Source organism: Xenopus laevis, chromosome 2L (assembly GCF_017654675.1).
Source record: "Xenopus laevis strain J_2021 chromosome 2L, Xenopus_laevis_v10.1, whole genome shotgun sequence".
Taxonomy (NCBI): Eukaryota; Metazoa; Chordata; class Amphibia; order Anura; family Pipidae; genus Xenopus; species Xenopus laevis.
In genome coordinates this window covers 30,614,141-31,103,972 of record NC_054373.1, presented here as the reverse complement: position 1 = coordinate 31,103,972, position 489,832 = coordinate 30,614,141, and the positions used below count along the sequence as shown (strand labels likewise).

Here is a 489,832-nt window from a genome sequence, read left to right as displayed (position 1 = left end):
GAGGCTCAGCAAGAAGAATCACTAGCATTGTACAATCACTATATGGTGCATGTGTGGGTAAAGGTCCATTCTGCCCCTTCAGACCAAGTCTGCAGCTTATCTGCCCATGCTCTGACTCCCTTTCTTGAACAGTTTGGATGCTTTGGAGTCCTGTGCGGAACCAAACCCGAACCCAACCCGAAAACCTCAGCCCGTTACCCAAACCGCAACCCACATATTTACCCACTTTGATCTGCTACCCGACCCGGTCCCACAACTGCCTTATCCGCAACCCGACCCACAACCCGCCGATAGGGTTGCCACCTTTTCTAAACACTGGCCTTCCTATATATTTATCTTTTTTCCGTATTAATAACATTGGGATCAACTATCATTTTTACCATCCAGGCCGGTAAAATACTAGCCAGGCCGTTAAAATACAGGCCTAGCCGGTAAAACACCTGCCAAGGCCGGGGCCGGTATTGCAAATTTTAGCCATTGTGCAACATGGTTCCGCCCCCTTTTGTGGCACGGTGCATGGCTCCACCCCTTTTTAAACCACAAAACGCCCCTTTTGTTTCCGCCCCCCCCCACAGCCAGTAAAAACTTTGAGAAAAGGTGGCAACCCTACCCGCCGACCACCATCAAACAGGAAGTGATGGCGCTACAAACTACCGTCATCAAAAGTGGGTGGGGACAGAAACAAGTTTTGTAAAACTTTAAAAGGAGTAAAATATAGACAATATTACATAAGACAAGAATTTTACATGAGACCTGCAACTCAACCCGACCCACCACCAGCTGACCAGCGGCTATACCCGCACCTGAAAATCCTCCCCTCAGTCTGCAGGGTGCCGGCTTTTTTTGTGGGTTACCCGCGGGTACCCGACTCGCTGCAGGACTCTACTTTGGATATTACTACACTTGTCTTGGCATAATGGGCAAGTTCGAGATGATGCTGTGGAGTTATAGGAGAATAAACCCCCAAAGAAAAAGGGGCACAGGACACAAAATGTTGATCTCTCACCACGTAGAACAGATAGCCCATGATTAGGTGCGTAGGGCCAATGGAGATACTGGCAGTTTTTAATGAATCTTAAATAAATAATATACTTTTAACTTTAATTTTGGTGGCCCTTGTGGAATCCTTTCGAGTGGCCAATACCACTTCTTTGTATGCTGCTGAGTTATAGGAGAAACCACCTAGCTGGTATGCGGAGCTTGCTCAGACATGTCCGTCCTTCTTGAGCCCACGCATGCGCCGCTTGCAACTACATTATAAATGCAATGAGGCTGTGACCACAAAATTCACATAGACAAAACAAGAAGTCCTCTGCACTCAACCCACTATCAATATATTAAGGAGATTGAGACATTGTCAGGATTATGTAATAAAAGATACAAAGTTTGCTCAGGAGCAGTAGCCTATAGCAACCAAGCAGAAGGTAGAATTTACTGGTCACCTGTTTAAAAGCAAACATCTTATTGGTTGCTATGGGTTACTGCACCTGGGCAAACTTAGTACCATTTATTACATATGGGGGGGATATGCCTTAAGCTACTAAAAAATGCCTTACCCTTTAAACAAAACAAGGATTGTTTGTCCATATATTGCAATATATTTAAGCTGGCCAATTACGTCAAAGTCATCCCATATCTGGCCAGTCCTACACTCAAATTGTATCTTTGTCTGTGTAAAATCAATGTACAAATATCACCAAATCTGATCCTGTGCAACTTCAGATCAGGGCCAGGAGCAGGTCACATACATTTTCTGTATATTTTTCTTTTGCATTTATGGGATGAAATGTCGTCAATAAAAAGAAATCCTCAATTAACATTTAGCATTGTTTTATGTACCTGGACGTCAGTAACTTTATTCACTGCATTTATGTGATTTACTGGGGCCACATCTATCACTCATACAAGTCTGCAAGTCTCCATTTAATTATCTGAAAAATCTCTGGTTTCCCAAGCTGGAAGGCGGATCTTAATGAACACAGAATGAGGCCTTGTAGCTAATGTTCTAAGGGCTGCCTGGGTGAATTTTAGGGAACATTGTCCATAGTGAGATGAACTTTTCCTATCTTTATGTTGGTCATTTACCCACCAATATATTTATTTTTCTCCTGATTTTAGAAATAATTAGGCCACCACACCGTACTGATGTGTCTCGAATCCATAAACTAAGGGCAACACTGCAGAGTTAATTTCCTTTTTGGGTTGCCGCAATCGTGTCCAACTACGTATAATTGTGCTGATTCTACACATTTATTTGCCTTAGGCCTTATACGATAGCATTAAGCAAATGTAACCCAATGGGCCTTAGATTTAGGCTTGCCCATAATCCTGACAATGTCTAGATCTCCTTAATCTATTGATATTGGGTTGAGTGCAGAGGACTTCTTGTTTTGTCTATGTGAATTTTGTGGTCACAACCTCATTGCATTTATAATGTAGTTGCAAGCGGCGCATGCGTGGGCTCGAGAAGGACGGACGTGTCTGAGCAAGCTCCGCATACCAGCTAGGTGGTTTCTCCTATAACTCAGCAGCATACAAAAAAGTGGTATTGGCCACTCTAAAGGATTCCACAATGGGCCACCAAAATTAAAGTTAAAAGGCCACTGAGTTCTAGGGCTAGAGGATGAACAGGTGACCCCCTCTCGTGCAGAAACAAGGGTTCACCAATTGGAAATGCTTGCAGGATACCTTTACTCCACCCCATGTAGATAAATAAGTAGACTGGTACTGTAGGAGGAGCCTCCTGTGCTTCCATGGGGATATCGACTAATCATTCAGTACTGCTGAGACCCAAAGACACATCTAAGAGACTTTAGGCTAATGGGTGGCAATGGAGGGAATTGTATCCAGGTTCCCTGGTGTTTATTGCATGGTCTTCACATCAGCCTAAACTGTATTAATTTGTTTTTAGTTAGATGCACATTCAGGACTTGCCTGCTTTTTATACCATATTGTCATAAACCCATACAAACATAGGGAGACTCTTGTCACCTAAAATTCACCCCTAACTGGACTTGGCTCTTATTGACCCTTAGGGGGCAGCGGCACAGTCTGGAAGGCACTGGGTTAAGGATACAGATGGCATCACAGCAAACTCAGTTTCCTCCCAATAACTCCCGCTTTACTCTAGAGAAAACAATCAAAGCTTTTTCTTCAGTTAACCTGATCTGATTGCAACAACAAGAGAACCATTAGGATAAAAAAAAATCTACTTATTGTGAGTAACTCTCTATCAAATGACTGTACTTAAAAACAGTCAATAGCAATAACTCTAATGGAGATATTACTAGCAGCTGCTACAGGTTCAGCGTACAATTAAATATGACAAGCAGTGCCAAGGCTTTTCCATGGCAAAACATCTCTTCCGCACATTTTAAAAGGTGACTTGCTGACTTCATCGCTGAACCCTCTGCCTGGTATGTTGTGGGCAGTGAGGATCTTGTGCTGAAAAAAGGGTTATGGAAACAACAGCAATTCCACCGCATTCCATTAGTGCATTCTAGCTGACTCACTTTGAGTATCGGGCGTTAGGTATTAACTGTGAATATCAGAAAACAACTAACGATCTCTCTCAGGATCAGAGAGACTGAAAACATTTCATTGGTCAAATGTTTTAATGGGGGAATGTTGGATTGTTGAGTGTGTGTGATATGGAAAGGTAAGTTAATTGTCATTCTTGTTAGGGATGCACCGAATCCAAGTGCCTGGCCGGATTGAATCTGAATCTAAAACATCACGTGACTTTTTGTCAGACAAAAAAAAAAAATTCGAAGTGCCTGCTACGTGCGCAGATCTCTTTACCCCTTGTTTCCCTAGTTTACATATGCAATTTCAGTTAGGTATTCGTTTCACAAAGGATTCAAGATTGGGCCAAATACTAAAATGGTGCATTCGGTGATTCAGTGATGGTATGTGGTATAGTCCTGCACCAGGTCGAGTGTCCGCAGAATACTTGCAAAGCAGTCAGAATTTGGCCAATACACCCGCGACCATGTGGTTGGTCTGTGGGTATCCAGCAGAGGTAGCTGAGCAGGCTGTAGGCAGGTATAAAGCATTCAATTAATACTGAGCTCCTGGCAATCTTGGCTGTCAGCGTTGTCACTTATCCAGAGACTTTCAGTAGGGAACAAGTCGGCAATGGGAAGCCTCTTGTTCGGGTTTGGGTAGAGATAACATTAAAGGGCATGTAAAGGCAAAAAAATAAAATCCCATTTTTCTTTCTTTAATGAAAAAGAAACCTATCTCCAATATACTTTAATTAAAAAATGTGTACCATATTTATAAGTAACCTGACTGTATGAAAGGAAATTCTCCCTTCATTTACTGCTGTGGATAGGAATTGTCAGATGGTCCCTAACTGCTGAGCAGGGAAACAATCATACTTATGAACAGCAGGGGGAGCCCCCACCTTACTTCCCAGCCATGCAGAACTCAAGCAGCTTTGTTTATGACGATCCCTAAGCAGCCCAGACCACAATGAGCATGTGCACAGTCTTAGTCTTGCAAAGATGTTTAACAAAGTTACAAGATGGTGACCCCCTGTAGCCAACTTTGAAAGCATAAATTATTTGTTTGATTAGGCTTGTGGTGCAGTAAGTTCATGTTTATGTTTAGTATACAAAATACAGCATTTCTAGCCTTATTCTATTTTAGACTTTACATGGCCTTTAAGGGTTGTTAACGTTGTTAAATAAATGTAATACCAATATTATGTATAGTTACTTCCAGAAAACAAGGTATAATAAACACAGAGTTAATTCCATGCATAAAAAATATTGCAAAGCCAAATAAATACCTAGAACTAAAGCCAGAATAAACTGCGTATTTCATGTAGAATGTGATGTGCGGACCTACCCGAAGCCCTGGGACCCGTGGGTTTACCCGTTAACTTGCGCACAAAGTTTGTTTTCATGGGACAGTCCCGATTTTCTCTACGATCTCCTGCACTGAACAGCAAGACAAAGACACATTGGGGGTCATTTATAAAGTTCGCAAATGGTTGTATTGCCTATTTGATGTTTGATGGGTATTTGTGACTGTGCGAGGTCATTGTGCAAGAAAATATCGTCGACAGTCATTTTAATTAGCAATTTGCGAAAACTGTTTTGCTGATATTTTATCTGCCAGCAAAGTTCTGGCGTAATGCAAACATAGAGTGTGTGAAGTAATATTCGCAATTTGTGATTATGCCATATTTAAAAAGCCCATGTGAACATTCGCAATGCGAATAAAAATTTGCAATTCTGTTTGCGTATTAAATACATCATTCTTATTCAGCTTTGCTCTGCTTTGCTCTGCTTGAAGTTTATAAATGAGCCCCAATGTTTCTGAAATGTAATTAAATAAGAGGCTTTTAGTTGAGAGCCCAGAATACTCGGCAGCTGCACCTCCACCTTAACACCTGCACCTTACTAAATATCTAGTATAGGTAAATCTAAAACAACTGGGCTTGCTGAGTAATCATTGAAGACATTTCACTACTCATCTGAGCAGCTTCTTCCATTCAACTGACTGGTGTGGGAAGTCCTCGGCATATAAACTCTTCCACTAATCCAATCACAATGGCACATTGTAACTATACAGAGAGGTGATGTCTGAAAAACGTGAAATGTCTTTAATGATTACTCAGCAAGTTCAGTTGTTTTAGAATTACCTATACTAGATATGCCATGACCTGGATGAATGAAAATCTTCATAGTCATATTTCCTTACTAAATAATTTCCTTTATTCTGGCAGTTATGGGTAGATAAGTTAGTGCTGAGTTTCTTAACGGAGAACCGATGAAAAGAAGCCAATGAGAAGTTGCAGCATTCTTAGGAACTGTCCATGGTACCACTTCTTTCTGCTGGTCTTTGTGTAAAAGCAGTGAAGGGAGCAGGTTAATGATTGGGATCTAGGAATAGGGGTCACGTTTGTGGCATTAGCATCCCCGTAGAGCTCAGCACAGGATCCCAGCTAATATTATATGTTATAGACAGTAGGCATCAAAGCATCTCTGCAACTGGTCTTTTTTGCTGAATGATCTGGGCTCTCGCAGGATAAATGCTGAACTATATTTGCTCTCTCAATCTTTCAGAAGAAATCATGGCTGCCAGTGGATGGTAAACAGTACAACACATTTACTTGAAGAATAAGCATATTCAAAAGAAATAGATACTTTACTTAGGATGGTGGATAGTTACAGCAGATAACAGACATATCACATCATAGCATATAACATCATAGCATTTTTTCTTAGGTATTACTGACAACACAGCTCCCGCTAACCCGGATCTCTCAGTTTGCTCCTAAGGAAACAAGCAATTCCCTGCACTAAGGGGTCGGGCCTACCTTGGGGTCCAGGCCTTTTGACTCTCCAGCAACATTTATCTATTTTAATAGAGTGGAGTCCAAAGATGTAAAAATGGAATGGAATACCCTTGGACCAATATTTTTACACACGCCCACTCCTCACATGCTTTACACATTTTAACTACCACCTGGTTGCTCACAAACTACCCAACACAACTTTAGTGCCCCCTAATCAGCATAAATACATATTGTGTCTTCCCTCTGCCTCTTGCTGACCTACAACTCCCAGAAGGAAGTGAATTCCAGGTGGAAGCAGGTGGGACTTCTACATCCACTTAAAGAAGAATAAATCACATTACATTGCATTTAGTCCAACTGAAGCGAACTGTCTCACCTAAGTACTCATTACCGCCAGAGGACCCCAAATCAGCCAATAGATTGTGCCTTAATAAATTATTCTTCTGACCTGAAAGGACCCACATGCATCCCTAAGACTGCATTCGACTGTAACACTCAACAACTCAAAGAACTTCTTAAAATAACACATAATAGGGGGTATATTTCCTTCCTTAAAATTTCAGCTGATAGAAATCTATTTTAAAAACATTTCCCTAGAAGCATCACCTATATGGTGATCCCATCAAACTCACACATGCAAGTCCTATTCCAGAAGAAGTTGAGTTGGGGGTACCTTTCCTTTGGAGATCGTTGTATTGGCAGATTGTCCTGTGAAGTATCAGTAATGGTAGGCAAATGTCCAGGCCTAGGGCAGCACTGCACCTAAAGGTCGAATAAAATTGTGCCTACTTGCAACCCTAGCTCTGAGGCTTGCAGGCCACCATCCAAAACATCAGAGGATGCAGATCAGGGTATGAAATAAAAGACTCTGCAAAATGGGGTAAATTAAAGTGATGAACCCCTACCTCACTAACAGAATGTTCTAGCGTGTTCCTTATCAGGGTGTGTAAATAAACGCACACAGAAGGGTTGCCTTTCTCACAGGTTTCTCTGTTTTTCTCGGTTATATGTTTCTGGCCCTTTATAAGTAAACAATTCAAGAACGGATCATTTCTGAAGAAGAACAGAAGGTATTGTCTATCTTTCTGCAGCACGTTCCAGCATCTCCCTCATGAAGTCATTTACCTGCTGTGCCCTGATCTATAGAACTATTACATCTCCTTATCTCTCCCTATTCTAGTAATATGCGTCTCACACTCTCCCCACTTATACTAATCTGCCTATGATACAAGAATAATTGGGCTTTTCTTTATAGTGACAACTTGTTTCCTTCCCTTAATGCAGGAAAAATGACAAATTCATTCCACGCGGTTGCCTTGGAAGAAATCCAGCCTTGCAGTAAGCATTTTTATGGAGCACTCTGAATTAATGGGGTTTCTGGTGTCTGTACAAAAGATTTGTTCTTTTAGAAAGACGTAACTGCCGTTGGTTTGGAGGCATTTATAACAGACGTGAGTGCTTCTGATTGGCTTTTGGTGTAACACGACTCTACGCCAATTGACTGCAGCACTTACCTTCTGGCAGGAGACAAACTTGAGCTGCTCCTTGGTGGTGTGGGAAGAACTGGGTACATGGTTCATTAGGAAGTACCTCCAACTGCTGCTATCTGGAAATACACCAAGGGTGATCCCACCAGAAAAAAACAATCACATTTTAAAGAATAAACCTATTCTAAAAAGGTAGTGGCTGCCTAATACATATGTCATTCCTACTAAAGTGAGACTTGCCCATTATCTGACGTCATGGTGCAGACTATCTCTGTTCATCCACAGTCCTTTGTGGAGAAAACCTTCTCTCTTTTGTAGGGACACCAAATATCCAGCCTCAGCAAATGTTACCTGAGTTCTAGACCAGAGCTGCACGACTGGAAGCCTGCAGGCCTGATGTAGGCCTCTAAGATCTCTATTGACCTGTTCGTATGATTCCATTGTTTTATAAAAAATCTGGGCCATAAACTTCCACAAGAATTGATAATTGGCCCATGGCATGGAAAATTTGGAACAACACTTCTCTAGAATAATAGGACGTAAAGTGTGAAGCACTTTTACTTGGGGCTAGTCAATGTTAAACTGGGCCTCCTAGAGGCGGCATTCACACTAAAAGTAATAGGTGTTATATAGACTTATAGTGGAAATAAGAAAGGGCTAACAGAACTTGTTCATGGCTGGAGCCAACTGGGAGATGCCCTGGCACTCCTGCAGGCCAGTCTGGGTTTTAGTCTATAAACAGCTGAAGGCAGGCCTGGACTGAGAGTCAAAATAGACCCTGCCATTCCAAGTCCACAGAGGCCCAAACAGCCCCCTACCAGCCCAAACAGCCCCCTTCCAGCCCACTATATGGTGACTTTCTATGGAACCATACAGCAGCCCTTCTAGCATTTGTCAGAAACCATAGATTGCCAGTCTGGGTCTGGCTGAAGGGCTCTAGGTCATGTGAGCATGCTTTCCAACAGTCTCACTTTTCTCCATATTTACAGCACAAAATTTGAATCACTAATCTTTTACTTTAAAGGAGTAATATCTGTGATAGCCCCGCTCATCAGTTGCCATGGGTAGAGAAGGAACATTGTCCTGACAGATTTCTGTAAATTTTTCTAACACATTTATGTCTTTATAATAAATGTAATGACACACTGACAGTTTGTGATTAAAGGGCCACATCTGGTGGCTTTATCCTCAGTGTGGCAGTGACACTTTAAGAAAATATTAAACCCTCAGAAATGATCATCTTGGCAAAAATGTTTGCCCTTTAATATTTTGTATTCCAAACAGGTGGAAACTGTTTCCTAAATGCGCTATTACAAGAAGAAAGAGTCCATGCTTTATCTTCAGGCAACCATCACACTGCAATAGCATCTCCTGGGGCAGGCTCAGCCCCTATAGCACTCAAACACCAGCACGGCCACATACTGTATATTGTGCTTCCAGCAAGGACATAGAGGCCATGAAGTTCTGATTAAATGACTCTCTGACTGGGGAGAGATAGACTCAGACTTCACTCTGATGAAACACCATGGCATTGTATTCGGAGCAGCAGCAGAGCCTCCACGAACACAGATATTTGTTATAATGTGAATGTTTTCCATAGCCAGCTTCTATCAGAAGACAGTGACTCCCTAAAACATCTGCAACCTGCTGCTCCCCAGCTATTGCTTAACTGCAACTCTCACTATCCCCTGGCAGCTGTTGGCAAGTGAGCCCACCGACGTGGTGAAACTCACATAATATAGCATTCTATAACATTAGCTGTTGCATTGCCCACTACAGAATGATTTTGTTTTATTTCTGCTTTTTTATTTTGTGACTGGTAATATTAAGAGTTGATGGACTGTTTATTTTAAAGGGATTCTGTCATGACTTTTATGGTGTAGTTTTTATTTCTAAATTACACTGTTTACACTGCAAATAATTCACTCTACAATATAAAATGTCAATCCTGAACCAGCAAGTGTATTTTTTAGTTGTAATATTGGTGTGTAGGTGCATCTCAGGTCATTTTGCCTGGTCATGTGCTTTCAGAAAGAGCCAGCACTTTAGGATGGAACTGCTTTCTGGCAGACTGTTGTTTCTCCTACTCAATGTAACTGAATGTGTCTCAGTGGGACCGGATTTTACTATTGAGTGTTGTTCTTAGATCTTCCAGGGAGCTGTTATCTTGTATTAGGGAGCTGTTATCTGGGTACCTTCCCATTGTTCTGTTGTTAGTTGTTGGGAGGGAGGGGTGATATCATTCCAACTTGCAGTACAGCAGTAAAGAGTGACTGAAGTTTATCAGAGCACAAGTCACATGACTGGGGGCAGCTGGAAAACTGACAATGTGTCGAGCCCCACGTCAGATTTTAAAATTAAATTTAAAAAAATCAGTTTGCTCTTTAGAGAAATGGATTTCAGTGCAGAAGTCTGCTGGAGCAGCACTATTAACTGATGCGTTTTAAAAAACAAAAACATTTTTCCCATAACAGTATCCCTTTAAGCTTCTATGAAGTTGTTACTGGTTCAGTTTGCAGTTTCATATTTATATGGAATGCAGGATGCAGTTTGTAATTTTTTTGCATTTTGCAAATTTCCAGCCTAAAAGAATTGCAGTAGGTCTGTGTACTCTGTTTCGGAGAACAGAGAACTGCTCTTGTCCCCATGAATTCAGTGCTGCATTGTATTCATGAGGGGTGGAGAGGGCATAGGCTTTCACCCTCCCATCCCCTATCCAACACCTATGGGCAGATTTATCAAAGGATGAATTTCGAATTTATGTGATGTTTTTTTTAATCAAAGAAATTTGAATGTACTCACATCTCAAATGGGAAGTTATTTAAGAAAAAATTCAAACGTCTAATATTCGATCAAATGGTCCCAACCCAAAAATTTGAATCGAGTCTTCCCTCCAAAAAAACTTTGAATGTCAGGCAGGCAATTAACATAGTTAAATGGTTCAACGGACCTCTGCCATTGATTTGTAAATTACCTCGGCAGGTTTTAGGTGGCGAATATTCGAATTAGAACTGTTTCCAGGGTCAAGGTATGATAAATCTCCCATTTGAATTTATATTCGAATTGGGGGATTAAAATTTGAAAAAACGTGTGAATTTTGACACCAAAATTTTTTTAGAAAAGTTGAATTCGAATTTACTATACCACCCTTAATAAATCTGCCCCCTAATGTGAGCATCATTCAGACACACAAATTAACTGCAGCAGACATAGGTGCAAAGAGGCCCTGTACTTACCTCCTGCTCTATGGTGAGCATTAAGAAAGGGTTGGCCTGTGCCCGCCAGCTCTGTGGTCTGCACCGTGTGCCATTTTATTTTCTGGTGCAAGATGCAGATTGCAAACATACGCCAGGCATGAGCACTAAGAGGTGCATTCTTGTGCCCCTTAGTTCTCTTTCACTTCTGTCTAGTAAATGATTCCAATTGTCTCTCTGGTGGTCTGGGCAGCATTTCTTTATGACACTGCCTGTCAGCAAAACAGCAATAGAACCAATAAAAAAATGTAATAATTAAAGCAACCCCTCTGGCATTTGCCAGAATATAAAGATCCTGATGCCTATAGCAGGAACAATTCCCCAGTTTTTCTCATAGTCAGTTCAAAGAAATGCCAGAAGTCTATGCCACTGTAGATATTTCCTTGTAGTAAAGAGAATTATGCAGAGAAATGTGAGGACATAGTGGCTCTTTAACAAGTCTATTCTTCAGTCAGCGTTTGTCTTCCTCAGTCCCTGGAGTAGCACTTAATTGCTGAATACTTAAATAAATAAATAAAGGGAAAACTAAAGTCAGGAAATTTATGATAACTCAATAATAAAATATATAGCCTCAAAGCATTACGTGTTTATACAGTAAATGAATTGTGAATATTAAATTAGGGAAATTATGTGATACTGTTCCTTTTAGCCCTTGGGTTCTGGTGTCAAGCTGCATTTCCGCTGTCTCTCTGACTCTCATGGCTACATTGCTAATGATCAGCTTTGAAGAGTATTGCTGAATGTGCAGCCATATGGCCCATACACTGACCCTCTGGTCCTTAACACCTGGAAAAGGTCTCTAATCCAGATTCTAATCTAATGTACAGTAATTCAGAAACAGTGATCATTGTTGAAAATTAGATTGGGACAATGAACTGCATTTCCAGTAAACAAATGATTAAATATTGCATCTAACCATGAACAACAGGCCCAAAAATACATCATTATATTATCCCATCTTATGAGATAAGTGAGGAATGATTGGATGGAGAATGCAGAAGCACCTGCCATTTCCCACCCATGTATTATTCATAGACACATCAAGCAGCTCTTTTAATTATTCATTAGGCCAAAGCAATAGCTGCTCCTTTTTCCTTCAGTACAGCATCTAGGGAAATTCTGTCAGTTGCAATTTTTGCGAGCCTGTCGCGTCTCCCACATTTATACATCTACGCAACATAGGCTGCCGATGCATTTCTTTGATGTGAAACTATCACATAGCCAATATTTTGCCTGGAGTCTGGAAAGTTACTGTCTTGCTTTGAATTCGGAGAAAAGAACTGGATTATGAATGTGTTGAACACATGGCTTTTCTAAATGTTTCTGATTCCAAACATTATGGAGAATAACTTCTTTATTAGGGAAAGGAAAAGAAAGAACGAAAGAAAGAAAGAAAGAAAGAAAGAAAGAAAGAAAAGAAGGGAGGTAAAGGAAAATGTGGAAGAAATACAAATAAAAGAGGATAACATAGTGAAGAAGACAATACAATTTTAGCAGCGAAATAAATGGAAGGACACTAAAACTGAGTAAATAGTGTTTATTGAGCTTTCAGTTGTAGGTCTCCTGGTGGTCCCACCACCTTAAATAGGCACAAGTGCTTACTCTCCAGAGCGGATATAGTCATTTGCCATTGGCAGCATTATACAATTATACAATTATACAATTATACATTATACAATATCTATATTCTGTTCGAAGGCAACAGGTCTCAAACATCCCTTTCTGTACTGCCATGGTAATTGGAAGTATGTTATACAAACTATTCCCCATGCCATGCAAGGTTCAGCAGTGGAATTGTTCAAATCTGCTGACAGCTGTAGATGCCATTTTCAAATCCACCCAAGGTCTTTTTAGCGGGACCTCATGCATACTATAGACTGGGGATTTACACCCAGTGGCTTATCAGCAACATGTTGTTCACCAACCCCTTGGATGTTGCTCTCAGTGGCCTCAAAGCAGGTGCTTATTTTTGAATTCCAGGCTTGGAGGCAAGTTTAGCTGCATAAAAACCAGGTGCACTGCCAAACAGACGGCTAAATAAACAAAAATGATGCGGTTCGCATCGGAGCTCACCCGGAAATGCTGTGTCTTCCCAGCCGCTGCCTTTGCGAGAGACGCCAGCTACTCCATGCCGGTAATCAATATAGAACAAACCATACTCTCGCATACTCGGCGCTGATCCAGGACACCATGTGAGGACAACAGCGTTCGTGTTGAATTTTCGGCTTTATTTCAACAAACACACAGGTAAGGGTGCAGCGGTGGGTGTACAGGGCTGACTTACGCGTTTCTTGCCGGATCTCCCGGCACTTCAGTTGTCCTCTGAACGCTGTTGTCCTCACATGGTGTCCTGGATCAGCGGCGAGTATGCGAGAGTATCGTTTGTTCTGTACTGCCAAACAGAGCCTCCTGTAGACTGCCAGTCCACATAGGGGCTTCCAAATAGCCAATCACAGGACTTATTTGCATTTTCTTACTTGCATTGTTCCCCAACTCCTTTTGCATCTGGATGTTGCTCACTGGTAAAGAAAAGTTTACAGATCCCTGTTATAGACTTTGCTTAGATAACGTATCAGCCTGAATCAGATTGAAACCCTTGTACAAGGACCCATTCACCCAGCTGTTTTCTTCTTGGGCAACAGGGCTAAAACTTTCAGGGTCAGGGTCTGATGGATTGAATTTCAGCGCATTGTATGCTCCGCACTCATATCCAGCATCAGCAGAACAAAGGGACTATATCCCTGCACCCTTCCAATCGCTTGCCATGATGGGTGTGGATGATAAACTTGCATCAGTAGAAAGTACGTACAATTGTGCTCATAAAACTCCATGATCAGGTTTCCTATACAATACTATACCATCTGTACAACTGATTTCAAGACCACACACACAGTGCGAAAGGCCACAGAACATATAATAAAATCTATTTCAGATGATATACATGCTTCTGATGGACAGTAGCTGCAATCTTTATAGCTGTTTTATTCAATCATCTGCTGAAAACAGCTCAGTGTTTTGTTTTTCTATCTAGGACAAACAGCTAAATAAAGACATGCACTGTGTATAATGTGTAATGCATGTTTGACTCATTTAATGTTTGACTCATTAAATTTTAATCTGCAGGCCAGGCTTTTAAGAAATGTCTCTGTTAATGGCTGTTTTTTTTACTGTTTGAAATCTGCTGCAATGGCACAAGAAATAATTTGCCAAATGCCTTTATTTCACAAAGGACGACACAAAGATCATGCTGGAGTAATATCATTTATTGTAAGTTATAGGGAAGCTGTTAGTAAAAGTGTCATGCATAGGCAGAGGGGGATTTTTGTGTTTGGGGGGGCTAAATAAAAACATTTTTACATAGAATACATAATATTATCCCAGGGCCAAGCCCACATATAATATAGCAGAACAAATGGTAGGATAAATGCAATTTGTATGTGAAATAAATCCCAGAACACATTGCATGATTCATGCAGAAAACCCCAGAATACATGACAAGATACATACTGCGCCATTTATATATGGCATAATAAATACAGTACCATTTCTATATACTGTATACTGCCCCCATTTGAAACACATGGTAGTATAAATGCAGTGCCAGTTCCCTGTATCATACTCCTGGAATGAACGTCAGGATAAATATAGTGTCAATTTCATGTGTAACAGACTCAGCCCCATCCTTTTTGTTCAACTCAACAAAAAGGATGGGTATTGGCTTTACTTCCCCCTAAGGCTTCATTAAAATATGGTGCATAAGTGGTGTCATGCACTTCCCATGCCCTTACTGGGTACAATGAAATAATAATAGTCAGGGTTGGACTGGGCAGGACACTGGGAAGAACCCGCTGGCCCAGACCCGCTCGCTGCATGACCCTTCCTTCGTGGTGCTCAGTGATATTTATGGATTGAATTTAATTTGGATGCAATCCAGGGCAATACCTCACACTGAAGCACGCAAAGGTTGAGCATTGGTTGCCACCTGCCCGGTATTTTACCAGCCTGGCCGGTAAAAATTAAGTTTGATCTCAATGTTGATCCAAAAAAATATAGGAAGGCCAGTATTTTTTCAAAAAAAAGAAGCAACCCTAGTTGAGCAGTATCCGGTGTGCTCCCAGATCTTTTTTATTTTGTTATACCTGCTTCCTGCATTAAGTCATTGCTGCTGCCCCCAACCTCCTTACCTGGCCCTAGGGTTGCCACTTGGCCGGTATTTTACTGACCTGGCCGGTAAAAATGATGGTTGATCCCAATGTTATTAATAGGGAAAAAAGATAAATATATAGGAAAGCCGGTATTTTTTTCAGTAAAAGGTGGCAACCCTACCTGGCCCCCATCATGACTGCAAGAAGAAAAAGGAACTTGTTTGGGGGCTATGAGAGTGGGGGACGGGAGGTTTGGGGGAGGCTGAGTCAGCATCGCTGATGGGCCCTGCCCCCCCAGCTGTTGCTGATAATAGCCACTGCACCCCAGTCAGGATCCTAATGAAAAACAATTTTCCTTTATAGGCACCAAGCCCAACTTGCTTGCATGTAAGATTGAAACCAACTCTTCTACCATTTAATTTATTTTAAATATTCAGTTATTTTGTAAGATACATTAACATAAGATGTTGCACATGTGCATCAAGTGGTCTATGCTGTACACTGTAGCTGTGTATTGGGGCACAAAGATGCCTCATTTACACACTGTTTAGCTTTTATTCTGTACAACCGGCTGCTAGATGAACCCATTCTGCTTCTCTTGCACGCTAGCATTAGAATGGTGCAAAGGGTGCAAAGGTTTGGGGCTCACCAGGAACTTACCTTCCCTGTCGCCTACCCCTAGTTCCCAAGTGTTACCTCAGTGACAAGACAAGCATGCGCTTGTCTGTGCTCCTGTTCACACACGCATGTGCTCGTGCTCATTTGTGCGCAAATGCAGGTGGGGGCAGCGCGGTTGGCCAGGCAGTCTTGGGTGCCCAGCTGTCCTGGCGCCAGGGGTGCCTCGCCAATGAGGCAAGTTGAGGCTGTCGCCTCAGACGGCAGCGCCCCAGTGGAGGGGCCAGGATCGCCCCTGCCTGGCACTGCTGATGTGAAGAGATATATAAATGTAAAATGCTCAGCCTTGGTTCTTACTAAGACAGCAGAAAATGTTCATTTAACTAACAGTACAAATTTTGCTCTGATCCATTTTTCCCACTAAGTCTCTGCATTGGCTGCCAGGGCTGCTCACAGCGGGGAGAGGAATAATGCACAGGAAATTTCATTGGATTAATATCCTCCCTCTGTGAGCACAACCTGCTTTGCTCCATCTCATCGCTGTGCTGCATACCTGGCCGGGATCCAGCACGTTCCATCTCCTTTCTCATGTGTCCCTTGGCAAATCCATCAAAACCTAGCGTTTACAATAAATAGCTAATAAACACAGGCCAGGCCATGTGGTCACCATTTAAAAAAAAAAAAAAAATAGACTGGAGACGATGGGCCCATGCATTGTAAACTTTATTTCTTTCATGCCAAAAATACAAAATGGAATGCATTCAATCCCTCACACCCAGCTCATCATTTATATATTCCTTATATCATGCCCTTGTGTTTTGGCAAGAGGGAGTGAGTGTGGGATCTCTGCATGCTACCATTGTGCACTGAATGATATGAGAGTCTAGCAGGGTCTGTGCCGCCCAAAGGAAAGTTCAGCAGCTAATGCTAGAGGGGAAAATGTCGGCTGTGATGCTAATGTTGAATGGACATGCCACTACTGAGCAAGGGTTGGACCACAGCCACGCATGGCAATTTGCCCTGTCTGCAATGCACCTCATTTTGGCATAAATACACTTCTTCTGTATTTTCACATTAAACCTCCTCTAACTGTCAGGAACTAATTTACAGAATGATCATAGAATATGGAGATGAGTTAATTCTTAATGAGGAAATCACTGGGTAATCCAATTTATTTGTTACAAAAAATATATGAAGAGGCTCATGTATTAGTGACATAGGGGTTAGGTTATATTGTCCTGATTATAGGCATTACCCATCACACACTTGTTTCCTTATAGCACAAAATAAATGATATTGTTTGTAGTAAGTAAAATTTAAATATTATTTGAAGCAAACCTTAGGTTCTGGCTTGACATCCGTTATCTTTTCACTATACATTGATTGTAAATATCTCACAGCAGCTAAGCAGATAATCAATACAACCAGGCTTTGCTACTGTTGCAGTTTTCATCTGATACTGATGATCTGCCGTATTGTAGTCGCCCCGGGAACCTGTGTTCTGGAAACAGCTGTTATTCCTATCGGAATGATGTGTCATGTCCCCAAATCTTTGTGGGATCTTTCATTTATGAACCCCCTATTTACCTCTATCAGTCGTTGGACTGGCTGAAGTGCTTCTGTTAATAAATCTGATCCTAAAGCATTGATGTGTTATTTCATATTCTACCTGAAAATATGTGGCGTGCAACTTGCAGCTCTCACTGGATCATAAAGCAGCTCGTTCAATAGAGGCGCTGAGGCCTGAGGCTTTGCACTTGCACTGCCTGTTTATTCCATCAAGATGGAGCAGATACTGCAACAGGGAATTACTATTCCAGGCTGGCGGCTTCATGCTTCATGCTTAGTGGTGATAATGGGATACTGCGCGGCAGATTTATCAAAGATTGAGACGTTCTCGTTCCACTTGATGTCAACTAAAAATGCTTTCATGGGAAGCCTATGGGACCCTTGTGCAACTGGAGAACAATTTGGCTCAGGCATTGGCACATGTGAGTCAATGGATAGGAGCAGTAATCATAAATACTTCGCTATATCTCATTTCTGAGATCAAGTGAGAAAAACATGAGATTTCTTGTTTTTTTTTTTATAAATCTGTCCCTAAATTGGCTACTACTATTATATAAGCACATACTGTACCTGAAAATGATGGCAATGAGTACCCAGCCTTTATACAAAATCCATTCTTCTACAACCTTTACCTTCATGTAACCAGTTACTGACAATCAAATAGTCCCAGTCCATGCAATGGGTCATAATAATTCATTTTATATAAAACTATTGAATAAGACTTGATCATCTCCCACCGACTTTTCACTTAACCGTTATTACCTGTTATTATAGGCATTCCCTACCACAAGACACTGAACCCTCAGGAATTTTAATAATCCCTAAAACTGCACCTTTTTTAGGCCTATAATTTAAACTCACCCCATCCAGCAACATAGTGTCACCTTTGTAATGATCCCTTTCTTCTCTGCCTCCTCATTCTCTATGGCATTTGTTTCTCTCTTTTCTGCTGTCCTTCACCTCTCTGGGATCTCCAGCTCACAAAGGTTTCTCCTCCTTCATTTTCAGTTTTTATTTCTTATAAACCTGTCGATTCTGGTGTGGAATGAAAGGATCTGCTGGTGATTTAGAACTAAAAGATAATGTGTTTGCTTTGTGAGAAAAGAAAAACAAACTAAAAGGATATGATAACTTTAGAGCACAAATGTCACTTGCCCTTTGTATGTTTGTTTACAACCCCACAAATGATTCATTCTGTTTTAATTGTGTGATGGAGGCTCCCTTTATCAGCATGGGTACAGTACAAAATGAAGGGCAATCTGGGAAGCCGTTAAATATTAAATTAGACTAGTGTTAGGGTTTGTTCACACGAGGAGATTCGGGGAGAATTTGTCGCCTGTCGACTAATCGCCTCGTCTTCTGAGCGACAATCTCCCCAAACTGCCTCAGTGTTTTCCCATAGGCTATAATGAAAAGTCACCTGTGCTAATGTGCACATGCGGCGATGCATTTTCCATAGTCGCCCGAAGTTGCCTCACACAGGAAACTTTGGGTGACTATGGAAAATGCATCGCCGCATGTGCATTAGCACAGGCGACTTTTTATTATAGCCTATGGGAAAACACGCTGCGGCAGTTCGGGGAGATTGTCGACAGGCGACAAAATCTCCCCGAATCTCCTCGTGTGAACTAACCCTAAAGGAAGCTTTCCATACCACTGTGCACTGATTATTGTGTTTTGCAAAGTAGGGATAAAATCCAAGGAACCTGCTAGGGTGTTTGGATCTGCACCTCCCATCTACTCCCATTTATTTGTGTGATTACAACCTTGGCATAAGCAAAATGTTTTGATATATTTTTTATTGATTGATGCCACCCACCAAAATTGATCACAGTGACACTAATATAAATATATATGATTAGGGTTTCTAACTGTAAACGGTTTAAAATGACCTGTACATTAATTGTTTCTCTTGTATTCTGGGCATCCACATGTGAAGCTAAGGGACCTGATGTAATACAGAAGCCATTATGTTTTAAGGCAATAACTGGACCATTATGTCTACAAGGAGCCCACAAGAACATCCCCAAATCTAGGGACTTAATGAGTGAAGCATGCCATATGCACAGGGTGATCATTCTGTATAACTCAATCAAGTCTCGCCAAACCCAAAAACCTTATATACCTGTCAAAAAGATCAGCACACCGACATCTCTTACTATCCTCGCACTTGAAATACACATGAATAGACACATTGAAAAATGAAGACGTAAGGAAATGGCTAATCAGCATTGGGATGTGATTGGTGGACTAATATATGCAAATGATGGTATCACAGTATCACTTTTTTTGAATGTTAAGTATTTAAACCCAAATGTATCCCTTGCACAGAATCCTTGATAAAGATCCAAATGTGGATGGAAACGTTGGAATGCACAGTGGAATAAACAATCACTAATAAGAGATGTTGGTGTGCTGATCTGACAAGTATGTGTATAATTTAGAAGATCAAGCACCCATTATATGTGAAACGGATTAGAGTGAGGAACTATATATATATATGTGTGTGTGTGTCTATATATATATATACTGGGGTATTTTCCCATCCAGTCAAACGCAAGCAGAGGAGAAGAGGTGATCACTGCAGCAGGGAATACAACCATGCAACTGGTGCAATTCTCTTAAGTTATCCATCAAAAATAGTAGTTAAAAAAGAAAAAGTGATTAAAAGTCCTGTTCCTTGTTGTCAGCGAAGAAGCATCATCATCATCCAAAACAGGGGAGGCCACACAGAGTTCTGCTGCATGTGAGGGTCTTTTCTAATCACCCTATATTTGGCAGTTTTCAGCTATATTATATAATACATACAATAGCTTTCATTCCTTTGATACAAAAGCTGGAAATAAAAACAGGGTTTGTGCCATCACCTGAATGCCAGTCCCAGGATGCCCAGCCAATCATTGTCCGTCTTCAGGGTTTCCTGTTAATAGCATCCTCTTGTTTCAAGTCCATTGTCTTGTGCGCTGTACTCCTGCTTCTCTCTCCATTGCCAAGGGCGTGGTGTTTAAAGTGCTGCATGCAATCCCTTGGCCCTTGGGTGGGACTGGACCTGGTTCTTCCTCTAACATTAGACTCGTTTGCAGTGAGGAGGATAAAAAATGTGTGAAGGGAAGGCAGGCCATGTCCACATCTCCCATTTGGCTTCCTTTCAACTGCAAATCCTAGTGAAAAACTGGGAGAGAAGGAAGGAGCTGTGATCAGAGCATAGAAATGACTGCAGGGATCACTACATTCACATCGCACAACGGCAGCTTCATTGATTTATACAAGTGTCCTAAGTGCGCTTGTGTTTCCACTGAAAATGAATAATTGAAACAAATGAGAGATTCATACTGAGCACCCAGCATTTGTTGCATATAGATTGTCATTTGATCTTCAGAGTACAGGTATGGGATCCCTTATCTGGAAACCCGTTATTCAGAAAGCTCCGAATTACAGGTGGGTTCTCTCCCATAGATAGGGATGTAGCGAACTGTTCGCCGGCGAACTAGTTCGCGCGAACTTCGACTGTTCGCGTCCGCCGAATGTTCGCGAACGTCGCGCGACGTTCGCCAATATGAGTTCGCGTACGTCGCGCGACGTTCGCCAATATGAGTTCGCGTTCGATTCGAATAAAAATCGTTCGACCATTCGACCATTCGATTCCTTCGACCGCTAAAATCGAACGATTTCCATTCGTTCGAACGATTGTAAGCATTCGATCGAATGAAAAGCATTCGATCGAATGGCTTCGATCGTTCGATTCGAACGAAAATCCTTCGATCGAACGATTAAAATCCTTCGATCGTTCGAATCGAACGATTTTGCGGGTGTTCGAAGTTCGCAAACTGTTTGCATTTTTGCCGGTGTTCGCGAACGGCGTTCGCGAACACCAAAACGGCAGTTCGCTACATCCCTACCCATAGACTCCATTTTAACCAAATAATTCAAAATTTTAAAAGTGACTTCCTTTTTCTCTATTATAATAAAACAGTAGCTTTTACTCAATCAAAACTAAGATATATTTAATCCTTACTGGGTAGGGGGGCAATCCTATTGGGTTTATTTAAAGTTTAAATTGTTTTTTTTTTGTAGATCCAAAAAGGATCTAAGGTATGGAGATCCAAATAATGGAAAGATTCATTATCCAGGTCCCATAACTGTAGTTAAAAATATAGGGCCTTTCCAACACACACAGTCAGTCATGAACCCTATGGGACTCAATGTAATTTTTGTGAAACCCCTTATGCAATGCAGTGGGAACAGGACTATATTTTCAACACAGGTGCCATATTCTTTAAAGCATTCACACTAGAATTAGACCTCATGGTCCTGGAGTGGTGAAAGTGTGGGTCTTTGCAAGAAGTAATGGCAACTGTGGACCCTGTTACAGAACTTTACATTCTTGATCAGTGGCATAACTAGATGTTACTGGGTCCCACAGTAACTCTATTTTAGGGCCCCCAAAATATCCAGAGGTTGTCTTTTTAATAATATATATTAAAGTTGCTAATTAATTAGAGCCTTATGGGCCTCCTATACCTCCTGGGCACCCCTGCACCCCTGCAACTGCTTTCGTCTGTAGTTACGCCCCACTTGATGCTGATACACCAGCCAGGCAATGATTTGACTTGGAAAGGGACCCATAAGGGGCTAAACCAATGGGGTGGTTTAGTTCTCCTTTAATAATTCACCAACATTTCAGTTTGGTTTTCAAGCTTTCCGCAGCTAGGGCTTGCTAACCATATGTGCTTCTTGTGCAGAGTTGCAGATTTGTCGTCATTAATTAAGATTTGTGTGGACGAATTGGTATTCTTTATACAGAGGCCACATAAGGCAGGGGCGTAACTACAGAGGAAGCAGAACCTGCAGCTGCAGGAGGTATAGGCAGGGGTGCTTCGCCAATGAGGCAAGTTGAGGCTGTCGCCTCAGGCAGCAGCGCCCCACTAGGTACCAGGGACAGAAAAAATGCTGCTCCTGGTACTTAAAGAGCAAATTTCCAGGGGAGGGGGGGCAGCAGCAACTGCTGCTGCCTCAGGCAGCGGAGGGGCCAGGATCGCCCCTGGGTATAGGGGCCCCATGAACCTCTATATCAATCAACCTCTAGACATTTTGGGGCCTGAAAAATAATTTGCTGTGGGGCCCAGTTATATCTAGTTAGTCCCACTGCCATAAGGTGAAAGCTTTAATTCACACACAAAAAAAATTCAGTGCATGTGTTAATGTCACAGTAATTGCTTCATACAGTCAACATCTCCACTCCAACATTAACAAAAGATTAAAGACACCAAAACAGCAGGTCAGCATTGCTAATCCGCATGCACAGCGAAAAGACCCAAGTCTCTAAAGGCCTCCTGCGGGGCAATCTGTTACTTACACTGCAGCTTTCTGCTAAGCACATGGGCTGGGCTTCATTTCACATATTGCTTGAAATATACAAATAATATCAGGAAACATTATCATCATTGAACATGTTAAATAAATATGGACAAAGGGAAAGTGTAAAGGCTTGTATGTATATGTCTTATCCAATGGAGGGACCAATGGTGCCGTCACTGCGTCTGTAACATTAGCAGCAAGTGAATGTGATCAATTGGGTTTGTTTTAAACTAAAAGTTTGCTGTTAACATTAAAAAACCTATGATTTCAACTATGTTTTCGTCATTCTTGGTTTGAGTGTCCTATATAATGGTAATAAAATATTTTGATCTACTTTATATAAATAAATTGAGCTGTTGGAAGTCTGTAGGTTCTCATTTCTGTACATACAATAGTTATTGTGCACAAAGCAAATCTCCTGGGTTTGAAGAGTCATAGCTCTGTAATTTGTGCCCATACTGACATCTGATTGTTAATTATCCCTATAGGAGGGGGGGTTATCCGGCACCTTATTAGTCATATATTTAGTTATGCATTTGCTTGGTAGAAGGCTAAGATCCTTTAATGAAAAATATTGGGTTCATATCCAAGGACATCACCCACTACTTCCTGCTATGATGAGATTCCAAAGCAAAGAACTGTAAATAATAGTCGTGTGTATATTGGTCACTTCATTGTTACATAAGTTATTGTCCCTACTCCATACTACTGATCTCCCACTCTCTGTAGCTCTCAAAATCTACTCTCCTGTCTACTCTCCTGAATAAAATAACTCCTTGCAATTAAATGTATGTCTTTAATTATTCTAGAAGATCAGCAACAGCATGATCTAGCCTAATGTACCTTGTCAATGAATAGCAACACCATATGCCACAGATGCCTCATTTTTATTAATGGTAAATTTTAAGCAGGGCACTCATTATCTTATGTTCGAGCAAGTTAATGTCTGTCCTGATCCCCTCATTCAACAAAGCTACAGCATTTTGCTGTGGTGGATTAGAGTAAAGGTGGCCATACACTGAGAGATCAGCTCATTTGGCGATCTCTCCCCGATATGCCCACATTGAGATGGGCGATAATGGGCTGATCTGATCGTGGGTCCTACGGCACAATGATCGGATCATACCGAAGGGTAACAGGCGGTCAGATCGCTGGACAGCATTAACGAACAGATGCGGCCGTGATCAAACGGGATTTTTAGTCCTGTCCGATTGACTTTTGGCCAGATATTGATCGGGGAAACCCGTCGGAGGACTCGGTCTGTCGGCAGCTTTTACCATGTATGGCCACCTTAAGTGGTGGCAACAAACGGTGTAGCGCTTTAGGCAGGTGTCCATAAGTTTGGGTAAAGTCACATGGTAAGTTTTGTACAAAATGTCTGAAAATACCTTTGTATGGAAGTCATTTGGCATCACTTCTTGTAAAACATATACGATCATCTTGTGCAAGTGAGGCATTTTGACAACATTACTCTTTTACAAGAGGCAATTCTGGTTGACTTCAACACAAAGGCATTTTTGGACATTTTGTCACATGCACTGGACACAATTTAGTTCCGGCGATATAAAACCCCATGTGCCATTATAAGTCCAACCCACCCAACAATAAGCTCAGCTACCAAGCACTGGTTAAATGGTTGTCCTAACTGCCTTACAGTGGCCATACATGCACAGATATTATTGTAATGGGCCAAGAAGGAGAATTTTGATTGGGCACCTTTGAAATGAGTCATGAACTTCGGCCAGGGTTTACTGCTGAATCATCAGATAGAATTCTACTGTTTCTACCTGTATATCTGACAATTCATCTCTTAATGTTTATAATGAAAATGGACGATATTTCATAATTGATCATAATTGTTACGTGTAGGACCACCTTTATGAGGTAATTTTCATAGTAATTTGCCATGATTAATTATTCTATGAGAAACATCTTCAGCGTGACTCATTTCCCATAGTCTGTTGCTGAAATCATAATAAAATAATGGGGGAGACAGGGATATTCAGGAAGTGGCTGGATGGACATTGGCAAATCTGAGCAATGATCAGGGCGTAAGGTAGTGTTAAATCACTATGGTACATAATACATTGCAGATAAAGATTACAAAATCCCTATTGTTTGGTTTCCAAACAACAATAGGAAGCAGAGCACAGAATATGGTTTGATCAGGTAAAATACAACTTATGCCAACATAATAACTTGACTTATAGGCAATACTGCAAGTGTCTGAAATCCATTGAATGATAAATAGAGCTACAAAAAGGTAAGACACTGGCGGGATTTAAATAAAGACAAGGTTACCCATGCCTATGCCATTTGATGTAAAACGAGGGCAGTTGTAGTGCTTTGTAGCTTGTAGGCCACATTTGATGAAGTGAGACAAAATATCAAGCACAAATTGGTTACCTAACACAAAACTGGATTACAGTAAACACTGGCTGGTTGGCTGGAAAAAAATGGGCAGCCATATTTAAATTCACATCAACAACATTTTAAACAAACAATGTTGAACCGCTGTGCCTATTTTTAGTGTGCTATGTGCACCTCCCTATGGCTCTTTATTTAGAGATTCTGAATGGAATTGTACCTAAATAAAATGAACTTACTTGTAAGGCTGAGAATACACAGCACAATAATGACAAGTCCAAGCAAGATGGAGACGACACTCAGTAGCCTGGCCAAACGTCCTAATCTCCGGGCTCCATCTACATCACCCTGCTGCATGCTGTTTCTTGACTAGCAAAAAGGAGACAGGAACACAGGCTTACGTTAGTGGTCAGAGATAAAAATCCACAAGCTCAGCTCTTTCACAGAACACTCTCAACTCTTGTCATCAGTAACAATATATTTATTCTTTGCACCTGGGTGGCACCTAACACAGATTTCCAGTGTAATTGTTCCTATCTCATTTTATATCTCTTATATGCAGTGACTAAAGCTTAATGGAAGAGACAGTATCTGAAAACTGTTTATGATCTGCCTCCTTTTAATGAAAATTTTTTTTTTAGTTAAATGGATGACCAGGGCCTGCTCCTGCCATGAGGAGGGTGAGAACTTTCTATACAGGAACTTAGAGCAAATTAGTATTAAAAAATAAATTGAAAGGTCATGGGCGAGATTCAATTTGAGGTGCAATTCAAGTCAGAAAAACTTATCTCATGGTTTATCACAAGAAAACTCTATTGAAGTCTATGGGCAAAACTGGAACTTAAATTGGAGAAAAGTTTTTTCTCCTCATATATAAACCATGAACACTGAACTTAATCTGGTCCATTATATGAGTTGAATATTTACAATCAACAGCCAAAAATATTATTTTGTTATTTTATTGTTATTGCGGTATATATGAGCTAAGTTGGCCAACACACAGCAACCTTGCAAGCCATTTAGACCAATTGCAGCTGAATTTAATACCCATCAATTTTGTGCAGTCACAATCACAATAGATCGGTGATCCCCAACCAGTAGCTCATGAGTAACACTTTGCTCTCCAACCCCTTGGATGTTGCTCTCAGTGTCCTCAAATCAGGTGCTTATTTTTGAATTCCAAGCTTGAAAGAAAGTTTTAATTAGTTATAAAAACTAATTATAGTGCCAAGTAGAGCCTCCTGTAGGCTGCCAGTACACATAGGGGCTACCAAATAACCAATCACAGCCCTTATTTGGCACCCAAAGGAACTTGTTCATGTTTGTGTTGCTCCCCAAATCTTTTTCTATTTTTTAATGTGGCTCACGGGTAAAAAAGGTAGGGGATCCCCTGCACTTGATGATCACCAAAAACAGAAGAAACGGGTTGGCTAATGGTATTGTGGAGAAAATGAGGGGAAATGTAGGTAATATTGTTGAATGTAGAATTTCTTCCAAGAGAACACAAGTCTTACTATAAGGAAGGAAGATTCATGATCAGACGTGGAAAAGATTGATTACTGGGAGAATGGTGACCATCTGGAATTCTCTCCATTGAGATACTGCTTTAGCTGCTACTCTTGATAGAACAGGGTTCAATGCATTATAGCAGACAGAAAAATACAATGTTACTGAGATATATACTAAATGACTCCACCTGAAAACATAAAAATATTGATGTGGAGGTAGTAGCCCTTGAATTCACAATTTCCCAGTAGCAAACTCCACATACTCTAAATATTTACAGCTTCACACAATCCAATTCCCTAGATAACACACATTTTTTACTTTGCTCTACTCATCCCCCTGATGTGCACATGATTCAGATACACAAGTTAGGGAGAATTGGTGGGAGAGGAATGGAGCCCTGTACTTACCTCCGCCCTTAAGGCAAGGTTGCCTTATGTTTGGAATATGTCAAGATGCCTAGACTGGAAAGGAATGCAATTTTGTTTTGTACTCCATACAGTACATGTGCTCAACAACAATGACCATAATTGCATCTAGGTATAGCCGAATAAGCATTATTCCCTGTAGCTCAGGGGATAATCCAAATTCTGCCACTGCTTTTGTTGAGAAACTTGCCTGGAAGCCACTTTCTCTGCTTTTCCTGCAGACAACATGAACTCCCTGAGCTCTTGGGTACTAAAGCCCAACCCCAAGTTTGAAACAGGAAGATTAGCTTTTAAAGATTATTCATTTTCAGGGATGCACCGAATCCAGGATTTGGTTCAGGATTCGGCCATTTTCAGCAGGATTTGGATTCGGGCGAATCCATGTGTGTGGCCAAACCGAATCCGAATCCTAATTTGCATATGTAAATTAGGTGTGGGAAGGGAAACCACTTGACTTTTTGTTTTAAAACATTGAAGTAAAATATTATTTTTCCACTTGCATATGCAAATTAGAATTCGGATTAGGTTTGCTATTCGGCCAAATCTTTCACGAAGGATTCGGGGCTTCGGCCGAATCCCAAATAGTGAATTCGGTGCATCCCTATTAATTTTAGAATACGGTATAAAAAAACTATAATGCAGAAACCTACTTTCCTGAAAGCTCCAGAATATGGCAATGCCATTTCCATTTTGGAATGACCCCCTTCAATGAAAAACCCCAGATCCCAAGTATTTTCAATAAAAGATCCCACATCTGCATCGCAACATTTAGCTTCTGCAATGGAGACGTTTGCTACCTGAGATAAACTACTCCCTTCTCCTAAAGGCTGAGCCTCCTATGCATTCATTGTATCAGTGTTTTGCCATTCTATATTATTAAAATGTAAATTTGTGTTTATTTATGTAAAGATTTTTTATTCTGAACAAAACAAATCAAGTCAGACCTTTTCTACATTCATAGGAATTCTTGTCTTGCTACAATAATATATACACAGAATTATGAATTGTTAACAAATAAAGGCAACTTGCAGCAATTCATTAATGCAAACCAAAACATATCTGGTGCATTATGGGATCTGTTTTCCCAAAGCCATTACCCAGTAGCCTCTGACAGCCGCAAATTACATTCCCCAGAGTGCATTATTGAAATTACTAACTCTTCACTTTCCGCCTCTGAATAAAGGATAAACTAACGTATAGAATATGACGTTGTTCTGTATTTTAGCTTTACAAACCATCAATAATGTATTTCTGGTAGAGGGAACCCATACTGTACTTGTCATATTCTGACTCACAATATAAAGAGACAAAACCTGACATCACTTCCTTTTCATTAATATTATAAAAGGGAAGTGCACATGAAAACTCCATTAGAAAATATCACAGCTTCGTTAAGCATTTACATGTATAATTAAATATTCTCTTAATGCTGCATTTTTAAATGTCATGCTTACGTTCATTAATTTTATGGGCTTTCTCCAGCAAAAAGCATTTAAAGAGATGCATCTTGAAAGCTTCCTTATGAGCTCAATACGGTTTAAAGGTGAAGTAAAAGGCCACTCTAAGCATGTATTATATGTCTGGTGAAATGGTCTTTACTGGCAAAATCTACCCCCATTTATAGTAAACATTTCTGTTTGTGCACATTATGTACAAAGAACATTCATTTGCGCATATTTATGGTAATACATTGGTAGGAAGGAAATTCACAAACTTACATGAATGCATTTTATGACCGCTAAGGGTGCTATTTTTGCCCAAATAGGTATGGTTGTAAATGAATATATATAAAAAAAGAAAGCCAATTAGTGAACAAATACCTATGCTCATGTTAATGTAACTAAGCTGGATGCTTGTTCCATAAAATAGGTCCCTTCTGTCTGAACTGTATAATATTCAGCTGCCTATAACAAACAATTTGGACAATGGGACTCTCTGCTGTGATGACAGCTAATTAGACCAAATGAAAAACGAAGTTGGCAGAGGATTCCCATGAGCATACACATTGGGGTATAAGGCAAACCAGAACACATTGGCCTACCCATCCGAGAAGTGCATGCAGTTTGCCCATTGTTCATTATATCATGAAAGTCCGTTTATCGCCATCAAAGGAACACACATGATTGCAAGTTTGCATATCTGCCATGTTGTCAGAGGGTGGCTCATTTAATAACATAAGGCCTAAACTGAAACATTTGAAACTAAAATTAAAAATTCACATTGGTTGATATGGGTAACTGCACTGGTGCAATTTAGCACCTGTATTAATAACTTAGTCCATGTGTTTCTAATATTCTATAACCTCCCAAAGCAAGTAGTAGTTTGCAGATTCTACTATCCGCACCTCCTGATATCAATATTCTCTTTATTTTCACATAAAATGATCTGTTTATTTAGAAACTGCACTTCGTGGTAACTGGCAAGAAGAATATTTATATTTGCAAAGTGTAATAAATTGGTATAACCTTAGTTTGGAGGGAAACAATTCTGTAAAGCAAGTTATCCAGGGAGCCTGGTCAAACCCCTATTGTGAACTAAAACCAAAGGCTCTCGTCTGCGCAAAAATCTTCTTACTGTGCTATAGGGCCCATGGGTCGATCCTGCTGCCTTTATAAAATGATAAGTCCCTTACCCTTAGCCCTTCTTTCACTCAAAATTAATTCCTTTTGATGAAAGTCCAGTAATTTCAGTCGCTCCCTTATAAAAGCATTTGCTAGCAGTGGACTCTATTATATGGGGCCCAAGAAGTGCTAAGCTTCACTGGACTTCAAAGGCAGAATAATAATAATTATATATTCAGTGGGGTTTATGTAGAAACAGACATAACTGACTCTGCAGATTGAAAGAAAATCCCAATAGTATGTTTTCTGGGACCAGTCCTCCATCCCCTTAGGCTCACAGTATAATGCAATTCCTCCCTTGTTCCATTGTGAAATGATGGATCCTGGTACAGGTATAGGATCTGTTATCTGGAAACCCTTTTCCAAAAAGCTCAGAATAACAGGAAAATATTCAAAATTTAAAAACCAAATTTTCAATCTTTTTCTCTGTAATAGCAAAATGTGATCCCTACTAAGATATCATTTATCCTTATCAGCAGGGAAAACCCTATTGGTTTTATTTAATGTTTAAATAAGGCATGAGGTTCCAAATTATGGAAAGATCTTATTCAGCAACCCCCAGGTTCCAAGCATTTTGGATAATAGGTCCCATACCTATACTTGTACCCCTGCTTTCAGTCTATACAGTGCATATTATAAACCTTCTCTTGCAATTTGCAGCATTGCATAACGATCCTCCCTGTTTATACTGCCCTCATTATAGCACCACTCTCACTGACTGCCAGATACATTTACTTGACAGATGTGCATTAAATTATAGCACTTCAATTATATGTCACTGACTCTTCTGGCTTCGAAATGCAGTTCTGGCCTGTGCTTCAAGCAGTCAGGAGATCAAGGCAGCGCTGAATATATGTGCCTGCTGAGTCAGAGCTCTTTAAGATACATGCCGTCATACTGAACCTCAGATGAAAGTATTGCATTCCTTCTTTTTGGGGCTTTATACAACCTGCACATCCCTCGTTCTCCTCTTTTAAAACTTATATTAACAGAATAGTCTGCCTTGAAGAAAATAAATGTATCCGAGTGGTGTGGGATCTTCACTGACACATTACCTTCTTTATGTAAATGCCATTAATTTATTTTCTGTATTGATTGTAAATGCTTCACTGGTTTTATTGTGCAAATGCTACAGTATGGTAAATGCAGAATGGTCGCCCAAACCCAGGACATACTGAAAAATGAATAATATATCAGTGCACGATTATCTGATTCATATAATGAAATAACTTTACATGGTGTAAAATGATTTCAGGGTCTGCTTTCAATCTAGATTTCAACGGGCAGTTATCATTGTTGGTTAAATACACAGTATATTGCCTCGCCCTGATAATTCCTTGTTTTAAAAAAACTCCTTGTCTGCTTTGCTTATGAGCTAAATAGTCTATATTATATAGTACTGTTAGGGTGGGATTGCCACCTATTGTATCCATTCAGTGGCTATACATATAAAAACAATCTTCCATATTTCTGTTCTTGTTTATACAGGTATGAGACTTGTTATCTAGAATACTGGGGACCTGGGGTTTTCGTGATAAGGGGTCTTTTGGATCACCGAGCTTTAAGTCTGCTTAAAAATTGTTTAAATAGACATTAAATTGACCCAATAGGATTGTTTTGCTTCCAATAAGGATTTATTATAGCTTAGTTGGGATCAAGTACAAGGTACTGTTTTATTATTACAGAGAAAAAGCAAATCATTTTTTTAAATTAAGAATTATTGGGACTACATTAAAATGGAGTCTATCGAAGATATCCTGAGCTTTCTGGATAAAGGGTTTCCAGATACATTGTTTCTCAGTGTTACTAAGTAATGTGCTTATTAGGGCTCACATATAAGAATATGCACACGTTTCCCACTGAATGATAGTGTTCCTCTTACTCACCAATGGGATCAGGCCCAGCTAACGGTTTATACCTCTCCAATAACTCAGTTGCTTATATGGGTCCTGTGGATATGTCCCCGTTGAAGGCAGCCTAAAGGTAAATATTAGCTTTTTTTCAGCATATTATTTTATTTTTTATTTATTTGTCAAAGGTATTAAGATTTTTATACTGCAAATACCTGACCTTTGGCTCAAGAGCTCTCATTCAAAACAGCTGTGACAGTGGCCTGAGGGTTAACTGAATATGATGGCTGCATCTTTAATGAGATGTCATTCTGCATATTACTCTCTCTGTCCCCTTGGGATATTAGAGATGTCCTGACGGCTGGAGGCAAGGACCCTCCAGCAGAGATTTTTAGGTCCCATATTTATATCAGCGAGTTGAAATGGACCTGGAAATTGCCTGCAACTAGAGGCTGCATCATGGTCGCGACTCGCACCCAACCTGGGTCACAAGCTGGGATGGGCAAGTCCATGGTGCAGAATCAGATGTCAGACAAGATTCATGACCCGTATGCCTTTCAGTCATCCAAAAAACAGCAAAACCTGTTCCACTTAGCTTCAAAGAGGAACCCTTGAAGTGTATATATAACCTTAAGTCTACTAAAAAATCATTCCAAAATGTATTAAACTCAATAGGATTGTTTTGCCTCCAGTACAGAGTAATTTATCTATTAACTATATAGTTGGGCTCAAAGTACAAGGTGTTGTTTTATTATTACAGTGATAGAGGAAATCGTTTTTAAAAATGTGAATTATTTGATTCTTTGGGGGATGTCCTTGCCTTAATTCAGAACTTTCTGGATACTAGATTTCTGGATAACAGATCCCATACCTATATAACTTTCCCTCAGAATTTTTCTACACAATGTATGTGCTAAGGTAAAATTCTCTAGGAGGCATGTGAGATGCTGTAGTGATGTGGAATTCTAATCCTGTAAAGTCAGACCTACGGCCTTCCTACCATTACACTAAAATATGCTGGGGGCTTTATCTCAACAAACACCGCTCCTGATCCAAGCTCACAAAAGAAAATATTCAGATGACCCTTAAGTGCATGTTGGAAATGGTTCCAATCCCTTATTATGACTGTCTTTACCTGCGTGAACATGTCTCTGTACTCAGTAGTTCCACATCAATCTCCAGCTCCAAAAGGGTGGATCAGTTGGTGGGATGAACAGAGTAGCCACTGAGTATTATGCTTCTCTCAAACACCCACAGGAAAAAGAACCATAAATCTCTTTAAAAGAAGTAACTGGAAGTGATTGTTTGCAGTAAACATACAGGCGCTGGTTCCTGCAACCTCACATTATCTTCTCAGCTATTTATGCCAGCAAAGAAGACCTCACATTATCTTCCCAGCTACTTATGCCAGCAAAAAAGACTCTATTATTTCCAGTAAAGCCGCAACCCCCAGCTACATTAAGCAGGACAAAGGTGGGGAAGAATTTTAGTGAATTCTAGAACAACAGTGAATTCTAAAGAAGCGAAGGGTCTATGGAAAGGCTTTTCATATGTTCAAATACTAATTAAAAAACCTTGTGAGGGTATGTCAATATAATTTAATCATGCCTATTTTCACCCTCCTACAGGAAGTGAATTGTTATTATGCTTAAAGGAGAATTAAACCCTAAAAATAAATATGGCTAGAAATTCTGTATTTTATTTACTGAACTTACTGCCCTAGTCTACAGTTGTAACATCCCTATAACAGTAATGTCCCATCCATCAAATTTGTGCAAGTGGCTTGACATTTTGGATTTTGTTAGGAGTGTCAGTGGCACTGCACATGCTCAGTGTACTCTGGGCAGGGGCCCACCAGGAGTGGGACTTAAAGGGCCTCCCATGTGAACTGAAGTGTCCTCCACCCAGTACCCAACCTTTTACAGCTCTCCCTAACCCCTGAACACGTGCATAACTGAAGCGGCAGCTCATACTTCCTTTGTGCTGTGATCAGGTTCAACCAGGGAAGAGGAGAGGGGACAGTCTGACAGGGAAGCGGGCCTGGGTCTTCAAGGTCCATGATGGCTGTGGAATGATTGTGTCCCACTGGTCCAGATTCCGGGGAGATTAGTCGCCCAACGAAAAATCTCCTCTTCTTTAAGCAACTAATCTCCCTGAAAAGCTTTCCAGCCGGCTAGAATTTAAATCTCCTGGTGGGAAAGCACTTGGAGCAATTCGTTTTCCGAAATTGCCCGAAGTGGATACTGCAATATGTTCACTGTTGGTTTGGTATGGTTTGATATCAATTTCTTAAAAGCAAAATTGGTTATTTAAGATTACCTGGAATGCAAGTACTAGTGTTAAAAGGAGGCAGTATTTCTTATCCAAGAAGCCCTTGAGTTACAGGTATTACTACGCTCTTCAACTTGCACCAGAACCTGCACACTGTCTAGACCAGTGATCCCCAACCAGTAGCTTGTGAGCTACAACCCCTTGGGTGTTGCTCTCAGTGTCCTCACAGCAGGTGCTTATTTTTTGAATTCCAAGCTTGGAAGCAAGTTTGAATTACATAATACCCAATTATAGTGCCAAGCAGAGCCTCCTGTAGGCTGCCAGTCCACATAAGGGCTACCAAATGGACTTGTCATACTTGTGTTGCTCCCCAACTCTTTTTACATTTGAATGTGGCTCACGGGTAAAAAAGGTTGGGGACCCCTGGTCTAGACTGTCTGTCTAGTATGCACTGTGCATTAAAAGACTCACACTCACATACAAATGCCCACCCAGGAGGTAAGACCAGAGGTGAAACACAAAATACTAGTTGTAGTCTCATCTTAATTAAACAATTATTCAAAATCCTATTTTATCACATTAGTCAAGCAAAATGAACTTTAATTACACTATATAAATTATTTGAATCTAGCTTCCTTCAGTCTGGGAATTCAAAATTGTAGCAAGCAGGCAGCAGCCATTTTGTGGACACTGTTATTAAGACAAGCCTTGCATCATCTCAGAATCTTGTTTGTGCACCAGAATGGGGGACCTGATATCCATCCCCATGCCCTGATTACACAATTAAACGGTAAAGAGAACGGGGGAATGTGTGGAGAGCAGTGACATGTAGGAAGTGCTGAATGGAAAGTGAAAGTAATTGTCTGCCCCGCCTCTATGCCACTGGCATAGAGGAGTGGCAAACAATATTTGATTGACAGCTGAGATTTTTAAATGAGCTTACAACAGCTATGAATGCTTTAATAAAAAATAGAAATTGGATTTCATGTTTAATTTGAAAAGGACTTTTATTATACAGATTTTTGTGTCTGGGTGACAGGTCCACTTTAAAACAAAAAACTTATTGAAGCCAAATTTTGGCCAAGACATATAGCAATAATTTTGATTCAAATCTAAATATATAGAGTACCTGACTCTAACTATAAGTTTGCATTTTTAACCTCTGGTCTTAACTTTTGTCCATATATAGCAACCCGCAGACCACATGGCTGGTAATTGTGCAATTTGGGCATCCATAGTGATGAACATACATCATTGTTGTGTTCATCGCTGTTCATCACCCCAATGGGAGGATCTGAGCTCCAACGAAGGGAAATGCTTTGGTTCCTCTCACTTGCGTATCTGCCAGTGTTTTACCCACCGACTTAAAAGGGTCATTGGCAGGCAAGGTTTTCATATCAACATAAAAAGTAAGATGGAGAATGCTATAAAATATTCACTCCCGTACTGTATTTTCTAACACCGTTTTCTTTTCCAATTGCCTTTCTGTCTGCTGCATTACATTTTATGACCTTTCCAAGAAGGCAGGCAAGTAAATGAATAAGATGATCGGGTAACTGCAAAATCATTAGCCACCAGCAGTCTATTTACCAGCTGGCCACAGCTACTTCGGTAAATAGAAATAGATTTCCCATAATTCCATAAGTAAATGTCCTGCTGTGACCAGAGTAAAGGTGGCCATACACGGATAGATCCTCTCGTTTGGCGATGTCGCCAAACGAGCGGATCTCCCTCCGATATGCCCACCTTGAGGTGGGCAATATCGGGCTGATCCGATCGTGGGCCCTAGGGCCCAACGATCGGATCCTAGCGTTCACCAAACGGGCGGTCGGATCGCGGGACCGCATCAACGAACAGATGCGGCAGCGATCCGACGGGATTTTTAACCCCATCCGATCGAGATCTGGCCGACTTTCGGCCAGATCTCGATCGGGGAAGCCCGTCGGGGGCCCCCATACACGGGCCAATAAGCTGCCGACTTGGTCTGTCGGCAGCTTTTATCGGCCCGTGTATGGCCACCTTAACACGGGTTCTTCTGTCCTGGGATTTCTTTTCTCATATATGCAAGTCGCGAGCTGCTGTTTACAAAATACTGTACTTCCTTTTACCAGTAACAATATCTGGAAGCATTAATCTTGCATGAATACATTCACAATAAATGTCTCCCTGTCCGTGAACACAATGCAATATCAGGTACATGGAAATATCACAGGCCTGGCTCTGCATGGATTATACAGACTGCACACAATGAAATGTATATGGTGCCGAGTTGTGTCTGTTGCTACATCATACCTGCAAGCTGCTGTGTAAATTGCAAGCTACTGATGCAGACGAGGGATCAGTGCCAACACACACCAGCAATTTTCCGCTGTATTAAAACTGCAAAGGTCAACAGCTGCATTTAGGAGCAAGTGTCACCCTTTCACTGCCACAATCCGCCTCACCATAGGGCACAAACATTGAAACTGCCCAAAATGTTTTCATCACATTACATTACTTGTAATTATCCTTCGCAAATAATCTACTGAGACCTTTATAGCTAGCCTGGTGCATGAGATCATTTACTACATCACCATCTGCTCAGATCAGATCATCATCCAACTGAAGTTACTCAACCAATTACATGCAAAATAAGAACCATATTTGTAAGATTAGTTTCCCTTTATTTTTCTATACATGATCAGAAAAAACATACTGCTATATTATTCTGCTAGGGACCTTACTTTCCTGCATATATACATGGCAGCTCCCACCCCAGTTAAATCTTGTCCTTATCCTTACTGATAGAATTCTTGCTTGTTTTGGGCTTTCAGTTACAATATAGAGCCATAAAATGTCATGAGGCTCTTTCTTTTATTGCCAGTGATAAAGGGGTTGTTCACTTTCCAAACACTTTTTATACTAAATGTATCAATTTAGAACAGTATACAGGGTCGGTGACCCCCCCCCCACCCCCTCCCAGAGCTGCTTTAGAAAAACTGTCACACATAGAAATTAGAAAGTAATTAGAAAAAGTCTTTATTTCTGGTAAACTATCTGAAACCAACTGAACTGAAAAAAGTGTTGGCAGATGAACAACCCCCTTTAACTGGACTGCAGTGGTTCAGTTCCAGATTTCTCCCATGGATTTTAATTTGCTCTTATTAGTCTTACATTTATTTAAACTTGTGTATGTGACAGCTGTCTTATGTACTTCCCGCTAAGGCCTCATATTTAATGGTAATGATGATTTTGTTTCTGTCGATCCAACTGGAAACAAAGCCGACTCGCAGGATCACATAGAAATTCTTGAGTACTTGAGCATCTGTTAACTTGCATTGCAATCAGTTGTGAGTTCTGAATTTAATTTTGGATATAGGCACCGCACCTCTGATCTAATATGAACAATTACCCCATCCATAATCCAATAAAGAATGGGGTGGTGCTCCGTTGGAATTTCAAAAACACTTATAAGGAAAAAAGAAAACGAAAGATCCACCTAGCAGCACTCACTTCAATAAATTGAGTTCTGAATGTGTGACTTCTGAATTTCAAGTTCAATACAGCCTGTATTGACCATCCATCAGTGGGGCTAATAAGATCCAATTCCAGGCAATGCAGCTAGTGCTCTGGTGTGCCCGAGGCTCTCTGGGCTGGAGTGGGCTGCTCATTAGCAAGTACAGGTATGGGATCTGTTTTCTGGAAACCCGCTATCCAGAAAGCGCTAAATTACAGGAAGACCCTCTCCCATACACACAATTATGATAAAATAATCCAAATTTGTAAAAGCAATTTAATTTTTCTCTGTTATAATAAAACAGTACCTTGTACTTAATCCAAACTAACATATAATTAATCCTTTTTGGAAGCCAAACCAGCCCTTTGGGTTTATTTAATATGTAAATGATTTTCTAGTAGACTTAAGATATGAAAATCCAAATAAGAGAAAGATCCGGAAAACTCCAGGTCCCAAGCAAAGTGAATAACAGGTCTCATACCTGTAGTTCATTTCCGTTTGGAAATGCTTACCTTCTTCCTGCATGACATACTTTATTAGATTCCCACTATATACTCTCTCTATATAGCTATATATAGAGGGGCAGATTTACATAGGGTCGAATATCGAGGGTTAATTAACCCTCGATATTCGACTGTCGAATGTAAAAGGATTTAGCGCAAACGATTAAATCCTTTCGAATCGTTTGATTTGAAGGATTTTAATCCATTGATCGAACGATTTTTCTTCGACCTAAAAATTGTTACAAAGCCTATGGGGACCTTCCCCATAGGCTAACATGGCACCTCGGTAGGTTTTAGGTGGCGAAGTAGGGGGTCAAAGTTTTTTTAAAGAGACAGTACTTTGATTATCGAATGGTCGAATATTCAAACGATTTTTAGTTTGAATCGTTCGATTCAAAGTCGTAGTCAAAGGTCGAAGTAGCCAATTCGATGGTCGAAGTAGCCAAAAAAATCATTCGAAATTCAAACTTTTTTTTCTTCTATTCCTTCACTCAAGCTAAGTAAATGGGCCCCAGAATGTCAGGGCTATTTTACTGGAAAAATCTCATACAAATGAATTCATCCATTTAAGTTCTTGTTGACTAGGGGGTTTACACCGTAGCAGTCACTCAAGCCTGGTTCTTTTTATGAAAACCCCATTGGATACTGCCAATGAGTCCTGTTCACAGAGAAGATTTAGTCTTGTTCTAGTCACCTGTGCTACTGTCAGATCACACTAGTTAGCTAATGTAGTATGGAATCCAATATGGCGCAGTACACCAATACTGCAGCTTTAGCCCAGTAGTTGGGGTGAGTCCAAACCGAGTGCAGTGTCGAGTGCAGTGCCGCTGAATAGGCAGGACCTGACTATTTCATTTGGTCATTCAGACCAATTAGACCCAAATGCCAGGATGCATGTCTCTATACAATTAATGAAACTCCAAGGTGGCTTCTTATAGCCTGCTATATTTTCAGCATGGAGCCTGTAATCTCTTAATAATGCATAAGTAGTAATTTGGGAAAGAGTAAACAAGTTAAGTAGTGGGTTACCCTTTGGCCTCATGCCTTCATTCAGGTCAAGGGAACCTGTCCCAGCTTGCAAGTTTGCCTGGAAGCACATTTTTTTGGTGAAAACAACTTTTTTTTTGCATGGGTGAGGTCAGTTCACCATTTCTGTACTCTAGGAATGTTCATCCTGCTCTTTTCTAGCTGTGCCTCAACTACAAATGCTACCCAGTACATTTCAACAGGAGAGCCCCTTATACACAAGCAATGTCTCAAATTTACTACAATCACTCTCCAACCATTAATGGCAAAAATACATTTTTCAACACTAAAATGCACAAAATGACAAATAATCTGTACAATACATAGGGAAAAATGCACCTCCTATTTATTTTTTTTTAATCTTATTTCTATGTTAAGCCCCCAAGTCATGTGACACAAGTGACATCACTAAAGACTAGTTATGACATCACCAAACACTCTCCACGGCTTATGATTATGTCCTTTCAATCCACAAACAGGCATTTCCCCCTTATCACTTTATTATAATCAATGTTATAAATAATGTCTGACATTGCTTTCCCTACCTTAAAAAAATCCTTGTACCACTATATTGTCCATTCACTGCCCATGACTTAATTAATGCCCCAGGACAATGGGGCAAGGACGTTTTGCTGCCCACATGATTTTCAGGTAGGTGGGCGATGGTAAAATGCAGTGGAAAATGGCCCTTCTGCTGACTTTTATAGTAATTGCCTGGCCCATATAGGTCAGACTATTAATGTTCAGAAATATAGCAGTGAGCCACTGGATTCCCCAGTTTAATATCTTGACCATTTGTTAACACTTTCCTGACTGTCATGAACATTCAGCTGGCAGTCCCATTTCAGATTAACAGAATGTATTGGGCTGCATTGAGCTTACACCATTCAGCATGGAAACAAGCAGGTCTGAGGGCTATCCACAGGTCAATAGGAAATAGGAAATTCCCAGCACTTTAATCACTACTTTAAATTACCAAGAATCTTATGTAGCCACATTAATACCCCATTGGCTATGCTCACTAAATGATTGTATAAAACTGCAGAACCACCAAGGTTGAAATGCAGTATATAAATATATTTTCTGTTCTAGACCATTTATTCTCACCATGAAATCCAATACATTCTCTACCACAATTTTACCAGTTTATGCCAAGTATTCATAACATTCTATTCCACGACTTCTGACCACAGCTCCTTCCCACCATTCTAGCCATCAAGCTATTGCATAAATTCTAAAGGTCTCATTGGCAGAAATAGACCAGAGTGCAAATAACAGGGACAACCCCCCTCCCATTTTTTTTAAAAATTTAAATTGTACTGTACACCTTGCCCTTATTCAGCTTCTTGTTGCACCCTGAGGCTCAATTCTTTGTGCTTATAGATTTGAGCACAAAGAGCTGTACCTGACTGTACTGTGTGCAGTGCTGTCTGCTTTAGAAGTAATGCATATAGAAGGGGTAGGTGGTGGGTTCCCCATGTGCAGGGTGGGTAGCACTGACAGATGCAAGGTGCTGTTAAGCTTTATGTTTACTGCCTTCAAGGGTGATTCTGCCTTATATGCCACCCTACTGTGACTTTCACAATGCCGACCCAACGCAGTTCTCTCCTTGTCTTATGGAAGGATTTCCCCTGAAAACCTGTACTGAAGAGCTCCTTGTACCTGATAGCACTGCACTCTGGCATAGGACTAGTGGCATGAATTTAGTGAACTCATACTGGTTTTCTGGATAAGGGATATTTACATAATTTAGATCTCCAACTGTAAATCTACAAAAATCTGTTAAATATTAATTAAACCCAACAGGATTGTTTTGCCTCCAATAAGGATTAAATACATCTTATTTTGGGCCAAGTACACAGTATTTGAATAATTTTATTAAAATGGAATCTATGGGAGATTGCCTTTCTGTAATTGGAGTCTATGGGAGATGGCCTTTCTGTTATTGGGAGTTGAACTCCAGTTCAGTCCTGGCCAGAACTCCAGTTGTTGCAGATGAGCTCCAGTTGAACAAACACGACTGGGTGGGGCAGCTACTAGAGCTGAGAGAAAACACTCTGCAATTAACTCCAGTGCATCATGTGCATGATAAATTACAATTAAATCCAAATTATATCCATATTTATTGTTGTAACTGGCCCAAGGTAACACCAATCTTGCAGTGTGTTGGCAATGGCATCACCAACAATAGCGTATGTCACTGTCACTGAGCAGGGCCTAGCTCTTGCACGTAGCCCTTTAGAACACTTCTCACCCTCATATCAACCTGAAGCTTTTGTAAGCATTGGTGGCAATTTTATTATGTTTCTCCATTTGTGCAATTCAGCAACATTGCAGTGTATGAGTCAGTTTCTGAATTTTGCCAGCTTCTTACATGATGGCAAGAGAAATACCAATATTGGTCTTCAACCTTCTTAAAAATAAGTATTTAGGCAAAGACAATTCCATGTCCCTACAGATTATTACAAATACAGGTATGGGATCTATTATCTGGAAGCTTGGTACTTGGGTTTCCCAGATAAGGGGTCTTTCTGTAATTTGGAACACTATGCCTTAAGACTACTATACAAAAAATTTAATATTTGTATATAAATTGTTTTGCTTTCAGCACAGATTTAAGGGAAGTTAATTATCATCAAGGTGTTGTCTATAGGAACAGATAATATTGTACAAAATGAATTTTGGAATGATATTCGGTGCGTGTATGGTGGGAAAAGAGCCGACCGATATCGGCAGAAGACTTGGATATCGGTTGGCTTGTCGATCTGGCTGGACGGAAAATTGTGATCAGGTGCCTTTGAAGGAACCCAAACATCAGCCATTATTAGTGCTGAATCGTCAGATACAGGTAGAATTCTATTGTTTCTATCTGAATATCTGACGATTCAGCTCTACACGTGTGTATTGAAATTAACAATCTTTCATGGAAAGATCTTTCTAAGAAAGATCGTAATTGTTAAGTCTATGGCCACCTTTATTCCAGAGAAAAAGCAAATCAGTCATAAATTAAGTTTATTTGAATAGGGCACTAGGGAAATAGATTTGCTCTGTTTCTGGATATCAGCTTTCCAGATAATAAGTTCAATACCTTAATTAAGTGAAAGCAAGTCATGCAATGTACCCTGATACCACCAATATGCTTTGTTGTGTTACTTCCATTGCTCCTCATTTAATATCTAGAATTGATACATACAATTCTGCATAACAAAACCATCAATAAATGGAACTGAATTTCCAACCCAGTCAAAGCTTTGGGTGTAATGCAAAGCCCAGAGCTACGTATTGATCCCCCATCTGCCTGGGAATCAATAAGATTGTTTGATGAGGGCATAAAACCCATTTATCCAGCAAGCACTAGACTGTCGCACTCCTGAGCTAGAATTTCTAGTTAAACAGGCAATTCTATCCCAGCTCTGAGCATGGGGTATTCCCTAGCACCAACCAATGGCTCATATTGCTTCAAGTCACTTATACTCGTTTTTCACTGTTCGAAGAGGAGCTTCCCATTCATAGAAAGCCTAATGTAACTGATATCTATTGAAGAAGCCAAAACGTTCAATATCCCTGAGTTCTTTTCCACATTCCTATCACTCTTTTGATTATGAACAGTGCCACTGGCTGCTGTTAATGCTTGAGAGGAGCGGCAAGGTACATCAAGGTACCTCCTATTGTTAAAAGCCTCTCTACATCCCATTACCATCAGCCTGATGGATCTATAAAGCTAAATTCATAGCATTAAACATGAGGTGGGTGATGTCATTAGTGTTCCTGGGACCGGACAAAGATTTCCATTGCCCAACAGAGGTGTATTTACTTTAATAGTGGTAGGATCCTCCTGAATACACCCTGTTAACCCGTAACCCATAATTTTTATCGGCCAAGGTATGGTGTAGGCCCCCACTATATGGAGAATGGCGCAAAATCACTGAGCAGTGGCACATAAATTTCCCTGTGCCTGTCAGACTGCCGAGCTCCTCATTTCTGAGTCTGATTAATGCCAAAGGCTCGCTTCTCAACTGCTGAGATGGCCAAAAGTATATTGGTTGCAGGCAAACCATAGGGAGGAGCCTGGATCCTGCTGTATCCCATTAACAGAGAAAGAGCATTTGTAAGGAAAACAAGGGACACTATGGTGCACATGTCCAAATCAGAGGGAGGCACAACGCCAAACTTTCCTTTTCATCCGAATTACATTGAGAGCATTGCATGAAAAGGATATAAACAAAAACAGAATAACATACAACTGGTATAAATGTGAATGATAACACAGCAGGGGTAGCCTACCTAGTGTTCCCAGCGATAATGAGAAATTACAGCCGTGGGCAAACTCTGCTGCTATTAGACAAAAGCCAGCTCACCCTCCAAAACAACATCAACGTCTCTTTATTATTAAGCAGATCTGTGGGACGCAGCTCCCTGTATCCCTAGTAAATCAAGTTCAAATGTAGCACAACACTATACACACTTTAGGAGGAGAGTTTGTTGTTCTTGATGCTGACCATACAGTTTCCCAAACCTTATATTATTAACATTATTATAGAAATAACATTTTTTTAAAGCACATTTTGCCTTCCTTCAGGTTTTCTTAGAATGAACTGAGCATTGGGTTTTTTTAGTTTAAAGCTGAATATTTGCATTCATTAGTAGTTAAGAAGCTGCCATACTACAGACCATCTGAAGTAAATAGTGTTACTTATGGCCACACCTGCATGATAAAATACCTGAAACTTTGCTGTGCTTTAGCCATCGGATAAGATTGAACCTTTCTTGTAAAGTTAATCTCTACACATGTACTATACCAAGTAACAAGCTTCATCCCTTATAGCTGCAATTAAATTCAGCATTTGGGCTTGATATAAATATATATATATATATATATATATATATATATATATATATATATATATATATATATATATATATATACACTGTATCGAGTATAGGCAACCTCTGTCACTCCTGAGTTGCAGTCCCAGGGCAAATTAGAGGGGGCCCTGAAATGATCTAACAATTCTTATATATAATATAGTGTGTATTATAGTATCTAATAATTGTTATATAGTATAATAAGTACTCTAGCTCTACTATAAAAGTGGTGCTGGGCAATGCTTGGAATTTTTCGTTGTACACTATAACAGAAGAACCAGCGGTGCCAATCCTGTGTAACGGCTCTGCAGCAGGCACAACTATTCCCATGTGGGACACTAGTACTCACCATGATGGAAAAGACCAGTGCCACGATGTTGACTGGCCAGACTGGACAGAAGCAGGAGAAGATGGCCAGGATGAGATAGTCGGTGGGCCTGCCCTGTTCCTGGGCGCTGGTGGCAGTGGAGGACGCCCTGGCAAGGCTGACCCTGGAGGGCGAGAGAGGGGCAGACTCCAGCTGCCCAGCTGAAACCGATTTGTAAGGCAGGTTGTGGCCATTTTGTTCCAGGTCTCCCATAGACTTCTCGCTGGACATGGTGACGGAAAACGACTTCTTCATGCCATTCTCCTCCTTATTCTCCAAGGCATTAGTGAGGAGTTTCTCAGTCTCATGGGAGTCTGTGGGCAGAGGGTTCCCTGAACCTCCCAGTGCCTTTTCATATTGGGTATCGGTATTAATGGCCATGGTATTCCCTGCTGAGTACTCAGGGGTTTCCTCCCTCTCTCTCACTCACTCCACAATACACCGAGATGAACCAAAATAAACTTCTGCTTCAGTGCTGCTAAAATCCCATTTAGACAAATAGTGTGAGGGGGGAAGAAATATTGTGTGAAGGGATGGAAGAAGGCAGAAGGTGCAGACTGCGGCGAGGAATTAGTGGAGAGCTGAAGGAAGACTTGGGTGGTGCATGTTCCAGAGTGAGGAGGGCTGTGTCTGTCTTCTAAAAGCTCTGCTGCAGACTACTCCTGCCCTGCCCCAGCCCCAGCTAAAGGCTGCACAAGTGGAATCGTCCTCTCAGGACAAACCAACTCGCATGCCGTTGGGCTGATGACACAGGCAGATTATTGCAGCTTTCTGAACAGCAGCAGCATCAGAGGAGAGTCTCCTGGGGGCCAGCAAAGGAATTTCCCTCACATCCCCTGCCTAATAGTCTTGCACTGCCAGAGGGATATTTAGGAGGCTAATATCCTTTCTCCCATCTAATCCATAACATCCCTTTGATGTGATTGCTCCATCTAAATGTTTCGGGCTGTGTTAATCATTTATTTATATTTGCTGTGCTAGAAGAAGTATCGGAGGCTGAATAGAGATGCTGCTGCTTCTGCTACAGTGCATTATGCTACATACAAAGCTCTACAGAGTGGACTTGGGATAATATGCTTTACTTACACATTCAATATGTATATTTTAAGGATGACTATAAAAAAATAGTTGCCAAATATATTTCACTGTGTAGCAAATCACTGAAGATCACCATAGTGTTCATGTTATATCAACATTTATTTCTACGATACCACTATTCTAATCGTGTAGCAGCTATTCAAATATTCAAATGAATTATAATGTGCAGATCCATTTAAACAGGGGTGGTTTGTCCCCATGCCCAATGTGCTTGAATGGCACCTAATATTCCATTGAACCACTGCCAGTGTACAGATTGATGACTGTTCTGTCTGGTGACAACTGCTGTCTCAATTTGTGACTTCCTCTTCATATAGACTGTAAGCTCTACGGGACGGTGATTCCTTGTATCTAAGGCTACATGCAGGTACAAGTGGTGTTATGTTCCTCATTCAAACAACATTGTAGCTGCCATACAACCAGAAGGGATAAGATTAGGGTTGCCACCTGGCCGGTATTTTACCGGCCTGGCAGATAAAAATGATGGTTGATCCCAATGTTATTAATAGAGAAAAAAGAAAAATATATAAGAAGGCCGGTATTTTTTTCTAGAAAAGGTGGCAACCCTAGATAAGATAGATTAAAAGGATACTATCATGGGAATCTTTTTTTCCAAAACGCGTCAGTTAATAGTGCTGGTCCACAGTGCCGGGCCAAGCGGACAAGGCACCCTAGGCGACCTGGCCCGCCACCGCGCTCCCCCCCCCCCCAGAGGAGGCAATGCCAGGCACTATCTGCAGCCCTGTATTGTCTTCAGCTAGCCCCATTCACGCAACTGGTAGGTAGTACCTGCGGAAAGCAGAAGGACGAGGATCAGAGGCATCGCTTGACGTAAACAGGCCGTGGCTGTGCGCACATGTCCCTGGAGCGCAGTGTGCAAACGCATGCGCAGATCGCCAGAGGGGAGGAAGGGTGAGAGAGTGACAGAGGGGAAGAGAGAGAGCACCATTGGTGGGGTCAAGGGGAGAGAGCGCCAGGAGGGGAGGAAGGGGAGAGCAGTGAACATGGGGTAGGCAGAAGACAGGTACCTGCCGGCGCCCCCCTTTGGTTGCGCCCTATGCAGGTGCCTCTTCTGCCTACCCCTAGTTCCGGCCCTGCTGGTCCAGCAGAATTCTGCACTGAAATGCGTTTCTCAAAAGAGCAAACAGTTTTTTTATAATTAATTTCAAAATCTGACATGGGGCTAGACATATTGTCAGTTTCCCAGCTGCCCCAAGTCATGTGACTTGTGCTGTGATAAACTTCAGTCACTCTTTACTGCTGTATTGCAAGTTGGAGTGATATCACCCCCTCCCTTCCCCCCCAGCAGCCTAACAATGGGAAGGTAACCAGATAGCAGCTCTCTAACACAAAATAACAGCTGCCTAGTTTGAAAAAAATGTTGGTTTGCACCTTTTTTTTGTACTTTGCACCCTGCCCTGCGGTTTGTAAATATTTCAGTGTACTCACTTGCCCTGAAATCCCAACAAGAAGACTCATTTGGTCACTTAAGAAATATGTGCAAGCAAGCCATTGCCATTATAATAACGACACCCAAAATTACAAATTACTTTTTACTTTCCACTTGGACTTGCCTTTAAATATAAGCCCGAAAATGTGCAACTAAATAATAACCTGATGATCCCTAAAAAAACCCAACCCACCCGCCCATGTACAGATGAAATCTCAGTACTTTTTACATATATCATAATAAACAATTTCATAGTCCATAAATTCCATTATGGAAGTGCTTGCAGCAAGCCAATCATAATAAAAACTCAGGTAAATTACTGACGTGCAAGTCCATATTTCTCCATTGGCCAAATTGCTCAGTTTGTAGTCATAGTGTAATACCAATATAGAAAAAATAACCTCATCTTGTTGGATTTGTGATCTCCATATCAAGTTTAATTCCGCTGAATGTTGAAAGATGAATTGAATTAAAATATATATATAATACTCAGCACCTTTCCAATATGTTTTGCTCAGAAATGTTCATTGATTGACAGCTGAAATGATAAAGTTATGATTCATAATACATTGCTACAATTGTACATGTAGTGGGAAGCATCAGTGGAGGAATAGTAATATCAGATAGATAGTCCATTAGGCTGTGCGGTCCGATCGCCCGCCAGCACTCCCCCCCCCCCCCCACCCCACCTTCAGCACACAGGCAGCAGTATAGACCAAGTGACAGATCATTTCACTAATGTGCCCAATTATTACTGCTAGGGCTACGTGATTCCTGATCGCACTGTGCTGGGTGGCGGCATTATTATTCATTTCATGACGGAGGCTGAGGGCCAGTGTAAATTTGAAAATGGCCCGCAATTGGCCCCCGGGCCGCAATTTGGACATGACTGCAATAAAGGAACCCCCAGATTTCTCCAACTATACCAGGCCTGAACTGGCAATCTGTGGAGTAAATTGCCATAGGCAGTGATTTCATGGTCTGGTTGGGCCTTTGTGTACCTGAAATGCAAGGGCCTATTTTGAATCCCAATACAGAAGTACATGCAACTGTGGGATCTGCTTCCTTTATGTTTACGACACTGCTGTAAAGTGATGCAACATCTGCAGTAAGAAGGGACAAAGGAAGAAAAGAAGGCAGAAAATATAACAACACCCAGTAGAGGATCTGTCTTAAACCGATTGTATCTTAGAAACGATTCCAGAGTTAGGGATGTGGTGAGTTAGTTTATCTATGCATATGTCCCAGATTTCATCAAATTTGTCTGGGCGCCCACTACCCAAGTACGTCAGTTTATAAAGGGAGGGGGGCCTTATTTACAGTTGCAACCTGGCCGGTATTTCATCGGCATTGCCAGTAAAATACCAGCCAAGGCCTGTATTACAAATTTATCGGCAATGTAGCTGCTGGTAAATTTGTGATCACCAGTCAAACTGCTCCCAGCCTGCCTCTGATTCACCCCCAGCCCTGGCCCTTTCTAGCTAAAATACTTAAAGGGCATGTAAAGGCAAAAAAATAAAATCCCATTTTTACTTTCTTTAATGAAAAAGAAACCTATCTCCAATATACTTTAATTAAAAAATGTGTACTGTTTTTATAAGAAACCTGACTGTATGCAGTGAAATTCTTCCTTCATTTACTACTGTGGATAGGAATTGTCAGATGGTCCCTAACTACTGAGCAGGGAAACAATCATACTTATGAACAGCAGGGGGAGCCCCCGCCTTACTTCCCAGCCATGCAGAACTCAAGCAGCTTTGTTTATGATGATCCCTAAGCAGCCCAGACCACACTGAGCATGTGCACAGTCTTAGTCTTGCAAAGATGTTTAACAAAGTTACAATATGGTGACCCCCTGTAGCCAACGTTGAAAGCATAAATTATTTGTTTGATTAGGCTTGTGGTGCAGTAAGTTCATGTTTATATTTAGTATACAAAATACAGCATTTCTAGCTTATTCTTATTATTGTAGACTTAACATGCCCTTTAATGATTTTATGCTTCTCGGGTTGGCCCCGCCACCTCAATGGTATGATCCTGCCCCTGTGACATCACTGTTCCAACCATTTATGGCATGTTCGTCCCCCTCGTGGACCCGCCCCCACCTTGGCAATAAAGTTTTTCCACAAAGATGGCAACCCTAGCATTATTTATTAAGGGTTTCCAGTGATTTAAAGGGGACCCGTCACCCAAAAAAAATTATCCAATATCCTATTTTATCACATTAGTCAAGCAAAATGAACTTTAATTACACTATTTAAATTTTTTGAATCTTGTTTCGTTCAGTCTGGGATTTCAAAATTATAGCAAGCAGGCAGCAGCCATTTTGTGGACACTGTTATTAAGGCAAGCCTTGTATCAGCTAAGAATCTTGTTTGTGCACCAGAATGGGGAACCTGATGTCCATCCCCATGCCCTGGCTACACAATTAAACGGTAAAGAGAACGGGGGAATATGTGAGAGCAGTGACATCTAGAAAGCGCTGAATGGAAAGTGAAAGTAATTGTCTGCCCCGCCTCTATGCCATTGGCATAGGGGAGGGGCAGACAATATTTGATTGACAGCTGAGATTTTTAAATGAGCTTACAACAGCTATGAATGCTTTAATAAAAAATAGAAATTGGATTTCATGTTTAATTTAAAAAGGACTTTTATTATAGAGATTTTTGTGTCTGGGTGACAGGTCCACTTTAAGGTAGGTGCTATGGGCAGCATCCAGGGAATCACCATTGATCATAAAAACACAATAGTCTCAAAAGGATATGTTGGTATTGTTATGTTTTGTAGCTGAAAATGAGTAAAGTGTAACAGTCCTTTATTAACAGCTTTAGTCAGCCATTAAACTTAAAAAAACAGTAACATCAAAAAATTTAATTGTTTTAAAGTAATAAAAATAATATCATGTAGTGTTGCCCTGCACTAGTAAATCTGTGTTTGCTTCAGAAACACTATTATTGTTTATATAAATAAGTTGCCTTGTAGCAATGGGGGCAGCCATTCAAAGGAGAAAAGGCTCAGGTTACACAGTAGATAAGCTCTGTAGAACATAATGGTGTTATCTGTTATCCACTATTTAACCTGTGCCATATAGGCTTTTTTCAATTTCCACCATTGCTACACAGCAGCTTGTTTATATGAACTATAATAGTGTTTCTGAAGCAAACACATCAGTTTTACCAGTGCAGGGCAACACTACATAATATTATAATTACTTTAAAACACTTTCATTTTTTGGTGTTACTGGTACTTTAAGAAGGAACTATAACACTATTAGCAGTAAAGAAAGTACTACATAATATAAAGCATACGTCTTGTACACAGTAGTGACAACCCATAAGCAGAGATGGAATGCCTTATTCCTGCCAACAAATGAGAAGTCTTCTGTCTTGGTGTAGACAATGGTATAAATCTTGCGCAAAAATACAATATACTCCGGAGCCGATCAGCCGAAGAACAGGTGATTTCCTCTGAGGTTTTGGAGCTGATCTGACACGTCCAAAATTGGAAAAAGGAGATGAAAGAGAGAAGCTGACAAAGCACAAGGCACCCCCTACCCTCTTACCAACCCGTGAGTACCTGACCCTGACTGACCTGGGAAGTGGATAGGAGGACGCTGAGACTGTGGAACACGAGGCAACTTGAACGTCCAGGAGCGGAATCGCAAGGGCAGCGAGCGCAGCATATCGTGGGATTGTGAAAGCTTTAGCGACATCGCTTAGGAAGACAAGCTGAGCCTCACCGCACTGCAGATCTGTTCCTGTGTGTGAGCCGTGTCCGGGAAATCCTGTAAGTAGTAACCAAGCAGGGCCCTGATACCGGCTTTGAGAATATTTCACATTGGTGCGGTCTTTGTCTTTTTTCTGTTTTAAAGCTCAGGAGCGATCGCCAGCTGTGGAAGCGATCTTTGGGATATTTTCTCTGGCTCCGGACCCCGGTGGAATACAGGGACATTTGGGACATTTTGGGGACACTAAAAGTTGGTGTATTTATTTTTAAACGGAAGCGCATATCAAGTTGATTGTTTTAATATTCTGTCTTGGTGTGCCTTTTTTTGAAGCATCGGTGTTATGTTTTGGTAGCCGAGGATGAGTAGAGTATAACAGTGCTTTATTAGCAGGTTCATTACCATTGCACTTCAACAGTAACTTCAACTCTAACACTTTTAAGCTGTATAGAAAGTACTATGTATACACAGTGCACAGTGACACCTACAGCCCATCTGTATAAACACCACATATTGCCCCTATAGAAGGAAAGCATTTGGACAAATTTAATAAACAACAACAATTAAACTGTATGTATCTTTTTTTTTTTTAAACTCAGGTCGTTTATTGAAAAATTTTCACATCAGAAAATAACAAAAGACATATCGCTGTTCAGCATGTCAATTACAGAGATCACATAGAATTATTACAAGGATGTTACGCTATACATCAATTTCCCTGATTAAGACTGTATAGGGAAACAACATGTATCTGAGTGGTACAGATATATCAACAAGCAAGTAATGTAATACATCACAACATAGTAGCAGCATAATTTCCTAAGCTTTATTGCCCGACTATCAGGCGGGTGTGTGGAAGGGGGAATACATCCAACCAAGGGCCCTAGATTTTGTGAAATTTAGTAGGGACCCCCCTTTTTATATACACCAGTTGTTCAATATTGCATATATCCAGCATGGTTTGTTTCCAGCAGGCAAATGTAGGAGAGGCGATGTTCCTCCAATTCTGAGTTATAAGTCTCTTAGCCAGTAACAGAGCCTCCTGCAAGAAAAGCATATGATACTGATTAAGCTTAAGGTCTTGCAGTATAGCCAAAATACACACTTTCAGTGACCTAACTATTTTAATTTGCATAATCACATCCAAAGTATCTAAAATGGATCCCCAGTAAAGAGTGATCTTGCTGCAACTCCACAACATATGTATAAAGGACCCCTTTTCTAGGGCACATCTGGTACAGAGGTCAGGAGTATCAGCATTGATGAGGTGGAGTCTGGCTGGAGTATAGTATGCTCTATGGAAGATATACAGTTGGATGGTACGTAATCTATAGTTGGGGGACACCAAAAGAATATATTCTTGTGCTTCCTGCCATTCTTCTTCTGAAATATTGCCCACATCCGCTTCCCACTTGTGACATATCTCCTGAAGATTATTACCATGGGCACCCTGTTGTAGTCTAGCGTACAGCATAGTAACTAAACCTTTAGTATGTCCCCTATTGATGTATGAGAGGAACGGGTGAGTAGAAAGAGAGATATAGCTTTGTTTGTGGACTGCCTTAAGGCCACGACTGAGCCTTTAAAAATTTAGCCACTGGTTCTGCGGGAGGTGTTGGAGATCCTGTAACTGTCCAAAGGGAATTGGCTTTCCATCTTGCCACACATCCCCAATTGTTATGATACCACACTGTACCCACGGAGGCATGGGGCCGAGCTTGGCGATAGCTGATAGTGTTGATTATTCCAAAGTGGCGTGAGAGGGTCTGTAACTGAAGACTTTATTGCTTCGTTAGCTAGTTGACAAGATTTACATAGTGACTGGAATAAGGGCAAGCGCAGTATCTGATTTTGGGTGTTCATGGGCTTACCCAGGAACCAACTTATCGGGTTTAGATCAAACCCAGTTAATTGCGCCCAAAGAGAAAGGAGGGTTTTATAATGAGCATTCTCTACCCAAGTGACTAAATGCCCCAATTGGGCTGCCAAATAATATAAGTACATATCTGGTAAGGCCAGACCTGCTTTAGATTTAGCACGCATTAGTGTTTCCAGCTTTAGCCTAAGTCTGGACTGAGCCCAAATTAATTGTCTAAAAAGGGCATTTATTTTAACAAAATAGGGTTTGGGTATCCACACAGGAGCGTGCTGAAGCATGTACAAGAGTTTGGGCAAAAACAGCATCTTGATAAGCTGGACTCCTCCCGAGGGACCAATGGGTAAATTGGACCATGATTTCAGTTTGGTCGAAACCCAGTCAAGAGGTGGGTCAAGATTTAAGTGTTGGTAAGACCTAAGATTAGATGTCACTGTCACCCCAAGATAAGTGAATTCAGTTACAATTAGCCGATTATCAAAGGCTATTGTGATACTAAACTCTATAGTTAGTATAGATATGGGTATATATAATTTATGTGAAAGTGTGGAGGGGTGTGTGTATGGATGCTGGGTTTTCATTTGGAGGGGTTGAACTTGATGGACTTTGTCTTTTTTCAAACCGATTTAACTATGTAACTAACTATGTAACTATGTAACTATGAAGCTGCTAACCTTGAAGTACATAAGGAGGAGTAGTATTCTTGCAAAATAGACATAATGTCATTGGGGTGGTGATGTAATACTCCCTGTGAATTTCGGATATTACCGGAGGGGAGGTCTGAGCCTTGCATATATAGGCCAACATTTTCCCAGCCCATTCCTCGTGCTCAAAGAAATTTGCCCTAGAGAACAACAACATCTTTTTAGCTTGATTTTGCAGATGAGATGAGTACGCCTGTTCAGCTAATTTTAAAGCAGCCAGATTGGGGGGGGGGGGGTTGTGTATTTACTTGTAAAGTAAGAGCATCCACTTGTCCACCCAACTGATGTTCCATTTGTTGCAATGCCTTCTTAACTGCTTTGATTTCAGAGTGTAGGGTGGATCTTAGATTAGCTTTAAATGCCTCCCATCGCAGGGGGTGCCGAGACATGATTTAGAGTAAAATATTCCTTAATGGAATTGTCAATAGTTGCGTCATTATTAATTATCGTTAGCCAGACAGGGTTAAAGGACCATGTTTTATTACCCTGTTGTGCTAGATCTGTGTGCCATGTTAACTTGAGAGGGGCAAGATCTGAGATACCTCTAGTTTGATATTGTACAGTTTGGACAGTGGGCAGCAAGTTTTTAGACAGAAACAGCATATCTATTCTAGATAGGGCCATATGAGAGACTGAGAAACTGGAATATCCCAGTTGTGTTGGGTTGAAAATACCTCCAGGCCTCCGTTAAGGAAACGCCTGCCATTAAAGACGCAAAATTCGTTGTACGATTAGTGGAAGTAGTACCCACCCCTTTCAATCTATCTAATTGTTCATGGAGAACTGTATTGAAATCACCAGCACATACTATTTGGGCATGTGGGAAACCAGCTGTGTATGATATAAACTGCACAATGCAGTCATCCGTATAAGGTGGAGGAATATAGAAATAGTTTGGACAGAGTCAATTTGGCAGTTGAGAAAAAGAAATATCCCTTTCGGATCAGGTTTTAGAGCAAGTAGCTTAAAGTTAACTGTTTTTTAATCAGAGTTGAAACACCACCAGTGTATGGGGAGTGAGTGGCATGGAAGGCCCAGCCCACCAAGGGCCTCCTGAGAGCTAAATTCTTACTACCGGTGAGGTGGGTCTCCTGTAACATTATAATCTCTGCCCCTATGGTTAAAACAATTGGTTTGATATGCTCTTCCGTTTATAGAATAAAGTACACCAACTTTTGTGTCCCCCAAATGTCTCAAAAGTTCCCTGTATTCTACAGGAATCCAGAGCCAAAAGATTTGTCCCGATATTGCGTTCACAACTGGCGATCGCTTCTTGTCTTTAAAATAAAAGAAGAGACAAAACGCAACAATGTGAAATATCGTAAGGGCCGGTATCAGGGCCCTGCTTAGTTAGTACTCACAGGATTTCCCAGACACGGCTACAGATAGAAACCGATCCGCAGTGTGGCAAGGCTCAACCCGTTCATCCAAGCGGTGTTGCTGCTCTCTTCACGGTATGTTGCGCTCACTATCTTTGCGATCTCGCTCCTGGACGCACTAGTTGCCTCGTGTCCCACAGTATCGGCGTCTTCCCATCCTGAAGACGTAAATTGTTTTTAATATTTATATTAATATTTAATACATATAAATGTCTAATTTCGAGAATTTGTATTATTAATTATTTATTTATCAATTTTAAATTAATTAAGTTAAAGCATCTACCCCTTTTTACATCCTTTCTGAATGTTAATTGTTGGTAATTGAAAGGAGGTAACCAATTATGCCAATTAGGCAGACTATAAAGGAGTGATCAAGTAAAGTGAACTTTAGCCTCTGAGGAAGTGATTGATTCACGAAACGCGTTAGGCAGAGCATTTTGAAGTGTAAGTAACTACTATGTTTATGAATAAAAGACATTCAAATATTTGAGTTTCCCTCTTGTTGCTTGTACAATTCCCCAGTACAAGGCATCTCTTATCCGCTAACTTATCCCGTGAAGATCTGACCCTGGTTGAACTAGGAAGTGGATGGGAAGACGCAGAGACTGTGGGACACGAGGCAACTAGTGCGTCCAGGAGCGAGATCGCAAAGATAGTGAACGCAACATACCGTGAAGAGAGCAGCAACACCGCTTGGATGAACTGGTTGAGCCTTGCCACACTGCGGATCGGTTTCTATCTGTAGCCGTGTCTGGGAAATCCTGTGAGTACTAACTAAGCAGGGCCCTGATACCGGCCCTTACGATATTTCACATTGTTGCGTTTTGTCTCTTCTTTTATTTTAAAGACAAGAAGCGATCGCCAGTTTTGAACGCAATATCGGGACAAATCTTTTGGCTCCGGATTGCTGTAGAATACAGGGAACTTTTGAGACATTTGGGGGACACAAAAGTTGGTGTACTTTATTCTATAAACGGAAGCGCATATCAAACCAATTGTTTTAATCTTTTAGGGACGGAATCCCTTTGTACTTTGCGCATCCAGTGTTTTGTTTTATTTTTGCGCAAGATCTATACTACTGTATATCTCTCTGCACCTATGGTGCTGTATTCTCAAGCTATGCTGCTGCACCTTGAGGAGAGGAAAAAACTGTGTGCTGCCATTGCGTTGTATCCTCAATTTGGCCGGGTACATCACGGCATACTCAATCTTTTTATCCTTCAGCCTTTTCTTGATATCCTGAAACTGAGATCTTTGGCGTTGCACTTTTAGGGAAAAATCAGGATACAATGGGTCCTCGCCATTCTGAGAAGGGCATCATGGTCCTTTGCATTAAGCAGCCTTGCTATTATCGCCCTTGGAGGTGTACCTGGAATTGGTGGGAGCATCGGGATCCGGTGGACCCGCTCTACAGTGAATGTAGCAAAATGCATGGCGACCTCAAATGACTCCTTCAGCCAGTGTTCTATAAATTTCTCTGGCTCCTGTCCCTCCACCCTCTCAGGGAAGCCCACAAACCTGACATTGTTACGGCGTACCCTGTTCTCCAAATCATCCAGTTTGGTTTGGGACAATGTGAGGGATTGTTGAAGGTCACAAACCTGTTGCGGTATCGGAGTAGTCAAGTTCTCCAGAGCACCAATATGCTGCTCCGCCTCCACCATGCGCTCACTGAGTTTCTGTATATCTTGTTTAAGGATAGAGAATTCTACCTTCTAGCTCCTCCATTTTGGCTGTAATTAAAGCTGTGCACAAATCTATTATTTCTGCAAGCAAGTAGGGCAGCGTGGGCTCTGTTAGTGCTGCTGGGCTATGCGGAGGCGACAAGCCTGATGATGAAGAAGCACGTGAGGCAGCGCCATCTTTGTTGAGTCACTCGCATCGGCAAACTTTTCCAGCCGTGATGCAGCCTCTGCAGTCTTCTTAGGTAGCTTGCCTGGCCCCATTCTGTAGCACCAAGGGTACCGAGCAGAGAGAAGGCTGATTAAGTCCAAGTTGGTAGGGAATTAGTCCTCTTTCACAGGATTTTTAGCATAGGCCGGTGGAGCCACGCAAAAACCTGTTTTCTCACATCGAGAGAGAAACCACGCCCCCAAACCGTATGTATCTTAAAGCAATATTATACATTCTTCACATCACATAGTTCTTGGTCCATGCAGGTGGTTTTCTGATTCTCTCATTATGCCTTATAAGTTCACTTTCTTTGTAAAAAGTGAAAAAAAATTACCAAAAGTGCCTTAAGGCCTTGAAAAGTAAAGTGTTTTCTCTTTTTACAAAGTGCTGCTGCTTTTATTGATATATGTTATGGTTAGTGAATATTTGCCGACATTAGAAAAGGGGGACAGTAAGATGGGAATGTACAATGGGGAACTATCAAACTGGAAACAATGAAATAATACTTTATAAATGGGAAAAAAACAGGATTAGGATGAGCATAAACAGAGGCTTCAAACAATGTTCATATAGGGGAGAGTCTTATGCAAAGAAACCCCTTTACTCAAACTTGGCCAGTGGCTGGTGTTAAGCAGAGGATTTCTATGCACCCAAGTCAAAGTTAACAGGCACAAATGGATTGGCACATTAAATGCAGCTATATTACAGCTATACAGGGAACAGGTGTTATTCTCATGCATCATTAATAATCTCAGGGATCAGTGATTACAATGAGAGCCTCAATAAACTGCAAAGTCAGTCTACATATAGACTTGAACTGGAAGTTATATCTTAAATAAAATGCCCTGTATATGTATATTGGGATTGAGAGCTTTTCTACACACACCTAGTGATGAGCAAATCTGCCTAGTTTTGTCGGAAAATTCAGGAAACGTATTGAAGTCAATGGGCGTCATTTACGCATGACAATTTTTTACCCGCGCAACAATTTTGCTCTCTCCAAATGCCAATTGGAGTTTTTTCTTGTGGCAACTTTTTTTGTCTCTGTGACTTTTTGTCCAAATGCCTTTAAGTTAATGGGAGTTTTTTATTATGGCGACTTGTGTCTGTGTAATTTTTGTCTCAGCAAATTTTTCCTCCGGGATTTTTTGCGCAGTTTCGCAAAAAAAATTCACTAATCCATGGCTGTCAAAAAAATTCTGTGTTGCATAATTTTGGGCAACTCTGCCATGATGCTGCACTGATGCAGTACAAGTTGGGTAGGGGAAGAGATGAGGTATTTTTAACCTTTATTTATACAGTGCCAAAATATTCAGCAGCACTTTGCAGAGTTTATACATCATTCACATCAATCCTCACTGAAGCTTAGCAGCAGCTTTATCAAAATGTGAGATTAGAGCTCACCACAGAAAAACTCATCCACTTTCTATTTATTCCTGTGGGATTTTTAGAAGTAATTATCATAAGGTGAACTTTAACTTTCATCCATTTGATGAAAACACTTCTAAAAATCCCAACGGAATGAATAGAAAGTAGGTGAGTTTATCTGTGGTGAGCTCTAATCTCACATTTTGATAAATCACGGGTGTGTATGTTTTTGGAGTTTGGGTGGAGAAAAATGCTGTCATACAGTGTTGGACTGTGAGAGCCAGGGCCCGCTGGCCCCCCAAACCATCACCAGCCGCAAAGTCCTCTCTACCTCCTAGGGTCTGGGCTGGCAGGGCCCAAAAGAGCTGGGGCCTACCAGGTTTTTTCCCGGTGTCCCCCCGGCCCACTCCAACCCTGTTTTCATATTAACAACATTGGCATCAAGCATCATTTTTAACAGCTAAATAGCAACCCTAACTAGCGGTAATAAATTAGAGTGCCCAGCAGAGACCCACACAAGCACATGGAGAATATACAAACTCTATGCAGAGAAGGTGCCCAGTAATGTCTGACTCACTTACAAGCACAATTTCATGATGATAGCACAAACATCCTACTATTCTTTTAAGTGACCTACAGTACACAAATACCCTGTATTTAAAAATTCCCAGGTCTCCAGCATTCCCAATTGTTACACCCAATACAGTATGACTGGAGGGGACAGGGTCACTTGAGACAAACATTTAATCACAGGGTGGAAAATAGAAAATAAAATGTAGGATTTGATTCATATGGATGATTCATTAATTTGCCCTAATCGACACACTTTGCTACAGAAAGGCAAAAGAAACTAAATCTTTGTAGTCAACAACTGAAAAGTTCTAAATTTGGCATAATGTGCCACCCCTATCTACTATATATCAATATGGCAAAGAAATATCTATAGCAATAAGTCAAATAAACTGGACTTGCTGTATTTTTTATTTATTTTTTTCTCTTGAAGACGTTTCACTAGTCGTCCGACTGGCTTTCTCAATTCAGAATTGAGAAAGCCAGTCGGATGACTAGCGAGCTGTCTTCAAGGAAAAAAAAAATACAGCAAGTCGAGTTGATTTGACTTATTACTATAGATATACCATGGCCTGTCCTGGGTGAATGAGAATCCTCACAGAAATTTGGCAAAAAAAAAAATAGTCCGCAGGCAGCACAGGTGAAGGCAGCCCAGTATAAAAGGTTGTTGTGCCATCTAGTGGATTCATATGAACATTGTTACAACTGGAGAATAAAGCTAAAAAGAATCTGTTTTGTATAATTGCAAAAATATTTTAAAATAAACAGGAATTTAACAATGCACCTTGATTGCTACTTGTTAATTTATTGTACCTACAGCAGTGAAACCTAAACTCACGAGGAAAAGATCAAACGGGCTCTTAGGTCAGTATGTCTTTCCTTTAGTGGACATCAGGGTTGAATAATGGGCTGCTGTCCTAATAATCATCTTTCTTCTGTTGAGATATGGGCGCCCTATTGGCCAGCATGTGCGTTAGTCTTATTGGCTCACAGATTGCTTCCAGTCTCCAGAATGGCTTAACGCTGATGCTCTGGCAAATAAGTGCTTATATTACATTAATGAGTTCTTCCAGTGTGGCCCTGGTAAGCCTACAGTTAGATAAAACTACATAGGGAACTATAGGGAAATTAATTTTTTTTAACTTGTTTTTATTTGTTCTATATGTAACAAGTAGGGGAAATGTATTTTGTCTTGTTAAACCCCTCCTAACCTATGGTTCCCCTCCTTAGTTAGTCGGTAGGGTTAAAGGGGGTTAGAGATAAATAGTTGAGATACTGAACACAGGATTCTAAATAGCAACATGTCGATATCACTTTAATATGGAGAGAGGAAACATATGAAGGAAGTCACGATTGCTTCGTTTATTTTACTCAAGCTTATTCAGCAGTTTCCAGAAAGTGAAATAATTCAATTATTCAGCACCTAAAAGGAAAAGATATGTATGCTGAAAAAAAAGTGTTTGAGAGCGCATTTTCCCCTTTGATTGAATGTGTGCTTAATGCTTCTGACATTGCAGTGACAAGTATATATTGGAGAACACAATCCCTTGCTGCTGACAGTTTAAGTTAGGGTTGCTCTGCATCTTCTGATCTACAATTCTCCAATGTAAACTTCTTTAAAAGTCATCCCTTTCAAATATTCCCATGAAAGGGCTGGTTCACTTTTAAGTTAACGTTTAGTATGTTGTAGAATGGCCAATACTAAGCAACTTTTCAATTGGACTTAATTTTTTCTTTTTTTATAGTTATTTCATTATTTGATGGTTCTTTCCAGTTTTCAAATGGGGGTCACTGACCCCATCTAAAAAAACAAATGCTCTGTAAGGCAACAAATGTATTGTTATTGCAATTTTTTATTACTCATCTTTTAATTCAGGCCTCTCCTATTCATATTCCAGTCTCTTATTCAAATCAATACAAGGTTGATAGGGTCATTTGGACCCTAGCAACCAGATGGCTGATATTGCAAACTGGAGAGCTGCTGTATACAAAGCTAAATAACTTAAAAACCACAAATAATAAAAAATGAAAACCAATTGCAAATTGTCTCCGAATATCGCTTTCCATATCTTACTAATTTAAAGGTAAACAACCCCTTTAAGAAAAGGTTTTTGGTGAGTCCATATGGGCTGAGCAAATTCGGTGGGGTAAAAAAAAAATCTTCAGAGGGGTCTGTCACATAGTACCTCCTTCCCAGGTGCTCCCTCCAACCAGCTGCCAGCTGCTTGCATCCCACACTCCCTGCCCACTTCCGGCGGGTAAGTAGAGACTGCAGTCGAGCACTATATCGAAAGTTGGGGCCCCCATCAGTAGCGTCACTAGAGGGGACGCAGCCGGGCCTGGGGTACAGCCGCATTTGGCAGTGGCGCGTGAGCTGCCGGTGGGCCCTGAGGGGGTGTGGGCCCTGGCCCACTCGCACCCCTTGCTCCCCCGGTAGTTCCGCCACTGGGCCCCCTGTCTTTCACCCCTCTGCAATTGTGGGGTCTGCCTCCTCTCTAGTGATGTCACTAAGTATATTTATAATCTGGCAAAACTGAATCCTAGCTGCCAGCTGATGCTTTTATCCACAATAAGCCATATAAGGTAAATTTTTCATGAATTTGGGATGGGGCAGGATGCCAGGCAGAGGTGGCTATTCGCCTTTGCCCATGAGACCTACATATTTACTAATGTCAATTAAAGTGGAAAGCACTCCCTACCTTTTTTTTACCATTACCTGTTCTCCTCCGATGGACCTTTACAGTTCTTGCACAGTTTTTTTGTGCTGAAACATTTTTCAGACATTGGAAAAGTCCATGTATTGAAGGAAATTCACACTCACTGGTCTTATCTTGGTCAAAAAGCTGAATAAAATGCAAAGCCAACATTTTGGCTGTTACACAAGCCTTTAAACCAGCCAAACAGTGAAAAACATTAGCGTTGCCTGGAATTAATCTTCTTGCCCAAGCTTAGGCCAATGAGTGCTGATTTCCTTCAATACCTGGGCATCTGTTATTAAATGGACTGTAGCCAGGTGCAGTGCTTTTGACATAATCAGTCGGATAATATTTTGCATATTCAGTGTCGGATAATATTATTTGGTGCTGCAACACATGTTGGCCATTGGGCAAAAAATAAATAATAATTCAATAATAAGTCCCAGTAGTGGAATCCTTTTGTTCAAGGTGACACCGAAAAAACTGAACCAAAAAGTGACCTAAAACAAAAACTTTAGATTTTTACTACTCCAGTGTGCACCAGTAGAAAAACTAACTATTCTCAGCAGATTTCTGCAGCCCTTCATCTGCTGCTGGAGGTACATGGAAAGGTGCAGGGGCATAACTATAGAGGAAGCAGACCCTGAGGCTGCAGGAGGGGTCCAGGAGGTACAGGGGCCCTAATGACTGAGCAATTTCAACATATATTGATAAAAAAGGACAACCTCTGGATTTGTTTGGGGCCCAGTAACATCCAGTTACTGGAAGGGTGATGGCACCAAATAACACTCAGGACTATAGATCAGCATTATATTAACTAGGATCATTAGCTCTTTTTCAAACAGTAACTGCACGATTTATATAGCATGGCTCTCCCACGGACTCCCAACAATTTACAGCAATCAGGACAGCCTTTTTTGGGTGCATTTAATATGCTGGGACACTTGGAGATGCTCAAGGTCACTAAGAGCTGATACTAGAGACTTCCAGTGTCCTCGAACTTCACTGAATGTATGTTGCGCAAAAAGCCATATTCACACACATATTGGCAATCTGATGCAGAAATATACGTTATTATAGACCATTGAAAATATGAAGGGTACAGATAGACCTGTTAGAATGGGAGCTGGTATGAGGCTTTCTTCAGCGGAGATAGAATGGCAAAGTAAAGTTTTTGCATTGAAATCTATTTAGAATGCCTCAGATAAAGAAAACCAGTATGACAGCTTCGACCATAAGTAAAATTACAAATAAACAGAGAAAGTGCTCATAAACATACAGTTTGCTGTGTGTATGTGTCTTGAAGCCTGTTTGAAAAATTCCCACGCTGCACCTTTGTTCTGGGTTGATATACATATGGTGATATATATATATTTATTTATTTGTAAATTATAAGGATATTTAAAGTCACAGGGTCCCTTCTGCCTGACTCTAAGGGGCAAATTTATTAAAGGGCAAAGTGGCTAATGCTAGCGAAAATTCGCCCCCTTAAGCCAGGCAAAGTTGCGCTCTGGTGAAGGGACGTAACTACGCTAATTCACTAACTTGCGGATTTTACTAAACGTTACCTATTGCGCCAGACTTTACTTTGCCAGCTCAGACCAGGCGAAGTGCAAAAGAGTAGATAGGAGTTTGTCAAAAAAAAGTTGATAATTTTTCTAAGTCCCAAAAAACGCTGGCATTTTTTTTTGGGGTACCCTCCTTCCCCCTTACATTTGGCACATGTGTAGGGCAATATAAGACCTCTATTTAATTTTATTAAGTTTCCCTGGTGTAGTGTAATATAGTTGCCACAGCATACACGTCCATTGTACTTTAACTGCACGCCGTATGCTAATTAGGCATCGCTAGCGTAACTTCGGACTGCTTATCATATTACTGCTAGCGCAACTTTGCAACCGTTCGGTAACCTGTGTGCAACTTCAGATCTTCGTGAATTTGCGCAGACCTGGAGAAACTACGTCTGGCGAAGTGTGGCAAAGTTTAAAGAGCATTTTCGGTGCTAAGTGAATTTGCTGCTAAGGATGCTGGTCTTCTTAGGGCTCAGATATTAAACTAGGACATTATGCTCCAGCAAGAGCCATGTGTTCCCATCAATGTCCAGGCCCCAATGTGGGCCGAAACGTTGAATACACGAGTGATATGAAAATAAAACGAATTTGAACACTTGAGAATCTGGTGTGCTGGTCCATTTTGAAGGCTACATATTTCTTTAGCCCTTACCACCCTCTGATATAACAACGGAAAGAGTGCAGGTACTGTCTGGACATTTTATATATATATATATATATATACTATATATACATACATTTATTTTTCTTTTAAAATAATGATTCCCTTTTTTCTCTTTACAGGTAATGGATCTGTTATTCAGAAAAAGTTCCAAAAAGTTCAGGAAGGCCATTTCTCACAGAGCCCATTTTTATCAAATAATTAAATTATTATTTTATTTGCGTTTATAATCAAAAACAGTGCCTTGTACTTGTTCCTAACTAAGATTTTAATCCTTATTGGAGGCAAAACAATCCTATAGGGTTTTTTTTAATGTTTAAATTTTTTTTTCACCAGACTTAAGGTATGAAGATCCAAATTACAGAAATACCCCTTATCTGCAAAACCCCAGATCCCCAGCATTCCAGATAATAGACCATAACTTGTACAATAATTGTGATCCTGTTGAGTGTTAGTTTCCATAATCCAACCATGAATAAGTCTACGGATCAGTCCGCAGTTATTCCGTTAGTCACACTATTGAATGTTCTATAAATGGGGAAATGTCTCACCTCTATAAACAACTTTTCTGTCTGCTGTGACTCAGGGAGATGTACCTGCAGCGTCATTGTGAGGAATTCAGTCTGGAGTTGGGTCTCCATTCTTTTCATACCAAAGCTACTGACAAGCTCTGTCTCCACTGTTGTCTGGAGAGGAGGCTCCACTCTTAGCACTTTGCTCCAAGCCAATCTGACATTGTGAGCTGTGGAAAAGGCCTCTGGCTAGATTTTAACAGTTTGTTAGCACCTCCCTGTGTCACGTTCAGCATTGAAAAGGTTACTGGCATCACATCTTATCTTGTTGGTAAAATAATGTGCTACCCCTGGGTAATGTGTTAGACATGCTCCCAGTCTTCTCCTGGTAATGACTTATCTGCAGGAGGTGCGACACTGAGAGATGGCTTGTCACGGAGCGAGAGTGCTCTATGAAGATAGATGACTTCTGTCCTGGATAAATTGGTGTCGAAGAATTGTGCCTTGTCCTTTTTCCTGTAAAAAATGCTTCAGAACAGGGAATAAGTAATTGGCCCCCAATGCAATGTGCATGTTCAACAAAACAAAACGAAAAGTTGTTTTTGTTATTCTTACTTATTTATTCACTTAATTTCTGCCTAATGAAGCTAAGCGTAAAGGCACGTGCAACATCATTTAACACTTCGGACTTTCCTACTTTCACTTAAAGCACAATGGAAACCTACATTATAATAATATCATATCAATTTTTATATATATAATTATATCCTTGGTGGGCACAGCTCCAACCTTTTGCTCAAAAGATCAGAAAGGAAAGGGGGGTGATTTTGTGGCATTTTCTGTACTCCAGTGTAAGTTTGCTACTGGCCTATTTGGGATAATAGCCCTGGTGCAAAAGACCCAAGGCCCTATATTACATTATGCTTTCAAGGGGTGGTTCACCCAGGGTCGGACTGGGGGTCCCGGGGCCCACCGGGACTACTGTCCAGGGCCCCCTGACCCCCCTGACCCCCTACCGTGATGCGCACTGCGCGCCTGCGTGATGGTATAACTCAACGCTCCTGCTTGAAAGGAGAAGCTCAAGGCTCTGTATGAATGTCGCTGGGCGCATGCGCAGATGGCGCAGCGCGGCGCCTATAGAAATCTTTTTTTTTTTTAAACAAACTTGTCGGGGGAGGGGTCTGGCCCAGCAGGGGCCCATTAAGGGTCGGACCCACCGGGTTTTTTCCCGGTTTCCCGCCGGGCCAGTCCGAATCTGGGTTCACCTTCAAGTTATCTTTTAGTATGGCCAGTTCTAAGCAACTTTTCAGTTGGTCTTCATCATTTATTTATTTATTTTTATAGTTTTTTTAATTATTTGCCTTCTTCTTCTGACTCTTTCCAGCTTTCAAATGGGGGTTAAGGATGCTCATCTAAAACAAATGCTCTGTAAGGCTACAAATATATTGTTATTGTTATTGCTACTTTTCATTACTCATCTTTATATTCAGGCCCTTCATATTCCAGTCTCTTATTCAATCAATGCCTGGTTGCTAGGGGAATTTGGACTTGCTGAAATTGCAAACTGGAGAGCTGCTGAATAAAAAAGCTAAATAACTCAAGAACTACAAATAATAAAAAATAAAACCCAATTGCACATTGTCTCAGAATATCACTCTCTGCATCATACTAAAAGTTAACATAAAGGTGAACACAAGCTGCAGTTATATAGATGTCTGCTGTCCCATCAGTAGCGGCATGACTCCAGGAATGGGCAATTAGGGCAAATATATAGACTTCACCAGGACAAGTATGGCAGTATGGGTCAACAGCATTAACAATCCACTCTGTAGCAACTATTATACTGTGTAAGAAGTATATAGAAAATACATTTTCAGTATTTAATCCAGGAATGTCCTACTTGCAGTATTCCAATGGTTGCTAAACTGCAATTCCCATTAACTACAGTTGAGGGGACGCTTGGGGTGCAGTTTAGTTTTTCACAGGTTGGACAACTCTGATTTGTGTACTTTTCTCAGTTGAGGGCCCAGTTATTACAGAATAACTGGGGGCCATATCTTCTTTTAAGGGGAAGTTTGCCTATAAGTAAACTGCCAGCAGATTTTAAATCTGGTCCTAGGTGCAAAGTGCAGAATTTCCCTGGGCACTTGTTAAGTGAGCACTGAGGGGTTTGCGATTCCGCCATAGGGAAACTAAATGACCCCTAAGGTGTTTGCAGGGCATGATTGCAAAGTTGGCAGCATCATAAAAAGCTGAGTCTTGTTATAAAGGACACAATGCATTAAACATATGAAAGGACAGACCTGGGCATATTAAATTGTCCATTAATAACATAAGGATGGAGATCTCTGGTGTATATTGATTTGATATTGAACTGATTTTGTTCCTGTTAATAAAATGCCAAGAACAAACAAGTTACAGAATATAAAACTTTATTTTTCAAATAACAAAATAATATTTTTCACATTAGATCAGTTTCACTGAGTCCATCAGGCATGATTTTCGGATGTAGGAGACAATCTGAAATAACATTAATCTGGTAATAACACAGTAAATAGTCATGGGTCAGGGCTTTGCCTTTGGAGCTGTAGCTCTAAACTACAATTACAATTACAAGCTTGGCCTTAGAGCAGGGATGATGGATTTGCAGTGGCTGAGAATTAAAAGTCCAATAACATCAAAACAGCTTGAGACCCTTGAGTTCATGACCCCTGACCTAGCATCAACATCACTTGCTGGACAGTGTTTGTTTCAGTTCAGCAGCAGCCACAGAACCACACTTTGTCATTGGCCTTTACATATTGTTCTGTTCTAGGAACCAAGTGTTATATCCCTGTTTATGTTTCATAAATAAGGATATAATAATATGTTATATATATCAACAGAAGAATAGTGAAAGGATGCCATAGACTGCAGAGCTTTATTGTACACACGACATGTTTCGAGTCACACGGACCCTTTCTCAAGTATATATATATATATATATATATATATATATATATATCTCAATGAAAAATAAGCCAGCACAAAGGGTCTGTGTACTGTGTACTAATATACATTTTTTTCATAATAAGACCCTTGGTGCTGGCTTATTTTTCATTGATATCTAACACATTTCCTTGCACAGGGGCAGCTACCAAGTAGCTTTATGGCATGAGGTGCTGTCCTAAGACATTGTTATATATTTATATATATATATATATATATATATATATATATATATATATAGTATATAAAACACAAGTAGAAACATATAGCTGCATGGTCTACAATACAAGATTTGATGTTTGTTTCAAAACATTTGACTTTCTTTCAAATTAACAGGAATATTTTGTATGTTGATTTTTAGCAGCTGGGGGAGCATTGTATGGAGCCCTTGCTGGACCTCTCTTTCTCTCCGAGGCTCTAAGGAGGATAAAGGTGCACGCAAAAAAACTATAAAAAGTTGCTAAAAAACATATCAAGGCATTATAACACACACAATCACATGCACATTTCATTAATCTATCTATTATTTCAGCGGACAGATAAATGAGGTCTAGCAACCTCCACCTAACTAACTAACTAACTAACTAACTAAAGGGGCGCACAGTTTTTGAAAAATGCAACCAAGGCACCATGGATATCAACCCTTATAATGGTTCAGGGTTATTCCTGTTGCCTGCACATAGGGGCCAGTAGAAATGGTCTAAAAATACTCAACACTTATGAAGGCTAACAAATGAAGGAGGGATGTTAATGCTTCTGATGTATGTCGTTTTCAAGGGATGATAATTGAAAATAATACTTTTACTGCCTAAATGGGTGCCCACGATGCCTTCTGTAGCAGAATTACACTCACTCAAGACAGTAAATATGACAGTGGCACATGGTTAAGCAGAGACATGTACAGTATCAAACTGGAGGACCTACTTGAACCCACTTCTACATGAAGGGTCCATGTTTTCTGGAATGAGCAGTCCAGTATACTACTGTATACACAGTCAGGTACTGTGCCGCTTAATTGTTTATACACACACACACACACATATATATATCTATATATATATATATATACACCTTTACATGCACATGGAGTGATTTTGTAACAGAATCTTAGTTTTAGTACTAACAAAAAAAATGATGCTCAGTAGAAAATACACAGCGTAAAACACATCATAACTGATTTTTAGTGCTTAAATTGCATTATACCATTTGCTGCTGAACATAATAACACTTAGTAAATCATATTACTTTGTCCCTGAGATAAGCCAGTTCATTTTTATGTTACAAATGGATCTTTAAAAGAAAATGTCAGTTTTTCTGTGTAGGAGCAGCAAATTGCCAAGAGTCTGTCGGACACCAATGTCAGTGCATTGGAAGAGAATGCTGGTAACTAGGTCCTTGCAAACAACCCAGCTGCCATGGAAAAGCTCCTGGAGAAGGTTCCACTAGGTTTTCTGAATGACCCGGATAGCAAGTTCCTCTTATGTCAATGCTGTAACTTCCATGTGTGTGGTATGAAGAGCTTGAATAGAAATCTTCCTCTGCTGAGTTTCCAAATTGGCAATGGATATAAGAAGTCTCTGGGGAAAGCCTTGTATAGTGAGGAGAATGGCAGTGCTGGAAATGGGAGGCTTCTTCATAAGCGTGACTTGCAGGTATGGCTTGGTGAGTCTGCACAAACCGCTGAGGGTTGTCCTTAACTTCTGGCTGCTTTTGCCGGTCATATTGAAGGCGGCATTCTGCATGGCTGCAAGACCACTTCTGCGGAGGGCTAGAGTGAAGAAACATGGAGAGCGTAGATATTCTGTTGATTGCCCTCTTTAGTGTAGCTATCTTGGATAACCTCTTGCCACTTAAGTCATGCTTCAGGGCCTTCCTCAGTGCATTAAATGCCTGGTTGTAGTCCAGGATCCTCTTCCTCTCTCTGACATTGGCAGCAATTCTTCTGGCCTTTGATCTTACTGGCCTGGTCCTCTTCTTGGGTTTTGCCTCCTCTACCTCACTGCCACTTTCTCTAGTTTGAAATTCACTTAGGGGCTGACCACAACATTGCTCTTGGCCGTCTTCGACTTCTTGCTCATCATCTGAGAAGTCTGATTCACTGAGACTCATAGTGATGCAGCTGCCTCTGCTCTTCAATCAAGCCTGGCTTTTCTTACTGTAATTCCTTTCACGTCTGTCTTTAGGCAACAGTTGCTTTTAAACGTCTTGTCTTAATAGCAATCCTTTTACTCCTATCACTGACACTCCCATTTGGAACTGCCCCCTTTTTTTAAATACCACTTGCCTTGTTTTTTATTGTACCTCATGAGGACTGTAACAGGTACTTTGTATCATCTTTTTTATTACCTGCCTGCAGGTAGACTGGGCTTGGTTTGCAAAGTTCTGTGAAAGATCATAGAAAGCATGCAAGCGCCTGTAGTAAGCAATCCGAAATACTAGTCAAATTACACAGCACGCTAAGTTTCTCCTTTAACAACTAATTACAGGTCTTCCCTGTTAATCTATTTCTCATGATCACCTTGAAATCTGCCTTGCCAGGCAGCCTTTGCACACATTGCTAAGCACAAATACAGATACTGTACATTAGCACTGTCATTAAAAAATTAGGGAACGATTAATAGATCGCATAATCTTTATATGTTAGCTACAAATATGCAGTACAGGTATGGGATCCGATGTCTGGAAACCCATTATTAAGAAATATCCAAATTACGGAAAGGCCGTCTCCCATAGACTCCATTTTATCCAAATAATCCAAATTTTAAAACAGGGGTTTTTTTCTCTGCAAAAATAAAACAGTACCATGTACTTGATCCAAACGAAGATATAATTAATCCTTATGTGAAGCAGAACCAGCCTATTGGGTTCATTTAATGTTTGCATGATTTTATAGTAGAGTAAAGGTATGAAGCTCTAAATTACAGAAAGATCCATTATCCGGCAAACCCCAGGTCCCAAGCATTCTGGTAACAGGTCCCATACCTGTATAAAAAACAAGTATAGCTGGCTTTATTCCAACACAATGCTATCAATATCATGGAGAATGAGAAAAGATAGATTGAAGACAAAAGAATTTGTAAATCAGTCCTTTGTATAATTATTAGCATTAAGTACAGGTATGGGACCTATTATCCTAAATGCTCATGACCTGGAGTTTTCCAGATAAGGGATCTTCCCATAATGTGGACCACTTAATTGTTTTGCCACCAATATGGATTCATGAGGCTTAGTTACAATCAAGCACAAGGTATTATTTAATTTGCAAAAAATGAGAATTAGTTGCTAAGAATGTCTATGGGACATGGCCTTCCCGTAATTTAGAGCTAACCCGGATAAATGAAAAGCATTATTGGTTAACAAGTGAACCCGGTATTGTATGTGATTTTTTAATACAGGTACAGGATCTTTTAACCAGAATGCTTGAGACCAGGGGTTTTCTGGATAAGGGGATTTGCATACTAAGAAATCATTTAGACATTAATTGAACCTAATCGGATTGTTTGCCTTAAATAAGATTTAATTATATCTTAGTTTGGATCAAGTACAAGCTACTATCTTCTTATTACAGGAAAAAATGAAGTAATTTTTTAAATATATGTCTATGGGAGTCTGTGGGGGGTTGGCCTTACTATAATTTGGAGCTTTCTGGATTTCCAGATAATAGATTCCATGCCTGTAATACATTTTGCACTAAAATGCAATATTTGATGATATTGATGCAGGTTATGAGAGAATGTGCCTCCAAACACACTCCTTGCACTTTTTTACAAAAGATGTGCACCAGTGCAACCATCCCACCCCCCTGCTGAATGGAGTAAATGGGAACCCCGGAGATATCACCACATTGAACACGGCGATAATTCCAATGTTCTCTTAGCATGTTGCGTCATTAGGCACAGCAGACCTGCACTTAAAGCATTATGTTCAAATGTCATTTTGACGGTGTATGATGGAGGTGACACAATTCCAACTCTCAATGTTAACAGCAACTTGTATCTGACTTGTAAAAATGTGCACTCACAATTGCAAGTAGTTGCATTTACACTGGAATTATGGGGAAAAAAACACTGGGGTAAACATGTTGAGTTTCATCTGAATTGCACATTGCACCTCCAGCAAGGGGTTGATCACATATTATGAAGGAATACTCTTCTTTTAAGAACATAAACCATCAAACAGAACAGCCCATGACTTGACATACTGTAACCAAGGCTGGACAATCTCAATACTTATTGGGAGTTAGTGAATGTGTCTGTTGCCTATAGTGGATTATCTCTGTTGTACTTTATCGTATCCATAAGCCACTCACTTAACACTGTATTATAATCAGACAAAAATAGCTGGAGCTATCTACCGTCCGTCCCTCCATCTGTTAAGGACTGGGCTATGAAAGTCAATGAAATTGCCAAATTCGAGGAGCTATCCACCTTCTCTAACAAGCAACACTTAAAATATAGGGACGTATGGTTGAGATGGTTACTATTTAGGGATACAGATGATTATGTACAGCTTTTTACGCCCTGAGTAGGACGTTTCCGATGCATCTCTAGGCCTGATTGAAACCCTCAGAATTAGGCCCTCTTTAGGTTGGGGTGAATTGTTATATATTTCTAGATGTACGTTTCTGGCGACATTTCCTGCGGGAGAACTTTGTTGTACTATCTTAACATGATGTAATGCATTAACATATTAATGTACTGTGTGATATGGATACTATGGCTTAGACCTTCCCTCCTCTCTCTTCCCATTCTTTCATTCTGTACCCCTTCTTAACTTTTGAAACCAATAAAAACATATTTAAAAAAAAAAAAAAATAGCTGGAGCTGAAGGTGGGAGCGGCACAAACTCATCATTGGAGTAGGAGAATAAATTAAGTAGAATTGGGGAAATAAAAATGAAGGAGAGAAATCACAAATGGAACAGGAACAGATAAGGGTTTGGAAATAGAGAAGATACGATGTAAAGATGAAAGAAGATGGGAAGAAAGTGGTTTTAGGAGATAACGTTTTAAAAAGTGAGCTGCGGTCCAACATTTCTTGGTGGATCCCTACCTCCTCCATTCTACACTATTTTATTGCAGTTATATCACTTCAGCAAATGTTTAGAGTTTCATTAAAGTGTTTTGGATATTACATTGTTCTCTACAAGAATCTCCATGTGAAGCAGGGAGTACCCTAACAGCGTTGACCATCTTGTATTTATTTGATGCAGCTTTCTCTGTTTAGTAACATTGTAGCATTGGTCCGACTGGGGGCCAGAAGCTGGCAATAATGTGTTTTCACAGCAAGTGAATATTTTTTTGGGGAAATTATCACCCCAGCATTCTGTTATGTGGCTGTAGCAACAAGGGACCAAGCAAGGATTTTCTGCTGTTTTCCCTGCACAATTTTATTGCCATAGGAAATTAACAATATTATCCAAAGCCTAAACATACAGTAGTATAGCTATAAGCACAGCTTACATGTTCAAATACTAAAAGGAATGTAATTAATCCCTTCAGTGTCATGCCAAATTCAAAGACCAGTGAGAGTTATCCTTTAATTATACACCAAAAACCACCACTTCATTATTAGTATTGTTATATGTTCTCCATTGTCCACTTGTTTTCATATCATCTTCGGTTTTCTTAATATAAGAGATCCACAGATATTACTATGCAGCTTTAATTGGCTGCCAGGGTGAGTAAGAACATTAATTGTCTTTGTGTTTCCACTCTAATTCTCTATTCTTCATCAGCATTGTAATCAAAAGTGAGATTTCCCACACAGGCGGTCACTGAGCTACTGAGATACTTATTTGTATTATTAACTTGTCTGACAGCTGCTCCAAAGTACATGTTCTCTCTTCTTTCTTTGTCAAATTCACTGCTACTTCAACTCCCATGACTTTCAACCAGCCAATGACTGTCTAACTAGGGTTAAGATCATTAAATCATTATTGTTCTAATTTAATGCAGTTCTGTAAATAGTTTTTCAGATAGTCAAATACAAGAGTCCTCTGCAACCCATTATCAATATATTTAAGACAGAGACATTTTGTGCATACTGCTACTGAAAAATGTCTTACCCTTTAAACAACACAGGGATTGTTTGTCCATATATTGCAATATATTTAAGCTGTCCAACTACGTCAAAATCATCCCATATCTGGCCAGTCCTATGCTCAATTTTCATCTGATTCATTAAGAATTAAATTGCTTCATTATACATTTTACAAAGGAACTAAGTTTTACCTGCAACTTACTTGCTGCTTTCAAAGTAAAACTCCCTTTGTAAAATGTATAATCTCGCAGCCGGGCCCCTCCGCATGCACAGAACCGCTGGAATTCGTGGCACGTGAGCTGCCAGGGGGGCCCTGAGGGGGTGCGGGCCCTGGCCCAATCGCTCCCCCGGTAGTTACGCCACTGTATATCCCTATAATTCACAAAGCAACGGGACCTCTCGGAATTAATAATTAGGTGTCGAAGCCATTATCCTGAAACTTGTTATCCAGAACACTCAGACTTAAAGAATGGCCGTCTCCCATAGACTCCATTTTAATCAAATAATTCAACATTTTAAAAATAATTTCCCTATTCCTCTGTAATAATAAAACAGTACCTTGTACTTGATCCCAACTAAGATATAATTAATTCTTATTGGAAGCAAAACCAGACTATTGGGTTTAATTAATGTGTACATTATTTTCAGTAGACTTAAGGTATGGAAATTAAAATTATGGAAAGATCCCTTATACAGTAAAACTCTGGTCCCAAGCATTCTGGATAACAGGTCCCATACCTGCATGTATGGATGAACTTTTCTAACCAGGCATTTACAGTATCTATGCTACTCTGGTAGTAAGGTCATAATAAAGGGCTACTATTGCAAACATGAAAATATAAGCTTCATCATACTGAAATAAGAAACTTTCTAAATACAATCAATTAAAAAATCTGTACTGCTTCTGAAATATGAAGTTTATCTTCACTATTCCTCTCTCAGCATCTGTTTCTCTTCATTCTGTCTTCATTCAGGAGTTGGGTGTCAGATGAATGATCCAATATATCTTATAGGGAGGCTCCTTTTGCCTAGAACATGTATCAGAGCTCACTCTATTAAAATCACCAGAAATCCTGTCTCTCTACATGCAGAATTTGTACAAAAGGCATTTATTTTGTTAGTTCTTGTTTGTACTGGAATCAGTTATTTGAGTGAGCTCTGCTAGGAAAGGAGACAATTTGACAAAAGCCGCCTTGAAATTTCTAGCTATTGGTGTCAAGATAATGTCTGCATGAAGTTCTTTAGGTGCAAGTGTGCTGAGTGTATTGATGCAGTCTGACACCTTTGAGGTGCAGGTAGTTCCCGGGGTTGGGAATAGGAGGAGGAATGGACACACCAGTACTGTGCACTACTATAGATATGAGATCCATTATCTGGAAACCCCTTTTACAGAATGCTCCAAATTACAGGAAGGCCATCTCCCATAGACTCCATTTTATCCAAATAATCCAAATTTTTAAAAATGTTTTCCCTTTTCTCTGTATTAATAAAACAGTAGCTTGTACTTGATCCCAACTAAGATATAATTAATCCTTATCAGAGGCAAAAACATTGGCATTAATTAATGTTTACATGATTTAGAATGAAGATCTAAATTACTGAAAAAAGATCAGTTATCCAGAAACCCCCAGGTCCCGAGCATTATGGATAACGGGTCCCATACCTGTACTGTAAGAATAAGTATATATACAATAACAAATGACAAAACTCAGCAAATAGACGGCACTTCTGGACAGAATTTATTTAGGCAAAACTCCTGGGAAAGGCCTAACGCGTTTTGGGATCAAATCCCTTAATCATAGCCTTAATTGAGCCTATGATTGGGACTGGGACACCAGGGGCCCACCCGAAAATCTTAGACCAGGGGCCCACCAAAAGACCTTAGATCAGGGGCCCACTCTCAGTACTAATATTCCTCTCCTCACGCAACTTCTATTCTGCAAGTCTCTTTTCTTTACATACTATAATCTATTATTCAATCTATTTAGTCTCTTTCTTCTCAAAGAAATAGAAAATGACCATAATAAATAGGCCAAATGGTTAGAAGCAAGAGGCCCACTGACACCTGGGCCCGCCGGGAGTTTTCCTGGTATCCCTGTGGGCAAGTCCGACACTGAATAGCGGTGAGCTTGAGCGGTCTTTTGTTTTTTTTGTTTTTTTATACAATAACAAACACACATGTTCTGTGAAGAGACAGAGGAAGAAGGAGATCCCTGTTCTGTAGAGCTTTTAATCTAAGAACTGATTTACTATTGGCAGCCTTTACCACTCTTGTCCAGTTGTGTGCCATACATTGCAACATAAATATTGTCTGTTTAAAGGGGAAGTTCACCTTTAAGTTAACTTTTGGTATGTTATTGAATGGCTAATTCTAAACAACTTTTCAGACCCAGGTCCCGAACATTCAGGCCCATACCTGTAAATGAAAGTGCAAGGAGCTTCTTTGGACACAAGAACCATTAACAAATGATTCACACAACGACTGTGCCCCTTTGCACGATTGCAATTTTGGTTATGGTCGCAATTGAGCCCTATTATGTTTATCACAGCTCCCTGTATGATTATGCACTATGTAACCCTGAAGCCAAATGACTGCAACACAGAACAACAAAGGGATTTTATTATAGGCCCAGACACAATAACTTCCATCTATGAAAGCACAGCATTGCTAGAATCCAGACATACAACTCTTGTTTACTTTTAGTGAAATGTTGCTTCCTCAGAACTTATCAAATTATAAAATACCACAGTCCAGTCGCACTCGTTTGCACCAAAACAGCCATAATGGGACACCTGCTGGTATGTAATTTGTTATCAAATGGAACACAAGACAATATTCTGCTAGATACAGTTATGGAGACTAAAGGAAGTCTTGCCTGAATATCCTACGTCCTGTTTTGCTTTGCCTCTTGGCAACACACCCACTATGAGTATTACTATTATTATTATTATTATTTTTATAATTACTAAAATACAGCACATTTCCCATTCTAAACATTCAGTGCTACTGCCCAGCCAAGGTTGGCTTGAACAAACAGTATAGAATAAAGTACAACACCCAAAAATTCAGAAAACCTCAATTATTGACCAGTGGAGCATTTTTCATTATAGGATGATGCCCTACCACAGTTTAATTCAGATGAATGCAAGATTGTTGAACATATTGTAGTTTTCTCCAGGTGTTATTAAAGTACAGGTAAGGGATACCTTATCCGAAAGCCATTATTTAGAAATCACTGAATACTCAGGAAGGCCATCTCCCACAGAGTTTTTAAGCAAGTAATTCAGTGATATAACTATAGAGGAAGCAGACTCCGAGTCACGAGGGGCCTGGGGAACAGGGGGATAGAATTAAAATCCTCTCTCCCACCACTCTTATTCTTTAAATTGTTGTGCATGCACCTGAGCATGCACCAGGGAAGGGGGGTTGTGAGTGGGCTCCAGGCCCCTCTAAATATCTTTTTAGTGGGCTCTTGTTATGCCGCTGAAATAGTTAGATAAAATTGATTACTTGATCCCAACTAAGAGGCATGAATCCAAAACAATCCTATTGGGTTTATTTAATGTTTAAATGTTTTTTAGTAGACTAAGAGTCAGGACAAACAGGCAGATTCAGGGAGATTAGTAGCCCGGCGTCAAATCTCCTCTTGTTCGAGGCGAACTCCCCGAACTGCCTCCCCTGCCTTTCAGACGGCTGGGATGGCTCTAGGCCCAATTAGTTTTCCGAAGTTTCCTGATGAGGCAACTTCAGACGACTTTGAAAATATATTGCGCCGAGTGCCAACCCGCTGGCGATTTACATTTTAGCTGGCGGGAAGGCAGTTCGGGGAGATTAGTCGCCCCGAAGAAGAGGAGATTTGTCGCCGGGCGACTAATCTCCCTGAATCTGCCTGTGTGCCCTGACCCTAAAGGTATGGAGATCCAAATTACAGAAAGATCCCTTATCTGGAAACCCCCAAGCATTCCAGATAATATGTCCCATACCTTTAATTTAATTAGTTCAACCAATTTGGCTATATGGTGTCATAATTTTTCATCTGAAGGCCAGAGCTTTTCCATACATGGTTCCAGATCTCTCTAAACTTTTTAGGAGTTAAGAGTGACACTTGGTTCATTACCATTTATATTACATAATCAATTTATGTGCCTTTAACTGCATTGAAACCACACCAGGGCCTAGGGAACTCAGGCGCTTCTGAGGGTGAAAGGAACTCCTCGTTCCTTTTGGATGTTAAGTTGCAGAATGAAGAAGCCAAAACATCATGATACATGTTGAGTGTTGAGGGGTGGAAGTGGGCCCCTGACTGATAAGCAGTGTTATGAAAAATGTATTTTTTCCAATGGTTTAGCTCAGGGGTCAGCAACCTTTGCTTTCAAAAGAGCCATTTTGCCCCCTCTTCCAGTAAAGAAAAAAAGTGTGGAGCCGCCAAACATAACACAGCTGTAAACTGTTGGCTTACCGCGGTCGCACACTCAAGAAGCCACCAACAGGTGCGAGGGCTGTACAGAAGACGTGACAGGCAAAGCAGCAAGACTGAGCCGCAGCAAGCAGGATGAAGAGCCGCATGAGGCTCTGGAGCCACGGGTTGCCTACCCCTGGTTTAGCTTCTAGTTGGGTCCAGGCCAAAATTTCACATCAATTTCCATGGGCCTCTAGTTACAGAACTGATCTTGTGTATTAATTTGTCTGGCTATTGCAGTTTGAGTGTAGCACTCTCTTTGCAGTAGTGCCATGGAAAGAGGGGTACAGTAAGAAATAGGGGATACATGAAAAGAGTGGTTAAAATATAATTCAACATGAAAAAAGTACATGAATTTGACTTCTTAAATGTTTAAACACTGGTTGAGTGAGTGGATTTTGGGATAGGTCCACTTTGAAAGCAGGTTTATTTAGGGAAACATTGAAAAGGAATTTTCCATATTCATACTCTAACTTTTGCTGCTTAACACCACTGTTCCGGGGCACGTTAGGTAGCAGAGAAAACACGAGGCGCTGTATTATAATTATCATTATTATTTCCTCCAAAGTACTGGGTGCATCTTTTATTTATTGCATACGATTTCCGCATAAAAGTGAGTGTAGCTTTGAATGAAATATTGCAAATCCTGACAAATTGTTTTTTTAGCGGATTACACCCAATCTCTTCACCCGGATTTTAATTTATTAACACTATAGGAATATCCAGGATGCCATTTCATCACCAGATCCAATTAGCCCTGTGACAATTGCCTATCACTAGTCCCTTTTCCCAGCTCTTTGAAGAAGGGTGTAATATCAGTGTCTAAGACATAACAGCCCAATAAATCAGGGGAAAAGGCCTGAGGTATGAAAAGGGGCTGAACTGTACATCAAAGGCAGGCAGAACATGCAGAAAAGGGAAAAAGAGCTCTTTAAAAGAATAACTCAGAATAATCACCTACAATTGTTTCTGTTGTAGGTCATTAGTCCCTGAATCACTTCTTACTCTCTGGAGAATGCTGTCTGCCCAGAAGCAATATGTCTTCTACAGAAGTTAACCTTCTCTCAGCAGAAATGACTCCTGCAGCATTATAATGACTCTAAGGCTAACATTCAGGCTGCTCTTGTAGGACAGATTATTTGGGAATATTCACAAGTGTTGTGTTGTTTCCTTAAAGGATAAAGATGACCTTACCTGCCCAGGTTCAGCGGCACAGCTGAATTCGACCTTACAGCTCTGTATGGCAACTTGAAAGATAAGTTTTTTTTACACCACCGTATGATCCAATCACATTGCAGTTGGTCTGTCCAAGCTGAAAATGTTATCTACTGATAGGTAGGTGGGCGAGGAATCAGCTGTGCTCATGTCTGGGGAGCACTAATGTGCTGCTGGACTATTGCCAGTACCATCAATCAGATCCAGAGGAGAAAGAATTTATGATGTCTATTACAATGAGTGTCATTAGCAATAACTTGAACGGGGCTTGTCTACTGCAGATTCAACTGCCCCTTTCAGCCAGATTGCGTGGCTAAATTGCTCATAAATTAATTGTTCAGAGCAAAAAAAGCAACTGAATGAGAAATGTTAACTGGAAATCAGGGTACTTAGGAGAGGGTGTATTTAATACTTATTGGGCACTAATAAAAGCTCATGCACGCAACTGGTATGTAACTATCCCCAATGGTACTTATATCTCCAAAATAATACATTTCTCTCCGTGATCTCCATACCTCAATCCAGTGGTACACATCTCATCCTAATAAACATATTGTTCATTACACATATTTTTTTCTCAATTATATATGTCTTGCCCCATTGATACATAATATATCTGTCACCAGTTATTCATATCCACCAGATGCAATAAATATCTCCTGGCCAAAGATATTTCTCTCCTTCTTATAATGTTTATTTGTCACCATATATCCTCTCTGTTATTTCATCTAGACAAGATCTCTCAGAAGCTTTTCAGAGAAACACCAGTGAGTCCCTATGGATTGTTGATGTGGCCATGTAATGACATAAATATATTACAGAGAATTGTATACAAAGTTGTAATGGATAGCATGAGTGTAAATTGCCTGAGCCAAGGGAACAAGATTGAGCTGAGGACACCTGTGAGTTGGAAAGAACAGATTGTACACTGGGAACCAGGGACCTATAAATATTATCTCTTCCAAACCTTTTCTATCTTCTATCCAACAGGCCTATGTGACTATACAATGTCTATTAATAAATTAATAAGTACATTTTCTGTTATTGGTCTCAGTTGTAACGGCATTATAATGATATGTATGTTGGAACCAGTAGTTTCTGGATAAATAAAAGCCAAGACAGAGAAGGTGAGAGCTAAGGAAATCTGTATTAAGATGCTGCACAAACACTAATCACATTCCTTTTGTCTCCTAATGGAAAAACAAGTGGGCCAGATTACACGCCAATAGCTCTGCATTGAGGTGAGTTTTATGAGGCCAGGGCAGTATCCCTGAGGCTTACAGGGGCTCCCTGCTAAATGAAGGCTCCTATTTCAATAAGTTAAGATTCTTTTGTTTCCTGGCCTCTGTAATTGTGAGCCAACTGACAGGCCATAATTAAGGCCATTATAGTTGTAAAAGAGCAGGCTGTAAAAATGTGAGAATAGCTGTACAGACTTATGGAACTGACCAGGGCAGATCCCAGCATGGTCCCTAGATCAGGTCAGTAGGGAATGTATGCATCTCATATAATGACACAATGACAATAATGACCTACACTCATATATGGCCAACTTGTCTCATCTTACAAGGGCCCATGGGACTAACCTGTGCCTGCTCAGTCATCATGTACCGTATGTAAAGATCAACAACATGTACTTGCCACTGAATAGACATAAAATTGAAGGTCTGCTTTTACCCAAATCTCACCTAAAGGTCGTTGTGATAGGATAACCTTCTCAGATTTAGTTCCCTTGTGTGAATTGGTCTAAAGTTTAGACAAACACCAGCCTAACAGCTTTAGTCTGTAGTAGTAGTGCAGCGTGCCTTGTTAGACAGTGACTCATTGTGTTGAGTCACATCTCTGAGCAAGTGGAAAATATTCTGCCCTCGATGGATTATAGCATTTTTATTTTACACATGGGCAATAATCATCCGTCTTTTACATAAAACTCCCAATATTCTTAATCAACTCTCTTTATTGATTATTTCAGATTTGATCCTAGGCGCACATTTTACAGTCACAGATTATTGAGTTAGGATCAATGTGAATTGGTTAATCTATGTATGTAGCCAACCATTAGTTTCATGAATGGGTCAAACAGACTGGAAATAGAAATGGTGCCCAGCATTGTCCATGTAGGACCAACCTTTGCTATTTGTTTTTCGAAAACATACAATATTAGGACATCTATTCTTTTCCAGCATTATATAAACTAGATTATGCCCAGCATAGTGTTTTTGAAGGTTAAGGCAGAGCATAAGCTGAAACCATTCTAGTATATCTGGCTATATATATATATATATATATATATATATATATATATATATATATATATATATATATATATATATATATATATATATATATATATATATATATATATATATATATATGGTACCTGTTAAGTGTTACCAATTACCATCTCTTAAGACATGAAAAGCAGAGTAGACAGGGTAACGATTCCAACACTTCCCCCCCATGTCTCTGTCCACATATAATAGACACCTAATTGTGCTACCAATCGCTATGTTGTAGATCAAATAAATGCAGAATAGAGTAATGATTCTAGCACTTTTCCTTAGTGTCTATAAATTAAGCAATTATCTAGTGCTAACACTGTCTATAGGATAAATGAAAGCAACACAGAGTTGCCCTTCCAGCATTTACTCTTTGCATTTATCCGTTGAATAAGGCATATATCTAGTGCTAGCAATCCTTAGAAGTGAAAGTAAAGAATGTAAAGTGCCCATTCCATTGCTTACCTCAAGTGGCTGTGCCTACTATATATATTATTAGGCAAATATCCATGGGGGTCCGTAGGAAATTTTCCAAGGGGAGCAAAATCATCTACCAAACGCATCCAGTTTTATACTAGAAGTCTGTATACAATAACTAGGTGTTAAAAGAAAAGTTAATATCACTAGGGATGCCAAATGCAAAGCACCTCCAGTGATTATAATAACTTAGTTGATACCCCAGACTGGTGCTCCTGTTAGGAGAAAACTGCCTGGGGTAATTCTGTATGAGTATTATGGTGGAATCTTCTGTTGCCCAGGCCAGCATAAGCACATTCGATTGAAAAAGCAGTTTTTTCACTGCAAATTTGCCAAAAAAAAAGGCAAAGAAGATTGCTCTGTGGTGCTGGAAGAGAAGTATCTCAGGTCAGTGCAGTTTTCTGCTAACAGGATCACTGGCCAGGGTATCAGGTAAGTGATTGTAATAACTAGAGCAGTGATCCCCAACCAATGGCTCATGAGTAACATGTTGCTCTCCAACCCCTTGGATGTTGCTCCCTGTGGCCTCAAAGCAGGCGCTTATTCAAGCTTGGAGGCAAATTTTGGTTGCATAAAACCAGATGCACTGCCAAACAGAGCCTCCTGTATGATGCCAGTCCACTTATGGGCTAACAAATATCCAGTTACAGTCATTATTTGGCATACATATAGGAAATTTTCTCATGCTTGTGTTGCTCCCCAACTCTTTTTTAGAATTAAATGTTGCTCACGTGTAAAAAGGCTCGGGATCCCTGAACTAGTGGGTGCATAATATTTGCCACCACCCATTGATTTTAACTTTTCTTCTCCTTTGGCATAATATCAGGTCTGTGAGATGATTTGTAGGAAATTAATTGATAAATTCACTTGAGAGACTACATTTTAGGCAAAACCCAGCTGCTCACAGCTTCCATACCTTTATAATTAGGGACTAAAAGTGTAAAACTGGCGATACACACATAGATTATATGTTACAAAATTTATAATCTTGCTTATTAGGCATCAGCAGATAAGAAAGTGAAGAAGAGGCTGGCTCCTTTTTACTCCCTGTTCTTTCACTTATTTGCGTACTTTTCACCAATGTTCAGAAGAATAGGAAGGTGGCCATACCACATATGACTCCTTGTATGCTCTCTTCAGGCTCAGGCTCATTGGACATGTGTTAGAAAAAGTGGCCACTTCAAGCATTTGCACCAAAATTACTAATAAAGACGTCCATATGACTTTTAGGTACCTGCCCTATTCAAATGAACCCAAGCGCAAGAGTGTTAGCAAAGTTTCGCTAGGCAGAAATGAACGCCAGGAAAAATTTGCTAGGAAATGCTCGCCCAGCAGAAGAAACGCTAGCGAAAATTCGCCAGCTTTCGGCTGCTGAGATTTAAAATTCCCATTTTAGTGAATTAGCGTAGTGGTAACAAATTTGCACCTGGCAAATTGGCGCGGAGTGTGGCGAAATGGTCGCTGGTGAAAATTCGCCATTTAATGAAATTTTCCCCAAAGTCTCTAGTATCACATATACTAATTATGTAACATAGTATTTGTCAAAAAATGTTCCTGTGACCACAACTAACCTTCTGCTGCCGCATAGTGAATATTCATAGTGGACATGCTATTGCAGTGACAGCAAAACTCTGACGGCTGCATTATAATCAATTTAAAGATAACTGTAAGAATTTAATTATGGTCCCCTTAATCAGAATAAATGCATATATATGTTGTATAATACAGATATGAGATTTGTAATCCAGAAACCTGTTATCTAGAAATCTCTGAATTACAGGAATGCCATCTCCCGTAGACTCCATTTTAATAAAATAATTAGAATTGTATTAAATAATTTTCTTTTACCCTGTAATTATAAAACAGTTCCTTGTACTTGATCCAAACTACGATACAATTAATCCTTAATGGAGGTAAAACTCCAAAAAAAAAAAAATTGGGTTAATTTAATGTTTAAATTATTTTTTAGTAGACAAGTTGTGGTGATCCAAATTATGAAAAGACCCCTTATCTGGAAAACCCCAGGTCCAGAGCATTCTAGATAACAAATCTCATACCTGCATACAGTGCTGATCCTGGGGCGCAGATGCCGCCCTCCCTCACCTGCTCCGCGCTTAAAAATCAGCGTTGGATTGGGTCAAAAGGGAGCAGCATCGCTTGTGCAATGAGCGCAATCGCGCTCTTTGCACTAGCGGATTCGAATTTCCGATTTAGAAACCCAGAAATCCGGCTCTTAAAGTCCTTGTAACTGGCCGCTCGCTGCCGCCTGAGGCTAAGGCTCTCATCTTGCCCCATGGCAGGAGCAGCCCTGCCTGCATATATACATGTAGTGCCTACCCTTTGCATCTCGCTGAGTTACAACTCCCAGAAGGGAGTGACTTCCATGTGGAAGCAGATGATACTCCCAGAGCCACAGAAAAAAGAATAAATGACATTACATTACATCCATTCCAAGTCAGCAGCTTATTGGCCCATGTATTTGGGATACCAGTTGACTTGTCTACTGGCTGAAAATCAATGAGATAGAAATCTATCAGGCAGGCTAGGAAACCTAGGATCACCTCGTTGTATGATCGGATCACTCATGTCAACAATCATTTTCACCCAATTTGGCCAGTGTGGGGGGTAGTCAAATCTGGCTGACCCAGTTGAGCAGATGGATATGGCCAGCTTTACTTTTTGCTTTGCTCTTCACTCTGTCCCTTGTTTGTCCCCACTTTGTCCATGTATTTCCCCCTATTCTTATATAATAAATAATTATAACATCCTAATATTCATCCAAGCAACCCCTTTGCCTGTCAACTCCCAGCATAATGGGAAATAGCCTTCAGGATAAATGTTCCGTTTAAGAAATCTAGACTGTGCAGCGGCACTGAACTGAAAAATTATTTTTCAACTTGTCAGTATTATATGTGCAACACAATAAATTACTGCAATATACTGAGATATGGAAGAGATGTATATTAGTATATTTCCAATAGTCACACTAATTGCACAAAAGAAATACAGCCTCCTACAAGAGAGATTAAAAACAATGACAAGAAATTAGTATCTCTAATTCCAACGGATTCCCTGCTAAGTGAATAAAGATAATATTGGGGGCATGGAATGTAACATTAAATGACAAAACTCTTGACTGCACAGATGCTCAAGCCTTGAAAGGCCTGGTTTTTGGCACAATAAACACTTTTGTACGGGCCCTAATAGGCGCAGTTTTGAAATCATTGGTGCTCTTGTGCATGGGAAAATGGTAAATGAGCCCTCATGATTTATTGCTGAAATATCTATAATTTTTGATGTTGCATATCCTAACCCACTAAGCAGGCGTCTTCAACTTGTGGAAAAAAATTTCTGCAAAAATCTATTTTTCTGATAACCGTAATAAATATTTCACCAGCCGAGAATGCTCCAATGGGATATACAGCAATAAAAGGAATTCTTGTAAATCCAGGACAGTTTGTTAAGGGAAAATGATTGATTGCCTAATTCAGCGACCCTGTTATTTTAGCTGGCAAAATGGCGTGGCCAGTGAGTGATTCCGGTGTGCAGATATAATATGGGGCTGGCATAATAAATCAGTTTGCAAACTATAACAATAACAAGGCATCCGGATGGGAGGTCCAATGAGAATCAGAAACAGTGAAACAGGGTTGAGGGAGCCTAGGGGACAGGTGCCTCAGTGGCCGAGAGAAGTTATGGGTTGGGATTTATTTATTAATCAGCCAGCTCCGGATATAGGTGGAACGTATGAAAGAGTGTCGGAAAGGGAGGGTTGAGAATTGGTGCAAAATAGGAGAATAAATCAATGGTAGTGGATTTGTTGAAAAACAGGAGGGAATAGGGGGAATTCAGGTGTAAAGTCCTAATCATTTATACATGACAGCCAGTCATCTGCACTGACAAGCAGGTACATTTTGTACAAGTAGATCTCCAACAGTTCCAATTGTTTGTTAATAACATGTTTGACCCTCTAACCACCGGACTGATTACATGTCGGCAGAAAAATAAGTCCAAGGTAAACATATTTCATTTTACTATTGAGGTTTTGTGGTTAAATAAGCTATCGGGCGGTTTTCCTGTAAGTTGGACTGATCTCTGGAGAGGGGCATCCCTGAAGATTATCTGTATTAATTACATTAAGAGAATGTCGTGTTCTTTCACTAATGATGCATGTCCCTATTTGATCTTGTCTTCATTTACACAACGATATGCACTGTAATATATGGCAGATTGGTTATCTACAGAATTTGCTATTTCACTCTTATTTAAGCATTTGTTTGCAAAATGTTTGCATCCATTTTAATAAGTAACTAATAACAGAATAACAGCAGGCTCGGACTGGGCCGGCAGGACACCGGGTAAAAAAACTGTGGGCCCCCAGCTCTTGTGGGCCCTGCCGGCCCAGATCCGCAGCTAGATCCCACATTCAAAGGCTTTTTCCTGCTGCGACCTCCCTTTATTGGGCAGTTGCAGCACAAAAAGCAGGGCGAGAGCTGAAGGGGGCTCTGGGACAGCAGCCCTGGTGGGCCCCAGGCCCCCCAATCCGAACCTGCTTAACAGTGTCTCTGCCTGCGATTCTTAGTGGTTGGTTGAACCCTGGGACTGCAAAACCTGTTTTCCTTCTTCCACAAGCCATAAAACAAAAAGAGTCAGGCCCGGATTTTTGGCAAGGCCACAAAGGCCCGGGCCTAGGGCAGCAAGACGGTAGGGGCATGCCGCCCAGCCGCAATCGAAGAAGCATTTCAGAGCAAGCACACACGCTTCTGCAGGGGCTTGCACGCAAAATTGACGGGCGCTAGGACCCTGCGGCACGGCGGTGCCCGGTGCTAGGATCCGGCGAGGCGAAGAGGCCTTGGGGCGGCGAGGACAGGAATCCCGCCCTGATGAGAGTTTATGTACTGGGTAGTGATAAGCAATCTGTTCCATTTTGCTGAAAAATTTGCAAAACTGTGAAAAAAATCACAAAACTGCAAAAAAAATTGCAAAATTCATTGTCAATGGGTGTCAAATTTTTTTTTTACAAGCAACAATTTTTACGTGTGTAATTTTTCTCTCTCCAAATGAAATGGGCATTTTTCATATGGCATTTGTCCAAATGCATTAAAGTCAATGGGCGTTTTTTCTTATGGCGACTTTTTTGTCGCAGCAAATTTTTACGCAGCAAATTTTTGCAGCAGTTTTGTGAAAAAATTTGCAGATAGGGAAATGCGGAATTTCGCCTTAAATTCATGGCTGCCGAAAAACATTTGCTCATCTAGTACTGGGTATTCTTGTGCGTTTTGTTGTGATCCACATGACAATTCAAATCATTTAAAACTTTTATTCTAATTTCAATAGTGATGTGAGGCTTGACTGTTGACTAAGACCAACATGGGCCTTTCACCACTAAACAAGCCTTTGTGTTTCAATGGAGTTAAACTCACCAACAGACAAGAAATGCAGTTACTGTGCCACCCTCTTTATCAATAGTATTACTGTACTCTAGCAGCATATATTACTAAATCACCAAATTAACAAGCAAAAATACTTTGCCTTCAGTGCATGCTCATAATGCAGAAATATTTCTTCTGGCTGTAGGAAGGCTCCTTTGATCAATTATTCTAGGAGAAAAAAAAATGTATGACAAGCTTTTGGAGTGATAGTTTGTGGAGATGTCATGCAAATGCTTTTTCATTTTTTTCTATAAATTTTAACCTGTAAATATATATATACTTGTCAATAGAACCAGATTTATTCACATCACATTTCGTTAGTGTATTGTTTCAGTCCTCATTAGGACCTTTAACAAGTATAACAATTGTTTTGCATAGATATGGTGGGTGCCAATTGTAAATATGCCAACTTTATGTTGGTTTTATGTCAAGCTAAGGGCCCTGTGATTAGCTCTAGAGAATAATCTCTTGTGAATTGTGAAAAATATTGTGAATTGTTGATGGGAAAGCCAAGGAACAAACAGGAGCAGGGTCGGACTGGCCTGCAGGTGCACCGGGTAAATAGCTGGTGGGCCCCGGCATTGGTGGGCCCTAGGGCCTAGGCCCCCCCATTACATTGGTGGTGCATCCTGAGCCAGAGCCAGATTCCTCCATTCGTCCACTGCTGCTGCATCAGGTATTGGCACTGATTGAATCTGTCAAGTTTCTGTTTTATTTTAAAAAGAAAATGGACCTTGTTTTAATAAAAAAAATCTTAAAAAAATGTCAGTGACATATCACTCGACATTTTTTTAAAGATATTTTTACTGCTTAAAATTAAGTTTCACTGTAGTGATACGCAGTCACTACAACAAAAAGTTAAAGCTGTGGAATTCCCTGCCAGGTGATGTTGTAATGGCTGATACACTTAAAGGGGGATTGTTTGTTTTAAGATTAACTATTATGATGAAGAAATTATATTCTGAAACATTTTGCAATTGGGCTTAATTTTCTTATTTTCTATTATCTATTTATTTTTCTATTATTTAGCTTCTTGTTCAACTCTCCAGTTTGGAATTTTTATTTGTTTGGATATTTATTTGTGGGTGCTATTCTGTACCGGGGGGGCCTTTGAGACGAGGTTTCCTGGTGGGCCCCAGGCACCCCAGTCTGATACTGAACAGGAGGAAAAGTGCCATTGGATTTTGCCCACAATGAATTTTGCCACCCCCAAGATGCTCCTGATGCTACACTTAGTTGTGTCCATCTATGTATACAGCACTGGTAAGGTCAGGTGTTAAGCACTCACCGGATACACAGCTGCCCTGCACCAGGCATAAATGCTATGTGCACTGATGAGTACAATATTGCACTCACTAACACAGCTTTTGTGTCTCGCTTTAGAAAATGAGCCCTATACAGGTATGGGATCTGTTATTCAGAACCTGATAATGGATCCCATACCTGTAGTACGGTGCATTAGATATCCATAATAGAGTTCCAGTCTGTGTCTATCCATTTGTTAATGACCTTCAGCTTCCCAATTTACTCAGCAACCTTGGTGGGAGACAAGTTTTAGTAGAACAAAATCAAGATAGACCTCCCCACATTAGACCTTCAGCAGAGAAGAATTTCTCAATCTTTACTTCAATCATCGTGATCAGCAAAGCAATATGTTTGATGTCCCTATAGGATGGGGATATTGTACTTTGTACAATTCAACACTAACCAGGTATAAAGGGACAGGTTCCCGGCAACCTCCTCTCCACGCCTCAACCTGCTCTCTCAAAGGACTGATTTACAGCACCGTGACAGATTGATGAGCTCAGACAGAGGGCCTGAAATGTGATGCTGAGGCAATCTCTTAGCCTTCTACCTGACAGATGACGGAGAGCAGTAATTATCAGTCGCCAGCATTAAATCAGTTCTATGTCTCTATACCCCCTGGCACTGACATCCCTCTAAAGTCATTCTCCTGCAATATCCAGAGAAGCTTGTCCGCAGTATAATCATGCTATGGTATTAACAGCAGGTCCTTCATATTTATTTTGTTCCTCATAGCCCTGATCAATACAGTTTACATATTATAACAAATGATTTCCTATGACCTTACTAAGAATGCTGGGAGCTGTAGTGCACAGCAACAGAAAGGATACTTGCCTGTATTCTTAATCTCCAATTTGGCTCAATTGTATGGAAAGATTATAAATGAGGTTTATGCTAAATTTGGTTCAGTTCACTATATATTTATAAAAAGTGAAATCCGCTAATTAAGGCACAAAAAGTCCATATACAATAAGCTTTGCTATTAAGTGCCCTTTTGCTACTCTAGTGGCCAATTACAAAAGTTGCATTAGAACAGCTCACCGAAAAAGGTGGTGACCCGGGTGTAGAAACCCCGGGTCCCGCTCCTGGGTTCACAAATGCCTAAGACAGTTTGAAGTAGGCATGCACCGAATCCAGGATTCAGTTCTGGAATCGGCCAGGATTCTGCCTTTTTCAGTAGGATTCGGATTCGGGAGACGGGAGGGGGGTTTACATGGGGTGAATGGGTACGGGTTTTTTTCAGAACAGGTTGAATTCTCCATTAGGTCAAATTACGGCTGTTAATTTAAAGTTGTATGGAGGTCTTTATTATAAATGTTGGTGCAAATGAAGTTACCACTTTTTCAAGGAAACCTAAATAAAGACAAGAGACTTAACATAATGCCCTACACATGAGCCCACTGTAAAATCAATGTTCCATATGTTATGAAATGTCTGAAGAAGCAAAAAAAAGATTCAGTACTTTTGCAGGCAATTCCGCTTCAAAAAAAGGAAAAGTCGTCAGCGTTTTTGGAACTTTAATGCATTTTCAGCACACTGGATATGATGTAAGTGACATACGATTGAGGAAGATGTAGCTTCTTTTAAGCACTTTGTCTGGTCTGAAATCAACTCTGGCAAAAGCTGTAACATTCAGTAACATCCTAGCGCGTTTCGTATCTAGAGATGCGTAAACATAGGCACAAAAGAAGAGGAGATTTGTCGCCAGGCAACTAATCTCCCTGAATCTGCCAGTGTGTCTCTGCCCTAAAAAGTGCCTCATGCATTCCTGATCTGACCCCTTTCATGCTACAGAGTCTGTTCAGGATTCTACCACTTTGCCCAAGGATCAATAATCCAACCCCCATTCTACACGGATCTTCTAGGTTGCTGAATTGATGCCTGCCCATGTCTTACATAGCTTCAGAATTGTAAATATGCTGTATAATTATCACTGCAAATTGCACCACATCATCCTCAAAAAGTCATCCATATACCCACTTCTATCAGCTTTCCTCATGTTGGCTCTAAATTAGTAAATGACCCAAAATGAGTCATGGATCCTAGTGCACCTGCCCTGCTCTTCATAGTATCACTAGAACACTATTATATGAACAAATAGGGGACAGCAGGGCTGGGCCAAGCTGACTTGGGCAACCTAGGCAACCCAGCTGACCACACGCTTCCCCCGTGTGCGCGTTCATGTGTCGTAACAGAGGGGTGAGTGGCAGATGGGGCAGGGGAGGGAGGGGAGAGTGATAGAGCGGAGGAGAGGGAGAGTGACAGAGGGGAGAGTGATAGAGCAGAGGAGAGTGACAGAGGGGAGAGTGATAGAGCGGAGGAGAGGGAGATTGACAGAGGGGAGAGTGATAGAGCAGAGGAGAGTGACAGAGGGGAGAGTGATAGAGCGGTGGAGAGGGAGAGGGACTGAGGGGAGAGTGATAGAGCGGAGGAGAGTGACAGAGGGGAGAGTGATAGAGCGGAAGAGAGGGAGCACAGAGCGGCAGAGGGGAGCAAAAATGGACTAGGAGTAGACAGAAAACCCTTTAAGGGGTACCTGCCCAGCACCCCTAACTATTGTTGTGCCCTATGAGCAAGGTGCCTCTTCTGCCTACCCCTAGTTCCGGCCCTGGAGGGCAGAAAAGCAACCAATTAGCAATTAATCATCCCAGAGTTATAAATGCAGATAGCTTACTGGTTTCTGTGGGTTATAGCATTGGTACGGATACAAAAAAAAGTGCAATTAAATTATGAATGTATGGAGATATAATTATACACTAACCTTGAATTACACTGTTGAAAGGACAATAAACCCAGAAATTAATGATACGGTTGTCATTCATAAATTATTTTCATTTAAGGCTTGATAGCAAAATAGTGCAGCATGCTTTCCATGAAATAACCACCCCAGTCTTAAAAATAGGGCTCATTCATCAGAACAGGGTGCAAGTGATATGAGTTAGCCTCAGTGACCATTACATATAGCACTTCCACCCGGTCCAGTTGAAGGCATTTATGACATTCCTTGTGAATGACATGCAGGTAAGGGGCATCTAGTGATATGTCCACCTCTTGTCTATGTGCCACATCTTACATAGTACACCATTCACATTCAATTTTAAACGTGTAATTGTGGCTACAGGGAAAAAGTGGTGCACAGTAGAGAGCTTTGGGCTAGGTAATTGTACTCCATGTCCACTTTCTTAAATAAGCTCTAGAATCTCTATAAATCAATAATATCTGGCATCTAGGCTGTGAAAGCTCAAACCTTTAAGTAAAGCATCCCTACTCTGCTGATATTATTGTAGGTATTCTATTTGACAGAACGTATCAAGACTTGAGTTTGTCATCCAACAGGAGGGTAATACTCATGATTTCTAAGGATTATATAGCAAATATTGTTTGTCCACAAAAATGGACCCAGTTGCTTCCCAGGTCAACCATCATCAACACCAGATTGACATTAGTTATGGTAGGGCCCAGGGCAGATTACCATGACTGTACCCCCTTATGAACCCAGTCTAGAGATTTCCAAATAAAGTTAACATATAAGCAAATAATAGAGCACAATGTAACAATAATTGGCCAAGTATATATATTTTTATTTTTGAGAAAAAAACTGGTTTAATTGCCTTTGCACAGAAGAAGACCTGGATGTAGGATCCCTTCCCACAGGTGGGGGTGCAGAAGCGAGGCCTGACCCAGCAGGTAACCCTTGGCCATGTAAGTGCGCTAGATTTGGTATGCTAACGAGCACTTAAGATAAAGGGATGATTTTTGTTTTGCTAAAGGCAAGCAGATAATGAATAATAAAGTCTCTGCTTCCCTTTACTTCATGTAGACTCATCGTAAAACCTGGAATGTGAGAAAAAGCACATATTTTTCAGTTTGGCCTGTGAAGTGTGAGACTATGTTCATGGCAGTAGAATTTTTTTTAAAGCCCCTAGGGTTTACATAAAAAGATATGATTACAAGAATTACCCTTGTAGGAAGTTGTTACATATCCGAGGATCTATCTATAGAAATATTGTTGTAGCTAGGCAACTTTACTCGGAGAGCAGAAATGCCTGAAATGCTGGGTCTTGTACTTACCATTCAATTTGTCATCATGCAGAATTTTTTTATAATAATGTGTGTTTTGGGTTATAACGTTTTTCATTTTAGTTTGGCTCTCTCTCAACCCGGCTGCACAAGAACAGAATTTTTGGATCTTCTATAAATGGCTCACAGGCCACAGTTGACGTGGTTTTTATCTGCCAGATCATTTAGTTGGGAATGGATTTAGCCCAACATCTTTATATATTTTTTATCGCACTGAAGCCATCATATTTAGAGTGAGCTTCCAAATTCCAAACAGAATCCAAACCCAAATTTTCATAATCAAGTTTAACCAAAATTGCATGTCTTTTGAACAAATATTTCTTGTATTCAGGTCAGGCCCGGATTTGTGGCAATGCCACAAAGACCCGGGCCTAGAGCGCCAAGTTTTTAGGGACTGCATGCCGTCCAGCTGCAATCTAAGGAGCACTGGGGATGCGTACTCTTGTACACGTAATCCCCAGTGCTCCAGCACATGTGCGGGGGAGGGGTGTGCTTGCAAGGGCTCTGGGCGCTAGGACCCAGGGGCCTAAGGGCACCCAAGCCCAAAACCCAGACAGGATTCCGGTTGGCCAGCACTTTCTATCTGATATTTTGGGTTCAGTTGAGTGACATATACACATTCTCAGTCTTGCAATAACATCTTGGTTTTGGCCAGTTCTGAACCGAATACTGGATTTGATGGTAACAATAACTCTGTAATTCAATTTGAAAATTAACATGTTTTTTGAAGAAATATATATTAGTCTATTATCAGTAAGAATGAAAGACTTTGAGGGCTAATGCTTGGTGCAGGATGCAATGTTGTCCCTAGTTGCTTGATGGTGTTGGGGAGTTAATGCTAAATGTGAGGGTACAATTGCAAACACTTTATACAGGGCAATTTCCTATCTCTATTAATCAAAGGATTTTATCAGTGGATAAGCAATGCAGTAGAGCCACAAGTTGCGTGTCTGAATGTTATAAAAAAAAATCCCTTTTTTGACCCGAGAGAGGAGAACTCTCAGATGATGATGATGGAGCCTATGTAACTGCAAAGTTGGCATATTCAGCATTTTAACACCGGCAGTGAGCCAAGAAAGAGAGAACAGACATGATGACTAATGCAGTCCATATTATTCCGATCATTAGGTTGTCTGGAATTATGGAGCTGGAAATCTCATACAGCACTAATGGATTTTTTTAAGCATGTGACCCATCAGGAGATGAAAACTTCAAGACCCTGGAGACATCATACAATGCACCTAACCAAGACACTTCTTATTGCTTTGTTTTAAGCTTATAGCAAGCAAACTAGGCATAGGAACATAGTTTCATTTGGAATCTTGGCTTGTCATTCATTCCACCAAACTGGATTCCTGTCTTGAAGCATTACTGGTCACATGCAGGCATTCCTTGTACCCTCAAGGGTACATGCTATACAGTCTATCTATATGTATGGACTTCTTCAGATGAGAGGATATGTTGCATTATTTTCTATGTAGAAACATTTGAGCAAACTGTGTACATGACCCATTTCTTACCTCACTCAAAAGACATACAGTCAAATTATTTTTAGGGGTTCCAAGCAGAGGCAATTGTCCAGAGCCCTGCACACAAACGAGACCATCAAACGAGAGTGAAAACGATCAGTAATACATAAGGGTCATTTACTGTACAGAATGTAATGTACTAAGTGGGGAAAAGGGCCGTTTTGGAACACAGTACAGGTATGAGACCTGTTATCCAGAATGCTTGGGACCTAGGCTTTTACGGATGAGGGGTCTTTCTGTAATATGAACTTCATACAATAAAAAATATTTAAACATGAAATAAACCCAATAGGATAGTTTTCCTATCAGTAATGATTAATTATATCTTTGTTGGGATCAAGTATAAGGTTAAAAAGGAAATTGTTTTCTAAAATCTAAATTAATTGATTAAAATGGAGTCTGTGGGAGACAACCTTCCCGTATTTCAGAGTTTTCTGGATAATGGGTTTCCAGATAATGGATCCTATACCTGTACTTACTCTGTTAGCCAGCACTTTATTCATAGGGGCACAAGCATTTGTTAAGTGAGCACTTTGGCAAGGACTCTTGCTCCTCTTATCACTTTAGCACTTGTGGCCGCGGAAATCTGATAACTACTCCTGCAGTCTTTCTCTTGACTGTGCCTATAGAACTGCTGCCTTTACTGCTGCCTATACTAGAACTGACTATAGTAGTAGTAGTTGGGTAATAGCCTCTGGGTAAAGTTTGTAGGGGTAATTTACAAAATAGAAGGCAGCAAGCAAGGTGCAAAAAAGTCATCCCACCTTCAGTATCAATATCTGGTGCTGTACTTCTGTCAACAGCATTTATAAACACAAAGAAATAGACATTAGATAAAGACATTATCTAATACAGTCTTTCTCAATAATGGTCCTGTGGCCACAAACAATCTTGGGTGGCCCCATAGTGAATATCCAGGAGCGTTGGTGGCCATACGATCAATTTAAATATATATCTATATCTATATCTATATATATATATATATATATATATATATATATTGCACCTACACCTAGGTGAATAAAATGCCTCTTGCTGAACTACAGCTTCCAGATAAGAGTGGTTTCTACAGGTGGAAGTAGATGGGACTCACAGAGCCACAGAAAAGGGGCAGGCAAGTAGGGAATTGGGTGGCAATGCTATTTGGCCCAGTATTACTACTCATATCAATCTAATAAAAGTTCCCTCAGGCCAAATCTAAGCAGAACCTCTGAACGGTAGAGACGTAAATTATAGTTATAGGCCTTAGTAGCACCCAGTGGCACTACAACTTTTGAGAATCAATGACATGCCTAGCATATAGGTTGGTATAAAGTCTCCTTAAGGTGGCCATACACGGATAGATCCGCTCTTTGGCGATGTCGCCAAACGAGCGGATCTCCCTCCGATATGCCCACCTTGAGGTGGGCAATATCGGGCTGATCCGATCGTGGGCCCTAGGGCCCAACAATCGGATCCTAGCGTTCGCCAAACGGGCGGTCGGATCGCGGGACCGCATCAACTAACAGATGCGGCCGCGATCCGACGGGATTTTTAATCCCATCCGATCGAGATCTGGCCGACTTTCGGCCAGATCTCGATCGGGGAAGCCCGTCGGGGGCCCCCATACACGGGCCAATAAGCTGCCGACACGGTCTGTCGGCAGCTTTTATCGGCCCGTGTATGGCCACCTTTAGATTGTAATTGGTTGACCTCTCTTGGTTGATGGAGTCTCCATGTGCTGTACAAGTGCAGGCTCATTTCTTCTGTTCTTATTTTGTACCAACCAAGGATGATGCTGTATTTCCCTGGTGATTTTTTTTGGATGTTAATAAATACCCATTATCAAGGGGATAAAGGGGGGCACTATTAAATTCCATAGGGGTAATTAAATTCCATAGGGGTAGATTCACTAACGGGCGAATTTTTGCCAGCGTCAGGTTAGCACCCATCGCATCACTTCAACAGACACAAATACGCTACGAATACGTTAATTCACAAAAATGCGAAGTTTATTCCCGGGCGTCGAACACTGGTGACTTTTCGCTAGCGTTACTTCGGCTGTGCAAGCATTTCATTTCATTTGTGCCTAGTGAAACTTCACTAGTGATCATGCGCTTAGGTCAATTTGCAAGGGGCTGGAAATTTAAAGTTGTATGTACGTCTTTATTATAAATGTTGCTGCAAATGGTTTAAGTTAATGATTTATATTACACATGTCCAGGGAACCTTAATAAAGGCAAGAGAGTTAATATAATGCCCTACACATGTGCCCACTGGAAAATGAATGTTCCATATGTTAGGAAATGTCTGGAAAAAAAGTTTGTTAGGACTTTTGCAGGCAATCCACTGAAAAAAGAAAAAGTCGCCAGCGTTTTTTGAACTTTGATGCATTTTCGGCTCCTGAAGATTCCCTGTTTTGGAACCAGAGGTGCGCACAGAAGTAGCGTAGATAGCGGGGAGGCGCAGGTGCGGGTTGGGTGCAGGTCTGACAATGGCAACATTCTGCAGGTTAAGTCGGGTGTGAGTTGAATTTTCCTGACCTGCACATCACTAGTCCTAATATATTGTAAAATATTTAGTTACTTCAATGTTTTAGAAGCTTGTAAATACAAAATTTGGAGTAAACAAAGCTTTTAAAATTTTTATTAGGATTCATTCAACATTCATATTCTTTCATGCTTTTTATATTCTGATCTTTTAATAAATGACTAGACTATTTGTGCTTTTTTTAAATTTTTTAATCGTGGTTGAAAAAAACACCTCTAAAACTACACAAATTAAGTTAAATAGGCCTTCCTGTGACTGAACCACCAGACTCTATATCTGCACCCTGATAATCTGATACTATGGGGCAAATTTACTTACCTTGCGCCAGTGTTGGCTTCACCGCTCTTGGCTAGGCGTAGATTCGCCAGGGCTGCGCAAATTCACGAAGATCCAAAGTTGTGCACAAGTTACCGATCGTTTACGAAGTTGCGCTAGCAATGTTAGATCAGCACTTCGAAGTTACGCTAGCGATCAGAAATTTGCATACGGTGTGCAGTTAAAGTACAATGGCCGTATATGCAGCAGCAAACACATTACACTACACAAGGCCAGGAAACCTTAATAAATGTATTCTAATGCCCTACACATGTGCCCACAGTATAGTTTAGGTGCCATATGTTATCAAATGTAGGGGGGAAGGAGGGTACCCTAAAAAAAATTACGTTCTTTTTCAGCCTATCACCCTTAAGAAAGTAAAAGACGCCAGCGTTTTTTGGGACAACAGTGTTTTTTTTCCAACATTTTTTTAACCAAGTCCAATCAACTTTGCCTGGTCTGAGGTGGCGAAGTAAAGTCTGGCGCAAGAGGTAATGTTCACGAAAATCCGCAAGTTACGTCCCTTCGCCATAGCGCAACTTCGCCTGGCGTAAGGGTGCGAAGTAGCGCTAGAGTAGGTCCACCTCGCTAGGGAATTTACACCAGCACCCGTTAGTAAATCTGCGAAGTGGCAAAATGACGTCACGCTGGCGAATTTTCGCTACCGTTAGCCACTTCTCCCTTTAGTAAATTTGCCCCTATATGAGCAGCAGCTCCAATGATTATTGTTAGGTCCAGACCTCGGTTTCAGTCTATCCCTATGATTTCAGCCAACGCCCTTTTCAAAGTTTCAATCAGAGAAGGAAGTTTATTCAAGCACAGAATACAGAAGCATTCGGTAGCTCTGAGAGATTTCTGACCCAGCTGAACGTTACACATATATTTATCACTTATCATTTCATATCAAAAGCATTGTCTTACAGATTATTGGTTAAAACATGTTTACGTCAAAATGCTAAGGATAACTTGGTATCTGGCCAGAAAGTTTGTACTTGGCCAGACTTAACTTCTAAGCCACTTCTGTTTCTTAATAACCGTTTACCTAATTTATTTATAACTGTCTGCATCTTCTTTCCTGTCCTGCTGGCAAGAGGTGTTAGGTTCTGCATTTTAGCTGTTACATTCTGCAAAAAGCTGCATCTTATATATCATTACTGTTTTATGAAATATATGGAGGGTTGCATAGAATTGAACCAGTGTTCAAAGGTTATATAGGCCTCAGAGTGGGCCTCTGGCTAATTAAGATCCAACATTATCTTAACTCTGGAGAGTGATGGATTCTTTCCTAACTTGAGCACTTATTATTTATTTATCTATTATGGGATATATTTACTAAACGGCGAAAAATCGCCAGCGACGGCTTCGCAACACACAGTAAAGTCAATAGAGTTGTCATAATGCCCTACACCACAGCCCACTGTAAATAAATGTTCCCATATGTTATAAATTGTATGTAGGAAACCGGTTACACAAAAAAACATTTTTAAACACTTTTGCAGCCTATCACCCTGAAAAAAGGAAAAGCCACTTGCGTTTTTTGGACTCAAAAAATAGGTTGTAAGTAACTGAAGATGGAGGAAGATCTATGCACTCTATTGCACTCCGCCTGGTCTGAGGTGGCGAAGGCAAGTCTGGCGAAAGAGGTAACGTTCAGTAAAATCCGCATCTTAGTGAATTTGCGGAGTAACGTCCATTCGCCAGAGGGAAAAGTCGACTGGCGATAGAGTGCGAATCACCGTTAGCGTCTATCTCCTTCGCTATCGGAGTGACCCCTTTGCCCATTAGTAATTCGGCAAGGTCCCTGCGGGCGCTAACGCTGGCGAATCATCGCCAGAGTTAGTCACTTCGTCCTTTAGTAAATATGCCCCATATGTGGATAAATTAAAGCCACACTAAGGGGACCCTCCGACTATAGTCATTACATGTTCTTAAACTGATGAAGTGGCATAACTGTGTATATTTATGAATTTTGTCAGTAGATTAGTTTATGATGAATTTATAGATGTGCTTAATATTAATGAACTACATGATTTTTATCAAGCTTGGAGACAGTGAGCAATAAAAATACATTTTTTTAACCCTACATTAGTAGTGCGGTTCTTGAGGTACTTTTGATATGGTTAAACATGTCAGTCTTGCCTTGTTATAAAAAAGCAGATAAAATCTGACATTTTTGAGCAGCTCATAAATATCTAGACAGTCCCATCTTTTTTTCCATTCTGAAAAGAATTTCTAAATGGATGGCAAATGTCTCAATAAACTGTTTACAGTTATGTAAATATTTGGTTGTAAACTTGCTATGCTACCCAAAGCCTCTGTGCTCTTTAATCCAAATGGGACCGTAATAACACGGTAATCATATTTTAGCCCTTTGACAGACTAATTACTAATAGTTAACTACGAAGATACTGCCGTGAGTCGGATAAGGAATATTATTAACATACCTCTAGCTTACTGTGTATTTTAGGGGAGGAGAAAAGCAATAAAATCTCTGTTGGGCCTTAACATGTTTAATTTGTTTTGACTTGCCAAGGAGAAAAGATAGAGAACTTGCTTCCAACATACAAAGTAAATATAAAATGTAAATGTAGTGCTGGCTCTGGTTCAATATAGTCAATAATACAGGTATGGGATCTGTTGTCCAGAAACCTGTTATCCAGAAAGCTCTGAATTATGGAAAGGCTGTCTCCCATAGACTCAATATTATCCAAATAATCAACATTTTTAAAAATGATTTCCTTTTTCTCTGTAATAATAAAACAGTAGCTTGTACTTGATCCCAACTAAGATATAATTAATCTATAATTTGGAAACAAAACCAGCCTATTGGGTTTATTTAATGTTTACATGTTTTTTAGTATATTTAAGATCTCTTATCCGAAAACTTCAGGACCTGTGCATTCTGGATAACAGGTCTCATACCTGTATACCCCCTGCTGTAATTTATAAAGATATTAGAAATCAGCAAGGAGGTATCTGACTGTTTGAAGACATGCATCGAGCAAAGCAAAGGGGGAACATATTATGACAGTTACATTTATTTTAAATTTGAGAAACCATATCAAATTAATTTCTGGTGTGGTCGGTCTTACACTCACTTTCAATCTATTCAGTAAGTATTCTATTTATTTTATTATGTATTTTTGAGGCACTGCGGTAACTTGTAACTGTTTTTTTAAGATTAAAAACCCCAAATTGTTGACTTTTTTACTGGACACCTCCCAGCATGAACCGTAAGGGGAAGCACCTCTGACCCATCCTCAGAATTTACGCCACTACTATATAAACCAGTGGTCTCTAAACAGTAGCTCACAACCAACATATTGCTCACCAACCCCTTGGATGTTGCTCCCAGAGGCCTCAAAGCAGGAGCTTATTTTTGAATTCTGGCTTGGAGGCAAGTTTTGGTTGCCTCCTGTAGGCTGTCAATCCACAAGGGCTACCAGATAGGCCAGGAGTGCCCATACTTTACTAATGCGGGGTCTACTTTTAGTGACCCGCATTATGCTCAAAATCTGTAGAAGCATTGTTAGCATAATATATATATATGTGTATATATATATATATATATATATATATATATATATATACAATATAAATTATTACTTAAATACTGATTAATGGGAAAATGTATATTCATATATTTAACAAACAACTATTTTTTATGCAACCTTAACATAATAAATATCTCAGTGAAAAGCAGTAGCGTCACTTGAGGGGGGCGGGCCCTGGTGCGTGACGTGCAGCCGGGCCCTGCCCCCTCCGTTCGGCCGCATTTGGCCATTTTTGTCAGTGGAGCGTGAGCTGCCAAGGGGGCCCTGAGGGGGTGCCTATAATTCCGCCACTGAGGGTGACTTAGACAAACTGTTTGTGAAGAGTGTCTTGAGATCTACTGATCCCCAGCTAAAGGTCTACTGGTAGATCCCGATCTACTGTTTGGGCACCCATGATATAGGCAATCATATCCTTTATTTGGCATCTCCCCAAATAAACTTTTTTAATGCTTGTGTTGCTGCCCAACTCTTTTTACATTTTAATGTGGCTCACAGATAAAAAACAAAAGGTTATACTTGGTACTAAACAGTTTTAAATTATTGCACAGTTGTACGATGAACATGTTCCATAAGACCAAAATCAGGGCTTTGCATTCCAAACTAGCCCCCACCTTGGCCCCCCTTTACTAACCTATAGTACCCAAGGAAGGACACACAGCTTGCTGCACCAGACTGACACAAACAGTGGTGTAACAATAGAGGAAGCAGACCCTGCAGTCTCAGTGGTGCCCGGGGACAGGGAGCCGAAACCACTCGGTCTGCTTACCTGACAAGGAGAGGGTGGGGAGCAAAGCACACTTGCTTGCTAGCGAACTAGCAGGGAAGGTGGAGTGGGCGGAGAAGGGGGGCAGGCCACGGGTAGGAGTTGTGGCAAGTGCTGGGACAACTATAAAGGACAATGAAGTCCTAGTTATTGGGGGTTCAAAATGTTACCCCGCCCCCTCAGTCAACAGATCTTGTCCATTATACCGGATGTAAAGGCAAAAAAATAAAATCCCGTTTTTTAATGAAAAAGAAATCTATCTTCAATATACTTTAATTTAAAAATGTGTACCGTTTTTATAATAAACCTGACTGTATGCAGTGAAATTTCCCTTTCGTTTTACTTGCTCTGACAGCTGCAGATAGGAAACTTCAAACAGTTCCTAACTGCTCTGCAGGGAAACAATCATACTTTCAAATGGCAGGGAGCCCCCCACCTTACTTCCCTGACCTCAAGCAGCTTTGTTTGTTTCCCTGTAGAGCAGCCAGCAACCGTGTATCTGCAGACTCAGTGCAGTCTGTTTATTCTGTTTATTAATCAGTCTTGCTGTATTAGCTTCGATGACAAATATTATTTGACTTGTGCTGTTTTGATAATTTATGACGACCCCTAAGCTTAACCTCCCAACTGAAGCCCAGACCACACTGAGCATGTGCACAGTCTTGGTCTTGCAAAGATGTGTAATAAAGTTACAAGATGGTGACCCCATTGCGGCCAACTTTGAAAACATAAATCATTTGTTTGATTAGGCTTGTGGTGCAGTAAGTTCATGTTTATGTTTAGTATACAAAATACAGCATTTATAGCATTGTTCTATTTTAAACTTTAGTTCCCCTTTAAGTAAAGCCAGAATTCTTAAAAAGTATTACTTCAAGTGGTTAACAAGACTTAGCACAAGGTGTATAAGACATGGCGCACTAAACCCAGCTTTGTCATCTTTGTAACCCTTTGTAAACATTTAACCTCATATAAGGGCCCATCAGCTACATTCATTATGTATGTTAATATAACATTGGTGTTTCAGATGGAAATTCACATAGACATTAAAAAAGCACTTACTTAATGGCCCTCAATGTTTTGCGGATCTGAGAGCAGCAACTCACGAGCCATATTTGTCTTGTCACAGTAGTCTATATCTATGTATCCATGTGCAGAATTTGCTGTTATGATAAAAACATACCTAGAAAGAACAGATGGGCTATAACCCACACAAGCAGATAATATGAGGACATCCATTAGTCATAGACATGTTTCTAGGTACACAAAACGCCCAATGAAGGCAATTATTTTGCTTACTGGAAAAAAAACACTATCTGCTTTAATCCTGTAAATTCTAAATATGAGAAATCTGTTTCAGACTTATGGTACAGGTAATGTTTTGACCATGGCTACTCGTGGTGGCAGTTCTACCTGCTGCAAGTAGATACACTGTTCTCTTGTACATACAAAGCAATTAGCAGTGCCTGTATGACTGAAAACTATAGGCTGGCTGAAAGCTCACAAATGGTATATTATGGGTTGTGGGCAGGGAGTTTAAAAAGTTAATAATTGGCAAAAAATGAAAAAAATTTGAAAAATTATTACATAGCAAAAAAAACTTTTATGCAAAATGCATTTTGATTATACAAATGGAGGAAGAAAAATTTTGTATAATAATGAAGAATCAAATCAAGGCTTATATTTCCCTGTAGAACTGTTGTCTAAGTTTCCCTCAACGAGATGCTATCACATCATCAAGATAAATCAAAGTTCCATAGAGTTAATTTAAAGTGTGTTGATGGCATGGATCTTTATGAAGGAAGAGTGTCAGCACAATCGTCAGCTGTCATATCTAAATAGATACATATTTATTCTAAATCCATGGGCCTTCATGACGTGCTGGTGCATATGTCTTCTATCTTATCAAAATAAATCTAAGGCATTGGGTCTTCATGAAGTTAAGTGCTCAGGCCCATTATTTGTGGAAAGGCCACCAAGGCCCGGGCAGCAGAATTTTAGGGGACGGCATGCTGCCCAACCACACCCACATTGGTTCAGAAGCACTGGGGATTTGCAGGAGGTAAAATAGTTTTTTAAAGTTCCCATGTGCCGATCCCCATTGCTCCAGTCCAGGCGAAAATTTGCGCAAATCAAAGGGAGGGGATGAGGGCGACGAACGTCAACGGGCCTAGGGTTGCCCACTATGTAAAGCCAGATCTGAGAGTGCTGGTGCATTTGTTTTCACTCTCATCTACATAAATACAAGGCATGGGCCTACTTAAAGCTAGAGTGTTGGTAGTACATATATCTTTTCTTTCATTTAGTAAATCGAAGGCCTCCTTGAAGGTTTTGGTGTTTATATCTTCTATGTTATCTAAATAAATACAAGGCATAATGCTTGTTGGTACAAATGCATTCTATCTCATCAAAATAAATTAAGTCAGAGTGCTGGCACATATGTCTTCTGTCTTATCTAAATTTACATAGCGGGCCCCTATAGCCTTGCTGCTGCTTGTTGCCCCTCCCCTCCATTCACATGAACACACAAACTATCCTTCTTTGGGTCTGGAGCACTGAGGATTGACGTGATATCTCCTGCGAATCCCCAGTGCATCTGAACCAATGCAGATGTGGCTGGGTGGCATGCCGCCCCTAAAATCCTGCCGCCCTAGATACAGGCCATTGTGACCTTCCCACAAATCCGGGCCTTAATAAATTCAAGGCACAGGCCTTCTTGAAGACTTAAAGTGTTGGTACATATATCATCTATCTCATTTAATAAATTGAAGGTAGAGTGTTGGTGCATATACTGTATCTTCTATGTCATCTAAATAAATCCAAGGCAGGGGCTATGTTGAGGTAGAGTTTTGGTGCATTTGTCCTTTATCTTATTTAAATAAGTTCAAGCCATGGACCTTCATGAAGGTAGAGTGTTGGTACATACAGTATGTCTTCTTTCTCATCTAAATAAATCCAAGGCATGGGCCTTCTTAAAGATAGAGTGTTGGTACATATAGTATATCGATTATCTCATTTAATAAATTCAAGACGCTGAAGGAAGAGTGTCGGTGCATAGGTCTTAAATCTAATCTAAATAAATCCAAGGCATTAATAAACCCAAAAACTGTTAAAGGAGAAGGAATAGCATTTTACAATTGGGGAGCCAAAAGTTAGGCACCCCCAAGTGACTATTTTTAATTACCTGAAACCCCGGGCCAGAGCTCCGATCAGCAGAAAACTGCACCGGCCCAGATTTTTTCTAGTGAGCACCACGGAGATATCCTCTTCCTGCTTCATCGGTTTTCAAATTTCACGGGGCAGATGCATGTGCAGTAGAGCAAAATAGCTGGCTTTTTCATTAAAGTCTGGCTTTCCGCTCTACTGCGCAACTGCAAGAAGACCCGGAAAAACAGGAAGAGGATCTCTCCATGGTGGTCGCTAGAAGAACCCCGGGCTGGTACGTTTTTCTGCTGATAGGATGTCAGGTAAGGGGTGTCAGGTAAGTAAAAGTAGTCACTTGGGATGCCTACATTTTGGCACCCCCAAGTGTAAAATGCTATTCCTTCTCCTTTAAGATGTTTGTATTCAGAGATATTCCTGCTGGATTCTCTATGGGCCTTTTTAGGCTGGATATAGTATGCTATAATATGTTAACTTTCCGTTCAGGCTATAAGCAAACCTATGGGTTAGTTTGTACTAGCCGCACCTACAGTGATGCCAGACACATTACCTGTGCCAACAGACCACCCTGTTGTCTGTTTACAAAGTGATTTAAACACTGTAGGGACCTACCTATAGGTCCCCATAGATGCAAGATTTTTCTTTGGTGAACGACGATTTTAGCGAAATCCGACCAATCCGTCAAATTATCGTGAAGTTAGTGGGAATCAAATGATCGTACATCAGGTCATAAATTGACCGGCCAGGTTACAAAAAATGTTATCGGTCCCAGTGCAATCTATCTATGTTTGCAGGGCCAAGCAGGCAGCTCCCCTTTGTTTTCCTGGCAATATCTTCTGAAATGGTTGATGCACAAATCGTACATTTAAATGATCGTTTCGAGATAATTGTGATAACAAAAAGATCTTTTAAAGATCTTTACATCTATGGCCAGCTTACTGAAAGATTGTGGCCAACCACAATGAGAATAATGGAGATTTATTTTGATGAACCTGCAAACTGAGCCAGGTACCCCCCTTAAAAAATCTAGGAAAGCAAAATAAAATTAATTATTCATTAACCTCAATATTATTTCCCTTAAAATAGCAGCACATAAATATGGAGGCACAGCTTACAATGTGCATTTGGCCTTCACTGCATTAATGCAATGTAGCATGGCTCCTTAATGATGTGTTACATGGGATTTAGGAAGTACTACCTAGACAAAAAAAAAGCGATAAGCAAGCAGCTTAATTAGTGGAGTGGAGTTTATCCAAGGAATGCTTAGCTGTTCATTGCCACTGCTCCCTGATAGGAGATGTTCACCTCAACACAGAGCTGATGAGCCAGCAACTAAAACCTCCAAAGCATCTGCCAGACTCTAGAGGTGACGCAGGACGGCATCTGACTAACCATATCAACGTAAGGTAAGTACAGCTTTTGCAAGTCTTCCTGGCTGTGGGCTTGGGTTGCAGATTGAGAATGCTCTGGGCATCTAACTTCTGGCAACTGAAAACAGTTATCAGGGAAAAGGCAATAGCTATCAAAACACACCTGCTGAAAAATATTCATGGATGCATTAAACACCCTATCAAAGTGTGAAGTGCTTAAAAAAAGAAATGGGATGGTATTACAAAAGTCCAAACACACGTCTTAACAACTTGCAGCAAAAACCAATGCACATTGCTCAGTCTGCAATGATGAATTGAATCCAGTTGCTGCCATGGTTGCAAGGTGACCCTGAGAATTAACTGGACCAGAATTAACTGGACTCCAGGGTCCCCTTAATGGGTTACACCTACATATGCAACTGCCTTGCATCCATTGGATTGGACCATAATGCTATTTGGCAGTATGGGTATTGTTACAAAGGTTCTTTATGGATATAGATGGGGCTCAGATGAGCTGACACTGCAGTTGGTTATGGAATGGAGGTATGGGGACAGAGCATTTGTTTTTTGATGGGGTCAGTGACCCCTGTTTGATAGCTGGGAAGAGCCAGAAGAAGGCAAATAATTAAAAAACTATAAAAAAAATAAATAATGAATACCAACTGAAAAGTTGCTTAGCATTGGCCATTCTATAACATACTAAAAGTTAACTTAAAGGTGAACCACCCCTTTAAGAATGCAGACAGCTGGCTTTCAGAACCCCTACGATTTTCTGATGTTAGCCACACAAATAGTTTCATATTAAATGGAGGTTTCACTCAACAACTCTATTTTGGAACTCACCCTGAATTATACGCCGTGCTTCCTCCATATTCTTTAATCTTTTCCTCGCATTCCAGTCCCAGCGGATCAGAAGAAGCCCCATCAAATGAATATGCCTGCTCAGTAATTTGCTCTCACAATTAGCAGAATATTAACATAAAACAAATTTGCACTGTATTCTCAAAATTCCTATGAAGTTAGACGGCCATTTCTCACAAAAAAAAAAAAGAAAGAAAGAAAGAAGAGTCAAAGGAACTTCTGAGAAAGGATAAATCATCGAGCTGTCTCGGGGTTTCCCTTTGAACATCACTAATGCATGACCTAATGTTTTTTTATGAGAGACACTGACAGTTTTTGCTGAAAGGGACACTACTCCTAAAATACAATCTGAAGGAGCATGTTCTAACACTAATAGATCTCTGTTAATGTCTCTGGGGGCATCACAGGCACGAGCCTGGAATAGCAGCACAAATGTTTGTCAGGGGTTTTAAGGGTGGTTAACTGTTCTGGCATGGCCCGTATATCAGTCATTCAAATGCAAGTATAGTATACCTGTATATGTTCAAAAAGTCCACCTGCCACTTGCCTGCACCAGCAACTCATAGGTATCAGATATACCTGTACATTACTAGCACTCTCCATGTAACTAATACAGGTATGGGATCTGTTATCCAGAATGCCGGGACCTGGGGATTCCCAGATAATGGATCTTTCTGTTATTTGGATCGTCATACCTTATGTCTACTAGAAAATCATGTAGACATTAAATAAACCCAATAGGCTGGTATTGCTTCCAATAAGGATTAATTACTGTATATCTTAGTTGGGATCAAGTACAAGGTATTTTTATTTTTTTATTATTACAGAGAAAAAGAAAAATTTTATTTGGATTATTTGGATAAAATGGGAGTCTATGGGAGGTGGCCTTTCTGTATAACGGGTTTCCAAATAACAGATCCTATACCTGTACAGTAATAATGCAACCGGGGGACAGTAGTGATGTGTGGGTTGACCTGAAACCTGTGGTGACCCCGGTTGGGCAGGTTGGGGTTGAGTGTGGGGCAGACTGGAAAAGAAGTACAGTCCTCCACTGCTGCTCAAGATTCTGTCTTGAAACCAGAGCTGTGCACAGAAGTAGTATACAGGTGAGAAGACGCGGGTACAGGTCGAGTACAGGTCCTACAATAGCAACATTTTCCAGTTTAGGGTCGGGTGCGGGTTAAGGTTTTGCGGGTTAAGGTCAGGCCTGGGTTGACTTTTTCCTGACCCGCACATTCCTAGGGGACAGTCACTGAACTAGATACATGTATAGCATCCGTCAACTGAAAACCCATTATCCAGAAAGATCTGATTACTGAAAGACTGTTTCCCATAGACTCCATTTTACCCAAATAATCCACAATCAAGTACATTCCTTGTACTTGATCCCAACTAAGATATAATTAATCCTTATTGGAAGCAAAACCAACCTTTTGGGTTTCTTTACTGCTTACACGATTTTCTAATAGACTTTTGGTATGAAGATCAAAATTACTTAAAAAAGATCAGTTATCCAGAAACCCCCAGGTACCGAGCATTATGGATAACGGGTCCCATACCTGTACAAATAAATATATGCAATAACAAATACACATGGTCTGTGAAGAGACAGAGGAAGAAGGATATCCCTGTCCCGCAGAGCTTGCAATCTAAGGACTGATTTAATATTGGCAGCCTTTACCATTCTTGTCCAGCTGTGTGCCATATATTGCAACATAATATTGTCTGTTTAAAGAAATACTTCTATTTTATTATTTGAATGTACTTCCTATTAACACTGGGTAGATTTCTGTTGCTAAATACACTCAGTTTTCATATTATAATGCTTTTAAAGGCTGCTAACATGCACTGCACAAATACTGAAATATTAAGCTCAGCCCCTTTTGATGCATTAAATGTCCAACCCTTGTATTATAGTAATGAAAAATGTGCACAACCCCAGCAAACAGCATTATGCTGCTGCACATATGAATAATTAGGTACAACTGCAATGCATTGAAATGGATCAATAATTGTGCATATCAATACCATTCATAAACAGTACTTGTGCCTACACATGCTCATAAATTGCAGGGAGTGCCGATGCACCCACCCAGCCAGTTTGGAAGAATTACAGGTATGGGATCTGTTATCCAGAATGAGACCAAGGGGTTTCCAAATAAGGGGTATTTCCGTAATTTGGATCTACACACCTTGGGTCTGCTAAAAAATACCTTTAAACATTAAATGAACCCAATAGGCTGGTTTTGCTTCCAATAAGGATTAATTATATCTCAGTTGAGATCAAATACAAGCTACTGTTTTATTATTACAGAGAAAAACAATTACATTTCAAGTATTTGATTAAAATGGAGTCTATGGGAGACAGCCTTCATGTATTTTAGAGTTTCTGGATAAAGGAACCTATACCTGTATATGCACATACACGCAATGCTAGAAGGGAGATATTGAATTACTGCAAGATTAGGCATGGAGGTAATTCCAGGGTTACAGTAGTGGGTTCTATCAGAAGGTAAGTGAGACTGGTGCAATTTAACTAGGGATGCACCGAATAAAAGATTCAGCCTTTTTCAGCAGGATTCGGCCGAATCCTTCTGCCCCGCCAAACTGAATCCGAAACCCTAATTTGCGTTACTTTTTGTCACAAAAGGAAGTGAAAAATGTTTTCCCCTTCCCACCCCTAATTTGAATATGCAAATTTGGTTCAGTATTCGGCCAAATCTTTTGCTAAGGATTCGGCCGAATCCAAAATACCGAACCAAATCCTAATTTGCATATGCAAATTAGAGGTGGGAAGGGGGAAACTTTTTTCACTTCCTTGTTTTGTGACAAAAAGTCACGTGATTTCCCTCTCTGACCCTAATTTGCATATGCAAATTAGGATTCGGTTTCAGTTTGGCCGGGCAGAAGGATTCGGCCGAATCCGAATCCTGCTGAAAAAGGCCGAATCCTGGATTCAGTGCATCCCTAACATCTACCAAACAAAAAGAGTAATGTTGGGTGCATTTAAATATAGTACAGTGAATTTATTTCCCACACCAATAGATAGTACATTATCCAGAAAGGAGAAAATTGTTTGTTAGTGACTCTGAGGTGTAAATTTTAACACTCTTTCCTTTTACATTTTGGCTGAAATTCTAATTTGGCTTCACTGTCTCTTAGTGCCTAGAGGGCTGTCTGGGACCTTGATGAGCAAGTGAGGGAAGCGTTAACTAGCAAAGGTTACATAATACAAGTCATCACCGGATTGCTGGCAGATTACTGTAGGATTTCCACCTTTGGGTTCAGAAATGCGACCACTCCTTCTTGCAGTATTGCCGGTGGCATTATGGAGAGGCACATGACATCATATACAGGGCATGTTGCATCACAGTGACTTTCAATTAGTAACCATTCATATGAGATTGCTCACGTTTGATTTCTTTCCAGTGCAAACAGATATAATGATGAATAGCAGAGAGAACAAGAACATTCTCTCCTGCAGACATAGTTACTTATTATCACATGGACTAAAGCTGAAGAAAGCTGTAACTAGTTATATGCAGGTAGCATTCAGTATCACGTCTAGTGCCAGTGGAATGTGGGTTTAACTATGAGTAGTGCTACAGGTTGGCATGCACCAGAAATGGATGAAAAAAATAGCACAGATTGGATTTATTTTAATTTATTCTTCCCAAAATGTTATATATACAGGCACCGATTATTCTTCACACAATGTCTTATTTATAAATGTATAATTTTTTATTTAATTGTGAACTGCCATACTGCTTATTGTACCAATGAAACTAGGCTCCTAGAGGCCAGATATTGAATAAAATCATGGAATGCTTGCTCAGTATAATAAGCATAATGTCTGAGGGAAGACATTAGTGTACCTTTGATGTACACAGACAAGAGAAAGTACAGAAATCTTTATTTCGAAATCTGGTCTATAAAGTGCAAGTAGAAATAGTGAGAAAATACATGTCTACTTTATTTCTTCAACTGCTAACGTTGCTTGAAATGTAAGTGTTTGGTAATTCCTAGAGCTTCTACCAGTTGTAGTTCTGGTCGGCAAGAAGGCAGCAGAAGTTGGAGTTTAAAACTTGAAAAGGGGTTATGTAATAAAATGTGCAACGTTTGCTACGGGTCTAATGACATGCAACCAATAAGCCTTGACTTTTCACCAGCTCAAAAGCAAACAACTTAGACTGTGGGCACACAAGCTGGCGGCTCTGGCTATTGTCAGCATGAGTATTTTTTGCAGGCTGAGAGTGGAGCTGAAGCCTCTGAGCTGACCTCAGCTTCAGCTCCACTGTGTGTGACCGCACACAGGCTAATCGGATTCAAATCAATGGAGCAGGGGCACTGAGCTTCTCTCAGCCTGCAAAAATATGCAGGCTGACAACAGCCAGAGCCATAAACCTGTGTGCCCATGGCAATTGTGACCGCAATCAAAATATTATTTGTCTCTTCCTGCTCTCCTGGTGCTTTAAACAAGAGTAGTAGAAGTCAGCACTCCTCCAGCCAAGACAGGTCTGTTAATCAGCTGGCTTCTGCTACAAGTCTGAACCAGCAGTGCAGACAACGACACCTGTAAACCAATAAAAATGTAGAAAAATTGCATATTGGAAAGTGGCTTAGAATTTTCTTTTATTAGGCAAAATACATTTTTTTGGGGTTTACATCCCAATGGGCGGTTCTGTGGCCGCCTCACCCCACATTTGTGCTGATATGTATTTAGGCCATGCAAGTATTTCGAGCACCATTTGCACAAAATGTCAAGCTGTACAAAGTTATCTGTGTGACAAGTACAAAAGCAACTGTGCTATATTCTTACAAATATCCAGCATCAAGCATTTTGTTATCAGGGAGTCCAAAATAGAAATATTGGTTCTGCAAACACATGAACTTGTTGGTTTCCAGCACAAGAGAAAATAATTCCTGCAATAAGCTACTGCTGGTAACACTGGTACATGGACTCCACAGCAACAGTCTGCATAGTACAAACACATTCTTTAGCAGAAGATCCATTTACAAATGGGAATACAGTGGTGGGGCAGAAGGTTATCATGCCATGTGCTTGGACCTCTCTTGTGGAAAGTGTTCTCTGGAAGCATGTCAAGATGGTTTAGGGTTTTACAACTACTGGGCTTCCTCTAGTCGTGTATCATCATATACACAGCACCGACTGAGGACCCTTCCTCTTCCATACGGAGCCAAGCCAGTTGGGTAGCTGTAGTCTCTTCATGCAAAAAAACTCCTCTGCAAGTCACACGACAATCACTGACCCCATGGATTAGAGAAAACGGTCTCTCCCAGAAGTTCACCAACATGGAATATCATTTTACCCCTGTAGTAAGTAAGGCAGTCACAGGAAAAGTTGCACGACTCTGTAGGGACCATGCAAGCATTTGGAGCACCATGTGCACACTCAAAAAGGTTAAGCTGTATGAAGCGATCCAAGTTCATAGACAAGAACAAAATTACAAATTCTCACAAATATCCAGCATTGAACATTTTGTTATCAAAAAGTCCAACATATAAATATTGGTTCTGCAAACACATGAATCTGCTGGTTTCCAGCACAAGAGGGTAGAATTCCTGCAATAAGCTACTGCTGGTAACACTGGTACATGGACTCCACAGCAACAGTCTGCATAGTACAAACACATTCAATAATAGAAGATCCATTCATGAATGGGATTACAGTAGTGGGGCTGAATGTTTTCATGCCATGTCCTTGGACCTCTCTTATGATAAGTGATCTGTCTCTGGAAGCATATCAAGAGTGTTACAACTACTGAACTTCCTCTAGTCGTGTATCCACATACTGGAAATGAGCGCCATCACACAGCACCAACTGGGGATTTTTCCTCTTCCATACGGTGAATGAATCCACTTGGCCGGGCCAGTTGGGTAACTGTAGCCTCTTCACGCAGCAAAACTCCTCTGCAAGGCCAAGCTGGAAGTCACGCGAAGATGACTGACCCCATGGATTTGAGGAAACGGTCTCTCCCAGAAGTTCACCAACATGGAATACCATTTTACCCCTGTAGTAGGTCAGGCAGTCACGGGAAAAGTTGGACGACTCTGTCAGGAAGAGGAGCAAAAAAAAAAAAAGAGAAAGTGGCTTAAATCAAAACGAATTAAGGTAAAACTAGTCTGCTGAGTATTCTGCTGTTTTGCTATTTATGCAGAATTCTGCATTACGTCTTAATGAAACAGTAACATCAAAGAGTGTTTTAAAGAAATGACAATAAAATATACTATTGCCCTCCACTGGAAAACTGCCATGTCTGCTACAGAAAGACAACTATAGTTTATATAAATAAGCTGCTGTGTAGCCACGGGGGCAGCCATTCAAACACATTCAATAACAGATTTGTTCTGAAGAGTCCCATTGTATACTACAGAGCTTATCTGTTGTGTATCCTTTTTCAGCTTTCAATGACTGTGGCTACAGAGAAGCTTGTTAGCTTGTTTATATAAGCCAATGCTATCCAAGTTCTGTGGTACTGAGGGCCAGAATTTTTCAGAACTATGTGGTGGAAGGCTGATAAAGGGAGTCAGTGTTGACCACTCCCTGTTTTAAACCAAACACACTTTAAGCCACACCTATGTTACCACAAGAACTTTTAAGACCATACCCACATAAATGGTGGTAGCACACCGAAAAACAAAATGTTTGGTGCTCACTGCAGGGATATCACTCATCAGTCATAAGTGAAAATGTAAGCCATAGTAATACATACCACAGCACCGCAGCATAACACAGCACCTAACAACAATTTCCAAACCCCCAGAAGAAACCCTACCAGGCTCATGGTATAGGACAGGCAGAGTATGGCACACAGGGAGCATAGGGCAGGCAGAGTATGGCACATACAGGGAGCACAGGGAAGGCAGAGTATGGCACACAGGGAGCATAGGGCAGGCAGAGTACAGCACATACAGGGAGCATAGGGCAGGCAGAGTATGGCACATAGAGTATATGCTCAGCTGTTGTAAAGAATCACTGTTTATTTCAACTAAAAATTCCGCTGGTAAAGAAAAATAGAAAACCAAACCTAGTTAGGGTGAGATAGACTAAAAGGAGCCAAAAAGCCCTTCACAAACAATTACATGCAAAGTATTTACTTGTCTTATGCCATATTTTGCTACTCTCCAAGTCCTACCCCTCAGAAGCCATGTTCCAATATCTTGCACTGATGAGATCTAACAACAACACAGGCTGTCTGCAAGTTTGGATATATGGCTCTGAACCATTAGGCTGTATCTGTGCTATAAACCAGCAGTTCTGGATGCATAGATGGCCAAAGGGAGTGATTTGCATGTCTCCGCCCATGAAGCCTTAAATTTTTGGTATCTAGGCAGTGCTGTGTATATGGCATGAGATAAGTAAATACCTTCTGTTTTTTCAGTAGGCTTCACTTTGCTGGTAAAGAAACTGGTTTAAATAGCGGAGCTATCTCCATTGAGCACTGAATAATTCTCCAGCACTATATAAATGAACCATATTGATAATTATGTAACTAAAGGTGGCCACCACGGGCCAATAAAAGCTGTTGACAGACCGAGTCGGCAGCTTATTGGCCAGTGTATGTACCCCTCCAACGGGCTTCCCCGACCGATATCTGGCCAAAAGTTGGGCAGATGCTGATTTGCCAGGACCCGTCGGATTGCGGACTGTATGTGTTCGTTGATGCGGCCCGCGATCCGACCACCCATTGTGATCTGATCATTGGGCCCTAAGTTATAGAATGGGTAATTCTAAGAAACTTTTATTTATTTATTTTTACAGTTTTTAAATTATTTGCCTTCATCTTCTGACTCTTTCCAGCTTTCAAACAGGGGTCAGTGACCCCATCTAAAAAAACAAATGCTCTGTAAGGCTACAAATGTATTGTTATTGCTGCAGTTTATTACTAATCTTTCTATTCAGGCCCTCACCCTCTTCATATTCCAGTCTCTCATCGAAATCAGTGCATGGTTGCTATGGTCGTTTGGACCCTAGCAACCCGACTGCTGAACTTGCAAACTAGAGAGAGAGCTACTGAATAAAAACTAAACAACTAAAAGAAACAGAATTAATAAAAAATGAAAACCAGTTGTAAATTGTTTCAGAATATCACTCTCTACATCATACTAAAAACAAACTCAAAAATGAACAACCCCTGTAATGGCAAAAGAAGCGCAATATACAAGTGCAGCATTTTTAGCCTAATATTATTTGAGCATCAGTTCTCATTTAAGTGGGATATACTTGGCAACCTTTTCCCTGTCGTTAATGATCAGGGTGTTCTGTGGCTGTGTCAGTAATGCAGGCATAAAGTATGCAGAGAAGTACACTGCCAACTATAATTTGCTATTAAGCAGAAGTAAACCCTGCAAATAAACAGCTCCCCCACCCTGCTCACACAGCACCCACTGAGCAGCATCAAGCAGTGGGAACTTTTTGTTTTGGACTTGTGTATATTCTAATAAAACACAACTACATCTTATAATGCTTTGCAGAGTTCCGTAAGTAATAATATTTATTAAAATATTTATCTTATTTGCTGCCTGGGGGTTACATCTTCCATCCCTACCAGGCAATGTAATTGCAATTTAACATATGTTTGACCTATTTCTGTTTCTGTTTCCAGCCTTTACACGGCGATACACGGGCAAATTTAAGATGCTGATTTAAGTCCCTTATCTGCCAGTATTAGGTGGCCCTCCCATGGGCATCTCTCAGATCTTGATCCGGCAAAGCTTGATTTTTCCGCCTGATCAAGGACCGTATCGGCTAGTTGATGCGGTCCTCATCCAGTTGGTTGGTGTGCACGTCATTGTAATCAGATTGTTTGGCCGTAGGGCCCGACGATCAGATAAGCCCGATATCCCGGACCTTTTGGTTGGCATATTGGGAAAAGATCCCCTTGTTTGGCAAACTACCCAAATGGATGGATCTTATCATGTATGGCCAGCTTTAGGCCAAGACCATTCCACACCTTCAGAAAAAGATCTTAGTATACAGTACAGGTATGGGACCTGTAATCCAGAATGTTCGGGACCTGCCGTTTTCTGGATAACTAAACTTTCCGTAATTTGGATCTTAATATAATAATTCTATTAGAAAATCATTTAAAAAATCAAATAAACTCAATAGGAATGTTTTGGTTCAAATACGGATTAATTATATCTAAGTTTGGATCAAGTACAAGCTATAGTTTTATTATTACAGAGAAAAAGGAAATCATTTTTTAAAAATGTGGATTATTTGGATAAAATGGAGTCTATGTGAGATGGCCTTTCTGTAATTCAGAGCTTTCTGGATAATGGGTTTTCAGATAAAGGATCCAATACCTGTATAGAATGTATTTTTGTAATTTTTGCTAGCCTATATGGAGGAGAGACATTCTTTATCATGAAGGCACCCAAGTTAAGGCTAAATATACCCTACATGTTTTTTCAGCACAGTGAGAAAATGGCTTAAATCTTCCCCTTCCAAATCATCAGTATGAAGGGGACCCTGGGAGTAGACAACAGGATGGCAGCAGTGCATGCTATAATATAGTACTTTTTAAAAAAATAAAAAAAACAACAAGGGGAGTGCCAAAGCTTTTGTTTTTAAACAAGGGGAGTACCCAGATGGGGTATAACCCTAGCAATTAGAATTAACTGGAGGCCACCTATAAAATTGGCACCCTGCAGTGATTTTGGGGTTTAGTTCTCCTTTAAAGTATCAACTTTTTTTGTTCCACCTAAGGGCAGAGACACATGCTCAGATTTGTGGACATTAGTCGCCCCGGCGACAAATCTCCTCTTCTTCGGGGCGACGAATCTTCCCAAACTGCCTTCCCCTGCCTAGAATGTAAATCGCGGCAGGATGGCACTCAGAGCTCTTGTTTTCCGAAGTTTCCTCCTGAGACAACTTCGGGCGACTTTGGAAAACAAAGCATTCCAAGTGCCATCCTGCCGGCGATTTACATTCTAGGCAGGGGAAGGCAGTTCGGGGAGATTAGTCGCTCTGAAGAAGAGGATATTTGTCGCTGGGTGATTTATATCCCTGAATCTGAGCGTGTGTCTCTGCCCTAAGACTTACATACTTATCAAAGCCAAGAACACTGATAACAGAATGATTGGAGTACAAGTAAATGCATTGTAACATTTTATTATCCTTTATTTATATAGCGCCACACATTAGCTCAGCACTTTATACTGATTATATATCATTCACTTAGTCCCTGCTCCAGTGGAGCTTACAATCTCAGGTGATATTGTACAGCAACAAAAAAACACAATTTGCGCAATAAAAACACAGGCAGCTGCTACTGTGTAATACTGGGAAAGAAGAGTTCCCTTCTGCTTAACAGGCAATCTTATTATATATATATAAAAAAGGGTTAGTGTGCCTTTAAGTGACTTCATATTATTTACATCAAGTCCTGTTCAAGCAGTTTTTGATGTTATAGCATTAACTAAAAAGTACAGATACACAGTATTAGAAAATACTTCAGTTCAAATATGTTGTAGTCAGAGAAGGTAGGACAGGGTAATATCATGTACTCATATTGCCATCTAGTGGCTAAACATATTTTAAATACTACATTCTCTGCATAAAATGAACATTATTTATAAGGCTTCATGCACATCTTTGGCCCCTTATATACTTTAGAATATAACATCAGATCCAACTAGTCAGATGGATATCAACTCATAACCTATCAAAGCCTTTGGTAAGAACTTGGATGCAGTTTGCATGATAGCTTGAACAAGACCACAGCATCCCCCAAATTCTTCTTGTTCTCATCCCTACCAGCCATCATAAACACACACAAAAAACACCCTATATAATGCATGGAACCTTTTTATAGGGAGACAGTTCCAAAGAAATGCAGAAACATAAAATGCAACCCCAAATATGCCTCCAGGACCAATGATGTGTATCTTACATTGCAAATCAATTCTGACCAATGTTAATTTCTGGGTTCTTCAGCTGGCACACTCCGATAAGCTCTCTGCTATGCAAGCAACTGCAGCAGGGATGCTGAGAGACTAAGTTCAACAGCAGCTAAAGTGATAGCTGCTGCCAGTTAAAGTAAAAGGTTCCTTACCATCTGCATCAGGCCATGCCAGGAGCAGAGCTCTGTCTGGGAACAGCTCAAGGATCTCAGGCCCTGCAGTCTGGAGAAAGATAAATGCGTATAGTTATTAGAAAGCAAGTTTGTACATGAAGGCAGGTATCAATACACAAAGGTATCACTAATAAATAAGACCTCCCCAGTATTTGGTTCATGTTGCACAAAAGGGGCAGCACAAACAATGCATTTTATTCACTGATGCCTTATCCTAGGACCACCGATAAGAATACTTACAGAAGAACAGGCACTTGCTAGAGCAAAACATGTTTTACATGGAGCCAGTGGGACTAATACATACACCCATTTCTTTAAATCGGTTCAACTTCAATGCATTGCTGCCATTAGATCTGGTTGCTCGGAGAGTTTGCTACATACAATGTGCTTACCATGATCTCCGTGTAGCGCATTTCTGGTGGGAAAATGTTGTTTTGGTCAAATGCCACCACATCAAGGCCACGACTCTGCAGCAAAAACTCCCAGTATCCAGTGCCCTGAGAAATGACATTGAAAAGAAATCAAGACAATTGGTTATACAATGGCATTCAGGATCTGGAGATGTTCCAGTTTATTAGGCACCCGTCCAGTGAATGCAGCATAGCACACACATGGGAGGGCTTTTACTAAGCATGGAAGTTGTTTAAAATTCAGAATAGATGTCTCTAACAGAGCCCACCATTCAGGTTCCCCTCAGGGCAGCACAAAAGAACAAGCCTAGAGCACAGCTATTTTGTAAAATGGGGTGGGGATTTATTTGCCCAGTTTTATTACCCAAATCCAATAGCAGCTCCTTGTCTCTCATCTGCCTAAAGCTGGCCATACATGCAAAGATCCGATCGTATGAATCGAGGATTCGTACGATTTTCGGACCGTGTGTGGAGAGTCCCGACATTTTTCGGAGATCGGTTGTTTGGTCGATCGGACAGGTTAAAAGATTTCTGTCGGCTGCCGATAATATCTCTGTGGGAGACTGTCACCAGCTTTGTCAGACATAACTTTCGTACGATTGCTGTCAGGGCAGAACATCGGCTGATCTGTTCTTTTACTACTTTATTTGATCGGAATGGTAAGTGGCAGGTCGGAAGATGGGGAAGTCCGATCGTTCGAATATTCGAACGATCGGATCTTTGCATAAAGCTGGCCATAGATGTAAAGATTTTTAAAAGATCTTTTTGTTATCGTAAGACCAAGCTTATCTTGAAACAATCGTTTAAATGTACAATTTGTCCATGAACTAAAAAGACCATTTCAAGCGATGTCGTCTAGTTGACAAACAATTGGACAATATTTTCTAACCTGGCCGATCAATTTTCTGACCGATGTCGGACGAAAAATCGTTAGATGCACAATTGTTCGATTCCCACTAATCTCGCAATAATTTGAGGAACTGGTTGGATTGCACTGAAATCGGTCGTTCATCAAAGAAAAATATTTGCGTCTATGGGGGGCCTTTGCAGTTTAGGTTGGTCAGTGTCGTCCACTTCATGTGCCAGATAGTGGGTAATGGTCTGACAGCATGATGGCAGGCGGAGGGGACAAACTGCCACCCTTGCTCCTTGGCCCAGCTCTAAATGTGTGCTACAGACAAGTTGTATTGTCCCTTCATCACTATACAGAATAAAAGAAATGTTGGGGGCAGGTAGACCACATACATAGTGGCTTCACATTTGTGGGCCCCAAGGGGACCCTGCAGAATAGAAGATATGCTGGGGGGCAGGTACACCACATACATAGTTGCTTATTTTTAGAAGGCCCTATGGACACCCTGGAGAATAGAAGAAATGCTGTTGGGCAAGTACATTACCTACCTACACTGTAACTTCACATTAGAGGGACCCAGGGGCAGCCTGCAGAATAGAAGAAATATGCTGGGGGGGAGAGAAATGCTGGTGGACAGGACACAGTGCATAAACACAAAATAAATAGTATATGACAAAGCAATGTGCCTTATATTGGGGAGGGTTACTTCTCCTTTATGACATTAGTGCAGAATACTCTACATTATTTGCTCTAAGTAAGAGCTACAGGTTGTGTTTATAATATTGTTGATCAGAAGGACGTCACTGGTTGATGGGGGTACCCCCAGCAAATATTAGCACAAGTGCAATCAATACATTTGGTACATATAAGTATGTGGCATTATTTACAAGTTTTACAACCCTTCAAAAGTCATCTTGTAGCTAAATGAAATTCTATCAGGGCCGTAGTTAAAGGAGAAACAAACCCTTAATAAAAAAACTCCTACCCCCTACCCTACATAGACCCCTCCCCCCAGCCCAGCTGCCCCTAACTCTTTACTTACCCCTCCGTGCAGATTCTGTCCAGCAGTTTTCACGGTCGCCATCTTCAGCCACTTCGGAATGAGACCAGTGAGTTTCGGCGCATGCACGGTTGGAGCAATTTTCTGGCTCGCGACATCTGCGCATGCACCGAAACTCACTGGTCTCATTCCGAAGTGGCTGAAGATGGCGACCGTGAAAACTGCTGGACAGAATCTGCACGGAGGGCTAAGTAAAGAGTTAGGGGCATTTGCCCGGGGGGCTGGGGGGGAGAGGAGGGAGGGGGGTCTATGTAGGGTAGGGTTTTTTTTTTATTAAGGGTTTGTTTCTCCTTTAAATGTCCCAGGAATTGCAGGGAGGCTGTGGCCCCATTTGAGGGTAAAAAAGTTCTCTGTTGCGACCCTCCAGCTGTTGCTAGGCTACAGATCCCAGACGCCTGCTGTCATTCTATCGTGAGCTGTAGTTTAACAAGAGCCCCAGTTAAACGGCCTCCCTGCTTTGCATGAATATAAATACTAAGTCTTGTCCCTAAGAGTCAGGACAGAATTCACAGCTCCAGCAGACACCAGGGGCACCCGCAGGGCACAGATCAGCTCCAGCACTTTGGGACAGGGCACAGAGAAGGAGAAGAGAATCTGCAGCCGCTGACAGCTCGACCCCTCCTCCAGGCTCCTGAGTAAGTGCAACAGCTCCTTCCTGCGGGGGGCGGACAACTCGGGGTCGCAGAACCTGTGCACGTCTGGTGGCAGCTCCTGCATCTTCCTCACGTAGATCTGGTAGTAGAGATTCTGCCCCTCGTGCTTTCTCTGCTCCAGGGTGTCACAGGGTAGTTCAGGAGTCGCCATGCTCTTCCCACCGCCCGACCTGCCCCAGGAACTCAGCCCGCACCATTCAAATCCAGTGCGTGTCTGCCAGGAACAGACCAGGAAGCACAACACGGGCGCCAGAGTTTGCCGCCATCTACCGGCCACGACGGAAGTGTCACTAGAGATCAGTGGGAGATTCCAGCAATGTAAACAAGTCGTGCTCCACATCTTGTACAACGTCAATAATAAATGAGGCTTGAAGTGTACTGGATGTGCAATGTGCATTTTGTTTTCTAGGCTGGTATGTTGTTTCTGGAGTGCCAGGCAGTGGGGCCAAGTAGTTACAGTTCTTGCATCAAACAGATCACACCATTTTTATTCTAAAATAATAGGAAAAAGTAAAGGAACTGGAGGTCATAACATAGAGAATTTCCTGGCAGGATAGGAATGAGAATGTTGGGATACTGGGGAAAATCCTGGTGCTGGTGAGACCTTTTCAGTGTCGAACTTGGTGACCAGGATCCCACCTAAAAGGCTCATCACCCTCACCTCACCCCTTTCTCCAACTCTCCCCTCCTGGCCTGCAAATTCCCAACACACAGCATATGTTTTTTTTCCTCCTTGGAATGCAGATGCCGGCCAGCAGTGGGGTTTGGAAGCCCAAAGATCCTGGCCAACAGGGAGGGAGGAAGACAACAGTCCTGGATCAAGGGGGCCCATTACCCACTGGGTTTTCTCTGATTCCCGGCGGCCCAGTCCGACTCTGCACCATTTTCCTCACTAAAGCTGGCTATAGACGCAAAGATAAAGGTGTACGAATCTTCATTTGTACTGTGTGTATCGTCCAAGCATTTTTTGTACCATTGCAATCAGTCATTTAGTCGATTGGACAGGTCAGGGGTGATCCTGGCCCCTCCGCAGCCTGCTGCTGCCCCCCCCTGCCCTGGAAATTCACTCTTAAAGTACCAGGAGCAGCATTTTTGCTGCCCCTGGTACCTAGTGGGGCGCTGCTGCCTGAGGCGACAGCCTCAACTCGCCTCATTGGCGAAGCACCCCTGGGACAGGTTGAAAGAATTTTTGTCAGTTGCAACGATCTCTGCATGTATCTGAAGATAGTGGGATTTTGTCACGACTATTTGTCTGACATAACTTTTAGACGACTGCTTTGCTTTGAGTTTTGGCCATAACATCATCTGATTTGTTCCTTTTACTACTGTATTTTAATCTGAATGATGATAGTGGTAGGTCTGTAGATTGCAACAATCGTGCGTCGGACCTAAGGATATATCTGCACGTCTATGGCCAGCTTTACTCTGATAAGTCAATGCCATAGGCCAGCCACTGAAGGGGCGACAAGTTCCACTAATCAGAGTAGGATTGGCCAAGCCGGATACCGGAGAGTCTCCCTGTGGGCCCCTAGAAAATCTCCTAGTTCTATAGGAGTTTGACATCAATACATTTAGTACATTATATATATAATGGTTCTTTGGGTGGGGCCTGGATATCTCTTTCTCTGGGGGGCCCTAGGAAGCCCAGTCTAACACTGGAGGTAATGGGGATGAACAAATGCAAGGTACAGAAGAATCTTGTGAGACTGAGCCGCTTTGGGTCCACCAGGGAAAGCTGTATCGAGTGAAGTAACTAGTAAGCACTGGATCCCCCTACCAAAAAATTCTTTGAAAGGGCCCAGCACTTGCCACAACCCATACCCAACCTAAGAGAACCAGATATCCAATACAGTTAGAAGCTCAAAAGATCTCATACAATTTGTACAAGTGCAAAATTCTCCTGCATTGTAAGTGAGTGGTTACTTTATGGAGCAGTGTAGTATAATGCAGCACAAAGCAAATAACACTCCTTTCCTTCTACTATTATCAGTGGCGGATCCTCATTAGGCTCATCCAGGTGGTCATCTGGGGCACATGGGAATAAGGGGCCCAACGTTGGTGAATAGGGTGCAGGGCTTTGAATGAGTGGAGGTGAGGCTTAGACAAGGCATGCTAGGGATCAGGGCCTGTCTTCAGAGGGAAGAGCACCACCCAGGGCCCCACTGCCAATTAATCCACCCCTTACCATACGGCCACTACAAAACCATTGTAGGGTATATGAAATATAAGTTCTAATACTCTTCAGGAAATTTACAGGTGGTTACTTGTATGGACATCTGCATAGACGATATTGCCATTGGCACAGGTGGAGTATAGGTAGTTCTTATTCCATAGAGAAAGTTGGAGAAAGGCCTCAGAGCTGGAGAATTCAAATCCTAAGGTAACTAATACCCTAGTGAAGTCAGGGAATGGGGACCTCATGAATGGAGTTACTACCTTTTCGTGTTGAAAAGTCCAGGTAAGGGGCAGGGTGGGTGATGGCGGGTATCAGCCTGAAAGGTATATACCAAATGGTCATGTCAGACAGAAAAGCCCTAATTTCTACAGCTATCTCCAAAGGGATGTCACAAGTGCTGGCTTGGAATTGCTGCGATTTTACCTGACAAGTATGTGATAAACCTCAAAAGGAATGTGAGTATCAAAACATTGATTTGCACTTTTAAAGCATTAAGCCTGTTGATATTTGTTTTGTTCCAGAACCCTCTGGAGTCTACATTTTTTAATGTAGTCACACATTACAAGTAAGGTGTAGTTGCGTAACACCATTCCTTCAACTTTTCATAAAGCAAAGGCCCATACTGTGGAGAGAGGGTCAAATGCCTGTTTTCCTAGCCGGACAAGGTCTAGCCTAGCCTAAATGGGTTTAGATATATATGGCTGGAGAGATGTCACTTGCATGTTATATTGATGTCACTTCTGGGTTGTGGCAGTGAGCATCAGGCCATGGGATAGATTGCCTGCTATTTGAGTGTATAATACTATAGCAAATACCTCCTTTTGAACTACGTGTCACATGACTCACAGAAACACGTGTCTTATAATAAAAAATGTACCCCCCTTTTGTGAAATATGAAGATAAAAGTCACCTAGGAGTTCCAAGTAGTGATGGGTGAATTTGTCCCGTTTCGCTGAAAAATTTGCGTCAGTTTTGACAACAGCGTTAAAGTCAAATGACATCCAAATAATGTCGACGCGCGACAGTTTTTCTGGGTCCAAAATTTTTTGATGCGAAAAGTGGAAATTTGCCTTGAATTCCCTCCTTGCGAATTTATTCGCCCATCACTAGTTTCAAGGCCTTCAGCCTTGTGCTTTTATATGATCATGGAACTCCTCAGTGTCTTATAATATCCTTATATTTTACAATAGGGGTACCTTATTCTAATAAACCGTATGCCACTGCACTTTGGGTAGAGTGTAGAGTAAAGGGCATGAGTGAATGCCTTTAAGGAGTAAAGTAAGAAGTAGAAATTTTTCATCTAAGTGTTTTGTTCTTGTATCCATACAGAGACTAATAGAGATATATGTGAATGTTACTCATTTTTTTTTGCACTTAGAGAAGCCTGGGCTGTCAATCTGTGGATTCCAGCAAATGGCAGAGGTGTAAGCATGGCCGGATTTACATAGTGGGCGCCTCTAGGCCCACTGCCGTTCGCCGCCCCTGTCCCCTTTATTCATGCAAATTTTCATCATCTGGACCGGAGCAATGGGGATTGGCGCACGGGAAATTTAAAAAATGATAGTATCTCCAGCGCATCCCCAGTGTTTTTGAACCAATGCGGGTATGGTTGGGCAGCATGCCGCCCCCCTAAAATCCTGCCACCCTAGGCCTGGGCCTAGGTGGCCTTTCCACAAATCCGGGCCCGGGTGTAAGATGCAATACACTATTTATTGGGCTGGTGGGGGGGAGGATGTTTGGGCCTCTGTGTACCTGAAATACCAGGCCAGACATGTATAAACAACAATGCCTAAAGAATGAACTCATCTAATGACAATTTAAAATCCCTGGTATACCTCTATGAGCTTTACATGTTGTACGTGTTTCTATGGTTACAACTGATATTGTGTTATCACATCAGTTGGCATCATACTGTACATCTTGATCAATACAGTAAGTTTGGAGATAATGACAGCAGTGATGGAGCTGGTTTAGTTTTGATTTGTTTTTAAATGTCATTATTCATTATAAAGTATCTCTACTCGCTAATTAACAAATCTTATAGGAATTTGAATTCTCTCTCTGTGAATCTTGCAGCTTACTTATAATGTAGACGGATCCTGAATTTTTTCTGTTGCTATGGTTACATCTGTCATCGTAATGTCATCACTTTTAATGACATTGTACAGTGTGGTTTAAGCAATCAGTTTAGAGATATCTTTTTTGATCTTGTAAATATGACCTAACTGGTTTTGTGTTGGATGGATGCAGATATTATTTTGATGCCATAAGTTTCAATGCATTATATTGTACAGCGTGGTTTATGCAGTAAGTGCAGGGATGCAGCTGCTTTTGTTTTTTTTCTGTTTTTTTGGAAATCTCAAACTTTTGTCTCCTTTTAGGGGAGACTGTGGCCATGACAAATGTAGCACTTTTATTATTAGATAGATGTATTAGGTGTTTATTGATAAGGCAGATAGGCCCTAACTGGCTTTATGTTACTACTGTAACAGCTGTCATTGTGATGTAATTTATTGACATTGCAGATATAGCTTAACTGGCTTTCTGTTACTATGGTTACATTTGTCATTGTGATGTAATTTACTCATCATGCAGGTGTCACCTGACTTTATTGTGTTTACAAGAAGCATTGTGAGATCATCGGTTTTAACCTTTTAAGTGCCAGCAGAATTTCACATTTTGGTTACGCGAAATGCCAGCCGTTTTTGAAACATTTTGTGCTCTCTCACTTTAGGGGCATTTTCTGAGGGGAAACCTATAGTTTACCTAGGAAAACTATACATTGTTTTTTTCGGTAGAAACTGAGCTTTCTAAATCTGCCTGAGTTTTCATGTATTTACACCTGTGCAAAAAAATTTATAGTGCTAAATACCAAAAAAAAATGAAAAATTACCATTTTTCATCGTATATCAATTTATACCAGAAAAATATTTCATTTTACGGATGAAAATCCAACTGATTTGGAAAGCCTTATGTCTCTCGAACGTGCCAATACCAGATATGTATAGTTTTAGGGAGATTTAGGATTTCTGTACAGCAAAAACTCCCGGCAGTCTATTACCAAATTTTGAAAGCACTAAGGCAGAAAACGGCATGCTTTAGATTCCAAGGCAAAAAATCCTGAAACCGTAGGTTTACCCCAGAAAACCATACATTTTTGAAAAGTACACATTCTGCCGATTACAAAATGGGTAACTATGTCTCTCTACTCCCAAGTACCAAACATAAAAGCTTGTCTGAACATAGCGGTTTTTCAACAAAAAATTCAAAATTCTGAAAAATCATTTCAAAGGTTTTATTTTGCTGCTCCGCATATCCCAAACTATATTAGGTACCAAGAAAAAGCACCTGAAATATGATTGCCAGGGGTCCACTGAACAATTTGATACCCATTATGCATAGGTTTACCAAAGTATCTGGCATTTAGAGACACCAGTATGTAGTTAGCACATCCAAATTGTTCAGGACTTTACTTCAGCTACTGAGAAATCAACACATTGACTGCATTTTTTGTGGGGTAAAAACACAGAATTATATGTTTACCCCCCAAACCCATATATTTTTGGAAAGTACACATTCTACTGAATCTAAAATGGGTACCCATGCCTTTCTGCTCCAAACTACTGAGTCTCAAGGCTTTCCCAAAATTGTCGGTTTTGGTGAAATATCTGAAAATTTCCTCAAACCTTCAACTTCCCAGCACCATATCACCCATGTATCATTACGTACTAAGAAAAAGCACCCTAAATATGATTGCCAGGGTTCCTCTGAACATTTTGGTGGTCATTGTTCATAAGTTTACCAAAGTATCTGGCATTTAGAGGCCCCAAAATGAAGTTAGCGCATACAAACAGTCCCGTGGGTAACTTCAGCTAATGAAAGATCAACACATTGACTGCATTTTTGTGGGGTAAAAACACAGAAATATATGTTTACCCCCCAAAACCCATATCTTTTTGGAAAGTACACATTCTACCGAATCTAAAATGGGTACCCATGCCTTTCTGCTCCAAACTACTGAGTCGCAAGGCTTTCCCACAATTGTCGGTTTTGGTGAAATATCTGAAAATTGCCTCAAAGCTTCAACTTCCCAGCACCATATCACCCATGTATCGTTACGCACCAAGAAAAAGCACCCTAAATATGATTGCCAGGGTTCCTCCAAACAGTTTGGTGGCCATTGTTCATAGGTTTATCAAAGTATCTGGCATTTAGAGGCCTCAAAATGAAGTTAGCGCATACAAATAGTCCTGTGGGTAACTTCATCTAATGAAAAATCAACACATTGACTGCATTTTTGTGGGGTAAAAAACACAGAAATATATGTTTACCCCCCAAACCCATACATTTTTGGAAAGTACACATTCTACCGAATCTAAAATGGGTACCCATGCCTTATTGCTCCAAACTACTGAGTCGCAAGGCTTTCCCAAAGTTGTCGGTTTTGGTGAAATATCTGAAAATTGCCTCAAAGCTTCAACTTCCCAGCACCATATCACCCATGTGTCATTACGTACTAAGAAAAAGCACCCTAAATATGATTGCCAGGGTTACTCCGAACAGTTTGGTGGCCATTGTTCATAGGTTTACCAAAGTATCTGGCATTTAGAGGCCCCAAAATGAAGTTAGCGCATACAAACAGTCCGGTGGGTAACTTCAGCTAATGAAAAATCAACACATTGACTGCATTTTTGTGGGGTAAAAACACAGAAATATATGTTTACCCCCCAAACCCATATATTTTTGGAAAGTACACATTCTACTGAATCTAAAATGGGTACCCATGCCTTTCTGCTCCAAACTACTGAGTCGCAAGGCTTTCCCAAAGTTGTCGGTTTTGGTGAAATATCTGAAAATTGCCTCAAAGCTTCAACTTCCCAGCACCATATCACCCACGTGTCATTACGTACTAAGAAAAAGCACCCTAAATATGATTGCCAGGGTTCCTCCGAACAGTTTGGTGGCCATTGTTCATAGGTTTACCAAAGTATCTGGCATTTAGAGGCCCCAAAATGAAGTTAGCGAATACAAACAGTCCCGTGGGTAACTTCAGCTAATGAAAAATCAACACATTGACTGCATTTTTGTGGGGTAAAAACACAGAAATATATGTTTACCCCCCAAACCCATACATTTTTGGAAAGTACACATTCTACCGAATCTAAAATGGGTACCCATGCCTTATTGCTCCAAACTACTGAGTCGCAAGGCTTTCCCAAAGTTGTCGGTTTTGGTGAAATATCTGAAAATTGCCTCAAAGCTTCAACTTCCCAGCACCATATCACCCATGTGTCATTACGTACTAAGAAAAAGCACCCTAAATATGATTGCCAGGGTTACTCCGAACAGTTTGGTGGCCATTGTTCATAGGTTTACCAAAGTATCTGGCATTTAGAGGCCCCAAAATGAAGTTAGCGCATACAAACAGTCCCGTGGGTAACTTCAGCTAATGAAAAATCAACACATTGACTGCATTTTTGTGGGGTAAAAACACAGAAATATATGTTTACCCCCCAAACCCATACATTTTTGGAAAGTACACATTCTACCGAATCTAAAATGGGTACCCATGCCTTATTGCTCCAAACTACTGAGTCGCAAGGCTTTCCCAAAGTTGTCGGTTTTGGTGAAATATCTGAAAATTGCCTCAAAGCTTCAACTTCCCAGCACCATATCACCCATGTGTCATTACGTACTAAGAAAAAGCACCCTAAATATGATTGCCAGGGTTCCTCTGAACATTTTGGTGGCCATCGTTCATAAGTTTACCAAAGTATATGGCATTTAGAGGCCCCAAAATGAAGTTAGCACATACAAATTGTCCGGTGGGTAACTTCAGCTAATGAAAAATTAACACATTCACTGCATTTTTGTGGGGTAAAAACACAGAAATAGATGTTTACCCCCCAACCCCATATATTTTTGGAAAGTACACATTCTACAGAATCTAAAATGGGTACCTATGCCTTTCTGCTCCAAACTACTGAGTCGCAAGGCTTTGCCAAATTTGGCGGTTTTGGTGAAATATCTGGAAATTGCCTCAAAGCTTCAACTTTCCAGCATCGTATTGTCCATGTATCATTACCAGCATAAAGCATCCTAAATATAAACATATGGGTCTACTAAACAGTTTGATGCCCAATGTGCATAGATATACCAAACTATGTGGCGCACAGAGACCCCCAAATGACAATATGTATAGACATTTTCACGGCTGACGCTCTGGCTGCTGCAATATGAGCACCTGGAGTGTGTATTATGCGACATTAGACCCCCCTAACAGTACAGAGACCCCAGAAAACCATATATTTTCAGAAAGTACACATTCTGACAAATCCAATATGGGTAAATAAGTGTTTCTACTGCAAACTGCCAAACTGCAAAGCAATGCTGAACATAACGGTTTTTATCAAATTTCTGAAAATCGTCACAAAGCTTGAATTCTACCCCATTATATGCCACACATTTCGTAACGTATCAGCATAAAACATCCTAAATATGAACGCCAGGGGTCTACTGAACACTTTGATGCCCAGTATGCATAGATATACCAAACTATGTGGCGCACAGAGACCCCCAAATGACAATAGTGTATATACATTTTCATGGCTGACGCGCTGGCTGCTGCAATATGAGCACCTGGTGTGCGTATTATGCGACATTAGACCCCCCTAACAGTACAGAGACCCCAGAAAACCATATATTTTCAGAAAGTACACATTCTGACGAATCCAATATGGGTAAATAAGTGTTTCTACTGCAAACTGCCAAACTGCAAAGCAATGCTGAACATAACGGTTTTTATCAAATTTCTGAAAATCGTCACAAAGCTTGAATTTTACCCCATTATATGCCCCACATTTCATAACTTATCAGCATAAAACATCCTAAATATGAACGCCAGGGGTCTACTGAACACTTTGATGCCCAATATGCATAGATATACCAAACTATGTGGCGCACAGAGACCCCCAAATGACAATAGTGTATATACATTTTCACGGCTGACGCTCTGGCTGCTGCAATATGAGCACCTGGAGTGTGTATTATGCGACATTAGACCCCCCTAACAGTACAGAGACCCCAGAAAACCATATATTTTCAGAAAGTACACATTCTGACAAATCCAATATGGGTAAATAAGTGTTTCTACTGCAAACTGCCAAACTGCAAAGCAATGCTGAACATAACGGTTTTTATCAAATTTCTGAAAATCGTCACAAAGCTTGAATTCTACCCCATTATATGCCACACATTTCGTAACGTATCAGCATAAAACATCCTAAATATGAACGCCAGGGGTCTACTGAACACTTTGATGCCCAGTATGCATAGATATACCAAACTATGTGGTGTACAGAGACCCCCAAATGACAATAGTGTATATACATTTTCACGGCTGACGCTGGCTGCTGCAATATGAGCACCTGGTGTGTGTATTATGCGACATTAGACCCCCCTAACAGTACAGAGACCCCAGAAAACCATATATTTTCAGAAAGTACACATTCTGACGAATCCAATATGGGTAAATAAGTGTTTCTACTGCAAACTGCCAAACTGCAAAGCAATGCTGAAAATAACGGTTTTTATCAAATTTCTGAAAATCGTCACAAAGCTTGAATTTTACCCCATTATATGCCCCACATTTCGTAACGTATCAGCATAAAACATCCTAAATATGAACGCCAGGGGTCTACTGAACACTTTGATGCCCAATATGCATAGATATACCAAACTATGTGGCGCACAGAGACCCCCAAATGACAATAGTGTATATACATTTTCACGGCTGACGCGCTGGCTGCTGCAATATGAGCACCTGGTGTGTGTATTATGCGACATTAGACCCCCTAACAGTACAGAGACCCCAGAAAACCATATATTTTCAGAAAGTACACATTCTGAAGAATCCAATATGGGTAAATAAGTGTTTCTACTGCAAACTGCCAAACTGCAAAGCAATGCTGAACATAACGGTTTTTATCAAATTTCTGAAAATCGTCACAAAGCTTGAATTCTACCCCCATTATATGCCACACATTTCATAACTTATCAGCATAAAACATCCTAAATATGAACGCCAGGGGTCTACTGAACACTTTGATGCCCAATATGCATAGATATACCAAACTATGTGGCGCACAGAGACCCCCAAATGACAATAGTGTATATACATTTTCACGGCTGACGCTCTGGCTGCTGCAATATGAGCACCTGGAGTGTGTATTATGCGACATTAGACCCCCCTAACAGTACAGAGACCCCAGAAAACCATATATTTTCAGAAAGTACACATTCTGACAAATCCAATATGGGTAAATAAGTGTTTCTACTGCAAACTGCCAAACTGCAAAGCAATGCTGAACATAACGGTTTTTATCAAATTTCTGAAAATCGTCACAAAGCTTGAATTCTACCCCATTATATGCCACACATTTCGTAACGTATCAGCATAAAACATCCTAAATATGAACGCCAGGGGTCTACTGAACACTTTGATGCCCAGTATGCATAGATATACCAAACTATGTGGTGTACAGAGACCCCCAAATGACAATAGTGTATATACATTTTCACGGCTGACGCTGGCTGCTGCAATATGAGCACCTGGTGTGTGTATTATGCGACATTAGACCCCCCTAACAGTACAGAGACCCCAGAAAACCATATATTTTCAGAAAGTACACATTCTGACGAATCCAATATGGGTAAATAAGTGTTTCTACTGCAAACTGCCAAACTGCAAAGCAATGCTGAAAATAACGGTTTTTATCAAATTTCTGAAAATCGTCACAAAGCTTGAATTTTACCCCATTATATGCCCCACATTTCGTAACGTATCAGCATAAAACATCCTAAATATGAACGCCAGGGGTCTACTGAACACTTTGATGCCCAATATGCATAGATATACCAAACTATGTGGCGCACAGAGACCCCCAAATGACAATAGTGTATATACATTTTCACGGCTGACGCGCTGGCTGCTGCAATATGAGCACCTGGTGTGTGTATTATGCGACATTAGACCCCCCTAACAGTACAGAGACCCCAGAAAACCATATATTTTCAGAAAGTACACATTCTGAAGAATCCAATATGGGTAAATAAGTGTTTCTACTGCAAACTGCCAAACTGCAAAGCAATGCTGAACATAACGGTTTTTATCAAATTTCTGAAAATCGTCACAAAGCTTGAATTTTACCCCATTATATGCCCCACATTTCGTAACGTATCAGCATAAAACATCCTAAATATGAACGCCAGGGGTCTACTGAACACTTTGATGCCCAGTATGCATAGATATACCAAACTATGTGGTGTACAGAGACCCCCAAATGACAATAGTGTATATACATTTTCACGGCTGACGCGCTGGCTGCTGCAATATGAGCACCTGGTGTGTGTATTATGCGACATTAGACCCCCCTAACAGTACAGAGACCCCAGAAAACCATATATTTTCAGAAAGTACACATTCTGACGAATCCAATATGGGTAAATAAGTGTTTCTACTGCAAACTGCCAAACTGCAAAGCAATGCTGAACATAACGGTTTTTATCAAATTTCTGAAAATCGTCACAAAGCTTGAATTTTACCCCATTATATGCCCCACATTTCGTAACGTATCAGCATAAAACATCCTAAATATGAACGCCAGGGGTCTACTGAACACTTTGATGCCCAATATGCATAGATATACCAAACTATGTGGCGCACAGAGACCCCCAAATGGATATAAAGTAGATAAAATTTACAAGGCAAAACAAAATAAGGCAGTAAAGAGTGAAATGCAAAAAAATCCAATAAAACCACAAAAATCAATGTTTTTTTTCCAGACTAGTGTTATCGGCCGTCAGAATCACAGTTTGAATATTTTAGCTGGGCCAAACAGGTTATACGGCTAGAAACAAGTGAACACAACATACGCAGAGCTGAAAATGCAATAAAATGGCTAAAAATTCAATAAAATGGCTAAAAATGCACCAAAATACCCAAAATTGCAATATAATCACCGAAATAACATAAAAAAGATATTGCACAGTACGGTTAGCGAATACGCTATTCGTAATGGCAATAAAACATTTTTTTCAGCCAAAAAAAGAGACGATGCGATAAGAAAAAAAAAAAAAAAGCCACAATGCCATGTATGTGCGTGTGCGTGTGTACAAATGGTAAATTACATGTTATGTGCGCGTGTGTGCGTGTGCACATGTGTGTAAGTGCAGTGAGTGTAAGTGACCCCCCCAATCCCCAAAAATGTATGTGTAAGTGTGTGTAAGTGTGAATCTAAGTGTGTATTACTGTAATAAGTGTGTGTTGGTGTGTTTGTGTGTGTAATTGTTGCACTAACCTGAAAAAATCGCTGGAGACTGTTGCAGGCGATCAGGAAGACTCCCTGGAAGACATCTGCCTCGTGGTTCCTGTCTGTGTGCTGTGGGGGCGGAGATCGTCGATCCGGTGCAGGCTGCAGCAGCAGGACACGTAAGTAACACGTGCCTGCTGCTGTTTTTGGGCCCCTGGGCGATCGCGCCCCAGGGGCCACTCGATCCCCTGCTCTGCTCGTTGCCTAGGGGCAGGGGATCGAGCAGGAACGGAGCGAGCGGCTCTAACAGCCGCTCCTCCGCTTCTGAACCCGGAAGTGCTGCAGAACGTAGAATCTACGTTCTGTGGCATTTCAAGTACCTTTGCCACAGAACGTAGATTCTACGATCTGTGGCATTTAAAGGGTTAAAGACATATTATTGTACACTGAAGACTATGCAGTCAGTTTGGAGATGACAGGAGCAGTGATGGAGCTGCTTCTGTTTTTTCTGAGCTTTTTTATTCTTTTTCAAGAATCTCAAACTTCTGGTCATATCAGTAAGTATTTGTGGGAGACTTTAACCATGGATAGAGTAGCACTTTTATTATTTATTTATTGGTTGCAGAATTAGTGAAGACATATACTGTATATATAGTCTGCTTTATTGATTCACCTTAATCTGTTTTAGTTTGTCTGTTTTTGTAATCTCTCTCTTTCCCTCTCTTAGTTTGTGGAAATCGTCCTTTATTTGATTTACAACACCAGCAACAAGAAGAAAATACAGATCATGGAAAGTTATCTAAAATAGATGAGTTATTAGATCGTGTACGGCTTAGGGTCCTTCATTTAAAAGAACTCAATGTAGAGGAAGGAGAGTGGCCCTGGATAGCCAGCATCCAGCAGCAGGAACAAAATATCTATGAGCATATCTGCGCAGGGACCATCTTGAACAGTCAATGGGTTATGACAGCTGCCCACTGTTTTAATAAACTCAATGGGTAAGATCCATTAAACAGGTTTAGTAATATTTGAGAAAATAATTCAACAATCCAGAATCTTTTCTGGAATAAACTATGAACATTTGCAAATATTTTCAAGTAGCTACATATTATTCCATTTCTCTTTCTTTGGTTAACTTATGATTGAGCGTATGCTTAAGACATTATGGGTAATATAGTGAGTGATAAATAAATGAGACCAGGCCATGCATGATTTAATGATATTTTCTTTACATATTTATTATTCCAGGGAGGATGCTACGAGGTCACTGAAACTGGTGTTTGGAGCACGTCACTTATCTGAGCATGGACCAATGACTCAAGTTCGTTATGTTCGACAGATCATTCAAAACGAACAATATGATCCAAATACGCAGAACAATGACATTGCGTTGATTCAACTGAACAAAGCCATCCAATTTAATGATCGCATTCAACCAGCTTGTTTGCCCTCGTCCTCTGCAAATCTTGAAGCCATGACAGAATGCCATATGGCAGGATGGGGTGTTCATGAGGAAGAGAAAGGTATACCTGTGTTTTTTATATATTGATCATTTGTTACTGTTTCACTGCATCCAATGTATCGTTTATATATTCATATTTGATCTATATTCCATTATACATCATGGAAGTGTTATCAGGTGACATTCTGATACATAAATTGTGACATTCTTTGGGTAACCTGTTCTTTCTGTTTATATCTAGATGAGGAACCAGTGTCTATCATGCAAGAAGTCAAAGTGAAAAGGATTGATACCAAGGATTGTAACCAAACCTATCATGGAACTGTAGAAGAAAATAATCTATGTGCAAGCCAAAATTCAGCAGATGTCAAAAGCTGCCAGGTAAGTCATTTTCTGTTGGACCCTATATCAGGAAGAATGTTTCCTTTTTAATTTTGTTTATGGCTTTATTCTATTAGTTTTATAGCATTTCTTGCATATGGGATTGTCAATACTGGCTAGTCTGTAAAAGAAAGATCACGATTTTCTTGGTATTTGCCAGATTGTACCTCTCCAAACATGTATAACTATATATTGTATGATTATTGTAAGCATAATGCCGAACAGTAAAATTAAGATGCTGATTTGATCTTGTTTCTTTCAGGGGGATAGCGCTGGACCCCTCATGTGCAAAAGAAAAAAAGTCTTCACTGTGGTTGGGATAGCAAGTTGGGGATCAGGCTGTAGCCAGATTAATTCCCCTGGAGTTTTCACCTCCACGCAGAGCTTTGTAAAGTGGATGGTTGATAAAGTCATTAGTGAAGAAATGAAAAGCGCAACTAAAGTAAAGGAATTTATTCCGAAAATTGTTGTTCCTGTTGAAAATGCTATCAATGATGTAGATCCAAGTGCAATAGAGGAAAAGAATGTGGAGCCTACAAATCGACCAACTCTAAAGAATTATAGGAAACGATTTAGGATTCAGGAGCCACCAAAAGCCCAATCTATTCCACCAGAATTTAAAGAAGCAAAGCAAACACTTGAAGTTCCACGCCAGTCCCAGCAAGCCCAATCTGAACAAACAAATACTGCGCTGTTACAAATTGTTAATACTCTGCTTAAGCTTAAAGCATTGATATTGGGACTGTTTCAATAAAAACTGCAGTAGTATATATATTTATATTTGCATGAACATATTTTTGTATAAAAATATGAATATTTTGTATAATAGTTTTATATTTATATTATCTTTTGTAAAAGTTATAAATAAATAATTTTTCTAATATTTTCATTGTCTTTTTTTTAAAAAACAATTTGATAGTATACTCTATATACATAAAGAAAACAGGTGCACATCTTCAGAATTTATCCAGGAGGTCAAAAAATACACATCAAACATTTAAGTCTATCACAAAAGATATTCCACACGCCCTTCTGCTTGCAAAGCAGCTATGCTACAACCCCAACAGACTTCACAAGTGTAATATCAGTAAATAAGTATCAAATTTGGGAGCACAGCAACACTTTGTACTTGCAAACAAGTGCCTGTATTTAACACAACTGTTGACACCCTTGTGCATCCTTTGTCAACTACGAACAATTACAGTATTGCACATAAGTGCCTAACTATGGAGCAGTACTGGGAAAACAATTAAAGATACTGAAACCTCTACCCAGGGGCTCTGCACCAATGAGGCGAGTTTGAAAACTTACCTCAGGCAGCAGCACCATCAGGTTATCAGGGTTTTTTTAAAAACCAGTGTCCAGAATTATTACTTTACTAGTGTGAGAGAGAGCAATTACACTCCTGCACTAGTGATATCGCCCCTTCCCCCCTTCTTGCGCAGGAAAGATAATCGCTCAAGAAATTCCCAGGTAGTGACCTGTTATTAATGGGTGGGAGGAATCTCCATTGACCCAGGGGTGTGTAATTAGTTCCTGTTCCCTAGTTTATAAAAGATGATCCATGTGGCCATGATGAATGTAGCACTTTTATTATTAGATAGATAGAAGATGTATTAGGTGTTTATTGATAAGGCAGATAGGCCCTAACTGGCTTTATGTTACTACTGTAACAGCTGTCATTGTGATGTAATTTATTGACATTGCAGATATGTCTTAACTGGCTTTGTGTTACTATGGTTACATTTGTCATTGTGATGTAATTTATTCATCATGCAGGTGTCACCTGACTTTATTGTGTTTACAAGAAGCATTGTGAGATCATCGGTTTTAAAGACATATTATTGTACACTGAAGACTATGCAGTCAGTTTGGAGATGACAGGAGCAGTGATGGAGCTGCTTCTGTTTTTTCTGAGCTTTTTTATTTTTTTTCGAGAATCTCAAACTTCTGGTCATATCAGTAAGTATTTGTGGGAGACTTTAACCATGGATAGAGTAGCACTTTTATTATTTATTTATTGGTTGCAGAATTAGTGAAGACATATACTGTATATATAGTCTGCTTTATTGATTCACCTTAATCTGTTTTATTTTGTCTGTTTTTGTAATCTCTCTCTTTCCCTCTCTTAGTTTGTGGAAATCGTCCTTTATTTGATTTACAACACCAGCAACAAGAAGAAAATACAGATCATGGAAAGTTATCTAAAATAGATGAGTTATTAGATCGTGTACGGCTTAGGGTCCTTCATTTAAAAGAACTCAATGTAGAGGAAGGAGAGTGGCCCTGGATAGCCAGCATCCAGCAGCAGGAACAAAATATCTATGAGCATATCTGCGCAGGGACCATCTTGAACAGTCAATGGGTTATGACAGCTGCCCACTGTTTTAATAAACTCAATGGGTAAGATCCCTTAAACAGGTTTAGTAATATTTAAGAAAATAATTCAACAATCCAGAATCTTTTCTGGAATAAACTATGAACATTTGCAAATATTTTCAAGTAGCTACATATTATTCCATTTCTCTTTCTTTGGTTAACTTATGATTGAGCGTATGCTTAAGACATTATGGGTAATATAGTGAGTGATAAATAAATGAGACCAGGCCATGCATGATTTAATGATATTTTCTTTACATATTTATTATTCCAGGGAGGATGCTACGAGGTCACTGAAACTGGTGTTTGGAGCACGTCACTTATCTGAGCATGGACCAATGACTCAAGTTCGTTATGTTCGACAGATCATTCAAAACGAACAATATGATCCAAATACGCAGAACAATGACATTGCGTTGATTCAACTGAACAAAGCCATCCAATTTAATGATCGCATTCAACCAGCTTGTTTGCCCTCGTCCTCTGCAAATCTTGAAGCCATGACAGAATGCCATATGGCAGGATGGGGTGTTCATGAGGAAGAGAAAGGTATACCTGTGGTTTTTATATATTGATCATTTGTTACTGTTTCACTGCATCCAATGTATCGTTTATATATTCATATTTGATCTATATTCCATTATACATCATGGAAGTGTTAGCAGGTGACATTCTGATACATAAATTGTGACATTCTTTGGGTAACCTGTTCTTTCTGTTTATATCTAGATGAGGAACCAGTGTCTATCATGCAAGAAGTCAAAGTGAAAAGGATTGATACCAAGGATTGTAACCAAACCTATCATGGAACTGTAGAAGAAAATAATCTATGTGCCAGCCAAAATTCAGCAGATGTCAAAAGCTGCCAGGTAAGTCATTTTCTGTTGGACCCTATATCAGGAAGAATGTTTGCTTTTTAATTTTGTTTATGGCTTTATTATATTAGTTGTATAGCATTTCTTGCATTTGGGATTGTCAATACTGGCTAGTCTGTAAAAGAAAGATCAAGATTTTCTTGGTATTTGCCAGAATGTACCTCTCCAAACATGTATAACTTTATATTGTATGATTATTGTAAGCATAATGCCAAACAGTAAAATTAAGATGCTGATTTGATCTTGCTTCTTTCAGGGGGATAGCGCTGGACCCCTCATGTGCAAAAGAAAAAAAGTCTTCACTGTGGTTGGAATAGCAAGCTGGGGATCAGGCTGTAGCCAGATTAATTCCCCTGGAGTTTTCACCTCCACACAGAGCTTTGTAAAGTGGATGGTTGATAAAGTCATTAGTGAAGAAATGAAAAGCGCAACTAAAGTAAAGGAATTTATTCCGAAAATTGTTGTTCCTGTTGAAAATGCTATCAATGATGTAGATCCAAGTGCAATAGAGGAAAAGAATGTGGAGTCTACAAATCGACCAACTCTAAAGAATTATAGGAAACGATTTAGGATTCAGGAGCCTCAAAAAGCCCAATCTATTCCACCAGAATTTAAAGAAGCAAAGCAAATACTTGAAGTTCCACGCCAGTCTCAGCAAGCCCAATCTGAACAAACAAATACTGCGCTGTTACAAATTTTTAATACTCTGCTTAAGCTTAAAGCATTGATATTGGGACTGTTTCACTAAAAACTGCAGTAGTATATATATTTATATTTGTATAAATATATTTTTGTATAATAGTTTTATATTTATATTATCGTTTAAAAAATTATTAATAAATAATTTTACAAATATTTTATTGTCTTTTTCTTTTTTAAAAAACAATATGATAGCATACTCTATATACATAAATACAACAGGTGCACATCTTCAGAATTTATTCAGGAGGTCAAAAAATACACATCAAACATTTTAGTCTATCACAAAAGATATTCCACACGCCCTTCTGCTTGCAAAGCAGCTATGCTACAACCCCAACAGATTTCCAAAGTGTAATATCAGTAAATAATTATACAATTTGGGAGCACAGCAACACTTTGTACTGGAAAACAAGTGCCTGTATTGAACACAACTGTTGACACCCCTGTGCATCCTTTGTCAACAACAAACAATTACAGTATTGCACATAAGTGCCTAACTATGGAGCACCACTGGGAAAACAATTAAAGATACTGAAACCTCTACATATACCCAGGGGCTCTGCATCAATGAGGCCAGTTTGAAAACTTACCTCAGGCAGCAGCACCAAGCAGGTTACCAGGGTTTTTTAAACCAGTGTCTGGAAATATTGCTTTTCTAGTGTGAGAGAGAGCAATTACACCCCCACACTAGTGATATTGCCCCCTTGCCCCCCCTTCCTGCACAGGAAAGATAATCGCTCAAGAAATTCCCAGGTAGTGACCTGTTATTTATGGGTGGGAGGAATTTCCATTGGCCCATGGGTGTGTAATTAGTTCCTGTTTCCAAGTTTATAAAAGATGGTCCATGTTTCTTTTACTTTGGACTCCAATTCTGACCAAAAGGTGGATATGCAGGAGTGGTGGACAAAGACCTTAGTACTGTAGAAGAATTAAGCAGTGGTGTATCTAGACCCCTAAGGGCCCCGGTACAGAAAGACTGGAATATGAGTAGAGAAGTGTCTATACAGAAAGATAAGTAAAAAAAAGTAACAATAATTGTAGCCTCACAGAGCAATATCTTTATGGCTGCTGGGGTCATTGACCCCCCCCCTTCTGAAAGCAGGAAAGAGTCAGTATAGAAAGGCAAATAATAAAATTAGTTTTTTGAGCATTATGTTTAATATGCATGATCTGTTTCAAAGCATTCAAACTGCAGCCACAAAAAGAGCAGCCCTGCAAAAAAAGCAAAGCAGCTCACATTTCTATACATGCACTCATTGTATGATATATACAGCATAGTTTGCAAGTTGTATCAGCAAACTCAGCACAATTAACCCCCATGTACCACAACAGTCCCTAACCATGACTTTTGCAAAGGCCACATGTATGGAAGGCTCCTGTACCATATAACACAGCCACAATTCGGGCAATATTAAACCCACCAACTTACCACAGCACAAGCACTGTTTGAGTAAATGTAAATTAAAAATATCTTAACTGCTTTTAGAGGACCCATCTGTTGTGGGGCCCAGCATTTCTAGATGTGCCACAGCACGTCCAAACTCTCTGTCAGAAATCTATTTAGACCACCATATGCTACAAATACAGTTACATATTGTCTGTACTAGTAAGTGCTAAAATTGCCCCATACAATGAAAATGGGCAAAAGGGGAATTTTGATCACTATTATGGTTGCTAGAAAATACCTTATTCGCCTGTCATCCCTTCACATAGGTATAAGGGATAGCCACAGCAGTGGCTGTGTTAACTTTAATTAAATTTTTACATTTTAGGGCAGATAGCCCATATATATATATATATATATATATATATATATATATATATATATATATATATATATATATATATATATATATATATATATATATATATATATATATATATAAAGCATGCAGCCGCTCTGGCATTTGGCAGAACCTACAGACTGGGAATCTGGGCCTGCAGGGTCTGTACAGATTTCTAAATGTCTCTGAACCACAATCAGGTGGATATAGGAAGAAAAGGTTTGTGACTGTAAACTCTTTCTGAGCAGCTGGTAGACTCCCACTAAAGTGGCACTTTCTGATAAGAACTACTCTTAGTCAGGCCCAGATTTGTGGAGAGGCCACCAAGGCTTAGAAAAAAAATTTCCTGTATGCCAATTCCCATTGCTTTGGTCCTGATGATGAAAATTTGATTGAATAAAAGGGAGGGGACGGTGAGACTAATGACAGTGGGGGTCATTTATAAACACTGGGCAAATTTGCACATGGGCAGTAACCCATGGCAACCAATCAGATGATTGCTTTCACTGTTCAACCTGCAGCTGGCTGAAAAAAGCTAATCACTGATTGGTTGCTATGGGTTACTGCCCAGGTGCAAATTTGCCCAGTGTTTATAAATGAGCCCCAGTGTGTCTAGGGGCGCCTGCTATGTCAATCCAGCCCTGCCCTAAAAAGAGCACACTTTGATCTTCAGAATGCTTACAAGGGCTCCCTTTTCTTCCACACCCTAAAAAGAGTATGCCCTCAAACAAGCTGTGTTTACTTTACACAGATTTTTCTCCAGTACTTCCTTTTCCCCTCTGCAGGCCTCACTTCCGGTCAGTTCCTGTCCCCCTCCTCACTGACAGCAATGAGACAGAGCAGCAGGCAATTCTTTTCCTACACAGTGTGAATAACAGAGAAAGGGATCCACAGCCTTCCTGCACCAATGAAACACAAGGCGATCATAATTTGTCTGGCAAAATACCAGCACAAAACATCCAGATTGGTTAACATTAGTTCAAACAAGATTATAGAAGTCATTTACTGAGATGTGATTGCAGTGAGGGGTGCAAAATTGTGCATTGCAAGTGCTCATTAAAAAAGCAGTTGTGTCTGGGATCTGGCTGCACCCTGTACACAGGGTGGAAATGCCACCAATGCCCAGTCCTAGGGAGCAGGTCCAGACTGAGAATGAAAATAGGCCCTGGCATTTCAGGTACACAGAGGCCCAAACAGCCTCCACCAGCCCACTAAATACTGACTTTCTATGGGACCTTAGAGCAGCCCCTTATAGAACCCACAGATTGCCAGTCCGGGCCTGCTGTGGAGGCAGGATTTTAGGGGGGATATGCTGCCCAACCACTGCCACATTGGTTCAAAAACACAGTGGGTGTGCTGAATTTTTTATTTTACTGTGCATGAATCCCCATTACTCCAGTCCCGATGATGAAAATGTGCATGAATAAAGGGGAGGGGACAGGGGCAACAAACGGCAGTAGGCCTAGGGGCGTCTGCTATGTAAATCCGGTCCTGCCTGTACAGAGATGCAGAGCACAACCCCTGTAGATAGGGTTGCCACCTGGCCAGTATTTTACCGGCCTGGCCCGTAAAAATGATGGTTGATCCCAATGTTATCAATAGGGAAAAAGATAAATATATAGGAAGGCCGGTATTTTTTTCTGGAACAGGTGGCAACCCTACTTGTAGATGCAAGGCAGCCCTAATCGCCAGCCATAGGGTCAGCAACACTTCTTTGGATTTCAATGGCAGGGATAAGTTGAGATTTGGGTGCAAATTACTTAGGATATATTACTTGCCACCTTTTACTGTTCTGCAATCTGGGCAGGGGGTGGACCTGTGAAGTCACAGGGGTTGGTAAGTGATGCAATGTGGTAGGTCAGTGACATGGGTGGGGCAAGTGCAGTCACGGGGTGGAACAGTGATTGGCTGGTCGCCATGTCAATCACGGGGTATCCTGCCCAGTTTTACTTATTTGAACAGGCAGTCTTGACCTGGGCAGTCCTTCTGAAAATCAGACTATTCGGGTCAAACCGAATGCTTGATAGCCCTATCTATTACTGACCTGATGAGCGGGGGTAAGAGATGACAAGTCTGCTGTTGGTTGTTGGTAGGGTCACCACCTTTTCTGGAAAAAAACACTGGCCATCCTATAGTTTTATGGTTTTTCCCTATTAATAAAATTGTCATCAAGCAGTATTTTTACCGGCCAGGCCGGTAAAATACTGGTCAGGTGGCAACCTTAGTTGTTGGAAAACTCTTGATGTAATTCTGAACCATTCACCTACACTGACCTGCATTTATCTGCTAGAGACACAAGCCTCTTGAACAGAGGTAAAATACAGCACTAGGGAACAGTAAATATGAAAAAAAAAAAAAAATACTGAGGTATATCACTGTACCAGACTAACCTGCATTGTTGGATCAAAATATTGCCACTGGATTTTCAGCATCAATGGATATTTGTTAGCACTGCTATATGGTAGCCAGTCACTTAAAGGAGAACTAAAACCCTAAAAATGAATATGGCTAAAATTGCCATATTTTAAATATTGAACTTATTGTGCCAGCCTAATGTTTCAGCTTGTCAATAGCAGCAATGATCCAGGACCAGGGTTGGATTGGGGGGCCCGGGGCCCACCGGGACTGCTGTCCAGGGGCCCCCCTCCGGCCCCCCGCAGCCCTACAAAAATGCGTCTGCCCAGCAACACCGCCGCTCGGCGCCTGCGCAACAGCGCCGTTCGGCGCGCATGCGCAGGTGGCGCTGCGCATCGCCGGAAAATTTTTTTTTTACCGTGATTGGAAATATTTAGAGACGGGTTCTGGCCCGGCGGGGGCCCACGAGGGTCGGGGCCCACCGGGTTTTTTCCCGGTTTCCCGCCAGGCCAGTCCGACACTGTCCAGGACTTCAGACTTGTCACAGGGGGTCACCATTTTAGAAAGTGTCTGCGACACTCACATGCTCAGTGGGCTCTGAGCAGCTGTTGAGAAGCTAAGCTTAGGGGTTATTATTAAGCAGAAAATGAGGTTTGCCTGTAATATTAGCTACAGGGCTGATTATTAATTTCTGATGCTAGTTGCACTGGTTTCTGTGCTGCCATGTAGTAATTATCTGTATTAATTACTAATCAGCCTTATATTGTGACATTTCTATTCTATGTGTACTGTATATTGTGAGTGGGTCCCTAAGCTCAGTAAGAGACAGCAGCACAGAGCATATGCAGTGAATCAGCAGAAAAGAAGATGGGGAGACACAGATCTTTACTGCTAAAGGACTGTGGTTGCCTTGGGCTGGTACAGAAGCCCAAAACATAATGTACAACATTTCTAGCTACTTCTTTAGTTAGGCTTTAGTTCTCCTTTAATGGAATTGTAATTTGGGACACCTGTAAACTGGTGGTAGCTCCGGGGTTCCCACAGTGGACATCATAAATATGTGTATAAGTCATTTTGACACCAAACACTAGAAATCACAGCATTATGGGTAAAACTGCATTATAGGTAAAGAAAATGGAAAAAATTATGTCCACAGTACACTATGCCCTTTAAGTGTTCACTCAAACCAAATCTAAACTCTTCATGTGACTTTAAATTTTTGGGCAACGAAATGTGATTTTCTTTGTTCGCCGTTAAGGCTCTAGCACTATATACAAGGGTGCACATTAATACCTTCTGCCCTTTAACTCTCTCTCTCTCTCATATTTGCCATCACAACATATTGGAGGTAAAGATTTTCCAGGATGAACCACCCACTCACTATAGATGTGTCACCAGTGGAACAGCAGATTCAACTAAAGAATAAGTACACTTCTAGGCCAATGGGAACACATACCTTCAACAGGGCATAGGTTCTACATTGCATAATAGGGGGAATTTAACTCCTCCACATGCCCAGCAAGTCAAGGGGTCATTTATGGCAGCACTAGCTCTATTATGGACCTAGTTGATATGCAAATTGATTATTTTTTATAAGTATTTGCAACTACTCCTTGAACTTGCGTGCTTTGCCTGCAAGTGACATTGCAACTGCCAGTCTGCTTGGATGGTTCAAACCAAGTTTCCCAATTGACACAGGATTCCCACAATGGCTAGCATCAAAATGCTCAGTGGAATTGCACCTAAAGAATTGGGCACAAAAGTCACTTCACAGAAATGCCAGCATCAGGAATTATAAAATATTTAATGCAGGTGATTCATATCAAATTGTGTCTTGTGACACATTTGACTCAATCTCTCCAAAATCCCCACAATTATGGGGAGAAATGCATCTGAAATAGCACCTTGCACATTGCACTTGTGAATGACCCTTTATTTTATCCTACATTTTTGCACACACCCCATAGGATTGGTGAAAAGAAATCTAATATTGCAGGCAATACTGAATAATACATGGGCGGAACTAGGGGTAGGCAGAAGAAGCACATACCTAGAGCGCAATGCTGGGGGGAGGTGCCAGAGACAAGGGTAAGTCTTCCACTTAAAGGAAAACTATACCCTCAAAATGAACACTTAAGCAACAGATAGTTCATATCATATTAAGTGACATATTAAAGAATCTTACCAAACTCTAATATATATATATATATATATATATATATATATATATATATATATATATATATAAGTAGATATGGCCCTTTTTTCATCTCTTGCCTTGAGCCGCCGTGATGGTCTCTGTGCTGTCTCAGAGATCACCTGACCAGAAATACTACAACTCTAACTGTAACAGGAAGAAGTGAGGAAGCAAAAGACACAACTCTGTCTGTTAATTGGCTCATGTGACCTAACATTTATGGTTTGTTGGTATGTTTGTGAGTACAGTGAATCCTACGATCCCAGGGGGCGGCCCTTATTTTTTAAAATGGCAATTTTCTATTTATGATTACCCAATGGCACATACTACTAGAAAAGTATATTATTATGAAAATGGTTGATTTACATGAATCAGGATTTTACATATGAGCTGTTTTATGCAATATCTTTTTATAGAGACCTACATTGTTTGGGGGGTATAGTTTTCCTTTAACTGGTTTTCCTGGAACTCTTGGGTTTTGAGAGTAATGTCACTACAGAGGAAGCAGACCTCATGGCCAAAGTAAGTGGGTGACCCATGATTTTGCCTGGGGGAGGGAAGACTGGTCCCTAAATGTATGGCAAAAACTGGGTTTTGACGAAAGCAACAGCCTTAAAAGGATCAGATAACATTTTGCACATTAAAAGAAACTAGTCTAGGGGAGCATCCAATCATTTTAGTTTAGAAATGGTATATATGTGGTATCATATTGCTTCTATTTTTCTTCTCTAAGAAGCAGGGGGGGCCTATATTAATGATTAAAAAACAATTCTCACTGTCTTGGTCTCCCAGGCCTAAAATTCACCAAATTCAGCCACTCCCTTTGCCTTTTGGGCGTCAGTTAGGTAACCTGGATCTGATATGGTCTGTGGAACAGCACCCCAAGAACCATGTCATTGTTACTCCCCGAAATATCTTTGCATTGACAGACACAGCAACACTCTGTTACTGCACAGTAGAATGATGTTGTGTCTGTATGTGTCAGTTTCAGTTTAATTGTAATACCATAAATTTCATTGTCTGCTCAAACCACTGATTTTGAGGTGCTAGTCCATATGTATTGACATTAAACCCACATACAGAAAAAAGTATTGATACCCAAGAGCAATTATGATTTTTCGGTCCTTTCCATTTCTGAAAAAAATTGCATTAGGGGCAGTTAAAAGGCCCCTTTTGTTACAGAACCACTAACTTCACTTGGCAACGGACTATGAGATACATTGAGTCAATACAAGGCCCAAGCTACTAAATCCCCTGAATCCTTTACTGAATGGGGGGAGAGGAGTGTACATGTAGGGATCCATTTTCTGGAAACCTGTTATCCAGAAAACTCTGATTTACAGGATGGCCATCTCCCATAGACTCCATTTTATCCAATAAATACAATTTGTTTTTTCTTTAATAATAAAACAGTACATTGCACTAAGATATAATGAATCCGTACTGAAAGGCCGATGCTCCTATCAGCAGAAAACGACACCAGCCTAAGGTACATTTCAGAAAGCAATGATTATAATCATTAGGGGAGTACCTAACATTTGACACCTCCCCCCAGTGATTTAAGATTTCCTTCTCCTTTATGGATCATTTTAAAGATGAAATAATTGAGTATTTGCGCTTTTCTTGGAAAAGTGTAATCTTCCCAATATACCTAAAGCGGTGGAGACGTTTATGCAGAATATTTAGGATGACATTAAACAGTTACTTTGGTGGTGCATATACCAGAAATTGAAGGGATGGTTCACCATTAAGTTAATGTTTAGTAGGTTATAGAATAGCCAATTCTAAGCAACTATTCAATTGGTCTTCATTTTTTAATAGTTTTTTAATTATTTGCCTTCTTCTTCTGACTCTTTCCAGCTTTTAAATGGGGGGTCACTGACCCCATCTAAAAATAAATGCTCTGTAAGGCTACAAATGTATTGTTATTTCTACTTCTTGCTATTCGTCTTTCTATTCAGGCCCTTTCCTATTCATATTCCAGTCTCTTACTTAAATCAAAGACTGGTTGCTAAGGTAATTTTGACCCTAGCAACCAAAGCACTGAAATTGCAAATTGAGAGCTGCTGGAGATGCTGCATAAAATAAAAAAAACACAAATGATAAAAAAATTATCAGAATATCACTCTCTTCATTATACTAAACATTAACTCAAAGAACAACCCCTTTAGCTAAATGTGAACAGGATTCATAACACACCAATCCTACAATCATAATCCAGTGTGCTCCCCTGCTTGCCCAGCTTTTCTCTCTCCCCCACTGTGCTGTATTTGCTAGAGCGCACAGTCCTATTGGCTTGTATAAAAACAGTTATTTTAGCTTTGGGGTTTGGAGGCACTTTTTTTCCCCTTAACTGGGCCAACTTTTTCCTGCCCAGCAATTGTTTTTAGGGAGACCACTGATCATAATCCAACTTTCTGACAAAGGTGGGATTATGATATAGGATATAATGCAACATATAGACTGGAAACTTCCAACTGCAAAATATTATGTAGGGACCCATATACCCAGGGAGCCTGGGTACAGCAAGGCCCAGTGGAGCCATGTGCCCTAGAGGGACCTGAACCTCTAGTGTGGAAGTCGTGGAGCAGGGACCCCAGGAATGAGGCTAGTGAGTGGCAGGAATATAATTGTTATAGACTCTCTAGTAGAGTGAGACAGTGAGAAAATAGAGAAAGAGCAGCTTTGTGCTCCATCAAGGAGGTATAGCAGGGAGTAGCTTCACAGGCTGTAAGATTTGCCTACAGTAAAGGGACCATAGAGGATAGGGTGTCAGGCTTTAGATTCTCCTCCCTGGGTGACATCCAGACCACATGTGACGTATTTCTGCCTGGAGGGAAGCTGTGCTGCCTTGACTACATCCTCAGGGAATGCACCTGATCTACCTCTGATATACTGTCTGAGCTGTGTGCCTATATATTCTGCAAATGCCTCTTTACTGATGTAAGTACCATGTGGATCATTTGTCTCTCACAAATAAAAGTTTGGTCTCTTTAATTGCAAGAACCTCCTGGCCACCGCACCTTCATTTCTTTCACTTTGCAAAGGCCCTGCCTTAAGTGTTATAGAGTCCAGTGTAACCCATGCTCTAGTACACTAACTGGCAGGCCGGGACTGGCAATCTGTGGGTTCTGGCAAATGCCAGAGGGGCTGCTATAAGGTCCCATAGAAATTCAGTATTTAGTGGGCTGGTGGGGGCTGTGTGGGCTGATTGGGCCTCTGTGTACCTGAAATGCCAGGGCCTATTTTAATTCTCAGTCCGGACCTGCTAACTGGTGATTAACCCCGTTGGTGTAAATAGCCCAAGTTAGCGAACTGTGAGAGTCGGTCGTGGCAGGAAGAACTAGAAATGCAGGGTGTGGATCTGGGCCAGCGGTGCCCACAAAAGCCGGCCCAGTCTGACCCTGGATAAATATGTGGGAACTGCTAAACCAATGGGTGGTCACAGACAAAACAGCAACTCTTTTAGTTCATGAATATCCACTGTGTCTTGTTCTTTACATACTCCTGAAAATCCAAAAGAATCAATGTATCGCACCGAAGACTGATCATTTTGAATGTCCAGTCGCCACTGCAACCCTTACTGAAATATAATGATTTCTTTTTACAGTCACTCATTTTTAAATGCTTTTAGGGAGTCACTCTATGGATGAATTAGATAGAGCACATGTATGTGCTGCCAACTTTTAGTCAAAGAGATTGCTATTGCTATATTGCTATTAGAGACTAATAGCAATAATTGTCCTAAAAGGTCCAACAGATAATCTTTTGTGACAAAATATTCTACTTTCTCTACATAGACAATTTAGTCTATAATAGCTTTGCATCGGTCTCTTCCAGTTTCTGAACCATGTTACAGACGAGGTAAAGATGTATGGGATATCAGTGGATGTCCTGTGGGAATATGATGGCCATTTTAATCAATCACACACACATCACGCACAGGTAAGTGGTTGCACATGTAATACAATTTAACGTGTGCTTCAGCATTTATAGACTACTGGACTAGGTGCCGTTTATTGGAAAAAAATGATAGCCTTGTTCAGAGACTGGATGGATGATGAATTATCAGAAAGAATCTAGGGTGCTATTGAAGCTGGAAAAGCTAAAACCCCTTGTTTGGAAGCTAAATGCTTATTGGCATTACTTTGCTGTATAGTTTTTGATCATGTGCACACATTTTCATAAAGAGAAAGGCTCTTATTTCAAAATGAATCCATGTGGATCATACAGTTGCATACAATGGTTCCACCTACATTTTGCATTTACCTATAGTATTTAGATATCCATAAGGTATGACAGATGTATTGTTCTGAAGACATCATAATTCAAGCACAGTAAACAAGCCCAGATTTGTGGAAAGGCCACCAAGGCCCAGGCCTAGGGGACGGTATGCCGCCCAACAACACCCACATTGGTTCAAAAACACTGGGGATGCGCTGGAGATACAATCATTTTTTAAATTTCCCGTGCGCCAATCCCCATTGCTCCAGTCCAGATGATGAAATTTTGCACGAATAAAGGGGAGGGGACAGAGGCGATGAACGGCAGTGGGCCTAGGAGCGCCCCCTATGTAATTACGGCCCTGACAGTAAAGATGTGAATTGTGCCCCGATGAATATGTATATTGATTTATATTTTCACTACAGGTTGCTAACACATTTCATTGCACTGAAGAATAATTCAATATTATGCTACTGAATTACTTTTTTTTTTAATAAATTCCCTTTTTAACGTATTTTAAGGAACTTTGGATTCATTTCATTAGACTGTTTTCAAAATACATTCACTATGTCACTTTACTGCATATCTTTGATAGGTCGCATTAGTTATGACGTCAGACATTTGCAACCTTTTGAGCTCAAAAAAAATCCAGAAAGATATCACATTCATTATTATTATTATAAATAGAGAGAGAAAGACTGGTGTCCCAGTCAAAATGACAGATTGGTCTATGATTAAAGTATTTATTTTTTTAAGTCCTGTGAGTGCACTTACATATATGGTATATATGTATATATATTAATCCAAAAAGTTCATGCAAGGTACAAGATCATGTACCATGTAAAAGGATCAGCACTCTCGTTACGTGAATGATTCAAAAAACATTTTTCATGGTGAAACACATCACAAGCAAACCTTTTACAAGGATGATACAATGTGATTATACAATTAGCCTCCCCAACTTGTGATATACAGTGTGTGTATATATATATATATATATATATATATATATATATATATATATATATATATATATATATATATATATATATATATATATATATATATATATATATATCATAACAAAAGCACTCTCAGCAAGAGTCAAACTTAAGCAAATATAGTGCTTTACTGCATCACAGCAATCGTGGACATCGACGCGTTTCAATCCTCTAGGGACTGTAGTCAGGATGTCCCCAGAGAATCGAAACACGTCAATGTCCACAATTGCTGTGATGCAGTAAAGCACTATATTTGCTTTAGTTTGACTCTTGCTGTGAGTGCTTTCATTCTGATATGTTATATTTGATTCTAAGTTTAGCACCCAGCCGATGCTAAAGGAGAGGTGAGTGCTGGTAACGAGCACTATTTATACATATAATATATATATATATATATATATATATATATAAATATATATATATATACACATATATATATATAACCAAAGGAATGGTGCACTCCGTAGACAAAATTAATACCTGGGTGCCATCATGGGAAATAAGCAGTGAAAAAGCATTGCGGCACTCACAGGGTTTTAGTGAAAAAACAAAAAATGTTTTATTATTAAGCCTCAACGTTTCGATCCCCCACAGGGATCTTCGTCAGGAGCAAAAACAGACAAGCATATATATATATATATATATATATATATATATATATATATATATATATATATATATATATATAGCACGGACTGACAATCTGTCAACCCGAGGGGCCGCTCTATTTCTTGTTCAAGTGGGCCGCTCTTGAACAGTGATAAGCTATGTGTTTCCCCCTCCCAGGCACTTCCCTCCCTCTGTAGCCTTGAATGAAAGCAAGAAAAAAAAAACGGCACAACAATAGGCAGCCTGTAGGCAGAGCCGGGCCGCACTGGGTGGGCACCCTAGGCAACCTGGGCCGACGCTGCGCCGGCTGTGTGCGCGCATGCGCAAGTTGACGCCAGCGCACATGCGCAGAAGCGTCAATCGACGTGCGCACATGCGCAGAAGCATCAATCGCCCGCAGGAAGACGGGAAGTGAGAGGACCGGACATGGGGTAGGCGACAGAGTAGATACGTGCCTGGCGCCCCCCCAGCTTTGCGCCCTAGGCACGTGCCTACTCTGCCTACCCCTAGTTCCGGCCCTGCCTGTAGGTGGTGCTTAATTACATCCAGATCTATTGAATGTGCTGCTGCAGCACAGAGCATGGGGGCGGAGTCAGGGAGTGAGCAAGAACTTTCAGCAGAAATCTCCAGGGACTTGTACAGACAGATGTAGATGGACAGAGGAGGCACAATGCACAGTAAGGCAGCTCCTATACGGCTTACTCCTATTCTCCCCATATGTTGCTGCACTCCAATTCCTATAAGTAATATTAGTACATGAGTGCAAGTACCCACTATTTTGTCATTGTATGGGTGTGAATAACCAGTGTTTCTCACTGTGGACAGTATGCTTTGAAAGCTTATATTATTTTTCCCTATTCTGTGCTTAGGTTTTAGAACTCCCTACTTCTTACCATTCATAATGCACTCCCTGTATATAATGCACTCGGTTGCTAGTACCCCTAGTCTCTCCCTCAGTGCCGGGCCAGCCCGGGATGGCGCCCCAGGCAGCCTGGGCAGTCCGAGCGCCCAGCAATCGAGTGCACAACAACCACCCTGCTTGGTGAAAAAAAGATTCAGCGCATAAAGGAGGACAGCGCACCCCAGGCAGAGCGGCAATCGGGGACCGGACTAGGGGGTAGGAGAGGCAGATAAAGTGCGTGCCTGGTGCCCCTCCAGCTTTGCGCCCTAGGCACGTGCCAACTCTGCCTACCCCTAGTTCCGGCCCTGCTCTCCCTGTATATAATGCACTCGGTTGCTACTACCCCTAGTCTCTCCCTGTATATAATGCACTTGGGTGCTACTACCCCTAGTCTCTCCCTGTATATAATGCACTCGGTTGCTACTACCCCTAGTCTCTCCCTGTATATAATGCACTCGGTTGCTACTACCCCTAGTCTCTCCTTGTATATAATGCACTTGGGTGCTACTACCCCTAGTCTCTCCCTGTATCTAATGCATTTGGGTGCTACTACCCCTAGTCTCTCCCTGTATATAATGCAATCGGTTGCTACTACCCCTAGTCTCTCCCTGTATATAATGCACTCGGTTGCGACTACCCCTAGTCTCTCCCTGTATATAATGCACTTGGGTGCTACTACACCTAGTCTTTCCCTGTATATAATGCACTCGGTTGCTACTACCCCTAGTCTCTCCCTGTATATAATGCACTCGGTTGCTACTACCCCTAGTCTCTCCCTGTATATAATGCACTCGGTTGCTACTACCCCTAGTCTCTCCCTGTATATAATGCACTCGGTTGCTACTACCCCTAGTCTCTCCCTGTATATAATGCACTTGGGTGCTACTACCCCTAGTCTATCACTGTGTATAATGCACTTGGGTGCTAGTACCCCTAGTCTCTCCCTGTATATAATGCACTTGGGTGCTACTACCTCTAGTCTCTCCCTGTATATAATACACTCAGTTGCTAGTACCCCTAGTCTCTCCCTGTATATAATGCACTTGGGTTCTAGTACCCCTAGTCTTTCCCTGTATATAATGCACTTGAGCGCTACTACCCCTAGTCTCTCCCTGTATATTATGCACTTGGGTGCTAGGACCCCTGTTCTCTCCCTGTATATAAATGCACAGCCAGAACTTGGCTATCAAATCTTACAATTATGGCATGTTTTCTTTCTTACTTATTAATACAACAGAATCTGACTGATTCTTTCTGGAGAAACTAAAACAAGCTGAACACCTGTAAGTGGACACAGGTGGGCTTTGTTCAGTTTATTTTTTGTTTGTTTTGTGAGGTCGGGTCATGTGAGACTTTGCATTTAATTGCATTAATTAAAAATTGCACTATAGTGTTAATGTACCATTACTGTTTAATATAGGGATATTAGAAGTCTGAGGGGGTTCTGTGACCATATAAAGGCACAAGGCTGCAGGCTGAGTTATACAGGGAACTCTGAGTATCACTCATGTATTATAAGGGATAATGTACCCCCTACTGTAAATGATAAGGATATTAGAAATCACTGAGGGGTTGTTCTGTGACCATATAAAGGCACAAGGCTTTAGGCTGAGTTATACAGGGAACTCTTGAGTATCACTCATGTATTATAAGGGATAACGTACCCCCTACTGTAAATGATAAGGATATTAGAAGTCAATGAGGGGTTGTTCTGTGACCATATAAAGGCACAAGGCTTTAGGCTGAGTTATACAGGGAACTCTGAGTATCACTCATGTATTATAAGGGATAATGTACCCCCTACTGTAAATGATAAGGATATTAGAAGTCAATGAGGGGTTGTTCTGTGACCAAATAAAGGCACAAGGCTTCAGGCTGAGTTATACAGAGAACTCTGAGTATCATTTGCATATTATAAGAAGTAATGTACCCCATACTATAATGGTAAATGATTGAATCCTTGTTATTTTTAAATAAAATGTTCAAGGCTTATAATAAATGGCAAATCAACAAAATGGTTAATATAGACACACCATATTTGTGTGGTGCCATTAAAGAATATTTTACTGTACTGTAATGTAATAATAATAGTTAATCAATAACTGTAATATTTTACATTAATTACAGTTAAGCGAGAAAGGCAGCTCATTATGCACATCACCTATAACCATTTTTGCAGTTTTACCCCAATATACTGTATGTGTGGATAAGTACAAAACATTGTGTCTTTACATGTGGGCTGCTTTGATTATTTTGCCTGGGCTGCTTTTTACTCCCAGTCCGGCCCTGATATATATATATATATATATATATATATATATATATATTCTGAATGCCTATATTAGCTAAGGAAAAAGGTGGCAAGGGGAGCACAATGCTTGTACACAACCTGATCTAGGGGAAAACTGTATTCTATTGAATATCAAAAATTCTCTGCTGCAAATCTGCAGCCCTAAAGATCTTTTCTGGCACATGTTTAAACACAGAATATAAACACAGAATTCTCCTGTCCCTGGTAACTCATCTTTGTTATCTTCTAATACATTTTTCAAACTTTTGTTAGAGCCAGAGCCAGGTCCAAATTTTACGCTGGTGCAACCCTAGGCCATTATTGCCCTATCACACACCTCTTCCTTCTTGCGCACCCGCTCCAGCTACTCTCCCTCACCTACTCTTTGTTGCTCCCCCGGTGCTGTTCCCACAATCGCTGGCACTTTTCCTCATTTCAGATGCGGCCAATGGATGGCATACTGCCCCTGAATTTTACCTCCCTAGGCCCAGGTCTTTCTCTATAGTTATGCCACTAATTAAAACATATGTACAGTATATGTACAATGGCAACATCTTAAGTTTATCAATCAGTCAAAATAGTAAATTACAATAGAAAACCATGGCTTGGTGCATAAACCAACTGTATAATTTTTGAAAAAACTGAATGTCAATCAATGTATAAAATAGAGCGCAGAGACCTACAGCAATAACACAATAAAGACAGTGTGCAATCCACACAACAATATCCAATTGTGGCCTTTTCCTGCACTTTGCTGAAAATCTTTACTATAGTATATAATGTAAGTATGTAATACAAAAAACATCCCTACCCAGCTTTGGATGTACACCCCATAGAACAGGCAAAGGGCATTTTATGGCCCTTCAAATAAACTTTAAGACCAGAAGGGCATACACTGTAAGTACTGTATGTCATTTGTGAGTTCAATCTGTTGCTTTAATACTTTATTATACATCTGTTAATAAATGTTACTGTGTTTTAAGGCCCACTGTCCCCCTTCTGTGTACATTTGCACTTGTAACTTACCAATATACATTACTGCCTGTACCAACTATGAAAATGTGAATTCTCTATTTGTAAATGTTACTGATGCCACTTAATCAGTATGGTTCTTATATAGTCAACATAGAATATAACAGATATGACTTGTAAAACAACATTATATATATATACATATTTTCTTTTTCTTTTAGTTTTATTACTTTCATTTTTGGAGTTACTGTTCCTTTAAGGGAATTTTAAAGGGATTTGTTCACATTTGAATTAACTTTTAGTATGATGTAGAGAATGATTCTGAGTAAATTTGCATTTGGTTTTCATTTTTTATTTGTGGTTTTTGAGTTATTTAGCTTTAGTTGTTTAGCAGCTCTCCAGTTTGCAATGTTAACAATCTGGTTGCTCATGTCCAAATTACCCTAGCAACCATGAACTAATTTGAATAGGAGACTGGAATATGAATAGGAGAGGCCTGAATAGAAAGATGAGTAAAAAAAGTAGCAATAACATTAAATTTGTAACTGTACAGAACATTTGTTTTTTTAGATGGGGTCACTGACCCCCATTTGAAAGCTGGAAAGAGCCAGAAGAAGAAGGCACATAATTCAAAATCTATTAAAAAAATAAAATAATGAAGATCAATTGAAAAGCTGCTTATAATTGGCCATTCTATAACATACTTAAAGATGAACCACATCTTTAACCTGTAAATGTTATCTGTGACACTTAGGGGATTATTTCCTAAACTATGGTTGGGCTTTTTTTTGGTCAAAACTGAAATCTTTCATTTTTTTTCCAAAAATTTTTCAAGATGCAGCAAAAAGCCCAAATACGAAAATCCGCCATCTCAGACTTGCTGAGGTTGAGTATAAGTCAACGGCAGAGGTCCCTATCCTATTTTGACGTTTCTGTGGTCTGTGCTGGAATTTGCCTAAAAATCTAGCGATTCTGGAAAAAATCCAGAAAAATTAGTATGATTAAATCGAGCTTTTTTAATCATAAATAAGGTAGAATCGGGTATTTGGTTGTAGTTTTTTTATAAATGAGATACATTCAGATTTTAGTAAATAACCCTCCCCATCGTATTTACCATTATGATGTCATAATTTTACATGCAATCTTATTGTGCAGTGACCAGTTTTGCGTATCCATGGTTACAGCTATCATTGTGAGGTCATTACTTTGCATGATATCTTATTGTGCAGAGTAGTTTAACAGTCAGTTTGGAGATAACAAGATCAGTGATGGAGCTGCTCTTGTTTTGTCTAAACTTTCTTCTTCTTTTTCAAGAATCTCAGACTTCTAGACGTGTCAGTAAGTATTTATGGAAGAGATAGGCCACAGACAGTGTAGCACCTGTATTATTAGAGAGAAAGATAACAAATAGGGTCTAATGTATAAAGTGTATCATAATTATGTTTATGGCTCATCGTATTTAGCATTATGATGTCATCACTTTACATGCAATCTTATTGTGCAGTGACCAGTTTTGCGTATCCATGGTTACCGCTATCATTGTTAGGTCATCACTTTGCTTGATATCTTATTGTGCAGAGTAGTTTAACAGTCAGTTTGGAGATGACAAGATCAGCGATGGAGCTGCTCTTGTTTTGTCTAAACTTTCTTCTTCTTTTTCAAGTATCTCAGACTTCTAGACGTTTCAGTAAGTATTTATGGAAGAGATAGGCCACAGACAGTGTAGCACCTGTATTATTAGAGAGAAAGATAACAAATAGGGTCTAATGTATAAAGTGTATCATAATTATGTTTATGGCTCATCGGATATCTGAAAACAGTATTTAAAGATTAGTCTCTTATGAGAATTTAAAAATCTCAATCTTTAAGTGCAGTCCAAAGAAAGTAGAATATATGGTTATTTGAGGTATTTTTGGGAAGCTCAAGTCACTAACAGCATACTTTATCAAAAGTTATCTCTTACGGGATCCAAAATCCAGCTTGTATTTGGTATGTATAGTATATAGTTCACCTGACCATGGCATGGTACATTTTCTCCATTTATCTAATCTCTCTTTCCTTTTGTCAGTTTGTGGAAATCGACCTATATTTGATACTTTATCACTTCGTCCTACAACTTCATCTAACAATGGAATTAAAGAATTAAATGCAGAGAAGGGAAAGTGGCCCTGGATAGCCAGCATTGAGAGACAAGAAAATAATGCATATGAACATATCTGCACTGGGACCGTCCTGAACAGACAGTGGGTTTTTACAGCTGCCCACTGCTTAAAGAAACTGAATGGGTAAGACTATATTTAATTGGTATAGTAATATTCACAAATATTCTCCTAACGGTATAATATGCTATTTCTTTCCTTACAATTGCACGGTGCACAGTCATCATATAATAAAATGTGTGATATCCTCTTATTTTTTTATTCTAGAGAGAATGATATCAAGTCATTGCAGGTGGTGTTTGGGGCACAACACCTCTCGGAACGAGGACCACAAATTCAGGTTCTTAAAGTTCAGAAGATTATTCAGCATGAAGAGTATGATCCTAAAGTGGAGAACAACGACATTGCTTTGATACGACTGAATGAAGCTCTTGAATTAAATGACTACATTCAACCAGCTTGTTTACCAACGTCGTCTGCAAAACTTGACCCCTTGACAGAGTGCTATTTGGCAGGATGGGGGGTTCATGGAGAAGGTATCCCTCTTGTTTTTAATTGTTGACCATTTGTTACTATATCTAATGTTTTTGGATATCTGATGACATCTGCATATTTGTTTCAGATACCACTGTTATATTTTAAAGGTCACATTCCATTATATAATTCAAAAGACAGCATATTTTGACATACAGATTGTGCCAAATAGTAACCTATTCTGTCTGCTTATATTTAGGCGAAGAACCAGTGGATGCCATGCAGGAAGCAAAAGTGGAAAGGATTGAGAGCAAACACTGCAACAGAACCTATTTTGGAGCCTTAAAAGAACATAACCTATGTGCAAGTCAAAAGACATACATTAAAAGCTGCCAGGTACAACTTACATTGTTTATATTATTTGGTGTTTTGGCCATTATACACATAGGGCGTTAACTATTAAAGGTTGAGTTGTGTCCAGCGCCGATTCTAATGAAGACGCCGCCTGAGGCGGCTCCTTAAATGCCGCCCCTCCCCTCGCAGAAACACTAGTGCGGAGAGCGCAACTGCGCTCTCTCGCACTAGTAAAGCCGAATTTCCGGTTTCAAAACCGGAAATTCGGCTCTTTAAAGTGACAGGAGCGGCTTTTTGCCGCCCCTGGAAACTTATCTGGCGCTGCCGCCTGAGGCGAGCGCCTCAGCTCGCCTCATTGGCGGAGCGCACCTGGTTGTGTCTTCTTCAATAATTTTTGCAAGGGTGGTTTGACTAAAAACTGAAAAACTTTCAGGATATAAAAAAACTTGATATTTTTTTTTCGAGATTTATTATGCCCTGAAGCTGCTAAAAGCCCAAAGCCAAAAATACTTAAGCTAAAACCTGTAAAGATCATGTAGAAGTTACTGGCAGAGGTCCGGTTTTTTGCCTTCATGATTTTCTGTTTTTTTACAGTGGTTTGCACCACTGATCGATTCAAGGTATTCGAGGTTTTATTAGCCTATTACTCGATCAGTTTGAGGTATTCAAGTTTTTTCTCCCGATTGCATTCAATCAAGTTTTTTTTACATTCGGGTTTAGTCATAAATGAGCAAACATTCCAGTTGTGAATTTATTTGAGATTGAAAAAAACCTCACAAACTTGACCTTTGATAAATAACCCCATAGTGTTAGTAACATTCCCAAGTACCTTAATAATTTGAATTCTCTGAAATTGACATTAGAGGGACCCTAAATCAAGAAGTAGGATTCGCTTTGCATTTGTAGAGTTGTTTTAAGTGGCAGCTCTGTACAAACATCCCATGCCCTCTACCTCTACACCCAATACTCTCAAACTACAGCAATATGCTTTCAAATGAGTAGCTCAAGTGCACACTCCATATATCTTGTAAACATTGTGTTGCACTCTAAAATTCTAATGCTGATAAAATGTTGTTTTTATTTCTACTCAGGGTGACAGTGCTGCACCCCTCATGTGCAAAAGAAAAACATCCACAATCTTCTCCGTGATCGGGATAGCAAATTGGGGATCAGGATGTAGCCAAATTACGTCCCCTGGGGTTTACACCTCTACGAAAGACTTTGTAAAGTGGATGGTTGATAAAGTCACTAGTGAGGAAATGAAAAGCAAAGTTAAGCTAAAGGAATCTAATTTGGAAATAATTGTTCCCTTTGAAAAACCTCTTGTGAATGAGGAAAAGAACATGGAACCTATGGTGCAGAAATCCGCAAAAGATCATTTCAGCAAAACAATGAATCTGTTAATGCAAATTACTACCAGTGCAGTTAAGCATTTTCCACAGTTGCCAGTTAAACAAAATGTTCCAGAGAGTAACCTGATTTATCAAACGCAACCTCCTGAAAAACTTCAAAGTGTTCAAGAAGCTCCACATGAAGCTCCACACCAGTCCCAGCAAGCCCAGTCTGAACAAGCAAATGCTGTGCTTCAAACAGTTGTTAGTGCTGCACTTGAGCTTAAAGGATGGATACTGGAACTGTTCCAATAGTACCGCGGATTTAACTGAGCCTAGAACCAGATGTTGATTCTCTATTTAGAGACAGTATCAGTGGTGTGACAATAGAGGAAGCAGACCTGAGCTTCGAGGGGAATGGGTGGGCGGGAAGGGGTTCCAATAGGAACCCAGACAGGCACTTGAATTATCATCAGTTGTGCCCTCCTCATGCCAGGCCTGCACTAATTTTTTTGGATAAAAAATGTTTTTACTTATGTATATTTTTTATATATTGTAAATTTTTTTGTAAAACAATAAATAATTTTTTTTAAAAAAAAAATAGTTTTTTCTGCTGTTTTTTCTGCTGTTTTTTCTGCTGTTTTTTGTGTATGTTTGTGTACATGTTGATTTGCATACTAAACAGGCAATGGGTCACATCTTGGGAATCATAGGCGGAGGGTGACTTTTTTGTTTGGGGAGGCTAAAGGCGGGCCATAGTCTGCATGACTTAAAAACTTCATGTGGATAATTTAAATGAGAAAGTTCAGGCAGTTAGGGATGCTGACAATGACATTCAAAGAGGGTTCTTGAGCGGAAAGCTTGGTGTTAGAAGTCTAAACCTGTCTAAACCAGCATCTGCAGTTGAAAAGACCTGGGGCACAGACCTGTACAAAGGACTATGCATAAATAAACTAGACCAATCTGAATCTTTAAGCAGGGCAGCCATTGGGAGTATAAACAAGGTACGGCTGTACCATATTCAATACTTTTTCCATATGGCAATGCCCCCCAAATGCTTCACCTGGCCCTGTGGTTGCTGGTAAAGATGATGCTTTATGCCAATGTTATTAATAGAGCATCAAGAGAAAAATATAGATATGTTTTTCAAAAAGGTAGCAACAGTACCTGATGCTCACTACCTTATAAAACAGAGGTATTCAAACATTTTTGTTCAGGCCATCCCTTAATGCTTGACACACACCGTACACATGTAAAATTGTATGTACAAATAGAAATTCCTCCAGTGCCTTGACACAGCAGCAACATCAGTCACTAAATTACCTCAGCCTAAAAGGTTCAGTATAATATTAGAAATATCAATATATGTTTATGCTGAGTTTAAAAAATATGTTGAGTAAATGTAAAAACTTTGATGCACTACTTTTAATGTTTGCTATTTATGCAGAAAGCTCACCCCAACCTCATGGCTACACACCTCTATTAAAGTGGCTGCTGTTACAATACTTGCTTTAGGGTCATTGCCCCTGTGCTGGAGTCCATTTGCTTCAAGGTTTAAATCAAGGCTCTGCTTCCATTCCTATTACACCTACAGGCAGTAGCCCATGAGATCTGTGAAAAGTCTTCTGAGCACAGCGATCTCATAGGAATGCAAAAGATGATGTGGAAAAGCTGTAAGACGCACACAGACTCCTTCACAGGGGCACTGACCCTTTTGGGAACATAACATACCAGGTGCCGAGTCGACATCATGTTCTACATCAGTTGATATACACAGAAAGCCAAGTACAGGAGCCTCTATCCCTGTGGTGGTAAAACTTTCCACCCCCGCAAATACTGGCGACTGTATCTTTTACCTCAACCCCTACAAGAAACCAAGCAACTGGCCAGGTTAACTATGTAAATCTAATCACATTGGGGCAAGGACACATAGGGGTGGGACCTCACACCACAGCAACCAATCGGGTTCTGTCTGCATCTCTTCTGCTATTGCCAGGACCGGACATTAAAACACTTAAAAGGATTTATGATAAAGCATGAACTGAATCCACCAGCAACCTCCCTCCTCCCAAATCCCGACAGTGGCTTAGCATTTAGCAATCCACTTATTGTGGCTGCAGGTTTTGTTGTCAGTTTTTTCCCTCTTCATTTTTTTTTCTTTTGGAGGTGACAGGCGGTTTTGGGGAGGCTTAGCCTCCCCAAGCCTTAATGAAAATCCGCCCCTGTTGGGAATTTATTAAGGAGGTGAAAAAATACACACCAAACATTATTAAGTTTCTGTTGCATGGGCCTAATTTCCAAATGCAGTGCTAAGTGCCATTTTAATTCAAATCACCATATTTATATCCACAATGCATATTTAGAATGGTGTTTATATAGCATTGTGATGTCATCACATTACATGCAATCTTATTGTGCAGTGTAAGGTTAACCTGACCAGTTTTGCGTACGTATCCATGGTTACAGCTATCATTGTGAGGTCATCACTTTGCATGATATCTTATTGTGCAGAGTAGTTTAACAGTCAGTTTGGAGATGACAAGAACAGCGATGGAGCTGCTCTTGTTTTGTCTAAACTTTCTTCTTCTTTTTCAAGTATCTCAGACTTCTAGACGTTTCAGTAAGTATTTATGGAAGAGATAGGCCACAGACAGTGTAGCACCTGTATTATTAGAGAGAAAGATAACAAATAGGGTCTAATGTATAAAGTGTATCATAATTATGTTTATGGCTCATCGGATATCTGAAAACAGTATTTAAAGATTAGTCTCTTATGAGAATTTAAAAATCTCAATCTTTAACTGCAGTCCAAAGAAAGTAGAGTATATGGTAATTTGAGGTATTTTTGGGAAGCTCAAGTCACTAACAGCATACTTTATCAAAAGTTATCTCTTATGGGATCCAAAATCCAGCTTATATTTGGTATGTATAGTATATAGTTCACCTGACCATGGCATGGTACATTTTCTCCATTTATCTAATCTCTCTTTCCTTTTGTCAGTTTGTGGAAATCGACCTATATTTGATACTTTATCTCTTCGTCCTACAACTTCATCTAACAATGGAATTAAAGAATTAAATGCAGAGAAGGGAAAGTGGCCCTGGATAGCCAGCATTGAGAGACAAGAAAATAATGCATATGAACATATCTGCACTGGGACCGTCCTGAACAGACAGTGGGTTTTTACAGCTGCCCACTGCTTAAAGAAACTGAATGGGTAAGACTATATTTAATTGGTATAGTAATATTCACAAATATTCTCCTAACTGTATAATATGCTATTTCTTTCCTTACAATTGCACGGTGCACAGTCATCATATAACAAAATGTGTGATATCCTCTTATTTTTTTATTCTAGAGAGAATGATATCAAGTCATTGCAGGTGGTGTTTGGGGCACAACACCTGTCGGATCGAGGACCACAAATTCAGGTTCTTAAAGTTCAGAAGATTATTCAGCATGAAGAGTATGATCCTAAAGTGGAGAACAACGACATTGCTTTGATACGACTGAATGAAGCTCTTGAATTAAATGACTACATTCAACCAGCTTGTTTACCAACGTCGTCTGCAAGACTTGACCCCTTGACAGAGTGCTATTTGGCAGGATGGGGGGTTCATGGAGAAGGTATCCCTCTTGTTTTTAATTGTTGACCATTTGTTACTATATCTAATTGGATATCTGATGATATCTGCATATTTGTTTCAGATACCACTGTTATATTTTAAAGGTCACATTCCAATATATAATTCAAAAGACAGCATATTTTGACATACAGATTGTGCCAAACATTGGCTAACCTATTCTGTCTGCTTATATTTAGGCGAAGAACCAGTGGATGCCATGCAGGAAGCAAAAGTGGAAAGGATTGAGAGCAAACACTGCAACAGAACCTATTTTGGAGCCTTAAAAGAACATAACCTATGTGCAAGTCAAAAGACATATGTTAAAAGCTGCCAGGTACAACTTACGTTGTTTATATTATTTGGTGTTATGGCCATTATACACATAGGGCGTTATCCAGTGGCATAACTACCGGGGGAGCAGGGGGTGTGATTGGGCCAGGGCCCGTACCCCTCAGGGTCCCCCCGGCAGCTCGCATGCCACTCTCTTCTAAGGGAAATGCGTCCGTTTCCGGCCGTACGGAGGGGGGCGGGGCCCGGCTGCACGTCCCGCACCAGGGCCCGCCCCCCTCTAGTTATGTCTCTGGCGTTATCTATTAAAGGTTGAGTTGTGTCTTCTTCAATAATTTTTTTCAAGGGTAGTTTGACTAAAAACTGAATAACTTTCAGGATAAAAAAAACCAATATTTTTTTTCGAGATTTATTATGCCCTGAAGCTGCTTAAAGCCCAAAAGCCAAAAATACTCAAGCTAAAACCTGTAAAGATCATGTAGAAGTTACTGGCAGAGGTCCGGTTTTTTGCCTTCATGATTTTCTGTTTTTTTACAGTGGTTTGCACCACTGATCGATTCAAGGTATTCGAGATTTTTTTAGCCTATTACTCGATCAGTTTGAGGTATTCAAGTTTTTTCTCCCGATTGCATTCAATCAAGTTTTTTTACATTGGGGTTTATTCATAAATGAGCAAACATTCCAGTTGTGAGTTTATTTGAGATTGAAAAAACCTCACAAACTCGACCTTTGATAAATAACCCCATAGTATTAGTAACATTCCCAAGTACAGTAATAATTCGAATTCTCTGAAATTGACATTAGAGGGACCTTAAATCAAGAATTAGGATTCACTTTGCATTTATAGAGTTGTTTTAAGTGGCAGCTCTGTACAAACATCCCATGCCCTCTACCTCTACACCCAATACTCTCAAACTACAGCAATATGCTTTCAAATGAGTAGTTCAAGTGCACACTCCATTTATCTTGTAAACCTTGTGTTGCACTCTAAAATTCTGATGCTGATAAAATGTTGTTTTTATTTCTACTCAGGGTGACAGTGCTGCACCCCTCATGTGCAAAAGAAAAACATCCACAATCTTCTCCGTGATCGGGATAGCAAATTGGGGATCAGGATGTAGCCAGATTGCGTCCCCTGGGGTTTACACCTCTACGAAAGACTTTGTAAAGTGGATGGTTGATAAAGTCACTAGTGAGGAAATGAAAAGCAAAGTTAAGCTAAAGGAATCTAATTTGGAAATAATTGTTCCCTTTGAAAAACCTCTTGTGAAAGAGGAAAAGAACATGGAACCTATAGTGCAGAAATCCGCAAAAGATCATTTCAGCAAAACAATGAATCTGTTAATGCAAATTACTACCAGTGCAGTTAAGCGTTTTCCACAGTTGCCAGTTACACAAAGTGTTCCAGAGAGTAAGCTGATATACCAAACGCAACCTCCTGAAAAACTTCAAAGTGTTCAAGAAGCTCCACATGAAGCTCCACACCAGTCCCAGCAAGCCCAGTCTGAACAAGCAAATGCTGTGCTTCAAACAGTTGTTAGTGCTGCACTTGAGCTTAAAGGATGGATACTGGAACTGTTCCAATAGTACCGCGGATTTAACTGAGCCTAGCACCAGATGTTGATTCTCTATTTAGTGACAGTATCAGTGGTGTGACAATAGAGGAAGCAGACCTGAGCTTCGAGGGGAATGGGTGGGCGGGAAGGGGTTCCAATAGGAACCTGGACAGGCACTTGAATTATCATCAGTTGTGCCCTCCTCAAGTCCAAGCCTGCACTCTTTTTTTTGTATAAAAATATTTTTATTGATGTATATATTTTATATATTGTAAATATTTTTGTAAAACAATAAATAATTATTTTTTTAAAAAAATAGTTTTTTTCTGCTGTTTTTTGTGTATGTTGGTATACAAGGAGGTGAGAAAACACACACTTAGGGGGTTATTTATCAAAGTCCAAATTTATCTCACTATTTTCTGCTACAAACTCCAATCAAATCAGCTTGGTTTTTTACACTTGTTTATTATTACATTTTCCCGAAAATTTGCTTTGCAGGAAAAAAATCTGATTTTCACAAATTTTGCAGACTTTTTCATCCGATTTTCCAGATTTTCACAATTTTTTCGTAATTTTTACCTGAAAACTCCGAAAACTTCGGGGTATTGCCCGAAACCCAGCACACATCAAAAATCATTGGGGCTTCTCCCATTGACTTATATGCAACCTCGACAGCTTTGAAATCAGATTCTGACTTTTCCATCCTTGGGGTTTACAAATTCCAAAAACGTATTAAAAAAAAAAATCACAGAGTTTAGTAAATAGCTTCTGTTGATTATTGTATATCTGTTGATGCCATTTGGTCACTATGTGGGCCTCATTTCCAAATGCAGTGCTAAGTGCCATTTTAATTCAAGTAACCATATTTATATCCACAATCCATATTTATGTCCACAATCCATATTTATAACCACAATCCATATTTATAGCCACAATCCAGAGGTTTATCCCCCAACATAATTTCATTCTATTGAGTAAGATGTGTGCAGTGCAGCAATAAAAGATGCACATTTTAGTGAGTGGCATATCTAAAATATATGCACGCTCCCATATGACCCATAATATTTGGTAAAATACTGTGGCCTCTGTTTATAAAGCTGAAGTTGCATTCACTAATAATGTCAAATAAAACCAGCATCCCAAAATGGGAGTAGATCAACCATTTACTATGTTACTATAAGCTCGCCTACTAGGAGTTGGTACCCATGAAGTTACTTGTCTATTACATTTTCTAGGAGCTTTTGATGATCAGTAAATGGCAGAAAACTAATAGCTGATTTCAAAGACAGAGCAGAAAATGTTAAAAAAAAAAACAGCTGGCAATGAACACAGATGCACACAGCACTAAAATCTTTCCAAAATTGCAATACATTTCATAATAAAAGGCAATATTCCGATGACAATATCCCTATAATTAAACAGGAAACATGTTTTACTAGCTCCCTGTCTGCCTATGAATTGGCTAGATTACTATCATCATAGACTGACACTGCTATTTTTATAACATCTGTTCCAAAAACATTTAGGGGGTATTTATCAAAACTCAAGTTTATCTCGACCTAACTCCCATTTACAAATGTAACTTATTTATCGATAATTGTTCTCAAAAAAGTTGTCTCTTTAAAAAACTTTGACTTCGACACTTCGCCACCTTAAACCTGCCGAATTGCTGTTTAGCCTATGGGGGACCTCCTATAAACTTTGGCTACGTTTTGAGTAGTCAAAGTATTTAATCGATTGTAATCGAAACGACCGTTTTCGATCGAAAAAATACTTAGACTATCGAACTATCAAATTCGATGGTCGAATTTTGACATTTTTTAACTTCGAAATTCGACCCTTAGTAAATGTGCCCCTAATTGTGGCTGCGACAACTCATATTTATCAGACCAAAACCAGCGCTGATCACAATGTCAAGAAACATCTTCAGGGACATCTGCCATTGACTTCTATATGACTTTGACAGGTTTAACATGTAGTAGTTTCCAATTCTAATTTTTAGCAGCTTTGGGGAATGATAAATCTCCAGGCCTGGTGTAAAATGTTTATTTTTTTCATCTAAAGATTTTAGTTTTCCCCTTTAAAAACACGACCAGAAAAATTTGAGATTTTATAAATAGTCCCCTTAGTATTGCTATTTACTAAATGGCGAATTGTGTTTTTTTTGGTGAAAATAAACCAAAATGACAACTCCCAGCAAATTCGCCAATTAATTAAAAGGCAAAGAGGACAATTCACTAGCAAAAAAGCTTAGCGCTAGAGTTTTGTGAAGTTTCTCCAGCGAAAATTCTCATAGTGTGAACCAGGGCCTGACTGGGAGTAAAAAGCAGCGCGAGCAAAAAAATCAAAGCAACCCACATGTAAACACACAATGGTTTAGTACTCATCCACACATATATTGTGGTAAAACTGCAAAAAATATGTGCATAAAGAGCTGCCTTTCTCACTTTACTGTAATTAATGTAAAATATAACAGTTATTAATGAACTATTATTATTACAATACAGTACAGTAAAATATTCTTTACTGGCACCACACAAATCGAGGGTGTCCTTATTGACCATTTTCTTGATTTTCCATTTATTATAAAGCTGAATATAATTACAAAGATTCAATTACCATTACAAAGATTCAATTACCATTACAGTATGGGGTACATTACTTCTTATATTTGTGGAAAGGCCACAAAGGCCCAGGCCTATGGCGGCAGAATTTTATGGGGCTGCATGCTAACCAACCACACCCCCATTGGTTTGGAAGCACTTGGGATTTGCAGGAGATACAATGGTTTTTAAAATTTCCTATGCACCAATGACCAGTGCACCTTACCCGATGCTGAAAATTTGCACATGTGCACAAAGGGCAAGGGAAAGCAACGGGCCTAGGGGCACCTGCTATGTTAATCCGGCCCTGTATGCAAGTGAAAAAAAAACTCAACCACTTTCTAATCTTTCCTATGGGATTTTCAGAAATGTATTTATCAATGGGTCAAAGTTAGAGTTCACCATTTGATAAATGCGCTTCTTGAAATGCCACAGGATTGAATAAAAAGTGGGTGGGTGGTTTTTTTTTGTGGTAAACTCTAATCTGATTATTCCAAATCGAACTATACTATTTCATAAATAAAAAATGCATTTATTTAACAACTACATTTATATTGTTGCACTTGTTTCACATTGCTAAAAAACACATTTGTGGTTTCCACTTAAAGAAGAAAGAAGTGTATAATATGAAGGGGCCAATCCACATAAAGGCATATGAAAGGATCAGGGTTGTGGTCTAAGCTAGTTTAATATTGTGCTTCCTACATGTTGGGGCACATTTACTAATGGTCGAATATCGAGGGTTAATTAACCCTCGATATTCGACCCTCAAAGTTAAATCCTTCGACTTTTTAGCGCAATTCGTTCGATCGAACAATCGAAGGAATAATCGTTCGATCGAACTATTAAATCCTTCGATCCCAAATTGGCTAGAAAGCCTATGGGGACCTTCCCCATAGGCTAACATTGATGCTCGGTAGGTTTTAGGTGGTCGAAGTTTTTTTTTAAAGAGACAGTATGGTCGAATAGTCAAAAGATTTTTAGTTTGAATCATTCGATTCAAAGTCGTAGTCGAAGGTCGAAGTAGCCAATTCGATGGTCGAAGTAGCCAAAAAATACTTTGAAATTCGAAGTATTTTTTATTCTAATCCTTCACTCGAGCTAAGTAAATGTGCCCCCTAGTGTTCTGCCCCTATTAAAAACAAAGAATCAAACATTATTTTACCAGTGTGTCAGGTAGTAAGCCTGGGGTGGATAGAGAAGACGAGAATAATTAGGGGACAGTTGATTGGGTGAGGTAGGGAGACCTGTCCTTGATGTGTTAACGAAACAAGCCATGGCATGTGTACATAAAAAGAAAACACACAGAGCTGCTGTAGAATGAAGGGTCTGACAGACAGTATCTATACAGCTGTCCAACTAGGTCTGTTGCCTCCTGTGACCTTTCAAAAATAGTAAGAGTGGCCATATGCCACACGATATTTCTAGGCATCACTTCAGCGCCAGTTCTCTGTCATAATTCCCCCACCTCCCACCCTCCTCACAAACACAAGTGCACAAACCTGGGAACTTTAGCTCGGTGGGCATCTGATTCCTTCTTCACCAACCGGCCATTCTGCATAACACTAGAAAGGCTGTTATTCAAAGTTGTATCCGCCTACTTGTCTACCTCACCCAATCCATAGCAAATCTGACCGGTCACTAGCCAATGGGAGATAGGAAAGCAGGAACCAAAAGTTCTGTGTGCCTGAGGGGTGTGAATTTCAGAACTGTGACCAGCAAGGATCCTGACTGAGTGTTTCACTGCCGGCTGCACTTTTAGGGCTCTTACACACGGCTGTTTTCTCCTGTGCTCCCCTGCGTTGTGCTTTCTTCCATTCAGCCGCATGCGAGCACACAGGGGTGCTTCGCCAATGAGGCGAGTTGAGGCTGTCGCCTCAGGCAGCAGCGCCCCACTAGGTACCAGGGGCAGCAAAAATGCTGCTCCTGGTACTTTAAGAGCGAATTTCTGGGGTAGGGGGGGCAGCAGCAACTGCTGCTGCCTCAGGCGGCGGAGGGGCCAGGATCGCCCCTGCGAGCACAGGAGTAGATGCACTCAATTATTGCTAAGGGGGCTGTACTCACACAGACGCATGTATGCGCCGAACGCAGGTGAAATGCAACATGCTGCGTCCCACCTGCGTGTAGCGTACAGCCCCCTTCACTATAATTGATAGCGTCTACTCCTGCGCTCCCCTGTGACTGAACGGAAGAAATCGTAACGCAGGGGAGCACAGGAGAAAATGGCCGTGTGTAAGAGCCCTCACATACAGATTGGCTGTTTTGATTCTCCACCTCTCCTCTCCTTTACCCCATCACTCAAAGTAATTTACAAACTGTAGCATTGCTTTTGAAATAAACAAGGGTTGGGGGCTGCAGGTGTTATCAACTAAAAATAAATGCCCTGCTCTTTGATGTGTTAGCCCTTTTTTTTAAATTAAATAAATCATTGCAGTTACATAGTTACATAGTTACATAGTTAAATTGGGTTGAAAAAAGACAAAGTCCATCAAGTTCAACCCCTCCAAATGAAAACCCAGCATCCATACACACACCCCTCCCTACTTTTAATTAAAATTCTATATACCCATACCTATATTAACTATAGAGTTTAGTATCACAATAGCCTTTAATATTATGTCTGTCCAAAAAATCATCCAAGCCATTCTTAAAGGCATTAACTGAATCAGCCATCACAACATCACCCGGCAGTGCATTCCACAACCTCACTGTCCTGACTGTGAAGAACCCTCTACGTTGCTTCAAATGAAAGTTCTTTTCTTCTAGTCTAAAGGGGTGGCCTCTGGTACGGTGATCCACTTTATGGGTAAAAAGGTCCCCTGCCATTTGTCTATAATGTCCTCTAATGTACTTGTAAAGTGTAATCATGTCCCCTCGCAAGCGCCTTTTTTCCAGAGAAAACAACCCCAACCTTGACAGTCTACCCTCATAATTTAAGTCTTCCGTCCCTCTAACCAATTTAGTTGCACGTCTCTGCACTCTCTCCAGCTCATTTATATCCCTCTTAAGGACTGGAGTCCAAAACTGAACTGCATACTCCAGATGAGGCCTTACCAGGGACCTATAAAGAGGCATAATTATGTTTTCATCCCTTGAGTTAATGCCCTTTTTTATGCAAGACAGAACTTTATTTGCTTTAGTAGCCACAGAATGACACTGCCCAGAATTAGACAACGTGTTATCTACAAAGACCCCTAGATCCTTTTCATTTAAGGAAACTCCCAACACATTGCCATTTAGTGTATAACTTGCATTTATATTATTTTTGCCAAAGTGCATAACCTTGCATTTATCAACATTGAACCTCATTTTCCAGTTTGCTGCCCAGTTTTCCAGTTTAGACAGATCACTTTGCAAAGTGGCAGCATCCTGCATGGAACCTATAGTTCTGCACAATTTAGTATCATCTGCAAAAATAGAAACAGTACTTTCAATGCCCACCTCCAGGTCATTAATAAACAAGTTGAAAAGCAAGGGACCTAGTACAGAGCCCTGCGGTACTCCACTAACAACACTGGTCCAATTAGAAAATGTTCCATTTACCACCACTCTTTGTAGTCTATCTTTTAGCCAGTTCGCTATCCAGGTACAAATACTATGTTCTAGGCCAACATTCCTTAATTTAACCAGTAACCTTTTGTGTGGCACTGTATCAAATGCTTTAGCAAAGTCTAAGTAAATCACATCCACTGCCATCCCAGAATCGAGGTCTCTACTTACATTCTCGTAAAAAGAAATTAAGTTAGTCTGGCAAGATCTATTACGCATAAAACCATGCTGGCACAAACTCATAGTATTATGATTTGCTATGAAGTCCAGTATCTTATCCTTTATTAACCCTTCGAAAAGCTTTCCTAATACTGACGTCAGACTAACTGGCCTATAGTTTTGAGGCTGAGAACGGGATCCTTTTTTGAATAGAGGCACCACATTAGCAATTCGCCAGTCTCTTGGCACAATACCAGATCTCAATGAATCCTGAAAAATTAAGTAAAGAGGTTTGGCAATCACAGAGCTAAGCTCGCTAATTACCCTGGGATGAATACCATCTGGCCCTGGACCTTTGTTAATCTTAACCTGTTCAAGTCTCTTTTGAATTTCTTCTTGTGTGAACCATGCATCATTAGTTGTATTACTTGAATTGGGAGTGTTAAGAAGGAAACCTTCACTTACTGGTTCTTCATTTGTGTAAACAGATGAAAAATACGAGTTCAGAATCTGCGCTTTTATTTTGTTTTCATCAACCAGCTGATCCCCCTCTGATAGTAAGGGTCCCACCCCTTCCTGCTTCATTTTTTTACTATTGACATATTTAAAAAATAATTTGGGATTTTTTTTACTGCTTGCTGCAATATCCTTTTCTATAGCAATTTTAGCTTGCCTTTGCATGATTTATTGGCCTCCTTGTACCTTATAAATGTTTCGGCTGTACCAGCTAACTTGAAAGCCTTAAAAGCACGTCTTTTCTTACCCACCTCAACACCAACGCTTCTATTGAACCAAAAAGGTTTTGCTTTGCAACGACGTTCCTTGCTTACAAGTGGAATATACTGACAAGTATATTTATTAAGCAGCATTTTAAAGACTTCCCATTTTTGTTCTGTGTTTAACCCTGTGAAAAGCATTTCCCACTTAATATGTTGCAGAGATGCCCTTATACTGTCAAAGTTTGCACGTCTGAAATTTAGTGTTTTAGTTACTCCCTTATAGAATTGCTTCTGCAACAGAATCTCAAAGGAGACCATGTTATGATCACTATTCCCTAAATGCTCACCCACACAAATGTTAGAGATGAGTTCAGTATTGTTAGTTATTACAAGGTCCAAAAGAGAGTTATTCCTAGTAGGTTCTTGAACGAGCTGGAATAAAAAGTTGTCATTCAGCATATTTACAAACCTACTAGCTTTTTCTGTCTTAGCAACCCCATTACCCCAGTCAATGTCTGGATAATTGAAGTCACCCATAGCAACAACTTGACCCAGCTGTGAAGCCGCTTGTATCTGCAAGAGTAGCTGGGCTTCATACTCGACACTTATACGAGGTGGTTTATAGCATACACCAATGATAATTCTTTTTGATACCTTTTGCCCAGTCGAAATCTCTACCCAGAGTGATTCTACACCCTCACCAGTGCCAGCTATTTTTATTTCTTTAGCGCATGGCTTTAATTCAGGCTTTACATACAAACCCACTCCTCCACCCTTTTTAATCCCTCTGTCCCTCCTAAAAAGGGTGTAACCATTTAAATTCACAATCCAGTCACATGTTTCATCCCACCAGGTCTCAGTGATACCAATTATATCATAATTTTTAGAGCATGCAATTAATTCTAGGTCTCCCATTTTACCTGACAAACTCCGTGCATTTGCCAGCATACAGCGGAGGTTTACTACTTTTACTTTTGAAATGAAGTAAAAAGAAGTAAATCTTCTTTTTACCTTACCGTAGAGACAGATTGCCAGTAGGGTTTCCACCTGGCCGGTATTTTAGCTGGTAGGGTTGCAGCAGGTAAAACACCTGCCAAGGCCGGAGCCAGTATTACAAATTTACCCTTTAAAAAAAGCCCTCGGCCTGCCCCCAATTCGCGCAGAACTTACTTTTTTTTGCAGTGTTCTTGACATCTCTGCGATGTTGCTCCGTCCCCTTTTGCGGCACACTGCCTAACCACGCCCCTTTTTGCATCATGAACCGCCCCTTTTTGTACCCGCCCCCCACCGCCCAGTAATTCTTTTTCAGTAAAGGTGGCAACCCTACTAGCTGGTAAAACACCAGCCACGGCCGGGGCCGGTATTACAAATTTACCAGCAATTCAGTTGCCGGTAATTTGTAATACCCTTAACAAAAGCCCTTGGCCCTCCGGTGGAACTTACCTTTTCGTTTTTTGTGTCACGACCTGCCCTTTAAGTTCCCACCCCAATCACTGGGCAGTAAACTTTTTTTGAAAATATGGCAACCTAATTGCCAGTCCGGGCCTGGTGTGAACGGTACCCTTTTTCACCAAAGTGTACTTTGCCAGGTTCAGGCTGGCGAACTCCCATTATATAGATAGAGCAGCCACTTTCAAATCACAATCGACATTGCCCTTTCCATGCTACTTTTCTCCATGGTGAAAATTCACTGGCGAAAATGTTCACTACATTTCTCTTGAAATAGTGAACTTACAATTTTTAATAAATATGGAGATGTGTTGTGAAAATACACCTGCCGAAGAGAGGCAAACTTTGGTGAAGTTAAGTGAAGAGAAAATGCACACTTTTGTAAATGTGCCCCACAGGTAACGTTGGACAGCACTATTTAAAATGATTCTCTGTGGTTATAATTGTGTGTTTAAAAGGAGAGCGGGCGAAATGTATCATGGCCTGTAATTTACATTCTTACTTTGCAGCACGTGGCTCATGCTTTCTGTGGATTACACATTTAAGATCCAAAGCGGGTGCACGAAATGCCTGTTCTAACTACTTATTCTGCAGATATCCATTTGTACTTATATTGTTTACTTGTGTGAGATGTCGAAATGAATTTATGTGCTTGAGGTAGGGGAGGAGAATAGAAGGCTACAATGTATGTGACTCATACCTGCTGTGTTCTGCCTTGTGTGGTTAAGCTTGTCTATATTTGTGTTTCATTTCTGCTTTTTGAGAGGGACTTTAACTATTTTACTCTTAAAGGAAAACTAAACCCTGGGATGTTAAGTCCCCACTGGCCTCCCTCCGTTGGCCCCCTTCCCTGTCTCCCCCTGCACAGTCTTACCCCAGAATTCTGGGCTTGAGCTAAGTAAATGTGCCCCTCTATGTTAACTCTTCTTACCTGTTTTTAAGAACCGGGCCGCGGACACTCCTGCACTGGGCCGCAGAGCCCAGCCCACAAAAATAAGGTGCGCTAAATTGGCCGCCGGTGTGCCCAAATTGGATGCTGTGTGTCCAAACTTGCTGCCGACCCCCTTCGACCCTGCCACCCCTCCCCCGACCCACCTTCACCCCGACCATTAGCTTTGGGGAGGTTGGTGGGAGAGGGTCAATAAGGATAAAACAGGCATCTATTATCAACAAATGTTTCCCTACAGTCTCCATGCCTGCTTATTGAGATGTACAAGTTTATGGGTGGATTAAAGGGGTGTTTCCTCTTTAAGTTAATTTTTAGTATGTTACATGGCCATACTGGACAATTCTAAGCAAATTTGCAATTGGTTATCATTATTTATTTTCTATAGTTTTTGAGTTGTGCCTTCTTCTTCTGACTCTTTCCAGCTTTCAAATGTGGGTCACTGACCCCATCTAAAAAGCAAGTGCTCTCTAAGTCTGTATTGTTATTGCCATTTTTTATTACTCATCTTTCTATTCAGGCCTCTCCTATTCATATCCCGGTCGCTTATTAAAATCAATGCATGGTTACTAGGGCAATTTGGACCCTAGCAACCAGATTCCTGAAATTGCAAACCGGAGAGCTGCTGGATAAAAAGCTAAATAACTCAAAAACCACAAATAATAAAATAAAATTAAAACCCAATTGCAAATAGTCTCAGACTACCACGCACTATATCATACTAAAAGTTAACTCAAAGATGAACAACCACTTTAAAGGAGAACTAAACCCTAAAAATGAATAGGGCTAAAAATGCCATATTTTATATACTGATCTTATTGCACCAGCCTAAAGTTTCAGCTTGTCAATAGCAGCAATGATCCAGGACATCAAACTTGTCACAGGGGGTCACCATCTTGGAAAGTGTCTGTGACACTCACTCACATGCTCAGTGGGCTCTGAGCAGCTGTTGAGAAGCTAAGCTAAGGGGTCGTCACTTATTATCAAGCATAAAATTAGGTTGGTCTGTAATATAAACTGATGCTACAGGGCTGATTATTAAATTCTGATGCTAGTTGCACTGGTTTCTGTGCTGCCATGTAGTAATTATCTGTATTAATTACTAATCAGCCTTATATTGTGACATTTCTATTCTATGTGCACTGTGTCCCTTAGCTCAGTAAGTGACAGCAGCACAGAGCGTGTGCAGTGAATCAGCAGAAAAGAAGATGGAGAGCTACTGGGGCATCTTTGGAGACACAGATCTTTCCGGCTAAATGGCTGTGGTTGCCTGAGGCTGGTACAGAATCCCAAAATATAATGTACAACATTCTAGCTCTAGCTACTTCTTTAGTTTAACTTTCGTTGTCCTTTAATGATCATGATTAAGACAGGTTGAAAAGTAAGGGGACCTATCATTACAGTATTCTTGGCACTAAACCAGGTTCCAAGAAACCTGTATTTTAAGTAAATCATTTGTATTTTTTCTAATGATTTCCTTTTTCTTTATAATAATAAAGCAGTACCTTGTACTTGATGGGAATTTGCATGAATCCTTGTTAATGGCAAAACAATCCTACATGTACCCCCTAAGTTGTTCACACAACCGGAATGCCCACATCAGTACAACTGCCAGGCTGTAAACAGAACACGTTTTGCACCTCTATATCCAACACAAGTTGCTGGATACAGTTCTACATTGTGGGTAAAGACATGACAAGTTGTTAATTTTTGCAGTTTACATGCTGTACCACTTTAGTAAATGAGCCTTATATTCTGTTGGTCATTGGGGAAATTCACAACAGTGCCATTAATCTGAAACTGAAGTGAAATATTATGCTCATTTATGCCAGAAAAGCTTCTAACAATGAACTGTATGAACAGTAACAGCCCAGTGAAAGTATATTGATTGGCTGTAATTATAAAACAGTGTCGGTCTTTGCTTTAGGCATAGTCTGACCTTACGAGGTTTGGTTCACCCTTTCTATTGTATATCTTTTATTCTATAACTGCCAATGCATTACCTTGGTGGGTTTAGGGGTGAGTGCATAAAAAAAAAAAAAAAGTGGTGTAATTACTTCCTCAGTTTTGAGCAAATAAGCCAGTAGGTTTGTAGGAATGCTATGTGTTTGCTGATCTGCTCCCATGAATAGCATTCTATACCCAGTGCTTGAATTAGAGTGAAAAAGGGGAGGAACACTATGGGGCATATTTATTATGTGTGTAAAAACTAGTGTGATAATCCACTACACATCACCAGGCTACGTCATGTAACCAAAAAAAAACAAAACAGGGGGGCCCTAAAAAAAACTGCATGTAAGTCTCCCATCTGTATCCCTGCTGTCTCTTAAAACTATTAGCCAAAACCTCTTCACCAGTGGCCACAAATCTGATGTCCCATTGTTTTCAAAATCTTCATCAAACAATGCTGAATTCTCCTTGCTGAGGGGCACCACAATATCTAGTGGGACCCTTCCCAAGAACATCTAGGAAACCCTTTTAAAGGAGAAGGAAAGGCTTAGTGCACTTGGGGGTGCCAAATGTTAGGCATCCCCAAGTGATTGTATTTACTTATCTGAAACCCTGGGTCGGTGCTCCTATCAGCAGAAAACTGCATCGGCGCGGGGTTATTCCAGCGAGCACCATGGATCGATCATCTTCAGGCTTCTCCTTTCTTCAAATTTCCAGGGGCAAACAAATGTGCAGTTCAACTAAATAGCCGACTTTTATTCAAATCAATGCATGGTTGCTAGGGGAATTTGGACCCTAGCAACCAGAAATTGCAAACTGAAGAATAAAAAGCTAAATAATTCAAACAAATAAAAATGAAGACCATTTGCAAATTGTCTTAGAATATCACTCCATCTTACTCAAGGTTCATTTAAAGGTGAACAACCCCTTTAAGGGCAAGTTGTGCGTGAACATGCACATTTGTTTTGTACTGGAATACCAAGATGGGTATCTCCTAAACTTCCTTACATCTGCTCTACAATCTAATGTGCAGAGGAAAGCATATACTTTTAAAGGTTACTAGTTTGTCATTATTTTGCAGTTTAACCAGAATATGCCACAGTCTCCTGCTGACTTGTGTTAACTGGTTGCAAGAGTCAAAGGCCTAAAAGGCCAACGGAGTGTTGTACAACTATGCACTTGACCCCAGCAATGACCCCTATGGCCATTTTTAAAGAGGGTTGCTTATATAAATATTGCTTATGCAATATATTGTGCTTTTTAGATAATATTATGTTGTTTGACTGTTGTACTTGCCTCGCCATAAGTGGAGCATCAGAATTCTTATGCAAGAAGTGCTTTGTGGCAATCAAGTAACCTTTCTAAGACTATGTATTTTAGAGGTTAAAGTTACAGTTTAAGCTGAAAAGTACGTAGAGTACGGATTTCTGTTGCCCCTAGGAAAATGTTTTCTGGGGAAAAAATTTGACCATTTCCACAAAAAATAATCAATGCACCTTGTTGAATGTTTTGATTTAATAATTATAGATATTCAGTAAAAAAACAATAGCCTAAAACAATTGTGAAAGGCAAGAAGAGGTATGTTCTGGTCCCAGTCAGTAAGTGACCATTGATTGGAGAGAACACAGACCATGGGATTTCACACATGATGTGCAAAAGTATAAGAAAATAAACAGCAATCTCAGCAGTGTGCAGTCCTCTTCTCCTGTGAACCAAGCTGGCAGTCATGGGATGTTTTCTAAAGAGAAATATATATTTATATTGTGTGTGTAACCAAAAAAAAAAAAAAAAAAAAAAAAAAATTTAAAAAACAAAACTTCAATGCCAAATGAAGCCACTTACAGAGCGAAATTCCTGCCCATGCCATAGTTGTAGTCCCATTAAGAACAGCACTCTCAATCCATGCGTAAGAGGGGTGCACGACTTCATAGGAATTAGATAGCCAGCAGGGGAGTCCAGTTGATGGTGTAAATCAGAATGGTTGTGAAGGGTTAACATGTCCAAGTTCCCCGGATCCGGAATACTAGGTCAGACGAAGTCCAAAGGTTCCAGTAGCAGTCGGTTCGTTGTCCCCTTCAGGTTGCTCTCTTTTTATCCTAAAAATTAGGGGAAAATGTTTACAAATGTTTATAAAAATAAATGAGCATGTTTGCAGGGCCGTTTAAGGACTTGGTGGGCCCTGGGCAGAGAACCAACTGGTGGGCTCCTACTAGTATGGTAACATTTTCCCAAAACCAATGCCCATGTTTTGGTCACACCCCTAAACACCACACCCATTTTACCAAACCATAACTCAGACATGCCAGCATAATTAATATAAAAAAATAATAATAAGCATATTAACCCCAGACCTGCCCATATAATTACTGTATACATGGCCACTCCATTAATCCCAGACAAGCATTTAAAATCACAAAAAACATTAAGGGGGTTATTTACTAAACTCTGAAATGCAAAAATTCAGAAAATTTGTGATAAAATAAGAGTAAAAAAAAACCCAAGCAGATTTGATCGGAGTTTGTTGCAGAAAATGTTGATAAAAAAATTGGACTTTGATAAATAATCCCTAAATCTCGGACTTGTGTGCTTGTGGCAGATTGGCACTACGGCAGAGCAGCAATTTTGAGAAAACATAAATCTGTCTAAGTAACAGAACTGTGTAAGTGGAGCTCCCTGTTCATTAAAAGGGTTGTTCACATTTAAATAAAATTTAACTTTTAGCATTTTTTAATTTGTGGTTTTTGAAAATAATAAAAATAATAATAATATTGTAGCCTCTCCGAGCAATGCCACTAGTTTATGGGCTGCTGGGGTAGGTGAATGTTGGGTCAGAAGAAAAAGGCAAAAAAGATGTAAAATTTCAAAGAATCTGTCAATCTAACATACAAAAAAAAAAAAAAAATTTAGCTTAAAGGTGAACTACCACTTTAAAATAATCTTCCCAATGCAAATCATGTTTTAGTATATTGAATGTGGGAGGCAAAGCAACAGAAAAAGGATGGCATTGAATACCAACAAGAGACTAGTCAAGGAAAAGCTCAAGATAAGCAGAGCTGTCAACCTTTTAAAGTAACTCACCGGGGGGGGGGGGGGGGGTGGCACACAGTGCACAGCCAAAAAATACCCAGGTTTGTGACAAAAACCTGTCCTGAAGCCGTCGAAACTGAGCTGCGTATGCAGGCCCGGATTTATGGAAAGGCCACCTAGGCCCGGGCCTAGGGCAGCAGGGTTTTAAGGGGGCGGCATGTTGCCCAACCACACCCACATTGGTTCAAAAACACTGGGAAAGCGCTGGAGATAAGATCATTTTTTAAATTTTCCCATTGATGATGAAAATTTGCACGAATAAAGGGGAGGGGACAGGGGCGACGAATGGCAGTGGGCCTAGGGGTGCCCTTTATGTAAACCCGGCCCTGTGCGTATGCGCACTTTGCTCCACTGATATCACTGACATTTTCTGTTCACGCACACGCTGCATTTTTACCTGCAAATCCTTAGAAATTTAGAGATCAGAAATCAGAGTGATGGGGGACCCGATGACAGAGCAGTATTTTTATTAGGAGAGGACCTGTAAAGAAAAATCAATAATCATTTTTTATTTATTTATTTTTTTTATGCATAAGAGATTTCAAGTTAGTTTGGCTGCTGCAAAATAAGCACCCTGCATTCATTTTATGTTCCACCATAAGTGCCTCCTTAAGAGTATGCAGACCCCTGAAACCATATTATTCCTGAAAAGTACGCATTGACGAATCCAAAACAGGTAAAGATGCCTTTCTACTCAAACTATCAATCTGCAAAGTTTTGCTATTGCAATTTGCTGCATTTATCTCACCCAATTACTTACAAATAAATCACCCTAAGGCTAGGACCACACGGGAAGATTCAGAGAGATTGGTCGCCTGGCATCTTGCACCCGCTAGCGCTAAAGTCGCCTGCGCCTATTCACACGCGGCGATACGTTTTTCAAAGTCGCTCGAAATTGGCAATTTTGAGTGACTTTGAAAAACGTGTCGCCGCATGTGAATAGGCGCAGGCGACTTTAGCACTAGCGGGTGCGAGATACCAGCAAGCCATTCAGTGAGATTAGACGCGGTGATTAGTCGCCAGATGACTAATCTCCCTGAAATCTTCCCGTGTGGCCTAGCCCTAAATATGGACTCCTGAGGGTCTACTGAGCAGTTTGATGCCAAATATAGATAAGCCTATGTACATAAGGCATGTACAGACCCCAGAAGAAAATAATGCATATGAATTCTCAGCTTCCAATTCACAGTCTGTGTAAAAAGTCCCCTGACACTGTATTGTGTATTGTAAGACCCAGTGTCGGACTGGCCCACCAGGATACCAGGAAAACCCTCTTGCTTCTAACCATTTAGCATATTCCACAGTCCTTACCTATTCCTTTATGGAAAAAATGCTTAATAATGGAAAAATATATAGTAAGTAGATATAGAAGACTAGCAGAATAAAGAGGTTGAGAGGAGGAATAATAGTTTGGAAAGTGAGCCCACGGTCTAATGTTTTCTGATGGGCCCCTGGCACGACAACCCCCCACCCAATAGTATGAAAACATCAGTATATTTTTAGAAATTACACATTCAAACAAATCAATGACTGATCTGACAGCGTAGCTAGCATCCAGCATACCTGATTTAGAAGTACAAGTGTATACTCCTAACAAAAGGTGAGGACGAGTGAATACAGTATGTATATGCAAGTGTGTGTAAGTATGTGAAAAAGAAAAAAAGCCATAAAAGCAAAAAAGGCAACTTTTAATAAAACGTGTATTGTGTGTGTAACAGTGTGTATATCAATAAAGAAAGGCCACTTACGTTTTCTGTGCATGGGTGGACACAGGGTGCATCCCTAACAACAGAAACATGACCTATGTGCTTGGCAAGTAATGGGTTAAAGTCGAGTAATTGGTAGTCACCTGAATGTGCCAGTTAGCAGCAAAAGCTGGAATGTCAACAGCATCCGTCTGTTCTCCTCAGCTGATCCATCTCGCAAAAGCTGGAGTGACACATCTAAACCATAGAACCAAGGTTTTGATTTCTCTGTAGCCAAGACTGGTCTAAGCAGCAGCAATGGCTATCCACGGGGGTAGACACACAACACAGTAGGATCCAAGAAATCTGAAAGGATCATTAGTTATTAATTATAACGACCAAATGGTTCCAAATTTCAGATCACTGATTTTTGATGGAAAGTCTTGTCTGCTTACACTAGAAGCTGTTCCAGGTAGGTCTTCACTGCTAGGATCAAACCAGCACATCACAATCAGCAGGATCTTTATTTGTAAGAAATTAAAATATTGGGTACGTTTTAATAAATAGCATTGATAACATGACCAAAGGGTTAAAAGATCGAAGAACTCCTTTAGCACATTAATGGCCATAATTTACATTGTGATCGTGTGCCATAAATATCTGTTCTAAAATATATAAGCAAACTGAGATCCCTACATATCGAGGCCTGGCAACTAACAGTTCTCGTGGCCAAGTCGGTGATACTTTCATACAGTGCCAGGATTTATGTAAAAAACACACAGCCACTAAGCAAAAATATTTTGGTTTCAAAAATTAATTATCTTCTGTTTCACGCACTTTCAAGGGTAACAAACATTAATCGTTTCTCTTTCACGCACTTTTAAGGGCAACTTAAAACAACCTGATCGTTTGTTTCACACACTTTCAAGGGCATTTTAAATACAATGAGGTATATTAGAAAGATTGATACATTCAACTTACAACGAAAGTGAGAGGCGATGAGGCGATCACGCACTCTTCTCCCCTGTGGTTGGTTATCCCAGGACTTGGCAACGTACCCCTCAATCTCGGGTTCCAGATTATCATCGTTTTCTAAAGGTAAACCATGTTGCATTGCCACATTGTGCAACATGGCACGGACAACGATGATCTCTCAAACCCTTAAGGGGGAATAAAGAAGAGCTCCCCCAGCGATTGAGAGGCATCGGAAGCGTGACTTAAGCAAACCCAAAGAGGCGCTTGATGACACTGCACGTCTTCCGATGGGCCCGGTTGTACCTACGTTGGGCAGGTGTGAGAGGAAACCAGACAGGGGTCATCAGCCAAGGCAGAAGCCCATATCCTGCGCCTCCTGGGGAAGAAGAAAGAAAAAAAGAAATCCAAAGTTGGAGTGGGAGCACATCCACCTCTTAATTAAAACGTCAGAGACACGTGTGTAAAGGATTCAAAGTCAACAACCCCACCCATTCACTAAATTCAAGGCTGTTAAATGTGATCAGGTGTGATTAGTTAATTGGAGCATAGTCTATGCAGTCAAAAGAGCCAAGTTAAGACAATGGTTTTAAAAGAAACTACAATTCCCAAGATGCCTAGTGAGTTTGTTATTTAAAAGTTTGAGTTTTCACACTCGCATATAGAATTATCATAAATTAATTCAAACAAGGGAAACTAACCCAGGGTAGAATTTCAACATGAATGATGGTACTATTAACCAGGTCCGGGCTGGGATTTAAAATATGGTATGGCATTTCAAGCACATAAAAGGTCCAAACAGCCACACCAGCCCACAAAATAGTGACAGTATATGGCATCTTACAGCAGGCTGTCTGGCATTTGCCAAAATTCATAGATTGGCAGTCCTAGCCTGCTATTAACAACAGAGAGGACTATTCCAAAATTAAAATAATATTAGCACAATTTTATGCAAACATGAATGACTGGTGTGAAACCATTATCATTAGACTGTAGCTAGTAATCAGATACACTTCCTTAATGCCAGCAGGTCCTTTTAAATGTATTTGATGATGAAGAATGGTAAATTTACTTACCCGCCAGCCAGCCCCCTGGCATTTCTCCTCGGATGAAGAGTTCGTGGAGGCTTAACTGACGAAGGATAGTGGTGTTGTGGATACTTCCGGGAAAACCAGATCTCACACTCATGATCCGCAGGTGGGAATCACACACCACCTGGATATTGATGGAATGAGAGTGCTCCCTATTGCAGTAGAGTGCTTGTTGATGTCTCGGTGGTGTAAACGGAACATGAGTGCAGTCAATGGCTCCCAGGCAATTTGGAAAATGGCCAATGAGGTAAAAATCCTGCTTTAATCTTATCCACTCTGCCTGGGTTGAGGGAAAGGAAATGAGCCTTTGCGAGTGTGGGAGCCCTAAGCACTTGCGTTAGTATACTGCTGAAGGTGGGCTGGCTCATGCCAACAAGGTGTGTAAACCCACTGCCCAGGAAATGCAAGACTGCAAGCAGTTTGCATATCCCAGGCAGGGCATGAGACCGTGCCGTCACAGGTTCCAGGTCCTGGCTAACAAGACCATAGACCTGGAGGATGGCGGCACGACTCAGACGGTGCATCCTCACCACTTCGTCATCAGACAGACCGTCAATGGACACTGCAGCCCTCCAGAATTGACGAGGCTGTCTGATCCTAACAGGCATCAATGGAACAGGTGGCTCCTGGTGCTGCTCTTCTGCTCCCTTATTGGCAGCTCAATGAATAAATGCAGAAGCAGTGGCATAAGAAATGGAGCTAACTGTCCTGGATATTCCATATTGAACAAACTCCAATGGATTCGGGGGAGGGTTTATATATCTTATATACGTCAAACACGACAGATGCTTTCTATGATACACACCAGCTCAAACCTTTATTTTGCAATTTGCTCACTGCCTGGGGCATTGTAAATAACCCTTAGGGTAGGGGCACACTGGGCGATTCGGGGAGATTTAGTCGTCTGGCGACTAATCGCCTCGTCTTTGCAGCGACCAATCTCCCCGAATGCCTTCCCTCTGTCTTGCGCTGGCCCAGTGTGCCCCTACCCTTATTGTCTCTCTGCATCCTTATCAACTCTGATCATCCTATTGTGTTATAATACCGTTACCGTTGAAATGAAGGTGCATGGTGCAGAATGTCAGGGGTTATGGTATGGCATCAATGAGGGCATTAAAGAGATATTGACACCAGAAATTATACCTTTTTTACATCTCTCATAATATTGGCTTTTGCATGCTACTTATAATTTTGCCATAAAGTATTTGCCAGGTGTTAGTCAATGAGAGGGCTGCCATATTTATGCAGCATAAGTCCGTTAGCATTCGAAACTTTAACTGACAGGCTGAGATGGGACAGTCAGGTTGGCAAAACAGTCAGGTTTGGGAACTTCAACTAACAATTACTTACAAAAACAAACCTCTCAGCAAAAAAACAATCAACATGACCTATAGGTAACTTTTAATGATCATTCATATTTTAAAAAGTAGTTGTAGCTAGCATTTTTCATAGCAGAGGTTTCCTATAGTTGGCACAGTGAGCCAGTCAACTGAGCCTAAATAGGTGTTGTCCCGTACTAACCCACATCTAATTTGAAAATCACTTAATATTTGAAACCACATTAAAGTGTACATAAAATTTAAAATTAAAATACAGTTTCCCTAATTAAAAATAAGACTTTGTACAGTATAATAAACTTTAAAATTCTGTGTTGTTTGTATAAGAAAAGATTGTTTTCTCCTGTGCTCTCCTGCTAGCCATATCAGAAGCACACTGAGTTTTAGACAGCAGGAAAGCATCACACTGGGGCTCATTTATCAACACTGGGCAAATTTGCCCATGGGCAGTAACCCATGGCAACCAATCAGATTGCTGCACTCATTGTTCTACTTGCAGCTGGCTTCAAAAAGCTAATCACTGATTGGTTGCTATAGGTAACTGCCCATGCGCAAATTTGCCCAGTGTTGATAAATGAGCCCCACTGACTTTAAATCCTTGTTATACAGCAGGACCTTAGTTATAACAGAGAATAGCTCACTACCAAGAGTAACTTGATACAGGTATGGGACCTGTTATCTAGAATGCTTGGGACCTGGGGTTTTCTGGATAATGGATTTTTCTGTAATTTGGATCTTCATACCTAAAGTCTACTGGAAAATCATGTAAACATTAAATAAACCCAATAGGCTGGTTTTGCTTCCAATAAGGATTAATTATATCTTAGTTAGGATCAAGTACAAGCTACTGTTTTATTATTACAGAGAAAGGAAATCGGTTTTAAAAATTATGATTATTTGGATATAATGGAGTCTATGGGAGACGGGCTTTCCATAATTCAGGGCTTCCTGGATAACGAGTTTCCAGATAACGAATCCCGTACTTGTATAAGCATTATCCCCTTGCCTGCTGGATCATTTGATCTTGCCAAACAACATGCAGAATAACATAGATCAAAGTGCAACCTGAAAAGTAAAATCTACACCACTGTCAATTTTACTAATTATGGCTGGCAAATGGTTAACATCCTGTCCAAATGCAGTATCTCTACACCATTCTTGCATTCTTTACATGTCACACAGTGCACCTTTAGCACAGCTGAGTTAGGAAATATATGCTTTGCATTTTACACCTGCTCCTCAGAGATAAGTAGAAAGATCAGCAATGGCTAAACAATGGTGCCCAACCCATGTTACTGCTCCCTGGTTTATCCACATGTGTAGAGACAGGGTGCAGCATAAAGTTACATAACTTCCATATTTAGAACTATATAGTACATAGAAATGCACCAGTGGTAGTTCTGCACCTGCTTGTAAAAATTATTAGATGAATAAATTCAGCAGCCTCTGACATACATGTAACACTCCCATGGCAAAATGTACTGACCATTTATTTATGGCATGCTTCCCCTTTGGAGCTATGCTTCTGAGGAACAGTGGATGGAATGGAAGAGCAGACTGAGGCCTATCCTGTAGGATAAGACTTGGATTTAAAGGGGTGGTTCACCTTTCATTTAAATTTTTTTGTAGAGCATAGAATGGAGAATTTGAAGCAATGTGTATATATATATATATATATATATATATATATATATATATATATATATATACAGTGGTATAATTACTTAACGCGGGCCCTGGTGCAGAATGGACACCCGGGCCCCCCTGTCGGCCCTCCCCTACTGTAATATCTCCCCCTCCCCAGCTGTCTCCGGGTGGCCCCAAGGGGATGCGGGCCCAGGTGCAATCACACCCCTGGTAGTTACGCCACTGTATGTATGTATGTATATATATATTTATATATATATATTTATTTATTTTTTTCATTTTTACATAACAAAAGTACATAAGGCAGGGAGGAAACAAACCAATATTGTAATATAGAGCTGGAACGGAAGAGGAAGTCTAGGGTAGACAGAGAAAGAATAAAACATCTTGCTGGCCATCACATTTATATTACCCTAATTTGGTTACTGCGTCTTTAAATAGCAATTAACCATTGGCAATCCAGGGCTCTGAAAAGTACTGGGAACTGGGATTTACAGCACAGTGCCTCCACCTAGGGAACACTGAGGAGGGGGATTTCCACTTGGAAAAATAAAACACTCAGTTTGCAATTAGAACAAACGGTTTGATATGCGCTTCCGTTTAAGAAATAAAAATAAATACACCAACTTTCAGTATCCCCCAATTGTCCCAAAGTTTCCCTATAGTCCACCAGGGTCCGGAGCCGAAGATGGTAACCCAGAAACCGCTTCCACAGCTGGCGATCGCTTCTAAGCTTTAAAACAAAAAAAAGGAACAAAAACCGCACCAATGTGAAAAACTCTCAAAGCCGGTATCAAGGCCCTGCTCTGGTTACTACTCACAGGATTTCCCGGACACGGCTTGCACACAAGAACAGATCTTGTGTGCAAGCCGTGTCCGGGAAATCCTGTGAGTAGTAACCAGAGCAGGGCCTTGATACCGGCTTTGAGAGTTTTTCACATTGGTGCGGTTTTTGTTCCTTTTTTTTTTTTTTTTTTGTTTTAAAGCTTAGAAGCGATCGCCAGCTGTGGAAGCGGTTTCTGGGTTACCATCTTCGGCTCCGGACCCTGGTGGACTATAGGGAAACTTTGGGACAATTGGGGGATACTGAAAGTTGGTGTATTTATTTTTATTTCTTAAACGGAAGCGCATATCAAACCGTTTGTTCTAATTTCTATTTTTGGGGTGGAATCCCTTTGTATTTTGCGCATCCGAAGTTTACTATATTTTTGCGCAAGATTTAAACCATTGTCTATTTACTCAGTTTGCAATAAAGCAAATATTAACTTTATGTAAAATTTGTATGCAATAACTGTAAATGTAAATCACACACTATCACTTTACTCTAGGGAACCTGTGTGAACTATCAACCCCTGGCACAGTCTGACAATGCCACAGTCCCACACTCCATAACGGGTGGATAAATGTAGAAAATATCCAGTCAGTTCAATGTCCCTTCCCCAAGAGCTCTCATGTCCCAGGTAGCGCTACCTGCCCCAAGGCAGGGTTGGACTGCTCTGTCAGAAACATTTGGCTCCAAAGTCAGGAACTCCCCCTCTCCCAAGGATGCACTGGGGCGCCCAACCAATCGGATGGCTCTTCAGCCTGTAACTGGGCTGGATGATGTCACAGACAGAAGGCAGCTGGGAAATTGACAATATGTCTAGCCCCATTTCAGATTTCAAAACGGAATACAACAAAATCGTATTGCTCTTTTGAAAAATGGATTTCAGTGCACAATTCTGCTGGAGCAGCACTACTAGCTGATGTGTTTTGAAAAAAACATGTTTTCCCATGACAGTATCCCTTTCAATAACTCATAATAACATAAATGAACTCGCCATGCCTTCTTACAGAGAAATGTTTCTATGCTCCTATTATTCCCCCACCCCCAAATAGCATAAACTAAAGCAATGGCAACATAGCAACTGTCCAAAATGTAACCAAAGTGGTGTACATATATTCCATGCTCTATAGAGCTGCCCAATAAGTAAGAAATAATAAGTATAATAATACTAAGTAAGAGATTTCTCTAATGCCAACCTCCTTAACTATACCCCAATAAACCCTGAGTTGGCCACTTTAGGCCTCACAATACGGCTCTCATTCAGTCTGACTAGGGGCAGCAAAAGACCAAAAGAATAATTTCTACTAATTATAATTTCGTCAGTAGAAGAAAAAATATTCTCCAAGACTTGATAAAGCCACAACCTCCATCTATCTCTCTCTTCACCTCAAAATTGGCCCATTTGTTTACCATGGAGTAGATTGAAGCCTCTATGCAAAAAGAAATGCGGGTTAAAAAATTCTTTGAAACATGGGAGAGTTACATTACAACACTACATATTGCAAAACAACAAGTGCTGATGCAGTGCTTCCACGAAACTTCTTGGTATACGAAAAGAATAATCTTCCAAGATCCGCCAATTGTATTACAATAGACATTGTGTAGTGTTGCAATGTCTGTTAGATAAAAAACAATGGGGGTCATTTACAAACACTGAGCAAATTTGCCCATGGGCAGTAACCCATGAAAACCAATCAGATCGCTGCATTCATTGTCCTACTTGCAGCTGGCTTCAAAAAGATAATCACTGATTGGTTGCTATAGGTAACTGCCCATGGGCAAATTTGCCCAGTTTGATAAATGAGCCCCAATATCTGCTGCATATGACTTGTATGAGCCTAGACAAAGCTTTTATCTACTGTAAGAGTACAAACTGGAACTCATAGGGATGTTATTTGATAGCTATTAACAAATCATTGTACCGCTAACTGTATTAAAATACATTGCCTGTAACTTGTACTGCCTGTCTGTTCACCAATAAAAAAGATGTTAAAAAAAGTTCAGTCATTATTCCTTGCTGTCTCCAATATAGCAATACAACCATACATATATAACTGCATTACAGGTTTTACAAGAGGTATTCCAAAACATTATACTACCAAAATACACATTGATATTTTCTAAGCATACCTCATGGCCAGCCCTAATAGTAATGGGTGCTGCAGAAGCAGAAACACTTTTCTGAACAGGCATGCTTACATCACCTGGACATTGTTCCTTAGATGGCTTACTGTAGGTAGAAGAGTCTTGTGCACCACATCCGAATCCATAAGTAGCATATTTACTCTTGTTGTTCTGACTTATAATGCAGTAGAAGTGCTTCTTCCTCTTCTTCTCATATCCTGTGCTTGCTTCATTCTGTTTTAATGCTTTTGTGCATTATTCTCTGTTGACGTAATTTTTTTTGTACATGACATGCTGTGCATTTGTTTCCATAAACTGGACAATTTTTGGAGCACTTGGTTTGCCACACTCCATGGACGTCTTACCTGTTTTGAATGAAATATTCTTGTGCTTTTGACTGAAATGTCATCACATTAATAGGCATACTTATGAAGGTGTGTAAAATATTTGACACCAAAACATATTTTTTACGTTGACAGTACATATTTGGCTGATGGTACACTAGGCATACTCTCTACTGGTCAAAAAACATCTGAAACCACCATGTCTACCTCCTATTGGATAACAATCTGTGTAACTATAGGCAGAGTCACTCAATGGCTACAAATAAAGCACTGTCTTGCCTAAAAAGGGCATCAACTTAAGGGAAGAAAACATAATATTACCTATTTCTAGGTCCCTGGTAAGGCCTCACCTGGAGTATACAATGCATATTAATGAGCTGGAAAGAATGAACGGGAGAGACTTAACTCTCCCTGACATGGAGACAGCTCTTTTTTATTAAAGTTTTATTTGCACATGTTTTTCCTCATTAAAAGCTTACTTGTTTTCCTATTGGTCAATATTTCAATCCTGGTCTTCTGATTGGTCGCTTCTGTAAAAGGGCCGTGGCTTCGCAAAAAGGAGCGAAAGCCGGCTATAAAAAGGCAAACATGCGGATCGGTCTTCATTCTTCACTGGCGGCCAAAGGAAGAGGATCCTTTTGGAAATCCTGCCCGCCCTGTTATTGAATAAAGATATGTTAAAAAAAAAAAATATATATATATATATATATATATATATATATATATATATAAATTGTCGCAGCTGTCACTTGTTGATGACAGAGAAAGTGTCGTGTGGAGGTATATCCCAGGCTAGGTGGTAAATAGGGGGGGCTGCAGGGGGTGGCTGGGAAGATATGCCATTCTCCACAATGTACGTGTCTGTGTCGATAATTTGGTTGTTGGGTAAGTAAGTAATGCTGGCTGCAAATCCCATGCAGAGATGCGCAACTAGACTGGAAAAGGGCATGGAAGAAATAAAAAATTAGGAAAGACTGTTGGGTTGGGGTAGTTTTCTATTGGAGCATGTTGCGCTCCACTTGTGTTTGGTACTTACATGTGTCCGTGTAAGTACAGCCCCATAAAATAGCATTGATTTTTGCCACCCTTGGTAACTGGTTCGTTGCTGCCTCAATTCGCCTAATGGCAGCAGAACTTCTGCAACCCGCACCCAATCCGACTCTATTTATAGACCTGCACATGTCCCTTCTCTGACATCACAGAGGGGGTGAGATGGGCAGGCACACCCCTATAAATAGAAGCTGCAGGAGGCAGAGGCTGGGCAGTGTAAAGTTGTGGATAGGGTCAGACTGGGCCGCCAGCCCAGACCCGCTCCCTGTCCAAACTTGCCCCTGCCCCATCCTTCCCTGGCCCTGGTCGTGGCCATGAGAAGGAAAGCGTATGCACGGGGCTGGAGTTGGCTATGCAGCTGGGGTGGTGGGCTGAAGTGGGGCTTGGGAGGCCCATAAGGCAGCAGCCCAGGTGGGCCCCGAGCCCCCCCATCCAACACTGGTCATGGGTGGGGAGGGTGAAAGGGACAGCAAAACAGTTGAGCAGCAAATTCGACCTGCTTATTGGCTGCTATGGGTTACTGGACATCAACGATGGGCCAGTCCGGCTAGGTGCCCTTGTCACATGCACGTCGCGCGTGGATAGTCGCAAGTGTGCATATGATGGATAGGGGCGCGCGCGCAAATAGACCCCGCTGCACTCCCTCTCAGCCGGCTTCAGAGAGGGGCGACTGGACTAGGGGTAGGAAAAAGAGAGGGTATGTGCCTGGCGCCCCCCAGCTTTGTGCCCTAGTACCGGCCTTGCTAGACCTGCAGAAAAGTTTTGTAAATTGTAAATAATCTTGAAAAAATGCACTGCTACCACATAACTGTATAATCATAAAATCTTTATTAAAATAATAGAAATACTTACACAAGCTGTCAATAAACAGCCCAAGTAACAATGTCACTAATCAGGAAGCAGCATTTATTGGTCTGAGCTAATTATATCCCTTATTTGCTTCTACTAATCGATACTAAGTTGCCCTTTACTGAGTCATATGTAATACCTAGGGGCTGATTCACTATGGGTCGAATATCGAGGGTTAATTAACCCTCGATATTCGACTAGGAATTGAAATCGAAGTCGAAGAATTTAGCGCAGAAGATTATTCCTTCGATCGAACGATTAAATCCTTCGAATCGTTCGATTCGAAGGATTTTAATCCAATGATCGAAGGAATATCCTTCGATCAAAAAAACTTAGGCAAGCCTATGGGGACCTTCCCCATAGGCTAACATTGACTTCGGTAGCTTTTATCTGCCGAACTAGGGGTCGAAGTTTTTTTTAAAGAGACAATACTTCGACTATCGAATGGTCGAATAGTCGAACGATTTTTTCGATTTGAAGTCGTAGTCGAAGGTCGAAGTAGCCCATTCGATGGTCGAAGTAGCCCAAAAAAACCTTCGAAATTCGAAGTTTTTTTACTTCGAATCCTTCACTCGAATTTAGTGAATCAGCCCCCTAATGTAGCACTGTGAGCCAAGGCAAACAGCAACATGGGTATTACACCAGTAACATAAATATCTACACACCCAAGAGACACAAGACTGTTTATTGTTCTAAACCACTGCTAATTATATGAATTACTGTGCAGGTAAAGTCACCCAGGCACACTGAATCCCTGCCCTGCAGATCTTGGTACTTAACATCATATGATTTCATTCATTAGAGATGTTGCCCCATTAAAATGCTTTTATATTAACATATGACCTCACATCTTGTAATATCACTGTAAATATAACCCAAGGTGCTCTCACCCAGACTAGTTATTCCTATACATACAAAAAGCCCAGTACAAAAGTAGAACTGTGAGTTACATACTTTAAAGGGTGAAATTTCCTAATGTAAATAATTCTAGCTCCAAAGGAAACTGGTTAGGCTGGTTTTAGAAACATGACTAAATGCAGAAAAAACAAAGCTGGAAAGCCACATTTTCCACAACTTTGACATTTCAGACAGTTTTTCTTATCATATACTGCAGTAACCTAGCTCTCTTGTAAACCAGAAATCTGACCAACCCTCTCCATGATTATGGGGGAGTTTAGCACCTCCGGAGCTATCAAAAAAGATTTGGGATCCCATTACCAGAAACAAGTTATCCAGAAAGCTCAGAATTAAGGGAAGGTAGTCTCCCATAGACTCCACATTAATCAAATAATTAAAATAGAAAAAAAACTATTTTCCTTTTCTGTGTCATACTAAAACAATAACTTGTATTTAATACCAGCCTAGATTTAATTTATACTTACTGAATGCAAAACAATCATATTGGGTTCATTTAATGTTTAAATTATATTTTAGTAGACTTAAGGTATGGAGACCCAAATGATGGAAAGAGCCCTTGTCTGGAAAATCTGCAGTAGTGATGTGCGAGTCAGGAAAAACTCAACTCGCACCTGACCCTAACCAGCACAGCCTTAATCAAAATAAGCCTACTGGGTTTATTTAATGTTTAAATATTTTTTTAGTAGACTTCAGGTATGAAGAAAAGATCCCAGGTCCTGAGCATTCTGGATAGCAGGTCCCATACCTGTACTACTGAGTGCCACAAAGAGAGCATTGTCACATAGTGTAATTTATATGTCACAGCACAATGGCAATGACCTTAGTCTATAAATGCAGGGTTTCTGAGAGCACAAACACTATTTTCATCTTTCATTATTCTTGTTATGTTTTCTACAACAAAATACTGGGCTTTAGCCAAGAGAACTTTACCCTACTAAATAGTTAGCTGCACCACTGGAAGGCCAACCATGCCAAGCCATAAAAATAAGGAAATAAGCTATTTGCATGGCTTGAGCTCTAGCTGTTGTAAATAGTTCCCCTAAATCTACTTACCAGTGAAGTACAGTTTGCTATATACTGTATATATATATATATATATATATATATATATATATATATATATATATATAAAAAAACTTTTAATTCATATCTAATATTTTATATATTGTAGGATTTGAGTATACAGAACATTCTTTCCTTTAATTTGATTATGTGAGAGGGATGCCATATTGCATTATTTAATTTATTATTCAGATGTAAGTATTCAAATGTTTTGACAATATGGTATGAAGAACCCCTGGGCTGGTGCATGTTTTAGAGAAGAGTAGCCCTCACCCTGCTAAAACAAAAGTAAGCAATTTAGTTGGGATGCCTACAAAACTTGCAGCTCCCAGTGCATTGAAATTATTCAATTATAATACACAAAAGCCATGAATATCCTGTAAATTATATCCTTATAAACGGTGAGTTCTGATGTCATCAGTTATAAACGGTGAGTTCTGATGTCATTTCTGTCACGTGACTCACTGAAATTTGTGTATTATAATAAATAAAGTACCCCCAGTTGCAAAATATGAGGATATTAGAAGTTACCTCGGAGTTCCATGACCTGTATAAAAACACTCGGCCTTCGGCCTCGTGTTTTTATATGGTCATGAAACTCCTCGGTAACTTATAATATCCTTATATTTTACAAGAGGGGGTACTTTATTCACTATATTATTACTGTCTGGAAATTCAGGTATGGGGCCCGTTATCCAGAAAGCTCAGATCTCTTTCCGTAATTTGGATCTTCATACCTCATGTCTCCTAAAAAAAAATCATAAAAAAAAAAGAAATAAACCCAATAGGATTGTCTTGCCTCCAATAAGGCAGGGTGATCCTGAGGCAGCAGCCCTGATGCCTCCCCCCTCTCCCGCCCACGCTTAAAATTCACAGTCGAAAGAAGGTTAAAGGGGGGCTACATCTCTAGTACAATGAGAGCTACAGTGTTCTCTGCACTAGCGGAGCTGAATTTCTGAGTTAAAAAATGGAAAATCTGACTCAAAGTTACAAGAGGCAACTTTTCTGGACCCGCACATCACTACTGCTCACTGCCACCTGAGGTAAGGTTCTCTTCTTGGGGTATATTTATCAAAGAGTGAAGAGATTTTGCCACTCTCCATTCATTTGTATGAATTTTTAAAAGAGTATTTATCAATGGGTGAAAGTGAAAGTTCATCCTTTAATAAATACTCCTTTCAAAATCCCATAGAAATGAATGGACTGTGGCAGAATTTCACTTTAGAGGACTGTGCCGATCTCTAACTTCACTTTTTGATAAATATGCCCCCTTGTCTCCTGGCAGGAGAGGACCAGCAATAAGGATTATTTATATCTTAGTTGGGATCAAGTACAAGGTACTGTTTTAATATTACAGAGAAAAAGGAAATCATTTTCAAAAATCTGAATTATATGGAGGAAATGGAGTCTATGGGAAATGGCCTCCCTGTAATTCTGAACTTTCTAGATAAAGGGTTTCTGGATAATGGATCCCATACCTGTAATATGCCCTGTAATAAAAATATCAGAATATTTCTCTACCCCTATTTGCCAGAGATGCTCTTACAGGAAGTAGTCCTTTTCATACCAGCCTGTTAATTATTTATAGAGAAGAAAAACACTCTTAGTCTGGATATGCTTGGTAGCACTAGGTATTTAACTGTGTAGTAGAAGGAAAGTAAAACCTAAATATAATATAAAAAAACAAAAAGATAACATAAAATGGAATACACACACACACACACACTCATACATAAGCTTATTTTTCTTTTCCTGGAATAGCTGTGTGCCATCCATGAATAACAGCATGCCATTTGTATTATTTAATTCACATTCTGGGCCAGTTTTTACAACAAAGACCACCATCACATATTCTTGATAGTGGTTGGTCTTTCCAAGACTATATTGTGCATGTGCTGGCCCAAGGCAACACAATATAACACTGATAATACTGGCAAAGATTATCAGACAGGATCCAAACATACAGATTAGCTAAAAGGGGGACCTACTAATTGGCTTTTATTGTCAAGAGCAGTGGCACACTGTTTTATCACCAGTGTAAACCGTGGGTCACAAATCTCCCCATATGTAAGCATTGAAATTGTCCCAAGCATGTTGGTGCATATTTGTACAAAAATGCTCAACACTGAATTTTTGTCCAACTCCACACCTTTACTGACATGCTTGTAGTGATTCAAATGCTTACCTGTACAAAGGTAGGTAAGGGCGTGCTATTGTTTTTCAGCTTTAGTTCTCCTTTAAAGTGTCCAGATATTCATTTGTTCAGGCATTTGTCAGTTTCAGCCTTATTGCCCAGTCAACCATAAAGCAGGGGTTATTTTCAAGAAACAGTCCTGCAAGTCCATCAAAATGACAATATTTTACACTTCTGATTTAGCCTTCTCAGTACACAGATTATTTGCAGTGGCATGTACGTAGTAAGAGACCAATTTATTTATTAAAATGTAGGTAGTCAATCTGTACAATGTGAAAACGTAATCAATGATGGAATGGAGATTTCCAGATCCAGAATTGGGAGGCTCTGCAACTCCCTGTGATTTCTGTTGATATCTATTCATTTGGGTCACTGACAAAACAAATGGATCCCGTGAGACATCTGATGCTGCTGACATGGCAATCTTTCTTACGGAGCTAAGTGGCTGTGAATATTTACTTGGTAACGCAGTCTAACCCCTAGCTAATGTAGCTTGAAAGATTAGACCACATACATTCAAGTAGATAATATACATTTTACTCTGCTATATAATCACCCACAAGCCTCAACAGTGTTGCTGTTAACAATCACCCTTTATAAACCTCCAACAAGGAGGGAGGGAGCTGAAGGCACACTAAAAGAAGTCATGGCCCTTATGCTTCTGCATTGGTGAATTAATTCTCTACATTTATTTTACCATAATGCAAACAGGCAATGCACCCATAGTAAAAATTACATAATGCACTTAACGGGGTGGTTCACCTTTAAGGTAACCTTTAGCATGTTATAGAATGGCCAATTCTAAGCAACTTTAATCGTCATTATTTTTTTTTTATAGTTTCTGCCTTCTTCTTCTTCTGACTCTTTCCAACTGTCACTGACCCCATGTAAAAACAAATGCTCCGTTAGGCTACAAATATATTGTTATTGCTACTTTTTATTACTCATGTTTCTATACAGGCCTCTCCTATTCATATTCCAGTCTCTTATTCAAATCAATGCATGGTTGCTAGGTTAATTTAAACCCTAGCAACCAGACTGTTGAAATTGCAAACTGCTGAGCTGCTGAATAAAAAGCTAAATAACTAAAAAAAACACAAATAATAAAAAATGAAAACCAACTGCAAATTGTCTCAAAAAACAAAACAAAAAACACTCTCTATATCATAATAAAAGGTAACTTAAAAGTGAACAACCCCTTTAATGCACATATTGGTGAAGAAGCTAGTGACACTGACATGTTATGAGGATCTATTATGTTTTAAGTAGAGGTTGCAGTGTTTGGAGAGATATGCAGAGCATCTAGTTTATAATGTCATAATGCTATAATTGCAGAAATGCATATCACTATTGGTATGGGGTCCGTTATCTGGAAACCTGTTATCCAGAAAGCTCCGAATTACAGAAAGGCCATCTTGCATAGACTCCATTATAGTGAAATTTTTAAAAATGATTTCCTTTTTCTCTGAAATAAAAAAACAATACCTTGTACTTGATCCCAACTAAGATAAAATTGATCCCTATTGGAAGCAAAACCAGCCTATTGGGTTTATTTAATGTTTACATGATTTTCTAGGTATGAGATCCAAATTAAAGAAAGAGCCATTATCCAGAATACCTAAAGTCCCGAGCATTCTGTATAACAAATCCCATACCTGTACTAATAAATAGTATTGTAACCTGCCCACCTCTGTCCTGTAACTACTGACTAGGATAGAATACACACTAGGCCCCTACCTATGATCCCTATTTTTGGGAGATACTTATTCTAGGCCGTATTCTTAACTTAAAAATCCCCTGGATATACGGAGAGACAGCAACAGGGTGTCAGGGATTTAGGTAGATGGCACAGAGCGAGAACAGTGAACTAAAATGAGTGTTCTCATATTATCTTATGATTGATAGCACTAATGCTTTCCTTATGGGAAGTGGCTTCTGGCTTTGTGTGCCATGAGAGTTAAATTCAGTAACTCATTCATTACCATTAACTACCTTAAAATTAAAAGTGTTGCTGTTTATCCACTTTTGTTCCTCTTCTCTGATTTTTTTTATTGTTTATAAGTTTAAAACCTATCATCAATCAACATATGTTGTCTTCTGTTCATTATACACCTTTGCTACTTGTTTACAAAATTCTTGACAGCAGTAATTACAATAGTATCAAGTAATTACAGTTGCAAATTCAAGGTTTGTTTTGTGAGATGGTTAAAACCATAGACTGCAGAGCAGACAGCAGATGCCAAACAGGGTCCTGTATCAAACTATACATGCAATTGTCCCTACTGTTTTTATTTTATGGCAGACATATGCACAGACAATTCTTAATTTTAATATCTTATTCAGAAATTGTTTGACCCCACTCTGCATTCTGTGCACAGATTTTTTGAAATACTAATTCTGCATACATGACTACAATTAAGTTTTCTTGGCTTAATATTTAAAATCATGACCAACTATCCCATTTTATTATTTCTGTTTCATATCTTATGCACTTCATATTGGGAGTAGACTTTTTTAAAAGGGGTTGTCACCTTTAAATTAAATGTCAGTATGATGAAGAGATTGATATTCTGAGACAATTATTTTATTATTTGTGGTTTTTGAGGTATCTACATTTTTATTCAGCAGCTCTCCGGATTGAAATTTCGGCAGTCTGGATGCAGACTGGATGCTAGGGTGAATGAATTGATTTGAATAAAAGAATGGAATATGAAGAGGGCCTCAAATGAAGATAAGTAATAAAAGTAGCAATAATCATACATTGGTTGCATTAAAAAGCATTTGTTTTTAGATGGGGTCAGTGACCCCCATTTAAAAGCTGGAAAGTGTTATAAGAAGCATATATTTCAAAAACTATGAAAAAAAACTTAAGGCTAATAAAAAAGTTGCTTAGAATTATCCATAATTGCCAGAATTAGTATGTTGAATAACATACTTAAAGGTAACTTAAAAATGAACCACCCCTTTAATAAATTTTAAAAATTTAAACATTTTTTAAACCCAGTTTTATAACATTTTTTCACATATAGGAAGGCACCCATGGACCTATGGCAGCAGCTTCAGAGTGTGTCTCTGCCAAAGGGTACAGGTATTTTTATTCCCCCCAAATGCTGACCCAATTCTGCCAGGAGAGACTTACTGCATAATAAGCAGGATGGAGGTGCCTTGATGAAAACCCAACAGCATGACACCTGGGACAGTCAGGAATTTTCCAAGTACCCTGATGGACCAGTCCGACACGGATCATCCTGTAGGGCAGCACTTTCCAGTAAATAACAACACCAGTTTGAATTATGAGACTAATAAATAGGGCTGGTGCAGAAAATGACTCCTTTCTAGTGCTTCATATTATATTAGTGTTATTTGCGATACAAAATAGTGGATATGAGTGTAAAAGGGAATAAATGTTTAATTCTGCCCTTTATCTCACCTCCTACGCTATTCAGAGCAATTCTAAGATTAGGAAAATACATATGTATCAGAATTTCCCTCTAAATTAACGCCCTTTGTAATGAGTACCTACTTATCTAATCTGCTTCAGACACAGTAGCACCTGTAAGTTAACTTTTAGTATGTTATTCATTATAACCTTATAATACACAAAAGCCATGAATATCCTGTAAATTATATCCTTATAAATGGCTTAGTAATGTCATCAGTTATAAACAGAGCATAGTGATGTCATTTCTGTCACATGATTCAGAAATATTTGTGTATTATAATAAATAAAGTACCACTTGTTGGAAAATATGAGGATATTAGAAGTCACCTTGGAGTTCCATGACCTGTATAACAACACTCGGCTTTCGTCCTTGTGTTTTTACAGTAAATGGTCATGGAACTCCTTGGTGACTTATTATATCCTTATATTTTAGAACAGGGGGTACTTTATTCACTATATTATATTTCTTGTTATAGTAAGTTGGCCTGCAACATCATTCCAATGCTTGCTCTTTTCCTCTTCTTTTGCTTGTTTACATACTTGTGCCTGTCCTGCCTGTTTTGTTTATGTCAGAAAGGGAGGGTGTAGTTTGGTTTTAGGTTGGGATAGGATGAGTTAGGGTGGGGCCCAGGGTCGATGACCCTTATTTGAAAGCTTTTGTGTACATGCAAGTTACAACAACAGTGCACACACAGAGTATTCATTCCCAAAAAAATTTGATATTCACCCACATAACTTGATAGGGGTAATTTGTTATGTTAGGGGGAAGGAAGTCTGCAAACCCCCTCAAGTCCTACTGCAGTGCCATGTTTTTGGCATTGGATCCAGAGTAAAGCTGAGCCCCCTGTGCACATTTTGAACCAGTGTCTTTATCCCACTACTAGTCACACCACTGTATAGAATTTGGTTACATTCATTATGAATTATGTTATCCAGAGTATCCAAAAAACAAAAAATTAAAAGTCCAAAAATAAGACAGCACTGGAGGAACTTGGAATAGCAACACTATGAAAGTAAAGAGGTAATTCCCCTTTTAAGTTACCTTTTAGTATGTTATAGAATGGGCAATTCTAACTTTTCAATTGGTCTTTTATCGTATTTAGGGATGCACCGAATCCACTATTTAAGAATTTGGCCAAATCCTTTGTGAAATTGTTATTGTTACTTTTTATTACTCATCTTTCTATTCAGGCCTCTCCTATTTATATATCACAAGCTCTTATTCAAATCAGTGGATGGTTGCTAGGGTAATTTGGACCCTAGCAACCAGACTGCTGAAATTGCAAACTGGAGAGCTGCTAAATAAAAAGCTAAATAACTCAAAACCCATCAATGATAAAAAACCAACTGCAAATTGTCTCGGAATATCACTCTCTACCAGGGCCGCCATCAGGGGGGGAGAGGGGGGGACAAGTGCACTGGGCCCGGGGCTGAAGGGGGGCCAGGCAGTGCTGCGAATAGCCGGGCCCCCCTTGACGGCTCCGCAGCCGTGCCTCTGCTTGTGAAGTCCCGAAGAGGCAGAATGCAGAAGTGCCGAACATACGAAGTCCTAAGCAGCTGAAAGACCCGAAGTCATGATTCGAAAGGAGCCGGCACTGAAGCTGTGAAAGGACCCGAAGTCACGAAAACAGCTATAATTGAAGTCCTGAAGCCACGAGTTTAATTCTACTGACACCAATGTCAGGGGGACCCTGGCGCCAATGTTTTATGTTTTTTTTACCTTATAAGGGGGCCCTGACCATCAATATGTGTGTGGGGGGGTTACTTGTTTTAGCGCTGATGTCTGTATGGTCTTTTAATTGTGATGTGGAGTGGGCGGGATCAGGGGTGGGGCTTGGGCACCAGGGTGCGAGGGCCAACCAGGGGGCCCCGAAAATTTTGTTGTAAGGGGGCCCTGTGATTTCTAATGGCGGCCCTGCTCTCTACATTATACTAAAAGTTAACTCAAAGGTAAACAAGCCCTTATAAAGATGTCCAACCTGCAAACCTGCTGGTGTTGGACTACAACTCCCATCAGCCTTTAGCTGCCCTCGGGCTGCAGAGAGTTAGTTGTAGCACTAATTGGTTAAGTTTCTGTTGTTTATGGTAAAACACATCTAACAATTTCCACACAATTAATAAGCAAGCACTTAGAGAGTGTAAAGACCCAGAGTCCTGTATCATGTAGCCTAACATATGCCACAGTTCCAGTGACAGGAAATACAGAAACGCAGTAAGGCTGAATGTGCCGCCTAAACTGATGAAGACCTCATCCGTGCTCACGTGACCCTAGGAAAGCAAGGTAAGCCCCGCACAGTGACAGCTCCTCTGATTCGGGGGGCGGGATCGCCGTGACGTCACGCCCCTGCCAAGCCTGTCCGCCAGGCGGAAGCTCAGGAAGAAAGTTTGGAGAGGCTGCTGGAATGAGAAGAGTGCGCGTCCCGACTGGCGGATCTACCTGACTCGGCTGCCAGACCCCGCCCACTGTCCGGGAGTGAGAGGTTGGAACTACAGTTGTCATTCCCGCCTGGGCTCGGGTGTGAGGGCACCGCCTGACATGTGGGACCCGAAGGACTTCGCGCAGAACTGGAAGACCGAGTTCCCCGGGGAGCCGGCTCCGGAGATGCGCTTGAACTCGGCGCAAGAGGTGGAGCAGGAGCTGGAGCGCTGCCGGGCGAAGCTGAAGAAGCTGCAACAGGAGCTGAACGAGGAACGCTTTAAAGTGATCTACCTGGAGAGCGCCCTGACCCGGCCCGAACCCCCCAAACCCTTTCCCCGTGTCCGCAGCAATAAGCCCCCTCCGCCGCCTCCCCCGCAGCGCGCGCCCCCGCCCCTACCCGACCGGGACTACGAGGATGAGCGGGGCAGTACCGAGCTCTCTGTGCCGGGAAACCTCCTGTCTCCTGGCGACCAGCCGCGGCCGGAGGATGAGGAGGAAGCGGCTGCGGGACAGGAGCCAGGGAAACGCACGGGGAGGCGAAGGGACCTACTGCAGGTGCCCGGCTGGGACTCACCCAGACACAGCTCACCCGAGAGGGGCAGTGATGATTACCTTAGCTCCGACCTGGAGGAAGATCGCTCCATAGGTACGTGCCACTCACTTACACATCTCTCTTTCCTCTCAGTATCACAGGGGCCACTCTGGCTACATACAGTGCCATAGATACTGTCTATATACTGTCTGTCTATATACTGTCTGTCTATATACTGTCTATGTATCAGCCCCACACGTGCAACTTCAACATTCCATTGACAGAAGCACGGGGCGTGGAACATAGGTGCTGGCTTTCATATTCCCCCCAATAAGGCTCAGAGCTTGATAGCCCCTCCCACTAAGGCTCAGAGCTTGGTAGCCCCCCAATAAGGCTCAAAACTTGATAGCCCCCCAATAAGTCTCAGAGCTTGATAGCCCCCCAATAAGGCTCAGAGCTTGATAGCCCCCCAATAAGGCTCAGAGCTTGATAGCCCCCCAATTAGACTCAGCTTGATAGCCCCACAATAAGACTCAGAGCTTGATAGCCCCTCCCACTAAGACTCAGAGCTTGATAGCCCCTCCCACTAAGGCTCATAGATTGATAGCCCCTCCCACTAAGACTCAGAGCTTGATAGCCCCTCCCACTAAGGCTCGGAGCTTGATAGCCCCCCAATAAGGCTTGAAACTTGATAGCCCCCAATAAGACTCAGAGCTTGATAGCCCCAATAAGACTTAGAGCTTGATAGCCCCAATAAGACTCAGAGCTTGATAGCCCCCCAATAAGACTCAGAGCTTGATAGCCCCCCAATAAGGCTCAGAGCTTGATAGTCCCCCAATAAGGCTCAGAGCTTGATAGCCCCCCAATAAGGCTCAGAGCTTGATAGCCCCCCAATAAGGCTCAGAGCTTGATAGCCCCCCCCAGTAAGGCTCAGAGCTTGATACCCCCCCCCAATAAGGCTCAGAGCTTGATAGCCCCCCCAATAAGTCCCAGAACTTTATAGCCCCCCAATAACACCCAGAGCTTGACAAAGCTCCCTTCTACTCTAGCCCCAGCCTTACTTTAGGGGCCCCTCATTTTAGGAGGTCCAGACAGAGCCAAAGTGTTACACAGATGTAAAATAAGCAATCTCTATTGTGTTACACAGATCTGTGGCCCTTCTGTCTGACCTAGAGGCCTCCAGCTATCGTTGGAACAACAGCAACTAGCATCAGGGAATGCTGGAGGTTGTAGTTCAATAATGGCTCTAGAGGGGAAGGTTGGAACATACATGTTGGCACCCCCATGCATGGGTAAATAATATGACCCCAGCACCCTAGTTAGTAGAGCGTGTGATGTGAAGGGGCTTCAAGCTCAGGGTATATAGAGAAGCTATACTGAAAACATATCAGGTGTCATGTCATAGTTTTTAGCTGCTTTTGCTGGTGCAGTGTGTGGTTGGTCCTAATGCTTTGCAACACATAGTGTCATTTGCCCCAAAATAAAAATCCTGATGGTGGTGCCTTTAAATTGCATGTGTAGTCTGTAATCAGCTGACGGACTGAGAGGGTTTTCCTGCATCATGTCCTGTTTCAGAGGGATTGAACTGGTGCAACTTGGGCATCTTAATCTGTTTGTTTCCATACAAGGCTGCCAGTGAGACTACACCCAGGAGTAAGTGGCGGTCATGCAAATGCTACATGGTTTTGTTTGTGCCTACATGCTGTGCAGCTACAAACTGTTGGTGTTGGACTATTTATTAGTGTTTGCTTGACAAACTGGTCTATACAATCGACAAATCGGTTCAGCTCTGCATACTGTCTCCCCAAAATGTGTAATTCCCATATTGCACCAGTTAGAACCAATGAATGTCCTTTGGTTTTCCCATGGCCTCTGCTCATAGGCTTCTTCTTTCACTTTAATTTTACAACATGCTGACGGGCGTGAAGGAAGCAAAAGGCAATACGTAACACGAGTCTCACTGATCATTTGGGAACGCTATTCATCAAGTGCCAGGGAGTCATAGATATCTCATTCCTGGGCAGGGCAACATTTACATCACAATTTGTTGGTTGCTGGACAGGCAGCAGGTGTTTACTACTACAATATTTACTACTGTGTTGGGCAGTTGCCTAATGCAAATGTATTGGACCACAACAGTAAGATCCATGTTCATGAGGCCTAAATGTGGGGATGTTTTACTTGTGCACCTCCAGATGCTGTTAAGCTGCAGTTCCCTGTATTCCCTCTGTAGCCTGTGGATGGTGGGAGCTATAGTTTAGCAACAGCCAGGGGGCTGCTTTATGGACATGTCTACATTCACTTGGATTGGAAGCAGCAAAGTAACCCTTCATTGGGGTTACAATGAAGCTGGATAGGAGGGGATCTGGGATGGAAAGCCATTGTTCTATACCAGGCATGTCCAAACCACGGCCCCTGGGCCAATCTTTGCGGCCCGTTGTCAATTTTAGACTGGCCCGCAGCCCGAGCAGAGATGAGCAGAGCTTCTTGTCGCGCCGGCTGCACGCAGTGACGTAACCCCACGTTGGCGTGTTCGCGTGACATCACAACGTCACTGGGTGACTAAACCAAAAGCCTGGCTCCCGCTGCTGCAGACCAACAGCCAACTGTTTTGTAAAGTGTCTGGGAGACACCACCTTCCCTTTCCCATTTACTTAAACCAGTGAGTGAGGGTGAGGTGTGGTCTGGGAAAGTAACATTCGACATCGTACTGGTACCCTGTGTGGATTTTAGGGATGCACCGAATCCAGGATTCGGTATTCGGCCATTTTCAGCAGGATTCTGATTCGGGCGAATCCTTTTTTTTTTTGCCGCACATATGTTTCCCTCGCTAATTTGCATATGCAAATAAGGGTTCGGATTCGGTTCAGTATTCGGCCGAATCTTTCACAAAGGATTCGGGGGTTCGGGCGAATCCAAAAAAGTGGATTCGGTGCATCCCTAGTGGATTTAGGACGGTGCAGTCATTTCCCTGAAAAATGGCCAGTGTTCTCCCCCTGACAGCAATTCTACGAAAGTTATGTCTGACTAATAGTGCCAGTCTCCCACTGATATTGTCAGACCTGCAATACATGCAGAGAAATTATTGGTAACCGACAGAAATTTCTAACCTTTCTGATCAACTGAACGACCGATCACCATGGCACGAAAAATGTCGGGACACGCTACACACGGTCCGAAAATCGTACGAAACAAAGATTCGTACGTTCATATCTGCACGTCTATGGCCAGCTTAAGATTTGTAAGGAAAAGTAAAAAAAAAAAAGTGTGTGATCAATTGCAATGTGACTTCATAGAGATTAATTTGTGTGTTATTGCTCATTCGAATGGTTGTGTAGCCAAAGTTGCAGCATGCTAAAATACTTTCCTGTGCAACATTAGGTCCTATTGTGTAGCGTGACCTTATTTATCAATTCCATTGATGCGAGTGCTAGAGTCCTAAGGGGTGCAAAATCGTGCCCTTAAAGGGGTTGCTCACCTTTAAATCAACTTTTAGTATTGCATAGAGAGTGATATTCTGAGACAATGTGGTTTTCATTTTTTATTATTTGTGGTTTTTGAGTTATTTAGCTTTTTATTCAGCAGTTCTCTAGTTTGCAGTCTGGTAGCCAGGCCCAAATTCCCTTAGCAACCATGCAATGATCTTGAATGAGACTGGAATATGAATAGGAGAGGCCTGAATAGAAAGTTCAGTAATAAAAAGAAGCAGTAACAATACATTTTTAGCCTTATAGATCATTTATTTTTAGATGGGTTCAGTGACCCCCAATTAATATCTGGAAAGAGTCAGAAGAAGTCAAATTGTTCAAAAACTATAAAAAAAATATAATGAAGACTAATTGAAAAGTTGCTTAGAATTGGCCATTCTAACATAACATAAAGGTGAACCCCTTTAATGCTCAGATACAGAGCTCTTGCATCTGGTGATTAAATTGCAGCCCTTAAGTTAACGGGGTAGTTCAACTTTAAATTAACTTTTAGTATAAATTGTTAATTTAATGTATAAAGTGATATTTTACAATTTGCAACATTTGCAAATTTTTTATTATTTATGTGTTTTTTTTTTTTTAATTGTTTTGTTCAGCAGCTCTCCAATTTGGGAGATACTAGAGACCAGTTTCAATCTGGCAGTGGTTGGAATGAGACACTGGAAGATGAATAGGAGATAGTGGTCTGCTGGTCGTGAAATTCTCAACCCACACCCATCCCGCCATTCCCCCCTCGATTTATAGACCCGTGCCCTCCCCGCAGTGACGTCATGAAAGGGGCAGGCACGATTCTATAAATTTAGGGGCCACAAGGGCTCGCCTGCCCATCACTAATAGGAGAGGCCTGGATAGAAACATGAAAATTAATAATAAAAAGTAACAATATCAATATAAATGTATCTACACAGGGAATATATTTTTGGCAGCTGGGGGCAGTGACCCCCATTTTAAAACCGGAAAGGGGCCAAAGGAAAAGGCAAATAACTAAATTATAAAAAAGAGCAATTGAAAAGTTGCTAAGAATAGACCATTCTATAATGGCTGAACCGCACCTTTAACACCTGGCAGATACTCATGCCCATTGATTCTGTCTAGCTTGTGTGTCTGAATGACACACGTGTGTCAGGCCCTGATTAATTCAGTTCTAAGGAACATAGGCAGCCTATACTCACTGGAGTAGCACCTTTGGGCACTATGAGCAGGTGCAAATTTAAACCCTGACCTTCATTTTTTTAAATGAGGCCTCCAAACTGCAGGTCCTTAAATGCAGCTCTGCTTGCTATATAATGTTAAATGGTCTTTTTACGATTTTAATTTATTTAGTAGTATTTATGTTAGTATGGCTTTTACTTACACAGATGAGGGATGAACCTTTTTCTGTCAAAAAAAAAAAAAAAAAGCACTGATGTTTGGTGGCTGAATAAAAGGGGATACTTCCCAACTGCATTAACCAGTGTGTGTGTGTGCGGATCCGTTTTCTATACACAAAAAGCACTGATGCCCAGGGAAGTCCATTTACACCTTGGTGTCAGTAGTTGAAAATACTGTTCCTGGTAGCAGGAAGTTAGGAGGCCTCCCATTAAGGATTGGGGCAGATTCGGGGAGATTTAGTTGCCTGGCAACTAATCGCCTCTTCTGCGGGGCGACAATCTCCCCGAACTGCCTTACGTCTGCCTTCCACTTGCTTGAATGAAGAATCGCCTGCACTAATGCACTCGCGATGCTTCGATTTCCGAAGTCGCCCGAAGTTTCCTTGGTGAGGCGACTTCAGAAATCGAAGCGCCCCTTGGGGCAGATTTATCAAGGGTTGAAGTGAAAATTAAAATTGTAGAATTTGAATATTCAAGTTTTTATGGCTAAAACTATTAAATTCAACTATTAACAAGAGAATTGTTAAAATTCGATTCAAGGTTATTTTTTTTTTTTTTTTTTTAAATTCTAATTCGATTTTCGAGATTTCATACACTGGCCCTTTAAGAACTTGAATTTGACTATTCGCCACCTTAAACCTGCCGAATCGCTGTTTTAGCCTATGAGAGACGTCCTGGGATTTTGGAGTTGTTTGCAGCCTTCCTGACATTCGAGTTTTTTTCTGAGAAATATCTTGTATCGAGTTTTAAAAACTCGAATCAAACTCAATTTGAATTTGATTCAATCAAGTTTATAAAATTTGATTATTTCTCTTTTTTTTATAATAAATTGCAATTGGTCGAATTTCCAGTTCATGGGAGTTTATGGTAGTTTCAAAGGAATTGTTCAGTGTAAAAATAAAAACTGGGTAAATAGGCTGTGCAAACTAAAAAATGTTTCTAATTTAGTCAGTTAGCCAAAAATGTAATGTATAAAGGCTGGAGTGACTGGATGTGTAACATAATAGCCAGAACACTACTTCCTGCTTTTCAGCTCTCTAACTCTGAGTAAGTCAGAGACTTTAAGGGGGGGCACATGGGACATATCTGTTCAGTGAGTTTGCAATTGATCCTCAGCTTTCAGCTCAGATTCAAAAGCAACCGTTATGACCTATGTGCCTCCCCCCCAAGTCACAGATCGGTGAAAACCAGGAAGTAATGAAAGCAGGACGTTATATGCTGTTCTGTTCTGTTATGTTAGACATCCAGTCACTCCAGCCTTTATATATAAAATTTTTGCCTAACTAACTATATTAGAAACATTTTTTATTTTGCACAGCCTATCTATTTACCCAGTTTTTGTTTTAACACTGAACAATTCCTTTAAAATTTGGTGCATCTAGTATGCCCATTACATGCTTGTTTCTGTCTACTTCTTTCCCTTGCGTTTACTTAAAGGTTCTAAAATATTTGAAAAACTTGTAAATCACTCATCAAGTTTATGTTACACAACTGGTGCACGTTATCGCTTAGTACAGCGCCTTTTTTTGTTTTTTTTCCTGTGATCTGGGATTGGAGCCCAAATTTGTTCCTGCTGTGTTACCTTCCGATATAGTGCCATTGCTAACAGCACTTTGGAAACTGGCTTCTCCAGTGGGAACGTTTGTCCTGCTGTGCTAAATGCTTTTCCATTAGTGCTGGGGCTGTCGGTGCCTTTGGCTAAATTGGCTTTAATCTGTTGCTGAGATTGATTGGTAGCAAACACAGCGAAGCATGGGTACATGCCAAGCAGCCAGTCAATTGGCACCAAGCTTGGTCACCATGAATTAATCACAGTGCTTAATCCAATAATGTCACATACTGCTATTGTCAGTGGCAAATTAATGATTTTATAATGCCCCAGAGCCATCAAAAGCAGGACATAAAGGTGCAACTGCTAATAGAAGTTATGTGGAGTGACTTGCTCATATGAGTAAAATAAGTCTGTTCCCATTATTGGTTGCAATAAAGGATTTGGCAGTGATACGCAGTATACACACAGATTGGCAGAACATAGACATGCAGAGGTTGAAAGCAAGGGTGGCAGGTAGGAGGAGAGCAGCTTGCTTACACCTACAGTTACTGTGTCTACTTATGCACTTGCACAAAAATGTTAGCAGTCATGTAAATAACAATCTTGCCTCAAACGCCAAAAAGCAGGCATGGATAACTAGAGGGCCCCACATATATTGCTGAACTACAACCATTAGATTCCCATTAAAGGAGAACTAAAAATGCCATATTTTATATACGGAATTTATTGCACTAGTCTAACGTTTCAGCTTCTCAATAGCAGCAATGATCCAGGACTTTAAACTTGTCACAGGGGTCACCATCTTGGAAAGTGTCTGAGCAGCTGTTGAGAAGCTATGCTTAGGGGTCGTCACAAATTATCCAGCAAAAAATGAGGTTGGTCTGTAATATCAGCCTTATATTGTGACATTTATATTCTATGTACTGTATATTGTGAGTGGGTCCCTAAGCTCAGTAAGTGGCAGCAGCAGCACAGAGCATGTGCAGTGAATCAGCAGAAAAGAAGATGGGGAGCTACTGGGGCATCTTTGGAGACACGGATATTCCCTGCTAAAGGGCTGTGGTTGCCATGGGCTGGTACAGAAGCACTAATCATAATGTACAACATTTCTAACCTAATTCTTTAGTTGAGCTTTAGTTGTGGGGCAGTGTTGCTAGGAGTTGCTAGGAGGCCTTCTGCTTTCCATAGTGGGAGGTGGACAGAGTTTCTGGAAAGCAGAGGGACTACAAGTCCCAGAATTCATCACTTTACAGTGAAACAAAATAATGGATGGGTATTCAAGTTGGATGGGTAATCAAGTGGTGCTGCATTTATATAGCACCAGCAAGTTATACCGTGTTTTACATTAATTTATTACAAACAGGGTCTTTCGATAACCATTAGAGTAAAAATTGGATCAAAGGGACTTGCAAAAGCTTACAATCTCCTTTTATATGGATTGACTGTGGGGCTTGGTTATAATTCTTCTCAGGCCAACTGCTATTTATCTTGATTCTGAATTTCTTTATTCAGCTTGGTTTGCAGGGGTGCAGTGGCATGACTTCCATACAGCAGATAAAATGTTTCTGTTTTCGTAACTTTTATTTCAAAATATTTTTGTTATCAGAAATTCTTTTAGGAACTAACCGTATTCTACGAAATGTGATATTTAGCAATGTATTTTTCATTATGATGAAATCTTGTTGAAATATATTTATATGTTTATTATATATTTTATTTATATATAATTTTAGTCCTGCCTGGTGCACTCAAAACCGACAAACCACTGTCTGGGTGCTGGTCAAAATGTAAAGGCATAAAAACCAACAAACTGCACTCCAAGGACTTTGTAGGTGAAAAAACAAAGATTTATTTCAACGTTTCGGCTCCATCACTCGGGCGCTTCCTGAAGACGTTCCGACTGATGGAGCTGAAATGTTGAAATAAATCTTTGTTTTTTCACCTACAAAGTCCTTGGAGTATGGTTTTGTTGGTTTTTATTTTATATATTATTAGCATTTATCTTTTCTGGTGCGTAGCTACTGCAGAGCACAGAAAGGTATAAAAAAATATGCACAGAAAGGTAAAAATAAACACTGTTAAGACAGACATCTGTCTAAGTTGCATTTAATAAGTAAATGTAAATGTTTCAATTTAAGAACAAAACTACAGACCCAATCTCGTACGTAACCTCGCACATATATATATATATATATATATATATTACACAAAAGATATGAATATCTTGTAAATTATATCCTTATAAATGGTGAGTTCTGATGTAATTTTTGTCACATGACTCACTGAAATTTGTGTATTATAATAAATAAAGTACTCACAGTTGCAAATTATAAGGATATTAGAAGTCACCTCGGAGTTCGGCCTCGTGTTTTTATGTCATGGAACTCCAAGGAGACTCCTCGGTAACTTATAATATCCTTATAATGTACAAGAGGGGGTACTTTATTCACCATATATATACTGCCACAGGGTCTGCTTCCCCTGTTATTACACCCCTGGACTGCAGTTTTTATAAAAGAACTGAAAGAGGAACAGATGTCAATATAGTTTCCTTTTAAAGGAGAAGGAAAGGTTAAAACTAAGTAAGCCTTATCAGAGAGGTCCACTTAAATATACCAGTAAACCCTCAAAGTAATGCTGCTCTGAGTCCTCTTTCAAAAGAAACACTGCATTTCTTTCCTTCTATTGTGTACACATGGACTTCTGACTTCCTGCCTTCAGCTTAAACCTCTTTGCCCCAGGCGTGAGCATGCTCAGTTTGCTCCTCTTCCCCTCCTTTCTCTGCTGTAATCTGAGCCCAGATCTATAAGTGAGCAGGGAGAGACTCAGGAGTGACGTCACACCAAGCTAATACTGCAGCTTCTATCCTAAACAGAGAGCTTCTAGAGCTTTTTACTCGGGTATGGTAAAACATTCTACAGAATAAATATAGCACTAGCTTGCACTATTGCAGATAATCTATTGGCAATAAAATGCCTCTGTAGCTTTCCTTCTCCTTTAAAGCTCAGCCTGGTTGTATCACTGTGTGGTTTGCAAATGCATAGGAGAAAACTGTCTTGAAGACCTACATTTTTTTTCTTTAGAATCACTCTGCTGTTTACAATGCTTTGCATGTGCCTTGATGATTGACTGGCATTTATGATATACAGTTCTATTATAATAATGCAGTTTGTTGTATCAGAGGTTGAAAGGGAATTAAAAATTTGCAGGAAAAAAAAAATTGCAAGGATTGTGTACATTTAGCTTAGGAAGATTTGTAAGTGTCTGTTTTATATGGTGTGACCAGAAACTCTGTGGGGCATATTTATTATTCTGTGTAAATTAAATTCATCAAGGTGTCTGTAATTTTGTGCCATGCAAACTTCAGATTTGCCGCCATTATTTTACATTTGCTTCTGGTTGAAGTCACTTTTAAGAAAAAACTTTCTTAAAAAAAAATGTACACAGTTTTTTTACATAGAGAAGCCTGGCAATGCGCGGTGTATTAGGCTAGGACTACACAGCCGACATTGATGCGATCCGTCGCTGGGCGACTAAACAAACGCGTCAAGTCGGATTCGACAGGAACAAGGTAAATAATGTAAAGTCGGATCGTGTAGCAACGGTGATCCGACGCGACACGACTGTCTGATGCAAACTGCGTCTTTATTATTAATAATGGCTAATGTATTTTTGGGGGATAATTGCCTGACTCATAATGGAGCCTGTGGTTACAAGGAACAATCACAGAAAAGAATGGGGGTAATTCCATATGAAATATTTCTGTATGCCGGGGCACATCTCATGATACTGGCTTCTTCTCATCTGTAGGCTCCAAATATGGCCATTTGTCTTGGAGGCAGAGGTACATGGCATCCTTGTAGCCAGGAGTCATATCATTCTCTTGGCTTTAGGGAGTGAATTAATCTCTTTCAGTGCTTAGTTGGAGTGTTCAGTGCATATCTGGCAAATACAAAATATAGTCCTGATCTTTAGATATAGCTTAAAGCTCAAGCATCCCAACATCATGTGAAAAACACATGCTTTCATATATCTTTATTCATATCATTTTCTTTTAGCTCACCATTACTGGGACTTCACTACCATCCTGACAAAAGCTAATCGACTTTCCATTCTTAGTGATGCATTCTCACACTTACAGCTTTGGAAGTGAGATGTGCGTCATCTGTAGCAATCTCACCTTTTAATTTCGATTTATTCTAGCTAAGGCTGCTCAGATCTTAAAGGGGAACGCCACTCAAACATTTTTTTTCCATAATGAAAAAACCTTGAAAAAGGCGCTAATGTGGCCCAAAACGTCAGATGTATGACGTGTGAAATAAAAGCAATTTGATTTTCACAGAATGGAGTGTGGGTCTTTGAACAGATTTATATATGAGTGTGTGTATAAAGTTTGGTAACCCCTCTTGATTCTTTGGAGTTGTGTTTATCATTGGCTGAGCTTTCAAAGTAGTAACTTCCTTTTAATATATAACATGCCTTATGGAAACAGTAGTATTTCAGCAGGGACATAAAGTTTATTGGATTAACAGAAACTATGCAGTATGCATCATAAAATTAGACAGGTGTATAAATCTGGTCACTCCAACTGAGATATTACATCAATACATAGTTGAGCCTCCTTCTGCAAATGTAACAGCCTCTAGACGCCTCCTATAGCCTTTGATGAGTGTCTGGATTCTGGATGGTGGTATTTTTGACCATTCGTCCATACAAAATCTCTCCAGTTCAGTTAAATTTGATGGCTGCCGAGCATGGACAGCCTGCTTCAAATCATCCCATAGATTTTACATTATATTCAAGTCGGGGGGCTGTGAATGTGTGCTTTTAGGGTCAGGATCATGGGGCATGTTTTCTGGAGATGTTGCCCATGGCAACCAATCAGCAATTAGATTTAAAAATCCAACTATAAGTTATAAAACAAAGCAAAAATCTGATAGGTTGCTATGAGCAACATCTCCAGAAATCTCTCCAGATATTTATCTCCAATATCTCCAACATGCCCCATTGTCTTGTTGGAATATCCAACCCCTGCATATCTTCAACTTTGTGACTGATCCTTGAACATTATCCTGAAGAATTTGTTGATATTGAGTTGAATTGATCCGACCCTCGATTTTAACAAGGGCCCCAGTCTCTGAACTAGCCACACAGCCCTACAGCATGATGGAACCTCCACCAAATCTGACAGTAGGTAGCAGGTATTTTTTCTTGACCTGCCAGACATGGCTTTTACAGCAACTGTGCCTGTGGCCTTCCATTTCCTGATTACATTCCTTACATTTGAAACTGACAGTTTAAACCACTGAGATAGCTTTTTGTAGCTTTCCCCTAAATCATGATACTGAACAATCTTTGTTTTCAGATTTTTTGAGAGTTGCTTTGAGGATACCATGCTGTCAGTCTTCAGAGGAGACTCAAACAGAAGCACAACTTGCATTTGACCACCTTAAATGCAAGTTGTGCTTCTGTCCGACAAAAGCTAGTTATGTCCAACAAAAGCTAGTGACACTGAATATCATACGATCGCCAATACATTCAGAGATATTATCGGCAGCCGACAGAAATCTTTTAACCTGTCCGATCAACCAAACGACCGATCTCCGCCGGACGAAAAATATCGGGACTCTACACACACGGTCTGAAAATCGTACGAATCCTCTATTCGTACGATCAGATCTTTGCGTCTATGGCCAGCTTTACACGCATTGAAATTAACAAAATTACTAGGGTACCCACGTTTTTCTCATTTGATTTAATTTTAATACAACTGAATACCGCTTCACTAAAAATCTTTGTTTAGAAAACACCATAGATCTCAGATGTTCCTGGGAAATGAAAGACATACCACTGTTATCTTTTTTTTGTTGAAAGTGGAGTAAATTATTATGCAGGCTGAGAGGGGGTTTCCAAACTTTTTATATGACTGTGTACAGTATATAGTGAATAAAGTACCCCCTCTTGTAAAATATAATAAAATATAAGGATATTATAAGTTACCGAGGAGTTTCATGACCATATAAAAACACGAGGCTGAAGGCCGAGTGTTTTTATACAGGTCATGGAACTCCAAGGTAACTTCTAATATCCTCATATTTTGCAACTGGGGGTACTTTATTTATTATAATACACAAATTTCAATGAGTCATGTGACAGAAATGACATCAGAACTCACTGTTTATTACTGATGACATCAGAACTCACTGTTTATAAGGATATAATTTACAGGATATTCATGGCTTTTGTGTATTATACAGTATATACACATGTTCATGCAGGACCACATAAAAAGAAAGTAGGAGTTATTATGAAAGTACCTTGCATTCCATTGGTCAAATATTACAGTAAACCCCTTTTATAAGTATGGTTTCAAATAACATTATTTTACTGTATATGTGGGCCTTGGTTTTATCTGCAGTAAAAGGTTAGGTGTGCAATAAAAACCCTAGCTTGTGAATGTATTTGCATGAATGTATATACACAAAATATGAACCAGATACTATATTGGACCAAAACACTTTACTGTGCCACAAGCAGGATCTGTAATCTTACAGGTGTTTGAGGAATTAACCCTACTATAGCACTGCTGCCTTGCAGCATTGGGGTCCTAGGTTTGATTATGTGAGTGATGTATCAGTTCTGTGTAATATGACAGTGCTATAGAAGTAAAAAACAGTACAGGTATAAGACCTGTTATCCAGAATACTCAGGATCTGGGGCTTTCTGGATTACATATTTTCCGTAATTTGGATCTTCATGCTTAAGTCTACTAGAAGATCATGTAAACATTAAATAAATCCAGTAGGCTGGTTCTGCTTTCAATAAGAATTAATTATATTTTAGTTGGGATCAAGTACAAGGTACTGTTTTATTATTACAGAAAAAAGGGAAATCATTTTTAAAAATTTGGATTATTTGGATAAAATGGAGTCTATGGGAGATGGCCTTAAAGTAATTCGGAGCTCTCTGGATAACTAGTTTCTGGGTAATGGATCCTGTACCTGTAATATATAGGACCTGTTATCTGGAATGCTTTGGACCAGGAGTTAGGGTAATAGATAAGGACATTTCTGTGAATTGGATCACAATACCATAAGCCTATTAGAATAATATGTAATCATTATTAAATACATTTATTACGAGAACAAGGTACTGCGTTACTCGCACAGAGAAAATGGAAATAATGTTAAAAAGTTAGAATTATTTGCTTCTATTGCAGACAGCCTCCCTGTAATTCGTAGCTTTCTGGATATTGTGTTTCCAGATAAGGGATCCTATACCTGTACTGTGTGCTAGGGTAAATAAGATGCTAGCAGTCAGCTGCTGAACAAAAACAAAATGAAGACCAATTGCAAAGAGCCTCAGAAAAACACTGTCTATATCAAAGGTGAACTACCCCTTTAATTTTGTTTTCTCTTACAAAGAGATATAGCAAGTTCATGATAAACATGTCCAGCTGCCTGTATTGCTGTATTATATAGTTAATATACTGAGCAGCAAGTGACCCACCCTGCTATGAATGTACAGTACTGCTTGTAAATGTATGTGAGGAAGTGTTTGGGAGGTACTGAAACTTGGTGGTGGGCGCACCTTCCATTTGGTATTTAACCCGGGTTGCACAGTCTGCGGCTGAACAGTTTCTGGAGGGTGCACAGGAAGGAATCTTTAGCTACATCACAACTTTAGATCGGTCAGCCTTGTCTGAGTGGTAATCTACAGCACTCTTTGCAAAACAAAGGATGAATTATTGCAAGAAAATACAAAATACTGCATCCTCTGTATCCTTTAACATTCTTGTGTTCATCCCCATTGAGTTTTAAAGTGCATTTAATGCTAGTTTAGATGTTCCTTAAACTACAGTGTGGCCAGGGGTATAACTACACACCACCACACAAAATAATGCCTGTGGGTTTGAGGCCCTATGTGACACATTTGTTTTTTAAATGGCAAGCCACTTAAAGGAGAACTAAACCCTAAAAATGAATATGGCTTAACATGTCATCTACTGAACTTGTTGCACTAGTCTTAAAGTTTCAGTTTCTCAATAGCAGCATTGATCCAGGACTTCAAACTTGTCACAGGGGGTCACCATCTTGGAAAGTGTCTGTGGCACTCACATGCTCAGTGGGCTCTGAGCAGCTGTTGAGAAGCTAAGCTTAGGGGTCGTCACAAATTATCCAGCAGAAAATGAGGTTTGTCTGTAATATAAGCTGATGCTACAGGGCTGATGATTAAATGCTGATGCTAGTTGCATTGGTTTCTGTGCTGCCATGTGGTAATTATCTGTAGTAATTACTAATCGGCATCATATTGTGACTTTTTATACTTTATATTGTGAGTGGGTCCAGGGCTGGGACTAGGGGTAGGCAGAGTAGGCACGTACCTAGGAAGCAAAACTTTAGGGGAGCCAGGCACGCACCTTCTATTATGCCTCTCCTACCCTCTAGTCTGGTGCCCAATTGTCGCGCTGGAAGGAGTGTGCCGTTTTTGCTCCACATTTCTTTTTTTTAGATGGGGTCTTTTTGCATGTGGTTTCTTGCACACAAGGTTTTCCTCACAGGCATGTGCACGTCTTTCCGGTTGGCCCGGCGCTGAGTGGGTCCCTCAGCTCAGTAACTGACAGCAAAGAACATGTGCAGTGAATCAGCAGAAAATAAGATGGGGAGCTACTGGGGCATCTTTTACTGCTAAAGGGTTGTGGTTGCCTTGGTCTGGTACAGAAAACCAAAACATAATGTACAACATTTCTAGCTACTTCTTTAGTAAAGCTTTAAATGAGTCTCAGCAGCTGTAGTTTGAAATTGACACACATACACACACGTATTGCTTGAGAGCTCATTGTGGTGTGCAGGCCTGCAAAGTTACAATCCAGACTAAAACCACATCACACTAAGCATAATGCAGCCAGTTACTAAATACACTGCTTACTTGTGCCCTGCACAAGAGAAAACGAGATGCCATTTAATGCAATAAAGGTGTTGCAATGAAGGATTCTCTGCTGCCTGTGTCACAACACATGGCACACTGCCCACGTGCAACCATGTAGTCTGGGAAGGAAGTCCGACAACGTCTCCATTAGCCAGCACATGGTGAGTCACCATTCTGAACTGCTTCTGTGGTGTAATGAAGGGTTCTGATTAGAATTGTCCCACTTTCCACACATAAATTACATACTTTCTCATGTGCTGGCTCACCCATGGAACACTTCTATTCAGCGAAGGCAACGCTAATTATCATCTTACTGCCTAGTTGCTCTCCATAATGAGCAGTAAGGTAGCTCCAGCACACACAAATAAATGACAGTGCAGGATAATCTACTCAATTGCGTTTATGATCATGTTACAGTTTGTTGAATTGTTAATGAGCATTTTGTTTGTGTTTATGGGCGCGCAATGGTTCTCTTGGTCTAACTGGGTAGACTTAAGGTGGCCATACACGTTACAGTTGCGTTTGTTTTCACTACAATCATAAAGAGCTGAATCGTCAGATATACAGGTAGAAAGTATCAGATACTATCTATATCTGACAATTCAGCAGTAACCATTTGCTGATATTTGGGTCCCCCCAAAAAATGTTCCTTCTTGGAAATCAAATAGACTACAATATCTTTGCTGATTTTGGTCGCCTTGTCTTCCACCATACAAGCACTGAATATCGTACTAAACCATTAGGCCTAGCCTGGAACGGTAAGTTATATATTTTACCTCTTGGGCTTGATATCTGACCTGCAAGTGCTTTCTGTACAACACACCCTGCCATTTGTTGCCCACCCTTAAACATAAATGCTGAAGTGCCGCCATCCAAAGCCGGACAGGAGTGGTTTGAAGGGAAGCGGAGAAAGTGATTTTGGAGAAGTAGTGCTCTGCCACACCTAACCTGTGATCTGCACCCTCATTTAAGGTGGACATACATGCACATATCTTATCGTATCAAACTTTGTTTTGTACAATATTCGGAGCATGTATGGCGGAAGATGAGCCTAGCTTACCCCCTAAAAGGGGTACAGTTATCCAAATTGCAAACAGGATTGTCTCTGGAAACTATGTGTATGGTACAGGTGTGTAAAGGGCAATTTCTTTATCTTTTCAAGTTATTGTCATTTTGATACATGTACTGGGGAATATTATTTACAGCAGGGCAATATTCTGAATGTGATCAGTACAGGTATAACAAAACTTTATTTGCATTTTTTTGTCTGAGGGACAATGGCCGCAGTTTGAATGAAAGAAAACACATAGTACTGGGTGGTTTTTCATCAGTAGCATTTGATTTCCTGTAGGGGATGGAGCGGGCATCCAGGTGCTTCCTGTTCAAGTGCTGATGCTTTTGATGAGGTTTGTTGTATGTGAGGTTTTGCAGGACAGGCTTCATCTGTTCTTCTTTATTTGTACAGCACGAAAGTATCCCACAGTGGTTTATAGAGTTTGTACATCATTCACATCAGTCCCTGTCCCAGTGGAGTTTACAATATAAGGGCACAATCAGGCCATATAATCCTTGTGTATGGTTCTGGAGTACCCGGAAAAAAACAACGCAAACATTGGGAGAAAATACCAACTTCTTGCAGATACTGCCCTGGCTGGAATCAAACCTAGAATGCCAGTGCTGCATGGTAACTGCAGTAACCACTGTGCTACCTACATCTATATTTGCAAGCACACAGTTTGCCCCAAGTGTAGTGTGGTTAGGATAGTGAAAGCAAACATCTGACTGGTGGCTTAAATTTCCTGAAATCAGTAGTTATAATGTAACTGAATTAACTACTTTACTGGAGCATTTATAGGTTATAATATCTGGATATTTGAGTAAGATCTGGGGTGGCACTCCACCGTGTCTGAACTGGCGACTGGGTGGGATGATTTGACAGTTGTTTGTATCTCCAACCGCCAGTGTCGGTGATGGGGAAACGGCACCAGCAGCAGTGGGTATTAGCTAGGGAGTAGGGGTGCAAACAGGGGGATGGGTTGTGGGGTACAAGTGGCCTGGGGCGCTTTGGGAAGAAATCCGACCCTGCCTATTCATTGAATACTACTGGATGTGACCTTTGGTCAATCTCTGTGTTTGTCAAAGAGAATCTCTTCCCTAAAAGACAGACAAATTGCCAGACATCCATGTTTTAAAGGGGTGGTTCACATTTAAGTTAACTTTTACAGAATGGCTAATTTTAAGAAACTCTTTAAAGGAACAGTTCAGTGTGAAAATAAAAACTGTGTAAATAGATAGGCTGTGCAAAAATGTTTCTAATATAGTTAGGCAAAAATGTAATGTATAAAGGCTGGAGTGACTGGATGTCTAACATAATAGCCAGAACACTACTTCCTGCTTTTCAGCTCTATAACTCTGAGTTAGTCAGCGACTTGAAGGGGGGCCACATGGTACATATCTGTTCAGTGAGTTTGCAATTGACCCTCAGCATTCAGCTCAGATTCAAAAGCAACAGATATGACCCATGTGCCCCCCCCCTCAAGTCACTGATTGGTTACTGCCTGGTAACCAGTCAGTTTAAACCAAGAGCTGAAAAGTAGGAAGTCGTGTTCTGGCTATTATGCTACATATCCAGTTACTCCAGCCTTTATATGTTACATTTTTGGCTAACTAACTATATTAGAAACATTTTTTATTTTGCACGGTCTATCTATTTACCCAGTTTTTATTTTTACACTGAACAATTCCTTTAATTGTTCTTCATTATTTATTTTTTTTATAGTTTTTTTAATTATTTGCCTTCTGACTCTTTCCAGCTTTCAAATGGGGGCCACTGACCCCATCTAAAAACAAATGGCCTGTAAGGCTACACATTTATTGTTATTGCTACGTTTTATTACTCATCTTTCTATTCAGGCCTCTCCCATTCATATTCCAGTCTCTTATTGAAATCACTGCATGGTTGCTAGGGGAATTTGGCCCTAGCAACAACAATTGCTGCTGAATAAAAAGCTAAATAACTCAAAAACCACAACTTATTTAAAATGAAAACCAAATACCAATTGTCTCAGAATATCACTCTCTACATCAGGGGTGTCCAAACTTTTTTCACCAAGGGCCATATGCGGTAAAATACACAAACAGCAGGGTTTTGAGGTGAAATGCTCAGCCTTGGAACTGATGACGTACATCCTCAGACTCTCACTGACACTGCTGATGTAAGCTTTCCAGACAAATACAATTTCACCATTAAGGGCTCATGGAAACACTGAAGTGAAATATACATAACAAGCTGTCTTTATACACTTTACAGTCAACCCCATCCTCCCACACCCGGTCCATATGGTTCCGCCTCTCCACGAAAATGCGCCAGTGACAATAAACTGCATGTCACGCTGGGGACCAATCACAGAGCAGGGTGCCACCTGCCAGCCACCCTTAGTTTGAGCGACAACTATCTCCACCAATCCGAATGCTCCAAAGCAATGTTTGCCACACCCTTTCATTGTCACACCCAATCACATTGTATGACTCCTTGGCGGCTTCCTTCCAGAAGCTGACGGGCTGGCACTATCAGCTTCTGCGCATGGGCAGCCCAGGCAGAATGAGTAGTCACGTGGTAGTGATACGTAGGCGGGAATTAGGATGGTGGGGGTAGGTAGTGAGTGGAGATGTGCTGCGGGCCAATTAAAAATAGATATCGGGCCGCATTTGGCCCGCGGGCTGTAGTTTGGACACCCCTGCTCTACATTATACTAAAAGTTACCTCCAAAGTGAACAACCCTTTTAAGTGAAACGGGGGAAAGAATGAGATTATTCCATTACATTGCCGAGGAGATGCCTGCTAGGAAATCCATATCTCTCTAGCTATATACCAATTAAACGTTTAACTTTTCCCTTTTGCTGGCCAGTTGATTGGTTTCTATAAGTGATAAGATCTGTAACAAACTTTGCACCTTTTATTACATTTGGTGATGAGTCCTGAGGCTCAATGGAGCGCTTGGAAGTGTTGCTGGTATAGCATAGTATAAACGTTTGACATAGTATCCAGGTGAGTACATTGGGAGGCACATTTATCAAGGGTCGAATTTCGAATTCATGTGAGTTTTTTTTTTAAACTCCCTTAAATTTGAATGAATTTGAAATTAGACTTGGGGAGATTTATTAAAAAAAGAGAATTTGTAAAAGTCGGGACGAATTTAAACGAACCGAAAACTTTAATAGATTTAGATCAAACTAGATCGGAGAAAAAAACTCAAATATCAGAAAGGCTACAAGCAACTCCAAAGTGACACGTGGACCTCTCCCATTGACTTGAACAGTAATTCAGCAGGTTTTAGGTGGTGTATAGTCGAATTCGAATATATATGTGAGCGTAAACATAAGTCTGTAAAAGTATGTGTGTGTGTGTGTGTACATATATATAATATACAAAAGCCATGAATATCTTGTAAATGATATCCTTATAAACGGTGAGTTCTGATGTCATCAGTTATAAACGGTGAGTAGTGATGTCATTTCTGTCACATGACTCACTGAAACTTGTGTATTATAATAAATAAAGTACCCCCAGTTGCAAAATATGAGGATATTAGAAGTTACCTCGGAGTTCCATGACCTGTATAAAAACACTCGGCCTTCAGCCTCGTGTTTTATGTGGTCATGAAACTCCTCGGTAACTTATAATATCCTTATATTTTACATGAGGGGGTACTTTATTCACTATATATTGTGCTTTAGCCAGTGCACAGATCTCTATGGGATAATATTTAATTTAATGAATGAGACTTAATCCTAATTAGTCATTCACATTCCGCTCTGTGGTAGGGTGGGATGGATGCTCGCTGTCCGAGATGAAGGCCGGCTATTAGATGATTGCAGTACTCCAGACAGAATATATATTGTTATTGCTAATGGCATGCTGACAACAGTAAATTAATGTACAGTGTAAATAAGCCGCCTGAAATAAGATAGACTGCACATTTGTCAGATTAAGTTGTTTTTTCAAGTATGAAGTTGTTTTGCATGCACAGCAGGGTAACATTCATTAGAATAACAGGAGAGAGAGAAGAAAAGTTCATTTCGGCAGAGCAAACAAACTCTTAGGGCAAGGTCAGACGTGGCATTTTTAGGTTCCGTTTTTAAAAAAGAACAGCCAGGCGTAAATACGTTACTGAAACCACATGCGACCGTCAACATGCGTTTTTCAGCACGTAAGATTCTTTCCCCAACATGCACTTCTCATTGATCTCATTGAATTTGGACGCCATATTTAAAATGAAAGGGTGGTTTCAAACGTGCAGATCCAATAGAGTCTATTGATTCTGCAGTTTCCCTACGTATTGGCGTTTCTGATAAAAAACGCCAATACTGGCGTCCTGTGGCGGATTTCAGCTTGCAAGCGCCCTGTGTGAATTGCCATAGTGCGTTTTCCATTAGTTTCAGTGGTAATGCAGTTTATACGTATTTGCGGCTGGCTGTTCTTTTTTAAAAACGCAACGTAAAAACGCTGCAAAAACGCCACGTTACGAGTCACAGGGTTAACTCACCAAGTATAGGAGGAGGTTCAGGTGCACTGCCATGAACCTTCAGCTAAGGGAGCGGATCCAAACCGTAATGCAGTTGAGCAGGCACTCAAAGGACCATTCCTCCACACACACGTAATAAAAATCAGAAAATGTATTTGGTTCTAGTTAGGCATTGCCTTACACGTTTAGTATCTCAGCAGATACTTAATCATAGGCTATGATTAAGTATCTACTGAGATACGAAATGTGTAAGGCAATGCCTAAATAACATCAAAATAAATGTACTTGATTTTTATTACGTATGTGTGGAGGAATGGTCCTTTGAGTGCCTGCTCAACTGCATTACGGCCTAGTTAGTATTACAATACAACATTAATAAAATCTGCCTCCATTCCTTGCCTTTATAGCATCTATATGTGAATGAGATTGCCTCCTCTGCAGTTTTGGCCCTAGTGGGGGCCCTTATGAACTTTCTTTTCCTGTGGGTTGTTCATAAAGCAAACCTGGATGAACTGTTGAGAGTTTTTAACTGGTTTGTAGTAAAATATTTAATAAAGGAAGCAGTATATGATCCTTCGAAAATCAATAGGTTAAATCTGCGCTCAGTCCAAGGGTGATACGGAAATACAAGCTGCACCTACGTTCGGTAAATGGATCCACTTATCCACGTGTCAATAAGTTCAAAGGGGTTGAAAGGTGCGCTGGAAATAAAATGGAGGTTCCTATAGGAAGAGAAGACAAAGCCTCTATGGTGTAATATCCTTTGTACACAGAGCTGCTATTTTACATCCGGTCTACTCACACTTGAGAAGAGTTCAAGTCGAAAACAGAAAGATTGGACGCGTCTATTAACAGTCCGTCACGTGCCTGTTGAATGAAAGTGCAGGATATTGTAGTACCGTCACTTTTCGCTTCGGAGATTAGCCGATATTTCGCTTACCTAGTGCCGATGTAAGGCTGGCGTATAGATCAGTGTCGGTGCGGTCGCTGCCAGTAACGTTTCCTTCAAAGCCGTTTTTTTCAAAGCTGTTTTACTTGCGCATCTGATTGCGCTGACATGGATGCGGTCTTTTCTTTCAGATAGCAGTCGGTTGTTTCTTCGAGCTCTCAATGTCTGCGTTCTCTCCCTCGTGGTCTGAGATCGTGTGTAGGCACGATTCTGCGATGTCCTCAGCTTCCCCACATTATTGTTCAACTCATAGGACACTTAGAAAGGAATATTCAGGGCACGTATTTGCCTTAATAGAAATTCAATTTATTCCAATAAAATACTTGTTATACAGTGAAAGGCCCAACGCATTTCGTATCAATTGATACTTCCTCAGGGGCTAAAATGAGTATATGATCCTTGCCTTGCAGCTGCATTTTATATGGTATGGAGAGAGGAAATTTGATATTTAAATAAGGAAGGTTGTAAAATAACATGCAGAAAAATGTACTTTAGGAATGAGGTTTCTCAGGCCAAACTACCTTATTGAGCATGCCTTTTGAACTCTGACATTTCTTATAATGGTGTTATAAAGGTGTTTTCCTGGATTGTTATGTAATTTTGATCTTCATACCTCAAGTCTACTAAAAAAATAATTAAATAAATAAACCCAATAGGCCTGTTTTACCCCAATAAGGATTAATAATAGCTTTGTTTTGATCAACTACAATGTACTGTTTTATTATTATTATAGAGAATAAGGAAATCGTTTTTAAAAATGTAGATAATTTGGATAAAATGGAGTCTATCTTCCTGTAATTTGGAGCTTTCTGGATAATGGGTTTCCAGATAACGGATCCCATACCTGTACTGTTTAGTTTTACCTTTATAGGGTAACAATTATTTTTGATATCCTGTTTTTTTTCCCCAACAAGATTGGCAGAATTGTGAGTCTGCTAAGGAAACCCTTGCTTTGTACTGTCTGCGATAGACACGTCTTGACATTTACTGCAGCTTCTTATACCACGTCATTTGGTGACGAGACTAACCAAGGGTGACATATTGTTTCTCAGTTTCTGTGTAGTACAGTGATATGTTAACCACCAGCTAAAACTGCATTCCCTCGTGGTTTTTATGAAGAGGAATTAAAGTGGCAGAATTAAAGAAACAGTAACACCAAAAATGTAAGTGTTTTAAAGTAATTAACATATAATATACTGTAAGCATGCACTGTTAAAATGGTGTGTTTGCTTCAGAAAGACTATTATAGTTTATATAACAAGCTGCTGTGTAGCCATGGGAGCAGCCATTTAAGATGGAGAAAAGGCACATGTTACATTGCACATAACAGATAAGCTCTGTATAATACAATGGTGTTTTATCTGTTATGTGCTATGTAACCTGTGTCTTTTCTCTTTTTTTCCAGCTTGAATGGCTGCCCCCATGACTACACAGTAGCTTGTTATATATACTATAGTAGTCTTTCTGAAGCAAACACACGGCTTTTACCAGTGCATGTTAACAGTACCTTATATTTTAATTACTTTGCTATACTTTCAGTGTTTGGTGTTACTGTTTCTTTAAAAACAGAGTCTGTGTGGATAGGTGTAACTAAAAAGTGAACTACCCCTTTTATGTGAATGTATCTGGTGTCTTTTTTTTTTTTTTTTTTTTTTTTTTTGGAAAGCTCTGAATAATACTAAAAAGGCAATAAACCCTTCAATCGGAATTTCAGCAATTTGCTTCCATTTATTTTTGCTCCACTGTTTTGAAGTAAATTTTTAGCCAGTCACTATTTGTTTTTCACTGTAGATGAAGGTTTCTGTGTGAGAGACAGAAACATTGAGAAACCTTTCTCTATCTATCTATCTATCTATCTATCTATCTATCTATCTATCTATCTATCTATCTCTGTCTCTATCATATATCTATCTATCTATCTATCTATCTATCTCTGTCTCTATCATCTATCTATCTCTGTCTCTATCATCTATCTATCTCTGTCTCTATCATCTATCTATCTCTGTCTCTATCTGTCTATCTGTCTATCTGTCTATATCATCTATCGGTCTCTATCATCTATCTGTCTCTATCATCTGTCTGTCTCTATCTGTCTGTCTGTCTACTATCTATCATCTATCTCTCTCTTTGTCTATCATCTATCTGTCTCTATCATCTATCTTTCTCTATCATCTATATCTCTCTATCTCTCTGTCATCTATCTATCTATAATAACTTATGCAATATAAGTGAAACTCATCATTCTCTGATTTTTTTGTCATTTGTAGGAATTTGAATCGCTCTTGTTTCCTTTCAATGCTTTTGTGTGTGTGTACCTATTTCATTTTAAAATAAATGGAACACAAAGATAAAGCTAAGGGGAAAGACTAAAAGATAATTCTAATAATCCAGGGTACAGATACTAAGTATACCGGCAATGTGTTTTTTGGAAACTACAGTTCTGACATGGTCCACAAGAGGGCACTTATTATGTTGCAATGCTCATCTTCAAAGCTGTTGTCTGGTGTCAATTTTCATATTTTCTGTAAAAAGCGTTTCTGTAGATGTCAAGGGGCTGGAGTGTAATGTTTAAGTAGCAGATTTAGCGAGAGCCATATGGCTGAAAAGAAACCGTTATTCCAGGTGCAATTGAGCTCTCTGGAGAACACCATATGGCATGGCAACAACATGCCCATATATCTGTGGGTACTTGTATTTATGTATATCCGAATATCTTCCAATTTGTGCATGCTGTAAGACTTGCCTTCACATATGCTATTTACTGTGTATTCTGTATAACTCCAGCTACAGACCCGCTGGAAAACTAAAGCTGCTGTTTGCCGTGGACACACAGAACTGCACTGTATGGCAAACACATATGGATAATGTGGTCCTTACACTTTTCCATCACACAAGAGAAGGTGCTACGAGTAATTAGTGTAGCTAATTCACCATGTTGAAACAGTGGTCCAGGTACATCAGCCCCAGACCCTCCACTTGGGAAGCAGAAACCCATCAGCAATATTATCAAAAAAGGGGGACCTCCAGGCACTCCAGGAAATCCACAGGGCCACAAGTATATCGTAAATATAAGGTCTATTTTAAATTAATGAAAAAAGTAAACCTCTCCATTGCTTCTACGTGTTTCATGCCCTGTAGACACTCCGTAATGGACTTACGTGCCCATAGCTTATTGGGAGAAATGCATGTGGAAACGTCAACCCTATTGTCAGGTCCTCGCAGACTTTATGGGTGTCTGGATTTAGAGGACTCTTTGGAGGACAGGCGGGAACTATCAGCAGTTTAGTGGCATAGTATTCAAAGGATTCAATATGCTCTTAATCAAGATTTAGGCAATGTCCAGGTCAAGCAGAATTCAGGATGGTCAGGAAAATCCAAACTTCCCAAATGTAGTACGATTAAAGGAGAAGGAAAGGCATGTTATACTTGGGGATGCCAACCGTTAGGCCCCCCCAAGTGATTGTATTTACTTACCTAGCACCTTGGGCTGGTGCTCCTATCAGCAGAAAACTGCACCGGCCTGGGGTTATTCCAGTGAGCACCACGGAGCGATCAGCTTCTGACTTCTTCTTTCTTCTCGCGGCTGTGCAAATGCAGTAGAGCAAAACGCCAAGCTTTAATGAAAAAGCAGATATTTCATTCTACCAGTCTGCCCCGGGAAATTTGAAGAAAGAAGAAGCAGGAAGATCATCACTCCGTGGAGCACAGGTCCAGGGTGTCAGGTAAGTAGATACAATCATTGTCATCCAAAAGATAAATGGTTAGCATAAACACTCCAATTATGAAAGACTCGCCAAGTAGAGGGATGTTCCAGGTGCTCCAGTCCCAGGCTCTCAGTTCAAAGAAGCGGACACAAACCGTATAGCAACAAAAAAAGGAGGGTGTAGGGTACACTGGAGGCCAGACCAAGTGAGGCCAAAAAATTTAAAAAAGGAGAAAACGTTATTGAACAATCATATCAAGTCTTACGCGTTTTGTGTCTAGGTGACACTTAATCATAAGCCTATGGTTAAGTGTCATGTAGACACGAAATGCATAAGGCTTGAGATGATTGTTCAATAGAGTATTCTCCTTTTTTAACTTTTTGGTCTGACTTTGTTTGGCCTCCAGTTTGCCCTTTTACAACCCTGCCCTGACCGGCTCACCCAACACCTACAGTATGTATTCCATGATCACATTTCTTGATAATGCTGAAGGGGATATAAAGTATAGGGTGCTCAGGCCTGATCAACTGGTCTGTGATGGTTGCTGGGCTCATCACTATGTGCTCTCATGAGCCTGCAGAAGGGATGACACATCTGTACAGCTTTCATTTGGCTCATCTTTTGTTCCTTATTCCCCCCATTGTTGTGGAAGAGCTGATATGTGAGTCATCTGGGATTTGACTACAGTGTGATGCAAATGAATCCTTCCCACACACCGATAGATTGTTCTGCGGAGTGATGAAATGGAAGCTTCTGTCCATCACTTCATTTTGACACTTTTCATTTCTTCTAAAACACTAAACACTTCAGTTATAAAAGGTTTTGCAGCTGCCATATGTTTGCCAGAGCTGGTGTTTCAGCAACATTAACCTTGAGGTAGAAATGAGCTTCTTGTGAAGTCTTTATCATTAATCACTTGTGTCCCCCAGCCCTCCATTTGGACAGAAATACTTTTTTTTTTAGCCAAGGAATAAATTGTCCTAGCAGGTTTACACGAGTTTCTGGGTATGGTCCCATCTCTTGACCCTGTTGAACTGATTTTGACTCATCATTGGGGTATATAAATGAAGCACAACCCAGAATTGGACCTAATGTTTTGTTTAATATAGTGAAAATTTCCCCAACAGTACCCCTCAACAGATTATGTTGATTGAAGCAACATTGTAGGATATTTATTCATTCTGAACTGAGAAAGCCAGTCGAATGACTTGTGAAACGTCTTCAAGAAAAACACAGCAAGTTCAGTTTATTTGACTTATTTCTACAGATATTATTTTGTGGTATTTTGGAACCATATACCTGGGTGCCCTGAGTATAAGCATAAGAAACCTGCCCAAATAATCCACTACTTTTCGCAAAATTATCTTATTTAAAAAATATTCTAGCTGTTCTACCGATGTAACCCAGCAGCAGTAGAAATCTGTGTTTCTAAGAGTTCAGTCGCCATGTTCTTGTAGCCTGTACTTAAAGGGATAGTGATGCCAGTTTTTACTGCTTTGAAAAAATTCTACAGTGCCATCCTTATCACCTGATAGGTACTCCCATTGGGAATAACAAGCAGAAGTCCCACTTATGATACTCCTTAGAGTAGACACTGTGGCTTCCATAGCACTGAAAATGTATTCCTTTGACATTCACATGCATATTAAATACTTTACAAAAGTTGCGTGGTAAAAAATGCAATTCCTGCCCCAGATGCAAACAAATAAAGCAGGTTGCATTCTCCTGCTTCTAGTTGTTTTCTAGCTCCAACAGCTCCCTTGTATTAAAAGGGATAGTGATTAGGGATGCACTAATGGATTCCTGGATTCGGACAAATCCAAGCCTTTCTCAGCAGGATTCGGCTGAATCCAAGTCCCTGTCCGAACCAATCTTAACACTAGAGTATGCAGTACAGTTTTGGGCTCCAGTCCTTAAGAGGGGTATACATGAGCTGGAGAGAGTGCTGAGACTAAGTGCAACCAAACTGGTTAGAGGGATGGAAGACTTCAATGATGAGCGTAGACTTTCAAGGATGGGGTTGTTTTCTCTGGAAAAAGGGCGCTTGCGAGGGGACATGATTACACTTTACAAGTACATTAGAGGACAGTATAGACAAATAGCAGGGGACCTTTTTACCCATAAAGTGGATCACCGTACTAGAGGCCACCCCTTCAGACTAGAGGAAAAGAACAGTGATCCCCAACCAGTGGCTTGTAAGCAACATGTTGTTCTCTGAGGCTTTGAATGTTGCTCCCAGTGACCTCAAAGCAGGTGCTTATTTTTGAATTGGAGGCAAGTTTTAGTTGTCTAAAAAACAGATGTTGTGCCAAACAACCTCCTGTAGTCTGTCAGTACACATAGGAGCTACCAGTAGCCAATCGCAGCCCATATTTGGCATCCTCAGGAACTTTTTGCATGTTTATGATGCTCTCCAACTTTTTATGTACATTTGAATGTGGCTCACTAGTTGAAAAGGTTGGGGGACCTTCAACTTGTGAAGAAACGCCAAAAATTCTTACATATATGAGCTGGCATAAACCATAGTACGAAAAAGCGGTCCATTCTTTTTTTTAAAAAGCTTCCAACACCCTTTAACGTAGTGTAAATTAAGCCTGACGCATTTCTGGCCTACCTTTGTCACTTAGTTGCAGTCTTTCTTTTAGCCTTATGAACAAGGAAGACAGCCCCTCTGAATATTAATTTACATATGCATGTTAGGGTACAGATTAAGTTCAACAATGTGTCTGAATCCCAAATTAGGGGATTCGCTGTATCCCTAAAACATATTCCAGGTTTTAATAGGAGTTTGGCATTATACCACTACTAACCTGCCATTGCTATTTTCTTATTTTATATGTGCCCCGTGCCTTCTTGCAACCCCGTGGTGGACAGCACCCATACAAAAGGAAATCGGAATGCATTAACATTTGTGAGGTGGAGGTTGCAGTGAATTTAGCTATTGGCTATAGCCGATATGAATAATTCCTTGTAACAAGAAAAAAGGGTATTATTGGGCCAATAATCTTCAAGGAACATGGCAGTAAAAGCCAGTTTCTACTGTCATAAACAAAAATGTGTTCTATTAAGAAATAAAAAAAATAAAGATATAACACAGAGTTACACAGGCACAGAATGTCTCCTGTTTCTGTACTGAAATGATTCTGGGTCCCTGCCCAGTAGGACATTGTATCCAGTATTGCTCCAGGCAGTGTGGGACATAAAGTGATTTGCTTATGTTCCTATGTCGTTGAATGTGGGAGTGCAATCCGGCTTTCCTTCCTCTGAATTTGAAGAGCTGGATCCATCCATGCCTTCTAATTTTCTTCGTAATAGTGCTAAAATAAGATTTCCTTCTAATATATTGGATGATATATTCCTCCTGCTAAATGTTCTAAGGATTAATGGCACACAGCAGGAGGGTCCAGCAGGAGGCTTTGAGGCCGGAAGGAACTTGTATAACCTGCACTACAGTGCTCAGACTCCAGTTTTAATTAAATACAGCCTTCAAGTGTGGTTTAACAGAAAACAGGCCAGCTTGGAAAAGCATACCATGCCTGAAGAAGAGACCTAAGCCGATCCGAAAACTTGCATTCGATAATTGACTAAGTTAGCCAATAAAAGGTATCATTTAATCTACATTTTCCTGTTTGGAGTAATGGCTTACGCATGAAACTACTGATCTAGAAGACCAGATATAGGTGGCTAACTATGTGCATCAGGGAAATCATAAGCATGAACTTTGGGTGCTTGTTCAGTCACACTACAAAGTGCCCAACAGTAGGTGCTCTTGTGATATTGGACACTTTGCAATCTTGGACTATTATGGGTGATATTGTTTGACCCAAATACATTGTTTCTAGGTAAGAATTCAAGTATTCAAGAATGCCTTGAATACTTACAAGGGGTAAGAGGCTGGGAGGCTGGGCAGCTTCATTCATTACTGCCGCTCTACCAGGATAGGGGCCCACTCCTGGCACTCTACTGACACTAGGGTTGCCACCCGGCTGGTATTTTACCGGCCTAACACCTGCCGTGGCCGGTTTTACAGGGTAGACGACAGAGCAGGTATGTGCCCAGCGCCCCCCCAGCTTTGCGCCCTAGGCACGTGCCTACTCTGCCTACCCCTAGTTCCGGCCCTGCTTGGCCTGCCCCCCATTCCGCTCAAAACGTACCTTTTCTCAGCCTTCTAGCCATCGCGCACCGTTGCTCCACTCCCTTACACATCATGACCAGCCCCTTTTACATCACAGCCCACCCCTTTTATATCACTTTTTTTCTCGCTACCACCACCAGCCGGTGGAAATTTTATGAAAAGGTGGCAACCCTAACTGACACATGAAACATTATTTAGCATATGAGTATTTATATTCCATATTATTGGTTTTCAAAAAAAATAAAGTAATCAGTCTGCAAGACTAACCGTGTTGTTCAGTGAATGATTTGGATGGAGAATGGGGGAGTGGGTGGAATAAGGTGTGGCTGAGACTTGGAGTATTTTGTGGACCTCCTTTATGTTGATATTTGTATTGGGGGCATACCACTTTGATGACATCTCGTCTTGTACTGTTAGGCACATTAGCTGACCCTGCTGCTCCTACACCTATGCTACTTGACAGGTCTGGGCTGTGAGTAAAATGAGCATAATTTATGAAAAATGTGAAATATCCTGACTCGGCCCATTTCTTTTTTTATTTTTGCATGAGAAAATGCAATTATAGACAACTATCCAATTTGCATGAATTAAAATATTTATGTAATCACCGAATCCGTTGTTTGGGATTCGGCCAAATCCTTGGTGAAAGATTAACCCGAATACCGAACCGAATCCTAATTTGAATATGCAAATTAGGGGCAGGAAAGGAAAAAGTGGAAAACATTCTCATTTTGTGACGAAAAGTCATGTGATTTCCCTACCTGTCCCTAATTTACATATGCAAATTCGGATTCGGTCTGGCCAGGCACAAGGATTCGGCTGTTTCCGAATCCTGCTGAAAAAGACCAAATCCCGAAGCAAATCCTGGATTCGGTGCATCCCTAAAAATATTATCTGTGGTTTTAAAGTTTATTATATAATATTATGCAAAACACTTCTATTCATATTTTGTAAACACAATAGAACCCCCATTTTTTGTTTTTCAGGGGACCAGAAAAAAATGTAAAAACCAGAAAAAAATGTAAAATGTAAAATTCTGGGCACAAAAAAACAATATAAAACTAGGGAAAATTAAAATCAGGGCATATACATGTGGGGTTTCACTGTAGCCTTACAGACCGGACTTGCATATATGACAGGACAGATTTGGAACCCAAATATCATGTCCTTGGGGTTTTAGCAGTGAAGATGTCCTGATAAAATGTCATGTCTGCTATTGATTGTTTAACTCTGTTCTGCATCCAGTTGTCAAATGATCCTTTAGTTCCTTACTCCACAGCCTTATGTGCAGTTGCTAGGGAGTCAACCCTAATGTATTCCCATGTACAACATGGATCTGTAGCAGCAACAACAGTTAAATAAATTTGCCTTAGCTTGATTATGTGCAGTACCAGGCTGCAAGAATGTTCTTTTCTCTCCAGAAGAATGGCTGTTACTGTTACCCAGGAAACGGTGCAAGGGTTAAACCTGTTAATAATTACCATCTGCCATGTCTAAATAATGTTTTACATATTATATTTCCAACAGTGGTTGAGCTACAGTGTGACATCTGCAAATTGTAGTGCATTATATAAAGATATACATTTTTTTTTTGTATTCATTATCCAGAAACCCATTATCCAGAAAGTTCCGAATTATAACCGAATTACGGAATGGCTGTCTCCATTTTATCCAAATAATCCAAATTTTTAAAAATGATTTAATTTTTCTCTGTAATAATAAAACAGTAGCTGGTACTTGATCCCAACTAAGAAATAATTAATCCTTATTGGAAGCAAAACCAGCCTATTGGGTTTATTTAATGTTTACAGGATTTTTTAGTGGATTTAAGGTATAAAGATCCAAATTACAGAAAGAATGTTTATCAGGAAAACCCCAGGTCCCAAGCATTCTGGATAACAATGTACTGTATTTAGAGAAGGTTCCTTTTGGTGGTGATATACAGGTACTGGACCTATCATCTGGAATCATCGGGACCTGGGGCTTTCCTGATAACGGGTCTTTCTGTAATTTGGACCTTCACACCTTAGGACTACTAGAAAGTCATGTAAACATTAAATAAACCCAATAGGCTGGTTTTACTTCCAATAAGGATTAGTTATAGCTTAGTTGGGATCAAGTACAAGCAACTGTTTTCTTACTAAAGAGAAAAAGGAAATAATTTTTAAAGTTTTGGATTATTTGATTATAATGGAGTCTATGGGAGACGGCCTTTCCGTAATTCGGAACTTTCTGGATAACGGGATTCCGGATAATGGGTCCCATACCTGTATTGCTTCGCAATGTTACATGCCTGTCAGTTCTAGCATGATAGGGTCTCTGGAAGAATATGTTCCCGGCTTGTATATATTATGCCTCATTTTATTCCTTTTAGCCAAATAACACTAAGATTTGGGAACAGAACACTTCTCTGACCTATTTATTCCCATTTTTATTCCAGACCATTCACTGTGTGTGCTAGAGAGACGCATCATAGAAATATAGCACTAGGCTTTTATTTGTCAGCCAAGCAAACCATAAAGAAGATTTCAGCACAATATACTTATATACAATATACCGAAGACAAATGGGGGAAAGGTACTGCAAATAAACCTAGTGAACTAAATATTACCTATAGCAGGGAGTTAAAACATGTGGAGTGCGCGCAAGTTTCCTTTTAACTTATAAATGGGGTTGTAATGGAAAAAGGCAGTACATGTATGGGATCCACTATCCGGAAACCCATTATCCAGAAAGCTCAGAAATACTGAATGGTTATCTGCCATAGAGAATTCAATTTTATCCATATACTCCAAATTTTTAAAAATGATTTCCTTTTTCTCTGTAATAATAAAAAAATACAGTTTACTTGATCCCAACAAAGATATAATTAATCCTTATTGGAAGCAAAACCAGCCTATTTGGTTTATTTATTATTTACATGATTTTCTAGTAGACTTAAGGTATGAAGATCCAAATTACAGAAAGATCCCTAGTCCGGAAACCCATTACCCAGAAAGCTCAGAATTATGGAATGGCTGTCTGCCATAGATTAAATTGTATCCATATAATCCAAATTTTTAAAAATGATTTCCTTTTTCTCTGTAATAATAAAACAATACCTTTTACTTGATCCCAACTAAGATATAATTAATCCTTATTGAAAGCAAAACCAGCTTATTGGGTTTATTTAATATTTGTTGTTGTTCTAATAAGGCACCAAGCTACTTGTAATGTAGCTTGGTGCCTTATTAGTGATAGTGATGTGCATGTTGGGTTTTTTTCTGACCCGCACAATATCCGCCGTCCCACCACCACAACTTCTGGGTTCCTTTTATAGACCGGCGCCGCCAATGACATCACAAAAAGAGCGGGAGAGCAGGCGCGCGGCTATAAAACCAGAAGTCGGATGCAGTGGGAGGTCGGCCCGAACCCAACCAACCCACGGGTCCTGCAGGTATCGGCTGGCTCGCACATCTCTAACCAGTGAGACTGCTGCAACTAGATAATTAAATTTGTATCAGTAACAATTGGGCTGAATAGGATTATACCTTTTAATTAGTCACTAAGTACCCACGTGATTTAATAATAGGTGCTGAATCTTGATCTTTATGTAAGAGTTGATCCAATAAGTGGATTTCACATCATGCTGACCCGCACAGGGGACTATTAAATTCCTAAATTTCATTGCATGCCAAGTGTTGCCCCTGGTTATAATCGCCCTGTGAAAAGATTTCTAATCAGTCAGCACAATTAACCTAATAGATTCCTATTAGGTTAATTGTGCTGACTGATTAGAGCTTTTTTATTTATCATATTCCATGTGTATATATATGTGTGTGGTTAGTAGGGATGCACCGAATCCACTATTTGGGATTCGTGCGAATCCCTGAATCCTTCATAAGGGTAGGACTACACGGACGTTTTCAGCACGATCCGAAGCGATGCGACAAAAGGCATGCAATGGAAATAAGGTAAGTGAATGCATTTTCGGATGAAGTCGCAGCGTTGATCCGGCGCGTCACGTCGGATCGCACCGAAAACGTCCGTGTAGTCCTACCCTAAAAGATTTGGCCGAATACCGAATCGGGAAAAGGGGAAAACATTTACTTCCTTGTTTTGTGACAAAGTTAAATGATTTCCTTTACCATCCCTAATTTGCATATGCAAATAAGGATTTGGATTTGGTTCACCAGGTACAAAGATTTAGCCGAATCTGAATCCGGCTGAATCCTGGCCGAATCACGAACTGAATCCTGGCGGTCACTTGTGTGGTTGGTTTGAGTGTAAGATATAATGGGAGAGCGCTGTATGAGAATATGATACAGGAAGCTATATTCAGAATTGCTTGGGATTATTGCATTTATTGCATTATATCTTTTATCCTATATGCTTTGAAATAAAAAATGCATGATCCATTAATTCAACAGTCATTTAAGAGAAGCAGTTGTGGGCTTGATAAACATGAGCCCAGAGATGCAGGTTCTGCAGCTCTTCTGAATGAAATGTATTTTTGCATTTTTTTTATAAAGAGCTTAATTTTCTGAACAAATAATGAAATCAGTATTTTTATGGTAACTGTATTTTAAAAATTCAGGCCAAGGGTTTTCAGTGTAAATTATCCAACGATTCCAGAACGCCATGCTGTCATTTCATTTAATTGGGTACTAATTAAACTTCACAGTTAAGAGCAATTGCCCTTCAGCCATGTGCAGTCTAACTGGCACTGCAATCAGCACAAACGTGGTGAGATGTTTTAAAGGGATGTGTCTGAAGTAGAAATTATTTGCATTAGGTCTCTTACACACAGGCGGTTTTACCTGCGCTCCCCTGCATTGCAATTTCTTCTGTTCAGCTGCAGGGGAGCGCAGGAGTACATTCAGGTTGAGACGCAGCATGTTGCATTTCACCTGCATTCGGCGCATACATGCATCTGTGTGAGTACAGCCCCCTTCATAATAATTGAGTGTGTCTACTCCTCTGCTCCCCTGAGGCTGAAAGGAAGAAAGCGCAGAAAGGAACGACCGTGTGTAAGAGCCCTTAAGGTGGCCATACACGGGCCGATAAAAGCTGCCGACAGACCGAGTCAGCAGCTTATTGGTCCGTGTATGGGGCCCTCGGACGGGCTTCCCCGATCGATATCTGGCCGAAATTCGGCCAGATGTAGATTGGACGGGACTAATTCCGTTGGATCGCGCCCGCATTTGTTCGTTGATGTGATCCGACCGCCCATTACCCATCGTTAGGATCCGGGCCCTAGGGCCCACGATTGGATCAGCCCGATATTGCCGGTGGGCATATTGGGGAGAGATCCGCTCGTTTGGCGACATCACACATAGATGGTCATACATTTCTGTAGTCTTTTATGTGACCATAAAACTGTTGAACAGTTTTATGGTCAAAATTTATTAGTACAAGTATGGGACCAGTTCACCAGAATGCTCGGTGCCTGCGGTTTTCCAGATAACAGATCTTTCTGTAATTTGGATCTTCATGCCAACTAGAAAATCGTATAAACACTAAATAAATCCAATAGGCTGGTTTTACTTCCAATAAGAATTTATTATATTTTAGTTTGGATCAAGTACAGGTATGGGACCTGTTATCCAGAATGCTCGAGACCTGGGGTTTTCCGGATAACGGATCTTTCCGTAATTTGGGTCTTCATGCCTTAAGTCTTCTAGAAATTCATTTAAACATTAAATAAACCCAATAGGCTGATTTTGCTTCCAATAAGGATTAATTATATCTTAGTTGGGATCAAGTACAAGGTACTGTTTTATTATTACAGAGAAAAAGGAAATCATTTGTAAAAATTTGGATTATTTGGATTAAATGGAGTCTATGGGAGACAGCCATTCCGTAATTCGGAGCATTCTGGATATCGGGTTTCCGGATAAGGGATCCTATACCTGTACAAGTAACTGTTTTATTATTACAGAGAAAAAAATTTGGATTATTTGTAGTGATACACTGAATCCAGGATTCGGTTTGGGATTCGGCCAAGATTTGGCCTTCTTCAGCAGGATTCAGCTAAATCCAAGTGCCTGGCTGAACCAAATACAAAAAATACCATGGCTTTTCGTCACACAAGCAAGAAACAGAAAAAAAATTAGCCAGAGACAGCGCTGGAGCTGGATAATTTTTTCCATTTAATGGATCCCATACCTGTATTATACCTATTTGTGTATATTATTAGAAAAGTTGCCATATTGTAAAAATAACCAGTAGTGGCCAAATTATCATTAAAAAGTACTCTCTTCTCTTAGTTTAGCAGAAACTAAAATGAGATTGGCATCTTATGGAACAAAACCATTTTAGATTGCTGCAGTCCTTTTTAGGGAGAACTGTAATGATCCATGAGCAGTTTTTTCCAGCCACTGCTTCCCATGGGGTAAATGGGAAATAGCAGGTCATACATCTGTTTTGGCTAGTTTGTTGGGAAAATTAATTTTTACTGAATTGTCCCCACATAAGATTTCATTGATAGGGTCTCAGACCTGTGATCTGGTGACTGAGAATTTACTATTTAAAGGGGTGGACATTAATTTACCCTGGCCAATATGCAGCTGACTTGGACAAGAACTGCAAAGTTAGCAGCCAGTGTCCAGCTGTTTGCGGGCACTTTATGCCATTCAGTATTTCCATTAAGTGGATATTTCTTGAAAACAATGCAGTCAGCATTACTGAGCAATACTTACTTTAATTAAATTGTGTTTGCAATAAAGAAACTGCCATTTCTCATTAACCCTCTCTCAGAATAGGCCATCGGTTTTATTATACTATGTAAATTTAAGAGTAGAATTTCTTGCAGTTGTTAGTTCTAGAACAGGGATGTGTGTTGGCGGTGGTAGCCCAACAACGGAATAAGAGTTGCAGGTAAAGCCCCTTGCCTTAAGAACTTAGACACAAGATAAGAGACCATTGATAGAACAGTCAGATTGGCAACTGCAGATGTTTGGTATTTAGGGGCTTGGGAAGGTATGACAGGTCAAAATTGAGATGTTGGTGTTACTGGGAATGTTGACAAGTATGTCCATGCAGTGATAAAGTAATAATGCTTTTTATCTCATAATTCAAAATAATGTATTGGACTGGCCCACCGGGATACCAGGAAAACTCCCAGTGGGCCCAGGTGTCAAGTGGGCCTCTTACTTTTAACCATTTGGCCTATTTCATGGTCATTCCCTTTTTCTTTATGGGAACAAAGAGGTTTAATAATGGAAGAATAGAATCTAGTATGTAGAGAAAAGAGATTAGGAGAATAAAGAGTTTGAATGAGGAGAGGAGGTATAATATTTTGGAAAGTTTGCCCTCAGCCTAAGGTTTTCTAGTGGGGCCTTGGCATCCCAGTCCAACACTGGGCATATAGAACAGGTATGGGACCTGTTATCCAGAATGGACCTGGGGTTTTCGGGATAACGGATCTTTCTGTAATTTGGATCTTGATACCTTACGTTTACTAAAAATAATCTAAACATTAAATAAACCCAATAGGCTGGCTTTGTTTTCAATAGGGATTAATTATATCTTCGATTGGATCAAGTACAAGGTACTGTTTTATTATTACATAGAAAAAGGAAATCATTTCCTTAATTCAGAGCTTTCTGGATAACGGGTTTCCGGATAATGGATCCCATACCTGCAGAAAAATCGTCAGGTGGGTAGCTCCGTGATATTGACATAGACATTGCTATGTGTTTAGTAAGCGGAGAGATTTGCAATAGAGGGCATGCCTAATCTCTGCCTCTGTGTTGCATCTTGATTAGGGACATAGCTCTTTGTTCTGCGGTTTCCCAGACCGGAGGTTGAACACAAAGGATATGAAGCCAGAGAAATGTGAGCTGCTCTGGGGCACAACTAACCCTTCATGTTTTCACAATCTTGTTTCTGTGTGAATTCTGCTCTCTTTCCAACTCCAGGACTGGGTATCATGGCTGCTGTGCGGATTCTAGGCGAAGTGGGAGCCCTGTACGTTTGTAGGGTATCAGTAGAGAGAACGGAGTTGATGATGAGCTCCTGAGGCCTAAAGTTTAATGAGGAATAAAACCCACTGTTATAAATTACCTTCACGTATGCACCCTATGCTTACACATTATAGATGGCTAGGGAACAGTGGGATACCTGTGATCGTATTTATGGATTTTAAAATTTTTATATCACTTTCATCAGTGATCTCTATTATGTAGTTATAATAGTTCCCTGCAGGGGTGTAACTACAGAAGAAGCAGACCCTGCAGCTGCGGGGGGCACCAGGAGATAGAAGGGGTCCATGAGGCCCTAATTCTTATACAATTTCTTATACAGAGGTCAACATCTGGACATTTTGGGGGCCTTAAAAAGAATTTGCTGTGGGGCCCAGTAATTTCTAGTTATGCCACTGGTTCCCTGAATTAGTCCTGAAAACAAACAGGGGCAGGTTTACTCACATTCAAATCTTTGTTTTTTTAACCCCCCTGTGAATTTGTATATAAGTGGCCGTTTTTCACAAGTGCCACCATGTGTATGTGCGAGCGTATGTATGAATGCGTTTCCAACAGACGTTGGCTGTTCCAGCGCTCATAAAGGAACTGTACGAATTTACGTGTGTTGCATTGGTGGCTCATTTATAACTCCCTCCTTATTTATACAGTTACCAGCGTATTTACAAGCCGTAACAAATTTTGCAGATGTTCGGCCGGCAGTTCTTTACAAACTGACATTGTGGTTATCTCTTGTTTGGCGTCAGCTGGCAATAAAATTGACTGAAATCAGCAGCGGGAATGACAGAGGTGCTGTACGGATTTCATCAGCCATAAATGTGCAAATTCCTTTTCAGCAGGAGCAGTGCCTGTGATCTCTGTGGGCAGGTGGAACCTCTCAGATAAGCCTTGTGCTGCCACAGAGACCCTTTCTTGTAACCGTCCTTTCATCAAAGGCTTCCCTGCAGATACAGGGGAACAGCGGAGTTGCTGTGTGTGGACCTGACATGCACATTAATGCAGTTGCTGCCCTCAGTCAGGCACTGGCAGACCTCGGCGAGCAGAATCATCATTTAAATAAGTGGGAAAGAGCTGGAGACGAGGGAGGTGGGGATTTGGTCCTCAGCAGGTGCCTGGAGGGAGCACATCCTCTGTGGTGAGGACACAACTAATTACCATCTGCATCCGAAGGGGATACCATCCGCCCATCTGTCAATTTCAGGACAGAGATTCCCTTCAATCCACCCCCTTCTCCCCCTCTACCTAGCCCAGCCTCCCTCCTCTCCATCCTCTATCAGTTCTGACTGTAAACACACAGACAACTTGAGGGACACAAAGCATCAGCCTACTGCTCTGTTCTCTGTGAGCGAGAGGCAATCTGTATGCAGCAGCTCCACTACGCTTTACACGTTCCCTTTATAGGACCCTCCTTACTTCTCTCTTCTCTGCCTGAAGCTTTCATCTCTTTCCCTCTCTTGCCCTCTTTTGATTTGGCCTAACTGCTGCCCTCCCCTCGACATTTGGGTTCTGCACCTTCATTTGTGCACAAGGAATGAAACATTCACTTTCTCAGCTACCTGCAGTATTGGCCTGATCGTCCTTTTCACAGGGAAATGCAGGTGAGGATCTGAAGGAGCAGCTCTCAATCAAACACCATGGAACCCGTCAGCCACCAAGACATGCCACGTCTCTCCTGGATAGATACCCTGTACAGCAGTAAGTGCCACCTCGGGGCTTTAGTCATTTCTCTGGGAGCCATAAGGATGTCATTATACAATATAATGAGGGAAGTCTCTTTTTTTTTTTTTTTGTATCCATATTCCTAGAGACGGAATGTTAGGGGAAATGGTGGAACCAACTGTATAGCATCAATATTTTATGCTGCCAGGACTTGAAATGTACTGCGGCTCATTTTGCTGTCAGTCGAGAAGTGTCACAAATCAGGGGGCAAAAGTCTACGTTTCACAAATCAGGGGACAAAAGTCTACATTAGTCCCTGACTACCAGATAATTCCAGCTCCGGAAAGAAATGTGCATTGGGGAAATGTCTTTAAGAGTGCCCTTTTAACTATGTACATGTACATGCTTTTGAGTGTGTTTGGAATATAAATGTGTGTGGAAATACACAATAGAATTATTGCTTACCTGTGTGCGATAAATGATACAGCGGTTAAACAATCTTCTTCTGTATTGCTTCAGCGAGCCGTCTGCTGCAATATAGATACAGGTATCGGATCCATTATCTGGAAATCCGGAAAGCTCCAAATTACAGAAAGGCCATAGACTCCATTTTAATCAAATAATCCAAATCTTTAAAAATGATTTCCCTTTTTCTCTGTAATAATAAAACAGTAGCTGCCAACTAAGATATAATTAATCCTTATTGGAAGCAAAACCAGCTCATTTGGGTTTTATTTAATGTTTACATTATTTTGTAGTAGACTTAAAGTGTGAAGATGCGAATTACAGAAAGATCCATTATCCGGAAAACCCCAGACCCCGTGTATTCTGTATAAAAGGTCCCATACTTGTACAGGTATGGGACCTGTTATCCAGGATGCTCGGGACCTGGGGTTTTCCGGATAATGGATCTTTCTGTAATTTGGGTCTTCATGCCTTAAGTCTAGTAGAAATTCATTTAAACATAATAGACTGGTTTTGCTTCCAATAAAGATTCATTATATCTTAGTTTGGATCAAGTACAAGCTACTGTTTTATTATTACAGAGAAAAAGGAAATAATTTTTAAAAATTTGGATTATTTGGATAAAATGGAGTCTATGGGAGACAGCCATTCCGTAATTTGGAGCTTTCTGGATATCGGGTTTCCGGATAAGGGATCCTATACCTGTAATAAAAATATGACAAAATAAGCATGGAAAACTAGATTTTGTTTTTCTATTAAGCTTTCATTTTTGAATGTATTTGCTAGCTTCAGACTGCAATGCCGATTTTACAATTTTTTTTGATAAACAGTTGCTGGTGAATGTATATGTGTCCCATATTCTTGAGTACAAAAGGACAGCCTCGCACCTGTTGGAAGTACATGTTGTGTGATATTAAATGGCACCAGATCAGCCATTCTGTGCCATCCCAGGAACCGTTAGTCGTTCCTAGAAACTTTGTGTGATTTAGAACAGCTGACGTGGTGGCTCAGGCATGCGTGGATTAATTACTCCAAAGAGCACACGTCCTCCTATCTGCTTAACCACACAGCAGTATTCAATGGAAGAATATCATTATTCGAAATCCATAGAATCAAAATTCCATGGTTGCGGTTGCATTCTACGGATATTTCTGTGATTTTGTCTTTAGAAGCCCTGCTGGTGGAGTATACCTGCAGTGCCGCATAGCAGCCTTCAGATCTGTATACACTGTGCTATATTTATACACATATCAAGAATTATAGATTTATTTTGCAGAGTATGTAGTGGCTAAATAATGCACTTGGTGCTATGAGTAGTAAGTTTGCATTCAGCGTCTGCCTGTGTCCTTAATTCATAGAAACCCGCAAACAGGCTCACGTTTAATAAAAGAAAATAAAAAAAAATATATATATTTTTTTTATTCCATCATATTTAGCCTCTGTTATTGTTTTTCATGATCCTTTGTTGTACTAAATGCATTCTGAGTTGGCCACGGTCCTCTGCTTTTAAAATGCTTCCAGCGTTTTACTTTCGCATGTGTGATCCTTTCACATCTCTTACTCCGCACTCAATTTCTCCCAGCTGGAGCTGGCATCGCCAGGCAAATTAGTCTGGCATAGGAGCGATCAGCTGTGAGCTCTGTCTGGATATGTCTATCCCTGTGGCTTTCATCCTGTCATCTCTCGGAGGGTCTCGAGGGGTCCTTTATATCAAGCAGGTTGTCTCGGTTTAGATCAGTGAATTTAGGCAGAAATGCTATTCATAGTGTGTTTTCCATGTTGCATGGAAGCTCATATTTAATGTAAAATGTGACCCAAGAAATAATGAAACCTCTCGGAAGAACTGTAGTTGTGCTGTCTAGCCTTTCAGTGACTTTGTCTTTATTAAGTTGTTTTAGCCAGATACCCATTATCCAGAAAGATCCGAATTTCAGAAAGGCCGTCTCCCATAGACTCCATTCTATGCAAATAATCCAAATATTTAAAAATTATTTCCTTTTCCTCTGTAAGAATAGAACGGTACCTTGTACATGATACAAACTAAGATATACTTATTCATAATTGGAAGCAAAACCACCCTATTGGTTTTTTTTAATGTTCACATGATTTTCTAGTAAACTTAAGGTATGGGATCGTTATCCGGAAACCTGTCATTCAGAAAGATCCGAATTACAGAAAGGCCGTCTCTCATACTCCATTTTATCCAAATAATTAAAGATGATTTCTTTTTCCTCTGTAAGAATAGAACAGTATGATATACTTAATCCTAATTGGAAGCAGAACCAGCCTATTGGTTTTTTTTTAATGTTCACATGATTTTCTAGTAAACTTAAGGTAGGAAGATCCAAATTATGGAAAGATCCGTTATCCGGAAACCCCCGGGTCCTGAGCATTCTGGATAACAGGTCCCATACCTGTATGCTAGAAATGGACACAAGATTGTGCAACCTCCATCCATCCATTCTTCCATCTGCTGCCCACCTACAACTCACAGCCTCCCTTATAAATCTCTGTTAATGTGGTTATTTTATCAATACATGATGATGCAAGGTGGAGCATTGCTCTTGTAACACTAGATTGGTCCAATGTTCTACGGATCCATTTCTTCCATACAGCTTGCTCTAGAGGTGACATTCTTTATAGGCTTTCCAAGGGCTGAACCCAAGTAGCTATTAACATAGTGATGTTGTTATATTTCTCCATGGAGGATTCTTTTTTTAAGGCAATCAATACAGTCTATATATAAATAGAAAAGATATACGTGCATAGAAGAATATTCCTATTACTGCAATAATTTACTTCATATTCAGGAGGAAATTAAAACAAGGTTATAACTCCTTAAAGGGATAATGTCATGGGAAAACCTTTTTTTTTCAAAATTAATCCGTTAATAGTGCTGGTCCAGCAGAATTCTGCACTGAAATCCATTTCTCAAAAGAGCAAACAGATTTTTTTATATTCAATTCTGAAATCTGACATGGGGCTAGACATACTGTCAATTTCCCAGCTGCCCCAAGTCATGTGACTAATGGTATTTAATGGTGCAGGTATGGGACCTGTTATCCAGGTAACGGATCTTTCAGTAATTTGGACCTTCATAACTTCAGTCTACTAGAAAATCATGTAAACATTAAATAAACCCAATAGGCTGGTTTTGCCTCCAATAAGGATTAATTATATCTTAGTTTGGATCAAGTAAAAGGTACAAGATACTATTTTATTATTAGAGAGAACAAGAAAATAATTTTTGAATATTCAGATTATTTGGATAAAATGGAGTCTACGGAGCATGGCCTTTCTGTAATTTGGAGCTTTCTGAATAATGGCTTTCCGGATAACAGATCCCATACCATTAGGGATAGTTATACCCATTAAGGATTGAAGTAAATAGCTTTTATATTTTGTTAACAAAAAAGTATTTCTGGTTCAGTCCCCGTAGAAGGGTATACTGGCCATTCTTAACATCACTCCTTATTAACAATATAATTCGGAAAATGACTGCTGTACATATTTCAAATTCCAATGCTAGTGGTTGGGGTACATGTTTTTTTTTTTTTTTGATTGGTGTCCCATGCACTTCATAATGTTTTTTTGGGAGGAAAAATGCTGCCTAATCTTAATATAACAGGAAAGTTTTTCATTTTTGGCTGGAATATTCCCTTATCTCATTTGTCGTGTGTGCGTGGCTCCCTTTCCTTTTGTTAATCCATTGTTCGTCTGTTCTTTGTAAACATTTCCTCTTTTTTTTTTGCAATGTGCTGCTGTATGGTAATAACAATTTCTTCTTGAAAACAAAAACTGCACCTAATTGTGTTGGTTTACTATAAACATTATTATACAATGCATTTATAAAGTGCTAAGATATCGCACAGCACTGTACAATAGAAGGGTGTTTAAAGGGATACTGTCATGGGAAAAAATTTCAAAATGAATCAGTTAATAGTGCTGCTACAGCAGAATTCTGCACTGAAGTCCATTACTCAAAAGAGCAAACTGATTTTTTTTATATTCAATTTTGAAATCTGACATGGGGCTAGACATATTGTCAATTTCCCAGCTGCCCCAGTCTTGTGACTTGTGCTCTGATAAACTTCAATCACTCTTTACTGCTGTACTGCAAGTTGGAGTGATATCACCCCCTCCCTCTTCCCACCCAGCAGCCAAACAAAAGAACAATGGGAAGGTAACCAGATAGCAGCTCCCTAACACAAGATAACAGCTGCCTGGTAGATCTAAGAACAACACTCAATTGTAAAAACCCATGTCTCACTGAGACACATTCAGTTACATTGAGAAGGAAAAACAGCAGCCTGCCAGAAAGCATTACTCTCCTAAAGTGCAGGCACAAGTCACATGACCAGGGGCAGCTGGGAAATTGACAAAATGTCTAGCCCCATGTCAGATTTCAAAATTGAATATAAAAAAATCTGTTTGCTCTTTTGAGAAATGGATTTCAGTGCAAAATTCTGCTGGAGTAGCACTATTAACTGATGCGTTTTGAAAAAAACATGTTTTCCGATAACAGGATCCCTTTAAATCAAACATAAAGATTGCATACAAATATTCACCTTTCCAGGAGGTATAGAGGGCCCTGCTCAATAGAGCTGTTATGAATTTAAAAAATGAATGTTTGTGGTTGAGCTGAATACAGTTATGGGACCTTATATCCAGAATGTTTTGGACCTGGGGTTATCTGGATAAGAGATCTTTCTCTATAACTAAAATCTACTAGAAAATCATGTAAACATTACATAAACCCAATAGACTGGGTTTGCTTCCAATAAGGATTAATTATATCTTAGTTTTATTATTTCAGAGAAAAGGAAATCATTTTTTAAAAATTTTGAAATGTTTGGATAAAATGGTGTCTATGGGAGACGGCATTTCCGTACTTCAGAGCTTTCTGGATAACGGGTTTCCGGATAACGGATCACATACCATATGTTTTGCCACCCACAGATGTTCAGTGCTGAAGCAGTTACACTTGGGTCGGAGCTGAAACTGTATAAAAGGTAAAGGACAAGCCTCTGATATCCCCGGACCAGCAGATTTTCCGAATTTGCCTGCACTTTTATCTCATGGAGAAGTCCTTAGTGCCTAAATGCTCTGCAAGCCAATAATGCATTTGGTTAGCCAAATCTTAAACTGCAATTGCTTCAAGCATTTGTCATTAGCAGAAAATGTCCTTGGAAGTTCTTATAAAGGGATTGATCAGCTTTTGTGTTAACTTTTAGTATGATGTAGAGAATGATATTCTGAGGCAATTTGCAATTGGTTTTAATGTATTATTATTTATGGTTTTTGAGTTATTTAGCTTTTTATTCAGCAGTTCTCCAGTTTGCAATTACAGCAGTCTGGTTGCTAGGGTACAAATTATCCTAGCATCCATGCATTGATTTGAAAAAGAGTTTGGAATATGAATGGGAGATGCCTGAATAGAAAGATGAGTAATAAAAAGTAGCAATAACAATACATTGGTAGTCTTACAGAGCGTTTGTTTTTTTTTGTTTTTTTTACATGGGCCCAGTGAATTCCAGTTGAAAGCGTCAGATGAAAAAAGGCAAATAATTTAAAAACTTTACTTTCTTTAATGAAAAAGAAACCTATCTCCAATATACTTTAATTCAAAAGTGTGTACGGTTTTTATAAGAAACCTGACTGTATGCAGTGAAATTCTCCCTTCATTTACTGCTGTGGATAGGAATTGTCAGATGGTCCCTAACTGCTGAGCAGGGAAACAATCATACTTATGAACAGCAGGGGGAGCCCCCGCCTTACTTCCCAGCCATGCAGAACTCAAGCAGCTTTGTTTATGACGATCCCTAAGCAGCCCAGACCACACTGAGCATGTGCACAGTCTTAGTCTTGCAAAGATGTGTAACAAAGTTACAAGATGGTGACCCCCTGTAGCCAACTTTGTAAGCATAAATTATTTGTTTGATTAGGCTTGTGGTGCAGTAAGTTCATGTTTATATTTAGTATACAAAATACAGCATTTCTAGCCTTATTCTATTTTAGACTTTACATGCCCTTTGAAACCACCCCTTTAAGACAGCAGCAGTCAAATTAAAGGCTCAGTTGTAGAGAATCAATTGTGATATCACACCATGGATATTAGTACACACAAACAGAGCTTCTGCCCCTTGATCAAATTGGACTTCATAGAGACATTCCCTGGACTTAATTATTACAATTGTATAGCCTTTTTATTGCCAATCTTTTTGATTGCTAACTCCTTGTAACTTTCAGGCCAGAAAACTGCAAAACAAATATATACTGGGCTCATTTGAATTATTACATAACTTCAGCATCTCCTCTCTCCCATTTCTTCTGTTCATTACCTTACTTATCATTAAATATGACCATCTATAATAAGTAGGACCACTTTTATATTCTGTAACACCAGTAGGAATACATATATATATTTCATTTTTTATTATTTGTGAGTTATTTAGCTTTTTATTCAGCAGCTTTCAAGTCTGCAATTTCAGCTAGTCTTGTTGCTACGGTATAAATTACCCTAGCAACCTCACATTAATTTCAGTAAGAGAATGGAATATGAATAGGAGAGGATCAGACTAGAAAGATAAGCAACAAGTAAAAGTTGCAATAACAATACATTTGTAGCTTTACAAAGCTTTTGTTTTTGAAACTGAGATGAACCCAGTGCAATAAAGGTTGAAAGGTATGTTTCTTTTATTAAACTGTATTATAGTGCTCTATAACCAAACTACAAATTCTTTGTGGCCCTTGGGAGCATGGCCTCTGCAGTTTTTCACATTGCCCATAGCTGCCTTAAAGGGGTTGTTCACCTTTAAATTAAATTTTAGTATGATGTATATAGTGATATTCTGAGAAAATTTTCAATTGGTTTTCATTTTATATTATTTGTGGTTTTAGAGTTATTTAGCTTTGTTTTCAGCCGCTCTCCAGTTTGCAATTTCAGCCATCTGGTTGCTAGGGTCCAAGTTACCCTAGCAACCATGCTTTGATTTGAATAAGAGACTGGAATATGAATGAGAGGCCTGAGTAGAAAGATGAGTAATAAAAAGTAGCAATCACAATAAATGTGTAGGCTTACAGAACATTTGTTTTTAAATGTGATCAGTGATCCGCCATTTGAAAGCTGGAAAGAGTCCAGAAGAAGATGGCTAATAATTCAGAAACTATAAAAAGAAAAAAAACAAGACCAGTTGAAAAGTTGCTTAGAAGTGGCCATACTATAAGGGCTCTTACACATGAGCGTTCTGACCTGCGCTCCCCTGCGTTCCGTTTTTTGGCGTTCAACCGCAGGGGAGCGCAGGAATAGACGCAAGTCATTATTTGAAATGGGGCTGTACTCACTCAGGCGCGTGTAGGCGCCGAACGCAGGTTCAGACGCAACATGCTGCATTTTTCCTGCGTTCGGCGCCTACACGCGCCTGAGTGAGTACAGCCCCATTTCAAATAATGACTTGCGTCTATTCCTGCGCTCCCCTGCGGCTGAACGCCAAAAAACGGAACGCAGGGGAGCGCAGGTCAGAACGCTCATGTGTAAGAGCCCTAACATACTAAAAATTCACTTAAAGGTGAACCACCCCTTTAACTGCTAACAGAGAGTGCAATTACTACAACAGCTGCCATTCATTTGTACATAGTCAGTGCAGTCAACAACTGTTGTCTGTGTACAAAATGCATTCTTTACTGCCTTTTAAGGGGTAATCAATGAGATACAAGCCCTGACTATAAATAGGGCACATTGTCCCATTAGTATAGCTATAGAGACCTGGCCACAATGCCCTAGTTGTGCCTCTAGAATGATTGATCAGTTTGTAGTGCCGTCAATAACATGATGCATCAGAGCATTTTGGAAAATAATCTTTGTGCTCCTGTAAAATATTCAGGTCTGAAACTCTGTCCCTGCACACCAGATGCTCCCTCCACCCTCAGGGTGCTCATATCAGAGGATGGGTGTGTGGTCTAAAGGCCAGTTGGGTTTAGAATAAAGAGTAAAGTCTTATTTCTCCATTTGAATATTCATTATATCAAGGATTTTTTATAGATTGTGAGCCAAGGGTATGCGGAACCCTTGTCTTTTTGAAAGTCAAAGAGCTCTCCGAGATCACCACAATGACCATATACCCTAATATACCCTAATATATATATGTATGTATGTATGTATGTATGTATGTATATATATATATATATATATATATATATATATATATATATATATATATATATATGTATGTATATATGTATGTATATATATATATGTATATATGTAGAGGTTATCTGCACTCACCATTCATATGATCAATTGCTGGGTGCTAACCAATCATTAATTATTACAGTCCATGAAAGCACTCACAGCAGACGCCATCCAGCGTGTATCAAAAGGTTATTTATTGGTGCATGGTGTATCAACGCGTTTCGGCTCACCCGTCCTGACGATGGCTCCACTGAGCCGAAACACACAATTTGCCACAGCAAGAATGTCTTCTGTAGGAAACCATGACAGGCGAAAAAATAGTGTTATGGCCATTGTGGGGTTTTTCAAGACTACCACAGTGGAAACTAGTGTCCCATGGCTTTTAATACAAACCTACAAAAATATTTATTCATTACAATTAATTGCAATTAGGGATGCACCCAATGCAGGATTCAGTCTTATTCAGCAGGATTCGGATTCGGCCGAATCCTTCTGCCTGCCCAAATCGAATCCGAATCCAAATTTGCATATGCAAATTAGAGGTGGGGAGGGAAATCGCGTGACTTTTTGTCACAAAACAAGGAAGTAAAAAATGTTTTCCCATTCCCACTGCTAATTTGCATATGCAAATTAGGGTTCGGATTCGGTTCGGTATTTGCCCGAATCTTTCTCGAAGAATTTGGGGGTTCGGCCAAATCCAAAAAAGTGGATTCGGTGCATCCCTAATTGCAATAAATTCACATAGACCTACATTTGTTTATATAAGGGGAACTAAAAACCTCCCATTATTGTTATCTCAGAATCCCTTCAATTTACATTAAAGGGGTTGTTCACCTTTAAATGAGCTTTTAGTATTATGTAGACAATTTGGCCACCTTTAAGGATGGCTTGTTTCACCTGCATGGAGAGCTCCTTTTGTCCGTTCACAGCAAAATCTTCCACAGACAAGCACCCCCCCCAAATTACCTCCAGGGCTTTTATCTGCTTCATTGATATTGACATAACGAAGGAATTGCCCACACCTGCCCATGAAATAGCCTTTGAGTCAATGGTCCAATTACTTTTGAGCCCCTGAAATGAAGTGATTGTATTAAAAAAAGGCTTTAGTTCCTCACATTTTTGTGCAGTCTTTGTCTTCAACCCACTGAATTAAAGCTGAAAGTCTTCAGTTCAACTGCATCTGAGTGGTTTCATTTAAAATTCATTGTTGTAATGTATAGAACCAAAATTAGAAAAAAGTTGTCTCTGTCGAAAGATGGACCTAATTGTAGGTTCCAGGGGATTAGATTCAAAGGGCCAATGTTAAATTCTACAGCTCTTGGATGGATATTGTTACTGTATTACCTGCTTTTTAACAAATCTGTTAGTAGGCTCATGTTTTCTTCTGTCACACTACTGATATATCATTGTATGCACTATACAAATGACGTGTATGTATGTTTTAAATACAGTATTTATATTATATGGTGGCATATAGAAGCTTCAAGGTACCTCCAACAGTGATTTTGGAAGCGAGATACCACTTCTCATGCCAAATTCTTGTTTTTCTGTTTCTACCTGTTGAGTTGTGGTGTAGAGACGGCTGCAGTGGAAGTGCAACACCAGGAGGTATGTGAATTGGTAATGGTTATTGCTGTCCCTTATAGAGGAGACAGTTATAAATAGCATTGGGATTGGGGAACACAATAACATCACTCTGACAATTGGAGGCATAGTGGCCCTGCAGTTAGCACTGAACATTGCAGTTTCATCCTGGAAAGAAATTTTTATATTCTCTTTGTATATGCGTGGGTTTCCTCTGTGTACGCCAGCTTCCTCCCACACTCCAAGAAAATACAGGCAGGATAATTGGTTCCTGATAAATGTGACCATAGTGTATGTGAATGTGATAGAGATCTTGTACAAGATAAAAGCTGTTGACTTGGTCCTCATTAGGTAAGGTCACACCTGGAGATTCGGGGAGATTTAGTCGCCCAGCGACTAATCTCCCTGAACAGCTTCCCCGTCTTCCGCCTGCTCGAATGAGAAATTGTCTGCGGCATGACACTCGCAACGTTTTGTCTTCTGAAGTCGGCTGAAGTTGCACTTCGGGTGACTTCGGAAAACGAAGTGCCGCGAGTGCTATGCCGCAGGCGATTTCTCATTCGAGCAGGCGGAAGACGGTGAGAAGCTCCCCGGATCTCCAGTTGCGACCTTACCCTAAGGGATGCACCGAATCTAGAATTCGATTTGGTCAGGATTCGGCCTTTTTCATTCAGGTTCCCTCTGCCTGGCTGAACTGAATCCTAATTAGCATATGCAAATTAGGGGCGGGACTTTGTCACAAAACAAGAAAGTAAAACATGTTTTTCCCTTTCCATCCCTAATTTGCATATGCAAATTAGGATTTGGGTTCGGTATTTGGCCGAATCTTTCCCGAAGGATTCAGGAGTTCGGCCAGATCCAAAATAGTGGATTTGGTGAATCCCTAGACCTCATAGACTGAGTTAGCAGCTTATTGGCTCATATTCACAAACATATAAGAGCCCAACAGATGAAGGGAAAAAAATCAAGTCCAGTCTTGTCTTAAGCACCCCACAACATTTCGGAAAAGAGGAAAGAAGACGTAGACCAAAGCAGAACTAGCTGCCAGTGTTTTTTATTGCCACACCAATAAAACACACAAGCAGCTAGTTCTACTTTGGTCTAAGTCTTCCTTAATTTTTCCTAAATTATTGGCTCCTATATGGAGCCCACCAATGAACCCTTGCCAACGAGTATCTGAGTATTTTACTTTACCCTGTTTGTACACTTACCAGTCAGTAAGCTATGTATGCTAGCTGCCTGTTGAGATCAGAGTAACTTTTGTTTCAGCTGATGGCAGATTTCATGCCAGTGGTAGGCATTCATTTGGCACGGATGTTGCAGTCCACAAGTGAAATTAGGAAGGTAGATTGTCTCTAGTTTATGCAGTTGAATCCTGTATTTCACTGTTTATGACATTCATTAAAATTAGGGATGCACTGAATCCACTATTTGGGATTCGGCCGAATCCTTCGTGGAAGATTCGGCTGAATATATGCAAATTAGGGACGGGAAGGGAAAAAGTGGTACTTTTACTTTCTTGTTTTGTGACAAGAAGTTAATTTGCATATGCCCAGGCATGAGGATTCGGCCAAATCCTGCTGAAAGGCTGAATCCCGTACCGAATCCTGGATTCAGTGCATCAATCTTAAAACGTATCAATCAATATTCAGTGCAACTTTGCATTTTGCTCTATTTGCATTTAAATGACTGTTTTTGCTTTCCTAGTTAATAGCCGTTAGATGGTTAATGGCTTCCTTTAATGTGGCACCACTTTATGATTCCTCTGCCCAGTTCTGTTTTTTTTCTCTCTCGCATCTTCAGAAAATGTTCCATTTTAGGTGTTGAGTAACAAACTCAGAGTGAAAGTAAATAATATTGCCTTTTAGTTAGTGCTCCCATCAGGGCAGTTTATTACTAGACCAATATTACCCTCTAGAATTAATTCAGTACTTACTTTAATCTTGCAGGGATTACTGCTGTAATAGGCAACATTTTTGAATTCTCTTTTAATTAAAGAGAAATTAAAGCTGACTAAATTGTTTTTCAATGATAGGCTTCTGTTCCATTAAACGATGGAGTCCATAAAATGCTCACGTGCAGATGAATCAGCCTGGAACATGGTCCAGTTTTTACCTGTAGAGGAATTTGTCTGTAATATCCCTGTTTTTCTGTATTGTGCTGTACAATCTAGGGAAGTTTCACTATAAAATTCTTTTGAGGGTCCAGGGCTGTATATGGCCCAGTGGGACCCTGAGTGATAAGCAGTTTTAATTTATACCTGGTAATCTACCGAACCCTTTGGGGTGGTGGATAAAATGATTTCTACTGTGGGGCCTGGTAATGTCTTGTTACAGCTATGAAACTGGAAGGTGAATAAAATACAGGGCAGGGTGATTTTTATAAAGAGAATCTTTTGATTTATTTGCATTATCTAATCCAATTTAAATTTTATAAGTATGATCTAGCGTTATACACGCTATTCGCACATTTACATTCTGCATTTATCCCAGCGCGGCCATCTTTGAAAATGGAATGCATATCACCACTCCTTGAACATGATATGTAATCATTATGCGACCACCACCATAAACCTGCAAACAACCGAGCGGTTTGTGTTTGCCACTATTCTTACGGATCGTGTGCCCCTGAAGAATTCAAGGACGAAACACATTGGGCTGATTTTATCAGAAATTGATGAGCCTTTTTGATGCCTACAACTTTGTAAGTGCATTTTATTCAAATAAAGCCCAAAACTTTTAAACGGAATTGTACTTGGGGAACCCGCCCTTCTTTTTACTTACTTTATAGAACATACACCAGTTTGACCACCCGTTTATATAAAGAGGCAGCGCCCGAATATAAAAGGAGTGCGGCTAAACTAAATGCCCATTGGCTATTGAGACTTTTTTTGGACTATATATTTATTAAATAGACATTTCCTATATTTCAGTTTTTTTCTTTTTTTTTGGTTTCTGCATTTTTATGTTTATTTTCAATCTCCTCTTTTATAGCCTCATCGAAGCGCCCCCTCAATATAGATATAGAATCTTTTGATTGCTGTGTCACTAACCCCAATACCCAGCTAGTTTTTTATGCCCTGGGGCACAGGGGCTCCACTTCCCCCAATGAGGCCACTTTCCTTTCATTGCAATGTTGTAGTACTAAATAGAGCCGCATATTAAGCAGTAGCTGTGAATGAAAATATTTGGGGTTTTTATTCAGTGGGAAGAAAAGCTTTATTTCAAGCTTCACTGCTCATCTTGTGTTCCCTAGAGACGCTGTGAGCTGTACGCTGTATTTGACAAGGTTTGGCATTTTTATACCCATTAGGCTAGACAGTGGCCAGACAATGACTGTTCCTCCAGCCCCAGGGGGATCACACATGATAAATGCTAACTATTGACTCACCCTAATATAACTAACAATTTGTCACTGCAACAGAACTGCTTTCCTTCCACAGCAACACTAGCGTATGCCACCGTTTTTATTCTGCCCAATTCAAGGGGAAAATTGATTCTGATGGACTTTTACTGACTAATGTCCTATGTAACTCTAAACCTAGACATGATCATACAGGGGCAATGGCAGATGTTGCAATTTGAGGCATGGAGCTGGATTTAAAAACACTCTGCAATGATCATTCCCCATTTTATCAGCAACTGTCTAGGACAGTGATCCCCAACCAGTAGATTGTGAGCAACATGTTGCTCTCCAACCCTTTGGATGTTGCTCTCAGTGGCCTCAAAGCAGGTGTTTTTTTATGAATTCCAGGCTTGGAGGCAAGTTTTGGTTGTATAAAAACCAGGTGCACTGCCAAACAGAGTTTCAATGTAGGTTGACAATCCACATAGGGGCAACTAAATGGCCAATCACAGCACTTATTTGGCACCCCAGGTACTTTTTTCATGCTAGTGTTGTCCCCCAACACTTTTTTCTTCTGAATGTTGCTCACGGGCTCAAAAGGTTGGGGAACCCTGGTCTAGGAGATGAGGTGTTCCTGCTTGTCCGGTGATCTATGCTCAAACAAGGCAGTCAGTGTTTATAAGTGGCCGTTCTGCGATCACCATCAATTCTAGGTCAATGGCAAGGGGTGGGTTAACTTTTAGTACGCTATAGAATGGTCAATTCTAAGAAACGTTTCAATTGGCCCTTGTTTATTTTTTTCAGTTTTCGAATTATTTAACTTCTTCTGACTCTTTCCAGCTTTCAAATGGGGGCCACTGACGCCATCTGAAAACAAATGCTCTGTAAGGCTGCACATTTATTGTTACTGCTACTTTTTATTACTCCTCTTTCTATTCAGGCCTCTCCTATTCATATTTCAGTCTCATTCAAAATCAATGCATAGTTGCTAGGGTAATTTGGACCCTAAGCAGCCAGATTGCTGAAATTGCAAACTGGACAGCTGCTCATTAAAAAAGCAAAATAACTAAAAAAAAATGACAAATAATACAATTGCAAATTGTCTTAAAATATCATTCTAAATACTAACAAACACTAAAAGTGTTCCTACTCCAAAGTATTTACTGGAGATAATATTCCATAAATAAAGGCCTTTTTCTGTTGCTTTTTAATTGTGACCATTTTTCTAATATTGAAGTTAAAAGTTTTGTTCTTTACTATCTTATGTCTTTCTGAAGCAGCTCTGGAAAGGGGTCAATGAATCTCTAAACACTAATTTGCTCCATTAGTTGATACTTTTTTATCTTTGGCCCTGCTGAGCATCATCCCTGATTAAATTCAGTTGTTATAACTGATACAATACTTGCTAATATTCCTTAGATGCTGTTGAGAAATATATCAACTAATGGAGCAAATTGTAAGGGAAATGACACCTGGAAGGTGTGTTGCCTGTGTTAAAAGTTTGTGAACAACCCCTTTAATCACAAGTAAAGAAAATGCACAGAATTGCTATGTGTTCCATTTCCCTAAATTTTTTTAGTTTCTTTGTTATATAAATCTTTGTCACTCATACACTCCTACACAGGCCCATTTGCAATGCTGTAGATGCCTACACAGATTTTTTGGTGCATAATTTAACAATGTGCTTCTTTCAAACCCAACAGTATATGGTGTAGATAGATATATATATACACACCCATATATGGTCACTGAATTTGTAATATTAATAAGGGTTATTCTTTGCTGTTTGGTACATACAAGAGATATAAAGAGAAATTATTATCAGATTGGGTCTTCTGTTAATTTTATCAATTATTAACAGTGTCATGGAAATTAAACTGGACTTGTGTAGCCCCCTTGCCTAGTACTTAAAGGACAAGTAAAGCCTACATTTTCCTACCATGTATATAAGTTGGGCATATCTTACCCACCCAAGCCACATCATTTGTACTGCATATACCCTCTATTTGCCAGCGCCATCACATTTTCCTAAAACAAATAGCAGTTTTCACCAGGCGGCCAAAGTTACTGACACATCATCAGTAACATTGACATGTGCAACAGGACATGTATGTAGTAAAGTTCATGTAATGCAGAATGCAGGTTTACACAGGCACAACATACTTTGATAAAACGTGTAGTGGTTAAGCTGAGCTCAGGAGAGGTAGTTAGGAGAAAAAAATAGAATCAGACAGCTAGGTTTTCTATTGAAATCAGAAAAGGTATCTCTTCATTGGCTGATAGACTGGAGGGTGTGTTTAGTAATTTAGCTGAGAAGAACTGAGCATGCTCATTAGCCAACAGCCAAAGTAAATTCCTGAAGGAGGGGGCAGAGTGGGTTAGAGGAGGAGAAGGAATTCTAAGTGATTAAGGGATGCTGCAGCCTTACTGTTAACCTTTTAACAACCAGAAAGGCTGATTACATTTTTGTGGGGATGGGGTTTACATATCCTTTAAAGACTGAATTTCAGGTTCAGCTTGCTGTGATATGCACATAAACATATAATTTACACACACATATATATATATATATATTCTATACATTAGCCTTCCTGCTATTGTTAGACATTGCAACTAGTATGCTGGGAATTGCAGTCTGAACACTTCTATTTATTTAATTCCAATCTCTCCCCTTCAGAATAACTCTAGGCCTACTGTACCTTAGATTGTTATGTCACATGACAGCATGGAGGTTGGAAACAGGGTTATTTTGCCACACTGCTTTCTGTCTGTAAGTATATAAAATACATTTGAATGGAAAGGTGTGGAGCCATGTTATTTGAACAAGGATTCGCATGTATAGAAGCACGGGCTCCTGTGAGCACTAGTCATGCGAAATGTGTTCCATTGCGGCAGGCGAGGCTTGATTAATAGGCAGGTTGCTCAGTGCCGAAGGGAAGAACTCCACAACCCCACAGAATGGGTTCCAGTTGAGCACACATAATACACACAGCTAATTTCACAGATTACTAGTGTATAACCAGGGCCATGCGCTTATAATGCCAACTGACTGAGACTTAACGTCTCAATCTTCATGGCAAATTATTCTTCCCTGCTAACAGTGTACTGTAACCCTGTCAAGTTGTCATGGACGTATGAATTCTCAAAGGTCTAGCCATAGGCAATGACATACTGTAATGTCCTCCTGATGCTCTTCCCAGCTTACAAAGTAGAAATGTCTGCAGTGACATTCCGTTATCCGGAAACCTGTTATCCAGAAAGCTCCGAATTATGGAATCGCCGTCTCCCATAGACTGCATTTTATCCACATAATCCAAATTTTAAAAAATCCAGCCTTTTTTTCTCTATAATAATTAAACAGTACCTTGTACTTGATCCCAGCTAAGATATAACACATGCTTATTCGAGGCAAAACCAGCCTATTGGGTTTATTTAATGTTTAGATGGTTTTCTAGTAGACTTAAGTTATGAAGATCCAGATAACGGAAAGATCCCTTATCTGGAAAACCCCAGGTCCCGAGCATTTCGGATAGCAAGTCCCATACCTGTACTTACTTTATACTTTAAACCGGTTTCATTATTTACTGTTCCTTTGATTGTCATACCCAAAACATGGCCGGCACATCTAAAGATAATTACTTTCATGTCTAAATGTGTTTGTTGTTATATTATATTACATATCTGATATCGAAGATTGTTATCTACCAGTAGATCCTAAGTTGGTGACCAGCAGATAACATGATCCACAAACAACATGGATGTTTCCCATTATTCATTCGTTATTAAATTGGCTTACAGTTTAAATAGTAAATTATTTTCTTCTAAAATAGTAAATTACATTTTTGGTAGCACCATACTAGAGTGCAGATTTTTCTCTCCACCTTATTGCTACTTATTGCTACTTATTGCTAGTGATGCTAACTATCAAGTGATGGGAATTGTAGTTAAAAATGGAAAGATGGGGGAGGGTGTTCCCGGGGTTATAAAAGGGCTGTGAGCCAGATGGCTGCCTCATCTAAAATTAATTTCCAGATTTCTTCTTTTATACTGATCAAACATTTAGTGAATTGAAATAATTGAAGCCTCTTTCCTGGTTTTATTTGATGCTGATCCATATGATTCTGTGAACTCCATTCTCCTATCTCATGGCACAGTAGAGGCTGTGGGTTCCAGGTGAGAAACATGTCCTTTTGTTTGTTTTATGGAGAATTATGATCTGGAGGTGATAAGCCACAAGTGTATGATTTCCTTTTTCATGTCTGAAGGGACCCTTGTAGGCCTCTGTACTTGTTTTTCTGTACGACCCTGTACTGTCTCTTCTTAGACAACCTTGCATAAGTATCATCATGTACTAAAATCAAGTACAGAGGCCTACAAGGGTCGGCACGTAGGCATGTTAACCCTTCAATGTCTCTGATGGGAAGCTCCCCCCCCAGCATAAACAGTTGCAGTTCTGTCTAGGGTTTTGAGAGTTCTAGTAGAACATGTTAGGGCTGTGGTTTCATCAGCCATGCCCTATGACCTAGATAGAGATTCTAGCTATTTTTTAAAGGAACAATGACAACAACAAATTTGTGTTTTAAAGTAATAAAAATATAATGCAGTGTTGCCCTGCACTGGTAAAACCGATGTGTTTGCTTCAGAAACACTACTATTGTTTATATAAATAAGCTGCTGTGTAGCAATGGGGGCAGCCATTCAAAGGAGAAAAGGCTCAGGTTACACAGCAGATAAGCTCTGTAGAACATAATGGTGTTATCTGTTATCCACTATTTAACCTGTGCCATCTAGCCTTTTTTCCCCCATTATTACACAGCAGATTGTTTATATACGGGGTGCCCAAAAGGTAGATCGGGATCTACCAGTAGACCTTTAGATGGTGATCAGTACACTGTCAACAAACAGCTTGTCTAAATCACCCTCCTTTTCATTCAGATATTTATGATGTTAAGGCTACATAAGAAATAGTTGTTTGTTAAACATAGCAATATTGTTTTCCCATAAATCAATATTTAAGTAATATTTTCCATGGAACAGAATGCTAACAATACTATTATGGATGTAGATCATAATGGGACAACATCACTAAAAGCAGACCTCACATTAGTTAAGTATGGGACCTCCTGGTTTGTATAAAATATAGTAGTGTTTCTGAAGCAAACACATCAGTTTTATCAGTTCAGGGCAACACTACATTATATTTTCATTATAAACACTTTCATTTTGGTTTTACAGTTCCTTTAAAGAACTTATTCAGATCCAAGTGGTTTGTAGCCCTATCTTAAACCCCATGGGTTCTTGTCTAGAGACTTTGCAGTTTTTGGTACTGTGTGTTTTTAGTAGTAATGCACTCCATGTGTAGCTACATTAGTTAATTATGCAGGGTATTAGTCGATATGCACTTTTGGTCTGTTGTGCCTGTTCACTACCAAAGTTTGCTGATCTCTGATCCGGGAAACAATAATATAAGGTACTACTTAGATATTGCAGGCAGAGGGCAGTGCTATACTCCGAGACATTGCCGGCACAGCAGTAATTTGATTTCCTAGAATAATAAGCAAAGCCATTTTAGGGATGCAGCAATGTTTCAACACCTGTAAGGGTTGCCAGTAATGAGCCAGTTAAATTCTTTTGAGCATGAAACTTACTGAAATAGATAATTCCTGTACATTATCACACCATGTTATTTTGATCGTCATCTTTAAATTCTTTAGTACAGGTATGGGACCTATTATTCAGAAGGCTCAGAACCTGTGGTTTTCTGGATAACGACACTTTCCATAATTTGGATCTTCATACCTTTAGTCTACTGGAAATTTATGTGAATATTAAATAAACCTGTTTTATTATTACAGAGCAAAAGGAAATAATTGAAAAAAGTTTAGATTGTTTGGATAAAATGGAGTCTATGGAAGACGGTCTTTCCGTAATTCGAAGCTTTCTGGATAATGTTTTTCCGGATAACGGATCCCACACCTGTAGTGCTAATTGTGAATTTGCCATTATAAAATTAAAAAGAAACAGGATATGCAGCGTTTAATGCAGTGCAATGAGCAGTGAGTTGGGTTGAAGTGGGTCTCTAGATGCCTAGTCATTTTTTTACCCCATTGATTATGTTCTTGTTCTCATATGCAAATGTCTTTTTCTTCTGCTGTTCTGACTTTTTAAGATCAAAGCTGGCTCTGGTCTGTCTCCCTCAGCAGGCAGTCTCTGCATGCCAAATCTGAGAGCTGCCGAGCACAGGGATTATAAAAGGATTTCTCACAAGGTCAAGTAATTCATGTTCCCAACTTAAAATCAAACTATTTTTATAGTGAGTGAGTCCTGCGCGGAACCAATTTCTAAGACCCGAACCCGCGATCCGAACCGCAAGCTGCATTTTTACCCACTTTTATCTGCTATCCGCAACTGCCTTATCCACAACCCGACCAGCAACCCGCTGACCTTCTTCAAACAGGAAGTGATGGTACTGCAAACCAGAAGTGACATCATCAAAAGTGGACGGGGACAGAAACAACTTTTGTAAAACTATAAAAGGATTAAACTATAGACAATATTACATAAGATAAGAAATTTAGATGAGACCCACGGGTATACCCGCACCTGGAAATCCTCCCCTCGTTCCGCAGGGTGCCCTTTTTTTTGCGTGTAACCCACGTGTACCCCCGGGTACCCGACCCGCTGCAGGACTCTAGTGGGTGTTTCACTGAGAGCTTTGTGTTCGTAGAAACACTTGCATGTAATTACACAGTTTCTTCCGCTTTGAGTTATGTGAAATGTAAATAAAAAAAATAAAAAAAAGCAATCCACGGAGAAGACCTTTGTGGAAACAAACACCTCCTTTCCCCCAAATTGCGGTTTTCAGATAAGTAACAGCTCATTATACAGACGACTGATTTGTGTTCGGAAGGACAGGAAGTAGAATTTTACCTTTTTTGTATATTGTTTATTAAAATAATTGGCAAAAAGTCTAAAATATTCATTGAAAAAGTGAGAAGACTGATCAGTCCCATTTTCCTCTTTCTTGATGGGGCCAGACCACTTCTGTATAGTATTATTATCACTCAGAGCATAATGTATAAATGTCCTCCTGTTTGCTGTGCCATGGCAAGTGTATTACCCATAGATTTAAGTAAAACCATGCATCCAAAGGTAAAATTACCATGTAATAAACGTTGATGTTGCTACACAGTAATCTGCCCTTAGCTGGCATAGCAAAAAGGTATAAGTATATATTTCAGAATAACTAAATGGTTTCGGGTAATTCGTTTTCTCTCCGATTTTTAATGCTTATTCTTTCTCCTATTTTCACCCACATACTGATTCAAAGCACTTATCTTTTTGTTCCCATATGAAACATTTTTAGGGGCGCAAAGAACTTTGCTTGTCAAGTACTCCCACGTATGTGTCATATAGATCCCTTACCTGCTTTGCAGAAATAGCGGTATCATCAACGTCTCTTGCTATGCCCTGAGTACACTCGTAACATCTCATTATAATGCAGCCCTGTAATTATATTCAGTCTTGTTTATCTCAAATGAATGCTAGTATAGGCACATTGGGCAAGCCGGGCCTTCTAACTGTTTATGAACTAGAGTTTCTAGCATGCCAGTTGGAGCCATACATCTGTGGCTTGTGGGAGTTGTAGTTTAGCAATATCTGGCTGACTGTAGATTGCACGTCATTCTTATAGCTTAAAGGGGTGGTTCACTGTTACATTAACTTATAGTTTGTTATAGAATGGCTAATTCTACGCAACTTTTCAATTGGTCTTCATGTTTTCTTTTTTTTGTTTTTAAATTATTTGCCTTCTGACTCTTTCCAGCTTTCAAATGGGGGCCGTTGACCCCATCTAAAAAACAAATGTTCTGTAAAGCTACAAATATATTGCTACCTTTTATTACTCATCTTTCTGTTCAGGCCTCTCCTATTCATATTTCAGTTTCTTATTCAAATCAATGCATGGTTGCTAGGGTAATTTGTACCCTAGCAACCAGATTACTGAAATTGCAAACTGGAGAGCTGCTGAATAAATGCTAAATAATTTAAAAACCACAAATAATACAAAATGAAAACCAATTGTAAATTGTCTCAGAATATCACTCTCTACATCATACTAAAAGTTATTTTAAAGGTGAACAACCCCTTTATGGCCTATGGCACAGGGACATGTGCAGTACATCTGTGTGGCATGGGGTGATGGGTTATTAGGGTCATATTTGCCTCTGTAATCAAAACAGCAAGCCGTTTTACTAATGCTTAAAGAAAGCCCACACCATCTACTCCAGCCGCAGCAGGGAGAGAGAGTTGAATTAAGGACACAGCTCAGAACACATCATCTTAATTACCAATTAGCTGCTTTTATTCACCGTGTTGCATTTTATATACAAATTACCACTTGTTCAGAGGACAGACAATAGCAGTCTGTACCGTTTGATTTTCACTAGCAAATTCGACCCAATTTTGATTTAAAAATGACGCTTATAGTCTTTACAAGGTCAGTGAATCTCCATGCCATCCTATATGTTATGTTTTAATGAAAGTCTTGGGAAAATGTTGAATATATATATTATTCCAAGTAAAGTCATGATGTGGAATATGATAATTTTGTAATGAATCTTGTGCAAGACCAGTTTGTCCCATTAAAAGGGACACATTGAAATAGTCCTACCCATTAAGGGCCCAGTATAGGTTTCTAAATTATTTGATCAGGTTATGTTACATTATAGTTAATAATAATATTCGATCCAGTGACCCCTTTCTACAGTTGAACTTTTGAGCATTGCTAAATGTTTTAGAGGGATGATTAGATTGTATATGGCATTTCTTAATTTGCATGTCATCAGATTCCTCAAGGGCTGTTCTATGTCATTTTAAAAGGGATTACCCCATACACAGTGTTCCCTCTAATTCCTTCTCGGCTGTGTGCACAAACATTTTTTAAAAAAACTTAATAAAAATAAAATGTGTTTCAAGACGAAATCCCTTGTATATAGCACAATTTGTTGTGTGCATAATGCACAGGTGCTAAATATAAACACCATAGGTTTGTTTTTATGGCCGTAGAGCTAAACAAGTCATGTTCTGTATGTACTGCAAAGGCCAATCATGTGATTTCTCATCTTACTCTCATGTAATCTAATTTCCCTGCTTTCTTTTAGTCTTCTTACTGCCATCTTCCAGAAATCCAATTAACTATAGAGCTTCATTGTAGTCACATCATGCATCTGGATATTGCCTTATTCTCATTGGTTCTTTTGTCAACTCAACTCTGAGGCACATATTACTTGTTGCAGGGGTTGTTCGCCTTTGAATTAACTTTTAGTATTATGTAGCGATCGATATTCTGAGACAATTTGCAATTGGTTTTCATTTTTTATTATTTGTGTTTTTTGGGTTGTTTAGCTTTTCATTCAGCAGCTCTCCAGTTCAATTTCAGCAATCTGGTTTCTAGGGTCTTATTTACCCTAGCAACTATGCGTTGATTGGAATATAAGTAGGAGAGGGCCTCAATGCAAAGTTGAATAGTAGAAAGTAACAATAGCTACATTTGTAGCCTTACAGAGCATTATTTTATATGGGGTCAGTTCCCCCTGTTTGAAAGCTGGAAAGAGTCCGAAGAATAAGGCAAATAATTTAAGAACTTTGAAAAATAAATAATGAAGGCCAATTGAAACATTTCTTAGAATTAGCCATTCTACAACATATTAAAGTTAACTTAAAGGCGAACCATCCCTTTAAGTACTTATTAAATCAGGCTCCCCCTGTCTAGCTCGACCCCTATCACAATGCCAAAGTGCTACAATATGTCTAAATACCAGCAGTTTAGAGGCTTACTTTTATTTCTATCCATGCTGTAAACTATATCTGCCAAGCTTAGCACGCTCACTTCATCAGGGAGTAACTACCCAGGGGAACTGCTCCCATGTACCTGTTTATAAGAAAAAAGCCATTTGGGATCAGTTACCCTGATACACAACAACCAGAGATTCCAGCTAGAGAAAAATCACAATGCTAGTGTCTCACTATCCAGCCACCATCCAATACTTGCCATTTACAGAGGCTAAGAACAGTTTATGGGGTTACTTTTATTACAATTTAGGGCACATGATATTGTTATCACTGCTGTTCACTCAGGGTTGCAATCCATTGATATTGATTAGAACCAAAATCTGCTCCCCTTGTATAGCTTCAAATTGTGTGCTGGTGAGTATACAGTAGATTAGATTACACATAGTACGGTAAGATTCTATTTAGACTATTGGCTGTTTGAATATGTTACCATTGTTTCGTGACCCCTAAAGCGGTCCTCACACTGTCGCTCTGGGGATCAGATCATACTGTGAATCCCATTGAGTTGCATGAATATGCCAATGTAGTCCTCACCATACATGGTTTTCAATCCTACACAATTGATAATTTCTGGCCATATATATCAATCAGTAGACCCCCACACGTAGCCCAATGAGCTGCTGACTCTGCAGCTTATATTGACACATGTATGACCAGCCTTAGTCACAGAGGAGTGATGGCACGAATTGGGAATTCTCTGACACGCCTGCCCTAACCCACACTTTCTCAGCTGGACCCCAACCTGGCTTGAACTTGAAAAGGGGCTTTTATCCCTGTGCCCAGCCTGCTTTCTATGGTGATATCAGAAATGACATCAGAGGGGGTAGAGTCTGCCCCACCCTATTCCACCAACAATGGCAGAGGGATAGGGAGACCAGTTGCAACACATAATTAGGGCTAGTCCACACGAAGAGATTCGGGGAGATTTTGTCGCCTGGCGACTAATCGCCTCGTCTTTTCAGCTATCTCCCCGAACTGCCTCGGCGTTCGGCCAAAGTTGCCTCACTGAGGCAACTTCGGGCGACTATAGAAAACGAATCGCCGCGTGTGCATTAGCGCAGGCGACTTTACATTGTAGCCTATGGGGAAAAACGCCGAGGCAGTTCGGGAGATAGTCGCTCACGAGACGATTAGTGGCCAGGCAACAAAATCTCCCCGAATCTCCTTGTGTGGCCTTACCCTAAAATACTGTACACTGCAACTGGTCAATGGTAACCTGCACCCAAGTTAGATGGCAGCCTTCAGTCTGAACTAGCAAATCACTATGAAAGAGTAGAAAACACTGGTATAACATTACCCTAAGACTGCATTATATTTCTTAACCTTGTATATCTGTGTCCCAGTAATTTAGCTTTAGGATTTCTCTGTCTATATTTCCAGCTAGTGCAGCACAATCCGACTTCAGATAATGATGAACCAGCAGCTCCCTTTCTAATTCCATTTGTTGCATCACTGTCTGTATGTTTATGATTTTAAGCTTGTGCTTTAATTTGAACGTCTGAATTTTACGTGATGGACACATTGCTGCAATATAAAGTATTTTGTTTTTATGGTATTAAGGTCCTGTGTATAAGATTGAGCCTTTTTTAATGGCTGGTGGAAAGGGATGTCCATCTGAGGAATGGAACTTACAGGGGTATTTTATTTAGAGACTGCCCCGTTGCTTTACTTGCACCACAAGTTAGTCACAGAGATTCCCAAGCCTCACAGTAAGGTGCTGCCTGTGGGGAAAAAAGCAGCTCTGTCATTATTACCTCCATGATCTTCCTGCTCACAGGCTTGTATCGCCATGGTAACAGGGCCTTGCTGCTCATTGGGGAATACAGCAATACAAACAACTCAGATGGAGGCTTCGGTTAGAAATCTGTGAGAAAACCGGAGGAAGAGAGAATTAATGTAGAATCTACTACGACTCCCGCTAACCGCAGGGCTAGAGAAATTAACTTCTCAATGCTGAGCCAGCACCACAGTGAAGGTTCCTTACAGTCAGTAAGAGCAGTGTCAGCTTCTGGCTCCTACAGAGAATTATAAAACTGCATCTTACAAGCATGGCTACTTTGCATCATCACTGTAGTGCCAGGTCTAAGCCAAAGTCAGCTACAAAACCAGTCCAAAACTAGCCAAGCGGTGGTTTAACGGTAGCACAATATGCACAGTGAAAAAAAGATCTAAAAAATGCATGAATATATGTGAAAATACGCTTTTTCAAATTTGTTTTCTTCAAAGCAAAATGGGACAGATTTGCCCATCATCAGGGACGTAACTACAAAGGGGGCCAGTAGATTTTTGCCCCAAAATTGTCTGAAAAAGCCATCAGAAAACTACATTACCCAACATGCATTGGGAGAGACAGGCTTGACTGTGGCTGGTTTCCAAAGTACAAACCTGCCAAAAGCCCAAAAAGAAGACCAAATCTCTACCTTGGCTAGTTTGTAATTTCAAAACTCGTCTGGGCTTTAAATTAGTAGCCTAATCAGGCTGGAAAACCTCCAACCTGGCAAACCTGTTGTAAAGCCTTACCCAGGGACAGAGAAAAGGGTGGGGGGAATAAAATTACACTAATCAGCACTTGCAGTCATAACTGCTAATTTACATATACTGGCATGCCAAATGCCACTAATGGACTGGGCAAATTAAACCATCCCCTCCATTGTAGGTCCTAGGCTATGTACACTGTCATATTTGTACTACATGATGTAGATTCTGCTCCTGTCCTCTGCCCTGTCATTGCTGTGGTTATTCTTACTCTTATGACAAGAATTATTACTCGGTCAACCACAAGTACATGCACTGGACAAAGAATAACACCTGCTCATATGCAGTATTCCAGGCATCAGTAATAATCGAATACCCTTTAGAAGATACCAGCTAATTGAACCCCACAAAAAAGGACAAAATGTCGCCGCTGGTACACTCACTCCTGCATACATACACTTTGTAAAACTCCATAGGGCAAATTCACTAACCTCCGAAAATTCGCCACGATGGCTTCGCCAGGCTAAATTCGCCAGAACAAGGCTAATTCAATAAAATGCGAAGTTGAGTCCAGGGCACCGAACAATGGCGAAGTTTCACTAGCGTTAATTTGGCAAGTAAAGCGAACTTGCACTAGCGTTGGCTAATTTGCATACGGCGGGAAGTTAAATTTCAATGGACATATATGTTGCAGCAAATACATCACACTACACAAGCCCAGGGAACCTTAATAAAAGAAAATAGAGTTGTTATAATACCCTACACATGAGCCCAGTGTATAGTTTATGTGCCATATGTAAGGAAATGTAGGGGGGAAGCCGGGCACCCTAAAAAAATTTTTTACAATCTTTTGCAGCCTAACACCCTGAAAAACTGAAAAGTCGCCAGCGTTTTTTGGGACTTAGAAAAATTTTCAACTTTTTTAGGAGGAACTCCTATCTACTCTATTGCACTTCGCCTGGTCTGAGGTGGTGAAGGCAAGTCTGGCACAAGAGGTAAAGTTCAGTAAAATCTGCATCTTAGTGAATTTCTGTAGGTACGTCCATTCGCCAGAGCGAAAATTCGCCTGGCGTTAGAGTGCGAAGTAGCGATATAGTCTTATCTCCTTCGCTAGCGAATTTACACCAAAGCCCGTTAGTAAATTGGCGAAGTACTGAAATGACGTCATGCTGGCAAATTTTCGCCAACGTTAGTCACTTCACCCTTTAGTGAATTTCCCCCCATGATGGCAGGAACGGAATGTGCTGCCATGCAAGTCCAGAACTTGAAATTTGAATGGAACAATAAAGGATGCTCTTTAATCAGCCTCGAAATCCTTATACTGTATGTAGTTTTAGGAGTGGCATGATCACCTGCAAATGCACCCTATCTCCACAACAGCAGTCTGCCAAAGGCTACCTAGTATAGCAGTTAGAGGTAGAAGGGGCCCTGGCAATGCAGGAAGGTTATGGGTCCACCCGGTCCAATCTTTGGGGGAAATTGTTTTAACTGAGTGATGTTCATCTTTCTTGACCTTAGATTTTATTGTTGCACTATAACTCCTTTGACTGACAACCAGATTCTGGGAGATGCAGTTCTGCGAAAGTACTAAAGTTTGGACATCCCTAATGTGTTTGTTGATGATTTGTAAAAATGGTTACACTGTATAATATGTCATTTGTTTGCATTTGTTCCCTCAAATGACCCCTCAGTTACTGGGCCCACGGCAAACGACCTTTCAGCCCTGCCATAAAGCAAACCCAGAGTCTATTGTACTTCAAATTAAAAGCAGTGGGAATCAAGCAGCAGGAGTTCACTATTTACTTTAGCACAGTGATACAAACTGCCATAGTCCTAACTAAAAAAATTTTTATTTCTCTTTGATGCACTGTGTTTTGGGAAGTCTGTTTATTGAAATAGTAAATCTTGACGCATTCCCCATCAGTAAGGGCTATGTCAGTAGTGTGCTACTGAAAGGCATTAAAGAAATGTATTCAGTGCTATTTGTCATAGCAGTGCTCATTCAGATGGAATATTACTTTCTGCTATGCTATAACAGATTTACATTTTTTATTATTTGTTTGGCAATCATTTTTGTTTCCTAAATTAAGAATAGACTTAATATGCTGCAATTTTAGTTGTGCCCATCTGTCACCATAAGCAGAGAATTCTTCTTCTCCTGTGTTTCCTACCCCACAAAAGTATGCCCATTATGTGAACCCAGGAATATGACTTGACCTAGTAACCATACTCCTTCCTTAGCATTTCTCTCAAAAGGAAAACATATATTTATTTTATGCCCTCGCCAAACCACATATGTAGGGTTTAATTCTCCCTTCATATTTTACTACATAAGGGAAAGCTTTGTTGTATAAAAGAAAATTGTTCTTTACAGTTACATATTTGTGCAATGTCATAATACTTTCCTTGGCAGGGGTTTACTGTATAGGCAGTAAGAGGAACAGTATCCATAGGGGGTATAAATAAATCATGAATTTGAATGCTAATTTGTGCATAGTGAAAGATGAAATTTATGCTGACCTACTGTTACAGTTTTTTGCTTGTTTGTGCTGTGACCAGTGCTAAGATGAGACTGTCCCTATAATATTTTACATTTCAAATAACTAGGAACCTTAAAACCAAACCAAGTACAAACTTGAAAAGGGTGAAATAGACAAGCTGTTTGCCGACAGTGTCTTGAGATCTCCTGATCTCCAGCTAAAGGTCTACCTTTTGGGCACCCCTGCCTTAAGTCTACTATAAAATCATGTAAGCATTAAGTACCCCCAATAGGCTGGTTTTGCCTCCAATAAGGATTAATTATATCTTAATTTGTACAAGGTAATGTTTTATTATTACAGAGAAAAAGGAAATAGTTATTTAAAATGTGGATTATTTTGATAAAATTGAGTTTATGGCAGAAGGCCTTTCTGTAATTCGGAGCTTTCTGGATAACAGATCCCATACCTGTACTATCCTTGATAAAGATCCTAACAGTTAGGGCAGGACTACATGGCCGATTCAGCCGCGATCCGACTCGCTGCGCAAAATCGCAGGCATCACTTCGGATGTGACGGAAAGAAGGTAAGTAATGGCAGTGTCGGATCGTGTTGCATTGTTGATGCAACGCGTCACGACTGTCGGATGCAGACGCAGCGTCTGCATCCGACAGTCGTGTTGCGTCGCATCAATGCTGCTACATGATGCGACAATTGAATTACTTACCTTCTTTCCGTTGCATCCAACGGGACGCCTGCGATTTTGCGCAGCGCGTTGGATCGCTGCTGAATCGGCCATTTAGTCCTGCCCTTAGAAAACCAACAAGAATACTAATGTACTGTATCAACTACAATTATGCCTTTGAAAAACTAACTGGATTTTCTGTACATTGTGGCTTAAGATGCCCACAAACTGCTTTGCAAGCAGCACTTGTACTTGTTAGACTGCATTACATTTTTCTTTTTTTTGCATTAATGGTTTGTGATGTTGCAGGCTAGTGATAGAAAATGAGTGTCCGTTTTATTTCTGAAGACTTGCTATATTGATTAGGTGTTTATTTCATACAACATGGTTTTGTGGTCTTACACGGCCTGTCTGTTTCAACCCATCATTTGTATTGTAAGCACTATACAGTTCAAAGGAGACTATGTGGCTGATGTTTTTTTTATGGTTCTCTGTTATAGTGCAGTTATCTATTGCTCTAGCTTGGTTGTTTGCTATATAAAAAAACAGTTACATCCAATTTAAATGGCATTTGTACAAAATGTATTTCTGTCCTGGACAAGTGCAAAGCTTGTTTTTGAAGCTGATGCCACATGGGGCTGAATCTCGACCTGCTGAAAAACTCAGGCTGAGAATCACCCCCATAACTGGTATCAGCCTATATCCTTGACTGCACCCGTGTGGTGGATTTTGGCACCCAAACTTGAGAGTTTGAATTTCACCGCCTGCACCCAGCCCAATGCAGTGGGTCAGGGTGCAGGCAAGGTGGAAGGCTAATGCCAACATAGAGACTGTTTCTTAGCCCACATTCATCCCTGTGTGGCATCAGCCTTAGAGTCTCTGGGGCAAATTCACTAACCTCCGAGAATTCGCTTACATCGCCACACTTCGCCAGGCGAAAATTTGCCAGGACAACGATAATTCACTAAAATGCGAAGTTGCGTCCAGGGCGCTGAACGATGGCGAAGTTTCGCTAGCATTAATTCGACAAGCAAAGCGAAGTTGTGCTAGCTAATTTGTATACGACTGGAAGTTAAATTTCAATGGACGTATATGTTGCAGCAAATCCATTACATTACACAAGCCCAGGGAACCTTAATTAAAGAAAACAGAGTTGTTTTAATGCCCTACACATGAGCCCATTGTATAGTTTATGTGCCATATGTAAGGAAATGTAGGGGGGAAGCCGGGTACCCAAAAAAAAATTCAATCTTTTGTAGCCTATAACCCTGAAAAACTGAAAAGTTGCCAGCGTTTTTTGGGACTTAGAAAATTTTTTTTTTTTTGAGGAACTCCTATCTACTCTATTGCACTTCGCCTGGTCTGAGGTGGCGAAGGCAAGTCTGGCACAAGAGGTGATGTTCATTAAAATGCGCATCTTAGTGAATTTGCGTAGTTACGTCTATTCGCCAGAGCGAAAATTCACCTGCTGTTAGAGTGCGAAGTAGCTAGAGTCTATTACCTTCGCTAGTGAATTTACGCCAGCGCCCAATAGTAAATCGGCAAAGTCCCGAAATGACATAACAATGGTGATTTTTCGACAGCGTTAGTCACTTCGCCCTTTAGTAAATTTGCCCCTCTGTGTCTACAACGTGTGTATAAAAGGGATAATATACACCTGGTTCAACACAAGGACAATGGATATTTCATGAGCTAAAAAGAGGCAAATTGGAAAACTGAAGCTTCTCCCATGGTTGATCCTTGTTAGGAAAGTAATTCAATACCAGTATACATCCCTTCCTTCTTGTTGTTACTGTTTTGTTAGCAGGAGTCTATTAGGGGGATTTTCTGTGCACTGGTAATAGTAGTAGTTGATTTTGTAGACATTATAGCGCCCCATGGAGGAAGGGCCAATAGGTGCACAAACACAACTATAGCATCAGCACTAACTGGTTGTCAGTGGCCTTTGGGAGTTGTAATCCAACAACATCTGGAGAACCTCAGACAGCACAGTCCTAATATAGGTTGTTTTAATTTTTCTTGTTACTGGCCCTTTAATGCTGGATTCCATTTTCAATTATATTGTTTTTCTACAGACAGCTGACTGTTTTGTATTTTCAAAACACAAATAAATGACTTTGTGCAACAGTCAATCAAGTATTCTGTGCCAACTTGGCCTGTACTGATACGAGCCGCTGTGCCAGCAATGCCTACAGCCAATAGTAGCGCTGACCTTAATTCTAGCAGAGAGTTTTGAGTTTCCACATTAAAGTCCTTCCCATTCATTGTGCATGAAATACTAAGTGTGGATGACATTTAATTTGTAAAACCAATGTGCACAATGTCAGGCTCCGTATGGAGCAATGTCTTATGCATTTGTGGTTTAAGTAAAAGTATGAATGATAAATGTTTGTAGATTTAGTTTCTTTTAAAGGAATCTCTAGGCCCAGACCTTTTACAACTAGTGACTTCAGTTCAAGGTCGGACTGGGACTGCTGTCCAGGGGCCCCCCGCCCCCCTACTACGACACGTCGGCTCAGCGAGTGAGCCGTTCGGCGCGCATGCGCAACATCGCCGGAAAAAACATTTTTTTTTTTTTTTTGAAATTCTAAACATCTGGAGAAGGGTTCTGGCCCGGCGGGGGCCCACGAGGGTCGGGCCCACCGTTTTTTCCCCCGTTGTCCCGCTGGGCCAGTCCGACACTGCTTCAGTTATCAGTGCTGCAGGAACCTGGTCAGTCTGACTGACAGTTGCATCTGCCTTTAAATTTATGGCATTTAAGGTTAGTTCACACGAGGAGATTCGGGGAGATTTGTCGCCTGGCGACAGTCTCCCCGAACTGCCTCAGCGTGTCTTTCTATAGGCTATAATGAAAAGTCGTCTGTGCTAAAACACACGCGGCGCTGCGTTTTCCATAGTCACCGGAAGTTGCCTGGAAACTTCAGGCAACTTCGGAAAACGCAGCGCCACGCGTGCTTTAGCGCAGGCGGCTTTTGCATCTTAAAGCTGCCCATAGAAGCAAAGATAAAGCTGTCCTTTCATGACGATGAGACGGGTTAGAAGATTTCTGTCGGCTAACGATAATATTTTTGACAATATCAATGAGTGACTGCCGCTACTATTTGCCAGCCATAACTTTTGTACGATTGCTGCCTATCAACTCATGGCCAGAACATTGTCTGATTTGTTCTTTATACTACTTTATATTAATCTGAATTTTTGAGTGTTCATCGGACATATGGATAAAATCTGCATGTCTATGGCCAGCTTTAGACACTGAGAGGCACATTTATCAAGGGTCGAGTTTTTTTAAACTCCCTTAAATTCTGATGAATTCGAAATTTGTCTTGTCTTATTACTAAAATCAACTAAAATTACAACTTAAACAAAATTAAACAGGCGAAAACTCAAATCAAATTTTATTAGAATTTGATCAAACTTAATTTGAGTTTTTTCTCTGTAAAAAACTTGAATGTCAAACATCTCCATATTGATCCCTGGATCTCTCCCATTGACTTAAACAGTAATTCGGCAGCTTTTAGGTGACAAATAGTCAAATTCGAATTCTAAAAGGGCTAGAGTATAATAAATCTTGAAAATCGAATTAAAATTTATTAGAAAAGCGGAATCGAGTTTGGATAATTCCCTAGTCAAATTTGACAGTTTTGACCATAAAAAAAAAAGATTTTTCAATTCGACCCTTAATAAATCTGCCCATGAATTATATTTAATACAGCACAGTACAGTGTCGTTCTCTATCAGATTAAAGTTTTTAGTGTTCCAGGTTTTGAAAAGCACATCCAGAAGTGTTTTAAAGGGGAATCTTTCATTTAAACTATGATTAAAATCATTGAATGCAATGTACATTTATTTTCATACTTTTTATCGCAATATAATAGCATTGAAAAAAGTCTGTTTTTTTTTTTATTTGGCGTTTTTAGCTAACCTGTGTGGACCTAGTCTTTATTGTGTCACTGTGCAATACCTACCATGGAATAGTTGGCAGGAAAGGTCACATTGATTTTCTACAGCTAAAAATAGGTATTGCCAATACAACAATGGTTTTTGGGTCATGCTTAGCTGCAATAGTTCCTACTAACAGCAGCATAATCCATACAATAACAGAGAAGATCTCTGCCACACCATGGTAATGAACTGTGCACTGCTCCTTAGATTTTAGTGCCAAGTTACAGATATTGTTATAATACAGGTATGGGATACATTATCCGGAAACTCGTTATCCAGAAAGCTCCGAATTACAGAAAGGCGGTCTCCCATAGACTCCATTATAATCAAATCCAAATTTTTAAAAATGATTTCCCTTTTCTCTATAGTAATAAAACAGTACCTTGTACTTGATCCCAACTAAAATATAATTAATCCTTATTGGAAGCAAAACCAGCCTATTGGGTTTATTTAATGTTTAAATGATTTTCTAATAGACTAAAGATATGAAGATCCAAATTACAGAAAGATCCATTATCTGGAAAACCCCAGGTCCCGAGCTTTCTGATAACAGGTCCCATACCTGTACTGTGATATGCACAGTTGTTTCATGCCTGGGGTATATACTCGAGTATAAGCCGAGTTTTTCAGCATCCAAAATGTGCTGAAAAAGTCTACCTCACTCGAGTCAGCGGGCAGTAGCCGAGATTGCAGTCACTTTTAATCATTCCTATACCAACAGTTCACTTGGGGAGAGACTGCAATATCCCACAATGCCCTCTGTTGGTTTTATGACAGAATAACAGTGCGCCCTCTGTTGGTTATATCAAAGAATAACAGTGACTGCAATATCACACAGCGCCATCTGTTGGTTGTATCAAAGAATAACAGTAACTGCAATATCACACAGCACCATCTGTTGGTTGTATCAAAGAATAACAGTGACTGCAATATCACACAGCGCCATCTGTTGGTTATATCAAAGAATAACAGTGACTGCAATATCACACAGCGCCATCTGTTGGTTGAATAAAGGATTAACAGTGATGGCAATATCACACAGCGCCATCTGTTGGTTATACGAAAGATCAGTGATGGTTTTATGACACACAGCACTCTCTGCACAATTCTCTGTCACCATCAACTTTGCAAAGAAGTCCGGTCGATCGCTGGGGGAGTCTCTTTGGCGGAAGGTGCGCTGCTGGGAGACAGGGCTGTAGTTGTGTCTAGGCTTATACTAGAGTCAATAAGTTTTCCCAGTTTTCGTAGGTAAAATTAGGTACCTCGGCTTATACTTGGATCGGCTTATACTCGAGTATATACGGTAAGATGATTCTGCTAAAAACATTCTGATTTGTTTCAGATCTATCCATAATATACAGAAATACAGTGTGTATCTCTTCTCCCTGCTTCTTTCCCACTACATTTTCTGCATATGTAGGAAGTGCTGCAGAGTAGTGATGTGCGGGCCTACCCGATACCTAAACCCACGGGTCGTGCAGGTTCAGTTCGACCTCGTGGGGCGGGTGCGGGTTGAGCTCTTCTCCTGCTCTCCCCGCCACCTTCAAATGCCGGCATCAGGGTTCCGGTTTTATAGTCTCGCATCTGCTTGCCCCGCCCTTTTTGTGATGTCATCGGTGGGGGGGTCTATAAAAGGACCCCAGAAGCGCGGGTGTGGGCGGGCGCGGCTGCAGCAGGGCGGGTTAGGGTCGGGTTTGGCTCAGGAAAACCCTGACCCGCACATCACTACTGCAGAGGCATCTGGGTGCCTTAATATACCTAGATTGTTGTTTTTATTACTTGCTTTATGAATGACCATGTAACAATTGAGGCCCTCTGTGGCTACATGCATTGTTGCCAATGCATTAGCTTCAGATTAACCCCCAGATAACCAGTTAACCACTTATGCCCCTGAAGAAGCCATGAGAATGGTGAAACGCGTTGGGTGGCATAGGTGGACAGTGGGTGACTATCTCCAACTCAGACCCTTCGTAGATAGGTAGAATTCCTTGGTGGCTGAATGGAAGGGAGGTTGAGGGTGGTGGATAGAGGATTTTGTTGTTTCATTTTAAGCCAGTCGTTTGACACAATCTTCAAAGGTCACCATTGTACAATTATTAGTCCACCAGGAGAAAGAACTTGGAGGGTGTTTAGATACTTCCACTGAACATGCGGCTGGGAGAGTTATAGTTCAACACCCTTTAATAATCAGTGTTACTATCTAGCTACTTTTCAATAACTGAAGTGTGGCTGGCTGTTAAAGAAGAATTACACCACCTGTCCACTCTGTGTCCAACACTACTCACAAAGGCTGTTTGTAGTGAATTGCATGTTTATAGGGCAGCGTATTTGTTAAGTAATTTATATTAAAGGTTATATTTTAACATATTTAGTGTGTTCACAAGCTGAACTGGTTATCTGGGGGTTAATCTGAAGCGAATGCATTGGCAACATTGCATGTAGTCACAGAGGGCCTCAATTGTTACAAGGTTGTTATAATTTAATTAACCTGCGGCTTCTGACACAATAACAGAATTCTTATGCCCTCTTGTTGATTGCTTTATGAATGCAATACAGGGTTATTTTAATAAGTTCTTTTTTTAAAATCTGTGTCCTACTTTTGCATTTGCAGTTATTAAAGAGATCACTAGTTGTATTGGGCATAGTGCTGACTTCTGTCACTTTTGGGTCACAAATAAACATATTCGTGTGATGTGCCAGAGAAGGGGCATCTGCAAACCAGAGTTTCAGTACAGATGGAGTGATGGCAATCGTGTGAATATGTGACCGGCCTATTAAAGGTAGGGATGCACCGAATCCAGGATTCGGTTAGGGATTCGGCCAAGATTTGGCCTTTTCAGCAGGATTCGGATTCGGCCGAAATGTTTTTTTGGAGCAATCCCTATCTACTCTATTGCACTTCGCCTGGTCTGAGGTGGCGAAGTAAAGTCTGGCGCAAGAGGTAACGTTCATGAAAATCTGCAACTTAGTGAATTAGCGTAGTTACGTCCCTTTGCTATAGCGCAACTTCACCTGGCATAAGGGTGCGAAGTAGCGCTAGAGTAGGTCCACTTCGATTGCGAATTTACGCCAGCGCCAGTAAATCGGCGAAGTAACGAAATGACATCACGCTGGCGAATTTTCGCTATCGTTAGCCACTTCGCCACTTCGTTAGCCAATTTGCCCCTTTATATCTTGGCTACTATGACATTTGTGTTTCACTTCCTTCCTTTAAAATAGCAGTGCTCTAATCCCAGGATATGATTGGTTTTACTCATGATCAATAATCATGCTTTGTGCCTGTGGAAGATTCCGGGATTATTCTGTTCCCAGGACTGTAACAAGGAAAGTGCAAGATAGAAGTAAGCAGCATTGCAGGAGAGATAAGGGAGGTAAACAAATCAATAAGCAGCAAGACCACAATGTTCTCTTAAACCCTCTGGGACCACAGGTGGCCAGAAATATTCCATGTGCCCAATCCCTTGTGCTCACATGCAAGTCACATGGGACCTCCAGGGCATGAATATACAGTACAGTAAATACATGCAGTCTCATGTTTCATGCAGCAATGCACATATAACACTATTAAAAGGGTAGTTTACTTTTACAAACATGATCGTTTTGTAATATTATTCCAAAAATAATGTCTTTTTTTCTATTGCTTTCTATGATTGCTTTTCTAAAATTTAGTTGATAAAAACATGTTTTTAAAAATGTCTTTTCTCCGTTATAAGCTCTGTAAGCAAGGCCACTGAGCTAAACTGTTAAAGGGATCCTGTCATCGGAAAACATGTTTTTTTCAAAAAGCATCAGTTAATAGTGCTGCTCCAGCAGAATTCTGCACTGAAATCCATTTCTCAAAAGAGCAAACAGATTTTTTTTTATATTCAATTTTGAAATCTGACATGGGGCTAGACATATTGTCAATTTCCCAGCTGCCCCTGGTCATGTGACTTGTGCCTGCACTTTAGGAGAGAAATGCTTTCTGGCAGGCTGCTGTTTTTACTTCTCAATGTAACTGAATGTGTCTCAGTGAGACATGGGTTTTTACTATTGAGTGTTGTTCTTAGATCTACCAGGCAGCTGTTATCTTGTGTTAGGGAGATGTTATCTGGTTACCTTCCCATTGTTCTTTTGTTTGGCTGCTGGGGGGGTGGGGGTGGAGGGGTTGATATCACTCCAACTTGCAGTACAGCAGTAAAGAGTGACTGAAGTTTATCAGAGCACAAGTCACATGACTTGGGGCAGCTTGGAAATTGACAATATGTCTAGCCCCATGTCAGAATTCAAAATTGAATATAAAAAAATCTGTTTGCTCTTTTGAGAAATGGATTTCATTTCAGAATTCTGCTGGAGCAGCACTATTAACTGACATTTTGAAATAAAAATTTTTCCCATGACAGTATCCCTTTAAGGTTTAGGTTCAGTTGGCTCATTGCAATGAAATCATGGTTAAAACACTAACGGGGGAATGTAATTAAAGTCACAAAGAGCAAAACAATTCACACCAATAAGACTAAAAATCCACATCTCGCAATGTAATATTGTTCCTTAAACTGTTATTGCATTGCGAATTATAATTGCGCATTGCGGATTTAAATTGCGCACTCTTAAGAAGTGCTTGAAGGTGTCGTAATCTTTTGGAGCAAACATAACGACTTTTTCAGTAAGAAGTTTTATTACATTGACTGCGCATTGCCGCAAACTATAAAATTTGCAAACGGTCTTTCACTGTCGGAAGTGGTCACTAAATAGTTTCCGGGTTCGCAAAAGCTATATTAAATTCACGCAAAAAAAAAAAATTTGTTCGCGCAAAGGCATAACTTTTCGCATTGTGAATAGTTTTTCCTTTACCGACTTTTATTACATTCCCCCGAAAGAGTTTGAATTTCGTGCAAACTAAATAATACCATAGCTTATCCCTAGTATATACGTGTATTTAGTAGTACAGTATATTTGGTATATTAGCACAACTTTAATGTGTGATGATGGTTAGTAAGCCATCAATATATTCACTTAACTGGATGTTATGTATAATTTATTGAGAGATCCTGCATGTTTAAAAAAACCCAGGCTTTTAAGTGAAGCTTTAAGAGATCACTGTTCGTGCAAATAATTTGCTTAGCGGTTTACATCCTGTCATGTATTGCATTGCCTGCCATGTCTAAATATTGAGTAAATATTGTGTAATATTCTGGAATGATCCTGAAAAAACAGGCATTTTAGAGGATGCTGGGATATGTAGTTCTGAAAGGATTTCTGGAATGTACTTTTAATACATTAGAGGAGTTTTATTAAAGGGGTGGTTCACCTTTAACTTAAAGTTTAGTATGTTATAGCTTTCAATGGGGGTCACTGACCCCATCTAAAAAACAAATGCTCTGTAAGGCTGCAAATGTATTGTTATTGCTACTTTTTATTACTCATCTTTCTATTCAGGCCTCTCCTATTCATATTTCAGTCTCTTATTCAAATCAGTGCATGGTTGCTAGGGTAATTTGAACCATAGCAACTGGATTGCTGAAATCGCAAACTCGAGAGCTGCTGAATAAAAAGCTAAATAACTCAAATACCACAAATAATAAAAAATGAAAACTGACCGTCTCCGAATATCACTTTTTATATCGTACTAAAAGTTAATTTAAGGGTCTGGCCACACGGGAAGATTCGGGGAGATTAGTCGCCAGGGACAAATCTCCTCTTCTTTGCGGCGACTAATCTCGGCTAAAATGAAAAACCGCCTAGGGGCAGGCACACGGAGCGCTTTGTTTTCCGAAGTCGCCCGTAATTGCCTCACTAGGAAACTTCGGACGACTTCGGAAAACGAATCACTCAGTGTGCCTGCCCCCAGGCGATTTACATTTTAGCTGGTGGAAGGCAGATCGGGGAGTTTACTCGCCGCGAAGAGGAGGAGATTTGTCACCTGGCGACTAATCCCCCGAATCTTCCCGTGTGGCCAGACCCTAAAGGTGAAAAACCCCTTTAAAGGTTCGAGTTGTGTTTTCCACAAAAGTTTGTTTATTTTTTTTTGGTCAAAACTAACATTTTCAGGTTAAAAAAGAACTCGAATTTTTTTTAATAAAAAACTAAAATTTTCCTAGATTTATTGTACCCTGAACCTGGAAATTGCTGGAATCGAAAATACTCCACCTAAAACCTGTCGAGTTCATGTAGAAGTCAGTGGCAGAGGTCCCTTGAACCATTTGAAGATGTTAGCCAGCATGATGTTTGAGTTTTTTTCAGAGGGTTTTGCCCGAAAACCCGAATAACTCGAGTTTTCGGGTTTCGCAACTCAAACTCACAAAATCTATTTTTTTCGTAAATAAGATGCCATTCGAGTTGTGCTTTCATTCGAAGTATAAAAAGTAGGGATGTACCGAAGTATAAAAAGTAGGGATGTACCGAATCCTCACAAAAGATTCGGCCGAATACCAAACCGAATCCGAACCCTAATTTGCATATGCAAATTAGGGGTGCAAAGGGGAAAACATTTTTTACTTCTTTGTTTTGTGACAAAAAGTCACACGATTTCCCTCCCCACCCCTAATTTGCATATGCAAATTCCGATTTGGTTCGGCCAGGCAGAAGGATTCGGCCGAATCCTGTTTAAAAAGGCCGAATCCCGAACCGAATTCTGGATTCGGTGCATCCATAATAAAAAGCTCTAACATTTGACCTGTGATAAATCTGTCCCCAGGTATACATGGCGTGATTGAAATATAAGGTACCTATATGCACAGAGTCAGTAGTCCTGGCTGCTGAAGCAGAAGCTTTCTTGAAAGAAACAGTTTCAGCACCATCTCATTTTTATATACACAGCTTCTGAGTTGCACAGAAAGTTGCCGAATAAGGCCCGAGTCAAAAATGTAGCTTAATGTCTGTTTCACAGAGTAATGCTAGATATCGGCCATATTTTTTTGCAGCTAATAAATTGCATCTGTTGGCTGATGTGTTGATTCCTTTACCAAAGAGATTAGCAAATAATTAGGCAGTCAATATCCATACTTATTAAGCATGGAATAAAAGCACTGTGTTGTATAAACTCAGCCCATTGTGTTGGCACACCAAAGATTGTGTTCTTTAAAGGAGAAGGAAAGTTACCGAAGCAATTTATTGCCAAAAGATTAGCCATAATAGTGCAAGCTATAACACTACATTTATTCTGCAGAATGCTGTACCATACCTGAGTAAACCACTCTAGAAGCGCTCTCTCTTGTTTAGTATAGCAGCTGCCATTTTAGCTTGCTGTGACATCACTTCCTGCCTGTGTCCCTCACTGCTCACTCATAGCTCTGGGCTCAGATTAAAGCAGGGAGGGGGGAAAAGAGAGAGGGAAGGGGAGATGAGCAAACTGAGCATGCTCACGCCCGGGCAAGGAGGTTTAAGCTGAAAACAGGAAGTCTGATACAGAGGCCCATGTGTTCACAATAGAGGGAAAGAATTGCAGTGTTTCTTTTGACAGAGGACTCAGAACAGAATTACTTTGAGGGTTTACTGGTGTATTTATATAGACCTTTCTGATAAAGCTCACTTAGTTTTAACCTTTCCTTCTCCTTTAATGGCTACAAATGCTTGTTTGTATTTTATTGCACTTTGCCTTCTGAATCAGTATGTTCATTATTAGGCCATTCCATGAAGAGACTGTTTGCTTGACACATGCTTCATCCCTTGAGGGCTCAGCGCACACATTACCCTTCCTATTCCTGACAAATCCGTGTAATGTTCATTATAGCAGGGAATAATGGCAATGATGTGAGGACCTTGGAAAGCTCCCGGAGCTGTATTACATGCTGTTCTAATGATTAGGAAGCTCCGGCCTTACAAAAACATAGCCGGGAAGGGGCCAGCATGCCGGACAGAGAATGGCTGTCATCTTGAGCCGCTGTTTGACGGCTGGAGTAAAACCAGGTAATAACAGTAGAATCCCTGCTGTCTCATTAAGTGGAATCCAATACTGTTACTCTTGATCCTACATCCATCACGTACTATTCTATAAGCCATTCCCATCCTCCCGGAGATCACCGCCCATACGCACACTTACAGTTATCCCCAAGAGAGCCCCCTGTGCTGGTAATTGACCGGCTCCTGGCCCATCTACACCCTCCCTTCCTCTTTGCAAGCTCATCTCTCAGACGTAGGAGCAAAAAAACTGACAGGGATAGATCTCGATTTCTCTTCTCTCCGTGATATGTCCCTGGATTCCTGCTGTACCCGGGAAGACAAGGAGAAGTATCAGCAGGCTCTACAAAGAGGACACTGAATGGATTTCATGGTGCCAGTTTGCAGGCATCTTACACTGCACAGGAATTGATGGAGTGGCTGCAGAACCAGGGGGGTGAGTGTGGTCCAATGCCTGTAGCATAGCTGCCTCACTCTCCTTTCCCCCTATATCTTCTGCACCTTTTACAAGCCAAAATGATGGCTAATTCCTCATTGGGAGCCTTACACTAAGATGACCTTTTTTTCCCTGTTGACATAAACATAAGCGGTTCTGATGCTGAGAGTTCTGACTTAATGGGTCAAATGTAGCCATCCGGTGCCGCTAGGCTAGCATAAGGAAGGTCACAAAATAAAATTGCATGACGTCTCTTTCCAATGAGATTGATTGCATTTGCAGAGACACTGACTGTTATTGAAGATATCGTAAAGTATACCTTGCTGATAGTGTATCCTGTTTTTTTTGCATCTACTCTGCTTAACTTTAACCGTTGACTTTGTAGCTGTTGCTGTTACTCCCAGCACCCATGGTTGGTGTGGAATGCAGGGAGCTGTAGTGTAGCTCTAAATTTCTTTGTGTTAGAGACACACGCGGCAATTCAGGGAGATTAGTCGCCTGGCGACAAATCTCCTCTTCTTCGGGGCGACTAATCTCCCCGAACTGCCGGCTAGAATGAAAATCACAGACGGGATGGCACTCAGAGCGCTTCGTTTTCCGAAGTTGCCCGAAGTCTCGGAAACTTTGGGCGGCTTCGGAAAACGAAACGGTCCAAGTGACATCCCACCGGCGATAATCTCCCTGAATTGCAGCGTGTGTCCCTGATTTGTTGTTTAAAAGACTACTTTGATATCAAGAGGCACATTTATCAAAGGTCGAATTTCGTATTCATGTGAGTTTGTCAAAACTCCACTAAACTCAGATAAATTCGACCAATCGAAATTTGTTTGTTCGGATGAATGGATTTGACTCAAATAATCGAATCTGATTTCTAATTCAAAAAACTAGATTCAAATTTTTTTCGTAGAAAAAACCTCGAATGTCAGGAAGCAAACAACTCAAAACTGATATCTGGACCTCTCTCATTGACTTAAACAGTAGTTTCATAGTTGACAGTAGTCGAATTCAAGTACTTAAATGCCCAGAGTATGATAAATCTCGAAAATCAAATTTGACAGTTTTGACCATAAAAAAATTCAAATTTTCAATTCAACCCTTGATAAATCTGCCCCTAAGTGTTAAATCACCCCCTGAGATTAATATATGAGCCATTTCCAGTGTTCCTGCTGGAGATATCATCTTATGGGAACATCTAATCAGGCAAAGAAAGACATAGGGTGCCCCCTGCATGCCAATGTAATAAATACATTACCTCATTAAATGTAATTCCCATATACTGTAACGTGGGACTGAAATTCTCAAATATTTATTTGCTAATATACCTGTAGATCTACCTACCCTGTGGATTTGGTTGCCATTTTCAATTTTATAGGGCCACTGAAAGGATAACATTTTACAAGATACACATATGGTTAGACTGCATCTCCCATTAGACCTTATTTGTACAGAAATGTGTGAAACTGCAAATCTACACTATCTGGGTATGGCAGCTTAAAAGGATAAAATGATGAGAATTCTTTGAGCTACTGCACAGTTGCCGCTACACCGTCGGCTCATAGCCCCTCTGCGGTTGCTTTAATGCAGTTTTCTTCTGTTGGAAGCCGTCGCCATGGTAAATTACAGGCAGTTCTAGTCCGTGATTGCTGTCAGGCATAAAAATACAAAAATAAGGAAAAAATATTAAAGCCTGTATACATATTTCATGTAAATTGCGGTGCAGGAAAAACCCCTAAGTAAGTACGGATCCCTACTGATTAACCGCTTGATAATAATGATCAGTGACGTTTTAAAAGAGAATGAATTGATCAACCCCATATAGAGACTATAGCATTTTGTGGCATTTATTTTTAAAGGTTAAACCAAGATAACTAGCACAGACGCACCAGGCTGAGTTAACAGATAATGAAAATTCTAATTAATTAAAGAGAAACTGCTAATGCTGCAGAGAACACCGGGTGGTAACTTACAGCATTGGGTCAGTGAGTCAGAGGTTGAGTTGCTTTATCAAATACAACCTTTTAAGGAGCTCAGACTTTCACTCTCAAAGGAAAACGAAAGCTCAACAAACAATAAGGCTAGAAATGCTACACCATATGTTCTGGCTTCTGTACCAGTCAACTGCCATCAAAACCCTTTGGCAATGAAGATCTGTGCCTTCTATACTGTCCCTAGTAGCTCCCCATCTTATTTGCTGCTCATTCAAAGCACATGAGAGATATATATATATGTGTATGTATATGTATATGTATATATATATATATATATATATATATATATATATATATATATATATATATATATATATATATATATATATATATATAGGGATGCACTGAATCCACTATTTTGGATTTGGCCGAACCCCCGAATCCTTCGCAAAAGATTCAGCTGAATACCGAACCCAAATCCTAATTTGCATATGCAAATTAGGGGTGGGAAGGGGAAAATTTTTTTACTTCATTGTTTTGTGACAAAAAGTCACGGGATTTTCCTGCCCCGGATTCAGTTCGGCCAGGCAAAAGGATAAAAATAAATATATGTATATATATATATATATATGTATATATTTACAATTCAGGCTACAAGGCTGATTAGTAAGTCTTTCAAATACACTTTAAAAGTCAGCATCAATACCTGGCATTTAGCATCAGCCCGTTAGAGTCAGCTACTATTTCTGCTAATGTCTTGATGATTTACGACAACTTCTTAACTTAACTTCTTAAAGGAACAGTAACATCAAAAAATGAAAGTGTTTTAAAGCAGGGGTCCCCAACCGCCGGGCTGCGGACAGTCTTGAACTGACGCCGACCCCTCCCAGCCCCCTCCCCCGGTCCCCAGGCCAAAAAAAGTTGGGGACCGCTGTTTTAAAGGAGAAGGAAAGCTACGGAGGAATTTTATTGCCAATAGATTAGCTGCAATAGTGCAAGCTAGAATGCTATATTTATTCTGTAGAATATTTTACCATACCTGAGTAAAAAGCTCTAGAAACTCTCTGTTTGTTTAGAATAGGAGCTGCAGTATTAATGTGGTGTGACATCACTTCCTGCCTGAGTCTCTCCCTGCTCTGGGCTCAGATTACAGTAGAGAAGGGAGGGGTGGGGGGAGAGGAGCAAACTGAGCATGCTCTTGCCCAGGGCAATGAGGTTTATTCTGTATAACAGGTCCTGTACCTGTATATAAAATATGTTTCTAGCCTTATGCTTTGCTAGAGTTTACTTCTCCTTTAATCCTTTATATCTTCGTGGTGGGCAGTTTTTGCAGTGACACAGATGTTGACTCTGACCAGATATTTTGTTTAGGTTTAGTAGCTACAAGGGAAAACCTTGCACTAACCAGCTTTGACAGTGTTAATTGTTTTGGATTGGATAAACATTGTGTTTCCAAGGGTTAACACAACAGCCTTGTGCCTCTGGGAATATGTTGGAAATAATTATAGTCCTCCCACGTCTTATCACGCAAACCTAAGAGCTCATTCTGCTCCAATCTCCCACTAGTTCCCCATTAACCCTTTGTTTTTGAGGCTTGTTTACGTGAAATTCTGTTACCCACCGAAATATCTGCACAGTTAGTGGACGGCAGGCTAGGCCTGAGCCCATCTCGGGGGTCTGTTACATTTTACAAAGACTTCATTGTAATGCTTTAGCATTCAGTAACCTGTTCAGCAGTGAGTGTGGGGGATGAAGAACATTAGGTAATTTAGTGGGTAGTTGCTATTATCAGCTTGTTATTAATAGCGTTCACTAGCTCTGTACAATTCAGAGCTGAACATTTACAAACAAAACGTACAAATACAGATTATAACAAACGTGGCACCTGCCCAGCTCACAAGAAATCTTATCACTAATTGAACCGTTGTGAGTAGCACATGATTCTCAATCTCTAGCTTTGTAGCTAATTTGCACCTTGGCTGTTTACGAATAAATAACATGCTGCAATATCATTGATGATTAAAACTGATTATTGCTACTCAATGGTGCCTTTTAGTTTTAAAGGGCATGTAAACCCCCCGCCCCCACACAAATCAGTGAACAACCTCTTTGAAATCTTTAGCTAACTGCCACTCTGGTTGTTAAAAGGTTAACAGGCTGTAACATTCCCTTAATCAATTAGGATTCCTTCTCCTCCTCTAACCCACTCGCCCCCCTCCCTCAAGAATTTGCTTTGGCTGCTGACTTATGAGCATGCTCAGTTCTTCTCAGCTCAGATTACTAAACACACCCTCCAGTCTAAAGGCCAATGAAAAGAAAGCATTGCTGGTTCTAGTGTTGCCACCTTTGCTGATGGCTAAACCCTGAACACGGGCGTGGGGCAATGATGTAGGAACAGTGACGATGACATCAGAGATGGGCACAATGATGCTGGTGGAGTTATGACACCGGGCGAGGTTATTGCATCACTTAGATGCCACTGTCAATGTTTTAAAGTGTTGATGCCCAGTTCAAAACCACACAGGTGGCAACCCTATCTCTATTCTGCCTGATGAGTAAGCCAAATCCTTTAATTACAGGTATGAGATCTATTATACAGAAATCAGTTATCCAAAAAGCTCTGAAATACAGCAATGATGATTTAGAAAAAACAAATCTTATTTTTGATTGATTTGCTTTTTCTGTAACAATAAGAAATGAACTGCACTTGATAGTAACTAAGCCATGTTGGGGTGAGTATCTTAGTATTTAAATGTTTTTCAAGTATTGGCCAGATTATTGTTCGGGTTTCATAAGGCTGAAAACCGAACAGAAAGTTGACACCTGAACAGGCCTTGCAAAAACCGAACCGTTTGGGTCAAAACCGAACAGGTGGCAACCCTAGCTGGTCCCTATAGAAATTCTAGCTGTTTGAGTCTATTTTTTTTCTCCTGAGCTCCGCTAAACCATTACATTGCTCGGCCCCAGCAGAACTTTTATATCAAAGTATGTTGTGCCTGTGTAAAGCTGCATTCTGCATTGCATGAACTTTACAGCATACATGTCTCAGTGTTACTGATGATGTGTCAGAGGGAAAATGGCCGCCGGGTGAAAACTGCTATTTGTTTGAGGAAAATGTGATGGCGGTGGCTAATGGAGGGGGTATTTGCAGTACAAATGATGTGGCTTGGATGGGGAAGAAATCCCCAACTTATATACATGGTAGGAAAATGTAGGCTTTACATGTCCTTTAAATTAACTCCCTTAGGAGACATGATCCTTTGCTCCCCAGGGCCATTTCGGTGGTTGGTCTTGTCAACTAAGTAAGAAAAATGCTATACTTAGATGTGGCCATGCCCACTCCAAGCAAACCCACCCCAGACTACTGAACCACAGCCGTTGCATTTTACTCCTCTTTTTCCAGGGGATGTCATGCCTTTCTATATTTTAGCGGACCCCCTGACTGCATTCCCACCTAACCCTCACTGATATTAGCCGTGAGCATCCTCAGTGATTAAAATCTTCATACTTCAATTTTTTCATTTCCTCTTATGTGTTTCACTAATCGAAATATTAAAAGGGTAGTTCTTGTTTAAGTTAACTTTTAGTATTTTATAGAATGGTTAATGCTAAGCAACTTTTCTATTGGTCTTAATTTTTTAATTTCTTTTTTTTTACAGTTTTTTTTGATGATTTTTTGAACAATTTGGCTCCTTCTTCTGACTCTTTCCACCTTTCAGATGGGGTCACTGACCCCATCTATAAAACAGAAACTATGTAAGGCTACAAATTTATTGTTATTGCTACTCCTATTTCTATTTCGACCCTCTCCTGTTCATATTGCCATCTCATATTCAGATCAATGCATGGTTGCTAGGGTAATTTGGACCCTAGCAACTATATTACGGAAATTCCAAACTGGAGAACTGTTGAATAAAAAGCTAAATAGCTCAAAAACCACAAATAATAAAAAATGAGAACCAATTGCAAATTGTCTCAGAATATCACACTTTGTATCATACTAAAAGTTAACTTAAAGGTTAATAACCCCTTTAGAAGGTCAGAGGTTTTGCTAGCTGCTATTAAGGTCAGATGCCATGTGTAGGACTCAAATGTTTTCCTACTTTACTTATCGTGTACCATAATTCTGATGTTCGAGATTAGGTATGTATATATGAGCACAATAAATAGGACTTTGCGTTGATAATATATTCTGCCTATTTTTCCCCATTATAAAGCTCTAATGGATCAAGATAGCATGTTTAAATGGAGAACTCAGTATAAACAACCCCCCCTTTTCCAGCTTCAACATTTGTCAAAATTGGGATACCGGTACGTAGAGATTAATATAGAAAGCAACATTTTCATTAGACTAGTTTAAAGAACAATATCACTAGGGGATGCCGAAATATTTGGAATTAGGGTTTTCTGTGTGTGTGCACTCAACTCACTGAAAAGTTGTATATTGTAAAGAAAATTGTACCTTCTGTTGTATAATATGAGGATATTAGAATTCACCTGACCTGTATAGTAGCACTCAGCCTGTGGTCTTGTGCCTTTATATGGTAATTGAACTCTTCTGTGTCTTCTAATGTCCTTATATTTTTCATTACTCCCCTTATCTTGTTATACGTGGGAGTGGCCTCATTACATATTCGTTAGGACCCTACTGACCGTTTACCCTGGGAACATTGTATAACGTGACCCTCTTGTAAAGGATTCTTTTCTGACTTCTGCAGATGTTACAACTAGAAGCCCCGTTACTGAATTTGCACTTGAGTGATTACAGAAGAAAATCCATTGAGGCATCAGTCATCCCCCTATGGTCAATTCCATGGCACCCAGGTTTATAAAGAAGCCGCAGAACCCTCTGAAAATACTGGCAGGCCTCTCTCGCACTCTTATAGACAGTATTGATAAATGCTCCTTTAAGTGCCAAACTAGACTTTGTGTCCAGGTAGAGGTTTTCATTAGCAGGATGAATTCAGTTTCTGGCTGATCTGGTATAGGATAATTAAATACAGCCTCTATTCACTGTGTTTAAAGGAACAGTAACATCAAAAAATTAAAGTGTTTTAAAGTAATAAAAATATAATGCAGTGTTGCCCTGCACTGGTAAAACTGCCGTGTTTGCTTCAAAAAACACTACATTTATATAAATAAACTGCTGTGAAGCAATGGGGGCAGCCATTCAAAGGAGAAAAGGCTCAGGTTACACAGCAGATAAGCTCTGTAGAACATAATGGTGTTATCTGTTATCCACTATTTAACCTGTGCCATATAGTCTTTTTCAATTTCCACAATTGCCACACAGCAATTGGTGTTACTGTTCCTTTGATCATACCGCCAACATTTTTTAAATAGAAAGAGCGACAAAGATTTGGCTCACGGTGGACATTTTTTGACCACGGGCATTTTTGTGGCCACATCTCCTAATTACCATGTTCATTTTACAAAATATGATAGTTTGAAAACATTTCTGTTTTTTTGTATTATTACAGTTTTGCTAATGATGGTGAATTGCCCTTTAACCTGCAAGTCACAGTTTCCCCAAGAGAACGGCTTATCTTAAATTGCTACAATTGTTTCTTTGTGTATCTAAAATTTTGCAATTGTTACGAAAGTATCCAAGGGCACCTGCCACGTATTCTGGGCTCTCTGCCAAAGCCAATTAAAGGAGAATTCAACCCCTTATTAAAAAAACCTACCCCCTACGCTACATAAACCGTCCTCCCACAGCCCTAACTTTTTACTTACCTCTCGGTGCAGATTCAAGCCATTTTCTTCTTCTGTAATCTCTGGGTGTTCTTCTGGCGCTTCGACAATTTCCGTGACTTTCGGTGCATGCGCAGTTGTTCGGAACCGACGAACTGCACATGTGCTGATACGGCACAGAAGATTACCGAAGAGATGAAAATGGCGCCCGTGAACTCCACTGGACAGAATCTGCACCAAGGGGTAAGTAAAAAATTAGGGCCATTTACCCAGGGTAACAGCTAGGCATGAAATAATCATGGGAGTACATACAATACAAGTAAAACACAGTATCTGTGCCAGTATTATGTACTGAGCCCTTGGGTGCAGTAATTCTTTATATACTGTATTTCACTTGCATCCCTGAGTGCTATGATGGGCATTGTCATTGTTCCATGTCTTCTGATCTGTATCACACATGGTCTGAAATTTTCATGAACCTCATATGCGAGACTGCAGGTTACTGTAGTCTTGTGGCTCCTATATGGTATTGTAGGTTATTAAGATGAATTAACAGCTTTAGGGAAATGGGTGAGATTTCTCACCAGAACTTTTCTCAAACTGTATCCAGTGGCGGAACTACCAGGGGAGCAGGGTGTGTGATCGGGCCAGAGCCCGCACCCCCTCAGGGCCCCCCGGCAGCCGCGCGCCACTGAAATGTGGGCCGTACGGAGGGGGGTGGGGGCCCGGCTGCGTGTCACGCACCAGGGCCCGCCCCACTCTAGTTACGGTATTGAGTGTATCCAATTCTTAGAGAACATAGTTTTTGCTATGATAGTCTTACCATAAGCAGCTGGAAGTCATTTCAGCCTAAAGCTGGCCATAGACGCACCAAAAATATTGTATGAAACTAATTTTCATAGAGTATTGGTGCGTGTATGGTGGGAGAAGAGCCGACCGATATGTGCAGAAGACTTGGATATCGGTCGTCTTGTCATTCTGGCTGGCTGGAAAATTTTGATCGGGCAACTTTGAAGGTACCCAAACATCGTGCTTTGTTAGTGCTGAATCATCAGATACTTGTAGAATTCTATTGTTTGTATCTGTATAGCTGAAGATTCAGCTCTACACGTGTGTATTGAAACAAAGATCTTTCCTGAAACCGATGGTCCATCTATGGCCACCTTTAGTTGCAGCAGGAGTCCCAACAAGTTCTATTCATCCCTTGTGGACACTAGTCACTTTAGGGGAAATGCCTTTCTTCAGCAGGATAGTCTAGTTGGATAATTTGGCATACGGATTGGTGTGTGCTACTGGTAGCCTATGATATATACATTGTCCATACCTCCCAACTGTCCCATTTTAGCGGGACAGTCGCGATTTTGACAGCTCAGCCCGCAGTCCCGGATTGTTACTAAAATGTCCAAACTTTCCAGAAAAAGAAACAATGTTTCTAACTTAATTGGCTTTTGCCAGAAAGCCCAGAATAGATACTTTTGTAACAAATAAGATAAGCAGGTCTCTTGGGAGAACTTAGACGCGCAGCTTTCAATTCACCTTCATTAGCAAAACTGTAATAACCTATAAAAAAACACAGAAATGTGTTCAAACTTTCATAACCTGCCAAATTTTGTTAAATGGACATGGTAATTCAGGGCTTGGCCACAAAAATGGGCATGGTAAACACATTTTTCGCCACACCAAATGTTTTTGTCCCTCTTTCAATTTCAAAAATGTTGGGAGGTATGGATTGTCTTCATGAAAAATTATATTTAGTAATCCTTTGCTTGTTGTATATGGATGAAAATACAAACAGATTATAGAACATTCCATTAATCACATGATGTGGCACTGCCTGGGACCTATATCATTTTCCATTCTGCTCTGAGACTGGAAAATCTATTGATTGAAAGGCACGTTATTCTCTGGCTTTCTATGTGCATACTGCTTTTACTAGTCATTAATTATGCAAATAAGCGCTGATCAGTTATGGAAAGTAGGTACACGAGAGATGAGTGGGGAAAGTGCTCTGGGAGGTATTGCACATACCAGCTTAAGGTATCTATGGCCTGTCATTTCACAAGGGAAAAGATCTAGTCCCAAGGAATCGCCAAACAGGTTTTAATTTTTTTCAGTGTAATCTGCCGTGTTTGGCTAAGTACAGCTTAATTATTTTTGCTTGTGGAGTGATACATTTAAAAAGCATGAACACATAAAGTTGCTAAAGATCCAAACAATGCAGAATGATAAGCTATGCAAGTAGGACCAAATATGTTTTTCCCCACCCACATCCAAAACATTATGGAAATAAGGGCCTGTTTCGCTCATACTGGCCATAGGATTTTTTTTTTTTTTTTTAGAAAGCAAAGTGAATGCATCATTTTCAAATAACTGCAATGTAGTTTATCTTATTTTATTTCCAAGGGAAGCAGAATCCGTTTGTAACATAAACCTGTGATGTCAAATGAAACTGCAACAAATGCATTTGGCTATACAAACTGGGGCTCATTTATCAAGACTGGGCAAATTTGCCCATGGACAGTTACCTATAGCAACCAATCAGTGATAAGATTTTTGAAGCCATATGCAAGTAGGAGTATGAATGCAGCAATCTGATTGGTTGCCATGGGTTACTGAATAAATGACCCCCACTTACTGCTAATTTGACCATTCCTGACTAAGCAGTCGTCTAAAAGGTTGTGTGTTGGCCAGATATTGTTTGGACTAACTGAAAGCTCCTGTTGAGCAAGAACCACATTGGGATATGTAAATGGAACTCTTAATTGGTCTGCACAGGATTCCGTGTGATCCAGTCACCAAATGAGGCACTCTTAATTATATGGCCAGCTTTATTGAGATTCCCTTCGATTATAGTAGTAGCAATGCATTGGTTGTTGTAGTCTCTCAGATTTGTAACACAAAGTTGCACTGTATAGTAGAGGTGCCCATTTCCTGGTAGCTATTGGTTGCCAATTTTGCCTACCTGACTAGGCAACCTATATATCTGTGCCTTTCCCAAAAGATAGAAGGCTAGTTACAAGTCAGGCCGGATGGAAGATTCCACATACTTCATGCGGTTTTCAGCTGACCACATTTAATTAAAGGTGTTGTTCACCTTTAAAATAACTTTTAGAATGTTATAGAATAGCCAGTTCTAAGCAACTTTCCAATTGGTCTAAAATATGTATTTCTTTAATAGTTTTTTTTAATTATTTGCCTTCTTCTTCTGACTCATTCAAATGGGGTTCACTGACCCCATCTAAAGGCAAATGCTCTGTAAGACTACAATTGTATTGTTATTGCTGCTTTTTATTACTCGTCTTCTATACAGGCCTCTCCTATTCATATTCCAGTCTCTTACTTATGCAAACTTTAGAACTGCTGAATAAAAGAGTAAATAACAAAAAAAAAAAACACAAATAATAAAATGAAAATCAATTGAAGATTGTCTGAGAATATCACTCTCTACATCATACTAAGGGGCAGATTCACTAAGGGTCGAATTTCGAAGTAAAAAATACTTCGAAATTCGACCCTCGAATTGAAATCCTTCGACTTCGAATATCGAAGTTGAAGGATTTAGCGCTAAACGTTCGTTCGATCGATCGAAGGATTTTTCGTTCGATCGAACGATTAAATCCTTCGAATCGAACGAATCGATTCGAAGGATTTTAATCCAACGATCGAAGGAAAATCCTTCGATCAAAAAAAGTTTAGCAAGCCTATGGGGACCTTCCCCATAGGCTAACATTGACTTCGGTAGGTTTTATCTGCCGAAGTAGGGGGTCGAAGTTTTTTTTAAAGGGAAAGTACTTAGACTATCGAATGGTCGAATAGTCGAACGATTTTTCGTTCGAATCGAAGTCGAAGGTCGTAGTCGATGGTCGAAGTACCCAAAAAATACTTCGAAATTCTAAGTATTTTTCATTCGAATCCTTCACTCGAGCTTAGTGAATCGGCCCCTAAAAGTTTACTCAAAGGTGAACAACTCCTTTAAAGGGATCCTGTTATCGGAAAACATGTTTTTTTCAAAACGCATCAGTTAATAGCGCTACTCCAGCAGAATTCTGCAGTGAAATCCATTTCTCAAAAGAGCAAACAGATTTTTTTATATTCATTTTTGAAATCTGACATGGGGCTAGACATTTTGTCAATTTCCCAGCGGCCCCTGGTCATGTGACTTGCGCCTGCTTTCTGGCAGGCTGCTGTTTTTCCTTCCCAATGTAACTGAATGTGTCTCAGTGAGACATGGGTTTTTTCTATTGAGTGTTGTTCTTAGATCTACCAGGCAGCTGTTATCTTGTGTTAGGGAGCTGTTATCTGGTTACCTTCCCATTGTTCTTTTGTTTGGCTGCTGGGGGGGGGGGGGAAGGGAGGGGGGGTGATATCACTCCAATTTGCAGTACAGCAGTAAAGAGTGATTGAAGTTTATCAGAGCACAAGTCACATGACTTGGGGCAGCTGGGAAATTGACAATATGTCTAGCCCCATGTCAGATTTCAAAATTGAATATAAAAAAATCTGTTTGCTCTTTTGAGAAATGGATTTCAGTGCAGAATTCTGCTGGAGCAGCACTATTAACTGATTCATCATAAAAAAAAAAAAAATTTCCCATGTTTCCCTCTGTGGGCCAAGTTTTGTCCAAAGGGTTAATATTCGCTGAAGTCCAGTTTGGCCCACCTTTTAAATGGCTGAAAAAGATCTGCTTGTTTGCCAGTCAGACTTGAATGAGAGGTTGTAAAACCTTGATACGGAGTAAAAATTAATTGAAAAAGATTTTTTTTCAAATAGACTCTATGGGAGAGCTTTTTGGGTATGGGATCCCATGCCCATAGTTATTTTTTATATATCTTCTCCCCTATAAAGTATTTTAGATTTTGGTAACATTCAAATTAGATCGAACACGTTTCATTAGGATCTGAATTTATTGCCCTTTGGTTGAAAAACAGAACATTGTTACCCTTTTTAGAAGGAATTGCGTTGAAGTTCTCTATAAATGCCTAACTCCCGTAAACCGTGGTTGCTCATAACGAGGAGTTCGGTAGTTTTATTTAAGTGCTTGGCAAGCTGAAGTCAAGCAGTGAAGGGATTGTGTTTCTTTTAGGCCTTGTGTTCTAGAATGACACTTTTCTGGCAGGAAACACTGTTCCTTTGTAAGCCCTGTGTTAGTGGCTATTAGTGCGATTACTGTGCGTTTTAGAGAATGAGTGTGATCATCTGGACTCTGAGAAATATGTAGCTAACATGAGTGGTTTTATTGGCAATGGTAGGCTTGGCTCTGGCTACTGGAAACACTGAATGTAGTCACTAGGAGACTGTGGGCTAGCTGCTGGGTAACACTAATATTGTGAGCCGAGTACTTCTGTTTTAGATTTTTTTTTCTAACTTCTTTGTTAAAACAGCAGGACGATGTGGCAGTTACAGCTGAGCTCCTAGCCATCCATTGAATGGTTAGAAATGGTAGGAATTATATTGCACAAATGTTGCATTTCTTGTCATTTGCAATTTATACTTGGCATAGATAAACTGCATTTACAAGTCGCTTAAAACTAGAGCTGTGGAGTCGGAGTCTGGCCAATTTTATGTACCTGGAATAGGAGTTGGCAAAAATGTACGGACTCCAACTCCTAATAATTTAAATGGTAATGGAAAAAAATTCAATATGCTACAATGTTTTATTTCACATGTAATAGTCATTATAAAGTTCTTCTCTGCTGTAAGGATAAAGCCCAGTGAGTAGTTTTTTTCTCTAGTGCCCAGCTGATCTATTATAACCTTATTGTTTTCATTTTTGTCTTTTATTTAAACTTTGTGTTTAAGGAATGTTTGTACAGGTGTGGGACCTGTTATCCAGAATGCTCGGGACCTGGGGTTTTCCAGATAATGGATCTTTCCGTAATTTGGGTCTTCATGCCTTAAGTCTACTAGAAAGTCATTAAAACATTAAATAAACCCAATAGGCTGGTTTTGCTTCAAATAAGGATTAATTATATCTTAGTTTGGATCAAGCACAAGGTGCTATTTTATTATTACAGAGAAAAAGGAAATCATTTTAAAAAATTTGGATTATTTGGATAAAATGGATTCTATGGGAGACAGCCATTCCGTAATTCGGAGCATTCTGGATATCGGGTTTCCAGATAAGGGATCCTATACCTGTATTAGAAAATTATGTAAACATTAAATAAATTCAATAGGCTGTTTTTTATTTTTGCTTTTGCATTAATTATACCTTAGTTGGGATCAAGTACAAGCTGCAGGTATGGGACCTGTTATACAGAATGCTCGGGACCTGGGGTTTTCCGGATCTTAATTTGGATCTTTATACCTTAAGTCTACTCGAAAATCATGTATACGTTAAATATTCAGGTTTTGCTTCTAATAAGGATTAATTATATCTTAATTTGGATAAAGTACATTGTACTGTTTTATTATTACAGAGAAAAAGGAAATTATTTTTAAAATTTAGATTTTTTTTGGATAAAATGGAGTCTATGGGAGATGGACTATCCATAATTCAGAGATTTCTGAATAACAGGTTTCCAGATAACGGATCCTATACCTGTACTCTTTTATTATTACAGAGAAAAATGTGGATTATTTGGATAAAACTGAGTCTATGGGAGATGGCCTTTCCGTAATTCAGAGATTTCTGGATCACGGGTTTCCGGATCACTGATCCTATACCTGTAGTTTCTTTAATAAATAAAAAGCCACAATGACATAGGCTTAGTTATAGATTTAGTCCCAGACTTGAACAGTAGCCTCATTAATGTTGGCACTGACTTGGATGGCCAATAGGGTAATGTGTCAGCTTTTTAGCCAGTGGTACTTTGTTTTGTTCCCAAAAGCAGACACCCTCTTCATGTAGCTTTAATATTGCTGAGCTTTGGCAGTGATAAAATGCCTAGCATTTTGTCCTTAAATCAACATTGAAAATACATTGCTACATTAAAAACAGAGGAGTCAGAGGTACCATAAACGGAGGCATTGGAGTCAAAGGATTAATTCACTCGCTCTACTGCGCTGAAAATATGTAATGACTGTATTTTTAGAATCACATTTTCTTTCTTTCGCTAAACAAAAATAATAATTGGCGGAGAATCTTGTAAATAAAAAACCATTGCACCTGAGGAAGGGGTTGTGCCCGAAAGCTTGTGCTTTGAATTTCTGCAAATAAATGTGATCAAGCAAAACTGCTGAAAAATTGTTGTGCTTCATCCTTACATGCATTTTGAAAAAACTATAACATTGGCATTAGATATTCTTGGCCTAACATTTCTTCAAGGTGGATATACCCTAAATCAGGGATGTTGTCCCATTATGATCTACATCCATAATAGTATTGTTAGCAGTGGCGTAACTACCGGGGGAGCAGGGGGTGCGATTGGGCCAGGGGCCGCACCCCCTCAGGGCCCCCCTGCAGCTCACGCGCCACGATTCCCGGGCGGTTCCGGGTGTACAGAGGGGGGCGGGGGGCCCGGCAGCGTGTCCCGCGCCAGGGCCCGCCCCCCTCTAGTTACGTGACTGATTGTTAGCCTTCTGCTCTATGGAAAATATTACTTAAATATTGATTAATAGGAAAATGTATATTGCTATATTTAACAACAAACAACTATTTCTATGTAATGGTACCATAATAAATAACTGGATGAAACCAGCTGATCACCAGCTAAAGGTCTACTGGTAGATCCCAATCTACCTTTTGGGCACCTCTGTCCTAAATATTACTAGGCCTTCTAGTCTTTTTAGGTTGATTTATTACTGTAAATGGCTATAAATGCTGATATGGCCAGTGGCACTGAGCCGCCATGCAAAAGAAATCTTTAATTCCACCGTATTTTCTCAATGAAGCCCACCCTCTGTTTGTACTGGGAGACTGGAAATTAGGGATGCACTGAATCCAGGATTCGGTTTAGGATTCGGCATTTTTCAGCAGGATTCGGAGTCGGCTGAATCCTTCTGCCTGGCCGAACCGAATCCTAATTTGCTTTTGACTTTTTGTCACAAAGCAAGGAAGTAAAAAATGTTTTCCCCTTCCCACCCCTAATTTGCATATGCAAATTAGCATTTGGGTTCGGTATTCGGCCAAATCTTTCGCAATGGATTTGGGGGTTCGGCCGAATCCAAAATAGTGGATCTGGTGCATCCCTACTTGAAATAGGATACAAAGTACAACAGACCCCAAGGCCCCTCCATAGTCTGCTGTATTATAGTTAGGCCACTGTATATGACTATAGGTTGTTCTGTGTAGGAGCTGCTGTATTCTAGGCTGGGCAAATTGAATACTTGAATACCAACCATGGTCATTTTTAGCAGGTGTTATTGGAATGTGGGAGGAAACTGGGGTACCATGAAGAAACCCACTCTGAAAACACCTTTGCTGCAAACAAACCTAGAACCCCCCTGCTGTAACGTAGCAATGATTTGCTTTATACACTATCAGGTGCTATTACACTGCAGTGCTGGGAAACAATAGTGCCCTTTGCAAAAGAAAAATATGGTATTTTCAGCCAATGTATTTTGCTGTTGTGCCACTTAATAAATGTCTAATGAACACTCAGGAATTACATGATGTCTACTTACCTTTGACACCCCAGCTGTTTGTTACCCTCCAGAAGCCATCATTCATTGTCTGGAATAGGGCAGCAAATCCACTTTTTCAGATTTGGCCGAATCCCCAAATACTTCATGAAAGATTCGGCAGAATACTGAATCCGAATTTGCATATGCAAATTAGGGATGGGAAGGGGAAAATGCGCCACAAGTCAAATGAACTGGACTTGCTGTGTTTTTTTTTTTTCCTTGAAGACGTTTCGCCAGTTATCTAGTGAGTGGTGAAACGTCTTCAAGAGAAAAAAAAAAAAAAACACAGCAAGTCCATTTGATTTGACTTATTTCTATAGATATACCATGACCTGGATGAATGAGAATCTTAACAAACATAGGATAATGTCTACTTACCTTTGACACCCCAGCTATTTGTTACCTTTCAGTACCCAGAAACCATTATTCTGTGTCTGGCATAGGGATGCACCGAATACACTATTTCGGATACGGCCGAATCCGCGAATCCTTAATGAAATATTCGGCCGAAGACTGAATCCGAATTTGCATATGCAAATTAGAGACCGAAAGGGAAAAAGTGTATTTTGCTTTTGTGTCTTTTGAGCGACTATCTCCCCGAACTGACTCAGCGTTTTTCCCCTCACTGAGGCAACTTTGGATGACTACTGAAAACGCATCGCCGCGTGTGCATTAGCGCAGGCGACTTTTCATTGCAACCTGTGGGGAAAAACGCTGAGGCAGTTCGGGGAGATAGTCGCTCAAAAGACGAGGCAATTAGTCGCCAGGCGACAAAATCTCCCCGAATCTCCTTGTGTGGCCTTACCCTTAGGAATAGAATAATATCTACTTGCCTTTGACACCCCAGCTGTTTGTTACCCGCAGAGCCGGATTTACATAGAGGGCACCCCTAGGCCCACTGCCGTTCGTCGCCCCAGTCCCCTCCCCTTTATTCGTGCAAATTTTCATCATGAATGGGGAAATTGAAAAAATTATTGTATCTCCAGCACATCCCCAGGGTTTTTGAACCAATGTGGGTGTGGTTGGGCAGCATGCCGCCCCCCTAAAATCCTGCTGCCCTAGGCCCGGGCCTAGGTGGCATTTCCACAAATCCGGGCCTGGTTACCCGTCAGTACCCAGAAGCCATCATTCAGTGTCTGGAGTAGGGATGCACTGAATCCACTATTTCGGATTCGGCCGAATCCCCGAATTCATGAACGATTCGACCGAATACTGAATGTGAATTTGCATTTGCAAATTAGGGACAGGAAGGGAAGAAGTGGAAAAAAACATTTTTTTTGTGACAAAAAGTTACGATTTCCTTCCTGCCCTAGTTTGCATATGCAAATTAGGATTCGGCTGAATCACAATCCTGCTGAAAAAGGCCGAATCCTGACCCAGTCTTTATTCTGGAAACAGCTGGATTGAGCCTCTAGGACACTTTTGCTCTGTCTCCCATTTTTGTTTATTTTCAAATCCATATCAAGTCATTAGTAGAACATAAATCCAGTGAGTTTGCTGATGGCCTGAATGAGAGTGAGACTTTTGGGCAGTATGTAAGAAGCCTGGTAACTACTCCTCTTACCTGTTTGTCTTTCTCTTGCTGCAGTCTGTGTGTCCATTCCCCGCGCGCTGGAGAAACCCACTCTTCACAATAACTGATTAGTACTTTGAAAGTCTCTGCCCATTTGCTAAAAATCCTGCATTGAAGGTTGCCATGGTGATGCCAGTACCAGGGGTTTAGACCCATGATGGTTTTAAATCTTAAAAACATAAAATAGCTGGTGAAAAAAAAGTCTGTAATAATATTCCTTAAAGGTTAATGTTCCCATTTTGGATTCATGGAATAGAAATTGTATTAGTGCAAGAACTTGTGCTTGAAAATGGAAAAGCGTGAGCCCCCTCGCCCCCCTTTCTGTCTCCCTGTGACTCAGAGAAGGAGGCAACTCGCAGGGCCCGGAATAGCTCTGATGCTGTCATCTGTGGACAGCCGCTGATTTTCCTGTTTTTGCAAGCTTACCAGGCTTTCCCTAATCCTATAGTCCTAGTTTTGCTGTGTTTATAGCGGTGGCCAATTTTCCTTTTTAATCTGCATTTATCAGCGGGAGCGGCTCCTTTACTTCTTGCGTCAGACTCTGCCCCTTTCAGGCTTTCATTCTTTTACTTTCTCATTCCCTTTTCCATAGGTTTTATTTTCCCCTCTGTGATTCCTGATTCTATCCCCATTTTCTTCAGCACTTTCTGCCTTTCTCTTTCCTCACTCTCTAATCCCTCTCTACTCTCTCTCTACTCCAAGTTCTCACATTTCATCGCTGACACCACCTTCGTTGCCTTTTTTTTTACCATCTCTCCAGTAGTCCATCTTTCTTATTATATGTTTCCTTTTTTCACTTTCATTTATTTTCCTTTATTTCCAAATTCTTTCCATCCCTTGCCCCGCTAAGGAGTGCAGATGCCAACATGACCCCCAGACACAAGCTGTATCCCTCCTCCCTGGCAGCCCTTATTGAAGGAACTCAACGGCCTTTCTTGTTCCTTGTCACAGATTTTAACTACGGCACGGATGGATATGATGCCGAAGGCAATGAAGAACACAAAAACTCACGTGAAGGCTCTGAAACTATGCCCTACATTGACGAGTCACCCACCATGTCTCCTCAGCTCAGTGCCAGGAGCCAGGATAGTGTGGATGGGGTCTCACCAACTCCAACAGAGGTGCTGCTGCCTGGGGTAAGTACTTGCTTTGCATAAAATGCTCTACAATTTGTTTTAGTTCATGGATACTCCCCTGAGTCTGGGAAGCCTCTGGTAATTTCTTATTATAGCTAATATATTAATTTAATATAAGCTTCCTCATGCTGAAATAATAAACATTTTAAATAGAATCAATTAAATATTCTGCATTGTTTCTGAAATAATCAAGTTTCTATTCACTATCAGTCTCAGCATCTGTTTCTCTTTATTCTGTCTTCATGTAGCCGTTGGGTGTCAGATGAATAATCCAATATATTTTATAGGGGGGCTTCCTTTCCTAGCAGATGTATTAAAGCTCACTCAAATAACTGATTCCAGTACAAACACAATCTAACACAATAAATGCCTTTTGTACAAATTCTGCATGTAGAGAGACAAGATTGCTTGGGATTTTAATAGAGTGAGTTCTAATACATCTTCTAGAATCTAGGCAAAAGGAGCCCCCTATAAGATATATTGGATCATTCATCTGACACCCAACTCCTGAATGAAGACAGAATGAAGAGAAACAGACGCTGAGAGATAATGAAGATAAACTTGATTATTTCAGAAACAGTGCAGAAGTTTTAATTAATTGTATTTAGAAAGTTTCTTATTTCAGTATGCTGACGCTAATATTACATTTTAATTTTCACGATAGTTCCCCTTTAACAAATGATATTTCAAGAGAAGCATTCAGACATAACTTCATCTTTGACATGGTCAGCTGGGTGTTTTGGGGCGTCTAATGAGGGAGTGTGTGCAACATGGTATATAGGAAGGATCTTGTCACTTCTGGAAGTAACCTGGTTAATTATAACTACTAGTAATAATATACTGCTTAATTATAGTGGAGGATTTCTTTAAAACCTGTCCTGGTACTGAACTTTTTAACCCTCTCCACCCTGCCAGATTGAGGTGCAGCATAACAGCAATGAACGTGTGAAGCCTTCATAGAGACAGTGTGTTTATTATGCTGATCCCAGTAGAAATCATTGCAGTGGAAGTGTGATATGTAAAATAAATATCAACTACAAGGTGCTATGTGGATAGTGTTACAAACTTTGTTGACTAGAATAGTGGAACTGTCAAGGCAAATACATTTCTCACTTGGGTATTTTTCCATCCATTAACTCTGCATTTTGCCTTTCTTGTTGCCTGGGTATTCTGTGAGGGATGGTCAGGCTTGATAGAGATCTGACTGGCATTTATTTCAGTGGCAGACGCCTATATTACATGAAGGTCAGCAAAGTGATCAGTTGATGGTGACAACAGAATAAAGGGGAGATGGGAAGGCAGAAATGAAATCTGTATAGTAACTTCCGCAGGTGACAACTTCAGATCAGAAGGCATTTGGATCAAACTATTATATAGATAATGTAACTATTATATATAAAATATGACCTCTTGGGCTTAAATTCTTATTGGTACTATGAAATATAAATTGTTAAAAACATAAAATCTTTTAAACAATAGCCATTAAGCTTTCTTCTACTTCACCTTTGTTTGAACTGCATAAAAGTTTAAAAATGCTTTTATTCAAGGTGATGGTATTGTGTATTAGAATTGTGCTGATCGGGTTGCAGAGGGAAACCAGGCAAGATACTTTGGCTTATCTTCACTATCAATGTGGAATGCAACATTTACTTGTTTTGCACTTAAAGCAAGATCACAGGGACAAATCCAAGGATTACTTTGCAGGTTCTGAGCTAAATGCCATCTCTAAAGCCAGCATTGCTTGCCTCCATTTGTATTGCTGAGCTCTTTTCTTTCTATTGTAAAAACTGTCATTCTAATAACTGTCATTATTATACATCCATTTTTCTTGCTATTTGAGCCATGTGATTTTTTTAGTTTGGGAGAGTCCAGAAATGGTGCTCTAACAATGATAGTGAAGTCACTGGAGTGCAGTACATAACCCTTCAGGCTCTAGTTGTGAACACTGTGTCTATTGTAACCTTTTATCCATATCCCCCTCTTGGGTTGCCTCTCCCAAATCACTGATCATGAAAAGCAGTATGGGAGGGAGGCAGAAATTAATTATTTGATTGGTGCAGTAATAAGGACTTTCTACCAAACCACATTTACTGTAGCAGTAAATGAATAATGCTAATAATCTAAACGGTAAGTGCAAAGAAACAAAAAATAGTTTGCACAGATACATATAGTTCTAGCAAACTGTTCCTTTAAATATACACTAATGAGTGACAAGCCAGTTGTGAAAAACACCAGTATGAAAATACAAGTGAGGGCTACTCATTAGATAATGATTCTTTTCAAATATGTATCCCATGGTGTTCAGTAGCTGTCCTCATAGTAGGCAGTCACATAACGACAGCAAACCATTCCGGACCCTTGGAGCTCAATATAGACAAAAACCATTCCGTAGCTCACTGCTGTCCAACTTCTGTGATACAGAGGGCCGGAATTTTTCTGGCCTATATGGTGGAGAGCCAGTAACCAGTGTTGACCACTCCCTGTTTTTAAACCATGTCCACATTAATGGTGGTATATGAAAATTCTAATTTATTCAGGATAGATACAGTATCTAGTAGAATTAAATTAACAATAACAGCAAAAACTGAAAGTGTTTACAAATGATGACAATATCATGTAGTGTATTTGCTTCAGAAACACTACTATAGTTTATATAAACAAGCTGCTGTGTAGCCATGGGAGCAGCCAGTCAAGCTGGGAAAAGGAAAAAAGGCACGCGTTACATAGCAGAAAACAGGTAAGCTCTGTAGCATACAATGGGATTCTGTTACCAACTGTGTATCTTGTGCTTGAATGGCTGCCCCCATGGCTACACAGCAGCTAGTTTATATAAACTTCAGTGTTTTTATGCACACCAGCTTTACAGTGCAGAGCAACAGTACATTATACTGCCATTCCTTTTAAACACTTACTTTTGGTGTTACTGTTCCTTTAAGTCAAAGGCAACTGGACATTTAGAGTTTTTTTTTCCATAAAAACTTTTCACCACTTATCAAAACGCATCAGTTAACAGTGCTGCTCCAGCAGAATTTTGCACTGTAATTAGTTTCTCAAAAGAGCAAACAGATTTTATTTATATTTAATTTGAATATCTGACATGGGGCTAGACATATTGTCAGTTTCCCAGCTGCCCCAGTTATGTCACTTGTGCCCTGATAAACTTCAATCACTCTTTAATGCTGTACTGCAAGTTGGAGTGGTATCACCTTCCCCCTTCCCCCCCCCCAGCAGCCCATCAGCAGAACAATGGGAAGGTAACCAGATAGCAGCTCCCTAACACAAGATAACAGCTGCCTGATAGATCTAAGAACAGCACTCAATAGTAAAATCCAGGTCCCACTGCGACACATTCAGTTGCATTAAGTAGGAGAGACAACAGCCTGCCAGAAAGCAGTTCCGTCCTAAAGTGCTGGCTCTTTCTGAAAGAACACGACCAGGCAAAATGACCTGAGATGGATAACAATTTCAGGTATGTTCTTTAAATGCTAAATATTATGCTGATATTTGGCATGTAAAAATGGATTCTCATTCATGGACTTGCAAATACATCTTTAAGCTTTTTTCCTACTCAGTAAACAACATGACATCTAAGTACAGGTTTGAGACCTGTTATCCAGAATGCTCAGGACCTGGGGTTTTCCAGATAAGGGATCTTTCTGCCTTAAGACTGGTAAAAATGATTTAAACATTAAACAACCCCAATAGTATGGGTTTGTTTCCAATAAGGATGAATTATATCTTACCGTAGTTGGGATCAAGGTACTGTTTTATTATTACAGAGAAAAAGGAAATATGTTTTAAAATGTTGAATTATCTGATTAAAATGTAGTCTATGGGAAACCTTCCCATAATCCTGAGCTTTCTGGATAATGTGTATCTGTATAATGGGTTCTTTTCCTATCACATTTAGGACTGCCTATATCTAGATCTTATGACCATAAAAGAAGCCCAGTCTGTTGCTGCAGGAAATTGGAAACTGGAAGTAGTTTGTTTCTCTGTTTACATTGTTAATCATAATTTTGCTACTTGTCTTGTAACTTCTAGCAACTGGTCAACTGCTTGAAAGCCCACATTTGATCAAATAGGATATACAGAAGGGCTTCTAAATGATGACAGTATCTTTTCAATCTCAATCAAATAAAATGTGTTGTGAAGATAGTGACGTTCTGGCTATGATCATATTCGTAAGATGCAACCTTTGGAATTTTTTAAACAGATAGTGGCAAAAAGCCAAACCAAGGAATCATGCAGCATTTAATAGCATTTGATTGATGTTGGCTACAGTAATGAAAATGAAAATGTCACTGCACTAATAATGAGACTGTAGCTCTCAAACATGCTTTTTATTAAATGTAAATCTATCTATCTATCTATCTATCTATCTATCTATCTATCTATCTATCTATCTATCTATCTATCTATCTATCTATCTATCTATCTATCTACTGTATCTATCTATCTATCTATCTGTCTGTCTGTCTGTCTGTCTGTCTGTCTGTCTGTCTGTCTGTCTGTCTGTCTGTCTGTCTGTCTGTCTGTCTGTCTGTCTGTCTGTCTGTCTGTCTGTCTGTCTATCTATCTATCTATCTATCTATCTACTGTATCTATCTATCTATCTACTGTATCTATCTATCTATCTATCTATCTATCTATCTATCTATCTATCTATCTATCTATCTATCTATCTATCTATCTATCTATCTATCTATCTATCTATCTATCTATCTATCTATCTATCTATCTATCTATTGTATCTATCTATCTACTGTATCTATCTATCAATTTACCTATCATCATCTATCTATCTGTCTGTCTGTCTGTCTGTCATCTGTCTGTCTGTCATCTATCTGTCTGTCTGTCTGTCATCTATCTGTCTGTCTGTCTGTCATCTATCTGTCTATCTATCTATCTATCTATCTATCTATCTATCTATCTATCTATCATCTATCTGTCTATCTATTTATCTATCATCTATCTGTCTATCTATTTATCTATCATCTATCTGTCTATCTTTAATCCTGAATTATATAAAAATTGTGTAACCATAGGGACAGTCAATGGAAATCTATTGATTATTGATGTGTACAAAACACACATAAACATGGATACAACGGAATATGCAACTCACCTCTTGCATACATAAGGTATGTCCAAGGAGTTGTCCTTTGCCTAAAATTAAACTTTAACTCCCAGTATTTGTCAGAAACCTCAGCTTGAACTTGCAGCCATGTCTTTAGGTGCAGGGACGTATAGTCATTATAATCAGAGATTCTCTAAAGGTGTATCTCGGTGATCCCCAACCAGTGCCTCGTGAGTAACATGTTGCTCTTTGACCCCTTGGATGTTGCTCCCAGTGGCCTCAAAGCAGGTACTTATTTTTGAATTCCAGGCTTAGAGGCAAGTTTTGTTTGTAAAAATTGTTGTTTACTGCCAACCAGAGCCTCCTGTAGGCTGCCAGTTCGCAATTGGTTACCAAGAACCAATCACAGCCCATAATTGACATCATCAGGAACTTTTTACATGCTTGTGTTGTTCTCCAACTTTTTTACATTTGAATGTGACTCTCTGGTAAAAAAGGTTGGGTATCTCGAGAAGTGATCCCCAACCAGTGGCTCATGAGCTACATGTTGCTGACCAACTTGTTGGAGTTACTCCCAGTGGCCTCAAAGCAGGTGTTTATTTTTGAATTCCAGGCTTGCAGGAAAGTTTGGGTTGCATAAAAACCAGCCGTACTGCCAAACAGAGTCTCCTGTAGGCTGCATGTCCATATAGGGGCTACCCATAGCCAATCACAGCTCATGAAATTTTTTAATGCTTATGTTGCTCTCCAACTTTCTTTACATTTGAATGTGGTTCATAGGTAAAAAAGGTTGGGGATCTCTGGTGTATCTAGTGGCTTGACTAATATTAGTATGAACGATAGGAGTCTTAATGGTTTTAGCCAGCCAAGTTTTGTAAGATTGTGAGCTCATTTGGGCAGGACCTTCTTTACCGCATTTATTTTATAACACTGCAGATTGTGTTGGCTTTTTATAAATATGTTGTCTTTCCACCCCCTCAGCATAAAATATTTAAAGACAGGGATTAACATCAGATACGAAGGGAGCACCCAGGCCGTGCTGAAGCATTTTGAATCAGTTTTTGTTGGATTTATTCAGTTTACATGGGATACAGGGTAGTTTTTTAGGCAAGCCCCTTGGTTATTGAAAGCCCATAATAGTGGTATCTTTTCTAGGATTTGTTGGGGTAAGGGGGTCTAATAGAATCTGTTGATTTTTTAGGGTCGATGCTGGTTATGTTTATATGAAATAGAGATATTGTGGTAATGTTTCCCCTCTATAGTACCTTCTATATAATATGCTAACAGCACAGTCCACATGCAGCCAACCAGTTCCTGAAAATGACATATGCTAGCAACTGCCCAAGGTTGTCGGGAGTTAGAACTGACAGTTTAAGGGCTTCGTGTCTGTGCAGCGTATTCTCTTGGCTTCTCAGCCAGAAGCTCCCTTTTTTTTCTGCCACAAGAAGAAAAAACTGCTGAGATTAGAAAAGGATTGCTAGGTTATAAACTGAATTACTCTTAATGAGCTTTCTGCAAAACAATTAGGAGTAGCAGGCTTAAGGAGAGAGAAATATATTTCTGCTGAATAAGCCGTGATGATTTGTGATTGGCTCAGTGTAGTGCTGGTCATATTTTATGAGCAGTATCTGTAAAAGGCTTTTCTAACAATTTCATTTTAGACTACTGTAGTTTTTGCTGATGCTTCAGATCCAGTCCTCTGGATCAAATTATTCTTTGTGGTTAAAATGAAATATATAGATGTATAGAGTTGTAATGCAAAGTATTACAGAATGGACCTATCCTATCCTAGTGGACAATTTAAGGTCCCTAATAGTGATGGGCGAATCTCACAATGAAACGTGAATGCACAGTGAAATGCATTGAAGTCTATGGGCAACAAATTTATCTCGACGCTCAATCATTTTTTTTCACACATTGGAGTCTATGGGCATCATTTTCATGGCAAAACTTTGCGAAAAATTCTGCTCATCACTAGTCCGTAAAAGTCGTGCGTACACCTACCTGATACTGCCCCAGATCCACCAGAAAACAACATTCAGGTCCCATCCTTGCAACATTTTCAAATAAAGAAATGTTGGAAATAAGAAAGGGCTGATTGGAGATACAATAGGCTGGGGCCCATAACAAGATATTTCAGCTCTGCAGGACCCCACTGCTTTAAAGGAGAACTAAAGCTTTAGTAGAAGTAGGCTAGAAATGTTGTACATTATGTTTTGGAATTCTGTACCAGCCCAAGGCAACCACAGCCCTTTAGCAGTAAAGATCTGTGTCTGCAAAGATGCCCCAGTAGCTCCCCATCTTCTTTTCTGCTGATTCACTGCACATGCTCTGTGCTGCTGTCACTTACTGAGCTTAGGGACCCACTCACAATATAAGGGATGCTCCGAATACGCGATTAGTTCGGGATTCGGCCTTTTTCAGCAGGATTCGGATTCGGCCGAATCATTCTACCCGGCCGAACCGAATCCGAATCCTAACTTGCATATGCTAATTAGGGGCGGGAGGGAATCGTGTGACTTTTTGTGATTTTTGTCACTAAAATTTAAGATTGATTTAATTTAAAGTGAAAAGTACGCAACTGCAGGAATGGGTGTGTTAAAAACAAGATATCTACAAATGTTAATGCATCGTTACATTTTATTACACCAAGTTTAAAACACAGGAACAAAGAAAATAGTAATTATGTCTTGTTCAGTGATAAACCCTGTTCTTGCAAGGTCCCTTACTCTAATTACCTCATTAGGCTTTAGTAGCCATTAGGAGTTATCCCCTGAAAATACAGGACTGTCACTCAACAACCATGGGCTCCTCTAGGCAACTGAATAAGGAGGGTAAAGCTATACAAAAAAAACCCACCTTGCTAACATGGATCCATTTTTGGGGTTGTGTGGCAGCCAGAGGCACAGAAGAAGAATGGTTTCTCCTAAATATCAGCATATTCTGAATACCAATGTGACACAGTGGGGGTCATCAACACTGAATTTGCCAATGGGCAGTAACTCATAGCAACTCTTACAGCTGGCTTCAAAAAGCAAATCACTGATTGGTTGCTATAGGTAACTGCCCATGGGCAAATTTGCCCAGTGTTGATAAACGAGCCCCAGTCAGTCAAGCTGAATAGGGGATCTGGCTCCTAAAGGATAAATTAAAAAACCCTAATTTTGTTGGCAATTATGAGTAATATATGATGTTGCTTTTACATGTTGCTAAAAATTAATTTATTTTAATTTATTGGAGCTCCCTATTGATGTTCTCTGTTCCCTGTCTGCTTTTCAAATGGGGAGTGGGCGTGTGCTAATGGTCCCTGCCAGAAGCACAGTAGGAGGGGGACAGCCAATCACAACCCAGTCACACAAGTAAAGACAAACTTCAGTTCCCTATCAGGTCCTGCTAGCTGCTGATTGGTTCCTGTCCTACAGTGCAGTGAGCTGAGAGCTGCCGGCTTCCCTGCACAGCCTGGGAATTCAGTCAGCAGGAACTGGAAGAAAAGGGAGGGATTATTAGGGTTTTTGCAGAAATATTTAATAAATCAGCCTGAAACACTACTTTTTTTTAAAGCACAATTCTTCTGTATCTAAATGAGTATAATGCTATGTTCTTATTTTTTACACAAAATGTCTCCTTTAAAACAAGACAACGATCCTAAGCACAAGAAGATTTTAAAATTAGAAGTGATCTGTAAGTAAGAATGGCAAAAATCTCTACAACAAGAATTAAAAGACTGTAAAGACATGTAAACACTCCAAGGGCCAGGGGCTGTCCGGTTGAGGACCAGGGGCATAATAACTACAGAGGAAGCAGACCGTGCGGCTGCAGGTGAGCCCAATGAGACCCTAATTAATAAGTAATTTTAATATATATATATATATATATATATATATATATATATATATATATATATATATATATATATATATATATATATATATATATATATATATATATATATATATATATATATATATATATATATATATATATATATATATATATATATATATATATATATATATATATATATATATATATATATATATATATATATATATAGTGTGAGGAGAAGAAGCCAGCACTCACGATAAAGTCACGAATGGTGCCTGGGTGCAGTCCTTGTAGGAAATGGATGTAGAGGAAGAATTGAAGATCGCACTCACAGGTCTTATGTGTAAATAAATCAATTTATTCGGTGAACAGTCGCTGACGTTTCGGCTGATACGACAGCCTTTCTCTGAGAAAGGCTGTCGTATCAGCCGAAACGTCAGCGACTGTTCACCGAATAAATTGATTTAATTCTTCCTCTATATATATATATATTGGTAAAACAGGACAACCTCTGGATACGTTGGGGCCCTAAAATTATCTTGCTGTGGGGCCCAGTAACATCTAGTTACGCCACTTCCGAGGACCATTGCATTCATTGCCCCAGCAGGATTTATTAACCTGCTTGAGCCACATCTGTCAGATTTTCGGCCAGATATCGGTTACCACTGCCCTCTCTGAGGGCCCCATACACAGGCCCTGTCAGTCGGCTACTTTTATTGGCCCGTGTATGGCCACTTTTAGCTGGATACAAAAAGGTGTTTACAAGCTAGGATCTTTGTCAAAGGGGGTTTTACTAAATACTTACTGGGGTGCTTGAACTTTTGCACAACACAGTTACTGTTGTTCCTACGCTTTAAAGTTGGTGAAATAAAATGATGCTGCATTAATATTTGCAAATACAGTAGAATCCCCATTTTATGTTTTTCAGGGGACTAGAAAAAAAATGGAAAATCGAAAATCAGGGAAATGTTTTATGCATAATATATAGGTGGGTCCACAAAACAACAATGTAAAATGAAGGGAAATTTAAAATCAGGGGATGTTTTAGGTTTGAGGTTTCACTGTATTTTGTTTAACATACTGCAGTAGTTTTTCGACTTTTCACAAACTAAATATGTAATTTGGTCAGGGCTTAATCCAGTCCTCGCCCCTTGATCCACTCATGTCTAGGCCCTATTTAAGATACCATTCCTTTCATTAGACTATAATATATCCCATTATCAGCTCAAGGGCTTAAATATAGCTGTTGAAGAAGAGACATATACAGTTAACATTTTTAAAGTACAAATTCGAAAGCAGCCTGTTCCACAGTTACATATGAGAACTTCTTCCCATTCGGAGCAAACTGGATTGATGAGAGTGCGTATCATTAAAACACCTGATGGCCAGATTGGCCAATAACAGCTCAGATCTGATCTACTGACAGTTAGCAAAATGGTCAGATGACAGTGTGAGACCCATTGTTTTGTTCATTGTTGCTTACAACTAAAGTGATCACAGTCCTGAATGCCTATAGCAGTGATCCCCAACCAGTGGCTCATGAGCAACATGTCTCCAACCCCTTGGATGTTGCTCCCAGTGGCCTCAAAGCAGGTGCTTATTTTTGTAATTCCTGGTTGGAGGCCATTTTTGGTTGCACAGAAACCAGATGTACTGCCAGACAGAATCTCCAGTAGGCTGCCAGTCCACAGTCATAGGGGCTACCAATAGCCAATCACAGCCCTTATTTGAACCACTCGGAAACCTTTTTCCTGCTCGTGTTGCTCCTCAACTCTTTTTATAATTGAAGGTGGCTCATGGGTAAAAAAAAAGGTTGGGGACCCCTGGTTTAGAGTCTGCTGAGTTTTAGCCGGTTGTGATCAGACAGTCGTAAAATTTCTGCACCTCTGATGAAGGCTCCTGTTATCCCTCAGGGGAAATGAATGCTGAAATTGGGAGATGATGGATTTTGTCTGTGTTCACAGTTTGTCCTGAACTCATTGATATAGAACAAGTACTGCTTGTGCTTATTATGGTTATGGTGCATAGAAAAGTTCATACCCTTAGCTTTTTCTATGATTTAAGCTATGCAAATATTGTCCAGCAGATGCAGGATTTGGAAGCCCTCTTTAAAAAAAAAATCCATGGTTTAATTACATATGGATCTATATTTAAATTTTGCATGTTGTGTTGCTTTTCAAAGTATAATGCCAAAAATGATGAAAGAGTTCATCTGAGTGGAACACTCTTAAAGAGGTTGTTCACCTCTTTAACTTTTAGTATGATGTTGAGAGTGATGTTCTGGGGCAACTTGCAATTGGTTTTAATTTTTTTTATTATTTGTGGTTTTTGACTTATTTAGCTTTTTCTCTTCAGTTTGCAATTACAGCAATAAGGTTGCTAGAGTCCAAATGACCCTAGCAACCATGTAATGATTTGAATTAGAGACTGGGATATAAATAGGAGAGGCCCTGAATAGAATGACAAGTAATAAAAGGGTAGCAATAACTATATGTTTGTTTATAGATGGGGTCAGTGACCTCAATTTGAAAGCTATAAATCAGGGGTCCGCAAACTACGGCCCTACAATGTCTTTTACCCTGCCCCCACCACCACTATCGATTGCTATGGTTTTGCGCAAAAAAAACTGTTCCCCCATCGCACTGCGCATGTCACCAGTCTTGGGGGTAAATTTATCAAAGAGTGAAGTTCCGCCACTAGAGTGAAATTCCGCAGCTCTCAATTAATTTCTATGGGATTTTGAAAGGCGTATTTATCAATGGGTGAAAGTGAAAGTTCACCCTTTGATAAATACGCCTATAAAAATCCCATAGAAATGAATGGAGAGTGGCGGAATTTCACTCTAGTGGCGGAACTTCACTATTAACTTCACTCTTTGATAAATATACCCCTTGGCCTTGCCGATGATTGCTGCGGGACAGCTTGCTATTGGCGCAAACATGGCGCCAACGTGACCCGTTATAGCACTTCCTTCCCCATGTGAAACCTGTTCCCGCTCATAAATCAGTGTTGCAGCATCACAAGGGGGTGTTGGGATTTAATATGCGCAACTGATTGCACAACAGTTGGGCTGCGATTCTGACTCTGGCCACAAATACTGAGAAGAACGTCTGAGGATAATAAAACACAAGCTCGGGAATCCGATGGTGCAAACCTGAGGGGAATGTTACCTGGCTCCAGGGATGTTTTCAGATTTATCTCTACGATAAAGACTTTTGCGGTAAGAGTGCCACCATCTTTTTTTCCATCAATACTTGCATTTCTGGGGTAGGTAGTAAAATTACATTTTTTTCTGCATAACGAGCCTTTGTGCTTTTAAAACACTTGTCATCTACAGTTGGCTGACCTCACAAGCTACACAACCAAAGCACACATTTGCTCCTATTTTACAACATTATGGGTTACAAAACACAATGTGGCATCGCTAAGCATGGATTATATACCTTCCCTGTTTAAAAGAATATATTTCACAGGTCATTTGTAGCTAGAGTTGCCACCCGGCCGGTATTTTACCGGCCTAGCCGGTAAAACACCTGCCAAGGCTGGGGCCGGTATTACAAATTTACGGCAATGCAATTGCCGGTAATTTGTAAAACCCTTTAAAAAAAGCCCCTGGCCTGCCCCCAATTCGCAAAGATCGCAAAGAACTTACCTTTTTTCCAGCGCTGTGAGATGTTGCTCCGCCCCTTTTGTGTCACGGTGCGTAGCCCCACCCCTTTTTAGTGTCACGGACCGCCCCCTTTTGGTACCCGCCCCCCACTGGCCGGTAAATTTTTTTAATAAAGGTGGCAACCCTATTCGTAGCTCTTGTGTATTTTATATGATCCATAACTGTCCGTGATCCACCTCCAATGTAAAGTCAAACAAACACTCATCAATATGATGCCCCTTAATATAATTACTCCTTTAATTATCTACTTTAAAAAAAACATGAACAAATTCCCATGCAGACTGCACAAATTCCCATGCACACTGCATAAATCTGATATGTGCAGTGTGCATGGGAATTTGTTCATTTTTCGCCCCCAAACTATAGTCCGGCCCCCCCAACAGTCTGAGGAACTGTGAACTGGCCCCCTGTTTAAAAAGTTTGAGGACCCCTGCTATGGTCAGAAGAAGACTGCAAATCATTAAAAAAAAAAAACCCCATAAAACTATACAAAATAAATAATGAAGACCAACTGAAAAGTTGCTTCGAATTGGCCACTGTATAACATGCTAAAAGTTACCTTAAAGGGATACTGTTATGGGAAAAAAAAAAAATCAAAACCAATCAGTTAATAGTGCTGCTCCAGCAGAATTCTGCACTGAAATCCATTTCTCAAAAGAGCAAACAGATTTTTTTTATATTCAATTTTGAAATCTGACATGGGGCTAGACATTTTGTCAATTTCCCAGCTGCCCCAAGTCATGTGACTTGTGCTCTGATAAACTTCAATCACTCTTTACTGCTGTACTGCAAGTTGGAGTGATATCACCCCCCCTCCCTTCCCCCCCCCAGCAGCCAAACAAAAGAACAATGGGAAGGTAACCAGATAACAGCTCCCTAACACAAGATAACAGCTGCCTGGTAGATGTAAGAACAACACTCTAGTAAAAACCCATGTCCCACTGAGACACATTCAGTTACATTGAGAAGGAAAAAGAGCAGCCTGCCAGAAAGCATTTCTCTCCTAAAGTCACATGACCAGGGGCAGCTGGAAAATTGACAAAATTGAATATAAAAAAATCTGTTTGCTCTTTTGAGAAATGGATTTCAGTGCAGAATTCAGCTGGAGTCGCACTATTAACTGATGCATTTTGAAAAAAACATGTTTTCCGATGACAGGATCCCTTTAAAGGTGAACCACTTCTTTAATCTGAGGCCAAGTGGAATCCATATAAAGGGCCGTCACCCAGCCTTGATGTGGATGGTAGCTTTGCAGCAGTAATTGATGCCTTAATGTTGGAATGCAAACTGGAGAGCTACTGAATAATAGACTAAATAACTCAAAACCACAAATAATAGAAAATGAAAACCAATTGCAAATTGTCTCAGAATATCACTCTCTCCATCATACTAAATAATTTAAAGTTGAACAACACCTTTAATTCTAGGAGTGAGAAGAGAACAACATAACAAGGAGGCAAAATCCTCTTTTTTTCTGCCACTGCTTCTGTTTTACCGCCTCATTGAAGCCGAGATGCTTGGCTTGTATTCAGACAAGGCTGAGACTAAATGCTGATTTAGGGAGCTGCAGCACTCTGCGGAGAGGAGAGAATACTGCAGCTGTGGCTTCATGTGAGCTCAATCCTGCTCCTTAGCATCTTCATTCATTGACACCTGGAGACTAACAAAACAGGGATTTATATATATATATATGTATATAGTCTATTGTGCCACACAGCACAGTGCTTTCATATGTTGAGGCCACAGATTATTGGCTACTGTCCCAAGCTCAACATCTGCTTCTTCTTTTATTTTTGTGCGGGGGGCTCAAGAGGGGCAAAATATAAATAATAAAATGTAGGCATCATTCACGCAGAATTTTTGCCTGGGATCTCCTCGTGTAAATTGTTTTACAAGCTGCAAATCCAATAGATGTGGATGGGCAGGGTGCTTTATCACCCATGGGTGCCCATCTGTCAGGTGCTGCTCCTTAAAGTGTATACAGCAGTGAATTGTTTATTCCGAAAGGCATTCACTTGTATTTGTGATACCGGTGTCCCGTGAGAGTTCTACTTGTTGTCTGATTTTTAAAGGATAACTAAACCCTAAAAATGAATGTGGCTAAAAATGTCCTATTTTATATACTGAACTTGATGCACCAGCCTAATGTTTCAGCTTGTCAATAGCAGCAATGATCCAGGACTTCAGACTTGTTACAGGGGGTCACCATCTTGGAAAGTGTCTGTGACACTCACATGCTCAGTGGGCTCTGAGCAGCTGTTGAGAAGCTAAGCTTAGGGTTCGTCACTAATTATCAAGCAGAAAAAGAGGTTGGCTTGTAATATAAGATGATGCTACAGGGCTGATTATTAAATTCTGATGCTAATTGCACTGGTTTCTGTGCTGCCATGTAGTAATTATCTGTATTAATTACTAATCAGCCTTATATTGTGACATTTCTATTCTATGTGTACTGTATATTGTGAGTGGGTCCCTAAGCTCAGTAAGTGACAGCACCACAGAGCATGTGCAGTGAATCCGCAGAAAAGAAGATGGGGAGCTACTGGGGCATCTTTGGAAACACAGATCTTTACTGCTAAAGGGCTGTGGTTGCCTTGGGCTGGTACAGAAGTACAAAACATCATGTACAACATTTCTAGCCTAATGATTTAGTTAAGCTTTAGTTCTCCTTTAAAGGGCCGCAAGACTGCTTTGCTCTACCGTGGGCTGGCAAAATGCTGTTGATCTAACTCGCTGCTTAGTCTGACAAAGACCTTGAGTTCTGCCATTTTTAAGAAAACCTTAAAATAACTACTCCAGTATAAATGCTAGCACAGAGGAGCGATGGAAATAAGCAAAATAGCTGTTGATTCTTAGTATCCTGAGTTTCAGCCGACCAACTTTCTTAAAGGGGTAGTTCACCTTTACATTAACTTTTAATATATTATAGAATGGTCAGTTCAAAGCAACTTTTCAATTGATCTCTATTTTTTTTTTTTTATATATAGTTTTTGACTTGTTTGCCTTCTTCTTCTTCTGGTCAGAATCAGAAGAAAAAGACAACTAATTTATTTCATATTAATTTACCAGACAAGTGCCATGTTATATCTGCTGCCATTCCTCTTGTTTCTCACTGTGCAACAATACCATGCCTTTATGTCAGTATTTTCTCTTCATCATTGTCATTGCTTCTTTTATTTTTTTTATAGGTGTATATATATATATATATATATATATATATATATATATATATATATATATATATATATATATATATATATATATATATATATATATATATATATATATATATATATCACAGCACCCACAAAAATACTCTGATTCACTGGTATAAATTTTTTAGAGAGACGTGCATAATTTCCTTTTCTTCCGCTTGATATTTTGGCAGATACAGTCTGGTGTCTAAGCTTATCCAGTATCATTCTTGAGGTTTTCTTTCTCTGACACTTATTATTATGCCTTATTTATATAGAGATGATTTTATTCTGCAGCACTTTAGAGAGATTACACATCTGGGAATTCATGCAGTCTGCTGTGTATACTTATGCAATATCATGCTTGAAGTTTTCTTCCTCTGACATTTATTATTATTATTATTATAAAGGTATAGGACATGTTATCCAGAATGCTCGGGTCCTTGGTTTTCCGGATAATGATCTTCCTGTAATTTGGAGCTTTGTTTCTTAAAGTCTACTGTAAACATTAAATAAACACACTAGGCTGGTTTTGCTTCCAATAAGAATTAATTATATCTTAGTTTGGAACAAGTACAAGGTACTGTTTTAGTATTACAGAGAAAAGGTAAATAATTTTTTAAAATTTGGATTATTTGGATGAAATGGAGTCGATGGGAGCCTTTCCGTAATTCAGAGATTTCTGGATAATGGGTTTCCAGATAACAGATCCCATACCTGTATATATAGCTCCAATTTATACAGGTATGGGAACTATTATCCAGAATGCATGGGACCTAGGGTTTTCCATATAAGGGGTCTTTCTGTAATTTGGATCTCCATAACACATGTCTACTAAAAAATCAATTATACATTAATTAAACCCAATAGGATTGTCGGATCTGGGTTTTGGGTTTTCTGGATAATGGATCCTTATGTAATTTGGATCTTCATACCTTAAGTCTACTAGAAAGACATTTAAACATTAAATAAACCCAATAGGATTGTTTTGCCTCCAATAAGAATTAATTATCTTAGTTCGGATTAGGTACAAGGTACTGTTTTATTATTACAGAGAAATACTATTTGATTAAAATGGAGCCTTTGGGAGACATGCTACCTGTAATTTGGAGCTTTCTGAATAACGGGTTTCCAGATAATAGATCCCTTACTTGTGATACAGTGCTTTACAGAGATTAGTGACCTCATGCAATTCTCTGTTTTACGTTGCTCAGACCCCAGGGCTGTTTGTAGGACTGGTGCTGCTATAGTCATTGGATGGATTCAATGTGACTGTTCTAGAGATCCCATTGTTTCTGAGAGGGTTAAAGAGAGTCTTTTTATAAACATACTCTTTGCATATGAATGTGATTTAATTTGAGAGGTGGTCTGCATTTGTGCCGTGTTGAGTGACAAAATTACCCGTTAACTTCAAAAACAAGTACCGATTCTTTCCTGCAGGATCTTCTGCCATCTGCTGGCCAAAAGTTATCAGGAGCCATTGGATGTTTATTTTGCAGCACATCAATGGTGTCAGCTGTTCTGAACATTGGAAAAGAACCCAGTGAAACACGGTTAGATCCATTGTGCCTGAGATAGAGTCCTGCAGCACGTTGGGTATCTGCGGGTTATCCGCAAAAGCTTGTGTTACCCTGCGGGTTGCAGGTAGAACTTTCGGGAGCAGGTATAGACACAGGTCGGCGGTTATCTGGGTTTGCGGGTCGGGTCGCGGGTCTTCTGATCACGCCTACTTCTAATGATGTCACTTCCGGTTTACAATGACAGCACTTCCTGTTTCTTGATGGTCAGCGGATTGGGTTGCATATAAGGTACTTGCGGGTCGGGTAGTGGGTCCAAGCGGGTAAGTATGAGGGTCTGGGTGTGGGTTGCGGGTCACGGGTCGGTTTCAGGTTTAACAAATTGGTTCCATGCAGGACTCTAGCCTGAGATTTATAGCAAAGAGGTATTGGCACTGGGTCGTCTATTGATTTGTTGTCAGAGGATCAGATGTCAGTGGCGAGTGTTATTTACAGTCTGCAGCAGCATTAAGGTGCGCTTGGCTGCAACATGTTTGAAGGCATTTAGGAAATTGTTTAATGATTTCTGTGCAGAATGGGCTTTGGCTGGGCTACAGGCATATTGTGTGTTGTCACCCAGCGGAGTGTGTCATCAGAATGGCTTATGCCAAGAGAGGGGGGCACATGTAGGAACCTGAGACATTTGCAAAGGGGACTTGAGAGAAATGCTGAACTCAACCTATGATCCACCTCTGTGCCACAGTTCTGCTTTTACAGAGCAATTTGAATTGTGTGTCCTCTTTCCTCCTTTCACAGTTAACACCCTGGGTTTGGAGAAGGAGAGAATGTGAATATGTTAGGAGTAAAATAACTATTAATTGTATGCACTTCAGATACAGAGGCAGAACTGCAGGGGGTGGTACAGGTTTAATGCCATATACTGTTCATGGTTATGCTCACTTGACATCAATGTGAATAAAAAAAGATTCCTGTGTTCTTGTGCCAAAAGCTCCTGGCTTGTTACCTGATGCCATCTAGTGGCTACTCAGATGATTTCACTGCTCACAAGTGGATCTCCCTGTATGTCCAGGCAGTGTCAGACTGGGACACAGGAGCCCACCAAAAAACCTTAGACCACTGGCATAGAGGTGGGCAGGTAATGTTTGATTGACAGCTCAAATATTAAAACCCTTTTATAACTGGTATGGATATTTTAATGAAAAGAATAATTTAGGTTCCATGTTTAATTTGCAAAGGACTTTTATTATACAGCTTTTTATGTGTAGGTGACAGGTCCGCTTTAATATGTTAAACTTTATACCTGCATTACACAATAGTAGTTCTGGGCACTTTATCATAGTTTTGTTACATACAGGGGACATATGATTGATTTAAAAACAAATGAAACACTATAATTAGAGCTCTGTGCTCATAAGAGCTTACAATCTATAGGGTTAGGAAACAATGTGAACGTTAGGTTTTTAAAAAGAATTGGCCATTGTGTGATGTTAGGCAAGTATAGGCTACAAATGAAAAAAGGCACAAATGCAGGCCGGCAATGGAAAGCTCTTCAATGAAAAGGTATTGATTAGAATTGTATGAGAAACGGCTTATTCAATATGTATTTTTCCTGCCAGGAATCAATGGGGAATGAATTATTGAGTTTGGATTTTTTCTGTCAGCTGTGACTTATGCATACCTCCCAACTGTCCAGTTTTTAGAGGGACAGTCCCTCTTTTGACAGCTCAACCCGCAGAAAAAAAGAAACAATATTTCTAACTTAAAGGGCATGTAAAGGCAAAAAAATAAAATCCCATGTTTACTTTCTTTAATGAAAAAGAAACCTATCTCCAATATACTTTAATTAAAAAATGTGTACCGTTTTTATAAGAAACCTGACTATATGCAGTGAGATTCTCCCTTCATTTACTGCTGTGGATAGGAATTGTCAGATGGTCCCCTAACTGCTGAGCAGGGAAACAATCATACTTATGAACAGCAGGGGGAGCCCCCGCCTTACTTCCCAGCCATGCAGAACTCAAGCAGCTTTGTTTATGATGATCCCTAAGCAGCCCAGACCACACTGAGCATGTGCACAGTCTTAGTCTTGCAAAGATGTTTAACAAAGTTACAAGATGGTGACCCCCTGTAGCCAACTTTAAAAGCACAAATTATTTGTTTGATTAGGCTTGTGGTGCAGTAAGTTCATGTTTATATTTAGTATACAAAATACAGTATTTCTAGCCTTATTCTAATTTAGACTTTACATGCCCTTTAATTGGCTTTTGGCAGAGAGCCGAGAACAGCCACAAAGTTCAGATAAGATACTTTTGTAACAATTTGGAGATAAGCAAATAAGTAATTGTGACAATATAATATAACAGGTTCTTTGGGAGAAGTTAGACTCACAGCTTAAAGGGCAATTCACCTTCATTAGCAAAACTGTAACAACTGAAAAAAAAAAACCACAGAAATGTGTTCAAACTTTCAAACCCGCCAAATTTTGTAAAATGAACATGGTAATTAGGAGGTGTGGCCACAAAAAATTGGCGTGGTCCCCGTCCACGACCAAGCACTGCCGGCTTCTTGCCCCTAAATTCATATACTCGCATCCGCCCCTGGAGATTTTGTGCAGGAGCTAACTTGAACTGTCCAACCCCAGGAGCTCAGCCAAATGGCACCTGTGACTTGTTCAGATAGTTCTATGGAGAAGCAACGGTACCATAGATCCTACACAGTCACACAATGTTATGTACATTGGTCAGAGTGTTTTTAAAGGCATACTATACCCCCCCCCCCGAACAATGTAGGTCTCTATAAAAAAGATATTGCATAAAACAGCTCATATGTAAAACCCTGCTTCATGTGAATAAACCATTTTCATAATAATATACTTTTATAGTAGTATGTGCCATTGGGTAATTCTAAATTCTAAATTGCCATTTGAAAAACAAGGGCCGCCCCCTGGGATCGTACAATTCACAGTGCACACAAACAAACTATACTTGTTAGGTCACATGAGCCAATTAACAGACAGAGTTCTGTCTTGTGCTTTCATAGTTCTTCCTGTAAAGTTAGAGCTGTAGTATTTCTGGTCAGGTGATCTCTGAGGCAGCACAGAGACCATCACAAAATGGTAGTTCAAGGCAAGAGATGTAAAAGGGCAATATTTACTTAAATATGTATTCCAGTTTGATAAGATTTTTTAATATGCCACTTAATCTGTTGCTTAATTAATCATTTTGGGGGTAAAGTTTTCCTTTAAAGCTCACTTCTCCTTACAAGCAGGGGAGGGTAACATTCTAATACCTTGTTGCTATGGCTCTTATGTAATAAAACCAAGGAATCGAATCAAATTCTAAATGTAATCAGTATATTATCGTAGCGTTACTATAGCAACAACTACAGCTGCAGTCTGCCCTCCGCTCAGAGTAATTACTGCAGTTCAGCAGTTGTACTGTTTCCATGTTTCACTGTGGTTGTTGGGGGCCATGAATTCCTGGAAGCCGGAATACTTCAAGGTGTTCCTTTAAAGGAACATTAGGATCAGTAATTTTCCATAATGAAAACTTGCTTTTACATTTACACAGTGTATGCCTTTTTCTGATGTTAATAATGAATGTTTCCATTGCTAGGCTGAATGCATTTATGTGTGTGTGCATGGGAAGGTTTGTGCTGTTATATCAGGAGATGATAAACAGCCACAAGGGAACACTGCCTGGCATGCACTAATGATATCTAATGTCACTAATAGGAAGAACCGTAACAGACTGAACTGGATTATTCTATTAGTGGAGTGGGATGGAGCGGGAGGCTAAGCAACATACTGTATATAAGATGTCTTCCTACATTCATTAAAGCTGTTTTTGTCTGTTTTCAGTTTAAAGGGATACTGTAATAGGAAAACAAGTTTTTTTTACATGCATTAGTTAATAGCGCTCCTCCAGCAGAATCCTGCATTGAAAACCATTTTTCAGAAGAGCAAACATATATATATTTTTTTATATTTAATTTTAAAATCCAACACAGGGCTAGACATGTCAGTTTCCCAGGTGCCTTCAGTCATGTGACTTGTGCTCTGATAAACTTTAGTAACCCTTTAATGCTGCACTGCAAGTTGGAGTGATTTCATTTTCACCCACTCCCTTTCCTCTCCAAGCAGCCTATAAACACAAGATATGTTAGCAGAAGGATTTTTTTGCTTTGGCAATGATTAATGGGTAAATGAAGAGTGTGCAGGGCTGCAGGCTTGTAAATCCTACATTTGGAGAAAGTGCAATACAATTAGAAAGCTAACTGTATATAGATACATTAATATTCAGTGTGTCCATTACTATAGCCACTAGAGGGCATGGCAGAACTAGAATCTGGATATGTTCAACATGGAAGTTAAGAGTGAAGTCTCTGTTGTATGCCAGCGAGTGGTTATACACTGGATTGGTCAAAGCCTAATGATTTTGTCCTTATTTCCAGACCATCAGTGCATGGGGTACCATGGCTTTCTAGTCAAACAGTCTAAACCAAAGAATGTCTTCTGCTGAAGTCTATCCATGTAGCTGGAACATCAACCGATATGAAAGTGAATGGGACCACACCCCCCCTTGAATTTGTTAATTGAACCAATCGGTATTGATTGTCATAAATGGATAGTATTCAGCAATATTACCCTGTAAGTTATTATCACTGCTTAGTGATGTCATTTGTGTCACATCACTCACTGAAACCAGTATTAAAAATATGGGACCTGTTAACCAGAATGCTGGGGGGGGGGCTGTGCTTTTCCGGATAAAGGATCTTTCCATAATTTGGATCTGTATCTACTAGAAAACCGTGAATACATTAAACCCAAGAGGCTGTTTTTTCTTCCAATAAAGATTAATTATATCTTAGTTTGGATCAAGTACAACGTATTATTGCAGACAAAAACGAAATTATTTTTAACAATTTGGATTATTTTGGCGGTGACACATCAAGTATTTTGACTGCCCATATACTTCTTCGTAGAACAGTCTGTCAAATTGGATCATCACCCTGCACCCCTCCTAATACTACTGAATGTAAAGAGCCTTATTTGATGCACACAGAATGGTAACAGGTGGACCTTGAAAACACTTGAGCGGGGACCCGCATTGGTCTTAACGCTCCACGTACTATTACCTTTATATTATTTGGAGCAGTGAGCCCTTGTTGTGGTATAAACAGTGGGTTTCACATCAACTGTGACTGAATTTGGTTATAAAGATAGAATGTTGTTAGTGAGAGCAAGGAAGGAGGCATATTCCTTACTTTACTATCCAAGCACAGAAACAACCATGCCTTTTTCAGAAGCTAATCAATGTTTTCCAAAACTGCTTCCAACATAACTTTATTTTTTAGACCGTGTCCCTTAAAATCTAGGACTTATTACTGCCAAGCTTATGAGTGGATCTCAGGCAGTCTCACTCTTACGCTGTACATTTAACATGCTCACTTTAGAGACAGTGACTGAAGCTGAAATATGACAACAAATTTTATATATGTGTGTGTGTATATATTTTTTTTTTTTTTACAGAATTTGGTACAGGTATTGGATCCATTATCTAGAAGTCCGTTATCCAGAAAGTTCTGCATTGTGGATGACTGTCTCCATAGATTCCATTTTATCCAAATAATCCAAATTTTTAAAAATGATTTCCCCTTTTCTCTGTAATAATAAAACAGTAGCTTGTACTTGATCCAAACTAAGATATAATTAATCCTTAATTCAGTTTATTGGGTTTATTTAATGTTTTAATGATTTTCTAGTAGACTTAAGGTATTAAGAGACAAATTATGGAATCCCTTATCCTGAAAAACCCAGAGCATTCTGGATAACGGGTCACATACCTACAAAGTTATACATATGGCTAGCCTTTTTTTTAGTAAGGGGTTTGTTTCTCCTTTAAGGTATGTAACAGAATGGCAAATTATAAGCAACTTTCCCATTGGTTTTCATTATTTATTTTCTATAGTTTTTTATTGATTGGCCTTTCTCTTCTGACTCTTTCGAATGGGGGTCCCTGCCCCTAGCTTAAAAGCAAATGCTCTGTAAGGCTACACACTTATTGTTATTACTTATCTTTCTGTTGAGTCCCTCTCCTATTCATATTCCAGTCTCTTATTCACATCAATGCATGGTTGCTAGGGCAATTTGGACCCTAGCAACCAGATTGCAACTGGAGAACTGCTGAATAAAAAGCTAAATAACTCAAAAACCACCAATAATAAAAAATTAAAACCAATGGCAAATTGTCACAGAATATCACTCTCTACACCATCCTAAAAGTTAATTTAAAGGTGAACAACCCCTTAATTCAGCATGCTGAAGCTTATATTACATTTTCATTTTCGCAGTATTTCCCCTTTAAGGTGGCAAACACAGGCTCATGTTGGCAGTTTTTTGGCCTTTCTATAGGGCCTGCCATTGGGCCTGTGTGACCGCAATCTGCTAAAAAATCATGCAGATATGAATAGGTAATTTGATTTGAGTCCAGATCAAGGACTGCACCAGTGAATTTATGAGGCCTCTTTCGATGGCCTGCATTGGCAGCCATTATAATCCAGTCGTTGGCTGAGGGCAACATGATTTCATTGGCTCGATATCACTCACCGATGGGTGGGCATACCAGGAAAAGAGGTGTACAGTATAGCCAGCATTACTGCCCCTTTGGAAATATGCCCACTTTCAATAAATAAATAAATGAGCCCCTTTGGTTTGTTTGCATATATGTTATATAGCACAATAAGTTGACCCCTTTACTAAGTAACCATTACTATATTATGTTCTATAATGTGCTGGGATTTCATATAAAAGCTATCACTATTTTATACCTTCCCAGTGGAATAAAGAACCCATTAGTGAAATACTAAGTAGTAAAAGCCTGTAATTGGATGGATCAGATATCGCCTTGTTCTGTAGGAAAGGCAACGGTAAAAGCCTCTGGGCAGGTGTTTATTTATACGTTATCGTTTATTCACCACCAGTTCAATTCCTACTGTGAATAATGACGTTTGCAGGATATGCAGTAATAACAGTGCTGAAATATACTTTCCTTTTTTTCATTTTACAGTATTTCCTGTTGCTCAAGGCCAACCCTCTAGGGTTTCCCTACCCATAGATATGTGTACTAGATACCAGCCCTTCAACCCTAGCTCTAAGAATATCTAAACCAGCAAATACGTGTTTACCCTAATTGACCTTCTGGAAAAATCAAGACGAGAACAATCGGGCAATTTAGTCAAGTCTCACCCTAGCTGCCCTCCATTTTAGTGGGTGTTACTTAATCATGATAGGTTTGTTTAAGCAGACATTTTTTTAAACCAATCCATAAACAACGATATTACAAGTAAGTTCTTTAGAAATTCCTGTTCTCTTCTGGATAACTGGTAAATCAACAAATGAAACCTGTTCCTGAGTACCAGTAAAGTTTGGTTAGGGAAAGAAGTTTTAATCAACAGGCCCAATAAACTCTGTACTTAATGGGGAAAACTACCCTATTGTCAAAGGACCAGTAACAGCAAAAAAAAAATAAAAATAAAAAAAATAAATTGTTAGTATGCTACGAAAAAAAGACGCCAACACATATTAAATTTTAAAGTCGCTAAGTCTTTATTAAGAAATAACTTACCGAAACTCCACTTGTGCTCCTCTTCAGAAAAGGTGATCAGCGATCCATCGTGCGGCGCTCCATTTCTCCTCCCTGCTTTCCTTATAGGAGGAGAAATCTGTGGCGCACGATGGATTGTCACCATTTCTGAAGAGGAGCGCAAGCGGAGTTTCTGTAAGTTACTTCATTCATAAAGACTTAGCGATTTTAAAGTTTGATATGTATTGGCGTCTTTTATTCATAGAATACTACGTTTTTTTTTTGTTTTTTTAGAAAATTTTTGCTGTTACTGGTCCATTAAGATAGCTATACCCCCCACTGAATTTTAAGGGACCCATGTGGGATTTGTCCACTTGGGTCGATACAGTTGCTTTTAGTCTAACAAAAATGCCTTTACATGTATGGGATACTTTATCCGGAAACCCGTTATCCAAGCTCTTAGTTACGGAATAGCCATCTCCCATAGACTCCATTTAATCCATATAATCCAAATGTTGAAAAATGATTGCTTTTCTCTGTAATAATAAAACCGTAACTTGATCCAGACGTAGATATAATTAATCCTTATTGGAAGCAAAACCAGCCTATTGGCTTTGTTTAATTTTTACACGATTTTCTAGAGACTTAATGAATGAAGATCCAAATTACAGAAAGATCTGTTATCTGGAAACCCCCAGGTCCCGAGTATTCTGGATAACAGGTCCTATACCTGTAATACACATTTGCTGTTCTACAGAATGGCTGGACCTCCTATATGGCTTGCCTTGGCCAAATAACAAAGATCCGTTATCTGGAAAACCTCAGGTCCCGAACATTCTGGATAACATTTGCTGTACAACAGAATTGAGCGGGATCTCCTATATGACTTGAATTGGCTGCTGTTTTTGCATTAGACATCTTAGGGGTCATAAATGTAAGGGATGCAACGGATCCTGGATTTCGAAGAACCTGATCCAGTTTCAGTAGGATTCAACACAATCTAAGAGCATGGTCAACTGAATCCAAACCCGTTTAAGATTAAGCAGGTAAAAAGAAGACTTTATAGCTAACTTCCCTGTCTCCTTTACGTATGTAAATAAGGGTTCTGATTGGTTCAGCTGAATCCTTACTGAAAGATTTGCGGTCTGCCAAATTGGTACATCCCTAATAAATATATGAGATGCTCTTGTTTTCTGCTCATCATTGCAGGCCAGTTGCAGCCCTCTAAATGATGGACTGCCCTGGGGCTCCATAGACTTATCATCATTTTATTATACTACAGCCACTGAACATTAGATTTATTTATTTTATTAATAAATATTTAGTTATTAGTTTATTTAGTTGACCAATAGCGTGCTAAAAGTTGTACAGTACTGCTTTTGGTTATGACAGATCTGTTGCAAGCAACATGTCAACTCACTGCTATTATGGGATCTGTTATGTGGAAACCCATTATCCAGAAAGCTCCAAATTACGGCAAGGCCGTCTCCAATTTCTTCAAATAACCCAAGTTTTTAAAAAGGATTTCCCTTTTCTCTGTAATAATAAAACAGTACCTTTTACTTGTTCCAAACTAAGATATAATTAATCAAAAGCAAAAGCAAAACCAGACTATTGGGTTTATATAATGTTTAAATGATTTTCTAGTAGACTTACCGTATGAAGATCCAAATTATGGAAAGATGCGTTATCCGGAAAAGCCCGGGTCCCGAGCATTCTGGATAACAGGTCCCATACCTGTATATGAACTCAAAAAGAATTTCCCATGCGCCCAGTTTGTTAGACCCTGTTTTCAGGTTTTGTTTTGATGGCAGAATGTTTGCACTTTGCATTTCTTTATAAGTCAGTATAGCATGTTAGAGAGCATGTTAGAGAGCACGTTAGGTGGGGAGGGTGTAGGCAAATCCGTCCGTCGATTTAGGAGGTAGTTAGGCAGTTGATATACAGCATGCTTTTGTTTTATTTCCCAGTATTCTTAGAAATGGGTATGATCTCAGTGGGCACGGTGCCCATTTATAAATAGCCCTTCGTGACTATCTCCTCTCCAGCCTTAAAGGGTGTGTTGGGTGCACCATCTGGCTTGGTAGGGAGGGGTAGATCTAGTATACAGAATTGGGTAAATCTGACCCTTTTTGCAGTTAAACCTTTAGGCTTGTCCTGAGCAGCCCTGTGCATGTGTATTTATCATAACAGAACGCATTCGCAGGGCACTTATTCCCCTCATCACTATGTACAACTGTATTTGTTTGCTGTCGTGCTGCAGAGTGAGAATGAGAATATGGAAGCACCTCCGCTGGTCTCACACTCCGTTGTGTCAGGTTTTAGCAGATTTTACAGCAAGTGCTGCTCTAGCAGTTTATAAATAACTTTGGCAGAAAGAAATAGGAATCCAACGCAAGCTCCATCTGCAAAGAAAGAAAGAAACAAAATTCAAGTAAGGAGGAGCGGAACAAAGGATGTACATAAATGCCCTATATAGGGTGGTTAACCTTTTAAATTCATTTTTACTATGTTATAGAATGGCTAATTCTAAGCAACTTTTCAATGGGCCTTCATTTTTTGTTTTTTTTATCGTTTTTGAATTATTTGCCTTCTTCTTCTGACTCTTTGCAGCTTTCCAATGGGGGTCACTGACCCCATATAGAAAACAAATGCTCTGTAAGGCTGCACATTTATTGTTACTGCTACTTTGTATTACTCATCTTTCTATTCAGGCTTCTCCTATTCATATTCCAATATCTTATTATAATCAATGCATGGTTGCTAGGGTAATTTGGACCTTAGCAGCCAGATTGCTGAAATTGCAAACTGAAGAGCTGCTGAGTTGAAAGCTAAATAACTCTAAAGCACCAAATAATAAACAATGAAAACCAATTACTCATCTTTCTGTTCAGGCCTCGCCTAATCATATTCCAATATCTAATTTAGATCAATGCATGGTTGCTAAGGTAATTTGGACCTTAGAAGCCAGATTGCTGAAATTGCAAACTGGAGAGCTGCTGAATAAAAAAAGCTAAATAACTCAAAAGCCACAAATAATAAACAATGAAAACCAATTGCAAACTGTCTCAAAATATCACTCTCTACATCATACTTAAAGTTAATTTAAAGGTGAACAACCTCTTTAGCATAACATAACATACCAGAACCAGCCTGCAAGCGGTTAACCCTCGTCTGTGTTTGTTACCCCTCTAGAGTACAGGTTTCGCATTAAACAGCCCCATTAGTGCATGGGAATCCAAAGCAGCTCAGTGATTTGTGAAGCTCGTCTTGTCCTACTTATAAAACTGGTCATTTGAGGGTTTCCCTGAATAGTGCTGTTTGGGGGGAAGGGGAATGAATGGCTGTGAGAGCCTGTGTGATATAATGCACCGCCGGCTTCCTAATGACGAGCTCTCGAGCACTGACAGGCTTCACTAGGGACAATTCAAAGTGGAGCGCAGGCTTGTGAGTCACAACACAGCTTCCTGATCTACAAAAACAGACCTTTTATTCTGTTTAACGATAAAACCGGGTAACTTTCACTTGTGAATAGAGAAAGCAGGGACTTCTCCCCTCCCCTCTTGTGTGTGTGATAATGTCGGCATGACAGGGGTTAGTAGTAGCCTGGGAGCAGCACATGAACAAGAGCCCCGCCTGTGTAGGCCTGCCCAACAAGCAGCATTTCCTGTGTGTGCTCAGAAGCCAGTTGAAACATAGCAAGGAAAGTTCAACGAGCAGGAGAGCCAGTCGTCTGGTGTAGAACAATACAAGAAGCCTCGTAGGGTTAAACAGTGAGCACCCACTAGAGAAAAGACAACAAGGGTAACAGGCTTTGAGGAAGTGGGAGAAATTCCCTCACTCCCCCCTTTCCTTTCATCTTGCAAAGAGGTAGCAGTCATATTTCAGCCGCAATCGGAGCTCAGCCGGAGGGAGCGCATCTGCTCGGCTTCAGGAGGAACTGTCTCACCTGGACGTGGGGGAATTCCTGTGTAATGCCCGCAAGCTTGGCACCGTCGCTGGAAATGTGCAGCCCACAAGCATGACATGTACTGTGCCTGGCTGCCCTACTGGTGTGCTTGAAATAGGGGACTTCATGGAGAGCACTCTGCCACCAGCTGGACCAGGGATGGAGGAAGAAGATGAGGCCATTAGCTTTCTGGACCGTGTCCTGGAAGATGAGGATGTTTTTTACTTGGATGATGTGGAATGCCAGTCTCCAACGAGCCCTAACGAGAACTCTACTTTCCCAACAAGTCCTAAGGTACGGTAGCTATAAACGATAGGACAGGTACATGTTGCTCACTTCTGGGCCACCCCCTCCCTTACTCTTCTGTAGAGAAGCACAGCACTGAGCCGGAGCATCTCACAGCTTTAGCAAATCTCTGGTTGCCTTTCATTTAAAACGCCTAGCCTAGCCTAGCATAGCCTAGCATACACCTCCATTATGTGTGGCACTTTGCACGACACAAACCGTCTCTATGTGGTTTGTCTGAATACTTTTAATGAATGGGGAGGGGGGCATTCTGAAAGAAGCCTTTATGTCCCTTACAGCAGGCACTTTCTGCAAGCTTTACTTTTTTTTTTTTTGGCAAAATCAACTTTGTGTCATTTCCAGCTCTTGCAAACTAGATTTCCCTGCCATGCCATGCCTGTGGTTAGCCAAGAATGATGGCAGCTGACATTTTTTTCATTAGAACTATATATATCTCTATATTTTATATTACTCATACTATACAGTTTAACCTTTGTTGTACAACATTGGCTTCATTCATCAAGCATGTAGTTACATCTAATGGCTTACAGCAATGCATACTTATGACACCCAATCACTGCTTCCACTCTGGGCACATCAAACAGGGAAAGTGAAATGGCTTTAGCTGAGGATCCTGGGAAATGCAGTCTATGATACTGTTGTACATTGAAACCTTTAACAAGTGAGCTTTTCATGCTGTGTTGAAGTTTTATTTTTACACTTTTTATGGTAATGTTGCAGTGTTTGAGCTTGCTAAAAGGCCACAGGGATTACAGCACCCCAGCTTTGTTAATGTAAAGGTGACAGATGATACAAAGATTGCTTTTTCCATTTAAAGGGGCATTCACCTTTAAATTAACTTTAAGTATGATGTAGGGAGTGATAATCTGAGACCATTTGCAATTGTTTTTCATTTTGTTTTATTATTTGTGGTTTTTGAGTTATTTAGCTTTTTATTCAGCAACTTTGCAACTTCAGCAGTCTGGTTGCTTGCGGCGAAATTCCCCTAGCAACCATTCATTGATTTGAATAAGAGACTGGAATATGAATAGGAGAGGGTCTAAATAGAAAGACTAGTAATAATAAAGTAGCAATAACAATATATTTGTAGCCTTAAAGAGCATTTGTTTTAGATGGGGTCAGTGACCCCCTATTTGAAAGCTGGAAAGATTCCGAAGAAGAAGGCAAATAATTCAAAAACAATAAATAAATAATGAAGACCAATTGAAAAGCTTCTTAGAATTCTATAACATGCTAAAAGTTAAATTGAAGGTGAGCCACCCCTTTAGTGAGCAAATGAAGAGAACCCCAAGCTGCCAGTAGAAAGTTCTGTCCATTATGATGATATTTTGGATCCCCTCCCTGAAAGGTAGAATAGCTTGTGTTTTATGACTTCTGATTGGCTATTGATACAGTGTTTTGGCCTCTCCTTTGGTCTCTATGCAGTCTGATTAAAATAATGTACTGTTCATGTATGTGTGATTCTGCTGCACCCTCTCTTGTGACTGTATAGTAGGCTCTTTATTGCCTTCCAGGACCTTAGGATCAGGGGTATGTTAAACTGCTGCATGCTGGGAATTGAGATCCAATCTTCTTTAGAATTCTGAGAGTTGTCAGTGTATAGGAAGGTAGAAAGACAAGGATAGTGTACCACACCTCAGTCATGTGATCTGGGGCACCCTTCACTTGATGGATAAAAGGATTGGGCCCAACCCTGCTGAGACTGAAAGCAGCAAGGGTGTAATTACTTCTCTCTGTCTCAGCCAAAAGGGTGGCGTGTTGTACGGTGCCAAGATTATGATCTGATTGCAGACACTGAGCTCTTTAATATTGCACAGTTTGGTATCTTCCATAAAAGCTACAGCAGAGGCACGGAACTCTTCATTCACCTGCCAACCTCTTACCCCAGGGGAACCGGATATGTTTTTAACTGGAAAATCTGACTGCAGCTCCCAGCATAATGGCACTTACAATAGGCACTAAAGCTGAGTGTGCCAAATAGCAATGAAACCCATTTAAATAGGCGCAAGCTACATACAAAACTACATCTCCCAGAATGCTCTCTGCAACCTCTGAAGTATTAGATTTGCTGTTGTTAAAGTGCTCATAAGGTGCTGTGAGTCCCATTGAAAGGGGGTTTATTTGGGGTATTTGTTCCCCATTAAAGGGGTTGTTCACCATTGAGTAACTTTTAGTATGATACAGGGGGCGATATTCGGAGACAATTTGCTATTGATTTTCATTTTTTATTATTTGTGGTGGTTGAGTTATTTATCTTTTTATTCAGAAACTATCCAGTTTGCAGTGTCAGCAATGTAGTTGCTAGGGTCCAAATAACCCCAGCAACCATACACAGATTTGAATGAGACTATGGAATATTAATAGATGAGGGTTAGAACATAAAGAGGAGTAATAAAAAGTCACAATAACAATACATTTGTAACTTTACAGAGCATTTGTTTTTAGAGGGGTCAATGTCCCCCTTTTGAAAGCTAGAAAGAGTCAGGTAAAGAAGGCAAATAATTCATAAACTATAAAAAAAATACATAATGAAGACCAATTGAAAAGTTGCTTAGAATTTGCCGTTCTATAACATACTAAAAGTTAACCTGGAGGTGAACCATTCCCCTAAAATCAAATGCTCTGTGAAGTTACAAACTTATTGTTATTGCTACTTTTTATTACTCCTCTTTCTATTCCCTCTCATATTCATATTCCAGTCTCTTATTCAAATCTGTGTGGTTGCTAGGGTAATTTGGACCCTAGCAACTGGATTGCTGAAATTGCAAGCTGGAGAGCTGCTGGATAAAAAGCGAAATAACTCAAAAACCACAAATAATAAAAAATGAAAAACAGTTGCAAACTGTCTCAGAATATCACTCTCTATGTCATACTAAAAGTTAACTCAAAGGTGAACAACCCCGTTAAGGAGAAAAATATACAGTAATAATACGCAAGTGCAACTTCGTATATTTGGGTCATTTTGCAATAGTAATTCCGTGACTTGCTTCCCCAATAATATGTGGCTTCTGGGTGCTTGTGCAGTTCTTCTTGTGTGATTTGCTTGTCTCCTCACAGGATATCTTACACAAAAAAGATGAGCAGTTCCTCTTTCAGACTCTGGTGCCCTATGTATTGGCAGCATTAGAGAAGATTTAAAGGGGTTGTGTGCCTTTGCATTAACTTTTAGTATGATGTAGAGAGTGATATTCTGAGACAATTAGCAAATAACTCAAAAACTATTAAAAGAAACAATGAAAAGTTGCTTAGAATTAGCCATTCTATAACATACTAAAAGTTAACTTGTGAACCACCCCTTTAAAGTGGACCTGTCACCCAGACACAAAAATCTGTATAATAAAAGTCCTTTTCAAATTAAACATGAAATCCAATTTCTATTTTTTATTAAAGCGTTCATAGCTGTTGTGAACTCATTTAAAAATCTGAGCTGTCAATCAAATATTGTCTGCCCCTCCTCTATGCCAGTGGCATAGAGGCGGGGCAGACAATTTCTTTCACTTTCCATTCAGCACTTCCTAGATATCACTGCTCCCCACACATTCCCCCGTTCTCTTTACCATTTAATTGTGTAGCCAGGGCATGGGGATGGACATCATTCTGGAGCACAAACAAGATTCTGAGATGATGCAAGGCTTGTCTTAATAACAGTGTGTACAGAATGGCTGCTGCCTGCTTGCTATAAATTTGAATTCCCAGACTGAAGGAAGCAAGATTCAAATAATTTATATAGTGTAATTAAAGTTCATTTTGCTTGACTAATGTGATAAAATAGGTTTTTGAATAATTTTTTTGGGTGACGGGTCCCCTTTAAAGGAGAACTAAAGCGTAACTAATGAAGTAGTGTCGCAGACAGTAGTGTCGCAGACACTTTCCAAGATGGTGACCCCCTGTGACAAGTCTGAAGTCCTGGATCATTGCTGGTATTGACAAGCTGAAACTTTAGGCTGGTGCAAGAAGTTCACTATATAAAATATGGTATTTTTGGCCATATTCATTTTTAGGGTTTAGTTCTCCTTTAAGTGAAAATGGAAACATTTTTTTTTCATTTAAAGAGCCAGTTGTAAGCAACATTAATATCCTATCTTTGTTTGTTATATAAGTTCAGTGCTATAGTTATTGGGACTTCAGCTGTTAAGAACCACAGGGGCAGGGACTGGCCTGACTGATGAGTAATCTATGTAAACCGTTAGCATAAATGTGTCACTGCTATATATAGGCTCAGCTATAATAATAGACCCAGTACAGTCACAACCCGATGTCAACCCTCTGTGTGTGTGTACTATATAAACATACTTGCACACAGTTTATATTAGAGAGCATTTCTCTACAATACTGTGCATGTGTCACTCCAACCACAATTATTCTAGGTGTGTCTTGATCCTGCTCTGACAAACATCTACATATATACATTTCAGGATATAAACCAGGGCAACTATATCCGCTCAGTGGTCAACAATGGGTTAAGCACAACAACTTGTTTACATTGTTTGTTACACTTTGGGAAAAGTACTTTACAACAGGAGAGCAATTTGTCCCAAAAGCAAGGGGGCGTCTCTGTTGCCAAGGGTTAGGCATGTGGATCATGTGTGACAAGGAAATCTCTCATCTGATCATTTGCCCCCGTGTCAGAGTTACCATAGCAACATTAACTGGCCTCGGCCGAGCCAAGGTATTTTGGTACCCTAGCCTAGGCAAGGGCTTCATTCATGGCCCCTCCTCCACCCGGTGCTGCATTACCAATTCCCACCTTGCCCCATGTACCTGTGCCAGTACCTATCAAATTGCTCCCATCTGTACCTTTTCCAGCATAAGCCAAAACATCCATCATATTGTTACCCCCAATCTGTACCTATGCCAGCTGCAGCCAAAAAAATTCCATCATCTTGCCCCTAATTTGGACCTGTGCCAGCAGGAGCCAAAAATCCATCATATTGCCCCAAACATCTGTGTAGCTGTACCAGCAGCCACCATATTGCCCCATGTACCTGATCCAGCAGCAGACAATCCCTTATATTGCCCCCAATCTTTACCTGTGCCAGCCGAAAATCCATCATATTTCCCCCAAATATGTACCTGGCCAGCAGCAGGCAAAAATCCATAATGTTTCCCCCAAATATGTACCTGGCCAGCAGCAGCCAAAAATCCATAATATTTCCCCCAAATATGTACCTGGCCAGCAGCAGCCAAAAATCCATCATATTTCCCCAAAATATGTACCTGGCCAGCAGCAGCCAAAAATCCATCATATTTCCCCTAATCATCTGTTTACCTGTGTTAGCGGCTGCCAAGAGGGAGGTGGGGACTGCAAAAGGGGGTTGAAACAAGCAGTTTATAAAAAGCAAACCAGGGTTTAAAAAAAAAAAAAAAAAAATACCCTTAAAAGGTGCCCCCCCATGATTGCGCCCTAGGCGGGTGCCTACTCTGCCTACCCCTAGTTCCATTGACATATAGCTGATGCATATACCTGTGCACCTGCATCCGGTTTGCTGAAACGACGCCCATGTCTTGTCAGTTAAATGAGGCATATTAATTCTTGCACATGTTCCAGATGTGTGCTCATGCCCTGTGAGTGAGCTGGCAGTCTGGCACTCCGTTACAAGTCCCTTGCCCGCTGGAGGTAAGTACCCGTGGGCATGTTGAACAAGGAGTATGTGTAACACTAGCAGTTCTAACTTGTCCTGAGCTCTCACACTTCTGCCAAAGCTTCAGGCTTTGTGTAAGAAATAAATAAGTGAGCCATTACTCTGACCCCCTCCCTGTATTCCCGTAATCCTGCCAAAGCTTCAGTTTATACACAAAACAATGGCTGTTTAGTCTGCAGCAGCTGCTTCTAAGCTTTTCCATAGTCCTACCCCCTGATTCTGCAAGACCGTTCCAGAATTCTCACCTAACTGTGGAACAGTACTGATCCGACTGCGGAGCTGGCAGTTTGCATTGTGCGTCCGCCCACATCAAACTCTTCACAAGTGTATGCAAGGATATTGTACCATGCGCTGTTTTTTTAGCAGGTGTATGCAAGATTTTTGTGCAGCTTTTATCCCTTACACAACCAGAAGAGCCGACAAGTTACTTCAACTAGCAGGAAAAAAATGCATTTAATGTTGCGGAGGTACAGTAAACCATAGCAACCAACAAGCAGATAGCTTTCATCAGCCTAGTGCTGATATACCCAGGGGCAGATTTATCAAAGATTGAAGTGAATTTTCGAATGAAAAAAATTCTAATTTCGAGCTATTTTTCTGTACCTCGACTAATGAATAGTCCAAATTCGATTTAAATTTGATAAAAATTAAAAAATTTGAATATTGAAATTTATCATGTACTGTCTCTTTAAAAATTCGACTTTGACCATTTAAAACATGCCGAATTGCTGTTTTAGCCTATGAGGGACCTCCTAGAACCTACTTTGAACCAATTGGTAGACTTGTTCAAATTTGTTCAAATGCGCTATTACTTCAATTCGTATGAGTCAAATATGGACCTATTCAATCGAAAACTGACCTATTCGGCCAAAAAAAACCTTTCGTTTGGTCTTTTTGAATTTCGAAGTTTTAAAAATTTGACCCTTGATAAATATGCCCATAAATGTCTGATGAATTTACCGTCTCATTAATTCTTTCCTATGATAAGTGGGAACCCTAATCAAAAGAAAGGTTTTTGTGTTATCATTCATATTCTCTAAAAAAAAATGGTTAAGAAATCATAAATTCTGCCAGGGTATGTAAACTTATGAGCACAACTGTATATAAGGGTAAATAAAACTCTCCATCTGCATCAGTATTTAAAGGGCATGTATAGGCAAAAAAACCAAAATCCCATTTTTACTTTCGTTAATGAAAAAGAAACCTATCTCCAATATACTTTAATTAAAACATGTGTACCTGACTATATGCAGTGAAATTCTCCCTTCATTTACTGCTGTGGATAGGAATTGTTAGACGGCCCCTAACTGCTGAGCAGGGAAGCAATCATACTTATGAACAGCATAAAAAATACAAAAACTATAAAATCCACATTAGATTACATGACAACACAGGACCCCGTGCAGTCTGCATATTCTGATTATTAATCAGTCTTGCTGTATCAGCTTCTGGCAGATATTATTTGACTTGCGCTGTTTTGATCATTTATGACAATCCCTAAGCAGCCCAGACCACACTGAGCATGTGCACAGTCTTAGTCTTGCAAAGATGTATAACAAAGTTACAAGATGGTGACCCCCTGTAGCCAACTTTGAAAGCATAAATTATTTGTTTGATTAGGCTTGTGGTGCAGTAAGTTCATTTTTATATTTAGTATACAAAATACAGCATTTCTAGCCTTATTCTATTTAAGACTCTACTTCCCCTTATATTTTTCACCTGCATTCGCTTAGTTAGTGGTCTCATCTCCTTCTGCTCAGGTACAAAGAATCAAAAAATCTTGACAAACCTAATTTTGGACTGAGCTCATTACTGGTGAAGTCCCCACTTAAAGGACAAGTCGACCCCAAAATAAATTTTTCCTAATAAAAGAAAACATAATTATACTGTTATTATGCCTTTGAAATCTCCTGTGTCAGCTTATTCAACAAGATGCACACTAAAGGCTTGAACATTGCAACAATCAAAGTGTTCATTTGAAACAAAATAAAAGAGTAAATCAAAGTATGAGGGTAATGTTGAATCCCGTGCATAAATGGGGGCATTGTACAGAGAGGGCTTTTAATAGACAGAGGAGTGTCAGTGCTTTGTATGGCAACTCCGCTGGCTGGAGAGTCACGCACGCATCACCAGATGCCGGATAATAAAATGTGTATTGGGAGAAGAGCACAATCAGTAGCAGCAATTGGCTGGGGCAGATATATAATTATACAGACACTCCCCTAATGTAAATGAGCTTGATGCAAATACAAATTCGAGCTAAACAGAGTTTATTTTTAGGATGTGACAGATGAATTGGAAGGCCAGATATTCAAATATACTGTAGGTCTTTGAAAGGCAGTGGAAAACCTGAAGCACACAATACGAGCCTTGTCCAGAGAAGGCCAGAACGTTACAGGGGAAGTTTCTCTTCACGGTATCACATTGTGTATTCTAGACCAGCCTAATCGAAGCCACGGTAAAATACCGGCCAGGTGGCAACCCTATCTGTAGCACTGTGTCTTGCACCTGGGAATCCTGGGTTCAATTCCAACCTGGGCCCTTCTATAAGGAGTCTGTATGTTCTCCCCGTGTCTGCGTGGGTTTCCTCCGAATACTTCGGTTTCCTCCCACATTCCAATAACATACTTGAGGCAAGAAAATAGAAAGAGGGACATAATGATTTGTAGCACGGCGAAAATGTGTGACCACGCCCATTTTTGTGACCACACCCCCTAGTTACCATGTTCATTTTACAAAATTCTGCAAGTTTGTTGATTTTACATTTCTTGGATATTACACCATTTTTTCTGGTCCTTATAAAAACGTAAAAAGGGGGTTCTACTGAAATGTTGGGACTATTTTTTTTATCAGGTCGTTTCCTATTAGTTATCCAGTCTCTCATTTAAACCACTGCCTGGTTGCTATGGTAAATGAGACCCTAGCAACTGGATAGCCGCTGCACAAATAGTTAAATAATTTTTAAAAAAATGTGTTTTGCCCTTTTGCCTTTCTCAACATAACTAAGATGTTTGTGACAAAGGCCTTGCAGGGTACCATAAGCTATAAATTATACTTTATATTTGCAGTATAAAGTGCATTAGCTAAGTGCATGAATTACCCTAACCTCACTTCAGAAACTCCTATGCAGAATGGGCTCCTTATAGGCTAGCAACTCAAGTGCATCCACTGGGTGGTACAGCCCGGGCTCATGCATTCGTTGATATGAGATGCTATTATTTTTGACTATAGAAGTACAGGTATGGGACCTGTTGTCCAGAATTCTCAGGACCTGGGGTTTTCGGATAAGGGATCTTTCCATAATTTGAATCTTCATACCTTAAGTCTACTATTAAATCATGTAAAGATTGAATAAACCCAATAGGCTGGTTTTGCCTCCAATAAGGATTCTGTATATCTTAGTTTTGAATCAAGTACAAAGTACTGGATCTCCACACCTTTAGTCTACTAAAAAATGATTTAAAGGAGAACTAATACGCCGCTCAATTCCCAAAGACGACCGAAGAGGCCAAGATGTCGCCCATGAGCTCCACGGCGCTGACTCTGCACGGAGAGTTAAGTAAAGAATTAGGGGCAATTACAGGAGGTAACACCTAGGCTGGGGGGGGAGCAGAGAGGGGGGCTATGTAGGGTAGGGGGTAGCGATTTGTAATAGCAGGGGGTTTGATTCTCCTTTTAACATTAAACCTAATAGGATTGTTTTGCCTTCAGTAATGATTAAATATATTTTAGTTTGGATCAAGTACAATGTATTGTATTATTACAGAGAAGAAGTAAATCACTTCTACATGCATCCTAAACAAATGTACAACAACATGCGCAACGATAAACTTTCAGACAGTCTTTGGACTGAAATTCTAATTTCATGGATTCCAATTACTTCTAGGGCTGTCACTTCCCATTTTGGGCTGATGTATGTCCAGTCAATAAGGCAGAGAGAACCCTTGAAATACAAGCCAGTCAATTAGAAAGTGTCTCTGGCCTACTACATTGTATGAGTAGTGACTGTGTTTAAGCACAGACATTCCCTTCTCTTTATTCAGTTCTCTTCCTGTTAAAGGAGAAGAGGTCCCTTTATGTGTGAGTTGTGTATATATTTGTTAACTGTAAACATGCCCGCAGTCATAAAACTATATTTGCATTTGAAATTCCTTTATCTACATTATTGTTTTTGAACACATTATCCACAGGTCTGCCTTTCTAATCAATTGCTCTATGACATTAATAAAAAATGAAATACAATGGAAGGTGCATGGAGAATTCAGCAGGTTGGGGCCCCTGTGTGCAGACAAGGTGATCTGAAGTAATTGTTTTTGTTTTTGGGGTTGTTCAACTTTGAGTTAACTTTTAGTATGATGTAGAGTAGGGCCGGAACTAGGGGTAGGCAGAGTAGGCACGTGCCTAGGGTGCAAAGGTGGAGGGGTGCCAGGTACGTACTTACTCTGCCACCTTCCCCTAGTCCGGTCCTTTCTCTGCCGACCGCCCACTTGCTCTCGTCGATTCGCGGTCGCGCCTAGGGTGCCTGGCCCGGTTCTGATGTAGTGATATTCTGATACAATTTGCAGTTGGTTTTCTTTTTTTATTATTTGTGGTTTTTAAATAATTACGCTTTTAATTCTGCAGCTTTTAATTCTACGGCTCTCCAGTTTGCAATTTCAGCACTCTAGTTGCTAGGGTCCTAATTACCCTAGTAACCATGCATTGATTTGAATAAGAGACTGGATTATGAATAAGAGAGGCCTGAATAGAAAACTGCAATAAAAAGTAGCAATAACAATAAATATGTAGCCTTACAGAGCATTTGTTTGAAGACCAATTGTAAAGTTTTTTTAAAATTGACCATTATATAACATACGGTACTAAAAGTTCACCACCCCTTTAAATGTAGTGTGTTTGCCAACTTAATTGTCATAATTGGGTGAACTGTGACACCAGAACGCACTGGTTAGTTTATTTTGGGCTTTAAACTACTTAATAGTATCAGTATTACATATGTAATGGCTATGTGACTTTAGTGCTATGTGATGATTGACCCTGGCCTCTATATAAGTAATGTAACTGAGCATAAAATGATTTAAAATAATTTTTTTGTTGGAGGAGTCTTAATCAATACAAGTATGGGATCCTTTATACAGAAACCCATTTTTCCAGAAAGCTCCCAATTACAGACAGGCCATCTCCCATAGACTCCATTTTATCCAACTAAACCAAATTATTAAAATGATTTTTTCCCCTGTAATAAAACAGTACCTTGTATTTCATCCAAAACCAGCCTATTGGGTTTATTTAATGGTTAAATGATTTTCTGATAGATTTATGGTATGAAGATCAAAGTTTACAGAAAGAGCTCTTATCTGGAAGCCCCCAGGTCCCTAGCTTTCTTGAAAACAGATCCTATATCTGTTGTTGAAAAGGCTGGTATATAACTCATATTATTGTTAAATAGAAAATACTACCACCAAATGATAATTTTATAAACTAGGGAGCTCATACATAAGGCAAGATGTACTGACACCGATATAAGCCGTCAACAGATTGTCGGCAGCTTATTGCCCAGTCTAGGGGGCCCTCCGACTGGCTTCCCTGGTCGATATGTGGCCAATATTTGACCATCTGATAAAATAGTTGTTATAGAAACTAGGGTGAGATATTTGTTGCAAGGGCCAGTTCCAGCACATAGAGTGTATATAATGGACTCTTAATAAACACTAATTCTAGTTAACTTTGGGTTTGGAAATATATATCGTACTTTGCATGCACGTGAATACATGGGCTGCTTTTTCCTCCCAGTCCGGTCTTGAGTGGATCAGGATATGTATGGCCAGGTCCTGATAGTCCCTTCTGTCTGTGACACTAAATTTCCTCTGCATCACTACATGTGGGCTGGCTATACACAAGCATATTTAATCTGCTGATTCAGGCCCTTCAGACCAATTTGCAAGTTTATCTGCCTGTGTATGGAGCCCTTATGTTTTAGGACTGTTTGACCTGTAAATATTACTCCCTAAACTTGGTGTGTAAGCCCTTTTACTTTTTATATTTTACAAACATTGGATACACTCTTTCTAACTGAAGTCTCCCGAAGACAGAAAAGTTAACCAGGGCCTATATAAAACTATTTTGTGTTTATCTACGCAAGTGTGATGGTGTATAGTTTCCGGTGTGCATTATATCAATGCAGTCACTTATAATGGGTCTCATTTACTAATGGTGGCCACATTTACTAATGGGGGGCACCATTAGTAAATGAACCCCATTATAAAGGTCCCCATAGACGCAAAGATTTTTCTTTGATGAAAGACCGATTCTGGCTTCAACTAGACAACATCACTTAAAATGGTCTTTTTAGTTGATGGACAAATCGTGCATTTAAACGATCGTTTCAAGTTAAGCTTGGTCTAAAGATAATGAAAAGATCTTTTAAAAATCTTTACATCTATGGCCAGCTTAAGATGGGGGATCTTATTGTCCCACAATTCCAGAGGAATTGCACCTGAAAACGTTTTTACAATTATTTTTGTAATACCCAGATACAAAAAAATATATCTGCTGTTTGTCCATGTAATTGTGGCATCACACTGGCAGAGCACGAGCATTCATTTGGTCTGTTATTGTGACTGAATTCGTGAGAGAAGGATGAAGATTTACAGTGTTTCTGGCTTTGTGCATACACCTCCTTTATGCTTTACCTTCTGTAAGTGAACAAGCAGAAGATCAATACGTCTAAAAGGAGTGCATTTTCCCTTTAAAAATACATGAGCCGAGGCTGCTGAGCTACTTCATGTTGCCCTTTGGTACAGAGGTTGCAGATTTGCTTAGCAAACATGAAGACGGTTCAGGAAAGCTGCCTCCTGAAGTAGTACTTACTGATCACTCCCATTATTGCCTTTATAGAATTTGTGTTCTCTTTGCCTTGCTTCATGCAGACTCTAGGGATGCACAGCCAGCTCTCGGGCACAGGAGATTAAAGGAATGACAGGTGAATACAGATGATGGGTAAAACCGATGATGTTCCCTATATTTGGGAGCCCTATATGTAAATTGTGCAAATTCACTGCAGAGCTGCTTCTGTATGGGAGCTAGATCTGTTAATTTTCCACTTCTTGCACTATTTCTTACTATAAATGAGCCACGTATACACTCTTAAGGTGTCCATAGACATAGAGATCCGCTCGTTTGTTGATGTCACCAAACGAGCAGATCTCTGCCTGATATGACCACATTAGGTCCCAACAATCAGATCATAATGCAGGAGAACAGGCGGTCGGATCGTGGTCGGATAAACGCAGAGATGCGCCCGCGATCCGACGGGATTTTTTTAACCCACCCGATCGAGATCTGACCGACTTTCGGCCAGATATCGATCGGGAATGTCCGTCGGATGGCCCCACTAACGGGCCAATAAGCTGCCGACTCGGTCTGTCGGCAGCTTTTATCAGCCGGTGTATGGGGGCCTTTAACATGGGTTCAGTTGCAGCTGACTGAGCAAATCCAGTGTAAACACTGAGTCCAGATAAACCACAGAGTAATGCCCATAAAGATCTCATGATGATGCCAGACCCAGTATTATTACATTTTATTTGTACAGCTCCAGCCTGTCTCCCTATTCTGTACATAAGGGGAATGACTGACCAACAAGTGGCTTACAGGCATCCCTAGGCAGCTAACAAGGGTCCTGTTTGCTATTGCACTGGAAAGAATTTTGTCTGAGTTCTGTGTTGGGTAGTTGTTCGACATCCCAGGGGTGAGGTCCATACTTAAAGCAATACTATCATGGGAAAACATGTTTTTTTCAAAACGCGTCAGTTAATAGTGCTGTTCCAGCAGACTTCTGCACTGAAATCCTTTTTTCAAAAGAGCAAACATATTTTTTTATATTTAATTTTGAAATCTGACATGTGGCTAGACATATTGTCAGTTTCACAGGTGCCCACAGTCATGTGACTTGTCCTCTGATAAACTTCAGTCAGTCTTTACTGCTGTACTGTAAGTTGGAGTGATATCACCCTCTTCCCTTTCCCCCCAGCAGCCCATCAGCAGAACAGTGGGAAGGTAACCAGATAACAGCTCCCTAACACAAGATAACAGCTGCCTGGTAGATCTAAGAACAGCACTCAATAGTAAAAATGAATGTCCCACTGGACTCATTCAGTTACACTGAGTAGGAGAAACAACAGCCTGCCAGAAAGCAGTTCCATAGTATAGAGTCCTGCGCGGGTCCATTTTTTTGGAACCCATACCCGCAAGCCGCATTCTTACCCGCTTGGACCCGACCCGCAAGTACCTTATCCGCAACCTGCTAACAAGAAAAAGGATCAGGAAGTGCTGTCATTGTAAACCGGAAGTGACATCAACTTCTACCCGCAACCCGCAGTGTACTGCAGGTTTTTGCGGGTAACCAGCGGGTCCCTGACCCGCTGCAGGACCCTACCATAGTATAGCACTGGCTCTTTCTGAAAGCACATGCCCAGGCAAAATGACCTGAGATGGTGCCCACACAACAATATTACAACTAAAAAAAATACACTTGTTGGATTAGGAATGAAATTTTACATGGAAGGGTGAATTATTTGCAGTGGGGGAGGGGATTCGGTGCTTTACTCTACACTGGATAGTTGGACTCCTCCTTTGTTCATGTAGCATGTGCCATTGCCTGCAATGCTTTTTATCCTAATCATTTATTCAGAATATTATTGGATTTGATAAATGTCATATATGTAGCCTACAATAAATTTAAGAGAATATTTCTGTTAGGGATCGAAAAAAGGAGTGGGTGTCGGTGGAAGAGTTTGGTATTGGTGGTTTTGAGAAGTTAATAGCCGTTTCCCTGAAACCATGCCAGTTATATTATTGGGGTATGCATGCATGTTGGACATATACATATGTATCAAGTAAATGTATGTACTTAATATTTCTTGTGTAACATGTATTTCTCTGTGATTATCAGGGGGAAAGTGAATCGGACAAGGGCCTGTTGATGAGAAAACTTGTCCTGTCGGGGGTTCTGGCAAGTGAAGAAATTTATATAAATCAACTGGAAGCTCTACTGCTGGTAAGTACCCACTAACCTTACATGAATAAAAGAACATATTTAGGTTGGTGATCCCGGTACAGAAGATTTGGAGGCTTATTATTAAAGAGTGGGACGGAACAATTATCCACAAAGCAAAACAGGTGTGGGATCCGTTATCCGGAAAAACCATGGGGGGTACATTTATCAAAAAGTGATGTCAGATCGCCACAGTCCTCTAGAATAAAATTCCGCCACACTCCATTCATTTCTATGGGTTTTTTAAAAGAATATTTATCAATGAGTGAAAGTTCATCCTTTGATAAATACGCCTTTCAAAATTCCATAGAAATGAATGGAGAGTGGCGGAATTTCACTCTAGAGGACCAAATATAGTATTGATAAATACAGTATACCCCATTATCCAGAAAGCTCCGAATTAGGTAAAGGCCATCTCCTATAGACTCCATTTTATCCAAATAATCCAAATTTTGTAAAAATTATTTCCTTTTTCTCTATAATAATAAAACAGTAGATTGTACTTGATCCCAACTAGGATATAATTAATCCTTATTGGAAGCAAAACCAGCTTATTGGGTCTCTTTAATGTTTACATGATTTGCTAGTGGTATGAAGATCCAAGTTATGGGGAAAACCCCAATTCCTAAGCATTCTGGATAACAGGTGCCATACCTGTACTATAAAACCCAAACAAGCTCTGCAGCTGTTTAAATACAAGTGGAACCTGATTTATTTAGTTCAAATGTGCAAGTAAAGCTGCAGGCAAAGGATCCTTGCGCACTTTTTAGAGGGAATGTTTAATATTTTTTTGGGGGTTTTTTTCTGAATAAAACAGGGATTTTCCTGTTTTTAGGAGATGCCTAGTTCAAACTTTACAGGGTATTCAATGGTAATGGCAGCAGAAAAGTATCCCATTTTAAAGGGCATGTAAAGTCTAAAATAGAATAAGGCTAGAAATGCTGTATTTTGTATACTAAATATAAACATGAACTGCACCACAAGCCTAATCAAACAAATAATTTATGCTTTCAAAGTTGGTTACAGGGGGTCACCATCTTGTAACTTTGTTAAACATCTTTGCAAGACTAAGACTGTGCACATGCTCAGTGTGGTCTGGGCTGCTTAGGGATCGTCATAAACAAAGCTGCTTGAGTTCTGCATGGCTGGGAAGTAAGGCAGGGCTCCCCTGCTGTTCATAAGTATGATTGTTTCCCTGCTCAGCAGTTAGGGACCATCAGACAATTCCTATCCACCGCAGTAAATGAAGAATTTCACTGCATACAGTCAGGTTTCTTATAAAAACGGTACACATTTTTTTAATTAAAAACTCGAGTATAAGCCGAGTTTTTCAGCCCCCAAAATATGCTGGAAAACTCTACCTCAGCTTATATTTGGGTCAAGCGCAAAAATAGTCTCCGGCGTCTAAGAATAGTCGCCGGCGTCTAAGAATAGTCGCCGCCGTCCAAGAATAGTCGCCGGTGTCCAAGAATAGTTTTCAAGAATATTCGCCAGCATTCAAAAACGAGACGCCGGCACCTCCAATGGGAGCAGAAACCCTCAATTTTTTGATTGAAACTTACCAGAAGCTGCTGCATTTCTCACCCTAGGCTTATACTCGAGTCAATAAGCTTTCCCAGTTTTTGGAGGTAAAATGAGGTACCTCGGCTTATACTCGGGACAGCTTATACTCGAGTATATACGGTATGTTAGAGATAGGTTTCTTTTTCATTAAAGAAAGTAAAAATGGGATTTTATTTTTTTGTCTTTACATGCCCTTTAATGTTTTTACTGGGGGCACAGCGTTTATAAGGTCACGGAAATCCTTGGTGACTTGTATTATCTTTATATTTTACAATAAGGGGTACATTATTCCCTAATAAGAGCAAGAGTGTAGAACAAGAGAGCAAAAACCTCTAGAAGCAGCCAATGGGGAAAGCGTGCAGCCAGAAAGCAAGATAAGATAAAGCAGACATGTTTACCCTGTGGGCACAGTGTGTGGTACAGACAACACTGGCATCTGCAATATTAACAGAATTATTTTTTCCATGAAGCAAATCTCCAACTGACTTAACCCTTCTGCTGCCACCCACCTGGGATGCTCTCACCTGAAGCCTAGTCCTTCCCTAGCTTGTGGCAAGCTGTTCCTCACATTTAAGGAGAGGGCCTAGACCAGGCAGCGGTTTGATTTATGACAGACCTGAGGATGTGAAGAGGAAATGATAGAAATAATCACAATAAAAATATTGCAACACAGTCAGTCTGAATGTTATATTTCAGCTTGGGGAGAGATAAAATAAAAACATTTGCACTGATTATTTCACTCTACAAGATTATAAACTGTGGGTTTGATTTTTGTTTTTTTTTTTGCCAATCAGCTGATCCAGTATCACGGAATATTCCTTTTGTAACTCTAGCTAGTAATGCCTCAAGTAGGGTTGCCACCTGGCCGGTAAAAATGATGGTTGATTCCAATGTTATTAATAGGGAAAAAAGATAAATATATACGAAGGCCGGTATTTTTTTCCAGAAAAGGTGGCAGCCCTAGCCTCAAGTGAGGAGTTCTAGGGGTGCTTTGTAATACCTTGATTTGTAAATAGTTATGGGCGAATTTATATGCCAGGCGTGAATTTGCGGCAAAAAATTCGCCGGCGACAATCGGACGCACAATGACTCTAATGTGCCTCATATGTCGGCGACGTCGAAATTGTTGCCAGCGTCAATTTCAACGCCATCAAATTGTCGCCAGCGTCAAAAGTCGCATTTCACAAGTTGTTCGCCCGTTTCGTGGGAAATTTGAGAATTTATCGGCGAATCAAAATGGGAAAAATTTGCCCATCACTATTCGTAAGTTAATGTATCCTTTTTTTCCATAACTAGCAATAATAATGCATGTTGGCCATTCCTCTCTACCAAACAAGGTGCTGCTAGCTAGATTGTATTCTATACGGAGCCATAGATTAGTCTTTATCTGTAAATTAATTCAGAGAAATAAGCAGCACGTTTAACCTAGTGTAAATCAGATGTATCATTTAAAACCTCAGCACTTTCTATCCTATACTGATGCAGCTTCACTTCTAGATCAAGCAGTTAGAACTAGGATTTGCACCGGAATGTGTAAAACAATCAGAGGATCTATAAACATAAGCATGTGCCATATAGCAGTAGTATTGTGGACTTTAACTTAGCTATTTATCAGTGTTTGCAACCTTATTCCTTTATAAAATAAGAAACCTATAAAAACTAGGTGCTGCGGGGTTGTTTACTAATTACAGGCATGGGACCTGTTATCCAGAATGCTCAGCAGTGGCATAACTAGATATTACTGGTCCACACAGCAAATTAATTTTAGGGCCCTCAACATATCTAGAGGTTGTCCTTTTTTATCAATATATATTGAAATTGTTCATTAATTAGCACCTTATGTGGCCCCCTATACCTCCAGTGCCCCCCTACAGCTGCAGGGTCTGCTTGTTCTGTAGTTACTCACCTGATGCGAGGGATCTGGGGTTTTCTAGGGAACGCATCTTTCTGTAATTTGGAACTTCATACCTGAAGTCTACTAGAAAATCAGGTAAACATTAAATAAAGTCAATAGACTGGGCCCTTCCAATAAGGATTAATAACATCTTAGTTGGGATCTAGTGCAAGTTTCAAGTTTCTGTTTTATTACTACAGAGAAAAAAACAAATAATTTTAAAATATTTGTATAAAATTGAGTATATGGGAAATGGGCTTTCTGTAATCCTGAGCTTTCTGGATAATGGGTTACAGGATAACGTATACCTGTACTGTATATTTAGCACCTGCACATGAATTCATTTGTTGTCAGCCGAATTCTGAATGTTTTATTCCCATCCCCCCATTAGCATAGCAAAGCAAAGCCATACTGAGCAACCTTTCCCCCCCTACCCCTGCATTTTGGAATAGGGACTTGTCTAATTAAAGGATCAGTAAGATCAATTTTTTTATTAAAAAATGTATTAGTGTAGAACAAAAAAAAAACAAAAAAACTATAAAGACATATTTAAATCACCAAGGGGCAAATTTACTTATGGTCGAATATCGAGGGTTAATTAATCGATATTGAGGGTTAATTAATCGATATTCGACTGCCTAATTGAAATCCTTCATCTTCGAATATCGAACGATTAAATCCTTCGAATCGTTCGATTCGAAGGATTGCAATTCATCGATCGAACGATTTTTGTTCTACCAAAAAATACTTAGAAAGCCTATGGGGACCTTCCCCATAGCCTAACATTGACTTCAGTAGGTTTTAGTTGGCGAACTAGGGGGTCGAAGTTTTTTTTTTTAAAGAGACAGTACTTCGACTATCGAATGGTCGAATAGTCGAACGATTTTTAGTTTGAATCGTTCGATTCGAAGTCGTAGTCGAAGTAGCCAAAAAAATCCGAAGTTTTTTTTATTCTATTCCTTCACTCAAGCTAAGTAAATGGGCCCCTAAGTCTTTATTAAGAAAATAACTTACCAAAACTCCGCTTGCTCTCCTCTTCAGAAAAGGTGACACGGCCATGATCCAACATGCGGCGCTCGATTTCTCCTCCCTGGCTATTTCCTATAATGAAGGCAAGTAAGGAGAAATCGAGTGCTGCATGATGGATTGTTGGATCTCCTTTTCTGAGGAGGAGCGCAAGCAAAGTTTCTCTAAGTTATTTCTTAATAAAGACTTAGTGATTTAAAAGTTTATTATTATATTTGTTGGGAGGGCAATATTAATCAGGGGCTGAGTCAACCATTTTCCCCAGGAAGCTTTTTTGCCTGTACCCGCACACGCAAGACACATCTCACTCATTTATCTAAGGCTAAACATTACTTAAAGCTTTAGTTTGAGTGCAAAGCTAGTTGCTGCATGCGAGGGACCAGGAGGCTGATTCTGTTGTCACAGATAGTCTGTTTGCAGCAGTGGAAACTAGCTCTTTCTGCTTTTTAATTAAAGGCTGATAGGAACAATAACTTCTGAAAAAAAGGCAACCGCATCCAGGGGAAGAGATTAGATGGATATCTGCCAAAGCACCGATAAGGCTGCTAGTTAAAGGAAAACTATACCCCCCAAACAATGTAGGTCTCTATTAAAAGACACTGAGTAAAACAGCTCATGTGTAAAACCCTGCTTCATCTAAATAAACCATTATCATAATAATATACTTTATTAGTAGTATGTGCCATTGGGTAATCATAAATAGAAAATTGCCATTTTAAAAAATAAGGGCCGCCCCCTGAGATCGTAAGATTCACTTTGCATACATACAAACCACATGTAAGGTCACATGAGCCAATTAACAGACAGAGTTCTGCCTTTTGCTTCCTCACTTCTTCCTGTTACAGTTAGTGTTGTAGTATTTCTGGTCAGGTGATCTCTGAGGCAGCACAGATAGAGTCACGAAATGGTGGTTCAAGGCAAGAGATGTAAAAGGGCAATATTTATGTAAATATATATTCCAGTTTGGTAAGATTCTTTAATATGTCATTCAATTTGATATAAACTATCTGTTGCTTAAGTATTCATTTTGGGGGTATAGTTTTCCTTTAATAACTGCCATTTGCTAACTCCTAAATATTTCAAGATGATCATTTCCCACATATAGTTGTTCTGTAACGCAAAGGTAGTCTGGCATATAAAACATCTTAAACGAGGCAGCATAGTCTTCTTACTGGGCCAGTTACCTTTTGAGCGTTTATTTATTGTGAGTGACAATGGATCCATGACCATTATGTAGGTAAAAAGTCGAATTTGTTTTAGGAGAAAAAAAAAACTTGCAAAGTAGATCTGAAGCCTTTCCTTCCCAGTAATAAACTCCTGATAACAAGGTAGTTCACATTCTGATTAACCTTCACTACTGTAATATAAGACTAATTTGCAATTGCAATATTCTTTTTTTTTTTCTACTTTTTTAAATAGTTGATTGTTTTGTTCTGCAGCTTTTAGACTTGAAAATAGAACTGTTTGGTTGCTAAGGCTTAATAGTCCTATTAACCATGCAGCCGTTAGGAATTCTGATTGAAATATGAATAGGATGTAAAATGATTTTCCCATAATTTCAACACCATACCTTAAGCCTGTAAGAAAGACATGTTATCATTAAGGGGGGGGGGGGGTTCACCTTTAAATTAACTTTTAATACAATGTAGAGAGTGATATTCTGACACCGTTTGCCATTGGTTTTCATTTTTTATTTTTTGTGGTTGTAGAGTTATTTAGATTTTTACTCAGCAGCTCTCTCTCCAGTTTGCAGTTTCAGCAGTCTGGTTGCTAGGGCCCTAATTATCCTAGCAACCATGCATTGATTTGAATAAGAGACTGTAATATGAATAGGAGAGAGGAAAGATGAATAATAAAAAGTAGCAATAACAATACATTTGTATCCGTACAGACCATTTGTTTTTTAGATGGGGTTAGATGGGGTCAGCGACCCCCATTTGAAACCTGAGTCAGAAGAAGAAGGCAAATAATTACAAAAGTTTTAAAAAATAAAAAATGAAGGCCAATAAAAAAGTTGCTTAGAATAAGCTATTCTATCACTAAAAGTTAAAGTAAGGGTGAACAACTTTAAGGCTGTTAGAAAGACGTGTAATCATTAAAAGGGGTGGTTCGCCTTTAAATGAACTTTTAATCTGATGTAGAGAATGATATTCTGAGACAATTTGCAATTGGTTTTCATTTTTTATTTTTTGTGGTTATTAAGCTTTTTATTCAGCAACTCACCAGTTTGCAATTTTAGCAGTCTGATTGCTAGGGTCTATATTATCCTAGCAACCATGCATTGATTTGAGCAGGAGACTGGAATATGAATAGGAGAGAGGCCTTAATAGAAAGACGAGTAATCAAAAGTAGCAATATTGATAAATTTGTTGCCTTACAGAGCATTTGTTTTTTAGATGGGGTCAGCAACCTCCATTTGAAAGCTGGAAAGAGTCAGAAGAAGAAGGCAAATAATAAAAAAACTATTCAAAAATAAAAAATGAAGGCCAATTGAAAAGTTTCTTAGAATTAGCCATTCTATAAGATACAGGTATAGGATCCCTTATCCGGAAACCCGATATCCATAAAGCTACAGAATGGCTGTCTCCCATAGACTCCATTTTATCCAAATAATGCAAATTTTTAAAAATGATTTCCTTTTTCTCTGTAATGATAAAACAGTAGCTTGTACTTGATAAAGGGGAACTCCGGCTTTCAAACAAAAATTTGATAAAGAGGCCCACATAACACAGAAACCCCTAATATACTCATCACAGTTACCAGTTTCTATAAAAAGTATAAATTAATGTAATTTTCTATGCTGAAATCCAGCTGTTTAATACAGTAGCGTTCGTTGAGGGGGGCGGGCCCTGGTGCTTGACGTGCAGCCGGGCCCGCCCCCCCTCCGTACGGCCGCATTTGGCCGAGTTTTCAATGGCGAAAGGTACTGCCGGGGGGCCCTGAGGGGCTGCGGGCCCTGGCCCGCTCGCACCCCCTGCTCCCCCCCGGTAGTTCCGCCACTGGTTTAATAGTTCTAATCTTTCTGCACCATTTGAAATCCTGACAGGGAAGGAGGGACAAATAATAACAACTTCTCCACAGCTTACAGACAGCATGCAGGAACTACATAACCCACAATGCATTGCACTGTGATGTTCTGTTCCTTATTGAAATCACAAAAGTAGTCAGACAGATTAGCAGGAGAGCATTGGGCTAGGCTTAGGGACAGGGCCAGATTTACATAGCAGGCGCCCCTAGGCCCACTGTCGTTAGTCGCCCCTGACCCCTCCCTTTTATTCACTCAAATTTTTTCTTTGGGACCAGAGCAATGGGGATTGGCACACAGGAAAATTCCCCAGTGTTTCTGAACCAATGTGGGTGTGGTTGGACAGAATCCCACCCCCTTAAATCCTGCCACCCTACGCCCGGGCCTTGGTGGCCTCTCCACAAATCCGGGCGTGCTTAGGGAACTGTTCCCAACCATTAAAAATCGTGAAAAGTCTGCATTTTTTTTAACTGATGTATTGCAAAGTTGCTTGAAATGAAGTTTACTTTTCAAAAAGCTAAAGTTATGTTTGTGTGGAGTTCCCCTTTAAAATCAACTCTATTGATATATTACTATATTGCTATATTATTAGCCCTGCCTCTCCTCTGATGCGGCTTGAGAAATATATTCACTAATGTAGCAAAGTGTATTTTATTAGACAGTCTGAAGATCTGCAGATTCAGCTTTGGATTTGGCTCAGTGTTGTGCAAAGAGAACCTTATTTATCTCCATATTTATATTTGTTTTATATCAGTGGGTGTCCCCACAACCTCACAACTAGGGTTGCCACCTGGCCACTATTTTACCGGCCTGACCTGTAAAAATGATACTTGACCCCAATGTTATTAATATGGAAAATATATATCTATATATATAGGAAGGCTTTGTTTTTGTTCCAAAATAGATGGCAACCCTACGCGCAACACAACAGACCCCAAATCTTGTGCTCTCACCCATCGACACGTATGTGTTCCTGCAGCCCTCTCAGAATTTTGCCCTGGTACAGAAAAGCAGTGCTGTGTGTAGGGTTTAACTGAGAAACAATATATCCTGTTACACAAGGATTTCTTGTGAGAAATAATGAAGTATTTTGGTAGTTTACCAAAATTGAAAGTGGAAAGGGGAAGTCAGGCCTAGAGTGTGACCATTAGTTTACCATTAATATTCAGTTCATGAGAGCAAGAGAAGTATTGTATTTGTAATTGTGTACATATGAGGTTTCTGGGGGCCCATTTACACAATCCACTTCTGCGTAAAGCCGTTAATTGTTGTAATAGGACTTATTATGGCCTGCTTCCTAGCATTGCCCTATCCAGGGAATAAGGGGTTTGTTACAGTAATAATCCTATTAAAAACGATGACGATGAGATATAATGTAGACATCCACTGGGCACCAAGCATCTATAAAATACACTGGCTGCACAGCTAATTAGTTCATTTCCATTCTTTGTGCTTGTATTAATGCAGACTGAACTTATACGAACACCCCACGCCCTATATTCATTTGTCCAGGTTCAATGGGATGAAATGGCAACACTCAAACTAAAAAAGTTATTATGTTTCCAATGCAGTTGCTGGTTTAACCCTTTCCATGCTGTAGACTCCTGAAGATCACTTTGCAATTTAGAGAATTTTTACAGAGCTTTTAGAAAGGGTGGGGGTGGGTGGAAAGGCCAATTGGAAATATTATGTATTTTTTATTTTCCTATTTGGCCAAAGGTGAATTACCCATTACAACTAATATATATTCCCTTTTATATTTCCATCAAGTGCTCCTACAGTTGCAGAATGTCTGTTCTATTTTACTCTAAAGGAATGGGATCCGTTATCAAGGAAACCCATTAGGCTCCAAATTACAAAAAGACCATCTCCCTTAGACTCCATGTAATCCAGATTTTTTTAGCTGAAACACCATCTATCTATAACGTGGGCATGTATCTTGGCAAGAAACTTCTGTATGATATTGGGGCTTTTGATTTTGTCATTATATGTGCAAGGCATTAATCCCTTTGCAACCACTACATTAGAATGTGTGTGTATGTATATGTGTAGCAATATAATACAGGTATGGAATCTGTTATCTGGTAACCAGTTATCCACAAAGCCCCGAATTATGGAAAGGTCGTCTCCCATAGAGTATATTTTATCCAAATAATCCAAAAAAATTATTTTGTTTGTCTCTGTAATAATAAAACAGGACCTTGTACTTGATCCCAACTAAGATATAATTAATCGTTATTGGAAGCAAAACCAGCCTATTGGGTTTATTTAATGTTTACATGATTTTCTAGTTGACCTAAAGTATTAAGAAACAAATTATGAACAAATTACGGAAAGATCTGTTATCCAGAATGCTTTGGACCTGGGTTTTTCTGGATAGCAGGGCCAATACCTGTACTGTTTATTATTGCTTTAAACCAGGGTTGTGCATTGTGTGGTCCTCCAGTTGTTTTTGCTACTATTCCCAACATTCCCAGCTAGCCTTCAGCTGTTGGGATTGTTAACAATTGCATAACATTTATTAGCATGTGTCCTAAGTATTTCAAAACTTTGTTATATCTATAAAGGTAGCTAGGGAATGTTTGGCTGTTAAACAAGAAGGGTACAAGAAGAGGGGGGCAAACACGGGGGCGCTCCTTTGGTGTCCAGGAGTATAGGGGCCCCTTTAGTCTTTGCAATAGATGTTTGTAAAAATGATTATGTTGTAGGCCCTAGTAACCCATACTTGCGCTACTGACAAGAATAACAACCATTTCTATGTTTATTTGTTTTTCGGTAGTTGAGGAAATTTCTGACAGGTAGAACAAGCCCACCACCAGACCCATACAGTGGTACAGAAAAGAGGACACCTCTCTCTAAGAGGCCAAATAGTTGGGGAACGACAAAGCAAAACTAAATGGAATGGACAGTTGTTCATCAGATGCTGGAAATACTAAGTAGTTTTTGGCTGGACATCCTCACATGCACACATTTTGTTGGATGTAATTGCACTTAAAATAGAGGAACTCATATTTAAAATCTGATCTGTAAACTTTATGAAATATATGCCATCTGACACCCCTATTGGGAGTGAATGACTGCATAATGCGTTTTCATCTGACAAGATAAAAGTTGGGCATGTTTCTCACCGAAATACATGATCTAATGGATACAGATGCATAAAAACCATCCGGCATTATCAAATTTTACATTACAGTGTGGAGGATCAGATTTTGTCGCATGCCATCAAATCTCACGCTGTCACGTGCAGTCGGATGGCAAGATTTTTTGGGGCAGATAAATCTATCAAATCCAAATCTCATTTGGATCAAACCTAAAGCTGCCCGTGTATATACCATAAAATTCTGCAAAACATTCCCACCAATATTCATGTACAGGTATGGGATGCGACCTGGGGTTTTCCAGATAATTTAGATCTTCATACCTTAATCTACTAGAAAATCATGTAAACATTAAATAAACCCAATAGGCTGGTTTTGCTTCCAATAAGGATTCATTATATCTTAGTTGGGATCAAGTACAAGGTACTGGTTTATTATTACAGAGAAAAAAGGAATCAATTAAAAAAACAATTGGATTATTCTGAAAAAATTGAGTTAAGGGTTAACGTTTAACTGTAAACTAGCACCTGAAATGTGTGTATGTTTTGCTTTCAGCCCATGAAGCCTCTGAAGGCTACTGCCAGCACTTCCCAGCCGGTGCTTACCTTGCAGCAAATAAATGATATTTTTTACAAAATTGAAGACATCTATCAGATGCATAAGGATTTCTATGACAAGCTATGCCCCATTGTGCAGCAGTGGGACAACAAGACAACAGTGGGACATCTCTTCCAGAAGCTGGTAAGTCTTGAGAACGTTCTGCTTTCCAACTGCACCTCTGTCTACATGTCTTGCCCTGACACATATGGATTTAAACAGTTATGAATCAAATTCATTAGACCCCTCTGCCTTTATTGTTGTAAATAAAGTAGTCCCTTTGCTTTATTGGTAGAAGGCTTAGTTGTATGTAAGTCTAAATCAACCAGAGAACCTTTTATATAGTTAATAAACTATCCCCTCTTGTAAAATATAAGGTTACAGAGGAGTTCCATGACCATATAAAAAAACGAGGCTGAATACGTGAACTCCGAGGTGACTTCTAACGTCCTCATATTTTGCAACGAGGGGTAATTTATTTATTATAATAGACAAGTTTCCAAGAGTCATGTGACATAAATTACATCACTAAGCTCCGTTTATAACCAATACCATCACTAAGCACCTTTTATATAGTGAATAAAGTACCCCCTCTTGTAAATTCTAAGGATGTTATAAGTTACCGAGGAGTTTCATGACCATATAAAAACAGGTATATACAGGTCATTGAACTCCGAGGTAACTTCTAATATCCTCATATTTTGCAACTGGTGGTACTTTATTTATTATAATACACAAGTTTTAGTGAGTCATGTGACAAAAATGACATCAGAACTCACCGTTTATAAGGATATAATTTACAAGATTTTCATGTCTTTTGTGTAATTTACAGGATATTCATGTATTATATGCTAATTAATACATATGATCAATGAAGTGAATTTCCTATAAAAGGTTCTCTGATTGATTTGGATTTTTATTATACTGCTGGGGAGGTTGGTTGCCCTCCAGTTGTTGAGGAGCCAGATATTAATTGTATGTAAGGACTGGGCTGTCTGGCAGCCATTTTTTTTATGGCTTTGCTTGACCAACATTTTACCACACCCCTAAACCCTTAGTAACATGTTCTCCATGTTATGGGCTGAAGATACTTTTTGGACTTTGTGCTGTTCTGGTATTCGGATCACTCTCTGATGAATTTCTCTCTAGACTGAATCGCATTGGGGACCTTAAAAGGAAAATAGCACAAATGATTATGGCAGGAGATAACTGTTCTAGAGTCACTTTGAATTACTGACCATGTCAAGGGATTTGCTCTGCTCTTCAGCCTATTCTGACTCCACAGCAGGATACAAGTGGTGTTCGTGTTTGTTTGGCTGCACTTTATCACTGTCCTCCCCAAAATGTTTACACAAATCAAAATGCAGGTTTATTGTTTGCTACTTGTGAATCTCCTTTATTCAGTCTGATATAAGGTGTGTTTCCCATTACTTTACCAGCTATCATTCTTCAAAACTATTAACCTGACTGCTGACTAAGCACCACAACTGCTCAAGTGCCACATATATTATTAATGGCAGTCAGGGCCAGCCTTTGTAGTGTTTGACCTGTTCCTCTGCACTGTGTGCGGCATTATAAAGGAGGGTGCAAGAACGCTCCTCTTGCTACAACATAAGACTCTTATAAAAACACTTATGTTGTAAGAATATTTCAGGGAAATAGATTATACTTCATACTATAAAATGGTTTGCTTTTCATTGAGGGATTCTAACTATTTCATTTTGGACCTGGCCTGATTTTGTTTTGTTTTTTATTTACAGTTGTAGCACAATATTAATAAACATTCACTCATATTATCGTACAGATCCTTGGCCTTCAACATTTGAGTTCCAGGTGTCCTTCAAGTATTGTGTTTAAAATTATCAACCTTTTTCATACTTTCCAAGGATTCCTCCCTGGAAAGTATGAAATAGGGTCAATGTAACATGTTCTGTTATCAGATTTTTCCACGTCTTGATATTTGGAAGATTATTAGAGAGCAATTTATGAGCCGCACATTTACAGGCAAGAAATTATGATTCCTTAATTGCAGTTAAGGTGGCATAGATACGCCAATAATGTCGTACAAAAATTTTTTCGTATGATATTCAGAGCGTTTATGGTGGGATACGAGCCGACTGATATTGGAAGAAGACTTGGATATTGGTCGGCTCATTGATCGGGCTGGCCGGAAAATTTTGATTGGGTGCCTTTGAAGGCACCCAAACATTGCCCATTGTTAGTGCTGAATCATCAGATACATGTAGAATTCTAATGTTTCTACCTGTATATCTGATGATTCAGCTCTACACGTGTGTGTTGAAATGAATGCTTTCTTAGAAAAAACGTTTCCAGGAAAGATCATAATTGTTACGTCTATGGCCACCTTTAGTAGTTAACTGGACTTAAGTTGGCCATACGTGCACAGATTAAGATCATATGAACAAAACAATTCTCTGTTCCTGTATGGTGGCCTATTCTTCAAGTCAGGTTTCTGGTAGATTGTTCAGGTTATTTTTTGCACCTCTCAAGCTTGCCATACACAAAGAGATCCGCTCTTCTGGCAACATTGCCAAACGAGCGGATCTTTCCCCGATATGCCCACCAATAGCAGGGCTATATTGGGGTAATCGAAACAATTGGCTTTAGGACCGAATGATCGGATTACAACGAGGAGGAATGGGCTTCGACAGGTAGGTTGCCGGAAAATGAAACCTTCCTGATCGATATCGTGGCCAGATATTGATCGAGAAGAAACGTCGAAAGCCCCCATACACAGGCAGATAAGCTGCCGAATTGGCTCACCTTTGAGTAGGAGGGGTCTGGGTATAACCCATAATCTGCAGTGGAACGTTTGTCTGCTGCTGACTGGTTGAAAATACCAGTGGACAAAATGTGCCAGTCAATGTTCCCTATGCGATACAGTGACAGTCAGATCTCCACTGCCTTTTGAACTGTGACAGGTGCGTTTTCGCCACCCATGTTTCTCACCAGCAGGGGGTTTTACAGCGGTTTTGCCCCTATGCCCAACCCTCTCACATCCTTTTTCCATCACCAGTCCCTTCCACTTGCGACCTGAACAGTGTCAAACTGGGCAGAGTTGTACGCCTTTAAATCTCGCCCTCATACATCCAGGCCTTTGTGGCCTGTACCCGCATGTACATATACCAACACATACACACAAATACATACATTTATACGTACATACACACACAAATATCCACCAGTACCATTACATCTTTCCTGTATTTCCCTTCCCTGTCGTTTGTTCAGATCAGGACAGAGACATTTACCCTTTATGTTTCCCTATTATTCTTCTTCATTCACAGAAAAAGTGTTTTGAGAAGCTATAAAATCAGTAGAAATGCCTCCTGGCTGTTGTTACTTGGCAACCCTGCCTATACTAACGAATGTAAAGGATGCTAAAACCTGCAGCCTCCCCTTGGGATAAATAAGGGATGAAGGAGGGGGTTGTTGTGTCTCCACATGCTAATAAACAGGAATGATTATGTTTCTGCCTATAGAGGCGCAGATATATTGATTCTTTAGTAGATCTCTGTGGAGATTTAACATTACACAAGGGCAATGCGCATATATAATTTTTATTCAAAAACATGTAAATTCATTTTTATTTCCACCTCCTTTTTATGGGGAATTCTGACATTTTAAAAGCAAAAATGTGTCATTTAAAAAATGTGAAGGTTTCAGTAACGTGTATAATGCCTTTTCCCTCCCAAAAATTATGATTGGGCTCTCCGAGGTTTGCAATACGCAGGAGATAAAACATTTCATAGGCTTTTTGTGGCTCCCAGGCCTGTCTTAAACCATTGCCCGAATCAGTTGCCATAGAAACGGGGGGAAGATTCTAGTTCAAAGGCTGAATGGATGACTTCATTTTATAGTTATTATGATTGTGATTGTCCAAGTAACTGAAGGAATTTGTGCATCTTCTACACTAGATGTTTTGTGACTGACTCCTTGCCCTTTTGTCTCCCCTTTTGTATTGCAGGCCACTCAGCTGGGGGTGTACAAGGCCTTCGTGGATAATTACAAATTTGCTTTGGAGACGGCAGAGAAATGCAGCCAGTGTAACGTCCAGTTCTTTAAAATCTCTGAGGTGAGAAAGGGTCACCCACCACTTAACCCCCGGAATCACTGTGTGTCAGCTGAGCAACACTAACCCTCCCACTGATAAACAAGGGGAATTCCAACTGTACATTTTGCCCTTTTTAAGTCAAATCAGTTTAGTATGATTTATTAAAGGGGATCGGCAGCTAAAAGCTGTTAATCAGCTGGTTTCTGCTACATTGCTTTAGTAGTCAGAACTAGCAGTGCAGAGAATACAAATAGCCAGACATACTACAGGTATAAGACCTTTTATCCAGAGTGCTTCAGACCAGGTGGTTTCCGGATCAGGGATCTTTCCATAATTTGGATCTACATGCCATAAGTCTACTAAAAAAATCACTTAAAGGTGAAATAAACCCAATAGGGTTGTTTTGCCTCTAGTGAGGATTAATTATATCTTTGTTTGAATCAAGTACAAGGTATTGTTTTATTGTTACAGAGAAAAAGGGAATTTTTTTTTTTTCAAATTTTAAAGGGATACTGTCATGGGGAAATTTTTATTTTTTTTTTTCAAAATGCATTAGTTAATAGTGCTGCTCCAGTAGACTTCTGCACTGAAATCCATTTCTCAAAAGAGCAAACAGATTTTTTTAAATTTAATTTTGAAATCTGACATGGGGCTAGACATATTGTCAGTTTCCCAGCAGCCCCTAGTCATGTGCTCTGTAAACTTCAGTCACTCTTTACTGCTCTACTGCAAGTTGGAATGATTTCACCCCCTCCATTCCCCCTTTCCCCAGCAGCCTAACAACAGAACAATGGGAAGGTAACCAGATAGCAGCTCCCTCACACAAGATAACAGCTGCCTAGTAGATCTAAGAACGGCACTCAATAGTAAAATCCAGGTCCCACTTTGATACATTCAGTTACATTGAGTAGGAGAAACAGCATCCTAAAGTGCTGGCTCTTTCTGAAAGCACATGACCAGGCAAAATGACCTGAGATGGCGCCTAATACATTTTTTAGTACACTCATTTTTTTGCATGGGGTCAGTGACCCCGATTTGAATACTGAAAAGAGTCTGAATGAAGGAGGCAAAAAATTCAAAATCTATAAAAAAGAAATAATGAAATCAAAGTGAAAAGTTACTTAGAATTGGCTATTCTATAACATACCAAAAATGTACTTAAAGGTGAACCACCCCTTTAAAATGTTATTGTATTTCCACCTTTTAGTTTCTCCTTGACAAAAACAACCTATACTTACTCACCGTTAGTTTTTTACAGTCCCCTTTTTTTAGATGTTGACATGTATAAGACAGGCAACATATGCTCAGGGGAAGGAAAACTGTATTGTAAGAGATGCAGCATCGGCATCCAGTAATGAATGGCTTGCAATTATGCCAGTGTATAGGATGGGGAATGAACTGAAGGTCATTTAGAATATGGATCAGATATTTGAGAAGTCTGTACTGCTCTATCATTGATCCTGATGCTCAGGTTTCGGAAAGCTATGTACTTTCTGCCCTTAGCACAAAGAATTTAAAGAGTGAAATTACGGCATGCTCTTGGGGGAAAGCAGCTCAACAAAAAACATCACAAAATTTGCATTTTGTTCTAGAGCTTTACTGGGATCTCCTAAGGCGATAATCAATGTAGAATAGGCAGTAGAATAGGCATTTTCACAGTATATGACCACATTTAGTGTTACCATATTTCCTGTTACCTTCCCCCTTCTGAATGGTGTTTTCTTTTACAGGATCTGAAAGTGAAAGGGCCCAAGGATTCAAAGGAACAGCCTCAGTCGGTTACCATGGAAGGTACCAATGCTATCCTGTTAATCTCTTTTCAATGATTGAGTTTGCATTGTCAAAGACTGGACATACAATTGGTCTTTTACTAAAGAGGGACAAGGTGCAAAATAAAACAAATTGGCTGCACCTTGTTCTTGTATTTTATATAGGGTGCAAAGTTGTGCCCCGAAAGTGAATAGGGATGCACTGAATCCAGGCCAAGATTTTGCCTTTTTTAGCAGGATTTGTCCGAATCCAAATGCCTGGCCGATCTGAATCTGATTTTTGCCACACTGCACGTTAAGCGAGCTATGCTGTTCCCCACCCTTTCCTTAATTTGCATTTTAAAGTTTGGAGTCGGTTTGGTATTCTGCAGGATCTTTCCCAAAGGATTTGGGATTCGGCCAAATCCTAAAATAGTGGATTTGGTGCATCCCTAAAAGTGAATGGCACTTTCTTGTATAGGGTTGCTCTGTGCCTTGCACCCTTAAAGGAGAAGGAAAGTCGTTTACCAATTGGGGTGCCAAATGTTAGGCATCCCCAAGTGAATGTATTTACTTACCTGAAACACCAGCCCAGGGTTATTCCAGCAAGCACCACGCAGCGATCCTCTTCCGGCTTCTTCTTTCTTCTTGCGGCTGTGCATGCGCATTGGAGTGAAAAGTCGAACTTTAACTAAAAAGCATGCGCATGCGTCTGCCCTGGGTGATTTGAAGAAAGAAGAAGCCGGAAGAGGATCGCTCTGTGGTGCTCACTGGAATAACCCCGGGCCGTTGCAGTTTTCTGCTGATAGGAGCAACAGCCTGAGGTTTCAGGTAAGTCAATACATTCGCTTGGGGGTGTCTAACATTTGGCACCCACAAGTGGTAAACGACTTTCCTTCTCCTTTAACACACTACAGCCATCATTGAGAACATTTTATATTGAGGTGTTGGGAATTCTGGGAGTGGTAGTTATAGCTGTCATGCATGAAATATGTTTCCTCAAGGTCATGCTGTGTCATTTATTTGTGACAAGTTTACCCTGCGGCTATTTCATGTTAGTCCCCTGAACTGTAAACAATGATGGTTACATTAGCAGCGTGGCAGGCAGTCTCCGCGTGTTATAATCCCCTCTAGCACATCTGAATTCATAATAAAAGTTGCCCCCACCCTTTCCTTCTCCTTATCCATTGCACTATATTCTATAGCTTCATAGCAAGAGTTTGCCTTTGATTAGGATTTATTGGTATAATGAGTTTACGGTGTTGATCTCTGAGACCTCTGTATCTGTTGCTCTTGAGCTTTTCATTTACACGCTTCTGTGAGTCTCATATTGATTTAAGCACAGTGGGGACAAGCTGTTGTTGCTAGGCTTAGGGAGGAAAAACACTCACCATCTTCACTAAATCCCTCTTTAAAATGCCAACGTTGTCCACCTTGACCACGCCTCCCTTCCTTGCTCCGCCTCCTTCCCCATCTTGCCCCTCCCTCCTCTCCCCGTTGCATGATGTGCGTGCCTGTATATATGTGTGTGTGGATGCCTGCAGGTTAGCCGGGTGCTTTTGTGCTGGAGCCAACACATAGGCTTGTGCGGGCAAGTGATGGGAAGTCTGGCGAGTCATGGCTGTATGCTGGGGACATGGAAATTCTGTTGATCCTACGGCTTTGCTGTAATTGCACCTATGGTAAAGCTGATCTTCTCGTGCATGTTGTGAGCTTGCATGTGCCTTTGTGCTGCTTTTAACCATTTCACCGTATTTGTCTGTCACATTTCATTCATGCCGGTGCACTTTGTGCTCCTTTTATTTTGCCTCCTGTCACTTCTATTGAGTTTGCCCTGTAAAGCCAGTGCTTGCTTCATCGCAGCTGGAGGATATTATAGCCTGAGCTTTATTATAGGCAGTAAAAGTACAATATCTTATGAAGCCCCTTTATTGTTCGTAGAGTGCAGCTAAATCAATTTGCCGTCTGGCCAGAGTTATCCCGAGGGTGAAACTCACAGGGTGCCTCTCTGTGTTTGTGAAGCTTCGCTGAGCAATCACCTTTAAGAAGAAGTAGATATTCTCTGCCATTATATTGCTTTTATATTGCGCTTCCTAGATAATGGTTAATTAGTAGATAGTGGTTAATGCTTTCAGCTGCTCTCTTTAGTGAAGCTATACGCAGGGGTGATCCTGGCCCCTCCGCTGCCTGAGGCAGCAGCAGTTGCTGCTGCCCCCCCTCCCCCAGAAATTCGCTCTTAAAGTACCAGGAGCAGCATTTTTGCTGCCCCTGGTACCCAGTGGGGTGCTGCTGCCTGAGGCGACAGCCTCAACTTGCCTCATTGGCGGAGCACCCCTGGCTATACGGAGAGACGACTGAGTTCAGGATGCCTTTTATCCATTCCCAGCCATGTGTCTCCCCCATCTCTGCTGGCAGGGGACCAGTGATGCTGCTGCTGAGACAGTGGTTTGATGGAATCTTTGCTGTCTGCATGTGGTTCAAGCAGAAATGATTGCTGGGGATTTATGATACCTGCCCTGTGCCAAGGAGTGTAGAAGTCTGGGTAGGAATCCCTGCACAACTAAACAGCACCTTCATATGGGGAGAGTCATGGGCACAGCATTTGGGTCACACACTGATCAATAGAGCACTAATGTGATTTATCCTGTGACCCCTATCCTCATTTATATGCACTATTCTGTGTGCTGCTTTGACCTTGGGTACACCACTCTCTCCTTTCATATCCCTAAGCTATAAATTAAATAAGGAAAGATAGCTAAAACTGTGCTCTCAGCATTTCAGCCTAATTAAGGGCACGCGGAGATATGGCGAAATTTGTGTCTATTTGTTGTAAAAATTGTCACACGTCATCAATCAATGCCATGTTAGTCTGCCATGTTTCCAGCCAAGGAAAGCTATTGTTTCTCAGAGAGTTCTTCCCCAAGAGGAGTAATTTGAGAGTGTGCGGATGGGAATATTACAGGAAATATATAAATCCTGCAACAGTTTTTATTCATCGACTGATTGTGTTTCCAGCAAAAGCTTCAGTATATTATGATGAAAGGATATCCATTGTGTAAGCGAGTTGCCCTTCAACCTTTTTGTAGTGCCAAGCGATACGTGTTGCACAATTTCTCATGGAGCAAGTGTAGTCTAATAAATGTTTCCCATGATTAATCAAGCTCTTATAAGAGAAGCAGTAGTTAAACCCACAGCTGTGTGGCGGCCCGCCAGAACCTTGCTCACATATTGCTCACAGACAGAACTCCTTCTGTAAGGAGAGTCAGCCTTTGGTTTCCCCCGTTGGACTTAATGGACTCAATCTGTTGCTGGACTTTTAAGATTATGGTCCTGACTGATGTGCATTTTATAAACATATGTTCGAGAAGTCCCTTTTCCTAAAAGTGTGGGTGCTCTAAAGAAGTTTTCCAATGGGGCCCAATAACTTATATCAATGCTTCTCTCTATACAGGTATGGGACCTGTTATCCAGAATGCTTGTAACCAGGGGTTTTCTGGATAATGGATCTTTCCTTACTTTGGATAAGTGGATACTTTGAATAAGAGACTGGAATATGAATAGGAGAGGCCTGAATAGAAGGATCAGTGATAAAAAGTAACAATAACAACACATTTGTAGCCTTACAGAGCATTTGATGATGCCCATTTGAAAGCTGCAAAGAGTCAGAAGCAAAAGCAAATAACTATAAAACTACAAAAGATAAATAATGAAAATCAATTAAAAAGTTGCTTAGAATTGACTGTTCAATAACATAATAAATGTTACCTTAAAGGTGAACCATCCCTTTTAACATACACTCTACACATAGAGTTACTGATATTTTATTTTTGCACTTGTTATTGTATTGTTCGATAGGGTCACCTGGTATTTCTTGTTACTTTCTTAAAGGGGCTATTCACCTTTGAATTACCTTTCAGTATGACATAGAGATGAATATTCTGAGACAATTTGCAATTGGTTTTAATGTTTTATTATTTGTGGTTGTTGAGTTATTTAGCTTTTTATTCAGCAGCTCTCCAGTTCTGGTTGCTAGGGTTCAAATTATACTAGCAAACATGCACTGATATCAATAAGAGACTGGAATCTGAATAGGAGAGGCCTGAATAGTAAGAGAAGTAATAAAAAGTAGAAATAACAATACATTTGTAGTTTTACATAGCCTTTGTTTTTAGATGGGGTTAGTGACCCCCATTGAAAAGCTGGAAAGAGCCAGAAGAAGAACGCAAATAATTCAAAAATTATATATAAAAAAATAAATAATGTAGACCAATTAAAAAATTGCGTTAAATGACCCATTTTATAAAATACTAAAAGTTAACTTGAAGGTTAACCACTCCTTTAATGAAGCAGCAGTGATTGAACACTTTTTTTTTAAATTAATAAATAAACTTTCTGGGCCGGTTTTGCCAGAGCACAACAGATGATGTGTCTAGTATAATTTGTTAATACAGCACAGGGAGAGATTACAATTAGTCCTGGAACTGCAACTCTCGCCATCACTTATAAGACTGGCTGTTTGGGGTTTTAGGGACTTGTAGTCTTATTCCCCATGCTTCTGTAGTCACTAGTATTTAAAATAGGGATGCACCAAATCCACTATTTTAGGATTCGGCCAAATCTTGAATCCTTTGTGAAAAATTTGGCAAAATCCCAAACCTAATCCGACCCCTTATATGCATATGTAAATTAGGAATGTACCAAATCCAGGATTTGGTTCGGTATTCCGGCATTTTCAGCAGGATTTGGATTCGGACAAATCCTTGTGCCTGGCCGAACCGAATCCAAATCCTTAAAATCATGTGACTTTTCGGCACAAAACAAGAAAGTAAAAAACATTTTTGACTCTCTTTTTCCCTCCCCCTCACTAATTTGCCTATCCAAATTAGGGTTCGGATTCTGTTCGGTATTCGGCCAAATCTCTCACAAAGGATTCGGGGGTTCGGCTGAATCCAAAAAAGTGGATTCAGTGCATCCCTAATGTAAATTAGGGGGAGAAGGGGAACGAGGAAAGAGAACCGCTCGTATCACGTGGCTAAAAATATTTTTGACTTCCTGGTTTGTGTGACAAAAAGTCATGTGATTTTTTGGATTCAGTTAGGCCTGGCACTTGGATGTTGCCGAATCCTGTTGAAAAAGGCTGAATCTTGCCCGAATCCATAACTGGTTCTTGGATTCGGTGCATTCCTAATTTAAACACGAGTTTTAAATAAGCAGGCCCTGCTGGAAGACATGTCTTATAAAACCTAGAACCCAATGACTCCTATGGACAAACCTCAAGCTGTACAGACATTTGGCAGCTGCTGCGTGTGGGGTGCATGATAATTATTGTTAGTGCACATAAAGGGGCATAAGGAAAAGATGCAAACTCTGCATAGAGACTTGGCATTATCTGACTCCTGTACGTACAGTGCAAATTACATTTTTACTATTTTGTAGACCGTTGTTTCGCAGGTTGCTAGGCCTTAATTACTCTACCAACCATACCGCAGTATGAAGGTGAGTTGAGTAGCAAAGGGCTTGAATAAAAACATAAGCAATAACAAAATAAATATAAACGTTGAAGACTTGCAGTCAACCTGTTATACGGGTGCTGGGGGTCAGCGTTTCAGCAGGCTAGAGGCCTGAATCTGAAAGAGGCTGAATCCTTTGAAAATCATAAACCATAAGAACTGAAGGCTAATTTAAAATTCACTAATAAGTCTCAATTTGCCATAAATTAACCCTTAAAGTGCCTCCCACTGTAAATCTCTTGCCCCAGTGTAAAAAATGGCATTGTTCTGATCCCGGAGATTCTATGGTACTGGGTCCCCTTTTGATCAGTTCCATTCTGCGTGTTTATTGACAACATGCAGCATGGCAAGTGAAAGGGTTAAAGGAGAGCTTCCTCAGCTATATTTTTCCTGCCTGTAGAGGTTAGCCGGAGTTGGGCTATAAAAAAAATTCTACTGACTGCAGAATATTAAAGTTAACATCACTGGACTTTTGGGCCTAACTCAACAAGGTATTGATTCTGAAATGCTCAGTGATTTATATACATAATAAATATTATTTTATTAAAGTAGGACACTTCTTAATCGATCTGAGCTTCCAGTAGGATGTTAGAGGAGTAGGAGGAAGGTGTGAAATATTTATCAGACATTGATGTCTGTCTGTTTTATTGGACTAGATTCCAACACCCCTTGTCCGATGGTTTCCACATTACTCATACTACCCATAAACGATTTCAGTTAGCTGTCCTGTGTCCTGAAATTATCGTAACTCACACTTATTGATTTCCTTTCTTGAGAAGCTGATCTTCTGGGTTGGCTCTCCATGGGAGGTTTACTCTAATAGAGTCACAGTATCACATATACAGTATAATAGGCAGCAACATTCGTCTCCTATTGTGATTAAGGAACCTCCTCTTTAAGGAGAACTAAAGCCTAACTTAAATAGACTAGAAATGTTGTACATTATGTTTTGGGCTTTTGTACCAGCCCCAAGGGAACCACAACCCTTTAGCAGTAAAGATCTGTGTCTCCAAAGATGCCCCAGTAGCTCCCCATCTTCTTTTCTGCTGATTCACTGCACATGCTCTGTGCTGCTGTCACTTACTGAGCTTAGGGACCCACTCACAATATACAGTACACATAGAATAGAAATGTCACAATATAAGGCTGATTAGTAATTAATACAGATAATTACTACATGGCAGCACAGAAACCAGTGCAATTAGCATCAGAATTTAATAATCAGACCTGTATCATCAGCTTATATTACAGGCCAACCTCATTTTCTGTTTGGTAATTTGTGACGACCCCTAAGCTTAGTTTCTCAACTAGGGATGCACCAAAACCACTATTTTGGATTCGGACGAACCCCCGAATCCTTCAAGAAGGATTCGGAAGAATACTGAACCGAATCCGAACCCTAATTTGCATATGCAAAATTTGCATATGCAAATTAGGGGTGGGAAGGGGAAAACATTTTTTACTTCCTTGTTTTGTGACAAAAAGTCGCGTGATTTCCCTCCCCATTCCTAATTTGCATATGTAAATTAGGATTCGGTTTGGCTGGGCTGAAGGATTCGGCCGAATCCGAATCCTGCTGAAAAATGCCGAATCCTGGATTCGGTGCATCCCTATTCTCAACAGCTGCTCAGAGCCCACTGAGCATGTAAGTGTCACCGCCACTTTTCAAGATGGTGACCCTCTGTGACAAGTCCTGGATTATTGCTGCTATTGACAAGCTGAAACTTTAGGCTGGTGCAATAAATTCAGTATATAAAATGACATTTTTAGCCACATACATTTTTAGGGTTTAGATCTCCTTTTATAAATATCGGTTAGATTTTTAGCAGTTGGTCGCTGATATAGGACTAGCTAGTGAGTTTTGGCCACAAAATAAATGATCTTAAAGGAGCAGTAACAACAAATTGGTGTTTTAATGGAATGACAATAAAATCTAGTGTTGCCTTGCACTGATAAAGCTGGTGAGTTTATTTCAAAAACACTACTATAGTTTATACAAACAGCTGCTGTATAGCCACGGGGGCAGCCATTCAAGCCCAGGGTACACAGTAGATAACAGACATTGTATACTACAGAGCTTATCGGTTATCTGCAGTTTGACCAGTGCATTTTCTCCTTTTTCTTCTTTGAATGGCTGCCCCCATGGCTACACAAAAACGTGTTTGTATAAACTAAAGTAGAGTATCTGAAGCAAACACACCAGTTGTACCAGTGCAATAGAACAGTACATTATATTTTCATTGTTTCAAAACACTTTAATTTTTTGGTGTTGCTGTTCCTTTAAATACTCTATGTGCCAAAATAGTTGCCTAAAGTATTGCTGCACTTTGCACACACAGGTACTTTGTAGTTTGCTCCTATTAGTGATCAGCCAACGTACAGTAAATCTCCTTCATGTCAATACTTAAGATAAGGTAATACCCGATGCAATCTCTAAAATGTTGTCTCAATGTAATCAATACAGTAACTGATTAACAAATCTTTCCTTCATTCCTCTACCTGGGAACATTATCAGTACTGAAAGACACTTTGCATATCTTTTGCATCTAAACAGTGACGCACCAAACATTTAGGTTAGCCTCCAGCCTTATTGCATGTGATTTCAGTAGTATATGCACAATATTTTCCAAATTATCCATGCCCCAATTCAACATGGGAATCTGGAGCACGTACGGCATCTGAGTTTGTGCCCAATGAAGAAAGCCCCAAAGCAACATTTTAATGAACCCAAAAACCTCAACCATTCAGTACTGCTTGATCTTATGGCGATTTAGCACAACATAATAGAAGATTTGGTGTTTAGGGCTAATTATGTGTTTTTCCACAGGGAAGTCTTGTACGTTCTTTCGTCCCCAAATAAGGTCACACTGGGCGATTTGGGGAGATTTAGTTGTCTGGCGACTAATCGCCTTGTCTTTGCGTCGACCAATCTCCCCAAATGCCTTACCTCTGTCTTGTGCCGGCTAAAATGAAAAATCGCCTGCGGCATGGCACACGCGTCGCTTCGTATTCCGAAGTTGCCTCGCGAGGCCGGTGCAAGACAGAGGTAAGGGGGAGACTGGTCGCCGCAAAGACGAGGCGTTTAATCACCAGGCGACTAAATCTCCCCAAATCGCCCAGTGTGACCTTACCCTAAATTTCCACAGGCTGGAAACCCGAGATACTTGAGATAATGACAGTGCTCTCCGGTGTATGAGCAATATGTATTTAGCAATGATTTTCTCTTAACCTTTGTTTCCTTTGTCTCCAGTTAATTATCGCTCATTACCGTTAATCCTGGCCTGTACCGGGGAACTAGTCAATTAATTGGGAGAATATCTCGTGTCTCAGCAAAGTTTTACGTCACCAGAAATGACTCATTTGCAGCAACATTAGTCTCGTTCTGTGAAATTAATTCCCCGTCCCCGGAGACCACTGGCAGTCTGCGAGCTGCAAAGAAACCTGTACAAATTACATGTAATATTGCCTGGTGCTTCCATTTGATATAACAAGTGCGCTTGTTCTCGATTGGAAACCCGAGACAGTGCTCTGGGCCGGATTGCGCTTGGGATCATTTTATTTTCTTGCTGCATGTTAGAGTTTTGAGTGTCCTTGTCCTCTGATTCCTTCACGCTCTCAAGAGTAGTGCTCAGACACAAAGATAACGCTGATGTTAAGAGGAAGTGGCTTGATCCGTGGAACTAAAAATCTCATTGTGTGTAGGCCGACAGTGAAAAATATAATCTGTGTGCTTGTGTGTATGTGTTGAGCAATCATACAAAAAGACTATTTATCATCCTATTCATTCACTCTGTCACGACTTGCCTTTTAGTGTTGTTATTGTAACCTCTGAACTGCTCCCTTACGTACACTCTTTCTCCCTTTCCTTCAGTAGAAAATACACTTTACAAATCATTCATTATGTGTACCCAGTGCTAAAAACAGAAGGGAAACATATTTTGTCAATCTTTACATGCTTCTATGAATGACGTGCCAATCATGGTGTAAGGAAAGCCCCTCTGCCTTAATCTGCTAAATCTCTTCCCCATTCGGGTATGTGACTGGCAACTGCCACCTGAAACCAAAGTTTTGACACCAAGGTGGGCGCGTAATAGTCTGGCCTTGAGTATTAATACACCTCTACACCCAGAAGTACACAATGCAGCCATGACACAGGCAAGCTGTAAATCAAGGGTCCCCAACCTTTTTCACACATGAGCCACATTCAAATGGAAAAAGAGTTGGGGAGCAACACAAGCCTGAATAAGTCTCTGGTGGTGCCAAATAAGGGCAGTAATTGGCTATTTCATAGCTGCTATGTGGACTGGGAGCCTATAGGAGGCTCTGTTTGGCAGTACACATGGTCTTCATGGCTCTCCAAGCCAAGAATTCAAAAATAAGCACCTGCTTAGAGGCCACTGGGAGAAACACCCAAGAGCCACTGTTTGGGAATCACTGCTGTAGATGTACATGCTGGAGAGATGTGTTTTTATAAATGGGGTAAAAGCCAACTTGCAAGCAGATATTAGCAAATAATCTTAGGTTCCTTGTCTTTCTATCTGCAATGGGGGAACATAATAAGTAGTGTTGAGTTATAGTGATGTGCGGCCCGGCCCGAAACCCGCGGGTTCAGGCCAGCTACCGCAAAAAATATTCGGGTCGCTCACACTGCCGGCTTCCGTTCCCTGAATTTATAGACTCACATCTGCCCGCCCTTTTCAATAGAGGGGAGGTAGCGGGCCAATTTCGGGTTGGGAGAGGGCAGGTTGGATTAGAGTCGGGTGCGGGATAGGAAACTCGACCCACACATTACTACTGAGTTCCTAGGTTTAATATCTACCAACTGACCCTAATGTCAAAAGGCAGCCCCTTACTATGCACACTAAACATGCCTTATACATGTGTATATATTATTTTCAGATGTTACTAGCTAGTTTATATATTCTTCCCTTGTTTTCATGGGGTTTTCATGCCCTGCCCAAAAACATACAGGAAACTGAATAAACTGACCCAATGTGTTTGTGTAACTCTCATAGTGAAATTAGCTTTGTGTGTGTGTGTGTATATATATATATATATGTATATATATATATATATATAACCTCAGTTTTGCTAGTGGGTGGCAGAAGCTAGAAAAATCAGAGGAACATGCCCCTGGCATTGACAGTATTGCCCTTCAGTGATTGATGCCTGTGGGGTGTTAGTGCTTTTCTTTGGTGCCAGGGAGAGCTCACTGGCAACGAAGCATTTTTGTCTCCATGTTATCAGTGAAATATCAGAAAAGTATTGTAAAGCTTTACAAACATATCTGCTGTGTTCTTAAATAGGGATACATCTCTTGTAAATTATTAATCTGAGCGTTGCTAAGGAAATCACATTTGCTCAATATGCAGGGGTCAGATCATGCGCCATAAGGTGGCCATAAACGTTACAATAACGATTCCCTGCAACCATGATCGTTTGTTTTCAATACAGACATTTAGAGCTGAATCATCAGATATACAGGTAAAAACAATAGAATTCTATCTGTATCTGAGGACTCTGCAGTAAACAGTGGCTGATGTTCGGGCACCATCAAAATTTTCCGACCTGACCAATCAACGAGCCGACCAATATCTTTTGCAGATATTGGTCGACCTCGTCTCCCGCCATACACACACTGCGTATCATACAAAAAGTTGTTTCGTCAATAAAATCTGTGTGTGTATGGCCACCTTTACAGTTAAGGTTGCCACCTGTCCGGTTTTTGACCTGGACAGCCCGGTTTTTTGAAGGACTGTCCTGGTCAAAACTGGCTACCCATTTTTCCAAATTAGGACAACCGGGCAGGATTTCCTGAGATTGACGTGGCAATTGGCCAATTGCCGATCACCAAGTCATAGCCCCACCCCCAACATCAGTCCTGCCCCCCACCATGTCATGGCCCCAGCTTCATCACGCCCCCCCCCCCTCAGAATTTGTCGGGGGGGGGGGAAGATGGCAACCCTATTTAAAGTACTGAGGTCCTGAGTTTGGTTCCCATCAGAGCACTATCTGCATGGAGCTTATGCATTCTCCCATGTCTGTATGGCCGAAGCTGACCCTAGTGTGTGTTTTATTTGCCATTTCTCCCCCTTATTTTCCCCATCATTTAGGCAATTTATAGCCTTCTTTATCAGCTGCCTGGACTTCACAGCATTTGTTTTTCCAAGTTCTCAATTTCAGGTCTTGTCTACAAACAACAGTAGTCCGTTTTGCATACACGCTTATAGAATAGCAGGTGAAACAAGAAATAAATCTGAATTCATGCAAAGCCTTCTCGATGTGTGTGTGTGTGTGTGTATATATATATATAGATAGATATAGAAATATATATGTATAGTTGTGTGAGTGCCACAGGAGGCAATATGTTATCCCTGCCCAGCAGCAAGTGTTTTCCAACCCATAACTGTACTAATAGAATCAGTGCAGCCTGGATATGAATAAAAAAGAACATGGATGTTATTGTGGGGTATATGAGTTACACTGTAATTAGAGTTAGACGGGCCAAAAGTTGGCAACCCTACTAGGCATATAAATATACAATTCTTTGGTACACCACTTCAGGTGCTGCATTCATCTCCTCAGGCTACTTCCAAACCAGTCACCATATTCAATTTCCCAAAGGGAGGAAGCACACCAAAATGTTCGGCAATGCCTTTAGATCATTTATTCAGCAGAATGTGGCACTTTCTACTAGGGGCACACACAGTGACATCACCGGGCAGAGCATGGTGGAGCAGAGCAGTGCAGAGAGCCAGCAGTGCCAAGAAAGTCCAGACTAGGTGTAGGCCCTTCAAGAGGTACTTGCCCAGCGCCCCCAATAATTGTGCCCTAGACGGGTGCCTCCTCTGCCCACCCCTAGTTCCGGCCTTGAGTCAAGCTACCCCAGCACAACATGATTGACACATTCTGTTTTCCACGGATTGCAAAATCAAACGTGCCACAAGTGTTGGATCTGTAACTAAGGCTGAGCCAGATGTAGTTTAAAAGCATTAAAAAGAAAATAGTAACCGATGAGGGTTTGGGAGTGGTGGTGACCCAATTTCTATTATTGATGAGAATGTATCGTTAGCAGGAAATTTGTCAGACAAGTAACTCTTCCCTTCTGGCACATTTTGACGGTTGTGTGCTGGCGAGGAACTCTAGATACCCACTCCATGGAACTCTAGATACCCACTCCATGGAACTCTAGATACCCACTCCATGGAACTCTAGATACCCACTCCATGCCTCCTGCCATTTACATGAATAGAAACAACCTGCCACTGCAGATGACATGTCCTTCACGAAAGGTGACAGTTGTTTTAGCACTATGGAGAAGTAGCATTTCTCTGCCATAAGAAATGTCTGATGTCTCTTAAGCTATTGTCATACTGTATATATTTCCTGGTGTGTTTTGTTGCTGCACCTTTTCTTTAGAAAAGTTGCTTTGATAGTATTAATGGCTCTGTCTCTAATCACTAAACCTTTGTGGGCAGTTCAACTTGGGCCATGTTCTCGGGTAACATGTGCGCAATATTCACATGGGGTGACGTTCAACAGCTCCACACTATTTGCCCTGCTTTTTTATCAAAGAGAAGTTGCAACTACAAAAAAGAAAGCTAGCAGAATTCTGCCCATGCAAGGGTGCGTTTCCCTGTCTTTTTACATGTATTTTAATGCAATACAGCCACAAGCAAAATGTGATCTAACATTTTCTTCAATCACTTAATGAAGGGACGTAAAGCCTGCGCATTTAAGTTTTGACTCAGACCTGATAACCTATGGCTTAAGGTGGCCTTTTACATTACAATTATGAACTTCATTCGTTTTCTCTACTAACGTCAAGAGCTAAATCATAAAATATGCAGGTAAAAACAAACAAATTCTATCTCTATCTGACAATTCAGCATTTATGCTTTGCCAGTATTCAGGCATCTTCAAAAATTACCGATATCCAAAGCTTTTATACGCACCGGATATTGTTTTTTACAATAATATCAGTGTGTGTATGGCCACCTGCTTTATCATTACATATTTTATGTCATGTTTGTGACATTTTACCAGTAACGAACCCTTATAGTGACAAACTTATGATTTCTCTTGAACATGAGACAAACACTCGGGAACAGTGGTGGGACATCACTTGCTTAGTTTGTACAGTATGGAGAATGGTAAAGATACATTTGTCCGAAAAAACTCCCCTCATATAGGAGGAGGCCCAGGTGCACCACATTGAGCCTTCAGCTAGGGGAGTGGAACATAACTGTACATATAAGAGCAGGCACTCAAATGAGCAGACCTCTAGGCAGGTTAGTAAAAGTCTAGTAGATTTATTGAAGTACAGGTATGGGATCTAATATCAGTTATCCAGAAAGATCTGAATTAATCAAATAATCCCCTTTTTTAAAAATTATTTCCCTTTTCTCTGTAATAATAAAACAGTAGCTCGTACTTGATCCAAACTAAGGTATAATTAATCCTTATTGGACTCAAATCTATTGGTTTTATTTGATGATTTTATAGTAGACTTAGGATAGAGCTCCACGAGGGTTTTTTGTCGGATCAACGCCCGCCGACAAAACACCCGCGACAAGTTGGATGGAGTCGCACTGAGTTGGACTGAATAAGAAGTCGGAGTTAACAACTACACAGTCCAACTGTCAGATGAAGATGCTGCTTTCTGTGTCCACATCCAACAGTCGTGTCGCGTCGGATGTAATGTTGTTGTTACCTCCGACTTTTCATTCAGTCCAATTACAGTATATCTTCACACGTGCGACTCCATCCGACTTGTCGTGGGCGTCGATTCAACGAGACACGCTCGTGGAGCTCGACTCTTAAGGTATGTAGATCCAAATTACGGAAAGATCCATTATCCGGAAAACCTCAGGTCCCAAGCATTCTGAATAATAGGTCCCATACCTATACCAATAACATACAAGTACACATACATGTTTTGTGTTCTCCTAACACTTAGTCAGGAAGGAGAAGTTTAACCCAATGTTGATCTTTGAGCGATATTAAATGAGAATAAAGAAATTTTATTAAACCGGCTTAACCTTTTAACACTAATTATAAAGACCTTCAAAGTTGTCTACAGGAGCTGTCTGGATCATACTTGGTGTGCTCGGAGCTGCTGTTGAGAAGCTAAGAATAGGAATTATGGAAGCATGAAATCTATCATAGTCTGCGACAGGGCTGATTAGTAGATTCTGATTCAAAATGCACTGGTTTATATATATATAAAATAATTATGGATTAATTAGTAATTAGCCCTGTATTGTAGGGCTACTGTTTGTAGATCCTGTAAAATTGTGAGCCAGTCCCTAATCTCAGTAACTGACAGCAGCCCAGAGCATGTGCAGTGAATCAGCAGAAAAGAAGATGGGGAGCTACTGGGGCATCTTTGGAGACACAGATCTTTACTGCTAAAGGGCTGCGGTTGCCTTGGGCTGGTACAGAACCACACAACATAATGTGCAGCATTTTTAGACTAGTTCTTTGTTAGACCTTTGTAAGGTTGTACTGAATCCAGGTTTCGGTTTGTGATTCAGACTAACCCGAGCTAATCTGAGCCCTTTGCAGCAGGATTACAAAAATCCGACTCTGGGAAAATCTGAACAAAATGGGAAAATGTGTCAGTTTGTGTGGCATATCCCTGATTTTCTCCCACAGCAAGGGTTCAGATTCGGTTTGCGTTTCAACTGGATCCAGTCGGAAGGATTCGGCCAAATCCAGAATCAAAAGGTTGGGTGCATCCCTAGGCTTTAATCCTCCTTTAACTTGTTTGTTTTACTTCTTTTTCAGAGCTGAATTCCAGGGTTAAACCATCCTTTAACTTAATTCATTTGGGCACAGTATTCAATTCTCTGCTCCCAGCCCCACTGCTTGGCAACGCCACGTCTATTTTTAGCAGGAGCTTGAATTTTTGTTAAAACAACTGAAACAGACTCTAAAGTGATAATGAGAAAAATCAGTAAATGAAATGCAAAGAAATAAAGTGATGTAATTAGTCTATACATGGATAACGTTTGGGGCTGCTGCTGTTTTGTATTTTTCCTCTGTATACTGAAACATACTGATAGCAGATCTCCACCACACCTCACTGTTCTATACAGAAAGAGCCGATGAGTAGTTTGATAGGTGGAGCAGTTGATGGAGCTGATAATGTGTTTTTATAAATCACAACACAATAATAATTTGGGGCCGATTTATCAAAATGTACGTTTAGAGCTTAATAAATAAAAAAACTCACCTACGTTCAGTTCATTCCTATGGGGTTTTTAAAACCATATTTATCAAATGGTGAGCTCTAACTTTCACCCATTGATAAATACAATTCTAAAAATGAATAGAACGTGGGTGAGTTTTAATTCATTATGCTCTAAACTTACTTGTTGATAAATCTGCCCCTTAGCCTCCAGTGATTCACCGTATATAACCCTTACACTTGCCCTTATTAGTCATTGCTTTTTAGGTTTGTGTATAACCAAGTTTGAATTGGGCAAGGCTCAATCTGCAGCCAATTATAACTTAATAATGCTCACAAGGATAGGCCAACGTTAAATCTAATTATAGAATTAATCATTTCATTGTTGCAAATGGTCTAAGTATGGAATTACCGTAGCTTTTAGTCATTCCTCATGTATAGTAATTGCTTGACTGTCCTGCTATCAGTGAATCCTCACCTTGTTTTAATCAATGCAGCGTTTCTTTGTACATGTATTGATGTTATGCAGTTACCCTCTAAATGAGAGTAAAAATAACACTGACTAGGCTGCTGTCTTGGATACTCCAGCTTATTGACCGGCCTTCCCAACCAATATCTGATTTGAGCTTGTCCAGGTATAGATTGAGAAGGGGAAAAATACAGATTTCAGGATTTTACCTGGTGGCACAAATATTAAAACACCACCTAAGACAGTGATTAAAGGAGAACTGAACCCTAAAAATGTAAATGGCTAAAAATAACATTTTATATACAGAATTTATTGCACCAACTTGAAGTTTCATCTTCTCAATAGCAGCAATGATCCAGGACTTCAAACTTGTCGCAGGGGGTCACCATCTTGGAAAGTGTCTGTGACACTCACATGCTCAGTGGGCTCTGAGCAGCTGTTGAACTAAGCTTAGGGGTCGTCACTAATTATCAGGCAAAAAATGAGTTTTGTCTGTAATATAAGATGATGCTACAGGGCTGATTATTAAATTCTGATGCTAATTGCACTGGTTTCTGTGCTGCTATGTAGTAATTATGTGTATTAATTACTAATCAGCCTTATATTGTGACATTTCTATTCTATGTGTACTGTATATTGTGAGTGGGTCCCTAAGCTCAGTAAGTGACAGCAGCACAGAGCATGTGCAGTGAATCAGCAGAAAAGAAGATGGGGAGCTTCTGGGGCTTCTTTGGAGACACAGATCTTTACTGCTAAAGGGCTGTGGTTGCCTTGGGTGGAACTGAAAACCAAAACATAATGTACATCATTTCTAGCTACTTCTTTAATTACGCTTTAGTGAAAACCAACTCTTTGTGTGTATAGCCAACCTAGTTCTTTGCTGTAGGCTGGTAGGTAGATTTCTCATTGTGAACCTGTACCAAGTCAGCAGCAAAAAACAAGGATCTGCTTTTGAAATATCCATTTTCATGGAATACCCTATTGGCTAAGACTTGCCTGCTGGTAATTGCAGCCAGAGCAGTTTGGATCTGATCAGAAACTACCCTGTGCTTTAAAACCTGCTCCTATAGAGCTTTCCATCAATATTTTGGGAAAGGAACTGTGTTTTCCTTCCTCTGATACTTCTGGAGAAATATGAAGATATTTTAATACAGATGAGGATTAGTTATATTTAGATAGGAAACCCACACTGCAACATATTTTCCACCCATGCTCCTGCGAAATTCTTTATTCTCTCTGTTTATATATAGTTACACACATATATATATATATATATATATATATATATATATATATATATATATATATATATATATATTCACAGTTGTTTTCTTCCCCTGTCGTTACTCATTACTGTTTCCTGTCCCTGACCCTTATCTGCTGCTTCCTCTGATGTCTTTTCCTTTTTCTCTTTTTAGCATTGCTGTACAAACCCATAGATCGTGTGACACGGAGCACTTTGGTACTGCATGTAAGTATTATGTAATCCTGCCCATAGCCCATCTAAACACACCAAGGAAGTGCAACAATAACAATATTACACCCTCCTGTAAAAGAACAATGTAATCTTGCAACACTATTATCCTGCAGTTGTGATATGCAAATGCACCCACCCAAAGAAACCACAGGAGAGCGCCTCAACTTTTAGTCTAGGCATTGGGACACAGCAAATGTGTATAAATGGCAATGTAATACAGGTATGGGACCTGTTATCCAGAATGCTTGGCACCTGGGGTTTTTCCGATGACAGATTTTTCCCTAATTTGCATTTAAAATCTAAATCGCCGGCGGGATGGCACTCGTATCGCTTCGTTTTCAGAAGTCGCCTGAAGTTGCCTCACAAGGAAACTTCTGGCGACTTCGGAAAACGAAGCTCTCCGATTGCCATCCCGCCGGTGATTTACATTTCAGCCGACAGGAGGCAGTTCAGGGACATTAGTCACCCGAAGAAGAGGCGAAGAATCTCCCCGAATCTTTTCGTCTGTCTCTGCCCTAAATCTACTTGAAAATCATATAAACATTGAGGCAGATTATCAAAGGTCGAATTTAAGATTCACAGGAGTTTTTTCCTCCCATGAACTCAAAGTTCGACCATTTGAAATTTATTATAAAAATTTTTTTTTCCACCCTTCATAAGTCTGCCCATAAATAAACCTCTTATCTTGGATTAATTATATCTTCTTGGGATCACGGACAAAGTACTGTTTTATTACTACAGGGAAAAAGAATTCTGGATAACACGTTTCTGGAAAACGGATCCCATACCGGTACATGGTGCACTCATCTAATTGCAATCATCTAATTGCAACTCATCTAATTGCAATCATCTAATTGATTTCTAATAGAACTTGCTCAAACGTCCTGGGGTTCATGCTCTAATATTGGCAACATTATTTTTACCTATGGCAGCCAATCTGTAGTCGATTGTATTCAACCAGATGCAAATAAAACCGTGAATGAAAACATTTCATTGGTTGCTGTGGGTTACTAGGTACAAAAATGCCCAATTTCATAAATGAACCTTGACCACGAAATGTTATTTAGCAACATGAGCAAATATTCATAGGGCTTACCCGAGAACTTGAGATCTAGGGCCCAGAAAGATCCTGGAGTGGTGGGTTATTACAGTGACAATCACATGGAAAAACGACCTATGTTATACAGATAAAAAATACCCAGGAAAATGCCCCTAGAATACCCAAGCAGAACAAAGAAAACAATGACTGCCAGTTCTAGTTCCCTTTTGTAGTTGACTTCTAAATGGGAATGTAGCTGTGCTTACACTAAGGGTTAGTTCACACAGGGCTTTTTGGGGAGATTTGGTCACCTGGCGACTAATCGCCTCGTTTTTGCGGCGACCAATCTCCCCAAACGCCTTCCCTGTTCCTGCGCCGGCTAAAATGAAAAAACGCAGCCTAAAATTAAAAAAAAAACGCCGGTGCTAATCACACGTGGCGGTTCATTTTCAGAAGACTTCGGAAAACTAATCAACGTGTGTGATTAGCGCCGGTGGTTTTTCATTTTAGCCGGCAAAGGAACAGGGAAGGCGTTTGGGGATATCGGTCGCCACTAAAACGAGGTGATTAGTCGTCAGGCGACCAAATCTCCCCAAAACGCCCTGTGTGAACTAACCCTTAGAGGCAGGCACATTTATCAAAGGTTGAATTTCGAATTCATGTGAATTTTGATATATCTGCCCATGTGTAAGTCAAAGTGTGACAGAATGCACAGTATTAATGCAATCTATTTGCAAAGACACAAGCGAAGTATTTTTCGTTCTGCCGGCTCAGTAATGGGCAGGAGATTTTTGCCCAGCTTGCAGATTTTTCAGACATGGAAGGAGTTCCCAAATGAGTCTACATACTATTTTAGCCTTTCAGACACAAAAGCAGATTTCCATCTGCTGGATGTGCTTATTTGATGGCTGTGCCCTGGTGCAGTCTGCTCTCTATCACTCTCCCCTCCCCCCCCCCCGGACTGTAATGCTTTTAGGGGAATTCATAAGTGTCAATTAGTCCACAGTTCTTAAAGTGTCAGTTGCCAAATTGTAAGCATGACAAATATATATTTTTATGGGTTTGTCATAATGCCGCCAAATTTTAAAAAGTGACATATACAGGTATGAGATCCATTATCTGGAAACCCGTTATCCAGAAAGCTCCAAATTATGGGAAGTCTGTCTCACTCTATTTTATCCAAATTTTTAAAAATAATTTCCTTTTCCTGTGTAACTATAAAACAGTACCCTGTACTTGATATAAACTAAGATCTAGTTAATGCTTATTGGAAATAAAACCAGCCTATTGGGCTTAATGCTTAAATGGTTTTCTAGTAGACTTAAAGAAGATCAAAACTATGGAAAGATCTGTTATTCGGAAAACCCAGCTGCTGAGCATTCTGGATAACAGATCCCATTCCTGTACACAGTAGAAAGAGTGTAGCGTGGGTAGAGGTGAAAATATTACAGGAATTTGGTCTAAAATAAGGTGGTACAAATCTGACCTCTTTTGTGCATTCCCCCCATTGTGTTTATCCTTTGCAGCCAGGGGTTTTGATTGGGATCCATAGAAAGCAACAGTAGTCACTGCTCCTAGGAAAGAGCATGCAGGAGCGAAAATAGTGAGCAGAGATAAGATAAGTTAAGATAAGTGTATAGATTGTGCCATTTCTGGGTAGAATGAAATGTAATCCTGCCTACTTAGTTGATATGCAAAAATATAGCACCTGCCTATGATTCATGGGATGTAGATACATCAGTCTTGTTTAAAAGAGCAGTGATTATTTTCCCAAACGCATGTGCCCTCTGCAATAGGCATGATTGGTTATTCACCCATTAACATATTTTTTTTCAGTGCAATACTAAATTATATTGCCCAGCTGGATGATAAATCCCAGCATGCATTTTTAAAGGGGTGCTTCACCCTTAAGTTATCTAATAGGATGGCCAATTCTAAGTAACTTTTCATTTGGTCTTTATTGTTATTATTTTATTTTTTTTATAGCAAATTATTTGCCTTCTGCTTCTGACTATTTCTTCCAAATAGGGGTCATTGAGCCCATCTATAAACAAATGCTCTGTAAGGCTACACATTTGTTATTGGTACGTTTTCTATTCAGGCCTCTCCTATTCATATTCCAGTCTTTTATTCAAATTAGTGCATGGTTACTAGGGTAACTAGTAACCAGATTGCTAAACTGCAGAGTGGAGAGCTGCTGAATAACAAACTAAGTCGAAAATAATAAAAACATGAAAACCAATTGCAAATTGTCTCGGAATATCACTCTCTACATCATATTAAAAGTTAATTCAAAGGTGAACAAAACCTTTAATAGAATTCAACGGAACAATGTTTGTCACTCCTGCCCCTTGAAAGACTCATTCTCTGTTTCCATTGCTATAATGAATATAGCACCCCCTAGTGTCGCATCACTGCATTGCAACCCATTGAACAGATTTACTAAACTTGACTTGGTCTTGACCTTGAACAAGGGAACAAATATTGTCCTTTTTTACCGTTTATTTTTTTTTTTTTCTGTTGAAAATTCTCACACAAGCAAGACTTTCCCAGATTCAGCCATTAAAAGCATTTTCACCTGGTGTACAAATATTTTTGGTGACTTTTAGAACCTATTTGCTTATAGAATTGTGGTCGCACGGAGCAATCATTTTTGGGCTGACAGTAACCCCTATTTGAAAGCTGGATAGCGGGAGAAGAGGAAGGCAAATAATTAAAAATATATATTTTTTTTAATTGAAGACCATTTGAAAAGCTATCTTAAAGCGGAACCACCCCGTTAAAAAGATTGTGCGCTGAAGATGTTTCTGCACAGCCAGAATAAATGGTTTGCTACAATGCTTTTGAAGGGGGCTTGTATTAGAGTCCTGCGTGGGCCCGTTTTTGGAACCCGACCCGTACCTGCAACTCGGACCCGCAACTCACATTCTTACCGGCTTGGACCCGCGACCCGCTGACCATCAAGAATCAGGAAGTGTAAACCGGAAGTGACATCATCGGAAGTAGGTGTGATCTGAAATAAAGGAGAAAATCAGGAAGTGTTGTCATTGTAAACTGGAAGTGACATCATCTGAAGTAGGCGTGGTCAGAAAAAAGGAGTAAAAATCTCTATCAAGAAGCCCCGTGGCCCAACGCGACCCGCAGAACTGCCGACCCGCATCTATATCCGCACCCGGGACTTCTACCCGCAACTCACAGGGTACCCGACCCGCTGCAGGACTCTAGCTTGTTTGTCCAAAGGTAGAGGGAGCTCTGAACAGATCTCCCTGTTTCCTTATAAAGGAAAGGGGGTTAAATTAACTCAAAAATAGCCCAACTTTCAATTTAGTACTTTGGCAACAAAATAATCCATTTTTTTAAAAAGTAAACTATAGGCTGAATTTTAAAAGCATGTGATTCAAAAGAAAGGACAATAAAAGTGCCCACGAGAAGTCGTCGCCCCCCCCCCAGACAAACAGAACTTGAATTTTCATATTTCAAAAACAATCCTCTCCATAATTTTGTATGTGTTGCAACAGGCTCTTCAGCATAGGGAAGCCTCTGTCCTCACAGCACAGCAGTTTGCATTGGGTGCTAATGATATTTACATACACATTGTGGACTTGGATACCTGTTGCTTGTTCTTTGTTGCAAGGCATTCTACAGCTGGATATATATATATATTTTGTTTTTGCTCTGTCTCTGTGGCTTTATGGTTTGCAGAGTATGCAGTGTCCTTGCTTCATCCTTCATTAGATGTTGGTTTGTGCCCAAGTCTCGTTTGTTTTGGCCTCTTGCTCTTCCTTTGCTACAAACCGCAGCATGATTGGATACAATACTGATAGCTAAAACACCATTTATCTATCACGTGGGCATTTATCTTGGCAAGAAACTTCTGTATGATTTTGGGGCTTTTGATTTTGTCCTATGTGCTAAGCCTTAACCCCTTTGCAACCACTACTATACAGTGTATGTATGTATGTGTATGAATATAATATAGGTATGCGATCCGTTACCTGGAAACCTGTTATCCAGAAAGCCCCAAATTACGGAAAGGCCATCTCCCATAGACTCCATTTTATCCAAATAATGCAAATCTGTAAAAATGATTTCCTTTTTCTCTGTAATAATAAAACATTATCTTGTACTTGATCCGAACTAAGAAATAATTAATCCTTATTGGAAGCAAAACCAACCTATTGGGTTTATTTAAAGTTTACATGATTTTCTAGTAGACTTACAGTATTTGAAGTGATACTAAAAGTTTACACGCTCAAGAAACACAGTGTGCTAGTCAATTTTGGAAATATATATATATATATATATATATATATATATATATATATATATATATATATATATATATATATATAAATAATAGTCAAAAAGGGTGCACAATACACTAGTCAGCACTCCTAGTATTTAAAGAACTGGCATACCAAAAATATAATTGCATAAAAAGAAAGATTTAATACTCAACGTTTTGGTCTCACACAGAAACCTTTATATATAGTCAATGGGAACTGCACGGATCCTATTGAACTTTAAGAGTTTTTCAGATTTTTCTTTTAGCCAGCAAATGTCCTAAAACTCAAATGAATATATATATATATATATATATATTCATTTGAGTTTTAGGACATTTGCTGGCTAAAAGAAAAATCTGAAAAACTCTTAAAGTTCAATAGGATCCGTGCAGTTCCCATTGACTACTATGAGACCAAGACTGCTTTTTCATTCCAGAGTTTTATATTAAATCAAATTTATATTTCATGTTTTTTATACTTTATAAACCTCCAATTTTTCAAGTTTTAGAGAAAAAAATAGAAATGCTTGCGTTAGTAAATAGGCCCCTAAGTGTTAAGACAAGGGGATAATGGATAAGCTGCACCAAAGATATTCCAATGAATGGTGTACAAGTATGGGATCTGTTATTGGGAAACCCAATATCCATAAAGGCTACATTTAATTAAAATACTTCTATTTTTTCCCTATGTAATCTGAAAACTTTACTTTGTACTTGATGGTTACTAAAGGTGGCCATACATACAGTCCTCGATCCAACAGGAATATGAAACCTGCCCCATGGATATCTGGCCAGTCGGCTGGCACTATAAATGGACCAATAAGCTGCAGACTTGGTCTACAATGAGCCGTTGATAGTTAAAATGGATCCCATTTCTGTAAAAGTCTGAATCACTCACACACTCTGCCTCTTGTATCCCCCAGTAGCATCTGATGGTGACCCCAATATTTCCAGTGAATTACATAGGCTTGAAGAGTGCTGGAAATGAAAACATAATTCTTTCTCTTTGAAGTTTGTATTTGTATGACTTTATGTAACATTATTATGGTAATTACCCCTCCCACTTTAATCACAACCACAATATGTTGCCCATGATTGCACATTGGTGCATCAGGATAAAAGGAAAGGCAAGACATATTGTTGCAAATAAATTGCTCCTTTGTCGGTGTCATGTTTTGTTTCATTTTTTTCACCCGGGGGATTCCATTTAACCAAATGGCAGGCTGCAGTGGGCAAAAACAATGGGGCATTTGGTACTATGGAACAGTCGGAAAGATACCATCAGAGGATATAGCCACTTTGTATCGTCCTCATTTTTTTTTTGTTTAACAGCACAGCATTTTGTCTCGGTGTTCCATAGGGAATTGGCTCACAACTTGCCAGATTTTGCCTATGAAAGCAAGTTGAAATGTGTCCAGCATAGCTATCATGATACATTTCCATAGTGTTAATATGGTATATACCATGCACATACCAGCCTAGTATTAGACATGCAGTGAGGGAATGTAAACATTGTGCAGAAGCTAATCCATGTGTTCTACTATTGTTTTGGCCCAGGATCTCCTGAAGCACACACCTACTGATCACCCTGACTATCCCCTGCTACAAGATGCCCTCCGGATCTCCCAGAACTTCCTCTCCAGCATCAACGAGGACATTGATCCGAGACGCACTGCAGTCACTACACCAAAAGGAGAGGTGAGTCTCTCTATTGGCAATCAGGCAGTAGCAGCTTTGTTATTGACTGAAATATGGGGTAATAGACACAAGATGGTAAAGCACATCTACTCCAACCCATGGTACTAAAACTGGTTTACTGCTACTCTCTCCCTCTCTAAATAAAGTGTTAGTATTGCCATCTACTATATCTGCTGTCCCCTCTCTTACTACTTACAGCGGCTAATCTTAAGGGTCCAACTGTGTATAGGGCATGGGGCTCTTGTTTGGTAAACTCTTTATACAGATGAAATGGCTTAGTGTTTAGACAACCTCTGGCATTGCAGCAAACGAGTCCCGCTCATCCCAGTGTAGCCGAGTCTGTGGCAGACTGAGCCTTATTATCACTTTACCACTTTTGGATCACCGTGGATAAACAGCAGCCCAAAGTATGTGCTGTGAATCATCAGAAAAAAATATGGGGAGCTACTGGGGCATCTTTTGAAGGCACAGTTCTTCACTGCTACACGGTTGTAGGCGTCAAATCTCATGCAATGGAAATAAGGTACGTGAATGCATTGTTGGATGGTGTCGCAGCATTGACACAACTGTTGGATGCAGACGCAGTGCGCTACGTCTGCATCCGTCAGTCGTGTCGCCCGGATCAACGCTGCGACACCACCCAACCATGCATTCACTTACTCTATTTCCGTCGCATGCAATTTGACGCCTGCGTTTTTGCGCAGCGTGTCGGATCACACAGAAAACGCCCATGTAGTCCTACCCTAAGACATTATATTGACCCTTTTGGGTTATCCAGGGCCACACGTGAGGCCACAGGAATTTTAAATATTATTCCAGTAAAACTTTAAAGTTGACAACATGCCTTACTAGGGTAAGAAACACGGAGGCAGGTGGGAAATTGTTCTCATAATGAGAAAATCCATTGTGGTGTTACCCCCTTTAAACTTGTAAACGTCGTTAGCTCTTTGATTTGCTGCACCAAGTGTTGCCACATAACCTTTAGAATAGAATGGTTCATAAGAGCCAACCGAAATAGAATCTGGGTGCAGGCATCATTTAGAGCCAACATTATTGATTCAGCAATCCATGGATTAAATGTTACAGCCTGATGAGTACATTTGTTTGTACAATGGCCATATATTCCATTACATGTGGCCTATAGTGAGTATGTCAGATGACAACTGGAGAGATGACAGAAAACAGCTTCAGACATGGACGGCTGCTCTGTAAAATTACTAGTTACATGGATTCTCAAGCAGCAGAGGATTTCTGACTTTTAAGCTCAACGCCACCTGCTCCCCTTTGCCGTCGATAATTTCGTTCTGGGACTCTCCCAGCTAAAGTCCCAAGTTTTCATTCCAGCAATGCCATTATCTGCAAGGAATGTCTGTGTTCTCTCCAGGGTACTTTAGTTACCTCTCCAGTGATAGCAAGGGGTGGTTCACCTTTAAGTTAACTTTTAGTATGTTGTAGAATGGCCAATTCTAAGCAACTTTTCAATTGGTCTTCATTATTTATTTTGAATGAATTTTCTTCTTCTTCTTCTTCTGACTCTTTTCAGCTTTCAAATATGGGTCACTGACCCCATCTAAAAAAACAAATGCTCTGTAAGACTACACATTTATTATGATTGCTAATTTCTGTTCCTCATCTTTCTGTTCAGGACCTCTCCTATTCATATTCCAGTCTCTTATTAAAATCAGGTCATGGTTGCTAGGGCAATTTGTACCCAAGCAACCAGATTACTGTAATTGCAAACTGGAGAGCTGCTGAATAAAAAGCTAATAACTAAAAAAAAAAAACCCACTAATAATTAAAAATGAAATTCAATTGCAAATTGTCTCAGAATATCACTCTCTACATCATACTAAAAGTTAACTCAGGTTAACAACCCCTGTAATCATACTAGTATGTGATATGGACATTAGATTATGAACTGTTTAACCTCTGTAAAATGCTGTGGAGTATGTCAGTGCCATATAAATAAATAATAATTCTTTCCATTTGCCTGTTGTTTATTTCAGCCTCGGCAGCTGGTGAAGGATGGATTTTTGGTGGAGCTGTCGGAAAATTCCCGGAAGCTGCGGCATCTTTTCCTGTTTACAGACCTCCTCCTGTGTGCCAAGCTCAAGAAGACCACTGTGGGGTAGGCAAAGGGTTCTGGGGTTAAGGAAATGCACTGTAAGCAATATTATTTATATGTATTTGGATATGTGTTTGTGTGACTAGCCTAAATTTGAAGGGGAACTATAGTGAAAATGAAAATTCAATATAAGCTTCCTCATACTGAAATAAGAACCTTTCTAAATACAATCAATAACATATTCTGCATCATTTATGAAATTTATATTCACTAACAAAAATGCTTTTAACAAGAAATGTGTTATGGCAACTTCATAAATGCAAGTATACAGGGAGAGAATATTTTGTATGCACAAACTATATCACAAAAGCATCCGGACATCATCTTCTAAAATTGTATATCTTCAGTTGTCTCTAGAAGCAACCCAGCACAAGAACCATTTGTTGGGAATGTGGAGGTTGCAATGGTCAAGTAGCCTCTGTAAGCTGCGGGATCCATAACAAACACTTTTCTTCTCTTTTAGACATTTTATTTACATACAGGGGTGACCATTTCAGGATACAAAACAAATCATAAAAATAAATCCTGCCCACTAGGCTCTACCTTCACACAGGACAGCTTTCCTAATTCATGAGCTGGACTTCTGAATCGGAGTACCTAGCTTGCCTGTTCATTCCAGAATACTCCAGCTTCCAGGACCTGGCCGCCAAAGCCTTTGAACAGAGAACCTATTCTCTCTTTATGAACACCCTTCCTGGTGCCTACCTCTCCCACTAAGGAGAATTTAAAGGGAAAACACACATTTTCCCACATTGTTTTGGTCACTACTACACCTCATACAAACCTCACATCTCCAAGCATTATCTCAAGAGTTGGTACTATAAAAGTTGCTGCTGTTGGAACCTGCTCTATGGTGTAAAGCATTTCTTTTCACTGTATTCATTGTCTGATGGACCTTGGATTAGGCAGATGCTGGCTTACTTGACTAAATGTTTAATGCCAACTGCATAGTTTGGTGAAATGAATCTTTGTTTGTGTTGGGCTAGGACCCAAATGTTATACAGATAAGGGATCCTTTATCTGGAAACCTGTTATCCAGAAAGCTTTAAATTGCCGAAAGGCCATCTCCCAAAGACTCCATTTTATCCAAACTTTTAAAAATGATTCCCTTTTCTCTGTAATAATAAAACAGTAGCTTGTACTTGATCCCAACTAAGATATAAGTAATCCTTTTGGAAGCAAAACCAGCCTATTGGATTTATTTAATGTTTACAAGAATTTCTAGTAGACTTAAGGTGAAGATCCCTTATCCAGAAAACCCCAGGTCCTGAGCATTCTGAATGCCATATTCATATTAATACCCTTAGTATGGGAATTAATGATGAGCGAAATTTTTCGCCAAGTTTCCCAGTGAAAATGACGCCCATAGTGAAAAAATTTGTTGCACGTCAAAAAATGCATAGACTTTAATGCATTTCACGTTTCAAAATTTTCAGCAAGGAAAAATGGGTCCGATTCACCCATCACTATATGGCAATGTGTGGAGCAGGCAGGTGTCTGGATACATTTGAAAATATCTGCTGTATGTGTAGTTATTACAAAATGAAAGGAATTATAAATAGATATTATTTATCCTCTCTATGACATCAAATATAGTTTCAAGCATTTATAGCGTATCTCATAGTTTGCTAGTGTTTTTGTATTATCCCATGTCCTCAACACTGAGTGTCAAAATCTCTTCGTACTTCTTTAGGGAACTGGTTTAAGAATGAATTCGGATATTTATAGCACCTTGTTATGTCTCGGTTTTGAAAGGCCAGATTATTTTTTTCGCTTCTAAAATTGACCCTTTTCAAATTCCCAGCTATTTTTCGAAATAGAAGCTTGATAACAGGCTTTTTTTTTTTTTTTTTTATAATTGAAGACGTCCCTAAGGGAAATGGTAGATGTGGGATTTGACTCTGGTTTTATGGGTGTCAGAATGGCTAGAGTTTCTTCAAATCACATGCTGCTACAGACTAGCTACAACCAAATCAATTGTTGCCACAATTCCCCCTCTCCAAATAAAATAAATAAAGCTATAATAATCCACTGATTTAACCAGGCAGTACTGTAGAAGCTAGCAAAGATTTGGATAAGTGTGATCATATTGAACAGTGCATTTTGAGGGTGAGTTTTGATACTGACAATCATACTGTACATTGCTACATTAGGCATTATTTTCTTTTGTTTCCCTATCTATAGGAAGCACCAACAGTATGACTGCAAATGGTACATCCCACTTGCTGACCTCGTATTTCCTTCCCTGGAGGAATCCGAGCCTATCCATCAGCTCCATGCCACTCCCGATTATGAGATTGAAGAAATGAAGGCAAAGATCTCTGTTCTCAAGAGTGAGATTCAAAAAGAGAAGGTTAGTACAGGAAGTACTTCAATGTTGGGCCTTGGTTTTTGTATCATAATGTTTTTCATGCTTTTAACCACCATGGATCAAAGAATTTATGATTCTTAGAGGCTTGACTGCCAAGTATTGTAGATTTTAGGTTTCCAAGTTTCTGGTTTAAACCCTGTCTAGCTAGAAAAATTGTCCATCACTCAGAGGGTTAAACAGAGATCATGATTGTCTCAGGCTGGTGGAGAAAGAGGTATTCATTATACAGTGCATGTTTAAATACCAATGGCTCTGAAAAAAATCCCAAGCAGGTGGAACTAATTGTAAAATGAAAAATGCTTTAATTTTAACTTTTCTGCATTATGCATATAACAAAACTGAAACCTGACATTTAATTAAAACTGCAGGCCAAATTAATTTCTAACAGAAATCCCATGATAAAAAGAGAATACATGACTACATAACTATGTAGGTCTCTATAAAAAGATATTGCATAAAACGGCTCATGTGTAAAACCTTGCTTCATGTAAATAAACCATTTTCATAATAATATACTTTTCTAGTAGTATGTGCCATCGGGTAATCCTAAAAAGAAAATCGCAGTTTTAAAAAATAAGGGCCGCCCTCTGGGATCCTAACATTCACGGTGCACACAAACAAACCAAACAAACCATACATGTTAGGTCACATGAGCCAATTAACAGAGTTCTGTTATTTGCATCCACACTTTTTCCTGTTACAGTTAGAGTTGTATTTATGGTCAGGTGATCTCTGAGGCAGCACACAGACCATCACGAAATGGGGGTTCAATGCAAGAGATGTAAAAGGGCAATATTTACTTAAATATATATACAAGTTTGGTAAGATTCATTAATATGCAACTATGTGTTGCTTAAATATTCATTTTGGGGGTAAAGTTTTCCTTTAACTCATTATGTACTGTCTGAGAGAGCAAACAATGGAGATTTTGCTGTTTATTTGATGCATGCAAGCAACATTAAAGAGATATTAAAGGTTTTGTTCACCTTTAATATAATTTTTAGTATGATGCAAAGCTTGATATTTTGAGACAATTGGCAACTGTTTTTTATTATTTGTTCTGTTTGAGTTATATAGTTATTTTGTTTAGTAGCTCTCCAGTTTGGAATATCAACAATCTGGTGGCTAGGGTTCAAATTCCCCTAGCAACCATGCACTGATTTGAATAAGAGACTGGAATATGAATAGGAGAGATCTGAATAGAAAGATGAGTAATAAAAAGTAGCAATAAAACTAAATTTGTAGCCTTACGGAGAATTTGCTTTTTAAATGGCAGGTAAAGGGATGCTGTTGCCAAAACTGTATTTGGATGTAATTTTATATTAATTATACACTTACAACATTTATTAATGTGTAATTATAAGCTATTATCAGGACCAAACTGCTCTTGCATCACGCTTAGAGATACTGGTTGTGCTCTGTATAACCCTGTCTGGCCACCAATGTGTATTGCAGTATATGTATATCTCTTTATATCTTTCCTGCAAACTCATTTTCAATGCCCTGTGTCCTTTTACAGAAGTCCAATAAAGGCTCAAGTCGTGCGATTGAAAGATTAAAGAAGAAAATGTTTGAGTATGAGTCTTGGCTGCTCCTCTATTCTCCTACAATTCCCTTCCGAATACATAACAAAAATGGCAAGGTAAGATCTAGCAGTGTCGGCTCTCTCGAAAAGCTGTTGTGGGAAGCCAGCAGGGTATTATTAATTATGAACAGGAATGTTTGGTTTGCGCACTTTGGGACCCAGGAGAGAGGGAATCGTTGCTATTTGCATACTTTGAACATTGAGACAGGCAAAGGAAACTGCCAGTAGGGGAATTCAGTAATGTCTGATGTTTAAAGTGAGTCAGTCTGCCAGGAGACCTAGTGTGTGGGAGCTCTTTGCCTCTCTGAAGTCTCACCAGTTTTACTTTCAACCCACTCTGTGCTTTGCGATTCTGGATCACAAGGTCAAAAGCCTTCAAAGCGTTCAAAGCCTTTAAGAAGGGGATGTAGACAGCTCTCTGGTTTTGTTGAAGGCTCCTGATTGTAACACAGTACCTTCAAAGACTCTGAGAGGATAAAGCACATCCTTTGCCAAATTGTAGCTTCAGCAGTTTCTGGGAGTACTTAAACTGGACACAAACACCTCACTGCACTAGAGTTAAAAGTACATGAAACTGAAATATTGGATTAAACCTTATTCTTTTGGCTAATTTTTCTTCTTTAAAGGGATACTGTGATGGGAAATTTTTTTTTTTTCAAAATGAATCAGTTAATAGTGCTGCTCCAGCAGAATTCTGCACTGAAATCCATTTCTCAAAAGAGCAAACAGATTTTTTATATTCAATTTTGAAATCTGACATGGGGCTAGACATATTGTCAATTTCCCAGCTGCCCCAAGTCATGTGACTTGTGCTCTGATAAACTTCAATCACTCTTTACTGCTGTACTGCAAGTTGGAGTGATATCAACCCCTCCCTTTTTCCCCCAGCAGCCAAACAAAAGAACAATGGGAAGGTAACCAGATAGCAGCTCCCTAACACAAGCTGGTAGATCTAAGAACAACACTCAATAGTAAAAACCCATGTCCCACTGAGACACATTCAGTTACACTGAGAAGGAAAAACAGCAGCCTGCCAGAAAGCATTTCTCTCCTAAAGTGCAGGCACAAGTCACATGACCAGGGGCAGCTGGGAAATTGAGATTTCAAAATTGAATATAAAAAAATCTGTTTGCTCTTTTGAGAAATGGATTTCAGTGCAGAATTCTGCTGGAGCAGCACTATTAACTGATTCATTTTGAAAAAAATGTTTTTTCCCATGACAGTATGCCTTTAAATAACAGTGTAAAAATCTAAACACAAAGCTGAATTATAAAGATTTATTTGAGCTTCCACCCTCCTCCAAGACCTGATTTAATACACCCCGTTGAAGAAAGAGATTATTTTACTGGCTTTTATTGAATTCATTTACATTAGTGATGCAACCTGCATTTTGTTTTTACCCCTAGACAAAAACAGAACCAGTTTTCCTAGCTTTGCTGTATATGGGCAGCTCAGGGGTCCTCCTGTCAGATTCTGGTCTGGACACTATCTACAAGGAGTTTATTTGTTCTCCTCTTTTCAGTTTGGGTTTCATCTGGGTACTCCAGTTTCCTCCTACACTCCAAAAAACAAAACAGGTTAATTGGCTCCTGATAAAATAGCTTATAGACATTGTGAATGTGAAAGGGACCTTAGATTGCCAGTTGAGTGTATAATCTCTGTAAAATGTCTGTGGCATATGCACACACTATATTAATAAAGAAATTAGAATACTAATAATAATCTTCTGTTCCATCTTCTTACCATAGTTGGTGATTTTACTACAACACCTTCTTTCATTTTGGTTATTAGCGTTTATTATATAAAGTTGGTGAGGCTATTATATACAATAGGTCAGGTATAGGAAAACGTATTCATCTTGTTCATCTTCCAACATCCCTTTATTAGTTGGTCAACTGGAAGGATGCTGGGAAATGAGGATTTTATATTTTCAGTATCAATGCAAAATAAATAATACTATTCATTTTTGTCATTATGGATCATTTACTGGAATGTGCATATACAGTATAGTAAGTTGTCAAATCAATTTTATGGTGTCCACCTTCTATTTTTAGAGTTATCTCTTCCTTTTATCCTCTGATTATGAGAGATCCGAATGGAGAGAGGCCATCCAGAAGTTACAGAAGAAAGGTGAGTGCTGCTAACTGTGACTGTTTATGGCTTTCTGGGGCAGTCTCACAACATGTAGAGAAATGTTGATGGGAAAGTAATTTTCTATGTTTACTAAAAGTAACATTGCTGTTCCTTCTTTATAGATCTTCAAGCTCTAGCACTCAGCCCCTTTGAGCTCCAGGTGCTCACTGCATCCTGCTTTAAACTCCGAACTGTTCACAACGTTCCCATCATCAGCCATAAGGACGGTAAGGAAATGCCTGACGTAAGCCTGTGAGTGGCTCATTTGACCACATGATGGCAGCAGCAGTCCCTTTCACAGCTTATCTACTTTATACTTGCATTCTGTTTCTATTACCAAGAGGGAAATTTTTTCAGTCTTTCCTAGAATGATCTTTCAGTTGGGTACTATAATAGGCAGAGCATTCTCTTTGATGAATGCTCCCAACAAGCATGATTTATCATGTCATATATGATTTATTTTATTCCAAAGACTGATAGTTGGCTAGATCTGTACTGTAAAAAATCTGCCCAAAACTACATTTAAGACTATGGTTACTTGTGTTTCCTGAAGACTCCCAGTAGGGTCAGAGTGATTTTCTTACAATTGCTTGCCCTTTCATTTGGCTTTGTAACATTCCTCAATGCGGTAGGTACCAGCTGCATATGGACACAATTAATGGAGTCCTTTACACATTTTCTATTTCTCTATAGTGTCTCTAGTGGGACAAGGATATGCCTTACAACAGTCGGTTACAAAAACATATATTCCAAAATATTCTTTCAATGTTAAAAATCAATATTTATTAAGTACAAAATTTAAAAAGATAGGCATACAGACCCATTGATGCTCCGCCTTACGCATTTCATACCCACTGGTACTTAGTCATAGGCACTTAGTACCAGTGGTATGAAACCCGTAAGGCAGAGCATCAATGGGTCTGTATGCCTATCTTTTTAAACTCGATGGTAAGTGGTCCACTGAAAGAATAAAGGGGTAATGTACTAAAATCCCAGATAGAAGTGCATCTATCTATCTATCTATCTATCTATCTATCTATCTATCTATTTATCTATCTAAATACATATCTATTATCTATCAACCTATAATCTATCTCATTATCTATCAATCTATCTATCTATCTATCTATCTATCTATCTATCTATCTCTTTAAAAGCCATGTTAGAGTTGCCTTGAAGCAAATCTTGGAACATTAGATTTTATAGCTCCACACTCAATAGCCCCTATGAGTAAGAATAGCTAATTTCTTAACCATATTTATGCTGTAAAGTGTTTCTTATAAGCTATCAAATGTATGTTTCACAAAAACAAAAAGTAAGAAAGTGTTCTAAGGTTTATTTAAAAAAAAAAAAAAGCAAAGAAAGAAACATCTCAAACTGGATAAAACCTCCATGATATTTGATTCCAATACTTCAGCACGTTTCTGGGAACAATCCCCTTCATCATAAATCAAGTAGCAAGCCATCAGCACTTGCATTTTGCCGGAAAGACATTTGATTTGTTATGTGTGGACCCATAAGTCAGATAGAGCTGAGGCCGGTTTCCAACGATGCTAAGGACAAGCATCCAGTTATTTGGAGCCATTGAGCAGTGACATCCCAGGTGCATAGCTACCTGCCTGCTGTGAGGACATTTAAGGGCATGTGGTGTTTTGATAATTTCTTCTTTATTACAGTTAAATAGCATTGCTTTGATGATGGCATTCCATTAGGATGTAGTCTATTATGTGTTCCACATAATATCTAAAAAGCTGCACTTGTTATGAAGTGAAAATATTGCCTTTATTATGGTCACATATATAGGTGAGGTTTTGGGCTCCTAAGGGTAGGACTACACGGACGTTTTTGGCGCGATCGGATACGGTGCGACAAAACGCATGCAATAAATTGCATGTGACGGAAATAAGTTGAGAGATAGAAATGTTGGCTGAAGTCGCAGCGTTGAACTGATGCGGTGCAACTGTCATCCAACATTTCTATCTCTCACCTTTTTTCCGTCGCATGCAATTTGTTGCATGCATTTGTCAGAACTTGCAACTAAAACACTGCTGCTTTCCTATCTCTTATGTGATGTTGCATCCAGTCACGCTAAGATTCTATACAGCTTATTGGCTTGTTGGAGTATATTCTTATGTGTTGTAACCACTAGGATTCCCATTATATGTCGGAGAAATTGATTTGGGGTCAATATATCCAAACTTGCAGACAGCCTGTTTCCATCTTGTAGATCTGGCTCTGAACCATTAGGCTGTATCTGTGCTATAAACCAGCGGTTCTGGATGCATAGTTGGCCAAAGGGACACAAAGGAGTGATTTGCATGTCTCCGCCCATGATGCTTTATGGGATAATCAAAACTCTCATTTTTGGTATCTAGTGCTGTGTGTATGGCATGAGACAAGTAAATACCTTCTGATTCCAGAAGGCATCACTTTAGAGAGAATATACAAACAGGTCCGCCATTAGAAATCATGGGGCCCCGTACAACAAAATTTTCTGGCCCCCTGGGCCCTGACCACCCGAGCCAGCCCAAGACATCAGCGCTAAAAACTGTAAACTGCCCCCTACACACACATGTTATAAAAACCCATTGATGGTCAGGGCCCACAGATAAGTTAAAAAAAACTGTGGCACCAGGGCCCCCATAAAAGTTTTTTTTTTTTTTAAAAAACATTGGCGGCAGCCCCCCCTTACAAGTTAAAAAGGAACATTCGGGCCCCAGAGAATATTTTTTTAATAAACATTGGTGGCAGGTGCCTATAGAGTATTAATTTCTCTAGTCGGCCCTCCTGTCAGTGCAGACGTATGGGTTATGTCTTGATCATCTCTGGAGGCAGGACAAAGATTGATGACTCATGACCCCTCCTTCCTCATATATGTGCTGGCTCCACCTCACTTCCTCAGTTCTTTTGTCCTGCCTCGGAGGTGAAGGACAGATTTTATTTATTTTATTTTATTTTTTTTATTTATTTTATTCTTTTATCATTATTATTCCTTTCAGCAGCACTGAGGGTACGCAGAGCTACCCGGATTACTGGAGAGCACTCTAGGCTGCAAACTAGCTAATAGGCACGCTGAGCTGTCTAGGCTATACCTGGCATACATTGCTAATGGGCACGCGGAGCTGTCCAGGGCTATACCTACTAAAAGGCTAATGGATACGCTGAGCTATCCAGGCTATACCTTGAGAAACATATCACTGCCGAACACGCAGAGCTGTTCATGGGGCAGAGCTATAGGACAGATAGAGCTGTTCATTACACAGCTAATGGTGCACGCAACACTATGGGGCACACAGAGCTGCTCAATTGTTAACTCTACTGAGAACATAGAGCTGCTGCGTACCGTGTATAGATGGAACGGGAGACGCATGTCATGGCAAGTAGTGGTAGTGCAAACGCTACCAGTTCCCCTCCATTACCAGGCCACGTTGCGTGTATCTCACAGGGCGCGGCGGACTGACGTCATCAGTGTGCGCGGTCGGCACGCCTACTGTACACTTCGCGCCAAACTAGACACGCACAGTACTAAAGGCGCAGCGTGTGTGCGCACTGACGTCATTGGCGCGACACAGGAGCAGAGCGCGAGCAGCTTCATGTACGCATCACTGTACCAACAATTTCGGCAGTTTTCATTCCGGGAGTTCAAAATTGGGAAGCAGACTACCTGAGCAGAACAACAATCGATCAGGGGGAATGGTCTCTCAACAACGAGATCTTCCACTCTCTCACTCTAAGATGGGGAACTCCAGAGGTGGACATGTTAGCCTCAAAACACAATCACAAAGTCCCAACGTACTGTGCCAGGACATGGGACCCAGGGGCAACCTTTGTGGATGCTCTAGTGACGACTTGGAGCTTCAAACTCATCTATGCCTTCCCCCCACTACCTCTGCTGCCACGAATCTTACGGAAGATCAAACACAACAAGGCAACGGTGATCCTAATTGCACCAGATTGGCCCAACAGAGTGTGGTACTCGGATCTTGTACAATTGTCAGCGGCAAGACCATGGCGACTGCCTCTACTCCCAGACTTGCTCACGCAGGGGCCTATATCTCATCCCAACGTCGCAATGCTCCATTTAACGGCTTTGCTGTTGAAACCCAATGGTGGACACAACATGGATTCTCACGGGAGGCAATTGACATACTTCTCAGAGCACGCCGACCGTCTACCTCCAAAATCTACCACCGGGTTTGGAAGATTTTCATGACTTGGTGCAACCAACGTCACCTTCAATGGGATCAAGTGCCCACACAGGCGATCATTGACTTTCTTACTGACGGGTTCCGCAAGGGGCTCGCTCTCCGGACACTCAAAACTCAAGTTTCAGCTTTGTCTGCACTTACTCATACTCGCTGGGCTGATGACAGCACTGTGATCCAATTCTTCAGGGGGGTTATCAGGGTTCGGCCTCCCATTAAAGACCCAACACCTTCGTGGGATCTCCCTCTGGTGTTATCTGCATTGCTAGATCCACCATTTGAACCGCTGTCTACGTGTGATCTCAAGTGGCTCTCCCTCAAGGTAGCCTTTCTGATAGCTATTACCTCTGCTAAGAGGGTGTCTGAGATAGCAGCACTATCTTGTAAGGAGCCTTGGTTGGTTCTCCATGCAGACAAGGTTGTCCTTCGGACTTTACCAGACTTTTTGCCCAAGGTGGTCTCTCAATTTCATTTGAATAATGACATCATACTTCCATCCTTTTGTCCACGACCAGCGAACCATAAGGAGAGTCGTCTCCACCGTCTGGATGTTGTGAGAGCCGTTCATATCTACTTGAAACGATCGCAGTCAATTCGACGTTCTGACAGCCTGCTTATTTCATATTCTGGGAAGACTAAAGGACAGTCGGTCTCTAAGAGGACCATTGCTAGGTGGCTGGTGGACACCATCAATACGTCTTATGATTCCAAGCAGAAGACCAGACCGTTTTCGGTAAAGGCCCACTCTACCAGAGCTCAAAGTACCTCATGGGCTCTGCAGAACATGGCAACACCAGAGCAGATATGCACAGCTGCCACATGGGCATCTCCAAACACTTTTGTTCAGTTTTACAAGTTAAATGTTTTCGCTTCTCAGACGGCCGCGTTTGGCCGGAAAGTTCTACAAGCTGTCGCAACTACGACTCCATGGTGATCTCTGCTCTATGGACTGGCAAATTCAGCACTACCCACCCGTTTGAGGGACAGCTTTTGGACGTCCCATACGTCTGCACTGACAGGAGGGCCGACTAGAGAAAAGGGGGTTTTGTACTCACCGGAAAACCCTTTTCTAGTAGGCCCGAACTGTCAGTGCAGTAAGTCCCACCCAGGCTGATTTTAGTATGGGTACAGGGACCTCTTTGTCGCTATCCTTTCATTTCTATCTGTTGTCTCTTGGCTTCTTTCTAACCTCTCTGTCTCCACTGTCTGAGCTTTACAAACGAACTGAGGAAGTGAGGTGGAGCCAGCACATATATGAGGAAGGAGGGGTCATGAGTCATCAATCTTTGTCCTGCCTCCAGAGATGATCAAGACATAACCCATACGTCTGCACTGACAGTTCGGGCCTACTAGAAAAGGGTTTTCCGGTGAGTACAAAACCCCCTTATAATACATTGGTGGCCAGGGGTTTAATAAAAAAAAAAAAAAAAACACACACATTGGTGTTCAGGACTTCAATTTCGGTTCCTTTCGTCACTTCGTTTTTATTTGCGGCTTTGGGACTTCAATTTCGGCTCCTTTCATGACGTCGAGTGTTTTCGTGGCTTTGGGGCTTCAAGTTCGGCTCCTTTCGTGACTTTGGGTCTTTTCGCGGCTTCAGGGCTTTAAGTTCAGCTCCTTTTGTGACTTTGGGTCTTTTCGCAGCTTCAGGACTTCAAGTTCAGCTCCTTTCGTGACTTTGGGTCTTTTCGTGGCTTTGGGGCTTCAAGTTCGGCTCCTTTCGTGGCTTTGGGTCTTTTCGATTCTTCGGGACTTCAAGATTTGCGGCTTCGGGACTTGGGTTTTTCAACTCTTCGGGACTTCGGTGGTTCAGGACATCGGAAGAGGTGGCGCAGCTTCAGCAATGTTAAGGGCCCGGCTATTTCGGAAAGTGCAGCACAGCCGGGCCCCTATTTAGGCCTGGGCCCCGTACAGTAGTACCCCCCTGATGGCAGCCCTGTATACAAACTCCTTGGTTGGAATTGAACCTAGGATGCAAGCACAGGAATCCCTTCCATCTATTTCCAGCCTGTATGGAACACAAAGCAATGTTTGTAATTCTCTACAAAACACTTTTCAGTGCTATATTTCTATATATATCTAATTTCTATATTAATATTGCATAGGCGTTATCTTGGTTTGAACATCACATGGTAACTTAATGTTTTCCCTCCCCTGTTGCCTCCAGAGAAACTAAAAGGATTACCAGGGGAATGTACTTGTATGGATGAGACATACTGGCTGCCTTCCAGAACAGGAAGTAATTAAAAGACAATGTAAACAAGATGGTTTGCAATAGATCTTGGATGTGCTACAGTATTTAGTATAATGGACGATCAAGCTTGTCATTCATTCACCATAATCTTCATTTGCACTCACATACTCAGATAAATATATATCCATACATATACACACACATGGTGGCACCACTAGCTATCTGCTACTTTTATTTTCTACAGTTGAACGAATTGTTACAGCACAGAAAATAATTGAGTGAATTATTCCTACCCACATGCAGTATCTATCGGGGAGGGTGGATTCAGACCAGTGATAGTGCTTGGTGCTGTTGCTGTGCGGCACTGACCACTACCACCCGATAGATCAGGATGTTGTTCAACTGTTCAAACCAAGTATAAAGTACACACAGGTATCAAGTTTAATAAATGTGTCAGTTTGTTAAAAGCTGTTCTGACAGCCATGAACATCTGGATTAATAAATGTCCTGATTCCTGTACCTGATTCTAAGTAAGCTAGCCGGAATCCATATTGGTGGCAAAACAATGCTATTGGGTTTATTTCCTGTTTAAATGTTTTCATCGTAAAAATAGAAACTTTTTAAATAGATAGGCTGTGCCAAATAAAAAATGTTTCTTATATAGTTAGTTAGCCAAAAATGTAATGTATAACGGCTGGAGTGACTGGATGTCTAACATAATAGCCAGAACACTACTTCCTGCTTTTCAGCTCTATAACTCTGAGTTAGTCAGTGACTTAAAGGAGAATTCAACTCTTCACTAAAAAAAAAACCCTACCCTATGTAGACCCTGCCCCTAACTTTTTACTTAACCCTCGGTGCAGATTCAGGGATCACAGTTCACGGCAGACCCTGAAGATGGCTGCCGTGAACTGCGATTCCTGAATCTGCACCGAGGGATAAGTAAAAAGTTTGGCGCATTACCCCGGGCTACCAGTTAGGCTGGGGGAAGGAAGGAGGGGGGTCTATGTAGGGTAAGGGGGGTAGGGTTTTTTTTTTAGTTAACAGTTGAATTCTCCTTTAAAGGTGGGGCGACACATGGGACATATCTGTTCAGTGAGTTTGCAATTGATCCTTAGCATGCAGCTCAGATTCAAAAGCAAATAGTTATGACCCAAGTCACTGATTGATTACTGCCTGGTAACTAATCAGTGAAAAGCAAAAGAGCTGCAAAGCAGGAAGTAGTGTTCTGTTATTATGATACACATCCAGTCAATCCAACCTTTATACATTACATTTTTTGGCTAACTAACTACTGAAAAAACTTTTTATTTTGCAAGGGCTAGCTATTTGCATAGTAACATAGTTAGTAAGGTTGAAAAAAGACACACGTCCATCAAGTTCAACCTTTTTTTTTTTTTTATATCTGCCTAACTGCCAGTTGATCCAGAGGAAGGCAAAAAACCCATCTGAAGCCTCACCAAACGTACTCCATTTTTATTTTTATACTGACCCACCCAGCACCAGGGCCTGCCCCCTCTAGTTATGTTACTGGTACAGGAGTTGCTAATGGTAAAAAAGCATGTTCTTATGAAAAGCTAAAATGTGAAGAAGAGTTGTTACTAAAAAGTTTAGGATTTTTTTGTTATGTTTTAATGTTTACAAGTTTTAGACAGATATAGATGCCGGGCCATGCTTTTGGGCGCGTACAATAAATTGCATATTTCTAGGACAGCTTGGGACTTAATGTTAAGAATTCAGTCCAGTGTTATACATCAGCAGCAAAGCCTGGAGCCCCTTCTCTCCCCCTGCCATAGTGCCATGAGGAGCCTGAGGAATGCAAGGTTATTCCCTGGGATCTCCCACAGGTAGGGAGGAAATGCAGATGGAAGCTGAACTGAACCCAGTCTCCTTTTGCTTCAGATAATATATGTGAGGTTAACTTGTTAGATGCCTTGTATTGATAAGAACTTAGTAAAGCCTTATTCCCACATTTCTGTTTGTGTCAGTTGGCGACTGCACCATTGTGCTTTTATTGTAGTAGTTCAGAGCAACCTTCAAGATATTGAACTTTAGCTCAACACATTAAAGCAAGTATAAAGCAAAATCTTTCGTGTAGTACAAATAAATGCCCTGCTTTCAAGAGCTTACATTCTAGGGAGTGTGTAACACATACAACTCAAAGAAATAATAGTGTTCCTTCAAGGGAAAGGAATAGTAAATAACTGGGTTTTTAGAGAGTCGGTATGCTTAAAGGAACAGTAACATCAAAAAATTAAAGTGTTTTAAAGTAATAAAAATATAATGCCGTGTTGCCCTGCACTGGTAAAACTGTTGTTTTTGCTTCAGAAACACTACTGTTGTTGATATAAATAAGCTGCTGTGTAGCAATGGGGGCAGCCATTCAAAGGAGAAAAGGCTCAGGTTACACAGCAGATAAGCTCTGTAGAACATAATGGTGTTATCTGTTATCCACTATTTAGGGTAAGGCCAGACGAGGAGATTCGGGGAGATTTTGTCGCCTGGCGACTTATCGGCACTTCTTTTGCGCGACTATCTCCCCGAACTGCCTCAGCGTCTTTTCCCCATAGGCTACAGCGCATAGGCTACAGCGCAAAATGCACACGCGGCGATGCGTTTTCAATAGTCGCCCAAAGTTGCCTCGCCAGGCGACAAAATCTCCCCGAATCTCCTCGTCTTGCCTTACCCTTAATAGTAAATGGAGAGTGTTTTTTTACTGCACTGGAGAATCCCACTGAAAAAGTCAAGCCTAGGTTAAAATATTGAATTCTGCAAATAGAGTATATTTGGGTTGTAAAACTCCCACGATTAGTGAGTCTCATCCCCAAAAGGGTAATAACTATAGCCAAATTTAGCAGATTCAGGCAGTTCAAGTTCTTAAAAAAAACGCTGTAATGCTGCTGAATCCAGATACAAATCCTGGATTTTGGTGGTAATAATTACCAATGGAAGATCTGAAACTTTTAGGACGATAGTAGTTGTCCGTTACAGTAGCATATTGATTAAAGCTATGTACTGGAGGCTGCTAAACATTAAGGACTGCATTGAGTACACAATAGATGTGGGTGCTGGACTGACCTTCTCGCTCCTTTATACTTGAATATTATATTAAAAGTCCCCTTGGTATGCTCTAAGAGTGTAAATATTATACATAAATACTGTATGCTAGATTTGTGTTTGTATAGGGGCTACAGGTATGGGATCGGTTATCCGGAAACCCATTATCAGAAAGCTCTGAATTACAGAGTCCTATAGACTCAATTTTATCCAAATAATTTTAAAAATGATTTCCTATTTCTCTGTAATAATAAAACAGTAGCTTGTACTTGATCCAAACTAAGATATAATTAATCCTTTTTTGGAGTCAAAACCAGCCTATTGAGTTTAATGATTGTTTACTTGATTTTCTAGTAGACTTATGGTAAGTAGATTATGGAAGGATCCATTATCCGTTAAACGTCAGGTCCCGAGCATTCTGAATAACAGGTCCCATACCTGTATAATATTAGACAAAATCAATAGAACCTTTACATAAAAGGACAACAGTGTAACCTTTTCTTTATTCTATTCTAGATGATGAATCTCCAGGCTTATATGGCTTCCTGCACGTAATCGTAAAATCTGCCAAAGGATTTAGTCACTCCTCCAGTAAGTTGATATTTGTTCATAATTCTTAAAGGGAACCTCTAGGATCACAACAAGTTTGCACCATTGTATTTCATGCCTCTAAATATAGAATGTTCCATTACACGTTAACCATCTCCACTGCTTTGCTGAAGATTTCCCTGATAACCATTGCTAGTGCCTGCCAGTACTTCCAGCTGGCTGATTTTTTCCTGGCTGTTCAGGGCATCCGGAAGTAGCCGACAATTTACACTGTGGGAATTCTGCCAATCCTCACGTAGAGGGTGGGTGGCCAACAGCTTGGCAAACGTAATTGTACTCTCTAATACTCTGTAATTGTACTTTAATGGGGTCCGTTTTAGGAGTAACAGTACTTCTTAGGTGAGTTGAATGCAGGTGCCATGTGTTATTTTTCATTGCCTGCATGATGGAGCCTTGGAGGAGAACAATGTTAAATAAATGGCTAGTTTTGTATTTAAGTGCCATTTTACAATGCTTCCTTGGGGAAAATATATGAACCAATTGCTTATACAGTATTTGTGCAGTGCAGCTTCTGCCTTGTGGGCACAACAAATGTTTTGAGACATGAGACAGTCACAGCCTGTTTCATATATAGAGGTTCCATGTAGTATGTAGTATAGGTGCAGACATATGTATATAGGTGGCCATACACTATAAGATCCGCTCGTTTGGCGACATCGCCAAACAAGCGGATCTTTTCCCCGATATGCCACTAATGGCAGGGCTATATCGGGGGTAATCTGAACGTTCGGCCCTAAGGATATCGATCGGAAAGACCCGTCGGAAGCCTCCATACATGGGCAGATTAGCTGGCAAATTGGTTTAAACGATCGATATCAGCAGCTTTATCTGCCCGTGTATGGCCACCTTTACTCCTTGATGTCCCTGTGACCAATTATGCATTCAGAACCATAGGTTTAGTAGTACACCATTTCTTTCACAACATAAACCCAATGCCTTACATTTTGGTTTTAAGGAAAGGCCGGATTATAAGTATATAACAGACTAAAAAAAGTCTATGAAAGGGGTTGTTCATCTGTGAGTAAACTTTTAGTATGATGCAGAGAGTGATATTCTGAGACCATTTTCATCTGGTTTTAATTTTTTATTTTTTGAGTTATTTAGCTTTTTGTTTAGCAGCTCTCTAGTTTGCAATATCAGCAATCTGTTGGCTAGGGTCCAAATTACCCTAGCAACCATGCGCTGATTTGAATGAGAGACTGGAATATGGATAGGAGAGGCCTGAATGTGACTACTATTTGAAAGCTGGAACGAGTCAGAAGAAGAAGGCAAATAATGGAAAAACTATAAAAAAGAAAAAATGAAGGCCTATTGAAAAGTTGCTTAGAATCGGCCAATCTATAGCAAACTTAAAAGTGAACCACCCCTTTAAGCTAAAATAATGTTTTATTAAGTTAGGGAAGGTTTCATCTTTTTAGACTGCCCTAAGGGTGCCCACGCAGGAAATCCAGCCCTGTTTATGAGCCAGAAAGAGGAGAGTGCAATGCTAATTTGCTCTCTATGGGGCAAATTCACTAAGCGACGAACGCTAGCGTTACTTCGCTAGCGTTTGTCATTTTCGTTACTGCGCAAATTCACTAACGAACGCTGGCGTAGTTTCGCTAGTGTTACTTCGCACCCTTACGCCTGGCGAATTTTCGCTAGCGACGTAACTACGCAAATTCACTAACTTGCGCAGTGTATTGAACGCTACCTTTTACGCTAGACTTCCTTCGCCACCTCAGACCTGGCGAAGCGCAATAGAGTAGATAGGGATTGTTTCAAAAAAAGTCAAAATTTTTTCTAAGTCCCAAAAAACGCTGGCGTGTTTTCTACATTATGGGTGATAGGCTGAAAAAGATCGAAAAATTTTTTGGGGCTCCCCTCCTTCCCCCCTACATTTCCTGACTCATGGCACCTAGACAGTGGGCACATGTGTAGGGCAAAATAAAAATTTTATTTGATGATTTGAAGGTTTTCTAGGCATTTGTAGTGCTGATATGTATTCCTCCATTGAAATTTGAATTTGGCGCCGTATGCAAATTAGCCTTCGCTATCGTAACTTCGCTTTACATAGCGAATCAACGCTAGCGCAACTTCGCAACCTTACGCTACCCCTGAGCGCAACTTCGGATTTTAGTGAATTTGCGGAGCGCTGGCTCAGTGCGGCGAAGTTGCGCCTGGCGAAACTACGAATGTTACTGAATTTGCCCCTATGGCTCTCTGAAGATTCTGTGAGGGCATTAGGGTAATCAAAATAGACAATATTGTGTGTGCTACAACCATCTTATTTAACCTTGTAGGTTGGGTGCAAAGCAGTCTGGAAACCCTTCTAGACATACAGAAAAAAAATACAACTGCAGCACCTCTTTGTTGCAAAAAGTGAAAACTTGAATTTATTAGGTCAAACAACCAGACTTGAATTTATTAGGTCAAACAACAAAGAAAGCTTTTTTTCAAAAATGTTTTACCATCGGCAAATTCCTACGGATCACTATGCAAACGGATGGCATACGCGTCGCTTCGGTTTTTCAAAGGCGCCTGAAGTTTCCTTGTGAGACAACTTCGGGCGAATTCGGAAAAAAGAAGCAAAGCTTATGCCACTCCACCGACGATTCACATTCTTGTTGGTGGGAAGGCATTTTGGGGAGATTAGTCGCCCGCAGTACTGAAGATTTATCACAGGCGACGAAATCTTCCCATGTGCCACCACGCTAAAGCCTGTAGAGCGTCAGAAAATTGTGTTATAGTTGTAGTATAGTATAGTTCTTCCCTTGAACTATTCATTATTATTTTGCCGGGCCAGCAAATATCAAGGTATAGACTTATTAGACTGATCACAATGGTGAAACAGCAAATTCTGCCTAAGCGCACAGTAATGGTGCAGACCATGGCCAAGGAACACCCAGCTATAATGTAATTGTAGAATCCTGGACAAACTAAAATACCACAGCATCACTATGTAGATTATTCAGAATAACAAACATCTAGTGAAACATAAAACGTTTGCAAGATCCTTGAATTTTATGCATTCACAAACCCCAACACATGAGGTAAAAGAGAGAGGTTCCCCCAACCTTAGGCCCCAGTTTATCACATTACCTTTTATAACCGTGGAAATCCACTCATTAACAACAGCTTGTGTTCATTAAACTTGTCACTCTCAAATTATATATATATTTAAAGCTTGCAAGCCTAGAGTGGTACATTCCTTGGAAATAACTCCTACATTTACACAATGCTAACCCCATGCACTGTACCATCATTAATGTGGGTATTAATTGCTAATCTGTTAATTTTACATATGTCAACCTTTGGCTCTATAGTTCCAAATACTCACATTGCACTTCAGTAAAAGCTTGAAGAGTCACAGATCATTCAATGAAAGCTATACAGGTACTGTATGGGACCCATTATCCAGAAAGCTCAGAATTAAGGGGTGGCCATCTCCCATAGACTGCATTTTATCCAAATCCAACTAAGATATAATTAATCCTTTTTGGAAGGAAAACCAGACTATCGGGTTTATTTAATGTTTAAATGATTTTCTAGTAGACTTAAGGTCTGGAAATTGCGGAAAGTTCAGTTATCCTGGAGATCCAAATTATGGAAAGTTCGGTTATCCAGAATACCCCAAGTCCCGAGCATTCTGGATAAAAGGCCTCGTATCTGTACTTGCTGGAGACCTGGGGTTTTCCAGATAAAGGGTGTTTCCGTAATTACGGACTCCATAATTTGTCTACTTAAAAATCATATTAATATTAAATGAGCTCAATAGACTGGTTCTGCTTTCTATAAGGATTAATAATATTACTAAGTTTGGATCAAGTACAAGGTACTGTTTTATTATTACAGAGAAAAAAAAATGTATGTGATATGGCCTTCCTGTAATGTGGAGCTTTCTGGAAAATGAGTTTCTGGATAACACATCCCATACCTGTACTATTTATTGTTTTTATAGGTGCAGCATTCCCTGGGGTTCTTGTTGTGAGCAGGGGTGCTCTAGCTCTTGCACCCCAGTAAACCGTAAATGCCCCATATTGTATTTCTGTATTCTATGTTTGATCACATTATTTTAAGGGTTAAAGGAGAAGGAAAGGTTAAAACTAAGTAAGCCTTATCAGAAAGGTCCACCTAAATATACCAGTAAACCCTAAAAGTAATGCTGCTCTGAGTCCCCTGTCAAAAGAAACACTGCATTTCTTTCCTTCTATTGTGTACACATGGGCTTCTGTATCAGACTTCCTGCCTTCAGCTTAAACCTCATTGCCCTGGGCAAGAGCATGCTCAGTTTGCTCCTCTCCCCCCACCCCTCCCTTCTCTACTGTAATCTGAGCCCAGAGCAGGGAGAGACTCAGGCAGGAAGTGATGTCATACCATGTTAATACTGCAGCTCCTATCCTAAAGAAACAGAGAGTTTCTAGAGTTTTTTACTCAGATATGGTAAAACATTCTACAGAATAAATATAGCATTCTAGCTTGCACTATTGCAGCTAATTTATTGGCAATAAAATGCCTCTATAGCTTTCCTTCTCCTTTAAAAACTATACAAGAAGAAATCCATTAAAAATAATACAAAGGAAGAGTGGAAATTCCTGACTTAATTTTGATTTGCATAAAACAAATATGTTTAGAAGTTTTTTTTCAAAGTGCACATCAGCTAGGCATTATTTTAGCTTGCTAAAAGCAAATTTACTGTCTGTTCCTGCATTTAGGACTACATTAAAGTATAAGAGCATCAATAAATATCCATTTAAAAATATCAGTACAAAATAAATAGTTTGTATACAACTAATAAAATCTAGTGTGTGTCTGTTATAATCATTCCTCTCTTCATATATCTTCTAGTTTTAATACAGTAACAATGAACCCCTTATGGAGCTAAACCCAGGTTAACCCGGGCCGCATCTCAGCATTACAGGCCATTATACAAAAATCTATTTATCATTTTGGGGTATTTCTTGCCTAATTAAATTAAAGCCCTTGAGCCTTAACCAGGAAACTAGAAATGCTAAAGAACTTGGATTCCCCTTGCCTAAGGCATAACAGAACATTGCTTAATGTTTTCTTAGTAGCAGAATTTTGACCTGTCTACCCTTGTGTGTTATAGCAAGTATTTCATATCAGGGAAGCTTTATAGCAAAGCACAAGTGTGGCTTGTCCTTGGAAACACAAATTCCTATTATGGGTATGGGACCTGTTAGCCAGAATACTCGGCACCTGGGATTTTCCAGATAAGGCATCTTTCTGTAATTTGGATCTTCATACCATAAAGTCTGCTAAAAATAATTTAAACATGAAATAAACCCAATAGGCTGGTTTTGCCTCCAATATGGTTAATTATATCTTAGTTTGGATCAAGTACAAAGTACTGGTTTGTGATTACAGAAAAAAAGGAAATGTTCTTAAATATTAGAATTATTTGATTACTATTACACCTATGGGAGATAACCTTCCATAATTCAGAGCATTCTGGAAAACAGTCTCCCATACCTGTATGATTTTTCTTTATTTTCCCTAAGGCTAATGGCACACTGCACAGTGCTTTAGCTTTGTGCTGCTTTTAATGTATCTGCACACAAGGAGCGAATAATGTATACTTTTATTTTCCAAATTTCTCACAATTCCAGGCCTATCCCCACCAGTGGGTTGACTCCTCTATGGAATCAGTCAGTGTTAGCTGTCTACTTGCAGAAATTAATCTAGTTTACTTTTGAAATAATATCCAACAGTTCTACACTGTTATACACAACAGTTCTACCAGCAACTACCTTTTCATTTACAGGTATGGGATCCGCTATCCGGAAACCCGTTATCCAGAAAGCTTTGATGTACGGAAAGGCTGTCTCCCATAGACTCCATTTATTTATCCAAATAAAGCACATTTTTTAAAAAAAAAGATTTCCTTTTTCTCTGTAATAATAAAACAGTACCTTGTATACTTGATCCCAACTAAGATATAATTAATCCTTATTGGAAGCAGAATCAGTTAAGTTGTAATCAGCGCAATTTTGGTGGGAGGTGCAAGTATAATGGGTCATTCTTTTCAGTCTTTCTTTCTTTATTAATGGTTTATTTAATTGACCCTGCACACCACCATTGTTTCTTGTTTGAGTGGTAGGTGTTTCATTTATTTATCAAGGGTCGAATTTCGAATTCATGTAATTTTTTGAATTCTACTATAATTTTAAAAACTCGATTCGAATGTTAGGAAGGCTGCAAACATCACCAAATTGATCCTGGATGTTTCCCATTGACGTACACAGCAGGTTCTAGATGGCGAATAGTCGAATTCGAGTTCTTAAAGGGCCAGAGTATGATACATCTCGAAAATCGAATTAGAATTTTTTGAAAAACTCAAATCGAATTTGAATAACTCTCTAGTCAAATTTGGCAGTTTTGACCATAAAAAAACTTGAAAATTCAAAATCGCCTGAAATAGTTATGGACAAATCGTACATTTAATCGATCGTTTCGAGATCGTCTCACGATAACAAAGATCTTTACATCTTTGTTATCTTTAAATCTATGGCCAGCTTTGAGGTATGAAGCTCCAAATTATAGGAAGATCCATTATCCAGAAAACTAGGGATGCACCGAATCCAGGATTCGGTTCGGGATTCGGCCAGGATTCTGGCTTTTTCAGCAGGATTCGGATTCAGCCGAATCCTTCTGCCCGGCCGAACCAAATCCGAATCCTAATTTGCATATGCAAATTAGGGACGAGGAGGGAAATCGTATGATGTTTTGTCACAAAAAAGGAAGTAAAAAAGTTTTTCCCCCTAATTTTGCATTTGCATATGCAAATTAGGATTCAGATTCAGTTCGGTATTCGGCCAAATCTTTTGCAAAGGATTCGGGGTTTGGCAGAATCCAAAATAGTGGATTCGGTGCATCCCTACAAAAAAAAAACCAGGATCTGAATTTTCATATGCACTTTAAGGTAAGGAAAAATTAAGAAGAGACCCGATTTGAGATTTCTTTGTTTCTTTGTTTTAAGGTTCGAATTTGGTTTAGCCAGGCACAGGGATTTTTCCCAAATCCTGCTGTAAAGGGTTCGGGCTAGGCTGCATCCCAAAACAAATATGGGATTCGGTGCATCCCTAATTCTAAGGAATATATTTCGTGCCATAAGACTGCTGTAGTGTAATACTTCTACAGCACCCCTTTACCGTGAGCCATAACACACAAATTATATCAGATTGTGTTTTGTTTAGGGATGCACCGAATCCAGGATTCGGTTCGGGATTCGGCCAGGATTCTGCCTTTTTCAGCAGGATTCGGCCGAATCCTTCTGCCCAGCAGAACCGAATCTGAATCCTTATTTGCATATGCAAATTAGGGGCAGGAGGGAAATTGCATGACTTTTTGTCAGAAAACAAGGAAGTAAAAAATGTTTTCCCCTTAGCACCCCTAATTTGCATATGCAAATTAGGGTTCGGATTCGGTTCGGTATTCGGCCGAATCTTTCACGAAGGATTCGGGGGTTCGGCCGAATCCAAAAAAGTGGATTCGGTGCATCCCTAGTTTTGTTGCTTAGAAGTAATGTCAACATTTTTTATTAAGTAAATTTATCTGCTACAAATATTGTTTTTGAAGCCTGCATACAGTATTTATGGTAGTGTATCTAGCAATAGCAATTACATTGCAGTGCACACTAAAACTTTTATAAATACCCTTCTTTAAGTTTAACTATATGCAAAGTTTATTTTGGAGGACTTAGCATTGGACAAATCTGCTATACACTTGGAGCCTTCACTCACATTCCAAGAAATATAAAGGCAACGCCAAGCACTTTAACATTTGCACCCCTCTTTTTACAGAGTGCCCTTAAGCCTTTTGTACTTTGAAGATATGATGTTTATGACCAATGACATGGTTATTCTTTGTTGCTTATACAGGGCCCACCACCCCTGGGGCTGTTTAAGCCTGCATTCTCCCTTCCCTAAGCAGCCTGTTAAATAGGAACCAAACTTATAGAGCAGAGTCATAAATATGTAGCTCTTGTACATTGGACATTTACAGATTCTGCTTTAAATTAATTCCTTATGGTTAGAAGCCTGCCATCTCCATAAAGATAATAAAGGCTTTGGTCTTGTAACCTCTTGAGATACAGTATGAGGCATCATAAATGTCAGCTTTGTATATCCGTTTATGTGACACGGGTTGCATGTGCACTGCAGCCATGAGTAGCTGCCCTCTCCCCTTTGCCTTAAGGCAGTCTTTGGCTTTGGTTACTATTTATTTAAGCAACTTTTCTATAAGCAGCATGTGTAAACATTTAGCATTATATGGAACAGTACAAAAATGTTGCCCTTTTGTAGTTGTGAATGGGAAATCTGCAACAGATATGGTTTGTTATCCACATTCAACATTTAAGATGCAGGCTGGCAGAATGGTGCAATGCCCAGGAGGAACAGCCTCTAGTACAGGTATGGGACCTGTTACCCAGAATGCTCATGACCTGCTTTCTGGATAACGGATCTTTCCTTAATTTGGATCTTTGTACCTTAAGTCTACTAAAAAAACATTTAAACAATATATTTTCCTGCCAATAAGGATTAATGCTATCTTAGTTGGTATCGAGTACTGTTTTGTTATTACAGAGAAAAAAGGAAAATCATTTTTAAAAATCCGAATTATTTGATTAAAATGGAGTCTATGGGAGACCACTTGCCCATAATTATGAGCTTTCCGGATAACTGGTTTTGGATAATGGATCTGATACCGGCAGTTTCTCTAAGATATATTGGTATATTTTTGATATTTGATACTGCTGTATTGGTTAATAGTTCTCTTAATTTAAATCTGTAAAACCGGTGTGTGTGGTTTTGGTTTATTATGGTTTTTATTATTTCTTTCCCTTTTATTATTATATGCAATGTTATCTGTTTATATGTATATGTACTTATTTGTTCAATTCCTTATTTGTCATGCAGCAATGTATATTCTTCATCTATGTATATGTACTTAATATGTGAATTACAATCTGTTGTGTTTATGAAAAACCGATAAAAATGTTGATAAGGAAAAAAAAAGATATATTGGTTTCAGTGGGTATTCTGTAGCGGTTGCTAGGGTATATGGCCAGAGGAAAATTCTATAATGCAATAAAGATCATTGTCTGTCCATTGTGTCTATTCTTTACTAGATTTCTACTGCACACTGGAAGTGGATTCATTTGGCTATTTTGTCAGCAAAGCCAAAACCAGGGTATTCCGGGATACTTCTGAGCCTGAGTGGAATGAGGTAAGAGAATTCTTGTGCTTCAATTAAGTAAATACTGAATAACTATAATGACCTATATCGGCGCTATAAAGTGATGCCAAGATACGATTGACTTAATAGCAGTGGTTATGGGATGCACAAAATGTTCTCTCCCGAAAATGCCTGTTGAAGCTGAAATTGTTTGTATGTGCCATAACAACAGTGGTTTTCTCTGAATTTTCTCCATTTATCTTGGGAAAATCCCGATGCTCTGTAAGGCTTTTTATATATCTTTTATTAGACTCAATACCACAAGTCTAAAGACGATACATAGCAATGTAATGGCCAGTGAACTAGCTGTTGTCCAGAAATGCTCAAGGGGAAATAGGCTGCGTGATGTAATGTTTTCCAGTTTAAATGATCGACTAATCTCCAGCATTGGAGATTAGAATAGTAGCAGAAGCTGTGCTAAAAGATGGCTGCCTGCAGCACTCTCGTTCATTTGGGAGACTGGGATATACATACACATAGAAGTCCAAATTACACTAATCATGATTTAGGAGACTGGGATATACACATGGAAGTCCAAATGACAGTGACGGAACTAGGTGGGGGCGGGCCGTGCAGCGGGCACCCCTTGTCCGTACGGCACTGCAGCCGACTCCAGCCAGCGTGACTGCTGGGGGGCCCTGCGGGGGTGCGGGCCCTGGCCCAATTGCACCCCCTGCTCCCCCGGTAGTTACGCCACTGCCAAATGACAATAATCATGATTTGGGAGACTGGGATATACACATGGAAGTCCAAATGACACTAATCATGATTTGGGAGACTGGGATATACACATGGAAGTCCAAATGACAATAATCATGATTTGGGAGACTGGGTTATACACATGGAAGTCCAAATGACAATAATCATGATTTGGGAGACTGGGATATACACATGGAAGTCCAAATGACACTAATCATGATTTGGGAGACTGGGATATACACATGGAAGTCCAAATGACACTAATCATGATTTGGGAGACTGGGATATACTCATGGAAGTCCAAATGACAATAATCATGATTTGGGAGACTGGGTTATACACATGGAAGTCCAAATGACTCTAATCATGATTTGGGAGACTGGGATATACACATGGAAGTCCAAATGACTATAATCATGATTTGGGAGACTGGGATATACTCATGGAAGTCCAAATGACTCTAATCATGATTTGGGAGACAAGGATATACACATGGAAGTCCAAATGACAATAATCATGATTTGGGAGACTGGGATATACACATGGAAGTCCAAATGACTCTAATCATGATTTGGGAGACTGGGATATACTCATGGAAGACCAAATGACTCTAATCATGATTTGGGAGACTGGGATATACTCATGGAAGACCAAATGACTCTAATCATGATTTGGGAGACTAGGATATACACATGGAAGTCCAAATGACACTTATCATGATTTGGGAGACTGGGATATACACATGGAAGTCCAAATGACAATAATCATGATTTGGGAGACTAGGATATACACATGGAAGTCCAAATGACACTAGTCATGGACAGGTTTTAAATCTGCTATGGCACAATGTTTGCTCTTTTTTTCTAATTGTAGGTGACAGTCGCTTGTAAAGCACAATTTCTTTTGAAAACAATAAGATACATATAGGATATCAGTCCTTATGTTATATTTTAATCTGCCCAAAAATATTTTTGTGAAATTAGTCAGGCCTGATTTTACAGCTTCTAGTCTTGCACATACTCCCCAGAATGGCAAGGATTGAGAATTACTGCTGTTTATATTAATTGTTTTGGCTTTAAATCTTTCACTCCCATATACGCTTTATGTATGACGAGGGGGGGTGCCCCTGAAACACCTTAATAAACATACAGGGGTCTCCCCACTTGTATTGTGTCCTGTGTGCTGGTAATTTTTGCCTTGAAGGATTGAGAAATGTCATTAACCTCAATATTTTCTGTTATGCTTCTGTCCTCAGGAGTTTGAAATTGAACTGGAAGGATCCCAGTGCCTAAGAATTCTCTGCTATGAGACATGCTATGATAAAAGCAAACTGAACAAGGACAACAATGAAATTGTAGACAAAATCATGGGCAAAGGACAGATCCAGGTAACGATGAAGCAATGTTCACATTTTATTTCGTTACTTCTGCATTTTATATGAAAGTAAGACCGACAACAACACATCTGATCTCAATTCAAGGCCAGAGGCTAGGTATCGAATGCATATAAAGCAAATATTTACTGAAGAAGCTGACTCCAGGAACCTCGAAGTACACAAGGCGGCTCGTTATACAGCGGAACAGTTATTGCTAGAAGAATTATGCTTTTGGCACATAAGGCCTCTATCACTATGACTTATCCCGTAGAAAGTTGCAGGGAGAGAACACTAGATATTGTTTTGTACAGGTATGGGACCTTTTATGCAGAATGCTCTGTACCTCAGCTTTTCCAGATAAGGGGTCTTTCTGTTATTTGGAGCTCAGTGCCTTTTCTATTAAAGAAAATAATTAAAATATTAATTATGCCAAATAGGATTGTTTTTCCTAAAATAATAATTAATTATATCTTAGTTGGGGTCAAGTACAAGGTACTGTTTTATTACTTAATGTGAAAAAGACAATAATTTTACTTTTGAATTATTTGATTAAAATGGAGGCTTTCCTTTAATTCTAAACTTTCTGGATAACGGATTCCCTGTATCGTTTGCCTTTAAAGTCAGCGTTAAGTCACGTCATATGGCACATGGGCGAGAGAGTACGGTCTAAAAGCACGCCCTTCTGTAGTATCAAGCCTTAATAGTACAGGTATGGGCCCTGTTATGCAGAATGCTCGGGACCTGGGGTTTTCCAGATAAAGGATCTTTCTTTAATACTTTGCCTACTAGAAAATCTTGTAAACATTCAATAAACCCAATAGGCTAGTTTTGCTTCCAACAAGGATTAATTATATCTTAGTTTGGATCAAGAACAAGCTACTGTTTTATTATTACAAAAAAAAAAAAATGGATTATTTGGATATAATGGAGTTTATGGGAGATGACCTTTCCATAATTTGGAGCTCTCTGGATAATGGGTTTCCAGATAAGAGATCCCATACCTGTATCTATCCATGACCTATTGTAGGTGCTAACAAAATATATGAATTTGCAGTGGCTGGTTCTCTTTTTTTAAAAAAGGAGAAGATATAATTCTCAGATACAATATATAAACCATCTGGTAGGATATTCTGAAAGTCATTGTTAGTATGCAACATTTAAATCTCATATTTGAGAGTGCAGTTTCCATATTGTTTATCTAGATCTCAAAATCATGGTGTGCTCGTTATATTGTAGAATCTTTGGCAAAGATAAATTCTTGTAATCCCCAGTGTGCTTGCTCCTCTCTCCCAAAGAGTTCCTCTAACTACAGCTAAGGGCTTGCTTTGGCCTGAGTATCGGAGTATTCGGGTAATGGAGCCAGAGATACAAAACATGCCAATACTATTCCTCACTAGCTAATCTCTCTGCATGTAGGTCACTCCTTGCTCTTGTTCAGTATCAGTGTGTAAAGGCACAGTGCCCTAAAAATCTGTCTGAAATCTTGGCATTATTAAGGAGCAGTTGCTGCCTTATGAATTATATGTGAGACGAGAGTGACGGATAACAGGATCCTTACATATATATTGGTCATTTCCTTTGCTGAGTAATGAGGTGTGATTTGTGCCTCCATAATAAATGTGTCAGTGGCAGGGGCTCCTGGTCGCAGGCAGAATGAATTTCCTTAAATAAGAGCTGTCAGCGGAGAGAAGTAATAGCAATGTTTAACCATTTTAGCACCAGCAGGTCCATAAAAAAAGACATATTTTGTTAATGGTTGATATGTGCACCGTTCGTGAAAGTCTGTGTGTGTGTGTGTGTGTATATATATATATATATATATATATATATATATATATGTGTGTGTATATATATATACACACACACACACACACACACACACACACACACACACACACACACACACACACACACACACACACACACACACACACACACACACACACACACACACACACACACACACACACACACACACACACACACACACACACACACACACACACACACACACACACACACACACACACACACACACACACACACACACACACACAGATTTGGTGTAAAGACCCGCACTCCAATTCTCTGTTTCAATAATTGATTTTATTTAGTATATAAATCTTGAAAAAGGCCCAAATGTGGGCCAAAATGTCGGATTTATGTACTAAATAAAAATCAATTATTGAAACAGAATTGCAGTGCAGGTCTTTACACCAAATCTGTATATGAAACGTTTCACCCTCCGCAAACATTGATGTAAGTCCAGTTTATAGAGTGTGGTTGCTTACTACAGAGTGTGTGTATATATATATATATATATATATATATATATATATATATATATATATATATACTCAAGTGATGATGTAATATGTGAAATGAGCAGTAATAGCCTGGATTCTAATGTCTTCTCTCTTGTGTAGTTTTTACTTCCCCTCTGCACTGGGGTCTTCAGGGATAAAGCAGGAATGTACTGCAGTTAATTCCTTCCTTCCCCTAAACGCAGATATATTGTTCGTCACTGGTACCCCCTTGCAAGGCCTCCTTCATATCCTTTATAATTGCACCTCTCTGGCTTGACCCCAGTTCAGGGGGAGGAGATGAGGAGGAAAGAACTCGCTCCCTGCACCATTAATAAAAAAAAACAAAAAAAGAGGTTGATATTTTATTCCATCTCTTCCTCAGCATGATGCTGACAGTATATGGTGTTTGACATTAAAAATAGTTTCTGGCACATTTTCCAAAGCCCTTGAGATTTCTCCTCTGTTTTTCTCGATTTATTTTTAATCTGGTACAGTAAGGCATTTAAAAGTATGTCATATTAAAGTAGGATAAAATACATGGGACCTCAGCTCAGACTTTTTTACCTTTCCATAAAAACTGAGCGTTCGGTATAGAATGTGTACATGTTTTTCTGGGTTGATCATCTCTTCTGTATATTTTATGACTGCCTTCTATACAGCTGGCTACTTAGGGTCCCTATCCAATCCCTGACTGCAGAGTTTCAGCCCCTGCCTGAAAGCAAGGAGGTCATAAAGGAGTGCAAACTATGCTGAAGCACTGGCCTGATTAGCCACCCCATGTATGATGTTTATGCCACTGGGTTGTAGGCAGGGATCAGGCTCATCCTTTGTGTTGGTGAATGACATGCACATTCTTATGGAGTGTTAGCTCTTGTCAATTTAAGAGCCGAATTTCCGGGTTCTCCAGTTTGCAATTTCAGCAGCTGTTTGGTTGCTATGCTCCAATTTAACCTAGCAGCTAGGCTGTGGTTGTAAAAAAAAAACAGGAATATAACTAGAGAAGGACCTAAATGGAAAGTGAAGTAATAAAAAGTATCAATAAAACCGTAGCCTCGCAGATCAATATTTTTTTGGGCTACTGGGATTAGTTACTGGAAAGCTGGAAGGAGTCAAAAGAGGAAGGTAAATCATTTTAAAAGATAACAAGATAAAAAAAAACACGACCAATTGAAAAGTTGATAAGAATAAGCCATTCTATAACATTCTAAGGGGCAAATTTACTAAAGGGCGAAGTGGCTAATGCTAGCGAAAATCTGCCAGCGTGACTTCATTTCGTTACTTTGCTGATTTACTAACGGGCACTGGCATAAATTCGCAAATGAGGTGGACCTACTCTATCGCTACTTCGCACCCTTAACGCCAGGCGAATTTGCGCTATGGCGAAGGGACCTAACTATGCTAATTCACTAAGTTGCGGATTTTCGTGAAAGTTACCTCTTGCGCCAGACTTTACTTCGCCACCTCAGACCAGGCGAAGTGCAATAGAGTAGATAGGGCTTGCTCCAAAAAAAGTTGAAAAGTCCCAAAAAACGCTGGCGTCTTTTACTTTTTATAGGGTGATAGGCTGAAAAAGATCGAATTTTTTTTTAGGGTACCATCCTTCCCCCCTACATTTGATAACATATGGCAGCTAAACTATACTGTGGGCACATGTGTAGGGAATTAGAAAACATTTATTAAGGTTCCCTGGCCTTGTGTATTGTACATTAACTGCACCCTGTATGCAAATTTCCAATCGCTAGTGTAACTTCAAACCGATGATCATAACATTGGTAGCGCAACTTTGCAAACGATCGGTAACTTGTGCGCAACTTCGGATCTTCGTGAATTTGCGCAGCCCTAGCGAATCTACGCCTGCCGAAGTGTAAGGTAAGTAAATTTGCCCCTATAAGTTAACCTGAAGAAGAAGCACTCTTTTACATTTTTTGCACCAATATTACTACAGTAACAACCTTTATAATAGCCAAAACAGGGTGACATTACTTTGTCCTCTGTACTTATACTCACAGCTTTTGATCAGCTAAAAAAGAGACTTGAAATGTATCCTTTTGTAACTAATGGCAAAATGAAGCCTGCATTTTAGGTATTCATTTTATTATCCCAGGGCTGTGAAAACTGGGTTAAAGGCAACAATATTCCAGATAAAATGCTGTGGGCATTGCATGAGAGAGTTCACTATGCTGAGATTCTGGCTAAATCCGAAATGTTCCCAGGCCTCTCAACAGTCACTTCCCTTAAATAGTTTTTTTTTTTTGTTAAAGGCAGAGTGTACTCCACTTTATTTTTGTTATTATAACATGAATGGAGGGGAGTGAAACCTGTCTGTCACCACTCAAGATTTGATACAGTACTTGGTACTTCCCATGAGCACGTTTCCAACATCTCCTCATTTTTATAAGTGTGTATGCTGTCGAGAAATGCTGCACAAAAGTGATGAAAGCTAAAAGTGACTTTATTGTGGGGAAGGAGTATCCAGTGACTAATGTGTCTATTAGCAGCAGGCACTTATTTTATAATTGGAGACTCCAGTTATTACGGTTACAAAAGTTCAAGATTTTAACTGATATCTAATGTTTTCATCCTTGTAGCATTTACAGAAAGGGCAATTGGGGGCCCGATTGAAATAGCCACAGCTCATTCACACTTAGGGGGTTATTTATCAAAGGTCAAATTTTAGAGGATTTTTATACCTCGAATGAACTCACAACTCGAATGATTTCTTATTTAAGAAAAAACTCCATTCTGTGAGTTGAGTTGCGAACCAGAAAACTCAAACTAATCTAGTTTTGGGGGCGAAAAAACCCAGAATCACTCAAATTGATCTAGTTTTCGGCCAAACCCCATAGAAAATACTCAAACATCATGAAGGCTATGAACATGTTCAAATGGTTCAAAAAATCTCTGCCATTGACTCCTACGTGACCTCGACAGGTTTTAGACGGTGTATTTTTGGATTCAAGCTTTTTCAGGGGTTGGGGTATAATAAATCTCAAAAAAAAAAGTTTTTTTTTGTAAAAGAGCTCGAAAAATTAAATTTTTTCACGAAAAATATATTTTTTACCAAAAAAAAATAACCTCGAAAACACGAATTTTGTGGAAAACACAAATCGAACCTTAATAAATCTGCCCCTTAGTATCCCTTCAACCAGTATATCGGGGTACTTTTGGCACTTCCCAATCTATTAGATGGAAGCAATGAGCTGCAATTCCAGTTTTGTTTACAGGAATTTGCTCCATAGAGGGGCAAAGCACATTTGTAACAAATAGCGATGGGACGAATCTGACCTGTTTCAGTTCACCAAAAATTTACGAAATGACAAAAAAGTATTTGAATTTTTTAACTAGATATTACAGTGTATGGGTGTTTTTTCATGATGACATGACCACATTTTTCACTCATCCCTAGTGAGAAACACACAAGGGTGTAAATTTGACAACCCTAAAACTAATTTTCTGTCTTGGGGCTGTTGTCCCAAAATTTCAGTTAGTCACCCATATCGTTACCTGCCTCTCATTATTAGTACAGGCACTTATATCCGACTGACTGCATTTGTATAATGATATTGTATAACTATATTGGGTATCGCTGCACAAATGTGTGTTTTTCATGCATAATAAATATCAACGACGAGGGAAATCTGCTGTTTCTGTATTTTAGGACTTTCAATGACCAGCTATGTTTATGATACTACACTATGGGGCACATTTACTAAAGGGCAAAATGACTAACGCTGGCAATGATTCGCCAGCGTGACGTTACGATCGTCGATTTACTAACAGGCGCGGCCGTCACTTTGCTAGCGAAGGAGATAGGCGCTAGCGTTGCTTTGCACTCTAACGCCAGGTGAATTTTTCGCTCTTGCGAATGTACGTAACTCTGCAAATTCACTAAGATGCGGATTTTACTGAACGTTGCCTTTTTCGCCAGACTTAACTTCACCAGCTCAGACCAGACGAAGTGGAATGGAGTGCAAAGGACTTGCTCAATTTATAGTGGAAAATTTTTCTTAGTCCCAAAAAACACTGGCGTCTTTTCCTTTTTTCAGAGTGATAGGCTGCAAAAGTCCTTAAAAATGTTTTTTGGGTAACTGGGTTCCCCCCTACATTTCCTTACATATGGAACATAAACTATACAGTGGGCTCATGTGTAGGGCATTATTTAACTTTATTTTCTTTATTAAGGTTCCCTGGATGTAAAGTATTTGCTGCAACATATACGTCCATTAAACGTTATAATTTCCCGCTGTATACAAATTAGCCTGAGCGAAGACCTCTATTGAAGTTGCGCTAGGCATAATTGAACGCTAGCGCATCTTCTCTTTGATTGGCGACGTAACGCTAGTGAAAATTCGCCAGCGTTCAGCTCCCTGAACGCAACTTCGCATTTTAGTAAATTAGCGTTGTCTGAGAGAATTTTAGCGAAGTGTAGGTAAGTAAATTTCCCCCTATGTGTGTGTGGGGTGTATTGTAGACTTATTAATTGGGCTGTAGTACTCAGTGGTCATGTGACATGGCTCATTTCCATCTGTCAGCCTGCTTGCGCTTCCCATTTACATTGCACTTTTGATATCTAATTATACCCGTTTTTCTTCATCCATGCCATTATCTTCTCTTGCCAGCCCTTCAAATAAATGGAGATTGCTGCTTGCTTCATAAGAGCCATTAATGAACAGGCCAGGCTTAATGTACTGCCACTTCACTCCGCAGTCCTTCATATGACAGATTGTGCTTCAAATCTCACACTACAACCAGAGCTCAACAAAAATTTCCAAATATGTCACTTTATAGCTTCCACCATTTATTCTACCCCAAGAACTAGAGAAAGGGATTGTGTTGCCTCTTGTTCTTTTTAGCTCTGATGCTTCCTCTCGATAACATTGCAGAATAACAAAGAATGTTAATGACTGCAAGAAGCAAGGCAAGAGAGCGAACGCACAATATGGAAACAATTTGCTTGTGCCTTGCCTTTCTACGCCGCTCCATGCTTCCCCACTGTATATGGAATGATATTACTTGAAAGGAAATTGTAGGAAAACTACAAACCTATTCTGTAACTTTATTGCCTTTGCTTCTGCCGTGCTGATCTTGCCAGTTATGTAAAAGGAACAGTAACACCAGAAAAATGAGTGTAAAAATGAAATTTAATAAAAATATCATGTAGTGTTGCCCTGCACTGGTAAAACTGATTTGTTTGCTTCAGAAACACTACTATAGTTCATATAAACAAGCTGCTGTGTAGCAATGGCGGAAATTGAAAAAAAGGCTATATGGCACAGGTTAAATAGTGGATAACAGATAACACCATTGTGTTCTACAGAGCTTATCTGCTGTGTAACCTGAGCCTTTTCTCCTTTGAATGGCTGCCCCCATTGCTACACAGCAGCTTATTTATATATAGACAATAGTAGTGTTTCTGAAGCAAACACATCAGTTTTACCAGTGCAGGGCAACACTGCATTATATTTGTATTTCTTTAAAACAACTACATTTTTTGCTGTTACTGTTCCTTTAGGAGCCCTGCATTGTCTCTACCACTGACAGTACAGTGCCTAAGTGTATGTTTTACTAGGCTGGAGAAACTGTTTTTTTTGTTGTTTTTTAATTAAATCTGCTTGTTTTTTCTAGCAGTGCTCTTTCTATTAAGTAATGATGCTGAGTGAAGGGGGAAAGGCCAGTAGCATAAAAAGCCCAAGATTTCTCTTGTGTTGATCTTGTTTCATGGCATCAAATGGTATCATTTATATCAATGAGTGTAAAAGACCTTCCCTCTTAGCTGCTAGTCAGGCACATTGATTATTAAGAAAAAGGTTAATGGACCAGTAACATCAAAAAAAAAATTAAAAAAAATTTGTTATACTATACATCGAAAAAAAAAACTACCAACACAAATTAAACTTTAAAATAGCAAAGCCTTTATTAAGAAATAACTTAAAGAAACTCCACTTCCGCTCCTCTTCAGAAAAGGCGACAGGCGACCATCTATCCTGCAGCACTCGATTTCTCCACCCTGTCTATTCACTGACAGCGTGCGCAGGGGCGATCCTGCCCAATTTGCCGCCCAAGGTGCCAGACGGGTCCACGTCGCTAGTGCAGAGGACGCAATTGCCTTGTTGGATGCCTTGTTGGATTCAGGGCCCAGCAGATTCTCAATGAAGAAAGAAGACACCCTGGCAGTGGTGGTGTGCTGGGCTTCTGTGGGTTTGCTGTGTCCCCTTGCGTTGCAAGAACGGGTCGCTGTTGTGCAGGAGCATGTCTGTTTGCTCAGGGGCAGCCATAAGGTATCATGGACGGAGACAAGCAAATGACTCCTTTGTGTCCCTTTGGCCAACTATGCATCCAGAACTGCTGGTTTATTGCACAGATACAGCCTAATGGTCCCCATTGTATGTCATGAGACCAGTAAATACCTTTCAGAAGGCATCACTTTGCATATAATTGCTAGCTAAGGGCTTTTTGGCTCCTTTCAGCCCTTTTCACCCTAACCAGATTTGGCTCCCCATTTTATATAATATACGCACAGACTAAATTCTTATGTAGATAAAATGTTTATGTATTCTTTTAATACAGGGCCCGTGAGCCACCGGATGAAAACTTGGTGATTCCTGGCCCTAATGGGGCTTGCTGCCTTCCTGGGATCTGCAGGCTTGGGGATTGGTTTGGGGAAAACTAGAGGAGGTTAGGGATGGGGAGCCCTCGGTTTCTGGGTTGGTGAGTAGGGATGCACTGAATCCTGGATTCAGTTCAGGACTCGGCCAGGATTCTGCCTTTTTAAGCAGGATTGGCTTGAATTCTTGTACCTAGCCAAACAGAATGCAAATCCTAATTTGCTAATTGCAAATTAGAGTGGGAAGGGAAATCACGTCATCGTGCCCCTACTTTGCATATGCAGATTTGGTTTGTCATCCGTCCGAATCTTTCACGAAGGATTCAGTGATTCAGCCGAATACAAAATAGTGGATTTGTTGCATCCCTAGTGGTGAGCCCTTGAAGTGGCGCCCCCCTAACACCACGGACACTGGTGTGATACCTTACAGGACATTAAATGCAAGGAATTTTTAGGATTTTCTTACCATTGGCCAGATTTGTACTAATGAAGTAACTCAAGTAAATTAATCATATGTTCTAACTGCCCAGGAACAAATTTGCCCAATGTTGGTAAATGAGTATACACTCCTTGTCTGTGTGGGTACTTCAGTTTCCTCCTGCACCCCAGGAATATGCAGGAAAGTTAATTGGTTCCTGATAAAAATGTTTATTAATGTGAAAAAATGTAAGCTCCACTTAGATAAGGACCGATGAATGATAAAGAGTCTCTTTATCATGCTGTAAAGACATGCCTGTGCTATATAAGTAAAGGATAATAATATTACAGCCTGATATCCATTGGCCTTTTTTGTCTTGATAACACTCACCTTTAGTCCTCCCAAATTACTTTTTATCTGGCATAAAGCATAGTGTCATAAATCTGAAGGCATTTAATACAATGTTTCCTATCCCTTGTGCTGGAATGTTAATGCTTTGAAAGGGTTTAGGAAAAAAACATTCCATTTTCTGTCCATTTAGCCTACTCTGGTTATTTTTCTAACAAATGCAGTTAACAAAATATCTACTCCTGGACCCTGGTATCCATATAAATAGCAACATGAGTGATAGAATAATGGAAAAATAAACAACTCCTATCCCAGCCCATTCTTACCATAGAAGCACAGACTTTTGTAACCGTTTGTAAATAGATCAGGCTATTCCCTGAAAGTGTTGGCAACTAGAAGGGTTTGAAATGTATGAAAATGCATTCCCCTGCTTGAGGTGTGCAAATCGGCATCCCATCTAAGGTATAATTCAGCCTTATTGGGTTTATTTAATGGTTAAATGATTTTTTAGTAGTCTTAGGATGTTATTTACTAAACTTCGATTTTTTTTTTTTTTCGGGTTGAGGTTTTTTAATTTTTTCGAAATTTTCAAGATTTATTATACCCCAAAGTTGCAAAAAATCTGAATCCGAAAATCTGTCATCTCAAACCTGTCAAGGTCACGTAGAAGTCAATGGCAGATGTCCCGTTTACAATTGAAGATATTGTGATCTGCGCTAGGCGTCTGAAAAATTTTGGTGTTTTGGGCGATAACCCGAAAAAATCGAGTGATTCGTTCGTCTAATCTGAAAAATTCGTACGATTTGAGTTCTTGTTCGATTTTTATTAAGTTTTTTCCCAACCCAAGTTTTTTGCGTTATTTTATCGATAAATAAGATAAAATCATGAATGGGAGTTTAGTTGAGCTTGGTTTAATAGAAACATGAGATGCATTTGAGTATTAGTAAATAACCCCTTTGAAGTACTGTATGTAGATCCATATTAAGAAAAGACCCCTTATCCGAAAATCTCCAGCCCCCCCGAGCATTAACAGATAACAGATCCCATACCTGTAATATAATACACTGGAGGGCTATGCCCATTACACTCATAACATAATCCTGCCTTTAACATCACACATAATACTCCCTGACTACAATATTAAAGTAGGAATATAAAAATGAGAATTTAAGGAACATTATTAAAACATTTCATTTAATGGGAATCGTGTAAAGATATAAATAAAAGGAGTGATTCACCTTCAAGTTAACTTTTAGGATTGAATAGTCTAAGCAGTTTTTCTACTTGCTTTCAATTTCACTCCCCCGCCCCTAATTTGCATTTGATTCGGCCGGGCAGAAGGATTCGGCCGAATCTGAATCCTGCTGGAAAAGGCCAAATCATGGCCGAATCCTGAACCGAATCCTGGATTCGCTGCATCCCTATTTAGAACCTTGCAACCAGAATGCTGAAATTGCAAACTGGAGAGCTGCTGAATAAAAAACCAAATAAGTCAAAAACCACAAGTAAAAATGTTCTCAGAATATCGTTCTTTACATTATTATACTAAAAGTGAAGTCAAAAGTGAACAACCCCTTTAATAGTCACCCACATCATGACTGTACCAGGCTCCTATACACTGGCAGAGCAGGTTGGCACAGACATTTGAGGGCATCTCCTGCATGCGCCATTTAACTGTTTGTCCTCACAAAGAAACGACACAGCGACTTAAGACTTTATTTTTTCACTTGGAGTTAACAAACCATGGACTCTGGTTTCATCACCTGGGATTCCTAATGACTGATTGACTTAAAGCAGCTAAGCTGCAAACCCTTTCAGCACTTGCTGAAGTGACCAATCAGATGGATGGTGGGTGGGGTTTATTGTATTTAATGATGTACACTGGTTTGGCTTATATACACTTGATAAAGAGCCTTGGTGCTCGAAACATGTCGTGTTAATAAAGGCACTTTTGCAGCAGTACCTCTGCGCTGTTTTGTATCGACACCTATCTCTTTTGAACCACTAACTGGGGGTTTCATACGTTTTTTGGAGAACGTTTCTCATGTTTGTTTTTGTTTTTTTGCAGTCACTGTTATTTATCATTTGTCATGTTCATTTTCATGCATATGAAGCCATCCCTGAAACGTTTTCTTGCATGGCACAGGTCTGCATGGATTGTAGTGGTAAAATAACTTTAGAGCTCTTGAGAATTGCCTTGTTAGTGGATTGCTGGAAAGATCCCCATTCAAACACATGCCGGTGGCCCTTGCTTTGAATGCATCTCCAGCAGTTTTCAGCTTTCTTGGCCAGGAAAATCAATAAATATTTAAAACTCTCGATCTGCATGAAAGATATGGTTTTCCCCCTGTCAAGGACAAACTACATTTTCCTCTCAACCTTTACTAAATCTGCCCTTTAGTTTTGCATTCTAATGTTCTTTGCCTCAGAGGTTTATTGCTCTATACAAGTAAATCGCTGTGCGAGGCTTAAGTCCCGTTAAGCTCAAACAAATCAATTTTCATTTCAGCAGAGCATCAGTGGATTTCTGACAGCAGAACAGTAATGTAATGCCGCTTCTTTGTTCTTAGGCAATATTACAAAAATGCTGCATCAAAATATATGCAGCCCCCTATTCGGTGTCTCATAGGGTTAAACAGATCCTGGTGACTATTACCAAGCAATCGGTTGCCCTTTCCTTTCTGCTGGCCTTGGTTCAAATGGGACTTGGGAGTCTGGAATTAAAAGCAGATGTGGCTTACGGGGAATTTTGTTTTGTGTAACTGAAAAATGTGAGCCCCCCTCTTTTCCCTGTTAGTGTCCCTTCTCCCAGCAGCACAACAGACCCCCAGTAGTAATACACACAATAGTCGGCTGTGAGAGCATGTTGCACGTTTCTACTCTGGTATCTGGTTTTTGCCAGCTTGTTGTTTTATAAATGATACACTTAGATAGCTGAATATTTAAATTTTTGGAAAGCTTTGTTGCTCTCCCAGCAGCAGCTGATCGTACTTCCCATGCAGGTTGTGTTGATCGACAGCTGCTAGTCTGGATCACACTGTAGCTACAGACCAATCGCACCACAATCCCCACTTGTGTATTGTCTTTTTTTTTCCCTTTGCTGCTTTTAATACAAATCTCCTTTCTTGTCAGTCGATTTTATCCACGGTGCAATTGCTCATAGGATTAAGGTTTTGTTAAAGCCTGGTTCACCTTTTCATTTAATTGTATTAGGGAGCTAGCACACGGGCAGATTCGGGGAGATTTAGTCGCCTGGCGACTAATTGCCTCTTCTGCGGGGCCACAATCTCCCCGAACTGCCATCCCCCCACCTTCATCCTGCTATAATGAGAAAACGCCAGTGCCAATGCACTCGCGGCGTTTCGATTTCCGAAGTCGCCCAAAAGTTGCCTCACGAGGTCCGTTGAGAGTGCGTTATCGCTGGCGTTTTCTCATTATAGCAGGCGGAAGGCAGTTCGGGGAGATTGTCGCCCTGCAGAAGAGGCGATTAGTCACCAGGCGACTAAATCTCCCCGAATCTGCCCATGTGCTTGAACCCTTATGTTGTAGAAGGAAATAATGAACAGGTATGGGACTTGTTGCCCAGAATGCTCAGGACCTGGGTTTTTCCAGATAGGGGATGTTTCTGTAATTTGGAACTCCATACCTTAAATCTTTTAAACATTAATTTATCCCAATAGGCTGGTTTTGCTTTCAGTTAGGACTAATCATATCTTTGTTTGGATCAAGTACAAGCTACTGTATTGTTATTACGTAGAAAAAGGAAATCATTTTTTAAATTTTGCGGGTTTTGGTTAAAATGGGGTGTATGGGAGATGGCCTTTCCATAATAGAGCATTTGTTTTTACATGGGGTCAGTGACCCTCGTTTGAAAGCTGGAAACAGTCAGAAGAAGAAGGCAAATAATTCAAAAACTATATAAAAAAAAATAAAATAACGAAGACCAACTGAAAAGTTTCTTAGAATGGGCCATTCTGTAACATACTAAAAGTTAACTTAAAGGCAAACCAGCCCTTTAATACACTATAGGAACCTAATATTATCTCTTTAGGGGGAACATAGGTAGTACTCCTTTGATATCCCTCATGTGACATTTTTTTCCACTTTTCCCCCTGTGTTTGTGCATGGGAGACACATTTGTAGGACACATTTCAGGCCTCCGTGGCACCATAATACTAGTTAAAGGCAAACTATCCTTTTCTCTTGTTTTGAAGTCTTCTGCTGTCAGAGGCAATCTCCCAGAATAAATGAGATTTATCTCCTCCTTCATGAGCGCAGGCCTGAGCTGCCCTGCAACGCCATTTTTGTCATTATTTGGGAAGCAAAATGTATCCAGCTGTAGCATCTAATAGCTTTTTGTCTGGCTGCAGCCGTCCTTATCAGCTTATGTCAGGAGCCAGTATCACAAATGGCAGCAAACGGCATGAGTGAGATAGACAAGGGCGAGACTAAGCACCCGGTGCCAGTCATTTATGAACATAAGCCCTTCTGTCACAGCAAGTGAGTGTATAGGCACTGTATCACCCATAGTGCATCAGCAATCCTAATGTCAGCCCCAAAGGCAGGAGACCTGGTTTCAAATCTGCTGCTTTCTTATCGAGATTCTTCTTATTCTTCAAAGAGTCAATTATTCACTTAAAAGGATTTTTTTGGAGGATGGGGGACAAGAATCCCCTTTTTTTATGATTTGTTTTATCCCTTTGCTACCAAACAAAGGAGATTATGAACTACCCTACTGAACTGAAACCATTTTTTATGGCTCACGGTCAAAAATGCAAAGAAAAGAATAATGAAATATAATATATTCTTATAATGAAATGGCAAATAATGCCATTGAACTTTGTTCATTTCCCACCAAGGTGCATTAAGCAATGGAACTAAAGAGTAAAATACACACAGTGGGCCCCAGTAAAGGACATCTCCTAACAAGCCTTTCTTCTTTCCACCATAGACCTGTTGGAAGAGGATCATTTCAATGTGCCTGTAAGTTCCTTGGCCAATGGGATTTTCAAACCTGCAGTTTTTGGCCAGATAATGGTCAGGCAGGCCATATAGGGGACTTGGTCTGTAGCCCCTGTATGGCCACATTTACAGGTTATACCATCTCCTTTTTAGGGCAGAGACACCCGATCAGATTCAGGGAGATTTACTCGCCCAGCAACAAATCTCCTTCTTTTCGGGCGACTAATCTCCCCGAACTGCCTCCCGTCGGCTAGAATGTAAATCGCTGCAAGATGGCAATCAATGTGCTTTGTTTTCCGAAGTCACCCAGAAGGTGCCTCATGAGGAAATGAAGCGCTCCGATTGCCATCCAGCCGGCGATTTACATTCTAGCCAGCGGGAGGCAGTTCGCGGAGATCTGTCGGCCCCCGAAGAAGGGGTGATTTATTGCCGGGCAACTAAATCTACACGAATCTGAGCGTGTCTTCCCTTAAACTTCTTTTTTCCTCTTCTTTTCAAATTTTTTTTTTTTTTTTTCAGTTCTGATTGATTTGCCTTTTTTGACTGGCTGTACTTTGTATGAGCTGCTACATAAGCTGTATCCATGTTGGTGAGTTCCAAAGATAAATTAAAGAAACCCATAATATTTCTTTAAGTATCCTTAACGCATAGTATCACATATTATGGAAAGACCCATTATCCAAAAAAAAAAAACAGGCCCCAACAAACTCTTAACAAAGAGACTTTTGCATCCTTAGGGTAAGGGCAGACCTGGCGATTCGGGGAGATTTAGTCGCCTGCCGACTACTCGCCTCTTCTTTGGGGCGACTATAATGAAAAATCTTCTGCCACATGGCACATGCGGCGCTTCGTATTCCGAAATTGCCCGAACTTTCCTCGTGAGGTGACTTTGGATAACGAATTGCCACATGTGCCATGCCGCAGGCGATTTTTCATTATAGCCGGTGGAAGACAGGGGGAAGCTATTCGGGGAGATTAGTCGCCCCAAAGAGGCAAATAGTTGCCAGGCGACGAAATCTCCCCGAATCGCCAGGTCTGCCCTTACCCATAAATCTTGCTAAATGATCTTATTTAATTAGCAATTAAATCCATCTACTCAAGTGTCTTTTGCCATTTTGAAGCATAAAATAGACATAAATAAGATATCCCTCATCTAAACAGAATAATTCAGTCTTTCAGATGTTATTTGCTGTGGGTTTGTACATTTGCCTTTCAGATTGTATCATTCCCCCTATTCTTTTTTTGGACATACTTCTAACCTCCATGCCCCCCATGATCTGCAGTATTTTTTTAGTGTGATCCCAGTGAGTGTGATGTGATTGGCAGACAGTAAAAAAAAAAATGGCTGCACTGGGTACTAACCTTTATTCCCCAGAGAGGAGTCACTGAAGTCTGTAAACCATATGTTTCCTAAGGAGGGAGAGGAGTACATCTACTTTTTTTTTTTTTTTCATTTGTATTGTATTGTGTGTTTATTTATATAGCACCACAAGTGTAAGCAGTGCTTTATAAGGCATAAACATGAACAGGGCTACAGTTCATATAAATCCAACTAATGAGAATAATTAGATACATAAGTGCTAGGAATGTCAGTACATAGTTAGGATGAGGTCCCTGCCCAATGAGTTTATTAGGGATGCACCGAATTCGGGATTTGGCCAGGATTCTTCCTTTTCCCCTTCCAACCCCTAATTTGCATTTGCAGCAGGCAGCTACCCTCCGTTTTCCTGGCAATATCGCCTGAAATGGTCTTTTTAGTTGATGGACAAATCGTACATTTAAACGATCGTTTTGAGATAATCGTGGTCTCACGATAACAAAGATCTTTACATCTTTGTTATCTTTACATTTATGGCCAGCTTTGAGGTATGAAGCTCCAAATTACAGAAAGATCCATTATCCAGGATTCGGTTCGTGATTCGGCCAGGATTCGGCCTTTTTCAGCAGGATTCGGATTCGGCCGAATCCTTCTGCCTGGCCGAACCAAATCCAAATCCTAATTTGCATATGCAAATTAGAGACGGGGAGGGAAATCGCATGATGCTTTGTCACAAAACAAGGAAGTAAAAAAGTTTGCATATGCAAATCTTTCACAAAAGATTCGGGGGTTTGGCTGAATCTAAAATAGTGGATTCGGTGCATCCCTAGAGTTTATGATCTATGATTACTGATCCAGTTGAAAATTAAGCCTTTTTCTTGTATTGTAGTTGTCTGTCCTGTTGTGTCATTAATACTTTCCCAGTGGGGTATGCCCCTTTCTTCTCCCCCTGTATTTCCATCATTGTATTCATATCAGCTGATGTTATTAGGCATATAGGGAGGGAGTGTTCAGGAGATGTACACAGGGATATATAGATATATCTTTTAAGGGTAAGGGCAACCAATCAAGGGTCACAAGCAGTTATCCCTGGTTAGTGAATAATTTGAATACAATGTATAACTTTAAACTATTTTATAACTGAAATGGTACATACACCCTGTATAAAGCATTACGGGTTAACAAATACGAAGCAGGGATAACTGCTTGTGACCCTTGATTGGTTTTAAACAAAAAAGGGGCGGGATCACTTGGGTTTAAATTCTGTACTCGACCCCCTACTGACAGATACACCTATGACTAAGCGCCGGAGGGTGCGAAACGCGTAAGGTGGGGTATGTGGGGTAGTATGTACTAGTTACTGTTTTAATGTGAATAACAATAAATTAATATTTTTTACTTGAAGAGGCCTTGGGACTTATATCGTTTTTGATATAAACTTTTCTGCAAATTGATGCCTGGACCTCTCCCATTGCTTTATTCATGAACTCGGCAGGTTTTAGGTGGCGAATAGTCAAATTCAAATTTTTAAAAAGCCAGCGTTTGTTAAATCTTGAATTTCTAATTAAAATTAGAATCGAGTTTGGATAATTCACAAATTTAAATTGGACCCTTAATAAATCTGCCCCTAAATGTATACATGATTTTCTAGTAGACTTAAGGTATGAAGATCCAACTTATGGAAAGATCCATTATCCAGAAAGCCCCAGGTGCCTAGAATTCTGGATAACAGGTCCCATACCTGTACTTGCTTAATTTCTATTAATAAAATCCTTTTGCAGGGGTAAATTTTAATGGGTTTGCTTGACTAAATATACACCTAAAGCAATGAAACATGGGCCTCCCTTAAATAGAGTGGATATTCTTACATCTTTCAAAATGTGAGGGATAGCTTTATTGTATTTTACAGCGCACTCTAATTTAATTCTTCTAACCTTACCCATAAACATATCCCGTGAGAACTCCCCAATTTCATGTACGGCTCAAAACCCAGTAATATGGATGTTAGAGAGCACACGAGCAGCACATTTCGAGACAACATCTTGAAAGGATATTGTATTCTGGGAAATCATTTGTTCTTTTCCTTACATATTAAATATCATTTTGCGGTTTCCCCTTTTCAGCCGAATGGGTTTCCCAGATGTCCTTCATCCCACCGCTCAGCAGCGATTCTGCATCTAAGCACAACAGCCTTGTAGGCCAATTAAACCGCAATGTCTGTGGGTGCTTTTCTAGGTTATTTGGACACAACTATAATGAAGCTTTGAGCTGGAAACCGTATTAAGGGGATGTAAAAAGTCAGTTTCTGCACAGCTTTTTGTTGGCATTGGGTAAAGAAGGCATTTGCCCTGAGCCCCAGCATCAGAGAGACCGCTTGGGGGGGGGATTATTAAAACTATGGATTAAAGTTGTTTCACCCCTTCAAACCAAACTCTAGGTCCTCGGCTACTGAGATGGTATGACTTTGTTCCAGATGCATTTCTACAAATTACGAAGGACTTTTCAGGTCATATACAAATGCAGCCGACGTGATTTATGTAGAAGTGCTGAGCACAATATTCATAGCCATATTGTATTGATAGGAAAGGAACAGAAGAGCCTGATATCAGCACTATTGCACACTGAAGTGCAAAGCATAGCAGCCTTTACTCTCCGGATCTCGCTGTAATTGGATCTGGTTAGAGAAGAGCTCTGCTTGCTGTGAGATATATTGTAGCAAAAGTGTAATTGACCCTACAAATGTTCAAAGGACAAGTTTCATTAAGTTTTAAGTAATATACTTGGAAGAAATACTGTACATCCTGAGGTCCATTTCTATACTAGCTTTCTCATTTCATGTGTGGTGCAATGTGTGTGCACCCTGGGGCCCGTGTTCCAGTTGCTCAAGCTGAGACGAATTTTGCTTTTAACACGGCACAAGGCTGTTAATAACCTTGCGGTTGTGCATAAACTGTTCTTGAGCAGTCTGTGGGACTGACCTGAATGGTTTAGTAGAGTTTATATTCTATTTAGGTGCAGATTAAAATGACATTATTTTGGCCACCACTAGAGGTGCTGTTGCTGTTATTACTGATGGAAAATAGAATAATGATTTAGTGCTTTCATATGGCACAAACTAAAGAAAATAAAGAAAAGATAAGATGACATTTCATAATTAAGAGACCCTCCAATAGATTTTAATGGACACCACTGGCTGCCCAAGGGCTCTGTAGTTTATCTGTTGTTTTTGGATTCTGCCAAATACCATATGATACACAAAATATTCTGTTGAATGCTAAACCAAATCCAATCAGCCAAATCTTGCAAAAAGTGCTGGGATTGGCCAAGTCCAGTTCCAAAACCAAATCCAGCATCTGGTGCTGCATCAGTATAAATTTCTATGTGTGACCTCGTCATTTCAGTTAACTTCATCCTTGAAGTTTGGAGGCATACAATCCTTTTATAGTTTTTCTTTATTCTAAGCATTATATATATATGGTACAAGAGAAGTTCTTCACCAGCCAAGGGAATTCTAAGCACATTGCCACCGAGGAATACAAACAGAGGATGCACAATACAGAATAACACAATGGGTATACAGAATAGCAATGTATTTTAGGCCTAGACTAGTTACAGTGCAAGTACTGCTTTGAAGTGTCTGACAGGCTGAAGTTCCTTTTATAAGTATCTATTCTAATCGTATAGAAGAGTCTGTACTTTCACTTGAATATTCTCAGCTGTAACTGACAACGGTACTGTTCTACTGTGACATTGGATGGAGAGAGATTCTATCCAGGCAGAGAATCAACATTGTGTGGATTTAAAAGTAGAGAAGTCCCTGCCGAGTCTACGGAGAATATGTTAACTTGGGGGAGTATATCAGATTCAGATCCACGTGGAATAAATTAAATACAACTGGAATTAGTACAGAAAATGCAAGTTTATGGGGGATTCAGCCAGAAGCTTTATTCTCACTTGCCCCCTCATCCTCCCCATCCCATTTGCTTTAAAGAAAAAATATCACGGGGGCCTTTCACTTGACTCCCTTAATTTCTCAAAGGTCTCCAGTTTTGCTTTGAAACATACAACATACAGAATTCTAATTTGCATATGCAAATTAGGGGTGGGAAGGGGAAAACATTTCTTTACTTCCTTGATTTCCCTCCCCACCCCTAATTTACATATAGGTTCGGCCGGCCAGAAGGATTTGGCGGAATCCTTCTGAAAAAGGCCGAATTCCAAACTGAATCCTGGATTCGGTACATCCCTGATTTTTTCATGGAAAAGAAAAAAACTCGAAATTTTTGAGATACATTATACCCCGATGCTGCTAAAAGTCAGAATCTGAAAATCCGCCATCTCAGACCTGTCGTATAAGTCAGTGGGAGAGGCACCAATCCCAATTTGAAGTTATCATGGTCTGCGCTGGGTTTTTGCCTGAAAATCCAACCTTTTCTGAGTTTTCAGGTAAAAACCCGAAAAAAATCGAGCGATTTCGGTTTTTATCTATTTTATTGAGCTTATTCACAATCCTATTAGATCTAATTTTTTGTATTAATAAGCTAAAATCGGCATGGGTGTTTGGTCGAGCTTTTTTATTAATATTATGAGATAAATTCGGATTTTAGTAAATAATCCCCATGATTGCAAGTGAAAGCAGAATTAGTTTATCCCTTCTGTTCTCTGGTTCTGACTCTAACGCATCGTTTTTTGCTACATAGTTGCAGAAGTCCAAAGCAGCAGTGCAGAGAATATTAAATTGCTTTTGATCGCAATTACTATAAATCCAGATTAATGAATGCATAGTGGAAAGTTGCTTAGATTTACATATTCTACATTGTGGCCAAATGCTACCTGTAAGGCCAGATATTTAGATCTTGTTGGTTGTGTCTGTAAATAACAGCTGAAGGATAAAAGGGGTAATTCACCTTCAACTTTTATTATGTTATAGAATGGCCAATTCTAAGCAACTTTTCAATTGGCCATCGTTATTTATTTTTTAAAGTTTTTGAATGAATTGCCTTTTTCTTTTGACACTCTCCAGCTTTCAAATGGGGGTCAAATGCTCTGAAAGGCTAAAACTATTTTGTTATTGCTACTTTTTATTACTTGTCTTTCTATTCAGGCCTCTCCTATTCATATTCCAGTCTCTCATTTAAATGAATGTATGGTTACTAGGGTAACTCGGACCATAGCAACCACACAGCTGAAATTGCAAACTGGAGAGCTGCTGAATAAAAAGCTAAATAATTTAAAAGCCACAAATAATAAACAATGAAAACCCAGTTGCAAATTGTCTTAAAATATCAGTGTCTACATCATACTAAAAGTTCATTTAAAGGTGAACAACCCCTTTAAGTGCAGCAGAGAAACAATGAGCTTAGTGACTATGAAGATTTTCATTAATCCAAGTCATGGTATATCACTTTGTTGAACTGAAGAAGCTGCTCAGATGAGTAGTGAAATGTCTTCAATGATTACTCAGCAAGTCCAGTTGTTTTAGAGTGAGCTTCATGTTTTCTCTTTGACCTGTGTATTGTTGGCCATGCAAATTCTGCTTCCTTGTGGCCACATTGTGGCATTTGAACAGTTAACAGATTTCAGGGGAGGAGTAAGAAGAAAGAGGGCAGCCTCTGGAGCACATTCAGTGGGGGGCTTAAGGCTGTGAGCTCAATTGCAGGACGAGCTGTGTTTGCAGCAGTCACCGAGCTCCTGGATTGTGTTTGACTCTCTGTTTAGTCACTACACAAAGTACCTGCAGAACAGAATTCCTTATCAGTGTGTAAGGATGTCTATTGTGTAAGGATGTCTTCCTGACCGGTGCAGGCTGCGGCATGAGGAGTGACCCCAGTGGGTGGATAAAGGAAGCTGGGTTCTGTGTCTGTGTGTGCTCAGGTGTTCCAAGGAATTCAGTTTATCTGCTCCTAGAAAGGTGAAACAACATCACGGCTGAAAGGGACAGACAGAATTCTATAGTGTTACTTGCCTGCGGGAGCCTCCACTCACCATGACGCAAGTCTTAGTGCAGACGGATTGCAATCTGAACTCTGTTTGTGAGCATCTCGATCGATGTTGCCTTGACAGCTTAAAGGAGCCAGGGGCCAAACGCCCAGCCAATACCGGGGCCCGACTGTGGGGCAGAGTGCGCAATAAGCTGCTCCGACAAAAGGTAACGAAACTATACAATGCATTTGCTCTCCGCTCCGCTCATCATATGCTGAACTTGGGCATTAGGTCTTTTATTCCGCACTGTTATTAGCCAAGCTTATTAACTGCTTAGATTTTTTTTAAATTAAAGGTTAAAATCTGGATTTAAAAGTTTTCTGGCAAAGACCCAGGATAATAAGTATATGAAGGTCAGGTTGTTGGGGATGCTGGGAGTTGTAGTTCTATAACACCTGTAGACAGGTCTTACCAAAAAGTATTTTGCCTTGGGCGCCCACAGTGTTGGTAGCTTTGATCTCCTCCCATGGATTTCCTCGCATATATCCCCCATTTTTCTTTACAGCCCACCTGAAAATCCTCTTGATTCTCTGTGAACTCATTTGGCCGCTGGTAATACTGAGCTGGCATTCTGCTATATGGCGCTATGTAAATAGATGATGATGATGGTCATTTTTCCCTCAGGATCCATGGACACTTACTATAACGGGCAGATTCATCAAGGGTCAAATTGAAAAAACTTCGGAATTCGAATTCAAAAAGACCAATCAAAATTAAGTTGACGGTTTTTTTTGGTCGAATAGATCCGTATTCGGCCGATTAGATCTGTGTTCGGCTGAATACGAATCGAAGGAATATCGCAATTCGATTTCAAAGTTTTTCCCAAAAAAACCTCAATAGGTTCTAGGAGGTTCCCATAGGCTAAACCAGCAATTTGGCAGGTTTTAGATGGCGAATTAAATTTTAATATTAAAACTTTCTATTTTCGAATCGAATTTAGACTATTCCCTAGTCGAAGTACACAAAAAAATAGCTCAAAATTCGATTCTTTTCATTCGAAAAATTCCCCTCGACCTTTGATAAATCTGCCCCTAAGTGTCAGGCAGCATTACTGCTCTGTTTATATTCACAAGATTCACTTCTAGGGGACGTCGCTTTTTAGCATAGCAACACTTTTCTAATATTCATATATTGAAACATTCTGTGCCGAGTTATTACTATTCTTACGTTGCATGGCAGCCTCTCAACCCCTGGACATCCCGGGTTCCCATTGGCTGTTCTCTGTTCATTTAAAGGAACAGTAACAGCAAATAAATAGTGTTAAAAAGTAATGGAAGTATCATGTAGTGCTGCCTGCACTGGTAAAACAGATGTGTTTGCATCAGAAACACTACTATATTTCATATAAACAAGCTGTTGTGTACCAATGGTGGAAATTGAAAAAAGCCTATATGGCACAGGTTAAATAGTGGATAACAGATAACACTATTATGTTCTACAGAGCTTATCTGCTGTGTAACCTGAGCCTTTTCTCCTTTGAAAACACACCAGTTTTACCAGTGTATGGCAGCATTGCATTATATTACTTTAAAACACTTTCATTTTTTGATGTTACTGTTCCTTTAAACTCCAGGCAGCTCTCAGTGTTCCTAACAGGCCAGATATCCCTTATCTGTAGCTAAACCTACAGATAAGGACTGGTGAGTAACGAGAGTCACTAATGACCTCACCTGTACTCATAGATACATTATCATTTTAGGAAGTGCTGCCTCATTATTGCTACATAGGGAGCCAGTTACCTGATCCTATGATTAGTTTGTGTGGTCCATGGACAGAGGGGGGGCCCTGAAATCTTTCATACAACAGCTTCCAGTTTGGAGGCTACTAGTGGAGGCTAACAGCCTTGATTTTGTGCTGGAGGCATATTATAACAGAGCAGAACTGGTGTTTAGTCTCAAAATCTTCAGGGTGATGTAACAGAAGTCCTATGGATCCCAGTTGTCTCCAAACACCCCTGTTCCCAGTCATTACCAGCTATTAAATTCTACTGACTTTAACCAGTTTCATTTGTTTCCTCCATATGTCGCACTGTATTGGAAACATCGGTGTATGGGCTTATGAGTGGTAAATAACTGAACACAGTTGCTAACACAGCCTTTGAACCCACAGTAATGCTGAATCAAATTTAAAAAAATCATATTTTATTGCAGCTCATAGATGGGTTAATCTATTGATGTACAGCTGAGCTGTCCAACTGGAAGCCCATGGGCTAGATGTGGTTCTCTATAGGGCCCTCCATTTTTGGATGCCTCAGTCACTGACTCACTGGGTCTCATTTATAGACACTGGGCAAATTTGCACCTGGGCAGTAACCCATAGCAACCAATCAGTGATTAGCTTTTTTCAGTCAGCTGCAGGTTGAACACTGAAAGCAATATTGGTTGCCACAGGTTATTGCCCAGGTGCAAATTTGCCCAGTGTTTATAAATGAGCCCCAGTGACTCCACCAACTTCTTGGTATGACTATGGCGAGTGATAGAGTCTGTCCCCCCCCCCAAATGGAGACCAAAACTTTACATTGGTTATACATATAATGATAATTTTAAGAAAATTCCCGGTGTTTCTGGTATTTTTTTGCATATGTTTTTTTTTTACCTTGCACCTGGGTTGACATTGGAGAGGGAGTGCTGTCCTTAGTAATTAATTATTTATATATATATATATATATATATATATATATATATATATATATATATATATATGAATAAAGTACCCCCTATTGTATATTATATATATGGTATATTATAAGTTACCAAGGAGTTTCATCATGACTATATAAAAACAAAAAGGCCGAAGGCTGAGTGTTTTTATACAGGTCATGGAACTCCGAGGTAAACAATGTTAGACCATGCATCCAATATGAGGGATTTATAAGTTTTTCTATAAGCTCTATCCATTCAGTTTATCACACATTTCCTGTGCTTTCAATTAGCTCACCGTTCTAATGTAGTGGTTCGGGTGCAACAAGCCCCGAACCCTGCTCTTATTGGTGCCCCAAAAAAGGGGGAGAAAGACCTTGTGTCCAAAGTATTTTTTACATGTAAAATTATACAGATAGGCTTACCCTTTCAGTAATGTGACCCGGATGCTGCCGCCCCGAGTCCGTCGCTAAGGAGACAATCCGCTAAGGTGACTTCTAATATCCTCATATTTTCCAGCAAGGGGTACTTTTTTTATTATAATACACAAGTTTTAGTGAGACATATGACGAAAATGACATCACTACTCACCGTTTATAACCATATAATTTAGATATTCATGGCTCTTGTGTATTATATATATATATATATATATATATATATATATATATATATATATATATATATATATATATATATATATATATATATATATATAATACACAAGAGCCATGACAATCCTGTAAATTATATCCTTATAACGGTGAGTTCTGATGTCATCAGTTATAAACGGTGAGTTCTGATGTCATTTCTGTCACATGACTCACTGAAACTTTGGCCTCGTGTTTTTATATGGTCATGAAACTCCTCGGTAACTTATAATATCCTTATATTTTACAAGAGGGGGTACTTTATTCACTATATATTATAATTTAGTCTATGAGTTTCATATAACAAACTAGTGATGTAATATCAATTTACATATTAATATAATTTGACTCTCATTAATTAATAGGCTCGTTATTCAAGCACCCTCCTAATTAATAGTGACTTTTTAGGAATGGCAGGTCCCTTCAGAAAAGAGACGAAGAAAGAAAATGAAGTTTTGCTTGTGTAACTGTGGCTCCATTGGTTGCTTGAGATGTGCTGATAGAATGGTTCCTTAGCTGGCTCAACATGATGAGGATATGATCACTATAGGCTTGTCTGGGAATGTCCCAGGACCTTATGAGTCAAAAGGTTCTTTTGTATAAACAGAAAATGATGCTGCAGTCTGGCAGATGATATCATGGTGCTGGGAGAAGAGTCTTGCTTGGTCGCCAAAGTGAATCATTCTAGTGTTTTTATCTCTGCGTTGTGTTTATTCATATGTACATATAAAGGTATATTCAGAATTTTATACAAACCAGGCAACTAACATTCAGCCAAGAATATTGGTCAAGTATGGTTTTTTTACACAAGTGCTTTTCTTTTTTTGAAACACGAGCCCCTCTATCTGGTTTTAAATGCTTGTGGTTCCTCTGTGCAAATTAACAACACTGGCCCACCGCTGCCCTGAGTATATTTATACTGAGATACTGAAAGCTTTGGGTGGTCCCACAAAGTCTGTCTTCATGCTCAGGGCCTTATACATTCTATCTTACACATATGCAATTCCCTTTAATCTTGCAGTTGCTTTCCAAAGTCAGGGGCTATTTTAAAACCTCTAGGGCATGTGCCTTATTTAAAGGAATATTCCAAACACTTTTTTCTCAGTTCAGTTGTTTTCAGACTGTTCATCGGGATTAAAGACTTTTTTTTTTAAATTGGTTTTCATTCTTTTATTTTTTACCATTAGTCAAAAAAATTAAAGCATAATGTTCCTCTCGGGTCAGTGATCCGGGTGCAAATTCTGAATGGTTACAATTTGCTACATTAGTTGATACATTTCTCAGCAGCATCTCTGCAGTATTAGCAACTATTGTATCAATTCTAACAGCTGCCTTTTATGAAACTCGGGGATTCTGCTCAGCTGGGACAAAGATAAGAAATGTATCAACTAAATGTATCCATTTAGAACAGTTTAGAGAGTCGGCGACCCCCCCTGCCTTCCCAGAGCAGTTTCAGGAAGACATTAGAAGGTGAAAATTTTAATTTGAAACTTCGGTATTTGAAAAACAGTCGCAGATACAAAATAGAAAGTAATTGGGGAAAAAAGTATTTATTTCTGGTGAACTATCTGAAAACAAATGAATTGAAAAAAATATTGGAAGGTGAACAACCCCATTAAAGGGATACTGTCATGGGAAAACATGTTTTTTTTCAAAACGCATCAGTTAATCGTGCGGCTCCATCAGAATTCTGCACTGAAATCCAATTCTCAAAAGAACAGATTTTTTAATAATTAATTTTGAAATCTGACATGGGGCTAGACATATTGCCAGTTTCCCAGCTGCTCCCAGTCATGTGACTTGTGCCTGCACTTGGATGGAACTACTTTCTGGCAGGCTGTTATTTCTTCTACTTAACGTTCCTGAATCAGTCTCAGTGGGACTTGGCTTTTACTATTGAGTGTTGTTCTTAGATCTACCAGGCAGCTGTTATCTTGTGTTAGGGAGCCATTATCTGGTTACCTTCTCATTGTTCTGTTGTTAGGCTGCTGGGGGGGGGGGAGGCGGGGGGTGATATCACTCCAACTTGCAGTACAGCAGTAAAGAGTGACTGAAGTTTATCAGAGCACAAGTCACATGACTAGGGGCAGCTGGGAAACTGACAATATGTCTAGCCCCATGTCAGATTTCAAAATTGAATATAAAGAAATCTGTTTGCTCTTTTCAAAAACAGATTTCAGTGCAGAATTCTGCTGGAGCAGCACTATTAACTGATGCGTTTTGAAAAAACCATGTTTTCCCATGACAGGATCCCTTTAAAGATATAAATGCATATGCCCAGGCCTCAACTAGACTTTCTTTTGCCTGATTTGTTACTTAAAGCAAAATACTGTGTCACTTCCAAACTGCACATAGCACCTGGGATCAGTTTACTGCAGTCCTTCCCATCACCAGCAATGCTCCTGATAATTAGAAACATGCAGAGGGGCACACGTTTCCTGTTTAGCTTTGATATTTGTGCTGGATGTAACTGATTCCATGCTATAAGCACACTTAGGCAACGTAACTTGGAAATCCGTGTGCAATGCGTATTTTAGAGGGGTTGCTCTGCTAAAATACCCTTTTGTGTCGAAGAAATAGAGGCATATAGAAAGCTAGACTCTGCGTAACTTTATATACTGTACAAGATTGTGGATAGTTATTTGAGCATGACATTGTTAAAGGGGTGGTTCAACATTAAGTTAACTTTTAGTATGTTATAGTTTGCCTTCCTTTTTTCTTTTTCAAATTATTTGCCTTTTTCTTCTGAATCTTTCCAAATGGGGGTCACTGACCCCACCTGAAAAACAAATACTCAGTCAAGCTACAAATGTATAGTTATTGCTAGTTATAGCTAGTTCATGCTAGTTCTGCGGGTAAGAGCAGGTCAGCTCTGTAAGAATCGACAGATTAGCTCTATAGGAGGATGTTTAGGAGGCCAGTTCTTCGGGGAAGAGCAGGCAGGGCAGGATTTACATAGTGGGCGCCCCTAGGCCCGCTGTAGTTCATCGGCCCCATCCCCTCCCTGTTATTCATGCAAATTGTCATCATTGTGACCGGAGCAATGGGTATTGGCGCATGGAAAATTTAAAAAAATGATTATATCTCCTGTGCATCCTCAGTGTTTTTGAACCAATGTGGATGTGGTTGGGCAGCATGCCGCCCCCTAAAATCCTGCCGCCCTAGGCCCGGGCCTAGGTGGTCTTTCCACAAATCCGGGCCTGAGAGCAGGCTAGTTCTGCGGGGATCAGCAGGTTGCTTCTGCGGGGAAGAGCAGGCTAGTGCTGTGCGGGGGAAGAGCAGGCTAGTTATGCGGGGATCAGCAGACTAGTCATGTTAGAATCAGCAGATTAGCTCTATAGGAGGATGTGCAGGAGGCATAATATCCGCACATTACTTGTCCCAAAAATCAAAACATAAACATCCCCCTTTTTATTCTCTTCGTCTCTTGGTCCAGCCATTATCTCACTTAACCCTTCCAATGTTCCCTAAGGCATTTAGAGAGCTGTAATGCCAGCTGGAAATCCAGTCTGAATAACTCACTAAATCATTAGAACAAAGCTTATCCTAGATTTGGCATGTGCCTAACCCCCCCCCTCCCTTTCATGAAAAAGGCATATGCTTCACTTTTAAAGAGTTATGTTTATCTAATTGCACCTCATTCTAATGCACAATATAACAGCAGGAGAACACCGCGATGAGATCCCAACTGAAACTTTGCCTATGATATAGCTACAAAGGTGGGGTATTTAACTGAAGTGCTGCCCTGATGATTTTGGAATAATGTGTAGTAACCAGTCTACTAACCGGTTTTGGTATATAAATGTATATGATCATTTATCTGGAAATATTTTTTTCTAAAGAACTTGAATGGCCCCTTTGTGCTGCATAGTGTTCAGGTAAGAGGAGAGAGTGCTAGCCAAGCATTACAGAGAGTAGCTTCTGACTCGCAGCCACTGTTCAGCTGAATTGCACTTACTGAAGCTTGCGAGTTGCGCATGCAATAATTCCCAATTCAATATGTTGCAAGCATCCCTTTGAAGTCTCCCTGTATGCGGAATCTTAGCCATTTGCTCCCACAGGACAGGCCCAGGAGAATTCCGATGAAATGTGAGTGGATAATTGGATGCTGGACATTTTCATCACATAACTTCACAGGAGTAGTAGGACTTTTGAATTTTGTTTGATAGCAGAGTAAATATGGCAGTGCCTTTAATCTAATTACCTTCTACAGAGGAACATCTATAAATCAAAAAACAAGATCTGCTCTGGATTCCTCTTGGGTACTGGGGCAAAACCATCTTTCCTGTAATGAAAAACATAGATCATGCTGCATTTCGGTGAAATACGAGAGCAATGTTCAGAATAGTAAGGTTATACCAGCCTCATTGGTTTAATTTTCAGATGTAAACTGATGTCCACATGCTTTTGATCATGAATTGTCCAACTTAAAGCCCCCAAACCACTGTTAAATCACAGCTATCGAGGTGGAAATGGAAGTTTAAGTCTATTAGGAGGGCCCAGGTTGTTATCCCTAATATACAGTAGTTACAGGGAGATAGGAGTGATGTCAATATGACCAGCACCACCTGATGATGTCACTCATTGGTCCCTTATATTCTGGGCACCTGCACAAGCTGCACCTAGAAATTAAGAGAAGAGCAATATCATGATGGGCCATAAGAAGGACATTGTGATGTGAGTAGCAGTAGGCTTCAGGACAGGGTGGAGATGAGTAAGCAAGGCGTTGTGTTAATTGAGACATGACCTAAGGGATTGAATGAGTGTGCAACTATAATGATATCTCTGTGTTTTCCTGTTATTGGGTGACTGCTTGGATAGGGAGTTCTGTCAATTCTGATTGACAGAGCCGTCACGTCAAGAGAATGTGAAAAACAAACAGATGTAGGAAACAGGAGGCTTGAGGTTGCAGCTATAGCATTGATTTACTATAATGACTTTAACAGGTACAAGAGTGATCACTGAGCATGGAATGGTTTCATGGAAAACATGCCCTATATATTGCTGATGTAAAAAGAGTGAGGGCATATTGGATATATTTTTTTTTTAAAAAAGGACATTTGTGTTTTTTGGAGACTTTAATCACATTCTTGGACCTGCTCCCAAATGAAGCTCTTCTTAGATCTGCCATTATTAAAATCAAACCAAACTCCTGTTCGATGATTGAACATCTACGTAAAGATATTCATGTGCGTATGGTTATCTGATTGTAGATCTTTTCTCATACAGTCGCACACTGAGCACTAGCTGGAGGGCAGTCTCCTTTCTGATAACCCATCACTGCTTGTTTACATGGATGACATTTTTCCATTCCCAGACTGAGCATCAAAGTTCTCTAAAGATTATCTGTGGTTTATAAGTCTGAGAAAAACATCAATGGAAAGATGGCTTAGGAGGATACAGCAAGAATATAATACAAATTGTGCTTAACAGTATATAGGATATTCCCACGATGTTCACCTCCTTCATGCCGACTGCCAATATGTAGATTCTGGCAAATGCCACCAGGGCTCTGTAAGATTCCACAGAGACAGGGCCAACATCAGTGGGAAAGAGGGGCAACAGTCCCAGGACAAGTCAAATTTTGTCCAGCTAACCTGGTAACACAATGTCACGCAAATTGTGGGGCTTACATTAAATCATCATTTATAGACAAATACAAGAAGTCCTCTGCACTCAACGCATTATCAATATATTTAAGACATTGAGACATTTTGTGCATACAGCTACTAAAAAATGCCTTACCCTTTAAACAAAAAACAGAGATTGTTTGTCCATATATTGCAATATATTTAAGCTGGCCAACTACATCAAAGTCATCCCATATCTGGCCAGTCCTACGCTCAATTTTCATCTGATTCATTAAGAATTCTATTGCTTCGTTATACATTTTACACAGGGACTTGGTTGCCCTTTTATTAGTCACCAGTGGGATCACCTGACAATAGCTGGGAAGGGTGGGAGCCAGTGCCGGATTTATTTGCTGGCCGTCCCTAGGCCGCAAGGTCCAACCAGGCAGCCACGCGGTCCTAGCGCCCGCCTACACTTCCCCTTCCCAGCGCGCCGGCGAAAAAGGGCCAGCGCAGCTGGTGTAATTGAATGGGGACGCACACGTCCCCATAATGCGGCTGGGCGGCATGCCGCCCCTATTTTTTGCCGCCCTAGGCCCGGGCCTATGTGGCCTCGCCACAAATCCGGGCCTGGTGGGAGCTACAACATGGAGCTGGCCACTGCTCCTGTATAAATATAAACAAACAAGGGAAAGTTGTGCACACCACTAATTTGAAAACATAATTTATGTAACTTACACAAAATCGAACTTTACTTACATAGTAGTTTATGTAACTTGCATAGAAACTTCCGTAACTTACATATTAGTAATGACAATGCAGAGCAGCATGACCGGGGCAGGCAGGTATGTAGGGGTTAAACTTAGGATAAACCCCACTGACCCCCAAAACCTAGTGCAAATTCCACTGACCCCCAATGAACGGACTTTTTAGCACATTAATTGCACTATTTATATGAACTACTTATAATTAGGGATGCACCAAATCCAGGATTCTGCCTTTTTCAGCAGGATTCGGTTTCAGCCCGAATACAAAAAAACGCCAATACCTTAGTATGCTGCAATAGGGGTGATCCCAATGTATTCCATGGTGCTACCAGACACTGCAGTTACAATCACTTCACTTCAGCCCGGCCAAACCGAAATCCGAATCCTAATTTGCATATGCAAATTAGGGTTGGAGAGGGAATCGCATGACTTTCTGTCAAAAAACAAGCAAGTAAAAAATGTTTCCCCCTTCCCATCCCTAATTTGCATATGCCGAATTTTTCGCCAATGATTCGGGGGTTCGGCCGAATCCAAAATAGTGGATTCTGTGCATCCCTACTTATAATAGAATAACAACCTGCATCTCCTACATGGGCTTTTCAACCGTGGAATGACTGGTTACTGGGCCTCAAGGCAAGATCATTGGGTCCCTAAACTTTGGAAACAAGACATTTGCAATAACAAATAATGGAGCTGCTTATCCGTCAAATTCCTGCTGGTTTCCCAGAAGTTGCAGGGTCTGGGTCCTCTATAGTTACACCCCTGCGTTTTAGTAAAATGATTTGTGAGTTTACACTATAGTAGCACATCCATATCCATCGGGTTCAAACTTTTTATCCCCAGCAAAATCTATTTAATTCCCAGTAGATTTTTTGTGTACAAGCGACTGGGACATAAACAATTAACTTGTATGGGGCCCCAAGATTTCCGATGGTTGCCCTGCTTAGACAGTCGCTATTTATTGGACCTCTGGGGGCTGTTTGAGCCTCTGTTTACTTTGAAGCTTCAGTGTGGACCAGCCTTGTATCACACCAAGAAGGGTTTGCACATCAAACTTATACAAATACTGACAGAAGCAAGAATTACCCAATTAAATGAATATTCACCAGAAGTGGAACCTTAGCTGGTCTCTATTTACTGCATTTCAGCAGGTACATTTTGTGAAGAAAATTATTTATTTATTATTATTTTTATGTAGAAAATCCGATGAAACAGGAAATGAGCGTATGCCGTTCCCAAGGGTTATAAATAGATAAGGACATGTTTGGTAGGCACTATTGAAATGGAAAACTCTGGAAGCAGAGCCCATGTTTATTCCAAACCCAAAAGGATATAATTAGCTTTCACTATTTTAATGCTTGAGAAAGTCCCTCACTTTGGTATTAGGTACAAGAAAAAGTCTGGTGGGATAATGACTGGCTGTACCTATGGGCATTCTGAATAGAATATTTCTAGGCTTGTCTTTGGGGATGCATCCATGCTAAATCCACGTGCTGCAATCAATAAAGCTCACTGTCCTCTGCGTTCTGCACTTACAGACACAAATAGGGCGAACAGGACTTATGTAAAACTGTATTACAAAGAGGCTTGTGTATAACGAAATCATTATAACATGATTTTCATTTTTCGCAAAAACTCTTCATATAGACTTGAACAAAATCCCAAAAATGGCAACAAACCCTTGTGTTCTCTTTATCCATGTATAAAACTCAAACACAGGCCTTTGTGTTGTTAGTGTACAAATAATACACAACAACTGCTCTCTTGATTTAGATGATATTGTAGTCAGGCTGTGAAATCTAGAGCTGCCGCGCAAGTAGTCACTGCATTTATTGTGTACACTATACAAAGCCAATCTTAATGCATTATATCTCTCTTTTTGTAGTTGGATCCTCAGGGGGTACAAAGTAAGAACTGGCATGATGACGTCATTGAGATGAATGGGGTAAGTGAAATCCCAATCAACCTATAAGGTGGCAGTTATGGACCAACCATGGTCCTTCCTCTGATGTGAAGCATACAAATAACATCTGGAGGTGGATGTGGGAGTTAAAACAGCCAACCTGTGGCCCTCCAGGTACTGTTATATACCTGAAGGGCCACACGTTGGCTGTTGCTGTGTTTACTGTATTAGTAGTGGTAGGGGATATTACACCCATTACTTTTTGGGGTTACTATGCATCAAAACATGAATTCTATTATAATACCATCAGAATATTACTGTTAGATTATTATTGCTGGGATGTCTGGATTGTCATTTTGTATAAGGAATAATGCACCCCCGAATGTAAACTATAAGGACATTAGAAGTCATTGATGTGTTCCATAGCCATATAAAAGGCACAAGGCTGATGGCTGAATGGTTTTACACAAGTCATGGAACTATGAGTTGACTTTTAATAGGCTAATATTTTAAAATTGGGGCAAAAAATTTTTTTATATACATTTGAGTGAGTTGTGTGACTCAATTTACACAACTTAATACCAGTTATAAGGATATATTTTATTAGCTAGTCATGGGGCCATGTGTAACCTGTAAAAGTTATCCCTATAAAGTGTTCTTTTGCCAATATTATATCAATGCAGTTCTATGGAAAGCTTGATTCTAGCGAAAAGAAGTAACCGGATCTGCGCACACGCAATTTTTTAGCAGTCGAGGAACATCCCCTTTTATTGTGCCACAACAAGATCAACGTTTTAGGGGGGGGGGGGTTAACCCACCCTTCATTAGCTTGCTTCTAGTGGCCATTCATTTTTCAGATGCTTGGTGCCATTAAATAGGTAGTTTCCCTTTAAGTAACCTTTTAGTATATAGAATGCCCTGTATTTAGCATCTTTTCAACAGGTCTTTTTTTTTTTTCAATTGTTTTTTTTTAAATTGTTTGCCTTCCTCTTCTGCCTCTTTCCAATGCACAAATATAAAATGCTGATTGATGGGGGGGGGTCAGTACAAAGATGTTTGGTGAGGCTACAATTGTATTGTTATTGGACCCTCTTCTAATCATCTTCTACTTTCTCATTTACTGCCTGGTTGCTATGGTAAATTGAACCCTAGCAACCAGGTAGCTGCTAAAACTCCAAACCTTTGACGCTACTGAACAAAACGGTGACTTAATTTAACCAGCCAAAACACCTGTGAGTATGCCGATTCAACCAGAATGTTTAATGTTCAGGTTAAATGACGATAGCTTAAAAGCTGTTGCCGGTTCCCAAAGACTCCACTATTCGCTCAAATATCTCCTCTTTTCTGCATAAATAAATTACTTCACTCTCTTAGCAGAGACATTTATTTCCCAACAGATTATTTCAGGACACTGACAAGAGATTCATCACATCTGTTACACGATTATAATTGGAGATACCTCAAAGCAAAGGGGAGATCACAAATAATTCAATGATAAAAGAGACTATACCATTTGGAAATGCCAGGGAATAAAGAATCCTTATCATTATGTGTGTTTTTGAGCATAAATATTCATTATCATTTTTAAAAGAAAGGAAGGTAGTTGTTAAAGGGACAGTATACTCACTGTGTATGGGTGTAAGCTGGCCATACATTTAAAAATCTGCTTCTTTGGCACGGTCCCCAAACAAGTGGCTTTGGCTCACATAGAGGAAGGACTTTATTTTTTAAATCAAGGGAATCATCTTGTTGACTAGCTGCTTCCAAGAGGAGGCGGTGGTTAGGGGTACTCCAATCCAATGCATAGTAATATTTTTATTGGCATTAAAGCTGACCATACACAGGCAGATTTAAAGGGGAAGTAAAGTCTAAAATAGAATAAGGCTAGAAATGCTGTATTTTGTATACTAAACATAAACTTATTGCACCACAAGCCTTTATCAAACATATGTTTGGCCACATGGGGTCACCATCTTGTAACACTGTTAAACATCTTGGCACGACCAAGACTGTGCACATGCTCAGTGTGGTGTGCTTAGGGATGGTCATAAATTATGAAAACAGCACAAGTCAAATAATAGCTGCCAGGAGACAATACAGCAAGAATAGGCAAGACTGCACTGGTTCCTGGATTTTATAGTTTTTGTATTATTTAATACAAACTTTCTCCAACTTTGCAGAACCAGTGGCTGCAGCAAAATACTCCTAGTTGGAAACAGTAAAGGGAATGTAAAAGCAAAAATAAAATCCAATACAAATCTCTATACAGTCGCCGACTGCTCTACAGGGAAACAAACAAAGCTGCTTGAGTTCTGCATGGCTGGGAAGTAAGGCGGTGCACCCCCTGCTGTTCATAAGTATGATTGTTTCCCTGCTCAGCAGTTAGGGACCATCTGACAATTCCTATCCACAGCAGTAAATGAAGGGAGAATTTCATTGCATACAGTCAGGTTTCTTATAAAAACAGTACACATTTTTTAATTAAAGTATATTGGAGATAGGTTTCTTTTTCATTAAAGAAAGTAAAAATTGGATTTTATTTTTTTGCCTTTACATGCCCTTTCAGCTGCTGATATAATCCCTTAAAGAGGTTGTTTACCTTTGAGTTAACTTTAAGTATGATGTAGAGAGTGATTATTCTGAGATTGGTTTTCATTACCTTAATAACCACCTTAAGGTAAACTCAGTATTTGTTATATTGGAAGGCAGGACCAAATCATGTGGAAGAGATATTCTCCTTCCATATTACATCTGGGGCACAAGTCATTAATATGTGATCTTTAGTTTAAATATCTCATCTCATCTAAAATGTTTCTTTTTTGTCATCATTAGTGTTTTAGAAATGTTCAACTGTAATGGTGTTACATGAAGGTGACTTCTTTGTCCTCTCCTTCCTTAATTTCTGTCTTTTGTGTTCTATTCGCAGATTAAAGTGGAGTTTTCCATGAAATTTAGCAGTCGAGACATGAGCTTGAAAAGGACACCTTCCAAAAAACAGACGGGCGTATTTGGGGTTAAAATAAGTGTCGTAACTAAGTAAGTGAAGCTTCTGGTTTGTGGAGAGCTCATTAAATCCTACATGTCACTCTACTGGGTCTTGCACCAATTAGTGTCACTGTCACAATCCTCAGCTCTTTTTTTCCCTCTCACTTCTGAGTATTATTAGTCATTGTCTAATGAGCCAAACCTCTGTCTCTGGCAGGCGAGAGCGTTCCAAGGTGCCATATATAGTACGTCAGTGTATAGAGGAGGTGGAAAAACGTGGAATCGAAGAGGTCGGGATTTACAGAATATCTGGAGTGGCCACTGACATTCAAGCGCTGAAAGCTGCATTTGATGCAAGTAAGTAGGGCGAATTGAAGCAACAATTTGCTGTCCTTTCTCAAGGTCATTACACTGTTCTCTGCAGTTGGGGACGTGGCCCCCTATACCACCAACAAGATCTTGGTGGTATAATAATAAAAAGAGGGGCCACTACTAGCAACTACTGTTGCTAATAGACCTTGCCTGTTCAACCGAGGACCAGCACCACCATTGCAGTAAAATGGATTGCGGTAGATATAACACATTACTTTCTTAAGGTCAAACCTGTCTACTACTCACTTGTGCACTAGAATTTATGAGCCAAGGGGGGCTCTGATCAAATGTCAGACCTAAGAAGGGATTAAGCTGAAAAAATCAGAAAACTGTTGCTCTAGGTAGAGCAGATTAGACGTTCCCTTTTGATCAATAAAAGCCGTTATTATTGTATACAAAAATATTTGTCACAACAGAATGATAGTAAGCCCCTTCAATCAAAACGTATAAAGTTTGAACATTCTGTTAGCCTCTGATTTTGTTGAACTGGATGTAGAGTGACGCACGTGGGGTAAATAGCAAGCTTATATATTGTCAGATGCCAAGAAGGTGGATCTTCTTTATCAGAGGTCCCCAACCCTTTTTACCATTGAGCAACATTCAGTTGTAAAAGGAGTTATGGAGCAACACAAGCATGAAAAAAGTCCCTGGGGATGCCAAATAAGTGGCCTTTTGGTAGTTTCTATATGGACTGGCAGACTACAGGAGGCTCTGTTTGGCAGTACACCTGGTTTTTATACAAAAACTTGCCTCCAAGCCAAGAATTCAAAAATATGCACTTGCTCTGAGGCCACTGAGAGCAACATCCAAGGGGTGGGTGAGCAACATGTTACCCACAAACCAATGGTTGGGGATCACTTTTCTATGTCATTATGTACCTTATTCTGTTCCTCACTTTTATCTAGACAGCAAAGACATCCTGATGATGCTGAGCGACATGGACATTAATGCAATTGCTGGAACATTAAAACTGTACTTCCGTGAGCTGCCAGAGCCTCTCCTTACAGACCGTCTGTACCTTGCTTTCATGGAAGGGATAGGTAAGTCTATACGTCTGTTTACGTGATCTTAACTGTAAACCTTTCTGTTTCCTCAATAGCTTGCGTGTGTAATTGCAATGTGTCAGAATTGTGCAAGCTCAGCTGCCACTTTTGAGTGTACATTGAGTAAGTTCTGCTAGTCGTTGTAGAGTGCCAATAAGCCAGGATATGAGTGAAATGCTAATAATGGAAATCAGTGTGCTTTTGGCGCACACACGTGCAAACCATTTTCTCAATACTTTGTAGGTGAGAATTGCTCTCTTGTGCCCAGAAATTCTAATTAAACCATAGAATAAAATTACTTTTCCTAGTATTTTAGTCTGGCTTATTGCTACTATTTGCCATTACCTTATGTATTATGTATCAGGTCATCTAAGGAAATCATTTATTTCATGTACAGTGAAACCTCATTTTTTTGTGGCCCCTCCTATATATTATGCATAATGCATTTCCATGTTTTTACATCTTCTCACATTTTACACCATTTTTTTCTGGTCTCCTGAAAAATATAAAATAGGGTTACTACTTTAATTAGCTCATAGTACAAGTTGATCCAGGGACTGGTTCTGGATATATTTATGTTGAGATGTATAGAAACCTTACATGATATAATTAAACAGATTTATTCATATGGATAAGGGCTGGAACACTTTTCAGGCAATTAAAATGTCAGATGGGGAACAGGTTCTTACAGCTAGTGTTTGTAGAAGACCTAGTGGCCTGTATTTACTATCTGCTAAAGCAAAGATGTCTTCAGGCTGATTGTGTGATACCTTCACTTTCTCATTTTCTGTATTTCCCTGGTTACAGCTCTATCCGATCCTGCTGCCAAGGAGAACTGTATGATGCACCTACTACGCTCTCTCCCAGACCCTAACCTGATTACCTTCCTTTTCCTGCTTCACCACTTGAAAAAGTAGGTATTTCTGAGAAATAGTTTTATTTGATGTTGCACAATTAAAATTACATGTTGAGTTAAAAAGGGAGGACTGATTGTCAGTGTGCATTGAATATATTGGAGCAGTTGCCTTTTGCCTGTCTGGAGTATGTCCCAGTTTTTTATTCTTGCAGCCTTTTTAATATATCATCAGAGAATAAATCACTAGACATGTTTACTGTTACCTTTACAAAATCCCCGGCAAGTCCTGCAAAATCCAATCACATGTTCTAGTATGGTGACCAGCCGCTTAATCCCAGTATCATAGGGCCTGATTTAAACCATGTTACTTTATTTTCCACATTTTTGTGGATTCTGCACTAATTATTGTGAGGGCAGTGCATTTACATGGAGCCTGAAAGTCAGGACCAGACAAGTGCTAAGTGTTGTCTGTGACCTGTATAACTATGCAAAAATAAAAAAATTGTGTCTTCTGAAAATCTATGGAAACCTATATATACAGTATATCAAGTAGGAAAGTCACAATTTAAGGTTCTATTTCGTTTTTAAATTTCACATATGGGAAAAACTGATGTCATGTGGCCTAAGTAAGCCTATTTTATACAAGCAGAGGGGTTGACTAATATATACATATATATATATAATATCAAAACAGGGGGGTTGTGGGAGCACTCTAAAGGCTTTAAAGTATATATATAAGTATAATAAATGCTATTGCATATGTACCCAAAACAGGGGTTATTTTGTTACAAAGTTATGATCATAAAATTGATAAGCCACCATACCACGTCAAGGTAAACCCCGAATGGCGGTCCCTAACTTGTTTTATATTTTATGTGCATTTTAGCATTACCTGTAATCAATGTCCGTTGAACGCTGTTTTTTCACTGTGGGCAAAATCCTCCCCAGCCAGCAATCAGGCTTTTAAAGGAGAGATATTCCCAAAACAAAATAACCCCTGTTTTGGGTACATATGCAATAGCATTTATTATACTTATATATATATACTTTAAAGCCTTTAGAGTGCTCCCACAACCCCCCTGTTTTGATATCATATATATATATATATATATATATATATATATATATATGTATATGTGGCTGGGCTTGCAAATGTCTTTGAACACAGCCTTTGTGCCAGATGATATAAACCAGTCCTTATGGTGACAATCCTTATCAAATCATCCCTGTTCCATTTGCTTCAGTATATCTGAGGATTTAATTTTACTTTTACCCATCACCCCAGCTTCCTGGTGCCCCAAAACTCGACATAGACTGTGGTTTTTGTGGGAGACCTTTGCTGACTGGTGATCAAAGGTTACCTCTTGGCAAATACCAGGGACTAAGCTGGGCCTATCAGGGCCTCACTGCCTGTCAAGAGCAATCAGCCTCAGCATGAGAATCATCACTGTCAACCTTGTGCTCCAGAGGAGATTTCCAGGATTGATCAGCACACCAGGCTTCTGACCAGATGAAGGACATTGCTCGTGATTTGGAAATCCTCCTGTATTAACCTCCTGCTCCAGACCAGAGAATATCAGCTGTGCCCGTTCACAGAAGCAGGGATGATACAGTGGAACATTATAAGAGAAGATGCCATCTCCAGATAGACAGAGTATGAGCTGTCTAAAGTAAAGAATGCACTTTTATGGGAGATGCTGATCATATTTAAGAAAAAAACATTTGAAAATCTCTATTGACGTGTTCTCCAACCTGCACATTTGCAGCCAGCACGAGTAGCAGCCAAGACACTGGCAGAAGCAAGTGTTCTACATAGCTGAGTGATGAGAGAACAATCTCAGAGGCAATGTGGAAGCTGAAAAACAAGCAACAAGTTCCATCTGAATGTGCATTTCTAAGCTCGAAAAAGCAGGGTCGTTCAGTCTGAAACCACATATCAAGCATAGTAATGTTTCTCCAAACGACAGCTCTAGAAAATCACAAAATATTGTTTTTAATATTATTAAACCAAGTCCCATCATATATCACAGTGCTGCACAGCAGTGAAACAATGTAAACACTTATACATTGCAGTACATATACATTTCAGTACAGTATGAGAAGTATCATGTTCCCTAAGGTTAGTGCCAGATAAGCCATTTTGACTTTAATCATGATGGGAAACCATTACTTACTTACACACATACATGATGTACCCAATATGATTTTACACACAGATTCAGCTAACACAGTTGCCTGGATCGTCTGTTTGTGACTTCACTAGAAAGAATTTAGTGTCAGAAAGCCTGGCACAATCCAAAACGTTTATCCCTCTGCCCACCAACAGGCCCTTTGCAGCAGTGTAGCATCACTTTGCCTAAAATAATACAGGAAACCTTACTGCCATAGAGTGTTGCTTTAGGTCTGGGCATGAAATTAGTTATATGATGCTATCTTCTCCATTCTCGTGTCTGCAGCTTCATTTCATTAGGTTAAGGCGGTGGTTGTTGGACTTTTTCCGTTCACGTTGCCCTTAGATGTCCGACCATTGGTCAGGGCACCCTTAGCTTTTAACAATGTTACTTGATATAGGTCAGCAGTGGTATAGTAGTTATTCAGCCATAGCTAGAATATCTGGACAAACAAATATGCCAAATCTCTCCCAAGCTGGGCATTCAGGTGTTTTTAGCAGAGCAAATAGGTATACTACCTAAATCTCACCCTACCTGCCCTTCAGGCTGACACCCACTACCACTTATTTACACCTCCGAGATGTACCAGTCCTACATTTTGGCAGCCTCTTGGTAAATAGAAATTCCTGCCATCCAATCCAGCACTGCAGAATGTCCCTGGGCACGTTCTTTACAGTGACATCTCCTGTAGGTTGAATCTAATGAACAAATAGTAATGCTATTTACATAAAATCTGTTTGTAATTACATCTATGTAATTAACCTACTGACTGTGTACTATCGATGTACATAAGTTGAGAAGACATATAGTTACATAGGAATAGAATATTCGTAGTAGGACTGGCACAAACCGGACTTCAATCCAATGCTTGATGCAATTAAAAGTATATTTTATTTAACAAAAGCATCTCGAATGATGTAGCCTTACGCGTTTTGTGCCTTGTGGGCATTTAATGAGCTTATGATTAAGTGCCCACGAGGCACAGGCTTTGATCCAGGAACTAGTCCGACTGCAATCTTGGAGTCAGGAAGGAATTTTTTCCCCCTCTGAGACAAATTGGACAGGCTTCAAATGGGGATTTTTGCCTTCCTCTGGATCAACTATCATAGGCTCATTAAGATGTTTTTTGTTAAATAAAATATACTTTAAATTGCATCAAGCATTGGAGTGAAGCCAGGTTTGTGCCAGTCCTACTACGAATATTCTATTGCATTTATTGCCTCCCAAAAGCTGATGGTCTGGGTCTTGTGCACCTGGACCCCCCCATATATATATTGGTAAGTCAACCCTGCTATATACCACTACCAATACTGGACATTCGTTAGGTTGAAAAAAGACACACGTCCATCAAGTTCAACCTTTTAAGTCTATATATAACCTGCCCAACTGCCAGTTGATCCAGAGGATGGCAAAAACCCCATTTGAAGCCTCTCCAATTTGCCTCAGAGGGGGAAAATTCCTTCCTGACGCCAAGATGGCAATCGGACCAGTCCCTGGATCAAAGACTGTGCCGCTGGCATTTTCTTGCTACAGAGCATACATTATCCTTTGGTAACCAGTCCCTGTTTGTGTGTTTAAACAGTAGTAAACTACAACAAAGACCCAGCCAAGGGACCAAAGAAATATTCCTCAAGATTTCCATAATGCAAGCCGGGGGGAGACGCCAGCCCCCACATCTGCTCCCTTGGAGAGTGACCAGTTCTAAGGGGAAGCATGGCTCGGGGGAGGCATAAGCAGCAGCAGCTGTTTTTCTCATACCAGCATCTTAATTTGTGGGCGGTAAAACTTTAAAGCAAGACATATGGTCTGGTTAAGTACATTGTGGTACATGAAGTTCCCTGGCACAAGCTTCCCACTTTCATATTTGAGGAGCCAACCGCTGCCTCAGTGAGGAGAGCAGGTTCAGTCTTTTTATGCTGCGGGATTAGTAGCCCATAAATAAGCCACATAATATGGCCTGTTCCTTCAGGGGTAAGGGCATTCCAAGTAGCAGCTGACTGAGATTCTTGAATAAGAATCCAACTGTTGCTTTGTCTTCGGGCTCACAGGAATTCCTCTCCCAATAAATATTTCAGATTGTAGTCTGGGCAAAATATCCAGGCATCCTGTGCATCTCCTACAAATCCACCTGCTAGATCATCCGCATATTTAGCAACGGGCGGGCCAGGGATAAGATGAATTGGCCACTTCCCTGTTGTCTCTACTCAAAATAATGAGCAAACTGAAAAATTACGACCTGTATGAAAAAATTTAGCCCACTGTTTGTGTAGCTAATGGTGCTCCGTTGGGCCGAACAATTTGATGGAAGATATGAATATGATATGGAAGTCACCACGACTTATTGTGCATTATAGTTTATTGTACAGAGCAATACAGACTGGTCATAAATTGACAGTGTTATTATTTTTCTAATATTACAGCTTTCTGTTTGTTTATGGTGATCTCATCTTCTTTTTTTTTCCCCACCAGGGTTGCAGAAAATGAACCCATTAACAAAATGTCACTCCATAATTTGGCGACTGTGTTCGGACCCACATTACTGAGGCCCTCGGAAGTAGAGATTAAAGGCCATATGAATCTGGCTTCCGACATCTGGTCTCACGATGTCATGGCACAGGTAAATATACAGCTTGCGAGTGAAAATCTAGAGATCTGGTGCGCTATGTAAACATAGGACATTAAGTTCAGCCCTGGCCATAAGACAGATATAATCATAGGAAAGGACATGTATGATTTTCAGATCATCTGTGGGCCGACAGAATTATCGTGCTGACAGTTTTCGTACCATGTCGATCAGTTGTTTAGCCGATCAGACAGGTTAGAAAAATACTCTTTAGTGTTAGGGGCACTAAAGAGTTTAGTGCCCTCCGTGCAGATTCTGTCCAGCGGAGTTCACGGGCGCCATCTTCTTCTCTTCGGTAATCTACAGAATGAGACCAGCTAAGCGGCTCATGTGCAGTTGCAATTTTCTGTTTCACGACAACTGCGCATGCACCGACAGTTTCCGGAGCACCGGTCTCATTCCGAATGTTACTGAAGCGGCTGAAGATGACGCCCATGAACTCTGCTGGACAGAATCTGCACGGAGGGGAAGGTAAAGAGTTAGGGGCATTTGCCCAGACAGTAGGCTTTTTTTTTTTATTAAGGGTTTGTTTCTCCTTTAAGGCAGGATTCTCCTCTCAATTGTCATTGAGATAAGTTGGGTCAACAAAGTCTCCTGGAACACTCTTCCAGCAAAGTCTATGGGAAAGCCATTATTCCACAGACAAAAGTCTGTTGCCCTGTCTAAAGTAGCATGCTGTGAGAATCAGACTTTTATAGGTTATGGAGTTGCGATTGAGCAGGGAGTGTGCCTGGGACAGAGCCCCATGCTAACATCCCAGTTTGGATCAGCTCCACTCATCCCTTTCTATGTAGTGATCAGCACAGGCCTAGGGCAGTAATAGTTATATGCACCTAATTTCCCTACTGGTAAGTAACTGTGTGGTTTTGATCTCTCTGTAAAGCTTATTATCTCATAAAAAGTCCTGCATATTGTTCTAGCACCCTCCTCTAGGTGTCAGCATTTTGGGTAAATAGCAATACAATATGCTTATATAGACCTCAATGGCAGTTTTTAGTTGGGGTGACAGTTTGCTGTAGGTGACGTAGCACTAAAAATAGCCCAGTAGTATTATCCAGTATATAGCACTATATGGGGCTCAGAGCTTTCACCTTCTAGTTATCTAAAGTAACTAATCCCTTTTATCCTGTTATGTAGGTCCAGGTTCTGCTCTACTACCTGCAGCACCCACCAATCAGCTTTTCTGAATTAAAGCGCAGCACTCTGTACTACTCAACGGATGTGTGAGGCGCACCAGCCCTTCCCAGGAGAAGAAACAGGGCGGCCTTGCTCCCCTATGTAAATTGTGCAAGAGACATTCCAAGGATGGAGATGGAAATATAATGCCGTAAAAAAAAAAAAAATGAATGAGAAACCCCACTCCTCGGGAGCACCCTGCAACCTGCCCATGTGCATTTTTGAATTCTTTTGTACAGAGATAGAAAATGGAAGCGGGTTAAGACTCTGAACCAGCAACTGTGCTCCCCGTGCAACTAGCTGTATTTTGTATATCGGTGTTCAGGCATTATTTTATGTAGAGAAAAAAAGGAGGCAATGGGAGAGCACAGCTGTGGGAGCCTGCGTTTGTCATCCACTTTTTCCTCTGCGTGACGTGTTTGGGATTTTGTTGAAAGCAGCCACATGATCTGGGTCGTAGAAACTGCCATGTTTAGAAGAGACCTCTGCAGGAATCCTCTTATGGGCGTCTTCTGCTCCTTTACTTTTGGAGGACTGTAGAGGCAAAACAAGGAGAAGGGCTCATCATCAACTCTTGCCGACAGAAAGAGAACAGATCCTCCTAGCATGACCTGTCACGGTTCACCTTCGGGAGTCTCATGTAATGCAAGAGGGCCATCCGTCCATATATTTTCTAAATATAAATTGTTTCCTTGACATCTTGTGACTGAAAGTAGTCCCAGTGCTTTCTAATCTTTTTCTTCTGGTGGAAATGTCACACGTGATTAGCTGCTTTGGTGGGGCGGTACATTTTTATTTATCTTCGGGGGCTTGGTGGGATTGACTAGGATCTGAAATTTACACCGTTTGAAAACCAAGCATCTGTAATGGCACCAAATGAATCCCACCCGTTCCACTGAAAAGCCTAGAAGAGACATCCTTATCTCTGAGATCTCCAGCCATTGAAATCTTAACTTATAAAAGAAGAGCAGCAGCTCAAGGCTGGGCATTTTGTTATATCTTTCCTTTGTTTGATTAAATATTTATCTGTAGACTTTCCAAACTGTAGATACAATATCCATGGCCCTGGCTCTTCAGCTGTTAAGCTTTGCAGAATCTTTTATTCCTGTACTATGCCACGCTCTGCTGGCACATCACCTATTTATGGGTTTGGTATCCTGGCGTTGGTGTTTTCCTTGAGTAGGAGAAAATAATAACTGACGTATAATGACACAAACAATATGCGCTATTCTTGTCACCATTCCTTCTGTAAGGGACCAAAATAAGAAACGAGAAGGCTTTTCCGAACATCACTTCTCTTCAGCAGCAAGTCTGCTTTTTATCTCCTTTGCGAGTGTAATGCATTGCCATGTTGTATATGTTTTCAGTTGTAGAAGTAGACAGTGAGAGTACAGGTAAGGCACACTTGGTTGCAGTGTTAGTTGTGATATAGCATGTGCGACTTGTGTGGATACAACTCATGCTTGCTATGGCCGGGCAACCACAGTAACAGGTCTAGAAGTCCCAAGAAAGCATTCACTTTGTCTCAATCAGAGCTCAAACAAACTTTCTCCATCCATTATCTTTGCTTTATCCTCAGTGCAGTGTGACTGGGTAGGTGGCACATTTTAGCTGTTTAAAAATTTCACAAACGGCCATATATTTGGAAGAGTTGTTCAATTGCCCAGTAAACTCAGCAATTCAAATTAAAAATAAAGGGCAACTGTTCTGTTGGCAACCTGGTGCTTTGTTGACTAAGGAAAAACAGCTGCAAAACATCATTTGTGCCTTCAGATTTCCCCCCACACACGGCCATGAAATTGTTTTGGAATGGTCTCTGCCAAAAAGTGTTCTCTCTGCGGCAATAGGCTATAGATACTCATGCCAGGAGGCGGAGGAAGAAGTGGTTGAGACTACAACTGAAAGGATAAGATGGAGACAACTTATGTATAACAAAGGTCATCAGAATAAATGTGCAAAGGGATTTCTAGACACAAGGAACCCAACAACAAGAGGGACCCAAAAAAGATTCATGAGGACTGTTTTACTAAAGGGGGCAAGGTACTATGTTTTTTGCCCACCGTGTACATTGTACCAACCTTTATTATGTGCCCAGCGCTGGCAGATGCAATTCTTTGTGCTTATCATATGGAGCAGGAGCCCTGTATACAACACCTGCTCAATGCATTACATACAGAGCTTCCGTGCATTCCTGAAAGCTTAGCCTTTTGCCCAATATTCCAGCAAATGAACAGCAGGCGCTTTGAACTGAGCAACAGGTAGGTGCACACTATGTGAATGCTGCTCTACAGAGCGTCAGCACTTGCACCTACCCCTGTGTAAATGAGCCCTATAGTTTCTGTTCTTTATGATACTGTGGCCTGGGGAAACCATCACAGAGAATTAGTGCTAAATGTGATATTATCAGAACTATTTGTGCCAACACACACACACGTTGTGTAATGTTTGGAATTAAATTGTTATCTTCCCGCTGTCAAACTGCCTACATTGGCCTTCTGTGGGTTTTGAGGCAAATATGTCTGCCATGATCAATGCATTTTGCCATATGTATCTAAGGTTTTGAAACCATTACATGTATTTACTTGTCCTTTAAGAAAACAATGAGTGGGATATCAGATAGGAAAGAATAACCAAACTAAAAAATGTTTCCCACTGGCATGAGATGGAAGGATTTAGAAAATGGCAGGAGACAACTGTGTATTTCAGAACTGCACTCTAAATCTTAAAGGAAAACTATACCCCCAAAATGAATACTTAAGCAACAGATAGTTTATATCAAATTGAATGACATATTAAAGAATCTTACCAAACTGGAATATATATTTACATAAATATTGCCCTATTACATCTCTTGCCTTGAACCACCATTTCGTGACTCTATCTGTGCTGTCTCAGAGATCACCTGACCAGAAATACTACAACACTAACTGTAACAGGAAGAAGTGAGGAAGCAAAAGGCAGAACTCTGTCTGTTAATTGGCTCATGTGACCTTACATGTGGTTTGTATGTGTACAGTGAATCTTACGATCTCTGGGGGCGGCCCTTATTTTTTAAAATGGCAATTTTCTATTTATGATTACCCAATGGCACATACTACTGAAAAAGTATATTACTATGATAATGGTTCATTTACATGAAGCAGGGTTTTACACATGAGCTGTTTTACTCAGTATCTTTTAATAGAGACCTACATTGTTTGGGGGGTATAGTTTTCCTTTAATACAAGGGGATTTAGATGAAGGTTGAGAAATAAGGGCAAGACAGTGAGCAGTCGACTGATGCAGTTGTAGCCTTTTGTTTCCAGATCCTACTTTATTCAACACTGCCCTTTAAATCCAATTCAATGTAAGCACGAAGAAACAGAAGTTTAATTCTAGGACCAATAGTTCAAGCTATACTTAGTAGGATGAGAATTACTGGACTGGAGCCTACAAGCAGACACCGTGTAACTGTATAGAATGAAGTGTAAAATACTGTTGTACAAGAGCTGGACATGGTACAGGAACAAAGGATTCCATGATGGATCTCGTGATGTCATCTGAATGCAACGGCAAACTCGGTCAGTTTCACAGTCGTGTGAATAAAGTCATCCATCAGTTTCTTAAACCTATCCCACCTCTTTCGAGGGCTCTCTTTTATACTGATCGGAGGCTGGTTTTATTTATTTATTTTTATTGAAGCATTACTGTTGAGCTACTTGGCCCTGAATCGGGAGATTTATTAAAGGGGAGAGAGGCAGGTTTACTTTGCAAAATGGCCATGGACGAATATTCCATTTACTCATGGACCTCTGTCTTATTTTAAATAAAACTGATTGACTCGTAACATGCCGTTGCCTGAAGTTATTATCTCATTGGTTAGTAGAAAGAAGGAATGATCTCATTGGTTAGTAGGAAGAAGGAATGATCTCATTGGTTAGTAGAAAGAAGGAATGATCTCATTGGTTAGTAGGAAGAAGGAATGATCTCATTGGTTAGTAGAAAGAAGGAATGATCTCATTGGTTAGTAGAAAGAAGGAACGATCTCATTGGTTAGTAGTAAGATGGAATGTAATTAAATGTAATTCTAGGACACCTACTGTTGGCTCCTGTACTAAAGAGAACTCCTAAACAAAAATTCTTGTTATGGTTTACTTGTTTTTAAAGACTTTGATATTAAAATTATGGCTTTAGAGTAGCCTGAGGCCTGAGAAGTATGTCTATTTGTTCTCCTTGATTCTTCTGAAAGATCATTCTGAAGCTCAGTTAGGATAGGAATTAAGGCTTGTGTTATGTAGCTGTGTACCAGACTGGTCTACCAGTATAACTCCTAATGGGCCCAGGTATCAGTGGGCCCTTCTGCTCCAAAGTATTTGGTCAATGTTCAGTCCATATTTCTGTATGAAAACAGAGGCAAAATAGATGGATGAATACCGTAGATTATAGTATGTAATAAAAAATCCAGGGGCGATCTTGACCCCTCTGCTGTCTGATGTGGCTTTGCTTTTGCTAAAACACCCCCCCCCCCCCCCGTGTTCAACTATTCAGAGAAGGGAGGTCCAGTCACTAGTGCAGAGAACACAATATCCATGTCTGCACTAGAAGAGCCTATGAAAAGACTAGGAGATATAAGCAGGTTGAGTGAAGAGAGGAGTAGAGTGGGCCTGTGGTCTAAGGCAGGGGACCCCAACCTTTTTTTTAACCTGTGAGCCACGTGGAGAGCAACATAGGCATGAAAAAAGTTCCTAGGGATGCCAAATAATGGCTGTGATTGGTTATTTGGTATCCACTCTGTGGACTATTAGCCTCCAGGAGGTTCTGTTTGGCAGTATTTCTGTTTTTTATACAACCAAAACTTTCCTCCAAGCCTGGAATTCAAAGGGAACCATCTGCTTTGAGGCCACTGGGAGCAACATCCAAGAGGTTGGTGAGCATCATGTTACTCCTGAGCCATTGGTTTAGAGTTTCCTATTGGGCCCCTTGTTATGAACTAAGAGGGGCCACATGCTGAATCCTGAAGGGAAGGTGGAAGCAAAGAAGTTATATATGATCATGGCCGCTCTAAACATTTTTGACAACCACACACTGTGGCAGTGGTAGCAATCAAATCTACAGCTTGTACCGTGGATCAAAACTGCCCAAGGTGGAGTAAGTAGTTGCCATCTTATTCTAACTCCACACTGTGTTAGACATGAGACTGGATCAGATAACCACATCATTCTGGCTGACATATAGAGATACCATATACGTATCTATGGCAGCAAAGGTATTCTCCTGTATTTAGCACAGTTCCACTGGAATATTTATGGGTGTAGTGACACTCCTTAAAATTGAGGATGAAGGGTGGCCCCAAGCATCTAGTGAATCGTGTGTGTACTTACAAATGTCATGTGGAACAGTCTGTGGCATTTTTACTTTAAAGTAAAGCCAACGGCTTAGGCTTAGGGTGTGAGGAATGAGTGAATGTTTATAATGCACCTCGCCCACTTCATATTTTGAGTGTATGTGTGATTTATATGAATGTTTAGAAGATCAACAAGAATACTTTTGAGTGTATGTGTGATTGATTTTACATAATGAGCTCACTTTATATAAACAGCAATAACGATCTTCTGCACCCACAAGGGCCCTGTCCTGAATTTTTGCGAAGCGCTATTCATTATAGGGGTAAACTCATCCAAGCTACTGTATTGTCCCACTCTGCTTTAGCGCCAGGTAAGTATAATGCAATGACGAGTTTTTAGTGGAAAAAAAAATTTTTTTTTGGAATTTAATAAACCACCAGGGTGTTAAAAGTCCGAATAAAAAAAAGTGCTCCAACTCAGACCTGCCAAGCTCATGTAGAAGTCAATGGGTGAAGTCCCGAAGATATCGTCATCTGCGCTGGGTGTCGTGCAATAATCTGAAGATTTCTTGGTTTTCGGGCGTCAAATTCGAATTTTTCATGATTTTTTCACGTTTTTTTCCAGCAGGAGTTGGTCGAGTAGCTTTCAGAAAATGATATTTTCGGATTTTGATAAATAACCCCCTTAAACTCCCATTATTCTCAGTTCATTGTCTGAGCCCTTACACCCTATTTTAACATCTCTCTTTAAAGTACGTGGACCCCCCTCCCCGAAACATTGTATTGTACAGAACTGTTTCCAATCTGCAGGAAAGTATTGGCAGCTCCAGCTTCCCATTTGTAGTACATTGTGTCTGTTTTGTCCTCATCTCAGCGACGTGATGATATTATAAATACTTGTATAACGCTGGCGTCAACAACAGTGGAAACGCGTATTCTCCACGGAACATTTAGCAGATTTTACACTGCTTGTTACAAGATTCCTCTTAAATGTTGTCATAAGGGAGTATATTGTGTTACAGCTGCCCCTGCAGTGGAGTGACTGGCGATTACAGCTGTGGCTTTAGCTGGATAAAGTTAAAGCGGTGGTTCACTTTAATGTAAACTTTTACTATGTTATAGAATGGCTAATTCTAAGCAACCTTTCAACTGGTTTTCATTATTTATTTATTCTTTTTTTTAAAAAAAATTTGCCTTCCTCTTACTCATTCTAGTTTTCAAATGGGGGTCACTGGCCCCATCTAAAAACCTGGCCCGTATTATGCCGGCCTGGCCGGTAAAAATGATGGCAGATCCAAATGTTATAAATAGGGAAAAAGGATAAATAGAAGGTGGCAACCCTGATTCAGGCCTTCTCTTATTCATATTCCAATATCTCATTCAAATCAATGCATGGTTGCTAGGGTAATTTGGGCCATAGGAACCAGATTGCTGAAATTGAAGAGCTGCTGAATAATAAGCTAAATAGCTCGAAAACCACAAATAATAAAAAAACAAAAGAGGCCACTGGGAGCAACATCCAAGGGTTGGAGAGCAACATGTTACTCATGAGCCACTGGTTGGGGATCACTGCTCTACATCATACAAAAGGCTGTTTCCAAGGTTAACAACTAGTCCTGTTTCACCGCGAAATTCGAAAAAAGGTGAAAAATTTGTGAAACGCAAATTTTGACGCCATCGTCCAAATATTTTTGATGCCTGCGACAATTCCGATGGAGACAATTCTGACGCCCATTAAAGTCAATGGGTGCCTAGAATTGTCGCCGGAATTGTCGCAGGCGTCAAAAATATTTTGACGCCTGTGAGTTTTGCCGGCAGCAAAACGCGGAAAATCGCCACGAATTCACGCCTGGCGAATAAATTCGCCCATCACTATAAACAACCCCTTTTAGGGCTGGGACACACTGGGCGATTTGGGGAGATTTAGTCGCCTGGCGACTAATCGCCGCGACTTTCCACGACCAATCTTCCCCGAATGCTTCCCCCTCGCTCTGCGCCTGGCTAAAATGAAAAATCGCCTGCGCTAATCACACGCGGCGATTCGTTTTCCGAAGTCGCCCGAAGTTTCCTCGTGAGGCAACTTCGGGCGACTTCGGAAAACGAATCGCCGCGTGTGATTAGCGCAGGCGATTTTTCATTTTAGCCAGGCGCAGAGCGAGGGGGAAGCATTCGGGGAGAAAAGTCGCTGCGATTAGTCGCCAGGCGACTAAATCTCCCCAAATCGCCCAGTGTGTCCCTACCCTTAATCACCAACATATACCATAGCGATGTACAGTGAACCGTAAACAGCTCTGCTGATAAGATCCTACAATGTAAATAAAGAAGAGAGTATGAGTGCAGTATAGTAAGACTACAGCACAGGCACAGTGAGTATTTTGATGGGCATGAATGACTATTGTGCATCAGAAGCAGGAGTAGGGACCCATGTATGGCCTCATTGCACTATACTCATCTGTTTGGGCAGAGAAATGAATGTTATCCAGTATATGGCCATCTTTAGGCCCCCCTGCAGCCACTGGGTCTGTCCGATTCCTCTTGTCTCACAAAACACACAGTTGCTCTCCTGCGATACCGACCCCCACAGTGATGCTCAGTGGAGTCTGTTTGCAAACGTGAGGTTATCAATCTCCCAGTCTCCAGCTGTTAATGAAACACAAGTCCCCTCATTGTTAGCTTGTTCCTTAACATCTGCAGAGCTGAAAGTTTGGCAACCCCCAGACTATTCCTCACTGCACGGCCAGAATGCTTCTACTCAATCAGATAAGACAGTAGCTGGAGTGGATGTGCCCTGATGCAGGTGTTCCAGTAACAGAGGGGCTTGTGGGAAGCCAAAGTAAGCAAAGGATCTCAGAACCTTCATCGTTTACTTTGAGGTTTGGGAAAAAGCAGTGAAAGAACAGAGTATTTAGGAGATGAATTCCTGCCGTTATGATAACACAAACAGGAACCAATTTGTCTGAGCTGCCTGTGGAATCCTATTCATTGCACGTGTAGTTCAGGCCATTCGATAGCACCGCGGCTACATTCAATAACACTGATGTCCGGCATTGCCTGTGTCTCCTCTGCGCACGAATAACTGAAAGATTTTTCTTTCTGTTCCACGCTAAGAGGATTCTGTACTTATGGCTTATTCATATACTGCCCACTTTACCTTTAAGGGTAAGGCCAGACGAGGAGATTCAGGGAGATTTTGTCGCCTGGCGCTGTAGCCTATGGGGAAAAGACGCTGAGGCAGTTCGGGGAGATAGTCGCGCAAAAGACGTGGCGATAAGTCGCCAGGCGACAAAATCTCCCCGAATCTCCTCGTCTGGCCTTACCCTTAACACCAGGGTTTCAGTTCTTCCCATAATGTATATTGGATATTCCTAGGGTTATCAATTATGGTGCTGTTATATCTCCAAATAATTCTGCCACCCTAGGATTAGGTGTTACCCATTCATTGCCCTCTCCCATAGGACCAAGGGATGACAATTCTTGGGTACATTGGACACGCTTGTAATCAGGGGGAGTCAAGTTTAAAATAAAGATTGTGAGAACAGACAATGAAAGCTAAACTGGCATCAGCACTTCTCAGTATCACTCGGCCAAAGCAAAAAAAACCCCACATAGTTCTTATGAAATGAAGTTGCACTTCCAAACAGATAAGGTAGAAGACACTTTCCTGGTTACATGTGCCCAATGGGCCTGAACTAACCTTGTATTATGGGTGTAGGGGGATCTAAGTAAAATCCAGCAAATACAGACATCCAGCCTTGCTCCTTTTTTTCCCCTCATTGTGCTGAGTAGTAGTTGGTATGGAAAACAGGAGTAACTTTCCCTGATCCTGTGTGTGTCCAATAAGGGACAATGAAATACATGATGGTGGGGTAAATACTGACCTCTAACCCTTAGCGAGGGAAATCATGTGTTGACCCCATTAAAAACCACATCCCAACCACTCCATTAGTCTTCTTGCCAAAATAAATCAATAATTGTCATATCCCCTTGTGTGGCAGCAATGTGAGGAGTTAGTGGTGGGACCCGGACAACTAGGGATGGACCAATTCCAGGATTCCACCTTTTTCAGCAGGATTCGGCAGAAGTGCCTGGCTGAACCGAATCCGAAAAGTCACGCAACAAACAAGGTAGTCAAAAATGCTTTAACAATGCACTGGGCTTGCGGTTCTCTTTCCTCCTTTTTTTTTTTTTTTCAACTTTTTATTTATTTTTCAACTATCCATTCATATGGTTTGATAGTTGAGTTACAACAGAAAGCAGAGATTTATAAATCAGAGAGTTACTCAACAGTTCATGACAAGTATGATATCTGATATCTGGACTGTGAAAATATACTTGTAACAGAAGTTAAATATTTAAGGAAAAAGGAAAGAAAAAGAGAAAGAAGATAATGATAGAGGGAAAGGAGAGGGGGAGGAGGGTGTGACACCATATATCAAGTGGGTATATGAATAATGCAGTTCTTCAAATTGTACAAAAAAATACATAAAAAATAGTAAATACAATTTGAGACATTGTGGGAAAGCAGTCACATTGCGTTTGCAGGAAAGTTTGAAGGGACCCGCAAGTTCTTCTCACACCAAAGTACCCATGGGATCCAAATTGCATTGTAGTTGTCCATGTTATGTTGGATCATTGCTGTAAGTTTTTCCATAGAGGACACCCACCATATTTTGCGTTTAATTTCCGGGATTGTGGGGATACTCCCTTTCCATTTACGAGTAATAGCACATCTGGTAGCCAAGCATATATGGGAGCAGAGCTTAAATTCTTTCTTAGAAAGGGATGTTGACGGAAAGGTAAGAAGGGCAAGCCAAGGGTCCAGTGCGATCTGTTAGTTGAGTATTTCACTCAAAAGAGCAAATATTTCTTTCCAAAGATCAGAAATTAGTGGGCATTCCCACCACATGTGTAGTTCATCTCCCATTACAGCACAGCCTCTAAAGCAAGTAGGTTCATAGTGACATATTCGGTTGATCCTCCTTCTTTTCTTAATTAACATATGCAAATTAGGATTCGGTTCGGTATTCGGCTGGATCCTAAAATAGTGGATTCGGTACATCCCTACCAACAACCATACCCTAACCCATGCAATTATGTCTTTGTATTTACATTTATTGATGGTGTTTCTAATCCAGTGGGAATCTCAAGAAACAAACAATTATATAAAATACTAACATTATTATTTCATCCATTAATTGAAGAGATCTTTACACTTCTTGGGGCAGTTACTGCAGTATAACTGTATTAACCCGGACCTCTGATACCCAGCACTAATATTCAGTAATATACGGTGGGACCTCCCTTCAGGATTGTAAAAATAATCTGCAGGTTAGTGTGTTACAGTGGAGATGACGAAGGACGAAGGTGTTGCTGTGTTTTTCTCATCAACTTCATTTGCCCCTAATCACTGCCTAGGAGAGCATTGCAGTTGGAAAAAATAAAGATCGCCCAACAACCGCACAACATCTGTGCCATTCTCTTCTATACATTCAATGCCCTATACTACAGTTGTGTGTCTCACATAATGCTCAGGCATATACCTGCACTGTACCTGTGAGGGAACTATAGCCATTGCATATCTAAAATGTCTATTTTACTGCCTATATGCTTTATTTCCTTACTCAGCTATTGCAAAACCATATATCACAAACTGATAGAGGAAACCAAGTGAGAAACTCTCCAGGAGTCAGTCTGTACACGTTATAACGACTTGTGGTCATGACACTCGGCACCTGTTTCCTGAAGAAAAATAGCAAGACCCCATGCATCCGGAGCGATCACCCAATTCCCTATTTTGCCTATATAACTTTCTGTATCTTTACAATAAAGAAGAAGAAGCATTTTTATACTGAACAACTTGTCTCAGTGTAATTGTTCCATTTCGAACCACAGTATAATTTCATTAGGACGGGGATAGATATTCTTTGGGCCTGCTTAAGGTCCACAACAATTGGGGCCGCAGGTTCTGACTGCCCATCTGCCGATGCCAAGGATGCAGGTCAACCAGTTGTGGACGGGACGGAGACTGATCACCTCCGGGACACGGTAAGACCTATGTTATTAGTCTCTTACCTGTGTCAGACCTGTTGCCTATTATTGGTTGTGCCTGTTGTCTATATCAGCCTTTAGCAGTCAACAAAGACAGGTATTTTCTTGCCTGTGGTCCCTTATATAACCTGTATAAGAGCATCTGTTGCCCGGTTTCTGTTTTGTGTTATCCTCCCTCTGGTTGATTTGGATAAAAAGGGAGGGATTTTTTGAACAGATTTAGGGATTTATATGTGAATATGTACACAGGACAGAAGTTCCCCACTGACCGAACTCCGTCGTAGGTCAGGTGTGTGGTGGTCGCTGTGTGACTTAACACATATAAATACAGGACAGAAGTTCCCTGTTGACCGAACTCCATGGTAGGTCAGGTGTGTGGCGGTCCTGTGCACTCAGGGAGTGCCCAGTGGGCCTTGACTGCATCAGGTTGAGTTTCCTAGAGGTGTTTGAAAAAGCTAGTTTTCAGGTGGACCAACCCATTGTGTGTAACTGTCATCCAGCTGAGGGCTTTCAAGAGTGTGAACAAGACGAAATAGACAGAGTGCGAGAACTAGAATGACATTGGGCTTCCCCGTGGTGGCTATCTTCCCCATGGTAACTACCCCGGTTTGGATTTGCAGAGTGGTAATGGGACGGACCAACAGTACAATGAGTGAGAGGGTCCCGGCATGTGAGTTAGTGGCAGGCCGGGTGGGTAAGAAGTATGTAAGGAAATATAATAAATTAGCCAAAGAATGCAATTTGACCAAGAATGGCCCCCGGCTACAGAAGAATGGCGTCTTCTCCTTACCGAGAAGAGAGGGTTGCTCCAGGATAAAGGTATTTTAGAGAACGCTGACGCCTGGTTCAAAGTTGCAAAGGACTTACACAAAGAATTTTGGTCCGAACAAAGGATCATTGAACCAAGTGGTAGAATTAAGTATCTATACCATAAAGAACCACCTTTCCCCTGCATGGCGAATGTCCAACCACCGCCCTATGATGGCGCCACCAAAATAATTCCCGTCACCACCTCCAGTTCCGGTGATGGCCATTTTAACACAGTCACCACTCTTAGTGTTAGCAGCGGCCATCTTAGTACAGCCAGTGCCCCTATTCTGGATGGAGGCCATCTGTGTACTCCCACTACTCCCAGCGTCGACAGTGGCCATCTTAGCACAACCAACACCCAAAATGGCAGCTCTTTTAGCCCAAACAACCCTTTTGTTGATACGGCACCCACGTCCCTATATCCCGTGTTGACCCCCAATGGCCAACTGTACTTCCCACCATCTCATGACCCACCAGCCATTATGATATCAGGGACTGACCGGGAGATGAATCCCACGGGGGGCAACAATCTACCACTGGTGCAGAGAGGGTTCCCACTCCTCATCGAGCCACATTAACCCAACTCCAAGATGAAATACTTTGCACCGCAGATCAAATACAACGTGACAGAGTGCAGGAATGGGTAGTGGGTACTGGTCCAATTAGTTGATTAAACATGCAAGACAGGAGTCAGACCTCCCGACCCACCAACGCCTGGTTCCCAAGCCACCCAGTCTATACCCCTGTGGCCTCCCCCCCCCCCGCTGACAGACTTCGGGACCCCCCTCTAAGGCCTCGGCCTGATACCCCCGACCCTCCTCAAAGCCAACATGGAACACATTCGGATGAGGGCCAGTCTGACTCCACACCCCAAACGCGAAGACGGAGAGGAGTTCAGAGAATTAGGGGGGCCCCCGTATTATATGTTACCTTTACCCCATCTCAGGCTTCCGCACTTATCACCCAATTGCCTGACCCTGACTGCCAACCTATGCCCTTTTACCGCAGGCTTGCCCAAATACAAAAGACATACTCTGCAGCATGGAGGGATTTAGACAGATTAGGCGAGATTAAAGATGGTAATGCCTATTGGCCAATACTGAAGGGTTCCCTGGACATTTCAAAAGTCGCATGTGATACGACTTATGAATCCGGTGTGGAATTCTGTGAGCAGATTAAACACTGGGCACAGAGTAGGCTGGCTGATCAGGCTGTCAGCATTCAAGACTTAACACAAGACAAAGCAGAATCAGTGGAGAAATACCAAGTCAGATTGCTACAAGTATTTTATGATCTAGGGTTTGACATTCATAACAAAACTCATTCCCATATGCTGTCTTCCGCCTTTGTTAATGTTTTGAGGGAACACATCAAGAAGGGTTTGACCACAGCCCGACCTGAGTACCGCATTTTGGCCCTTGATACCCTGGCAGTTGTCGCCAAGGGCCTTGAAGCTTCTCCAATTAAGCCTAAAACAACCCCACTAATGGTGTCTGATAATGTTACTCCCACAGCATCTGTCGAGGACAAGTTAGCCTCCACAAAACAAGAGTTACTAAAACAACTCGACGACCTAAAAGCGGACATTTCACAACTTAAGTCCACAAAGGGAGCCAGAGGCACCACCACTAGATCACATGTTATAATTGTGGCAGACCCGGCCATTTTAGTCGTCACTGCAGAGCCCCCAGACGACAGAACAATAACAACAATGCATTAGGACTCCCAGATTATGACAAACCTTTCAAGCTGTTTGTTTCTGAATGGAACGGCTATACCCTCGAAGTTTTGGCCCAAAGCAATGGCACTCGTCTAAGGCTAATCGGTTACTTCTCCAGACAGTTGGACAATGTGGCCAAAGGGAGTCCATCTTGTATGCGTGCAGTGTATGCTGCCCACTTGCTCCTAGACAAAACTTCAGACCTCATTTTGGGCCACGACTGCATCCTGTTGGCCCACCATGACATTTCTGCTATCCTAAACCAGACCCAACCTAAACACGTCTGCTGCCCGACATCTCCGATTACAGAGCTCTTTGCTCCTACCTGATAATGTCACCCTCCAACGCTGTACTACACTCAATCCCTCCACACTTCTACCAATTCCTGAGGGGGAAATGGATACTAATGAAATGGGTACAGAAGGAGCACCAGACGCACATGATTGTTTCGAGCTAATGCAACAAGAAACGGCTCACCTTCCCACCGTCACTGCATCCCCATTGGATGATCCTCGCATCACCCTGTTTGTGGACGGATCTAGATTTGCAGACTACACAGGCAAATTTCATGTTGGATACGCAGTCACCACTATCGGCACAGTACTTGAAGCAGAAGATCTGCCTGCCACTCTGTCCGCCCAAGAAGCAGAACTTAAAGCCCTTACAACAGCATACAAAATCGCCAAGGGCTGACAAGCTAATGTCCACACTGATTCCAGATACGCCCAAGGAGTGGCATTAGATTTTGGTGTTATTTGGAAGACAAGAGGATATCTGACAGCAACCGGTGCACCCATCAAACATAACAGGTCGGTTGCTGACCTCATGGATGCACTAACCCTTCCAGAACAAGTTGCCATACTAAAAGTTAAAGCCCATGGAAAACTCAACTCCCCAAAAGCACGTGGCAATCACATGGCTGATCAAGCAGCCAAACACACGGCTATAGGTCACATACAGAAATTGTCAGAAGATGCACAGGAAAAGTAAAACAAAACAGAAATAACCAATGAGACGACCGCGCTCCTCCAGCTGACCTTCCTTGACAGTTTGAATAAACTAAAAGAAAGCCAAGCAAATGCAAAGAAAGGATGGGTGGCGAGGAAAAGGAGCTGTGATAAAGGATGGAATCTACACACATAACAAGAAAGTGTGTATCCCAAGAAATTTGTATCCGGCCCTAGTCCAATGGGCCCATGGACCCGCCCATATTTCTAAGAACCTGATGAACAACCTCATAGCAAAACTGTATTTTGCTCCTGGAATAACAACTCTAACAAGAAACTACCACGGTTGGAGAAACCACCACGTATGCATCTGGCTAAGCCGTTGTACCCCTTCCAGAGGATCCAGATCGATCATATCCAAATTGCAAAGACTGGAAAATTCGAATATGCTCTGGTGATCATTGACATGTTTTCCAGGTGGCCAGAAGCATACCCAGTGACCAATATGACCGCCAAGACTACCGCAAAGAAATTACTCTCAGAAGTAGTATGTATGGAGTATGGAGTACCGGAAGTGATAGAGAGTGATCAAGGTCCTCTTTTCACCACCAACATTACCAAAGAAATTTGGACAGCCTTAGGAGTGACTCTTCACTTCCACACGCCTTATCATCCTCAGAGTAGTGGAAACGTGGAAAAGACAAGAATGTTAAAGATGGCCCAAGATTCCGGAATGAAATGGCCAGACAGCCTGCCTATTGCTCTGTTCAGTGTCAGATACAAACCAAGGGGGAACCACAAATTTCCCCCTTTGAGATTCTGTTTGGGTCAGCCCCCAGGTTAGGGTATTATTTCCCCCAACAATAACAATTACAAAAACAATCAGATATTTTAACTGATTTTTTGTCCCAATTAACTCGTAAACTAACTAAAGTGCATGGTCAAGTGTTTTCCTCTATTCCAGATCCTACCTCTGATGTAAGTGCTCACTCCTTGCTTCCAGGCGATTGGGTGTTAGTCAAGAAATTCCTAAGAAAACACTCTTTGGAGCCCAGATTTGACGGCCCCTTCCAAGTTCTCCTTACCACCACTACTTCAATGAAGTTAGAGGGAAAACCCACCTGGATCCACACTTCTCATTGCAAGAAGGTCCCAGCACCAGATACCACACAATGATACTAATATATATCCTTTTAATGTTTAGTCTGGGGGGGGCTCAACAGGTTGCCATACAAAAAGAACCGGGGTCAACCACATTTTGTTATAACTCTTCTAGCACCCATGTAGCCACCTTTGTTTTCGACTACTGTGATATAGCCTCTTGTGCCTCCATACCCCCAGCTTGGCAATGTGAATGGTACCGTGATGTCCCACGCTGGAAAGATATCTATGTGTGTGTAACTGATGACTACTGGGGACAAACTTGTGATTACTGGGGAGCAGTTGGTTGGAATATAGGCGTGGATTGGGGATACAAACCAGACAGTGCACTCAAACGTATTGATAAAAATGGGAAATCCCTAATCAGTAGGATGACCCTCTCCAAATCTGGAACGTGCACCATATACAAACATGGAAGCACCATAACACATGGGGGAACGTCTGGCCAAATTATGAAACTCACCCTGAATATAGAAAATCCAAGTCCCGGAGATGCCGGTACCTACTGGTTGGGTATGTGGCATAAGGGGGGATCAGACCAACCATTGGGGAAATTCCGCTTGAGGGATATGTTTAATTCCTCTGAATGGGCAACCTCAACACCCAATACAAACACCAATCGAAACCCCCTTAAACCCCATATGAATACCCTTAAAGACTGTCATTGCTAATCCCACGTTTGAGGATACTATGGCCATTGAAACTGGATTCAGTGATACAAATCCGTGGCTTGAATGGATGCACTATACAGCGAACCAACATGACAAAACTAATTGTTTCGTCTGCGGTGGTGTGCGCCCCCATTTAGGAACAGTCCCTCTAAATCTCCCGCTACAAATCATTGATTGCTTTCTCAGCCTTTTTGATAATTCTTCTACTAACCATTCTGACTGTGAGGCATGGAAGTCTACCTATCCCATCATTACCAGCTCTCCTAGGTCAAGTGATGGCATAACTATTTACCCCGGCAATTATACCAGTTATGACAATTACAATAAGACTGGCTGTTTTCTAGGTAATCTCTCTTACAGCTGTTGCTCCAACTAAAGCGATGGGTCCCGGCCACCTCTACAACGCCAAGTCCAGTCCCTTCGTGATATATTCTGGTTCTGTGGAGACATGAAGGTTAGATCCCGTCTCCCTCGTTCTTGGTATGGTGAGTGTGCTCTATGCAAGTTTATAATGCCCCTGCACATCACCTCTCAGCGTAACCCTCTATCAACTAATCGGTCAACACACACACGATCCAAACAGGATGTTTCCCCTGGTGGCAGTTTTGACCCCATGTCTATATTGATGTCATTAGTGTTCCTAGGGGGGTCCCCAATGAGTTTAAGGCATGTGATCAAGTCGCTGCTGGCTTCAAGTCCCTCATTCCCATCAACATGTTGATTGGATCAACTATATCTATTACAATCAGCAGCGTTTTGTTAACTACACTAGAGATGCCCTACAAGGGATAGCAGACCAGTTAGGACCCACTTCCCAGATGACCTTTCAGAACAGAGTAGCTCTTGACATGATTTTAGCAGAGAAGGGAGGTGTATGTAAAATGCTACATAGATCCACTAGTTGGTGCACATATATCCCTGATAATACTGGTCCAAATGGTAAGGTAACCATAGCCATTAAAAAACTAGAAGATCTGTCCATTGAGTTAAAGAGAAATTCCGGCATCACACATCTTTGGGATGAGTATTTCAGATTGATGACCGGTTGGCAAAAAGCCCTAACCCAGATTGGGGTGACTCTCCTTATTGTATTAATTTTAATTTCCTTTCTTGTTTGTTGTATTGTCCCATACATCAAGAAGCTAGCTTCAAAAACTGTTGATGTTTCCGCGCCCACATTTATCAATCAAGAAACTGAGCCCCTACACCCACCGGCTACACCTTTCACTCCCTTATCCTCTACCCTTACTTCCTCTTTCAATCCTTTCTTTCCTACCCAAGGATAGTCAGGTTTGTGGAGTTGGTAGGGTTGGTCCCTGGCTTTGTGCCAATTCCCTATTTTGCCTATATAACTTTCTGTATCTTTACAATAAAGAAGAAGAAGCATTTTTATACTGAACATCTTGTCTCAGTGTAATTCTTCCGGTTCGAACCACAGTTTAATCTCATTAGGACAGGGATAGATACTCTTAGGGCCTGCTTAAGGTCCACAACATACCCTGCTGCTCTGATGTATCACTAGTGGGGTACGTATACTCTACATGATGCTACTCTCATCTACTATCAAGTTCTGTATTAATAAAATACATTTGATTTGTGGAGTCAATTCCACGTTCCCTTTCTCAATCACTCATCCCAACCTTACAAACGCTAAAGTGCAAGAACCTGCCAGGAACTGAGGGGTTACCAACCAAATTCTCTTGAAGCTCAGGGTAAAATTAAGAGTAATTTATCCTTTACAACATACAACACTTGGTAAGATAAATATCTCTTCACAATAAAGTTACTACAGGTTTAATAGATGAGCCATGATAGCTGGGCTTCATTATAAATATTTTTGTTGGCAATCTTCATTGGGTCCAAAAAAGAAATTGCCCTGGGACCACAAAAACATTAGTTATCTAGGTGGGTAGAATGTGGTTCGGAACAACAATGCACCAGGCCCGGACTGGCAATCTGTGGGTTCTGGCAAATGCCAGAGGGGCTGCTGTATGGTTCCATAGAAAGTTACCATAAAGTGGGCTGGTTGGGGGCTGTTTGGGCTAGTAGGGGGCTGTTTGGGCCTCTGCGTACTTGGAATGGCAGGGACTATTTTGACTACCAGTCCAGGCCTGCAATGCACCCAATATTAATCAGCAAATCTTACAGTAACAATGGAGGTGTATGTTTGGTTACTGACAGATAGGGTTGCCACCTGGTTGGTAAAAATGATGGCTGATCCCAATGTTATTAATAGGGAAAAAGATAAATATATAGGTGGCACCTCTACTGGCAGCTGAAGGGCAGTGAGTTAGACAGTCCCCAGGTAAGAAAATGTAACACACAAAGTCTGTTTTGCCTTAGCATCCCCATTTTACAGATAAACCTGCAATGTCTGTCCAGTTCCAAGGAAGCCCTACATGGGCTGAGAACTTAAGGAGGACAGACGGATTCCCGAGTTCTTTTGTCTCTCAGAACTGAGGAAGCGGCTGCAGTGATATTTGTCAGTAGCCAAGAGCAGTAACTAGGAATGGAGACGTTGTGCCATCTAGTGGCCGGTAGCTGTTAACGCAGATAATAATCGATGGAGGCAGAGAATGCAGCCAACTGGCCACAGTCAAGAACTCCTGCTTTCAGGCCGGCTGTGGAAGGAGAGAGGTTAGAGCATTATACAGGGTATGTTGCATGAGGGAAAAATAATATAACACACGACACATAAATCATATTGTTTTAAAACCAAGAATGTGTCGGTGCATTGTACTTGTTCCAACATACAAAGAACGCGTGTAAAAAAAAAAAAAAAAAAAGTGTTTCGGGCTGATATATTAAAAATATCTGCAAAAAGCCTAATCCCGCCCATCTGTTCCACTTCCTGCTGCCTCCTTTTCCAGGCTGTGCAGGGGAGCCGGCGGCACTCAGCTCACTGCACTGTAGGACAGGAACCAATCAGCAGCTAGCAGGACCTGATAGGGAACTGAAGCCTGTTCTTACTGTGATTGACTGTCCCCCTCCTACTGTGTTTCTGGCAGGGACCGATAGGACACGCCCACCCCTCATTTGAAACACACACAGAGACCATAGCAGATCTATTGGAAGCTTCAATAATATCATAAATGTATATCTTAAAGTAAAACCAGCACCATATCGCATACCTCCCAACTTTCCCGTTTTTAGAGGGACAGTCCCTCTTTTGACAGCTCAGCCCACAGTCCCTCGTTTGTACTGAAAAGCCACGTTTTTCTCTGCACTGAACAGCCAGAAAAAGAAACAAAATTTCTAACTTAATTGGCTTTTGGCCCAGAACAGCCACAGCAGCAGATAAGATACTTTTGTAACAATTTCTAGATAAGCAAATAAGTAATTTCAACAATATAAGACAACAGGTCCCTTGGGAGAAGTTAGACTCGCATCTTAAAGGGCAATTCACCTTCATTAGCAAACCTGTAATAACTGAAAAAAACCCACAGAAATATGTTCAAACTTTCATAACCTGTGGCCACAAAAATGGGTGTGGTCAAATGTTGGGAGGTATGCCATATAGTATTCATTATTGCCTACACAAGGCTACAATATTTGGGTGGGGGCAATTTTCCTATATGCCCCCTTTTGCATTATCTAAATTTCTACTGTGTGTCTTTAAAGTATATATCCAGTTGGTAGGATTCAGTAACCTGAAAAACTGAAAGCAGACAAAATGGTCAGATTATGTTATATTGACTTTCCTTTGAGTATTCACTAGTGTGGCTAGAAACCACTGAGCTGTTTATTAAAGGGGGTTGTTTGCCTTTAAGTTAACTTTTAGTATGATGTAGAGCAGGGGTCCCCAACCTTTTTGATCCATGAGCAACATTCAGATGTAGAGAGTTGGGGAGCAACACAAGTATGAAACAAGTTACTGGGTGAAGGCAAATAAGGGCTGTGATTTGCTATTGATGGCTCCTATGTGGATTGTCAATCTACAGGAGACTCTGTTTGGCAGTACATCTGGTTTTTATACAACTAAAACTTGCCTCCAAGCCAGGAATTTAAAAATAAGCACTTGATTTAAGACCACTGGGAGCAACATCCAAGGAGCTGGGGAGCAACATGTTGCTCACGAGCTACTGGTTGGCGATCACTGATGTAGAGAGTTATATTCTGAGACAATTTGTAACTGTTTTTATTTTATATTATTTGTGGTTTTTGAGTTATTTAGCTTTTTATTCAGCTGCTCTCAGTTTGCAATTTCAGCAATCTGGTTGCTAGGGTCCAAATTACCCTAGCAACCATGCATTGATTTGGAATATGAATAGGAGAGACCTGAATAGAAAGATGAGTAATAAAAAGTAACAATAACAATACATTTGTAGCCTTACAGAGCATTTGTTTTTAGATGGGGTCAATGACCCCCATTTGAAACCTGCAAAGATTCAGAAGAGAAAGGCAAATAATTGAAAAACTATACAAATAAAAAAATAATGAGAACCATTTGAAAAGTTGCTGTGCTGAACTGGAAGTCAGCTTCATAGTGGAGAACCTTTTGCACATAAGGCTCACATGCACGAGCCAGTAAATGCTGCTGACAGACCGAGTCGGCAGCTTATTAGCCCGTGTGTTGGGCCATCTGATGAGCGTCACCGATCCATATCGGGCCAAACATTGGATCCAATCGGGCAGGGTAAAAAATCCTATCGGATCACGGCCATATTTGTTGGTCGCAATACGACCACCTGTATCGCCTCCATTCTGATCCACTCATTGGGCCCTAGGGCCCACAATCAGATCAGCCCCATATTGCTCACCAAACAAGCGGATCTCCCTGTGTATGGCCACCTTTACATTTAAACTAGATAAAAAAAAGCTCATGATCACAATCTGTCACAACATTCCCCCTCAAAGCTGTCCAAAGGAAAATAAATTAATTTAAATGACAGACACTGATAAAAAGCTTGTAAGGTTAACTCTAGGTGAAGCTATTAAAAAAATCCAAGGGGGGGGAGAGAGTTAGGATTCATTTAATTACTAAAATATTTCATTGTTACTGGTCCTTTAAAGGAACAGTAACACCAAAAATGAAAGTGGTTTAAAGTAATAAAAATATCATGTAGTGTTGCTCTGCACTGGTAAAACTGATGTGTTTGCTTCAGAAACACTACTATAGTTCATATAAACAAGCTGCTGTGTAGCAATTGTGGAAATTGAAAAAAGTCTATATGGCACAGGTTGAATAGTGGATAACAGATAACACCATTATGTTCTACAAAGCTTATCTGCTGTGTAACCTGAGCCTTTTCTCCTTTGAATGGCTGCCCCCATTGCAGCTTATTAATATAAACAATAGTAGTGTTTCTGAAGCAAACACACCAGTTTTACCAGTGCCGGGCAACACTGCATTATATTTTTATTATTTTAAAACAATTAAATCTTATTTTTATGTAACTGTTCCTTTAAGTGATTCTGTAGAAGCGGCCCCAGCTTCCTGGCCAGTGCAAGCTTTGTCTATAGCCAAACAGCTGATTTGAAGCATAGGAAGTGATCCATTGGCTGCTCGGGAACAAACAGGCTCATCTGACTATAAGAAATAAACTTGGGATCTTGGACATGACTTGTAACTCTGCAGTGGATCATTAGTCATTGAAGATGCCATGAGCATTATATCCAGTGTCGGATTGGGATGCCAGGGGCCCACCAGAAATCCTTAGACCTTGGGCCCACTTTCCAAACTATTATTCCTCCTCTCCTCACTCAACCTCTTTATTCTTCTACAATCTCAATAATTTCTCCAAAACATGCTATTCAATAAAAAAAATATATATTTTATTCACATCAGTAGTTAAAAAACATGTATAGTAATCCCTCTAACGCCTAGGCGTTAGAGGGATTACTATACATGTTTTTTAACTACTGATGTGAATAAAATATATATTTTTTTTATTGAATAGCATGTTTTGGAGAAATTATTGAGATTGTGGTTTTGCCTCTTTTTGGTCACTAGAGGTCTCCAACATGCTTACGAATAGTATTTACTACTTCTGCTCCCAATTCGATTTAAATAAGTTCTTTATTCTTCTAGTCTTTTATATTTACTTAGTCTATTCTTCCATTATTAAGCATTTTTTCTATAAAGAATGACATGACAATGAATGACAATGAAATTGGCCACATAGTTAGAAGCAAAAGGGCCCACTGACACCGGGAGTTTTCCTGGTATCCCGGTGGGCCATTCCGACACTGATTGTATCAAGGAATAGGAATGTGTTGGCTCACTGGTAGGTCTGTGTCTCACTTGAGAGAAAAGCATCATTACAAGTGAAAGTGGCACCCACATGGGGCCATTTCTGATACAGGTATGGGACCCGTTATCCAGAATGCTCGAGACCTGGGGTTTTCCAGATAAGGGATTTTTCCATAATTTGGATCTGCTAAAAATCATTTAAACATTAAATAAGCCCAAAAGGCTGGTTTTGCTTCCAATAAGGATTAATTATATCTTAGTTTGGATAAAATACAAGCCACTGTTTTATTATTACATATTCATATTCCAGTCTCTGATTCAGATCAATGCATGATTACTAAGGTAAGTTGGACCCTAGCAGCCAGACCCGAAGTCACAAAAACAGCCGAAATTTAAGTCCTGAAGCCACGAGTTCAATTCTACTTAATTAATTTTTAATTTTTGAATCCCTCTGGCCACCAATGTATTATATTAATAATCTATAGGCCCCTGCCACCAATTTTTTTAAAAAAAATATTCTCTGGGGGCCCAATTTTTTTTTAACTTGTAAGGGGGGCCATGACCATCAATAGCTTTTTATAACTTGTGTGTGTGAGGTGGGTTACTTTTTTTTAGCGCTGATGTTTTTGTGTGGTCTTTTAACTGTGGTTTGTAGTGGGTGGGATCTGGGGTGGGGCCCTGAAAAATTTGTTGTATGGGGCCCCGTGATTTCTAATGATGGCCCTGCTAGTGTGTGTGTGAATGTGCTTGGAACCTTGTGTAAGCTTCTTGGAGTGTAAGCTCCACGGGGACAGACCCTGATGGGAAAGATGTATAATGTCTGTAAGCGCTGAGCAATGTGTCTGCTCTATATAAAAGGCAATAATAGAAATATCAATTTCTTTCATCGTGAAGGGGAATAAAGGAGTCCTGAAACAAACTATTTATTAAGAGCGACTGCACAACAACAACACAAACTGAAAGCAATGCACTTACCTCGGAAGCCGATAGCTCTGCCAGTGATACACCCACTCATCACGCTGTTTTTCCAGTTGGATTTTCCTCGATACTTGGGGACAAAAAGGAAACAAAAGAACAAAGTTAAAGAGAAGAGTATGAATAGTGACTGCACTCCATTACAGGACCCCAGCGTGGGGCACATTCATGCCTGTGCACTATTTTATTCTAGCAAGCAATCCAGCAGATGGCATTCAGTGAAGCCAAGGCAATTTCAGAGCACAGAATAAATACCTGAATTCTATTTACATTCAGATCCAAAACAAGAGCCCCCACAAAAGGCAAATCAGCCGTCACTACCTTAGGTTTCCAACAAAACCCAGAATCTGTTGTGCAGGTATCGCTGAAGGTAAAGTCTGCGTGGGCTTCACTGAGTTGGTAAAGGCGGCTGAGTGGCACAGTGTGGGGGTGCAGCTTGTAATGAAAAGATCACAATTACCAACTGTGCTGAGCTTCATGGCACCTGTCACTTAATTGTGAGCTGCCTGAGATCTTTCATTTACTAACACCTTATTCTAATTCTGTTCTAGCTAAAAGGACATTACTATTATTTAATCACTCTGTCCCTATTTAAGCATTTCTGTTTAAATGGGTCTCCAATAGCATCAGTATATATATATATATATATATATATATATATCTATCTATATATATATCTATCTATCTATCGATCTATATATATATATATATATATATATATATATATATATATATATATATATATATATATATATATGAGGCTACAGGGATCTCACAAGGTGCCAGAAGTGAGAACAGGGTCTTATTTAGAGCTTTACATTCAGTCGTATAACTAGATATGGAGCTGACTCTGCAACTACAGGAGGAGCCAAGTAATGACCATAAGTAACAAAGGGACTGGAAGGAAAATGAATAAAAGAATGTTGGGGGCATGTTATGTTTTGGGTAGCCGAGGATGAGTAGAGTATAACAGTGCTTTATTAGCAGAGTCATGCAGGCATTGTACAACAGTAAGCTTTTACTTTCACTTTCAAGCTGAAGAAAGTCCTGTGTATGCACAGTACAAGTCCTGTGCACAGTGACACCCGCAGGACATTTGTATAAACACCACATATTCCCCCAATAGTAGGAAAACATTTGGGCAAATGTAATAAACAACAACAATGGATCTTAAAGCAATAATATACATTATTCATATCACATAGTCCTGGGTCCATGCAGGTAGTTTTCTGATTCTCTCAGTATGCCTTATAGGCCTGCCTATTGCAGTTGACATCAGGAGTAGGAAAATGTCCTTCATCAAATGGAGCTTCTCCAAAGTCATATCTAACAGGAGCAAGATGACTTGCATTCCATATGCATCCATCAGACAGTTCATATGTGTATGGTCCTCGCTGGCGTCTCGCTTCAAATGGTATAGTAAATTTAGATTGTCCTTGTTTCAGTATTCCTGGTTTCTTAATTCTGACTAACGATCCAGGCTGAAAGTGTACTTCTCTGGCACCACGTTTTCTGTCAGTATAAGCCTTGCAGTTGGCTTGGTGAAGTTTCACAATGTCGGCAGTAGATGATTTTGTAGGCACAGTATTTTGTGGAAGTTTGATGTCTGCAACATGTAACTTAATGCGCATCTGTCTGCCATGTAACAATTCAGATGGAGATGATTGGGTTGTTGCATGGCGTGTTGCACTATAGTTATGTAGGAACTCTGTTGTAATTACTTTCTAAGATTTCCCAGTAAGATTTGTTGTCTGTAGTGCTTCTTTCAGACTTCTGTTCGCTTGATTTCTCCATTTGCTTGTGGGTAATACACTGAAGATTTCCTATGCACAATATTCCTCTCTCTCAGAAAGGATTCAAACTCATATGAGACAAACTATGGTCCGTTGTCTCATATTAACTCCTTTGGATTACCTTCTCTGCTGAAGACTGTAGACAGAAATATTATTACTGTAGCTGATGTTATATGAGAAACAAATGCAATTTAAGGCCATTTACTGTAATAGTCTATCAAGGTTATAGCAAATCTGAAGTCTATAGGAGCATCTGTAAAAGAACCCACAATATCAATACCAAGTTTTTCCCATGCTGAATCAGGGAATGGTACCGGTTTTACATCTGGTCTCAACTTAAGTTCTTTGCACAGCCCAGAATTGTACAGTCACTGGCAAGTAACCAAGCACAGGGATTGGATCCTTTAAGTAACTGACCAGTTTCAGGGCAGGTGCAACAAGTGGATCTTTTGCAAAGTATTTCAAGAAAATATCCTTGGGTAGTATAGAAACAGCTGAACCTGTATCAAGCATCAGGTTAATGGAGTGTCCCTTGTCAGCAGAAGCAGTACTGACACTGACAGTGCATATAAACTTGTCTGGAATAAATGTACCAGCTTTATCCACACTTAATACTGTAACATTTGTAGTAGTGACTTCATGAACATCTTTAGCAGAACTACGGCAGATCTTAGTAAAATGTCCTACTTTTGTGCATTTGCGGCACCGTTTAGCTCTTGCAGGACATGATTTGCAATGATTTGCAGTGTGTTGTGTTGAACCACAACGAAAGCAGTATTTTCTATTTGTATTTGCTGTATAGTTTTGCAGTGTAGGTGAATCCCTTTCCATAGCACTGTATTTTGCCTGTGACTGCATTATTAGGCCACAGTGCTGAATTCACAATCTGTACATTCCCAGCAGTTCCCTGACTGAGAGTTTTAGCCTCTGCCTCTGCTGTTTCAATTTGACTAGCAACTGTAATAGCCTTTGCAAGGGTTAAATCCTTCTCTAGGAGCAGTCTCTCTCTCTAATGCAAAGTGAGTTTGTTTTTTCCACTATTTGGTCTCTCAGCATTTCATCTGTTAGATTCCCAAAGTCACAGATAACAACCAGCTCTCTCAAAGCTGCTACAAATTGTTCTGTGGATTCGCCATTACGCTGTCCACGTTGGCGGAATTTATATCTTTCAGCAACCACATTTACTCTTGGCACAAAAAAAGTTCTTTATAGCAGTAAGAGCAGTTTCATAAGTATCATCAGGTAATGGTAATGTATAGAATATACGCTGTCCCTCTGCTCCCAGGCAGTGAATAAGTAAAGCACGCTTTCTAGCATCAGAAATCTCCCCTTGGTCAGCAGCAATAATGTAATTATCAAACATACGGATCCAAGCAGTAAAAGGTATGGTAGGCTCACCAGGGTTTGGAAGAAAGGCTGTTGCAGAGGTAGAAGAGCCATCCTTGTCACCATTTGTTATGTTTTGGGTAGCCGAGGATGAGTAGAGTATAACAGTGCTTTATTAGCAGGCGCATTACATAACAGTAATTTTCACTTTTAAGCTGTATGAAGTATGCACAGTATAAGTCTGGGCACAGTGAAATCTACAGGCAATTTGTATAAACACCACAAGCCAATTAAAGGGCATGGGAAAATCTGTAGTATGTGGAACTGATGCAAAAAACATGGTGCAGCCTTCCTCTATAAGACCTGTGAGAGCTACAACATGCACTTCAGTAGCACCAAATCAACTTGTACCTTTCCTGAGATTTCAATTCCAATTTCTTACTGTCTCACTCACCAATTCTCCCTGCCCTCCTGGCTCCTGCCCAATCCTCACTAACATTCTTCCAAAACCAGGTGGGGCAGGCTTGCTTCCTGCCCTTGCTGCCCCCGACCGCCCTCTCTGGCTCTGGTCACGGCAAAAGAAGGTATGTACATGTATGAGTGGGCTAATGATGGGCTGCGGCTGCAGCGGGGGTCTGGAGACTTCCAAAGACCTGCCGTAAACATATCCTTACACTGATGCAGTGGGGTGCAACTGCTGTCCCTATCAGTTATCCAAAAAGATTCACTGGCACTCCAAGGCTGGTGTAAGCAGGGACAACCCATGCGTGTTTATTAGCAGAAACAGCAACGTTTTGGGCTATACCCATTTGTCAATTGCTAATAAACACGCAAGGGTTGTCCCTGCTTGCACCAGCCTTGGAGTGCCAGTGAATATTTTGGGATTCTACTTTGGAGGGTGCCGATCCCTCTATCACCGTGCACCAGGCGTCCATTACTGAAGGTGATGATATGATGATAAACAGATCTGACTCTGGCACAAATCATTGCTCTGAACATCAAAAATTAACGGCAATAAGGACTTTTTATACCCCTATATGTTCTTGTGGTTCATTTCTGGAGTTTTTCCAGATATCTGGCCAGTAGGTCATGAAGTAGTGTCAAGGGTTGCACAGCATATCAGCACCTATACCCCTTGTATGTTATACAGGCACACAGCAGAGCTTACGGATAGGAAGAGTAGATACATAATAAGATATATTGTAATTGTTTTTTATATGAGTACATGCATCAGAAGTGAGCAACCTGCAGCTCCTCGGCTGTTGCTGAACTGCAGCCAAATAATGACTCATAGTGTAGCACTGCAAGCGTCTGCTGGATCCAGGCTTTGCCAAGGGCCTCCCCTTCAGCCACCTGTCACGCCAAAATAGTTTGTCCCACTAAAGATGTTTGCTAATAGATAGAAAACAATAGTTTTTTTTTTATAAATGCCCCCTGCCACCCGTTAGCCCACCCACACCGGGATGGTCCCTGGAAGAAGTACATGTGCCTGTGGGGGTCATTTCTTTTAAAATCATTATTGTTTTTTTTGTATTGTATTGGAGAATGGGCTCTATTAGCACACCAAAGGGTGGGGTAAACAATTTTGGAGTGACAGGTGCCCTTTAAATTGGGGATGCACCGAATCCATTTAGGGATTCAGCCGAATCCTTCATGAAAGATTAGGCCCGAATACCAAACTGAATCCTAACTCTAATTTGCATAGGGTTAAAGAGAACCACTCGCTGTTTGGCTGAATCTGAATCCTGTTGAAAAAGGCAGAATCCTGAACAGAATCCTGGATTTGGTACGTCCCTAGTATACATTAAAGGGGTAGTTCACTTTTAAGTGAATGGCCAATTCTAAGCAACTTTTAAATTGGTTTTCATTATTTAATTTTTATTGTTTTTTTTTTAGTTATTTGCCTTTGTTGTCTGACTCTTTCCAGCTTTCAAATGGTCGGCGACTGACCCCATCTAAAAAGAAATGCTCTGTAAGGTGACAAATGTATTGTTATTGTTACTTTTTATTACTTATTTTTTTATTCATGCCCTTTTTTCAATGTATGGTTACTAGGGTAATTTTGACCCTAGCAACCAGATGGCTGAAACTGCAAACTGGAGGGCTGCTGAATAAAAAGCTAAATAACTTAAAAAGCAAAAATAATATCAAAATGAAAACCAATTGCAAAGTCTCTCAGAATATCACTCTTTACATCATCATAAAAATTAAGTCAAGAGTGAACATCCCCT

At 40.2% G+C, this 489,832-nt stretch overlaps 5 protein-coding genes and 1 long non-coding RNA gene across 11 annotated transcripts; 2 read left to right on the top strand and 4 right to left on the bottom strand.

The window, feature by feature from the left end:
- Positions 1–18,948: 18,948 nt before the first annotated feature.
- trarg1.L (trafficking regulator of GLUT4 (SLC2A4) 1 L homeolog) lies at positions 18,949–44,797 on the bottom strand. The gene is made up of 3 exons (XM_018246079.2): positions 44,022–44,797; positions 25,345–25,474; positions 18,949–20,552 (listed from the first exon to the last, which is right to left on the bottom strand). Exons 1-3 carry the CDS (start codon positions 44,418–44,420, stop codon positions 20,542–20,544), a joined length of 540 nt encoding a protein of 179 aa, XP_018101568.1. The 5' UTR covers positions 44,421–44,797; the 3' UTR covers positions 18,949–20,541.
- Positions 44,798–66,556: 21,759 nt separating this feature from the next.
- bhlha9.L (basic helix-loop-helix family member a9 L homeolog) lies at positions 66,557–68,746 on the bottom strand. The gene has a single exon (XM_018246078.2). The coding sequence runs from the start codon at positions 68,636–68,638 to the stop codon at positions 67,889–67,891; it is 750 nt and encodes a 249-aa protein (XP_018101567.1). The 5' UTR covers positions 68,639–68,746; the 3' UTR covers positions 66,557–67,888.
- A 41,771-nt stretch (positions 68,747–110,517) lies between these two features.
- Positions 110,518–120,266, bottom strand: LOC108707940. The gene is made up of 4 exons (XM_018246077.2): positions 119,834–120,266; positions 117,393–117,497; positions 116,980–117,049; positions 110,518–111,970 (listed from the first exon to the last, which is right to left on the bottom strand). The coding sequence occupies exons 1-4, from the start codon at positions 120,125–120,127 to the stop codon at positions 111,678–111,680; spliced, it is 762 nt and encodes a 253-aa protein (XP_018101566.2). The 5' UTR covers positions 120,128–120,266; the 3' UTR covers positions 110,518–111,677.
- Positions 120,267–134,522: 14,256 nt separating this feature from the next.
- On the top strand, positions 134,523–135,059 carry LOC121399691 (acrosin-like). Its single transcript, XM_041581225.1, has one exon. The coding sequence runs from the start codon at positions 134,589–134,591 to the stop codon at positions 135,057–135,059; it is 471 nt and encodes a 156-aa protein (XP_041437159.1). The 5' UTR covers positions 134,523–134,588.
- A 42,226-nt stretch (positions 135,060–177,285) lies between these two features.
- Positions 177,286–182,174, bottom strand: LOC108707939. The gene is made up of 6 exons (XR_001934351.2): positions 181,512–182,174; positions 180,986–181,051; positions 180,695–180,896; positions 179,243–179,326; positions 177,601–177,854; positions 177,286–177,496 (listed from the first exon to the last, which is right to left on the bottom strand). It is a non-coding gene; the product is annotated as an uncharacterized LOC108707939 (long non-coding RNA).
- Positions 182,175–200,688: 18,514 nt separating this feature from the next.
- abr.L (ABR, RhoGEF and GTPase activating protein L homeolog) lies at positions 200,689–463,112 on the top strand. Of its 6 annotated transcripts, none has more exons than XM_018244805.2 (23): positions 200,689–201,451; positions 300,653–300,837; positions 344,551–344,655; positions 355,817–356,002; positions 359,847–359,954; positions 361,664–361,724; positions 379,271–379,323; positions 386,211–386,351; positions 388,358–388,479; positions 390,661–390,829; positions 392,367–392,489; positions 394,487–394,562; positions 394,688–394,792; positions 404,538–404,612; positions 413,761–413,858; positions 415,822–415,953; positions 449,391–449,450; positions 452,335–452,444; positions 452,611–452,750; positions 453,671–453,805; positions 454,616–454,721; positions 459,305–459,452; positions 460,596–463,112. In XM_018244805.2, the coding sequence occupies exons 1-23, from the start codon at positions 200,923–200,925 to the stop codon at positions 460,683–460,685; spliced, it is 3,057 nt and encodes a 1,018-aa protein (XP_018100294.1). In that variant the 5' UTR covers positions 200,689–200,922; the 3' UTR covers positions 460,686–463,112.
- The last annotated feature ends 26,720 nt before the right edge of the window (positions 463,113–489,832 follow it).

Bases quoted from the DNA above. Each gene is read 5' to 3' on its own strand.
- trarg1.L (XM_018246079.2), bottom strand. From the start codon at position 44,420: ATGGCCATTAATACCGATACCCAATATGAAAAGGCACTGGGAGGTTCA. The intron at 25,475-44,021 runs GTGAGTACTAGT...CCTTTTTGCTAG, and splicing joins CACTGGTCTTTTCCATCATG to TCAAGAAACAGCATGCAGCA.
- bhlha9.L (XM_018246078.2), bottom strand. From the start codon at position 68,638: ATGAGTCTCAGTGAATCAGACTTCTCAGATGATGAGCAAGAAGTCGAA.
- LOC108707940 (XM_018246077.2), bottom strand. From the start codon at position 120,127: ATGGCGACTCCTGAACTACCCTGTGACACCCTGGAGCAGAGAAAGCAC. The intron at 117,498-119,833 runs GTGAATTCTGTC...GTCATTTCTCAG, and splicing joins CCCTGGTGTCTGCTGGAGCT to GGCACTGGATACTGGGAGTT. The intron at 111,971-116,979 runs GTAAGGAACCTT...TCTTCCTGACAG, and splicing joins GGCATGGCCTGATGCAGATG to AGTCGTCCAACTTTTCCCGT.
- LOC121399691 (XM_041581225.1), top strand. From the start codon at position 134,589: ATGTGCAAAAGAAAAAAAGTCTTCACTGTGGTTGGGATAGCAAGTTGG.
- abr.L (XM_018244805.2), top strand. From the start codon at position 200,923: ATGTGGGACCCGAAGGACTTCGCGCAGAACTGGAAGACCGAGTTCCCC. The intron at 300,838-344,550 runs GTAAGTACTTGC...TGTGATTATCAG, and splicing joins CAGAGGTGCTGCTGCCTGGG to GGGGAAAGTGAATCGGACAA. The intron at 453,806-454,615 runs GTAAGTCTATAC...CCCTGGTTACAG, and splicing joins TGCTTTCATGGAAGGGATAG to CTCTATCCGATCCTGCTGCC.